Here is a 576716-nt window from a genome sequence, read left to right as displayed (position 1 = left end):
TGTAGTCCACTCCAATCTATTCCATTCTGTTACATTGCATTACAATCCTTTATTTCTAGAGTATCTCACTCTGTCACTCAACCTGGAATTCAGAGGCACAATCTCAACTTGAACTACATTCCATTCCATCCCACTGCACTCCAATCCACTCCACTCCACTCCATTCCACTCCACTCCACTCCACTCCACTCCATTCCATTCCTTTCCATTCCACTTCACTCCACTCCATTCCATTCCTTTCCATTCCACTTCACTCCACTCCATTCCATTCCTCCAGACTGCACTACACTCCTGTCAATTCCATTACATTACAATCCATTCCATTACATTCCTGTCCATTTCTTTCCATTCCACTCCACTCCACTCCTTTCCATTCCACTTCATTCCAATCCATTCCACTCCAGTCCACTCCAATCCTCTCCACTCCACATGACTCTATTCCATTCCATTCCAGTACACTCCATTCCACTCCACTCCATTTCATTCCATTCCATTCCACTCCTTTCCTTGCCACTCCATTCTACTCCATTCCACTACATTTCAGTCCACTCCATTTAACTCCACTCCATTCCAAAATATTCCACTCCACTCCATTCCACTACATTCCATTCCATTCCACTCCACTCCATTCCAATCAACTCCACCACATTCCATTCCATTCCATTCCATTCTACTCCATTCCTCTCCACACCACTCCATTCCACTCCACTCCATTCCTTTCCCTTCCACTCCACTCCAATCCACTCCATTCAACTACACTATACTGCATTCCATTAAAATTCATTCCATTAAAATCAATTCCATTTCACTCCAGTCATTTCCAGTCCACTCCACTAAATTCCACTCCACTCTACTGCATTCCATTCCATTCCATTCCATTCCATTCCATTCCATTCCATTCCATTCCATTAAACTCCATTCCATTCCACTCCACTCCATTCCAGTCCACTCCACTGCATTCCACTCCACTCCAATCAACTTCATTCCATACCATTCCATTCCACTCTACTCCATTCCATTCCACTCTTTTCCTTTCCTTTCCATTCCAGACCAATAAGTTCCAATCCACTCCACTCCATTCCACTCCATTCCATTCCACTCCACTCCATTCCACTCCATTCCATTGCACTCCATTCCACTCCACTCCATTCCATTCTATTCGACTCCACTCCACTCCATTCCATGCCACTCCATTCCACTCCACTGCATTCCCTTCCACTGAGTTCCTTTCCATTCCATTCCACTCCTTTCCTTGCCACTCCATTCCACTCCATTCCACTCCATTTCAGTCCACTCCATTCAACACCACTCCATTCCATTCTATTCCAGTCTACTTCATTCCACTACATTCCTTTCCATTCCACTCCACCCCATTCTATTCCAATCCACTGCATTCCATTCCACCCCATTGCATTCCACTCCATTACTCTCCACTCCACTCCATTCCATTACACTCCACTCCATTCCATTCCATTTCATTCCATTCTACTGCACTCCTTTCCACTCCAATCTACTGCATTGCACTACATTCCATTCCATTAATCTCCATTCCATTTCACTCCAGTCCTGTCCAGTCCACTCCACTAAATTCCACTCCACTGTACTGCATTCCGTTACATTCCATTCCATTAAACTCCATTCCACTCCACTCCACTCCGTTCCAGTCCACTTCATAACATTCCACTCCATTCCCCTCCATTCCACCCTTTTTTATTCCACTCCATTCCACTGCACTCCATTCCATTCCATTACACTACATTCCACTCCACCCCATTCCCTTCCACTCCATTCCACTCTACTCCATTTCATTCCATTGCACTACACTCCACTCCCCTCCACTCCATTCCATTTCACTCTCTTCCATTCTTCTCTGTTCTCTCCACTCCACTCCTTTCCTCTCCCCTCCATTCCATTCCATTCAGTTCCATTCCATTCCTTTCCATTCCATTCCATTCCACTCTACTCCATTGCACTCCACTCCATACCACTACCCTCCCTTTCACTCCACTCCTTTCCTTTCCACTCCATTCAATTACATTCCACTCCTTTCCTCTCCTCTCCACTCGATTCCATTCCATTTCATTCCATTCCATTCCATTCCCTTCCAATCCACTTCATTCCATTCCATTCCATTACTTTTCATTCCATTCCATTCCATTCCATTGAACTCCATTCCAATCCATTCCATTCCATTCCCTTCCAATCCACTCCATTCCGTTCCATTCCATTACTTTTCATTCCATTCCATTCCATTCAATTGAACTCCATTCCATTCCATTCTACTCTACTCCATTCCAATCCATTGCATTTCACTCCATTCCATTCCTCTCCATTCCACTCCATTCCAATCCATTCAACTGCACTCCAGTCCATTCCACTCCATTCCCCTCCATTCCACTCCATTCTGTTCCACTCCATTCCACTCCATTCCGTTCCATTGAATTGTGTCCCTACCACTCCACTCCATTCCATTTCAATACATTCTACCCTACTCCATTCCATTTCACTCCACTCCAGTCCACTCCACTCTATTCCATTACATTACACTCCATTCCATTCTTCTACATTCCACTCCACACTACTGCATTCCACCCCTCTCCACTCCATACCACTGCACTCCACTCCATTCCATTTCATTCCATTCCATTCCCTTCCATTCCATTCCATTCAATTCCACTCAACTCTACTCCGTTCCACTCCTCTCCATTAGAATCCACTCCATTGTTTTCATTCCATTCAACTCCATTCCACTCCATTCAACTCCATTCCACTCCTTCCACTCCATTCCACCCCACTCCAATACTATCCACTCCATTCCATTCCATTCCATTCCATTCCACTCCATTCCACTCCATTAAAGTCCACCCACTCCATTTCACTCCACTCCATTCCACTCCACTCCACACCCCTCAACTCCATTCCATTGCACTTCACTCCATTCCATTCCACTCAACTCCATTCCATCCCATTCCATTTCACTGCACTCCACTCCACTTCACTCCATTCCACTACATTCCTTTCCAATCCAATTGACTCATCTCCATTCCATTCCACTCCAGTCCATTCTATTCAACTCAACTCCATTTTATTGCACTGCACTCCACTCCACACCATTCCAATCCATTCCATTGCACTCCAATCCTATCCAATACATTCCATTCCTTTCCACTCCACTCCGTTACTTTACACTCTACACCATTCCATGCCATTCCATTGCACTTCACTCCATTCCACTCCACTCCATTCTACTCCACTCCATTCCACTCCTGTCCATGCTTTAAAAATCCATTCCATGACACACCACTAAATTCCATTCCACTCCACTCCATTTCATTACACTTCACTTCAATCCACTTTACTACAATCTCTTCCACTCCACTCCATTCCATTCCACTCCATTCCATTCCACTCCAATCCACTCCATTCCAATCCATTCCATGACACTCCAATAAATTAACTCCACTCCACTCCACTCCATTTCACTCCAATTCCCTCCAATCCACTCCACTCCACTACATTCCATTCCACTCCATTCCATTCCACTCCACTCCACTTCATTCTGTTCCCTTCCACTCCATTCCATTCCATTGCACTAAATTCCATTCAATTCCACTCCATTCCAGTGCATTCGACCCCATTCCACTTCCCTCCAGTCCGCTCCATTCGACTCCATTCCATTCCACTCCTTTCCACTCGTCTCCATTCATTCCTTTCCTTTCCACTGCACTCCGTTCCACTCCACTCCATTCCATTCCACTCTACTCCAATCCATTCTACTCCATTGCACTGCACTGCACTCCACTCCATTCCATTCCACTCCTTTCAATTCAACTCCATTCTATCCTACTCCAGTCCATTCTACTCCACCCCATTCCATTCCATTCCATTCAGTTCCATTCCGTTCCAGTCCAGTACACTCCACTCCATTCCATTCCATTGCACTTCACTCCACTCCACTCCATTCTACTCCACTCCATTCCATTGCATTCCATTCCACTCCACTCCATTCCATTCCACTCCACACCATTCTACTCCACTTCATTCCACTACATTCTACTCCACTACACTCCATTCCATCTCGTTAGATTCCATTATTCTCCATTCCTTTCTACTCCACTACACTCCCCTCCACTCCACTCCCTTCCAAGCCATTGCATTCCACTCAACTCCATTCCATTCCATTCCACTGAATTCCATTCCATTCCAATGCACTACTCTCCACTCCACTCTATTCCACTAAATTCCACTCCATTACATTACAATCCACTCCATTTCATTCCATACCACTGCATTCCACTCCTTTTCACTCCACTCCACTCCATTCCTTTCCATTCCATTCCAGTCCTTTCCACTCCAATAAATTCCATTCTACTCCAAACCTCTCCATTCTGTGCCATACCATTTCATTCCATTCCACTACATTCCATTCCATTCCATTCCACTCCATTCCATTCCATTCTACTCCATTCCATTCCACTCCATTCCAGTCTATTCCACTCCATTCCACTGTTCTCTACTCCATTCCACTCCATTCCCCTTCATTCCACTCCATTCCGTTCCACTCCATTCCGTTCCACTCCATTTCACTCCATTCCATTCCATGTCATTACACTGCAAACCACTCCACTCCATTGCATTCCATTCCATTACACTCTTCTCCATTTCATGCCTCACCACTCCACTCCACTCCATTCCATTCCTCTCTATTCCACTCGTCTCCACTGCATTCCACTCCACTCCACTCCTTTCCATTCCGTCTCACACTAATCAAATCCCCTCCACTCCACTACACTCCACTCCATTTCATTCAACTCCCTCTACTGCACTCCATTCCACTCCAACACATTCCACTCCATTCCATTCCATTCCCTTCCACTGCACACCACTGCATTCCAGTCCATTCCACTCCATTCCATTCCACTCCACTCCACTCCATTCCATTCCACTCCACTCCACTCCATTCCATTCCATTTCTCTCCACTCAACTCCTCTCCATTCCATTCGATTCCATTCCACTCTACTCCATTCCATTCCACTCCACTCGACTCCACTCCACACCACTCCTTTCTATTCCACTCCACTCGACTCCACTCCACACTACTCCTTTCCATTCCACTCTATTCCATTCCTCTCTTTTCCCTTCCACTCCATTCCACTCCCCTTCATTCCATGTCATTCCACTCCACACCACTCCAATCCACTCCATTCCATTTATGTCCTTTCAAACCCACTGTACTCCGTTTCACTCCTGTCCACTTCCTTCCATTCCATTTCATTACAGTCTATGCCATTCCACTCAACTCCACTCCATTCCATTCCAACCCATTCCACTCTACTCCATTCCACTCGAATCCATTCTATTACATTCCATGTCATTCCACTCTACTCCGCTGCACTGCACTGCATCACATTCCATTGCTCTCCACTGCACTGAACTGGACTCCATTGTACTCCACTGCATTTCAACCCACTCCAGTCCATCCATTCCTTCCCAGTTCACTGCACTCCATTCCACTCCACACCTCTTCATTCCACTCCACTTCGCTCTATTCCATTTTATTTCATTCCATTTCATTCCACTCCATACCATGCCATCACAGTATACTCCATTCCACTCCTCTCCATTCCAATCCCCTCCATTCCATTTAACTGCTTTACACTCCATTCCACTCCTCTCCATTCCAATCCTCTCCATTCCATTTAACTGCTTTACACTCCATTCCACTCCTCTCCACTCCATTACATTCCACTCCACTCCATTCCATTCCATTCCTTTCCACTCCACTCCACTGTTTTCCACTCCATTCCACTCCACTCCACTCCATTCCACTGCACTCCACTCCACTACTTTCCATTCCATTCCATTCCATTCTATACCACTCCATTCTGTTCCATTCCACTCCATAGCATCCCATTCCACTCCACCCCATTCCATTCCATTCCATTCCATTCCATTAAATTCCATTCCACTACATTCCAGTCCATTCCACTCCATTCTACTGTACTCCAACCCACTCTACTCCATTCCACTCCATTTCACTCCATTCCGTTCCACTCCATTCCACTCCATTCCGTTCCACTCCATTCCACTCCATTCCATTCCATTTCATTCCATTAAACCCCGCAACACTCTACTCCTTTCCATTCTACTCGTTTCCACTCTACTTCATTTCATTCCACTCGATTCCACTCTACTTCATTCCATTCCACTCCCCTCCAGTCCACTCCACACCACTCCAGTTCATTCCACTCCATTCCATTCCTCTCCATTCCAACCCACTACACTCCATTTAACTCCACTCCGTTCCATTCCATTCCATTTCATTCCAGTCTACTCCAATCCACTCAACTCCACCTCGTTTCATTCCAACCCACTCCACCCCACGCCATTCCACTCCAGTACGTTCCACTCCACTCCATTCCATTCCATTATATTCCATTCCACTCCATTCCATTCCATTCCTTTCTACTCTATTTGTCACCACTCCATTCCACTCCACTCCATTCTATTACATTCCACTCCTTTCCAATCCATTTCACTCCATTCAACACCACCACACTTGATTTCATTCCATTCCATTCCCTTCCACTCCATTGCATTCTATTCCACTCAATTCCACTGCATTCCACTCCACTACACTATATTGCATTCCATTATAGTCCACTGCACTTCCCTCCACTCCACTCAACTCCATTTTATTCCACTTCATCCCATTCCTCTCCATTCCACTCCACTCCACTCCTTTTCACTCCACTCCATTCTTTTCCATTAAATTTCATTCCATTCCACTGCACTCCGCTCCACTCCACCATATTCGATTGCTCTCCACTGAAATCCAATCCACTCCATTATACTCCACTGCATTCCAACCCACTTCATTCCATTCCGTTCCATTCCAATCCACTCCACTCCACTCCAATCCATTCCACTCCTCTCAAATTCATTCCAATCTACTCCTACCCATTCAATTTCATTCCATTCCATTCAATTGCACTCCATTCTATTCCATTCCATTCCATTCCATTCTATTCCATTCCACTCCTCTCCATTCCACTCCATTACATTCCATTTCACTACAACCAATTCCATTCCACTCTACACCTTTCCATTCCACTCCACTGCAGTCCACTCAACTCCACTCCCATCCATTCCACTCCATTCCCTTCATTTCCATTCCACCCCACTATACTCTGTTTCACTCCAATCCATTGCATTCCATTCCATTTCATTCCAGTCCATTGCACTCTACTCCAAACCACTCCACTCCATTCCATTCCACCCTACTCCACTCCAATCTATTCCACTCCACTCCATTCAATTCCATTCCATTCCATTCCACTCTATTCCTTTCATCTCCACTCCATTCCACTCCATTCCATTCCATTCCATACTATTCCTTTCATCTCCCCTCCATTCCACTCCATTCCATGCCATTACATTCCACTCCTCTCCATTCCACTCCACTACATTCCACTCCACTCCATTCCATTCCGTTCCATTCTATTCCACTCCATTCCTTTCATCTCCACTCCATTCCATTCCATTCCACACTATTCCTTTCATCTCCATTCCATTCCACTCCATTCCACTCCATTCTATGCCATTACATTCCACTCCTCTCCATTCCACTCCTCTACATTCAACTCCACTCCACTCCATTCCAGTGCATTCCACTCCACTCCACTCCATTCCATTTCATTCTATTTCACTCCACTCCACTCGACTCCATTCCCCTCCATTTCATTCCACTTCATTCCATTACTCTCCATTCCACTCCACTCCACTCCCTTCCACTCCATTCCTTTCCATTTCATTTCACTCCTCTCAAATCCACTGCACTCCACCACAATCCGTTGCTCTCCACTGCACTCCACTCCACTCCCTTCCACTCCATTCCATTCCATTTCATTTCATTCCATTCCTTTCCACTCCTTTGCTTTCCATTCCATTCCATTCCATTCCACTCTATTCCATTCCATTCCCCTATACTCCATTCCACTCCTCTCCATTTCACTCTGCGACATTCCATTTCATTCCATTACACGACATTTCACTCTACTCCACTAGATTCCATTCCACTCCACTTCATTCCATTCCACACCACTGCACTCCACTCCATGCCACTCCACTCCACTCCATGCCACTCCACTCCACTATATTTCACTCTATTCCAGTACACTGCTTTCCATTTCACACCATTGCATTCCATTGCACTGCACTCCACTTCACTCCATTCCTCTCCATTCCACACCACTCCAGTCCACTCCCTTCCACTCCAATCCATTCCTCTCCATCCAACTCTACTCCACTCCATTTGATTCCATTCCATTCCATTTCATTTTTTTCCACTCCACTCTATTCCACTCCACTCCATTCCTTGCAATTCCATTCCATTCCACTCTGTTCCATTCCATTCCACTCCATTTAATTCAATTCCACTCAATTCCAGTTCATTGCACTCCACTTCACTCCATTCCATTCTATCCCATTCCTTTCCATTCCCCTCCATTCTAGTCCATTCTACTCTATTCCTCTCCACTCCACTCCATTCCACTGCATTACCCTCCATTCCACTCCATTCAAGTAAACTCCATTAAATTCCATTCCACTGTAAGCCAATCCACTCCACTCCATTCCACTCCTCTCCTTTCCATCCTATTCCCTTCATCTCCATTGCATTCATTTCCACTCTACTCTATTCCACTCAACTCCACTCTGCTCCATTCCATTCATCTCTCCTCCACTCCGCTGCAATCCATTACACTTCATTCCTCTCCACTCCACTCCGTTCCTCTCCACTTCACTCCATTCCATTACATTCCACTCCATTCCATTCCGTTCCACTATACACCATTCCACTCCACTCCATTCCACTCCAATCCTTTCCATTCCATTCAAATCCATTGCACTCCACTCTACTCTACTCTACTCCACTCCACTCCATTCTATTCCATTCCACTCCACTCCATTCCATTCCACTCCACTCCATTCCAGTCCACTCAACTGCATTCCACTCTACTATCTCCACTTCACTCAAGTCAAATCCATTCCATTCTACTCCATTCCATTCCATTCCACTCCACTCCATTCCATTACACTTCACTCCATTCCATTCCATTCCATTCCACTTCACTAGACTCCACTCCAATCCACTCCACTCGACTCCATTCCACTCCTTTCCTTTCCATTACACTCTATTCCACTCTACTCCTTTCCATGCCAATCCTCTCCACTCCAATCCACTCCATTGCATTCCACTCCATCCCACTCCACTCCATTCTCCTCCATTCCATTCCTCTCCACTCCACTCTACTCCTTTCCATTCCATTCCACTCCGCTCCCATCCACTCCATTGCATTCCACTTCATTCCACTCCACTCCATTCCACTCCATTCCTTTCCACTGCATTCCACTCCACTCCATTGCATTCCATTCCACTCCACTCCAATCCACTCCATTGCATTCCACTCCATTCCACTCCACCCCATTCTATTCCATTCCATACCTTTCCATTCCTTTCCATTGCATTCCATTCCATTAAACTACACCCAACTGCATTCCATTCCACTCCACTCCACTCCGTTCCACTCCACTCCACTCAATTCCACTCTATTCCAGTCCACTCCATTACGCTACACACCATTTCACTCCATTCCACTGCACTCCACTCCACTCCATTCCATTCCAATCTATTCCACTCCACTCCATTCCATTCCACACCACTTCACTCCACTTCACTTCATTCCACTCCACTCCGTTCCATTCCACTCAACTCCATTCCATACCATTCCATTCTGCTCCTCTCCACTCGATTCCAAATCCATTCCAATCCATTCTACTTCACTCCACTACATTCCATTCCAATCCATTCCACTCCAATCCAGTCCACTCCTCTCTGTTCCACTCCTCTCCACTCCATTTCTTGCCATTACATTCCAATCCACTACATTGAATTCCATTTCACTCTATTCCATTGCATTCCACGTCATTCCACTCTACTTCACTCCATTCCATTCCTTTCCACTCCATTCTATTCCACACCATTCCACTCCATTCCACTCCATTCCACATCATTCCACTCCACTCCTCTCCATTCCATGCCACTCCACTCCACTCCATTCCACTCCACTCCACTCCATTCCACTCCACTCTTCTCTATTCCACTCTATTCCAGCCCACTGCATTCCACTCCACACCATTGTATTCCATTGCACTGCACTCCACTCCACTCCATTCCGTTCGAATCCACTCCAATCCACTCTATTCAATTCCACTCCCCTTCACTCCATTCCACTCCATTCCACACCTCTCCAATCCACTCCCTTCCACTCCTTTCCATTCCTCTACATTCCACTCCACTCCGCTCCCTTCTGTTCTATTCCATTCTATTGCATTCCATTCCACTCCTTCCCCTTCACTCTATTAAACTCCATCCCACTCCATTCCTTGCAATTCCATTTCACTCCATTCCATTTCTTTCCACTCCACACCACTAATTTCTATTCAACTCCACTCCACTCCATTCCACTGCACTCCACTCCAATCCACTCCAATCCACTCCACTCCATTCCACTCCTTTCCACTCCATTCTACTCCACTCCAGTCTAATCCACTCCACTCCTCTCCATTCCGTTGCAGTCCACTGCACGCAATTCCACTGCTATCCCCTGCACGCAATGACACTGCACTCTACTCCTTTCCATTAATTTAGATTTCATTATAATCCATTCCATTCCACTCCACTCCGATCCAGTCCACTCCACTCGTTTCCATTCCGTTTGATTCCATTCCACTCCACTCCATTCCATTCCACTCCTCTCCACGCCATTGTACTCCACTCCATTTCAAGCCATTATATTCCACTCCACTCCATTCAATTCCACTCCACTGCATTCCATTCAATAACATTCCATCAACTCCTCTCCACTCAACTCCACTCAATTCCACTCCATTCCATTCCAATACATTCCACTGCAATCCATTCCTTTCCACTCAACTCCACTCCACTCCGTTTCATTCCACTCTACTCCATTCCAATCTATTCCACCCAATTCCACTCCAATCCATTCCTCTGCATTCCACTCCATTGCACTCCACTCCATTCCATTCCACTCCACTCCTTTCCACTCCATCCCTTTCCATTCCATTCCATTCCATTCCACTCCTTTCCACTTCAGTCCACTCCATTCCACTCCAGTACACTCCGTTCCATGCCATTCCTTTCCATTCCATTCCACTCCATTCCATTCCATTGCACTCCGTTCCAGTCAATCCTACTCCAATCCATTCCATTCTATTCCATCCCATTAAATTCCATTTCACTACATTCCAGTCCCTTTCACTTCATTCCACTGTACTCCACTCCATTCTACTCCATTCCACTCCATTTCATTATATTCCATTCCATTACGTTCCACTCCGTTAAATTCCATTCCATTTCGCTCCACAACAATCTACTCCATTCCATTCCACTCCATTCCACCCTATTCCATTCCATTCCACTCCACTCCAGTTGACTCCACTAGACAAATTCCGTTCTACCCCATTCCTTTACTATGCATTCCACCCCACTACACTCCGTTTTGCTCCAATCCATTCCATTCCTTTCCATTTCATTCCAGTCTACTCCAATCCACTCCACCACATTCCATTCTACCGTACTCCACTAAACTCCATTCCACTCCACTCCATTCCACACCACTCCATTCCATTCCATTCCATTCCGTTAGACTCCATTCCTTTTCATTCCACTCTACTCCATTCTTCTCCCCTCAATTCCATTCCACTCTATTCTATTACATTCCAATCCTTTCCACCCCACCCACTACGTACAACTCCACTCCCCTCCATTTCATGCCATTCCATTCCATTTCACTCAATTCCATTTCATTCCACTCCGTTCCAGTGCATTCCACTCCACTCCACTCCATTCCACTGCACTCCACTCCACTCTACTCTTTTCCACTGCATTCCATTCCACTGCATTCCACTCCACTGCATTCCACTCCACTCCACTCCATTCTTTTCCTTTCCACTCTACTCCATTCCATTCCACTCTACACCATTCCATGCCATTCCATTCCACTCTACCCCATTCCACTCCACTCCAATCCAATACACTCCATTCTATTCCAATCCATTCCATGTCACTCCATTAAATTTCCCTCCACTCCACTCCACTCGATATAATTGCACTTCACTCCCATCCACTCCACTCCAATCCTTTGCACTCTACTCCATTCCATTCCACTCCATTCCATTCCATTCCATTCCACTCAATTCCATGCCATTCCATTCCACTCCATTCCATTCCATTCCATTCCACTCAATTCCATGCCATTGCATTCCACTACATTCCATTCCATTCCATTCCACTCAATTCCATTCTATTCCACTCCATTTAGCTCCACTCAGCTCCATTCCACTCCACTACCCTCCATTCCATTCCACTCCATTCCACTCCAATCCATTCCTCTCCATTCCACTCCATTACACTGCACTTCACTCCACTCCACTCCATTCCATTACATTCCACTCCTTTCCACTCCACTACACTCCATTCCACTCCACTCCGTTCCCTTACACTGCATTCCAATCCACTCTATTCCATTCCATTCCATTCCATTCCACTCAACTCTTTTCCATTCCATTTCATTTCACTGCACTCCACTCCACTTCACTCCATTCCACTACATTCCATTCCAATCCAATTGACTCACCTCCATTCCATTCCAATCCACTCCATTCCATTCAAATCAACTCCTTTTTATTGCACTGCACTCCACTCCACACCATTCCAATCCATTCCATTCGACTCCTGTCCTATCCAATACATTCCATTCCATTCCACTTCATTCCATTACTTTACCCTCTACACCATTCCATGTCATTCCATTGCACTCCACTGCATTCCACTCCAGTCCATGCCACTCCTGTCCATTCTATACCAATCCATTCCATAAAAAGCCACTAAATTCCACTCCATTCCACTCCATTTCATTACACTTCACTTCAATCCACTTTACTCCAAACTCTTCCACTCCACTCCATTCCATTCTACTCCTTTCCATTCGACTCCAATCCACTCCATTCCAGTCCATTCCACTGCATTCCACTCCACTCAACTCAATTCCATTCCACTCCATTCCATTCCACTCCATTGCATTCCTTTCTACTCCGCTCCACTCCACTCCATTCCACGCCATTCCTTTCCACTCCATTCTAACCCACTCCATTCCTTTCCTTTCAATTCAATTCCACTGAATTCCAATCCACTCCACTCCACTCCACTCCATTCCACTGCACTCCACAAAATCCACTCCACAGCATTCCACTCCACGCCATTCCTTTCCAATCCATTGCATTTCATTCCATTCTATTCCACTACAATGAATTCCATTGCATTCCATTCCACTCCATTCTACTCCACTCCACTCCAATGTATTGCAGTCAGCTATGCTCCATTCCATTGCACTCCACTCCAATCCACTTCACTCCAATCCATGCCATTGCATTCCACTCCACTCCATTCCATTCCATTGTACTGCATACCATTCCATTCCAATCCACGCCACTCCACTCCACTCCACTCCACTCCACTTAATTACACTCCATTCCTTTCCACTCCACCCCATTCTATTACATTCCACACCATTCCAATCCATTCCACTCCATTGCACTCCATTCCACTGCACTCCACTCAATTCCAGTCCATTTCACTCCATTCCATTCCACTCCACTCCATCCCATGTAATTTCGTTCCATTTCTTTCCATTCCATTCCACTCATTTCCTACACAATCTAATCTATTCCATTCCACTCCACTCCATTCCATGCCATTGTATTCCATCTTTCTCCATTCCATTCCGTTCAACTGCCTTCCGTTCCATTCCATTCCATTCCACGCCACTCTACTCCACTGCACTACACTACACTCAATTCCACTCCATTCCATTATGTTCCAATCCACTCTGCTCCATTCCATTCCTTTCCACTCTGTTCTGCTCCATTCCACTCCATTCCATTCCACCCCAATCCACTCAATTCCAGTCTATTGCATTCCATTCCATTCCACTCCACTCCTTTCCATTCCATTACATTACATTTCACTCCACTCCATTCCAATGCAATTGACTCCACTTCAACCCCTTCAACTCCATTCCATTCCTCTCCACTCCATTCCATTCCAGTCAACTCCATTCCATTCCATTCCATTCCATTCCACAGCACTCCACTCCACTCCATTCCACTCCACTCATTTCCACTCCCCTTCATTCTATTCCAATCCATTCCATGACACTCCACTAAACTAAACTCCACTCCACTCCACTCCATTTTACTCCAATTCCCTCCAATCCAATCCACTCTGCTACATTCCACTCCACTACACTCCATTCCACTCCATTCCATTCCACTGCTCCCCTCTTCATTCTATTCCCTTCCACTCCATTCCACTAAATTCTATTCAATTCCACTGCATTCCAGTCCTTTCCACTCCATTCCACTCCCCTCCTGTCCACTCCATTCCACTCCATTCCATTCCACTGCATTCCTTTCCACTCCATTCCATTCCATCAAACTGCACTCCGCTCCACTCCACTGAATTCCATTCCACTCTACTCCAATCCTTTCCACTCCATGTCAATGCATTGCACGCCACTCCATTCCATTCTGCTCCTTTGCATTCCACTCCATTCTATCCCACTCCAGTCCATTCTAATCCTCTCCATTCCATTCCATTCCATTCCTTTCCATTCCACTCCATTCCATTCCATTCCATTTCAGTTCAGTCCACTCGACTCCTCTCCATTCCATTTCACTCCACTCAACACCACTCCACTCCATTTCATTCCTATCCACACCATTCCACTCCACTTCATTCCACTCCATTCTACTCCTCTACACTCCATTCCATCTCATTACATTCCATTGTTGTCCATTCCACTCAACTCCACTACACCCCCCTTCCACTCCACTCCCTTCCAAGTCATTGCATTCCACTCAACACCATTCCATTCCATTCCACTGAATTCCATTCCATTCCAATCCACTCCTCTCCACTCCACTCTATTCCACTCAATTCCACTCCATTACATTCCACCCACTCCATTTCATTCCATATCACTGCATTCCACTCCTTTCAACTCCACTCCACTCAATTACTTTCCATTCCATTAGAATCCTTTCCACTCCAATAAACTCCATTCTACTCTAAACCTCTCCATTCCGTGCCATTCCATTCCGTGCCATTCCATTCCATTCCATTCCACTCCATTCCATTCCATTCCACTCCATTCCATTCCATTCCACTCCATTCCATTCCATTCCATTCCACTCCATTCCATTCCATTCGATTCCACTCCATTCCAGTCTATTCCACTCCATTCCGCTGTACTCTACTCCATTCCATTCCATTCCATTACACTGCACACCGCTCCACTCCACTCCATTTCAGTCCATTCCATTCCATTCAATTACAATGCACACCTCTCCACTCCATTCCATTACTCTCCATTCCACTCTTCTCCATTTCATGCCTCTCCACTCTACTCCACTCCATTCCATTCAATTCCACTGCATTTCATTCCTCTCTATTCTACTCCACTCCACTGCATTCCACTCCACTCCATTCCATTCCTTTTCAAACTAATCAACTACCCTCCACTCCACTCCACTCCACTCCATTTCAATCCTCCCCCTCCACTGCACTCCATTCCACTACACCACATTCCACTCCATTCCATTCTATTTCATTCCATTCCACTCCACACCACTCCATTCCTGTCCATTCCACTCCATTCCATTCCACTCCACTCTACTCCATTACGTTCTATTTCTCTAAACTCAACTCCTCTCCATTCCATTCCAATCCATTCCACTCTACTCCATTCCATTCCAGTCCACTCGACTCCAATCCACACCACTCCATTCCATTCCACTCTATTCCATTCCTCTGCTTTCCACTCCACTCCATTCCACTCCAATTCATTCCATTTCATTCCATTTCACTCCACTCCACTCCTCTCCAATCCACTCCATTCCAATCCATTCAACTCTACTCCATTCCTCTCCACTCCATTCCAGTCCATTCCATTCCATTCCATTCCTTTCAACTCCATTCCACTCCACTCCACTCCATTAAATTCCACTCCACTCCATTCCATTACATAGCATTCCACTCCACTCCATTCCACTCCATTCCACTACACTCCACTCTATTAAAAAACATTCCATTCCATTATGCTCCTTTTTCTTCCATTCCACTAAATTCCATTAAAATACATTCCATTCCTCTCTACTGCACTCCATCCATTCTACACTACTCCATTTCATTCCACTCTACTCCTTTCCACTCCATTGCATCCCAGTGCTCTTCACTCTTCTCTACTCCACTTCACACCGTTCCACTCCGTTCTGTTGCACTCCATTCAACTTCACTCCATTCCATTCCATTCCAATCCCCTCCAATTCACTCCATTCCATTGCACTCCATTCAAGTCCACTCCATTCCATTCCACACCATGCCTTTCCATTCCATTCCACTCCATTCCAATCTCTTCTACTCAACTCCACTATATTCCTTTCCACTCCACTCCACTTTATCCCACTCATCTGCACTCCACTCCACTGCAATCCACTACATTCCATTCCACTCTACTCCATTCCATTCCATTCCAATCCATTCCACTCCATTCCAATCCATAGCACTATACTCCATTCCATTCCGTTTCATTCCACTCCATTCCACTTCACTCCACTCCACTCTATTACACTCCATTCCAGTCCATTCCAGTACATTGCAATAAGTCCCACTCAAATTTCTTCTAATCTATTGCAATCCACTCCTTTTCATTCTAATCCATTCCATTCCATTCCATTCCATTCCACTCCACTCCACTCCATTTAATACCACTTCATTCCATTCCACTCCATTCCACTCCATTAAACTCCATTCCAGTACACTCCATTTCATTCCATTCCCCTCCACTCCTCTCCATTTCACTTCAGTCCATTCCACTCCTCTCCATTCCATTCAAATCTTTTCCACCGCACTCCATTCCATTTCATTCCGTTCCACTCCATTCCATTCCACTCCCTTTCACTCCACTCCGCTCCATTACATTACATTAAAATCCACTCAATTCCGTTACACTCCACTCCACTCCATTTCAATAAACTCCACTCTTCTACACTACACTCCATTCCATTCCACTCCACTCCATTCCATTCGACTACTCTCCTTTCCACTCCATTCCATTCCACTGCACTCCACTCCACTCCACTCCACACCATTACACTCCATTCCATTCTACTCCATTCCACTCCACTCCATTCCGTACCATTCCACTCCACGCCACTCCAGTCCATTCCATTGCATTCCATTCCAATACACTCCATTGCATTCCACTCCAATTCTTTCCATTCCATTCCATTCTTTTCCATTCCATTCCACTCCATTCCATTCCATCCCACTCCACGCCACTCCACTCCATTCCACTCCACTCCAATACATTCCACTCCTCTCCAATCCACTCCATTTCACTCCATTCCATTCCACTCCTTTCCATTTATCTCCATCCCACTCCTTTACATTCCATTCCAATTCATTCCATTCCACGACACTTCACCCCATTCCAATCCAGTCCATTCCACTGCACTCTACTACATTCCATTCCAGTCGATTTCACTTCACTCCATTCCCTTCAACTACACTCCACCCCACTCCAGTCCATTCGATTTCATTCCACTCATTTCCATTCCACCCCATTCAACTCCACTAAACTCCATTCAACTCCACTCCATTCCATTCCGTTCCACTCCACATCACTCCACTTCCCTCCACTCCATTCCGTTCCTTTCCATTCCACTCCACTGCTCTCCACTGCAGTCCACTCCATTCCATTCCTCTCCATTAAATTCCTCCAGATTCCACTCCACTGCACTCCATTCCATTCTACTGCATTCCATGCCATTGAACTCTACTGAATTCCAATCCACTCCATTACACTATACTCCATTCCATTCCATTCCATTCAATTCTATTCCACACAATTCCACTCCACTCCACTCCACTCCGTTTCTTTCCATTCCATTTCACTCTACTCCATTCCACTTCACTCCACTCCATACAATTCCACTCCACTCCATTCCACTCCTCTCCACTCTATTCAATTCCACTCCATTCCACTCATTTCTTTCAACTCCACTCCATTTAAGACCAGTCCAACTGACTGCAATGTGCTCCACTCCATTCCACTGTACTACAACCCACTACTCTCCATTCCATTTGATTCGACTCCACTCCACTCCGTTCCACTCCACTAAACTCAATTCCTTTCCATTACACTCCAGTTGACTCCATTCCACTCCATCCTATTCCATTCTATTCCATTTCAATCCATTTCACTCTAATGCAGTGCATTTCATTACTTTCAACTCGCCTGCACTCGAGTCCACTCCATTCCACTCCACTCCATTGCACTTCTTTCCATTAATTTCCATTCCACTTTCCATTCCATTCCATTTGACATTCCATTCCAATCAATTCCAATCAATCAATTCCACATTTCATTCCACATTCCATTACACATTCCCTTCCACATTCCATTCCATTCCATTCCACATTCTATTCCACAATCCATTTCACATTCCATTCCATTCCATTCCACATTCCAATCCACATTCCATTCCATTTCTTTTCACATTCCATTCAATTCCTTTCCACATTCCATTGCACATTCCATTCCATTCCATTCCACATTCCATTCCATTTAATTCCACATTCCATTCCATTCCATTTAATTCCACATTCCATTCCATTCCATTCCACATTCCATTTCATTCCATTCCACTTTCCAATAAATTCAATTCGGCATTCCATTCCATTTCATTCCACATTCCATTCCATTCCGTTCCATTCCATTTCAAATTCCATTCCATTCCATTCCTTTCCACATTCCATTCCATTCCACATTCCATTCCACTCCATTCCATTCCACTTTGCATTCCATTCCACATTCCATTCCATTCCATATTCCATTCCATTCCATTCCGTATTTCATTCCACTCCACATTTCTTTACAATTCATTCTACTCGATTCCACATTCCATTCCACTTTCCATTCCATTCCATTCCACTTTCCATTCCATTCAATTCCATATTGCAGTCAATTTCATTCCAATCCATTCCACATACCATTCCACATTCCATTCAATTCCATTCCACATTCCATTCCATTCCATTCCACATTAAATTCCATTCCATTCCACATTCCATTCCATTCTTTTCCACATTCCATTCCATTCCATTCCATATTCCCTTCTATTCCGTTCCATTCCACATTGCCTTCCATTCCATTCCATATTCCATTCCATTCCACATTTCATTGCATTCCATTCCAATTTCCATTGCATTCCATTCCACGTTCCATTGCAATCCATACAACGTTCCATTCTACGTTCCGTTCCACATTCCATTCCATTCCACATTCCATTCCATTCCATTCCATTCCACATTCCATTCCATTGCATTGCACATTCCTTCCATTCCATTGCATTCCAAATTGCATTCCATTCCATTCCAAATTCCATTCCATTCCATTGCACTCGAAATTCCATTCCCTTCCACTCCACCTTCCTTTCAATTCCATTCCACATTCTATTCCACATTCCATTCCACATTCCATTCCATTCCATTCCACATTCCAATTCATTCCATTCCACATTCCATTCCATTCCATTCGGCATTCCAATCCATTTCATTCCACATTCCATTCCATCCCATTCCATTTCAAATTCCATTCCATTCTGTTCATTTCCGCATTCCATTCCATTCCACATTCCATTCCACTGCATTCCATTCCACTTTCCATTCCATTCCACTTTCCATTCCATTCCACATTCCATTCCATTCCATTCCATATTTCATTCCACTCCACATTTCATTACACTCCATTCTATTCCATTCCACATTCCATTCCGCTTTCCATTAGATTCCATTCCACATTCCATTCCATTCAATTCCATATTGCAGTCAATTTCATTCCAATCCATTCCACATACATTTCCACATTACATTCAATTCCATATTGCAGTCAATTTCATTCCAATGCATTCCACATACCATTCCACATTCCATTCAATTCCATTCCACATTCCTTTCCATTCTATTCCACATTAAATTCCATTCCATTCCACATTCCATTCCATTCTTTTCCACATTCCATTCCATTCCATTCCATTCCATATTCCCTTCTATTCCGTTCCATTCCACATTCCCTTCCATTCCATTCCATATTCCATTCCATTCCACATTCCATTTCATTCCATTCCACATTCCATTGCATTCCATTCCACGTTCCATTGCAATCCATTCAACGTTCCATTGCACGTTCTGTTCCACATTCCATTCCATTCCACATTCCATTCTATTCCATTCCACATTCCATTCCATTCCATTCCACATTCCATTCCATTGCATTCCACATTCGATTCCTCATCCCATTCCATTCCAGTTAACTTTCCATTCCGCATTCCAATTCATTGCATTCCACATTCCATTCCACATTCTATTCCATTCCACTCCACATTCCATTGCATTCCATTCCAAATTCCATTCCATTCCATTAACCATTCCATTCCATTCCTTTCCACATTCCATTCCATTAAAACCCTCATTCCATTCCATTCCACACTCAATTCCATTCCATTCCATTGCACATTCCATTCCATTCCTTTCCATTCCACATTCCATTCCACTCCATTCCACATACCACTTCACTTTCCATTCCATTCAAATCCATTCAACATTCCATTCCACTCTATTCCACATGCCTTTGCACATTCTTTCCCTTCCATTCCATTCCACATTCCATTCCACTCCATTCCACATGCCTTTGCACATTCCTTTCCCTTCCATTCCATTCCACATTCCATTCCACACTCCATTCCATTTCTTTTCACATTCCATTCCATTCCATTCCATTCCATTCCATTCCACATTCCATCCCACATTCCATTCCATTCCATTCCACATTCCATTCCATTCCATTCCACATTCAATTCCATTCCATTCCAAATTCCATTCCATTCCATTGCACTCGACGTTCCATTCCATTCCACTCCACCTTCCTTTCCATCCCATTCCACATACTATTCCACTTTCCATTCCGCATTCCATTCCATTCCATTCCACATTCCATTCCATTCCATTCGGCATTCCATTCCATTTCATTCCACATTCCATTCCATTCCGTTACATTCCATTTCAAATTCCATTCCATTCCATTCCTTTCCACATTGCATTCCATTCCACATTCCATTCCACTCCTTTCCTTTCCTCTTTCCATTCCATTCCACATTCCAATCCAATCCACATTCCATTCCATTCCATTCCATTCCATATTTCATTCCACTCCACATTTCATTGCACTCCATTCTACTCCATTCCACATTCCATTCCACTTTCCATTCCATTCCATTCCACATTCCCTTCAATTCAATTCCACGTTACAGTCAATTTCATTCCCATCCATTCCACATATCATTCCACATTCCATACAATTCCATTCCTCATTCCATTCCATACCATTCCACATTAAATTCCTTTCCATTCCACATTCCATTCCATTCTTTTCCACATTCCATTACATTCCATTCCATTCCATATTCCCTTCTATTCCATTCCATTCAACATTGCCTTCCATTCCATTCCATATTCCATTCCATTCCACATTCTATTCCAGTTTCCATTGCATTCCATTCCACGTTCCATTGCAATCCATTCAATGTTCCATTCCACGTTCCGTTCCACATTCCATTCCATTCCACATTCCATTCTATTTCATTCCACATTCCATTCCATTCCATTCCACATTCCATTCCATTGCATTCCACATTCCATTCCTCCTTCCGTTCCATTCCAATTAACTTTCCCTTCCGCATTCCATTTCATTCCATTCCACATTCCATTCCACATTCTATTCCATTCCATTCCACATTCCATTGCATTCCATTCCACATTCCATTCCATTCCATTACACATTCCATTCGATTCCTTTCCACATTCCATTCCATTAAAACCCACATTCCATTGCATTCCACACTCCATTCCATTGCAAATTCCATTCCATTCCTTTCCATTCCACATTCCATTCCACTCCATTCCACATACCACTGCAATTTCCATTGCATTCAAATCCATTCAACATTCCATTCCACTCCATTCCACATTCCTTTGCACATTCCATTCCCTCCATTACATTCCACATTCCATTCGATATCACTCCACATTCGACTCCATTCCATTACACGTTCCACTCCATTGCATTCCATGTTGAATTCCACTTTCCCTTCCACATTCCATTCCATTCTATCCATTCCACATTTCATTCAATTCCATTCCACATTCCATTCCATTACACTTTCCATTCCATAACAATCCTCATTCCATTCCATTCCTCACTCCTTTCCATTCCACTCCATTTCACATTCCATTAAATATTTCATTCCATTCTATTCCATGTTGTATTCCGTTCCATTCTATTCCAATTTCCGTTCAGTTCCTTTACACATTACACTCCACATTCCATTCCATTACAGTCGACATTCCAATCCACAATTGAATCCAGTCCATTTCAGTTTCCATTTCACATTACATTCTATTTCATTCCACATTCCATTCCATTCCATTCCACATTGCATTCCATTCCATTCCACATTCCATTCCACTTTCCATTCCATTCCATTCCATTCCACATTATTTCCATTCCATTCAACATTCCATTCCATTCCACGTTCCATTCCATTCCATTCCGTTCCATTCCTCTTTCCTTATCATTCCATTACACGTTCCATTCCATTCCAATCCATTCCATTACTGTCCTCCTTCCATTCCACATTCCATTCGAATCCATTCCACATTACATTCCACATTCCATTCCACATTCTATTCCATTCCATTCCACATTACATTCCACATTCCATTCCACATTCCAGACCATTCCATTCCATTCCACATTCCATTATATTCCATTCCACATTCCATTCCGTTCCATGCCATTCCATATTTTCTACACTTCCATTCCACATTCCCTTCCTTTCCATTCAACAGTCCATTCCATTCCATGCCAAGTTCCATTCCACGTTCCACTCAACTGTCCATTCCACATCCCGTTTCCCATTCCATTCCATTCCGTTCCACATTCCATTCTACATTCCATTCCACATTCAATAGCACATTGCATTCCATATTCCATTCCAATTCCCATTCTATTCAATTCTATATTCCATTCCATTCCATTCCGCATTGCATTCCATTCCATTCCACATTCCATTCCATTCCACATTCCAATCAATTCGATTCCATTGAATTCCACGTTCCATTTGATTCCACATTCCATTCCACATTCCATAGCATTACATTCCACACTCCATTCCACATTCCATTCCATTCCATTCCATTGTATTCCACATTCCCTTCCTTTCCATTCCATTCAATTACACTCCACAATACATTGCATTGAATTCCACATTCCAATCAACGTTCCATTCAATGTTCCATGTCACGTTCCATTCCACATTCCATTCCTTTCCATTCCAATGCATTCCAGATTTCATTGCACACTCCATTCCACTCTTTTCCAATTTCCATTCAAAATTCCATTCCACGTTCCATTTCACAGTACATTCCATTGAACATTCCTTTCCATTATGTTCCAATTTCCATTCCATTCCAATTAAAACTCCATTGCATTCCACTCCACATTCCATTCAATTCCATTCCATTCCACATTCCATTCCATTCTATTACACCATCCGTTCCACATTCAAATGAAATGGTATTGAATGGAATGTGGAATGGAATGGAATGCAATGTGGAATGGAATGGAATGATATGTTGAATGGAATGGAATGGAATGTGCAATGGAATGGATTGGAATGTGGAATGGAACGGGAAATGGAATGGAGTGGAATGTGAAATGGAATTGAATGGTATGTGGAATGGAATGGAATGGAATGTGGAATAGAATGGAATGGAATGGAATGGAATGTGGAATAGAATGGAATGGAATGGAATTTAATGTGGAATGCAATGTGGAGTTGAATGGAATGTGGAATGGAATGTTTAATGCAATGGAATGTGGAATGTAATGGAATGGAATGTGGAATGGAATGTAATGTAATGTGGCATGGAATGGAATATGAAATGGAATGGAATGGAACAGAATGTGGAATGGAATTGAATGGAATGGAATGGAATGCAATGGAATGGAATGGAATGGATTGGAATGGAATATGGAATGCTTTGGAATATTATGCGGAATGGAATGGAATGGAATGGAAAGTGGAAGGGAATGGAGTGGAATGGAATGTGGAATGGAAAGTGGAATGGAATGGAATATGGAATGGAATGTGAAATGGAATGGAAAGTGGAGTGGAATGGAAATGAATGGAATGTGGAAAGGAATGGAAAGTGGAATGCAATTTGGAATGTAATGTGCAATACAAAGTGGAATGTAATGGAAAGGAATGTGGAAAGAAACGTGGAATGTAAAGTTTAATGGAACGTGGAATGTAATGTGCAATGTAATGGAATTGAATGTGCAATGGAATGGAATGCAATGTGGAATGTAATGTGCAATTGAATGTGGAAGGGAACATGGAATGGAACGGAATGGAATGTGGAAAGGAAGGGAATGGAAAGAGGAAAGCAATGTGTAATGGAATGAAATGGAATGTGCAATTGATTGTAACATTAAGTAGAATGGAATGGAATGGAATATGGAATGTTGAATTGATTGTAATGGTAATTGGAATGGAATGGAGTGGAATATGGAATGGAAAGGAATGGAATGAAATGTTGTGGAATGGATTGTGTAATAGAAAGTGGAATGGAATGGAATGGAAGGTGGAATGGAACGTGGAATGGATTGTGGAAAGGAAAGTGGAAAGGAATGTGCAATGGAATGTGGAATGGAGTGTGAAATACAATGCAAAGGACAGTGGAATGGAATGGAATGGAACGTGGAATGGAATGTGGAATAGAACGGAAAATGGAACGTGGAATGGAATGGAATCGAATGTGGAACGGAATGCGGAATGGAATGTGGAATTCATTGGAATGGAATGTGGAATGGAATGTGTAATCGAGTGGAATCGAATGTGAAATAGTGTGTGGAATTGAATGTGCAATGGAACGTGGAATGGAGAGTGCAAAGGAATGAAACGGAATCTGGAATGTAATGTGGAATTGTATGTAATGGAATGTGGAATGGAATCTGGAAAGGAATGAGGAATGGAAAGGAACATGTAATGGAAAGTGGAATGGAAAGTGAAATTGAATGGAATAGAATATGGAATGGAAAGCAATGGAATGTGGAACGGAATGTTGAATGGAATGGAATGGAATCCAAAGTGGAATGGAAGGGAATGGAATGTGGAATGGAATGTGGAATGGAATGTGGAATGGAATGGAATGTGGAATGGAAGGGAATGGAATGTGGAATGGAATGTGGAAAAGAACGTGGAATGGAATGTGTAGTGGAATGTGGAATGTAATGGAATGTGGAATGGAAAGAAAAGGAAAGTCGAATGGAATGCAATTGTACGGAAGTTGGAATGGAATGGAAAGGAATGCACTGTGGAGTGGAATGTGGAATGGAATGTGGAATGGAAAGTGGAATGGAATGGAATGTGGCAAGGAATGTGGAATAGAATGTGAAATGGAATGTGGAATGTAATGGAATGGAATGGAATGTGGAACGGAATGAGGAATGGAACCGCATGGAAAGAGGAAAGGAATGTGGAATGAAATGTGGAATGGAATTTGGAATTGAGTGTTATGGAATGGAAAGTGGAGTGGAATGTGGAATGGAATCAGGAATGGATGTCGAATGAAATCTGGAGTGGAAAGTTGAATGCAGTGGAATGGAATGGAATGTGCAATGGAATGGGGAATGCAAAGTGGAATTTAAGGGAATGGAAGGTGGAATGCAGTGTTGAATTGAATGTGGAATGCAATGAAATGGAATGGAATGTTATGTGGAATGGAATGGAATGTTATGTGGAATGGAAAGTAATGGAATGGGGAAAGGAATGTGAAAGAGAAAGGAATGGAATGTGGAATGGAATGTGGAATAGAATGTGGATTGAAATGTGGAATGGAATGGAATGGAATGCGGAATGGAATGTAAAATGGAATGGATTGGAATGAGGAATGGAAATTGGAATGGAATGTGGAATGGAAAGAGAAATGGAATGTGGAATGGAAAGGAATGGAATGTGGAATGCATTGTGGAATGGAAAGTGGAAAGGAATGGAATGGAATGTGGAATGGAACGTGGAACAGAATGGAATGAGAAGTGGAATGGAAAGTGGAACGTAATGCAATGGAAACTTAAATGGAATGCGGAGTGGAATGTGGAATGGAACATGGAAAGGAACGTGGAATTTAATGGAATGGAATGTGGAAGGGAATTGAATGGAATGTGGAAAGGAATTTGTAATGGAATGGAATGCAATGTGGAATGGAAAGTGGAATGGAGTGGAATGGAATGTGGAATCAAATCTGAAATGGAATGAGGAATGTAACATGGAATGCCATGGAATGGAACGTGGAATGGAATGTGGAATGCCACGGAATGCATTGCGGAAGGGAATGTGGAATGGAAAGTGTGATGGAATACAATGGAACGTGGAATGGAATGGAATGGAATGTGGAATGGAATGTGGATTGGAATGGAATGCAATGTGGAATGGAATGTTAAATGGAATGTTATGGAATGTGGAATGAAATGTGGAATGGAACGTATTGGAATGCGGAATGGACTGTGGAATGGAATGTGGAATGGAAAGTGGAATGGAATGTAATGGAATGTGGAATGGAATGTGGAATGCAACGTGGAATGGAATGGAATGCAATGTGGAATGGAATGGAATGGAATGTGGAATGGAATGGAATGGAATGTGGAATGGAATGTAGAATGGAATGGAATGGAATGTGGATGGGAATGGAATGGAAAGTGGAATGGAATGTGGAATAGAATGTGGATTGGAAAGTGGAATGGAAAGGAATGCAATGGATTATGTAACGGAATCTGGAATGGAATGGAACAGAATGAGGAATGCAATGTGGAATGAAGTATGGAATGGAATGTGGAATGGAGTGGAATGCAATGGAATATGGAATGGAAAGTGGAATGGAATGAGGATTGGAATGTGGAATGGAATATGGAATTGAATGTGGAATGGAATACGGAATGGAATGTGGAATAGAATGAGGAAAGCAATGTGTTATGGAACGTGGAAATTAATTTAATGGAATGTGCAATGGAACGTGGAATTGAAAAGAATGGAAAGTGGAATGGAACTTGGAATGGAATGGGGAATGGAATGAGGAATGGAACGGGCAATGCAATGGGGAATGTAATGTGGAATGGAAGGGGCAATGGAATGTGGAATGGAACGTGGAATGCAATCGAATGGAAAGTGGAATGGAACGAGGAATGGAAGGTGGAATGGAACGTGGAATGGAATGGAATGGAACATGGAATGGAAGGTGGAATGGAGTGTGGAATGGAAAATGGAATGGAAAGTGGAAAGGAATGGAATGGAACTTGGAATGGAACGTGAAATGGAATGTGGAACAAAATGTGTAATGGAAAGGAATGTAAAGTGGAATGGAATGGAAAGGAATGTTGAGTGAAATTGAATGTGGAATGGAATGGAATGGAATGTGGAATGGAATGGAATGGGATGTGGAATGAAAGGTGGAATGGAATGTGTATTGCCATGGAAGGGAATGTGGAAAGGAAGGGAAGGGAATGTGGAATGGGATTTCGAACGGAATGGGAGGGAATGTGGAAAAGAATCTGGAATAGAATGGAATGGAATGTGGAATGGAATGTGGAAAGGAATGTAATGGAATGTAGAATGGAATGTGGAATGGAATGTGGAATGGAACGCAATGGAATGTGCAATGGAATGTAGAATGGAATATGGAATGGAAAGCAATGGAAAGTGTAATGCAATGTGGAATGGAATGTGGAATGCAAAGTGGAATGGAAAGTGAAATGGAATGTGGAAAGAATGGAATGGAATGTGGAATAGAATGTGGAATGGACTTTAATGGAATGTGGAATGGAATGGAATGTAGAGTGAAATTTGGAATAGACTGTGGAATGGAAAGTGGAATGGAATGGAGTGGAATGTGGAATGGAACGTGAAATGGAATGGAATGGAACATGGAATGTAACGTGGAATGAAATGTGGAATGTAAAGTTGAATGGAAAGTGAAATGGAATGTGGAAAGAATGGAATAGAATGTAGAATAGAATGTTTAATGGACTTTAATGGAATGTGGAATGGAATGTTGAGTGAAAGTTGGAATGGTTTGTGGAATGGAAAGTGGAATTGAATGGAGTGGAATGTGGAATGGAACGTGAAATGGAATGGAATAGAACATGGAATGTAACGTGGAATGCAACGTGGAATGAAATGTGGAATTGAACGTGGCATGTAATGTGGAATAGAATGTGGAATGGAACGGAATGGAATGTGGAAGTGAACGTGGAATTGAGTGTGGAATGGAACATGGAATGGAATGGAAGGCAATGTGGAATGAAACGTGGAATAGAATAGAATGGAATGGAATGGAATGTGGAAAGGAATGGAATGGAATGTGGAATGGAATGTTGAATGGCATGGAATGGAATGTGGAAGGGATTGTGGAATGGAATGTGGAATGTAATGTGTAATGGAATGGAATGAAATGTGAAATGAACTCTGGATTGGAATGGAATGGAATGTGGAATGGAGTGGACTGGAATGTGGAATGGAATGTGCAATAGAATGCAATGGAATGGAGGGTGGAAAGGAATGTGGAATGTAATGTGGAATTGAATGGAATGGAATGTGGAATGTAATGGAATGGAATGTGGAATAGAAAGGAAGGTTGGATGGAATGGAATGGAATGTGGAATGAAATGGAATGGAATGTGGATTGGAATGCAATGGAATGGTATGGAATGTGGAAAGGATTGGACTGGAATACGTAATGGCATGTGGAATGGAACATAGAGTGGAACGTGTAACGGAATGTGAATCTGAAGGGAAAGAGATGTAGAATGGAATGTGGAATGCAATGGAATGAAATGTGGAACAGAAAGTAATGGAATGTCGAAAGGAAAGGAATTCTATGGAATGTGGAATGGAACGAAATGGAATGTGGAATGAAAGGTAATGGAATTTTGAATGGAACGGAATGGAATTTGGAATGGAATGAAATTCAAGAAAGAATAGAATGGAATGGAATGGAATGTGAAATGAAATGGAATGGAATGGACTGGAATGATGAAGGGAATGAAATGAAATGAGAAATGAAATAGAATGGAAGTGAACGTCATATGGAATGGAATGGAATGTGGAATACAATGGAATGGAATGTGGATTGGAAAGTGGAATGCAATGGAATGGAATGTGCAATGGAATGTGTAATGGAATGCGGAATGGAATGGAATGGAATGTGGAATGGAATGTGGAATGCAATGTGGAGTGGAACATGATGTACTGTGGAATGAAATGTGGAATGGAAAGTGGAAAGGAACGTGGAACGGAAAGGAATGGAATGGAATGGAATATACAATGGAAGGGAATGGAATATGAAATGGAATGTGGAATGGAATGGAATGCAATGGAATGTGGAATGGAATGGAATGGAATTTGGAATGGAAAGAATGGAATGCAGAATGGAATGGAATGGTATGTAATGTGGAATGGAATGGAATGGAATGGAATGGAATGGAATGGAATGGAATGTGGAATGGAATGGAATGGAATGGAATGTTGAATGTAATGGAATGGAAAGGATCATGAAATGTAAGGTGGAATGGAAAGTGGAATGGAATGGAATTAAATGCGGAATTCAAGGGAATAGAATGTGGAATGGAATGTGGAATGGGATGGAATGGAATGGAATGGAATGTGGAATGGAATGGAATGGAATGGAATGTGGAAAGGAAGGGAATAGAATGTGGTATGGAATATGGCATGGAATGGGAAGGAATGGAATGGAATATGCAATGGAATGGAATGGAACGTGGAATGGAAAGGAATGCAATGTGGAATAGAATGGAACAGAATGTGGAATGGAAAGAAATGGAATGGAATGTGGAATGAAAAGGAGTGGAATGAAATGGAATGTGGAATGGAAATGAATTGAATGTAGAATGGAATGGAAAGGAATGTGGAATGGAATGGAATGGAAAGGAATGCAGAATGGTATGGAAAGGAATTTGGAACGGAATGTCATGGAATGGAATGGAATGTAGAATTGAGTGGAATGGGAAGCGGAATGCAAGGGCATAGAATGTGGAATTAAAGGGAATAGAACGCGGAAAGTAACGTGAAATGGAATATGGAATGGAACTTGGAATGGAATAAAATGGAACATGGAATGGAAAGGAATGGAAAGTGGAATGGAATGGAATGGAACGTGGAAAGGTATGTGCAATGAAAAGTGGAAGGGAAGGTGGAATGGAATGGAATGGAACGTGGAGTGGAACGTGCAATGCAAAGTGGAAGGCAAGGTGGAATGGAATGGAATGGAATGTACAAAGGAGTGGAATGGAATGTGGAATGGAATAGAATGGAGTGTGGAATGGAATGGAATGGAACATGGAATGCAACTTGCAATGGAATGGAATGGAACGTGGAATGGAACGTGGAATGGAATGACTAAAGGAACGTGGAATGGAACGTGGAAAGGAATGGAATGGAAAGTAGAATGGAATGTGGAATGGACTGTGGAATGTAATGGAATGGAATGTGGAATCAAATGGAATGGTATGTCATATTGAATGTAGATTAGAATGTGGAATGGAATGGAATGGCGTGTGCAAAGGATTGAGGAATAGAATGGAATGAAAAGTTAAATGGAATGTGTAGTGGAATGTGGAATGGAATGGAATGGAATGTGGAATGGAATGTGGAATGGAATGTGGAATGGATTGGAATGGAATGTGGAATGGAATGGAAAGGAATGGAATGTGGAATGGAATGGAATGGAATGTGGAATAGAATTGTATGGAAAGAAATGGAATGGAAAGTGGAATGGACTGGAATGTGGAATCGAATATGGAATGGAATGGAATGCAGAATGGAAAGGAATAGCATGGAATGTGGTATGGAATGGATAGGAATGGAACGGAATGTGGAATGGAAGAGAATTGAAAGTGGAGTGGAATGTGAAATGGAATGGAATGGAATGGAATGTTGAATGGAATGGAATGGCATCTGGAATGGAATGGAATGGAATGGAATGTGGAATGGAATGGAATATGGAGTGGAATGTGAAATGGAATGTGGAATGCAACGTGGAATGGAATGCAATGGAACGTGGAAAAGAATGGAATGGAACCTGAAATGGAATGGAAAGGAACGTGGAATTTAACGTGTAATGCAAAGTGGAAGCGAACGTGGAATGGAATGTAATCGAACGTGGAAAGGAATGGAATGGAATGTGGAATGGAATGGAATGGATCATGGAATGCAACGTGAAATGGAATGGAATGGGAAGTGGAATGGAACGTGGAATGGAACATCCAATGGAAGGTGGAATGGAACGTGGAAAGGAATGGAATGGAAAGTGGAATGGAATATGGAATGTAATGGAATGGATAGTGGAATTGAATGGAAAGTAATGTGGTACGGAATATGGAATGGAATGTGGAACAGAATGGAATCGAATGGAATGTGGTATGTAACGGACTGGAATAGAATGGAATGTGGAATGGAAGGGAATGGAATGTGGAATGGAATGTACAATTGAATGGAATGTAAAGTGGAATGGAATGTGCAACTGAATGGAATGGAATGGAATGGAATGTGGAATGGAATGGAATGGAATGTGAAATGGAATGGAGTATGGAGTGGAATGGAATGGAATGAGGAATGAAATGGACTATGTAATAGAATGGAAAGAAATGTGGAATGTAATGGTTTGTGAAATGGAATATGGAATGGAATGGAATGGAATGTTGAATGGAATGGAATGACATGTGGAATGGAATGGAATGTAATTTGGAATGGAATGGAATATGGAGTGGAATGTGAAATGGAATGTGGAATGCAACGTGGAATGGAATGCAATCGAACGTGGAAAGGAATGGAATGGAACCTGGAATGGAATGGAAAGGAACGTGGAATGGAACGTGTAATGCAAAGTGGAAGCGAACGTGGAATGGAATGTAATGGAATGTGGAATGGAATTGAATGGAACATGGAATGAAACGTGGAATGGAATGGAATGGAAAGTGGAATGGAACGTGGAACGGAACGTCCAATGGAAGGTTGAATGGAACGTGGAATGGAATGGAATAGAAAGTGGAAAGGAATGTGGAATGGAATGGAATGGATAGTGGAAATGAATGGAATGGAATGTGGTACGGAATATGGAATGGAATGTGGAATGGAATGGAATTGAACGGAATGTGGTATATAATGGACTGGAATAGAATGGAATGCTGAATGGAAGGGAATGGAATGTGGAATGGAATGTACAATTGAATGGAAGGTAAAGTGGATTGGAATGTGCAACTGAATGGAATGGAATGGAATGTGGAATGGAATGGAATAAAATGTGAAATGGAATGGAATATGGAGTGGAATGGAATGGAATGTGGAATGGAATGGAATATGGAATAGAATGGAATGGAATGTGGAATGGAATGGTATGTGAAATGGAATACGGAATGGAATGGAATGGAATGTGGAATGGATTGGATAGTGCACTGTAATGTGGAATGGAAAGGACTGGAATGTGGAATGGATTGGAATGTGGAATGGAATGTAGAACGGAACGAAATGGAATATGGAATGGAATGAGGAATGGAAAGATGAATGGAATGAGGAATGGAAAGATGAATGGAACGTGGAATGGAAAGTGGAATGGAATGTGGAATGGAACGTGAAATACAATGGAATGGACTGTGGAATGGAACGTGGAATTGAATGCAATGGAACATGGAATGGAACGTGGAATGGAACGTGAAATGTGGAACGGAATGTAATGGAATGAAGAATGGAATGGAAGGGAAAGTGGAATGGAATATGGAATGGAATGGAATGGAATGTGGAATGGAATGGGAAGGAATATGGAGTAGAATGGATTGAAATACGGAATGGAACGTGGAATGGAGTGGAATGGAATGTGGAAAGGAAAGCAATGAATCATGGAGTGGAACTTGGAAAGGAATGTGGAATGGAATGCGGAATGCAATGCAATGGAATGCGTAATGGATTGGAATGGAATGTGGAATCGAATGCAGTGGAATGGAAATAGGAATAGAATGGAATGGAACGGAAGGTGGAATGGAATGTGGAATGGAACGTTTTGGAAGGTGGATCGGAATGGAATGTGTAATGGAATGGAATGGAATGTGGAATGGAATGTGGAATGGAACGTGAAATGGAACGGAATGCAAATTCTGGTGCAACGTGGAATGGAACGGAAAGGAATGTGGAATGGAATGTGGAATGGAATGTGGAACGGAACGTGGAATGAAATGGAAAGGAATGTGGAATGGAACATGGAAAGGAATGTGCAATGGAACGTGGAATGGAGTGGAATGGAATGTGGAATGCAATGTGGAATGGAATGTGGAATGGAATGGAATGGAATGGAATGTGGAATGGAATGTGGAAAGGAATGTGGAATGGAATGTGGAATAGATCGGAATGGAATATTTAATGGAATGTGGAATGGAGTGTGAAATGGAATGTGGAATGTCATGTGGAATGGAACGTAATGGAATGTGGAATGGAATGTGGTATGGAATGTGGAATGGAAAGTGTAATGGAATGGAATGGAAAGTGGAACAGATCGTGGAATGGAATGGAATGGAACGTGGAATGGAACTTGGAATGAAACATGGAATGGAAAGTGGAATGGAATGTGAAATGGAACGTGGAAAGGAATGTGGAATGGAATGTGGAATGGAACGTGGAACGGAATGGAATGGTTCGTGGATTGGAACGTGCAATGGAATGGAATAGATGGCGGAATGGAATGTGGAATGGATCGTTGAATGGAAATTGGAATGGAATGGAATGGAACGTGGATTTCAATGTGGAAAGAAATGTGGAGTAGAAACTGGAAACGAATGTAGAATGAAATGCTCAATGGAAAGGAATTGAATGCGTAAAGGAATGGAATGGAATGTGCAATGGAATGGAATGTCGACTAGAAAGGTATGGAAAGGAACAGAATGTGGAATGGAATTTGGAATGGAAAGTGGAATGGAATGGAATGGAACGTTCAATAGAAAGTGGAATGGAACGTGGAATGGAATGGATTGGAATGTGAAAAGCAATGGAATGGAATGAGGAATGGAATAGAAGGCAATGTGGAAGGGATTGTGGAATGGAATGTGGAGTGGAATGGAATGGAATGTGGAATGCAATGCAGAATGGAATGGAATGGAATGCGGAATGCAATGTGAAATAGAATGTGGAACGGAATGTGGAATGGAATGTGGATTGGAATGTGGAATGCAATGGAATGGAATGTGGAATATCATGTGGATTGAAATGCAATTGAAGGAGGAATAGAATGTGGAATGCAATGGAATGGAATGTGGAATTTCATGTGGATTGAAATGCAATGGAATGTGGAATGGAATGAGGAACTGAATGGAATGGAATGTGGAATGGAATGGAATGGAATATGGAATGGAATGGAATGGAATGTGGAATGAAATGTGGAATGGAATGGAAAGGAATGAGGACTAGAATGTGGAATGCAATTGAATAGAATGCAGAATGGACAGGAATTGAATGGAATGTGGAAAGGAATGGAATGGAATTTGGAATAGAATGTGGAGTGGAATGGAATGGAATCTGTAATAGAATGCGGAAAGCAATGGAATGGAAGGCAGAATGGAATGGTATAGAAAGTGGAAAGGAATGGAAAGAAAATTGGAATGGAATAGAATAGAAAATGGAATGGAACGTGGAATGGAATGTGGAATGTGGAATTTAACGTGGAATGAACAGGAATGAAATGGAATGGAATGTGGAATGGAATGTAGAATGGAATGGAATGGAAAGGATTGGGAAGAGGAATGTAATAGAATGTAATATGGAATGGAATGGAATGCAATGGAATGGAATCTGGAAGGTAATGGAATTGAATGTGGAACAGAATGGAATGAAATGCAAAGTGCATTGTAACGGAATGCAATGTGGATTAAATGAAATGGAATGTGGAATGTAATGGAATGGAATGCAATGGGCAATGGACCCGAATTGAATGTGGAATGGAATGGAATGGAATGTGGAATGGAATGGAATGGAATGTGTAATGGAATTTGGATTTGAATGGAAAGGAATGGAAGGGAATGTGGAATAGAATGGAATGTGGAATGGAATGGAATGGAATGTGGAATTGAATGGAATGGAATGTGGAATGGAATTGAATGGAATGTGGAATAGAATGGAATGGAATGTGGAATGCAATGTGGATTGGAATGGAATGGAAAGTGGAATAGAACACTATGGAATGGTATGTAGTGTGGAAAGGAATGGAATGGAATAAGTAATGGAATGTGGAATGGAACGTGCAAACGAACGTGGAAAGGAATGGAAAGGGATGTGGAATGGAATGTGGAATGCAAAGGAATGGAATGCGGAATGGAATTGGATGGAATGCAGAACGGAAAGTAATGGAATGTGGAATGGAATGCAATGCTACGAATGTGGAAAGGAATGTAACTGAATGGAATGGAATGAGCAAATGAAGGGAAACGGATGTGGAATGGAATGTGGAGTGGAATGGAATGCAATTGAATGTGGAATGGAGTGGAATGGAATGGAATGGAATGTGGAATTCGTAAAAGGCAATGCGAAATGCAATTGAATGGTATGGAATGTGGAATGGAATGGAAAGGTATGGAATGTGGAATGGGATGGAATGGAATGGAAGGGAATGTGGAAGGGAATGGAATGGAATATGGAATGGAATCGAATGGAATGTGGAATGGAATGGAATGGAATGTGGATTGGAATGGAATTGAATGTGGAATGGAAAGGAATGGAATGGAATGAAACGAAATGTGCAATGTAATGTGGAATGCAATGTGAAATGGAATGTAGAATGGAATGTGAAACGGAATGGAATGGAATATGGAATTGAAAGGAATGGAAGAAGGAATGCAATGGAATGGAAAATGGAATGGAACGTGGAACGGAACTTGGAATGGAAAGTGGAATGTAATGTTGAAGGAATGAGGAATGGAATGGAATGGAATGTGGAATGGAATGTGGAATAGTATGGAATGGACTGTGAAATGGAATGAGGAATGGAATGGAATGGAACGTGGAATGGAAAAAAATGGAACTTGCAATGGAATGGAATGGAATGTGGAATGGAATGAAAGGAAAAGAAATGTGGAATGGAATGGAATAGAATGGAATGTGGAATGGAATGGAATGGAATGGAATGCAGAATGGATTGGAATGAAATGTGGAATGCAATGGAATGGAATGCAACGTGGAATGGAATGGAATAGAATGTGGAATAGAATGGAATTGAATGTGGAATGGAATGTGTAATGGAATGGAATGGGATTTGGAATGGAAAGTGGAATGGAACGGGGAATGGAATGGAATGGAAAGTGGAATGGAACGTGGAATGGAATGGAGTGGAACGTGAAATGGAATGTGGAGTGGATTGTGGAATGGAACGTGTAATGGAATGTGGAATGGAATGGATTGTAATGAGGAATTGTGTCTGGATTGGAATGGAATGGAATCTGGAATGGAATGTGAAATGGAATGGAATGTGGAATGGATTGTGAAATGGAACGTGGAATGGAATGCGAAATGGAACGTGGAATGCAATGGAATGGAATGGAATGGAACTTGGAATGGAGCATGGAACGAAAGGTGGAATGGAACATGGAATGGAATGTGGAATGGAATGTGGAAAGAAATGTGGAATGCAATCTGGAAAGCAATGGAAAGGAGTATGAAATGGAATGTGGAATGGAATGGAATGGAATGACATCTAAAATGGAATATGGAACGGAATGGAATGGAATGTGCAATGGAATGGTACAGAAAGTGAAATGGAATGGAATCGAATGGAACGTGGAATGGAAAGTGGAATGCAATGTGGAATGGAATGTGGAATGGAATGCAATGCAATGAGGAATGGAATGTAACAGAATGTGGAATAAATTGGAATGGAATGGAATGTGGAATAGAATGTGGAATGGAATGCGGAATGGAATGGAATGGAATGTGGAACGGAATGGAATGTAATGGGAATGAAATGTGGAATGGAATGGAATAGAATGTGGAATGGAATGTGGAATGGAATGTCGAATGGAATGACAAATGGAATGAGAAATGGAATGGAATGGAATGTGGAATGGAATCTTGAATGGAATGTGGAATGGAATGCGGAATGGAATGGAATTGATTGTGGAACGGAATGTGGAATGGAATGTAGAATGGAGCGTGGAATGGAATTTGGAAGAGATCGCGAAATGGAATGGAATGCAAAGTGCAATGGAATGTGGAATGCATCCTCGAATGGAACGTGTAATGGTATGTGGAATGGAATCTGGAATGTAGTATGGAATGGATCGTGAATTGAATGGTGCGCGCAAAAAATATGGAATGGAATGTGGAATAGAATGGAATGGAATGTGGTTTGGACTGAAAAGGTATGTGGAATGGAATTGAAAGGAATTGAATGCAATGGGAATGGAATGGAATGGTATGTGGAATTCAAGGGAATGGAAAGAAATGAGGAATTGAATGGAAAGGAATGTGGAATGGAATGGAATGGAACGTACAAAGGAATGTCGAATGGAGTGGAATAGAACAGGGAATGAAATGGAATGGAAAGTGTAAAAGAATGTGGAATGGAATGTGGTATGGAATGTGGAATGGAATGGAATGGAATGTGGAATGGAATGTAATGGAAAGTGGAATGGAATGGAATGGAATGGAATGGAATGCCGAATAGAATGGAGTGGAATGTGGAATGCAGTGCAATGGAATGAAATGTGGAATTGAGTGGAATGGAATGTGGAATGGAATGGAATGCAATGTGGAATGGAATGGAATGGAACGTGCAATGGAATGTGGAATGGAATGTGGAAAGGAATGTGGAATGGAATGTGGAATGGAACGGAATGGAATGTGGAATGGAATGGACAAGTATGTGGAATGGAATGTGGGAAGGAATGGAATGTGGAATGCAATGTGGAATGGAATGAGGAACGGAATGGAAAGGAAGGTGGACTAGAATGGAATGGAATGTGGAATGCAATGTGGAATGGAATGAGGAACGGAATGGAAAGGAAGGTGGACTAGAATGGAATGGAATGTGGATTGGAATGGAATGGAATGTGGAATGGAATGGAAAGCAAACTGGAATGAGGACTGGAATGTGATATGGAATGTGGAATTGAATGTGGACTATAATGTGGAATGTAGTGAAATGAAACGGGGAAATGAATGGAATGGAACCTGTAAAGGAGTAGAATGGAAAGTGGAATGGAACGTGGAATAGAACGTGGAATGGAATGTGGAATGGAATATGGAATTGAATGGGATGGAATATGGAATGGAATGTGGAATGGAATGGAATGTGGAATGGAATGAGGAATGGAAAGGCATGTAATGTGGAATTGAATGTGGAATGGAACGTGGAATGGAACGTGAAATTGAATGTGAAATGGAATGCAAAATGGAACATGGAATGGAACGTGGAAATTAATGTGGAGTGGAATGGAATGGAATGTGGAGTGGAATCTGCAATGGAATTTGTTATTGAATGGAATGGAATATGGAATGGAATGTGGAGTAGGATGGAATGGAATAAGGACTCGAATGCAATGTAATGTGGAACAGAATGTGGCCTGGAATGAGGAATGTAATGTGGAATGGAAAGGAAAGTAATGTGGAATGGAAAGAGGAATGGAAAGTTCAATGGAAAGTGGAATGGAATGGGAAGGAATGTGGAATGGAATGAAATGGAACGTGGAATGGATCATGGTATGTAACGTTTAATGGAAAGTGGAATGGAATGTGGAATGGAATGGAATGGAATGTGGAATGGAATGGAATGTGGAATGGAATGGAATGGAATGTGGAAAGGACAGTGAAATCGAATGTGGAATGGAATGGGGAATGGAATGGAATGGAATGTGGAATGGAATGTGGAATGGAATGTGGAATGGAATTTGGAAGAGAACCTTGAATGGAATGGAATGTGGAATGGAAGGGAACGGATAGTGGAAAGGAATGTGCAATGGAATGCAATTGAATGTGGAATGGAACGGAATGGAATGTGGAATGGAATGTGGAATGGAATGGAATGGAATGGTATGGAAAGTGGAAAGGAATGGTATGGAATGTGGAATGGAAGGTAATGGAATGTGGAATAGAACATGGAATGGACGTGGAATGCCACGTGGAAGGGAATGGAATGGAATGTGGAATGGAATGTGGGATGGAAAGGAATGCAAAGCGGAATGGAATGTGAAATGGAAGCTGCAAAATAATGGAATGGAATGTGGAATGGAATGTGGAAAGAAATGTGGAATGCAATGTGGAAAACAATGGACTGGATTGTGAAATGGAATGTGGAATGGAATGGAATGGAATGACATCTAAAATGGAATATGGAACGGAGTGGAATTGAATGTGCAATGGAATGATACGGAAAGTGAAATGGAATGGAATCAAACGGAACGTGGAATGGAATGTGGAATGCAATGTGGAATGGAATGTGGAATGGAATGCAATGCAATGAGGAATGGAATGTAACGGAATGTGGAATAGATTGGAATGGAATGGAATGTGGAATAGAATGTGGAATGGAATGCGGAATGGAATCGAATGTAATGTGGAACGGAATGGAATGTAATGGGAATGAAATGTGGAATGGAATGGAATAGAATGTGGAATGGAATCTGGAATGGAATGTCGAATGGAATGTCAAATGGAATGAGAAATGGAATGGAATGGAATGTGTAATGGAATCTTCAATGGAATGTGGAATGGAATGGAATTGAATGTGGAACGGATTGTCGAAGCGAAGGTGGAATCGAGTGTGGAATGGAATGTGGAAGAGATCGTGAAATGGAATGGAATGCAACGTGCAATGGAATGTGGAATGGATCCTCCAATGGAACGTCTAATGATATGTGGAATGGAATCTGGAATGTAGTATGGAGTGGATCGTGAATTGAATGGAGCGTGCAAAAGAATATGGAATGGAATGTGGAATGGAATGGAATGGAATGTGGAATGGAATGGAATGGAATGTGGAATGGAATGAAATGGAACGTGGAATGGAATGGAAAGTAATTGAATGGAATGGGAATGGAATGGAATGATATGAGGAATGCAATGGAATGGAAAGAAATGAGGAATTGAATGAAAAGGAATGTGGAATGGAATGGAATGGAACGTACAATGGAATGTCGAATGGAGTGGAATACAACGAGGAATGAAATGGAATGGAAAGTGTAACAGAATGTGTAATGGAATGTGGTATGGAATGTGGAATGGAATGGAATGGAATGTGGAATGGAATGTAATGGAAAGTGGAAAAGAATGCAACGGAATGGAATGGAATTCTGAATGGAATGGAGTGGAATGTGGAATGCAGTGCAATGGAATGAAATGTGGAATTGAGTGGAATGGAATGTGGAATGGAATGGAATACAATGTGGAATGGAATGGAATGGAATGGAATGTGCAATGGAATGTGGAATGGAATGTGGAAAGGAATGTGGAATGTAATGTGGAATGGAATGGAAAGGAATGTGGAATGGAATGGAAAAGAATGTGGAATTGAATGTGGAAAGGAATGGAACGTGGAATGCAATGTGGAATGGAATGAGGAATGGAATGTAACGGAAGGTGGACTCGAAAGGAATGGAATGTGGATAGGAATGGAATGGAATGCGGAATGGAATGGAAAGCAAAGTGGAATGTGTACTGCAATGTGATATGGAATGTGGAATGGAATGGAATGGAATGTAGAATACAATGTGGAATGGAATGGGAATGGAATGGAATGTGGAACAGAAGGAGAAACAGAGTGGAAAGGAATCAGAAATGGAATGGAATGGAATGATATGGAATTTGGAATGAAATGGAATGCAAAGTGGAATGGAATGAGGAATGGAAGGGAATGGAATTTGGAATGGAAGGGAATGGAATGTGGAATGGAATGAGGAATGAAAACTGGAAAGGAATGGAATGCTATGGAATGTGGAATGGAATGGAATGGAATGGAAAGTGGAATGGAATGGAATGGAATGGAATGGAATGGAATGAGGAATTTAATGGAATGGGAATTGGAATTGAATGGAATGGAATGAGGATTGGAAAGGCATGGAATAGAATGGAAGGTGGAATGGAAGGCGAAATGGAATGTGGAATGGAAGGTGGAATGGAATGAAATGGAACATGGAATGGAATGGAATGGAAGGTGGAATGGAAAGTGAAATGGAATGTTGAATGGAACGTGGAATGGAATGAAATGGAAAGAAGAATGGAATGGAATGGAACGTGGAAAGGAATAGATTGGAAAGTGGAATGGAACGTGGAATGGTACATGAAATGGACTGGAATCAATGTGGAATGGAATGGAATGGAACGTGGAATGGAATGGAAAGGAATTTGGAATTTAATGGAATGGGAAGTAGAGATGAATGGAATGGAATGTGGAATAGAAAGGAATGGAATGAAATGGAACATAGAATGGAACGTGGAATGGGACGTGGAATGGAATGGAATGAATCGTCTAATGGAATGGAATGGAACGTGGAATGGAATGGAATGCAATTTGGAATGGAATGTGGAATGGAATGGAATGGAATGGAACGTGGAATGGAAAGTCTAATAGAACGTCCAATGCTAAGAGGAATTGAACGTGGAATGGAATGGAATGGAACGTAGAGTGGAATGTGGAATGCAATGTGGAATGGAATGGAATGGAATGTGTCATGGAATCTAAAGGAATGTGTTATGGAATGTGGAATGGAATGTGGAATGGAATGTGGAATGGAATGGAATGGAATGTGGAATGGAATGTGGAATGGAATAGAAGGGAAAGTGGAATGGGACGTGGTATTGAATGTGTAATGGAAGGTGGAATGGAATGTGGAAAGAAATGTGGAAAGGAAACGAATGGAATCTGTAATGGAATGGAATGGAATGTGGAATGGAATGTGGAATGAAATGTGGAATTGAACTGAATGGAATGTGGGAGGGATTGTGGAATGCAATGCGGAATGGAATGTGGAATGGAATGGAATGGAATGTGGAATGGATAGTGGAATGGAATGTGGAATGGAATGGAAAGGAATGGAATGGAATGTGGAATGGAACATGGAATGGAACATCAAATTGAATGGAATGGAACGTGTAATGAAATGTGGAATGCAATGGAATGGAATGTGGAATGAAACGTGGAATGGAAAGGAATGTGGACAGAAATGGATTGGAAGGTGGAATAGAATGCAATGGAATTGAATGGAATTTGAATGGAATGGAATGGAATGTGGAATGCAATGGAATGGAAACAAATGAGGAATTGAATGGATAGGAATATGGAATGGAATTAAATGGAACGTGCAAAAGAATATGGAATGGAATATGGAATTGAAAGTGGAATCGAATGGAATGGAATGTGGAATGGAATGAAATGGAATGTGGAATGGAATGGAAAGGAACTGAATGGAATGGGAATGGAATGGAATGGTATGTGGAATGCAATGGAATGAAAAGAAATGTGGAATTGAATGGAAAGGAATGTGGAATGCAATGGAATGCAACGTACAATGGAATGTCGACTGGAATTAAATGCAACATGGAATGTAATGTAATGGAATGGGTAATAGAATGTGGAATGGAATGTGGTATGGAATGTGGAATGGAATGGAATGGAATGTGGAATGGAATGTAATGGAAAGTGGAATAAAATGGAATGGAATGGAATGCAATGCCAAATGGAATGGAGTGGAATGTGGAATGCAGTGTAATGGAATGAAATGTGGAATTGAGAGGAATGGAATGTGGAAAGGAATGGAATGGGATGTGGAATAGAATGGAATGGAACGCGCAATGGAATGTGGAATGGAATGTGGAAAGGAATGTGGAATGGAACGTGGAATGGAATTGAATATAATGTGGAATGGAATGGAGTAGAATGTGGAATAGAATGGAATGGAATGGAATGTGGAATGGAATGTGGAAAGGAATGGAATGTGGAATGCAATGTGGAATGGAATGAGGAATGGAATGGAAAGGAAGATGGATTAGAATGGAATGGAATGTGGATTGGAATGGAATGGAATGTGGAATGGAATGGAAAGTGAAGTGGAATGTGGACTGGAATGTGATATGGAATGTGGAATGGGAAGGGGTCCTGTAATGTGGAATGTAGTGAAATGAAACGGCGAAATGAATGGAATGGAAAGTCGAATGGAATAGAAGAGAAAGTGGAATGGAATGTGGAATAGAATGTGGAATAGAATATGGAATGGAATTTGGAATTGAATTGGATGGAATATGGAATGGAATGTGGAATGGGATGTGGAATGGAATGGAATGGAATGTGGAATGGAATGTGGAATGGAAAGGAAAGTAATGTGGAATTGAAAGTGGAATTGAATGTGGAATGGAACGTGGAATGGAACGTGGAATTCGATGTGAAATGGAATGCGGAATGGAACGTGAAATGGAACATGGAAATGAATGTGGAATTGAATGGAAAGGAATGTGGAATGGAATCTCCATTGGAATTTCATATTGAATGGAATGGAATATTGAACAGAATGTGGAGTAGAATGGAATGGAAAGGAATGTGGAATGGAACGTGGAATGGAATGAAATGGAACGTGGAATGGAACATGGTATGTAACATTTAATGGAAAGTGCAACGGAATGTGGAATGTAATAGAATGGAAAGTGGAATGGAATGGAATGGAATGTGGAAAGGAATGAGAAATGGAATTTGGAATGGAATGTGGAAAGGAAAGGAATTTGAAAGGAATGTGAAATGGAATGTGGAATGGAATGGAATGTGGAATGGAATGTGGAATGGAATTTGGAAGGGAACCTGGAATGGAATGAAATGTGGAACGGAAGGGAATGGAAAGTGGAAAGGAATGTGCAATGGAATGCAATTGAATGTGGAATGGAAGAGAATGGAATGTGGAACGGAATGTGGAATGGAATGTGCATTAGAATGGAATGGATTGTGGAATGGAATGGAATGGAATGGTATGGAATGTGGAATGGAATGTGATGGAATCTGGAATGGAACGTGGAATGGAACGTGGAATGGAACGTGGAATGGAACGTGGAATGCCACAGGAAACGGAATGGAATGGAATGTGGAATGTAATGTGGGAGGGAAAGGAATGAAAAGAGGAATGGAATGTGGAATGGAATGTGCAATATAATGGAATGGAATGTGGAATGCAATGTGAAATGGAATGGAATAGAATGTGAAATGGAATGTGGAATGGAAAGTGGAATGGATCGTAGAATGGAACGTGGAATGGAATGGAATGTAACTTGCAATGGAAGGCGGAATTGAATGGAATGGAATGTGGAAAGGAATATGGAATGGAAAGTGAAAAGGAATGAAATTACTTGTGCAATATAATGTGGAATGGAATGGAATGGAATGGAAAGGAATGTGTTATGGAATGTTGAATGGAACGTGGAATGAAATGTGGAATGGAATGGCATGGAATGTGGAATGGAATGTGAAATGGAAACTGGAATAGAACGGAATATAATGTGGACTGGAATGTGGAATGGAATGTGGAAAGGAAAGTGGAATGGAATGGAATGCAGTGAGGAATAGAAAGTGGAATAGAATGTTGAGTGAAATGTGGAATGGAATGGAATGGAATGTGGAATGCAATGTGGAATAGAATGTGGAGTGGAATGTGGAATTGAATGGAACGGAATGTGGAATGGAATGTGGAAAGCAATGTCAAATGGAATGCAATGGAATGTGGAATCGAACGGAATGGAATGTGGAATTGAATGTGGAATGGAACGGAATGGTATGAGGAATGGAAAGTGGAATGGAATGTGGAATGGAATGGAATGGATTGTGGATTGGAATGGAATGGAACGTGGAATGGGACGTGAAACTGAAAGTGGAATTGAACGTGGAATGCAACGCAGAATGGAATGAATTGGAATGTCTAATGGAATGTGGGAAGGAAAGGAATGGAATATGGAATGGAATGTGGAATGGAAACGAATCAAACATGGCATGCAATGTGGAACGGAAAGTGGAAGGAATTGGATTGGATTGTGTAATGGAATGTGAAGTGGAATGCAGCGGAATGTGAAATGGAACTTGGAATGGAATGTGGAATGGAATAGAATGTGGAACAGAATGGAATGGAATGGAATGTGGAATGGAATGCTGAATGGAATGTGGAATGGAATGAAATGGAATGCGGAATATAAAGGAATGGAATGTGGAATGGAATGAAATGAAATGTAGAATGGAATGTGGAATGGAATGGAATGGAATGTGAAATAGAAGGTGAAACAGAGTGGAAATGAATCAGGAATGGAATGGAATGGTATGGTATGGAATTTGGAATGGAATGCAATGGAACGTGGAATGGAATGTCAAATGGAAGGGAATGGAATGGAATTGAATGTTATGGAATTTGGAGGGGAATGGAATGGAATGTGGAAAGGAAAGGAAGGTGCAGTGGAAGGTGGAATGAAATGTGGAATGGAATGGAATAGAAGGTGGAATGGACTGTGGAATGGAATGTGGAATGGAATTGAATCGAATGTGGACAGGAATGTAATCGAAAGTGGAATGGAATGTGCAATGGAATGGATTGGTAAGTGGAATGGCATGTAGAATGGAATAGAATGGAATGGATAGGAATGTGGAATGGAATGTGGAATAGAATGGAATGGAATGCGGAAGGGATTGTGGAATGGAATGTGGAATGCAATGTGGAATGGAATGGAATGGAATGTGGAATGGAATGTGGATTAGAATGGAATGCAAAGTGGAATTCATTGGAATGTGGAATGGAATGAAATGGATTATGGAATGGAATGAGGAATGGAATGATGAATGGAACGTGGAAGGGAATGTGGAATGGAATGTGGATTGGAACGTGAAAGGGAATGGAATGGATTGTGGAATGGAACGTGGAATTGAATGGAATGGAACTTGGAATGGAATGTGGAATGGAAAGTGCAATGTGCAACGGAATGGAATGGAAAGACGAATGGAATGGGAGGGAAAGTGGAATGGAATATGGAATGGAATGGAATGGAATGGAATGGAATGTGGAATGTAATGTGGAATGGAATGGGGTGTGGAAGGGTATGTGGAATGGAATGGAAACGAATGTCGAAATGAAAGGAATGGAATATGGAATGCAACGTGGAATGGAATGTAATGTAATGTGGAATGGAAAGCGATGGATCGTGGAGTGGAATGTGGAATGGAATGTGGAGTGGAGTACGGAATGGCATAGAAAGGAATGCGTAATGGACTGGAATGGAATGTGGAGTAGAATGGAAAGGAATGGAATGTGGAATAGAATGGAATGGAAAGGAAGGTGGAATGGAATGTGGAATGGAATGTTTTGTAATGTGGAATGGAATGGAATGTGGAATGGAATGTGGAATGGAACGTGGAATGGATAGTGGAATGTAATGGAATGCAAATGGGGTGGAACGTGGAATGGAAAGGAAAGAAATGTGGAATGGAATGTGGAATGGAATGTGGGATGGAACGTGCAATGGAATGGAAAGGAACGTGGAATGCAACGTGGAATGGAATGTGGAATGGAACGTAGAATGGAATGCAATGGAATGTGGAATGGAAAGTAATGGAATAGAATGTGGAATGGAATGTGGAAAGGAATGTGTAAAGGAATGTGGAATAGAAATGAAAGGAATGTGGAATGGAAGGTGGAATAGAATGTGAAATCGAATGTGGAATTTAATGTTGAATGGAACATAATGGAAAGTGGAATGGAATGTGGTATGGAATGTGGAATGGAAAGTGTAATGGAATGCAATGGAACGTGGAATGAATGTTGGAATGGAACGTGGAATGAATGTTGGAATGGAACGTGGAATGGAAGGCAATGGAACCTCGAATGGAAAGTGGAATGAACCTGGAATGGAAGGTGGAATAAAACGTGGAATGGAATGGAATAGAAGGTGGAATGTAATGTGGAATGGAATGTGGAATGGAATGGAATGGAATGTGGAAATGAATGTAATCGAATGTGGAATGGAATGTGGAAAGGAATGTGGAAAGGAATTGAATGGAATGTGGAAGGGAAAGTGTAGTGGAATGTGGAATCAAATGCGGAATGGAATGGAATGGAATGTGGAATGGAATTTGGAATAGAATGGAACGGAATGTGGAAGCGAATGTTGAATGCAATGTGCAATGGAATAGAATGGACAGTGGAATGGAATGTGGAATGAAATTGGGAATGGAATGGAAAGGAATGTGGAATGCAATGTGAATTCGAATGCCATGGAATGTCGAATGGAATATGAAATGGAATGGAATGGAATGTGAAATGCAATGGAATGGAATGTGGAATGGAATGGAAAGGATTCTGGAATGGAATGTGAAATAGAATGTGGAATGGAATGGAAAGGAATGTGGAATGGAAAGTGGAATGGAGTGGAATGGAATGTGGAAGGGAAAGTGGAATGGAATGTGGAATGGAATGTGGAATGGAGTGGAATGGAATGTGGAAGAGAATGTGGAATGGAATGGAATGGAATGTGGGAAGGAATCTGGAATGGATTGGAATGGAATGTGGAATGGAATGTGGCAAAGAATGAGGAATGGAATGGAATGGAATGTGGAATGGAATGCAATGGAATGTGGACAGGGATGTGGAAGAGAATGTGGAATGGAATGTGGAATGCAATGTGGAGTAGCATGTGGAAATCAAAGGAATAGATCGTGGAATGCGATGTGGAATGGTATATGGAATGGAAAGTGTTATGGAACGGAATGGAATGTAGAATGGAACGTGGAATGGAATGTGGAATGGAATTGAATGGAATGGAATGTGGAATATAACGTGGAATGGAAAGTGTAATGAAACGTGGAATGGAATGGAATGGAATGTGGAATGGAATGTGGAATGAAATGCAATGGAATGGAATGTGCAATGGAATGTAGAAAGGAATGTGTTATGGATTGTGGAATAGAACAGAATGGAATGTGGAATGGAATGAGAAATGGAATGGAATGGATTGGAATGGAATGCGTAATGGAATTTGGAATGGAATGTGGAGTGGAATGTTGAATGGTATGTGGAATGAAATCTGGAAAGGAATGGAATGGAATGTGGAATGGAAATGAATAGAATGTTCAATGGAATGGAATGGAATATGGAATGGAATGGAATGGAATCTGGAATTGAATGTGGAATCGAATGGAATGAATAATAGAATGTGGAATGCAACGGAAGGGAATGTGGAATGGAAAGGAATGGAATGGAATGCGGAAAGGAATGGAATGGAATTTGGAATTGAATGCGGTGTGGAATGGAATGGAATCTGGATTTGAATGCGGAATGGAATGGAACGGAATGCGGAAAGGAATGGTACGGAAGGTGGAAAGGAATGCAATGTAATCTGGAATGGAAAGAAGTGGAACATGGAATGGAATATGGATGGAATGTGGAATGTGGAATTTAATGTGGAATGGACAGGAATGGAACAGAATGGAATGTGGAATGGAATGTGGAATGGAATGGAATGTGGAATGCAATGGAATTTTGTATGGAATGTGGAATGGAATGGAATGGAAAGGGATTAAATGACGAATGCAGTGTGGAATAGAATGTAGAACGGAATATGGAATGGAATGTGGAATGAAGTTTGGCATGGAATGGAATGGAATGTGGAATGGAAGTTGGAATGGAACATGGAATGGAATGGAATGGAACATCGAATGGGAAGTGGAAAGGAACGTGAAATGGAAGTTGGAATGAAACGTGGAAAGGGATGGAATAGAAGATGGAATGGAATGTGGAAAGGAATGTGGAATGCAATGGAATTGAATGTGGAAAGGAAAGTAATCGAATACGGAATGGAATTTGGAGTGGAATGGAATGGAAAGTGAAATGGAATGTGGAATGGAATGGAACGGAATTTGGAAGGAAATGTGGAATGGAATGTGGAATGGAAAGGAATGTGGAATGTAATGTGGATTGGAATGCAACGGAACATCGAATGGAATGTGGAATGGAATAGAATGGAATGTGGAATACAATGGAATGGAATGTGGAATGGAATGGAAGAGAATGTGGAATGGAATGTGGAATAGAATGTGGAATGGAATGGAATGGAGTGTGGAATGGAAAGTGGAATGTAATGGAATGGAACGCGGAAGGGAATGTGTAATGGAATGAAGAATGAAATGTGCAATGGAATGTGGAATGGAATGTGCAGTGGAATGGAATGGAATGTGGAATGGAAAGGAATGGAATGTGGAATGACGTGTGGAATGGAATGGAATGGAAGGTGGAATGTAATGGAATTGAATATTTAATGGCATGGAACTGAATGTGGAAGAGAATGGAAGTGAATGCAATGTGGAATGTAAAGGAATGCAATGTGGAATAAATAGATTGGAATTTGGAATGGAATGGAGTTGAATGAAATGTGGAATGGAATGGAATGGAATGTGCAATGGAATGGAATGGAATTTGGAATGGAAGTGGGATTTGAATGGAAAGGAATGGAATTGCATGCGGAATGGAATTTAATGTGCAATGGAATGCAGTGGAATGTGGAATGTAAAGGAAAGGAATGTGGAATGGTATGTGGAATGGAATGGAATGGAATTTGGAATGGAATGCAATGGAATGTTAAAAGGAATGAAATGGAATACAATGTGGAATTGAATGGAATTGAATGTGGAATGGAATATGGAGTGGAATGGAATATGGAATGGAATGGAATGCAATGTGGAATGGAATGTGGAAAGGAATGGAATGGAATGTTACGGAATATGGAATGCAATGGAATGGAATAAGGAATGGAATGGAATGGAAAGGAATGTGGAATGGAATGGAATTTAATACGGAATGGAATGGAATGGAATATGGAAATGAATGGAGTGGAATGCAATGTGGAATGGAATGGAATGCAGTGTGAAATTGAATGGAATGGAATGTGGAAAGGAACGGAATGGTATCAAGTGTGGAATGGAATGGAATGGAATGAAGTGTGGAACGGAATGAAATAGAATTTAATGTCGAATGGAGTGGAATGGAATGTGGAATGGAATGGAATGGAATGTGGAATGGAATGGAATGTGGAATGGAATGGAATGGAATGATATATGGAAGCAAACGTGAAATGGAATGTGCAATGGAATGGAATGGATCATAAAATGGAATGTGGAATGGAATTTAATGCAATGTGGAATGGAATCTGGAATGGAATGGAATGAAATGTGGAATGGAATGCAATGTGGAATGGAATTTGGAATGGAATGGAATAGAATGTGGAAACGAATGGAATGTGGAATGGAATTTGGAAGGGAATGTGGAATGGAGTGGAATGGAATGTGGAATGGAATGTGGAATGGAACGTTTAATGGAACGTGGAATGGAATGGAATGAAATCTGGAATGGAAGGTGGAATGGGATTTGGAATTTAATGTGGTATGGAAAGTAATCGAATGTGTAATGGAATAGAGTGGAATGTGGAATTTAATGGAATGGAAGGTGGAATGGATTGTGGAATAGAAAGGAATGGAATGTGGAAAAGAATTTGGAATGGAAAGGAATGGAATGTGGAAGAGAATTTGGAATGGAAAGGAATGGAATCCGGAATGGAATGGATTGGAATGGAATGGAACAAGAAAAGGAACGTGGATTGGAACGTGGAAGGGAATGTGCAATGGAATGGAAAAGAATGTGGAATGGAAGGTAAAGGAATGTGGAATGGAATGTGGAATGGAATGAAACGGAATTGAATGGAATGGAATGTGGAAGTTTATGGAAAGGAACGTGGAATGCAACGTTGAATGGAATGGAATGGAAAGGAATGGAAGGTGGAATGGAACGTGGAAGGGAACGCGGAATGGAACGTGAAATGGAATGGAGTGGATCGTAGTGTGGAACGTAGATTGTAATGTAGTATGGAATGTTTAATGGAAAGTTGAATGTTATGTGGAATAGAAAGGAATGGAATGTGGAATGGAATGGAATGGAATGTGGAATGGAATGGAATGGAATGTGGAATGGAAAGGAATGGAATGCGAATATAATGTGGAATGGAATGGAAAGGAATCCAGAATGGAATTCAATGGAATGGAATGGAATGGAACTTGTAACGGAACATTGAATGGAACATGGAATAGAATGTGGAAAGGAATGGAATGGAATGAGGAATGGAAGGCTATGGAATGTGGAATGAAATGGAATGGAATGTGGAATGGAATGCAGAATAGAAAGTGGAATGGAATGGAATGGAATCTGGAATGAAACGGAACCAAATTTGGAATGGATTGGAATGCAATGGAATGAAGAATGGTATGCAATGGAATGTGGAATGGAATGGAATGGAATGGAATGGAATGGAATGGAATGCAGAATTTAATGGAAAGGAAAGCGGAATGGATCGAAATGGAATGTCCAATGGAATGGAATGGAGTGGAAAGTGGAATGGAATGTGAAATTGAATCTGGAATGGAACGTGCAATGCAATGAAGTGGAACGTGAAAAGGAATGGAATGCAACGTGCAATGGAAAGGAATGGAACGTGGAATGGAACGTGGAATGGAATGGAATGGAATGTTGAATGTAAAGGAATGGAATGTGGAAGGGAATGAAATGGAATATGGAAACTAACGTTTAATGGAATGGACTGGAACGTGGAATGGAACGCGGAAAGGAACCTCTAATGGAATGCAGAATGGAACGTGAAATGGAATGTAATGGAACATCTAACGGAAAGTAGAATGGAAAGTAGAATGGAAAAAGGAATGGAATGGAATAGAATGTGAAATGCAATGTGGAATGGAATGTGGAATGGAATGGAATGAAGCGTGGAATAGAATGGACTGGAATACGTTATGGAATGTTGAATAGAATGGAATGGAATGTGGAATGAAATGTGGTATGGGATGTCGAATGGAATGTGAAAGGGAATACGGAATGCAATGTGGAATGGAATGTGGATTGGAATGTGGAATGAAATGGAATGGAATGTGGAATGTATTGGAAAGGAATGTGGAATGCAATGTGGAATTGAATGAAACGGAATGTGGAACGATATCTGGAATGGAATGGAATGGAATGTGGAATGCTATGTGGAATGAAATGGAATGGAATTTGGAATGGAATGGAATGGAATCTGGAACGGAATGTGGAATGGGATGGAATGGAATGCAATGTGGAATGGAATGTGGAATGGGATGTGGAATGGAACGTGGAATTTAAAGGAATGGAACACGGAATGGAATTTGGAATGTTACGTGGAACGCAATGGTCAATGGAATGTAGAATGGATCGCGGAAAGGAATGTGGGATGGAAAGTTGAATGGAACGTGGAATGGAATGGAATAGAACGTGGAATGGAACTTGAATGGAAAGGAAGGTGGAATGGAACGTGGAATTGAATGTGGAATGGAACGTGGAATGAAACGTGGAGAGGAACTTGGAATGGAATGTACAATGGAATGTGGAATGGAACATGGAATGGAATGGAATGGAAAGTAGAATGGAACGTGGAATGCATTGGAATGCAACGTGGAATGGAATGTGGAATGGAATGTGGAATGGAATGTGGAATGCAATGGAATGCAATCTGGAATGGAATGTGAAATGTAATGGAACGGAATGGAATGGAAGGTGGAATGGAATGTGGAATTAAATGTGGAATGATATGGAATAGAGTGTGGAATGGAATGTGGAATGCATGGAATGGAGTGTGGAATGGAATGTGAAATGGAATGTTGAATGGAATGTTGAATGGAATGGAAGGTGGAATGGAATGTGGAATGGAATGGAAAGGAATGTTTAAATGGAATGGAATGGAATGTGGAATGTAATGTGGGCTGCAATTGAATGCAATGCAGAATGTAATGTAATGGAATGTGGAATGGAATGTAATGGAATGTAGAATGGATTGTTTAAAGGAATGTGGAAAGAAATGTGGACTGGAACGTGGAATGGATCGTGAAATGGAATGGAAAAGATCGTGGAATGGAACGTGGAATGGAACGTGGAATGGGAGGTGGAATGTAGCGTGGAATGTAACAGAATGGAATGTGGAATAGAATGTGGAATGGAATTGAATGGAATGTGGAATGTAATGTGGAAAGGAATTGAAAGGAATGTGGAATGGAATGTGGAACGGAATGAAACGGAATGTGGAATGGAATGGAATGGAATGTGGAATGGAATGGAATGGAATGTGGAATGGAATCTGGAATGGTATGTGCAATGGAATGTGGAATGGAATGTGGAATGGAATGGAATGGAAAGTGGAATTGAAAGTGGAATGGAATGGAAAGGAACGTGGAATAGAATGTGGAATGGAATGTGGAATGTAATGTGGAATGGATGGAACGGAATGTGGTAAGGAAAATGGAATGGAATTTGGAATGGAATGGAATGGAATGAAATGGAATGTGGAATGGAATGTGGAATGGAATGCAATGGATTCTGTAATGGAATGTGTAACAGAATGGAAAGGAATGAGGAATGGAATGAGGAATGGAATGCACTTGAATGTGGAATGGACTGGAATGTAATGTGGAATAAAATGGGGAATGGAATGTGGAGTGACAAGTAGTATGGAACGGAGTGAAATGTGGAATGGAACGTGGAAAGGAATGTGAAATGGAACGTGGAATAAAATGCAATGTGGAATTGAAAGTGGATTGCAATGGAATGGAACGCGGAATGCAACGTGGAATGGAATGTGGAATGGAAATCAGAATGGAATGGGGTGAAATGTGGAATGGATCGTGGAATGGAATGAAATGGAACGTGGAATGGAATGTGAAATGGAACGTGGAATGTAATGTGGAATGGAACGTGGAATGGATTGTGGAATGGAATGTACAATGGAAAGTGGAATGGAATGGAATGGAATGTGGAATGGAATGTGGAATGGAAGGTGCAATGGAATGTGTAATGCAATGGAATGGAATGGAATGAAATGTGGAATGGAATGTGGAAAGGAATGTGGAATGGAAAGTGGAATGGAATGGAGTGGACTGCGGAATGGAAAGAGGAATGGAATGTGTAGTGGAATCTGGAATGGAATGGAATGGAATGGAATGGAATGTGGAATGGCATGTGAATTGGAAAGCAATGGATTGTGGAATGCAATCTGTAACGAAATGCAATGCAATGTGGGATGAAATTCAATGGAGTGCGAATGGATCATGGAATGGAATGTGGAATGGAAAGTGGAATGGACTGCGGAATGGGCTGCGGAGTGGAATGTGGAACGGAATGTGGAATGGAATGGAATTGAATGGAATGCGGAATGGAATATGTATTGGAATGCAATCGAATGTGGAATGGAATGTGGAATGAAATGCAATGGAATGAGAATGCAATGTTGAATGGAATGTGGAATGCAATGTGGAATGGAATGGAATGCCATGTGGAAAGGAATGTCGAATGGAATGTGGAATGGAATGGAATAGGATGTGGAATTAAAGGTGGAATGGAATGTGTAATGGTATGGAATGGAATGTGGAAAGGAATGGAATGGAATGTGGAATGGGATGTGGACTGGAATGGAATGCAATGTGGAATGGAATGTGGAATGCAATGGGTTGGAAAGTGGAATGGAATGTGGATTGGAATGGAATGCACAGTGGAATGGATTGTTAAATGAAATGCAATGGAATGTAGAAAGGAATGTTAAACGGACTGTGGAATGAAACGCAATGGAATGTGGAATGGAATGTGGAATGGAATATGGAATGGAAAGGAATGGAAAGTGTAATGGATTTTGGAAAGGATTGTCGAATGGAACGGAATGGAATGAGGAATGGAAAGTGGAATGGATCGTCGAATGTAATGCAATGGAATGGAACGGAATGTTTAATGGAATGTGGAATGGAACGTGCAAAGGAAAGTGGAATGGAATGCAATGGAATGTGTAATGGAATGGAAAGGAATGTGTAATGGAGTGTGGAATGGAATGTTTAATGGAATGGAATGGATTGGAATGGAATGTGGAATGGATTGGAATAGAAAGGAATGGAATCTGGAATGGAATGGAGTGCAATGTGGAATGGAATTGAATGTAAAGTGGAATGTAATGTGGAATGGAATGGAATGGAATGTGGAATACAATGTGTAATTTAATGGAATGCAATCCAAAATGTAATGGAACGTTAAGGAATGCAATGAGAAATGGAACATGGAATGGAACGTGGAATGCAACATGGAATAGAACTTGGAATGGGATGTGGAATGGAATGGAAAAGAATGAGAAAGGAATGGATTGGAATGTGGAATAGAATGTCGTAGGGAATGGAAAGGAAATTGGAATGCAATAGAATGGAATGGTATGTAATATGGAATGGAATGGAATGGAATGTGAAATGAAACGTGGAATGGAATGGAATGGAACGTGGAAAGGAAAGTGGAATGGAATGTGGAATGGAACGTGGAATGGAACATGGAATGGAATAGAATGGAATGTTGAATGGAATGGAATGGAATGTGGAAGGGAATGGAATGGAAAATCGAACGTAATGTGGAATGGAACAGAATGGAAGGTGGAATGGAATGGAATGTGGAATGGAGTGTGGAATCGAACTTGGAATGGAATGCAGTGGAATGTGGAATGATACGTGGAATGGAATGGAATGGAACGTGGAATGGAATGTGGAAAGGAACGTGGAATGGAATGGAATGAAATGTGGAATGGAAAGTGGATTGGAATTTGGAATGAAACGTGAAATGGAATGGAATGGAACGTGAAATGGAATGGAATGGAACGTGGAATGGAACATGGAATGGAATGGAATGGAATGTGGAATGGAATGGAATGTGGAATGGACCGTGAAATGCAGTGCAATTGAAAGTGGAATGTAACGTGGATTGGAAGGTGGAATGGAATGTGCAATTGAACGTGGGATAGAATGTGGAATGAAATGTGGAATGGAAAGGAATGGAGTGTGGAATGGAATCTGGAACTGAGACTGGAATGGAACGTGGAATGGAATGGAGTGGAACGTGGAATGCAACGTGGAATGAATGGAATGGAATGAATTGAAATGTGGAATGGAATGGAATGGAATGTGGAAAGGAATGTGGAATGGAATGTAAAACGGAATGCAAAGAGACGTGGAAAGAAATGTGGATTGGAATGCAATGGAATGTGGCATGGAATAGAATGGAATGTGGAATGGAATTTAATGGAAATTGGAATGGAACATGCAATTGAATGGAATGGAATGGAAAGGAATATGGAAAAGAATGTGGAATGGAATGTGGAATGGAAAGTAAAATGGAATGGAATGGAATGGAATGGAATGTGGAATGGAACGTGGAATTGAATGGAAAGGAAAGGAATGGAATGTGGAATGGAAAGTGCAATGGAATGGAATGAAATGTGGAATGAAACGTGGATTGCAATGGAATGGAAAGTGGAATGGAATGGAATGGACTGCGGAATGGAATGAGGAATGGAATGTGTAGTGGAATGTGGAATGGAATGGAATGGAATGGAATGTGGAATGGCATGAGAACTGGAATGCAATGGATTGTGGAATGCAATTTGGAACGAAATGCAATGCAATGTGGGACGAAATTCAATGGAATGCGAATGCAAAGTGGAATGGAATGTGGAATGGAAAGTGGAACGGACTGCGGAATGGACTGCAGACTGGAATGTTAAAAGGAATGTGGAATGGAATGGAATGGAATGGAATGGAATGGAATGCGGAATGGAATGTGTATTGGAATGCAATGGAATGTGGAATGGAATGTGGAAAGAAATGCAATGGAATGAGAATGCAATGTTGAATGGAATGTGGAATGCAATGTGGAAAGGAATGGAATGCAATGTGGAATGTAATATTGAATGGAATGTGTAATGGAATGGAATGGGATGTGGAATGAAAGGTGGAATGGAATGTGTAATTGAATGGAATGGAATGTGGAAAGGAATGCAATGGAATGTGGAATGGGATGTGGACTGGAAAGGAAAGTAATGTGGAATGGAGTGTGGAATGGAATGGGATGGAAAGTGGCACAGAATGTGGATTGTAATGGAATGGATTGTGGAATGGAATGTGGAATGAAATGTAATGGGATGTAGAATGGAATGTTAAATGGAATGTGGAATGGAACGCAATGGAATGTGGAATGGAATGTGGAATGGAATATGGAATGGAAAGGAACGGAAAGTGTAATGGAATGCGGAATGGATTGTCGAATGGATCATGGAATATAATGGAAAGGAACGTGGAATGGTACGTGGAATGGAATGGAATGGAATGTGGAATGAAATGGAATGGAATGTGGAATGCAATGTGGAATAGAAAGTTGAATGGAATGTGGAATTGAATTGAATGAAATATGGAATGGAATTGAATGGAATGTGGAAAGGTATGTGGAATGAGATGCAATGGAATGTGGAAAGGAAAGGAATGGAATTTGGAATGGAATGTGGAATGTAATGTGGAATGGAACGGAATGGTATTTGGAATGGAATGTTGAATGGAAAGTGGAATGCAATGCGGTATTGGATGGAATGGAATGTGGAATGGAATGTGGAATGGACTTTAATGGAATGTGGAATGGAAAGTGGAATGGATTGTGGAATGGATTGTGGAATGAAACGTGGAATGGATCGTGGAATTGAATGGAAAGGAACTTTCAATAGAATGCGGAATGGAATGGAAGGGAAAGTGGAATGGAAAGTGGAGTGGAATGGAATGGAATGTGGAGTGGAATGTAATGGAATGTGTAATGGAATTGAATAGAATGTCGAATGGAGTATGGAATGGAACGGAATGTAATGTGGAATGTAATGTGAAATGGAATGTGGAATAGATACTGGAATGGAATGGAATGGAATGTGGAATGGAATGTGGAATAGAATGGAATGGACTTCGGAATGGAATGTGGAATGGAAAGTTGAATGGAACGTGGAATGTATTGTGGAATGGAATGTGGAATGTTACGGAATGGAATGTGGAATGGAATGTGGGATTGATTGTGGAATTGAAGTTGGAAAGGAATGCAGTGGAAAGTGGAATGCAACGTGGAATGGCGTCGAATGGGACGTGGAATGTGACGTGGAATGGAAAGGAGTGGAAAGTGGAATGGAATATGGAATGGAATTGAATGGAATGTGGAATGGAACGTGAAATGGAATGGAAAGGAACATGGAATGTAACTTGGAATGGAACGTGGAAGGGAATGTGGAATTGAACGTGGCATGGAATGTGGAATGGAACGGAATGGAATGTGGAAAGGAATGTGAAATTGAGTCTGGAATGGATTGTGGAATGGAATGGAATGGAATGTGGAATGGAACGTGGAATGGAATGGAATGAAAAGGAATGGAAAGTGGAATGGAATGGAATGGAAAGTGGAATGGAATGTGGAATGGCATGGAATGGAATGTGGAATGGAATGTGGAAAGGAATGGAATGAAATGAGGATTGGAAAGAAATGGAATGTGGAATGGAATGGAATGGAATGTGGAAAGGAATGAGCAATAGAATTTAATGGAAAGTGGAATGGAAGGTGGAATGGAATGGAAGGTGCAATGGAATGGAATGGAATGGAATGTGGAATGGAATGGAATGGGGAATGGAATGGAATGGAATGGGGAATGGAATGTGGAATGGGAAGTGGAATGGAATGGAAGGAAATGTGGAATGGAATGTAGATTGGAATGGAATGGAATGTGGAATGGAATAGAATGGACTTCGGAATGGAATGTGGAATGGAATGTTTAATGGAAAGTGGAATATAATGGAATGGAACTTGGAATAGTATGTTGAATGGCATGTGATTTGGAATGCAATGGAATGTGGATTGGAATGTGGAATAAAATGCAATGGAATGAGAATGGAAAGTGGAATGGAATGTGGAATGGAATTTTGAATGGACTGTGGAATGGAATGTGGAATTTAAAGGTGGCATGGAATGTGGAATTGAATTTGTAATGGAATGTTGAATGGAACGTAATGGAATGCGGAATGGAATGTGGATTGGAATGTGGAATGGAAAGTGTAATGGAATGGAAAAGAATGTGGAATGGAACGTGGAATGGAATGGAATGGGATGTGGAATGGAACTTGTAATGAAACGTGGAATGGAAGGTGGAATGAAAAGTAGAATGCAACGTAGAATGGAATGTGGAATGGAATGTGTAATGGAACGTGGAAAGGAATGGAATGGAACATGGAATGGAAAGTGTAATTTAATGGAATGGAACGTGGAGTGGAATGTGGAATGGATCGTGGAATTGGAAGTGGAATGGACAGTGGAATGGAATTGAAAGTGGAATGTAATGTGCAATGGAATAGAACGTGGTTTGGAATGTGGAACGAAATGTGAAATAGAAAGTTGAAACGAACGTGGAATGGAATGTGTAATGGAAAGGAATGGAGTGTGGAATTGAATGGAATCGTACGTGGAATGGAATGGAATGTGGAAAGGAATGAAATTAAACGTGGAATGGAATGGAATGGAATCTGGCATGGAATGTGGAATGGAATGGAGTGGAATGTGGAGAAGAATGTGGAGTGGAATGTGGAGTACAATGTGGAATGGAAAGGAATGGAATGCGGAATGGAATGGAATGCAATGGTAAGGAATATGGAAAAGAAAGGAATGGAATGTGGAATGGAACGTGGAATGGAAGGTTTAACTGAATGGAATGGAACGCGGAATGGAAAGTGGAATGGAATGTGGAATGGAAATGAATGGAAGGTTCAATGGAATGTAATGTTCAATGGAATGGAATGGAATGTGGAATTGAATGTGAAATGGAATGGAATGGAATGAAGAATAGAATGAGGAATGCAATGGAATGGAATGTGGAATGGAATGGAATGTGGAATGGAATTTAACGGAATGTGGATTGGAATGGAATGGAATGGGGAATTCAATGTGGAATGGAATGGAATGGAATCTGGAATAGAATATGGAATGCAATGGAATGCGGAATGGAATGGAATGGAATGGTAAGGAATGTGGAATGGAATGGAATGCAATGCGGAATGGTATGGAATGTGGAATGGAATGGAATGCAATATGGGATGGAATGGAATGGAACATGGAATGGAACTTGGAATGGAATTTGGAAAGGAAAGGAATGGAATGAGGAATGGAAAGGAATGGCATGTGGAATGGAATGCGGAACTGACAGAATGAAATGGAATGGAATGTAGAATGGAATTGAATGGAATGTGGAATTGAATGTGGAATGCAATGGATTGGAATCTGGAATACAGTATAGTATGGAATGGAATGAAATGTGGAATGGAATGGAATAGAATGTGGAATGAGTTGCGGAATGGAATGTGGAATGAAATGTGGAAAGTAATGGAATGGAATGTGCAATGGAATGTGGAATTCAATGGATGGAATGTAGCATGCACTGTAGAATGGAATGTGAAATGGAATGCAATGGAAAGGAATGGAAGGCGGAATGGAATGTGGAATGGAATGGAATGTGGAATGCAACGTGCAATTTATCGTGGAATTGACAGTGGAATTGATCATGGAATGGAAGGTGAAAGGGATTGTGGAATGGAATGTGGAATGGAATATGTAACAGAACGTGGAATTGAATGGAATGGAAAGTTGAATGGAACGTGGAATGGAATGTAATGAGGAATGGAATGTGGAATGAAATGTGGAATGTAATGGAAAGGAATGTGGAAAGGAATCTGGAAAGGAAAGTGGAATGGAATGGAATGGAATGTGGAATGGAAAGTGGAATGGAATGGAATGGAACGTGTTATGGAATGTGGAATTGAAAAGGGAATGGAACGAGGAATGTAACGTGGAATGGAATGGGCAATGGAATGTGGAATTGAACGTGGAATGGAATGGAACGGAAAGTGGAATGGAACTTCGAAAGTATGGAATGGAACAAGGATTGGAATGTAGATTGGAATGTGGAATGGAACTTTAAAGTATGGAATGGAAAAAGGATTGGAATGAGGAATGGAATGTGGAATGGAACGTGGAATGGAGCGTGGAATGGAATGGAATGGAATGTGGAAAGCAATGGAATAGAACTTTGAATGCAATGTAGAGTGGAATGTGGAATGGAATGTGGAATTGAACGTGGAATGAAATGGAATGAAATGTGGAATGGAATGGAATGGAATCTGGAATGGAAATTAATGAAACGTGGAATGGGACGTGGAATGGAATATGGAATTAACCGTGGAATGGATCGTGGAACGGAAAGTGGAATGCAAAGGAATGGAATGTGGAATGGAATGGAAAGGAAGGCAATGTGGATTGGAACGTGGAATGGAACGTGGATTGGAACGGAAGGGAAGGAGGAATGGAAAGTGGAATGGAATGGAATGGAACTTGGAATGCAACGTGGAATGGAATGTGGAATGAAACGTGGAATTGAATGTTAAATGGAATGGAACGGAACCTTGAATGTAATGGAATGGAACGTGGAATGGAATGTGGAAAGGAATGGAATGGAATTTGGAATGGAAAGGAATGGAATGAGGAATGGAAAGGAATGGAACGTGGAATGGGACATGGAAGGAAACATCGAATGCGACGTGGAAAGGAAAGTGGAATGGAATGTGGAATTGAATGGAATGGAAAGGAATGGATTGCAGAATGGAATGGAATGAAATGTGGAATGCAATGAAAAGGACTGGAATGTGGAATGGAATGGAATGTGGAATGGAATGGAAGGCAATGGAATGAAATGTGGATTTGAATGTAATGGAATGTGGAATGGAATGGATTGGAATGTTGAAAGCAACGGAATGGAACGTGGAATGGAATGTGGAATGGAATGTGGAATGGTTTGTTTAATGGAATGGAGTGGAAAGTGGAATGGAATGGAATGGAATGTGGAAAGCAATGGAATGGACTGGAATGTGGAATGGAATGGAATGGAATGGAAGGGAATGCAGAATGCAATGGAATGGGATATGGAATGGAATCGAATGGAATGGAATGTGGAATGGAATGGAATGCAGTGGAGTGGAATGAGGATTTGAATGGAATGGAATGTGGAATAGAATGGATTGGAATGTGGAATGCAACAGAATGGAACGTGGAATGGAATGTGGAATGGAATGTGGAATGGATTGTTTAATGGAATGGAATGGAATGTGGAATAGAATGGAATGTAAGGGAATGTGGAATGGAATGTGGAAAGCAATGTGGAATGAAACGGAATGGAATGTGGAATGGAAAGTAATGGATGGAAAGGAAATTCAAAAACAATCTGGAATGGACAATGAAATGGAATGTGGAATGGTATGTGGAACAGAATGAAATGGAACGTGGAATAGAATGGAATGGAACGTGGAGTGGAATGGAATGGAACGTGGAATTTAACGCGGAAAGAAACATGGAATGGAATGTGGAATGGATTGTGGAATGCAATGGAAAGGAAAGTGGTATGAAATGTGAAATGGAATGGAATGGAATGCGGAATGGAATGGGGAATGTAATGCAATGGAATGAGAATGTAATATGGAATGGAATGAAATGGAATGTGGAATGGAACGTGGAATGGAATGGATTGGAATGTGGAATGGAATGTGGAATGGAATGCGGAATGGAACGGAATGGAATGTGGAATGGAATGAGGAATGGAATGTGGAATGAAACGTGGAAAGGAACGAGGAATGTAATGGAATGGAACTTGTAATACAATGTGGAAGGGAATGGAAGGCAATCTGGAATGAAATGTGGAGTGTAATGGAATGGAATGTGGAAGGGAATGGAATGGAATGTGGATTGGTATGTAGAATGGAACCGAATGTAATGTGGAATGGACTTTAATGGAATGTGGAATGGAAAGTGGAATGGAATGTGCAATGGATTGTGGAATGGAATGTGGAATGGAACGGAATGGAAGGTGGAATGGAATGTTGAATTCAGTGTGGAATGGAACTTCGAATGGAATGCAATGGAATGTGAAATGGAACGTGGAATGGAATGGAATGGAACGTGGAATGGAATTGAATGGAACGTGTAATGGAACGTGGAATGGAACGTGGAATGTAATGGAATGGAATGTGGAAAGGAAAGTGGATTGGAATGTGGAATGAAACTTGAAGTGGAATGGAATGAAACATGAAATGGAATTTAAAGAAACGTGGAATGGAACATGGAAAGGAATGAGGAATTGAACATGGCACGGAATGTGGAATGGAATGTGCAATGGAACGGAATGGAATTTGGAATGGAATGTGGAATTGAGTGTGGAATGGAACGTGGAAAGGAATGGAATGGATTGCGGAATGGAACATGCAATGGAACGTGGAATGGATTGGAATGGAATGTGGAATGGAATGGAATGGAATCTAATGGAATGTGGAATGGAATGTGGACTGGAATGTGGAATGGAATGGAATGAATTGTGGAATGAAATGTGGATTGGAATGGAATGGAATGTGCAATGGAATGGAATGGAATGTGGAATAGAATTTACTGGGAAGTGGAATGGAACATCGAATGGAATGGAATGGAATGGAATACAATGGAATGTGGAATGGAAAGGAATGGAATGTGGAATTGAAAGTGGAATGGAATGTGGAATGCAATGGAATGAAATTTGAAATGGAATGTTGATTGGAATGGAATGGAATGTGCAACGGAATGGAATGAACTGCGGAATGCAATGTGGAATGGAATGTGGAATGGAATGTGGAATGGAATGGAAAGGAATGGTATGAAATGTGGAATGCCATGTGAATTGGAATTCAGTGGAATGTGGAATGGAAAAGGGAAAGAAATGCAATGGTATGAAAATGGAATGTGGAAAGGAATGTGGAATGGAATTTGGAATGGACTGTGGAATGGAATGTGGAACGGAAAGTGGAATGGAATGGAATGGAATGCAATGTGGAATGGATTGTGAAAAGGACTGCAAAGGAACGTGGAATGAAATGTGGAATGAAATGCAATGGAATGAGAATGGAATGTGGAATGGAATGTGGAATGGAATGTCGAACGGAATGTGGAATGGAAAGTGGAATGGAATGGAATGGAATGCGGAAAGGAACATCGAATGAAATCGAATGGAACGTGGAAAGGAAAGAGGAATGGAATGCAGAATGTAATGTGGAATGGAGTGGAAGGGAATCTGGAAAAGAATGGAATGGAATGTGGAATGGGATGCGGAATGGAATGGGATGGAATGTGGAATGGAATGGGATGGAATGTGGAATGGAATATGGAATGGAAAGCAATGTGGAATGGAATGTGGAATTCAATGTGGAATGGGAAGTGGAAAGGAAAGTGGAATGGAATGTGGAATTCAATGTGGAATGCAATGGAATGAAATGTGGAATGAAACGTGGATTGGAATGGAATGGAATGCGAAATGGAATAGATTGGAATGTGGAATGGAATTTAGTGGAAGTTGGAATGGAATGTGCATTTGAGTGGAATGGAATGGAATGGAAGGTGGAAAGGAATGGAATGGAATGTGGAATGGAATGTGGAATGGAATATGGAATGGAATGTGGAATGAAATGTGGAATAGAATGTGGAAAGGAATGTGGAATGTAATGGAATGAAATGTGGAATAAAACGTGGATTGCAACGGAATGGAAAGTGGAATGGAATGGAATGGACCGTGGAACGGAATGTGGAATAGAATGTGTAATGGAATGTGGAATGGAATGGAATGGTATGGAATGGAATGTGTAATGGCATGTGAATTGCAATGCAACGGATTGTGGAAAGTAATGTGGAACGAAATGCAATGGAATGTGGAAAGAAATTCAATGGAATGAGAACGGATCGTGGAATGGAAAGTGAAATGGAATGTGGAATGGACTATGGAATGGACTGCGGAATGGAATGTGGAATGGAATGGAAAGGATTGGAATGTGGAATGGAATGTGGAATGGAATGGAATGGAATGTGGAATGGAATGTGAATTTGAATGCAAAGGAATGTGGAATGAAATTCAGTGGAATGAGAATGGAATGTTGAATGGAGTGTGGAAAGCAATGTGGAAAGGAATGGAATGGAATGTGGAATGAAATCTGGAATGCAATGGAATGGAATGTGGAATGGAATGTGGAATGCAATGGAATGTGGAATGGAAAGTGGAAAGGAAAGTGGAATGGAATGTGGAAATCAATGTGGAATGCAATGGAATGAAATGTGGAATGAAACGTGGATTGGAATGGAATGGAATGTGAAATGGAATAGAATGGAATGTGGAATGGAATTTAGTGGAAGTTGGAATGGAATGTGCATTTGAGTGGAACGGAATGGAATGGAAGGTGGAAAGGAATGGAATGGAATGTGGAACGGAATATGGAATGGAATGTGGAATTAAATGTGGAATAGAATGTGGAAAGGAATGTGGAATGTAATGGAATGAAATGTGGAATAAAACGTGGATTGCAACGGAATGGAAAGTGGAATGGAATGGAATGGACTGTGGAACGGAATGTGGAATAGGATGTGTAATGGAATGTGGAATGGAATGGAATGGTATGGAATGGAATGTGTAGTGGCATGTGAATTGCAATGCAACGGACTGTGGAAAGTAATGTGGAACGAAATGCAATGGAATGTGGAAAGAAATTAAATGGAATGAGAACGGATCGTGGAATGGAAAGTGGAATGGAATGTGGAATGGACTATGGAATGGACTGCGGAATGGAATGTGGAATGGAATGGAAAGGATTGGAGTGTGGAATGGAATGTGGAATGGAATGGAATGGAATGTGGAATGGAATGTGAATTTGAATGCAAAGGAATGTGGAATGAAATTCAATGGAATGAGAATGGAATGTTGAATGGAGTGTGGAATGCAATGTGGAAAGGAATGGAATGGAATGTGGAATGAAATCTAGAATGCAATGGAATGGAATGTGGAATGGAATATGGAATGCAATGGAATGTGGAATGGAAAGTGGAATGGAATGTGGAATGGAATGGAATGGGATGTGGAATGAAATGTGGAATGGAATGTGTAATGGAATGGAAGGGAATGTGAAAAGGAATGGAATGGAATGTGGAATGGGATGTGGAATGGAATGGGATGGAATGTGGAATGGAATGTGAAATGAAATGTGGAAATGAATGGAATGGAATGTGGAATGGAAGGAGGAATGGAGAGTGGAATGGAATGGTATGGAATATGGAATGGAATGTGGAATGGACTTCAATGGAATGTGGAATGGAATGTTGAGTGGAATGTGGAATGGATTGTGGAATGGAACGTAGAATGGAATGGAATGGAATGTGGAATGGAACATCTAATGGAATGGAATGGAACATGGAACGTAACTTGGAATGCAGCGAGGAATGGAATGTGGAATTGAACATAGCATGGAATGTGGAATAGAATGTGGAATGGAACGGAATGGAATGCGGAATTGAATGTGTAATTGAGTGTGGAATGGAAGGTGGAATCTAATGCAATGCAATGTGGAATGGAACATGGAATGGAATAGAATGGAATGGAACGTGGAATGGAATAGAATTGAATGGAATGGAATGTGGAAAAGAATGGAATAGAATGTGGAATGGAAAGTGGAATGACATGGAATGGAATGTGGAAGGGATTGTGGAATGGAATTTGGACTGTAATGTGGAATGGAATGGAATGAAATGTGAAATGAAATGTGGATTGGAATGGAAAGGAATGTGGAATGTAGTGGACTGGATTGTGGAATGGAATGCGGAATACAATTTAATGGATAGTGGAATGGAATGTGGAATGGAATGGAATGGAAAGTGGATGGGAATAGAATGGAATGTGGAATGGAATGGAAGGGTACGTGAAATTGAGTGTGAAACGGAACGTGGAATGCAATCTGGAATGGACTCGAAAGGAATGTGAAATGGAATGGAATGTGGAAGAGAATGCAATGGAATGGAATGCAGAATGGAATGTGGAATGGAATGTGGAATTGAATGGAATGGAATGTGCAAACTAATTAAATGGAATGTGGAAAGGAATGGAATGGAATGTGAAATGGAATGGAAGGTTGGATGGAATGGAATGGAATGTGGATTTGAATGCAATGGAATGTGGAATGGAATGTGGAATGGAATGGAATGCAATTTGGAATGGAATGCAATGCAATGGTTTGGAATGTGGAAAGGAATGGAATGGAATGCGTAATGGCATGTGGTATGGAATGGATTGTAATGAAATGGAATGTGGAATGGAAGGGAATGGAAGATGGAATGGAATGTGCAATTGAATGGAATGAAATGTGGATTGGAATGTGGAACTGAATGGAATGAAACGGAATGGAATGTGGAATGGAATGGAATGGAATGTGAAACTGAATGGAAAAGGATGTGGAATGGAATATGGAATGCAAAGGAATTTAAAGTGGAACAGAAAGTAACGGAATGTGGCAAGGAATGGAATGCTATTGAATGTGGAATGCAATGGAATGGAATGAAATGGAATGTGGAATGAAATGGAATGGAATTTGGAATGGAACGAAAGGAATGTGGAATGGAATGAAATTCAGTATGGAATAGAATGGAAAGGAATGGAATGTAGACTGAAATGGAATGGAATGGTCTGGAATGCCGAATGGAATGGAAAGAAATGTGATATGCAATGGAAAGGAATGGAACGTGGAGTGGAATGGAATGGAATGTGGAATAGAATGGAATGGAATGAGGATTGGAATGTGGAATGCAATGGAATGGAAAATGGAATGGAATGTGTAACGGAATGTGGAATGCAATGGAATGGAATGAGGAATGGAATGTGGAATGCAACGAGGAATGGAACGGAATGTACTGTGGAATGGAATGTGGAATGGAAAGTGGAACGGAAAGTGGAACAGAGAGGAATGGAATGGAATGGAATGTACAATGGAAGGGAATGGAATGTGGAATGGAATGTGGAATGGAATGGAATGCAATGGAATGTGGAATGGAATGGAAAGGAACGTGGAATGTAGTGTGGAATGGAATGTGGAATGGAATCTGGAATTGACTCAAAAGGAATGTGAAATGGAATGGAATGTGGAATAGAATGCAATGGAATGGAATGCGGAATGGAATGTGGAAGGTAATGTGGAATTGAAAGGAATGGAATGTGGAATCTAACGAAATGGAATGTGGAATGGAATGGAATGGAATGTGGAATGAAATGCAAGGTTGGATGGAATGCAATGGAATGTGGATTTGAATACCATGGAATGTGAAATGGAATGCGGAATGTAACGGAATGGAATGTGGAATGGAATGCAATGGAATGGTATGGAATGTGGAAAGGAATGGAATGGAATACTTAATGGCATGTGGTATGGAATGGATTGGAATGGAATGGAATGTGGATTGGAAGGGAATGGAATGTGGAATGGAATGTGCAATTGAATGGAGTGTAATGTGGATTGGAATGTGGAACTGAATGGAATGGAATGGAACGGAATGGAATGTGGAATGGAATGAAATTCAATATGGAATAGAATGGAATGGAATGGAATGTGGAAAGAAATGGAATGGAATGGACTGGAATGCGGAATGGAATGGAAAGAAATATGAAATGCAATAGAATGGAATGGAATGTGGAATGGAATGGAATAGAATGTGGAATAGAAAGAAATGGAATGTGGATTGGAATGTGGAATGCAATGGAATTTAAAGTGGAATGGAATGTGTAAAGGAATGTGGAATGGAATGGAATTGAACGTGGAATGGAATGTGGAAAGCAACGTGGAATGGAATGGATTGGAATGAGGGATGGAATGTGGAATGCAACGTGGAATGTAACGGAATGTACTGTGGAATGGAATGTGGAATGAAAGTGGAACGGAAAATGGAACGGAAAAGAATGGAATGGAATGGAAATTACAATGGAAGGGAATTGAATGTGGAATGGAATGTGGAATGGAATATGGAATGGAATGGAATGCAATGGAATGTGGATTGGAATGGAATGGAATGTGGAAAGGAAAGAATGGAATGCGGAATGGAATGGAATGTTATGGAATGTGGAATGAAATGGAATGGAATGCAATGGAATGTGGAATGGAATGGAATGGAATGGAATGTGAAATGGAATGTGGAATGGAATGTGAAACGCAATGTGGAATGGAATGTGAAACGGAATGAAAAGGAACACGGAATGGAATGGAATGGAACATGGACTGCAATGAAATGGAACGTAGAATGGAACCTGTAATGGAACTTGGAATGGAATTTGGAATGAAACGTGGACTGGAACTTGGACTGGAATTGAATTGAACGTGGAATGGAATGTGGAATGGAAGGGAATGGACTGTGGAATGGAATTTTTAATGGAAAGTGGAATGGAATGTAGTGGAATGTGGAATGGAAGGTGAAGTGGAATGGAATGGAATGTGGAATGGGATGAATTGGAATGAGGAATGGAATGTGGAATGGAATGGAATGGAATGTGCAATGGAATGTTGAATGGAATTTGGAATGGAATGTGAAATGGAACGTGGAATGGAATGTGGAATGGAATGGAATGGAATGTGGAGTGGAATGGAATGGAATGGAGTGGAAAGTGAAATGGAATGTGGAATGGAACGTGGAATGGAATGGAATGGAACGTGTAATGGAATGGAACGGAAGGTGGAATGGAATGTGAAATGGAATGTGGAATGGAATGAGGAATGGAATGAAATGGAAAGTGGAATGGAATGGAATGGAAAGTGGAAAGGATAGGAATGGAAAGAAGAAGGGAACGTGGAATGGAACGTGGAATGGAATGGAATGGAACGTTGAATGAAATGGAATGGAACGTGGAATGGAATGGAATGGAACGTTGAATGAAATGGAATGGAACGTGGAATGGAATGGAATGCAATGGAATGAGGAATTGATTGGAATGGGAAGAGGAATTGAATGGAATGGAAAATGGAATGGAAAGGAATGGAATGGAAAGGAAGTTGGAATGGAATGTGAAATGGAATGTGGAATGGAACGTCAAACGGAATGAAACGGAACGTGAAATGGAACATGGAGTGGAACATAGAATGGAACGTGGAATGGAGTGGAATGAATCGTACAATGGAATGGAATGAAAAGGATTGTGAAATGGAAGGTGGAATGGAAAGTGGAATGGAATGTGGAATGGAATAGAATGGAATGTGGAATTCAAGGGAATAGAATGTGGAATGGAATGTGGAATGCGATGGAATGGAATGGAATGGGATGTGGGATGGAATGAAATTGAATGGAATGTGGAATGGAATGTAATAGAATGTGGAATGGAAGGGAATAGAATGTGGTGTGCAATATGGAATGGAATGGAAAGAAATGGAATGGAATGTGAAATGGAATGGAATGGAATGTGGAATGGAAAGGAATGCAATGTGGAATGGAAAGGAATGGTATGGAATGCGGAATGAAAAGGAATGGAATGGAATGGAATGGAATGTCGAGTGGAATAGAATGGAAAGTGGAATGGAATGCAATGGAATGTGGAATGGAATGGAATGGAATGCGGAATCGTATGGAATGGAATTTGGAATGGAATGTCATGCAATGGAATGGAAGGTGGGATTGAATAGAATGGGAAGCGGAATGCAATGGCATGGAATGTGGAATGGAATGGAATGGAACGCGGAATGGAATCTGAAATGAAATGTGGAATGGAACTTGGAATAGAATGAAATGGAACGTGGAATGGAATGGAATGGAAAGTGGAATGGAATGCAAAGGAACATGCAATGGAACGTGCAATGCAAAGTGGAAGGGAAGGTGAAATGGAATGGAATGGAATGTGGAAAGTAGTGGAATGCAATGTGGAATGGAATGGAATGGAATGCAATGCGACATGGAATGCAACGTGGAATGGAATGGAATGGAACGAGGAATGGATCGTGGAATGGAATGACCAAAGGAAAGTGGAATGGAACGTGGAATGGAATAGAATGGAAAGTGGAATAGAGTGAGGAATGGACTGTGGAATATAATGGAATGGAATGTTTAATCGAATGGAATGGAATGTGGTATGGAATGTGGATTGGAATGTGGAATGGAATGGAATGGAATGTGCAAAGGATTTTGCAATAGAATGGAAAGGAAAGTGGAATGGAATGTGTAGTGGAATGGGGAATGTAATGGAATGGATTGTGAAATGGAATGTGGAATGGAATGGAATGGAATGTGGAATGTAATGGAAAGGAATGGAATGAGGAATGGAATGAAAGGGAATGGAATGTGGAATGGAATGGTATGGAAAGAAATGGAATGGAAAGTGGAACGGAATGGAAAGTTTTGTGGAATGGAATGGAATATGAAATCGAATATGGAATGGAATGGAATGTAGAATAGAATGGAATAGAATGCAGTGTGGTATGGAATGGATAGGAATGGAATGGAATGTGGAATGGAAGGGAATTGAAAGTGGAATGGAATGTGCAATGGAATGGAATAGAATGTGGATTGGATTGTGCAACTGAATGGCATGGAATGGAATGGAATGTGGAATGGAATGGAATGGCATATGGAATGGAGTGGAATGGAATGTGGAATGGAATGGAATGGAATGTGGAATGGAATGGAATTGCATATGGAGTGAAATGTGAAATGGAATGTGGAATGGAAAGTGAAATGGAATGTGGAATGGAACGTGAAATGGAATGAAATGGAAAGTGAAATGGAATGGAATGGAACATGGAATGGAATGGAATGGAACACGGAATGGAATGTGTAATGCAAAGTGGAGGGGAACGTGGAATGGAATGTAATGGAAAGTGGAAAGGAATGGAATGGAATGTGGAATGGAATGGAATGGAACGTGGAATGGAATGGAATGGATCATGGAATGCAACGTGGAATGGAATGGAATGAAACGTGGAATGGAACGTCCAATGGAAAGTGGATTGGAACGTGGAATGGAATAGAACAGAAAGTGGAATGGAATGTGGAATGTAATGTAACGGCAAGTGGAACTGAATGGAATCGAATGTGGTACGGAATGTGGAATGGAATGTGGAATGGAACGGAATCAAATGGAAAGTGGTATGGAATGGATTGTAATGGAATGGAATGTGGAATGGAAGGGAATGGAATGTGGAATGGAATGAGCAATTGAATGGAATGTTATGTGGATTGGAATGTGCAGCTGAATGGAATGGAAGGGAACGGAATGTGGAATGAAAGTGAATGGAATGTGTAATGGAATGGAATAGGGAATAGAATGGTATGGAATGTGAAATGGAATGGCATATGAAATGGAATATGGAATGGAATGAAAGGGAATGTGGAATGGAAATGAATGGAATGTTGAAACGAATGAAATGGAATGTTGAATGGAATGGAATGGAATGAGGAATAGAATGTGGAATGCAATGGAATAGAAACGCAATGGAATGGAATGGAATGGAATGCAGGATGGAATGGAATGGAATGTGGAATTGAATGTGGAGAGGAATGGAATGGAATTTGGCATAGAATGTGGAATGGAATGGAATGGAATGTGGAATGGCATGGAATGCAATGTGGAATGGAATGGAATGGGAAATGGAATGGAACGTGGAATGGAATGTGGAATGTGGAATTTAATGTGTAATGGACATGAATGGAATGGAATGAAATGTGAAATGGCATGTGGAATGGAAAGGAATGTGGAATGGAATGTTCAATGGAATGGAAAGGAATGGAATGCGGAATTGAATGTGGAATGGAATGAATGGAATGTGGAATGGAATGTGGAATGGAATGTGGAATGGAATAGAAAGCAATGTGGAATGGAATGCGGAATGGAATGTGGAGTGGAATGTGGAGTGGAATGTGGAATGGAATGTGGAGTGAAATGTGGAAAGGAATGGAATTGAATGTGGAATGGAATGTGGAATGGAAATGAATGGAATGGTCTATTGAATGGAATGGAATGTGGAAGGGAATGGAATGGAATGTAGAATTGAATGTGGTAGGGAATGGAATGGAATGTGGAATTGAATGTGGAATGGAATGGAATGCAATGTGGAATGGCATGGAATGGAATGGTATGGAATGTGGAATGGAATGGAATGCAATGTGGAACGGAATGGAATGGGAAACGGAATGGAACGTGGAATGGAATGTGGAATGTGGAATTTAATGTGGAATGGACAGGAATGGAATGGAATGAAATGTGAAATGGCATGTGGAATGGAATGGAATGCAATGTGGAATGGAATGGAATGGAGTGGAATGTGGAATGGAAGGTGGAATGGAATGGAATGGAAAGTGGAATGGAATGTTGAATTGAATGCAGTGGAACGTGGAATCGAAGGTGGAATGGATTGGAATGGGATGTGGAATGGAATGGAATGAAACGTGGAATGGTACATGAAATGGAACGAGGAACGGAACACGGAATGGAAAGTGGAATGGAACGTTTAATGGAAGGTGGAATGGAATGGAATGGAACGTGGAATGGAACTTGGAATTAAAGGAGAAATTGAAAGTGGAATGGAACTTTGAATGGGATGTGGAATAGAATGGAATGGAATACGGAATGGAATGGAATGGAACATGGAACAGAAAGGAATGAAATTTGTAATGGAAAGGAAACGAGTGTTTAATGCAATAGAATAGTATAGAATATGGAATGGAAAGGAATGTAATGGAATGGAATGCAATGGAATGTGAAATGGAATTGAATGGAATGTGGAATGGAAGAGAATGGAATGTAGAATGGAAGGAAATGGAATGTGGAATGGAATGGAATGGAATGTGGAATGGAATGGAGTGGAATAGAATGGAATACACTGGAATTTGGAATGCTAAGTGGATTTGAATACAATGGAACCTGGAATGAAACTTGGAATTGAAAGTGGAATGGAACGTGGTATTGAATGTGGAATGGAATGTGGAATTGAATGTGAAATGGAATGTAGAATCAACCTGGAATGGGAGGTGGAATGGAATGTGGAATGGAATATGGAATGGAATGTGGATTGGAACGTGAAATGGAATGGAATGGAATGTGGAATGGAATGTGGAGTGGAATGGAATGTGGAATGGAGTGGAATGGAATGTGGAGTGGAATGTGTAATAGAAAGGGCAATAGAATGGAATGGAATGTGGAATGGAATGTGGATTGGAATGTAATGGAATGTTGAATGGAATGCAAAGGAATATGGAAAGGAACACAGAGTGGAATTCAATGGGATGTGGACTGGAATGTGGACAGAAATGGAATGGAAGGTGGAATGGAATGATATGGAATGTGGAAAGGAATTTAATGGAATGGAATGTAATGTAGAATGGAATGGAATGGAATGTGGAATAGAATGGCATGGAACATAGAATGGAATGTGAAATGGAATTAGAAATGGAATGTGGAATGGAATGTGGAACGGAATGTTGAATGGAAATTTATGGGATGTGGAATGGAATGGAATGGAATGTGGAATAGAAGGGAATGGAATGTGGAATGGAATGCAACGGAATGTGGAATGGAATGTGGAATGGAATGGAATGGAACTTGGAATAGAATGGAACTTAGTGGTATGGAAAGAGGAATGGAATGGAATGGAATGGAATGGAATGCAGAATGGAATGGAATGAAATGTGGAATGCAATGGAATAGAATGGAACAAGGAACGGAATGGAATGGAATGTGGAATAGAATGAAATTGAATGTGAAATGGAATGTGGAATGCAATGGAATGGAATTTGGAATGGAAAGTGGAATGCAATGGAATGGCATGTGGAATGGAATATGGAATGGAATGTGGAAAGGAATGGAATGGAATGTGGAATGCAATATGGAATGCAAAGTGGAAAGCAAAGGAATGGAATGTGGAATGGAATGTGGAATAGAATGGAATGGAATGTGGAATGGTGTGTGGAATGGAATGTGGAATGTAAGAGAATGCAAGTTGGAACGAACTGTGGAAGGGAATGTGAAATGAAATGGAATGGAATGTGGAGTGGAATGTAGAAGGGAATGTGGAATGGAATGGGATGGTATTGAAGGTGGAATGGTATGGAATGTAACTTGGAATGGAAAGGAAAGGAATTTGGAATGGAATGGAATGGCGTGGAATGTGGAATGGAATGTGCAAAGGAATATAACGGTATGGGAAATGGAATTTGGAATGGAATGTGAAATGGAATGTGGAAAGAAATGTCGAAAGGAATGGAATGGAACACGGAATATAATGGAATGCAAAGTGGAATGGAACGTGGAATGGAATGTGGAAAGGAACGTGGAATGCAGTGGAATGGAAAGTGAAATGGAATGGAATGGAATGTGGAAAGGAATGTGGAATGGAATGTGAAATTGAATGTGGAATGGAACGTGGAATGGAATGAGAAATGGAATATGGAATAGAATAGAATGCAATGTGGAATGGAATGTGGAATGGAATGGAATGGAAGGTGGAATGAAATGGAGTGAAATGAGGAATGGAATGTGAAATGAAATATGATATGGAATGTGGAATGGAATGTGGAATGCAATGTGGAATTAAATGGAATGGAATGGAATGTGGAATAGAATGTGTAATGGAATGTGGAAAAGAATGGAATGGAAAGCGGAATGTAAAGTGGAATGGAATGTGGAATGGAAAATGGAATGGAATGGAGTGGAATGTGGAATAGAAAGTGGAGTGGAACGTGGATTGGAAAATGGAATGTACTGGAATGGAACATGGAATGGATTGTGGAATGGAATGTGGAATGGAACGTGCAATGGAATGTGAAATGGAATGCAATGGAATGTGTAATGGAATGTGGAATGGAATGGAATGGACCATGGAAAGGAAAGTGGAATGGAAAACAATGGAAGGCGGAATGGAAGGAAATGAGACGTGGAATGGAATGTGGAATGGAACGTGGAGTGCAACGTCGAAAGGAATGTGGAATGGAAAGATATGGAATGTGGAATGGAATGTGGAATGGAACGTGGAATGGAACGTGCAATGGAACGCGAAAAGGAATGTGGAATGGAATGTGGTATGGAATGGAATGGAATGTGGAAGGGAATGTGGAATGGAATCGAATGGAATGTGAAATGGAATGGAATGGAATGTGGATTGGAAAGGAATGGAATTTGGAATGGAATGGAATAGTGTTGAATGTGGAATGGAATCGAATGGAATGTGGAATGGAATGTGGAATGGAATGGAATGCAATGGGGAATGGAATGGAAAGTAAGCTGGAATGGAATGTGGAATAGAGTGCAATGTGGATGGGAATGGAAAGGAATGTGGAATAGAATGGAATGGAATGTGGAATGGAATGGAATGGAATGTGGAGTGGATTGGAATGCAACGTGGAAAGGAATTTCGAATGGATTGCAATGGAATGGAATGCAACGTGGAATGGAGTGGAATGGATTGTGGAATGGAATGGAATGGAATAGGGAATGTAATGGAAAGGAAGCTAGAATGGAATGTGGAATGGAGTGCAATGTGGATGGGAATGGAATGGAATGTGGAATAGAATGGAATGGAATGTGGAATGGAATACGATGGAATGTGGAGTGGAATGGATTGGAATGTGCAATGGAATTTGGAATGGATTAGTATGGAATGGAATAGAATATGGAATGGAATGGAACGTGGAATGGAATGGAATGGATTTTGGAATGGATTGTGGAATGGAATGTCAAATGCAATGGAATGGAATGTGGAATGGAATGTGGAATGGAATGGAATGGAGGTTGGAATGGAATGGATTGGAATGGAATGTCGAATGGAATGGAATGGAACGTGGAATGGAACAGAATGGAACGTGGAATGGAATGCAATGGAACGTGGAATGGAATGGAATGGAACATGGAGTGGAATGGAATGGAATGGAATGGAAAGTGGAATGGAACGTGGAATGGAACGTGGAAAGGAATGGAATGGAAATTAATGGAATGTGGAATGGAATGTGGAGTGGAATGGAGTGGAATGGAATGGAATGTGGAAAGGAATGGAATGTACTATGGAATGGAATGGAATGCAATGCAATGGAAAGTGGAATGGAAAGGAATTGAATATGAAATAGAATGGAATGGAATGCAATGTGGAACGTAATGGAATGCAATGTGGAATAAATGAAATGGAATGTGAAATGTGATGGAATGGAATGGAATGTGGAATGGAATACAATGGAATGTGGAACGGAATGCAATGGAATGTGGAATGGAATGGAAAGAATGTGGAATTGAATGGAATGAAATGTGGAATGGAACGGAATGGAACGTGTAATTCAATGGAATGGAATGTGGAATGGAATGTGGATTGGAATGGAATGGAAAGTGGAATAGTATACAATGGACTGGTATGTAATGTGGAAAGGAATGCAATGGAATATGCAACGGAATGTGGAATGGAACGTAGAATGGAACGTGAAATGGAATGTGCAATGGAACGGGGAATGGAATGTGGAATGGAATGTAAATGGATGTGGAAAGGAATGAGGAATGCAACGGAATGGAATGCAGAATATATTGGATTATAATGCAGAACGGAAAGTAATGGAATGTGGAATGGAATGCAATCCTATGGAATGTGGAAAGAAATGGAATGGAATGGAATGGAATGTGGAATGGAATGGAAAGGAACATGGAGTGGAATGGAATGCAATATGGAATGGAATGAAATGGAATGTGGAATGGTTGGAATGGAATGTGGAATGGAATGGAATGGAATGTGGAATAGAATGGAATGGAATGTGGAATGGAATGTGGAATGGAATATGGAATGGAATGTGGAATGGAAAGGAATGAATTGTTTAAATGGAATGGAAAGGAATGTGGAAGGGAATGTGGAATGGAAAGGAATGTGGAAGGGAATGTGGACTGGAATGGAATCAATGTGGAATGGAATGTGGAAGGGAATGGAATGGAATGTGGAATGGAATGGAATGGAATGTGGAACATAATCGAATGGAATGTTGAATTGAGTGGAATGGAATGAAATGTGCAATGTAATGTAATTGAATGCAATGTGGACTGGAATGGAATGGAATGAAATGGAATGTGGAACAGAATGAAATGGAATGTGGAGTGAAATTCGGAATGGAATGAAATGGAATATGTAACGGAATTGGTCAGAATGTGGAATAGAATGTAATATTATGTGGAATGGAACGTGGAAAGGAATGTGGAATGGAATGTGGAATGGAATGGAATGGAATTTGGAAAGGAATATGGAATGAATGGCATGGAAAGTCGAATGGAATGGAATGGAATGTGGAATGGAATGAAATGGAACGCGGAATGGAAAGTGGAATGAAACGTGGAATGCAATGTGGAAAGGAATGTGGAATGGAATGGAATGGAATGTGGAAAGTAATGGAATGGAATGGAAAGGAATGTGGAATGGAATGTGGAATGGAATGCCGAAAGGAATGAGAAATGCAAAGGAATGGAATGTGGAAAGGAATGTGGAAAGGAGTGGGGAATAGAATGTGGAATGGAACAGAATGAAATGTGTAATTGAATGTGGAATGGAATGAGGAATGGAGTTTCGAACGCAATGTGGAATGCAACGGATTGGAGTGTGGGATGGAATGTGTCATGGACCGGAATGGAATGTGGAATTGAATGTAGAATGGAAAGTGAAATGAAATGGAAATGAATGTGGAATTGAACGTGGAATGGAAAGTAATGGGACGTGGAATGGAATGTTTAATAGAACGTGGAATGTGATGAAATAGAAAGTGAAATGGAATGTGGAATGAAATGTGGAAAGGAATGGAATGGAATGTGGAATGGAATTGAATGGAATGGGGAATGGAATGGAACGGAATATGAAATATAATGTGGAATGGAGTGTGAAATAGAATGTGGAATACAACGTGGAATGAAATGAGCAATGGAATGTGGAATGGAACGGAATGGATTGTGGAATGGAATGTGGAATGAAGTGTGGAATGAAATGTGGAATGTAACGGAATGGAATGTGGAATGGAATGTGGAATGGAATGTGGAATGGAATGGAATGTAAAGTGGAGTGGAATGGAATGGAATGTGCAATGGAATGGAATGGAATGGAGTGGAAGGTGGAAAGGAAAGTGGAATGGAACTTTTAACGCAACGTGGAAAGGAACGTGCAGTGGAACGTGGAATGGAACGTGAAATTGAATGGAATGGAATGTGGAATGCAATGTTGTGGAATGTGGAAAGTAAAGGAATGGAATGTGGAATGGAATGGAATGGAATGTGGTATAGAATGTGGAATGGAATGTAATAGAATGGAATGTGGTATGCGGAATGGAATGGAATGGAATCGATTGGAACGTGGAATGGAATATGCAGTGGAACGTGGAATCGGACATGGAAAGGAATGTGGAAGGGAATGGGGAATAGAATGTGGTAAAGAATGGAATGGAATGGAATGTGGAATGGAATGGAATGGAATCTGGAATGGAATGGAATGGGATGTGGAATGCAATGGAATGTGGAATGAAATACAACATTGAATGGAGTGCAATGGAATATGGATTGGAACGGAAAGGAATGTGGAATGTAATGGAAAGGAATGAAATGCGAAATGGAATGTGGCATGGAAAGTGAAATGGAATGTAGTATGGAATGTGGAATGGAATGAAATGGAATGTGGAATGGAATAGAATGGAATGGAATGTGGAATGGAATGGAATGGAATATGGAATGAACTGGAACGGAACGTAGAATGGAATGTGGAATGGAATTCGGAATGGAATGGAATGGAAAGGAATGTGGAATTTAACAGAATGGAATGTGTAAATGAATGGAATGTTATGTGGAATGGAATAGAATGGATCATAGAATGGAATGAGGAATGGATTGTGGAAAGGAATGTGGAATGGAAAGGAATGGAATTTGGAATGGAATTGAATGGAATGTGGAATGGAATGTAACGTGTAATGGAAAGCAATGGAATGTGGATTGGAATGTAAATGAATGTGGAATGTAATGCAATGAAATGGAATGGAATGTGTAAGGGAATGTGAAATGGAATTTGGAATGGAATGTGAAACTGAATGTGGAATGCAACGTGGAATGTAAAGAAATGCAAAGTGGAATGGAATGTGTAAGGGAATGTGAAATGGAATTTGGAATGGAATGTGAAACTGAATGTGGAATGCAACGTGGAATGTAAAGAAATGCAAAGTGGAATGGAATTTAATGGAACGAGGAGTGGAATGGAATGCAACGTGTAATGGAACATAGAATGGAACGTGGAATGGAATGTGGAATGGAAAGTGGAATGGAACTTGGAATGGAATGTGGAATGGAATGGAATGGAATCGAATGTGAAATGGAGTGAGGAAAGGAAAATGAAATAGAAAGTGGAATGGAATGTTGAATGGAATGTGTAATGGAATGGAATGGGATGTGAAATGGAATGTGAAAGGATTGTGAAATTTAATGTGGAATGGAAAGTGGAATGGAATCGAATGGAATGCTGAATGGAATGTGGAAAGGAATGGAATGGAATGTGGAATTGAATGTGGAATGGAATGGAACGGAATGAGGAATGGAATAAAAGGGAATGTGAAATGGAATGTGGAATAGAATGTGGTGTGGAATGTGTAATGGAATGGAAAGGAATGTGGAATTGATCATGGAATGGAACGTGGAATGGAAAGCGGAATGGAAAGTGGAATGGAATTTGGAATGGAACGTGGAATGGAATGGAATGGAATGTGGAATGGAATGGAATGCAAAGGAATGGAATGCGGAATGCAATGGGATGGAATGAGGAATTGAATGGAATAGAATGGAATGTGGAATTGAATGGAATGGAACGTGGAATGCAATGTGAAAATGAATGTGGAATGGTAGCTGTAATAGAATGGAATGGAAAGTGGAATGGAATGGAATGGAATGTGGTATAGAATGCAATGGAATGGAATGTGGAATGGAATGGAATGGAATGTGGAATGGAACGGAATGGTACGCGGAATGGAATGGAATGGAATGTGGAATGGAATAGATCGTGGAATGGAATGGAATGAAATGTGGATTGGAATTGAATGCAATGTGGAATATAATGGAATGGAATGGAATGTGAAAATGAATGCGTAATGGAATGTGTAAACGAATGTGGAATGGAATGAATTGTAACGTTGAACGGAGTGCAGTGGAACGTGGAATGGAATGTAATGGAACGTGGATTGGAACGTGGAATGTAATGTGGAATGGAATGTGGAATGGAATGGAATGTAGTGTGAAATGGAATGTGGAGTGGAATGGAATGGAATGTCGAGTGTAACGTAGAATGGAATGGAACGGAATGTGGAAAGGAATGTGGAATGGAATGGAATAGAACATGGAATGGAACGTGGAATGGAATGTGGAATGGAATGCAATGGAAGGTGGAATGGAATTGAACGGAATGTGAAATGGAATGTGGAATAGAAAGTGGAATGGAATGGAATGGAATGCGGAATGGAATGTATAATAGAAAGGAATGGAATGTATAATAGAAAGGAATGGAACCTGGAATGGAATGGAATGTGGAATGAAATGTATAATGGAAAGGAATGGAATGTGTAATGGAATCGAATGGAATGTGAAAAGGAATGTGGAAAGGAAGGTGGAATGGAACGTGGAATGTAATGGAATGAAACGTGGAATGGACTATGAAATGCAATTTTATGAAACGTGGAAGGGAATGGAATGGAATGTGGAATTGAACGTGGAAGGAACGTGGAATGGAACGTGGAATGGAACATGGAATGGAATGTGGAATGGAACGTGGAATGGAATGGAATGGAATGGAATGCGGAATGTAATGGAATGGAATGAGAAATGGAATGGAATGGAAATGAAAGTGGAATTGAATGGAATGGAATGTAGAATGGAATGGAATGGAACGTGGAATGGTATGTGAAATGGAATGTGGAATGGAATGTGGAATAGAATGGAATACAAAGTGAAATGGAATGGAATGGAAGGTGGAATAGAATGGAATGGAATGGAATGTGGAATGGAATGTGGAATGGAATGGAATGGAATGTGGAATGGAACAGAATGGAATGTGGAATGGAATGGAACATGGATAGGAATGGAATGGAATTTGGATTTTGAATGAATGCAATGTGGAATAGAATGGAGTGTAATGGAATGTGTAATTGAATGTGAAAACGAATGTGCAATAGAATAAACTGGAAAGTGGAATGGAGTGCAGTGGAACATGGAATGGAATTTAAAGGAAAGTGGATTGGAACGTGGAATGGAATGTGGAATGGAAGGTGGAATGGAATGGAATGGAATGGAATGTGAAATAGAGTGTGGAGTGGAATGGAATGGAATGTCGAATGGAATGTGTAATGGAAGGGAATGGAAAGTGGAATCAAAAGTGGAATGGAATGGAATAGAACATGGAATGGAACGTGGTATGGAATGGAATGGAACGTGGAATGGAATAGAATGAAACTTGGAATGGAATGTGTAATGGAACGTGGAGTGCAATGTGGAAGGCAATGTGGTATGGAATGGAGTTGAATGTGGAATGCAAAGCGGAATGGAATGGAAAGAAATGTGGAATGGAATGGAATGGAATGGAATTTGGAATGGAATGGAATGGAATGTGGAATGTAATGCAATGGAATGTGGAATGGAATTGAATGTTATTTGGAATGGAATGTGGAATGGAATTGAATGGAATGTGCAATAAAATAGAATAGAATGAAATGGCATGCAAAATGAAATGTGTAATGGAATATGTAATGGAATGTGAATTGGAATGTGGCATGGAATGAAGTGGAACTTGGAATGGTATGGAAAGGAACGTGAAATTGAATGGAATGGATTGTGGAATGGAACATGGAATGGAATGTGGAATGGAAAGTGGAACGGAATGCAATGGAATGTGGAATGGAAAGTGGAATAAAATGGAATGGAATGTGGAAAGGAATGAAACGGAATGTGGAATGCAATGTGGGACGGAATAGAATGGAATGTGTAATGGAAAGTGGAATGCAATGTAGAATGGAATGGATTGCAATGTGGAATGGAATGTGGAATGGAATGTATGGAATGTGGAATTGAATGGAATTCGATTGTATGGAATGTGGAATGGAATGGAATGGAAAGTGAAATGGAACGTGGAATGGATAGTGGAATGGAAGGTGGAATGAAAGGTGGAATGGAATGTGGAATGTAATGGAAGGGAGTGTGGATTGGAATGCAATAGAATGTGGAACGGAATGGAATTGAATGGAATGTGTAATGGAATGTGGAATGGAATGTGAAATGCAATGTAGAATGGAATGTTGAATTGAATGACACGGAATGTAGAATGGAATGGAATGGAATGTGGAATGGAAAGAAATGGGATGTGGAATGGAATGAAATGAGACATGGAATGGAATTTGGAATGGAACGTGGAATGGAATGTGCAAAGGAATGCGGAATGGAACATCAAATGGAATGGAATAGAACGTGGAAGGGATCGTGGAATGGAATGGAAAGGAAAGTGTAATGGAATGCGGAATTGGTAGTGGAATGGAAAGTGAAATTGAATGGAATGGAATGTGGAATTGAATGTGGAAAGGAATGGAATGGAATGTGGAATTGAATGCGAAATGGAATGGAATGGAATGTGGAATAGAATGAGCAATGGAATCGAATGGAATGTGGATTGCAATGGAGGGGATTGTGGAATGGAATGGAATGCAAAGAGGAAAGGAATGTGGACAGGAATGCAATGGAATTTGGAATGGAATGTGGAATGGAAAGCAATGTGGAGTGGAATGTGGAATTGTGAGTGGAATGGAATAGAATGGAACATGGAATTTAATGTGGAATGGAGCGGAATGTTATGTGGAAATTGGAATGGAATGGAATGGAATGTGGAATGGAAAGGAATGTGGAATGGAATATTGAATGGAATGGCATGGAATGTGGAATGGTATGTGGAATAGACTGTGGAATGGAATGTGGAATGAAATGGAATGGAATGTGAAATGGAATGTGGAATGGAACGTGGAAAAGAACGTAGAATGGAATGTGGAATGGAACGTGGAATGGAATACGGAATGGAATCTGGAATGGAAAGTAATGGAATGGAAGATGGAATGGAACGTGGAATGGAATGGAATGGAAGGTGGAATGCAAACTGGAATTCAATGCGGAATGGAACATTGAGTGGAACATGGAATGGAAAGGAATGGAACGTGGAATGGAAAGTGGAATGGAATTTGGAATGGAACGATAAGTGGAATGTGGAATGGAATGGAATGTGGAATAGAATGGAATGGAAAGGAATTTGGAATGGAATGGAATGGAATGTTATGGAATGTGGAATGGAATGGAATACAACGCGGAATGGAATACAACGCGGAATGGAACGTGGAATGGAAAGTGCAATGGAATGTGGAAAGGAAAGTGGAATGGAATGTGCAGTGGATTTGAAAGGTATGTGGAATGGAACGGAATGAAATTGAATGGATTGTGGAATGGAATGGTATGGAATGTTTAATGGAATGGAATGGACTGTGGAATGGAATTGAAAGGAATGGAATTTAGAATGGAATGGAATGGATTGAAATGGAATGTGGAATGGAATGGAATGCAATGTGTAATGGAATGGAATGGAATGTGGAATGGAATGGAATAGAATGGAATTGAATGGAATTTGGAATGGAATGGAATGGAATGGAATGGAATGGAATGGAATGGAATGGAATGCAATGCGGAATGAAGTGGAATGGATTGTGGAATGGAATAGAATGGAATTGAAAGGAATGGAATTTGGAATTGAATTCACTGGAATGTTAAATGGACTGCACTGGAAAGTGAAATGAAATGGAACGGAACGTGGAATGGAATCTAGAATGGAATTCGGGTTGGAATGGAATGGAATGGAAAGTGGAATTGAATAGATTAGGATGTGGAATGGAATGGAGCGGAATGTGGAATGGCATAGAATAGAACGTGGAATGGAATGTGGAAAGGAATGTGGAATGTAATGCAATGGAATGTAGAATGAAATGGAATGGAATGTGAAATGGAATGTAACGTGGAATGGAAAGGAATGGAAAGTGCACTGGAATGTAAAGGAATGTGGATTGTAATGGAATATAATGTAATGGAATGTGAAATGGAATGTGAAATGGAATTTGGAATGGAATGTGAAACGTGATGTGGAATGCAATATGGAATGGAATGAAATGCAACGTGGAATGGAAAGGAATGGAACGTGGAATGGAATGGAGTACAACGGGTAATGGAACATAGAAGGGAACGTGGAATGGAATGTGGAATGAAATGGAAAGGAATGTCTTCTGGAATGTGGAATGGAATGGAATGGAAAGTGGAATGGAATGTGGAATGGAAATGAATGGAATCAAATGTGAACTGGAAGGTGGAAAGGAATGTGAAATGTAATGTGGAATGGAATGTGTAAAGGAATGGAATGGAATGTGAAATGGAATGTGGAATAGAATGTGAAATGGAATGAAATGGAAAGTGCAATGGAATGGAACAGAATGGAATTTAACGTGGAATGGAATGTGGAATGGAATGCTGAATGGAATTTAATGGAATGTGCAATGGAATGTGGAATAGAATGGAATGGAATGTTGAATGTAATGTGGAATGGAATGTGGAATGGAATGTGGAATGGAATGGAATGGAATGTGTAGTGGAGTGGAATGGAATGTGAAATGGAATGTGGAATGGAAGGTGGAATGGAATGTGGAATTTAATGGAATGGAACAAGGAATGGAATATGGAATGGAATGAAATGGAAAGTGAAAAGGAATGTATAATGGAAAGGAATGGAAAGTGGAATGAAATTGAATGGAATGTGAAATGGAATGTGGAAAGGAAGGTGGAATGGATCGTGGAATGGAATGGAATGGAACGTGGAATGGACTATGGAATGCAATGGTATGTAATGTGGAATGGAATGGAATGGAATGTGGAATCGAAAGTGAAATGGAACTTGGAATGCAACTTGGAATGTAATGTGGAAAGGAATGTGGAATGGAACGTGGAATGGAATGGAATGCAATGCAATGGAATGGAATGCGGAATGGAATGGAATGAGGAATGGAATGGAATGGAAAAAAATGCAGAATTGAATGGAATGCAAAGTAGAATGGAAAGGAATGGAACGTGGAATGGAATATGAAATGGAATATGGAATGGATTGTGGAATAGAATGGAATGGAAAGTGAAATGGAATGGAACGGAATGTGGAAAACAACGGAATGGAATGGAATGTGGATTGGAATGCGGAATGGAATGTGGAATGGAACAGAATGTAATGTGGAATATAACGGAATAGAATATGGAATGGAATGTGGAATGGAATGGAACGTGGAATGGAATCGAACGGAATGTGGATTGGAAATGAATGCAATGTGGATTAGAATGGAATGGAATGTGAAATGGAATGTGTAATGGAATGTGGAAACGAATGTGCAATGGAAAGAACTGGAACATGGAATGGAGGGTAGTGGAACGTGGAAAGGAATGCAATGGAACGTGGATGGGAACGTGGAATGGAATGTGGAATGGAATGTGGAATGGAATGGAATGGAATGTGAAATGGAATGTGGAGTGGAATGGAAAGGAATGTTGAATGGAATGTTGAATGGAATGAATAGAATGTGGAATCGAATGTGGAATGGAATGGAATAGAACATGGAATGGAACATGGAATGTAATGGAATGGACCGTGGAATGGAATGGAATGCAACGTGGAATTTAATGTGGAATGGAACATGGAGTGCAATGTGGAATGGAATGTGGTATCAAATGGAATTGAATGTGGAATGGAAAGTGGAATGGAATGGAGTGGAAAGTGGAACGGAAAGGAATGGAATGTGGAAGAGAATGGAAAGAAATGGAATGTGGAATGGAATGGAATGGAATTTGGAATGGAATGGAATGAAATGTGGAATGAAATGTGGAATGTAATTGAATGGTATGTGGAATGGAATGCGCAATGAAATTGAATGGAATGTGCAATGGAATAGAATGGAATGAAATGGCATGAGAAATGGAATGTGTAATGGAATGTGAAATGTAATGTGGATTGGAATGTGGAATGGAATGAAGTGGAACGTGGAATGATATTGAATGGAATGTGGAATTGAATGGAATGGAATGTGGAATGAGCGGTAGAATGGAACGTGGAATGGAACGTAGAATGGAACGGTGAAAGGTATAGAATGGATTGTGGAACGGATTGGAATGGAATGTGAAATGGAAAGTGGAATGGAATGCAATGAACTGTGGAATGGAAAGCGGAATGGAATGGAAAGGAATGTGGAAAGAAATGGAATGGAATGTGGAATGCAATGTGGGAGGAATGGAATGGAATATGGAATGGAAATTTGAATGCAATGGGATGTGGAATGTAAAGACAAATGCAATGTGGAATGGAAAGGATTGGAATGTGGAATGGAATGTGAACTGGAATGTAATGGAATGGGGAATGGAATGGAATTGGTTTGTATGGAAGGTGGAATGGAATTTGACTGAATGTGGAATGGAATGTGGAATGGAATGGAATGGAAAGTGAAATGGAATGTGGAATGGAAAGTGGCATGGAACGTGGAATGTAACGTGGAATGGAATGTGGAATGTAATGGAAGGGAAAGTCGAATGAAATGGAATGGAATGTGTAATGGAATGGAATGGAATGGAATGTAAGGTGAAATGGAATGTGGAATGGAATGTGAAATGGAATTTGGAAGGGAATGTGGAATTGAAATAAATGGAACGTGAATGGAATGGAATGGAACGTGGAATGAAATGAAATGGGACGTGGAATGGAAGGTGGAATGGATGGTGGAATGGAATGTGCAACGGAATGCGCAATGGAACGTGGAATGGAATGGAAAGGAACGTGGAATTGATCGTGGAATAGAATGGAAAGGAACGTGTAATGGAATGTGGAATTGGTCGTGGAATGGAATGCGGAATGCAATGGAATGGAATGTGTTATGAAACGTGGAATGGAACGGAATGGAATGTGGAATGGAATGAGCAATGCAATTGAATGGAATGAGGAAAGGAATGTGGATTGGAATGGAGGGGAATGTGGAATGGAATGGAATGGAAAGCGGAATGGAATGTGGACAGGAATGCCTTGGGATTTGGAATGGAATGTGGAATGTAAAGGAATGTGGAATGGAATGTGGAATCAAAAGTGAAATGGAATGGAATGGAACGCGAAATGTAACGTGGAATGGAAAGGAATGGTATGTGGAATGGAATGTGGAATGGAATGTGGAATGGAAAGTGGAATGGAAATTGGAGTGGAATGGAACGGAATGGAATGTGGAGTGCAATGTGGAATGGAATGTGGAATAGAATGGAATGGAATGTGGAATGTAGTCTGGAATGGAATGTAGAATGGAACGTGGAATGGAATCTGCAAAGCAAAGTGGAACGGAATGTGGAAACTAATGGAATGGAACTAGGAATGGAATGTGGAAACAAATGCAATAGACCGTAGAATGGAATGTGTAATGGAGTGGAATGGAATGTGCAATGGAATGTGGAATGGAATGGAAAGTGGAATGGAATGGAATTGAATGTGGAATGGAATGAGGAATCGAATGGAATAGAATGTAGAATGGATTGAAATGGAATGGAATGTCGAATGGAATGTGGAATGGAATTTGGAATGGAATGGAATGGAATGTGTAGTGGAATGCAATGGAATGTAAAGTGGAATGCAATATAATGGAATGTGGAATGGAAGGGAATGTTTTGGAATGTGGAATGGAATGCAATGGAATGTGGAATGGAAGGGAAAGAATGGAATGGAATGTGGAATGGAAGGAAATGGATTCTGGAATTGAATGGAATGGAATGAGGAGTGAAATGAAATGGAATGGAATGGAATGTGGAATAGAATTGAATGGAATTTAATGTGGAATGTCATGGAATGGAATGTGGAATGGAATGGAATGGAACGGAATATGTAACGGAATGTGGAATGGAATGGAACGGAATGTTGAATGGAATGGAATGGATTGTGGAATGGAATGTGCAATGGAGTGGAATGCAATGTGTATTGGAATGTGGAATGGAATGGATTGGAATGTGGAATGGACATGGAATGGAATGTGGACAATAACGTGGAATGGAATGTGGAAAGGAATGCGGAATGGAAAGTGGAATGGAATGGAATGTAAAGTGGAATGGAATCGAAAGGATTGTGAAATGGAATGGAATGGAATGAGGAATGCAAGGTGGAATGGGTTGGAATTTGGAAAGGAATGGAACAGAATGGAATGTGGAGTGGAATGGAATTGAATGTGGAATGTAGTGGTAACGAATGTTGAGTGGAATGGAATGGAATACGGAATGGAATGGAATGGAATGTCGAATGCAATGGAATGCAATGGAATGGAATGGAATGTGGAATGGAATGGAAAAGGGAAAGGAATGGAATGGTATGGAGTGGAATGCAATGTGGAATGGAATGGAAAAGGGAAAGGAATGGAATGGTATGGAGTGGAATGCAATGTGGAATGGATTGGAATGGAATGTGGAGTGGAATGGAATGGAATGGAATTCAAAGGAAAGTGGAATGGAATGGAATATGAAATGGAATGGAAAGGAATGACGAATGGAATGTAACGTAGTGTGGAATGAAATGGAATGGAATGTGGAAGGAAATGGAATGGAATTGAAGTAAATGGAACCTGGAGTGGAACGGAATGTGAAATGGAATGTAATGGAAATAGGAAAGGAATGTAATGGAATGTGGAACCGAATGTGGAATAGAAGGGAAAGGAATACGGAATGGAATGGAATTTAAGGTGGAATTTAATGTGAAATGGAATGGAAGGGAACGTGGAAAGGAAAGTAATGGAATGTGGAGTGGAATGGAATGGAATGTGGAAAGGATCGTGTAAGGTAATGGAATGGAATGTGGAATGGAATGGTATGGAATGTTACATGGAATGTTGAATGGAATGTGCCATGGAAAGTAACGGAAAGAGGAATTCAATGTTGAATGGAATGGAAAGGAAAGGAATGGAATGTGGCATGGAAAGTAATCGAATGTGAAATGGAATGTGGAATGGAACGGAATGGAAACTAGAAAGGAATGGAAACGAATGTGGAATGCAATGTGGATGGAATGGATTGGAAAGTGGAATGGAAAGTTTAATGCAATGGAATGTGGAATGGAAGGTGGAATGCAATGTGAAATGGAATGGAAAATGGAATGTGGAATGGAATGTGTAATAGAATGTAATGGAATGTGGAATAGAATGGAATTGTTACGTCTGCAATGTGGAATGGAACGGAATTCAATGTGGAATGGAATGTGGATTGGAATGGAATGGAACGTGAAATGGAACGTGGAATGGAACATGGAAAGAAACGTGGAATGGAATGTGGAATGTAATGGAAGGGAATGTGTATTGGAAAGGAATGGAATGCCGAATTTAATCTGTAACGGAATGGAATGGAAATTAATGGAATGTGGAATGGAATGGAATGGAATGTGGAATGGAAAGAAATGGAATGTGGAATGGAATGGTATGGAATTTGGAATGGAATGGAATTGAAAGGAATGCTGAATGGAATGGAGTGGAATGTGGAATGGAATGGAATGGAATGTGGAATGGAATATGGAATGGAATGGAAAGGATTTTGAAATGAAATGGAATGCAATGTGGAATGGAGTCTGGAATGGAATGTGGAATGGACTGTGGAATGGAATCTGAATTGGAAAGTGGAAGGGAAAGTAATGGAATGGAATGTGTAATGGAATGGAATATAATTTGGAAAGGAATGGAAGGGAATGGAGTGGAATTAAATGGAACTTGGAACGGAATGGAATGAGAAATGGAATGGAATGGAATGAGGAATGCAAAGTAATGGAATGTGGAAAGAAATGGGATGGAATGTGGAATGGAATGTGGAATGAAATGGAATGGAATGTGGAATGGAATGTGTAATAGAATGGAATTGAATGTTGTATGGAATGGAAAGTAATTTGGAATGTAATGTGGAATGGAAAGTGGAACGGAATTTACTGGAAAGTGGAATGGAATTGAATGGAATATGGAATGGAATGTGGAATGGAATTTCATGGAGGGTGGAACGGATCGTTGAAAGGAAAGTGGACTAGAACGTGTAATGGAATGTGAAAGGGAATGGAATGGAATGTTTGGGAAAGTGGAATGGAAAGCGGAATGGAATGGTGTCGAATGAGAAATGAAATGTTGAATGGAATGAAAAGAGGAATGGAATGGAAATGAGTGGAATGTGGAATGGAATGGAATGGATCGTGGAATGGAACGTGAAATGGAATGGAATGAAATGTGGAATGGAATGTCGAATGAAATTCAATGGAATGTGTTATGGAAAGAGAAATTGAATGGAATGGAATGTGGAAGGGAATGTGGAATTCAATGAATTGGAAAGTGCAATGGATTGTGGAATGGAATGGAACGGAATGGAATGTGGAATGGAATGGAATGGAATGTGGAATGGAATGGAATGTGGAATTCAATGTAACTGAATGGAATGTGGAAAGGAATGGAATGGAATAGAATGTGGAATGGAATGGAAAGGATTATGGAATGGAATGTGGAATGGAATGGGATGCATTGTGGAATGGACACTTGAATGGAATGTAATGGAATGTGGAATGGAATGGAATATGGAATGGAATGTAGAATGGAATGGAATGGAATGTGGAATGGAATGCGGAATGGAATGAAATGGGAAGCGGAATGGAATGTGGAATGGATTGGAATGGAATCTTTATTGGAATGCCATGGAATGTGGAATGGAATTAAATGGAATGTGTAATGGAATGGAGTGGAATATGCAATGGAATGCAATGGAATGGAAAGGAACATTGAATGGAATGTGGAATGGAAAGTGGAATGCAATGGAATGGAATGTGGAATGGAATGGAATGGAAGGTGAAATGGAACGGAATGGATAGGAATGTAATATGGAATGGAATGGAATGGAATGTGGAATGGAATGGAATGGAATGTGGAATGGAATGGAATGGAAGGTGAAATGGAACGGAATGGATAGGAATGTAATATGGAATGGAATGGAATGGAATGTGGAATGGAATGGAATGGAATGTGAAGTGGACTGGAAATTAACGTGGAATGGAACGGAATGCAATGTTGAATGGAATATGGATTGAAAGGGGATGGAATGTGGAATAGAATGTGGAATGGAATAAAATGGAATGGAATGTGGAATGGAATGGAATATGAAATATGGAACCGAATGGAATTGAACATGGAGTGGAATGGAAAGGAATGTGGAATGGAATGTAGAAGGTAATGGAATAGAATGTGCAACAGAATGTGGAATGGAATGGAATGGAATGAGGAATGGAAAAGAATGGAATGTGGAATGGAATGGAATGGAATGTGGAATGGAATGGAATGGAATGTGGAAAGGAATGGAATGGAATGTGGAATGGAATGGAATGGAATGTGGAAGGGAATTGAATGGAGGGTGGAATGAAATAGAAAGGAATGTGGAATGATATTGAATGGAATGGTATGGAATGTGGAATGGAATGTGGAATGGAATGTAATGGAACGTGCAGTGGATTGTGGAATGGAATGGAATGGAATGGGACATGCAATACGGAATGGAAAGGAATGTAATGTGGAATGGAATGTGGAATGTAATGTGGAATGGAATGGAATGGATTGAAGAATGGAATATGCAATGGAATGGAATGCACTGTGGAATGGAATGAGGAATTGAATGTGGAACGGAATGTGGAATGCAAAGGAATGGAATGTGGAATGGAACGTGTAATGGTATTGAGTGGAACGTAGAATTGAACATGGAATGTAATGGAATGGAACTTTGAGTGCAGTGTGGAATGGAATGCGGAATGGAATGTGGAAAGGAATGTGGAATGGAATGGAACAGAATGTACAATGGAATGGGGTGGAACGTAGAATGGAACAAGGAATGGAATGGAACGGAATGTAGAATGAAATGTGGAATGCAATTGAATGGAATGGAAAGCAATGTGTAATGGAATTGAATGGAATGTGGAATGGAACGTGGAATGGAATGTGGAAAAGAATTTAATGGAATGTGTAATGGATTGTTGAATTCAGTGGAAAGGAATTTGGATTGGAGTGTTCAGTGGAACGGAATGGAATGTGGAATGCAATGGTGTTGAATGGAATGTGGAACGGAATGGAAAGGATTGTCGAATGGAGAATGAAATGGAATGGGATGCAATGTGGAATGGAATGTGGAATGGAATGGAATGTGGAATGGAATGTGGAAAAGAATGAGAAACAGAATTGAATGGAATCTGGAATGGAATGTGGAATGACATGGATTGGAATGTGGAATGAAATGTGGAATGGAATGGAAAGAAATTGACTGGAATGTGGAATGCAATGTGGAATGGAATGGAATGGAATGGAATGTGGAATGGAATGAAATGGAATGGAATGTGGAATGGAATGGAATGGAATGTGGAATGGAATGGAATGAAATGGAATCTGCAATGGAGTGGAAAGGATTGTAGAAAGGAATATGGAATGGAATGGGATACAATGTGGAATGGAATCTGCAAGGAAATGGAATGGAATTTGGAATGGAATGTGGAATGGAATGGAATGGAATGGAAAGCGGAATAGAATGGAATGGAATGGAATGTGGAAAGGAATGGCATGGAATGGAATGTGGAGTGGAATGCAATGGATTGGAATGTGGAATTTGATGGAATGGAATGGAATGTGGAATGGAATGGAATGGAATGGAATGTGCAATGGAATGGAAAGAATTGCAGAATGGGACATGGAATGGAATCACATGCCATGTGGAATGGAATGTGGAATGAAATGGAATGGAATGTGGAAAGGAATGTGGAATGGAATGGAATGGAATGTGGAATGCAATGGAATGGAATGTGGAATGCAATGGATTGGAATGTGGAATTCGATGGAATGGAATGGAATGTGCAATGGAATGGAAAGGATTGCAGAATGGGAAATGGAATGGAATGGCATGCCATGTGGAATGGAATGTGGAATGAAATGGAATGGAATGTGGAATGGAATGTGGAATGTAATGGAATGGAATGTGGAATGGATTGGAATGGAATGGAATTTGGAATGGAATGCAACGGAAAAGAATCTGGAATGGAATGGAATGGGAAATAATGTGGAATGGAATGTAATGGAATCTAATGGAATGTGAAATGGAATGCAACGGAATGTAGAATGGAATGTGGAATGGAATGGGATGGAATGTGGAATGGAATGTGGCTGTAATGGAATGGAAAGGAATGTGGAATTGAATGTGCAATGGAATGTGGAACGGAATAGAATGGAATGTGGAAAATAATGGAATTGAATGTGGAAAGGAATGGATTGGAATGTGGAATGGAAACGAATGGAACATGGAATGGCATGGAATGGAATGTGGAATGCAATTGAATATAATGGAATCGAATGTGGAATGTAATTGAATGGAACATGGAATGGAATGTGCAAAGGAAAGTGGAATGGAATGGAATGGAATGTGGAATGGAAAGTGGAAACGAATGGAATGGAATGTTGAATGGATTGTTGGATATAATGGAACGGAATGTGGAATTGAATGTGGAGTGGAATTGAATGGAATGTGAAATGCAATGGAATGGACGGACAAATGACATGGAATGGAAAGGAATTTAATGTGGAATGGAATGTGGAATTGAATGGAATGGAATGTGGAATGGAATGTGGAATGGAATGGAAACGAATGTAGAATGGAATGGAATGGTATATGGAATGGAATGTAGAATGGAAAGGAATGGAATGTGGAATGGAATGCGGAATGGAATGGAATGGAATGCGGAATTTAATGTGGAATGGATTGGAATGGAATGTTTGACGGAATGCCATGGAATGTGGAAAGGAATTGAATGGAATGTGTAATGGAATGGGGCGGAATGTGGAATGGAATTCAATGGAATGGAATGGAATGTGGAATGGAAAGTGGAATGGAATGGAATGGAATTTCGAATGGAAAGAAATGGAATGTGAAATGGAATGGAATGGAATTTAATGTGGAATGGAATGGAATAGAATGTGGAATGAAACCGAATGGAATATGGAATGGAATTGAATAGAATGGAATGTGGAATAGAATGGAATTCAATTGAATGGAATGGAATGTGGAAAGGAATGGAAATAAATGTTGCATGAAATGGAATGGAATTTGGAATGTAATGCGATGGAATGTGGATTGGAATGTGGAATGGAATCGAATGGAATGGAATGTGGAATAGAATGGATTATAATGGAATATGGAACCGAATGAAATTGAATGTGGAACGGAAAGGAATGGAATGAAAATGGATTGTAGAAAGTAGCAGAATGGAATATGGAATGGAATGTGGAATGGAATGGAATGGAATGTGGAATGGAATTGAATGTAATGTGGCATGGAATGTGGAATGGAATGGAATGGTATGTGGAATGGAATGGAATGGAATATGGAAAGGAATGGAATGGAATATGGAATGGAACGGAATGGAATGTGGAATGGAATTGAATGGAATGTGGTAAGAAATGGAAAGGAATGTGTAAAGAAATTGAATGGAATGGAATGGAATGTGGAATGGAATGTGCAATGGAATGGAATGTGGAATGGATAGTGTAATGGAATGGAATGGAATGTGGCATGGAATGTGGAATAGTAAGGAATGGAATGTGGAATGGAAAGTGGAATGGAATGGAATGGAATCTAGAATGGATTATGCAAAGGAATGGAATGGAATGTGAAATGGAATGTGGAATTTAATGTGGAATGGAATGTGGAATGCAAACGAATGGAATGTGGAATGGAATGTGGAATGGAATGCAGTGGAAAGTTTAATGGAACGCCGAATGGAAAGGAATGGAAGTTTGAGTGCAATGTGGAATGGAATGTGGAATGAAACGCGGAAAGGAACGTGGAATGAAATTTGGAATGGAATGTGGAATGCAATGTGGAAAGAATGTGGAATGGAATGGAATGGAATCTAGAATGGATTATGCAATGGAATGGAATGGAATGTGAAATGGAATGTGGAATTTAATGTGTAATGGAATGTGGAATGCAAACGAATGGAATGTGGAATGGAATGTGGAATGGAATGCAGTGGAAAGTTTAATGGAACGCCGAATGGAAAGGAATGGAAATTTGAGTGCAATGTGGAATGGAATGTGGAATGAAACGCGGAAAGGAACATGGAATAGATTGGAATGGAACATGGAATGAAATTTGGAATGGAATGTGGAATGCAATGTGTAAAGAATGTGGAATGGAATGGTATGGAATGTGGAATGCATTCGAATTGAACGTGGAATGGAACGTGAAATGGAACGTGGAATGGAATGGAACGTAATCTAGAAAATAATGTGGAAGGCAATTGAATGGAATGGAATGGAATGTGGAATGGAACTAAATGGAATGTTGAATGGAATGTGGAATGGAAACTGGAATGTAATGGAATGGAATGTGGAATGGAATGTGGACAGGAATGGAATGGAATGTTGAATTGATTGTTGAATGTAATGGAAGGGAATGTGTAATGATATGTGGAGTGGAATGGAATGGAATGTGGAATGGAATGGAATGGACTGAGGAATGGATAGGAAGGGAATGGCATTTAATGTGGAATGCAATGTGGAATGGAATGGAATGGAATGTTGAATGGAATGCAATGGAATGTGGAATGAAATGGAATGGAATATAGAATGGAATGGAATGGTATATGGAATGGAATATAGAATGGAATGGACAGGAATGTGGAATGGAATGCGGAATGAAATGGAATGCGGAATGGAATATGGAATGGATTGGAATGGAATATTTAATGGAATGCCATGGAATGAGGTAAGGAATTGAATGGAATGTGTAATGAAATGGAGTGGAATGTGCAATGGACTGCAATGGAATGGAATGGAATGTGGAATGGAAAGTGTAATGGAAAGTAGAATGGAATGGAATGCAATGTGGAATGGAATGGAATGTGAAACGGAATGGAATGAAATGGAAAGTGGAAGGACATGGAATGGAATGTGGCATGGAATGGAATGGAATATGGAATGGAATGGAATGGAATGGAATGAGGAATAGAATGGAATGGAATGGAATGGAATGTGGAATAGAAAGGAATGTGGAATGAAATGGAAATAAATGTGGAATGAAACGGATTGGAATGTTGAATGGAATTTGGAATGGAATGAGATGGAATGTGGAATGGAATGTGGAGTGGAATGGAATAAAATGGATTATGAAACCGAATGCAACTGAATGTTGAACGGAATGGATTGGAATGCGAATGGAATGTAGATCCTAATAGAATGGAATGTGGAATGGAATGTGGAATGGAATGGAATGGAATTTGGAATGGAATTGAATGGATTGTGGAATGTAATATAATGGAATGTGGCATTGAATGTGGAATGGAATGTGGCATGGAATGGAACGGAATGTTGAAAGAATGGAATGGAATGTGGAGTGGAATGGAATGGAATGTGGAATAGAATGGAATGGAATTTGGAATGGAATTGAATGGAATATGGAATGAAATGGGAAGGAATGTGGAATTAAATTGAATGGAATGTAATGGAGTGCAGAATGGAAAGTGGAATGGAATGGAATGGAACGTGGAATGGATTGTGGAATGGAATGGAATGGAAAGTTTAATGGAATTTGGAATTGAATGTGGAATGTAACGTGGAATGCAAAGGAACTGAATGTGGAATGGAACATGGAATGGAATGGAGAGGAACGTGGAATAGACCAGGAATGGGATGGAATGGAACTCTGAGTGCAATGTGGAGTGGAATGTGGAATGGATCGTGGAATGCAACGTGGAAAGGATTGGAATGGAACGTGGAATGAAATGTGGAATGGAACGTGGAATTAAATGTGGAATGGAATGTGGAATGGAATGTGGAATGAAACAGAATGGAATGTGGAAAGGAAAGTGGAATGTAATGGAATGGAATGTGGAAAGGAATGGAAAGGAATGTGGAATGGATTGTTGAATGGAATGGAAAGGAATGTGGAATGGAATGGAATGTGGAATGGAATGGAAAGGACTGAGGAATGGAATAGAATGGAATGGAATTTATTGTGGAACGCAATGTGGAATGGAATGGAAAGGAATGTGGAATAGAAAGGAATGGAATGCAATGGACTGGAATGGAATGTGGAATTAAATGGAAAGGAATGTAGAATGGAATGGAACAGAATGTAGAATGGTATGGAATATGGAATGGAATGTTGAATGGAAAGGAATGGAATGTGGAAGGGAATGTGGAATGGAATGGAATGGAAAACAAAATTGAAAGTGAAATGGATTGGAATGGAATGTTTAATGGAAAGCCATGGAATGTGGAAAGGAATTGAATGGAATGTGTAATGGAATGGAGTAGAATGTGGAATGGAGTGCAATGGAATGGAAGGAAATGCGGAATGGAATGTGGAATGGAATGGAACCGAATGTGCAATGGAATGGAATGGAATGGATTGGAATGTGGAATGGAATGGAATGGAATGTGGAATGAAATGGATTGGAATATGGAATGGAATCGAATAAAATGGAATGTGGAATAGAATGGAATGGAATGGAATGAAATGAAATGTGGAACAGAATGGAATGGAATGGAATGGAATGTGGAATGAAATGGAGTGGAATAATGAATGGAATCGAATGGAATGCAATGTGAAATAGAATGGAATGGAAAGGAATGGAATGGAATGAAATGTGGAATGGAATGGAAATTAATGTGGAATGTAATGGATAGTAAAGTTGCATGGAATTTGGAATGCAATGAGATTGAATGTCAAATGCAATCTGGAATGGAATCGAATGGAATGGAATTTGGAATGGAATTGAATATAATGGAATATGGAACCGAATGGAATTGAATGTGGAACGGAATGGAATCGAAAGTGAAATGGAACGCAGAAAGGAATGGAATGGAAAGTGGAATGTAATGTGGAAAGGAATAGAATGGAGTGCGGAATGGAACGTGGAAAGGAAAGCGAAATGGAATGTGCAATAGAATGGAAAGGAATATGGAACCGAATGTAGAATGGAATGGAATGGAATGTGGAATGAAATGAAATGGAATGTGTAATGGAATGGAAAGGAATGTGGAAAGGAATGTGGAATGGAATGGAATGGAGGGAGGAATGCAATGTGGAATGGAATGTGGAATAGAATGGAATGGAATGTGGAATGGAACGTGGAATGGAACTTGGAAATGAATGTGGAATGGAATGTGGCATGGAACGTGGAATGGAATGTGCAATGGAATGTGGAATGGAACGTGAAATGGAATGGAATGGATTCCGGAATGGATTGGGGAGTGGATTGTGGAATGTAATGGAATGGAATGGAATGGGGAATGGAATGTGTAATGGAATGAGGAATTGAGTGCGGAATTGAATGGAATGGAACGTGGAATTGATTGTGGAAAGCAATGTGGAATGGAACGGAATGGAATGTTGAATGCAACGTGTAATGGAATGCAATGGAATGTGGAATGGAACGTCGAATGGAAAGAAATGGAATTCAACGGAATTTGGAATGGAATGTGGAATATAATCTGGATTGGAATGTGGAAAGAAATGGAATGGAATGTTGAATGGATTGTGGAATGGAATGGCATGAAGTGGAATGGAATGCGGAATGGAAGGTAGAATGGAACGTCGAATGGAACGTGGAATGGAACGTGGAATGGAATGGATTTGAATGTGGAATGGAATGTGGAATGGAATGTGGAATGGAGTGTGAAATGGAATGGAATTTGGAATGCAATGTGGAAAGGAAAGGAATGGTATGTTTAAATGGAAAGCTATGTGTAATGGAATATGGACTGGAATGGAATGCAATGTGGAAGGAAATGTGGAATGGAATGGAATGGAACTTGGAATGGAACGTGGAATGGAACGTGGAATGGAATGTGGAATGGAATGGAATGGAATCTGTAATGTAAGGGAATGGAATGCGGAATTGAATGTAGAATGGAATGGAATGGAAAGGAATGGAAAGTGGAATGCAATGGAATGGAAAGTGGAGGGGAATGGAATAGAACGTGGAATGCAATGTGGAATGGAACGTGGAAAGGAAGGTGGAATGGAATGGAATGGAATGTGGAATGGAAGAGAATGGAAATTGGAATGGAACGTGGAATGGAACGTGGAATGCCACGTGGAGTGGAACGTGGAGTAGAATGTGGAATTGAATGGAATGGACTGTGGAATGGAGTGGAATGGAATGTGGAATGGAATGGAATTTAGAATGTAATGGAATGTAGTGTAATGTGGAAAGGAATGGAATGGAATGCAGAATATAATGGAATGGAATGCGGAATGGAATGGAATGGAATGTGGAAGAGAACGGAATGGAATGGAATGTGGTATGGAATGGAATGGAATGGAATGTGGAATATAATGGAATGGTATGTGGAATGGAATACGGAATGGAATGTGGAATTGAATGTAAGGGAATGTGGAATGGAATGGAATGGAATAAGGAATGGAATGGAATGGAATGCAATGGAAGGTGAAACGTAATGTGGAATGGAATGTGAAAAGGAATGTGGAATGGAATGTGGAACGGGATGAAATCGAACGTGGAATGCAATGGAATGGAACGTAGAATGGAATGGAATAGAACGTGGAATGGAATGTGGAATGGAAGATAGAATGGAACGTGGAATGGAATGTGGAATGAAAGTGGAATGGAATGCAATTGAATGTGGAATGGAATGGAATGTGGAATGGAATGTGGAATAGAATGTGGAATGGAACGGATTGGAATGTGGAAGGGAATGTGGAATGGAATGGAATGGAATGCAATGGAATGTGAAATGGAATGCGAAATAGAATGTGGAATGGAAGGTGGAATGGAAAGTGGAATAGAATGAAATGGAACGTGGAATGGAATGGAATGGAAAGTGGAACGGTATGGAATGGCATGTGGAATGGAAGGTGGAATAGAACGTGGACAGGAATGTGGAATGAAAAAGGGAATGGAATTCAATGGAATGTGGAATAGAATGTGGAATGGAATGGAATGGAATGTGGAATGGAATGGAATGGAATGTGTAATGGAATGTGGAATGGAATGTGGAGTGGAATGGAATGGAATGTGGAATGGATTGTGGAATGGATTGGAATGGAATGGAATTGAATGTGGAATGGGACGGAATTGAACTTGGAATTGAATGGTATGGAATGCGTTGTGGAATGAAATGGAACGTGGAATGGATTGGAATGGAATGTGGAATGGAATGGAATGCAATGGAATGGAATGCGAAATGGAAAGAAATGATATGTGGAATGCAATTGAATGGAATGGAACGTGGAATGGAATGGAATGGAATGCGGAATAAAATGGAATGGAATGTGGAATGGAATGGGGAATCCAATGGAATGGAATGTGGAATGGAAAGTGGAATGTAATGGAATGCAATGTGGAATGGAATATGGAATGGAATGTGGAATGGAATGGAATGGAATGTGGAATGCAATGTGGAATGGAACAGAGTGTAATGCGGAATGGAATGTGGAATGGAAAGTGTAATCGAATGGAATGGAATGGAATGTGGAATGGAATGTGGAATGGAATGGAATGGAACATGGAATGGAACGTGGAATGGAATCAAATGGAATGGAATAGAATGTGGAATGGAAGGGAAAGGAATGTGGAATAGAATGTGGAATGCAATGGATTGCAATGGAATGTGTAATGGAATGGAATGTGGAATTGAAAAAATGGAATGTGGAATGGAATGGAATCGTATGGAATGTAGAATCGAATGGAAAGTTATGGAATGTAGAATGGAATGGAATGGCATGGAATGGAATGTGTATGGGAATGGAATGGAATGTATAATGGAATGGAATGGAATGTGGAATGGAATGGAATGGAATGAGGAATGGAACGGAATGTGGATTGGAATGGAATAGAATGTGGAATGGATGGAGTGGAATGGAATGGAATGTGCAATTGAATGTGGAATGGAAATTGAAATGGAATGTGGAATGGAATGAGAAAAGGAATGAATGGAACATGGAATGGAATGGAATGGAACATGGAATGCAATGGAGTGGAAAGTGGAATGGAATGTGGAATGAAACTTGGAATGGAACTTGGAATGTAATTTGGAAGGAATGGGGAATGGAATGGAATGGAAAGTGGAGTGTAATGGAATGTAATATGGAAAGGAATATGGAAGGGAATGCAATGGAAAGTGGAATATTATGTGGAATTGAATGGAATGGAATGCAATGCCATGTGGATTGGAATGGAATGGAATGTGCAATGGAATGGAATGGAATGTGCAATGGAATGGAATGGAACGTGGAATGGAATGGAATGGAATGGAAATTGGAAAGGAATTGATGGGTATGTGAAATGGAATGGAATGGAATGGAATGGAATGTGGAAAGGAATTGAAGGGTATGTGAAATGGAATGGAATGGAATGTGGAATGGAATGTGGAAATGAATGGAATGGAATGTGTAAAGTAATGTGGAATGGAATGGAATGGAATGTGGAATGGAATAGAATGGAATGTGAATTGGAATATGGAATGGAAGGTGGAAGGGAATGTGGAATGTAATGGAATGGAACGAAGAATGGAATATGGAATAGAATGGAATGGAATGTGGAATGCAATTGAATGGAATATGAAATAGAATGTGGAATGGAAGGTGAAATGGAAAGTTGAATGGAATGCAATGGAACATGGAATGGAATATGAAATATAACTGTACGGAATGTGGAATGGAATGGAATGGAATGTACAATGGAACGTGCAATGGAACGTGCAATTTAACGTGTAATGGAAAGTGTAATGGAACGTGGAATGGAATGGAATGGAATGCGGAATAGAAGGGAATGTGATGTGTAATGGAATGTGGAATGGAATGGAACCGAAAGTTTAATGGAATGCAATGCAATGTGGAATGGAATGGATTTGAATGTGGAATAGAATGAAATGCAATACAATATGGAATGGAATTGTATGGAAAGGAAAGGAATGTGGAATTGAATAGAATGGATTATGGAATGGATTGGAATTGGACATGGAATGGGACGTGGAATGGAACATGGAATGGAAAGTGAAATGGATTGGGCAATGGAAAGTGGAATGAAACGTGGAATGGAAAGTGGAATGGAACGTGGAATGCAATGTTGAATGGTATGGTATGGGAAGTGGAAAGGCACGTGGAATGGAAAGCGAAATGGAACGTGGAATCGAACGTGCAATGGAACATGGAATGGAACGTGGAATTGAATCTAGATTGGAATGGAATGGAATGTGGAATGGAAATTGAAATGGAACATGGAATGGAAAGTGGAATGGAAAGTCGAATGGAACGTGGAATGGAACGTGGAATGGATCGTGGAATGGAATGGAATGAAAAGTTTAATGGAATGAAATTGAATGGAATATGCAATGAAATGTGGAACGGAGCAAATCGTGTAGATGACTGGAATGGAATTTGGAATGGAATAGAATGGAATGTGGAATGGAACGGAATGGAATGTGGAATGAAAAGTGGAATGGAATGGAGTGTAATGAGGAATGAAATGGAATGGAATATGGAATGGAATGGAAAGGAATGTGGAACGAAATGGAAATGAATGTGGAATGGAATGGAATGGAATGTGGAATTCAATGTAAAGGATCATGGAATGGAACATGGAATGGAACGTGGAATGGAATGGAAAGGGAAGTGGAATGGAAGATGGAATGGAACGCGGAATGAAATGAAAAGTGGAATTGAATGGAATGGAATGTGGAATTGAATACAAGGGAATGTGGAATGGAATCGAATGGAATGTGGAATGGAATGGAATGGAACGTGGAACAGAATGTAGAATGAAATGTGGAAAGAAATGTGGAAAGTAAAGGAACGCAATGTGGAATGGAAAGAAATGGAATGTGGAATGGAATGTAACGTGGAATGGAAAGGAATGGAATGTGGATTGGAATGGAATGGAATATGGATTGTAATGGAATGGAATGGAATGGAATATGAAATGGAATGTGACATGGAATTTGGATTGGAATGTGAAACGGAATGTGGAGTGCAATGTAGAATGGAATGAAATGCAACGTGGAATGGAATGGAATGGAACGTGGAATGGAATGGAAGGCAACGTGCAATGGAACGTAGAATGGAACGTGGAATGGTATGTGGATTGCAATGCGCAACGGAACGTGGAATGGAATGGAAAGTGGTGGGGAATATGGAATGGAATGGAATGGAAAGTGGAATGGAATGTGGAATGGAATGGAATGTAATCGAATGTCAAATGGAATGTGGAAAGGAATGTGAAATGGATGTGGAATGGAATGTGGAATAGAATGTGAAATGGAATGTGGAAAGGAACTTGGAATGTAATGAAATGGAACGTCAAATGGTATGGAATGGAATGTGGTATGTAATGTGGAATGGAATGGAATGGAATGTGGAATGGAATGTGGTATGGGATGTGGAATTGAATGGAAGGGAATGTGGAATGGAATAGATTGGAATGTGGAATGGAATGGAATGGAATGTGAAAGGGAATGTGGAATGCAATGAGGAATGAAATGTGGAATGGAATGTGGAATGAAATGGAAAGGAATGTGGAATGGAATGTGGAATGGGACGTGGAATGGAACAGAATGGAACATGGAATGGTACGTGGAATGAAACATGTAAGGGAATGTGGAATGGACTGTGGAATGGAATGTGCAATGGAATGTGGAATGGAACGTGGAATGGAATGCAATGGAAAGTGGAATGGAACTTGGAATGGAATGCAATGGAAAGTGGAATGGAACATGGAATGGAATGTGGAATGGATCGTGGAATGGAACGTTTAATGGAATGGAATGGAATGCAGAAGGGAATGTGGAATTGAATGTGGAATGGAATGTGGAATGCAATGGAATGGTATGTGGAATTGAATGTTGAATTGAATGGAATGGATTGGAATGTGGAATAGAATGTGGAATTCAAGGTTGAATGGAAAGTGGAATGGAACGTGCAATGCAATGTAAAGGAATGTGGAATGGAATGTCGAATGTTGTGGAATAGAGTTTGGAATGGAATGTTCAATGGAATGTGGAATAGAATGGAATGAGGAATGGGAGGTGGAATGGCATGGAATGGAAGGTGTAAATGTAATGGAATGTAATGTGTAATGGAATGTGGACTGCAATGGAATGCAAAGTGGAATGGAAGGTAAGGGAATGTGGAATTGAATGTTTAATGGAATGTGGAATGAAATGCAGAGTGAAATATTTAATGGAACGTTGAATGGAATGGAATGGATCATGGAATGGAACGTGGAATGGAACGTGGAATGGAAGTTGGAATGGAGAGAGGAATGGAATTGAATGGAACATGGAATGGAATGTGGAATAGAATGGAATGGCATATGGAATGGAATGTGGAATGGAATGGAAGGTGGAATGGTATGTGGAAAGGAATATTTAAATGGAATGGAATTGAAAGTGTAATGGAATGAGGACAGCAAAGGAATGCAATGTGGAATGGAATGGAATGGAATGTGGAATGGAATGTTTAATGGAATGTGGAATTAAATTTGGAGTGGAACGTGGAATGGAACGTGGAATGGAATGGAATGGATAGTGGAATGGAACGTGGAATGGAACGAGCAATGGTAGGTGGAATGGAGCTTGGAATGGAATGGAATGGAATGTGGTATGGATTGTGGAATGGAATGGCCTGGAATGTGGAATGGAAGGTGGACAAGAATGGAATGGAATGTGGAAGGGAATGTGGAATGGAATGTGGAAGGGAATGTGGAAAGGAATGTGGAATGGAATTGAATGGAATGTTTAATGGAAGTTGGAATGGAAAGTGGAATGAAACGTGGAATGGAATGGAATGGAATGCAATGTGGAATGGGATGATCAATGGAATGTGGAATGGAATGGAATGGAAAGTGCAATGGCAAATGGAATGTAAAGGAATGGAATGGAATGTTAAATGGAATATAAAGGACTGTGGAATGGAATGGAATGTGAAATGGAATGGAATGTGGATTGGAATGTGGAATGGAATGTTTAATGCAATGAAATGGAATTGAATGGAATGTTGAATGGAATGGAATTGAATGTGGAATGCAATGGAATGGAATGGAATGTGAAATTGAAAGGAATGGAAGGTGGAATGGAATGGAATGGAATGTGGAAAGGAATGGAATGCAATGTGGAATGCAATGTGGAAGGGAATGGAAAGGAACGTGGAATGGAAGGTGGAATGGAATGGAATGGAATGTGGAATGGAGTGGAATGGAATGTGGAATACAATGTGGAATGGAATGTGGAATGCAATGTGGAATGGAATGGAATAGAAAGTGGAACGGTATGGAATGGGATTTGGAATGGAATGGAATGTGGAAGAAAGGGAAAGGAAAGTGGAATTGAATGCAATGAAACGTGCAATTGAATGGAATGGAATAGAATGTGGAAAGGAAAAGAATGGAATGGAGCGGAATGTGGAATGGAATGGGTTATGGAATGGAATATAAGGTGAAATGGAATGTAATGGAATGTGGAATGGAATTGAAGGTGGAATGGAATGGAATGGAAAATGGAATGGAATGGAATGGAACGTGGAATGGAATGGGACGTGGAATGGAGTGGAATAGACCGTGGAATGTATTGTGGAATGCAATAGTATGGAAAGCGGAATGGAATGCAAAGGAATGTGCAATGAAATGTCGAATGGAATGGAATGGAATGTGGAATGTAATGTGGAATGGAATGAAATGGAATGGGGAATGCAGTGGAATGGAATGAAATGTAGAACAAAATGGAATGGAATGGAAATGAATATGGAATGGAATGGAATGGAATGGAATTGAATATGGAATGTGGAACAGAATGTAATGGAATGTGGAATTCAATGGAATGGAATGTGGAACTCAATGTGGAATGGAATGGAACGGAATATGGATTGGAATGTGGAATGGAACTTAAAGGAACGTGGAATGGTATGGAAGGGAATGTAATAGAATGAGGAATGCAACGGAATGGAACGGAATGGAATGTGTAGTGGAATTGAATGTGGAATGTAATTGCATGGAATGGAACGGAATGTGGAATTGAATGGAATGGAATGGAATTTGAAATGGAAATAGAATGGAATGGAATGTGGAAAGGAGTGGAATGGAATGTGGAATAGAATGTGGAATGGAATGGAATGGAATGTGGAATGGAATGGAATGGAATGTGGAATGGGATGTGGAATGCAATGTGGAATGAATGTGGAATGGAACGGAATGAAATGTGAAACGGAATGTTTAATGGAACAGAATTTAATGAGGAATGGAATGTGGAATGGAATGTGGAAAGGAATGTGGAATGGAACAGAACTGAATGTGAAATGGAATGGAATGGGATGTGGATAGGAATGTGGAATGGAATGGAATGGAATGTGAAATGGAATGTGGAAAGAAATGTGGAATGGAATGTGGAATGGAATGTGGAATGGAATGTGGAAAGGAACGTGGAAAGGAATGTGGAAAGCAATGTGGAATGGAATGTGGAATGGAATGTGGAACCTAGGGTGGAATGAAATGTGGAATGGAAAGGAATGGAATGTGGAATGGAATGGGGAATGGATTATGGAACGGAGTGTGGAATGGAATATGTAATGGAAAGGGATGCAATGTGAAATGGAATGGAAAGCAATGTGCAGTGGAATGTCAAATGTAATGCAACGGAACGTGGATTTGTACGTGGAACGGAATGGAAAGGAATGTGTAATGGAATGTAAGATGGAATGTGGAGTGGATTGTGGAATGGAATGTGGAATGGATTGTGGAATGGAATGGAGTGGAATGTGGTATGGAATGTAATTGAATGTGAAATGGCATGGAACGCAATGGAATGGAAAGTGAAATGGAACGGAATGGAATGTTGAATGGAGTTGAATGGAATATGGAATGCAATGGAATGGAATGAAATTTGGAATGGAATGGAATGTGGAATTGAATGGAAAGGAAATGTGGTATAGAATGGAATGGAATATGGAATGCAATGGGGTGGAATGAGGAATGGAATTTGGAATGGAAGGGAATTGTATGGAATGTGGAATGGAATGGAATGGAGTGAAATATAGAACGAAATGGAATTGAATGTGGAACGGATTGCAAAGTAATGTGGAATTAAATGTAGAAGGTAATGGAATGAAATGTGGAATGCAATGTGGAATGGAAAGCAATGGAATGTAGAATGGAATGGAATGGAATGTGGAATGGAATGTGGAATGGAATGGAACGGAACGTGGAATGGAATGGAAAGGAATGTGTAATGGATTGAAATGGAATTTGGAATGGAATGGAATGGAATGTGGAATGGAATGTGGAATGGAATGGAACGGAACGTGGAATGGAATGGAATGGAATGGAACGGGACGTAGAATGGAATGGAATGGAATGGAACGGGACGTGGAATGGAATGTGGAATGGAATGTAATGGTATGTGGAATGGAATATAATGGAATGTAGAATGGAATGGAAAGGAATGTTAAATGTAATTGAATGGAATATGGAATGGAAGGGAATGAAATGGAATGTGGACTGGAATAGACTGGAGTTGAATGGAATAGAATGTGGAATGGATTAGAATGGAAGGTGGAATGGAAAGGAATAGAATGCCATGTGAAACGGAATGGAAGGGAAGGTGGAATGGGAGGGAGCGGAATGTGGAATGGAATGGAATATGTAATGGAATGGAATGGAATGTGGAATGGAATGGAATATGTAATGGAATGGGATGGAATAAGAAATGCAATGTGTAATGCAATGGGATGGAATGTGGACTGGAATGGAATGGAATGTGGAATGGAATGAAACGGAATATGGAATGGAATTGGATGGAATGTTGAATGGAGTGTGGAATGGAATGGAATGCAATGTGGAATGGAATGTGGAATGGTATGTAACGGAATTTGGAATGGAACGTAGAATGGAATGGAATGTGCAATGTTAGGGAATGGAATGTGGAATGGAATGTGGATTGGAATGTGGTATTTAATGTGTAATACAATGTGGAATGGAAAGGTATGGAATGTGTAATGGATTGGAAAGGAATGGAATGTAATGTGGAATGGAATGGAATGGAATGTGGAATGGAATGGAATGGAACCTGGAATGGAACGTGGCATGGAATGTGGAATGGAACGTGTATGGAACGTGCAATTGAACGTGGAATAGAAAGTGGAATTGAAAGAGGAATGGAATGGAATATAATGTGGAATGGAGAGGACTGGAATGTGGAATGGAATGTGGAATGGAATGGAAAGGAATGTAGAATGTAATGGAATGGAACTTGGAATGGATTGGAAAGGCAGGTGCAATGGAATGGAATAGACTTTAATGTGGAATAGAATATAATGCAATGAGGAATGGAAGAGAATGGAATGTGGAATGGAATGCGTAATGGAATGGAATGGAAAGGAATGGAATGTTCCATTTTACGTTCCATTCCACAATACTTTCCATTTTACGTTCCATTCCACAATACTTTCCACTTTCCATTGCACTTTCCATTCCGTTCCTTTCCACAAGCCATTCCACATTTTACTCCACATTGCCTTCCACATTCCATTCCGTTAAACTCCAAGTTTCATTGCACATTCCATTCCACATTTCATTCCATTCCATTTCACATTCCATTAAGTTACATTCCACATTCCTTTCCTCATTCCATTCCACATTCCTTTCCATATTTCATTCCACATTCCATTCCATTCCATTCCATATTCCATTCTATTCAACATTAGATTCCATTCTTTCCACATTCGATTCCATTCCATTCCACATTCCATTCCACATTTCATTCCATTCCATTTCACATTCCATTCCATTACATTCCACATTCCTTTCCATATTCCATTCCACATTCCATTCCTCATTCCGTTCCATATTCCATTCCACATTCCCTTCCATTCCATTCCATATTCCGTTCCATTCTATTCCATTGCATTCCGCATTCCTTTCCATTTAACAATGAATTCCATTCCACTCCACATTCCATTCAACTCCATTCCGCATTCCATTCCATTGCATTCCACATTCCATCCATTCCACATTCCATTCCATTCCATTGAATTACACATTCAATTTCACGTTCCAATCCAGATTCCATTCCATTCCACATTCCATTCCATTGCGTTCCACATTCAGTTCCATTCCACATTCCATTACATTCCGTTCCACATTCAATTCCATTCGGTTCCATATTCCATTATAACCCATTCCATTCCACATTCCATACTATTCGTTTCCATTCCACATTCCATTCCAAATTCCATCACTTTCCATTCCAAATTTCATCAACATTCCATTCCATTCCATTCCACATTAATTTCCATTCCATTCCCCATTCCAGTCCATTCCATAACATTCCATTTTATTCCACATTCCATTCCTTTTCATTCCATTCCATATTGCATTCCATTCCATTCCACATTCCATCCCACTCCATTCCACATTTCATTCCCTTCAATTCCATTCCATTTCACATTCCATTCCATTCCATTCCACATTCCACTCCATTGTTTACCACATTCCATTCCACATTGCATTCAATATTGTTCCACTTTCCATTCCACATTCCATTCCACATTCCATTCAATTCCATTCCTCTTTCCATTTCAACTCATTCAATTGCATTCCACATTGCATTCCATTCCATTCCATATTCCATTCCTCACCATTCCACATTCCATTCCATTCCATTCCACATTCCATTATGTTACATTCCGCATTCCATTCCTTTCCATATTCCATTCCACATTCCATTCCATTCCAAATTCCATTCCATTCCGATCCAAATTCAATTCCATTCCATTCCATTCCACATTCCATTCCATTCCATTACATTCAGATTCCATTCCACTTTCCATCCCATTCCATTACACGTTCCATTCTACATCCCATTCCATTCCACATTCCATTCTAAATTCCATTCCATTCCATTCCACATTCCATTCTATTCCATTTCCTTCCATTGCACATTCCATTCCATTCCATTCCACTCCATTCCATTCCACATTCCATTGCATTCCATTCCATTACACGTTCCATTCAATTCCATTCCACATTCCATTCCAAATTCCATTCCATTCCATTCCACATTCCATTCCACATTGCATACGATTCTATTCCGCATTCCATTCCACGTTCCTCTGCAGGTTCCATTCCACGTTCTTTTCCACTACATTGCATTCCATTCCTTTAAATTCCGTTCTGAATTCCTTTCCATTCCATTCCAAATTATACTCCACATTCCGTTCCATTCAATTCCACATTCCATTCCATTCCATTCCACTTTCCATTCCATATTCCATTCAATTCCATTCCATTCCACATTCCATTCCACATTCCATCCCATTTCATTCCACATTCCATATTCCATTCCATTCCGCTTTCTATTCCATATTCCATTCCACATTCCATTCCCTTCCATTACATTACATTCCACATTCCACTCCATTCCATTACACATTTCATTCACTTCCATACCACATTCCATTCCACGCCATTAAATATTCCATTCCATTCCATTCCACATTCCATTCTGCATTCCATTCCATTCCACTGCACATTCCATTGCACATTCCATTCCATTCCATTATACATTCCGTTCCATTTTCCATTCCATTCCTTTCTACATTCCATTACATTCAATGCCAAATTCCATTCCATTCCATTCCTTTCCGTTCCACTTTACATTCCATTCCATTCCGCATTCCATTCCATTCCATTCCATATTGCATTTCACATTCCATTCAATTCCATTGCAGTCCATTCCACTTTCCATACCATTCCATTCCACATTCCATTCCATTCCATTCTACAATCCATTCCCCATTACATTACCTTACATTCGACATTCTTTTCCACATTGCATTCCATTCCATTCAACATTCCATTCCACTTTTCATCCTAATCCATTCCATATTCCATTCCACATTCCCTTCCATTCCATTCCACATTCCATTCCATTCGATTCCATTCAAAATTCCTTTCGATTCCATTCCGTTCCATTCAAGATTCCATTCCTATCCATTGCACATTCCATACCATTCCACTTTGCATTCCATTACACATTCCGTTCCACGTTCCGTTCCACTATCCATTTCACGTTCCATTCCATTCTATTTCACAGTCCGTTCCACATTCCAATCCATTCCATTCCACATAACATTGCATTCGATTCCACGTTGTATTCCATTGCATTCCCTTACACGTTCCGTTCCACGTTCCATTCCACAATCCATTTCACGTTACATTCCTTTCCATTCCACTCCCCTTTCCACATTCCAATCCATTCCATTCCACATTATATAGCATTCCACATTCCATTCAATTCCATCGCATTCCACATTCCATTCTACATTCCATCCCATTCCATTTCACATTCCATTCAACATTCCATTCCATACCAATCCACATTCCATAGCAGATTCCATTCCATTCCACATTCCATTTAATTCCGTTCCACATTCCATTCCATTCCGTTCAACTTTCCATTCCACTCCATTCCTTTCCATTCCATATTCCATTACATTCCATTACATTCCAGATTCCATTCCACATTCCATCCCATTCCATTCCACTTTCCATTCCACATTCCATTCCACTTTCCTTTCCAATCAATTAAACATTCCATTCCATTCCATTACGTTCCATTCCACATTCCTTTTCATTTCGTTCCTTCCATTCCACATTCCATTCCATTCCATTCCATTCCACATTCCATTTCACATTCCAATCCATTCCTTTCCACGTTACATTGCATTCCATTCCACTTTCCCTTCCATTCAATTCCATTCCTTTCCATTCCACATTCCATTCCATTCCATTCCATTCCATATTCATTTCATTCCACATTCTATTCCACAGTCCATTCCAAATTTCATGCCACATTCCATTGCATTCCATTCCACCATCCATTCAACATTCCATTCCATTTCATTCTACATTGGATTACACATTCCATTCCATTGCATTCCACTTTCTAATAACCATTCCATTCCACGTTCCATTCCACTTTCCATTCCATACCATTCCACGTTCCATTCCACATTCCATTCCATACCATTCCAAGTTCCATTCCACATTCATTCCACGTTCCATTCCATTCCATTCCATGTTATATTCCACATTGCATTCCATTCCATTCTACGTTCAATTCCACGTTCCTTTCCATTCTATTCCACGTTCCATTCCATTCCATTCCACGTTAAATTTCATGCCATTCCACGTTCCATTCCACATTTCAATTCGCATTCCATTCCATTCCATTCCATTCCACACTCCTTTCCGTTCCATTCCACATTCCATTCCATTCTATTCCACACTCCTTTCCATTCCATTCTATTCCCCATTCCATTCAATTCCATTCCGCATTGCATTCCATTCCATTCCGCATTACATTTCATTCCATTCCTTTTCCATTCCAACTTCTGTTCCACAATCCATTCTATTCCTTTCAACATTCCATTCCACACTCCATTCCACATTCCATTCCACACTCCATTCCACATTCCATTCCACATTCCGTTGCGTTCCATTTCACATTCCTTTCCATATTCCATTCCACATACCATTCCACATTCCATTCCATTCCCTTTCACATTCCGTTCCATTCCATTCCTCAATCCCTTCCACATTCCATTCCACATTCCGTTCCATTCCATTCCACATTCCCTTCCACATTCCATTCCACATTCCATTTCATTCCATTCCCCATTCCATTCAACATTATATTCCATTCCATTCCACATTCCGTTCCATTCCATTCCACATTCCATTCCATATACCTTTCCACATACCATTCCATTCCATTCCACTTTCCCTGCCATTCCATTCCACTTTCTGTTCCACATTCCATTCGTATTCCATTCCATTCCATTCCACATATTATTCCACATTGTATTCTGCTAGATTCCACATTCCTTTTCATTCCATTCCATATTCCATTCCACTTTGCTGTCCATGTTCCATTCCACGTTCCACTGCACGTTCCATTCCATTACATTCCACGTTCCAATCCATTCCATTCCACATTCAATTCCATGTTCCCTTTCACATTCCATTCCACATTCCATTTCACTTTCTTTTCCATTCCATTGCCCATTACATTCCACATTCCATTCCAGATTCCATTCCATTCCTTTCAACATTCCATTCCGTATTCCGTTTCACTTTCCATTCTGTTCCATTCCACGTTCCATTCCACTTTCCATTCCACGTCCCATTACATTCCACGGCAGGATCAATTCTACATTCAATTCCAATCCATTTCACGTTGCATTCTACATTCCATTCCAAATTCCATTCCATTCCATTCCAGATTCCATCCCAATCTCCATTCCGTTCCATTCCACATTCGATTCCATGCATCATTGAACATTCCGTTCCACATTCTATTCCACATTCAATTACACAGTCCATGCCATTCCATTACACTTTCGATTCCACAATCCATTCCACATTCCATACCACATTCCATTCCGTTCCATTCCACATTACTTTCCACAATTCATTCCACGTTCCATTGCTCGTTCCGTTCCACCTTCCATTCCATTCCATTCCACGTGCCATTCCATTCCATTCAACTTTCCATTACATGCCGTTCCATGTTGCATTCCACATTTCATTTCACATTCCATTCCAGTTTCCATTCCATTCCATTCCATTCGACTCCACATTCCATTCCCTTCCAATCCACATTCTATTCCTTTCCATTAGATGTTCCATTCCATTCCACATTCGATTCCTTTTCATTCCACATTCCATTCGATTCCACATTCCATGACAATCCATTCCACATTCCATTCCATTGCATTCCACTTTCCATTCCCTTCCATTCCACATTCCATTCCACATTCCATTCCATTCCGTTCTATTCCACATTCTATTCCATTCCATTCGACATTCCATTCCACATTCCTTTCCATTCCGTTCTATTCCACATTCTATTCCATTCCATTCCACATTCCATTTCACATTCCATTCCAATTCATTCTATTTCACATTCCATTCCACTCCATTCCACATTCCATTCCATGCCATTCCACATTCCATTCCACATTCCATTCCACATTCCATTCCAAGTTCCATTCCACGTTCCACTCCATTCCATTACACATTCCATTACAGAACATTCCACATTTCATTCCACATTCCTTTCCTCATTCCATTCCATTCTATTCTATTCCACATTCCATTCCACTTTCCATTCCATTCCATTCAAAATCCCATTCCACGTTCCATGCCATTCCATTCCACTTTTCATTCCTCTTTCCATTCCACATTCCATTCCATTCCATTACACAGTGCATTCCACATCCCAATCCACATTCAATTCCATTCCATTCCACATTCCATCCCATTGCATTTCACATTCCATTCCATTCCAGTCCACATTCAATTCCATTCCATTAAACATTCCATTCTATTTCCACTTCACATTCCATTCCATTCCATTCCTTTCTGCATTCCATTCCATTCTATTCCACATTGCTTCCCACATTCCATTCCATTGCTTTCCATATCCCATTCCATTCCATTCCACATTCCATTTCATTGAATTCCACATTCCATTCCATTCCATTCCATTACACATTCTGTTCCTTTCCATTCCATTCAATTCCACATTCCATTCCATTCCATTCCACATTCCATTCCATTCCATTCCACATTCCATTCCATTCCATTCCACATTCCATTCCATTCCATTGCATTCCAGATTCCCTTCCATTCCCTTCCACATTCCAGTCCACATTCCATTCCATTCCATTCCATATTGCATTGCACTTTCCATTCCATTCCATTCCACATCCCATTCCAGATTCCATTCCATTCCATTCCACATTCCATTCCAAATTCCATTCCATTCCATTCCACATTCCCTTCCATATTCCGTTCAATTCCATTGCACGTTCCATTCCTTTCCACTCCACTTTCAATTCCATTTCATTCCACGTTGCATTGCATTCCCTTCCAAGTTCCGTTTCACTTTCCAATCCACGTTCCATTCCACGTTCCATTCCATGATCCATTACATTCCATTTCATATTCCGTTCCACATTCCATTCGTTTCCATTCCACATTCCATTCCATTCCACTCCAATCCATTCTACATTCCATTCTATTCCATTTGAAATTCCATTCAATTCCATTCCATTCCACATTCCATTCCGCATTCCATTCCATTCAATTCCATTCCATTCCACATTCCATTCCACATACCATTCCATTCCATTCCACATTCCATTGCATGTTCCATTTCACGTTCCATTGCACGTTCCATTACACGTTCCAATCTACGTTCTATTCCGTTCCATTCCAATTTTCATTCCATTCCATTCAACACTCTATTCCAAATACCATTCTCTTCCATTCCACATACCATTCCATAACATTCCGCATTCCATTCCAGATTCCATTCCCTTCCATTCCACATTCCATTCCGTTCTACGTTTAATTCCATTCCATTCCACATTCCATTCGGCATTCCATTCCATTCCATTAAACATTCCATGCCATTCCATTCCACATTCCATGGCATTCCATTCCATTCTACATTCCATTACATTGCATTCCAGTTTCAATTCCCTTACTTTCCACATTCCATTCCATTCCAATCCGTGTTCTGTTCCTTTCCATTGCAAGTTCCATTCCATTCCATTTGACGTTCCATTCCATTCCATTCTACGTTTCATTCCATTCCATTCCACGTTAGATTTCACCTTCCATTCCATTCCATTCCTCGTTCCATTACATTCAATTCCATTCCATTTGCCATTACATTCCATTCTATTCCACAATCCATTAGTTTTCATTCCATTCCTCATTCCATTCCATTCCATTCCACGTTGCATTCCATTCCATTCCACTTTGCATTCCATTTCACATTCCATTCAATTTCACATTCCATTCCATTCCATTTCACATTCCATTCCATTCCATTCCTCATTCCACTCCATTGCATTCCATTCTACATTCCGTTCCATTCCATTGGCTTCCATTCCATATTCCATTCCATTCCATTGCATTCCATATTCCATCCCCTTCCCTTACACATTCTATTCCACATTCCATTCCATTCCTTTCCATAATGCATTGCACATTCCATGCCATTCCATTCAACATTCCATTCCGCATTCTGTGCTATTACATTCCATTCCACATTCCATTCCATTGAATTTCAGAGCCAGTCCCATTCCATTCCGCATTCCATTCCATTCCATTCCACATTCCTTTCCAATCCATTCCACTTTCCATTCCAATCCATTCCAAGTTCCATTCCATTCCATTTCGCGTTCCATTACATTCCATTCCACGTTCCATTTCACATTCCATTCCATTCCATTCCACAGTCCTTTCCATTCCATTCCGCGTTCCATTATACATTCCATTACATTTCATAACACATTGAATTCCATTCCATTCCATACCGTATTCCATTCCATTCCATTCCAATCTATTATATCTTCCATTCCATTGCATTGCATTCCACATTCCATTCCACTACATTCCATTCCACGTTCCATTCCACATTCCACTCCACATTCCCTTCCATTCCACAATCCATTCCACATTCCATTCCATTCGATTCCACGTTTCATTACATTACATTCCACATTCCATTGCATTCCACATTCCATTCGGTTCCATTCCATTGCATTCCGCATTCCGTTCCATTCCTTTGAATTCCGCATTCCATTCCATTCGATTCCATTCCATTCCATCCCATTCCACATTCCATTCCATTCTTTTCCACATTCCAATCCATGTTCCATTCCATTTCATTAAACATTTCATTCTATTTCCATTTCACATTCCATTGCATTCCATTGCATTCCACATTCCACTCCATTCCGTTCCATTCTTTTCTGCATTCCATCCCACTTTCCGTTCTATTCCATTTCACATTCTATTCCATTACATGACACATTCCATTATATATTCCATTACAATCCATTCCAAATTCCCTTCAATTCCATTCCGCAATCCATTCCACATTCCATTCCACATTCCTTTCCATTCCACATTCCATTCCATTTCATTCCACATTCCATTCCATTCCATTAAACATTCCATTCAATTTCCATTTCGTATTCCATTCCATTCCACTCCTTTCCACATTTCATTCCATTCCATTCCATTCCATTCCACATTGCATTCCATTCCACATTCCGATCCACATTCCTTTCCATTCCATTCCACATTGCGTTCCACATTCCAATATATTGGTTTCCACATTCCATTCCCTTCCATTCCACATTCCATTCCATTCCACATTCCATTCTATTCCACAATCCATTCCATTGCACTCCACATTCTCTTCCATTCCATTTCACATTCCATTTCACATTCTATTCTATTCCAATCCACTTTCCATTTAACATTCCATTGCACATTCCATTCAATTCCATTCCACAGTTCTTTCCATGTTCCACTCCTCATTCCACTGCACTTTCCATTCCACGTGCCATTCCACTTTCCATTCCACGTTGTATCCCTTTCCATTCCACATTTCATTCCAAACGATTCCACATTCCTTTCCTTTCCTTTCCACATTGCATTCCATTTCATTCCACTTTCAATTCCACATTCCATTCCATTCCATTACACATTCTGGTCCACATTCCATTCCACATTCCATTCCATTCCAGACACATTCGCCATTCCATTCCAAGTTCCATTCCATATTCCGTTCCATTCCATTCCACGTTCTATTCCACCTTCCATTCTTTGCGATTCCACATTTCATTCCATTTCATTCCGCTTTCCATTCCACATTCCTTTCCACAAGCCATGCAATTCCACTCCACATTCCATTCCATCTCATTCCACATTCCATTCCACATTCATTCTATTCCATTACACTTTCCATTACACATTCCATTCCACGTTCCATTCCATTCCATTAAACATTCCATTCCACGTGCCACTCCACGTTCCATTCCACTTTCCATTCCACGTTGTATTCCATAATTTATTCCATTCCATTTCACATACCTTTCCACATTCCATTCCGTTCCATTCCGCTTTCAATACCAGGTTCCTTTCCATTCCATTCCACATTCCATTCCATTCCATTCCATTCCATTCCATTCCTCGTTCCTTTCCATATCATTCCATTCCACATTCCATTCCATGCCATTCCATTGCTTTCCACGTGCCGTTCCACGTTCCTTTCCAGGTTCCATTCCACCCCATTCCACATAGCATTGCACATTCCATTCCATTCCTTTTCACATTCCACTGCACATTCCATTCCATTCCATTCCTCAATCCATTGCATATCATTCCACATTCCATTCCACATTCCATTCCATTCCATTCCACATTCCATTCCACATTCCTTTCCACATTCCATTCCAAGTTCCATCCAACGTTTCATTCCACCATCCATTCCACATTCCATTCCACGTTCCATTCTACATTCCGTTCCAGGTTCCATTACACGTTCCATTCCATGTTGCATTCCACATTCCATTCCACATTCCATTCCATTCCAGGTTCCATTCCACGTTCCATTTAACGTTCCATTTCACATTCCATTCCATTACATTAAACATTCCTTTCCCCGTTCATTACAGGTTACATTCCACGTTCCTTTCCACATTCCACTCCATTCCATTACACATTCCATTCCACGTTCCACTACATTGCATTCCACATTGCATTCCATATTCCATTCCATTCCATTCCAAATTCCATTTCATTCCACATTCCATTCCATTCCATTTGATATACCATTCCACATTCCACTCCATTCCATTCCACATTCCATTCCACATTCCATTGATTCCATTCCACATTCCATTCCATTCGATTTCAAATTCTATTCGATTCCATTCCATTCCTTTCCACATTCCACTCCTTTCCATTCCACATTCAAATCCACATTCCATTCCATTTCATTCCATTCCACGTTTCATTCCACATTCCATTCCATTCCATTCCAGAGTGCATTCCACATTCCTTTCCATTCCATTAAGCATTCCTTTGCTTTTCATTCCACATTCCATTCCATTACATTCCACATTCCATTCCAAATTCTTTCCATTCCATTCCACACTCCATTCCATTCCATTCTATTCCACATTCCATTCCACTTTCCATTCCATTCCATTCCATTCCACATTCCATTGCACATTCCATTCCATTCCATTCCACTTACCATTCCACATTCTATTCCATTCCATTCCACATACCATTCCACATTCCATTCCATTGCATTCCATTCATCTTTCCATTCCACATTCCATTCCATTCCATTCCAATCCACATTCCATTGCATTCCATTCCACTTACCATCCCACATTCCAAACCATTCCACATTCCATTCCACATTCAATTCCAATCAGTTCCGCGGACCACTCCATTCCTATCCACATTCAATTCAACGTTGCATTCCATTCCATTCCACATTCCATTCAATTCCATTCCACGTTCCATTCAATTCCATTCCACATTCCATTAAACATTCCATTCCATTCCATTCCACATTCCATTCCACGTGCCACTCCACATTCCATTCTACTTTCCATTCCACGTTCCATTCCACCTTCTATTCAACATTTTATTCTATTCCATTTCATAAACCATTCTGCGTTCCATTCCATTCTATTCCATATTCAATCCCAGGTTCCTTTCCATTCCATTCCACATTCCATTCCATTCCATTCCATTCCATGTTCCATTCCATTCGATTCCATTACCCATTCCATTCCATTCCATTCCATTCCATTCCACATTCCATTCCACATTCCTTTCCACATTCCATTCCACGTTCCTTCCCACATTCCATTCCACCATCCATTCCACATTGCATTCCACATTCGATTCCATTCCTTTCCACACTCCATTCCACGTTCCATTCCATTCAATTAAACATTCCATTCTATTTCCATTTCAAAGTCCATTACATTCCATTGCATTCCACATTCCACTCCATTCCGTTCTGCATTCCATACCACTTTCCATTCCACTCCATTTCATATTCTATTCCATTACATAACACATTCCATTCCACATTCCATTACAATCCATTCCAAATTCAATTCCATTCCATTCCACAATCCATTCCACATTCCATTCCATTCCATTCCACATTCCATTCCATTCCATTCCACATTCCATTCCACATTCCATTCCATTCCATTCCACCTTCCTTTCCAGAGATTCCATTCCATTGCATTCCACATTCCGTTCCACATTCCATTCACTTCCTTTCCTTTCCATTCCACGTTCAATTCCACATTCCATTCCATTCGAATCCATATTCCATTCCATTTAATTCCGCTTTCCATTCCACATTCCTTTCCATTCCATTCCATTCCACAAGCCATTCAATTCCACTCCAGATTCCACTCCATTCCATTCCACTTTCCATTCCACATTCCTTTCTATTCCATTCCACTTTCCATTACACATTGCATTCCACTTTACATTCCTTTCCTTTCCACATTCCATTACATTCCATTCTATTCCATTCTACATTGTATTCCATTCCATTACATTTCACATTCAATTCCATTCCATTTCACATTCCATTCCATTCAATTCCATTCCTCATTCCATTCCATTCCACATTGCATTCCATACCATTCCACATTTAATACCCTTCCATTCCAAATTCCATTCCATTCCTTTCCATTCCACATTCCATTACATTACATTCCACGTTCCATTCCATTCTATTCCACGTTCCATTCCTCATTTCATTACACATTCTGTTCCATTTCATTCCACGTGTCTTTCCATTCCATTCCACGTTCCATTCCAAATACCATTCCATTCATTTCCACATTCCATTCCATATTCCATTCCGTTCCTTTCCACATATCATTCCATTCCATTCTCTTCCATTCCACATTCAATTTACTTCCATTTCACATTCCATTCAAATCCATTCCCTTCCATTCCACCTTCCACTCCATTCTATTCCACTTTCGATTCCATTCAATTCCATTCCGTGTTCCATTCCATTCCATTCTACGTTCCATTCCATTCCATTCCACATTCAATTCCATTCCTTTCCATATTCCATTCCATTCGATTCCACACTGCATTCCATTCCATTCCATTCCACATTCCATTCCATTCCATATTCCAAGACACATTCCATTCCATTCCTTTCCACATTCTATTCAGCATTCCATTCCACATTCCATTCCACATTCCATTCCATTCCATTCCACATTTCATTCCACATTTCATTCAACATTCCATTCCACATTTTATTCCATTGCATTCCACATCGCATTTCACATTATATTCCATTCCACAGTCCATTCCTTTCCATTCCACATTGCGTTCCATTCCACTCCATTCCATTCCACGTTCCATTCCACATTTGATTCCATTCCATTCCACTTCATTCCATTCTACGTTCCATTCCACATTTGCTTCCATTCCATTCCACTGCATTCCATTCCACATTCCATTCCATTCCACTCCATTCCATTCCATATTCCATTCCACATTCCATTCCATTGTATTTGAGATTCCATTCCACACTATATTCCATTCCATTCCACATTCTATTCCACATTCCATTCCATTCCATTCCACATTCCATTCCAAGCTTTACACGTTCCATTCCATATTCCATTCCTTTCCTTTCCACATTCCATTACACATTCCATTCCATTCCATTCCTCATTCCATTTCATTGCATTCCACATTCCATTCCACATTCTTTCCATTGCATCAACATTCCATTACTTTTCATTCCACATTCCATTCCGCATTCCAAAACATTCCAATCCACGTTCCATTCAATTCCATTCATTTCCATTCCACGTTCCATTCCAGTACACGTTCCATTCCACCTTCCATTCTATACCATTACACATTCCATTCCATTCCATTCCACATTCCATTCCTTTGCATTTCACATTCCATTCCACATACCATTCAACATACCATTCTATTCCATAACACATTCCATTCCACATTCCATTCCATTCAATTCCACATTCCATTTTGCATTCCATTCCATTCCATTCCACATTCAATTACACATTCCATTCCATCCCGTTCCATATTCCATTACACTTTCCATTACTTTGCATTCCACATTCCATTCTAATTCCATTCGATTCCATTCCACTTTAAATTCCAAGCATTCCACTTTCCATTCTACATGCCATTGCATTCCGTTCCACATTCCATAACACATTTCACTCCATCTCATTCCGCATTCCATTTCATTGCATTCCACATTCCATTCCACATACTATTCCTTTCCATTCCACATTCAATTCCACATTCCATTCTTTTCCGTTCCAAGTTCCATTCCACATTCCATTCGATTTCATTCCACATTCCATTCCACATTCCATTCCATTCCATTCCAGATTCCTTTCCATTCCATTCCACATTCCATTCAATTCCATTCCACATTCCATTCCACGTTCCATTCCATTCCATTTCTCAATCCTTTAAATTCCATTCCACATTCCATTCTACATTGCATTCGATTCCTTTCGACATTTCATTCCATTGCAGTTCACATTCCATTCCATTCTATTCCACATTTCATTCCACATTCCATTGCCTTCCATTCCACATTCAATTCCATTGCGTATTCCATTCCATTCCTTTCCATTCCACATTCCATTCCTTTCCACTTTCCATCCCATATTACATTCTATTCCATTCCACATTCCTTACCATTCCATTCCACATTCCATTCCATTGCATTTAACTTTCCATTCGATTCCATTTCAAATCCCATTCCATTCCACATTCCACTCCACATACCATTCCATTCCTTTCCACATTCCATTCCACATTCCATTTCATTGCATTCCACATTCCATTCCTTTCCATTCCACATTCAATTCCACATTCAATTCCTTTCCATTCCAAATTCCATTCCACATTCCCTTCCATTCCACTCCACATTCCTTTCCTTTCCATTCCACGTTCCATTCCATTCCATTCCACATTGCATTCCACATTCCAATCCATTTTATTACACATTTCATTCCAGATTCCATTCCATTCCATTCCACTTTCCATTGCACATTCCATTTCACTTTCCATTCCACGTTAAATTCCACATTCCATTTCACGTTCCGTTCCATTCCATTCAACATTCCATTCCATTCCATTCCACATTCGATTCCATTCCAATAAACTTTCCATTCCAAATTCCAATCTAATCCATTCTACATTCCATTGCATTCCATTCCTCTTTCCATTCCACATTCCATTCCATTCTATTCCACATTTGATTTCACAATCCTTTCCATTCCATTCCACATTCCATTCCATTCCATTCCGCATTGCATGCCAATCCATTGCACATTCCATTACAGATTCCATGCCATTCCATTCCATTCCACATTCCATTCCCTTGCATTCCTCTTTCAATTCCATCACATTCCACATTCCGTTCCCTTCCATTCCATTCCACGTTCCATTCTATTCCATTCCATTCCATGTTCCATTGTATTCCATTCCAATTTCCATTCCATTCACTTTCACGTTCCATTCCATTCCATTCCAAGTTCCATTCCATTCCATTCCATTCCACAATCCATTCCATTCTATTACACATTCCATTCCATTCTATTCCAAATTCCATTCCATTCCATTCCACATTCAATTCTATGCCATTCCTTTCACTTTCCATTTTATTCCATTCCACATTCTATTCCATACCATTCCATTGCATTCCACATTCCATTCCACATGCCATTCCACATTCCTTTACATTCCATTCAACATTCCACCCTACATTCCTATCCATTCCATTCCACATTCCATTTCATTCATTTGCATTCCATTCCACTTTCCATTCCATTCCATTGCACCTTTCATTACATTCCCTTCCACGTTCCATTTCACATTCCATTCCATGTTCCATCCCACTTTCCATTCCACTTTCCATTCAATTTTCCATTCCCCATTCCATTCCACGTTCCATCACTCGTCCCATTCCAAGTTCAATTCCAGTCCATTCCACATTCCATTCCATTCCATTCTATATTCCATTCCACTCCATTCCACATTGCATTGCATTGCCTTCCACATTCCATTCCATTCCATTCCATTCCACATTCCATTCCACATTTCATTCCATTCCTTTCCACATTCCATTCCAAATTCCATTCCATTCCATTCCACATTCCATTCAACATTCCATTCCAAATTCCATTCCACATTCCATTTCAGAATACATTCATTCCATTACATTTCATATTCCATTCCACATTCCATTATATTCCATTCCACTTTCCATTCCACATTCCATTGCATTCCTTTCCACGTTCTATTCTACTCCATTTCAAATTCCGTTCCATTTCATTCCATTCCATATTCCATTCCGTTTCACTTTCCCTTCCATTCCACATTCCATTCCATTCCATTCCACATTCCACTCCTTTCTATTCCACATTCCGTTTCATTCCATTTCTTTACATTCCACACTCCGTTCCACATTCCATTCCTTTCCATTTAACTTTCCTTTCCATTCCATTCCATTCCATTCCAGAATCCATTCCATTCTATTCCATATTCCATTCCATTCCATTCCGAATTCAATTCGGTTGCATTCCAGATTCTATTCCATTCCATTACTTTACACATTCCATTTCATTCCATTACACATTCCGTTCCATACCACTCCATTCAATTCCACTTTCCAATCCACATTGTATTCCACATTCCATTCCATTCCATTACACATTCCACCCTATAATCCAATGCATTCCATTCCACATTCCATTCCATTCATTTACATTACATTCCACATTCCATTCCATTCCAGTCCTCCTTCCATTCCATCCCCTTCGATGTTCCATTCCATGTTCCATTCCACGTTCCATCCCACTTTCCATTCCACGTTCCATTCCGTTTTCCATTCCACATTCCTGTCCACGTTACATCCCACGTTCCATTCCAATTTCAATTCCAGTCCATTCCACATTCCACTCCATTCCACCCCATATCCCTTTCCATTCCATTCCGCATTGCATTGCATTGCTTTCCACATTCCATTACATTCCATTCCCCTTTCCATTCCACATTCCTTTCCATTCCATTGCAGATTACATTCCAAATTCCATTCCATTCCATTCCACATTCCATTACAAATTCCATTCCACATTCCATTCTAATTTCCTTTCCACATTCCATTCTACATTCCATTCCATTCCATTCCTCATTCAATGCCATTCCATTCCATTCCACATTTCATTACTCATTCCATTATACATTCCATTCTATTGCATTCCACATTCCATTCTATTACATTCCACATTCCATTACAATTTCCATTACATTCCGTTTCACTTTCGATTCCACATTCCATTCTTAATTCCATTACATTCCATTCCACATTCCATTCGGCATTCCTTTCCACATTCCTTTGCATTCCATTCCACATTCCATTGCATTCCATTCCACATTCCATTGCATTCCACATTACATTCCATACTTTTCAACATTCCATTCCTTTCCATTCCAGATTCCATTCCATTCCATTCCAAGTTGCATTCCACATCCCTTTCCATTCAATTTCACATTCTGTTCCAAATTCCTTTCCATTCCATTTCACATTCCATTCCATTTCATTCCACAATCCATTCCATTTCTTTCCACATTCCATTCTATTCCATTCCTTTGCACATTCCGTTACTTTCCATTCCACTATCCATTGCGGACCATTCCATTCCATGAAACATTCCTTTCCACATTGCATTCCACTTTCCATTCGATTGCATTTCACAATCCACTCTACATTCTAATCCGTTACATTCCACATTATATTGCATTCCTTTCCATTCCTTTCCACATTCCATACAATTTCTTTCCACCTTCCGTTTCATTCTCTTGCACGTTCCATTCCACGTTCCATTCCAAGTTCCATGCAACTTTCCATTACACTTTCTATTCCATTTTCCATTCCTCGTTGCATTCCACATTCCCTCCCACGTTCCAATCCATTTTCAATTCCGGTCCATTCCACATTCCATTAAATTCCATTTCATATTCCATTCCATTCCATTCCACATTGCATTGCATTGCTTTGCACTTTCCATTCCATTCCATTGCACATTCCATTCCACATTCCATTCCATTCCTTTCCACATTCCATTCCAAATTCCATTCCATTCCATTCCCCTTTCCATTCGACATTCCGTTCCAAATTCCATTCAAGATTCCATTAAAGATTCCATTCCACTTCCCATTCCACATTCCATTCCATTCCATTCCACATCCCATTCCACATTCCATTCCACATTCCATTCCATTCCATTTCACAATGCATTCCATTCCATTCCTCAATCCATTCAACATTCCATTCCATTCCATTCCACATTCCATTCCACATTCCATTCCACATTCCATTCCTTTCCACTTTCCAGTTCATTCCATTCCATATTCCATTCCACATTTCATTCCATTCCACATTCCATTCCACATTCCGTTCCATTCCATTCCACATTCCATTCCATTCCATTCCTCATTCCATTCCATTCCTTTCATATTCTACTTAATTCCTTTCCACATTGCATTGCATTGCATTCCACATTCCATTCCGCATTCCATTCTATTCCATTGAACATTCCATTCCATACCGTTCTACTTTCCATTTCATTCCATTCCACATTCCATTCCATTCCACATTCCATTCCATACCATTCTACTTTCCATTTCATTCCATTCCACATTCCATTCCATTCCACATTCCGTTCCACATTCCATTCCATTCCACATTACTTTCCATACCATTCTACTTTCCATTTCATTCCATTCCACATTCCATTCCATTCCATTCCATTCCACATTCCATTCCACATTCCATTCCATTCCATTCCATTCTACATTCCTTTCCAAATTCCATTCTATTCCACTTCACATTCCATTCCATTCCATTCCAATCCATTCAGCATTCCATTCCATTCCATTCAACATTCCATTCCGTTCCATTCCTTTCCACATTCCTTTTCTTTTCATTCCACATTCCATTGCAGACCATTCCATTCTATTCCACGTTCCATTCCACATTCCATTCCATTCCATTCCACATTCCACTCTACATTGCAATCCATTCCATTCCACATTCCATTCCATTCCACATTCCATTCCATTCCACATTCCATTCCATTCCTTTCCCTTCCATTCCAAACTCCATTCCATTCCATTCCACCCTCCATTCCATTCTCTTCCACGTTCCATTCCATGTTCCGATCCACGTTCCTTTCCACATTCACTCCCACGTTCCACTTCATGTTCAATTCCAGTCCATTCCACATTCCATTCCTCTCCATTCCATATTCCATTCGATTCCATTCCACATTGCATTGCATTGCTTTCCACTTTGCATTCCATTCCAAACCACATTCCGTTCCACATTCCCCTTCATTCCATTCCACATTCCATTCCAAATGCCATTCCTTTCCATTCCACATTCCATTCCATTCCATTCCCCCTTCCATTCCATTCCCTTCAATGTTCCAATCCAGCTTCCATCCCACGTTCCATTTCACTTTCCATTGCACTTTCCATTCCAAGTCCCATTCCACGTTCCACCCCACGTTCCATTCCATGTTCAATTCCAGTCCATTCCACATTCCATTCTGCATTTCATTCCACATTCTAAACCATTCCATTCAATTCGATTCCACAATCCATTCCTTTCCGTTGCATATTCCATTCCATTCCATACCACATGCCATATCACATTCAATTGCATTCCATTCTGCATTCCATTCTAGATTCCATTCCATTCCATTGCACATTCCTTTCCATTCGACTTTCCAATCCACATTCCATTTCATTCCATTCCACAATCCATTCCATTCCATTCCACATTCCATTCCATTCCGTTTAACAATCCATTCCATTCCACATTCCATTCCACATTTCATTTCATTCCATTCCACAATCCATTCCATTCTATTACACGTCCCACTGCATTCCATTCCATTCCATTCCATTTCATTTCACATTCCTTTCCATTCAATTCCACATTCCATTCCATATTCCTTTTCATTCCATTCCAAATACCATTTCGCTCCATTCCATATTCCATTCCTTTCCATTCCATTTCTTTCCATTCCGTTCCATTCCATTCCATACCATTTCATATTCCCTTCCATTCCATTCCATGGCATTCCATTACACATTTCTTTCCATTCCATTACATTCCACTCCAATCCATTCCATTCCACATTCCGTTCCACATTCCATTCCATTCCATTTCACGTTCCATTCCATTCCATTCTATTCCACATTCTATTCCATTCCATTCCATTCTGTTCCACATTCCGTTCAATTGCATTCCACATTCCATTCCACATTCCATTCCATTCCATTCCATTCCATTCCACATTCCATTCCATTTGACTGCACATTCTTTTCCAAATTCCATTCCATACCATTCAACATTCCATTCCACATCGCATTCCATTCAATTGCTCATTCAATTCTAAATTCCATTCCATTCAATTCCACATTGCATTCGATATTCCATTTTACATTCCATTCCACATTCCATTCCATTCCATTCCATTCATTTCCACATAACATTCTATTCCATTCCACATTCCGTTCTACCCCATTCAACATTCTATTCCCTTACATTCCATTCCACATTCTTTCCATTCCATTCCACATTCTTTCCATTCCATTCCACATTCCATTCCACATTGCATTCCATTCCACATTCCATTCCACATTGCATTCCATTCCATTGCGTATTTCATTCCATTTCATTCCACATTCCATACCATTCAATTCCACATTCCATTCCATTCCATTCCACATTCCATTCCATTCCATTCCACGTTACATTCCACATTCCTTTCCATTCCATTCCACATTCCATTCTATTCCATTTTATTCCATCCCCACAATCCATTCCATTCCATTAAAGATTGCATTCCATTCCACTCCATTCCACATTCCATTCCACATTCCATTCCATACCACGTTCCATTCCGCGTTCCATTCCACATTCCGTTCCACTTTCCATTCCACATTCCATTACATTCCGTTACAATTTCCATTCCACATTCCATTCCACGTTCCATTCCACATTCCTTTCCATTCTGTTACACTTTCCTTTTCACATTCCATTCAACTCCATTCCACATTCCATTCCATTCCATTCCACATTCCATACCACATTCCTTTCCATTCCATTCCACATTCCATTCCACATTCCATTCCATACCACGTTCCTTTCCTCATTTCTTTCCATTCCATTCCACATTCCATTCCATGTTCCATTACATTCCATTCCACATTCTATTCCATTCCTTTCCATTCCATATTTTATTCCATTCCATTCCACATTCCATTCGATTCCATTCCATTCCATTCCATTCCACATTACAGTCCAAAATTCTATTCCATTCCATTCCACTTTCCATTCCACATTCCATTCCAATTCATTCCACATACCAGTCCACATTCCATTCAATTCCATTCCACATTACATTCCACATTCCATTCCATATCACGTTCCATTCCAAATTCCATTCCACATTCCAATCCAACTTCTTTTCCATATTCCATTCCATTCCATGCCACATTCGATTCCACATTCCATACAATTCCATTCCACATTCCATTCCATTCCATTCCACATTGAAATCCGTCTCAATCCAAATTCCATTCCATTCGATTGCACTTTCCATTACATTCAACATTACATACCGTTCCATTCCACATTCCATTCCATTCAATTCTACATTCCATTCCCTTCAATTCCATTCCTTTCCACATTCCATTCCACATTCCATTGCTTTGCAGAATCCATTTCACTTTACATTCCTCATTCCATTCCAATCCATTCCACTTTCCATTCCATTCCATTCCACATTCCGTTCCATTCCATTCCACATTCCCTTCCATTCCTTTAAACATTCCATTCTATTTCCGTTTCACATTCCATTCCATTCCATTCTATTCCACATTCTGTTCCATTCAATTCCACATTCAATTCCATTCCACATTCCCTTCCATTCCATTCCACATTGCGTTCCACTTTCCAATCCAATGCTTTCCACATTCCTTTCCATTCAATTCCACTTTCAATTCCTTTCCATTCCATTCCGCATTCCATTTCATTCCATTCCGTTCCACATGCTGTTACATTCCATTCCATTGCATTCCACATTCCATTCCATTCCATTGCATTCCACATTCCATTATATTCCCTTCCACATTCTGTTCCACATTCCATTCCATTCCTTTCTACTTTGCATTGCACATTCCATTCCCTTCCATTCGACTTTCCATTCCACACCATTCCACATTGTATTCCATATTCCTTTCCGTTCCATTCCACATTCTTTTCCATTCCATTTCACACTCCATTCAATTCTATTGTTTTCCACATTCCATTCCATTCCATTCCACATTCCATTCAATTCCATTGCATTCCATTCCACATTCCATTCCACATTCCATTCTACATTCCATTCCTCTTTCCATTCCATTCCACTCCACATTCCATTCCATTCCACATTCCATTCCAAATTCCGTTCCATTCCATTCCACATTGCATTCCACATTCCATTCCTTTCCATTCCACATTCTATTCCATTCCAGATTCCATTCCATTCCACATTCCATTCCATTCCAATCCATTACACTCCACGTTCCATTCCTAGATTCCCTTCCAATTCATTCGACGTTGCATTCCATTCCATTCCACTTTCCATTCCATTCCATTCCACATTCCATTCCATTCCATTCCACGTTCCATTCCACTTTCCATGCCAATACATTCGACATTCCATTCCACATTCCTTTCCATTCCATTCCACATTCCATTACACTTTCCACTGCATTCCATTCCACATTCCATTCCACATTGCATTCCCTTTCATTCAACATTCCATTCCCCTTTCCTTTCCTTTCCATTCTAAATTCCATTCCACATTCCTTTCCACTCCATTTCCGTCCACACACCATTCCATTCCATTCCATTCCACATTTCCTTCAAATCAATTTCATTACACGTACTATTCAATTCCATTACACATTCCATTCCATTCCAAATTCCATTCCATTCCATTCCACATTGCATTCCATTCCGTTCCACATTCCATTCCACATTCCATTTCACTTTCCATTCCACTTTCCATAACACGTTCAATTCCACGTGCCATTCCATGTTCTATTACACATTCCATTACATTCCATTCCATTCCATTCCAGATTCCATTCCATTCCAATCAAATTTCCTTTCCAAATTCCAATACATTCCATTCCACCTTCCATTCCATTCCATTCCATTCCACATTGCATTCCATTTCATTCTATTCCATTCCATTCCAGATTCCTTTATTCCAATCCATTCCACATTCCATTCCACATTTCACTCCATTCCATTATAACTTTCGTTCAATCCCATTCCATTCCACCTTTCATTCCATTCCATTCCACATTCCATTCCATTCCAACTTTCTTTCCATCCCATTCCATTCCAACTTTCTTTCCATCCCATTCCATTCCACCTTTCATTCCATTCCATTCCACATTCCATTCCAATCCATTCCACATTCCTTTCCACTGCATTCCACATTCCGTTCCATTCCATTCCCCATTCCATTCCATTCCACTCCATTCACATTCCATTCCATTCCATTCCATTCCATTCCTTTCCACATTCTTGTCTACATTCCATTTTATTCCATTCGTCATTCCATTCCACATTTGATTCAATTCCATTGCAAAATCCATTGAATTCCATTGCACAATCCATTCACTTCCATTCCATTTCCACTTCATTCCACTCCACATTACATTGCAATCCATTCCACATTCCATTCCACTTTCCATTCCACATTACTTTCCATTGCATTACATAATCCTTTCGATGTTACATTCCACTCCTTTCCACATTCTATTCCACACTCCTTTCCTTTCATCCCACATTCCATTCCATTCCATTCCACATTCCATTCCTCATTCCATTCCACATGATATTCCATTTCACATTCCTTTCCAATCCTTTGCACATTGCTTTCCACATTCCATTCCACATTCCATTCCATGCTATTTCACATTTCATTCCACATTCTATTCCATTCCAATCCACATTCCATTCCATTCCATTCCATTCCATTCCATTCCATTCCACATTACACTCCATTCCATTTCACTTTCCATTCCATTCCTTTCCACGTTCCATTCCATTCTCTTCCACTTTACCTTGCATTCCCTTCCACGTGCCAATCCACGTTGCATGCCACGTTCCATTCCATGTTCCATTCCATTCCATTCCACGTACCATTCCATTCCATTGCACCATCCATTCCATTCCATTCCACTTTCCATTCCATTCTTTTCCACGTTCCATTCCATTTCATTCCACATTCCATTACCCTTTCCTCTCCATTCCATTCTAAATTCCAATCCACATTCCATTCCATTCAATTCCTGTCCACACACCATTCCATTCTGTTCCATTCCACATTTTCTTGCATTCCATTTCATTACACATACAATTCCATTCCATTACCCGTTTCTTTCCATTCCAAATTCCATTCCTTTCCATTCCACATTCCATTCCATTCCATTCCACATTACATTACATTCCACTCCACATTCCACTCCATTCCATTCCACTTTCCATTCCTTTCCATTCCACATTCCATTGCATTCCTGTCCAAATACCATTCCATTACATTCCACTTTCCATTCCTTTCCATTCCACATTCCATTCCATTATATTCCTCCTTCCATTCCATTCCATTCCATTTCACATTACATTCCTTTCCATTCCACATTCCATTCCACATTCCATTGCATTCCATTCCACATTCCATTCCATTACATTCCAAGTTCCATTTCATTCCATTCTGCTTTCCATTCCATTATATTCCATGTTCCATTCCATTCCATCCCGTTTCACATTCCATTCCATTCCATTCCACATTCCATTAGGTTCCATTCCATTCCACCTTCCATTCCCACATTCCCTTCCGATTCATTCCACATTCCTTTGCATTTCATTCCACATTCCATTCCACTCCATTCCATATTCCATTCCATGCCTTTCCACATTTCATTCCACATTCAATTCCATTCCATTCCACTTTCCATTCCATTCCATTCCTTTCCAGTTCACATTAATTTCCATTCCATTCCATTCCAAGTTCCATTCCATTCCATTTTACATTCCATTCCATTCCATTCAATATTCCATTCCATTCCATTCCATGTTCCATTCCTTTCCAATCCATTCCGTTCCACGTTCCATTCCACGTTCCATTCCACGGTCCATTCCATTGCATTACACATTCCAATCTACATTCCAATGCATTCCACATTTTATTCCATGAATATCCACTTGCATGTTTTTCAAATAGAATGATTCACAACTTCCCTATGAAAAGGTATATTCAAATCTATGAGTTGGATGCACACATCACAAAGTAGATTCTGGGAATGCTACTGTCTAGTTTTTAGTGGAAGGTATTCCCGTTTCCAACAAAGGCTTCAAAGTGCTCCAATTATCCACTTGCAGATGCTAAAAAAAGAGTGTTTCAAATCTGCTCTATCAAAAGGAAGATTTAACTCTGTGAGTGGAATGCACACATCACAAAGAAGTTTCTGAGAATGTTTCTGTCTTGTTTTTATGTGAAGGTATTTCCTTTTTTGCCAAAGGCCTCAAAGTGCTCCAAATGTCCACTTGCAGATTCTACAAAAGAGTGTTTCAGTACTGCTCTACCAAAAGGAAGTTTCATCTCTGTGAGTTGAATCCACTCATCACAAAGAAGTTTCTGAGAATGCTTCTGTCTAGTTTTTATGGGAAGATTTTCCTGTTTCCAATGAGGGCCTCAATACGGTCAAAATATCCCCTTTCAGATAGTGCAAATAGAGATTTTCAAATCTCCTCTATAAAAAGTTATGTTCAACTTTGTGAGTTGAATACACACATCACAAAGTTGTTTCTGAGAATGCTTCTGTCAGTTTTTATTTGAAGATATCCCCATTTCCAATGAAGTCTTCAAAGCACTCCAAATATACACTTGCAGATACTACAGAATGAGTGTTTCAAACCTGCTCCATCAAAAGAAAGTTTAAACTCTGTGAGTTGAATACACACATCACAAAGAAGTTTCAGATAATGCTTCTCTCTAGTTTTTATTTGAAGATATTTACTTTTCCACCGTAGCTCTCAAAGCGTTACGAATCTCTATATGCAGATTCTACAAAAACAGTGTTTCAAAACTTACCTGTCAAAAGAAATATTCAACACTGTGAGCTGAATGCACACAACACAAAACAGTTTCTGAGAATGCTTCTGTCGAGTTTTTATTTGAAGAAATTCCCGTTTGCAACGAAGGCTTCAAAGCGCTCAAAATAGCCATTTGCAGATTGTACAAAAAGAGTGTTTCAAAACTGCTCTACCAAAAGGAAGGTTCAACTCTGTGAGTTGAAGGCACACATCACAAAGAAGTTTCTGAGAATGCTTCTGAGTAGTTTTTATGTGAAGAGATTTCCCTTACCACCGAGGGCCTCAAAGCACTCCAATTGTCCACTGGCACATTCTAAAAAAAAAGTGTTTTAAAACTGCTCTATCAAGAGGAAGGTTCAACTCTGTGAGTTGAATGTACACATAACAAAGAAGTTTCTGAGAATGCTTCTATCTACTTTTTATGTGAAGATGTTTCCTTTTCCACCAATGGTCACAAAGCACTCCAAATGTCCAATTGCAGATTCTGCAAAAAAAGTGTTTCAAACGTGCTGTATCAAAACAAATGTTCAACTCTATAAGTTGAAGGCAGACATCACAAAAATGTTTCTGAGACTGCTTCTGTCTAGTTTGTATGTGAAGGTATTCCCTTTTCTACCATAGGCCTCAAAGCAGTCCAAATATCCATTTGCAGATTCTACAAAAAGAGTTTTCAAAACTGCTCTATCAAAAGAAAGGCTCAACTGCATGAATTGAATGCGTACATCTCAAAGTAGTTTTGGAGAATGCTTCTGTCTAGTTTTTATTTGAAGATATTCCCGTTTCCAATGAAGGATTCAAAGTGCTCCAAATATCCACTTGGAGATTCTACAATGAGAGTCTTTCAAAGCTGCTCTATCAAAAGGAAGGCTCATCACTGTGAGTTTGAATGCACACATCACAAAAAAGTTTCTGACAATGCTTCTGTCTAGTATTTATGTGAAGATATTTCCTTTTGTACCAAAGGTCTCAAAGGGCTCGAAATGTCCTCTTGCAGATTCTACCAAAAATGTGTTACAAAATTGCTCTATCAAAACAAAGGTTCAACTCTGTCAGTTGAATACACACATCACAAAGATGTTTCTAAGAATGCTTCTCTCTAGTTTTTATGTGAAGGTATTCCCGTTTAAATCGAAAGCCTCAAAACGGTCAAAATATCCCCTTGCAGATTTGACAAAAAGAGTGTTTCAAAACTGCTCTATCAAAAGGAAGCTTCAACTCTGTGAGTTGAATGCACACATCACAAAGAAGTTTCTGAGAATGCTTCTGTCAAGTTTTTATCTGCAGATATTCCCTTTTCCAACGAAGACCTCAAAGTCTTCTAAATATCCACTTGCAGATTCTACAAAAAGAGTGTATCAAAACTGCTCTATGAAAAGTTATGTACAACAATGTGAATTGAATTCACACATCACAAAGAAGTTTCTGAGAATGGTTCTGTCTAGTTTTTATGTGAAGACATTCCCATTTCCAATGAAGGCCTCAAATCCGTCCTAATATCCACTTGCAGGTCCTTCAAAAAGAGTGTTTCACAACTGCTCTATGAAAAGGTGTGTTCAACTCTGTGAGTTGAATGTGCACTTAACAAAGAAGATTCTGAGAATACTTCTGTGTAGTTTTTATTTGAAGATATTTCCTTTTCCACCACAGCTCTCAAAGCTCTACAAGCAACCATTTGAAGATGCTGCAAAAAGAGTGTTTCAAAACTGATCTATCAAAAGAAAGGTTCAACTCTGTGAGTTGAATGTACACATCACAAAACAGTTTCTAGGAATGCTTCTGTCTCTTCTTTATTTGAAGAAATTCCCGTTTCCAACGAAGGCTTCAAATCTCTCCAAATAGCCAATTGCAGATTCTACAAAAAGTGTGTTTCAAAACTGCTCTATAAAAAGGAAGGTTCAACCCTGTGAGTTGAATGCACACATCTCAAAGAAGTTCCTGAGAATGCATCTCTCTAGATTTTATGTGAAGATATTTCCTTTTCTAATGTAGGCCTCAAAGCACTCCAAATATCCACTGGCAGATTCTACAAAAAGTGAGATTCAAAACTGCTCTATCAAAAGAAATGCTCAATTTCGTGAGTTGAAAGCACACATTACAAGGTAGTTTCTGAGAATTCTTCTGTCTAGTTTTTATTTGAAGATATTACCGTTTCCAACGAAGGCTTCAAACCACTCCAAATAACCACTTGCAGATTCTACAAAAAGAGTGTTTCAAAACTGCTCTATAAAAAGGAAGGTTATACCATGTCAGTTGAATGCACACATCACAAAGAAGTTTCTGAGAAAGCTTCTGTGTAGTTTTTATATGAAGATGTTTCCTTTTCTACCTTAGGCCTCAAAGCACTCTAAATATCCACTTGCAAATTCTACAAAAAGAGAGTTTCAAAACTGCTATATGAAAGCGAATGTTCAATCCCATGAGTTGAATGCACGCATCATAAATAAATTTCTGAGAATGCTACTCTGTAGTTTTTATGTAAAAATATTTCCTTTTCCACCTAAGGTGTCAATGCACTCAAAATGTCCACTTGAAGATTCTACAAAAAGAGTGATTCAAAACTGCTCTATGAAACGTTAAGTTCAACTCAATGAGTTTAATGCACATATCACAAAGAAGTTTCTGAGAATGCTTCTGTCTAGTTTTTATGTGAGGATATTTCCTTTTCTATCATAGGACTCAAAGTGCTCTAAGAATCCACTTGCAGATTCTACCAAAAGTGTGTTTCGATACTGCTCTATCAAAAGTAAGATTCAACTCGTGAGTTGAATGCACACATCAGAAAGAAGTTTCTGAGAACCCTTCTGTCCAGTTTTTATGTGAAGATATTTCTTTTTTCAGGAAAGGCCTCAAAGCCTGCCAAATATCCAGTTGCAGATTTTAAAAAAACAGTGTTTCAAAACTACCCTATCTAAAGGAAAGTTCAACTCTGTAAGTTGAATGCACACATCACAAATAAGTTTCTGAGAACACTTCTGTCTAGTTTTTATGTGAAGATATTTCCTTTTCTAGCATAGGCCACAAAGCTCTCCAAATATCCACTTTCAGATTCTACAAAAAGAGTGTTTCAAAACTGTTCTATCAAAAGGAAGGTTCAACTCTGTGAGTTGAATGCACACATCACAAAGCAGTTTCTGAGAATGCTTCTGTCTAGTTTTTATGTGAGGATATTTCCTTTTCCAGCATAGGACTCAAAGCCCTCCAAATATCCACTTGCAGATTCTACAATAACAGTGTTTCAAAACAGCTCTATCTAAAGGAAGGTTCAACTCTGTCAGTTGAATGCCCACAACACAAAGAAGTTTCTGTGACTTCTTCAGTCTAGTTTTTATGTGAAGATATTTCCTTTTCCACTGAAGGCCTCAAAGTGATCAAATGTACACTTGCAGATCTACAAAAAATGATTTCAAAGCTGCTCTATGAAAAGTTATGTTCAACTCTTTGAGCTGAATGCACATATCACAAAGAAGTTTCTGAGAATATTTCTGTTTAATTTTCTTTGAAGATATTTCATTTTCCACCATTGCCCACGAAGCGCTACAAATGTCCATTTGCAGATTTGACAAAAAGAGTGTATCAAAACTGATCTATGAAAGGTAATGTTCAGCTATGTAAGTTGAATGAACACATCAAAAAGCAGTTTTTGAGAATGGTTCTGTCTTGATTTAGTGGAAGATATTCCCGTTTCCAATGAAGGTTTCAAAGTGCTGCAAATGTCCAATTGCAGATTCTACAAAAAGAAAGTTTCAAAGCTGCTCTATCAAAAGGAAGATTCAACTCTGTGAGTTCAATGCACACATCACAAAGAAGTTTCTGAGAATGCTATTGTGTAGTTTTTATGTGGAGATATTTCCTTTTCCACCGAATGTCTCTAAGCGCTGCAAACATCCACTAGCAGATTCTACACAAAAAGTGTTTCAAAACCGCTCTATGAAAAGGAAGATTCAACTCGGTGAGTTGAATGCTCACATAACAAAATAGTTTCTGAGAATGCTTCTGTGTACTTTTAGGTGAAGATATTCCTGTTTCTGATGAAGGCTTCAAAACGGTCCAAATATCCCATTGCAGATTATAGGAAAAGAGTGTTTCAAAAGTGTTCTATCAAGAGGAAGGTTCAACTCCGTGGGTTAAAAGCACACATCACAAAGAAATCTCTGAGAATGCTTCTGTCTAATTTTTAGGTGAAGATATTCCCGTTTCCAACAAAGGCCTCAAAACGGAACAAATTTCCACTTGCAGATTCTACAAAAAGAGTGTTTCAAAACTGCTCTATGAAAAGGAAGGTTCACCTCTGTGAGTTGAATGCACACATCACAAAGCAGTTTCTGAGAATGCTTCTGTCTAGTTTTTATGTGAGGATATTTCCTTTTCCAGCATAGGACTCAAAGCCCTCCGAATATCCACTTGCAGATTCTACAATAACAGTGTTTCAAAACAGCTCTATCTAAAGGAAGGTTCAACTCTGTCAGTTGAATGCCCACAACACAAAGAAGTTTCTGTGACTTCTTCAGTCTAGTTTTTATGTGAAGATATTTCCTTTTCCACTGAAGGCCTCAAAGTGATCAAATGTACACTTGCAGATCTACAAAAAATGATTTCAAAGCTGCTCTATGAAAAGTTATGTTCAACTCTTTGAGCTGAATGCACATATCACAAAGAAGTTTCTGAGAATATTTCTGTTTAATTTTCTTTGAAGATATTTCATTTTCCACCATTGCCCACGAAGCGCTACAAATGTCCATTTGCAGATTTGACAAAAAGAGTGTATCAAAACTGATCTATGAAAGGTAATGTTCAGCTATGTAAGTTGAATGAACACATCAAAAAGCAGTTTTTGAGAATGGTTCTGTCTTGATTTAGTGGAAGATATTCCCGTTTCCAATGAAGGTTTCAAAGTGCTGCAAATGTCCAATTGCAGATTCTACAAAAAGAAAGTTTCAAAGCTGCTCTATCAAAAGGAAGATTCAACTCTGTGAGTTCAATGCACACATCACAAAGAAGTTTCTGAGAATGCTATTGTGTAGTTTTTATGTGGAGATATTTCCTTTTCCACCGAATGTCTCTAAGCGCTGCAAACATCCACTAGCAGATTCTACACAAAAAGTGTTTCAAAACCGCTCTATGAAAAGGAAGATTCAACTCGGTGAGTTGAATGCTCACATAACAAAATAGTTTCTGAGAATGCTTCTGTGTACTTTTAGGTGAAGATATTCCTGTTTCTGATGAAGGCTTCAAAACGGTCCAAATATCCCATTGCAGATTATAGGAAAAGAGTGTTTCAAAAGTGTTCTATCAAGAGGAAGGTTCAACTCCGTGGGTTAAAAGCACACATCACAAAGAAATCTCTGAGAATGCTTCTGTCTAATTTTTAGGTGAAGATATTCCCGTTTCCAACAAAGGCCTCAAAACGGAACAAATTTCCACTTGCAGATTCTACAAAAAGAGTGTTTCAAAACTGCTCTATGAAAAGGAAGGTTCACCTCTGTGAGTTGAATGCACACATCACAAAATCGTTTCTCAGAATCCTTCTGTCTAGTTTTTATGTGAAGCTATTCCGGATTCCAATGAAGGCCTCAAATCGGTCTATCCCCTTGCAGAATCTACAAAAACAGTGTCTCAAAACTCCTCTATCAAAAGGAAGGATCAACCCTGTCAGTTGAATGCACACATCACAAAAAAATTCTGAGAATTCTTCTTTCTTGTTTTTATGTGCAGGTACTCCCGTTGCCAAAGAAGGCCACAAAGCATTCCAAGTATTCACTTGCAGATTCCACAAAAAGACAGTTTCAAAACTGCTCTATGAAAAGATATATACAATTCTAAGAGTTGAATGCACACATCACAAAGAAGTTTCTGAGTATGCTTCTGTGTAGTTTTTATTTTATGATATTTCCTTTTCCACCATAGCCCAAAATCACAAAAAGTGTCCATTTGCAGATTCTAAAAAAGAGTGTTTCAAAAATGCTCTTTAAAAAGATAGTTCAACTCCTTGAGCTGAATGCACACATCACAAAGAAGTTTCTGTGAATGCTTCTGTCTACTTTTTATGTGAAGAAATTCCCGTTTCAAATGAAGGCCTCAAATCGTTCCAAAATTCCACTTGCAGAAGATAGAAAAAGAGTGTTTCAAAACAGCTCTATGAAAAGTTATGTTCAACTCTTTGAGTTGAATTCAAACATCACAAAGAAGTTTAGGAGAAATGCATCTGTCTAGTTACTATGTGAAGACATTTCCTTTTGTACCATAGGCCACAATGTGCTCCAAATATCCACCAGTAGATACTTCAAAAAAAGTGTTTCAAAACTATTCTATCAAAAGGAAGGCTCAATTCTGTGAGTTGAATGCACACATCACAAAGTAGTTTCTGAGAATGCTTCTGTCTAGTTTTCATTTGAAGATATTCCCGTTCCCAATGAAGTCTTCAAAGCGCTCCAAATATCCACTTGCAGATTCTACAAAAAGAGTATTTCAAAACTGCTGTATCAAAAGGAAATTTCAACACTGTTAGTTGAATGCACACATCTCAAAGGAGTTTCTGAGATTGTTTCTGTCTAGTTTTTAAGCGAAGATATTTCCTTTTCTACCATAGGCCTCCAAGTGCTCCAAATATCCAATTTCAGATAATACAAAAAGAGTGATTCAAAACTGGTCTATCAAAACAAAGTTTCAACTCTGTGATTTGAATGCACACATCACAAAGATGTTTCTGAGAATGTCTTTGTCTAGTTTTTCAGTGAAGACAGTTCCTTTTCTACCATAGGCCTCAAAACGGTCCAAATGTCCCCTTACAGATTCTAGAAAAAGAGTGCTTCAAAACTGCTCTATAAAAGGGAAGGTTTAACTCTGTGAGTTGAATGCACACATCTTCAAGAATTTTCTGAAAATGCTTCTGTCTAGTTTTTATGTGAAGAAATTCCTGTTTCAAACGAAAGCCTCAAATCGGTGAAATATACCCTTGCAGATTCTACAACAAGAGTGTTTCAAAACTGCTCCATCAAAAGGAATGTTGAACTCTGTGAGATGAATGCATAGATCACAAAGTAATTTCTGAGAATGCTTATGTCTATATCTGCACATAAAAAATGTGCAGATATTCCTGTTTCCAATGAAGGCCTAAAAACGTTCCAATTATCCACTTGCAGATTCTAAAAAAAGAGGGTTTCAAAACTGTTCTATGAAAAGTTATGTTCAACTCTGTGAGTTGAATGCACACGTCACAAAGAAGTTTCTGAGAATGCTTCTCTCTAGTTTTTATGTGAAGCTATTTCCTTTTCCACCGAAGGCCTGAAATCACTCCAAATGTCCACTTGCACGTTCCAAAAAAAAAAAAAAAAAGGTTTCAAAGCTACTCTAGCAAAAGGAAGGTTCAACTGTTTAAGTTGAATGCACACATCAAAAAGTAGTTGCTGACAATGCTTCTGTCTAGTTTTTATGTGGAGATATTCCTGTTTCCAAAGAAGGCCTCAAATTGGTCCAAATATCCCCTTGCAGATTCTACAAAAAGAGTGTTTCAAAACTGCTCTATGAAAAGGTATGTTCAATTCTGTGAGTTGAATGCACACATCACAAAGAAGTTTCTGGGAATGCTTCAGTCTAATTTTTATGGGAAGATATTCCCGTTTCCAATGAATGAATCAAACCGTCCAAATATCCACTTGCAGATTCTACAGAAAGAGTGTTTCAAAACTGTCCTATGAAAACTTATGTTCTACTCTGTGAGTTGAATGCACACATCACAAAGAAGTTTCTGAGAATGTTTCTGTCTAGTTTTTATGTGAAGATTGTCCCGATTAAAACGAAGGCCTCAAATTGGTAAAATTATCCACTTGCAGGATTTCAAAAAGACCGTTTCACAACTGCTCTATGAAAAGGCATGTTCAACTCTGTGAGGTGAATGCAAATATCACAAAGAAGTTTCTGTGAATGCTTCCGTCTAGTTTTTATTTGAAGATATTTCAATTTCCACCATAGCCCTCAAAGCGATACAAATGTCCATTTGCAGATTCTACAAAAAGAGTGTTTCAAAGCTGCTCTATCAAGGGAAATGTTCATCTCTGTGAGTTGAATGCACACATCACAAAGTAGTTTCTGAGAATGCTTCTGATTTTATTTGAACACATTCCCGTTTCCAATGAAGGCTTCAAAGCTCTCCAAGTATCCAATTGCAGATACTACAAAAAGAGTGTTTCAAAACTGCTCTATCAAAAGGAAGATTCAACTCTGGGAGTTGACTGCACACAATACAAAGAAGTTTCTCATAATGCTTCTGTCTAGTTTTTATGTGAAGAGATTTCCTTTTCCAATGAATTCCTCTAAGCACTCCAATTGTCTACTTCCAGATTCTACAAAAAAATGTGTTTCAAAACTGCTCTACGAAAAGGATGGTTTAACTCTGTGAGTTGAATGCACAGATCACAGAGAAGTTTCTGAGATTGCTTCTGTCTAGTTTTATGTGAAGTTGTTGCCTTTTCCACCAAAGACTTCAAAGCACTCCAAATGTCCACTTGCAAATTCCATAAAAAAAGGTTTCAAACTGCTCTATCAAAAGGAAGTTTCAGCTCTGTGAGCTGAATGCACACATCACAAAGAAGTTTCTGACAGTGCTCAGATCTTGTTTTTATCTGAAGATATTCCCGTTTGCATCGAAATCCTCAAATTGGTCCAAATATCCCCTTTCAGATTCTACAAAAAGAGTGTTTCAAAACTGCTCTATGAAAAGATATGTTCAACTCTGTGAGTCTAATGCACACATCACAAATTAGTTTCTGAGAATGCTTCTGTCTAGATTTTATGTGAAGATATTCCCGTTTCCAATGAAGGCTTCACACTGTCCAAATATGCTCTCGCAGATTCTACCGAAAGAGTGTTTCAAAACTGCTCTATGAAGAGTTATGTTCAACTCCATGAGTTGAATGCACACATCACAAAGTAGTTTCTGAGAATCCTTCTGTCTAGTTTATATGTGAAGATGTTCCCTTTTTCAATGAAGGCCTCAAATCATTCCAAATATACACTTGCAGGTCCTTCAAAAAGAGTGTTCAACAACTGCACTAAGAAACTGTATGTTCAACTCCGTGAGTTGAATGCAAACATTCCAAATTTGTTTCTGAGAATTTTTCTGTGTAGTTTTTGGGTGAAGATATTTCCTTTTCCACCCTAGCCCTCAAGGTGCTACAAATGCCCTCCTTCAGATTCTACAAAAAAGAGAGTTTCTAAACTGCTCTATCAAAAGAAAGGTTCAACTCTGTGAGTTGAATGGCCATATCACAAAGTTGTTTCTGAGAGTGCTTCAGTCTAGTTTTCATGTGAAGATATTTCCTTTTCCACTGGGGAACTCAAAGTGCTCCAAATGTCCACTTTCAGATACCTCAAAAAAACTGTACCTAAATGGCTCTATCAAAAGGAAGGTTCAACTCTGTAAGTTGAATGCACACAAAAGAAAGAACTTTCTGAGAATGCTCAGTCTAGTTTTTATGTGAAGATATTTCCTTTTCCACTGAAGGCCTCAAAGCGCTCGAATTGTCCACACTCACATTCCACAAAAAAAGGTTTCAAAACTGCTCTATCAAAATGAAGGTTTAACTCTTTGAGTTGAATGCACACATCACAAAGAAGTTTCTGACAATGCTTTTGTCTAGTTTTTATGTGACGATATTCAAGTTCCAACAAAGGCCTCAAATCGGTCCAAATATCCCCTTACAGATTCTACAAAAAGACTGTTTCAAAACTGCTCTATGAAAAGTTATGTTCAAATCTGTGAGTTAAAAGCACCCATCACAAAGAAGTTTCTGAGAATGCTTCTGTATAGTTTTTATGGGAAGATAATTCCGTTTCTAATGAAGCCCTGAAACGGTCCAAATATCCACTTGTGGATTACACAAAAAGAATGTTTCAAAACTGCTCCATGAAAACTTATGTTCTGCTCCGTGAATTGAAAGCATACATCACAAAGAAATTACTGATAACGCTTCTGTCCAGTTTTTATGTGAAGATATTCCTGTTTTTAATGAAGGTCCCAAATCTGTCCAAATATCCACTTGCAGGTTCTTCAAAAAGAGTGTTTCACTACTGCTCTATCAAAAGGAATGTTCAACTCTGTGAGTTGAATGCACAGATCACACAGAAGTTTCTGAGATTGCTTCTGTCTAGTTTTATGTGAAGATATTTCCCTTTCCCCCGAAGGCCTCAAAACTCTCAAACTGTCCAATTGCAGATTCTACACAAAATGTTTCAAAACTGCTCTATCAAAAGGAAGTTTCAAATCTGTCAGGTGAAGTCACACATGAAAAAGAAGTTTCTGAGAATGCTTCTGTCTAGTTTTTATGTGAAGATATTCTCGTTTCCAACGAAGGTGTCAAAGAGGTCTAAATATCCACTTGCAGATTCCACAGAAAGAGTGTTTCAAAACTGCTCTATGAAAAGTTACGTTGACCTCTGTGAGGGGAATGCACACATCTGAAAGAAGTTTTTGAGAATGCTTCTGTCAAGTTTTTCTGTGAAGATATTCCTGTTTCCAATGAAGGCCTCAAATCTGTCCAAATAACAACTTGCAGGTCCTTAAAAAAGAGTGTTTCACTACTGCTCTATGAAAAGATATGTTCAACTCTGTGCGTTGCATGAAAACATCACAAAGAAGTTTCTGAGAATGATTCTGTCTAGTTTTTATGTGAAGATAATTCTTTTTACACCACAGCCCTCAAAGAGCTGTAAATGTCCACTTGCAGATTCTACAAAAAGAGCGTTTCAAAACTACTCTATCATAAGAAGGGTTCAACTCTGTGAGTTGAATATACATATCACAAAGTAGTTTCTGAGAATTCTTCTGTCTTGTTTTTATTTGAAGATATTCCCGTTTCCAAAGAAGGACTCAAAGAGCTCCAAATATCCACTTGCAGATTCTGCAAAAAGAATGTTTCAAAACTGTTCTATCAAAAGGAAGACTCAAATCATTGAGTTGAATGCACACATCACAGAGATGTTTCTGATAATGTTTCTATCTAGTTTGTACGTGAAGATATTTCCTTTTCCACCAAAGGCCTTAAAGTGCTCCAAATGTCCTCTTGCAGAATCTACAGAAAGTGGGTTTCAAAACTGATATAGCAAAAGGAAGGTTCATCTCTGTGAGTTGAGTGCACATATCACAAAGAAATTTCTAAGAATGCTTCTGTCCAGCTTTTATGTGAAGATATTCCAGTTTCCAAAGAAGGCCTCAAATATGTCCAAATATCCCATTGCAGATCCTACAAAAACATTGATTCAAAACTGCTCTATCAAAAGAAAAGTTCAACTCTGTGAATTGAATGAACACATCACAAAGACGTTTATGAGAATGCTTCTGTCTAGTTTTTATGTGAAGATATTCCGTTTCCAACAAAGGCCTGAAATCATTTCAAATTTCCACTTGCAGGTTTCTCAAAAAGAGTGTTTCACAACTCCTCTATTATAAGGTATGTTCAACTCTGTCAGTTGAATGCAAACATCACAAGGATATTTCTGAGAATGCTTCTGTCTAGTTTTTATTTGAAGATATTTCATTTTCCAACATTGTCCTCAAAGTACTAAAAATGTCCATTGCAGATCCTAGAAAAACAGTGTTTTATACCTGCTCTATCAAAAGGAAGGTTCAACTCTGTGAGGTGAATGTGCACATCACAAAGAAGTTTCTGAGAATGCTTCAGTCTTGTTTTTATTTTAAGATATTCTCTTTTCCAATGAAGGATTCAAAGCACTCCAAATATCCACTTGCAGATTTTACAAAAATAGTGTTTCAAAACAGCTGATCAACAGGAAAGTTCAACTCAGTGAATTGAATGCACACATCACAAACCAGTTTCTGAAAACGTTTCTGTCTAATTTTTATGTGAAGACATTTCCTTTTCCTCAGAAGGCCTCAAAGTGCTCCCAATGTCCACTTGCATATTCTACAAAAAGAGTATTTCAAAACTGCTCTATCAAAAAAGGAAGGTTCAACACTGTCAGTTGAATGCATACATCACAAAGAAGTTTCTGAGAAGGCTTCTGTCTAGTTTTAAGTGAAGATATTCCCGTTTCCAACGAATGCCTCAAATCAGTCCAAATATCCCCTTGCAGATTCTACAAAAAGAGTGTTTCAAAACTAATCTATCAAAAAGGAGCTTCAACTCTGTGAGTTGAATGCACACATCATAAAGATGTTTCTGACAATGCTTCTGTCTAGTTTTTATTTGATGATATTTACTTTTGGAGCACTGGCCTCAAAGTACTCCAAACATTCACCTGCAGATTCTATTAAAAGAGTGTTTCAAAACTGCTCTATCAAAAAAAGTTCAAATTTGTTAGTTGAATGCACTCATCAAAAAGAAGTTTCTTAGAATGCGTCTGTCTAGTTTTTAGGTGAAGATATTTACTTTTAGAGCATTGGCCTCAAAGCGCTCCAAATATTCACTTGCAGATTATACAAAAATACTGTTTCAAAACTGCTCTATGTAAAGGAAGGTTCAACTTTGTGAATTCAATGCAGACATCACAAAGAAGTTTCTGAGAATGCTTCTGTCTAGTTTTTAAGTGAAGATATTTCCTTTTCCAGCATAGGCCTCAAAGTGCTCCAAATATCCACTTGCAGATTCTAGAAAAAGAGAGTTTCACAACTTCTCTAGCAAAAGGAATGTTCAGCACTGTGAATTGAATGCACTCATCAAAAAGAAGTTTCTGAGAATGCTTCTCTATTGTTTTTATGTGAGCATATTCCCTTTTCCAGCTTAGGCCTCAAAGTGCTCTAAGTATTCACATGCAAATACTACAAAAAGAGTGTTTCAAAGCTGCTGTACAAAAGGACGATTTAACTCTACATGTTGAATGCACACGTCGCAAATAAATTTTTGAGAATGTTTCTATCTTGTTTTTATGTGAAGATATTTCCTTTTCCAGCATAGTCTTCAAAGCACTCCATATATACACGTGCAGATCCTCTAAAAACAGTGTTTCAAAACTGCTCTATCAAAAGAAAAGTTCAGCTCTGGGAGTTGAATGCACTCATCACAAAGAAGTTTGAGAAAACACTTCTCTCTAGTTTTTAAGTGAAGATATTTCCTATTCCAGCATAGGCCTCAAAGCGCTGCAAATAACCAATTGAAAATTCTACCAAAAAGGTGTTTCAAAACTGCTCTATAAAACAGAAGGTACAAGTCTGTGAGTTGAAAACACACACCAAAAATTAGTTTCTGAGAAGGCTTCCGTCTAGTTTCTATATGAAAATATTTCCTTTTCCACCAGAGGCACAATCGCTCCAAATATCCACTTGCAGATTCTACAAAAAGAGTGTTTCAAAACTGCTCTATCAAAAGGAAGGTTCAACTCTATGACTTGAATGTAGATATCACAAAGAAGTTTCTGAGAATGCTTCTGTCCAGTTTTTATATGAAGATGTTTCCTTTTCCAGCATGGGCCTCCAAGCGCTCCCAATATTGACTTGGAGATTCTGCAAAAAGATTGTTTCAAAACTGCTCTATCAAAAGGAAGATTCAACTCTGCATGTTGAATGCACACAGAACAAAGAAGTTTGTGAGAATGCTGCTGTCTAGTTTTTATGTTAATATAATTCCTTTTCCAGCATTGGCCTCGAAACACTCCAAATATCCACTTGCAGATTCCACAAAAAGAGTGTTTCAAAACTGCTCTATAAAAACAAAGTTTTAACTTTGTTAGTTGAATGCACACATCAAAAAGAATTTCTTAGAATGCTTCAGTCTAGTTTTAAGGTGAAGATATTCCTTTTTCCAGCATAGGCCTCAAAGCGCTCCAAATATTCACTTGCAGATTCTACAAAAATAGTGATTCTAAATTGCTCTATCAAAAGGAAGATTCAACTCTGTGAATTGAATGAAGTCATCACAAAGCAATTTCTCAGAATGCTTCTGTATAGTTTTTAAGTAAAGATATTTCCTTTTCCAGCATAGTCCTCGAAGTGCTCCAAATATCCACCTGCAGATTCTAGAAAAAGAGTGTTTCAAAACTGCTCTATCAAAAGGAATGTTCAGCACTGTGAATTGAATGCACACATCACAAAGAAGTTTCTGAGAATGCTTCTCTCTTGTTTGTATGTGAGAATATTCCCTTTTCCAGCTTAGGCCTCAAAGCGCTCCAAATATCCACTTGCAGATTCGGCAAAAAGAGTGTTTCAAAACTGCTGTATGAATAGGGTGGTTCAACTCTGTGAGTTGAACGAGTACGTCACAAAGAAGTTTCTGAAAATGCAGCTCTCTAGTTTTTATGTGAAGATATTTCCTTTTCCAGCTTAGGCATCAAAGTGCTCTAAGTATTCACATGCAACTTCTTCAAAAAGAGTCTTTCAAAGCTACTGTATCAAAAGGACGGTTTAACTCTATAAGTTGAATGCACATGTCACAAAGAAATTTTTGAGAATGCTTCTGTCTTGTTTTTCTGTGAAGATATTTCCTTTTCCAGCATAGTCCTCAAAGCGCTCCATGTGTACACTTGCAGATCCTCTAAAATCAGTGTTTCAAAACTGCTCTATGAAAAGAAAAGTTCAACTCTGGGAGCTGAATGCACACAACACAAAGAAGTTTGTGAAAACATTTCTCTCTTGTTTTTATGTGAAGATATTTCCTTTTCCAGCTTAGGCCTCAAAGCGCTGTAAATAACCAATTAAAAATTCTACAAAAAAGGTGTTTCAAAACTGCTCTACAAAACAGAAGGTACAAGTCTGTGAGTTGAAAGCACACACCACAAATTAGTTTCTGAGATGGCTTCCGTCTAGTTTCTATATGAAGATATTTCCTTTTCCACCAGAGGCCGCAGTCGCTCCAAATATCCACTTGCAGATTCTACAAAAAGAGTGTTTGAAAACTGCTCTATCAAAAGAAAGGTTCAACTCTATGAATTGACTGCACATATCACAAAGAAGTTTCTGAGAATGCTTCTGTCTAGTTTTTTATGTGAAGATGTTTCCTTTACAGCATAGGCCTTAAAGGGCTTCAAATATTCATTTGCCGATTCTACAAAAAGAGTGTTTCAAAACTGCCCTATCAAAAGGAAGGTTCAACTCTGTGAGTTGAATGCACACATCATAAAGAAGTTATTGACAATGCTTCTCTCTACTTTTTATGGGAAGTTATTTCCTTTTCCAGCATAGGCCTCAAAGCGCTCCACATATATACTTGCAAATGCTGCAAAAAGAGTGTTTCAAAACTGCTCTATCAAAAGGAAGGTTCAACTCTGTGAGTTGAATGCATGCATCACAAAGAAGTTTCTGAGAATGCTTCTGTCTAGTTTTTAGGTGAAAATATTTCCTTTTCCACATTTGGCCTCAAATTGCTCCAAATATCCACTTGCAGATTATAAAAAAAGTGTGTTTCAAAACTGCTCTATCAAATGAAGTTTCAACTCTATAACTTGAATGTAGACATCACAAAGAAGTTTCTGAGAATTCTTCTTTCTAGTTTTTAAGTGAAGCTGTTCCCTTTTCCAGAATAGACCTCTAAGTGCTCAAAATATTGACTTGGAGATTCTGAAAAAAGATTGTTTCAAAACTGCTGATCAAAAAGAAGGTTCAACTCTGTGTGTTGAATGCGCACAGAACAAAGAAGTTTGTGAGAATGCTGCTGTCTAGTTTTTATGTGAATATAATTCCTTTTCCAGCATTGGCCACAAAGCGATCCAAATATCCACTTACAGATTCTACAAAAAGAGTGTTTCAAAACTATTCTATCAAAAGGAAGGTTCAACTCTGTGAATTGAATGCGCGCATCTCATGGATGTTTCTGATAATGCTTCTGTCTAGTTTTTAGTTGAAGATATTTCCTTTTACAGCATTGGCCTCAAAGCGCTCAAAATAACCACTTGCAGATTCTGCAAAAAGAGTGCTTCAAACCTGCTCTATCAAAAGGATGTTTCAGCTCAGTGAATTGAATGCACACATCACAAAGATGTTTATGAGAATGCTTCTATCTAGTTTCTATGTGAAGATATTTCCATTTCCAGCATAGACCTTAAAGGGATTCAAATATACACTTGCAGATACTACAAAAAGAGCTTTTCAAAGCTGCTCTATCAAAAGGAAGGTTCAACTCTGTGAGTTGAATGTAAACGTCACAAAGAAGTTTCTGAGAATGTTTCTCTCTACTTTTTATAGGAAATAATTATTTTTCCAGCATAGGCCTCAAAGCGCTCCAGATATCCACTTGCAGATTTTACAAAAAGACTGTTTCAAAACTGCTCTATCAAAAAGAATGTTCAACTCTGTGAATTGAATGCACACATCAAAAAGAAGTTTCTGCGAATGCTTCTGTCTAGTTTTCATGTGAAGATATTCCCTTTTCCAGCTTAGAACTCAAAGCGCTCCAAATATCCCCTTGCAGATTCCACAAAATGAGTGTTTCAAAACTGCTCTATCAATAAAAGGGTTCAACTCCTTGAGTTGAATGCATATATCACAAAGAAGTTTCTGAGAATGCTACTATCTACTTTTTATGTGAAGATATTTCCTTTTCCAGCTTAGATCTTAATCTGCTTGCAATATTCACATGGAGATTCTACAAAAAGAGTGTTTCAAACTGCTCTATCAAAAGGAACGTTCAACTCAGTGTGTTGAAAGCACACATAACAAAGAAGTTCGTGAGAATGCTTCTGTCTAGTTTTTGTGAAGATATTTCCTTTTTCAGCATTGACCTCAAAGCGTTCCGTATATGCACTTGCAGATTCTCCAAAAATAGTGTTCCAAAACTGCTCTATCAAAAGGAAAGTTCAATTCTGTGAGTTGAATGAACACATCTCAAGGATGTTTCTGAAAACGCTTCTCTCTAATTTTTATGTGAAGATATTTCCTTTTCCATCATTGGCATCTAAGGGATCAAAGTATCCACTTGGATAATCTACAAAAAGAGTGTTCCAAAACTGCTCTATCAAAAGGAAGGTTGAACTCTGTGAGTTGAATTCAGACATCACAAAGAAGTTTCTGAGAATGCTTCTGTCTAGTTTTTATGTGAAGATATTTCCTTTTCCAGCACAGGCCTCAAGGCGTTGAAAATATCCTCTTGCAGATTCTACAAAAAGAGTGTTTCAAAACTGCTCTATCAAAAGGAAGGTTCAACTCTGTGTGTTGAAAGCACACACACATCACAAATAAGTTTCTGAGAATGCCTCTTTCTAGTTTCTACGTGAAGATATTTCCTTTTCCAAGCACAGGCCTCATAGCCTTCCAAATATCCACTTGCAGATTCTTCAAAAATAGTATTTCAAAACTGGTCTATCAAAAGGAAATTTCATCTCTGTGATTTGAATGCACACACCACAAAGAAGTTTCTGAGTACACTTCTGTCTAGTTCTTATGGAAAAATATTCCCTTTTACAGCATAGGCCTCAAGATGCCCCTAGTATCCAGTAGCAGATTCCACAAAAAGAGTGCTTCCAAACTGCACTATCAAAAGGAAGGTTGAACTCTGTGAGTTGAATGCACACATCACAAAGAAGTTTCTGAGAATGCTTCTCTCTTGTTTTTACGTGAAGATATTGCCTTTTCCAGCTTAGGATTCAAAGCACTCCAACTATCCACTTGCAGATAATACAAAAAGAGTGTTTCAAAACTTCACTATACAAAGGATGATTCAACTTTGAGAGTTGAATGCATACATCACAAAGAAGATTCTGAAACCACTTCTCTTTAGTTTTTATGTGAAGATATTTCCTTTTCCAGCATAGGCATCAAAGTGATCCAAATATCCAATTGCAGAATCTAAAAAAGAGTGTCTCAAAACTGCTCTATCAAAAGGAATGTTCAACTCTGTGAGCTGAAGGCACACATCACAAAGAAGTTTCTGAAAACGCTTCTGTCTAGTTTTTATGTGAAGATATTTCTTTTTCCTGCATAGGCCTCAAAGTGCTGCAAATAACCAACTGCAAATTCTACAAAAAGAGTCTTTCAAAACAGCTCTATCAAAAGGAAGGTACAAGTCTGTGATTTGAAAGCACATATCACTAATTAGTTTCTGAGAACGCTTCTGTCTAGTTTTTATATGAAGATATTTCTTTTTCCCCCAGAGGCCACAGTCGCTCAAAATATCCACTTGTAGATTCTACAAAAAGAGTATTTCAAAACTGCTCTATCAGAAAGAAGGTTCAACTCTGTGAATTTAATGCACACATCACAAAGAAGTTTCTGATAATATTTCTATATAGTTTTTATGTGAAGATATATCCTTTTCCAGCATAGGCCTTCAAGGGCTTCAAATATCCAGTTGCAGATTACGCAAAAAGAGTGTTTCAAAACTGTTCTATCAAAAGGAAGGTACAACTCTGTGAGTTGAATGCACACAGCAAAATGAAGTTTCTGAGAATACATCTCTCTACTTTTTATGGGAAGATATATCCTTTTCCAGCATAGGCCTCAAACTGCTCCAAATATCCTCTTGCAGATTCTGCAAAAACAGTGTTTCAAAACTGCTCTATCAAAAAGAGTTTTCAAAAGTGAAAGTTGATTGCACATATCACAAAGAATTTTCTGAGAATGCTTCTCTCTACTTTTTATAGGCAGATATTTCCTTTTCCAGCATAGGCCTATTCACTCCAAATATGCACTTGCAGATTCTATAAAAAGAGGGTTTCAAAACTGCTCTATCAAAAGGAAGGTTCAACTCCGTGAGTTGAATGCACACATCACAAAGTAATTTCTGAGAATGCTACTGTGTAGTTTTTATGTGAAGATATTCCAGTTTCCAGAGATGGTGTCAACATCACAAAGAAGTTTCTGAGAATGCTTCTGTCTAGATTTATTTTGAAGATATTTCCTTTCCACCATAGCCCTCAAACACTACAAATGTCCAATTGCAGATTCCACAAAAAGAGTGTTCCAAAACTACTCTCTCAAAAGAAAGGTTCATCTCTGTGAGTTCAATACACACATCACACAGTAGTTTCTGAGAATTGTTCTGTCTAGCTTTTATTTGAAGATATTCCCTTCTCCAACTAAAGCTTCGAAGTGCTTCAAATATCCAATTGCAGATTTCACAAAAAGAGTGTTCCAAAACTGCTATATCAAGAGGAAAGTTGAACTCTGTGAGTTGAATGCACACATCACAAAGAAGTTTCTGTCTAGCTTTTATGTGAAGATATTTCCTTTTCCAGTGTAGGCCTGAAAGCACTCCAAATGTACTCTTGTAGATTCTACAAAAAAGGTGTTTCAAAACTGGTCTATCAAAAGGAAGGTTCAAATCTGTGAGATCAATTCACACATCACAAAGAATTTTCTGAGAATGCTTCTGTCCAATTTTTATGTGAAGATATTCCCATTTCCAATGAAGGCCTCAAAACGCTCCAAATATCCCCTTGCAGGTTCTACAAAAAGAGTGTTCAAAACTACTCTATTGAAAGGAAGGTTCAATTATGCAAGTAGAATGCACACATCACAAATTAGTTTCTGAGAATACTTCCGTCTAGTTTTTATTCGAAATTATTCTCATTACTAATGAAGGCCTCAAAGCAGTCCATATATCCAGTTGCAGATTCTACAAAAAGAGTGTTTCAAAACTCTTCAATCAGAAGAAAGGTTCAACACTGTGAGTTAAATGCCCACATCACAATGAAGTTTCTGAGAATGCTTCTGTCTAGTTTTTATGTGAAGACATTCCCGTTTACAATGAAGGCCTCAAATAGGTCAAATATCCAATTGCAGATTGTACAAAAAGAGTGTTTCAATACTGCTTTACCAAAAGGATGGTTCAACTCTTTGAGCTAAATGCACACATCAAAAAAGAAGTTTCTGAGAATGCTTCTGTCAAGTTTTTATGTGAAGATATTCCCTTTTTCAAGGAAAGCCTCAAATTGGTCCACTTCTCGCCTTGCAGATTCTACAAAAAGAGTGTTTCTAAACTGCTGTATGAAAAGTTATGTTCAATTATGTGAGTTGAATGAACACATCACAAAGATGTTTCTGAGAATTCTTCTGTCTAGTTTTTGTATGAAGATATTCCCTTTTCCAGCATAGGCCTCAAATCGCTCCAAATATCCAATTGCAGTTTGTACAGAAAGGGTGTTTCAAAACAGCTCTATCGAAAGGAAGGTTCAAATCCGTGAGTTGAATGCATTCATCACAAAGAAGTTTCCGAGAATGCTTCTGTCCAGTTTTTATGTGAAGATATTTCCTTTTTCAGCAAAGGCCTCAAAGTGCTCCAAATATCTACCTGCAGATTCTACAAAAAGAGTGTTTCAAAACTGCTCTATCAAAAATAAAGTTCAACTCTGTGAGCTGAATGCACTCATCACAAAGAAGTTTCTGAGAATGCTTCTGTCTACTTTTAATGTGAAGGTATTGCCTTTTTCACCATTGACCTCAATGCGCTCCTAACATCCACTTGCAGACTCTACAAAAAGAGTGTTTCAAATCTGTCCTATCAAAAGGAAGGTTCAACACTGTGAGCTGAATGCACCCATCACAAAGTAGTTTCTGATAATGCTTCTGTCTAGTTTTTATGTGATGAGTTTCCTTTTCCAGCTTAGGTCTGAAAGCGCTACAAATATCCACTTGTAGATTCTCCAAAAGGGTTTTTTTAAAACTGTTCGATAAAAAGGGAAAGTTCAAATCTGTGAGTTGAATGCACTCTTCACAAAAAGTTTCTGAGAATGCTTCTGTCTAGTTTTTTTGTGAAGATATTTCCTATTCCAGCATAGGCCTCAAAACGCTCCAAATATCCACTTGCAGATTCTACTAAGAGAGTGTTTCAAATCTGTTCTACCAAAAGGAAGGTTCAACACTGTGAGTTGAATGCACTCATCACAAAGAAGTTTCTGAGAACGTTTCTGTCTTGTTTGTATGTGAAGATATTTCTATTTCCATCATAGGCCTCAAATCGCTCCAAATATCCAGTTGCAGATTGTACAGAAAGGATGTTTCAAAACAGCTCTATAAAAAGGAATGTCCAACTCTGTAAGTTGAATGCATACATCACAAAGTACTTTCTGAGAATGCTTCTGTCTGCTTATCATGTGAAGATATTTCGTTTTCAAGCATAGGCCTCAAATCGCTCTAAATATCCACTTGCAGATTCTACAAAAAGAGTGTTTCAAAACTATTCTATCAAAAGGAAGTTTCAATCCTGTGAGTTGAATTTATGAGGCAAAGAGAAGTTTCTGAGAATGCTTCTGTCTAGTTTTTATGTGAAGATATTCCCTTTTCCAGCATTGGCCTCACATCGCTCCAAATATCAACTTGCAGATTCTACAAAAAGCGCGTTTCAAAACTGCTCTAACAAAAGGAAGGTTCAACACTGTGAGTTGAATGCACACATCACAAACAAGTTTCTGAGAAGGCTTCTGTCTTGTTTTTATGTGAAGATATTTCATTTTCCTGCATAGGCCTCAAAGCGCTCCACATATACCCTTGCAAATATTACAAAAAGAGTGTTCCAAAACTGCTCTATGAAAAGGAAGGTTCACGTCTGTGAGTTGAATGCACACATAAGAAAGACGTTTCTGAGAATGCTTCAATCTAGTTTTTATGTGAATTTATTTCCTTTTCCAGCATAGGCCTCAAAGCACTCCAAACATCCACTTGCAGATTCAACACAAAGAGTGTTTCAAAACTCTTCTATCAAAAAGAAGGTTCAACTTTGTGAGTTGAATGCACTCATCAAAAAGAAGTTTCTGAGAATGCTTCAGTCTTGTTTGTATGTGAAGATATTTCTATTTCCATCGTAAGCCTCAAATCGCTCCAAATATCCAATTGTAGATTGTACAGAAAGGGTGTTTCAAAACAGCTCTATCAAAAGGAATGTTCAACTCTGTAAGTTGAATGCACACATCACAAAGAACTTTCTGAGAATGCTTCTGTCTACTTATCACTTGAAGATATTTCATTTTCAAGCATAGGCCTCAAATCACTCTAAATATCCACTTGCAGATACTACAAAAAGAGTGTTTCAAAACTATTCTATCAAAAGGAAGTTTCAGGTCTGTGAGTTGAATTTATGAGGCACAGAGAAGTTTCTGAGAATGCTTCTGTCTAGTTCTTATGTGAAGGTATTCCCTTTTCCAGCATTGGTGTCACATCACTCCAAATATGCACTTGCAGATTCTACAAAAAGGGTGTTTCAAAAGTGCTCTATCAAAAGGAAGGTTAAACACTGTGATTTGAATGCGCACATCACAAACAAGTTTCTGAGAATGCTTTTGTCTTGTTTTAATGTGAAGATATTTCGTTTACCTGCATAGGTCTCAAAGCGCTCCACATATACCCTTGCAAATTCTACAAAAAGAGTGTTTCAAAACTGCTCTATCAAAAGGAAGGTTCACGTCTGTGAGCTGAATGCACACATGAGAAAGACGTTTCTGAGAATGCTTCAATCTAGTTTTTATGTGAATTTATTTCCTTTTCCAGTATAGGTCTCAAAGGGCTCCAAATATCCACTTGCAGATTCCACAAAAAGAGTGCTTCAAAACTCTTCTGTCAAAAGGAAGGTTCAACTTTGTGAGTTGAATGCACTCATCAAAAAGAAGTTTCTGAGAATGCTTCTGTCTGGTTTTTATGTGAAGATATTTCCTTTTCCGGCATAGGCTTTAAAGCACTCCAAATATCCACTTGCAGATTCTACAAAAAGAATGCTTCAAAACTCTTCTATCAAAAGGAAGGTTCAACTTTGTGAGTTGAATGCTCTCATCACAAAGAAGTTTCTGAGAATGCTTCTATTTTTTATGTGAAGATATTTCCTTTTCCAGCATAAGCATCAAAGCGCTCCAAGTATACACTTCCACAATCTACAAAGAGAGAGTTTCAAAACTGTTCTATCAAAAGGAAAGTTCAACACTATCAGTTGAATGCACTCATCACAGAGAAGTTGTGGAGAATGCTTTTGTCTAATTTATAAGTGAAGATATTTCCTTTTCCATCATAGGCCTGAAATCGCTCCAAATATCCACTTGCAGATTCTACAAAAACAGTGTTTCAAAACTGTTCTATCAACAGGAAGGTTCAACTGTGTGAGATGAATGCACTCACCACTAAGAAGTCTCTGAGAATTCTTCTGTCTAGTTTTTATGTGAAGATATTTCCTTTTCCAGCACAGCGCTCAAACGCCCCAAATATCAAATTGCAGATACTACAAAAAGAGTGTTTCAAACCTGAACTATCAAAAGGAATGTTCAAGACTGTGAGTTGAATTCATAAGGCACAGGGAAGTTTCTGACAATGCTTCTGTATAATTATTATGGGAAAATATCTCCTTTTCCAGCATAGTCCTCAAGCGCTCCAAATATCCACTTGCCGATACTACAGAATGGGTGTTTCAAAACTGCTGTATCAAAAGGAAGGTTCCACATGGTGAGTTGAATGCATACATCACAAAGAAGTTTCTGAGAATGCTTCTGTCTACTTTTTATGTGAAGATATTTCCTTTTCCAGCATATGCCTCAAATTGTTCCAAACATCCACTTGCAGATTCTACAAAAAAAGTGTTCCAAAATTGCTCAATCAAAAGATGGTTCAAGTCTTTGAGTTGAATGAACTCATCACAAAGAAGTTTCTGAAATTGCTTCTGTCTAGTTTTTCTGTGCAGATACTTCCTTTTCCAGCATAGCGCTCAAGGCGCCCCAAATATCAACTGGCAGACCCTACAAAAAGAGTGTTTCAAACCTGAGCTATCAAAAGGAATGTTCAAGTCTGTGAGATGAATTCATAAAGCACAGGGAAGTTTCTGATAATGCTTCAGTCTAATTTTTATGTGAAGATATTTCCTTTTCCAGCATAGGCCTCAAGCGCTCCAAATATCCACTTGCAGATTCTACAGAAAGGGTGTTTCAAAACTTCTCTATCAAAAGTAAGGTTCAACTCTGATAGTTGAATGCATACATCACAACGAAGTGTCTGAGAATGCTTCTGTCTACTTTTTATGTGGATATATTTCCTTTTCCAGCATAGGCCTCAAATTGCTCCAAACGGCCACTTGCAGATTCCACAAAAAAGTGTTTCAAAATTGCTCTATCAAAAGAAGGTTCAAGTCTTTGAGTTGAATGCACTCATCACAAAGAATTTTCTGAGATTGTTTCTGTCTATTTTTTATGTGAAGATATTTCCTTTTCCAGCATAGGCCTCAAAGCCCTCAAAACATCCACTTGCAGATTCTATAAAAACAATGTTTCAGAACTGTTCTATCAAAAGGAAGGTTCAATTCTGTGAGTTGAATGCATTCATCACAAAGAAGTTTCTGAGAGTACTTCTGTCTAGTTTTTATATGAAGATATTCCCTTTTCCAGTATAGGCCTCATAGCGCTCCAAATATCCACTTGCAGATTCTACAAAAGGAGTGTTCCAAAACTGCTCTGTCAAAAGGAAGGTTCAAGTCTGTGAGTTGAAGGCACTCATCACGGATATTCCCTTTTCCATCGTAGGCCTCAAAGCGCTCCAAATATCCACTTGCAAATGCCATAAAAAGTGTGTTTCAAAATTGTTCTGTCAAATGGAAGTTTCAACTCTGTGATTTGAATGCACTCATCACCAAGAAGTTTCTGAGAATGCTTCTGTCTAGTTTCTACGTGATGATATTTCCTTTTTCAGCATAGAACACAAAGCATTCCAAATATCCACTTGCTGATTCTACAATAACAGTATTTCAAAACTGCTCTATCAAAAGAAAGGTTTAAGTCTGTGAGTTGAATGCATAAATCACAGGGAAGTTTCTGTGAATGCTTCTTTAATATTTTTATGTGAAGGTTTTCCCTTTTCCAGCATAGTCCTCAAATATCTCCAAATATCCACTGGCAGATTCTACAAAAAGTGTGTTTCAAAACTGCTCGATCAAAACGAAAGTTCAACTCTGTGAGTTGAATGCACACATTACAAAGAAGTTTCTGAGAATGCTTCTGTCTAGTTTTTATGTGAGGATATTTCCTTTTACAGCATGGGTCTCAAAGGACTCCAAATATACCCTTGAAGATTCTACAAAGAGAATTTTTCAAAACTGTTCTATCAAAAGGAAGGTTCATCTCTGTGAGTTCAATGCACTCATCACAGAGAAGTTTCTGAGAATACTTCTGTCTAGTTTTTATTTGAAGATATTTCCCTTTCCAGCAGAGGCCTGAAAGCACTCCAAATATCCACTTGCAGATTCTACAAAAAGTGTCTTACAAAACAGCTCTATGAAAAGGAAGGTTCAAGTCTGTGAGTTGAACGCACTCATAACAAAGAAGTTTCTGAGAATGCTTCTGTCTAGATTTTATATGAAGATGTTTCCTCTTCCATCATAGGCCTAAATGCGCCAAAATATCCACTTGCAGATTCTACAAAGGGAGTGTTTCAAAACTGTTCTATGAAAAGAAAGGTTCAACTCTGCGAGTTCAATGCACTCATCACAAAGTACTGTCTGAGAATGCTTTTGTCTATTTTTTATGTGAAGATATTTCCCTTTCCAACATAGGCCTCAAAGTGCTCCAAATATCCAATTGCAGATTCCACAAAAGGAGTGTTTCAAAACAGCTCTATCAAAAGGAAAGTTCAAGTCTCTCAGTTGAATGCCCTCATCATGAAGAAGTTTCTGAGAATGCTTCAGCTTAATTTTTAAGTGAAGATATTACCTTTTCCAGCATAGGCCTCAAAGCGCTCCAAATATCCACTTGCAGATACAACAAAACGAGTGTTTCAAAACTGCTCTATCAAAAGGAAGGTTCAAGTCCGTGAGTTGAATGCACTCATCTCAAAGAACTTTCTGAGAATGCTTCTGCTTAGCTGTTATGTGAAGATGTTTCCTTTCCTGCATAGGCCTCTAAGCGCTCCAAATATCCACTTGCAGATTGTACAAAAAGAGTGTTTCAAAACTGTTCTATAAAAGGGAAAGTTCAACTCTGTGAGTTCAATGCTCTCATCACAGAGAAATTTCTGAGAATGCTTCTGTCTAGTTTTTATATGAAGATATTTCCTTTTCCATCATAGGCCTCAAAACGCTCCAAATATCCACTTGCAGATTCTACAAAAAGAGTGTTTCAAAACTGTTCTATCAAAAGTAATGTTCAATTCTGTGAGATGAATGCACTCATCATAAAGAAGTTTCTGACAATGTTTCTGTCTAGTTTTTATGTGAAGATATTTCCTTTTCCAGCATAGGCCTCAAATCGCTCCAAATATCCACATGCAGATTCTACAATAAGAGTTTTTCGAAACTGCTCTATCAAAAGGAAGGTTCAAGTCTGTGAGTTAAATGCCTAAAGCAAAGTGAAATTTTTGAGAATGCTTCTGTCTACATTTTCTGTGAAGATATTCCCTTTTCCAGCATAGGTCAGAAAGCCCTCCAAATATCCACTTGCAGATTCTCCAAAATGTGTGTTTCAAAACTGCTCTATCAAAGGAAACTTCAAGTCTGTGAGTTGAATTCATAAAGCACAGGGAAGTTTCTTAGAATGCTTCTGTCTAGTTTTTATGTGAAGATATTCCCTTTTCCAGCATAGGCCAGAAAATGCTCCAAACATCCACTTGCAGATTCTATAAAAAGTGTGTTTCAAAACTACTCAATCAAAAGGAAAGTTCAAGTCTGTGAGTTGAATTCATAAAGCACAGGGAAATTTCTTAGAATGCTTTTGTCAAGTTTTTATGTGAAGATATTTCCTTTTCCATCATAGGCCTCAAAGCGATCCAAATATCCACTTTCAGATTCTACAAAAAGGGTGTTTCAAAACTTCTCTACCTAAAGGAAGGTTCAACTCTGTGAGTTGAGTGCACACATCATAAAGAAGTTTCTGAGAATGCTTCTGTCTAGTTTTTATGTGAAGACACTTCCTTTACCTGCATAGGCCTCAAAGCGCTCCAAATATCCAATTGCAGATTCCACAAAAGGAGTGTTTCAAAACGACTCCATCAAAAGGAAAGTTCAAGTCTGTCAGTTGAATGCACTCATCATGAAGAAGTTTCTGAGAATGCTTCAGCTTAATTTTTATGTGAAGATATTACCTTTTCCAGCATAGACCTCAAAGCTGTCCAAATATCCACTTGCAGTTTCTTCAGTAAGAGTGTTTCAAAACTGTTCTATCAAAGGGAAAGTTCAAGTCTGTGAGATAAATGCATAACACACAGGAAGTTTCTGATAATGCTTCTGTCTTGATTTTATGTGAAGATATTCCCTTTTACAGCATAGGCCTCAAAGCGCTCCAAATATCCACTTGCAGATTCTACAAAAAGAGTGTTTCAAAACTGCTCTATCAAAAGGAAGGTTCAAGTCTGTGGGTTGAATTCATAAAGCACAGGGTAGTTTCTGAGAATGTTTCTGTCTAGTTCTTATGTGAAGATATTTCCTTTTCCAACATAGGCCTCGAAGCTCTCCAAATATACGCTTGCAGATCCCATAAAAAGGGTGTTTCAAAACTGCTCTATCAAAAGGAAGGTTCAACACTGTTAGTTGAATGAACACATCACAAAGAAGTTTCTGAGAATGCTTCTGTCTTGTTTTTATGTGAAGATATTTCCTTTTCCAGCATAGTCCCCAAAGCTCCCCAAATATACACTTGCAGATTCTACAAGGAGAATGTTTCAAAACTGTTCTCTCAAAAGGAAGGTTCAACTCTGTGAGTTGAATGCACTCATTGCAGAAAATTTTCTGAGAATGTTTCTGTGTTGTTTTTATGTGATAATATTTCCTTTTCCAACATCGGCCTCTAAGTGCTCCACATATCCAATTGCAGATTCTACAAAAAGAGTATTTCAAAACTGCTCTATGGAAAGGAAAGTCCAAGTCTGTGAGTTTAATGCACTCATCAAAAGATGTTTCTGAGAATGCTTCTGTCTAGTTTTTATGTGAAGATATTTCCTTTTCCAGCATCGGCCTCAAAGCGCTCCAAATATGCACTTGCAGATTCTACAAAGACAGTTTTCCAAAACTGTTCTACCAAAACGAAAGTTCAACCCTGTGAGTTGAATGCACACATCACAAAGAAGTTTTGGAGAAAGCTTCTACTTAATTTTTGTAAGAAGATGTTTCCTTTTCCAGCATAGGCCTCAAAGCACTCCAAACATGCACTTGCAGATTCTACAAAAGGATTGTTTAAAACTGTTCTATGAAAAGTTAGGTTTAAGTCTGTGAGTTGAATGGACACATCACAGATACTTCCTTTTCCATCATAGACATCAAAGCACTCTATATATCCACCTGCAGATTCTTTAAAAAGAGGGTTTCAAAACTGTTCTATTAAAAAGAGGGTTCAACTCTGTGAGTTGAAAGCACTCATAGCAAAGAATTTGATGAGAATACTTCTGTCTAGTTTTTATGTGAAAATATTTAATTTTCCAGCATAGGCCTCAAAGCGCTCCAAATGTCCACTTGCAGACTCTACAAAAAGAGTGTTTCAAAACTGCTCTAACAAAAGGAAGTTTCAAGTCTGGGAGTTGAATGCACTCATCACAAAGAAGTTTCTGAGAATGCTTCTGCTTATTTTTCATGTGAAGATATTACCATTTCCAGCATAGGCCTCAGAGTGCTCCAAATATCCACTTGCAGATTGTACGAAAACAGTGTTTCAAAACTGTTCTTTCAAAAGGAAGGTCAGCTCTGTGAGTTGAATGCACTTATCACAGAGAAGTTTCTGAGAATGCTTCTGTCTAGTTTTTATGTGAAGATATTTCCTTTTCCATCGTAGGCCCCAAAGTGCTCCAAATATCCACTTCCAGATTCTACAAAAAGAGTGTTTCAAAACTTTTCTATCAAAAAGAAGTTTCAACTCTGTGAGTTGAATGCACTCATCACAAAGAATTTTGTGAGAATGCTTCAGACTAGTCTTTATGTGAAGATATTTCCTTTTCCAGCATAGGCCTCAAAGTGCTCAAAATATCCACTTGGAGATTCTAGAAAAAGAGTGTTTCAGAACTGTTCTATCAAAAGGAAGGTTCAAATTTGTGAGTGAAATGCACTCATCACAAGGTAGTTTCTGAGAATTCTTCTGACTATTTTTAATGTGAAGATGTTTCCATTTCCAGCATAGGCCTCAAAGCGCTCCAAATATCCACTTGCAGATTCTACAAAAAGAGTGTTTCAAAACTGCTCTATCAAAAGGAAGGTTCAAGTCTGTGATTTGAATGCACTCATCACAAAGGAGTTTTGGAGAATGCTTCTGTCTATTGTTTATGTGAAGATATATCCTTTTAATGTGTACACCTGAAAGTGCTCCAAATATCCACTTGCAGATTCTACAAAGAGAGTGTTTCAAAGCTGTTACATCAAAAGGAAGGCTCAACTCTGTGAGTTGAATGCACTCATCACAGAGAAGTTTCTGAGACTGCTTCTGTCTGGTTTTTATGTGAAGATATTACCATTTCCATCATAGGTCTCAATACACTCCAAATATTCATTTGCAGATTCTGCAAAAATAGTGTTTCAAAACTGTTCTATCAAAGGGAAGGTTCAACTCCTTGAGTTGAATGCATGCATCACAAAGAAGTTTCTGAGAATACTTCTGTCTAGTTTTTATGTGAAGATACTTACTTTTCCAGCCTAGACCTCAAATCCCTCCAAATATTCACTTGTAGATGCTACAAAAAGAGTGTTTCAAAACTGCTCTATGAAAAGGAATGTTCAAATCTGTTAGCTGAATGCACTCATCATAAAGAAGTTTCTGAGAATGCTTCTGCTTAGTTTTTATGTGAAGATATTTCCCTTTACAGCATAGGCCTCAAAGCACTCCAAATATTCACTTGCAGATTGTTCAAAAGAGTGTTTCAAAACCGTTCTGTCAAAAGGAAGGTTCAACCCTATGAGTTGAATGCAGTCATCACATAGAAGTTTCTGAGAATTCTTCTCTCTAGTTTTTATGAGAAGGTATTTCCTTTTCCATCATAAGCCCCAAAGTTTTCCAAATATCCACTTGCAGATTCTATAAAAAGAGTGTTTCAAAACTCCTCTAACAAAAGAAAGGTTCAAGCCTGTGAGTTGAATGAACACATCCCAAAGTAGTTTCTGAGAATTCTTCCATCTAGTTTTTATGTGAAGTTATTTCCTTTTCCAGCACAGGCCTCAAAGCGCTCCAATATCAACTTGCAGATTGTACAAAAAGAGTGTTTCAAAACTGTTCTATCAAAGGAAGGTTGAATTCTGTGAGTTGAAGGCGCACATCACAAAAGGTTTCTGAGAATGCTTCTGTCTAGTGTTTATGTGAAGATATTTCCTTTTGCAGGATAGGCCTCACAGCGCTGCAAATATTTACTTACAGATTCTACAAAAAGAGGGTTTCAAAACTGTTCTATCCAAAGGAAGGTGCAACTCTTTGAGTTGAATGCACTCATCACAAAGAAGTTTCTGAAAATCCTTTTGTCTATTTTTTATGTGAAGATATATCCTTTTCCAGCATAGGCCTCAAAGCCCTCCAAATATCCACTTGCACATTCTACAAAAAGAGTGTTTTAAAACTGCTCTATCAAAAGAATGGTTTAAGCCTGTGATTTGAATTCACTCATCACAAAGAAGTTTCTTAGAATGCTTCCGTCAATTTTTTGTGTGAAGATATTTCCGTTTCCAGAATAGGCCTCAAAGTGCTCCAAATATCCACTTGCAGATCCTACAAAAAGAGTGTTTCAAAACTGCTCTATTAAAAGGAAAGTTCAAGTCTGTAAGTTGAATGCGTAAAGCACAGTGAAGTTTCTGAGAATGATTCTCTGTAGTTTTTATGTGAAGATATTTCCTTTTCCAGCATAGGCCTCAAAGTGCTCCAAATATTCAGTTGCAGATTCCACAAAAACGGTGTTTCAATACTGCTATATCAAATGGAAGGTTCAACTACGTCAGTTGAATGCACTCATCACAAAGATGTTTCTGAGAATGCTTCTATCTAGTTTTTATGTGGAGATGTTTCCTTTTCCAGCATAGGCCCGAAAGCGCTCCAAATATCCACTTGCAGATTTTAAAAAGGGTTGTTTGAAAACTGCTCTATCAAAAGGAAGTTTAAACTCTGTGAGTTGAATGCACTCATCTCAAAGAAGTTTCTGAAAATACTTCTGTCTAGTTTTTATGTGAAGATATTTACTTTTCCAGTATAGGCCTCAAAGCGCTCCAAATATCCACTTGCAGATTCTACAAAAGGGTGTTTCCAAACTCCACTATCAAAAGTATGGTTTAACTCTGTGAGTTGAATGCACACATCACAAAGAAGTTTCTGATAATGCTTCTGTTTAGTTTTTATGTGAATATATTTCCTTTTCCAGCACAGGCCTCAAATTGCTCCAAATATCCACTTGCAGATTCTACAAAAATGGTGTTCCAAAGCTGCTCAATCAAAAGGAAGGTTCAATCTGTGAGTTGAATACAATCATTACAGAGAAGTTCCTTGGAAAGCTTCTTTCTAGTTTTTATGTGAAGATATTTCCTTTTCCATCATAGGCTTTAAAGCGCTCCGAATATCCACATGCAGATTCTACAAAAAGAGTGTTTCAAAACACTTCTATGAAAACGAAGGTTCAACTGTGTGAGTTGAATGCACTCATCACAAAGAAGTCTCTGAGAATGCTTCTGTCTAGTTTTTGTGTGAAGATATTTTCTTTTCTAGCATAGGCCACAAAGCCCTCCAATTATAAATTGCTGATCCTACAAAAAGTGTGTTTCAAATCTCTTCTATCAATAGGAAAGTTCAACTCTGTGAGTTGAATGCACTCATCACAGAGAACTTTCTGAGAATGCATCTGTCTAGTTTTTATGGACAATATTTCTTTTTCCGTCATAGGTCTCAAAGCGTTCCAAATATAAACTTACAGATTGAACAAAAAGACTGTTTCAAAACTGTCCTATCAAAAAGAAGATTCAACTCTGCGAGTTGAATGCACTCATCACAAAGCAGTTTCTGAGAATGTTTCTTTCTAGTTTTTGTGGGAAGATATTTCCTTTTCCAGCATAGGCCCCAAAGCACTCCAAGTATCCACTTCCAGATTCTACAAAGAGAGTGTTTCCAAAGTATTCTATCAAAAGGAAGGTTCAACTCTGTCAGTTTAATGCACTCTTTCTAAGAATACTTCTGTCTAGTTTTTATGTGAAGATATTTCCTTTTCCCGCATAGACCTCAAAGCGCTCCAAATATCCACTTGCAGATTGTACTTAAAGGGTGTTTCAAAACTGCTATCAAAAGGAAGGTTCAATTCTGTGAGTTGAATGCACACATCACAAAAAAGTTTCTGAGAATGCTTCTGTCTAGTTTTTATGTGAAGATATTTCCTTTTCCAGCATTGGCTTCAAAGCACTCCAAATATCCACTTGCAGATTCTACAAAAAGGGTGGTTCAAATCTGCTCTATCAAAAGTAAGCTTCAACTCTGTAAATTGAATGCACACATCTCAATGAAGTTTCTGAGAATGCTTCTGTTTCGTTTTTATGTGAAGATATTTCCTTTTCCAGCTTAGGCCTCAGAGCATTCAATCTATCCACTTGCAGAATCAACTAAAAGTGTGTTTCAAAACTGCTGATTCAAATGCGCACATCACAAAGAAGTTTCTGAAAATGCTTCTGTCTAGTTTTTATGTGAAGATATTTTCTTTTATAGCATAGGCCTCATAGCGCTCCAAATGTCCACCTTCAGATTCTACCAAAAGAGTTTTTCAAAACTGCTCTATCAAAAGGAAAGTTCAACTCTGTGACTTGAATGCAATCATCACAAAGATGTTTCTGAGAATTCTTCTGTATAACTTTTATGTGAAGACATTTCGTTTTCCAGCATAGGCCTCATAGCGCTCCAAATATCCACTTGCAGATTCTACAAAAAGAGTGTTTCAAAGCTTTTCTATCAAAAGAAAATTTCAACTGAGGGAGTTCAATGCACTCATCACAGAGAAGTTTATGAGAATGCTTCTGTCTAGTTTTTATGTGAAGATATTTCCTTTTCCATTATAGGCCTCAAAGCACTCCAAATATCCACTTGCTGATTCTACAAAAAGAGTGGTTCAAAACCGTTCTATCAAAAGAAAGGCTCAACTCTGTGAGTTGAATGCACTCATCAAAAAGAAGTTTCCGATAGAACTTCTGTCTTGTTTTTATGTGAAGATATTTCCTATTCCAGCATAGGCTTGAAAGTGCTCCAAATATCGACTTGCAGATTCTACAAAAATAGTGTTTCAAATCTGCTCGATCAAAAGGCAGGTTCAAGGCTGTAAGTTGAATGCACACATCTCAAAGGAGTGTCTGAGAATGCTTCAATCTAGTTTTTATGTGAAGTTGTTTCCTTTTCCAGCAAAGGCCTCAAAGCGCTCCAAATAATAACTTGGAGATTCTACAAAAAGAATGTTTCAAAAGTGTTCTACCAAAAGGAAGGTTCACCTCTGTGAGATGAATGTGCACATCACAAAGAAGTTTCTCAGAATGCTTCTTTCTAGTCTTTATGTGAAAATATTTCCTTTTGCAGCATAGGCCTCAAAAAGCTGCAAATATCCACGTGCATATTCTATATAAAAAGAGTGTTTCAAAATTGTTGCATGAAAAGAAAAGTACAACTCTGTAAGGTGAATGCACTCATCACAGAGAAGATTCTGAAAATGCTTCTGTCTAGTTTTTATGTGAAGATATTTCCTTTTGAATCATAAGCCTCAAAGTGCTCCAAGTATCCACTTGAAGATTCTAAAAAAAGAGTGTTTCAAATTTCCTCTATCAAAAGGATGGTTCAACTCTGTCAATTGAATTCAGTCATCACAAAGAAGTTTCTTAAAATGCATCCATCGAGTTTTTATGTGAAGATATTTTCCTTTCTAACATAGGCCTTGAAGCGCCCCAAATATCCACGTGTAGATTCTACAAACAGAGTGTTTTAAAACTGCTGCATCAAAAGGAAAGTTCAAGTCTGTGAGTTGAATGCATAAAGCAGAGGGAAGTTTCTGAGAATGCTTCTCTCTAGTTTTTATGTGAAGATATTTCCTTTTCCAGCATAGGTCTCAAAGCACTCCAAATATCCACTTGCAGATTCTACAAAAAGAGTGTTTCAAAACTGCTCTTTCAAAAGGAATGCTCACCTCTGTGAATTGAATGTGCTCATCACAAAGAAGTTTCTGAGGATTCTTCTGTCTAGTTTTTATGTGAAGATATTTCCGTTTCCAGCATAGGCCTCAAAGTGCTCCAAATATCCACTTGCAGATTCTACAAAAACAGGGTTTCAAAACTGCTCTATCAAAAGGAAGGCTCAAATTGGTGAGTTGAATGCACTCATCACAAAGAAGTTTCTGAGAATGCTACTGTCTAGTTTTAATGTGAAGATATTTCCTTTTCCAGCATAGACCTCAAAATGCTCCAAATAGCCACTTGCAGATTATTGAAACAGAGTGTTTCAACACTGTCCTATCAAAAGGAGGGTTCAACTCTGAGAGTTGAATGGACTCATCACATAAAAGTTTCCCAGAATCCTTCTGTTTAGTTTTTATGTGAAGATGTTTCCATTTCCAGCATAGGCCTCAAAGAGCTCCAAATATCCACTTGCAGATTTTACAGAAAGGGTGTTTTAAAGCTGCTCTACGAAAAGGAATTTTAAACTCTGTGAGTTGAATGCACTCATAACAAAGAAGTTACTCATAATGCTTCTGTCTAGTTTTTATTTGAAGATATTTAATTTTCCAGTATAGGCCTCCAAGCGCTCCAAATATCCACTAGCAGATACTACAAAAAGGGTTTTTCAAAACTGCTCTATCAAAAGTATGGTTCACCTCTGTGAGTTGAATGCACATATAACAAAGAAGTTTCTGAAATGCTTCTGTTTTGTTTTCATGAGAAAATATTTCCTTTTCCATCATAGGCCTCAAACTGCTCCAAATATCCACCTGCAGATTCTACAAAAAGTGTGTTTGAAAACTATTCTATCAAAAGGAAAGCTCAACTCTGTGGGTTGAAAGCACTCATCACAGAGAACTTTCTGAGAATGCATCTGTCTATTTTTTATGAGAAGATATTTACTTTTCGAGCATAGGCCTCAAAGCATTCCAAACATCCTTGCAGATTCTACTAAAACTGTGTTTCAAAACTGCTGTTTCAAAAGCAAGGTTCAACTTTGTGAGTTGAATGCACACATCCAAAAGAAGTTTCTGAGAATGCTTCTGTCTAGTTTTTATGTGAAGATATTCAATTTTCTGGTATAAGCCTCATAGCACTCCAAATATCCACTTTGAGATTCTACCAATATGATTTTTCAAAACTGCTCTATCAAAAGGAAAGTTCAAGTCTGTGAGTTGAATGCACTCAACACAAAAATATTTCTGAGAATTCTTCTGTCCAATTTTTATGTGAAGATATTTCCTTTGCCAGCATAGGCCTCAAAGGGCTCTAAATATCCACTTGTAGATTCTACAAATGAATGTTTCAAACCTGTTCTATAAAAAGAAAGTTTCTTCTCAGGGTGTTCAGTGCACTCATCACAGAGAAGTTTCTGAGAATACTTCTGTCTAGTTATTATGTGAAGATATTTCCTTTTCCATCATAGGCGTCAAAACGCTCCTAATATCCATTTGCAGATTCTACAAAAAGAGTGTTTCAAAACTGTTCTATGAAAAGGAAGGTTCAACTCTGTGAGTTGAATGCACTCATAAAAAAGAAATTTTCGTGAATGCTTCTGTCTTGTTTCTATGTGAAGATATTTCCTTTTCCAGCGTAGGCCTCATAGTGCCCCAAATATCCACTTGCAGATCCGACAAGAAGAGTGTTTCAAAATTTCTCTATCAAAAGGAAGGCTTAACTCTGTGAGGTGAATGCACTCATCACAGAGAAGTTTCTGAGAATGATTCTGTCTAATTTTTGTGTGAAGATATTTCCTTAACCAGCATAGGCCTCAAAGCACTCCAAATATACACTTGTAGATTCTACAAAAAGAGTGTTTCACAGCTGCTCTATTTAAAGGAAGTCTCACCTCTGTGAGATGAATGTGCTCATCACAAAGAAGTTTCTGAGCATGCCACTGTCTAGTTTTTTTATAAAGATATATCCCTTTCCAGGATAGGCCACATATTGCTCCAAATATCCAACTGCAGATTCTACAAAAAGAGTGTTTCAAAACTATTCTTTCAAAAGGAAGGTTCAACTCTGAGATTTGAATGCACTCATCACATAGAAGTTTATCAGAATGCTTCTGTCTAATTTTTATGTGAAGATATTTCCTTTTCCATCATTGGCATCAAAGCACTCCAAATATCCACTTGCAGATTTTATAAAAGGGGTGTTTCAAAACTGCTCTTAAAAAGCAAAGTTAAACTCTGTGAGTTCAACTCACTCATCACAAAGAAGTTTCTGAGAATGCTTCCATCTAGTTTTTATGTGAAGATATTTACTTTTCCAGTATAGGCCTCAAAGCACTGAAAATATCGACTTGCAGAGCCTACCAAAAGGGTGTTTCAAAACTGCTCTATCAAAAGTATGGTTCAACTCTGTGAGTAGAATGCACACATCACAAAGAAGTTGGTGAGGATGCTTCTGTTTCATTTTTATGTGAAGTTATTTCCTTTTACCACATAAGCCTCAAAGCGCTCCAAATATACACTTGCAGATTCTGTAAAAACAGTGATGTAAAACTGTTCTATCAATAGGAAGGTCCAAATCTGAGAATTTAATGCCCACATCATAAAGAAGTTTCTGAGAATGCTTTTGTTTAGTTTTTCTGTGAAGACATTTCCTTTTCCAGCATAGACCTCAAAGCATTCCAAATATCCACTTGCAGATTTTACTAAAAGTGTGTTTCAAAACTGCTGTTTCAAAAGGAGGTTTCAACTCTGTGAGTTGAATGCGCCCATCATAAGCAACTTTCTGAGAAAGCTTCTGTCTAGTTTTTATGTGAAGATATTTCCTTTTCCAGCAAATGCCTCATAGCACTCCAAATATCCACTTTCAGATTCCACTAAAAGAGTATTTCAAACTGCTCTATCAAAAGGAAAGTTCAATTCCGTGAATTGAATGCACTCATCATAAAGATGTTTTTGAGAATTCTTCTGTCTAGTTTTTATGTGAAGATATTTCCTTTTCCAGGGTAGGCCTCAAAGTGCTCCAAAAATCCACTTGCAGATTCTACAAAAAAGAGTGTTTCAAAACTGTCCTATCAAAAGAAAGTTTCAATTCAGTGAGTTCAATGCAATCATCACAAAGAAGGTTGTGAGAATGCTTCTGTCTAGTTTTTATGTGAAGATATTTCCTTTTCCAGCATAGGCCTCAAAGGGCTACAAATATCCACTTGCAGTTTCTACAAAAAAGGGTGTTTCAAAACTGCTCTGTCAAAAGGAATGGTCGATTCTATGAGTTGAATGCTCACATTACAAAGAAGTTTCTGAGAATGCATCAGTCTAGTTTTTATGTGAAGTTATTTCCTTTTCCAGGATAGACCTCAAAGTGCTCAAAATATCCAGCTGTAGATTCTACAAAAAGAGTGTTTCAAACCTGCGCTGTCAAAGGTAAGGTTCAACTCTTTGATTTGAATGCATAAAGCATGGGGAAGTTTCTCAGAATGCTTCTGTCAATTTCTTATGTGAAGATATTCCTTTTTCCAGTGTAGGCCTCAAAGCACTCCAAATATCCACCTGCAGATTTTACAAAAAGTGTGCTTCAAAACCGCTTTATCAAAACAAAGGTTCAAATCCATGAGTTGAATGCACTCATCACTAAGAAGTTTCTGAGAATGCTTCAGTCTAGTTTTTATGAGAAGATATTTTCTTTTCCAGCATAGGCCTCAAAGCGCTCAAAATATCCACTTGCTGATTCTGAAAAAAGGGTGTTTCAAAACTGCTCCATCAAAAATACTGTTCAACTCTGTGAATTGAATGCACACATCACAAAGAATTTTCTGAGAATCCTTTTGTTTAGTTTTTATGTGAAGGTATTTCCTTTTCCAGCATAGGCCTCAATGAGCTCCAAATATTCACTTGCAGATTCTACAAAAAGGGTGTTTCAAAACTGCTCTATCAAAAGGAAGGTTCAACTCTTTGACTTCAATGCACTCATCACAGAGAAGTTTCTGAGCATGATTCTGTATAGTTTTTATGTAAAGATATTTTCTTTCCATCATAGGCCTCAAAGCTCTCCAAATATCCACTTGCAGATTCTACAAAAAGAGTGTTTCAAAACTGCTCTTTCAAAAGGAAGGTTGAAGTCCGTGAGATGAATCCACTCATCACAAAATGTTTCTGAGAATGGTTCTGCTTAGTTTTTATGGGAAGATATTTCCTTTTCCAGCACAGGCCTCAAAGCACTCCAAATAATCTCTTGTAGACACTACAGGGAGAGTGCTTCAAAACTGTTCTATTAAAAAGTATGTTGTTCCCTGTGAGTTGAATGCAATCATCAAAGAGAAGTGTCTGAGAATGCTTCCGTCTAGTTTTTATGTGAAGATATTTCCTTTTCCAGCATAGGCCTCAATGTGCTCAAATATCCACTTGCAGATTCTACGAAAAGAGTGTTTCAAAACTGTTCTATCAAAAGGAAAGTTCATCTCTGTGAGTTGAATGCACTCATCACAAAGAAGTTTCTGAGAATGCTTTTGTCTAGTTTTTACGTGAGGATATTTCCTTTTCCAGCATAGGCTTCAAAGCCCTCCAAATATCTACTTGCAGATACTGCAAAAAGAGTGTTTCTAATCTGCTCTTTCAAAAGGAAGGTTCAAGCCTGTGAGTTGAATGCATAAAGTGCAGGGAAGTTTCTCAGAATGCTTCTGCCTAGTTTTTATGTGAAGACATTCCTTTTTCCAGCATAGGCCTCAAATCTCTCCAAATGTCCACTTGCGGATTCTATAACAAGGGTGTTTCAAAACTGGTCTATCAAAAGGAAGGTTCTACTCTGTTAGTTTAATGTAGTCATCACAAAGAAGTCGCTGAGGATGCTTCAGTCTAGTTTTTATATGAAGATATTTCCTTTTCGAGCATAGGCCTCAAAGCCTTCCAGATATCCACTTGCAGATTCTACAAAAATAGTGTTTCAAAACTGTTCAATCAAAAGGATGTTTCAGCTCTGTGAATTGAATGCACTTATCACAAAGAAGTTTCTGAGAACACTTCCATTTAGATTTTATGTGTAGATATTTCCTTTTCCATCGTAAGCCTCAAAGAGCTCCAAATATCAACTTTCAGATTCTACAAAAATAGTGTTTCACAACTGTTCTATCAAAAGGAAGGTTCAACACTGTGAGCTGAATGCATTCATCACAAAGAAGTTTCTGAGAAGGCCTCTGTCCAGTTTTTCAAAGCACTCCAAATATCCACTTGCAGTTTCTACAAAAAGAGTGTTTTAAATCTGCTCTTTCAAAAGGAAGGTTCAAGTCTGTGGGTTGAATGCATAAAGCACAGGGAAGTTTCTGAGAAGGCTTCCATCTAGTTTTTATGTGAAGATATTCCCTTTTAAAGCATAGGCCTCAAATCGCTCCAAATATCCACTTGAAGATTCTACAAAAAGGGTGTTTCAAAACTGTGCTATCAAAAGGAAAGTTCTGCTCTGTTAGATGAATGGACGCATCACAAAGAAGTTTCAGAGAATGCTTCTGTCTAGTTTTTATCTGAAGATATTTCCTTTTCCAACTTAGGCCTCAAAGCACACCAAATATCCACTTACGGATCTACAAAAAGTGTTTTTCAAAACTTCTCTGTCAAAAGGAAGGTTCAAGTCTGTGAGTACAATGCACTCATCATAGAGATGTTTCAGAGAATGCTTCTGTATAGTTTTTAGGCGAAAATATTTCCTTTTCCAGTGTAGGCCGCATAGCGCTCCAAATATCCACTTGCAGATTCTACAAAAAGAGTGTGTCAAAACTGCTCTATCAAAAGGAAGGTTTAAGTTTGTGAGTTGAATTCACTCATCAATAAGAACTTTGTGAGAATGCTTCTGCTAAGTTTTTATGAGAACATATTTCCATTTCCAGCATAGGCCTCAAAGCGCTCCAAGTATCCACTTTCAGATCCTATAAAGAGAGCTTTTCAAAACCGGTCTATCAAAAGGAAGGTTCACCTCTGTGAATTGAATGCACTCATCACAGAGTAGTTTCTGAGAATGCTTCTGTCTAGTTTTTATGTGAAGATATTTCCTTTTCCAGCATTGGCATCAAAACACTCCAAATATCCACTTGCAGATTCTACAAAGAGAGTGTTACAAAACTGTTCTATCAAAAGGAAGTTTCACCTCTGTGAGTTCAATGCACTCATCTCAAAGAAGTTTCTGAGAATGTTTCTGTCTAGTTTTTAGGTGAAGATATTTCCTTTTTCATCATAGGCCTCAAATCTCATCAAATATCCACTTGCAGATACTACAAAAAGAGTGTTTCAAAACTGCTCAATCAAAAGGAGGTTTCAAGTCTGTGAGTTGAATGCATAAAGCATGGGGAAGTTTCTGAGAATTCTTCTTTCTAGTTTTTATGTGAAGATATTCCCTTTTTGCAGCATAGGCCTCAAATCGCTCCAAATGTGCACTTGCAGATACTACAAAAAGAGTGTTTCAAAACTCTTCTATCAAAAGGAAAGTTCAACCCTGTGAGTTGAATGCACTCATCACAAAGAAATTTCTGAGAATGCTTCTGTCTAGTTTTTATGTGAAGATATTTCCTTTTCGAGCATAGACCTCAGAAGGCTCCAAATATCCACTTGCAGATTCTACAAAAAGACGTTTCAAAACTGTTCTATCAAAAGGAAAGTTCAACTCGGTGAGTTAAATGCACTCATTACAAAGAAATTTCTGAGAATGCTTTTGTCTAATATTTCTGTGAGGATATTTCCTTTTCCATCATAGGCCTCAAAGCGCTCCAAATATGCACTTGCAGTTTCTACAAAAAGAGTGTTTCAAATCTGATCTTTCAAAAAGAAGGTTCAAGAGTGTGAGTTGAATGCACAAAGTGCAGGGAAGTTTCTCAGAATGCTTCTGTCTGGTTTTTATATGAAGATATTCTTTTTTCCAGCGTAGGCCTCAAATCGCTCCAAATGTCCACATGCAGATTCTATAAAAAGTGTGTTTCAAAACTGCTCTATCAAAAGGAAGGTTCTACTCTATGAGTTGAAATCATAAAACGCAGAGAAGTTTCTGAGAATTCTTCTGTCTAGTTTTTATGTGTAGAGATTCTCTTTCCAGCACTGGCCTCAAATATTCAAAAATATCCACTTGCAGATTCTAAAAAAAGGGTGTTTCATAACTGCTCTTTCAAAAGGACGGTTCAACTCTGTGAGTTGAATACACACATCACAAAGAAGTTTCTGAGAATGCTTCTGTCTTGTTTTTATATGATGGTATTTCCTTTTCCAGGATAGGCCTCAAAGCGCTCCAAATATCCAATTGCAGGTACTACAAAAACAGTGTTTCAAAACTGCTCAATCATAAGGAAGGTTCAAGTCTGTGTGTTGAATTCCTAAAGCACATGGAAGTTTCTGAGGATGCTTCTGTCCAGTTTTTATGTGAAGATATTCCGTTTTCCAGCCTAGGCCTCAAAGTGCTAAAATTATCCACCTGCAGATTCTACAAAATGGTGTTTCAAAACTGCTTTATCAAAAGGAAGTTTAAAGTCTGTGAGTTGAAGGCACACATCACAAAGATGTTTTTCAGAATGCTTCAATATAGTTTTTATGTGAAGTTATTTCTTAATGCAGCATAGGCCTCAAGCACTCCAAATATCCACTTGCAGATTCCACAAAAAGATTGTTTCCAAACTGTTCTATCAAAAGGAAGTTTCATCCCTGTGAGTTGGATGCACTCATCACAAAGTAGTTTCTGAGAATGCTTCTGTCTAGTTTTCAGGTGAAGATATTTCCTTTTCCAGGATAGGCCACAAAGCCCTCCAAACATCCACTTCCAGATTTTACAAAAAGTGTGTTTCTAAACTAGTCTATCAAAATGAAGGATCAACTCTGTTGGTTGAATGCACTCATCCCACAGAAGTTTCTGAGAATGTTTCTGTCTAGTTTTAAGGTGAAGCTATTTCGTTTTTCATCATAGGCCTCAAATCGCTCCAAATATCCAATCGCAGATTCTACGAAAAGAGTGTTTCCAAACTGTTCAATCAAAAGGAAGGTTCAAGGGTGTGAGTTGAATGCATAAAGCACAGGGAAGTCTCTGAGAATGCTTCTGTCTAGTTCTTATGTGAAGATATTCCCTTTTTGCAGCATAGGCCTCAAATCCCTCCAAATATACACTTGCAAATTCTACAAACAGAGTGTTTCAAAACTGTTCTATCAAAAGGAAAGTTCAACTCTGTGAATTGAATGCACTCATCACAAAGAAGTTTCTGAGAATGCTTCTGTCTAGCTTTTATGTGAAGATATTTCCTTTTACAGCATAGACCTCAAAATGCTCCAAATATCCACTTGCAGATTCTACAAAAAGTCTGTTTCAAAACTGTTCTATCAAAAGGAAAGTTCAACTCAGTGAGTTAAATGCACACATCACAAAGAAATTTCTGAGAATGCTTTTGTCTAATTTTTCTGTGAGGATATTTCCTTTTCCATCATAGGCCTCAAAGCGCTCCAAATATGCACCTGCAGTTTCTACAAAAAGAGTGTTTCAAATCTGCTCTTTCAAAAAGAAGGTTCAAGAGTGTGAGTTGAATGCACAAAGTGCAGGGAAGTTTCTCAGAATGCTTCTGTCTACTTTTTATATGAAGATATTCCTTTTTCCAGCATAGGCCTCAATGAGCTCCAAATAATCTCTTGTAGATTCTTCAAAGAGTGTGTTTCATAACTGACTCATCACAGAGAAGTTTCTGAGAATGCTTCCATCTAGATATTATGTGAAGATATTTCCTTTTCCAGCATAGGACCCAAAGCGCTCCAAATATCCACTTACAGATTCTAAAAAAAGAGTGTTTCAAAACTGTTCCATCAAAGGAAAGGTTCAACTCTGTGAGCTGAATGTATTCATCCCAAAGAAGTTTCCGAGAATGCTTTTGTCTCGTTTTTATATGAGGATATTTCCTTTTCCAGCATAGGCCTCAAAGCACTCCAAATATCCACTTGCAGATTCTACAAAAAGAGTCTTTAAAATCTGCTCTTTCAAAAGGAAGTTTCGAGTCTGTGAGTTGACTGCATAAAGCACAGGGACGTTTCTGAGAATGCTTCTATCTAGTTTTTATATGAAGATATCCCCTTTTTCACCATAGGCCTCAAATCGCTCTAAATATCCACTTGCAGAGTCTACAAAAAGGGTGTTTCAAAACTGCCCTATCAAAAGGAAGGTTCAAGCCTGTGAGTTGAATGCATAAGGCACAAGGAAGTCTCTGAGAATGCTTCTGTCTAGTTTTTATGTTCAGATATTCCCTTTTTGCAGCATAGGCCTCAAATTGCTCCAAATATCCACTTGCAAATTTTACAAACAGAGTGTTTCAAAATTGTTCTATCAAAAGGAAAGTTCAACCCTGTGAGTTGAATGCACTCGTCACAAAGAAATTTCTGGGAATGCTTCTGTCTAGTTTTTATGTGAAGATATTCCCTTTTCCAGCATAGGCCTCAAATTGCTCCAGATATCCACTTGTAGATTCTATAAAAAGAGTGTTTCAAAACTGCTCTATCAAAAGGAATATTCAAGTCTCTGAGTTGAATGCACTCATCACAAAAATGTTACTGAGAATGATTCTGCTTAGTTTGTATGGGAAGATATTCCCTTTTCCATCATAGGCCTTAATGCGCTCCAAATAATCTATTGTAGATTCTACAAAGAGAGTGATTCAAAACTCTTCTACCAAAAGGAAGGTTGAACTCTGTGAGTTGAATGCACTCATCACAGAGAATTGTCTGAGAATGCTTCTGTCTAATTTTTATGTGAAGATATTTCCTTTTCCAGCATAGGTCTCAAAGCACTCCAAATATCCACTTGCAGATTCTACAAAAAGAGTGTTTTGAAACTTCTCTATCAATTGGTAGGTTCAAGTCTGTGAGTTGAATGCACTCATCACATATAAGTTTCTGAGAATGCTTCTGTCTAGTTTTTATGTGAAGATATTTCCTTTTCCAACATAGGCCTCAAAGCGCTCCGAATAAACATTTGCAGATTGTACAAAAGGAGTGTTTCAATACTGTTCTATCAAAAGGAATGTTCAAGTCTTCGAGTTGAATGCACTGATCAATTCGCTCCAAACATCCACTAGCAAATACTACAAAAAGAGTGTTTCAAACTGTGCTTTCAAAATTAAGGTTCCTCTTTGTGACTTGAATGCATAAAGCACAGGGAAGTTTCTGAGTATGCTTCTATCTAGTTTTTATGTGAAGATATTTCCTTTTCCAGCATAGGCCTCAAAGTGTTCCAAATGTCGACTTGCAGATCCTACGAAAAGAGATTTTCAAAACTTTTCTATCAAAAGGAAGGTTCAACTATGTGGATTGAATGCAGAAAGCACAGGGATGTTTCTGAGAATGCCTCTGTCTAGTTTTTATGTGAAGATATTTCCTTTTCCAGTGTTGGCCTCTTTGCACTCCAAATATCCACTTGCAGATTCTACTGAAAGAGTGTTTCAAAACTGCTCTATGAAAAGGAATGTTCAACTCTGTGAGCTGAAACACTCCTCACGAAGAAGTTTCTGAGAATGCTTCTGCCTAGTTTTCATGTGATGATATTTCCTTTTCCAGCATTGCCATAAAAACCCTTCAAATATCCACTTACAGATGCTATTAAAAGAGTGTTTCAAAACTTCTCTATCAAAAGGAAAGTCCAAGTGTGTGAGTTGAATGCACTCATCATGCAGAAGTTTCTGAGAATGCTTCTGTCTCGTTTTTATGTGAAGATATTTCGTTTTCCATCACAGGCTTCAAAGCGCTCCAAATAAACACCTGCAGATTCTACAAAAGGAGTGTTTCAAAACTGTTCTATCAAAAGGGAGGTTCAAGTGCGTGAGTTGAATGCACTCATCACACACAAGTTACTGTGAATGCTTCTGTCTAGGGTTTCTGTGAAGATATTTCCTTTTGCAGTGTAGGCCTCAAATTGCTCCAAATATCCACTTGCAGATTTTACAAAAAGGATGTTTCCAAACTGCTCTATCAAAAAGCAGGTTCAACTCTGTGTGTTGAATGCACACATCACAAAGTAGTTTCTGAGAATGCTTTTGTGTAGTTTGCAGGTGAAGATATTTCATTTCCCAGCAAAGGCCTCAAAACGCTCCAAATATCCACTTGCAGATTCTACAAAAAGAGTGTTTCAAAACTGTTCTTTCAAAATGAAGTTTCAAGTCTGTGAGTTGAATGCACTCATCACAAAGAAGTTTCTGAGAATGCTTCTGTCTAGTTTTTATGGGAAGATATTTCGTTTTCCAGCATAGGCCTCAAATCGCTCCAAACATCCACTAGCAAATTCTACAAAAAGAGTGTTTCAAAACTGCACTTTCAAAAGGAAGGTTCCTCTCTGTGACTTGAATGCATAAAGCACAGGGACGTTTCTCAGAATGCTTCCGTGTAGTTTTTATGTGATATTTTCTTTTCCAGTATTGACCTCTTAACACTGCAAATATCCACTTGAAGATTCTACTAAAAGAGTGTTTCAAAAAAGCTAAATAAAAAGGAAGCTTAAACTCTGTGAGTTGAATGTGCACATCACAAGCAAGTTTCTGAGAATGCTTCTATCCAGTTTTAATGTGAAGATATTTCCTTTTCCAGCATAGGCCTCAAAACGTTCCAAATGTCGACGTGCAGATTTTATGAAAAGAGTTTTTCAAAACTGTTCTATCAAAAGGAAGGTTCAACTATGTGAGTTGAATGCAGAAAGCACGGGGAAGTCTCTGAGAATGCTTCTGTCTAGTTTTTATGTGAAGATATTTCCTTTTCCAACATAGGCCTCAAAGCCCTCCAAATAAACAGTTGCAGATCCTACAAAAGGAGTGTTTCAAAACTGTTCTATCAAAAGGAACGTTCAACTCTATGAGTTGAATGCACTCATCATGAAGTCGTTTCTGAGAATTCTTCTGCCTAGTTTTTATGTGATGACATTTCGTTTTCCAGCATTGGCATAAGTCCCCTCCAAATATCGACTTACAGATGCTACTAAAAGACTGTTTCAAAACTGCTGTATCAAAAGGAAAGTTCAAGTGTGTGAGTTGAATGCACTCATCACACAGAAGGTTCTGAGAATGCTTCTATCTCTTTTTTATGTGAAGATATTTCCTTTTCCAGTGTTGGCCTCTTAGCACTCCAAATATCCACTTGCAGCTTCTTCTGAAAGAGTGTTTCAAAACAGCTATATCAAAAGGAAGCTTCAAATCTGTGAGTTGAATGCAAACATCACAAAGAAGTTTCTGAGAATGCTTCTATCTACTTTTTATGTGAAGATGTTTCCTTTTCCAGCATAGGCTACAAAGCGCTCCAAATATCCACTTGCAGACTCCACAAAAAGAGTGTTTCAAAAGTGTTCTATCAAAAGAAATGTTCAACTCTGTGAGTAGAATGCACACATCATAAAGGAGTTTCTGAGAACGGTTTTATCTAGTTTTCATCTGAATGTATTTCCCTTTCCACTAGATGCCGCAGCGCACCAAATATCCACTTGCAGTTTCCACAACAAGAACGTTGCGGAACTGCTCTATGAAAAGGAAGGTTCAACTCTGTGAGTTCAATCCCCAAATGACAAAGAAGTTTCTGAGAATGCTTCTGTCTAGGGTTTATGTGGAGATATTTCTTTTTGCAGCATAGGTCTCAAATCACTCCAAATATCCACTTGCAGATTTTACAAAAAGGCTGTTTCCAAACTACCCTATCAAAAGGCATTTTCAACTCTGTGAGTTGAATGCACACAACACAAAGAAGTTTCTGAGAATGCTTCTATCTAGTTTTTATGGGAAGATATTTCGTTTTCCAGCATAGGCCTCAAACCGCTCCAAACATCCACTAGCAAATTCTACAAAAAGAGTGTTCCAAAACTGCGCTTTCAAAAGGAAGGTTCCTCTCCGTGACTTGAATGCATAAAGCACAGGGAAGTTTCTGAGAATGCTTCCGTCTAGTTTTTATGTGAAGATATTTCCTTTTCCAGTGTTGGCCTCTTAGCCCTCCAAATATCCACTTGCATATTCTACTGAAAGAGTGTTTCAAAACAGCTATATCAAAAGAAGCTTCAACTCTGTGAGTTGAATGCCACCTCACAAAGAAGTTTCTGAGAATGCTTCTGTCTACTTTTCAGGTGATGATATTTCATTTCCCAGCAAAGGCCTCAAAACGCTCAAAATATCCACTTGCAGATTCTACAAAAAGAGTGTTTTCAAAACTGCTCTTTCAAAAGGAAATTTAAAGTCTGTGAGTTGGATGTACACAGCACAAAGAAGTTTCTGAGAATGCTTCTGTCTAGTTTTTATGGGAATATATTTCGTTTTCCAGCATAGGCTTCAAATCGCTCCAAACATCCACTAGCAAAATCTACAAAAAAGTATTTCAAAACTGTGCTTTCAAAAGGAAGGTTTCTCTCTGTTACTTGAATGCATAAAGCACAGGGAAGTTTCTGAGAATGCTTCCGTCTAGTTTTTATGTGAAGATATTTCCTTTTCCAGTGTTGGCCTCTTAGCACTCCAAATATCCACTTGCAGATTCTACTGAAACAGTGTTTCAAAACTGTTCTATCAAAAGGAACGTTCAACTCTGTGAGTTGAATGCACTCATCATGAAGACGTTTCTGAGAATGCTTCTGCCTAGTTTTTATGTGATGATAATTCCTTTTCCTGCATTGCCATAAAAACCCTTCAAATATCCACTTACAGATGCTACTAAAAGGGTGTTTCAAAACTGCTCTATCAAAAGGAAAGTTCAAGTGTGTGAGTTGAATGCACTCATCACACAGAAGGTTCTGAGAATGCTTCTGTCTCGTTTTTATGTGAAGATATTTCATTTTCCATCATAGGCATCAAAACGCTCCAAATAAACACCTGCAGATTCTACAAAAGGAGGGTTTCAAAACTGTTCTATCAAAAGCAAGGTTCAAGTCCGTGAGTTGAATGCACTCATCACACAGAAATTCCTGAGAACGCTTCTGTCTAGGGTTTCTGTGAAGATATTTCCTTTTTCAGCTTAGGCCTCAAATCGCTCCAAATATCCACTTGCAGATTTTACAAAAAGGATGTTTCCAAACTGCTCTATCAAAAAGCAGGTTCAACTCTGTGAGTTGAATGCACACATTGCAAAGTAGTTTCTGAGAATGCTTCTGTGTAATTCGTAGGTGAAGATATTTCATTTCCCAGCAAAGGCCTCAAAACGCTCCAAATATCCACTTGCGGATTCTACAAAAAGAGTGTTTCAAAACTGCTCTTTCAAAATGAAGGTTCAAGTCTGTGAGTTGAATGCACTCATCACAAAGTAGTTTCTGAGAATGCTTCTGTCTAGTTTTTATGGGAAGATATTTCGTTTTCCAGCATAGGCCTCAAATCGCTCCAAACATCCACTAGCAAATTCTACAAAAAGAGTGTTTCAAAACTGCACTTTCAAAAGGAAGGCTCCTCTCTGTGACTTGAATGCATAAAGCACAGGGACGTTTCTCAGAATGCTTCCGTGTAGTTTTTATATGAAGTTATTTTCTTTTCCAGTGTTGACCTCTTAACACTCCAAATATCCACTTGAAGATTCTACTAAAAGAGTGTTTCAAAACAGCTATATCAAAAGGAATCTTCAACTCTGTGAGTTGAATGCGCAAATCACAAGCAAGTTTGTAGGAATGCTTCTATCTAGTTTTTATGTGAAGATATTTCCTTTTCCAGCATAGGGCTCAAAGCGTTCCAAATGTCGACTTGCAGATTCTACGAATCCTCATACTATTCCACATTCCATTCCACATTCCATTCCTTTCTTTTCCACATTCCATTCCATTCCATTCCATTCCACATTCCACTCCATTCTTTTCCACATTTCATTGCATTCCATTCCATTGCATTCCACATACCATTTCATATTCCATTGCATTCCATTCCACACTGCATTCCACATTCCATTCCATTCCACATTATATTCCAATCCATTATATATACCATTCCATTCGACTTCATTCCACATTCCATTCCATTCCATTCAGTTATACATTACATTCCATTTCACATACCATTTCACATTCCATTACCCTTTCCAATCCACGTTCCATTCCATTGCATTCCACATTCCATTTCATTCCATTACAGATTCCATTACATTGTATTCCACATTCCATTCCATTCCTTTCCAAATTCCAGTTTACATTCCATTCCATTACATTCCACATTACATTCCACTTTCCATTCCATTCCATTCCCCATTCCATTCGGCAATTCATTCCATTCCACATGCCATTCTGCATTCCAATCAATTCCATTCCATTCAACATTCCATTCCACATTCCATTACATTCCATTCCACATTCCATTCCATTGCATTCCACATTACTTTCTATTCCATTCCACGTTCCATTCCACATTCCATTCCACTTTCCATTTCACATGCCATTCCATTCCGTTTCATGATTCATTCCTCATTCCACTCCATTCCATTCCACATTTCATTCCATTCCATTCCACATTGCAGTCCATATTCCATTCCATTCCATTCCATTCCACATTCCATTCCACATTCCATTCCATTCCACATTCCATTCCATTCCATACTATTCAACATTCCATTCCATTCCATTCCATTCCACATTCCATTCCCATCCATTCCACATTCCGTTCCATTCCACTTCACGTTCCATTCCATTTCATTCCATTCCACCTTCCATTCCATTCCATCCCACATTCCATTCCATTCCATTCCACATTCCATTCCATTCCATTCCATTCCATTCCGCATTACATTCCATTCCACATTCCATTCCATTCCATTCTACATTCCATTCTATTTCATTCCATTCCACATTCTATTCCATTCCACATTCCATTCCGTTTCCCTCCACATTCCATTCCATTCCATTCCACATTCTATTCCATTCCACATTCCATTCCGTTTCCCTCCACATTCCATTCCATTCCATTCCACATTCCATTGCATTCCATTCAATTCCACATTCCATTCCAACCTATTCCATATTCCACTCCATTTCATTCCACATTCCATTCCATTCATTTCCACATTTCATTGCATTCCATTCCATTCCATTAAACATTACATTTCATATTCCATTGCATTCCATTCCACATTGCATTCCACATTCCATTCCATTCCATTCCATTCCACATTCCATTCCATTCCATTCCACATTCCATTCCATTACATTCCATTCCGTTCCATACCATTCCATTCCATTCCATTCCATTCCACATTCCATTCCATTCCATTCCACACTCAATACCATTCCACGTTCCATTCCACATTCCATTCCATATTCCCTTTCATGTTCCATAACACGATCCATTCCACATTCCTTTAAACGTTACATTTCACGTCCAATTACGTTCAATTCCTCTTTCCATTCCATTCCATTCCACATTGTATTCTACATTCTATTCCACATTCCATTCCATTACATTCTATTCCACATTCTATTACATTTCATTCCACATTGCATTACATTCCATTCCACATTCCATTCCACATTCCATTCCACATTCCTTTCCACATTCCATTCCACGTTCCATTCCATTCCACATTCCATTCCATTTTATTACACATTCCATTGTACATTCCATTCCATTCCATTCCATTCCACATTCCATTCCACATTCCATTCCACATTCCATTCTACCTTCCTTTACACATTCCATTCAGCATTCCTTTCCACATTCCATTCCTCATTCAATTCTACTTTCCATTCCACGTTCCTGTCCACGTTCGATTCCATTCAATTCTACGTTCCATTCCACTTCCCATTCCATTACATTCCACTTTCCTTTCCACATTCCATTCCACATTTCATTCCACATGACATCCTATTGCAATTCCACATTCCATTCCTAATTCCATAGCACATTCGATTCCATTCCATTCCATATTCCATTCAACATTCCACTCATTCCATTCCATTTCATTCCGCATTGCATTCAACTTTCTGTTCCATTCCATTCCACATTACATTCTACATACCATTCCATTCCATTCTGCAGTCCATTTCACATTGAATTAAATTCCATTCCACGTTCTATTCCATGTTCCATTCCACATTCCATTCCAAATTCCATTCCACGTTCCATTCCATTCCATTCCACGTTCCATTCAACATTCCATTCCATTCAATATCACGTTCCTTTCCATATTCCATTCCACATTCTATTCCTCATATCTTTCCACATTCTATTCCACGATACAAACCACGTTCCATTCCACGTGGTATTCCATTCCATTTCGGGTTCCATTCCAAATTCCATTCCACTTTCCATTCCATTCCATTCCACATTCCATTCCACTTTCCATTCCATTCCATTCCACATTCCATTTCACATTCCTTTCCATTCCATTCCACATTCTATTCCACAATCCATTCCACATTCCATATTCCAGTCCCCATTCCACATTCCATTACATATTCCATTCCTCGTTCCATTCTATGTTCCCCTTCACGCTCCATTCCACATTCCATTCCATTGCATTACACGTTCCATTTCATTCCGTTCCACATTCCATTCCGCATTCTTTTTAACATTCCATTCCACATTACATTTCACCTTCCATTCCATTCCATTTCACATTCCATTGCATTCCATTCCACATTCTTTTCCATTCCATTCCACATTCCCCTCCATTCCATTCTATTCCACATTCCATTCCATTTCATTCCATTCCACATTCCATTCCATTATATTCCGCATTCCATTCCATACCATTCCATTCCATTCCACATTCGATTCCATTCCACATTCCATTCCATTATATTCCGCATTCCATTCCATTCGATTCCATTCCATTCCAAATTCCACTACATTCCATTCCATTCCACATTCCATTCCATTCTGTTCGACATTCCATTCCATTCCATACAACATTGCATTCCACGTTCCATTCCACATTCCATTCCGCTTTCCATTCCACATTTCATTCCATTCCATTCCACATTCCATTCAACATTCCATTCGATTGCATTCCACATTCCATTCCACATTCCATTCCACATTCCATTCCTTTCCATTCCACGTTCCATTCCACGTTGCATTCCACAATCAATTCCACGTTCCAATCCACATTCCATTACATTCCACTCCACGTTCCATTCCACTTTCCATTGCCTTTCATTCAACATTCCATTCCACATTCTATCGCACATTCAATTCCACGTTCCACTCCACGTTCCCTTCCACGTTCCATTCCATTCCATTCCACGTTCCATTCCACAATCCATTCCATTCAATTCCACATTCCATTCCTCGTTGAATTTCACATTCCATTCCATGTTCCATTCCACGTTGCATTCCCTTCCATTCCACATTCCATTCCATTCCATTCCACTTTCCATTGCACGTTGCATTCCAAGTTTCATTCAGCGTTCCATTCCACGTTCCATTCCTTTCCACTCCTCATTCCATTCCATTGCATTCCACGTTTCATTGCGTTAAATTCCACATTACAGTCCACATTCCATTCCATTCTGCATTCCATTCCACATTCCATTCCATTCCATTCCACATTCCATTCCATTTCATTTTATTCAACATTCCATTCCATTCCATTCCACATTCAGTTCCATTCCATTTCAGATTCCATTCCATTTGATTCCATTCCACAATCGATTCCATTCAACATTCCATTCCATTCCACATTCCATTGCATTCCATTCCATTCCATTCAATTCCATTCCACATTCCATTCCGTTCCATTCTATATTCCATTGTATTTCAGTCCATTCCTCATTCTCTTCCATTCCACATTCCATTCCATTTCATTCCACGTTACATTCCATTCGATTCCACATTCCATTGCTTTCCATTCCATTCCACATTCCATTCTGTTCATTTCCACATTTCATTGCATTACATTCCATTCAATTAAACATTCCATTTCATGTTCCATTGCATTCCATTCCACATTGCATTCCACATTCTATTCCATTCGATTCCATTCGATTATTCCATTCGATTATTCCATTCCAATCCACTATCCATTACATACCATTCCACGTTCCATTCCACTTTCCATTGCCTTCCATTCCACTTTGCAATCATCATTCCATCGCACATTCCATTCCACGTTCTTTTCCACGTTCCATTCCATGTTCCATTCCATTCCATTTCACGTTCCATTCCACATTACATTGCATTCCATTCCACATTCCATTCTACGTTCCATTCCACGTTGCATTCCACGTTCCATTCCACGTGCCATTCCACGTTGCATTCCCTTATATTCCACATTTCATTCCATTCCTTTACACTTTCCATTCCACGAAGCATTCAACGTTGCATTCCATGTTTCATTCAGCGTTCCATTCCACATTCCATTCCTTTCGGCTCCACACTCCATTTCATTGCATTCCACATTTCATTCCATTCCATTCCACATTACAGTCCACATTCCATTCCATTCCATTCCACATTCCATTCCATATTCCATTCTATTCCATTCTACTCAATTCCACATTGCATTCCATTTCATTTTATTCCACATCCATTCCATTCCATTCCACATTCTGTTCCATTCCATTTAACATTCCATTCCATTTCATTGCATTCCACATTCGATTCCATTTCACATTCCATTCCATTCCATTCCACATTAAATTCCATTCCATTCCATTTCATTCCATTCCATTACACATTCCATTCCATTCCATTCCATTACACATTCCATTCCATTCCATTCCATTCCACATTCCGTTCCATTCTACATTCCATTCTATTTCATTCCATTCCACATTCTATTCCATTCCACATTCCATTCCGTTTCATTCCACATTCCATTCCATTCCAATCCACATTCCATTGCATTCCATTCCATTCCATATTCAATTCCTTTCAGTTCCACATTCCATTCCATTACATTCCACATTCCATTCCATTCATTTCCAAATTTCATTGTATTACATTCCATTCCATCAAACATTCCGTTTCATGTACCATTGCATTCCATTCCACATTGCATTCCACTTTCCATTCCATTCTGTTCCATTCCATTCCACATTCCATTCCATTCCACATTCCAATCCATTCCATTCCATACCATTCCATTCCATTCCACATTACATTCCATTTCATTCCATTCCCCATTCCGTTCCATTCCACTTTCCATTCCACATTCCATTCCACATTCCATTACACGTTCCATTCCACGTTCCATTCCACAATCCATTCCACATTCCATTACATGTTCCATTCCCTGTTCTATTCCACAATCCTTTGAACGTTCCATTCCACGTTCAATTCCTTTCCATTCCACATTCTATTCCAAATCTCTTCCACATTCAATTCCATTCAATTTTATTCCACATTCCATTACCTTCCATTCCACATTGCATTTCATTTCATTCCACATTCCATTCCACATTCCATTCCACATTCCGTTCCATGTTCCATTCCATTCCATTCCATTCCACATTCCATAATATTCCATTACACATTCCTTTCCATTCCATTCCACGTTCCATTCCATTCCATTCCACATTCCATTGTATATTCCATTCCATTCCATTCCATTCCACATTCCAGTCCACATTCAATTCCATTGCATTCGACATTACATTCCACATTCCACTCCACATTCCATTCCACTTTCCATTCCACATTCCATTCCTCGTTCCATTCCACGTTCAATTCCACGTTCCTGACCATGTTCCATTCTAATAAATTCCACATTCCTTTCCACATTCCATTCCATTAAATTCCACTTTCTTTCCACATTCCATTCTACATTTCATTCCACATTAAATTCTGTTGCATTCCACATTCTATTCCACATTCCATTCCACATTCCATTCCATTCCATTCCACATTCCATTGTATATTCCATTCCATTCCATTCCATTCCACATTCCAGTCCACATTCAATTCCATTGCATTCGACATTACATTCCACATTCCACTCCACATTCCATTCCACTTTCCATTCCACATTCCATTCCTCGTTCCATTCCACGTTCAATTCCACGTTCCTGACCACGTTCCATTCCAATAAATTCCACGTTCCTTTCCACATTCCATTCCATTAAATTCCACTTTCTTTCCACATTCCATTCTACGTTTCATTCCACATTAAATTCTGTTGCATTCCACATTCTATTCCACATTCCATTCCACATTCCATTCCATTCCATTCCACATTCCATTCCACATTCCATTTCACATTCCATTCCATTCCATTCCACATTCCATTCCACATTCCATTCCATTCCGTTGCACATTGCATTCCACTTTCTATTCCATTCCATTCCATATTGCATTCTACATTCCATTCTGTTACATTCCACACGCCATTCCAAATAAGATTCCATTCCATTCCACATTGCATTCTAGATTCCATTCTGGTACATTCCACACGCCATTCCAAATATGATTCCATTCCATTCAACGTTCCATTCCACTTTCCATTCCACTTTGCGTTCCACATTCCATTGCACTTTCCATTCCATTCCATTCCACGTTCCATTTAACATTCCATTCCATTCAATATCACGTTCCATCACATATTCCATTCCACATTCCATTCCTCATAGCATTCCACGTTCCATTCCACGATCCAAACCACGTTCCATTCCTTTTTGCATTCCATTCCATTTCGCGTTCCATTCCCCATTCCATTCCACATTCCATTCCACTTCCCATTCCATTCCATTCCACCATCGATTCCACATTCCATTCCTTTCCATTCCACATTTTATTCCATTTTCCATTCCACATTCCATTCCATTCCATTCCACATTCCACTGCATTCCCTTCCACATTTCATTCCACGTTCCAATCTATGTTCCATTCCATGTTCCATTCCATGACATTCCCCGTTCCATTCCATTGCATTCCACGTTCCATTTCATTCCGTTCCACATTCCATTCCACGTTCGTTTCCACATTCCATTCCACATTACAATTCACATTCCATTTCATTGCATTCCATTCGATTCCACATTCCATTTCATTCCATTCCACATTCCTTTCCATTCAATTCCACATTCCATTCCACATTCCAGTCCGCATTGCATTCCACATTCCATTACATTCCTTTCTATTCCACATTCCACACCATTTCATTCCACATTCCATTCCATTATATTCCACATCAATTCCATTCCATTCCATTCCATTCCACATTACCCTACATTCATATCCATTCCACATTCCATTCCATTCCATTCCACATTCCATTCCAATACAATCCACTTTCCACTCCACGTTCCACTCCATGTTGCATTCCACGTTCCATTCCACGTTCTATTCCAAGTTCCATTCCCTTCCTTCCCACATTCGATTCCGTTCCATTCCACTTTCCATTCCACGTTCCATTCTGCATTCGATTCCATTCCATTCCACTTGCCATTCCATGTTGCATTCCACGTTGCATTCCACGTTTCATTCCTGGTTCCATTCCACATTCCATTCCTTTCCACCCCACTTTCCATTCCATTACCTTCCACATTCCAGTCCTTTCCATTCCATTGTATTCCACATTCCATTCCATATTCCACTTCCTTCCATTACAGATTCCATACCATTCCATTCCACATTCCATTGCGCGTTGCTTTCTATATTCCATTCCATGTTCCATTCCATTCCATTCCACATTCGGTTCCACATTGCATTCCATTCCAGTCCATATTCCTTTCCACATTCCATAACTTTCCATTTAAACATTCCATTCCATTCCTTTCCACTTAGCTTTCCGCATTCCATTTCATTTCACTCTCCATTCCACATTCCATTCCACATTCCATTCAATTGCAGTCCACATTCCATTCCACATTCCAATACATTCCATTCCACGTTCCATTCTACGTTCCATTCCACAGTCCCTTCCGCATTCCATTCCACATTTCATTCCATTCCACATTTCATTCCATTCCATTCCACAATCCATTCAACATTGCTTTCCACTGCATTCCACATTCCATTCAAGATTCTATACCATATTCCATTCCACATTCCATTCCATTCCATTCCACGTTCCATTACACTCCCCATTCCACAATCAATTCCACATTCCATTCCACTTTCCATTCCATTACATCCCACCTTCCATTCCACTTTCCATTCCATTCCATTCCACGTTCCATTCCACTTTCCATCGTACATTCCATTCCACGTTCCATTCCACATTCCATTCAGCGTTCATTTCCACCTTCCATTCCTCGTTCCATTCCATTGCATTCCACTTTCCATTCCACATTTCATTACATTTCTTTCCACATTCCATTCCACGTTTCGTTCCACACTCCATTACATTACATTCCACATTGCATTCCATTGAACAATCCATTCCACATTCCCTTCCATTCCGTTCCACTTTCCATTCCACATTGCATTCCATTCCATTCCACATTCCATTCCACATTCCTTTCCATTCCATTGCACATTTCATCACCCTTTCCATTCCACGTTCCCTTCCATTCCTTTGCACATTCCATTCCACATTCCATTCCATTCCCTTCCATTCCACTCCACGTTCCATTCCACATTCCATTCCATTCCATTCCATTGCACGTTCCATTCCACATTCCATTCCATTCCATTCCACATTACATTCCACATTCCATTGCAAGTTGCATTCCACATTCCATTCCATTCCACATTCCATACCGCATTCCATTTTATGTTCCGTTCCACATTCCATTCTACGTTCCGTTCCGTTACATTCCAAGATCCCTTCAACATGCCATTACACATTCCATTCCACATTCCATTCCATTCTATTCGACACTCCATTCCACATTCCATTACATTCTTCATTCCATTCCAGTTTCCATTCCACATTCCATTCCACATTCCTTTTCACATTCCTTTCCATTGCATTCCAAATTTCTTTCCATTCCTTTCCACATTCCATTCCATATACCATTCCATTACTTTCCACATTCCATTCCACATTCCATTCCAATTTCCATTTCATTCCAATCCACGTTCCATTCCACCATCCCTTCCATATTCCATCACACTTCATTCCAGAAGCCATTCTACATTCCATTGTATTCCATTTCACTTTGCATTCAACATTCCATTCCACATTCCATTCTGCTCCATTCCACATTCCATTCCACACTCCATTCCACATTCCATTCCACACTCCCTTCCACATTCCATTCCACATTCCATTCCACATTCCATTCCATTCCATTCGACAATCCATTCCACATTCCATTACTTTCTACTTTCCATTTCACATTCCATTCCACATTCCATTCCACATTCCTTTTCACATTCCATTACATTGCATTACACATTCCATTCCATTCCATTCCACATTACATTCCGTATTCCATTCCATTCCTTTCCCCATTGCTTTCCACATTCCATTCCACTTTCCATTCCATTCTAATCCATGATCCATTCCACGTTACCTTTCATGTTCCATCACAATTCATTCCACGTTCCGTTCCACATTCCATTCCATTCCTTCACTTTGCATTCAACATTCCGTTCCACATTCCATTCCGTTCCATTACACATTCCATACCACACTCCATTCCACATTACATTCCACATTCCATTCCATTGCATTACACTTTCCATTCCACATTCCATTCCACATTCCATTCCATTTCATTCTACATTGCATTCCACACTCCATTACGCATTCCATTCCACATTCCATTCCCTTCCATTCCACATTCTATTCCACTTTCCATTCCACAATGCATTCCACATTCCATTCCATTCCTTTCCACATTCCATACCACATTCCATTCTATTCCATTCCACATTCCATTCCATTCCATTCCACATTCCATTCCTCATTTCATTTAACATTCCATTCCACATTTCATTTCACATTCCATTCCATTGTATTCCGCATTCCAATCCATTCCATTCCACCTTCCGTTCCACCTTCCATTCAATTGCTTTCCACTTTCCATTCCACGTTCCATTCCACATACCATTGTGTTCCATTCCACATTCCATTGTACATTACATTACATTCCAATCCACGTTCCATTCCACATTCCATTCCATTTCACCTTCCATTCCACATTCCATTCCACATTCCATTCCATCACATTCCACATTCAATTCCAAATGCCATTCCATTCCATTTCACCTTCCATTCCACATTCCATTCCATCACATTCCACATTCAATTCCAAATGCCATTCCATTCCTCTTTCCTTTCCACAATCAATTAAATGTTCCATTCCACGTTCCATTCCATTCCATACCACATTCCATTCCACGTTCCATTCCATTCCATTCTACATTCCATTCCATGTTCCATTCCACATTACTTTCCACCTTCATTTCCTCGTTCCATTCCACGTTCCAATCCATTTCATTCCACATTCCATTCCACGTACTTTTCCTCGTTCCATTCGATGTTCCATTCCATTCCATTCCACGTTCCATTCCACTTTCCATTTCATTCCATTCCACATTCCTTTCCATATTGCATTCCACACTCCATTCCAATCAATTCCACATTTCTTTCCACATTCCATTCCATTCCTTTACACATTCCATTCCACTTTCCATTCCATTCCATTCCACATTCCATTCCATTCCATTCCACATTCTGTTCCACATTCCATTCCATTGCTTTCGACATTCCAATCCAGCTTCCATTCCACTTTCCATTCCACGTTCTATTCCATGTTCCATTCCAAGTTCCATTGCATTCCATTGCACATTCCATTCCACATTTCATCCCATTGCAGGCCACAATCCGTTCCACATTCCATTCCGTTCCATTTAGACATTCCATTCCTTTCCATTCCACATTCCTTTCCACAATCCATTCCATTTCACACTCCATTCCACATTCCACTCCACTCCACATTACATTCCACATTCCATTCCACATTCCATTCAATTACATTCCACATTATATTCCACATTCCATTCCATTCCATTACACGTTCCATTCGACGTTCCATTCCACATTCCATTCCACCTTCCATTCCGCATTCCATTCCATTCCACATTCCATTTCACATTCTATACCATTTCATTCCATTCCATTGCGGATTCCATTCTCTTCCACTCCACATTCTATTACATATTAATTTACATTTCATTCCACATTCCATTCCATTCCATTCCACATTCCATTCCCTTCCACTCCACATTAGATTGCTGTACATTCCACATTCCATTTGACATTCCATTCCAGTTTCCTTTCCACATTCCATTACACATTCCTTTCCTCGTTCCACTCCGTTCCATTCCACATTTCATTCCATGATCCATTCCATTCAATTCCACTTTCCATTCCAAATTCCATTCCACTCCATTCCACGTTCCATTCCACATCCCATTCCACATTCCATTCCACATTCCATACCATTCCATTCCATATTCCACTGCATTGCTTTCCACATTCCAATCCTCATTCCATTCCATTCCATTCCACATTTCATTAAACATTCCATTCCATTCCACATTCCATTCCACATTCCATTCCATTCCATTTCACATTCCTTTCCAAATTCTATTCCACAGTCCATTCCATTCCATTCCACGTTCCATTCCAAATTCCATTCCACCATCTATTCCACATTCCATTCCATTCTATTCCTTTGCATATCACTACACATTCCATTCCACGTTCCATTCCACGTTCCATTCCACATTTAATTCCACGATCCATTCCACAATCCATTACACATTGCTTTCAATGTAACATTCCACATTCCATTCCACGTACCATTCCACATTCCATTCCATGTTCCATTCCGTTCAATTACACGTTCCATTCCACATTCCATTCTACTCCATTCCACGTTCCATTCCACATCCCATTCCACATTCCATTCCACATTCCATTCCATTCCACATTCCGTTCCACATTCCATTCCATTCCATTGCACATTCCTTTCCACATTCCATTCCTTTTCATTCCACATAACATTCCACATTCCATTCCATTCCATTCCAGATATCATTCCACATTCCATTTCATTCCATTCCACATTCAATTCCACATTCCTTTCCAGTCCATTCCACCTTCCACTCCACATTCCATTCCATTTCATGTCACATTCCAATCCACATTCCATTCCACGTTGCATTCCACATTCCCTTTCACTTTCCATTCGACGTCCCATACCACATTCCATTCCACATTCAATTCCATTCTATTCCATATTCCATAATACATTCCATTCCATTCCATTCCACGCTACATTGCATTCCGTTCCGCATTCCATTCCACATTGCATTCCACGTTCCACTCCATTCCATTAAAACGTTCCATTCTACTTTCCATTAGACGTTCCCTTCCATTCCGTTTCAATTTCCATTCTACGTTCCATTAGAGGTTCCTTTCGGCATTCCATTCCACGTTCCATTCCATTCCATTCCACATTAGATTCCATATTCCATTCCATTTCATTCCACGTTCCATTCCACGTTCCATTCCACGTTCCATTCCATTCCTTTGCACGTGCCATTCCATTCCTTTTCACGTTCCATTTCCATCCATTTCACGTTCCATTCCAGATTCAATTTCACATTCCTTTCCACCTTCCATTCCATTTCATTCCATTTCACATTCCATTTCAACACATTCCGCTTTCCATTCCATTCAATTTCACATTCCATTTCATTCCATTCCACATTCCATTGCATACCATTCTGCATTCCATTGCATTCCAGTCCATTCCATATTCGAATCCATTCCATTCCAGATTCCGTTCCCTTCCATTCCACATTCTTTTCCACATTCCGTTCCACATTCCTTTGCATTCCATTCCACATTCCATTCCACATTCCATTGACTTCCATTCCTCATTCCATTGTATTCCTTTCCACATTCTATTCCACGTTCCATTCAACGTTCCATTCCACGTTCCATTCCATTCGTTCCATTCAATTCCATTCTGGATTCCTTTCCATTCCCTTCCACTTTATATTCACGTTTCATTCCATTCCATTCCACATTCCATTTCAATCAATTCCACTTTGCATTCCATTCAATTCCACATTCTATTCCATTCCATTCCATTCCATTCCACCTTCCATTGAATACCATTCTGCGTTCCATTGCATTCCACTACATTCCATATTCGATTCCATGCCATTCCAGATTCCATTCCATTCCATTCCACATTCTTTTCCACATTTCGTTCCACATTCCTTTGCCTTCCATTCCACATTCCATTGCCTTCCATTCCTCATTCCATTCCATTCCTTTCCACCTTCTATTCCACGTTCCATTCAACGTTCCATTCCACGTTCCATTCCATTCATTCCATTCAATTCCATTCTGGATTCCTTTCCATTCCATTCCACTTTATATTCACATTTCATTCCATTCCATACCACATTCCATTTCAATCCATTCCACTTTGCATTCCATTCAATTCCACATTCCATTCCATTCCATTCCATTCCACATTCCATTGCATACCATTCTGCATTCCATTGCAGTCCACTCCATTCCACATTCGATTCCATGCCATTCCAGATTCCATTCCATTCCATTCTGCATTCTATTCCACATTGCATTCCACATTCCATTCCATTCCATTCCACATTCCATTGTCTTCCATTCTTCATTCCATTCCATTCCTTTCCACTTTCTATTCCACGTTGCATTCAACGTACCATTGCATTTCATTCCATTCAATTCCATTCAGGATTCCTTTCCATTCCATTAAACATTATTCGCATTCAATTCCATTCCATTCCATTCCACATTCCATTCCATTCCATTCCACACTGCATTCCATTCCACTCCACATTCCATGTCTTTCCATTCCACAAAACATTCCACTTTCCATTACACATTCCATACAACATTACAATCTGCGTTCCATACTACGTTCCACTCCATTACATTCCACGTTCCATTCTGCATTCCATTACACGTTCCATTCCAATTTCCATTCCGTTCCATTCCATTCCATTCAAAGTTGCATTCCACGTTCCAATCCATAACCTTCAACATTCCATTCTAAAATCTTCCACATTCCATTCCAATCAATTCTGTTAATTTCCATTCCACATTCCATTCCACATCCCATTACCTTATATTCCACATTCTTTCCATTCCATTACACATTCCATTCCACGTTCCAATCCTCATTCCATTTCGTGTTCCATTCCATTCCATTCCATTTCATTCCAGATTCCATTCCATTCCATTCCAAATTATATTCCACATTCCATCCCTTTGCATTCCACATTCTATTCCACATTCCATTCCATTAAATTCCACATTCCACTCTATTCCGTTACACATTCCATTACTTTACATTCCAGATTCCATTCCATATCCCATTCCACCTTCCATTCCAGATTCCATTCCATTCCATTCCACGTTCCATTACACGTTCCATTCCACGTTCCATTCCACCTTCCTTTCCATTACATTCCACGTTCCATTCCAAATTCCATTCCACATTCCATTCCATTCCATTCCACATTCCATTCCACATTCCATTAAATTCCGTCTCACATTCCATTCCACGATCCATTCCATTCCATTACACATTCCATTTCACATTCCATTCCACATATCGTTCCATTCCATTCCATTCCACATTCCATTCCATTCCATTCCACATTCCATTCCATTCCATTCCACATTCCATTCCACATTCCATTCCACTTTCCATTCTGCATTCCATTCCACATTCCGTTCCATTCCATTCCATTCCATTTCACATTCCATTCCACTCCACGTTCAGTTCCATTGCACATTCCATTCCATTCAACTTTCCATTCCATTCCATTGCAATTTTCCATTTGTTTCCATTTTATTGCATTCCACATTGCATTCCATTCCATTCCCATACCATTCACTTAAATTCCATTCTATTCCACATTCCATTCCATTCCATTCCGCATTCCATTCCATTCCATTCCATTCCACATTCCATTCCAAATTCCATTCATCTTTCCATTCCCTATTCCATTCCACATTCCTTTCCATTCCATTCTGTTCCATTCCATGCCACATTCCATTTCTATTCCATTTCATTCCATTCCACATTCCATTCCATTCCGTACCACCGTCCTTTCCACATTCCTTTCCATTCCATTCCACGGTCCATTCCACATTCCATTCCACAATCCATTCCAATTCCATTCTACTCCATTCCACCTTCCATTCCACATTCCATTACATTCCAATCCACATTCCGTTCCTCAGTCCATACAAATTCCATTACATTCTATTCCACATTCCACTCCACATTCCATTCCTTTCTATTCCACATTCCATTCCACATTGCATTTCATTCCATTCCACATTGCATTCCACATACCATTTTTTCCATTCCACATTTCGTTAAACATTCCTTTCCATTCAATTTCACTTTGCTTTCCATCCATTCGAAATTACATTCCATTCAATTCCATTCCACATTCCATTCAATTCCATTCCACTTTCCATTCCATTCCTTTCCAAATTCCATTCCATTCCATTCCATTCCACATTCCATTCCATTCCACTTTCCATTCCATTCCATTCCATTCTGTTTTAATTACATTGCATTCCACTACATTCCACATTCCTTTCCATTCCTCATTCCAATCCATTCCATTCCATTCCCTTTCCATTCCATTCCCTTCCACAATCCTTTCCATTCCACATTCCATGCCATTCAATTCCACATTCCATTCAATTCCATTACATTCCTCTTTTCATTCCATTCCACATTTCTTTCCATTCCACATTTTATTCCACATTCCATTCCACTCCACGTTCAGTCCCATTGCACATTCCATTCCATTCAACTTTCCATTCCATTCCATTGCAATTTTCCATTTGTTTCCATTTTATTGCATTCCACATTGCATTCCATTCCATTCCCATACCATTCACTTAAATTCCATTCTATTCCACATTCCATTCCATTCCATTCCGCATTCCATTCCATTCCATTCCATTCCACATTCCATTCCAAATTCCATTCATCTTTCCATTCCCTATTCCATTCCACATTCCTTTCCATTCCATTCTATTCCATTCCATGCCACATTCCATTCCTATTCCATTTCATTCCATTCCATTCCATTCTATTCCACATTCCTTTCCATTACGTTGCATTCCCCTTTCCAATACATTCCATTCCATTCCACTTTCCATTCCACGTTCCATTCCATGTTCCAATCGACATTCCACTCCACCTTCCAATCCACTACTTTCCAGGATCAATTCCGCATTCCATTGAACATTCCATTCTATTACTTTCCACATTTCTTTCCACATTCCATTCCAATCCATTCCACTTTCCATTCCATTCCTTTCCACATTCCATTACAAATTCCTTTCCATTCCATTCCACATTGCATTTCACGTTCTATTCCATTTCATACCATTCCACTTTCCATTCCATTACATTTCACATTCCATTCCACACTCTATTCCGCATTCCATTCCATTCCATTCCACTTTCCTTTCCATTCCATTCCACATTCATTTCCACATTACATGGCACTTTCTATTACTTTCCATTCCATTCGAAATTCCATTTCATTCCATTCCACATTCCATTCCATTTCACATTCCATTCTACATTGCATTCCATTCCATTCCACATTCCATTCCACATTCCATTCCATTACATTCCACAGTCCATTTCACATTCCATTGCATTCCATTCCACCTTCCATTCCACTTTCCATTCCATTGCATTTCACATTCCATTCCACATTCCAATCCATTTCATTCCACATTCCATTCTTTTCCATTGCATATCATTCCCTTCCATTCAGTTCCACCTTCCATTCCATTCCTTTTCCATTCCATTCCATATAGTATCCCATTTCATATTGATTTCCATTCCTTTCCATTCCACATTGCATTCCATTCCATTCCATATCCCATTGCACACTCCATTCCACATTCCATTCCACAATCCCTTCCGTTCCATTAAACATTCCATTACATTCCATTATACTTTCCATTCCATTCCACTTTCCATTCCATTCCACCCCACATTCCATTCCACATTCCATTGCATAGCATTCAACATTTCATTCCACTTTCCATTGCAATAAATTCCAGATTGCATTCCATTCCATTGCACATTCCATTCCACATTCCATTCCATTGCATTCCATTCCATATTCCATTCCACAGTCCATTCCATTTCATTCCACATTCCATTCCTTTGCATTCAATTCCACATTCCATTCCTTTCCATTCCACATTCCATTCCATAATCCATTCCACATTCCATTCCATTCCATTCAATTCCACATTCCATTCCATTCCATTCCACATTGCATTCCACATTCCATTCCACATTCCATTCTATTCCATTCCACATTCCATTCCACATTCCATTTCACCTTCTATTAAATTTCATTCCACATTCCATTCCACGTTCCATTCCATTACATTCCGCATTCTGTTGCATTCCATTCCACATCCCTTTCCACATTCTGTTCCACATTCCATTCCACATTCTATTCCACATTCCATTCCAAGTACCATTCCATTAAATTCTGCATCCCTTTGCATTCCATTCCGGTCAATTCCGCATTACATTCATTTCCATTACATGCCTCTTACCATTCCATTCCACATTCCTTTCCATTGCACATTACATTCCATATTACATTCTACCTTCCATTCCACGTCCCATTCCATTTTCCATTCCTTTTCATCCCACATTCCATTCCATTCTATTCCACATTCCTTTCCATTCCAGTGCATTCCACTTTCAATTACATTCCATTACCTTCCACTTTTCATTCCGTGTTCCATTCCTTGTTCCAATCGACATTCCAACACACCTTCCAATCCATTCCATTCCAGGTTGAATTGCGCATTCCATTCCATTCCAATCCACGTTCCATTCCAATCCATTCCACATTCCATTCCACATTCCTTTCCATTACATTCCACATTCCATTCCACATTCCATTCCATTCCGTTCCACATTCTATTCTGTTCCTTTCCATTCCACACTCCATTCCATTCCATTTCACATTCCGTTCCACATTCCATTCCACATTCCATTCCATTCCGTTCCACATTCCATTCCATTCCATTCCACATTCGATTCCACATTACATTCCACGTTCTATTACTTTCCATTCCATTCCAAATTCCATTCCTAATTCCATTCCATTCCATTCCACTTTCCATTCCACATTCCATTGCATTTCACATTGCATTCCACATTCCATTCCATTCCATTCCTCATTCCATTCCAAATTCCATTCCATTTCATTCCACATTCCATTTCAAATTCCAATTCATTCCATTCCACATTCAATTCCATTCCATTCCACATTCCATTCCATATTCCATTCCATTTCATTACACATTCCATTCTATTCCATTGCATATCATTCCATTCCATTACATTCCACATAGAATTCCATTCCATTCCATTCCACATTCCATTACACATTGGATTTTGTTCCATCCCAGATTCCGTTGTACATTGCATTCCACATTCCATTCCACAGTCCCTTCTGTTGCATTACACATTCCTTTCCATTCCATTCCACTTTCCATTCCACATTCCTTTCCATACCTCCTTCTACTCCATTCCAGTCCACATTCTATTCCACATTCCATTCCATACCATTGCACATTCCATTCCACTTTCGATTACATTCCTTTCCAGACTGCATTCCATTCCATTTCACATTCCATTCCACATTCCATTCCATTGCATTCCATTCCACATTACAGTCCACATTACATTCCATTCCATTCCACTCCACTTTCCATTACATTCCATTCCACATTCCATTCCACATTCCATTCCCCCTTCTATTCCGTTCCATTCCACATTCCATTCCAAGTTCCATTCCATTCCATTCCACATTCTGTTGCATTCCATTCCACATTCCATTCCACTCAATTCCACATTCCATTCCATTCCATTCCATTCCATTTCATTCCACATTCTATTTCATTCCAATCCACATTCAATTCCATTCCATTCCACATTTCATTCAATTCCATTTCACATTCCCTTCCATTCTATTCCACATTCCAGTACATTCCATTTCACATTCCATTCCATTCGATTCCATTATAGTTTGCATACCTTTCCATTCCATTCCATATTCCATACATTCCATTACACATTCCATTACATTCCTTCCACATTCCATTCCATAGCATTCCACATATCATTCCATCTTCCATTCTTCATTCCATTCCATGTTCCATTCCACGTTCAATTCTACGTTCCATTTCACGTTCTATTGCATTCCATTCCAAATTCCATTCCACATTCCATTCCATTCCATTGCAAATTCCATACCAGTAAATTCCTTTGCATTCCATATTCCATTCCATTCCATTAAACAATCCATTCCACATTCCGTTGCATTCCATTCCACATTCCACTCTGCATTCCATTCAATTCTATTCCACATTTAATTACATTCCATTCCACATGCCATAACCTTCCATTCTACATTCCATTCCACATTATATTCCACGTTCCATTCCACATTCCATATCACATTCCATTCCACATTCCATTCCATATCTTTCAGTTCCATTCCACATCTTTCAGTTCCATTCCACATTCCATAGCATTCCATTCCAATTTCCATTCCATTCCAGTCCACATTCCATTCCACATCCCATTGAATTCCAGACTACATTCCATTCCAGCTTCCGTTCCATTCCATTCCACATTCCATTACATTCCAACCCACATTCCATTCCACATTCCATTCCATTCTATTGTCCATTCTATTACACGTTCCATTCTACATTCCTATCCATTGCATTGCACATTCCATTCGACATTCCATTCCATTCCATTACACGTTCCATTCCATGTTCCATTCTACCTTGCATTCCACATTCCATTCCACGTTCCATTCCACGTTCCATTTAACATTCCATTCCATATTCCTTTCCACAATCCAATCCATCCCTTTTCACATTACATTACATTCCATTCCACATTCCATTCCACATTCCATTCCATTCCATACCAAATTAAATTCCACATTCCATTCCATTCCATTCCACATTCCATTTCACATTGTATTCCCCATTCCATTCCACCTTCCGTTCCATTCCATTCCATGTTCCATTCCACCTTCTGTTCCATTCCATTCCATGTTCCCTTTCACATTCCATTCCACATTCCATTCTACAGTCCTTTCCATTCGATTCAACATTTCATTCCACATTCCATTTCATATTCCATTCCAAATTCCCATGCATTCCATTCCTCTTTTCATTTCATTCCACGTTCCCTTCCACTTTCTATTCCACGTTCCACTCCACTTTCCTTTCCATTCCATTCCACGTTCAATTCCACATTCCACTCCATTCCATTACACTTTCCATTCCACATTCCATTCCACGTTCCATTCCACATTCCTATGCATTCCATTCCACATTCCATTTCATTCCACTCCACATTCCATTCCACGTTCCATTCCATTTCTATCCACATTCCATTCCACATTTCAATCAACATTCCATTCCACATTCCATTCCATTACATCCCACATTCCATTACATTCTTCATTCCATTCCACATTCCATTGCATTCCATTCCACATTCCATTCCATTCCACTCCACATTACATTCCACATTCCATTCCATTCCACTCCACATTCCATTGCACATTCCATTCCGCATTCCATTCCATTCCATTCCACGTTCCATTCCATGGCACATTCCATTCTACGTTCCCTTCCTTTCCATTCCATTTTCCCTTCCACTTTCCGCTCCACATTCCATTCCACATTCCTGTCCACATTTCATTACGTTCCCTTACACATTCCATTCCTCCTTTCATTTCACTATCCATTCCACTTTCCATTCCACATTCCAACGATATTCCATTCCATTCCATTCCTCATTCTGTTCCGTTCAATTCCACATTCCATTCCACATACGTTTCCACATTCCATTCCATTCCATTCCATTTCATTTCACTATCCATTCCACATTCCATTCCACATTCCAACGATATTCCATTCCATTCCATTCCTCATTGCAGTCCACATTCCATTCAATTCCATTCCATATTTCATTTCATTCCAATCCACTTTCAATTTCACATTCCATTCCACAATCCATTTCACATTCAATTCCACATTCCGTTTCACTTTCCATTCCATTCCATTCCATTCCATTACACATTCCATTCCATGGCTATCAACATTCCATTCCATTTCTAGTTCCATTCCGTTTCACATACCATTCCATTCCATTCCATTCCAAGTTTCATTCCATTCCATTCCATATTCCATTCTGGTCAATTTCACTTTACATTCCTTTCAATTTCACATTCCATTCCATTACATTGCATTCCACACTCCATTCCATTAGATGCCACATTCCATTCTATTCCATTCCATTCTATTCCACATTCCTTTCCATTTCATTTTATTCCACATTCAATTCCATTCCATTACACATTCCATTCAATTACTTTCCACATTGCTTTTCACATTCTCTTCCACGTTTAATTCCTTTCCATTGCATATTCTATTCCATTACATAAAACAATATATTCCATTCCATTCCACATTCGTTTCCACATTCCTTTCCACATTCTATTCCATTCCATTTCACATTCCATTGTACATTCCATTCCATTCCATTTCACATTCCATTCCGTTCCATTCCACATTCCTTTCACATTCCTTTCCACATTCCATACCACATTCTGTTCCACATTCCATTCCACAATCCATTCCACATTCCATTCCACATTCCATTCCACATTCCTTTCCGTTCCATTACACATTCCTTTCCACATTCAATTCCACATTCCATTCCATTCCATTGCACATATCATTCCACATTGCATTCCATTCCATTTCACATTCCATTCCATCCCATATTTTTTCCACTTTCCATTCCACATTCCATTCCACATTATATTCCATAATCCATGGCATTCCGTTCACGATTCCATTCCTCATTCCATTTCATTCCATTCCACATTCCATTCCAGTCCTCTTCCCATTCCACACCACATTCCTTTCCATTCCATTCCACATTCCATTCCATTACATTTCGCCTTCTCTTCAATGTTCCATTCCTTTCCACTTCACGTTCCCTTCCATATTCCATTTCGTTCTATTCCACATTCCATTCCACCTTCCCTTCCACATTCCATTCCACATGGCATTCCACATTCCTTTCCGTTCCATTCCTCAATCCATTCCACTGTCCTTTCCATTCCATTCCACATTACATTCCACATTCCATTGCATTCCATTCCATATTCCCTCCACATTCCATTCCACGGTCCATTACATGATCCATTCCACGTTCCAATCCACTTTCCATTCTATTGCATTCCATGTTCCATTCCATTCCAGTCCACGTTCCTTTTTATTCTGTTTCACATTCCATTCCACATTTCATTTCTCATTCCATTCCACATTCCATTTTACTTTCTCTTCCATTCCATTCCATTCCATTCCACATTCCATTCCATTACATTCCTTTCCATATTCCATTCCACATTCCATTCCTTCCCACTCCACATTCCATTACATTCCATTCGACGTTCCATTCCTCATTCCATTCCACTTTCCATTCCACGTTTCAATCCAGTTCCATTCTATTCCATTCCACATTCCTTTCCACATTCCATTCCACATTCCATTCAACATTCCATTTCACATTCCATTCCATTCAACATTCCATTCCTTTCCATTCCACATTCCATTGCACATTCCTTTCTACAGTCTTTTGCACGTTCTATTGCATTTCTTCCTGCATTCCATTGCATTCCATTCCACATTCCATTCCACATTTCATTCCACATTCCATTCCATTCCATTCCACATTCCATTGCACATTCCATTCCACGTTCCATTCCACGTTCCATTGCATTCCACTCTACATTCGATTGCATTCAATTCCACTTTCCATTTCAATCCATTCACTTTTCCATTCCACATTCCATTTCACATTCCATTCCACATTCCATTTCACAATCCTTTCCATTCCATTCCATTCCACTCCACATTCCATTCCATTCCAATCCACATTACTTTCAATTACATTCCACGTTCCATTCCATTTCATATTCCATTCCATTCATTTCCAGATTCCATTTTATTACATTTCACATTCCATTCGATTACATTCCAAATTCCATTCCGTATTATATTCCATTCCATTCTATTCCACTTTCCATTCCATTCCTTTCCACATTCTATTCCATTCCATTCCACATTTCATTCGGCGTTCCTTTCCATCCCATTTCACATTCCTTTCCAAACTCCATTCCACATTCCATTCCACAATCCATTCCGTTCCATTCCACATTAATTTCCACATTGTGTTCCACATTCCATTCCATTCGATTCCGCATTCCATTCAACATTCCACTCCATTCCATTTCACATTCCATTCCACAGTCCATTCCATTCCATTGCGCATTCCATTCCACATTCCATTCCATTCCCTTCCACTTTCCATTCCATTCCATTCCACAATCCATTGCACATTTCATTCCACATTACTTTACACATTCCATTCCACATTAAATTCCACATTCCATTTCACATTCCATTCTACATTCCATTACGCATTCCATTCCGCTTTCCATTCCGATCCATTCCACAATCCATTCCACATTCCATTCAATTCCACTCCATATTCCATTCCTTTCCATTCCACGTTCCATTCCATTCCATTCCACATTCCACTCCGTTCCATTCCACATGGCATTCCATTCCATTCCAGATTCAATTCCACATTCCATTCCATTCCATTCGATTCCAAATCCAATTCCACATTGCATTTCACTGCTTTCCACATTCCATTCCACATTCAATTCCATTTCATACCACATTCCATTCCACATTCCCTTCCACGTTCCATTGCACGTTCCATTACACGTTCCATTCCACATTAAATTCTACATTCCATTCCATTCCATTTCACATTCCTTTCCTTTCCATTACACATTCCATTCCACATTCTACTCCACTTTTCATTCCCTTCCATTCTGCCTTCCATTGCATTCCATTCCACGTTCCATTGTATGTTCCAAACCATACCATTCCACAATCCATTCCACAGTACATTCCATTATATTCCACATTACATTCCACGTTCCATTCCACATTCCATTCCACGTTACATTCCACTTTCCATTCCGTTCAATTCCACAATCCACTCCATTACATTCCAGTTTACATTCCACAATACATTCCAGCTTACATTCCACATTCCATTCCATTCCTTTCCACAATCCATTCCACATTCCATTCCACATTCCATTCCAATCCATTCCATTCCATTCTACATTGCATTCCACATTCCATTACACATTTCATTCCATTCCATTCCACATTCCATATCTTATTGCATTTCACATTCCATTCCTCATTCCATTCCATTTCATTCCACTTTCCATTCCATTCCATTCCACATTCCAGTCCACACTGCATTCCATTCCATTCCATATTCCATTTCCCATTCCATTCCACGTTTCTTTCCACATTGGATTTCACATTCCATTCCACATTCCATTCCATTCCATTCCACATTCCATTCCATTCCATTCCATTCCATTCCACATTCCATTCCATACTATTCCACATTCCATTCCACTCTATTCCACATTCCATTCCACTCTATTTCACGTTCATTTCCAAGTTCCATTCCACGTTCCATTCCACGTTCCATTCCATTACATTCCATGTTCCGTTCGACATTCCATTCCACATTCCATTCCATTCCATTCCACATTCCATTCCATATTCCATACCATTCTATTCCACATTCCATTCCACGTTACATTCAGCTTTCCATTTCATTCCATTCCACATTTCATTCCACATTCCATTTCAAATTCCCTGCCACATTCCATTTCAGATTCCATTCCATTCCTTTCCATTCCACATTGCATTCCACATTCCATTCCATATTACTCTCCATTCCATTCCACATTACTTTCCATTCCATTCCATTCCATTTCACTTACCCTTCCACATTCCATTCCATTCCATACAACATTCCATTCCACATTCCATTCCATTCCATTCGAAATTCCATTCCACATTCCATTCCACGTTCCATTCCACGTTTCATTCCACGATCCATTGCATTCCATTCCACGTTCCATTCCATTGCATTCCAGTTTACATTTCATGCCCTTCCACTTTCCATTCCATATTCCATTTCTCATTCCAGTCCAATCCACATTCCATTACATTCCAATCCACATTCCATTCCATTCCATTCCACTTTCCATTGCATTCCACATTCCATTCCATTTCATTCTATTCCACTTTCCACTGTATTCCATTCCACATTCCATTCCATTCAATTCCACTTTCCATTCCATTCCATTCCACATTTCATTCCACATTCCATTTCATTCCACATTCATTTCCTTCCATTCCACATTCCACTCCACATTCCGTTCCACATTCCATTCCATTGCATTCCACATTCCGTTCCAAATTCCATTCCACAAGGCATTCCATTCTGTTCCACATTCCACTCCATTCCATTCCACTTTTCTTTCCATTCCTATCCACATTCCATTCTACGTTCCATTCCATTCCATACCACATTCCATTCCACTTTCCATTCCACGTTCCATTGCACGTTCCATTCCACGTTCCATTCCACATTCCATCCTACATTCCATTCCATTCCATTCCACATTCAATTCCTTTCCATTCCACATTCCATTCCTCTTTGAAATCCATGTTCCATTCCACATTCCATTCCACGTTTCATTCCATTCCATGCCGCCTTCCATTGCATTCCATTCCACATTCCATTCCATATTCCATTCTATTCCATTACACATTCCATTCCACATTCCATTCCATTCCATTCCACCTTCTATTCCACGTTCCATTCCACATTCCATTCCACGTTCCGTTCTACGTTCCATTCCATTCCATTCCACTTTCAACTCCGCGTTCCATTCCACGTTCCATTCCACATTACACTCCACTCCATTCCACGTTCCATTCCACATTCCATTCCACCTTACATTCCACAATCCATTCCATTACTTTCCACATTCCATTACACATTCCATTCCACATTCCATTTCATTCCATTTGATTCCGCATTCCATTCCACATTCCATTCCACATTCCATTCATATTCCATTCCATTCCATTTCTCATTCCATTCATATTCCATTCCATTCCATTCCACATTCCATATCATATTCCATTTGACATTCCATTCCTTATTCCATTCCATTTCATTCCACCTTCCTTTCCATTCCATTCCACATTACATTCCACATTGCATTCCACATTGCCTTCGGTTCCATTCCATATTCCATTTACCATTCCATTCCAGGTTCCATTCCACATTCCATTCCTTATTCCATTCCATTTCATTCCACCTTCCTTTCCATTCCATTCCACATTACATTCCACATTCCATTCCATATTGCCTTAGGTTCCATTCCATATCCCATTTACCATTCCATTCCACGTTCCATTCCACATTCCATTTCACATTCCATTCCACATTCCATTCCAGTCCATTCCACATTCCATTCTACATTCCATTTAATTCCATTCCACATTCCATTTCACATTCCATTCCGTTCCTTTCCACATTCCATTCCACCTTCCATTTCACTTTCCATTTCATCACATTCCACGTTCCATTCCACTTTCCATTCCACGTCCCATTACTTTCCATTCCACGTTCAATTACACATTCAATTCCATTTCATTTCACTTTCCATTCTACCTTCCATTCCACATTCCATTCCGTTCCATTCCACTTTCGATCCCGCACTCCATTCCGATCCATTCCACATTCCATTCCAAACTCCATTCCACTTTCCACTCCACATTCAATTACACATTCCATTCCGTTCCATTCCACATTCCATTCCACACTCCATTCCACATTCCATTCCACATTCAATTGTGTTGTATTCCACATTTCTTTCCACAATCCATTCCACTTTCCATACCACATTCCTTTCCTTTCCATTCCATTCCTTTCCACATTCCTTTATATTCCATTCCACATTTCATTGCACATTCTATTACATTACATTCCACATTACATTCCACATTCCATTCCACGTTCCATTTTACATACCATTACATTCCATTCCACATTCCATTCCATTCCATTCCATATTCCATTTCATTCCATTCCGCATTCCACTCCACGTTCCATTCCATGGCATTCCACATTCCATTCCATTCCATTCCATTCCATTCCACATGCCATTGAATTCCGTTACATTGCTCATTCCATTTCATTCCAATCCATTCCACATTCCATTCCATTCCATTCTACATTCCATTCCATTGCATTCCATTCCACATTCCATTCCATTCCATTCCACATTCCATACCATTCCATTTCACATTCCATTCCATTCCATTCCATTCCACATTCCATTCCATTCCATTCCAGTCGATTCCACGTTCCATTCCACGTTCCACTCCACGTTACATTCCATTTTCCATTACACGTTCTATTCCACTTTCCTTTCCATCTTCCATTCCATTCCATTAAATTACACATTCCATTCCATTCCACTTTCCTTTCCATCTTCCATTCCATTCCATTAAATTACACATTGCATTACATTCCATTCCACCTTCTATTCCATTCCAGATTCCATTCCACATCCATTCCACATTCCATTCCATTCCATTCTATTCCATTCCATTCCATTCCACATTGCATTCCATTCCATTCCACCTTCACTTCCATTCCATTGCATTCCATTCCACATTCCTTTTCGCATTCCATTCAACGTTCCCTTCAATATTCCATTCCATGTTGCATTCCATTCCATTCCATTCCATTTCATTCCATTCCACATTGCATTCCACATTCCATTGCACATTCCATTCCATTTTCCATTTAACATTTCATTCCACATTCCTTTCCATACCTTTGCATTCCATTCCATTCCATTCCACATTCCATTCCACATTCCAATCCATTTTTCATTCCACATTCCATTCCAATCCATTCCAAATTCCATTCCATTCCAATCCATTCCACATTCCATTCAACACTGCATTACATTCAGTTTCACATTCCATTCCATTCAATTCCATTCCATTCTACATTCCATTCCATTCCTTTCCATTCCACATTCCATTCCACTTTCCATTCCACATTCCAACCCATTGCATTCCACATTCCATTCCATTCCATTCCACATTCAATTCCATTCCATTCGTTTACACATTTCTGTCCATTCCCTTCCATTCCATTCCAAATTGCATTCCATTCCATTCCTCAACCGATTCCACATTCCATTCCACATTCCATTCCATTCCTTTTCACATTCCGTTCGGCATTCCATTCAATTCCACATTCCACTCCGAATTCCACACCATTCAACATTCAATTCCATATTCCATTCCACTCCATTCCACATTCCATTCCATAGCATTCCACGTTCCATTCTAATCCATTCCAGGTTCCATTCCTCGTTCCATTCCAGGTTCTATTTCCCATGCTATTCCATTCCATTCCACGTTCCATTATACATTCACTTCCAATCCATTCCACATTGCTGTCCACAATCCATTCCACATTCCTGTCCACCTTCCATTCCATTCCACATGCCATTCCATTCCATTCAACATTCCATTCCATTCCATTTCACATTCCATTGCATTTGATTACATTGCACATTCTATTCCATTCCACATTCCATTCCTTTCTATTCCACATTCCATTCCATTCCATTCCAATCCATTTCATTCCACATTCCGTTCCATTCCATTTCCTTCCAATTTCTTTTCCATTTCACATTCCGCTCAATTCCATTCCACATTCTGTTCCATTCAATTCCATTCCATTACTCATTCCCACCCATTCCATTATATATTCCATTCCATTTCACACCATTCCACATTCTATTCCATTCCAGAACCCATTCCATTCCACATTTCATTCCACATTCCATTACATTCCATTGCACATTCCATTCCATTCCATTCCACATTCCATGTCATTCCATTAAACATTCCACTCCACATTCCATTCCATTCCATTCCACATTACTTTCCACGATCCAATCCACATTCCATTGCACATTCCATTCCACGTTCCATTCCACTTTCTATTCCATGACCCATTCAACGTTGTATTTCATGTTCCATTCCATTCCGTTCACCTTCCATTCCTCAATCCATTCCACATTCCTTTCCATTCCATTCCACACTCCATTCCACGTTCCATTAATAGTTCCATTCCAATTTCATTTCCACATTCCATTCCTTTCCATTCCACGTTCCATTCCACATTCCATTCCATTCCATTACACTTTCCATTCCACATTCCCTTCCACATTCCATTCCACATTCCAAGGCGTTGCATTCCACATTCCATTTCTCATTCCAGTCCACATTCCATTCCGTTCCATTCCACAATCCATTCCAGTCCACATTCCATTCCACATTCCTTTCCGTTCCATTTAAACACTCCATTCAATTCCATTTAAAATTCCATTCCACATTCCATTCCATTCCATTCCATATTCCATTCCCTTCCATTCAATTCCACATTCCATTCCAGATTCTATTCCACATTTCATTCCATTCCATTCTATTCCACGTTCCATTCCATTCCATTCCATTTTCCATTCCACAATCCACTCCATGTTCCATTCCATTCCATTCCACGTTTCATTTCACATTCCATTCCATTCCACATTACGTAAACTTGCATTCCATTCCATTCCACAATCCATTCCATTCCATTCCACATTCTATTATACATTAAATTCCATTCCATTCCACATTCCATTCCACATTCCATTGCACATTCCATTCCATTCCAATCCACAATCCATTCCATTCCAATCCACAATCCATTCCATTCCATTCCACCTTCCATTCCACTTTCTATTCCACGCTGCATTCCACCTTGCATTCCACGTTCCATTGCACGTACCATTCCAAGTTCCATTCCGTGTTCCATTCCATTCCATTGCACATTCCATTCCACATTCCATTTCTTTCCATATTCCATACAATTCCTTTCCATTCCACATTTCATTGCATTCCATTCTACATTCCATTCTATTCCATACCACATTCAATTTCACCTTTCATTCCATTCCCTTCCATTCAATTCCATCCAATTTCTATTTCATATTCGAATCGCTTCCATTCCACATTCCATTCCATTCCATTCTACATTTCATTCAACGTTCCATTCCATGTTCCATTCCACGTTCCATTCCACTTTCTATTCCATTCCATTCCACACTCTATTCCACATTCCAATCCATGCGATTCCACATTCCATACCATTCCATCCCATTCCATTCCATTCCACAATCCATTGCATTCCACTCCACATTCAATTCCATGTTCCATTAAATTGCATTCCACATTCCATTCCATTCCACATTCCATTCCATTGCATTCCACATTCCATTCCACATCTCATTCCATTCCATTCCACATTGCATTCAATATTTCATTCCATTCCATTTCAAATTCCATTCCACATTGGATTCCGTTCCATTCAGCATTCCTTTCCACGTTCCATTTCACATTCCCTTCCACATTCCATTCCACTTTCCATTCCATTAAATTCCATTCCACTTTCCATTTTGTTCCGTTCCACCTTCCATTCCACATTCCTTTTCACATTCCAATCCACATTCCAATTCACATTCCATATCATTCCATTCCACTGCATTCCACATTCCATTCCACATTCCACTCCATTTTTCATTCCACATTCTATTCCTCATTCCATTCCATTCCATTCCACATTCCATTCCATTCCATTCCATTCCATTCCATTCCATTCCACATTCCATTCCATTCCATTCCATTCCTTTCCATTCCACTTTCCATTCAACATTGCATTCCATTCAATTTCACATTCCATTCCATTCTTTCCATTCCATTCCACATTCCATGCCACGTTCCATTCCACATTCCATTTCACATTCCATTCCATTCCTTTCCCATTTTCCATTCCAATTTCATTCCATTCCATTCCATTCCACATTCCATTCCATTACTTTCCACATTCCATTCCACATTCCAACCCATTCCATTCCACATTCCATTCCATTCCATTCCACATTCCACTCCATTTCATTCGTTTTCACGTTCCATTCCATTCCATTCCATTCCACATAGCTTTCCATTTCATTCCTCTACCGAATCCACATTCCACTCCACATTCAATTCCATTCCTTTTCACATTCCATTCGGCACTCCATTCAATTCCACATTCCACTCCGCATTCCATACCATTCCACATTCCATTTCGTATTCCATTCCACATCATTCAACATTCCATTCCGTTGCTTTCCACGTTCCATTCTAATCCATTCCACGTTGCATTCCACGTTCCATTCCTCGTTCCATTCCAGTTTCTGTTTCACATGTCATTCTGTTCCGTTCCATGTTCCATTACACATTCAAGTCCAATCCACTCCACATTGCTGTCCACATTCCATTCCACGTTGCAGTCCACCTTCCATTCCATTCCACATGCCATTCCGTTACATTCCACATTCCATTCCATTCCATTTCACGTTTCATTGCATTTGATTACATTCGACTTTCTATTCCATTCCATATTCTATTCCTTTCCATTCCACATTCCATTCCATTCCATTCCAATCCATTTCTTTCCACATTCGGTTCCATTCAATTTCTTTCCAATTTCTACTCCATTCCACATTCCGTTCCATTCCATTCCATATTCCGTTCCATTCCATTCCACATTCCGTTCCATTCCATTACTCATTCCATTCCATTCCATTATAAATTCCAATCCATTTTACTCCATTCCACATTCTATTCAATTCCACAACACATTCCATTCCACATTCCATTCCACATTCCAGTACATGCCATTGCACATTCCATTCCATTCCATTCCACATTCCATTTCATTCCGTTAAACATTCCACTGCACATTCCATTCCATTCCATTCCACATTTCATTCCATTCCATTCCACAGTCCATTACAGTTTGCATTCCATTCCATTCCACTTTCCATTCCATGATCCAATCCACATTCCATTGCACATTCCATTCCACGTTCCATTCCTCAAACTATTCCACATTCCTTTCCATTCAATTCCACATTAGATTCCACATTACATTCCACGTTCCATTCCAAGTTCATTTCCACGTTCCAATCCTTTCCATTCCAAGTTCTTTTCTACGTTCCATTCCTTTCCATTCCGCGTTCCATTCCACATTCCATTCCATTACATTACACTTTCAATTCCACATTCCATTCCACCTTCCAAGGCGATCCATTCCACATTCCATTTCTCATTACATTCCACATTCCATTCCATTCCATTCCACATTCCATTCATTCCACATTCCATTCCAGTCCACATTGCATTCCGCATTCCTTTGCATTCCATTTAAACAATCCATTCCATTCCATTTAACATTCCATTCCACATTCCTTTCCATTCCATTCCATATTCCGTTCCATTCCATTCCAGATTCTATTCCACATTACATTCCATTTCCTTCTATTCCACGTTCCATTCCATTCCATTCCATATTCCATTCCACAATCCACTCCACATTCCATTCCATTCCATTCCACGTTCCATTTCACATTCCATTCCATTCCATTCCACATTACGTAAATTTGCACTCCATTCCATTCCACATTCCATTCCATTCCATTCCACATTCTATTATACATTAAATTCCATTCCATTCCACATTCCTTTCCACATTCTGTTCCATTCCAAGCCACATTCCATTCCATTCCATTCCACTTTCCATTCCATATTCCATTTCATGATGCATTCCACACTGCATTCCACGTTCCATTGCACGTGCCATTCCAAGTTCCATTCCACGTTCCATTCCATTCCATTCTACGTTCCATTCCACATTCCATTCCATTCCATTCCACATTCCATTCCAATCCCTTCCATTCCATTCCATTCCACATTCCATTCCATATTCGAATCCCTTCCATTCCATATTTCTTTCCTTTCCGTTCTACATTCCATTCAACATTCCATTCCACGTTCCATTCCACTTTCAATTCCATTCCATTCCACACTCTATTCCACATTCCAATCCATCCGATTCCACATTCCATACCATTCCATCCCATTCCATTCCATTCCACAATCCACTCCATTCCATTCCACATTCCATTCCACATTGCATTAAATTGCATTCCACATTCCATTCCATTCCATTCCGCATTCCATTCCATTCCATTCCACATTGCATTCCACATCCCTTTCCATTCCATTCCACATTGCATTTTTAATTCCATTCCATTTCAAAATCCATTCCACATTGTATTCCATTCCATTGCGCCTTCCTTTCCACGTTCCATTTCACGTTTCATTCCACATTCCATTCCAGTTTCAATTCCATTAATTTCCATTCCTCTTTCCATTTCATTCCGTTCCACATTCCATTCCACATTCTATTTCACATTCCAATCCATATTCCACTTCACATTCCATTCCATTCCATTCCATTCCATACCACATTCCATTCCATTCCACATTCTATTCCACATTCCATTCCATTCCATACTATTCTACATTCCACTCCATTCCATTCCACATTGCATTACATTCCATTCCACATTCCGTTGTACATTCCATTCCACTTTCTATTAAACATTCCATTCCACATTCCATACCATTCCATTACCAATTCCATTCCATTCCATTCCACATTCCATTGTACATTTCTTTCCACTCCTTTCCATTCCACATTCCATTCCACATTCCATTCCATTGCATTCCACATTCCATTCCACATTCCATTCCATTTCATTCCACATTGCATTCCACATCCCTTTCCATTCCATTCCACATAGCATTCCATATTTCATTCCATTCCATTTCAAATTCCATTCCACATTGGATTCCATTCCATTCCGCGTTCCTTTCCACGTTCCATTTCCCATTCCATTCCACATTCCATTCCACTTTCCATTCCATTAAATTCCATTCCACTTTCCATTTCATTCCATTCCACATTCCATTCCACATTCCATTTCACAATCCAATCCACATTCCTTTTCACATTCCATTCCATTCCATTCCATTCCGCATTCCATTCCATTCCATTCCGCATTCCATTCCATTCCATTCCTCATTCCATTCCATTCCATTCCATATTCTATTCCACATTCCATTCAATTCCTTTCTATTCTACATTCCACTCCATTCCATTCCAATTTGCATTACATTGCATTCCACATTCCGTTGGATCTTCCATTCCACATTCCATTAAGCGTTCCATTCCTCATTCCATTCCACATTCCATACCATTCCGTTACTAATTCCATTCCATTTCATTCCACATTCCATTGTACATTTCATTCCACTCCATTCCATTCCACATTCCATTCCACATTCCATTCCATTGCAGTCCACATTCCATTCTATATTAAATTCCACATTCCATTGTATGATCCATTCCACATGTCATTCCACATTCCATTCCAAGTTCCATTCCACGTTCCATTCCCTTGCATTGCACGTTCCATTCTACGTTCAATACCACTCCATTCCACTTTATATTCCATTGAATTCCAAGTTCCATTTTATTTCATTCCAAGTTCCATTCTAGATTCCATTTCACATTCCATTCCAATTTCCATTCCAGATTCCATTTCACATTCCATTTCACCTTCCATTCCTTTCCATTCCCCATTCTATTCCCCATTCCATTTCATTCCTTTCCACTTACCACTCCATTCAATTCCACATTCTTTGCATTCCATTCTATTCCATTCCATTCCATTCCGCATTCCATTCCATTCCACTTTCCATTAAGTTCCATTCCACATTCCATTCCATTCCATTACACATTCCATTAGATTCCATTTCATAGCATATTCCATACAATTCCATTCAATTCCACATTCTATTCCATTCCATTCCACATTCCATTCCATTTCAATCCATTCCATTCCATTCGACATTCCATTCCAGAATCCATTCCCTTCCATTACATATTCCATTTCATTCTATTCCATATTCTATTCCACGTTCCATTCCATTCCATTCCACATTCCTTACCATTCAATTCCATTTCATTCCGGATTCCATTCCATTCCATTCCACATTCCATTGCACACACCATTCCATTCCACTCCCCATTCCATTCCATTCATTTCCACATTCCATTACTTTCCAATTCTCATTATATTCCACATAACATTCCGTGTTCCATTCCATTCCATTCCACGTTCCATTCCATTGCATTCCACGTTCCATTTCACATTCCATTCAATTCCATTCCACATTACATAACCTTCCATTCCATTCCACATTCCATTCCATTCCATTCCACGTTTTATTTTACATTAAATTCCATTCCATTCCACATTCTATTCCACATTACATTGCATTCCAATCCACATTCCATTCCATTCCACATTCTATTTCATGCTGCATTCCACATTGCTTTCCACATTCCATTGCACGTACCATTCCAAGTTCCATTCCATGTTCCATTCCATTCCATTCCACGTTGCATTCCACATTCCATTCCATTCCGTATTCCATTGAATTGCATTCCATTCCACATTCCATCACATTCCATTCCGCATTCCATTCCATTCCATTCCACATTCAATTCCATTCCCTTCCATTCCTTTCCATTCCACATTCCATTCCATATTCGAATCCCCTCAATTCCACCTTCCATTCCATTCCATTCTACATTCCATTCAACTTTCCATTCCACGTTCAATTCCATTCCATTCCACACTCTATTCCACATGCCATTCCCTCCTATCCACATTCCATATCATTCCATTCCATTCCATTCCACATTCCCTTCCATTCCATTCCACATTCCATTCCATTTCATTCCATATTCCATTCCATTCCATTGCACCCTCCATTCCATATTCCATTCCATTCCATTCCACATTGCATTTCACATCCCATTCCATTCCGTTCCACATTGCATTCCACATTTCATTCCATTCCATTTCACATTCCATTCCACATTGGATTCCATTCCAATCCGCGTTCCATTCCAGATTCCATTCCACATTCCATTCCACTTGACATTCCATTCCATTGCATTCAACGTTCCATTTCATTCCGTTTCACATTTCGTTCCACATTCCATTTCACATTCCATTCCACATTCCATTCCATTCCATTCCACATTTCGTTCCGTTCCATTCCACGTGCCATTCCACATTCTATTCCACATTCCATTCCATTCCCTTCTATTCTACATTCCATTCCATTACATTCCACATTGCATTGCATTCAATTCCACATTCCGTTGGACATTCCATTCCACGTTCTTTTCCACATTCAATTCCACATTCCATTCCACATTCCATACGATGGCATTACAAATTCCATTCCATTCCATTCCACATTCCATTGTACATTCCATTCCACTGCATTCCATTCCACATTCAATTCCACCTTCCATTCCTTTGCATTCCACATTCCATTACAAATTCCACTCCATATTCAATTCTACATTCCATTTTGCGATCCATTCCACATGCCATTCCACATTCCATTCCAAATTCCATTCCACATTCCATTCCATTCCATTCCACGTTCCTTTCTACGCACCATACCATTCAATTCCATTTTCCATTCCAGTGCATTCCACTTTCCATTTCATTAAATTCCATGTTCCATTCCAGATTCCACTTGACATTCCATTCCACTTTCCATTGTTTTCCATTCCCCATTCTATTCCCCATTCCATTCCATTCCTTTCCACTTCCAATTCCTTTCAATTCCACATTCTTTCCATGCGATTACATTCCATTCCAGATTCCTTTCCATTCCATTCCGCATTCCATTCCATTCCACTTTCCATTAATTTCCATTCCACATTCCATTCCATTCCATTAGACATTCCATTACATTCCATTCCATTGCACATTCCATGCCTTTCCATTCACTTCCACATTCTTGCCATTCCAATCCACATTCCATTGTATTCCACATTCCAATCAATTCCATTCCATTCCATTCCACATTCCATTCCATTCCAATCCATTCCATTCCATTCGACGTTCCATTCCACATTCCATTCCCTTCCATTATACGTTCAATTTCATTCCATTCCACATTCCATTCCACGTTCCATTCCACATTCCATTCCAAGTAGCATTCCATTCCATTCCACATTCCATACCATTCCATTCTATTTCATTCCAGATTCCATTCCATTCCATTCCACGTTCTATTCCACACACCATTCCATTCCACTCCACATTCCATTCCATTCATTTGCACATACCATTCCTTTCCAATCCACATTATATTCCACATAACATTCCGTGTTCCATTGCACATTCCATTCCACGTTCCATTCCCTCCCATTCCTCGTTCCATTCCACGTTCAATTCCACTTTCCATTCCACATTCCATTACACTTTCCATTCCATTCCATTCCAAGATCCATTCCTCTTTCCATTCCATTCCATGCCACGTTCCATTCCACATTGCATTCCACATTCAGTTCTATTCCATTCCACTTTCCATTCCACATTGCATTCCACATTCCATTTCATATTCAATTTCATTCCATTCCACTTTCCATTCCACATTGCATTCCATTCCAGACCACATTCCATTCCACATTCCATTCCATTCATTTCCACATTCCATTCCACATTCCAATCCATTCCATTCCACGTTCCATTCCGTGTTCCATTCCACAATCCATTCCAGATTCCATTCCACGTTGCATTCCATTCCATTCCACGTTCCATTCCACTTTCCATTCCATTCCATTCCACGTTCCATTCCATTCCATTCCACGTTCCATTCCACGTTCCATTGCCCATTCCATTCCACGTTTCATTGTACATTCCATTCCACGTTCCATTCCACGTTCCATTGCTCATTCCATTCCACGTTCTATTCCACTTTATATTGCATTCCATTCCACGTTCCATTCCACATTCCATTGCCCATTCCATTCCACGTTCCGTTCCACATTCCATTCCACTTTCCATTGCATTACATTCCCCATTCGATTCCACATTATATTCCAATTCATTCCAATTTCCATTCCGCATTCTATTCCACATTCCTTTCCATTCTATTGCCCATTCCATACCATTCCATTCCATTCCATTCCACAATCCATTCCATTCCTTTCCACGTTCCATTCAACATTTCATTGCATTCCACAGCACATTCCATTCCACATTCCATTCCATTCCATTCCACATTCCATTCCACACTCCAATCCATACCATTCCACATTCCATTCCACTTTCCATTCCACACTCCATTACAGATTCTATTCCACGTTCCATTCCATTCCATTCCACGTTCCATTCCACGTTCGATTGCACTTTACATTCCACTCCATTCCACGTTCCATTCCACATTCCATAGCCCATTCCATTCCACGTTCCATTCCACATTCCATTCCACTTTCCATTCCATTCCATTCCTCATTCCATTCCACATTATATTCCAATTCATTCCACTTTCTATTCCACATTCCATGCCACATTCCATTCCATTCCATTGCACATTCCATACCATTCCATTCCATTCCACAATCCATTCCATTACTTTCCACATTCCATTCTGCATTGTTTGCTATTCCTTTCCAAGTTCCATTCCTTTCAATGCCACATTCCATTCCATTCCATGCCACATTCCATTCCATTCCATGCCACATTCCATTCCATTCTATTCCACATTCCATTCCACTTTCCATTCCACGATACATTCCACATTCCATTCCTCGTTCCATTCCACATTCCATTCCACTATCCGTTCCACGTTCCATTCCATTGAATTCCAATTTCCATTCAACTTGCTATTCCATTCCATTCCACTTTCCTTTCCACATTCCATTCCTCATTCCATTCCACCTTACATTCTGTTCCACTCCACATTCCATTCCACATTTCATTCCATCACATTTCACTTTCCATTACACATTCCATTCAAGATTCCATTCCACATTCCATTCCATTCCATTCCACATTCCATTCCACATTCCATTCCATTCCATTCAACGTTGCATTCCACATTCCTTTCCATTCCATTCGAAATTGCATTGCACTTTCCTTTCCATTCCATTGCACACTCCATTCCACAATCGATTCCATTCCATTCCACGTTCCATTCCCCTTTCCATTCCACATTCCTTTCCAAATTCCATTCCACGTTCCAATCCATTCCATTCCACGTTCCATTCAACATTCCATTCCATTCTATTTCACGTTCCATGCCATACTACATTCCACATTTCATTCCACATGCCATTCCTCGTTCCATTCCACGATCCATTCCACGTTCCACTCCACGTTGCATTCTGTTCCATGTCACGTTCCATTCCACATTCCATTCTACGTTCCATTTCACAATCCATTCTACCTTCCATTCCTTTCCACGTTCCGTTCCACATTACATTCCACATTCCATTCCACATTTTATTCCACATTTCATTTCGCATTCCATTCCACATTCCATTCCATTCCATTCCACATTCCATACCAAATTCTATTCTATTGCATTCTATTCCATTCCATTCCACATTCCACTCCATTCCGTTCTTTTCCACATTCCATTCCATTCCATTCCATTCCGTATTCCATTACATTCATTTCCACATTTCATTGCATTCCATTCCATTCCATTACGCATACCATTACATTCCCCATGCCTTTCCACGTTCAATTCCACCTTCCATTCCAGTCCATGCCACATTCCATTCCACTCCATTACACTTTGTATTCCATTCTATTCCACATTCCATTCCATTCCATTCCACATTACATTTCACATTTGATTCCATTCCATTCCAAATTCTATTCCCCATTCCATTCCGTTCCATTCCATTCCACGTACCATTCCACATTTCTTTCCACATTCCACTCCACGTTCATTTCCATTCTATTCCAAATTACATTCCACATTCCGTTCCATTGCATTTCAGATTGCGTTCCACATTCCATTCCATTCCATTCCATTCCACTTTCCATTCCACATTCCATTTCACATTCCATTCCACTTTCCGTTCCATTCCATTCCACATTCCGTTCCATTCCACATTCCATTCCACATGATATTCCATTCTATTCCATTCCACATTCCATTCCATATCCCATTCAATTCCAGTTAAATTTCCATTCCATTAATTCCACATTCCATTCCATTCAACATTGAATTCCACCTTCCATTCCACTCCATTCCATTCCATATTCCACTCCATTCCATTCCATATTCCATTCCATTCCATTCCACTTTCCAATCCATTCCATTCCACATTCCATTCCACGTAGCATTCCATTCCATTCCACATTCCATACCATTCCATTCTATTTCATTCTAGATTACATTCCATTTCATTCCACGTTCTATTCCACACACCATTCCATTCCACTCCACATTCCATTCCATTCATTTCCACATACCATTCCTTTCCAATCCACATTATATTCCACATAACATTCCGTGTTCCATTGCACATTCCATTCCACGTTCCATTCCCTCCCATTTCACGTTCCATTCCACGTTCGATTCCACTTTCCATTCCACATTCCATTACACTTTCCATTCCATTCCATTCCAAGATCCATTCCTCTTTCCATTCCATTCCATGCCACGTTCCATTCCACATTGCATTCCACATTCAGTTCTATTCCGTTTCACTTTCCATTCCACATTGCATTCCACATTCCATTCCATATTCAATTCCATTCCATTCCACTTTCCATTCCACATTGCATTCCATTCCAGACCACATTCCACTCCACATTCCATTCCATTCATTTCCACATTCCATTCCACATTCCAATCCATTCCATTCCACGTTCCATTCCACGTTCCATTCCACAATCCATTCCAGATTCCATTCCACGTTGCATTCCATTCCATTCCACGTTCCATTACACTTTCCATTCCATTCCATTCCACGTTCCATTCCACATTCCATTGCCCATTCCATTCCACGTTTCATTTCACATTCCATTCCACGTTCCATTCCACGTTCCATTCCTCATTCCATTCCACGTTCTATTCCACTTTACATCGCATTCCATTCCACGTTCCATTCCACATTCCATTGTCCATTCCATTCCACATTCCGTTCCTCATTCCATTCCACTTTCCATTGCATTACATTTCCCTTTCGATTCCACATTATATTCCAATTCATTCCAATTTCCATTCCGCATTCTATTCCACATTCCTTTCCATTCCATTGCCCATTCCATACCATTCCATTCCATTCCATTCCACAATCCATTCCATTACTTTCCACGTTCCATTCAACATTTCATTGCATTCCAGATCACATTCCATTCCATTCCATTCCACATTCCATTCCACACTCCAATCCATTCCATTCCACGTTCCATTCCACTTTCCATTCCACACTCCATTACAAATTCCATTCCACTTTCCATTCCATTCCATTCCACGTTCCATTCCACATTCCATTTCCCATTCCATTCTACTTTCCATTGCACAGTCCATTCCATGTTCCATTTCACGTTCCATTGCACTTTACATTCCATTCCATTCCACGTTCCATTCCACATTCCATTGCCCATTCCATTCCACGTTCCATTCCACATTCCATTCCACTTTCCATTCCATTCCATTCCTCATTCCATTCCACATTATATTCCAATTCATTCCACTTTCTATTCCACATTCCATGCCACATTCCATTCCATTCCATTGCACATTCCATACCATTCCATTCCATTCCACAATCCATTCCATTACTTTCCACATTCCATTCTGCATTGTTTGCCATTCCTTTCCAAGTTCCATTCCTTTCAATGCCACATTCCATTCCATTCCATGCCACATTCCATTCCATTCTATTCCACATTCCATTCCACTTTCCATTCCATGATACATTCCACATTCCATTCCTCGTTCCATTCCACATTCCATTCCGCTATCCGTTCCACGTTCCATTCCATTCAATTCCAATTTCCATTCAACTTGCTAATCCATTCCATTCCACTTTCCTTTCCACATTCCATTCCTCATTCCATTCCACCTTACATTCTGTTCCACTCCACATTCCATTCCACATTCCATTCCATCACATTTCACTTTCCATTCCACATTCCATTCAAGATTCCATTCCTCATTCCATTACATTCCATTCCACATTCCATTCCACATTCTATTCCATTCCATTCAACGTTGCATTCCACATTCCTTTCCATTCCATTCGAAATTGCATTGCACTTTCCTTTCCATTCCATTCGACACTCCATTCCACAATCGATTCCATTCCATTCCACGTTCCATTCCACTTTCCATTCCACATTCCATTCCACATTCCATTCCACGTTCCACTCCATTCCATTCCACGTTCCATTCAACATTCCATTCCATTCAATTTCACGTTCCATGCCATACTACATTCCACATTCCATTCCACTTGCCATTCCACGTTACATTCCACGATCTATTCCACGTTCCATTCCACGTTGCATTCTGTTCCATGTCACGTTCCATTCCACATTCCATTCTACGTTCCATTTCACAATCCATTCTACCTTCCACTCCTTTCCACGTTCCGTTCCACATTACATTCCACATTTCATTCCATTCCATTTCTCATTCCATTACTCATTCCATTCCACATTCCATTCCACATTTTATTCCACATTTCATTTCGCATTCCATTCCACATTCCATTCCATTCCATTCCACATTCCATACCAAATTCTATTCTATTGCATTCTATTCCATTCCATTCCACATTCCACTCCATTCCGTTCCTTTCCACATTCCATTCCTTTCCATTCCGCATTCCATTCCATTCATTTCCACATTTCATTGCATTGCATTCCATTCCATTATGCATACCATTACATTCCCCATGCCTTTCCACGTTCCATTCCACCTTCCATTCCAATCCATGCCACATTCCATTTCATTCCATTTCACTTTGTATTCCATTCTATTCCATATCCCATTCCATTCTATTCCACATTACATTCCACATTTGATTACATTCCATTCCAAATTCTATTCCACATTCCATTCCATTCCATTCCATTCCACGTACCATTCCACATTTCTTTCCACATTCCACTCCAAGTTCATTTCCATTCTATTCCAAATTACATTCCACATTCCGTTCCATTGCCTTTCAGATTGCGTTCCACATTCCATTCCATTCCATTCCATTCCATATTCCATTCCACATTCCATTTCACATTCCATTCCACTTTCCGTTCCATTCCATTCCACATTCCATTCCATTCCACATGATATTCCATTCTATTCCATTCCATATTCCATTCCATTCCAGTTAAATTTCCATTCCATTAATTCCACATTCCATTCCACATTCGATTCAACATTCCATTCCATTCCACATTGAATTCCACCTTCCCTTCCACTCCATTCCATTCCATATTCCATTCCATTCCTTTCCAATTTCCAATCCATTCCATTCCACATTCCATTCCATGGCCTTCCACATTCCTTTCCATTCCATTCCACATTCCATTCCATTCCATTCCTCATTCAATTCGACATTCCATTCCACATTCCGTTGCATTCCATGGCACATTGCATTCTATTCAATTCCATTCAAGATTCTATTCCATTCCATTCCTTTCCATATTCCATTGCATTCAATTCCACTTTGCATTCCATTTTATTCCATTCAACATTGCATTCCATTACACATTCCATTCCATTCCATTCCATTCCTTTGCACATTCCCTTCCACATTCCATTACATTGAATTCCACATTCCATTCCAATCCATTCCACATTCCATTCCATTCCACATTAAATTCCACTCCACATTCCATTCCATTCCAAATTACATTCCATTCCTTTCCATTCAAATCCAGATTCCATTCCACATTCCATTCCATTTCATTCCACATTCAATTCCATTCCATTACGCATTCCACTCCTTTCCATTGCTTTCCATATTCCACTCCATTTCATTCCACATTCTATTCCATTCCATTCCATTCCACATTCCATTCGAAATTCCGTTCCATTACACATTCCATTCCATTCCATTCCACATTCACTTCCATTCCGTTCCACATTCCAATAAAATCCATTCCATTCCATATTACATTCCCTTCCATTCCACATTCCATTACATTGTGTTTTATTCTGTTCCAGATTCCATTCCACTTTCCATTCCACTTTCTATTCCATTCCGTTCAACATTGCATTTCATTCCAGTCCATTACACATTCCATTCCATTCCATTCCTTTCCATATTCCGTTGCATTCCAATGCCCATTGCATTCAATTCCATTCCATTTCACGTTCGATTCCATTCGATTCCATTCCATTCCGTTGAAAATTCCATTCCGTTGAACATTCCATTCCACATTCCATTACATTCAATTCGACATTCCGTTCCATTCCATTCCACATTCCACTCCTTTCCATTATTCGTTCCATCCATTCCACATTCCATTTCATTCCTTTAGATTCAAATTCAAATTCCATTACCCATTCCCTTCAATTCCATTCCACATTCCATTCAATTCCATTGCAAATTTCATTCCATTCCTTTCCATTCTATTCTAAATTCCATTCCACATTCATTTCCATTCCATTCCACATACCATTCCATTCCATTAAACATTCAATTCCATTCCAGTCCTCATTCCATTCCATTATATATTCCATTCCATTCCATTCCACATTCCATTACATTCCATCCCATTCCATTCCACATGACATTCCATTCCTTTGCTCTTTCCATTTCATTCAGTTCCAGATTCCATTACACTCCATTCCACATTACTTTCTATTCAATTCCATTCCACACTTCATTTCATTCCATTTCATTCCACATTTCATTCCATTCAATTCCACATTGCATTCCATTCCATTCCACATTTCATTCCATTCCATTCCATTCCACCTTCCATTCCATTCCATTCCACATTCCATTCCACATTCCATTCCACCTTCCTTTCCATTCCATTCCACATTCCATTCCGCATTCCATTCAATTCCATTCCACATTCCATTCCATTCCATTCCACCTTCCATTGCACATTCCAATCCATTCCTTGCCAAATTCCATTCCAAATTCCATCCCATTCCATTCCACATTCCATTCCATGATCCATTCCATTCCACATTCCATTCCACATACCATTTCATTCCATTCCACAATCCATTCCACATTCCATTCCATTCCATTTCCCTTTTCATTCCATTGCATTCCATTCCACATTCCATTCCATCTGATTCCACATTCCCCACCTTTCCTTTCCATATTCCATTCCATTCCATTGCACATTCCATTCCCTTCCATTCCACATTCCATTCCATTCCATTCCATTCCACATTGCATTCCATTCCATCTACATTCCACTACATTCCTTCCAAATTACATTCCATTCCATTCCATTCCATTCTACATTGCATTCCATTCCATCAACCTTCCATTGCCTTCCATTCCACATTAAATTCGATTGCATTCCACATTCCATTCCATTCCACATTCGATTCCATTCCATTCGACATTGCATTCCATTCCATACCGCATTGCATTTCATTCCATTTCATTCCACATTGAATTCCATTCCTTTCTATTCAAATTCCATTCCATTCCATTCCACATTCGATTGCATTCCATTCCACATTGCATTCAATTCAATTCCATACCTCATTTCATTCCATCCAATTCCATTCAAATGCACATTCCTTTGCACATTCCATTACATTCCATTCTACATTCCATTCCACGTTCCATTCCATTCCACATTCCATTTCATTCCTTTCCATTGAATTCCAAATTCCATTCCACATTCCATTCTACATTCCATTCCATTCCATTCCACATTCCATTCCATTCCCTTCTAAATTCCATTCCCGATTCCATTTCATTGCATTCCACATTCCACTCCACAATCCATTCCACATTCCATTCCATTCAATTCCACTTTCCACTCCCCTTCCCATTCCACTTTCAATTCCAAACTCCTTTCCATTCCATTCCACTTTCCACTCCACAATCCATTCCATTCCATTCTATTCCACACCCCATTCCATTCCATTCCACATTCCTTTCCACTTTCCATTCCATTCCATTCCACATTCCATTCCATTCCATTCCACATTCCATTCCACATTCCATTTCATTCCTTTCCATTGAATTCCATATTCTATTCCACATTCCATTCTACATTCCACTCCATTCCATTCCACATTACATTACATTTACTTCCAAATTCCATTCCTCCATCCATTTCATTGCATTCCACATTCCACTCCACAATCCATTCCACATTCCATTCCATTAAATTCCACGTTCCACTCCCCATCCCATTCCACTTTCCATTCCACATTCCTTTCCATTCCTTTCCACTTTCCACTCCACAATCCATTCCACATTCCATTCCATTCTATTCCACACTCCATTCCATTCGTTCAACATTCCTTTGCACGTTCCATTCCATTCCATTCCACTTTCCATTCAACATTCCTTTCGACCTTCCATTCCTTACCATTACACATTGCATTCCACATTAAACTTCATTCCGTTCCACATTCCATTCCTTATTCCATTTCATTCCATACCACATTCCATTCCATTCCACTCCACATTCGAGTCCACATTCCGTTCCATTCCATTCCACATTCCATTCCATTCCATTCCACATTCCATTCCACGATCCATTCCATTCCTTTCCACGTTCCATTCCATTTTTCATTCCACTATCCATTCCATATTCCATTCCGTTCTATTCCACCTTCCATTCCACAGTCCATTCCACATTCCATTCCACTTTTCATTCCATTCCTTTCCTCTTTCCATTCCACAGTCCATTACATTTCATTCCACATTCCATTCCACATTCCATTCCATTTAATTCCGCAGTCCTTCCACATTACATTCCACATTCCATTCCAAGTTCCGTTCCACGTTCCATTCCGTGTTCCATTGCATTGCATTCCATGATGCATTAAATTAAATTCCATATTCCATTGCATTCCATTTCACATTCCATTCCACTTTCCATTTCACATTCCATTCCACATTTCTTTGCACTTTCCACTCCATTCCATTCCAATCCACATTCCATTCCAATCCATTCCACATCCCATTCCAATCCATTCCACATTCCATTCCATTCCATTCCACATTCCATTACATTCCCTTCCACATTCCATCCCATTCCATTCCGCTCCATTCCATTCCACATTCCATACTTTTCCATTCCATTCCACATTCCATACCATTCCACTCCATTGCAGATTCCATTTTTTCAATTCAACATTCCATTCCATTCCATTCCACATTCCATTGCATTCCATTCCATTCCACGTTTCATTCCACATTCCTTTCCCTTCTATTCCACATTCCATTCCATTCCTTTCCATTCCTTTACACATTCCATAGCATTGTATTCCATTCCAGATTCCATTACCTTCCGTTCTGCATTCCATTCCATTCCATTCCGCATTCCATTCCATTGCATTTCACATTCCATTCCACGTCCCTTTCGATTTCATTCCACATTCCATTCCGCGTTCAACTCCACGTTCCATTCCATGTTCCGTTTTAGGTTCCAGTCCACATTCCATTATATATACCATTCCATTCCTTTCCACACTCCATACCATTTCAGTGCGTTCTGTTCCACTTTCCATTCCATTTCAATCCACATTCCATTCCATATTCCATTCCATTCTATTCCACATTCCATTACATTCCATTCCACATTCCATTCCATTCAATTCCACATTCCATTCCATTCTATTCCATTCCATTCCACATTCCAGTCTATTCCACCTTCCCTTCCATTGCTTTCCATTCAAATCCAATTTCCATTCCACATTCCGCTCCATTCCATTCCACATTCTATTCCATTCCATTCCACATTCAATTCTGTTCCATTTCCCATTCCATTCCATTCCATTCCATTCCACATTCCATTTCATTTAATCCACAGTGCATTCCATTACATTCCACATTGAATTCCATTCAATTCTATTCCACATTCAATTCCATTGCATTACACATTCCATTCCATTGCATGCCATTCCAGTCCATATTACATTCCATTCCATTCCACATTCCATTCCATTTCATTCCATTCCATTCCACATTCCGTTCCATTCTATTCCATTTTCCATTCCATTCCATACTTTGTTCCATTCCATTCCATTCCATTCCACGTTCCATTCCATTTGATGTTCCTTTCCAACCCATTCCATTGCATGTTCCATTCCATTCCATTCCATTCCATTCCATTCCATTCCATTCAATTCCATTCCATGTTCCATTCCATTTCACTTTCCATTCCTCATTCCATTCCATTGCCCATTCCCTTCCTCATTCCATTCCATTCCATTCAACATTCCATTCCATTCCACATTCCATTCCACATTCCATTCCATTTCATTCCACATTGCATTCAACATTCGTTTCCCCATTCCATTCCTTTCAACTGCACATTTCATTCTCCATTCCATTCCATTGAATTCCACATTCCATTCCCCATTGCATTCCACATTCCATTCCCCATTCCATTCCATTCCATTCCACATTTCATTCTACAATCCATTCCAATTTCCATTCCATTCCATTCCTCGTTCCATTCTATTTCATTCCACCTTGCATTCCACTTTCCTTTCCATATTCTATACCACATTCCATTCCACGTTCCATTCCATTCCATTCCACGTTTCTTTCCATGTTCTGTTCCATTGTATTCTACATTCCATTCCACTTTCCTTTCTTCATTCCATTTCACGTTCCATTCCACGTTCCATTCCATTCAATTCCACGTTCCATTCAACAGTCCACTACATTCTATTCTACGTTCCACTCAACATTCCATTGCGAATTCCATTCCGTGTTCCATTGCACATTCCATTCCACATTCTATTCCACGTTCCATTCCACTTTCCATTTCATTCCATGCCATTCCGTGTTCCATTCCGCATTCCATTCCACGTTCCATTCCACATTCGATTGCACAATCCATTCCAAGTTCCATTCCATTTTCCATTAAACGTTCCGTTCCACGATCCATTGCATTCTCTTCCGCGTTCCATTCGACATTCCACCGCATTCCATTCCACATTCCACTCAACATTCGAATCCACATTCCCTTAAATTCCATTTCACATTCCATTCCACATTCCATTCCATTTCATTATACATAAATTTCCACATTCTATTCCATTCCATATCACATTCCATTCCACTTTGCATTCCATTCCATACCACATTCCATTCCATTCCATTCCACATTCCATTCCACATTTCATTCCACATTCCATTCCATTCCATTCCACATTACATTCCACATTCCATTCCACATTTCATTTCATTCCATTCCACATTCAATTGCAAACTCCATTCCACATTCCATTCCATTCCATTCCACATTCTGTTCCACATTCCATTCCACATTCCTTTCCAGATTCCATTCCACATTTCATTCCGCATTCCTTTGCACATTCCGTTCCATTCCGTTCCACGTTCCATTCCACTTTCCATTACATTCAATATTACATACCATTCCATTCCATTCCACATTCCATTCCATTCCATTCCACATTCCATTCCACGTTCATTTCCACTTTCCATTATTCCTTTGCATTACATTCCACTTTCCATTATATTCCATTCCACTTTCCTTTCCACGTTCCGTTTCACATTCGATTGCACATTATATTTCACGTTCTACTCCATTGCATTCCACAATCCATAACACATTCCTTTCCACATTCCTTTCCACTTTCCATTTCACGTTCCATTCCATGGCATTCCACGTTCCATTCCTTTCACTTCCACGTTCCATTTCATTCTCTTCAACATTCCATTCCACATTCCATTCCACATTCAATTCCATTCAATTCCACATTCCATTCCTCATTCCATTCCATTCCACATTCTATTCCACATTCCATTGCCTTCCATTCCACATTACCTTCCACATTCCATTCCTGTTTCCAATCCATAACATTGCACGTTCCATTCCATTCACTTCCACGTTCCATTTCATTCTTTTCCACTTTCCATTCCACATTCCATTGCACAGTCCATTCCACATTTCTTTCCACATTTCATTCCACATTTTGTTCCACGTTCCATTCCATTCCATTCCACATTCCATTACACAGTCTTCCATTCCATTCTATTCCACATTGCATTCCATTCCATTCCAAAATCCATCCCACATTCCAGTCCATTATATTCCAATTTCCATTATATTCCATTCCAACTTCAATTCCACTTTCCACTACATTACATTACATTTCACATTCCATACCACTTTCCATTCCATTCCATTACACATACCATTCAATTCCATTCCACATTACATTGATTTCCCTTCCATTCCATTCCAACTTCAATTCCACATTCCATTCTCTTCCATTCCATTCCACATTCCATTCCACATTCCATTCCACAATCCATTCCATTCCATTCCATTCCACATTCCATTCCAATCCATTCGGCATTCAATTCCATTCCATTCCACATTCCATTCCATTCCATTCCACATTCCATTGTATTCCATTCCACATTCCTTTCCACGTTCCATTCCACGATCCATTCCACTTTCCATTCCATGTTCCATTCCAAATTCCATTCCACATTCCATTCAACATTCCATTCCAGATTCCATTCAATTCCGTTCCCCATTCCATTGCACATTCCGTTTCATTCCATTCCATCCCACTCCACATTCCATTCCACATTCCATTCCTTTCCATTCCACAATCCATTGCACGTTCCATTCCCTTTCTATTTACGCTCCATTCCACGTTCCATTCCACATTCCATTCCACTTTCCATTCCATTACATTGCACATTCCATGCCACATTCTAATCCATTCCATTCCACATTCCATTCCAAAATCCATTCCTCATTCCAGTCCATTTCATTTCACATTCCATTCAACATTCCATTCCACTCGATTCCACATTCCATTCCATTCCATTCCACATTCCATTCCATTCCATTCCACATTCCATTGCTATTTCCATTCCACATTTCTTTCCCCATTTCATTCCATCCCAGTCAACATTCCATTCCACATTCCATTCCATTCCACATTCCAGTCCACATTACAGTACATTCCTTTCCACATTCTAAACAACTTTCCATTGCACATTCCATTCCTCTTTCCATTCCATATTCCATTCCACATTCCATTTTACGTTCCATTCCATTCCATTCCACTTTCCATTCCACATTCCATTCCATTCCACATTCCATACCATTCCATTTCATTCCACTCCGCATTCCATTCCATTCCATTCCACATTCTATTCCACATTCCATTCCATTCCATTCCACATTAAGTTCCATATTCCATTCCTTTCCATTCCATTCCATTTCACGTTCCATTCCATTCCATTCCACATTCCATTCCACTCCGCATTCCACATTCCATTCCACTTTCCATTCCACATTCCATTCCAAGTTCTATTCCACATTCCATTCCATTCCATTCCAAGTTCCATTGCACAATGCATTCCTTTCTGTTCCCCATTGCACATTCTATTCCACATTCCATTTCCGTTTCCATTCCAACACATTTCACGTTCCATTTCTCGTTCCATTCCACAGTCCATTCTGCATTCCATTCCACGTTCCATTCCATTCGGTTCCACATTCCACTCCACTTTCCATTCCTTTCCATTGCACATTCCATTCCGCATTCCATTCCACGTTCCATTCCATTCCGTTCCACATTCCACTCCACTTTCCATTCCTTTCCATTGCACATTCCATTCCGCATTCTATTTCACATTCCATTCCACGTTCCATTCCATATTCCTTTCATGTTGCATTCCACTTTCAATTCCATCCCATTCCACATTCCATTCCATCCCATTCCACCTTCCTTTCCATTCAATTTCATTCCATTCCATATTCCATTCCATTCCATTCGACATTCTATTCCACTTTCCATTCCATTCCTTTGCAAATTCCATTCCACTTCCCTTTCCATTCCATTCCAGATTCCATTCCATTCCATTCCACATTCCATTGCACATTCCATTCCACGCTGCATTCCACTTTCCATTCCACGTTCCATTGTACGTTCTATTGCAAGTTCCATTCCATGTTACATTCCATGCCATTCCACGTTACATTGCACATTTCTTTCCATACCATTCCACTTTCTATTCCACGTTCCATTCCACGTTCCATTCCACATTCCAATACGTTCGATCCACATTCCAATACGTTCCATTCCACATTCCATTCCACATTGATTTGCATTGCATTCCATATTCCATTCCACATTCCATTCCACATTACGTTACAGTACTTTCCAATTTCCATGTCACGTTCCTTTCACAGTCCATTCCACATTCCATTCCGCTTTCCATTCCATTCCATTCCACATTCAATCCACTTTCCATTCCTTTCCATTCCACGTTCCATTACACATTCCATTCCACGTTCCATTCCATGATCTATTCCACGTTCCATTCCATTCCATTCCACCTTCCAATCAACATTGCATTCCATCCCATTCAACGTTCCAATCCATTCCATTTCGCTTTCCATTCCACGTTCCATTCCACATTCCAACCCACAATCCTTTCCTTTCCGCCCCATTCCATTCCACTTTCCATTCCACTTTGCATTCCACATTAATTTCCACATTCCATTCCATTGCATTCCACTGTCCATTCCACATTCCTTTCCACATTCCATTCCACATTCAATTCCATTACTTTCCACATTCCATTCCACATACCATTCCACATTTCATTCCATTCCATTCCACGTTCCATTCCACTTTCCATTCGATTACATTTATCTTTACATTCCACATTCCATTGCACATTCCATCATACGCTCCATTCCACAATAAATTCCACGTTCCATTCCACATTCCATTGCATTCCATTCCACTTTGCTTTCCATTCCGAGGTCAATTCCACATTCTATTCCACATTCCATTCCACATTTCACTCCGTTCCATTCCACGTGCCACTCCACATTCCATTCCACATTCCATTCCATATTCCATTCCATTCAATTCCACATTACATTCTATTCCATTCCATTAGATTCGACATTCCATTCCACATTACATTCTATTGCATTCCACATTCCACTCTTTCCATTCCACATATCTATCCTTTCCATTCCTCGTTACATTCCACATTCCATTCCACCTTCCATTCAACATTCGATTCGACTCCGTTCCAAATTCCATTCCATTCCTTTCCACTTTCCATTCCACACTCCATTCCACATTCCATTCCATTCCATTCGATTACACATTCCATTCCACATCCCATACCACATTCCATTCCCCATTTCATTCCACATTCCATTCCACGTTCCATTCCTTTCCGTTCCACGTTCCATTCTACATTCCATTAGACGTTTCATTCCATTCCATTCCACTTTCCTTTCAACGTTCACTTAGAGGTTCCATTCCGCATTCCATTCCATGTTCCATTCCATTAAATTCCACGTTACATTCCATATTCTATTCCATTCCTTTCCACATTCCAATCGACTCCATTCAACATTCCACTCCATTGCGTTCCACGTTCCATTCCACTTTCCAATCCACGTTCCCTTCCAGGTTCCATTCCGTTCCATTCCACGTTCCGTTCCTTTCCTTTTCACGTTCAATTTCATTGCATTCCAGGTTCCATTGCACATTATATTTCACATTCCATTCCACCTTAAATTCCATTCCATTCCGTTCCACATTCTATTCCACTCCATTCCACATTCCATTCCAATCCATTCCATTCCATTACATATTCCATTCCATATTCCATTCCCTTCCATTCCATATTCCATTCCATTCCATTACACATTCCATTCCACGTTCCATTCCACATTCCATTCCACTTTCCATTCCATTCCAATCCTTTCTATTCCATTCTGGATTCCTTTCCATTCCATTCCAAATTATATTCAACATTCCATTCCATTCCATTCCACATTCCATTCCATTCCATTCCACATTCCATTCCTATCCATTCCACATTCCATTCCACTTTCCATTCAATGCTCCATTACACATTCCAATCCACGTTCCATTCAATGTTCCATTCCATTCCATTCCTCGTTCCGTTACCTTCCATTGCATTTCCATTACCTTCCATTCCACATTTTTTCCATTCCATTTCACAATCCATTCCACATTCCCTGAACTTCCATTCCGCATTCTTTTCCATTCCATTACACATTGCATTCTATTCCATTCCACTTTCCATTCCACATTCCATTAACTTCCCTTCTCATTCTTTTCCATTCCATTTTACATTCCATTCCACGATCCATTGAACGTTCCGTTTCGCATTGCATTCCATTCCATTCCATTCCGGATTCCATTCCATTCCATTCCACATTCTATTCCACATTCCATTCCATTCCGTTGCACATTCCTTTCCACATTCCATTCCATTCCATTCCACATTCCACTGCATTCCATTCCACATTCCTTTCCATTCCATTCCACATTCCTTTCCACAATCCATTCCATTCCTTTCCACATTGCATTTCACATCCCATTCCATTCCATTCCACATTGCATTCCACATTTCATTCCATTCCATTTCACATTCCATTCCACATAGGATTCCACTCCATTCCACATTCCATTCCACGTTCCATTCCACATTCCATTCCACAATCCGTTCCACTTTCCATTCCATTCCATTCCATTCCACGTTACATTTCTTTCCGTTTGTCATTCGATTCCACATTCCATTTCACATTCCAATCCACATTCCATTTCACATTCCATTACAAATTCCATTCCATTCCATTCCACATTCCATTGTACAATCCATTCCACTCCATTCCATTCCGCATTCCATTTCACATTCCATTTCTTTCCATTCCAAATTCCATTCCGCATTCCATTCCACATTCCATTCCTTTCCATTCCATATACAATTCCACATTCCCTTGTAAGATCCACTCCATATGCCACTCCACATTCCCTTGTAAGATCCATTCCATATGCCATTCCACATTCCATTCCAAGTTCCATTTCACGTTCCATTTCCTTCCATTACATCTTCCATTACAGATTCCATTTCATATTCCATTCCACCTTCCATATGGTGGAATGGAATATTTCTTTCCATTTCCCATTCTATTCCCCATTCCATTCCATTCCATTCCATTCCATTCCACTTCCCATTCCATTCAATTCCACATTCTTTCCATTCGATTCCACTCCATTCCACATTCCATTCCATTCCATTCCGCATACCATTCTATTCCACTTTCAATTAAGTTCCATTCCTCATTCCATTCTATTCCATTACACATTCCATTCCATTCCATTCCATTCCGTTGCACATTCCATTCCCTTCCATTATACATTCACATTCATGTCATTCCACATTCCATTCCATGTTCCATTCCACGTTCCATTCCACGTTCTGTTCCATTCCATTCCATATTCCATTCCATTTCATTCCACATTCCATTCCACATTCCAATCCATTCCATTCCACGTTCCATTCCACGTTCCATTCCACAATCCATTCCAGATTCCATTCCACGTTCAATTCCATTCCATTCCACGTTCCATTCCACTTTGCATTCCTTTCCATTGCCCATTCCATTCCACATTATAATCCAATTCATTCCACTTTCCATTCCACATTCCATACCACATTCCTTTCCATTCCATTGCACATTCCATAGCATTGCATTCCTTTCCACTCCACAATCCATTCCATTCCTTTCCACATACCATTCCAGAATGCATTCCATTGCATTACACATTCCGTTCCATTCCATGCCACATTCCATTCCATTCTATTCCACGTTCCATTCCACATTGCATTCCACATTCCTTTCCACATTCTTTCCCCTTTACATTCCACGTTCCATTCCACTTTCCATTCCACGTTCAATTCCATTCAATTCCAACTTCCATACCAAGTGCTTTTCCATTCCATTCCACTTTCCTTTCCACATTCCATTCCACGTTACTTTCTGGTCCGCTCCACATTCCATTCCACATTTCGTTTCATTCCATTCCGCGTTCCATTCCAAATTCCATTGAAATTTCCATTGCACATTCCATTCCATTCCATTCCACATTCCTTTCCACATTCCATTCCATATTCCATTACATTCCATTCCACGATCCATTCCACTTTCCATTCCATTCTATTCCCCATTCCATTCCACATTATATTCCAATTCATTCCACTTTCCATTCCACATTCCATTCCGCATTCCATTCCATTCCATTGTACATTCCATCGCATTCCATTCCATTCCATTCCAGTATCCATTCCACTCCTTTCCACATTCCATTGCATTCTATTCCACATTCCATTCCACATTGCATTCCACGTTCCTTCCCACATTCCTTTCCTCTTTACATTCCACGTTCCATTCCAATTTCCATTCCACGTTCAATTCCATTCAATTCCAAGATCCATTCCATATGCTATTCCATTCCATTCCACTTTGCTTTCCACATTCCTTTCCACATTCTGTTCCACGTTACATTCTGTCCCACTCCACATTCCATTCCACATTCCTTTCCACATTCCGTTCCATTCCATTCCACGTTCCATTCCACTTTCCATTGAACTTTCCGTTGCACATTCCATTCCATTCCATTCCACTTTCCATTCCACTTTCCTTTCCACGTTCCATTCCGTTCCATTCCGCGTTGTATTCCACATTCCATTGCATTCCTTTCCAAATTGCTTTGCACATTCCATTCCATTCCATTCTACACTCCATTCCACATTCGATACCATTACACTCCTCCTTCCATTCCACTTTCCATTCCACATTCCATTCCATATTCCATTCCAAGTTCCACTGCACTACATTCCACGTTGCATTCAACATTCCATTCCATTCAATTTCACGATCCATTCCATACTACGTTCCACATTCCATTCCACATACCATTCCACGTTCCATTCGAGGATCCATTCCACGTTCCATTCCACGTTTCATTCCATTGCATTTCGCCATCCATTCCACATTCCATTCCACATTCTATACCATTCCATTCCACATTTCATTCAACATTCCATTCCATTCCATTCTACATTCCATTCCTTTCCATTCCACATTCCATTCGACTTTCTAATCCACATTCCATTCCATTCCATTCTATTACACATTCAATTACATTACATTCCACATTGCATTACATTGCATTCCACATTCCATTCCACTTTCCATTCCACGTTCCATTCGATTCCATTCCATTCCACCTTCCGTACCATTCCATTCCACTTTCCATTACATTCCGTTCCATATTCCATTGTACATTCCATTCCATTCCATTCAATTCCATTCCACTCCATTCCATTCCATTCCACATTCCATTTCACAATCCTTTCCATTGCATTCCACATTCCTTTCCACATTCCATTCCACATTCCATTCCACGTTCCATTCCAACTTCCATTCCATTCCATTCCATTGCATTCCACGATCCATTTCATTCCATTCCACGTTCCATTGCACCTTCCATTTCACATCCCATTCCACCTTCCATTCCTTTCCAGTCTCCATTCTAGTCACCATTCCATTCCATTCGTTTCCACTTCCCATTCCATTCAATTCCACCTTCCTTTCCATTCCATTATATTCCATACCACATTCCATTCCATTCCATTCCGCATTCCATTCAATTCCAGTCCACATTCCATTATGTTCAATTCCACTTTCCATTCCATTCAGTTACACATTCCATTCCATTCCATTCCATTCCACATTCCATACCATTCCATTCAATTCCACATTCTATTCCATTCCATTCCAAATTTCATTCCATTCCAATCCTTTCCATTCCATTACACATTCCATTCCACATTCCATTCCCTTCCACTACACTTTCCGTTCCATTCCATTCCACGTTCCATACCACGTTCCATTTCAAGTTCCATTTCACGTTCCATTCCATTCCATTCCACGTTCCATTCCACGTTCCATTCCATTCCATTCCGTTTTCCATACCATTCCTTTCCATTTCATTCCGTATTCCATTCCATTGCATTGCACATTCTATTCCACCTACCATTCCATTCCACAATCCATTCCATTCAATTCCCCATTCCGTTCCTTTCCAATCCACATTACATTCCACATATCATTCCGTGATAATTTCCACATTCCATTACATGTTCCATTCCAATTTCCATTCAATTCTATTCCACGTTCCATTCTATGTTCCATTCAATTCCATTACACATTCCAATTCATTCCATTTCACATTCCATCCCATATTCCATTAAACATTATATTCCTTCCATTCCATGTTCCATTCCATATTACAATCCATTTCATTACACGTTCCATTACACGTTACATTCCACAATCCATTCCACATTCCACGCCATGTTTCATTCCATTCCATTCAACGTTCCATTCCATTTTCCATTCCATTCCATTCCCCATTGCATTCCACGTTCTATTCTACATTCCATTCCACTTTCCATTCCGTTCTACTCCCCGTTCCATTCCACATTCTAATCCACTTCGTTCCACTTTCCATTCCACAGTCCATTCCACATACCATTCAATTCCATTCCACATTAAATACCATTCCATTCCATTCCATTCTACTATCCATTCCATTCCTTTCCAGATTCCATTCCACATTGCATTCCATTACATTCCACATTCCATACCATTCCATGCCATTCCATTCCAGAATCCATTCCATTCCATTCCAAATTCCATTCCACGATACATTCCACATTCCATTCCTCGTTCCATTTCATTCAATTCCATGTTCCATTCCGCATGCCATTCCATTCCAGTTTCCTTTCCACATTCCATTCCACATGCCATTCCATTCCACTTTCCTTTCCACATTCCATTCCACATTACATTCCACGGTACATTCTTTTACACTCCACAATCCATTCCAAATTCCATTCCACCTTCCATTCCATTCAATTTCTCTTTCCATTCCACGTTCCATTCAACATTCCATTCCACATTCCATTCCATTCCGTTCCACGTTGCATTCCACATTCCATTCCATTCCATTCCAAATTGCATTGCACGATCCTTTCTATTCCATTCCACGCTCTTTTTCATATGTGATTCCATTCCTTTCCACGTTCCATTCCACTTTCCATTCCACAGTGCATTCTATATACGATTCCTCTTTCCACTCCATTCCCTTCCAGGATCCGTTCAACTTTCCATTCCATTCAATCTCACATTACATTCCATAATACATTCCACATTCCATTCCACATGCGATTCCACATTACATTCCACGATCCGTTCCGCGTTCCATTCCAAGTTGAACTAAATTCCATTTCCCGTTCCATTCCACATTCCATTCAACGTTCCATTTCACAATCCATTCCACATTCAATTTCATTGCACATTCCGTTCCACATTACATTCCACATCCCATTCCATTCAATTTCTCATTTCATTCCACATTCCATTTGACATTCCATTCCACATTTTATTCCACATTTTATTCCACATTTCATTCCGCATTCCATTCCACATTGCATTACATTTCATTCCACATTGCTTTACATTCCATTCCACATTCCATACCACATTACATTCCATTGCATTCTATTCCATTCCATTCCACATTCCACTCCATTCCATTCCATTCCACATTCCATTCCGTTGCATTCCGCATTCCATTCCATTTATTTCCACATTTCATTGCATTGCATTCCATTCCATTCCGCATACTGTTCCATTCCAGATTCCATTCCAAGTTCCATTCCACATTCCATTCCATTCCAGGCCACATTCCATTCCAATCCATTTCACATTGCCTTCCGTTCTTTTCCACATTGCATTCCATTACATTCCACATTTCATTCCAAATTTGATTCAATTCCATTCCACATTCCATTCCGTTGCATTCCGCATTCCATTCCATTTATTTCCACATTTCATTGCATTGCATTCCATTCCATTCCGCATACTGTTCCCTTCCAGATTCCATTCCAAGTTCCATTCTACATTCCATTCCATTCCAGGCCACATTCCATTCCATTCCATTTCACATTGCATTCCGTTCTATTCCACATTGCATTCCATTACATTCCACATTTCATTCCAAATTTGGTTCAATTCCATTCCACATTCCATTCCACTTTCCATTACGTTTCATTCCATTCCACATTCCATTCCACATTCCATATTCCATTGCACATTCCATTCAACATTCCACTCCATTCCATTTCACATTCCATTCCACATTCCATTCCATTCCATTCCAGAGTGCATTCCACATTCCATTCCATTGCACTCCATTCCACATTCCATTCCACATTTTATTCCATTATATTCCATTCCGCATTCCATTCCACATTCCATTCCATATTCCATTCCATTCCATTTCACTTTCCATTCCATTAATTCCACATTCCATTCCACGTTCCATTCCACATTCCATTCCAGACCATTCCACATTGCATTCCATATTTCATTCCCCTTCTTTCCATTCCACATTCCATTCCATTCCATTCTACATTGCAATCCATTCCATTCCACATTCCATTCAATTGCATTCCACATTCCTTTCCATTCCATTCCACATTCCATTCCATTCCTTTCCTCATTCCATTCGACATTCCATTGCACATTCCATTGCATTCCATTCCACATTCCATTCCATTCCATTCCATTCCACATTCCCTTCCATTCCATTCCATTCCATACCATTCCATTCCTTTGCACATTCCATTCCACATTCCATTACCTTCAATTCCACATTCCATTCCATTCCATTCCACTTTGTTTTCAATTCCACATTACATTCCATTCCTTTGCATTGAAATCCAGATTCCATTCCACATTCCTTTGCATTCCATTCCACATTCAATTCCATTCCATTACACATTCCACTACATTCCATTCATTTCCATATTCCTTTCCATTGCATTCCACATTCAATTCCATTCCAATGCATTCCATTCCACATTCCATTACAAATTCCATTCCATTACACATTCCTTCCCATTCCACTCCACATTCAATTTCATTCCATTAAACATTCCATTAAATTCCTTTCCATTACATATTCCATTCCATTCCCTTCCATATTCCATTCCATTCCATTCCATTCTATTCCAGATTCCATTCCACTTTCCATTCCATTCCATTCCATTTTGGCTAAGTTCTAGTGTAGTATCTGTTCTTATCAGTTAAATATCTGGTACGTCCTCTATCTATTCCATATTCTATTCCATTCCATTCCACATTCCATTTCAATCCATTCCATTGCACATTATATTCAATTCCATTCCTTTCAATATTCCATTGCATTCCATTCCACTTTGCATTCCATTCCCTTCCATTCCACGTTCCATTCCATTCCATTCCATACCATATAACATTCCATTCCACATTCCTTTATATTCAATTCCACATTCCTTTCCATTGCATTCCACATTCCATTCCATTCCATTCCAAATTCCATTCCTTTCCATTCTACATTTCATTTTATTCCACGTTCCATTCTATTTCTTTCCATTTAAATCCAAATTCCATTCAAAATTCCATTCCATTCCATTCCATTCCAAATTCCTTTCAATTCCATTCCACATTTCATTCCATTGATTTCCATTCTATTCTGAATTCCATTCCATATTCAATTTCATTCCATTCCACATTTCATTGCATTCCATTAAATATTCAATCCCATTCCAGTCCACATTCCATTCCATGAAATATTTCATTGCATTCCATTCCACATTCCATTCCATTCCATTCCATTCCTCATTCCATTCAATTCCAATCCACATTCCATTCCATTTAGTTTCATATTTCATTGCATTCAATTCCACATTCCATTCCAGTCCATTCCACTTTGCATTCCATTCAATTCCATTCCACATTACATTCCATTCCATTCCACATTCTATTCCATTCCATTCCACATTCCATTCCATTCCATTCCGCATTCCATTCCATTCCATTCCATTCCATATTCCATTCAATTGCATTCCACATTCCATTCCATTCCATTCCACATTCCATTTTCCAATCCATTCCATTCCACATTCCATTCCATTCCATTCCACATTCATTTCCATTCAGTTCCAAACTGCATTCCATTTATTTCCTTTAAACTTTCCATTCCATTCCATTCCAAATAACATTCCATTCCATTCCACATTACATTCCACATTCTATTCCATTCCATTGTACATTCCATTCCACGATCCATTCCATTTCACATTCCATTCAACATTCCATTCCTTTGCATTTCACATTCCATTCCACATTCCATTCCTTTCCATTCCTTTCCATTCCAAATTCCATTCCTCTTTCCTTTCCATTCCATTCCACATTCCTTTCCTATCCATTCCACATACCATTCCTTTCCATTTCACTTTCCATTCCATTCCACATTCCATTCCATTCCTTTCCATTCAAATTCAAATTCCATTCCAAATTCCATTACATTCCATTGAACATTCCATTCCATATTCAATTCCATTCCATTCCACATTCCATTCCACTTTCAATTCCTTTCCATTCCACGTTCCATTCCATTCCATTCCTCATTCCATTCCACGTTCCACTCCGCGTTCCTTTCGACTTTCGATTGCACTTTTCATTCCATTCCATTCCACTTTCTATTTCACATTCCATTCCATTCAACTCCAATTTCCATTTAACTTTCCATTTCACCTTCCATTCCATTCCATTCCACATTCCATTCCTCAATCCATTTCATTCCATTCCACATTCCTTTCCATTTCACTGCACATTCCATTCCACATTCCATTCCATTCCATTCCAGTCCACATTCCATTCTAAAATCCATTTCAAATTCCATTCGATTCCATTCCACATTCCATTCCACTTTCCATTCCATTTCTTTCCACGTTCCATTTCATGTTCCATTCCACATTCAATTCCTTTCTATTCCACCTACCATTCCACATTCCATTCCACATTCCTTTCCTTTCCTCATTCCATTCCACAGTCCATTACATTCATTTCCACTTTCCATTCCTCATTCCATTCCATTCCTTTCCACAATCCTTCCACATTATATTCCACGTTCCATTCCAAGTTCCATTCCACTTTCCATTATATGTTCTATTCCATTGCATTCCGTGTTCCATTCCTTTCCATTCCACGTTCCATTCCATCCCATTCCACGTTCCTTTTCATTCCGATTCACATTGTATTCCACATTGCATTTCACATTCAAATCCACATCCCATTTAACCTTTCATTTCATTGTATTCCATTCCATTCCACATTCCATTGCATTCCAATCCACATTCCATTCCATTCCTTTCCACATTCCATTGCATTACATTCCACATTCCATTCCACATTACATTTCGTTGCTTTCCACTTTCAATTCCATATTCCATTCCACATTCCATTCCATTCCTTTCCACATTCCATTGCATTATCCATTCCCCATTCCATTCCATTGCATTCCACATTCCATTCCACATTCCATTCTATTCCACGTTCCATTCCATTCCATTGCATTCCACATTTCATTCAATTCCATTTCTCATTTCATTTGATTCCATTCCATTCCATTCCACATTCCATTCCATTCCATTCCATTCCACATTTCATTTCGTTTCATTCCATTCCACCTTACATTCCATTCCATTCCAAGTTCCATTCCATTCCACCTTACATTCCATTCCATTCCAAGTTCCATTCCATTCCATTCCACATTCCATTCCATTCCATTCCATTCCTTTCCACATTCCAAAACATTCCATTCCATTCCACATTTCATTACTTTCCGTTCCACATTCCACTCCATTCCATTCTCCATTCCATTCCACTGCTTTCCACATTCCATTCCACATCCCTTTCCATTCCATTTCACATTGCATTCCACGTTCCATTCTACGTTCCATTCCACATTCCATTTCATATTCCATTCCATTTCTTTGCACATTCCATACCATTCCATCACATTCTATTCCACATTCCATTAAATTCCATTCCACATTCCATTCCAAATTCCATTCCATTCTATTTCACATTCCACTCCATTCCATTCCACATTCATTCCATTCTATTCCACATTCCATTCCTTTCCATTCCACATTTGATTCCGCATTCCATTAAACGTTCCATTCCACATTCCATTCCACATTCCATTCCAAGTTCCATTCCATTCCACTCCTCATCCCATTCCATTCCATTCCATGATGCATTCCCCTTTCCATTCAACATTCCATTGCACCTTCCATTCTATTCCACATTTCATTCCATGTTCCATTTCATTGTATTCCACATTACATTCCACATTCCATTCTACATTCCATTTCACGTTCCATTCCAAGTTCCATTCCATTCAATTACACATTCCATTCAATATTCCATTACATTCCATTCTACGTTCCACTCCACATTCATTTGCAGATTCCATTCCGTGTTCCATTCCACATTCTATTAAAAATTTTATTCCACGTTCCATTCAACATTCCATTCCTTTCAATTCCATTCCACATTCCATTCCACATTCCATTGCACTTTGCATTCCACGTTCCATTCCACTTTCCATTACACGTTCCATTCCATGTTCCACTTTATTCTATTCCGTGTTCCATTCCGCATTCCACTGCATTCGATTCTACATTCCATTCAACATTCCATTCCACATTCCATTCCGCATTCCATTCCATTCCATTCCACATTCCATTCCATTCCATTCCATTCCTTTCCACATTCCAAAACATTCCATTACATTCCACATTCCATTCCTCATTCCATTCGATTCTTTTCAACATTGCACTGCATTCCATTTCACTCCACATTCCATTGCACATTCCATTCCACAGTCCAATGCACATTCCATTCCATTTCATTCCACATTCAACTCCATGTCTCTCCATTCAATATTCCATTCCATTCCATTCAACATTCCATTCCATTCCATTTCAAATTCCATTCCATTCAATTCCATTCCATTCTATTAAATTCCATTCCACATTCCAAAGCATTCCACATTCCATTCCTCATTCCTTTCCATTCCGTTCAACATTCGTCTGCATTCCATTCCATTCCACATTCCATTGCACATTCCATTCCAATGTTCAATGCACATTCCATTTCATTTCATTCCACATTCCACTCCATGTCTTTCCATTCAACATTCCATTCCATTTCATTCAACATTCCATTTCATTCCATTACTAATTCCGTTCCATTCCATTCCATGCCATTACACATTCCTTTCCGTTCCATTCCTCATTCGTATCCATTCAATTCCATTCCACTTTCCATTCCACGATCCATTCCACATTCCATTCCATTGCATTCCACATTCCATACCACATTTTATTTCACATTCCTTTCCACATTCCATTACATGTACCATTCTATTCCATTCCAAGTTCCATTCCACGTTCAATTCCATTCCATTCCACTTTCCATTCCACATTCTAGTCCATTCCACTCTACTCCATTCCAATTTCCATTCCACGTTCAATTCCACGTTCCATTCCACATTCCATTCCATTCCATTTCATACTCCATTCCACATTCCATTCCATTTCACATTCCATTACATTCCATTATACATAAAATTCCACATTCTGTTCCATTCCATACCACATTCCATTCCACATTCCATTCCATTCATACCACATTCCACTCCATTCCATTCCACATTCCATTACACATTCCATTCCATTCCATTCCACATTCCATTCTAAATTGCATTCTACCTTCCATTCCACAGTCCATTCCGTTCCATTCCACATTCCGTTCCACATTCCATTCCACATTCCATTCCTCATTCCATTCCACATTCCATTCCATTCCATTCCACATCCCATTCCACTTTCCATTCCACATGCCTTTGCACATTCCATTCCATTCCACGTTCCATTCCACATTCCATTCCATTCCATTTTACACAACATTGCATTCCATTCCACATTCCATTCTATATTCCATTCCATTCCATTCCACATTCCATTCCACTTTACTTTCCACTTTCCATTGAATTCCATTGCATTACATGACACTTACCATTTTATTCCGTTCCACATTCATTTCCAGGTTCCATTTCACATTCCATTGCACATAACATTTCACGTTCCATTCCATTCCATTCCACATTCCATTGTTCATTCCATTCCACATTCCGTTCCACATTGCATTCCATTCAATTCCACATTCCATTCTACATTCCATTCCATTCCATTCCACATTCTATTCCACATTCCATTGCCTTCCATTCGACATTACCTTCCACAATACATTCCACGTTCCATTGCACATTCCAATCCACGTTCCATTCCATAACATTCCACATTCCATTCTTTTCACTTCCAGGTTCAATTTCATTGTATTCCACGTTCCATTCCACATTCCATTCCGCATTCCAATTCGCATTCCATTTCGCATTCCATTGCATTCCATTCTGGTCCGTTTAACATTCCTTTCCACATTCCAATCCGCATTCCATTCCATTCCATTCCACTTTCCACTCCATTGCACATTCTATTCCATTCTATTCTGCATTCAGTTCCACATTCCCTTCCTTACCATTCCACATTCCATTCTATTCCATTCCATTACATACAATTCCACATTGCATTCCACGTTCCACTGCATTCCATTCTACATTCCATTCCACGTTCCATTCCACATTCCATTCCACGTTCCATTCCAGTTTCCATTTGACTTTCCACTCCTTTCCATTCCACGTCCCACTCCTTTACATTCCGCGTTCAATTTCATTCCACTAAACATTCCATTCCTCATTCCGTTTCACATTCCATTCCACATTCCATTTCACATTCCATTCCATTTCATTCCATTCCACATTTTATTCTATTCCAATCCATATTCCATTCCATTCCATTCCACGTTGTATTCTATTCCACATTCCATTGCATTCCACATCCCATTCCATTCCATTCCACATTCCATTCCATTCCATTTCACATTAAATTCCACATTCCAATCTACATTCCATTCCATTCAATTATATTCCAAATTCTATTCCACATTCCATTTCGCTTTCCAATCCATATTCCATTGCTCGTTCCATTCCATATTCCATTCCACGCTCCATTCCATTCCATTCCATTCCAAATTCCATTCCATTCCATTCTGCATTCCACATTCCATTACATTCCATTCCATTCCATTCCACATTCCATTGCATTCCATTGCACATTGCATTCCATTCCATTCCAAATTCCATACCATTCGATTCCATTCAACATTCCATTCCATTCCATTCCACATTCCATTCCATTCCATTCCACATTCCATTCCATTCCATTCCACATTCCATTCCTTTCCATTCCACATTCCAGTCCACATTGCACTCCACGTGTCATTCCCTTCCATTCCACCTTCAACTCCATTCCATTCCATGTTCCATTCCATGTCCCATTACATTCAATTCCAAATTCCGGTACAGATTCCATTCCATTTCATTCCACATTCAATTCCACGTTCCATTCCACAATCCATTCCACGTTTGATTCCACGTTCGATTCCATTCCATTCCACGTTCCATTCCATGTTCTCTATAACTTTCCTTTCCACGATCCACTCCACGTTCCATTTCTTTCCGTTCCATGTTCCATTGCATTCCACTCCACGTTCCATTTCATGTTAGATTCCACATTTCATTTCACATTCCATTCCATTCCATTCCACATTTCATTACACTCCATTCCACATCCCATTCTACATTCCAATCCATTCCATTCCTCGTTCCATTCCACATTCCATTACACATTCCAATCCATTCCATTTCCCATTCTATTCCACAATCCATTCCATTCCATTCCACATTCCATTCCATTCCACTTTCCATTCCATTCCATTATATTCCACATTTGATTTCGTTTATTCCACATTGCATTCCATTACTTTCCACGTTGCATTCCATTCCATTCTTTTCCACATTCAATTCCATTCCATTCCACATTCAATTCCACTCCATTCCACTTTCCATTTCATTGCATTCCATTCCTTTCCATATTACATTCCATTCCATTCCACATGAAATTCCGTTACATTCCATTCCATTCCGTGTTCAATTCCAATTTCCATTCGTTTCCATTCCATTCCTTTCCACATTCCATTCCATTCCATTCCATTCCATTACACGTTCCCTTCCATTACATTCACTGTTCCATTCCATTCCATTCCAAGTTCCATTCCATTCCCTTCAACGTTCCATTCCATTCGACATCCCATTCCAACCCATTACATTCAACTTTCCATTCCATTCCTTTCCATTTTCCATTCCATTCCATTCCTCATTCCATTCAATTCCATTCCATTCCATTCCATTCCATATTATATTCCATTCCACTTTCCATTCCATTCAACGTTCCATTCCATTCCAGGTTCCTCTCCATTGCAAGTTCCATTCCATTAAATTCCACATTCCATTCCACATTCCATTTCATTCCACATTATATTCCATTCCACATTCCTTTGCATTCCATTCCATTCCACATTCCATTCCATTGCACATTCCCTTCCTCATTCCATTCCATTCCTTCCCACATTCCATTCCATTCCATTCCACGTTCACTTCCATTCCATTCCACTTTCCATTTCACATTCCCTTCAATATTCCATTCCACATTCTAGTCCACGTTACATTCCACATTCCATTACACATTCCATTACATTACATTTCACATTCCATTACACATTCCACTGCATTCAATCCCACATTCCATTCCACATTCCACTCCATTGCATTCCACACTCCATTCCACATTCCATTCCATTCCACATTCCATTCCATTCCTTCCCACATTCCATTCCATTCCATTCCACGTTCACTTCCATTCCATTCCACTTTCCATTTCACATTCCCTTCAATATTCCATTCCACATTCTAGTCCACGTTACATTCCACATTCCATTACACATTCCATTACATTACATTTCACATTCCATTACATTACATTTCACATTCCATTACACATTCCACTGCATTCAATCCCACATTCCATTCCACATTCCACTCCATTCCATTCCACACTCCATTCCACATTCCATTCCATTCCACATTCCATTCCACATTCCAGTCCATTCCATTACGTTTGGTTCCATTCTATTAAATTCCATTCCACATTCCATTCCTCATTCCAATCCATTCTATTCCACATTCCATTCAATTCCGTTCCACATTGCATTCCATTACACATTCCCTTCCTCATTCCATTCCATTCCACATTCCTTTCCATTGCACATTCCATTCCATTCCATTCCATTCCACTTTCCTTTCCATTCTGCATTCCTTTCCTCATTCCATTCCATTCCTTTCCACATTCCATTTTATGCCATTCCACGTTCCATCACATTCCATTTATCCTTCCATTACACCTTCCATTCCATATTCAATTAAACGTTCTAGTCCATGTTCCTTTCCACTTTCCATTACACATTCCATTCCGTTCCATTTTGCAATCCATTACACATTCCACTCCATTCCATTCCGCATTCCATTCCACATTCCATTCCATTCTATTCCACATTCTATTCCACATTCCATTCGAATGCATGGCACATTCCATCCCACATTCCTTCCCATTCCATCCCAATCCATTCCACTATATTCCATTCCATATTCCATTCCGTTCCACATTCCATTCCTGACTCCATTCCATTCCATTCCACTTTATATTCCATTCCATTTCACCTTCCATTACAAATTTTATTCCATTCCATTCCACATTGCTTTCAACAATCCTTTCCACATTCCATTCCATTCTATTCCACATTTCATTCCACATTCCATTCCGCATTCCATTCCGCATGCCATTCCATTCCACATTCCATTCCACATTCCATTCCACATTCCATTCCACATTCCATTCCATTCCATTCCACTATCTAATCCACATTCCATTACACATTCCCTTCCACATACCATTCCTCATTCCATTGCAATCCACATTCTATTCCTCATTCCATTTCATTCCATTCCACATTCAATTCCACTTTCCATTCCATTTCATTCCACATTCCGTTCCTATCAATTCCACATTACATTCCACATTACATTCCACATTCCATTGCATTCCAATCCACTTTACATTCCACATTCCTTTCCATTCCATTCCACATTCCATTCCACAATACATTCCACATTCCATTCCACATTCCAGTCCATTCCGTTCCACTTCCCATTCCACATTCCATTCCACATTACATTTCACATTCCATTCCACAATCCCTTCCACATTCCATTCAATTGCATTCCAAATTCCATTCCACATTCCAATCCTTTCCATTCTATTCCATTCCACATTCAATACCACATTCAAAGGCATTCCATTCCACATACCATCCCACATTCGATTACATTACCTTGCACATACAATTCCATTCCATTCCACATTCCATTCCACTGTCTATTCCTTCCCTTCCACGTTTCATTCCACCTTCCATTCCACGTTCCTTTCAACCTTCCATTCGACGTACCATTCCATTCCATTCCACGTTCCATTCCAACTTCCATTCCTTATTCCGATCCTTTCCATACAATTCCAGTCCACATTCCAGTCCATTCCATTCCATATTCCATTCCATTCGATTCCACATTCCCTTCCATTCCGTTACACATTCCTGTCCATTTCATTCCACATTCCATTGCATTCCATTCCACATTCCATTCAACATTCTCTTCCATTCCATTCCATTCCATTCCACATTCCAGTACACTTTCCATTACTCATTCCATTCCATTCGATTCCAAATTCCTTTCCATTTGATTCCACATTCCATTACATTCCATTCCTCATTCCATTGCATTCCATTTCATATTCCATTCCATTCCACGTTCCATATAATTCCATTCCATTCCCTTCAATTCCTTTCAACATTCCATTCCTATCCATTCCACGTTCCAATCCATTGCATTCCTTTCCAAACTGTTCCACATTCCATTCCATTCCACATTCTATTCCATACCATTCCACATTCCATTCCATTTCATTCCAATCTGCATTCCATTTCACATTCCATTCCAGTGTATTTCACACTGCATTCCATTCCATTCCACATTCCATTCCGCATCCCATTCCGTTCCGTTCCACATTCCTTTCCACATTACATTCCACTTTCCGTTGCATTCCATTCCACCTTGCATTCCACATTCCTTTCCACATACCCTTCCATTCCATTCTACGTTCCATTCCATATTCCATTCCACATTCCATTGCATTCCACTTTCCATTCCACATTCCATTCCACATTCCATTCCACATACCATTCCATTCCACATTCCATTCCATATTCCATTCCACATTCCATTGCATTCCACTTTCCATTCCACATTCCATTTCATTCTATTCCATATTCCATTCCATTCCATTCCACATTTCATTCCATTCGATTCCACATTCCATTCCACATTGAATTCCATTCCATACCACATTCCATTCCACACTCCATTGCATATTCCATTGCACGTTCCATTCCACGTTCCATCCATCTTTCCATTCCACATTCCATTCCATTGCATTTCTCAATCTATTCGTCATTCCATTTAACATTCCATTCCACATTCCAATCCAAATTCTTTTCCATTCCATTCCACATTTCATTCCACATTCCATTTCATTCCGTTCCACATTCCATTCCTTTCCATTCCACACTGCACTGCACGTTCCATTCCTTATTGTACTCCATGTTTCATTCCGTTCCATTCCGCCTTACATTGCATTCCATTGCAAGTTCCATTCGATGTTCCCATCCATTCCATACCACATTACATTCCACATTCCATTCCATTCCATTCCACATTACATTCCACGTTCCATTCCATTCCATTCCACATTCCATTCCACGTTCCATTCCACATTCCATTCCACGTTCCATTCCACATTCCACTCCATTCCATTCCACGTTCCATATCACATTTCATTCCACCATGCATTCCACATTACATTCCATTCCATTCCTTTCCACATTCCATTCCACATTCCATTCCACATTCCATTCCATTTCATTCTATTCCATTATACATTTCATTCCACTTTCCATTCCAGTTTCCATTCCATTCCATTCCGCATTCCATATCATAGTCCGTTTCACATCCCATTCATCACCCCATTCCATTTCATTCCACCTTCCATTCCATTCCATTCCACATTCCATTCCGCATTGCATTCCATTCAATTCCATATTCCATTTCCCATTCCATTCCACGTTCCATTTCACATTCCATTCTGCATTCCATTCCATTCCATTCCACATTGCATTCCATATTCCATTCCATTCCATTCCACTTTCCATTCCACATTCCGTTCCATTACATTCCATGTTAAATTCCATTCCTTTCGACATTTCTTCCCACATTGCACTACACATTCCATTCCAAATTACATTTCACTTACCGTTATATTCCCTTCCACATTCCAATCGACTTTCCAATCCATTCCATTCCACATTTCATTCCACATTCCATTCCATTAAATTCCACATTCCATTCCAAATTTCACACCATTCCTTTCCACGTTCCTTTCTACGTTCCATTCCACTTTCCATTTCATTCCATTCCACATTACATTCCACGTTTCATTTCACATTCCATTACACATTCCATTTCACATTCCATTCCATTACATTCCATTCCACATTCCATTCCACATTCCATTCCATTCCACATTACTTTCCAGTCCATTCCGTTCCATTCCACATTCCATTCCAGATTGCATTCCGTTCCATTCCATATTTCATTTACCATTCCATTCCACGTTCCATTTCACATTCCATTCCACATTCCATTCCATTCCATTCCTCATTGCATTCTACATTCCATTCCATTCCATTCCACGTTCCATTCCACGTTCCATTCCATTACATTCCGTGTTAAATTCCATTACTTTCTACATTTCTTCGCACATTGCACGTCACATTCCTTTCCAAATTACATTTCACATACCGTTTTATTCCATTCCACATTCCATTCCACTTTCCAATGCATTCCATTCCACATTCCATTCACACACTCCATTTCACATTCCATTCCATTAAATTCCATTCCACATTCCATTCCACATTCCATTCCACATTCCATTCCATTCCACATTACTTTCCATTCCTTTCCATTCCATTCCAAATTCCATTCCACATTCCATGACATTCCATTCCACATTACATTCCACTTTCCATTTCACATTCTATTCCACATTCCATTCCCATCTATTCCACGTTCCACTCCACATTCCTTTCCACATTCCATTACACCATCCATTCCACTCCATTCAATTCCACATTCCATTCCACATTGCATTCCACACTCCATTCAATTCCATTCCACGTTCCATTCCAAATTCCATTCCACGTTCCGTTCCACGTCCCTTTCCTTTCCATTCCACGTTCCCTTCCACATTCCATTCCAGATTACATTCCACGTTCCTTTCCGTTCCATTCCACGTTCCACCCCAATTTGCATTCCATTCCAATCCACGTTCCATTCCACATTTCACTCCACATTCCATTTCAATCCATTACACATTCCATTCCATTCCACATTCCAAAACTTCCCATTCCGCATTCCATTCCACGTTCCATTCCACTCCATTGTATTCCACATTCCATTCCATTCCATTGTATTCCACATTCCATTCCAATCCATTACGCATTCCATTACATTCCATTCCATATTCCATTACACATTCCATTCGACGTTGCTGTCCACGATCCATTGCTTTCCATTCCACATTCCATTCCATCCCATTCTACGTTCCATTCCATATTCCATTCCATTACATTGGACATTCTTTTCCATTCCATTTCACATTCCATTCCACATTCCACTCCACATTTTATTTCATTCCACATTCCATTCCACATTCCATTCCTTTCCATTCCATATTCCATTGCATTTTCCCTTCCATTCCATTCTTCTTTCCATTACATTCCGTTCCACTTTCCACATTCCATTCCACGTTCCATTCCACGTTCCATTCCATTCAATTCCACGTTCCATTCCACAATCTATTCCATTCTACTTCACGTTCCATTCCACATTCCATTACACATTCCATTCCACGTTCCATTCATCATTCCATTCCTCATTCCATTCCATATTCCATTTTGTTCCAATCTACATTCCATTCCACATTCCCATCCATTGCACATTGCATTGCCTTCCAATCCACATTCCATTGCACATTACATTCCGTTCCACATTCCATTCCTTTCCATTCCATATTACATTTCAGATGCCATTCCATTCCACATTCCATTCCTTTCCATTCCACATTCCATTCCATTCCACTCCATATTCCATTCCATTACACATTCTATTCCATTCCATTTTATGCAGTTGCACATTCCATTCCACATTACATTCCATTCAATTGCACATTCCATTTCACATTCCATTCCCTTCCATTCCAAATTCCAATCCATTCCAATCCATTCCATAGAACATTCCATTCCATTCCATTCAATTAAACATTCCATTCCACATTCTGTGCCACATTCCATTCCATTCCATTCCACTTTCCATTCCATTAGATTCCACATTCCATTCCACTTTCCATTCCATTCCATTGGACGTTCCATTCCACGTTCCATTCCACGTTCCATTGCATGTTCCATTCCACGTTCCATTCCATTCCATTCCAGGTTGTATTCCATGTTACCTTCCATTCCATTCCACATTCCTTTCCATTCCTTTCCAAGTTTAATTATATTCCATTCCACGTTCCCTTCCACTTTACATTGCACGTTCCAATCCACGTTCCATTCCATTCCATTCCACGTTCCATTCCATTCCATTCCACGTTCCATTTCATTCCATTTCACTTTCCATTCCACATTCCATTTCACATTCCACTCCATATTCCATTCCATTCCATTTTCCATTCCATTCCATTCCAAATTACATTACATTCCACTCCATATTCCATTCCATTCCACATTCCATTCAATTCCATTCCATTCAGTTGCACATTCCAGTCCACATTCCATTCCATTCAATTGCACATTCCATTCCACTTTCCATTCCCTTCCATTCCGCATTCCATTCCATTCCAATCGATTCCATACCACATTCCATTCTATTCCATTCCATTCCACATTGCATTCCATTCCATATTCGTTTCCACATTCCATTCCATTCAAATTCCATTCCATTCCAAGTTCCATTCCGTTCCACTCCACTTTCCATTCCATTTCATTCCATACCGTTCCTTTCCGCATTCCATTCCATTCCATTCCATTCCACATTCCATTCTTTTCCATTACATTTTGCATTCCATTCCATTCAATTCCACTTTCCATTCCGTTCCATTCCACATTCCATTAAACATTCCATTCCACTTTCCATTCCATTCTTTTCCACATTCCTTTGCACATTCCTTTCCATCCCATTCCACATTCCAGTCCACATTCCGTACCACATTCCATTCCATTCCATTCCACATTCCATTCCATTCCATTCCACCTTCCATTCCACATTCCATTGGACTTTCCATTCCACATTCCATTTCACGTTCCATTCTATTCCATTCCACGTGGCATTACAAGATCCATTGCATCCCATTCCATACTACATTCCACTTCATTCCACATTACTCTCCCTTCCTTTCCGCATTCCATTCCATTCCACGTTCCCTTCCACTTTGCATTCCATGTTACATTCCACGTTCCATTCCATTGCATTCCTCGTTCCATTTCATGCCATTCCACCTTCCTTTCCACATTCCATTTCGCATTCTATTCCAATCCACATTCCATTCCATTCCAAACCAAATTCCATTCCATTCCAAACCAAATTCCATTCCATTCCATTCCACATTTCATACCACATTCAATTCCACATTCGTTTACACCTTCCATTCCGTTACACTCCACATTCCATTCCACACTGCATTCCACACTCCATTCCACATTCCATTCCACATCCCATTCCATATTCCATACCATTCCATTTCACATTCCATTCCGTTCCATTTCACATTCCTTTCTACATTCCATTCCACATTCCTTTCTACATTCCATTCCACATTCCATTCCATTCCATTCCACATTCCATTCCACATTCCATTCCACATACGATTCAATTCCATTCCACATTCCATTCCATATTACGTTCAACATTCCATTCCATTGCATTTGACATTCCCTTCCATATTCCATTCCACATTCCATTCCATTCTATTCCACATTCCGTACCTTTCCATTCCACATTCCATTCAACATTCCAATACATTCCATTCCACATTCCATTGCACATTCCCTTCCATATTACATACCATTCCATTCAACTTTCCATTCAACGTTCCATTCCACTTTCCATTTCATTCCTTTCCACATTCCATTCCACATTCCTTTTCACATTCCATTCCATTACATTCCTCTCCCCATTCCATTACACATTCCATTCCATATTACTTTCCATTCCATTCCACATTACTTTTCATTCCATTCCATTACATTCCACATTCCCTTCCACATTCCACTCCACATTCCATTCCATTCCATTTCACATTCCCTTCCACATTCCGTTCCACATTCCATTCCGTTATATTGCATGTTCCATTCCACACGCCATTGCACATTCCATTCCATTCCATTTCACATTCCATTCCACATTCCATTCCACGTGCCATTCCACGTTCCATTTCACGTTATGTTCCATTCCATTCCACGTTCCATTCCATTGCATTCGACGTTCCATTTCATGCCGTTCCACGTTCCTTTCCACATTCCATTTCACATTATATTCCAATCCACATTCCATTCCATTCCAATCCAAATTCCATTCCATTCCATTCCACATTCCATTCAACATTCCTTTCCACATTCCATTCCGTTACCCTCCACATTCCATTCCACACTCCATTACACATTCCGTTCCACATTACATAACATATTCCATTCCATTCCATTTCACATTCCTTTCCATTCCATTTCACATTCCTTTCTACATTCCATTCCACATTTCATTCCATTCCATTCCAAATTCCATTCCACATTCCATTCCACATACGATTCAATTCCATTCCACATTCCATTCCATATTACATTCCACATTCCATTCTATTGTATTTCACAATACGTGTGACATTCCATTCCACATTCCATTCCATTCTATTCCACATTCCATTCCATTCCATTCCACATTTCATTCCACATTCCATTCCTCTTTCCATTTCACATTCCATTCCTCATTACATTTCACATTCCATTCCATACCGCTCCCCATTCCATTCCTTTCCATTCCACATTCCATACCATTCCATTCCATTTCATTCCGGATTCCATTCCACTACATTCCACTTTCTAATCCAAACACCATTTCATTCCACTCCACTTTCCTTTCCATTCATTTCCACATTCCATTCCTTTCCAATCCACACTATATTCCACATAACATTACGTGTTCCTTTCCACATTCCATTCCATGTTCCACTCCATTCCATTCCGCGTTCCATTCCACGTTCGATTCCACTTTCCATTCAACATTCCATTACACGATTCATTTCATTCCATTCCAAGTTCCATTCCACTTTCCATTCCATTCCATCATACATTCCATTCCACATTGCATTCCATTCCATTCCACATTCCATTCCACATTCCTTTCCGTTCCATTTCACATGCCATTCCACATTCCATTCCATAATCCATTCCATTCCATTCCCCATTGCATTCCACATTCCATTCCACATGCAATTCCATTCCATTCCGCTTTCCATTCCACATTGCATTCCATTCCACACCACATTGCCTTCCACATTCCATTCCATTCCATTCCTCATTCCATTCCAAATTCCAATCCATTCCATTCAACTTTCCATTCCACGTTCCATTCCACAATCCATTACAGATTCCATTCCACGTTCCATTCCATTACATTCTATGTTCCATTCCACTTTCCATTACATTCCATTCCACGTTCCATTCCACATTCCATTGCCCATTCCATTCCACGTTCCATAGTACTTTCCATTCCACATTCCATTCCACTTTACTTTCCACGTTCCATTCCAAGTTCCATTCCACTTTAGATTCTAATCCATTCCACGTTCCATTCCACTTTCCATTGCCCACTCCATTTCACGTTCCATTCCCATTCCATTCCACTTTCCATTCCATTCCCTTCCCCATTCCATTCCACATTATATTCCAATTCATTCCACTTTCCATTCCACATTCCATTCCATTCCATTGCACATTCCGTACCATTCCTTTCCATTCCATTCCACAATCCATTCCATTCCTTTCCACATTCCATTCCACACTGCATTCCATTCCATTCCACATTCCGTTCCATTCCATGAAACATTCCATTCCATTCTATTCCACATTCCATTGCACATTGCATTCCACGTTCCTTTCCACATTCCTTTCCTCTTTACGTTCCACGTTGCATTCCACTTTCCATTCCACTTTCAATTCCATTCAATTCCAAGTTCCATTCCACATGCTATTCCACTCCATTCCAATTTCCTTTCCACATTCCGTTCCACGTTCCATTCCATGTTACATTCTCTTCCACTCCACATTCCATTCCACATTGCATTCCACATTCCATTCCATTCCTTTCCACATTCCATTCCACATTCCATTCAACTTTTCATTGCACATTCCATTCCATTCCATTCCACTTTCCGTTTCACATTCCATTCCATTCCATTCCACGTTGCATTCCACATTCCATTGCATTCCTTTCCGAATTGCTTTGCACATTCCTTTCCATTCCATTCTACACTCCATTCCACATTTGATTGCATTACATACCTCGTTCCATTCCCCATTCCATTCCACATTCCATTCCACATTCAATTCCACGTTCCACTCCATTCCATTCCTCGTTGAATTCAATATTAAATTTCATTCAATTTCACGATCCATTCCGTACTACATTCTTGATTCCATTCCACATACCATTCCACGTTCCATTCGAGGACCCATTCCCCATTCCATTCCACTTTGCATTCCATTCCATTTCGCGATCCATTCCACATTCCATTTCACATTCCATTCCACAGTCCATTCCATTCAATTACACATTTAATTCCACATTCCATTCCATTCCATTCCACCTTCCATTCCATTCCATTCCACATTCCATTCGACATTCTTTTCCACATTCCATTCCATTCCATTCTATTCCACATTCCATTACATTCCATTCCTCATTGCATTACATTCCATTCCACCTTCCATTCCACATTCCAATCCACATTCCATTCCACGTTCCATTCGATTTCATTCCATTCCTCTTTTTGTAACATTCCAGTCCACATTGCATTCCATTCCATTCCATATTCCATTGTAGATGACATTGAATTCCATTCCATTGCACATTCTATTTCACAATCCATTCCATTGCATTCCACATTGCATTCCACATTCCATTCCACTTTCCATTCCACATTCCATTCCAAGTTCCATTCCATTCCATTCCAATGCATTCCACGTTCCATTTCATTCCATTCCATGTTCCATTCCACCTTCCATTTCACATTCCATTCCACCTTCCATTCCTTTCCAGTCCCCATTCTATTCCCCATACCATTCCATTCCTTTCCACTTCCCATTCCATTCAATTCCACAATACTTTCCATTCCATTACATTCCATACCACATTCCATTCCATTCCATTCCACATTCCATTCCTTTCCATTCCTTTCCATTCCACATTTCATTAATTTGATTCCACATTCCATTCCATTCCATCACACATTCCATTACATTCCATTCAATTCCACATTCTATTCTATTCCATTCCACTTTCCATTCCCTCCCCATCTATTCCATTCAATTCCACATTCCATTCCACATTCCATTCTTTTCCGTTTCACATTCCATTCAATTCCATTCCACATTCCATTCCACGTTCCATTCCACGTTCCATTCCACGTTCCATTCCATTCCATTCCACATTCCATACCACCGCGTTCCATTTCATTCCGTATTCCATTCCATTCCATTCCATATTCTATTCCACATACCATTCCATTCCATTCCACATTCCTTTCCATTCACCTCCACGTTCCGTTCCTTTCCAATCTTCTTTACATTCCACTTATCATCAAATGTTAAATTCCACATTCCATTAAACGTTCCATTCCACATTCCATTTCATTCCATTCCATGTTCCATTCCACGTTCCATTCCACTTTCCATTCCACATTCCTTTCAATTCCTTTCCACATTCCAATCCATTCGATTTCACATTCCATTTTGCATTCCATTCCACATTCCATTCCATTCCTTTCCAGATTCCATTCTACTTTACAATCCATTGCATTTCACGTTCCATTACACGTTCCATTCCACAATCCATTCCACATCCCATTCCACGTTCCATTCCATTCCATTCCACTTTCCATTCCATTACATTCCCCGTTCCATTCCATGTTCCACTCCACTTTCCATTCTACGTTCCATTCCATTCTACTCCCCTTTCCATTCCACATTCTATTCTATTTCATTCTACTTTCCATTCCACATTCCATTCCACATTCCATTCAATTCCATTCCACATTCCATACCATTCCTTTCCATTCCATTCCACAATCCATTCCATTCCTTTCCAGATTCCTTTCCACACTGCATTCCAATCCTTTCCACATTGCATATCATTCCATTCCAGAATCCATTCCATTCCATTCCACATTCCATTCCACGATACTTGCCGCATTCCATTCCTCATTCCATTCCACGTTCTATTCCCCGATACATTCCGCGTTCCATTCCATTCAATTCCATGTTCCATTCCACATGCCATTCCACATTCCATTCAATTCCATTCCACATTCCATACCATTCCTTTCCATTCCATTCCACAATCCATTCAATTCCTTTCCAGATTCCTTTCCACACTGCATTCCAATCCTTTCCACATTGCATATCATTCCATTCCAGAATCCATTCCATTCCATTCCACATTCCATTCCACGATACTTGCCGCATTCCATTCCTCGTTCCATTCCACGTAGTATTCCCCGATACATTCCACGTTCCATTCCATTCCATTCCAAGTTCCATTCCACATGCCATTCCATTCCACTTTCCTTTCCACATTCCATTCCACCTTCAATTCCACGTTACATTCTGTTCCACTCCACATTCCATTCGACATTCTGTACCACATTCCATTCCATTCCATTCCACATTACATTCCACGTTCCATTCTATTACATTCCATGTCGCATTCCACATCCCATTCCATTCCATTCCAAATTGCATTGCACGTTCCTTTCTATTCCATTCAACACTCCATTCCACCATCGATTCCATTACATTCCACGTTCCATTCCACTTTCTCTTCCAGATTCCATTCCACATTCCATTCCACATTCCACTCCATTCCAGGTTCCATTCAATATTCCATTCCATTCAATTTCACCTTCCATTCCATACTACATTCCACATTCCATTCCACATACCATTCCACGTTCCATTCCACGATCCATTCCACATTCCATTCCACTTTGAATTCCATTCCATTTCGCGTTCCATTCCACATTCCATTCCATGTTCCATTTCACAATCCATTCCACATTCCATTCCATTCCACATTCCATTCTTTCCATTCCAGATTCCATTCCTCATTCCATTCCATTCCACGTTCCATTACACGTTCCATTCCACAATCCACTCCACATTCCATTCCATGTTCCATTCCATTCCATTGCACGTTCCATTCCACTTTCCATTCCGTTCCATTCCCCGATCCATTCCACGTTCCATTCCACTTTCCATTCCATGTTCCATTCCATTTCACTCCCCGTTCCATTCCACATTATATTCCATTTCATTCCACTTTCCATTCCACATTCCATTTCATTCCGTTCCACATTCCATTCCTTTCCATTCCACACTGCACTGCACGTTCCATTCCTTATTGTACTCCATGTTTCATTCCGTTCCATTCCGCCTTACATTGCATTCCATTGCAAGTTCCATTCGATGTTCCCATCCATTCCATACCACATTACATTCCACATTCCATTCCATTCCATTCCACATTACATTCCACGTTCCATTCCATTCCATTCCACATTCCATTCCACGTTCCATTCCACATTCCATTCCACGTTCCATTCCACATTCCACTCCATTCCATTCCACGTTCCATATCACATTTCATTCCACCATGCATTCCACATTACATTCCATTCCATTCCTTTCCACATTCCATTCCACATTCCATTCCACATTCCATTCCATTTCATTCTATTCCATTATACATTTCATTCCACTTTCCATTCCAGTTTCCATTCCATTCCATTCCGCATTCCATATCATAGTCCGTTTCACATCCCATTCATCACCCCATTCCATTTCATTCCACCTTCCATTCCATTCCATTCCACATTCCATTCCGCATTGCATTCCATTCAATTCCATATTCCATTTCCCATTCCATTCCACGTTCCATTTCACATTCCATTCTGCATTCCATTCCATTCCATTCCACATTGCATTCTATATTCCATTCCATTCCATTCCACTTTCCATTCCACATTCCGTTCCATTACATTCCATGTTAAATTCCATTCCTTTCGACATTTCTTCCCACATTGCACTACACATTCCATTCCAAATTACATTTCACTTACCGTTATATTCCCTTCCACATTCCAATCGACTTTCCAATCCATTCCATTCCACATTTCATTCCACATTCCATTCCATTAAATTCCACATTCCATTCCATATTTCACACCATTCCTTTCCACGTTCCTTTCTACGTTCCATTCCACTTTCCATTTCATTCCATTCCACATTACATTCCACGTTTCATTTCACATTCCATTACACATTCCATTTCACATTCCATTCCATTACATTCCATTCCACATTCCATTCCACATTCCATTCCATTCCACATTACTTTCCAGTCCATTCCGTTCCATTCCACATTCCATTCCAGATTGCATTCCGTTCCATTCCATATTTCATTTACCATTCCATTCCACGTTCCATTTCACATTCCATTCCACATTCCATTCCATTCCATTCCTCATTGCATTCTACATTCCATTCCATTCCATTCCACGTTCCATTCCACGTTCCATTCCATTACATTCCGTGTTAAATTCCATTACTTTCTACATTTCTTCGCACATTGCACGTCACATTCCTTTCCAAATTACATTTCACATACCGTTTTATTCCATTCCACATTCCATTCCACTTTCCAATGCATTCCATTCCACATTCCATTCACACACTCCATTTCACATTCCATTCCATTAAATTCCATTCCACATTCCATTCCACATTCCATTCCACATTCCATTCCATTCCACATTACTTTCCATTCCTTTCCATTCCATTCCAAATTCCATTCCACATTCCATGACATTCCATTCCACATTACATTCCACTTTCCATTTCACATTCTATTCCACATTCCATTCCCATCTATTCCACGTTCCACTCCACATTCCTTTCCACATTCCATTACACCATCCATTCCACTCCATTCAATTCCACATTCCATTCCACATTGCATTCCACACTCCATTCAATTCCATTCCACGTTCCATTCCAAATTCCATTCCACGTTCCGTTCCACGTCCCTTTCCTTTCCATTCCACGTTCCCTTCCACATTCCATTCCAGATTACATTCCACGTTCCTTTCCGTTCCATTCCACGTTCCACCCCAATTTGCATTCCATTCCAATCCACGTTCCATTCCACATTTCACTCCACATTCCATTTCAATCCATTACACATTCCATTCCATTCCACATTCCAAAACTTCCCATTCCGCATTCCATTCCACGTTCCATTCCACTCCATTGTATTCCACATTCCATTCCATTCCATTGTATTCCACATTCCATTCCAATCCATTACGCATTCCATTACATTCCATTCCATATTCCATTACACATTCCATTCGACGTTGCTGTCCACGATCCATTGCTTTCCATTCCACATTCCATTCCATCCCATTCTACGTTCCATTCCATATTCCATTCCATTACATTGGACATTCTTTTCCATTCCATTTCACATTCCATTCCACATTCCACTCCACATTTTATTTCATTCCACATTCCATTCCACATTCCATTCCTTTCCATTCCATATTCCATTGCATTTTCCCTTCCATTCCATTCTTCTTTCCATTACATTCCGTTCCACTTTCCACATTCCATTCCACGTTCCATTCCACGTTCCATTCCATTCAATTCCACGTTCCATTCCACAATCTATTCCATTCTACTTCACGTTCCATTCCACATTCCATTACACATTCCATTCCACGTTCCATTCATCATTCCATTCCTCATTCCATTCCATATTCCATTTTGTTCCAATCTACATTCCATTCCACATTCCCATCCATTGCACATTGCATTGCCTTCCAATCCACATTCCATTGCACATTACATTCCGTTCCACATTCCATTCCTTTCCATTCCATATTACATTTCAGATGCCATTCCATTCCACATTCCATTCCTTTCCATTCCACATTCCATTCCATTCCACTCCATATTCCATTCCATTACACATTCTATTCCATTCCATTTTATGCAGTTGCACATTCCATTCCACATTACATTCCATTCAATTGCACATTCCATTTCACATTCCATTCCCTTCCATTCCAAATTCCAATCCATTCCAATCCATTCCATAGAACATTCCATTCCATTCCATTCAATTAAACATTCCATTCCACATTCTGTGCCACATTCCATTCCATTCCATTCCACTTTCCATTCCATTAGATTCCACATTCCATTCCACTTTCCATTCCATTCCATTGGACGTTCCATTCCACGTTCCATTCCACGTTCCATTGCATGTTCCATTCCACGTTCCATTCCATTCCATTCCAGGTAGTATTCCATGTTACCTTCCATTCCATTCCACATTCCTTTCCATTCCTTTCCAAGTTTAATTATATTCCATTCCACGTTCCCTTCCACTTTACATTGCACGTTCCAATCCACGTTCCATTCCATTCCATTCCACGTTCCATTTCATTCCATTTCACTTTCCATTCCACATTCCATTTCACATTCCACTCCATATTCCATTCCATTCCATTTTCCATTCCATTCCATTCCAAATTACATTACATTCCACTCCATATTCCATTCCATTCCACATTCCATTCAATTCCATTCCATTCAGTTGCACATTCCAGTCCACATTCCATTCCATTCAATTGCACATTCCATTCCACTTTCCATTCCCTTCCATTCCGCATTCCATTCCATTCCAATCGATTCCATACCACATTCCATTCTATTCCATTCCATTCCACATTGCATTCCATTCCATATTCGTTTCCACATTCCATTCCATTCAAATTCCATTCCATTCCAAGTTCCATTCCGTTCCACTCCACTTTCCATTCCATTTCATTCCATACCGTTCCTTTCCGCATTCCATTCCATTCCATTCCATTCCACATTCCATTCTTTTCCATTACATTTTGCATTCCATTCCATTCAATTCCACTTTCCATTCCGTTCCATTCCACATTCCATTAAACATTCCATTCCACTTTCCATTCCATTCTTTTCCACATTCCTTTGCACATTCCTTTCCATCCCATTCCACATTCCAGTCCACATTCCGTACCACATTCCATTCCATTCCATTCCACATTCCATTCCATTCCATTCCACCTTCCATTCCACATTCCATTGGACTTTCCATTCCACATTCCATTTCACGTTCCATTCTATTCCATTCCACGTGGCATTACATGATCCATTGCATCCCATTCCATACTACATTCCACTTCATTCCACATTACTCTCCCTTCCTTTCCGCATTCCATTCCATTCCACGTTCCCTTCCACTTTGCATTCCATGTTACATTCCACGTTCCATTCCATTGCATTCCTCGTTCCATTTCATGCCATTCCACCTTCCTTTCCACATTCCATTTCGCATTCTATTCCAATCCACATTCCATTCCATTCCAAACCAAATTCCATTCCATTCCAAACCAAATTCCATTCCATTCCATTCCACATTTCATACCACATTCAATTCCACATTCGTTTACACCTTCCATTCCGTTACACTCCACATTCCATTCCACACTGCATTCCACACTCCATTCCACATTCCATTCCACATCCCATTCCATATTCCATACCATTCCATTTCACATTCCATTCCGTTCCATTTCACATTCCTTTCTACATTCCATTCCACATTCCTTTCTACATTCCATTCCACATTCCATTCCATTCCATTCCACATTCCATTCCACATTCCATTCCACATACGATTCAATTCCATTCCACATTCCATTCCATATTACGTTCAACATTCCATTCCATTGCATTTGACATTCCCTTCCATATTCCATTCCACATTCCATTCCATTCTATTCCACATTCCGTACCTTTCCATTCCACATTCCATTCAACATTCCAATACATTCCATTCCACATTCCATTGCACATTCCCTTCCATATTACATACCATTCCATTCAACTTTCCATTCAACGTTCCATTCCACTTTCCATTTCATTCCTTTCCACATTCCATTCCACATTCCTTTTCACATTCCATTCCATTACATTCCTCTCCCCATTCCATTACACATTCCATTCCATATTACTTTCCATTCCATTCCACATTACTTTTCATTCCATTCCATTACATTCCACATTCCCTTCCACATTCCACTCCACATTCCATTCCATTCCATTTCACATTCCCTTCCACATTCCGTTCCACATTCCATTCCGTTATATTGCATGTTCCATTCCACACGCCATTGCACATTCCATTCCATTCCATTTCACATTCCATTCCACATTCCATTCCACGTGCCATTCCACGTTCCATTTCACGTTATGTTCCATTCCATTCCACGTTCCATTCCATTGCATTCGACGTTCCATTTCATGCCGTTCCACGTTCCTTTCCACATTCCATTTCACATTATATTCCAATCCACATTCCATTCCATTCCAATCCAAATTCCATTCCATTCCATTCCACATTCCATTCAACATTCCTTTCCACATTCCATTCCGTTACCCTCCACATTCCATTCCACACTCCATTACACATTCCGTTCCACATTACATAACATATTCCATTCCATTCCATTTCACATTCCTTTCCATTCCATTTCACATTCCTTTCTACATTCCATTCCACATTTCATTCCATTCCATTCCAAATTCCATTCCACATTCCATTCCACATACGATTCAATTCCATTCCACATTCCATTCCATATTACATTCCACATTCCATTCTATTGTATTTCACAATACGTGTGACATTCCATTCCACATTCCATTCCATTCTATTCCACATTCCATTCCATTCCATTCCACATTTCATTCCACATTCCATTCCTCTTTCCATTTCACATTCCATTCCTCATTACATTTCACATTCCATTCCATACCGCTCCCCATTCCATTCCTTTCCATTCCACATTCCATACCATTCCATTCCATTTCATTCCGGATTCCATTCCACTACATTCCACTTTCTAATCCAAACACCATTTCATTCCACTCCACTTTCCTTTCCATTCATTTCCACATTCCATTCCTTTCCAATCCACACTATATTCCACATAACATTACGTGTTCCTTTCCACATTCCATTCCATGTTCCACTCCATTCCATTCCGCGTTCCATTCCACGTTCGATTCCACTTTCCATTCAACATTCCATTACACGATTCATTTCATTCCATTCCAAGTTCCATTCCACTTTCCATTCCATTCCATCATACATTCCATTCCACATTGCATTCCATTCCATTCCACATTCCATTCCACATTCCTTTCCGTTCCATTTCACATGCCATTCCACATTCCATTCCATAATCCATTCCATTCCATTCCCCATTGCATTCCACATTCCATTCCACATGCAATTCCATTCCATTCCGCTTTCCATTCCACATTGCATTCCATTCCACACCACATTGCCTTCCACATTCCATTCCATTCCATTCCTCATTCCATTCCAAATTCCAATCCATTCCATTCAACTTTCCATTCCACGTTCCATTCCACAATCCATTACAGATTCCATTCCACGTTCCATTCCATTACATTCTATGTTCCATTCCACTTTCCATTACATTCCATTCCACGTTCCATTCCACATTCCATTGCCCATTCCATTCCACGTTCCATAGTACTTTCCATTCCACATTCCATTCCACTTTACTTTCCACGTTCCATTCCAAGTTCCATTCCACTTTAGATTCTAATCCATTCCACGTTCCATTCCACTTTCCATTGCCCACTCCATTTCACGTTCCATTCCCATTCCATTCCACTTTCCATTCCATTCCCTTCCCCATTCCATTCCACATTATATTCCAATTCATTCCACTTTCCATTCCACATTCCATTCCATTCCATTGCACATTCCGTACCATTCCTTTCCATTCCATTCCACAATCCATTCCATTCCTTTCCACATTCCATTCCACACTGCATTCCATTCCATTCCACATTCCGTTCCATTCCATGAAACATTCCATTCCATTCTATTCCACATTCCATTGCACATTGCATTCCACGTTCCTTTCCACATTCCTTTCCTCTTTACGTTCCACGTTGCATTCCACTTTCCATTCCACTTTCAATTCCATTCAATTCCAAGTTCCATTCCACATGCTATTCCACTCCATTCCAATTTCCTTTCCACATTCCGTTCCACGTTCCATTCCATGTTACATTCTCTTCCACTCCACATTCCATTCCACATTGCATTCCACATTCCATTCCATTCCTTTCCACATTCCATTCCACATTCCATTCAACTTTTCATTGCACATTCCATTCCATTCCATTCCACTTTCCGTTTCACATTCCATTCCATTCCATTCCACGTTGCATTCCACATTCCATTGCATTCCTTTCCGAATTGCTTTGCACATTCCTTTCCATTCCATTCTACACTCCATTCCACATTTGATTGCATTACATACCTCGTTCCATTCCCCATTCCATTCCACATTCCATTCCACATTCAATTCCACGTTCCACTCCATTCCATTCCTCGTTGAATTCAATATTAAATTTCATTCAATTTCACGATCCATTCCGTACTACATTCTTGATTCCATTCCACATACCATTCCACGTTCCATTCGAGGACCCATTCCCCATTCCATTCCACTTTGCATTCCATTCCATTTCGCGATCCATTCCACATTCCATTTCACATTCCATTCCACAGTCCATTCCATTCAATTACACATTTAATTCCACATTCCATTCCATTCCATTCCACCTTCCATTCCATTCCATTCCACATTCCATTCGACATTCTTTTCCACATTCCATTCCATTCCATTCTATTCCACATTCCATTACATTCCATTCCTCATTGCATTACATTCCATTCCACCTTCCATTCCACATTCCAATCCACATTCCATTCCACGTTCCATTCGATTTCATTCCATTCCTCTTTTTGTAACATTCCAGTCCACATTGCATTCCATTCCATTCCATATTCCATTGTAGATGACATTGAATTCCATTCCATTGCACATTCTATTTCACAATCCATTCCATTGCATTCCACATTGCATTCCACATTCCATTCCACTTTCCATTCCACATTCCATTCCAAGTTCCATTCCATTCCATTCCAATGCATTCCACGTTCCATTTCATTCCATTCCATGTTCCATTCCACCTTCCATTTCACATTCCATTCCACCTTCCATTCCTTTCCAGTCCCCATTCTATTCCCCATACCATTCCATTCCTTTCCACTTCCCATTCCATTCAATTCCACAATACTTTCCATTCCATTACATTCCATACCACATTCCATTCCATTCCATTCCACATTCCATTCCTTTCCATTCCTTTCCATTCCACATTTCATTAATTTGATTCCACATTCCATTCCATTCCATCACACATTCCATTACATTCCATTCAATTCCACATTCTATTCTATTCCATTCCACTTTCCATTCCCTCCCCATCTATTCCATTCAATTCCACATTCCATTCCACATTCCATTCTTTTCCGTTTCACATTCCATTCAATTCCATTCCACATTCCATTCCACGTTCCATTCCACGTTCCATTCCACGTTCCATTCCATTCCATTCCACATTCCATACCACCGCGTTCCATTTCATTCCGTATTCCATTCCATTCCATTCCATATTCTATTCCACATACCATTCCATTCCATTCCACATTCCTTTCCATTCACCTCCACGTTCCGTTCCTTTCCAATCTTCTTTACATTCCACTTATCATCAAATGTTAAATTCCACATTCCATTAAACGTTCCATTCCACATTCCATTTCATTCCATTCCATGTTCCATTCCACGTTCCATTCCACTTTCCATTCCACATTCCTTTCAATTCCTTTCCACATTCCAATCCATTCGATTTCACATTCCATTTTGCATTCCATTCCACATTCCATTCCATTCCTTTCCAGATTCCATTCTACTTTACAATCCATTGCATTTCACGTTCCATTACACGTTCCATTCCACAATCCATTCCACATCCCATTCCACGTTCCATTCCATTCCATTCCACTTTCCATTCCATTACATTCCCCGTTCCATTCCATGTTCCACTCCACTTTCCATTCTACGTTCCATTCCATTCTACTCCCCTTTCCATTCCACATTCTATTCTATTTCATTCTACTTTCCATTCCACATTCCATTCCACATTCCATTCAATTCCATTCCACATTCCATACCATTCCTTTCCATTCCATTCCACAATCCATTCCATTCCTTTCCAGATTCCTTTCCACACTGCATTCCAATCCTTTCCACATTGCATATCATTCCATTCCAGAATCCATTCCATTCCATTCCACATTCCATTCCACGATACTTGCCGCATTCCATTCCTCGTTCCATTCCACGTTCTATTCCCCGATACATTCCGCGTTCCATTCCATTCAATTCCATGTTCCATTCCACATGCCATTCCACATTCCATTCAATTCCATTCCACATTCCATACCATTCCTTTCCATTCCATTCCACAATCCATTCAATTCCTTTCCAGATTCCTTTCCACACTGCATTCCAATCCTTTCCACATTGCATATCATTCCATTCCAGAATCCATTCCATTCCATTCCACATTCCATTCCACGATACTTGCCGCATTCCATTCCTCGTTCCATTCCACGTAGTATTCCCCGATACATTCCACGTTCCATTCCATTCCATTCCAAGTTCCATTCCACATGCCATTCCATTCCACTTTCCTTTCCACATTCCATTCCACCTTCAATTCCACGTTACATTCTGTTCCACTCCACATTCCATTCGACATTCTGTACCACATTCCATTCCATTCCATTCCACATTACATTCCACGTTCCATTCTATTACATTCCATGTCGCATTCCACATCCCATTCCATTCCATTCCAAATTGCATTGCACGTTCCTTTCTATTCCATTCAACACTCCATTCCACCATCGATTCCATTACATTCCACGTTCCATTCCACTTTCTCTTCCAGATTCCATTCCACATTCCATTCCACATTCCACTCCATTCCAGGTTCCATTCAATATTCCATTCCATTCAATTTCACCTTCCATTCCATACTACATTCCACATTCCATTCCACATACCATTCCACGTTCCATTCCACGATCCATTCCACATTCCATTCCACTTTGAATTCCATTCCATTTCGCGTTCCATTCCACATTCCATTCCATGTTCCATTTCACAATCCATTCCACATTCCATTCCATTCCACATTCCATTCTTTCCATTCCAGATTCCATTCCTCATTCCATTCCATTCCACGTTCCATTACACGTTCCATTCCACAATCCACTCCACATTCCATTCCATGTTCCATTCCATTCCATTGCACGTTCCATTCCACTTTCCATTCCGTTCCATTCCCCGATCCATTCCACGTTCCATTCCACTTTCCATTCCATGTTCCATTCCATTTCACTCCCCGTTCCATTCCACATTATATTCCATTTCATTCCACTTTCCATTCCACATTCCATTCCAAATTCCATTCAATTCCATTCCACATTCCATACCATTCCATTCCATTCCAATCCACAATCCATTCCATTCCTTTCCAGATTCCATTCCACACTGCATTCCATTGCATTCCACATTCCATATCATTCCATTCCATTACATTACAGAATCCATTCCATTCCATTCCTCATTCCTTTGCACGATAAATTCCACATTCCATTCCTCCTTCCATTCCATGTTCTATTCCACGATACATTCCACGTTCCGTTCCATTCAATTCCAAGTTCCATTCCACATGCCATTCCATTCCACTTTCCTTTACACATTCCTGTCCACATTTCATTCCACGTTAAATATTATCCACTCCACATTCCATTCCACATTCCATTCTATTCCATTTCACTTTCCATTCCACGTTTCATTCCATTCCATTACACATTCCATTCCAAATTCCATTCCATTACTTATTCCTTTCCATTCCATTCCACATTCAATTCCATTCTATTCCACATTTTATTAAATTCCGTTGCATTCATTGTTACATTCCATTTCCAAATTCCATTCCACACTGCATTCCATTCCATTCCACATTCCATATCATTCCATTCCATTCCATTACAGAATCCATTCCATTCCATTCCACATTCCTTTGCACGATAAATTCCACATTCCATTCCTCGTTCCATTCCATGTTCTATTCCACGATACATTCCACGTTCCGTTCCATTCAATTCCAAGTTCCATTCCACATGCCATTCCATTCCACTTTCCTTTCCACATTCCATTGCACATTCCATTCCAAGTTAAATATTATCCACTCCACATTCCATTCCACATTCCATTCTATTCCATTTCACTTTCCATTCCACGTTTCATTCCTTTCCATTCCACATTCCATTCCATTACATATTCCTTTCCATTCCATTCCACATTCAATTCCATTCTATTCCACATTTTTTTAAATTCCATTGCATTCATTATTACATTCCATTTCATTCCACATTCCATTCCATGCCATTCCATTCTATTCTAGATTCCATTCCACATTACATTCCATAACATTCCATTCCACATTCTATTCCATTCCATTCCACATTGCATTTCATTGCATTCCATTACATATTCCATTCCATTGCACATTCCATTCCATTGCATTCCTTTCCACATTCCATTCCACATTCCTTTCCACATTCCATTCCACATTCCTTTCCCCATTCCATTCCACATTCCATTCCATTGAACTTTCCATTCCACATTCCATTACATTCAATTCCATATTCCATTCCTATGCATTCCACATTCCTTTCCATTGCATTACACATTCCGTTCCTTTCCATTATACATTCCATTCCATTCCTCATTCCATTCAATTCCTTTCCATTCAAGTCCAAATTCCATTCCAAATTCCCTTCCATTCCATTCCACATTTCATTCCACTCCTTTCGATTCTATTCTAAATTCCATTCCACATTCCATTCCAGTCCACATTCCTTTCCTTTAAATATTCCATTCCATTCCATTCCATTCTACCTTCTATTTCATTCCTTTGCACATTCCTTTACATTCAATTCCACATTCCATTCCACTCCATTCCACATTGCATTCCTTACCATTCCATTCCACACTTAATTACATTCCATTCCATTCCACATTCCATTCCATTCCATTGCCCATTGAATTCCATTCCATTCCATTCCACATTCCATTCCATTCCATTCCATTCCACATTACATTCCATTCCATTCCACATTCAATTCCATTCCATTCCACATACCATTCCATTCCATTCCACATTCTATTCCATTCCATTCCATTCCATTCCATTCCATTCCATTCCATATTCCATTCCATTGCATTCCACATTCCATTTAATTCCATTCCATTCCATTCCACATTCCATTCCACATTCCATTCCATTCCTTTCCACATTCCATTCCATTCCATTCCACATTCATTTCCATTCAATTCCACATTGCATTCCATTCCATCCCTTTAAACATTCCATTCCATTCCATTCCAAATTACATTCTATTCCATTCCACATTCGATTCCATATTCTATTCCATTCAATTGTACATTGCATTCCACGATCCATTCTATTTCACATTCCATTCAACATTCCATTCCATTCCTTTCCACATTCCATTTCATATTCCATTCCATTCCTTTCCAGTTTCCATACCATTCCATTAAATTCTATTCCACATTCCGTTAATTCCGTTCCACATTCCATTCCAAATTACTTTCCATTCTATTCCACATTCCATTCCATTCCATTCCACGTTCATTCCATTCTATTCCACTTTAAATTCCTTTCCATTCCACATTTGATTCCACATTCTATAACGTTCCATTCCACATACCATTCCAAGTTCCAATCCTTTCCATTCCTCGTTCCATTCTATTCCATTCCACGTTGCATTCCACTTTACATTTCACATTCCATTCCACATTCCATACCACGTTCCGTTCCATTCCATTCAACGTTTCTTTCCATCTTCCGTTCCATTGTACTCCACGTTCCATTCCACATTACATTCGACATTCCATTTCGTGTTCCATTTCACGTTCCATTCCATTCAACGCCACGTTCCATTCAACATTCCATTACATTCCATTCTACGTTCCACTCCACATTCCATTGCCCATTCCATTCCGTGTTCCATTCCACATTCCATTCCACATTCTATTCCACGTTCAATTCCACGTTCCATTCCATTCCATTTCATTCTACATTCCATTCCACATTCCATTGCACATTCCATTCCATGTTCCATATCACATTCCATTCACGTTCCATTCCGCATTCCATTCCTCATTCCATTGCACATTCAATTCCATGTTCCATTCCACTTTCCATTACACGTTCCATTCCACATTCCATTCCATTCTATTCCGCGTTCCATTCCACATTCCACTGAATGCCATTCTGCATTCCGTTCAAAATTCCTTTCCTCATTCCATTCCACATTCCATTTTATTCCATTCCACATTTCATTCCACATTCCATTGCCTTTCATTCCACATTACCTTCCACCTTCCATTCCACGTTGCATTCCTCGTTCCATTCCATGTTCCATTCCATAACATTCCACGTTCCATTCCATTCACTTCCATGTTCCATTTCATTCTATTCCACGTTCCATTCCACAGTCCATTCCACATTCCAATTCGCAATCCGTTTCCCATTCCATTGCATTCCATTCCATTCCATTCCACATTCCATTCCACATTCCATTCCGCATTCCACTTCGCATTCTATTTCGGATTCCATTGCATTCCATTCCATTCCATTCCATTCCATTCCACATTGCATTCCACATTCCATTCCAGATCCATTCCACATTCCATTCCATTCCATTCCACATTCCATTGCACTTTCCATTCCACATTCCATAGCACGATCCGTTCTGTTGAATTCCACATGCCACTCCACATTGCATTCCACATTCCATTCCACATTCTATTCCACATTCCATTCCACATTCCATTGCATTCAATTTCACTTTCCATTCCACATTTCATTCCATTCCATTCCACTTTCCATTCCACATTCCTATCCTTTATATTCCATTCCACATTCCGTTCCGCATTCCATTCCGCAGTGCATTCCACATTCCATTCCACTTTCCATTCCACGTTCCATTCTCATTCCATATAATTTCATTCCACATTCTATTGCATTTCGATCCAAATTCCATTCCACAATCCATTGCATTCCAATTCCCATGTCATTCCACATTCCATTCCATACCGTTCCATTCCATTACACATTCCATCACACACTCCATTCCACATTCAATTCCGCAGGCCATTCCATTCCATTCCACTTTCCATTCCATTGCAATCCACGTTTTATTCCACTTTTCATTCCATTACATTCCACATTCCATTCCACATTCTATTCCACATTCCATTCCACATTCCATTCCATTCGATTACAAATTCCATTCCACATTCCATTCCATTCCACATTCCATTCCATTCCTTTCCACATTCCATTCCACATTCTATTAAATTCCATTCCACATTCCATTCCATGATCCATTCCATTACATTACACATTCCTTTTCACATCTCATCCCTCATATCTTTCCACTCCACATACCATTCCATTCCATTCCATTCCACATTACATTCCATTGCATTCCACATTACATTCCATTCCGTTGCCTTTCACGTTCCATTCCACATTCCATTCCACTTTCCATTCGGCATTCCTTTCCTGATTCCATTCCATTACGTTCCAATCGACATTCCACTCCAACTTCCAATCCATTACTTTCCAGGTTCAATTCCGCTTTCCATTCCATTTCATTCCACGTTCCATTCCTATACATTCCACATTCCATTCCACATTCCGTTACATTACATTCCACATCCCTTTTCACATTCCATTCGAATCCATTCCACTTTACATTCCATTCCATTCCACATTCCATTCCAAATTCCTTTCCATTCCATTCCACATTCCATTCCACGTTCTATTGCATTCCATTCAATTCCACATCCCATTCCATTCCATCTCACACTCCATTCCATATTCCTTTCCACATTCCATTCCATTCCATTCCACATTTCATTCCATTCCATTCCACATTCGATTCCACAGTCCATTCCACGTTCTATTACTTTCCATTACATTCCAAATTTCATTCCATTCGATTTCACATTCCATTCCATTTAACATTCCATTCTACGTTCCATACCATTCCATTCCACTTTCTATTCCTCTTTCCATTACACTTCATTCCACAGTCCATTTCAAATTCCATTGCATTCCATTCCACATTCCATTTCATTGCATTCCACATTCCATTCCATATTCCATTCCATTCCATTCCACATTGCATTGCACAATCCTGTCCGTTCCATTACACCTTCCTTTCCATTCCATTCCACTTTCCATTCCACATTCCATTCCATTCCACCTTCCATTCCATTCCAGTCCACATTCCATTCCACATTCCATTCCATACCATTCCACATTCCATTCCACATTCAATTATATTTCATTCCAGATTGCATTCCAGTCCATTCCACATTCCATTCCACATTCCATTCCATTGCATTCCATTCCACATTCCATTCCACATTCCATTCCATTCCATTCCACATGGCAATCCATTCCATTCCCTTCCACTTTCCATTCCACTTTCCATTCCATTCCATTCCACATTCCATCCACATTACATTCCACATTGCATTCCGCATTTCATTCCATTCCATTCCACATTCCATTCCATATTCCATTCCACCTTCTATTCCATTCCATTCAACATTCTATTCCACGTTCCATTACATTCCATTGCACATTTTGTTGCATTTCATTTCACATTCCATTACATTCAATTCCACTTTCCATTCCATTCCATTTCCTTCCACATTCTATTCCATTTGAATCCACATTCCATTACATTCAATTCCACTTTCCATTCCATTCCATTTCCTTCCACATTCTATTCCATTTGAATCCATTCTACATTCCATTACATTTCATTACACGTTCCATTCCACGTTCCATTCTACATTCCATTCCAGTTTCCATTCCACATTGCATTTCACATTCCATTCCACGTTTCTTTCCGCAATCCAATCCATCCCATTCCACATTCCTTTCCATTACATACCACATTCCATTCCACATTCTTTTCCACATTCCTTTCCACATTCCTTTCCATTCCATTCCATTCCACATTAAATTCCACATTCCATTCCATTCCATTCCACATTCCATTCCACTTTCTTGTCCCCATTCCCTTCCACCTTCCTTTCCACTCCATTCCATGTTCCATTCCACATTCCATTCCACATTCCATTCCACAATCCATTCCACATTCCATTCCACATTGCTTTCAAGTACATTCAACATTCCATTCCACATTCCATTTCACATTCCATTCCAAATTCCCATACATTCCATTCAACTTTTCATTTCATTCCACGTTCCCTTCCTTATTCCATTCCACGATCCACTCCATGTTCCATTCCATTCCATTCCACTTTCCTTTCCACATTCCATTCCATTCGATTACAATTTCCATTCCATATTCCATTGCACATTACATTCCACATTACATTCCTTTCCATTCCACATACCATTGCTTTCCATTCCACATTCCATTCCGCATTCCAATGCAATCCATTCCACATTCTATTCCATTCCACTCCACATTCCATTCCACATTCCATTTCATTTCTATCCACATTCCATTCCACATTCCACTCAACATTCTATTCCACAATCCATTCCATTGCATTCCACATTCGATTCCACATTTCATTGCATTCCATTCCACATTCCACTCCATTCCACTCCATATTCCATTCAACATTCCGTTCCATTCCATTCTACATTCCATTAAACATTCCGCTCAACGTTCCACTCAACATTGCATTCCACATTCCATTCCATTCCTTATTCCATTCCACGTTCTGTTGCATTCCATTCCATTCCACTCCACATTCCATTCCACATTACATTCCACTCCACTCAACATTCCATTACACATTGCATTCCACATTGCCTATCATTCCATTCCACATTCCATTCCACGTTCCATTGCATTCCACATTCCATTCCACGTTCCATTCCATTCCATTCCACATTCCTTTCCACATTCCATTCTACATTCCACTACGTTCCATTACACATTTCATTCCTCATTTCATTACACTATCCATTCCACATTCCATTCCTCATTCCAACGATATTCCATTCCATTCCATTCCTCATTCGATTCCACATTCCATTCCATTCCATTCCACGTTCTATTTCATTCCATTCCACTTTCAATTTCACATTCCATTCCATATTCCATTTCACATTCCATTCCTCATTCCGTTTCACTTTCCATTCCATTCCATTCCTTTCCATTACACATTCCATTCCATTGCAATCAACATTCCATTCCATTCCACGTTCGATTCAGTTTCACATTCCATTCAATTCCATTCCATTCCACTCCACATTCCATTCCTTTCCATTCCATATTCCATTCCATTCCATTCCACATTACATTCCATTCAATTTCACATTCCATTCCATTACATTGCATTCCACATTCCATTCCTTTGGATTCCACTTTCCATTCAATTTCTTTGCATTCTATTCCGCATTCCATTCCATTTCATTTTTTTCCACATTCCATTCCATTCCATTCCACATTCCATTCAATTACTTTCCACATTCCATTTCACATTCCCTTCCACGTTCGATTCCATTCCACATTCCATTCAATTACTTTCCACATTCCATTTCACATTCCCTTCCACGTTTGATTCCATTCCACTTTCCATTCAATTACTTTCCACATTCCATTTCACATTCTCTTCCATGTTCGATTCCATTCCATTCCATATACTATTCCATTACAAACCACACTATATTCTGTTCGATTCCACATTCCTTTCCACATTCCATACCACATTCCATTCTATTCCATTCCACATTCCATTGCATTCCATTCCACGTTCTATTCACTTCCACATTCCATTCCATTCCGTTCCTCATTCTACATTCCTGTCCACGTTCCATTCCACGTTCCATTCCACATTCCGTTCCATTCCATTCCATTCCATGATCCCTTCTTTTCCGTATCGCATTTCATTCCACATTCCATTCCACATTCCATTCCACATTCCATTATATTCCATTCCACGTTCCATTCCACATTTCATTCCATTCCATTCCACATTCCATTCTATTCAATTTCGCATTCCGTTACCTTACATTGCATTCCACATGCCGTTACATTCCATTTCTCATTCCATTCCATTCCATCCCATGTAATTTCACATTCGATTCCATTCCATTCTATTTGACATTCCATTCCAAATTCCATTCTACATTCCATTCCACATTCCATTCCACATTAAATTCCATTCCAATTCATTATATTCCACATTCCATTCCATTCCATTCCATTCCACATTCCATTCCAAATTGCATTCCATTCCATTTCTCATTCCATTTCACATTCCATTCCACATTACATTCCAAATTGCATTTCACATTCCGTTGCACATTGCATTCCATTCCCTTCCACATTCCATTCCACTTTCCATTCCATTCCATTCCACTTTGCATTCCACAATCCGTTCCACATTCTATTCCACTTCCCATTCCTTTCCATTCCACATTCCATTCCACACTCCTCTCCTCATTTCATTCCACATTCCATACTTTTCCACTGCAGATTCCATTCCACATTCCATTGCATATTCCATGCCATTGCATTCCACTTTCCATTCCACGTTCCGTTCTACGTTCGATTCCAAGTTCTTTCAATACCATTCCAGGTTTCATTCCACATTCCATTCCATGCCATTCTACTTTCCATTCCTTATTCCATTCCATTCCTTTCAATATTCCATTCCTTTCCATTCCACTTTCCATTCCATTCCATTCTACATACAATTCCATTACTTCCCACATTCCACTCCATGGCATTCCACATTGCATTGCACATTCTATTCCACATTCGCTTCCATTCCATTCCACATTCCATTCCATTACACATACCATTCCATTCCGTTCCACATTCCATTCCATTCCGACCCGCATTCAATTCCATTCCATTCCATTCCATTTCACATTCGATTCCATTCCATTACATCCACATTCCATTTCACATTCCATCCCATTCCATTCAATATTCCATTCTATATTCCATTCCATTCCATTCAACATTCCATTCCATTCCATTACATTGCATTCCATATTCCGTTCCATTCCATTCCATTCCACATTCCATTCCACCCCAATACACTCCATATTCCATTCCATTCCATTCCTTTCCACTTTTCATTCTATCCCATTCCACATTCCATTCCACATTCCATTACATTCCATACCATTCCTTTCCACATTTCATTCCACATTGCATCCCATTCCTTTCCATATTTCATTATCTAATCCTTTCCATTAGTTTGTACATTCCATTCCATTTCATTCCATTCCACATTCCATTCCATTCCATTGAATTCCACATTCCATTCCATTTCATTCCACATTCCATTCCATTCCATTCCATATTCCATTCCATTCCATTCCACTTTCCATTCCACATTCCAGTCCATTCCATTCCACATTCCATTCCACATTCCATTGCATTCAATTTCTCATTCTATTCCACATTCCATTCCACATTCCATTCTATTCCATTCCACATTCCATTCCACATTGCCTCCCATTCCATTCCATATTCCATTCAAAAGTCCTTTCCACTCAATTCCACTTTCCATTGCACTCCATTACTTTCCAGATTCCATTCCATTCCACTGCACATTCCATTCCACATTCCGTTCCATTCCATTCAAAAACCCATTCCACATTTCATTCCATTCCTTTCCACAATCCATTCCGCATTCCATTCCATTCCATTCCATTCCACATTCCATTCCATTCCATTCCACTTTCCATTCCATTCCATTCCATACCGCATTCCGTTCCGTTCCATTCTATACCACTTTCCATTCCATTCCATTCCACTTTCCATTTCACATTCCATTCCATTCCATTCATCATTCCTTTCCACACTGCATCCCATTCCATTAAATATTCCATTCCGCAATCATTTCCACTCCATTGCAGATTCCATTCCATTCAATTCCATTCCACATTCCAATCCATTGCATTGAATTCCACATTCCATTCCATTCCATTCCACATTCCATTCCATTCCATTCCATTCCTCTTTCTCTTCCACATTCCAATCCATTCCATTCCACATTCCATTCCGCATTCCATTCCATTCATTTTCTGTTTCTATTACACTTTACATTCCAGTTTCCATTCCATTCCATTTCACATTCCATTCCATTCCATTCCACATTCTATTCAAGATTGCATTCCATCGCATTCCATATTTCATTAGACAATCCTTTCTATTCCATTCTACATTCCATTCCACTCCATTCCATTCCAATGCACATTCCATTCCACTGCACATTCCATTCCACATTCCGTTCCATTTAATTCAACAATCCATTCCACATTCCATTCCATTCCATTCCACATTCCATTCCACATTCCATTCAATTCCATTCGACATTTCATTCCATTCCATTCAGTTGCAATCCACATTAAATTCTACATTGCGATCCATTCAATTCCACATTCCATTCCCCATTCCATTCCATTCCGTTTCACATTCCATTCCATTCCATTCCACATTCCTTCCCACATTCCATTACATATTCCATTCCACTTTCCATTCCACGTTGCATTCAAAGTTCCTTTCCTTTCCATTCCGCGTTCCATTCCACGTTCTACTCAATTCCATTCTACGTTCCATTCCACATTCCATTCCTCTGTACTCCATATTCTATTTCACGTGCAGTTCCAGATTTCATTTCACATTCCATTCCATTCCATTGCACATTACTTTCTCCATTCCATTCCATTCCATTCCACATTCCATTCCTTTCCATTCCACATTCCATGTCACATTCCATTTCATTCCATTCTACAATCCATTCCACATTACATTCCACTTCATTCCACATTCCATTCCACATTCCATACCTTTCCATTCAATATCATTCCACATTCCTTTCCATTTCACTCCAAACTCCATTCTATTACATTCCACATTCCATTCCATTCCATTCCACATTCCATTCCATTCCTTTCCACATTCCATTCCATTCCATTCCACATTCCGTTATATTCCATTCCACATTCCATTCCCTTCCATTCCACATTGCATTCCACATTCCATTCCATTACCTTCTACTTTCCATTCCACATTCCATTCCACTGCGTTCCATGTTCACTTCCATTTGGTTTCATATTCCATTATATTCCATTCCATTCCACATTCCATTCCATTCGACTCCATTCAAAATTCCTTTCCGCATTCCATTCCATTCCACTCCACATTCCATTACTTACCATACCGTGTTCCCTTCCATTCCATTTCACATTAAATTCCACATTCCATTCCATTCCATATTCCATTCCCCTGTATTACACATTCCGTTCCTCATTCCATTGCCTTCTGTTCATATTTCCATTTTGTTCCATTTCACATTCCATTCAACTCCACTTTCCATTTACTTCCATTTCATTCCATTCAATTCCACATTCCATTCCATTTCATTCCACACTCCGTTACATTCCATTCGTCATTCAATTCAATTCCATTTCATTATCCATTCCATTCCACGTTCCATTGAATTCCATTCCATTCCATTCCATTCTACTTTCCATTCCAATCTATTCCACATTCCATTCCGCTCCATACTATTCCATTCCATTCCAGTTTCCATTCCATTCCACATTCCATTCCATTCCATTTCATTGCAGTGCATTCGACACTCCATACCATTCCATTCCACATTCCATTCCTTTCCACTCAGCATTCCTTTCCACTACATTCCATATTCGATTCCATTCCACTCCACATTCCTTTCCACTACATTCCACATTCCATTCCATTCGACTCCACATTCCATTCCACTCCATTCCATTCCATTCCACATTCCATTCCATTCCATTCCTTTCCACAATCCAACCCATTCCACATTCCATTCCCCATTCCATTCCATACCATTCCACATTCCTTTCAATTCCATTCCACGTTCCACTCCATTCTATTCCACGTTGCATTCCCCATTCCATTCCACATTCCATTCCGCGATCTTTTCCGCATTCCATTCCACGTTCCATTCCACATTCCAACGCATTCCATTCCACATTCCAATCCACATTGCATTCCATTCCATTGCACATTCCATTCCACAATCAATTACATTCCATTCGACGTTCCATTCCATTCAATTTCACATTGCATTACATTTTCCATTTCATTCCATTCCATTCCGCGTTCCATTCTATTACGTATCATTTCATTCCACATTCCATTCCATTCCATTCCACATTCAATTCCATTCCTTTCCCTTTCATTCCACATTCCATTGCATTACATTTGACATTCCATTACACATTCCATTCCACACTCCATTTCACATTCCATTCCGTTCCGTTACACATTCCATTCCACACTCCATTCCACATTGCATTCCACATTACATTTCACATTCCATTCCATTCCACATTCCATACCACATTCCATTCCACATTCCGTTCCATTCCACTCCACATTCCATTTAACATTCCATTCTATTCCACTCCACATTCCATTTCACATTCTAGTCCATTCCATTCCACATTGCATTTCACAATCCATTTAACATTGCATTCCATTCCACTCCACATTCCATTTCACAATCCGGTCCATTCCATTCCGCGTTCCATTCCACGTTCCATTCCATTCCATTCGACTATCCATTCCATGTTCCATTTCATTCCATTCCACATTCCATTGCACATTCCATTCCTTTGCATTCCATTCCGTATTCCATTACATTCCAATCCACATCGATTCCATTCCATTCCACGTTCCATTCCATTCCACATTCCATTCTATTGCATTCCACATTCCATTCCATTCCATTACACATTCCATTCCATTCCATTCCACATTCCATTCCACATTCCATTCCACATTGCTTTCCATTCCATTCTATTCCACATTCCATTCCATTCCATTCCACATTCCATTCCATTCCATTTCACATTCCATTCCATTCAATTCCACATTCCATTCCATTCCGTTCCATTCCTCATTCCATTCTATTCCATTCTACATTCAATTACATTGCATTCCATTCTAATCCACATTGTTTTCCATTCCATTCGAGATTCCAGTCCACATTCCATTCTACGTTCCATTTGACGTTCCATTCCACGTTCTATTCCAAGTTCCAATCCACATTCCATTTCATTCCATTCCACATTCCATTCCACGTTCCATTCCAGGTTTCGTTGCACGCTTGATTCACCTTCCATTTCACTTCCCTTTCCATGTCCCATTCCACGTCCCTTACCATTCCATTCCACATTCCATTCCACCTTCCATTCCGCGTCCCATTTCACGTCCAATTCCAATCCATTCCATATTCCATTCCATTCAATTCCACATTCCTTTCCATTTCTTTCCATTCCTTTCCACATTGTATTGCATTCCATTCCATTCCACATTCCATTGCATTCCATTAAAAATTCCATTCCTTTCAATTCCACATTCCATTCCACATAACATTCCCTTCTATTCCACATTCCATTCCATTCCATTCCAAGGTTCTATTTCCCGTTCAACTCCACGTTCAATTGCACGTTCCATTGCACGTTCCATTCCATTCCATTCCACTTTCTATTGCATTCCATTCCATCTTCCGTGCCATTCCGTTTGACGTTCCATTCCACGTTCCATTCCACATTCCATTCCACATTCAATTCCTTTCCGTTCCACATTCCATACCATTCCATTCCATATTCCATTCCACGTTCCTTTCCATTCCATTCCACATTCCATTCCATGTTCCATTCCACATTCCATTTCACATTCCATTCAAATCCATTCCATATTCCATTCCTTTCCATTATTCATTCCATTCCACATTCCATTAAATTCCATTACATATTCCATTCCTCTTTCCATTCCATTCCATTCCATTCCACGTTCCATTCCACTTTCCATTCCACATTGTTTTACACATTCCATTCCATTCCATTCCACATTCCTTTCCACATTCCATTCCATTACATTACACATTCCATTCCACATTCCTTTCGATTGCATTCCACATTCCATTCCATGTTCCATTCCACGTTAAATTCTATTCCATTATATTCCATTCCACTTTCCAATTCATTCCATTCCACATTCCATTCCACATTGCATTTCACATTCGTTTCCAGATTCCATTTCACATTCTATTCCATTTCACTCCACATTCCATTCCACGTTCCGTTACACGTTAAATTCCATTCCATTCCATACCTTTCCACTTTCCATTTCATTCCATTCCGCCTTCCATTCAACATTCCATTTCACATTCCTTTCCACATTCCATTTCACGTTCCATTCCACATTCCATTCAACATTCCATTTCACATTCCTTTCCACGTTCCATACGACATTCGATTCCATTGCTTTCCAATCCACATTGCATTTCATTCCATTCTACATTGCATTTCACTTTCCGTTTCACATTCCTTTCCAAAGTCCATGTCACCTGCCATTTCATATTCCATTCCTTTGCATTCCATTACTTTCCACATACCATTCCATTCCAATCCACATTCCGTTCCTTTCCATTCCACGTTACATTCCATTCCACATTCCATTCCTTTCCATTCCACATTCCGTTCCACTACATTCCACATTCCATTCCACGTTCCATTCCATTCCATTCCACATTCCATTGCATTCCACTCCACATTCCACTCTATTCAATTCCACATTCCATTATAATCCATTCCACCTTCCATTCCATTCCATTCCATTCCATTCTATTCAGTGTTCCTATCCATGTTCCATTCCATTCTATTCCGCGTTCCAATACATGTTCCATTCCTCTTTCCTTTCCATTCCATTCCATGTTCCATTGCATGTTCCATTCCCCAATCCTCTCCATTGAATTCCACATTCCATTCCATTCCATTCCACATTCAATTCCATTTCGTTCCACTTTCCTTTCCATTCCATTCCATTCCATATTCCTTTCTATTCCATTCCACTTTACACTCCATTACGTTCCACTTTCCATTCCACATTCCATTCCATTCCATTCCACGTTCCATTCCACATTCCATTCTATTCCTTTCCACATTCCATTCCATTCCTTTACACGATCCATTCCATTCCACATTTCATTCCACATTCCATTCCATTCCATTCCACATTCCATTCCACATTTCATTCTATTCCAGTCAGCATTCAATTCCACATTCCATTCCATTTCATTCCACTAAACTTTTCATTCAATTCCATTCCACATTCCATTCCACGTTCCATTGCACGTTCCATTCCAATTTCCATTCCACATTCCATTCCATTCCTTTCCACCTTCAATTCCACTTTAAATTCCACATTCCATTCCATTCCATTCCAACTTCCATTCCAATTTCCATTCAAGGTTCCATTGCACGTTTGATTCCACGTTTCATTTCACATTCTATTCCTCGTCCCATTCCATTTCCCGTACCATTCCATTGCATTCCACATTCCATTCCACGTTCCATTCCACTTTCCATTGCCCGTTCCATAGCACTTTCCATTCCACTTTCCATTGCCCGTTCCATTCCAATTTCCATTGCCCATTCCATTCCACTTTCCATTCCATGTTCCATTCCACGTCCCATTGCCTGTCCAATTCCAATCTTTTCCATATTCCATTAAATTGAATTCCACATTCCTTTCCATTCCTTTCCATTTCATTCCACATTTTATTGCATTCCATTCCATTCCACATTCCATTGTATTCCATTAAACATTCCAGTCCATTCCATTCCACATTCCATTCCACATCACATTCCCTTCTATTCCGCAGTCCATTCCATTCCATTCCACTTTCTATTCCACGTTCCATTCCACGTTCAATTGCACGTTCCATTTCACGTTCCATTCCATTCCATTCCACGTTCCATTGCATTTCATTCCATCTTCCATTCAATTCCATTCGACATTCCATTCCACGTTTCATTCCACATTCCATTCCACATTGCTTTCCATTCCATTCCACGTTCCATACCATTCCATTCCATATTCCATTTCACGTTACATTCCATTCCATTTTCCATTCCAACTTCCATTCCACATTCCACTACACATTCCATGCAATTCCATTCCACATTCCATTCCTTTCCATTATTCTTTCCATTCCACATTCCATTCCATTCCATTCCATATTCCTTTCCTCATTCCATTCCATTCCACATTCCATTGTATGTTCCATTCCACATTCCAATTCACATTCCATTCAATTCCATTCCTCATTCCATTCCATTCAATTTCACATTCCTTTCCAAATTCCATTCCATTCCATTCCTTTCCACATTCCATTCCACATTCCATTCCATTCCATTCCACATTCCATTTCATTTCACATACCCAACAATTCCATTCCACAATACATTCCATTCCATTCCACATTCCATTCCATTCCATTCCAGATTCCATTCCATTCCATTCCACATTCCATTCCATTCCATTCCACATTGCATTGCATTCCATTCCACATTCCATTCCATTCCATATTCCTTTCCATTCCATTCCATTCCATTCTATTCTAATTTCCATTCCATTCCATTCCATTCCATTCCACATTCCATTCCACTTTCCATTCCATTCCATTCCACATTTCATTCCACATTCCATTCCATTCCATTCCACGATACATTCCATTTAATTCCATTCCATTTCACGTTTCATTTCATTCCATTCCACATTCCATTCTTTACCATTCCGCATTCCATTACATTATATTCCGTTCCAATCCATTCCAGATTGCATTACATTACATTCCATTCCACATTGCATTCCTTTCCATTCCATTCCAATTTCAATTCCATTCCATTCCATTCCATTCTATTCCGTTTCACATTTCATTCCACATTCCATTCCAATCCATTACACAATCTATTCCACATTACTCTCCATTCCATTCCAATCCATTTCACATCCATTCCACATTCCATTCGATTCCATTCCATATTCCATTCCAGATTCCATTCCAATCCATTCTACATTCTATTCCAGGTTCCATCCCATTCCATTCCACATTCCATTCCATTCCATTCCGAATTCTATTCCATTCCATTCCAAATTCCATTCAATTCCAATCCACATTCCATTCCATTCCACCTTCCATTTCTTTCCATTCCATATTCCATTCCATTCCATTCCACATTCCATTCCAGTCTATTCCACATTGCATTCCATTCCATTCTACATTCCATTCGATTCCAAATTCCATTCCATTCCTTTCCATTAAATGTTAAATTCCAGTTAACTTTCCATTCCATTCCACTCCACGTTCCATTCCATCGCATTCCACATTCCATTTCATTCCATTCCGTTCAATTCCATTCCATTCCATTCTTTGTTCAAGTCCAAGTTCCATTCCATTCCATTCCACTTTCCATTCCATTCCATTCCATTCCAATCCATTTCATTCCATTCCACGTTGCATTCCATGATCCATTCCAAGTTCATTTCCTTTCCATTCCACATTCCATTGAACGTTCCAATCCACGATCATTTCTAGTGAATTTCACATTCCATGTCATTCCATTCCCGGTTCAATTCTATTCAGTTCCACATTCCATTGCATTCCATTCCATATTCCATTACATTCCATTGAACATTCCATTCCATTCCATTCCACTTTCCATTCTATTCCATTCCATATTCCATTCCATTCCTTTCCACATTAAATTCCATTGCATTCCATTCCATTCCGCGTTGCTTTCCACATTCCATTCATTCCATTCCACATTCCATTCCATTCCCTTCCACATTTCATTCCATTGGATTCCACATTGCCTTCCATTACATTCTATTCCACATTCCATTCCATTCCATTCCACATTCCATTCCACATTCCAATCCATTCCATTCCACATTCCATTCGATTCCATTCCACATTCCATTCCACATTACATTCTACTTTCCAATACTTTCCATCCCACGTTCTATTCCACATTCTATAACATTCCATTCCACATTCCATTCCATTCCAATCCATATTCCAAACCATTCCATTCCATTCCACTGTGCATTCCATTTCATTCCATACCACATTCTATTCCACATTTCATTCCATTCCATTCCACATTCCATTGCACATTCCTTTCCATTCCTTTCCACATTCCATTCCATTCCATTCCCCATTCCATTTCGTATTCCATTCCACACTGCATTCCACATTCCATTCCATGTTCCATTCCACGTTGCATTCCAATATCCATTCTACGTTACTTTCCATTCCATTCCACGTTCCATTGCACAATCCATTCCATTCCATTCCACTTTCTATTCCACATTCCATTCCGCATTCCATTCCACATTACATTCCTTTCCAGTCCACATTCCATTCCATTCCAGATTTCATTCCATATTCCATTATATTCCATTCCACATTCCATTCCACTTTCCATTCCACTCCATTCCACATTCCATTACACATTCCCTGGCATTACATTCCACATTCCATTCCACATTCCATTCCTCATTCTATTCCAATACATTCCACTTTCCATTTCACTTTCCATTCCACAGTCCATTTCACTTTCCATTCCACGATACTTTCCCTTTCATTCCTTTCCATTCCACGTTCCATTCCACATTCCATTTCACATTCCATTTTACGTTCCATTCCATCTTCCATTCCACGTTCCATTACATCCCATTGCACGTTCCATTCCATTCCATTCCAAGTTCCGTTCCACATTCCATTCCACAATCCATTCCTTTCCATTCCATTCCATTCCACATTCCATTCCACATTGCATTCCACATTCGATTCCACAGTCTATTCCTTTCCATTCCACATTCCATTCTATTCTATTCCCTTCCATTCCACATTCCATTACATTCCATACTGCATTCAATTCCATTCCATTCCTTTCCAAATTCCATTCCATTGGTTAAATTCCACATTCCATCAATTCCATTCCACATTCCATTGCATACCATTTCACATTCCATTCCATTCCATTCCGTTCCATTCCACATTCCATACCATTTCATTCTATTCCACATTCCATTCCTTTCCATTCCACATTCCATACCATTCCATTCCATTCCACTTTGCATTCCTTTCCATTATATATTCTATTCCATTCCATTCCATATTGCATTCCATTCCACCTTCCATTCCATTCCATTCCATATTTCATTCCATTCCATTCCACATTCCATTCCATTCCACATTCCATTCCACTTTCTATTCCTCGTTCTATTCCACATTCCATTCCACATTTGATTGCAATCCATAGCATGTTCCATTGCACGTTCCAATCCACGTTCCTTTCCATTTCATTCTACTTTCCATTCCACTGTACATTCCATTCCATTCCATTCCATTGTACAATCCATTCCATTCCACTTTCCATTACATATTCCTTTCCATTCCATTCGACGTTCCTATCCACATTCAATTCCATATTTCATTCCAGAATGCATTCTATTTCATTCAACGTTCCATTACACATTCCATTCCACATTCCGCTCCATTCCACTCCATTACATTCCACTTTCCGTTCCACATTACAAAGTACGTCCCATTCCACGTTCTATTCCATGTTCGATTCCATGTTCCATTCCACGATCCATTCCACTTTCCATTCCACGTTCCATTCCATTCCATTCCACATTCCATTCTCATTCCATTGCATTCTATTCCACATTTCATCCCACATTCCGTTCCATTCCATTCCTCATTCAATTCCTCTTTAAATTCCACGTTCCTTTCCATGTTCCATTCCATTCCATTCCACATTCCATTCCTTTCCAGTCCACGTTACATTTCATGCCGTTCCACATTCCATTCCACATTCTATTTCAGTTTCCATTCCACATTCTATTTCACATTCCATTCCACATTCCATTCCATTCCATTCCACATTCCATTCCATTCCATTCCCTTCCATTCCACATTCCATTCAATTCCTGTCCGCATTCCATTCCATTCCATTCCTTTCCACATTCTATTGCTTTCCATTCCGTTCCACCTTCCATTCCATTCCGTTAAATTCCACATTCCTTTCCATTCCATTCCACATTCCATTCCACATTCCATTCCATTCCATTTCACATTCCTTTCCACATTCCATTCCATTCCATTCCCTTCCACATTCCATAAAATTCCTTTCTATTCCACATTCCATCTCTTTCCATTAAACATTCCATTCCATTGCATTCCATTCCATTACCTTCCACATTCCATAAAATTTCTTTCTATTCCTCATTCCATTTCTTTCCATTAAACATTCCATTCCATTGCATTCCATTCCACATTCCATTCCCTGCCATTCCACTTTCCTTTCCATTACATTTCACATTCCATTCCGCATTCCATTCCATTCCACATTCCATTCCATTCCATTAAAATTCACATTCGATTCCATTCCATTCCACATTCCATGCCAGTCCATTCCACATTCCATTCCATTCCTCTCCATTCCTTTCTACGTTCCACACCTTTCCACCTATTCCACATTCCACTGCTTTCCATTCCACATTCCAATCCATTCCATTCCATTCCTCATTGCATTCCTTTCCATTCTACATTCTATTCCATTCCATCCCAAATTCCAATCCATTCCGTTCCACATTCCATTCCCTTCCATTCCACATTCCTTTCCATTCCATTCTACATTCCATTAAACGTTCCATTCTATGTTATTCCATTGCATTCCACGTTGCATTCCACTCCGTTCCACATTCCTTACCTTTCAATTCCGCATTCCGTTACATTCCATTCAGCATTCTGTTGTCATTACATTTCATTCCATTCCACATTCAATTCTACATTCCATTCCATTCCATTCCACATTACATTCCTTTCCATTCCACATTGCCTTACACAATCCATTCCAGTTTACATTAGAGGTTTCAGTCCTAGATCCATTCCATGTTCCATTATATTCCATTCAACATTCCATTCCGCATAACATTACATTGCATTATACTTTCCATTACACAATCCATTCCGCAATCCATTACACATTCCATTGCATTTCATTCCACATTCCTTTCCACATTTCTTTGCATTACATTGCACATTCCATTCCACATTCCATTTCACATTCCATTCCACGTTCCATTCCATTCCATTTCACGTTCCTTTCCAATTTCCATTAAACATTCCTTTTCACATTCCATTCCATTCCGTTCCACATTCCATTCCACATTGCATTGCATTCCAGTCCACATTCCATTCCACATTCCATTCCATTCCATTTAAACATTCCAATTCATTCCTTTCCACATTCCATTACACATTCCATTCGATTCTATTCCATTCCACATTGTATTCCACATTCCATTCCACATTCCATTCCACATTCCATTCCATTCCATTACACGTTCTATTCCACGTTCCATTCCATATTCAATTCCACATTCCATTCCACGTTCCATTCCATTCCATTCCACGTTCCATTCTACATTCCATTCCGTTCCATTCCACATTCCATAACATTCCATTTCATTCCACTCCGCATTCCATTCTGTTCCATTCCACTTTCTGTTCCACATTCCATTTCATTCCATTCCACATCCCATTCCACATTCCATTCCATTCCATTCCAAATTCTACTCCATTCCATTCCACATTCCATTCCATGTTCCATTGAACGTTGCATTTCACATTCCATTCCACTTTCCATTCCAAGTTCCATTCCACGTTCCATTCCACTCCATTCCACGTTCCATTGCACATTCTTTTCCATTCCATTCCCCTTTCTATTGCACATTCCATTCCACAGTCCATTCCACATTCCATTCCAATACATTCTACGTTCCATTTCACGTTCTATACCACAGTCCATTCCACATTCCATTCCACGTTCCATTCCATTCCATTCCATTCCATTTTCCACTTTCCATTCCTTTCCATTCCTCATCCCATTGCACGTTCCATTCCATTGCATTCCACGTCCCATTCCATATTCCATTCCACATTCCATTCCATGTTCCATTCAACATTCCATAACATTCCATTCCTCTTTCCAGTCCATTCCGTTCCACATTCCATACCATTCCATTCCATTCCATTTCGCATTCCATTCCTTTCCAACCCACATTCTATTCCACATTTCTTTCCATTCCATTCCACATTCCATTCCATTCCTTTCCACATTTCATTGCATTCCATTCCCCATTCCATTTAGTATTCCATTCCACACTGCATTCCACATTCCATTCCACTTTCCATTCCACGTTGCATTCCAAGTTCCATTCTACGTTACTTTCCATTCCATTCCATGTTCCATTGCACAATCCATTCCATTCCATTCCACTTTCTATTCCACATTCCATTCCACATTACATTCCTTTCCAATCCACATTCCATTCCATTGCAGATTTCATAACATATTCCATTATATTCCATTCCACATTCCATTCCATTCCATTCCACATTCCCTTCCACATTCCCTGGCATTACATTCCACATTCCATTCCACATTCCATTCCAATACCTTCCACTTTCCATTTCATTTTCTATTCCACAGTCCATTTAACTTTCCATTCCACAGTCCTTTTCACTTTCCATTCCACGATACTTTCCCTTCCATTACTTTCCATTCCACATTCCATTCCACATTCCGTTGCACATTCCATTGCATGGTCCATTCCATGTTTCATTCCTCCTTCCATTACATCCCATTCCACGTTCCATTCCATTCCATTCCCCGTTCCATTCCACATTCCATTCCACATTCCATTCCACAATCGATTCCGTTCCATTCCATTCCATTCCACAGTCCATTCCACATTGCATTCCGCATTCGATTCCACAGTCTATTCCATTCCATTCCACATTACATTCTATTCTATTCCCTTACATTCCACATTTCATTACATTCCATTCCGTCTTCAATTTCATTCCATTCCATTCCACATTCCATTCCATTCGGTTAAATTCCACATTCCATGAATTCCATTCCACATTACATTCCATACCATTCCACATTCTATTCCATTCCATTCCGTTCTATTCCACATTCCATATCATTTCATTCTATTCCACATTCCATTCCTTTGCATTCCACATTCCATACCATTCCATTGCATTCCACATTGCATTCCTTTCCATTATATATTCTATTCCATTCCATTCCACATTCCATTCCATTCCATTCGACTTTCCATTCCATTCCATTCCACATTCCATTTCACATACCATTCCACATTGCATTCCATTCCATTCCACATTCCTTTCCACATTCCATTCCAACTTCCATTCCATTCCATTCCACATTTCATTCCATTCCATTCCACATTCCATTCTGTTCCACATTCCATTCCACTTTCTATTCCTCGTTCTATTCCACATTCCATTCCACGTTTGATTGCAATCCATACCATGTTCCATTCCACTTTCCAATCCACGTTCCTTTCCATTTCATTCCACTTTCCATTCCACTGTACATTCCATTCCATTCGACTATCCATTCCATTTTCCTTTCCATTGCATTCGACTTTCCTCTCCTCATTCTATTCCATATTCCATTCCACATTGCATTCCATTTCATTCAACATTCCATTACACATTCCATTCCAAATTCCGTTCCATTCTACTCCATTCCATTCCACTTTCCATTCCACAAACCATTACTCGTCCCATTCCATGTTCCATTCCATGTTCGATTCCAGGTTCCATTCCACGTTCCATTCCACATTCCATTCCATTCCACATTCCATTCCGTTCCACATTCCATTCCACTTTCAGATTCCATTCCACATTCCATTCCACGTTCCATTCCGCAGTTCATACCATTCCATTCCACATTCCATTCCATTCTTTTCCACATTCCATTCCAAATTCCATTCCACATTCCATTCTCTTCTATACCACATTCCATTCTTTCCATTCCATTACATTCCATTCCATGCTACATTCCACTTTCCATTAAATTCTATTCCACATTGCATTCCTTTCCCTTCCACATTCCATTCCATCCTATACCACATTCCCTTCCATTCAATTCCATTCGACGTTCCATTCCACTTTCCATAAAATTCTAATCCACATTCCATTCCATTCCATTCCACATTTCATTCCATTCCAATCCACATTTCATTCCACATTTCATTTCATTCCTTTCCACATTCCATTCCACTTTCCATGCCTTTCAATTCCACATTCCATTCCATTTCTTTACATTCCATTCCACATTTCATTCCATTCCATCCCATTTCATTCCATTCCAAGTTCCATTCCAAATTCCATTCCATTCAATTCCATGTTCCATTCCACACTCAATTCCACATTCCATTTTATATTACATTCCGTTCCATTCTGCATTCCATTCCAGATTCCACCCCACGTTCAATTCCACAATCCATTCCACGTTCCTTTCCCAGTTATTTCCATTTTCCTTTCCATTCCATTTCAAGTTCCATTCCACATTCCATTGCATTCCATTCCATTCCAAGTTTCATTCCATATTCCCTTCCAGTTTCCATTCCATTGAATTCCACTTTCCATTCCATATCGCATTCCACGTTCCATTTAATTCAATTCCACGTTCCATTCCACATTCGATTGCATTGCATTCCAAGTTCCATACCACAGTCCATTTCACATTCAATTCCACATTCCATTCCGTTCCATTCCACATTCCATTCCACAATCCATTCCACATTCCATTCCACTATCCATTCCTCATTCCATTAAATTCCACTCCACATTCCATTTCACATTGCATTCCACATTCCATTCCATTCCTTTCCACATTCCATTCCACATTCCATACCCCATTTCATTCCACTTTCCACTCCACGTTCCAGTAGATTTAATGCCATGTTCCATTCCACATTCCATTCCATTCCATTCCACATTCCATTCCATATTCCATTCCACATTCCATTCCACAATCCTTTCAGTTCCATTCCACATTCCATTCCACATTCCGATCCATTCCATTCCACATACATTCCGCATTCCATTCCTTTCCATTCCACATTCCATTCTCATTCCATTGCATTCTATTCCACATTTCATCCCACATTCCATTCCATTCCATTCCTCATTCAATTCCACTTTAAATTCCACTTTCCATTCCACGTTCCATTCCATTCCATTCCATGTTCCATTCCTTTCCAGTCCACCTTCCATTTCATTCCGTTCCACATTTCATTCCACATTCAATTTTACTTTCCATTCCACATTCTATTTGACATTCCATTCCATTCCATTCCATTCCATTCCACATTCTATTCCATTCCATTCCATTCCATTCAAAATTCCATTCAATTCCTGTCCGCATTCAATTCCATTCCATTCCTTTCCACATTCTATTCCATTCCATTCCATTCCACCTTCCATTCCATTCCATTAAATTCCACATTCCTTTCCATTCCATTCCACATTCCATTCCATTCCACTTCACATTCCTTTTCACGTTTCATTCCATTCAATTCCCTTCCACATTCCATACAATTCCTTTCTATTCCACATTCCATTTCTTTCCAGTAAACATTCCATTCCATTGCATTCCATTCCACATTCCATTCCCTTCCATTCTACATTCCTTTCCATTCCATTCCACATTACATTCCACATTCCATTCCATTCCATTCCATTAAATTTCGCATTCGGTTCCATTCCTTTCAACATTCCATGGCAATCCATTCCACATCCCATTCCATTCCACTCCATTCCATTCTACGTTCCACACATTTCCACTCTATTCCACATTCCATTGCTTTCCATTCCACATTCCAAACCATTCCATTCCAATCCTCATTGCATTCCTTTCCATTCTACATTCTATTCCATTCCATCCCACATTCCAATCCATTCAATTCCATTCCATTCCACATTCCATTCAATTCCATTCCACATTCCTTTCCATTCCATTCTACATTCCATTAAACGTTCCATTCCACGTTCCATTCAATTCCATTCCACGTTGCATTCCACTCCGTTCCACATTCCTTACCTTTCCATTCCTTTCCATTCCGCATTCCGTTACATTCTATTCAGCATTCTGTTGTCATTACCTTTCATTCCATTCCACATTCAATTCCACATGCCATTCCACACCATTCCACATTCCATTCCACACCATTCCACCTTCCATTCCCTTCCATTCTATTCCATTCCACATTCCATTCCTTTCCATTCCACATTACCTTACACAATCCATTCCAGTTTATATTAGAGGTTTCAGTCCAAGTTCCATTCCACGTTCCATTCCATTCCATTCATTGTTCCATTCCGCATAACATTACATTGCATTATACTTTCCATTACACATTCCATTCCACAATACATTCCACATTCCATTGCGTTTCATTCCACATTCCATTCCACATTCCTTTCCACATTTCATTGCGTTACATTGCACATTCCATTCCACATTCCATTTCACATTCCATTCCAAGTTCCAGTACATTCCATTACACATTCCTTTCCACTTTCCATTAAACATTCCTTTTCACATTCCATTCCATTCCGTTCCTCATTCCATTCCACATTGCATTCCATTCCAGTCCACATTCCATTCCATTCCATTTAAACATTCCAATCCATACCTTTCCACGTTTCATTCCACATCCCATTCCAATCTATAACATTCCACATTCTATTCCACATTCCATTCCACATTCCATTCCACTTTCCTTTCCATTCCATTCCACTTCCCATTCCACATTCAATTGCACATTCAATTCCACGTTTCATTGCACAATCCATTCCACATTCCATTCCAGGTTCCATTCCATGTTCCATTCCACATTCCATTCAATTACATTCCACTTTCCATTCCACGTTCTATTGCAGTATATATTCCACATTCCATTCCACATTCCATACCCCATTGCATTCCATTCCATTCCACATTCAATTGCACATTCCCTTCCACATTCCATTCCATTCCATTCCACATTCCATTCCATTCCATTCCATTCCACATTATATTCCATTTCATTGCACATTCCATTGCTCATTCAATTCCTCGTTCTCTTCCACATTCCGTTCCATTCCATTCCACCTTTCATTCCATTCCATTCAACGTTTCATTTCATTCCGTTACACATTCCATTCGACATTCCATTTCACATTCCATTCCACATTCCGTTTCACCTTCCATTCCATTCCATTCCACTCCATTCCATTCCATTCCACATTCCATTCTATTCTATTCCACATTCCATTACTTTCCATTTCACATTCCATTACATTCCATTCCACATTCCATTCCACATTCCATTCCACGTTCCATTCTATTCCATTCCACATTCCATACCATTCCATTCCACATTCCAATCCTTTCCATTGCACATTCCATTGCATATTCTGTTCCATTCCATTCCATTCCACCTTCCATTCCACATTCCTTTCCATTGCATTCCACATTCCATTCCATACTCCATTGCACATTCCATTCCACATTCCATTCCACGTTATATTCCACATTCCATTCCACATTCCATTCCGCGTTGCATTCCACGTTCCATACCATTCCATTCCACGTTCCATTCTCTTCCATTCCACTTTCCACTTCATTCTATTCCATTTCCATTCCACGTTCCATTACACATTCCATTCCACCTTCCATTCCTTTCCAATCCGCATTCTTTTCCCCATTCCATTCCACCTTCCATTCCTTTCCAATCCGCATTCTTTTCCCCATTCCATTCCATTCCATTCCACTTCCAATCCCATTCAATTCCACATTCCTTTCCATTCCATCACATTCCATTCCACATTCCATTACATTCCATTCCATATTCCATTCTATTCCATTCCATTCCGCATTCCATTTATTTCCATTCCAGATTACAATCCACTGTATTACGCATTCCATTCCATTCCATTCCATTCCAAATTCCATACCATTCCATTCTATTCCATTCCACATTGCATTCCATTCCATACCACATTCTATTCCATATTCCAATCCATTCCATTCTCATTCTTTTCCATTCCATTCCACTTTCCATTCCATGTTCCATTACACGTTCCATTCCACGTTCCATTCCACATTCCATTTTGCATTGCACTCCATTACATTCCATTCCATTCCATTCGTGATTCCATTCCAGTCTATTACACATTCTATTCCATATTCCATTCCATTCCATTCCACATTCCATTCCACATTACATTCTATTCCATTTCACATTCCACTCCATTCCATTCCACATTCCATTCTTTTCTATTCCACGTTACATTGCACATTCCATTCCCCCTTCCATTCAAAATTCCATTCCACTCCATTCCACATTCCATTCCATTCCTTTCCACGTTCCATTACACACTCCATTCCACATTCCATTCCATTCCATTACACATTCCATTCCATTCCATTCCACTTTCCATTGCACGTTCCATTCCACATTCCATTCCACTTTCCATTCCACGTTTCATTCCACTATCCAATCCATCCCATTACACGTACAATTCCATTGCATTCCACTTTCCATTCCACATTCCATTCCACATTACGTTCCACTATCTATTCAGTTCCATTCCATTTCATTCCACGTTAGATTCCACATTACATTCCACATTTCATTCCCTTCCATTCCACATTCCATTCCACATTCCTTTCCATATTCTATTACACTTTCCATTCCATTCCATTCCGTTCCATTCCACATTCCATTCTACATTCCATTTCACATTCCATTGCATTCCACGCTCCTGTCCCCAATCCATTCCACATTCCATTCCACGTTCCTTTCCATTCCATTCCGCGTACCATTCCTCTTTCCATTACATTCCTTTCCACGTTCCATTCCACATTCCTTTGCCCATTCCATTCCACTTTCCATTCCACATTCCACTCCATTCCATTCCGCTTTCCAATCCACATTCGATTCCACGTTCCATTCCATTGCAATCAATGTTCCATTCTACATTGAATTCCATTCCACGTTCCATTTTACATTCCATTCCATGTTCCATTCCACATTGCACTCCGTTCCATTCTACGTGACACTTCACATTCCATTCCACATTCCATTCCACATTCTATTCTGGTCCCTTCCACATTCCATTTCACTCCATTCCAAATTCCAGTGCACTCCATTCCACATTCCTTTCCACCTTCCATTCCAGTCCATTCCACATTCCATTGCATTCCATTCCACATTTCATTGGACTCCATTCCAGATTCCATTCCACATTCCATTGCACTCCATTCAACATTCCATTCCACATTCCATTCCATTCCATTCCACGTTCCATTCCACATTCCATTCCATTCCATTCCACAATCCATTCCACGTTCCACTCCATTCCATTCCGCTTTCCATTCCACATTCCACTCCACGTTCCATTCCATTGCAATCCACGTTCCATTTCACATTGCATTCCATTCCACGTTCTATTTCACATTCCATTCCACTTTCCATTCCACAATGAACTCCGTTCCATTCCACGTGCCACTCCACATTCCATTCCACATTCCTTTCCACATTCCATTGCAGACAATTCCAATTTCCATTCCATTCCATTGCACATTCCATTGCACTCCATTCCACATTCCATTCCACATTCCATTTCAATCTACATTCCATTCCACATTCCACTCTATTCCATTCCACATTCCATTCCACATTCCATTCCGTTGCATCCCATTCCATTCCACTTTGCATTCCACTTTTCTTAAAACCTTCCTTTCCATTCCATTCCACATTCCATTCTACGTTCCTTTCCATTCCATTCCACTTTCAATACCACTTTCCATTCCAATCCATTCACCTTTGCATTCCACATTCCATTGCACACACCATTCCACTTTCCATTCCACATTCCATTCCATTCCATTCCACATTCAATTCCATTCCATTCCAATTTCCTTTGCATTCCACTCCATATTCCATTGCATTCCATTCGACATTCCATTCCATTGCATTCCACATTCCATTCCACATTGCATTCCATTCCATTCCATTCCTTTCCACATTCCATTCCACGTTCCATTCCATGCCATTACACGTTCCATTCCACGTTGTAGTCCACGATCCTTTCCATTCCATTCCACGAGCCATTCCACGTTCCAGTCCACATTTCATTCCACATTCCATTAAGCATTCCATTCCACTTTCCATTACATTCCATTTCACATTCCATTCCACTCCATTCCACATTGCATTCCATTGCAGCCCACATTCCATTCCACATTCCTTTCCATTCCACTTGGAGTTTCCATTCCATTCCATTTCACATTCTATTCCACCTTCCATTCCATTCAACATTCCATTCCACATTCAATTACACCCTCCATTCCATGCATTCCACATTGCATTCCACAATCCATTCTATATGATTCCACATTCAATTCCACATTGCATTACATATTCAATTCCATTACTTTCCTTTCCATTCCACTTTCCATTCCAGATTCCATTCTATTGCATTCCACATTCCATTCCACATTCCATTCCACATTCCACTCCATTCCATTCCACGTTCCATTCCACTTTCCATTGCACATTCCATTCCATGTTCCATTCTACGTTCCATTCCAATCCATTCCAAGTTCCATTCCACTTTCCATTGCATTCCACTCCACGTTCCATTCCAACTTCCGTTGTACATTCCTTTCCAAGTTCCACTCCACATTCCATTCCACGTTCCATTCCACGTTAAATTCCACATTCCATTCCACGTGCCATTCCATTGAAGTTCCATTTCACATTCTATTCCATTTGATTGCATGTTCCATTCAACATTCTATTCCACATTCCATTCCACTTTCCATTCCACGTTCCATTGCACATTCCATTCCAGGTAACATTCCACAATCCATTCCACCTTCCATTCCACATTCCATTCCATGTTCCCTTCCATTCAATTCCACATTCCATTCCACATCCCATTCCACTCCATTCCACGTTCCATTCCACTTCCCATTCCACATTCCATTCCACATTCCACTCCACATTCCATTCCATTTCACATTCCTTTCCACATTCCATTCCAGTCCATTCCAGATATCATTCAACATTCAATTTCATTCCATTCCACATTCCATTCCACATTCCTTTCCAATCCATTCCACCTTCCATTCCACATTCCATTCCATTTCATTACACATACCAATCCACATTCCATTCCACATTGCATTCCACATTCCCTTTCACATTCCATTCGACTTCGCATAACACATTCCATTTCACTTTCCATTCCATTTTTTTCCACATTCCATAACACATTCCATTCCGCGCTACATTCCATTACATTCCACATTCCACTCCACATTGCATTCCACGTTCCATTGCATTCCATTCCACGTTCCATTCTACTTTCCATTAGACGTTCCATTCCTTTCCATTCCACGTTCCATTCTACGTTCCATTAGATGTTCCATTCCGCATTCCATTCCACATTCCGTTCCATTCCATTCCACGTTACATTCCATATTTCATTCTATTCCATGCCACATTCCATTCCTTTCCATTCTACATTCCATTCCATTCCATTCCACGTTCCATTCCACATTCCATTCCACGTTCCATTCCATTCCAATGCACGTTCCTTTCCATTACTTTTCACGTTCCATTTCATTCCATTTCACGTTCCATTCCACATTCCATTCCACGTTCCATTCCATTCCATTGCACATTCCTTTCCATTCCTTTTCACATTCCATTCCATTCCATTCCACGTTACATTCCGTATTTCATTCCATTCCATTCCACATTCCATTCCTTTCCATTCAACATTCCTTTCCATTGCATTTCATTCCACGTTCCATTCCACATTCCATTCCATGTTCCATTCCATTCCATTGCACGTTCCTTTCCATTCCTTTTCGCGTTCCTTTTCATTCCATTTCACATTCCATTCCACATTCAATTTCACATTCCATTCCTCCTTCCATTCCATTCTATTCCATTCCACATTCCATTTCATTCAATACCACATTCCATTCCATTCCATTTCATTCCACATTCCATGGCATACCATTCTGTATTCCATTTCATTCCATTCCATTCCGCATTCGATGCTATTCCATTCCAGATTCCATTCCATTCCATTCCACATCCCATTCCACATTCCATTCCATTCCATTCCACATTCCATTCCACACTCCATTCCACATTCCATTGCCTTCCATTCCTCATTCCACATTCCATTCCATTCCGTTCCACATTCCATTCCACATTCCATTCCACATTCCATTCCACGTTCCATTGCCTTTCATTCCTCATTCCATTCCATTCCTTTCCACATTCTATTCCACTTTCCATTCATAATTCCATTCCCCATTCCTTTCAACGTTCCAATCCACGTTCCATTGCATTCCATTCCATTCAATTCCATTCTGGATTCCTTTGCATTCCATTCCACATTATATTCACATTCCACTGCATTCCATTCCACATTCCATTCCATTCCATTCCACATTCCATTCCATTCTGTTCCACATTCCATTCCTTTCCACTCCACATAACATTCCACTTTCCATTCCACGTTTCATTCTATGTTCCAATCCATTCCATTCCACGTTCCATTCGGCATTCCATTCCATGATCCATTCCACGTTCCATTCCGTTCCATTACATTCCATTCAACGTTCCATTCCACGTTCCATTCCATAACCTTCCACATTGCATTCCATTCAATTCCGTTCCATTCCTTACCACATTCTGTTCCAAATCACATTACCTTCCATTCGACATTCTTTTCAATTCCATTCCACATTCCATTCCACATTCCATTACCTTCCATTCCACTTTCTTTTCCATTCCACAGCACATTCCATTCCACTTTCCAATCCACGTTCTTTTTCGTGTTCCATTCCTTTCCATTCCAATCCATTCTGGATTCCATTCCATTCCATTCCACATTCTATTCCACATTCCATTCCTTTCCATTCCACATCCCATTTCACTTTCCATTCCATTATATTTCACATTCCACACTATTCCCTTCGACATTACATTACCTTCCATTCCACATTATATTCCAAATCCCATTCCACATTCCATTCCACATTCCATTCCGTTCCTTTCCACGTTCCATTACACGTTCCATTCCACATCCCATTCCACATTCTATTCCATTCCATTCCACATTCCGTTCCACATTCCATTCCACATTCCATTCCATTCCACATTCCATTCCATTCCATTCCACATTCCATTAAATTCCATTAAACATTCCATTCCACAATCCATTCCATTCCATTAAACTTTCCATTCCTCATTCCATTCCAGCTGTCATTCCATTCCATTCCATTCAATTCCACATTCCATTCCATTCCATTCCTCATTCCCTTCCTATTCCTTTCCATTCCATTCCACATTCCATTCCATTCCATTCCATTCCATATTCCATTCCACTTTCAATTCCGCATGAAATTCCACATACCTTTCAATTCCATTCCATTCCTTTCCACATTCCATTCCATTCCGTTCCACCTTCCTTTCCACATTCTATTCCATTCCATTCCAAATTGCATTCCACAGTCCATTCCAATTCCATTCTATTCCATTCCACCTTCCATTCCACATTCCATACCATTCCCATGCACATGGCATTTCGCAGTCCATACCAATACCATTCCATTCTTTTCCACATTCCATTCTACATTCCATTTCACATTCCATTCCATTCTATTCCATATTCCGCTCCACATTCCATTCTATTCCATTCCGCATTGCATTCCACATACCTTTCCATTCCATTCGACATTCCATTCCAAATTCCTTTCCATTCAATTTCACTTGGCTTTCCATCCATTCGAAATTGTATTCCATTCAATTCCATTCCACATTCCATTCCATTCCATTCCATTCCAGTTTCAATTCCATTCCATTCCACCTTCCCTTCAATTCCTTTCCACTTTACATTCCATTCCATTCCATTCCATTCCACATTCCATTCCTATTCCTTTCCATTCCATTTAACTTTCTATTGCACATTCCATTCCACTTTCCTTTCCACAGTCCAATCCACATTCCATTCCATTCCATTTCACTTTGCATTCCATTTCATTCCATTCCACATTCTATTCCATTCCACATGCCATTCCATTGCATTCCATGATCCATTCCACATTCCATTCCACATTAGATTCTCTTACATTGCGCATTCCATTCCACATTCCATTCCACATTCCATTCCACATTCCATACCATTCCCTTCCACATTCCATTCCACATTCCATTAATTTCCATTACAAATTCCATTTCACTTTCCATTCCACATTACTTTCCACTGTCCATTGCACATTCCATTCCACATTCCATTCCGTTCCATTCTACATTCCATTCCACATTCCCTTCCACATTCCATTCCATTCCAATCCACATTCCATTCCATTCCATATTCCATTCTAAATTCCATTTTATTTCATTCCACATTCCATTGCTCACTCCTTTCCACGTAACATTCCATTGCATTCCACGTTGCATTCCATTCCATTCCACATTATATTCCATTTCATTCCACTTTCCATTCCTCATTCAATTGCACATTCCCTTCCACATTCCTTTACATTACGTTCCACTTTCCATTCCACATTCCATTCCACATTGCATTCCACGTTCCATACCATTCCATTCCTAGTTCCATTCCACCTTCCATCAGACGTTCCATTCCGTGTTCCATTCCACTTTCCATTCCATTCCATTCCAATTTCCATTACACATTCCATTCCATTAATTATTCCATTCCATTCCATTCCTTTCCAGATTTCATTCCATTCCATTCCACATTCCATTCCATTCCATTCCACATTGCATTCCATTCTATTCTGATTTACATTCGATTGCATTCTATTCAATTGCATATTCCATTCCATAGTCCATTCCCTTCCATTGAGCATCCTATTCCATTCCATTCCATTCACTTCCACATTCCATTAAATTCCATTCTGTTCCACATTCCATTCCCTTCTATTACACATTCCATTCCATTCCATTTCACATTCTATTAAATGCCATTCCACATTCCATTTCACAATCCATTGCATTCCATTCCACATTATATTCCATTCCATTCCACATTTCATTCCACTTTCCATTCCATTCCATTCCACATTTCATTCCAGGTTCCATTCAATTCCATTCCGCATTCCTTTCCACATTCCATTCCACATTCCATTCCATGTTCCATTCCAGGTTCCATTCCACTTTCCATTCCATTCCATTTCACCTTTCACTCCATTCCATTCCACGTTACATTTCATTCCATTCCACATTGCATTCCGCATTCCGTTTCACTTTCCATTCCATTCCATTCAATTCCATTCCACATTCCATTCCATTCTATACCGCATTCCATTATATTCCATTCTATGTTCCATTACATTCCTTTCCACATTCCATTCCATATACCATTCCACATTCCATTCAATATTCCATTACCCTTTCCATTCCATTCAGTTCCACATTCCATTCCATTGCATTCCATTCCATTCCACATTCCATTGCATTCCATTCCACATTCCGTTCTATTCCATTCCTCATTCCATTCCATTTCATCCCACATTTCCTCACACGTTCCATCCCATTCCATTCCACATTCCATTCCACGTTACATTCCACTCCATGCCACTTTCCATTCCATGATCCATTGCGAGTTCCAAGCCATGTTCCTTTCCACGTTCGATTCCACATTCCATTACATTCCATCCTATATTCCATACCATTACATTCGATTCCATTCCACAATACATTCCATTCCATTTGACATTCCATTCACATTCAATTCCACATTCCATTTCGTTCCATTCCACATTCCATTCCACATTCCATTCCACATTCCGTTCGATGTTCCATTCCTTTCCATTCCATTTCACATTCCATACCATTCCATTCCACATTCCATTCCATTCCAATCCACATTCCATTGCAGATTCCATTCCATTCCATTCCATTCCACCTTTCATTCCACATTCCTTTCCATTGCATTCCACATTCCATTCCTTTTTCCATTCCACATTGCATTTCACATTTCATTCCCTGTAATATTCCACATTACATTCCACATTGCATTCCACGTTCCATTCCAAGTTCCATGCCATTCCTTTCCACGTTTCATTCCATTCCATTCCACGTTGCATTTCATTCTATTCCAGGTTCCATTCCACATTTCATTTCCCCATTCTAATCCCCTTTCCATTCCGTTCCATTCCACTTCCAATTCCATTTACTTCAGCATTACTTTCCATTCCATTACATTCCATTCTGCATTCCATTACATTCCACTCAACATTCAATTCTATTCCATTCCATTCCACATTCCATTAAATTCCATACCACATTACTCTCCATAGCATAACACATTCCATTCCATTCCATTCCATTCCATTCAAGTCCACATTTGATAACATTGTATTCAATTCCACATTCTATTCCATTCCATTCCACATTCCATTCCATTCCAATTCATTCCATTCCATACCACATTCCATTACATTTCAATATCCGTTCCATTCCATTCCATTCCATTCCATATTCCATTCCATTCCATTCTACAATCCATTCCTCATTCCATTGAGTTCCATTCCACATTTCATTCCACATATTTTTCCACATTTACTTGCGTTACATTGCCCATTCTGTTCCACATTCCATTTCACATTCCATTCCACCTTCCATTCCATTCCATTCCACATTCCTTTCCCCTTTCCATTAAACTTTCCTTTTCACATTCCATTCCATTCCATTCCACATTCCATTTCACATTGCTTTCCATTCCGGTCCACATTCCATTCCACATTCCATTCCATTCCATTTCATTCCACATTCCATTCTACCTTCCATTCCATTCCATTCCACGTTCCATTCCACATTCCTTTCCATTCCATTCCACATTCCATACCATTCCATTTCATTCCACTCCACATTGCATTCTATTCCATTCCACATTCTATTCCACGTTACATTCCATTCCATTCCACATTCCGTTCCACATTCCATTTCATTCCATTCCATTCCATTCCACATTCTATCCCATTCCATTCCACATTCCATTCCACGTTCTATTCCACTCCGCATTCCACATTCCATTCCACTTTCCATTCCACGTTCCATTCCAAGTTCTATTCCACGTTTCATTCCATTCCATTCCAAGTTCCATTGCACATTGCATTCCTTTCTATTCCCCTTTCTATTTCACATTCTTTTCCACGTTCCGTTCCACATTCCATTCCAACACATTCCACGTTCCATTTCACGTTCCATTCCACCGTTATTTCCACATTCCATTCCAAGTTCCATTCCATTCCATTCCACATTCCACTCCACTTTCCATTCCTTTCCATTGCACGTTGCATTCCTCATTCCATTGCACATTCCATTCCACGTTCCATTCCATAATCCATTCCATATTCCATTCCACTTTCCATTCCATCCCATTCCACGTTCCATTCCACATTCCATTCCATTCCAGTCCACCTTCCCTTCCATTCAATTTCATTCCATTCCGTATTCCATTCCATTCCATTTGACATTCTATTCCACATTCCATTCCATTCCATTCCAGATTCCATTTCATTCAATTCCACATTCCATTCCACATTCCATTGCAAATTCCATAACACGCTGCATTCCACATTCCATTCCATGTTCTGTTACAAATTCCATTCCATGTTACTTTCCATTCCATTCCAGATTACATCACGCATTTCATTCCATAGCATTCCACTTTCTATTCCACATTCCATTCCACATCCCATTACGTTCCATTCCACATTCCATTCCACTTTGATTTGCATTGCTTTCCACATTCCATTCCATATTCCATTCCACATTACATTACAATACATTCCACATTCCATGTCCCGTTCCTTTCACAGTCCATTCCACATTCCATTCCACTTTCCATTCCATTCCATTCCACATTCCATCCACTTTCCATTCCTTTCCATTCCACTTTCAATTCCACATTCCATTTCATGTTCCATTCCACGTTCCATTACACACTCCATTCCACGTTCCATTCCATGTTCTCTTCCACGTTCCATTAAATTCCATTCCACCTTCCATTCCACATTGTATTCCCTCCCATTCCACATTCCAATCCATTCCATTTCACTTTGCATTCCACATTCCATTCCACATTCTATTCCACAATCCATTCCTTTCCAATCCATTACATTCCACTTTCCATTCCACATTCCATTCCACATTAATTTCCACATTCCATTCCGTTCCATTCCACAATCCATTCCACATTCCTTTCCACATTCCATTCCACATTCCATTCCATTCCATTCTACATTCCATTCCACATTCCAATCCATTACTTTCCACATTCCATTCCAAATACCATTCCACATTCCATTCCATTCCATTCCACGTTCCATTCCACTTTCCATTCCATTCCATCCCCCGTTCCATTCCACATTCCATTGCACATTCCATCCGAAGTTCCAATCCACGTTCCATTCCACATTCCATTCCATTCCATTCCATTCCATTCCACTTTGCTTTCCATTCCACGTTCAATTCCACATTCTATTCCACATTCTATTCCACATTGCACTCCATTCCTTTCCACATGCCACTCCACATTCCATTCCACATACCATTCCGTATTCCATTCCATTTAATTCCACATTACATTCCATGCCATTCCACATTCCATTCCGCATTCAATTCCTTTCCATTCCACATTCCATTCCACATTCCATTTCATTCCATTCCATATTCCATCCAACATTACAATCCATTCCATTTTACAGTCCATTCCATTCCTTTCATATTCCATTCCACATTCCATTCCACGTTCCTTTCCATTCCTTTCAACGCTCCATTCGACCTTCCATTCCACGTTCAATTACACGTTCAATTCCACTCCATTCCACCTTGCATCCACATTCCATTCCACATTCCATACCATTCCATTCTATTCCATACCACCTTCCATGCCATTGCATACCACATTCTATTCCGCAATCCAATCCATTGCATTCTCATTCTTTCCCCTTCCATTACACATTACATTCCACGTTCCATTCCACTTTCCATGCCACGTTCCATTCCACATTCCATTTCACATTGCATTCCATTCCATTCCGTTCCATACCGGATTCCATTCCATTCCGTTACACATTCTGTTCCACATTCCATTCCATTCCTTTCGACATTCCATTCCACATTACTTTCTATTCCATTCCATTCGATTTGACATTCCATTCAACATTACATTCTATTCCATTCCACATTCCACTCTTTTCATACCACATTCCTATCCTCTTCATTCCTCGTTACATTCCACTTTCCATTCCACCTTCCATTCAACATTCGATTCCACTCCGTTTCAAATTCCATTCCATTCCATTCCACGTTCCATTCCACACTCCATTACACATTCCATTCCATTCCATTCGATTACACATTCCATTCCATTCGACTTTCCATTCCACATTCCTTTCCACTATCCATTCCACTTTCCATTCCACGTTCCAGTCCATCCCGTTCCACGTTCCATTCCATTGCATTCCACTTTCTATTCCACTTTTCATTCCACATTACATTCCACAATCCATTCCATTCCATTCCATTCAATTCCAAGTGACATTACACATTCCATTCCACATTTCATTCTGTTCCATTCCACATGCCATTCCACATTCCTTTCCACATTCCATTCCACATTCCATTCCATTCCATTCCATTCCACATTACATTCCGCATTCCATTACACATTACATTCCACATTCCATTCCACATTGCATTCCATTCCATTGCACTTTCCATTCCATTTCATTCCACGTTCGATTCCACGTTCCATTCCTCATTCTATTCCACATTACATTCCACTTTTCATTCCATTCCATTCTACATTCCATTCCTTTTTCCATTCCATTACATTCCACGTTCCATTCCAAATTCCATTGTCCATGCCATTCGAAGTTCCATGCAACATGACATTTCACTTTCCATTCCATGTTACTTCCAAGTTCCATTCCATTCCATTCCACTTTCCATTCTACTTTCCATTCCACATTATATTCCACGTTCCGTTCCACGCTCCATTCCACATTCCATTCCATGTTCCATTCCACGTTCCCGTCCACATTCCATTGTACATTCCATTCCAATTTCCATTCTGCATTCCATTCCACTTTCCATTCCAGGTTCCTTTCCACGTTCCATTCCGTTCAATTACATTCCCATTTCCATTCCATTCCATTCCAAGTTCCATCCCACATTCCTTTCCACATTTCATTCCACGTTCCCTTCCACATTCCATTGCACATTCCATTCCACATTCCCTTCCACATTCCATTTCACATGCCATTCCATTCCATTCTATTCCATTCCACATTCCATTCAATTCCATTCTAAATTCCATTCCATTCCTTTCCACATAACATTCCATTCAATTCCACATTTCATTCCACATTCCATTCCACATTCCATTCCATTCCATTCCACATTCCATTTCACATACCATTCCACATTGCATTCCCTTCCATTCCACATTCCTCTCCACCTTCCATTCCACATTTCATTCCATTCCATTGCACATTCTATTCCATTCCATTCCACATTCCATTCCACATTCCATTACATTCCACATTCCATTCCGCTTTCTAATTCTAGTTCCATTCCTCATTCCATTCCACGTTCCATTCCAATCAATTCAATGTTCCATTCCACATTCCAATCCACGTTCCATTCCATTTCATTCCACTTTCTGTTCCACTGTCCATTCCATTCCATTCCACTTTCCATTCCACATTCCTTTCCATTCCCTTCGATGTTCCACTCCACATTCAATTGCATTTTCCATTCCACATCTATTCCATTGCATTCAACATTCCATTCCACATGCCATTCCCCATTCCATTCCATTCCACTCCAATGCATTCCACTTTCCTTTCCACATTCCATTGCACATCCCATTCCACGTTCCATTCCATGTTTGATTCCACGTTCCATTCTACATTTTATTCCGCATTCCATTCCACATTCCATTCAATTCAATTCCACATTCCATTCCACATTCCATTTCATTGCATTCTACATTCTATTCCACATTCCATTCCACATTCTATTCCACTTTTCTTTCCATTCAATTCCACGTACCATTCCACTTTGCATTCCAATCCTTTCCACTTTCCATTGCACATTCCATGCCACGTTACATTACACATTCCATTCCACCTTCCATTTCACATTCCATTCCACGTTCCATTCCATTCCTTTCCACGATGCATTCCATATTCCATTCCATTCCATTCCGCTTTCAATTCCATATTCCATTGCACGTTCCATTCCGCTTTCCATTCCATTCAAATCCACTTTCCATTCCACATTGCATTCCATTCCACGTTCCATTCCACATTCCATTCCACATTCCATTCCACATTGCACTTTGTTCCATTCCACGTGCCAGTCCACATTCCATTCCACATTCCATTCCACATTCCTTTGTATTCCATTCCACATTCTATTGCATTCCATTCCACATTCCATTTCACATTCCATTCCATTGCGTTCCACATTCCATTCCACATTCCATTCCATTCCATTCCACATTCTAATCCATTCCATTCCACTTTCCATTCAATTCCATTCCACATTCTAGTCCACATTCCATTCCACGTTCCATTCCATTCCATTCCACCATCCATTCCATTCCATTCCATGTTCTATTCCACGTTCCACTCCAGATTTCGTGCCACATTCCATTAAACATTCCATTCCACATTCCATTCCATTCCATTCCACATTGCATTCCACTGCAGTCCACATTCCATTCCACATTCCGTTGCATTTCATTCAAACATTCCAATCTATTCCATTCCAAATTCCATTCCAACTTCTGTTCCATTCCACTTTCCATTCCACATTCCATTCCACACTCCATTCCACACTCCATTCCATATTCCATTCCACATTCCGTTCCATTCCATTCCACGTTCCATTCCGCATTCAATTCCACATTCCATTCCACATTCCATTCAGTTCCACATTCTGTTCCACATTGGATTCCATTGAATTACACATTCCATTCCACATGCAAATCCACATTCCATTGCACATTCCATTCAATTCCGTTCCACGTGCAATACCATTCCATTCCATTCCACGTGGCATTCTACATTCCATTCCCCATTCTATTCCACTTTGCATTCAGCATCGCATTCCATTCCATTCCACTTTCCATTCCACATTCCATTTTACATTCCATTCCAAGATCCATTCAACATTCCATTCCACGTTCCATTCCACTTTCCATTACATTCAAGTTCCATTTAACTTTGCATTTTATTCCATTCCATTCCACATTGCATTCCAAATTCCGTTCCACATTCCATTCCACGTTCCATTCCACATTCCATGGCCCATTCCATTACACGTTCCATTTCACATTCCATTCCATGTTCCATTCCACGTGGCATTCCATGTTCCATTCCAATCCATTCCACCTTCCATTCCATTCCATTCCAATTTCCATTCCACATTCCATTAGACAATCCTTTCCATTGCATTCCACATTCCATTCAACATTCAATTCCATTCCATTCCACATTCATTTCCATTCCATTCCACATTACTTTCCACATTCCGTTCCATTCCATTCCACATTCCTATCCACATTCCATTCCATTTTATTCTACTTTCCATTCCACGTTCCATTCCACATTCCATTCCACATTGCATTCCACATTCCCTTTCACATTCCATTCCACATTGCATTCCACATTCCCTTTCACATTCCATTCCGTTTCATTCCACATTCCTTTCCAAATTCCATCGCATTCCATTCCACTTCTCATACCACATTCCATTGCACATTGCTTTCCATTCCATTCCACATTCCATACCACATTCCATTCCATTCCATTCTACGTTCCATTCCATTACATTCCACATTCTATTCCACACTCCATTCCGCGTTCCATTCCATTCCATTCCACGTTCCATTCCATTCCATTCCACGTTCCATTCTACTTTGCATTAGAAGTTGCATTCCATTCCATTCCACGTTCCATTCTACATTCCATTAGAAGTTCCGTTCCACGTCCCATTCCACGTTCCATTCCTTTCCATTCCACATTACATTTCCCATTCCATTCCAGTCCATTCCACATTCCATTCCATTCCATTCAACATTCCATTTCATTCCATTCCACGTTCCATTCCACGTTCCATTCTGCATTCCATTCCACGTTCCATTCCACGTTCCATTCAATTCCGTTCCACGTTCCATTCCACGTTCCGTTCCATTCCATTCCACATTCCATTCCATTCCATTGCACATTCAAATTCATTCCATTCCACTATTCATTCCACATTCCATTTCACATTCCATTCCATTTCATTTCAGTTTCCATTCCATTCAACTCCACATTCCATTCCATTCCACATTCCTTTCCATTGCATTCCATTTCACATTTGATTCCATTCCATTCCTCATTCCATTCCATTTCATTCCACATTCCATTGCATTCCATTCCATTCCATATTCCATACCATTCCGTTCCAATCCTCTTTCCATTCAACGTTCCATTCCACATTCCATTCCATTTCATTTCACTTTCCATTCTATTCAATTCCATTCCATTCCTCATTCCATTCCATTCCATTCCACATTCCATTCCATGTTCCTTTGCAAGTTCCATTCCATGTTACTTCCCAGTACATTCCATTCCATTCCATTCTTAATTCCTTTCCATTCCATTCCAAATTATATTTGACATTCCATTCATTGCATTCCACCTTCCATTCCATTCCATTCCACATTCCATTACTTTCCATTCCACATTGCATTCCACGTTCCATTCCACATTCCTTTCCACGTTCCAGTCTGCGTTCCACTTCATGTTCCATTCTACATTCCTTTCCATTCCATTCCACGTTCCATTCCATTCCATTCCACGTTCCATTCTACTTTCCATTGGACTTTATATTCCATTCCATTCCAAGTTACTTTCTACTTTGCATTAGTGCTTCCATTCCACGTTCTATTCCACATTCCGTTCCATTCCATTCCACGTTCCATTCCATTCCATTCCAAGTTCCATTTCATTCAATTCCACTTTCCATTCCACATTCCATTTCACATTCCATTCCACCTTCCATTACATTACATTCCGTTCCACATTCCATTCCATTCCTTTCCACTTTCCTTTCCTTTCATTTCCAAATTCCATTCCATTCCATTACATTGCATTCCACTTTCCGTTCCATACCATTCCACATTCCATTTCATTCCATTCCACTCCACACTCGAATGCATTCCATGTTCCATTCCACGTTCCACTCCAATTTCCATTATATTCCCTTCCATTCCATTCTGGATTCCTTTCCATTCCATTCCAAATTATATTCAACATTCCGTTCCATTCCATTCCACATTCCATTCCATTCCATTCCAAGTCCCATTCCACGTTCCATTGCACATTCCATTCCACGTTCCATTCCACATTCCATTCCATTCTATTCCACAGCCCATTCCACTTTCCATTCCATCTTCCATTCCACGTTCCATTCCATAACATTCCACATTCCATTCCATTCTATTCCATTCCACATTCCATTCCACATACCATTATCTTCCTTTCCACATATTTTTCCATTCAATTCCACATTCCATTCCATTCCATTCCAAATTCCATTCCACATTTCATTATCGTCCTTCCCACATTCTTTTCCATTGCATTCTACATTCCTTTCCATGTTCCATTCCACGTTCCATTTTGCGTTCCATTCCATTCCATTGCATTCCATTCCGAATTCTGTTCCATTCCATTCCAGATTCTATTCCACTTTCCATTCCATTCGATTCCACATTCCATTCCACATTCCTTTCCATTCCATTCCATATTCCACTCCGTTACATTCCACATTGCATTCCTTTCCATTCCACATTACATTCCACATTCCATTCCACCTTCCATTAAACATTCCATTCCATTGCATTACAAATTCCATTCCTTTCCATTCCACATTCCATTCAAATTTCCATTCCATTAAATTCCACTTTCCATTCCACATTTCATTGCCCAAGCCATTTCACGTTCCATGCCACATTCCATTTCATGTTCCATTCCACGTTCCATTAAGAGTTCCAATCCATTCCATTCCACGTTCCATTCCACATTGCATTCCATTCCATTCCACATTCCATTTCACTTTCCATCCCGCATTCCATTCCATTCTATTCCGCATTCTATTCCACATTCTATTCCATTCCATTCCACATTCCATTCCACATTCCATTCCTTTCCATTCCACATTCCAGTTCCTTCCATTTCACATTCCATTCTACATTCCATTCCACTCTGCAGTCCCCATTCCATTCCACTTTCAATTCCATGTTCCATTCCAAGTTCCATTCCACGTTCCATTCAATTCCATACGACGTTCCATTGCACATTCCTTTCCATTCCACTCCAATTTCTATTCCACATTCCATTCCGTTACATTCCAATTCCATTACATTCAATTCCGCATTCCATTCCACATTCCATTCCACTCCAATGCATATTCCATTCCACATTGCCTTGCATTCCATTCCACATTCCATTCCACATTCCGTTCCACTTTCCATTCCAATACTTTCCCCGTTTCATTTCACGTTCCATTCCACAGTCCATTCCACATTACTTTCAACGTTCCTTTCCATTCCATTCCACGTTCCACTCCAGTTTCGATTCCTTTCCATTCCACGTTCCATTCCACATTGCATTGCACGTTCCATTCCACGTTCCATTCCGTGTACCATTCCCCGTTCCATTCCATGTTCCATTCCACGTTCCATTCCCTTCCATTCCACGATCCATTCCACTTTCCATTCCATTCCTTTCCACGTTCCATTCCACATTGTATTCCATCCCATTCCTCGTTCCATTCCATTCCATTACACGTTCCATTCCTCATACCATTCCACATTTGATTATACATTCCATTCCATTCCATTCCATTCCATTCCACGTTCCGTTCAGCATTCCATTTCACTTTCTATTCCTCATTCTATTCCGTTCCTTTCCACATTCAATTCCACATTCCTTTCCTCATTCCATTCCACATTCCATTCAATTCCATTCCATTCCATTCAATTCCATTCCATTCCATTCAATTCCATTCCATTCCATTCCACATTCCATGCTACATTCCATTCAACATTCCACTTCACAGTCCTTTCCACATTCCTATCCATTCCATTGCACGTTCCATTCCACATTCCATTCCACTTTACATTCCAATATCCTTTCCATTCCATTCCACTTTTCATTCCACTTTCCATTCCATTCCTTTCCACGTTCCATTCCACATTCCATTGCACATTGCATTCCACGTTCCATTCCACATTCTATTACATGTTCCATTCCACGTTGCATTCCATTCTATTTCACAATCCATTACACAGTCCCTTCCATTCCATTTCACTTTCCATTCCACATTCCACTCCACGTTCCATTCCACGTTCCATTGAAAGTTCCATTCCATTCCATTCTGCGTTCCATTCCACATTGCATTCCATTCCACATTGCATTCCATTACATTCCACATCCCTTTCCACATTCCATTCCATTTCTTTCCACATTCACTTCCATTCCATTACACATTCCATTCCACATTTAATTACACATCTCATTCCACATTTCATTCCACATCCCATGCCATTCCATTCAAGATTCCATTCAACATTCCATTCCACATTCCATTCCACATTCCATCCCACATTCCATTCCATTACATTCCACATTCCTTTTCACATTCCATTCCTCATTCCATTCCATTCCATTCCACTTTCCATTCCACATTCCATTTCATTCCTTTCCACATTGCATTCCACATTCCATTCAACATTCCATTCTCATCCATTGCGTTTCATTCCACATTACATTCCACATTCCATTGCATTCCAATACACATTCCATTCCACATTCCATTACATTCCATTCCATTCCACATTCCATTTAATTCCATTCCATTCCGTTCCATTCCATTCCATTCCACTTTCCGTTCCACATTCCATTCTGCAGTCCATTCCGCAGTCCGTTCCACATTCCATTCCACATTCTATTCCACGATCCATTCGCTTTACATTGAATTTCATTCCACATTCCATTGCATTGCGTTCCAAATTCCATTCCACAATCAATTTCACTCCAATTCACTTGCCATTCCACATTCCATTCCATTCCATTCCATTCCACATTCCATTCCACATTCCATTTCACATTCCATTCCGCAGTCCATTCCATGCCATTCCACTTTTCATTCCATTGCAATCCACGTTTCATTCCACATTTCATTCAATTCCATTCCACTTTAAATTCCACATTCCATTCCACATTCCATTACATACAATTCCTTTCCATTGCACATCCCATTACATTCCATTCCACTGCATATTGCATTCCATTCCATTCCACTTCCAATTCCTTTCAATTCCACATTCCATTCCATTTCATTACTTTGCATTCCACATTCCACTCTATACCATTCCGGATTAAATTCCATTCCTTTCAATTCCATATTCCATAACGTTCCATTCCACATTCCATTCCATTCCTTTCCTTTCCACATTCCATTCCTTTCCACTCAATTCCATTCCACTTTCCACATCATTCTATTCCATTCCACATTCCATTAGTTTCCATTCCACATTCCATTCCTTTCCATTCCACATTTCATTGCATTCCATTCCATATTCCATTCCACATTCAATTCCCTTCCATTCCACTTTCCATTCGATTCCATTCAGCATTCCTTTCCACCTTGCATTCCTTGTTCCATTTCATGTTCCATTCCATTCCATTCAACATTCCAGAACACAACGATCCTTTCCATTCCGGAATCCATTCCATTGCATTCCACATTCTATTCCACATTCCATACCATTCCATTCCATATTCCATTCCACATTCTATTCCATTCCATTCCATTCAACTTTCCATTCCATTCCATTCCACATTCCATTACTTTCCTTTCCACATTTCATTCCACATTCCATTCCACGTTCTATTCCTTTCCATTACACATTCCATTCCCCTATCCATTCCATCTCATTCCACTTTCCATTCCACATTCCATTGCCCATGCCATTCCCCTTTCCATTCCACATTCCATTGCACATTCCATTCCAGGTTACATTCCAAGTTCCATTCCTTTCCAATCCCGATTCCATTCCACATTCCATTCTATTCCACGTTGCATTCCATTCCACTCCATTCCATTCCACTGCACATTCCATTCCACATTCTATTCCACATTCCATTGCATTCCATTCCACATTCCATTCCACTTTCCATTCCTTCCTTCCACATTCCATTCCACATTCCATTCCATTCCCTTCCATTCCACTATCCTTTCAATTCCATTCCACGGTACACTCCCTGTTCCATTCCACGTACCATTCCATTCAATTCCACATTCCATTCCGTTACATTCCACATTCCATTTCACATTCCACTGCACATTCCATTCACTTTCCTTTGCATTCCATTCCACATTCCATTCCATTCCATTCCACATTCCATTCCATCCCAGATTGCGTTCCATTCCATCCGCATTCCATTCCTTTGCATTCGACTTTCCATTCCATTCCACAATCCATTCCACATTCTATTACACATTCCATTCCATTCCATTCCATTCCATTCCATTCCATTCCACATTCCATTCCATTCCATTCCACATTCCACTCCATTCCATTCCACATTCCATTCCATTCCATTCCACGTTCCATTCCACGTTCCATTCCATGTTCCATTCCACGTTTCCTTCCATTCAATTCCATGTTCCATTCCATTCCATTCCATTACACATTCCATTCCACTTTCCTTTTCAATCCTTTCCACATTCCATACCATTAAATTCCATTGCACTCCGCATTCCATTAAATTCCATTCCACATTCCATTCCATATTCCATTCCATTCCATTCCATTCCACATTCCATTGCATTCCATTCAACATTCCATTCCATTCCACTCCACATTACTTTCCACGTTACATTCCACTTTCCATTCCACGTGCCATTCCTTTCAATTCCACTTTCCATTCCATTCCAGTCCACGTTCCATTTCATTCATTACCACATTCCATTCCACATTCCATTTCACATTCCTTTCCACATTCCATTTCACATTACATTCCACATTTCATTTCACATTCCACATTCTATTCCATTCCATTTCACGGTCCATTCCATTCCACATTCCATTGCATTCCCTTCCGCATTCCATTTCAATCCATTTAACATTGCATTTCACATTCCATTCCACATTCCATTTCACATTCCAGATTTCATTCCATTCTTTTTCACATTCCATTCCATTCCAAATTCCATTCCATTCCATTCCGCATTTCAAAAAATTCCAGTCCATATTCCATTCCATTCCATTCCATTCCAAATTCCATTCAATGCCTTTTGTCATTCCACTCCATTCCATTTCATATTCCATTCCTTTCCATGTTCCAATGAATTCAATTCCGTTCCATTCCATTCCATCTTCCATTCCAATAATTTCCACATTCCATTCCACTCCATACAGTTCCATTCCATTCCACTTTCCATTCCATTCCATATTCCATTCCATTCAGTTTCATTCCATTGCATTCGACCTTCCATTCCATTCCATTCCACTTTCCATTCCTTTCCACTCAACATTCGTTACCACTACATTCCACATTCCATTCCATTCCACTCCAAATTTCATTCCACTCCATGCCATTCCATTTCATTCCACATTTCATTCCGCTCCATTCCATTCCATTCCACATTCCATTTCACATTCCATTCCACATTTCATTTCACGTTCCACATTCTATTCCATTCCATTTCACGGTCCATTCCTTTCCATATTCCATTGCATTCCATTCCACATTCCATTCCAATCCATTCCACATTGCATTTCACATTCCAATCCACATTCCATTTCACATTCCAGATTTCATTCGTTTCCATTTCACATTCCATTCCATTCCAACTTCCATTCCATTCTATTCCACATTTCAAAACATTCCATTCCACATTCCATTCCATTCCATTTCATTCCATTGCATTCGACATTCCATTCCATTCCATTCAAAATTCCATTCCATTCCACTCAACATTCGTTACAACTACATTCCAAATTCCATTCCATTACACTCCATATTTCATTCCACTCCATTCCATTTCATTCAACATTCCATTCCGTTGCATTCCTTTCAACATTCCATCCCATTAGACATTCCATTCCCCATTCCATTCCATTCCATTCCATTCCATTCCACATTCCTTTCTATTCCATTCCACGTTCCATTCCATTCCATTCCACGTTCCATTCCACATTGCATTCCACATTCCAATCCACTTTGCACTCCATTCCATTGCACATTCCATTCCACAATCCATTCCATTCCATTCGACATTCCATTCCATTCCATTCCACATTCCATTTCATATTCCACTCCATTCTACCTGCCATTCCACATTCCATTCCATTCCACATTCCATTCCATTCCATTCCATTCCACTTTCCATTCCATTCCATTCCACATTCCCTTCCATTCGTTTCCAGATTCCAATCCACATTACTTTCCACATCCCTTTACATTCCATTCCACATCCCATTCCTTTCCATTCCACATTCCATTCCATTCCATTCCACATTCCATTCCATTCCATTCCACATGCCATTCCATTCTATTCCATTCCACATTCCAATACACATACCAGTACTCATTCCTATGCATTAGATTCCCCATTCCATTCCATTGCATTCCACATTCCATTACATTCCATTCCTTATTCCATTGCATTCCATTTCACGTTCCATTCCATTCCAAGTTCTATATAATTCCATTCCATTCCCTTCAATTCCTTTCAACATTCCGTTCCTTTCCATTCCACATTCCAATCCATTGCGTTCCATTCCAATACATTCCACATTCCATTCCATTCCACATTCCATTCCATTGCATTCCACTTTCCATTCCAATCCATTCCACATTGCATTTCACATTGCATTCAACATTCCATTTCACATTCCATATTCCATTGCATTCCATTTCATATTCCATTCCACATTCCATTCCACATTTCTATCCATTCCATACCACATTCCATTCCATTCCATTCCACATTCCATTCCATTCCATTCCACATTCCTTTCCATTCTAATTCATTCCACATTCCATTACACATGCCAATACTCATTCCAATCCATTCGATTCCACATTCCATTCCTTTTCATTCCACATTCCCTTACATTCCATTCCTTATTCCATTGCATTCCATTTCACATTCCATTCCATTCCACTTTCCATATAATTCCATTCCATTCCCTTCAATTCGTTTCAACATTCCTTTCCTTTCCATTCCACATTCCAATCCATTGCATTCCATTCCAATCCATTCCACATTCCATTCCATTCCACTCCACATTACTTTCCACGTTACATTCCACTTTCCATTCCACGTGGCATTCCTTTCAATTCCACTTTCCATTCCATTCCAGTCCACGTTCCATTTCATTCATTACCACATTCCATTCCACATTGCATTTCACATTCCTTTCCACATTCTATTTCACATTCCATTCCACATTTCATTTCACATTCCACATTCTATTCCATTCCATTTCACGGTCCATTCCATTCCACATTCCATTGCATTCCATTCCGCATTCCATTTCAATCCATTCCACATTGCATTTCACATTCCATTCCACATTCCATTTCATATTCCAGATTTCATTCCATTCTATTTCACATTCCATTCCATTCCAAATTCCATTCCATTCCATTCCGCATTTCAATATATTCCAGTCCATATTCCATTCCATTCCATTCCATTGCAAATTCCATTCAATGCCTTTTGTCATTCCACTCCATTCCATTTCATATTCCATTCCATTCCATGTTCCAATGAATTCAATTCCGTTCCATTCCATTCCATCTTCCATTCCAACAGTTTCCACATTCCATTCCACTCCATACAGTTCCATTCCATTCCACTTTCCATTCCATTCCATATTCCATTCCATTTAGTTTCATTCCATTGCATTCGACATTCCATTCCATTCCATTCCATTTTCCATTACTTTCCACTCAACATTCTTTACCACTACATTCCACATTCCATTCCATTCCACTCCAAATTTCATTCCACTCCATGCCATTCCATTTCATTCCACATTTCATTCCACTCCATTCCATTCCATTCCACATTCCATTTCACATTCCATTCCACATTTCATTTCACATTCCACATTCTATTTCATTCCATTTCACGGTCCATTCCTTTCCATATTCCATTGCATTCCATTCCACATTCCATTCCAATCCATTCCACATTGCATTTCACATTCCAATCCACATTCCATTTCACATTCCAGATTTCATTCGTTTCCATTTCACATTCCATTCCATTCCAACTTCCATTCCATTCTATTCCACATTTCAAAACATTCCATTCCACATTCCATTCCATTCCATTTCATTCCATTGCATTCGACATTCCATTCCATTCCATTCAAAATTCCATTCCATTCCACTCAACATTCGTTACAACTACATTCCAAATTCCATTCCATTACACTCCATATTTCATTCCACTCCATTCCATTTCATTCAACATTCCATTCCGTTGCATTCCTTTCAACATTCCATCCCATTAGACATTCCATTCCCCATTCCATTCCATTCCATTCCACATTCCTTTCGATTCCATTCCACGTTCCATTCCATTCCATTCCACGTTCCATTCCACATTGCATTCCACATTCCAATCCACTTTGCACTCCATTCCATTGCACATTCCATTCCACAATCCATTCCATTCCATTCGACATTCCATTCCAATCCATTCCACATTCCATTTCATATTCCACTCCATTCCACCTGCCATTCCACATTCCATTCCATTCCACATTCCATTCCTTTCCATTCCATTCCACTTTCCATTCCATTCCATTTCATTTCATTCCACATCCCATTCCACTCAATTTCACATTCCATTCCATTCAATTTCACTCCACATTCCATTCCATTCAATTCCACATTACATTCCATTCCATTGCACATTTCATTCCATTTCTTTCCCTTCCATTACACATTCCACTGCATTCCATTCCACATTCCATTCCAATCCATTCCACATTGCATTTCACATTCCAATACACATTCCATTTCACATTTCAGATTTCATTCGTTTTCATTTCAAATTCCATTCCATTCCAACTTCCATTCCATTCTATTCCACATTTCATTACATTCCACTCCACATTCCATTCCATTCCATTTCATTCCATTGCATTCGACATTCCATTCCATTGCATTCCAAATTCCATTCCATTACACTCCATATTTCATTCCACTCCATTCCATTTCATTCAACATTCCATTTCGTTGCTTCCTTTCAACATTCCATCCCATTAAACATTCCATTCCCCATTCCATTCCATTCCATTCCACATTCCTTTCGATTCCATTCCACATTCCATTCCATTTCATTCCATGTTCCATTGCACATTGCATTCCACATTCCAATCCACTTTGCACTCCATTCCATTGCACATTCCATTCCACAATCCATTCCATTCCATTCGACATTCCATTCCATTCCATTCCACATTCCATTTCATGTTTCATTCCATTCCACCTGCCATTCCACATTCCATTCCATTCCACATTCCATTCCATTCCATTCAATTCCACTTTCCATTCCATTCCATTTCATTTCACTCCACATTCCATTCCACTCAATTTCACATTCCATTCCATTCAATTTCACTCCAAATTCCATTCCATTCAATTCCACATTACATTCCATTCCATTCCACATTTCGTTCCATTACCTTCCCTTCCATTACACATTCCATTGCATTCCATTCCATGTTCCATTCCATTCCATTTCATTCCACATTCCCTTCCAGTCCACATTCCATTACTTTCCATTTCACTTTCCATTCCATTCCATTCCATTCCACATTCCATTCCATTCCATTCCATTCCACATTCCATTCCACATCCCTTTACATTCCGTTCCATATCCCATTCCATTCCATTCCACATTCCATTCCATTCCGTTGCACATTCCCTTCCATTCGTTTCCAGATTCCAATCCACATTACTTTCCACATCCCTTTACATTCCATTCTACATCCCATTCCATTCCATTCCACATTCCATTCCATTCCATTCCACATTCCATTCCATTCCATTCCACATGCCATTCCATTCTATTCCATTCCACATTCCAATACACATACCAGTACTCATTCCTATGCATTAGATTCCCCATTCCATTCCATTGCATTCCACATTCCATTCCACATTCCATTCCATTTCATTCCACATTCCATTACATTCCATTCCTTATTCCATTGCATTCCATTTCACATTCCATTCCATTCCACGTTCCATATAATTCCATTCCATTCCCTTCAATTCCTTTCAACATTCCGTTCCTTTCCATTCCACTTTCCAATCCATTGCATTCCATTCCATCCAACATTCCAGACTATTCCATTCCACATTCCATTACATTCCATTCCATTCCGCTCCACATTCTATTCCATTCCATTCCATTCCACATTCGATTCGATTCCATTCCACATTCCATTTCATTCCATTACATGCCATTCCATTTTGCATTCCATTCCATTCCACATTTCATTCCACATTCCTTTCCATTCCATTCCATATTCCACTCCCTTCCATTCCACATAACATACCATTCCATTCCTTTCCATTTCTCTTGCCATTCCATTCCATTCCTATCCACATTCCAATCTATTCCATTCCATTCCACATTCCATTCCATTCTATTCCACATTCCATTCCACATATCATTCCACTTTCCATTCCATTCCATTCCACTTTCCACTCCATTCGTTTCCATTCCACATTCCATTCCATTGCATTCCGCATTCCATTCCATTCCATTCCACATTCCATTCCATTGCATTCCACATTCCTTTCCATTAAATTCCACATCCCATTCAATTCCATTCCACTTTCCATTCCACTCCATTCCACTTTCCATTCCACGTTCCATTCCATTCCATTCTACAGTACATTCCACATCCCATTCCACGTTCCATTCCATATTCAATTCCATTCCATTCCAAACTCCATTCAATTCCATTCCACATTACATTCCACATTCCATTCCATTCCGTTAAACCTTCCATTCCATGTTCCATTCCACGTTCCATTCCATTCCCTTCCACATTCCATTCCATTCCATTCTACAATCCAATCCACCTTCCATTACACATTCCATTAAATATTCCATTCCCGGTTCCATTCCAATACATTCCACGTTCCATTCCACGTTTCATTCCACATTCCATTCTACATTCCATTCAACGTTCCATTCCATTCCATTCCACTTTCCATTCCACCTTCCATTCAATTCTTTTCCACGTTCCATTCCAGATTCCATTCCTTTGAATTCCACGTTCCATTCCACATTCTTTTCCACATTCCCTTCCACATTCCATTCCTTTCCTTTCCACATCCCATTCCACAATCCATTCCACTTTCCATTCCACAATCCATTCCATTCCATTCCACATTGCATTCCACATTGCATTCCTTTCCATTCCACATTGCATTCCACATTGCGTTCAACATTCCATTCCACTACAGTCCGTATTCCACTCTACAATCCGTTCCATTTAATTCCCCATTCCATTCCACATTCCATTCCAGATTGTATTCCATTCCATACTTTTCCATTCCAAATTTCATTCCATTCCATTCCATATTCCATTCAAGTGCATTCCACATTCCACTCCACATTCCATTACACATTTCATTCATTCCATTCCATTCCATTCCATTCCATTCCATTCCATTACACAGTCCATTCATTCCATTCCACTCAATTCCATTCCATTCCATTCCACATTCTATTTCATACCATTCCACATTCCATTCTATTTCATTCCACATTCCATTCCATTCCTCGTCCTATTTAATTCCATTCCATTCCATTCCATTCCATTCCATTCCACATTCCGTTCTATTCCACATTCCATTCCATACCATTCCACGTTCCATTCCTCATTCCATTCCACTTTCTATTCCACGTTGCATTCCAAATTCTATTGCACATTCACATTCCATTCCACATTCCATTCCATTCCACATTCCGTTCCATTCCATTGCATTCCACATTCCATTCCATTCTATTCCGTTGCATTCCACATTCCATTCCATTCCATTCCATTGCATTCCACATTCCATTCCATTCCATTCCACATTCCATTCCACATTCTATTCCACATTCCATTAAAAATTCCATTCCATTCTATTCCATTCCATTCCACTTTCCATTTCACTTTCCATTCAATTCCATTCCATATTGCATTCCACATTCCTTTCCACATTCCATTTCTTTCCATTCCATATTCCATTCTCGTTTCCATTCCATTCCATTCCACATTCCATTCCATTCCTTTCCACATTCCATGTCACATTCCATTCCAAATTCCATTTCACATTCCATTCTATTCCATTCCACATTCCATTCCGTATTCCATTCAATTCCATTTCCCACTCCATTCCAGATTCCATTACATTGCATTCCACGTTCCATTCCATGTTCCATTCAACATTCCATTCAACATTCCATTCCACGTTCCATTCCATTCCATTCCACATTACATTCCACATTTCATTCCAATACCATTCCACATTACATCCGCGTTCCATGCTAAAACATTCCCCGTTCCATTCCAGGTTCCATTCCACATTCTATTCCACATTGCACTCAATCTTCCATTCCATTACATTCCGCGTTCCATTCCACGTTCCAGTCGATTCCATTCCAAGTTCCATTCCAGATTCCATTTCTTTGCACTCCACATTCCATTCCACATTCAATTCCACATTCCGTTCCACATTCCATTCCATTCCATTGCATATTCCACTCTACATTCCATTCCATTCCATTCCACATTCCTTTCCATTCCATTCCACTTTCCATTCCTGTTTCCATTCCATTCCATTACACATTCCATTCCACATTCCTTTCCATTTCATTCCACATTCCATTCAGTTCCTTTCCACATTCCATTCCGTTCCATTTCATGTTAAATTCCACTCCTTTCCACATTCCATTCCATTCCATTCCACATTCCATTCCATTCCTTTCCTCATTCCATTCCATTCAATTCCACATTCCATTCCATTCCTTTCCACATTCAATTCCGCATTCCATTCTATTCCTTTCCACACTCCATTCCACATTCCATTTCACATTCCATTCCATTTCCTTCTACATTCCATTTCTCATTCCATTCCATTCCGTTCCACATTCAATTCCATTCGCTTCCATATTCCATTATATTCCATTCCATTCCGCATTCAATTCCATTTGATTCCATTCCACATTCCATTCGACATTCCATCCCATTCCCTTCCAAATTCCATTCAACATTACATTCCATTACATTCTACATTAATTTCCATTCCATTCCACATTTCCTTCCATTCCATTCCATTCCATTCTATTCCACATTCCATTCCATTCGATTCCATTCCATATTCCACTCCATTTCATTCCACATTCCATTCCATTCCATTCCACATTCCAATCCATTCCATTCCTTTCCATTGCACACTCGGTTTCATTCCATTCCACATTCCATTCCATTCCATTCCACTTTCCATTCCAGATTCCATTCTGCATTCCATTCCATTCCATTACACATTCCATTCAATTCCTTTCCACATTCCATGGCATTCCATTAAACATTCCATTCCAATCCATTCCTCTTTCCATTCTTCTTTTCATTCCATTCTATTCCGTATTCCCTTCCACTTTCCATTCCATTCCATTCCATTCAACATTCCATTCCATATTCCATTCCATTCCATTCTACATTCCTTTCCATTCCATTCCAGTCCACTGCATTCCATCCCATTCCATTCCACATTCCATTCCTTTCCATACCTTTCCACATTGCATTGTACAATAAATTCCATTCCATTCCATTCCATTCCATTCCTCTGTCCATTCCATTCCATTCTACATTCCTTTCCATTCCATTCCACATTGCATTACATTCCACATTCCGTTCCATTGCTTTCCACAATCCATGTCACATTCCATTCCAAATTCCATTCCACATTCCATTCTATTCCATTCCACATTCCATTCCATTCCATTCTCTTTCATTCCGTATTTCATTCAATTCCATTTTCCATTCCATTCCACATTACATTCCATTCAATTCCACGTTCCGTTCCACGTTCCATTCAACATTCCATTCCACATTCCTTTCCACATTCCGTTCCACATTCCATTCCACATTTCATTCTGCGTTCCATTCCAAAACATTCCCCGTTCCACTCCAGGTTCCATTCCACATTCTACTCCACATTGCACTCAAACTTCCCTTCCATTAAATTCTGCGCATTCCACGTTCCCCTCCATTCCATTCCACGTTCCATTCCAGATTCCATTCCTTTGCATTCCACATTCAATTCCACATTCAATTCGGCATTCCGTTCCACATTCCATTCCATTCCATTCCACATTACATTCTCATTCCATTCCATATTCCATTCCTTTCCATTCCACATTCCATGCCGCATTCCATTCCATTCCATTCCACAATCCATTCCGCATTCCGTTCCATTCCATTCCACATTACATTCTTCATCCCATTCCATTGCATTCCACATAGCTTTCCACATTCCTTTAAATTTCATTCCACAATATATTCCATTATTTTCCCCATTTCATTCCATTCCATTCCGAATTCCATTCCATTCCTTTCCACATTCGGTTACATTCCATTCCACATTCCATTCCATTCCTTTCCACATTACATTCCGCATTCCATTTTATTCCTTTCCACATTCCATTCCACATTCCATTTCATTACCTTCTACATTCCATTTCACATTCCATTCCATTCCGTTCCACATTCAATTCCATTCGGTTCCATATTCCATATATATTCCATTCCATTCCACATTCAAATCCACTCGATTCCATTCCACATTCCACTCGACATTCTTCCCATTCCATTCCAAATTACATTCAACATTACATTCCATTACATTCCACTATAATTTCCATTTCATTCCACATTTCATTCCCTTCTATTCCATTCCATTCTGTTCCACATTACATTCCGTTAGATTCCATTCCATTTCATTCCACATTCCGTTCCATTCCGTTCCACCTTCCAATCCATTCCATTCCATTGCATTGCATATGCGGTTGCATTCCATTCCACATTCCATTCCTTTCCATTCCACTTTCCATTCCACATTCCATTCCGCATTCCATTCCATTCCATTGCATTCCATTCCACATTCCACTCCGTTCCATTACACATTCCATTCAATTCCTTTCCACATTCCATGGCATTCCATTAAACATTCCATTCCACATTCCCTTCCATGCATACCACATTCCATTCCATTCCATTCCGCATTCCCTTCCACATTCCATTCCATTCCATTCAACATTCCGTATTCCATTCCATTCCATTCTACATTCCTTTCCATTCCATTCCACATTCCATTCCAGTCCATTGCATTCCCTTCCATTCCATTCCACATTCCATTCCTTTCCATTACACATTGCATTCCACAATAAATTCCATTCCATTCCATTCCATTCCTCTGTCCATTCCATTCGATTCCACATTCCAATCCATTCCACATTCCGTTCCATTCCATTCAACAATCCATTCCCCATTCCATTCCATTCCTTTCCCCATTCCATTCCATTACATTCCACTTTCCATTCCACGTTACATTCTGTTTCATTCCACTTTCCATTCCACATTCCATTCCACTTTTCATTCCACTTTCCATTCCAATCCATTCCATGTTCCATTCCACATTCCTTTCCACATTCCATTCCACATTGCACTCAAAGTTCCATTCCATTCCATTCTGCGATCCATTCCACGTTCCACTCCTTTGCATTCCATGTTCCATTCCACATTCCATTCCTTTGCATTCCACATTCCATTCCACATTCACTTCCAAATTCCATTCCCCTTTCCATTCCATTCCATTCCACAATCCATTCCACATTCCATTCCATTCCATTCCAAATTCCATTCCGCTTTCCATTAAATTCCATTCAATTTCATTCCACATTTCCATTTCATTCCATATTCCATTAACTTCCATTCCATATTCTATTCCATTCCATTCCACATTTAATTCCATTCTTTACACATTCCATTCCATTCCATGCCACATTCCATTCCACATTCAATGCCACATTCCATTCTATTAATTTCCACATTCCATTCTAATTAATTCCACATTCCATTCCATTCCGTTCCACATTCCGTTTCATTCGATTAAATTCAGCATTCCATTCCACGTTCCATCTCATTCCATTCCAAATTCCATTCAACATTCCAATCCATTTCATTCAACATCAATTTCCATTCCATTCCACATTCCATTGCATTCTATTCCATTCGGTTCCATTCCATGTTCCATTCCATTCCATGCCACATTCCATTCCATTTCTTTCCACTGTCCATATCATTCCATTCTATTTCACATTCCATTTCTTTCCATTCCACTTTCCATTCCATTCCATTCCACTTTCCAGTCCACTTTCCATTCCACATTCCATTCCACTCCATTAAATTCCATTACACTCCGTTACATTCCATTACACTCCATTACATTCCATTCCCCATTCCACTCCATTCCATTACACATTCCATTCAATTCCTCACCACATTCCATGGCATTCCATTAAATAATCCATTCCAATCCATTTCATATTCCATTCCACATTCCATTCCATTTCATTCCGCATTCCATTCCAAATTCCTTTCCATTCCATTCTACATTCCATTCCATATTCCTTTCCATTCCATTCTACTTTCCATTCAATTTCATTCCACATTCCATTCCATTTCATTCCACATTCCATTGCATTCCTTTGAACATTCCATTCCATTCCTTTCCACAATGCATTCCACATTAAACGCCATTCGATTCTTTTCCATTACTCACTCCAATCCATTCCATTCAACATTCCATTCCATTCCACTCCACATGCCATTCCACATTCCGTTCCATTCCATTCAACAATCCATTCAACATTCCATTCCATTCCTGTCCACATTCCATTCCACATTCCATTACTTTACATTAAAGTTTCATTCCACATTCCATTCCACTTTACATTCATTTCCTTTCCTCATTCCATTCCATTCCATTCTATTGCCTTCCACATTATTTTCTAAACTCCGTTCCATTCCATTCCTCATTCCATTTCACGTTCCATTCCACGTTCTGTTCCATTCCATTCCACATTCCATACCATTCCATTCCACATTCTTTCCACATTCAATTCCACATTCCATTCCTTTCCATTCCGCATTCCATTTCACATTCCACTCCTTTCAATTCCACAATCCATTCAACATTCCATTCCATTCCATTCCACATTCCATTCCTCATTCCATTCCATTCCTTTCCACATTCAATTAAACATTCCTTTCCATTTCATTCCACATTCCATTCAATTCCATTCCAAATTCCATTCCGTTCCATTCCACAAAAAATTCCATTCCTTTCCACATTCCATTCCATTCCATTCCACATTCCATTCCATTCATTTCCACATTCTGTTACATTCCATTCCACATTCCATTCCATTCCTTTCCACATTCCATTCCGCATGCCATTCTATTCCTTTCCACATTCCATTCCACATTCCATTCTATTCCATTACTTTCTACATTCCACTTCAAATTCCATTCCATTCCGTTGCACATTCCATTCCATTTGGTTCCATATTCCATTATATTCCATTCCATTCCACATTCAATTCCATTCGATTCCATTCCACTTTCCACTCGGCATTCCATCCCATTCTATTCCAAATTCCATTCAACATTACATTCCAATACATTCCACATTAATTTCCATTCCATTCCACATTTCATTCCATTCCATTCCGTTCCATTCATTTCCACATTTCATTCTATTCGATTCCATTCCATATTCCACTCCATTTCATTCCAGATTCCATTCCATTCCATTCAACATTCCAATCCATTCCATTCCACATTCCAATCCATTCCATCGCATTCCTCTGCACATTCCATACCATTCCATTCCACATTCTTTCCACATTCAATTCCACATTCCATTCCTTTCCATTCCGCATTCCATGTCACATTCCATTCCTTTCAATTCCACAATCCATTCAACATTCCATTCCATTCCATTCCACATTCCATTCCTCATTCCATTCAACATTCCATTCCATATTACATTCCATTCCATTACACATTTCTTTCCATTACATTTGACTTTCCATTCCAGTCCATTGCTGTCCATTCCTTTCCATTCCACATTCCATTCCATTCCTTTCTGCATTGCATTCCAAAATAAATTCCATTACATTCCATTCCATTCCTCAGTCCATTCCATTCCATTCCACATTCCATTCCATTTCACATTACGTTCCATTCCATTCAACATTCCATTCCACATTCCATTCCATTCCTTTCCACATTCCATTCCATTGCATTCCACTTTCCATTCCACATTACATTCTGTTTCATTCCACATTCCATTCCACATTTCATTCCACGTTCCATTCCAATCCATTCCACATTCCATTCCACGTTCCATTCCACATTCCATTCCACATTCCATTCCACATTGCACTCAAAGTTCCATTCCATTCCATTGCGTGATCCATTCCACGTTCCACTCCATTGCATTCCATGTTCCATTCCACATTCCTTTCCTTTGCATTCCACATTCCATACCACGTTCACTTCCATATTCCATTCCCCTTTCCATTCCATTCCATTCCACAATCCATTCCACATTCCTTTCCATTCCATTCCACATTCCATTACGCATTCCATTACATTCCATTCAATTTCATTCCACATTTCATTTCACATATGCATTTCATTCCATATTCCATTCAATTCCATTCCACGTTCCATTCCATTCCATTCCATTCCACATTCCATTCCATTCTTTCCACATTCCATTCCATTCCATGCCACATTCCATTCCACATTCAATGCCACATTCCATTCTATTACTTTCCACATTCCATTCTATTCCATTCCACATTGCCTTCCATTCCATGAAACATTCCATTGCATTTCATTAAATTCCACAGTCCATTCCAAATTCCATCTCATTCCATTCCAAATTCCTTTCAACATTGCAATCCATTTCATTCCACATTAATTTCCATTAAACTCCACATTCCATTCCATTCCATTCCATTCTATTCCACATTACATTCCATTCCGTTCCATTCCATATTCCATTCCATTCCATTCCACATTCCATTCCGTTTCATTCCCCTTTCCATTTCATTGCATTCCATTTCACATTCCATTCCATCCCATTCCACTTTCCATTCCATTTCATTCCACTTTCCAATCCACTTTCCATTCCACACTCCATTCCATTCCGTTACATTCCATTCTACGTTCCCCTTCATTCCATTACACATTCCATTCAATTCCTTACCACATTCCATGGCATTCCATTAAATATTCCATTCCAATCCATTCCATATTCCATTCAGCATTCCATTCCATTTCATTCCGCATTCCATTCCAAATTCCTTTCCATTCCTTTCTACATTCCATTCCATATTCCATTCCACTCCATTCTACTTTCCATTCCATTTCATTCCACATTCCATTGCATTCCAGTCAACATTCCATTCCATTCCATTGCACATTGCTTTCCACAATAAATACCATGCCATTCCTTTCCATTCCTCAGTCCATTCCATTCCATTCCACATTTCATTCCATTCCTCTCCACATGCCCTTCGACTTTCCGTTCCATTCCATTCAAGAATCCATTCCATTCTGTATTCCATTCCCTTGTATTCCACATTCCGTTCCACATTACATTCCATTCCATTCCTATTTCCATTACGTTCCATTTCACATTCCATACCACTCCACGTTCCATTTACTTCCATTCCATTCCATTCCATTCTACATTCCATTTCATTTCATTCCACACTCCTTTACATTCCATTCGTCATTCCATTCCACATTCCATTCCAATCCATTCCACATTGCATTTCACATTCCATTTCACATTCCAGATTTCATTCCTTTCCATTTCACATTCCATTCCATTCCACATTCCATTCCATTACATTCCACATTTCAATACATTCCATTCCACTTTCCATTCCATTCCATTTCATTCCATTGAATTCGACATTCCATTCCATTCCATTCCACATTCCATTCCATTCCACTCAACATTCGTTACCACTACATTCCACATTCCATTCCATTCCACTCCACTTTCCATTCCACTCCATTCCATTCCATTCCACATTCCATTCCGTTCCATTCCTGTCCACATTCCACCTCATTCCACATTCCACTCCTCATTCCATTCCATTCCATTTCACATTACTTTCAATTCCATTCCACCTTCCATTCCATTCCATTCTACGTTCCATTCCACTTTGCATTCCACATTCAATTCCACGTTATTGTCCACATGCCATTCCACATTCCATTCCCCATTCCAATCCACATTGCATACCATTCCATTGCACATTCAATTTCACAATCCATTCAATTCCATTCGCCATTCCATTCCATTCCATTCCACATTCCATTAGATATTCCATTCCATTCCATTCCATTCCACCTTCCATTCCTAATTCCATTCCATTCCATTCCACATTAAATTAAATTCCATTCCATTCCATTCCACTCCATTCCACATTCCAGTCCATTCCATTCCATTTCGTTCCATTCCATTCCATTCCACAGTCCATTCCATTCCATTTCATTTCACTCCACATTCCATTCCATTCAATTCCAGATTCCATTCCATTCCATTCCACATTCCATTTTATACCTTTCCCTTCCATTCCACATTCCATTACATTCCATTCCACTTTCCATTCCATTCCATACCGTTCCACATTCCATTCCATTTCATTCCACATTCCATTCCACATTCCATTCGAAATTCCTTTCCATTTCATTCCATTCTACATTCCATTCCATTCCATTCCACATTCCATTCCATATTCCTTTCTATTCCATTCCTCTTGCCATTCCATTCCACATTCCATTGCTCTTTCCATTCCATTCCATTACGCTTTCCATTCTACGGTCTATTGCATTCCTTCCCACATTCCATTCCTAGTTCCATCCCATTCCTTTCCACTTTCCATTCCAGATTCCATTCTACATTCCATTCCACATTTCATTTCATACTCCATTGCACATTCCATTCCATTTCATTTCACAATCCATTCCATTCCATTCCGTATTCCTCTCCACATTCCATTCCGTTCCATTCAACATTCCACTACTTTCCTTTCCACATTCCACTCCTTTCCCTTCAACATTTCTTTCAATTCCATTCCCTTCCAAATTCCATACCTTTCCATTCCACATTCCATTCCTTTCCATTCCACATTCCATTCCATTCCAATCCACATTCCATTACTTTCCGTTCCATTCCATTACAGATTCCATTCAGCTTTCCATTCCTTTCAAATACACCTTCCCTTCCATTACATCCCACATTCCATTCCACGTTCCTTATCACATTCCATTCCACGTTGCATTCCACGTTCCATTTCACGTTCCTTTCCATTCCGTTCCACATTCCATTCCACATTGAATTCCGTTCCATTCCACACTCCATACAAAACAATTCCAATCCATTCCACATTCCATTACATTCTATTCCACATTCCATTCCACATTACATTGCATTCCTGTTTCCATTCCATATTCCATTCCATTCCATCCCAGATTGCATTCCACTTTCCATTCCATTCCTTTCCACTATCCATTCCATTCCATTCCACTTTCCATTGCATATTCCATTGTATTCCATTCCACATTCCATTCCACCTTCCTTTCCAAATTCCATTTCGTATTCCGTTCAAGTCCATTCCACATTCCATTCCTTTCCATTATACATTCCATTTAACATTCCATTCCATTCAATTCCATGCCATATTCCATTCCTCGTTCCATTCCATTCCATTCCACATTCCTTTCCAAATTCCATTCGACACTCCATTTCACATTCCATTCAATTCCATTCCGCATACCATTCCATTCCCTTCCACATTCCATTCCATTTCCATTCCACATTCCATTCCACATTCCATTCCATTCCATTCCACATTCCATTCCACATTCCATTCCATTCCATTCCACATTCCATTCCACATTCCATTTCACATTCCTTTCCACATTCCATTTCACATTCCATTCCATTCCATTACACATTCCATTCAACATTCCATATCACATTAAATTTCACATAACTTTCCACATTCCATTCCACTTTCCATTCCATTTCATTCCACTTTCTACACCACGTTCCATTCCATTCCATTCCACATTCCATTCCATGTTCCATTCCAGATTCCTTTCCACATTCCATTCCACGTTCCATTCTATGTTCCATTACACTTTGCATTCCATTCCATTCCACGTTCCATTGCATTCCTTTCCACGTTGCCTTTCAATCCATTCCACATTGCACTCCACATTCCCATTCACATTCCATACCAAATTCCATTTCACATTCCATTTCACATTCTATTCCATTACATTCCATTAAAATCCACATTGCATTACACTCCAATGCGCATTCCATTCCTTTCCATTCCACATTACATTCCATTCCACCTTCCATTAAATTCCATTCCACATTCCATTCCATTACTTTCCACATTACTTTCCACATTCCATTCCACATTCCATTCCACTTTCCATTCTATTCCATTGCACGTCTCACTCCATTCCATTCCACATTCCATTCTATTCAATTCCACATTCCATTCCACTCCATTCCATTCCAAATTCCATTCCAGATTCCATTCCGCCTTCGATTCCATTTCATTCCACATTCCATGACATTCCATTCTACATTCCATTACATTGCATTCCACATTCCATTCCATTCAATTCCACATTCCATTCTATTCCATTCCATTCCATTCCGCATTCCTTTCCATTCCATTCCATTCCATTCCATTACAAATTCTATTCCATTCCGTTCCATTCCATTTCATTCAATTCCACCTTCCATTCCATTCAATTCCACATTGCATTCCCTTCCACTCCATTCCATTCCGCACTCCATTCTATTCCATTCTGCATTCCATTCCTTTCCATTCCATTCCATTCCAAATTCCATTCCATTCCATTCGAATCCACAGTCTATTCCATCCCTTTCCACATTCCATTCCATTCCATTCCATAATCCATTCCATTTCACTCCACATTCCCTTCCATTCCATTTAATTCAATTCTTCGTTCCACACCATTCCATTCCATTCCACATTCAATTCCATTCCATTCCACATTCCATTCCAATCCACTCCACTTTCCATTCTACGTTCGTTTCCACATTGCATTGCAATTTCCAAGTTCCATTCCACGTTCTATTAAATTCCGTTCCATATTCCATATCATTACATTCCCTTCCATTCCACATTGCATTCCATTCCAAATTCCGTTTCATTCAATTCCATTACATTCCACATACCATTCCTTTCCATTCCACATTCCATTCCACATTCCATTTAATGTTCTATTCCAAATCCCATTCCACATTGCATTCCAATTTCCATTCCATTCCATTCCACGTTCCATTCCATTCCATTCCATGTTCCATTCCATGTTCCATTCCGCATCGAATTCCAGTTTCCATTCCACGTTGCATTCCATTCCATTTCACGTTCCATTCCATCTTCCATTCCATTCCATTCCATTCCAGATTCCATTCCGCATTCCATTCCACGTTCCATTCCACATTCCATTCCACAATTCCATTCCACGTTCCATTCCACGATTCATTCCACATTCCATTCCATTCCACATTCCTTTCCACATTCTATTACACATTTCATTCCACATTCCATTCCATTCCATTCAACATTGCATTCCACATTCTATTCTACATTCCATTCTATTCCACATTCCATTCCACATTCCAATTCATTCCATTCCACATTGCACTCCACATTCCATTCCATTCCATTCCATTCCAAATTCCATTCCACTTTCCATTCCACATTCCAATTCATTCCATTCCACAATCCATTCCACATTGCGCTCCACATTCCATTCCATTCCATTCCAATTTCCATTCCACTTTCCATTCCACATTCCATTTCATTCCGTTCCAAAATCCATTCCACATTGCACTCCACATTCCATTCCATTCCATTCCATTCCAATTTCCATTCCACTTTCCATTCCACATTCCATTCCAGATACCATTCCATTCCATTCCACCTTCCATTCCTCGTTCCATTCCATTCCATTCCACTTTCGACTCCACATTCCCTTCCACATTCCATTCCAGATAGCATTCCGTTCCAATCCACGTTCCATTCCTCATTCCATTCCATTCCATTCCACTTTCAATTCCACATTCCATTCCACATTCCTTTCCATTCCACATTCCATTCCAAATTCCGTTACATTCCTGTCCTCTTTTCATTCCCCTTGCCATTCCATTCCTTTCCACATTCCCCTCCATTCCAATCCACATTCCTTTCCACATTCCATTCAATTACTTTGCTCATTCCTTTCCACATTCCATTCCATTGCATTCCACCTTTCATTCCACATTCCATTCCATTGCATTCCACATTCCATTCCACGACAATTTCCGCATTCCATTACACGTTGTTTTCCATTCTATTGCACGATCAGTTCCATGTTCCTTTCCATTCCACTCCACATTCCATTGCACAATGCATTGCACATTCCATTCCACATTCCATTCCACCTTCCATTCCACGTCCCATTTCATTTCATTCCACGTTCCATTCCGTTCCATTCATATTCCATTTCATTCAATTCCACATTCCATTCTGCATTCCATTTCACATTCCATTCCACATTCCATTTCACATTCCATTCCATTCCATTCCATTCCATTCCCCATTCCATTCCATTCCAATTCACTTTCCCTTCCATGTCATTCCACATTCCATTCCACGTTCCATTCCATGTTCCATTCCACTTTCCATTTCACGTTCCATTTCACTTTCTGTTCCATTCCATTCCACATTCCATTGCATTCCATTCCACTTTCCATTCCACATTCCATTCCATTCCCTTCCACAATCCATTTCATTCCTTTCCATGTTCCATTCTACGTTCCATTCCACGTTCCATTCTACCTTCCATTCCACATTCCATTCCATTCAATTGCACGTTACGTTCAATACCATTCCATGATACATTTCATTACATTCCACATTCCAATCCACATTCCATTTAACATTCCATTACACATTCCATATCACATGCCATTTCATTCCATTCTATTGCATTGCACTTTCCATTCAATTCCATTCCACATTCGATTCCACATACCATTCAATTCCATTCCACATTCCATTTCATTTCCTTCCACATTTCTTTCCATTCCATTCCATATTCCATTTCATTCCATTCCACATTCCGTTCCATTCCATTCTATTCCACATTCCATTCCATTCCATTCCACATTCCATTCCATTCCATTTCACTTTCCATTCCACATTCCTTTCCATAATATACCACAATCCATTCCACATTGCACTCCACGTTCCATTCCACATTCCATTCCACGTTGGATTCCATTCCATTCCACGTTCCATTCCATTCCATTATACGTTCCATTCCATGTTCTATTCCATTCCTTTCCACATTAGATTCCCCATTCAATTTCCTTCCATTCAACATTCCATTCGACATTCCATTCCATTCCACTCCACATTCCATTTCACATTCCATTCCATTCCATTCCATTCCAGTTTCCATTCCACATTCCTTTCCATGTTCCAATCCACATTCCATTGCATTCCTCTCCACGTTCCACTACCCTCCATTCCATGTTCCAATTCATTCCATTGCACATTCGTTTCCACATTCCATTCCACATTCCTTTTCACATTCCATTCCATTCCATTCTAATCCACATCGCATTGAATTCCAATACACATTCCATTCGATTCCATTCCACGTTCCGTTTCAATCCACATTCCATTCCATTGCATTCCATATTCCATTCCATTACATTCCACATTCCATTCTATTCCATTCCACATTCCATTGCACATTCCATTCCACATTCCATTCCATTCCATTGTATTCCACATTCCATTCCATTCCATTTCACTTTCCATTCCATTCTATTCCACATTCCATTCTATATTCCATTTCAGATTCCATTCCACTTTCCATTCCTTTCCATTCTACATTCCATTCCATTCCATTCCACATTCCATTCCATTCCATTCCACCTTGCATTCCACATTCCTTTCCACGTTCCATTCCACGTTCTATTTCACATTCCATTCCACATTCCATTCCATTCCATTCCACATTACCTACCATTCCATTCCATAGTCCTTTCAACGTTCCATTCAATTCCATTCCACGATCCATTTCACCTTCCTTTCCACATTCCATTTCACATTCCAGTCAATCCCATTCCACTTTCCATTCCTTTCCATTTTACATTCCATTTCACTTTCCATTCCATTCCATTCCATATTCCATTCCTCTTTGCATTCCATAAAATTCCACATCCCATTCCACCTTCCATTCCACATTCCATTCCACATTCCATTCCATTCCAATCCACCTTGCATTCCATTCCATTTCCCATTCCATTCCACATTCCATTAAATTCCTTTCCACATTCAATTCAACATTCCATTCCATTCCATTCCACATTCCATTTCACATTCCATTCCATTCCATTCCACGTTCCATTCCACATTCCAATCCAAGTTAAATTCCATTCCGTTCCATTCCATTCGACTTTCCATTTCATTCCAATCCACATTCCATACCACATTCCATTTCACATTCAATTACACATTCCATTCCACATTCCATTTCACATTCCTTTCCACCTTCCATTTCACATTCGATACCATTCCATTCCATTCCAAATTCCATTCGTCTTTACATTCCATTAAATTCCACATTCCAGAGGACATTCCATTCCATTTCATTCCACATTCCATTCCACGTTCCCATCTGTGTTCCATTACATGTTGTACTCCATTCCATTCCACATTCCCTTCCATTCCATTCCACGTTGCATTTCATTCCATTCCACATTGCATTCCACATTACGTTTCACATTCCTTTCCATATTGCATTTCACATTCCATTTCAAATTCCATTCCATTATATTCCACTACAATCCACATTCCATTACATTCCAATACACATTCCATTCCTTTCCGTTCCATGTTACATTCCATTCCACATTCCATTCCATTTCATTCCACATTCCATTCCATTACATTCCACATTCCTTTCTGCATTCCATTCCGCGTTCCTTTCTATTCCATTCCACATTCCACTCCATTCCATTCCACATCCCATTCTATTCAATTCCCCATTCCGTTCCATTCCATTCCAATCCGAATTCCATTCCAGATTCCATTCCACGTTCCATTCCATTTCATTCCACATTCCAATGCAGTCAATTCCACATTCCATTCCATTCTATTCCATTCCAGTCCAAATTCCATTCCATTCGATTCCACTCCATTCCATTCCATTCCATTCCACATTCCATTGCATTCCTTTCCACTTTGCATTCCCTTTCTTACCATTCCATTCTGTTCCATTCCACACTCCGTTTCATTCCATTCCATTCCATTCTAAATTCCATTCCATTCCATTCCATTCCACGGTCCATTCCATTCCATTCCAATTAAATTCCATTCCATTCCACAATCCATTCCATTTCATTCCAAATTCCATTCGACATTCCATTCCATTTCATTTAATTCTATTCTACATTCCATATCATTCCATTCCATTGCATATTCCATTCCTTTCCATTCCACGTTCCATTCCTTTCCATTCCACATACCTTTCAAATCCACTGCCCAATACCTTCCACTTTCCTTTCCACATTCCATTGCACTTTCCATTCCACGTTCCATTCCACGTTGTATTCCATTCCATTCCACATTCCATACCATTCAATTCTATTCCATTCCACGTTCCATTCCATTCCATTCCACTCCAAAATCCATTCCATTCCACTCCACATTCCATTCCTTATCATTCCACATTCCATTCCACATTCCATTTAATGTTCCATTCCAAATTCCGTTCCACATTCCATTCCACGTTCCATTCCATTCCATTCCACGTTCAATTCCATTCCATTCCATGTTCCCTTCAACGTTCCATTCCGCATTAAATTCCAGTTTGCCTTCCACGTTCCATTTCATTCCATTCCACGTTCCATTCCATCTTGAATTCCATTTTATTCTATTTCAGATTCCATTCCATATTCCATTCCATGTTCCATTCCACATTCCTTTCCACGTCCTTTTCCGCGTTCCATTCCACGTTCCATTCCACATTCCAGTTCACATTCCATTCCATTCCATGCCACATACCATTCCACATTCCATTACTTTCCATTCAATATTCCATTCCACATTCCATTCCCCATTCCATTCCATTCCACATTCCATTCCATTCCATTCCACATTCCATTCCACATTGCACTCCACATTCCATTCCTTTCCATTCCATTCCATTCCACTTTCCATTGCACATTCCCTTCCACATAACATTCAGTTCCATTACACATTACATTCCATGTTCCATTCTATTCCATTCCAATTTCGATTCCACATTCCACTAAACATTGCTTTCCATTCCACATTCCATTCCAAATTCCATTGCATTCCTGTCCACATTCCATTGCACTTTCCATTCCATTCCATTCCACATTCCCCTCCATTCCAATCCACATTCCATTTCCCATTCCATTCGATTCCATTACTCAGTCTATTCCACATTCCATTCCATTCCATTACACATTCAATTCCACATTCCACTCCATTCCTTTCAACATTAAATTCCACATTCCATTCCATTCAATTTCACTTTCCATTCCACAACCAATTCCACATTCCATTACACTTTCCTTTCCATTCCATTCCACGATACATTCCATGTTCCATTCCATTCCGTGTTCCATTCTGCATTCCATTGCACATTGCATTCCATGTTCCATTCCACCTTCTATTCCAGGTCTCATTTCGTTCCATTCCACATCTCATTTCATTCCATTCCACTTTCCATTCCTTTCCATTCTACGTTTGGTTTCATTCAATTTCACATTCCATTCTACATTCCATTTCACATTCCATTCCACATTCCATTTCACATTCCATTCAATTCCTTTCCATTCCATTCCACATTCCATTGCATTCCAATCCACACTCCCTTCCATTACATTCCACATTCCATACCACAGTCCATTCCACTTTCCATCCCAGTTTCCATTCCACGTTCCATTTCACTTTCCTTTCCATTCCATTCCACATTCCTTCCCTCATTCAAATCCATTCCATTCCTCCTTACAATTGATTCCATTCCACATTCGTTTCCACATTCCATTACGCATTCCATTTCACACTCCCTTCCATTCCAGTTCATTCTATTACACATTGCCTTCAATTCCAATCCACATTCCATTCCATTCCATTCAACGTTCCATTCCATTCCACATTCCATTACATTCCATTCCACATTCCAATCCATTCCATTCCACTTTCCATTCCACATTCCATTCCACATTCCATTCCACATTACATTCCGTTTCAGTCTGTACCACTTTCCATTCCTTTCCAGTCCAATTTCCATTCCATTCTATTCCAAATTCCATTCCACATTCCTTTTCACTTTGCATTCCACGTTGCATTCCATTCATTTCTACATCCATTCCATTCAATTCCACATTCCATTCCATTCCATTCAATTCCACATTCCATTCCATTGCATTCTGCATTCCATTCCATTGCATTTGATTCCATTCCACATTCCACTCCATTCCATTCCACGTTCCGTTCCACATTCCATTCCACTTTCCATTCCGCTTTACATTCCACGTTCCATTCCCTGTTCCATTCCACATTCCATTCCATTCCATTCCACATTCCATACCACCTTCTATTCTACATTCCATTTCACATTCCATTCAATTCCATTTCACATTCCGTTCCATTCCATTCCACATTACATTCCACATTCGAATCCATTCCATTCCACATTCCATACAAACAAATTCCATTCAATTCCACATTTCATTACATTCCATTCCACATTCCATTCCACATTCCAATCCATTCCATTCCACATTGCATTCCACTTTGCATTACACATTCCTTTGCATTCCAAATTCCTTTCCCCATTCCATTCCATTCCGTCCCACATTGCATTCCACATTCCTTTCCATTCCTTTCCACATTCTGTTCCATTCTATTCCACTTTCCTTTCCACATTCCATTGCATTCCATTCCACTTTCTATTCCACATTCCATTTCATTCCAATCCACATTCCATTCCATTCCTTTACACGTTCCATTCTGCGTTCTATTCCATGTTCCACTCCACAATCCATTCCATCCAGTTTCACGTTTGTTTCCATACCATTCCACGTTCCACTTCATTCCATTGAACATTCCAATCCACATTCCATTACACATTCCATTCCACATTCCATTCCACATTTCATTTCGCATGCCATTTAATTCCATTTTATTTCATTGCACATTTCATTCAATTCCATTCCACATTCCATTCCAAATACCATTCAATTCCATTCCACATTCCATTGCATTACATTCCACATTCCTTTCCATTCCAATCCAAATTCCATTCCATTCCATTCCGTTCAACATTACTTTACATTCCATTCCACTTTCCATTCCACATTCAATTCCATTCCATACCACATTCCCTTCCACATTGCACTCCACATTCCATTCCACATTCCATTCCACGTTTCATTCCATTCCATTCCATGTTCCATTCCATTCCATACCACGTTCCATTCCGTGTTCTATTCCATTCCATTCCACATTCGATTCCACATTCCATTCCCTTCGATTCAACGTTCCATTCGACACTCCATTTCATTCCACTCCACATTCCATTTCACATTCCATTCTATTCCTTTCCATTCCACATTCCATTCCACATTCCATTCCACGTTCCAATCCACGTTGCCTTGCATTCCTTTCCACGTTCCACTACATTCCATTCCACGTTCCAATTCATTCCATTGCACATTCGTTTTCACATTCAATTACACATTCCATTTCACATTCCATTCCATTCCATTCTATTCCACATTACATTCAATTCCAATCCACATTCCATTCCATTCCTTTCCACATTCCATTCCATTCCACATTCCATTTCACATTCCATTCCTTTCCATTCCACGTTCCATTCCACATTCCATTCCACGATCCATTCCACATTCCATTATATGTTCCATTCCACGTTCCATTCCACATTCCATTCCATTCCCTTCCACATTTCATACTATTCCATTCCATAGTCTATACCACGTTCCATTCCATTCCATTCCACATTCAATTCCACCTTCCTTTCCACATTCCATTTCACATTCCATTCAATTCCATTCCACATTCCATTCCTTTCCATTATACATTCCATATTCCATTCTTCCTTCCATTCCATTCCGTTCCACATTACATTCCACCTTCTATTCTGCAATCCATTTCACATTCCATTCAATTAAATTCCACATTCCATTCCATTCCATTCCACATTCCTTTCCACATTCCGTTCCATATTCTATTCCATTCCATTCCACATTCCATTCCACATTCCATTCTACATTCCATTCCACATTCCATTCCATTCCACTCCCCATTCCATTTCACACTACTTTCCATTCTATTCCACATTCCATTCCACATTCCATTCCATGTTCCAATCCACGTTCCATTGCATTCCATTCCACATTCCACTACACTCCATTCCACGTTACAATTTATTCCATTCCACATTCGTTTCCACATTCCATTACACATTCCATTTCACACTCCATTCCATTCCATTCCATTCTATTCCACGTTGCATTCAATTCCCATCCACATTCCATTCCATTCCATTCCACGTTCTATTACATTCCACATTCCATTACATTTCATTCCACATTCCAATCCATTCCATTCCACTTTCCATTCCACATTCCATTCCACATTCAATTCCACATTCCATTCCATTTCATTCTGTACCACTTTCCATTCCATTCCATTCTATTCCAAATTCCATTCCACATTCCTTTTCACTTTGCATTCCACGTTCCATTCCATTGAATTCTACATTACATTCCACTCAATTCCACATTCCATTCCATTCCATTCAATTCCTCATTCCATTCCATTGCATTCTGCGTTCCATTCCATTGCATTTGATTCCATTCCACATTCCATTCCATTCCATTCCACTTTCCATTCCGCTTTCCATTCCATGTTCCACTCCACGTTCCATTCCACATTCCATTCGTTTCCATTGCACATTCCATACCACCTTCTATTCTACATTCCATTTCACATTCCATTCAATTCCTTTTCACATTCCGTTCCATTCCATTCCACATTCCATTCCACATTCAATTCCCTTCCATTCCACATTCCATTCCACATTCCATTACATTCCATTCCAAATTAAATTTCACATTACTTTCCACGTTACATTCCATTCCATTCCACATTTCATTCCACGTTAATTTTCAAATTCCTTTCCACATTCCATTTGACATTCGAATCCATTCCATTCCTTTCCACATTCCATTAAACATTCCATTCCACCTTCCCTTCCACATTAAATTCCACGTTCTATTCTATGTTAAATTACACTTTGTATTCCATTCCATTCCACGTTCCATTAAATTCCATTCCACGTTGCACTTCTTTCCATTCCACATTGCATTGCACATTCCATTTCACATTCCATTCCAAATTACATTTCACATTCCCTTACACATTCCATTCCATTCCATTGCATTACAATACACATTCCTTACATTCCAATCCACATTCCATTCATTTCCATTACACGTTACATTCCATTCCACATTCCATTCCATTCCATTCCACGTTCCATTCCATTCCATTCCACATTCCATTCCACATTCCAATCCATTCCATTCCACATTCCATTCGATTCCATTCCACATTCCATTCCACATTACATTCGACTTTCCAATACTTTCCATTCCACGTTCCATTCCACATTCCATAACATTCCATTCCACATTCCTTTCCATTCCAGTGCATATTCGAAACCATTCCATTCCATTCCATTCCACATTCCATTCCATTCCAATGCATATTCCAAACCATTCCATTCCATTCCGTTCTGCATTCCATTCCATTCCATACCACATTCTATTCCACATTCCTTTCCATTCCATTCCACATCCCATTGCACGTTCCTTTCCATTCAATTCCACGTTCCATTCCATATTCCATTCCACTTTCTATTCCACGTTCCATTCTACATTCCATAACATTCCATTCAACATCCCATTCCATTCCATTCAACATTCCTTACCATACCATTCCATTCCATTCTGCATTCCAATACATTCCATCCCACCTTTTATTCCAGATTTCATTCCATTCCATTCCACATTCCATTCGACACTTCATTCCATTCCTTTCCACATTCCATTCCATTCCATTCCACATTCCATTCCACGCTGCATTCCACATTCCATTCCTCGTTCCATTCCATGTTGCATTCCAAGTTCCATTCTACGTTACTGTCCATTCCATTCCACGTTCCATTGCATAATCCATTCCATTCCTTTCCACTTTCTATTCCACATTCCATTCCACTTTCCATTCCACATTGCATTCCTTTCCAATCCACATTCCATTCCATTCCAGATTTCATTCCACATTCCATTATATTCCATTCCACATTCCATTCCACTTTCCATTCCATTCCATTCCACATTGCATTCCACATTTCCTGGCATTACATTCCACATTCCATTCCACATTCCTTTCCAATACATTCCTCTTTCCATTTGACGTTCTATTCCACAGTCCATTTCACTTTCCATTCCACGATCCTTTCCCTTCCATTTCTTTCCATTCCACGTTCCATTCCACGTTCCATTGCTCATTCCATTGCACGTTCCATTCCATATTCCATTCCACTTTCCATTCCATCCCATTCAACATTCCATTCCATTCCATTCTACGTTCCATTCCACATTCCATTCCACAATCCATTCCATTCCATTCCGTTCCATTCCACATTAAATTCCACATTACTTTCCACATTCGATTCCACAGTCCATTCCGTTCCATTACACATTCCATTCTATTCCATTCCCTTCAGTTCCACATTCCATTACATTCCATTCCGCATTCAATTCCATTCCATTCCATTCTACATTCCATTCCATTCCGTTAAATTCCACATTCCATCAATTCCATTCCACTTTCCATTCCATTCCATTCCATATTCCATTCCATTCCTTTCCATTACATTCCATTCCACATTCCATACCATTTCATTCTATTGTGCATTCCATTCCTTTCCATTCCACATTCCATACCACGTTACATTCCATATTCCTTTCCATTCCAATTGACGTACCTCTCCACATTCAATTCCATATTCCATTCCACATTGTATTCCATTCCATTCAACATTCCATTACACATTCCACTCCACATTCTGTTCCATTCCATTCCATTCCTTTCCACTTTCCATTCCACATTCCATTGCACATCCCATTCTACGTTCCATTCCATATTTGATTTCACGTTCCATTCCACGTTCCACTCCACATTCCTCTCCTTTCCATTCCACATTTCATTCCATTCAATTCCACTTTCTATTCCACTTTTCAGTGCATTATTTTCCACATTCCATTCCACATTCCATTCCACATTCCATACTCATTTCATTGCATTTCATTTTACATTCCATTGCACATTCCATTGCATTCCAATTCACATTCCATTCCACATTCCATTCCATTCCATTTCATTCCACATTCCATTCCACATTCTATTCCACAGTCCATTCCACATTCCATTCCGCATTCCATTCCACATTCCATTCTCATTCCATTGCATTTAATTCCACATTCCATTCCACGTTCCATTGCATTCCAATTCACATGCCAATATACTTTCCATTCCATTCCATTCCAGATTCCATTCCACATTCCATTCCATATTCCATTCCGCAGTCCATACCAATCCATTCCACATTCCATTCCATTCCAAACCACATTCCATTCCATATTTCATTTCATTCTTTTCCACATTCCATTCCAAATTCCATTCCACATTCTATTTCATTCCATACCACATTCCATTCTTTCCATTCCATTACATTCCATTCCACGCTCCATTCCACTTTCCATTAAATTCTATTCCATATTGCATTCCTTTCCATTCCACATTCCATTCCATGTTATACCACATTCCATTCCATTCAATTCCATTCCACTTTCCATTCCACTTTCCATTAAATTCTAATCCACATTCCATTCCATTCCATTCCACATTCCATTCCATTCAAATCCACGTTTCATTCCACATTTCATTTCATTCCATTCCACATTCCATTCCACTTTCTATTCCTTTCAATTCCACATTCCATTCCATTTGTTTCCATTCCATTCCACATTTCATTTCATTCCATTCCATTTCATTCCTTTCCACGTTCCATTCCAACTCCCATTCCATTCAATTCCATGTTCCATTGCACACTCAATTCCACATTCCATTCCACATTCCATTCCGTTAAATTCCACATTCCATTCCACATTCCATTCCACATTCCATCCCACATTCCATTCCACGTTCCTGTCCACGTTACATTCCATGTTCCTTTCCATTCCATTTCATGTTCCATTCCACATTCCATTGCATTCCCTTCCATTCCAAGTTCCATTCCTCATTCCATTCCACATTCCATTCCATTGAATTCCACTTTCAATTCCACATCGCATTCCACGTTCCATTCCATTCCATTCCACTTTCCATTCCACATTCCATTTCACATTCCATTCCACATTCCATTTCGCATTCCATTCCATTCCATTCCACATTCCATTCCATTCCTGTCCGTATTCCATTCCATTGAATGTTGCTTTCCATTCCACATTTCATCGCATTCCACATACTGTTCCATTCCATTCCACATTCCATTCCAAGTTCCATTGCATTCCATTCCTTGTTCCATTCTATTCCATTCCAAGTTGCATTCCCCTTTCCATTCCACATTCCATTCCACATTCCATTCCATTCCGTTCCATCTGCCGTTCCACATTCCATTCCACATTCCATTCCAATTCATTCTACATTCCATTCCTCATTCCTTTCCATTGCATTATACATAGAATTCCACATTCCATTCCATTCCATGCCACATTCCATTCCACATTCCTTTCCATTCCATACCTCATTCCAATTCCAAACCATTCCACATTCAATTCCACATTCCATTCCACATTCCATTCCACATTCCATTCCAAATTCCATTCCCCATTCCATTCCACATTCCATTATGTTCTATTCCAACTTCCGTTCCACATTCCATTCCACATTCTATTCCATTCCATTCCACTTTCAATTCCACATTTTATTCCACATCCCTATGCACATTTCATTCCATTCCATTCCATATTCCATCCCAAATTCCATTCCATTCCATTTTACATACTATTCCTTTCCGTTCCATATTGCATTCCATATTTCATTCCTTTCCATTCCACATTCCATTCTACGTTCCTTTCCACTTTCCATTAAATTCCATTGCATTACATTCCACCTTCCATTTTATTCCATTCCACATTCCTTTCCAAGTTCGATTTCACATTCCATTGCATATTACATTTCACGTTCCATTCCATTCCATTTTACGTTCTGTTCCACACTCCATTCCACATTCATTTCCACGTTCCATTCCACTTTACATTCCACTTTACATTCCACGTTCCATTCCACTTTCCTTTCCATTCTTTTCCACGTTGCATTCCACATTCCACTGCATTTGATTCTACATTCCATTCAACATTCCATTCCACATTCCATTCCACTTTCCATTCCATTCCATTACATCTTCCATTCCACATTCCTTTCGAATCCATTCCACATTCCATTCCAGATTCCATTCCATTCCATTATACATACAATTCCACCTTCCATTCCATTCCATATCACATTCAATTCCACATTGCATTCCATTCCATACCACATCCCAATTCCATTCCATTCCACGTTCAATTCCACTTTCCATTCCACATTCCATTCAATTAAATTCCACATTCCATTCTAAATTCCATTCCACATTCCATTCCACAATCCATTCCGTTCTATTCCACATTCCATTCCACATTCCATTCCACATTCCATTCCATTCTATTCCAGTTTCCATTTCACATTTCATTTCACATCCCTTTGCACATTCCATTCCATTCCATTCCACATTCCATTCCACAATCCGTTCCATTCCATATTACATACCATTCCTTTCCATTCCACTTTCCATTCCATATTTCATTCCGTTCCATTCCGCATGCCATTCCACGTTCCATTCCACTTTCCATTAAAATCCATTGAATTACATTCCACTTTCCATTTTATTCCATTCTACATTCCTTTCCACGTTCGATTTCACATTCCATTGCACAGTACATTTCACGTTCCATTCCATTCCATTCCACATTCCATTCTTTATTCCATTCCACATTCCGTTTCATTCCATTCCACATTCCACTCCACGTTCCATTCTGTTCCATTCCACTTTCCATTCCATGTTCCATTCCACATTCCATTCCACATTCCATTCCACATTCCACTCCATTGATTTCCACATTCCATTCCACATTCCCTTGCATTCCATTCCACATTACCTTCCACATTGCATTCCACGTTCCATTCCACGTTCCATTGCATAACATTCCACTTTGCATTCCATTCAATTCCACGTTCCATTTCATTGTAGTCAGCGTTCCATTCCACAGTCCATTCAACATTCCACTTCGCATTTCATTTCACAATCCATTGCTTTCCATTCCATTCCATTCCACATTCCATTCCATTCCATTCAACTTTCCACACCATTCCACACTCCATTCCATTCCATTCCACATTCCCTTCCTTACCATTCCACATTCCATTCTATTCCATTCCATTCCGTACCATTCCACATTCCATTCCACTTTCTTTTCCATTCTATTCCACATTGCATTCCACGTTCCATTTCACATTCCATTCCACGTTCCATTCCACTTTCCAATTGACTTTCCATTTCTTTCCTTTCCACCTTCCTCTCCTTTGCATTCCACGTTCCTTTTCATTCCATTCCACTTTCCATTCCTCATTCCATTTCACATTCCATTCCACATTCCATTTCACATTCCATTCCATTCCATTCCATTCCATTCCATTCCATTGCATTCCATTCCATTCCACATTCCATTCCATTCCAATCCATATTCCATTCCATTCCATTCCATGTTGCATTCCATTCCACATTTCATCGCATTCCACATACTGTTCCATTCCATTCCACATTCCATTCCATTCGATTTCACATTCCATTCCACATTCCATTCCACATTCCATTCCATATTCCATTCCATATTCCATTCCACGTTCCATTCCGTATTCCATTCCACGTTCCATTCCATTCCATTCCTTTCCAAATTCCATTTCATTCCTTTCCGCATTCCACATTCTATTCCATTCCATTGAATTACACAATCCATTGCATTCCCTTCCATATTCCGTTCCATTCCATTATGCATTCCATTCCATTGCATTCCAAATTCCATAAGCTTGGTTTGCATTCCACATTCCATTCCTTTCCATTCCACGTTCAATTCCACATTCCACTCCACGTTCCATTCCACATTCCATTCCACGTTTGATTCCCTTCCATTCAATCTTCCATTTAATCCCATTCCACGTTCCATTCCATGTTCGATTCCATTTCATTCCAAATTCCATTCCACATTTCATTCCATTGCATTCCACATTCAATTCCAAGTTCCATTCCATGATCCATTCCACGTTCAATTCCATTCCATTCCACGTTCCATTTCATGTTCGATTCCACGTTCCATTCCACGATCCACTTCCCGTTCCACTCCATTCCATTCCGTGTTCCGTTCCATTCCATCCCACATTCCATTTCACATTCCATTTCACATCCCATTCCACATTTCATTTCACATTCCATTCCATTCCATTCCACATTTCATTACAATCCATTGCACATTCCATTCTACATTCCACTGAATTCCTTTCCTCGTTCCATTCCACATTCCATTCCATATTCCATTCCATTCCACTCCACATTCCATTCCATTCCACATTCCAATCCATTCCACATTCTATTCCATTCCATTACATTAAACATTCCATTTCATTTATACCACAATGCATTCCATTACCTTCCACATTGCATTCCATTCAATTCTATTCCACATTCAATTCCATTCAATTCCACATTCAATTCCATTCCATTCCACATTCCATTACAATGCATTCCATTCCATTCCATATTACATTCCATTCCATTCCACATTCCATTGCATTCCATTCCACGTTCCATTCCACATTCCATTCCTTTCCATTCCATTCCTTTCCACGTTCCCTGCTACTTTCCATTCCACATTTCATTCCATTCCACGTTCCATTCCATTCCATTCCCTGTTCCTTTCCAATCCATTCCACGTTCCATTCCATTCCATTCGAAGTTCCATACCTTTCGACATTCCATTCCAAATCATTCCGTTCCACATTCCATTCCATTCCATTACACGTTGCATTCCATTCCATTCCAAGTTCCACTAAATTCCATTCCAATCCATTCCACATTCCATTCCATTCCATTTCATTCCACTGTCCATTCCTGTCCATTCCATTCCAGATTCCATTCCATTCTGCAACCCATTCCGTTCCACATTCCTTTCCATTCCACCTTCCATTCAGTTCCATGTTCCATTCCATTCAATTCCACATTACATTCCACATTCGATTCCATCCCACGTTCTATTCCATTCCACATTCCTTTCCATTCCATTCCATTTAACCTTCCATTCCATTCCACATTCCCTTCCTCATTCCATTCTATTCCTTACCACATTCCATTTCATTCCATTCTACGTTCCAAACCATTCCATTCCACATTCCATTCCACATTCCATTCCATATTGCATTAAACGTTCTAGTCCACGTTCCATTCCAGTTTCCATTACGCATTCCATTCCATTCCATTTCACATTCCTTTACACATTCCACTCCATTCAATTCCACATACCATTCCACATTCCACTCAATTCTATTCCACACACCATTTCACATTCCATTCCATTCCAGTCCACATTCCATTCCATTCCATTCCATTGGATTCCATTCCACATTCCATTCCATTTCACATTCCATTCCATTCCATTCCTCATTCCATTCCTCATTCCATTCCATTCCTATCCACATTGCATTCCATTCTACATTCCCTTCCTCATTCCATTCCATTCCATTCAACATTCCATTCCATTCCACATTCCATTCCATTCCTGTCCAGACTGCATTCCATTCTACATTCCCTTCCTCATTCCATTCCATTCCATTCCACATTCCATTCCATTCCGCATTCCATTCATTCGATTCCATTCCACATTCCATTCCATTCAGCCTTCCGTCCCTCATTCCTTTCCATTTCTTTCCACATTCCAGTCCAAATTCCATTCCATATTGCATTCCACGGTCTAGTCCACGATCCATTCTACTTTCTATTACACATTCCATTCCATTTCATTTCACATTTCATTGCACATTCCACTCCATTCAATTCCACATTCCATTCCACATTCCATTCCATTCCATTCCACATTCCATTCCATTCCATTCTATTCCACATTGTATTCCACATTCCATTCCACGTTCCGTTCCCTTCCATTCCATTTCACATTCCATTCCATTCCATTCCACATTCCACATTCCATTCCATTCCACTTTCCATTCCATTACATTACACATTACATTCCATTCCATTCCACATTCCATTCCACTTTACATTCCACATTCCATTCCATTCCATTCCAAATTCCATACTATTCCATTCCGTTAAGCATTCCATTGCTTTCCATTCCACACTCCATTCCATTCCATTCCACATTCCATTCCACATTGAATTGCATACCACATGACATTCCATTCCACATTCCATTCCACGTTCCATTGCACGTTCCATTCGACGTTACATTCCAATTTCCATTCCACATTCCTTTCCACATTACATTACACATTCCATTGCATTCTATTCCACATTCCATTCCTTTCCATTCCACATTCTATTCCACATTGCACTCCACATTCCATTTTACATTCCATTCTACCTTTCATTCCCTTCCATCCCACCTTCCCTTCCATTCCATTCCACGTTCAATTCCATATTCCATTCCATTCCATTCCAAGTTCCATTCCACACTCTATTTCATTCCATTCCACATTCAATTCCACCTTCCATTCCACGTTGCATTCCAAGTTCCATTCCATCTTCCATTCCATTCCATTCCACGTCACATTCCATGTTCCCTTCAACGTTCAATTAGACGATCCACTCCGCGTTCCATTCCTTTCCATTCCACATTCCATTAAACGTTCCATTTGCCATTGCATTCCACTTTCCATTTCACATTCCATTCCATTCCATTCCACTTTCCTTTCCATTCCATTCCACCTTCCATTCTACATTACACTACATACGTTTCCTCGTTCCAGTCCACATTCCATTCCACATAACCTTCCATTCCATTCCACATTCCATTTCACAATCCATTCCATTCCATTCCACATTCCATACTATGCCTTTTCATTCCATTCCGTCTTCCTTTCTTTTCCATTCCAGATTGTATTCCACATTCCATTCCATTGGATTCCACATTCCATTCCATTCCACATTCCATTCCATTCCATTCCACTTTCCATTACTTTCAATTCCACATTACATTCTACATTCCATTAAACTTTCCTTTCCACATTCCATTCCACTTTCCACTCCAAGTTTCTTTCCATTGCATTCGACGTTCCATTCCACATTCCTATCCACATTCCTTTCCACAGTCCATTCAATTGTATTCCATTTTCCATTCCAGATTCCTGTCCACATTCCATTCCATTACATTCCACAATCCATGGAACATTTCATTCCATTCCATTCCACATTCAATTTCATTCCATTCCACTTTCCATTCTATTCCTTTCCACATTCCATTCCACTCCATTCCACATTCCACTCCTTTCCATTACACATTCCATTCCACATTCCATTCCACTTTCTATACCACATTCCCTTCCACATTACAAACCATGTTCCATTGAATTCCATTCCACTTTCCATTCCACGATCCATTCCGTGTTCCTCTCCACGTTCCATTCCATTCCATTCCATGTTCCATTCCACGTTACATTCCATTCCATTCCACGTTAAATTCCACATTCCATTCCACAATCCATTCCAGGTTCCATTCCACATTCCATTCCAGGTTCCATTACAGGTTCCATTCCATTCCATTCCACGTTCCATTCCAGGTTCCATTACACGTACCATTCCACATTCCATTTCTCATTCTGTTCCACCCTCCTTTCCATTATATTCCCTTCCATTCCAAATTCCATTGAATTCCGTTCCACTTTCCATTCCATTCAATTCCACTTTCCATTTGAGATTCCATTGCATTCAATTCCACATTCCATTCCATTCCATTGCATTGCATTCCATTACACATTCCACTCCATATTCCTTTCCCTTCCATTCCACATTCCATTCCATTCCATTCCACATTCCATTCCACGTTCCATTCCACGTTCCATTCCACGTTGCATTTCACGTTCCATTGCACATTCCATTCCACGTTAAATTCCACATTCGATTCCACGTTCCATTGCAGATTCCCTTCCACTTTCCATTGCATTCCATTCCATTCCATTCCACATTCCTTTCCAAATTCCATTCCCTTCAATTCCACATTCCATTGCATTCCATTCCACATTCCATTCCATGTTCCATTCCATGTTCCATTCCTCGTTCCATTCCATTCCATTCCATTCCATTCCATTCGATTCTGAATTCCTTTCCATTCCATTCCAAATTTTATTTGACATTCCATTCCATTCCATTCAACTTTCCATTCCGTTCCAATCCACGTTCCTTTCTACCTTCCATTCTGCGTTCAAATCCACGTTCCATTCCATGTTCCATGCATTGCATTCCACGTTCCATTTTATTCCTTTACATTCCACTTTCCATTCCAGATTCCATCTCACATTCCATTCCAATTCCATTCCATTCCATTCCATGCCATTCCTCATTCCATTCCATTCCATTCCGCTTTGCATTCCATTCCATTCAATTCAACATTCCATTCCATTCCATTCCATTGCTTTCCACTTTCCATTCGATACAATTCCAATTTCCTTTCCATTTCATTCCATTCCACTTTCGTTTCCATTCCCTTGAGCATTCCTTTGCATTCCATTCCACATTCCATTCCACATTCCATACCATTCCATTCCATTCCACACTCCATTACACATTCCATTACATATTCCATTCCATTCCATTCCACATTCCATTCCATTACACTCCATTCCATTCCACATTCCATTCCCTTCCATTCCACATTCCATTCCCTTCCATTCCATGTTCCATTCCACGTTCCATTCCTCGCTCCATTCCACGCTCCATTCCATTCCATTCCATTCCATTCCATTCCATTCCATTGCATTCTGGCTTCCTTTGCATTCCATTCCAAATTATCTTCGACATTCCTTTCCATTCCATTCCACATTCCATTCCATTCCATTCCTTTCCACTTTCCATTCCAGATTCAACTTGATTGCCTTCCACATTCCATTCCACATTCAATTTCACATTGAATTCCTTTCCATTCCACATTTTTCCACGTTCTTTTCCGCATTGCATTCCACGTTCCATTCCACGTTCCTTTCCACATTCCATTCCACGTTACATTCCAAGTTAAATTCCACATTGCATTCCAATCAAGTTCCATTCCACATTCCATGCCATTCCATTCCACGTTCCATGGCACATTTCACTCCACGTTCCATTACACAATCGATTCCACTTTCCATTGCACATTCCATTCCACTATCCATTACACATTCCGTTCCACGTAGCATTCCACTTTCCATTCCACGTTCCATTCCACGTTCCATTCCACATTCCATTCGACATTCCATTTCACGTTCCATTGCACATTCCATTCCACGTTGCATTTCACATTCCATTCCACGTTCCATTCCATGTTGCATTCCACATTCCATTGCACATTCCATTCCATGTTCCATTCCACATTCGATTCCACGTTCCATTGCACATTCCATTCCACTTTCCATTACACATTCCATTCCAAGTAGCATTCCACGTTCCATTCCACGTTCCATTCCACTTTCCATTCCACGTTCCATTCCACATTACGTTCCAAATTCCATTCCCCATTACATTGCATTCCATTCCATATTCCATTCCATTTCATTCTACATTCCATTCCGCATTGCATTCCTCATTGCATTCCCCATTCCCTTTCTCACTCCATTCCATTCCATTCCACATCCCATTCCACATTCCATTCCATTCCATTACACATCCCATACCACATTCCCTTCCACATTCCATACCACATTCCATTCCTTTGCATTCCACTTTCCATTCCATTACATTACACATTCCATTCCACCTTCCATTCCACGTACCATTCCATTCCATTCCACGTTCCATTCTACTTTCCATTTCACATTCCTTTACATTCCATTCCACTTTCCATTCTGCATTCCATTAGAGGTTCCATTCTGCATTCCAATCCACGTTACATTCCATTCCATTCCATTCAACTTTCCTTTCCATTCCATTCCACATTCCATTCCACGTTCCATTCTGTGTTCCAATCCTCGTTCCATTCCACGATCCATTCCATCCCATTCCACGTACCATGCCATTCCATTCCACGTTCCATTTCATTCCATTCCACTTTCATTTCGACATTCCATTTCACATTGCTTTCCAAGTCCATTCCATTCCGTTCCATTTCGCTTTCCATTTCACTCAATTCCACGTTCCACTCTATTCCATTCCATTCCATTCTATTCCATTCCATTCCACTTTCCACTCGATACCACTCCGCATTTCATTCTATTCCATTCCATTCCACTTTCCATTCGATACCACTCCGCATTTCTTTCTATTCCATTCCATTCCGTTCCACTTTCGTTTCCATTCCCTTGCGCATTCCATTCGATTCAATTCCACATTCCTTTCCACATTCCATTCCCTTCCATTCCAAATTCAATTGCATTCCATTCCACATTCCATTCCACGTTCCATTCCATGTTCCATTCCCCTTTCCATTCCATTTCATTCCACGTTCCATTCCATTTCATTTCTTTCCATTCCATTCCATTCCATTCGATTTGATTCTGAATTCCTTTCCATTCCATTCCAAATTATATTCGATATTCCATTCCATTCCATTCTACATTCCATTCCACATTCCATTCCATTCCATTCCACGTTCCTTTCTACGTTCCATTCTGCGTTCATTTCCACGTTCCATTTCACGTTCCATTTCTTTCCATTCCATTCCAGTTTCCATTCCACGTTCCATTTCACATTCCATTCCAATTCCATTCCATTCCATTCCAAACCATTCCACATTCCATTCCATTCCATTCTGCTTTGCATTCCATTCCATTCAATTCCACATTCCATTCCATTCCATGCCATTCCATTCCACTTTCCATTCGATACCCTTCCACATTCCATTCCATTCCATTCCATTCCACTTTCATTTCCTTTCCCTTGCACATTCCATTGCATTCCATTCCAAATTCCATTCAACATTCCACATTCCACAACATTCCATTCCATTTCACATTCCTTTCCAAGTTCCATTCCACATTCCATTCCACGTTCCATTCCACATTCCTTTCCACGTTCCATTTCACATTCCATTCCACTCCATTGCACTTTCCATTCCACGTTCCATTCCATAACGTTCCACATTCAATTCCATTCCATTCCGTTCCATTCCATTCCAAATTCCATTCCACATTCCATTCCACATTCCATTCTACTTTCCACTCCATTCCATTCCACGTTCCATTCCACGTTCCGTTCCACATTCCATTCCACATTACCTTCCATTCCACATTATTTTCCATTACATTCCACATTCCATTCCATTCCATTCCACATTCCATTCCAGATTCCATTACCTTCCATTCCACATTCTTTCCCATTCCATTCCACATTCCATTCCGTGTTCCATTCCACGTTAAATTTCGCGTTGCATTCCATTCCATTCCATTCCGTTCCATTCCGGATTCCATTCCAGTCCATTCCAAATTCTATTCCACGTTCCATTCTATTCCATTCCACATTCCTTTCCATATTCCATTCCATTAAATTCCACATTCCAGTCCATTCCATTCCACATTCCATTCCTTTCCATTCCACATTCCATTCCAAATCCCATTCCGTCTTCCATTCCACATTCCATTGCGTTCCATTCCAAGTTCCATTCCATCCCTTTCCACATTCCATTCCACAATCCATTCCATTCCATTCCACATTCCATTCCATTCCATTCCACGTTCCATTCCATGTTCAATTCCCAATTCCATTCCACATTCCATTCACGTTCCATTCCATTCCATTCCACATTCCATTCCACTTGGTATTCCTTTCCATTCCACTTTCCATTCCTCATTCCTTTGCCCATGTCCTTCCATGTTCCATGCCAGATTGCATTTCGCATTCCATTCCACGTTCCATTACAAGTTCCATTCCATTCCATTCCATGTTCCATTCCACATTCCATTCCATTCAATTCCACGTTCCATTCCACATTTCTTTCCGTTCCATTCCACATTCGATTCCATTGCATTCCATTCCATTCCACATGCCACTGCACATACCATTCCATTCCATTCCACATTCCATTAGATTTGATTCCACATTCCATTACACATTCCGTTCCATTCCTTTCCACTTTCCATTTCACGTTCCATTTTATAACATTCCACTTTCCTTTAAACATTCCATTCCACATTCCATTCCATTCCATTCCACATGCCATTCCCATTTCCATTCCACATTCCCTTCCACTTTCCATTCCATTGCATTCCACGTTCCATTCCACATTCCATTCCATTCCACATTCCATTCCATTCCACGTTCCTTTCCACTTTCCATTCCACATTCCATTAGATTTGATTCAACATTCCATTCCACATTCCATTCCATTCCATGCCACTTTCTATTCCACTTTCCATTCCATTCCACCTTCCTTTAAACATTCCATTCCACATTCCATTCCGTTGCATTCCACATGGCATTCCAATTTCCATTCCACATTCCATTCCACATTCCATTCCATTCCATTCCACATTTCTTTCCACATTCTATTCCAAATTCCATTCCACTTTCAAATCCATTCCATTACACATTCCATTCCCCATTCCGTTGCATTCCATTCCAGATTCCATTCCACCCCTTTCCACATTCTATTCTATTCCATTCCACATTCCAGTCCAAATACCAATATTCCATTTCACATTGCATTCCACATTCCATTCCATTCCATTTCACATTCCATTCCGCATTCCAGTCAAAGTTCCATTCCATTCCATTCTACGTTCCATTCCACATTCCATTCCACGTTGTATTCCACTTTCCATTCCACGATCCATTCCATTCCATTCCACTTTCCATTCCATTCCATTCCACGTTGCATTCCACTCCATTCCATGCTCCATTCCACCTATAATTCCACGTTCCATTCCATGATCCATTCCATAACTTTCCACGTTCAATTCCACATTCCACTACATATTTCATTCCATTTTCCATTAACTTTCCATTCCACATTCCATTGTATTCCATTCCACATTGCATTACACGTTGCATTCCATTTCACTGCATATTCTATTACGCATTCCATTGTATTACCTTTAAAAATTACATTCCATTCCATTCCACATTCCATTCTACTTTCCATTCCTTTCTACATTCCATTCCACATTCCACTCCATTTCATTCCACATTCCAATAAACATTCCTTTCCTTTCCATTCCACATTCCATTCCACTTTCCATTCCACAATCAATTCCACCTTCCAATTTACATTTCATTCCATTCCTCATTCCATTCCATATTCCTTTCCATGGCATTCCACATTCCATTCCACTTTCCATTCCACTTTCCTTTCCACATTCCATAGCATTCCACTCCATTCCATTCCGTGTTCCATTCCATTCCTTTCCACATTCTACTCCACAATCTATTCCATTACATTCCACATTCCATTCCTTTCCATTCCACATTACATTCCACTTTCCAATCTACTTACCATTCCACATTCCATTCGATGTTCCATTCCACGTTCCATTCCACATTCTATTCTGGAACGTTCCATTCCAATTTCCATTCTATTCAATTCCACGTTCCATTCCGCATTCCATTGTACATTCAATTCCATGCTCAATTCCACCTCCCATTCCAGGTTTCATTCCACATTCCATTTCACATTCCATTCCTTTTCATTCCACATTCCATTCCATTCCATTGCATTCCATTCCATTCCATTCCACATTGCATTCCACATTCCATTCCATTCCACTTTCCATTCCATTCCATTCCACGTTCGATTCCACATTCCATTCCACGTTCTATTACTTTCCATTCCATTCCAAATTACATTCCATTCCATTCCACATTCCAATCCACATTCCATTCCATTCCACATTCCAGTCTATATTCCATTCCATTCCATTACACATTCCATTCCTCATTCCATTCCATTTCATTCCACAGTCCATTTCAAATTCCATTGCATTTCATTCTACATTTCATTCCACATTCCTTTCCATTGCATTCCGCATTCTGTTCCACATTCCATTCCATTTCATTCCACATTGCTTTCCACTCCATTTCATTCCATTGCATTCCATTCCATTCCACATTAGATTCCATTCCATTCCATTTCACTTTCCATTCCATTGCATATGGAATTCCAGTCCATTCCATTCCACATTCCATTCTACATTGCATTCCGTTCCATTCCAGATTCCGTTGCACATTCCATTCCACATTCCATTCGACAATCCCTTCCATTCCATTCCACATTCCTTTCCATTCCATTCCACTTTCCATTCCACATTCCATTCCATTCCATTCCACATTATATTCCATTCCATTCCACATTCCATTCCATTCCACTTTCCTTTCCACATTCCATTGCATTCCATAGCACGTTCCATTCTAAATTACATTCCATGCTGCATTTCGCATTCAATTCTACGTTCCATTCCACTTTCCATTACAAGTTCCATTCCACGTTCCTTTACATTCCATTCCCCTTTCATTGCACATTCCATTCAATTTCTTTCCACTATCTATTCCACATTCCTTTCCACATTCTATACCATAATCCAGTCCGTTCAATTCCACCATCCATTCCACATTTCATACCACAATCCATTCCACGTTCCATTCTAGATTGCATTCCTTTCGATTCCACGTTCCACTCCACTTTCAATTCCTTTCCATTTCACTTTGCATTCCACATTCCATTGCACATTTCATTTCATGTTCCTTTCCATTCCATTGCACATTCCATTCCATATTCCATTCCACATTCCATTCCACGTTCCATTCCGTTCCATTCTATTCCATTGCACTTTCCTTTCCAGATTCCATTCCACATTCCATCCCACTTTCCATTCCATTCCGTTCCACATTCCATTCCACATTGCCTGGAATTACATTCCACATTCCATTCCACATTCCATTCCACATTCCCTTCCAATACGTTCCACTTTCCATTTCACGTTCCATTCTACAGTCCATTTCACTTTCCATTCCACGATCCTTTCCCTTCCATTCTTTCCATTCCATGTTCCATTCCTTGTTCCATTGCACATTCCATTGCAGGTTCCATTCAATGTTCCGTTCCACGTTGCTTTCCATGTTCTATTCCTCGTTCCATTTCATCCCATTCCACGTTCCATTCCATTCCATTAAACTTTCCATTCCATTCCTTTCCACATTCCATTCTCTTCCATTCCCTTCCATTCCACATTCCATTCTCTTCCATTCCCTTCCATTCCACATTCCATTACATTCCATTCCGCATTCAATTCCATTCCATTTCATTCCACATTTCATTCCATTCCGTTAAATTCCACATTCCATCAACTCCAGTACACATTCCATTCCATTCCACTCCACATTCCATTCCATTCCATTCCACATTCCATACCATTTCATTCTATTCCACATTCCATTCCTTTCCATTCCTCATTCCATACCATTCCATTCCATTCCTCATTCCATTCCTTTCCATTATACATTCTATTCCATTCCATTCCACATTCCATTCCATTCCATTCGACTTTGCATTCCATTTCATTCCACATTCCATTTCACATACCTCTCCACATTGCACTCCACTCCATTCCACATTCCTTTCCACATTCCATTCCACCTTCCATTCCATTCCATTACACATTCCATTCCATACCACATTCCATTCCATTCCATTCAACATTCCATTCCATTCCAATTTCTATTCCACTTTCTATTAATTGTTCTATTCCACATTCCATTCCACGTTTGATTCCAATCCATTCCATGTTCCATTCCACGTTCCAAACCACGTTCCTTTCCATTTCATTCCACTTTCCGTTTGACTGTCCATTTGATTCCATTCGACTTTCCATTCCATATTCCTTTCCATTCCATTCAACGTTCCTCTCCACATTCAATTCCATATTCCATTTCACATTGCATTCCATTTCATTCAACATTCCATTACACATTACATTCCACATTCCGTTCCATTCCACTCCCTTCCATTCCACTTTCCATTCCACATTCCATTGCACGTCCCATTCCACGTTCCATTCCATGTTCGATTCCACGTTCCATTCCACGTTCCATTCCACATTGCATTCCATTCAATTCCACATTCCATTCCATTCCATTCCACATTATATTCCACATTCCATTTTATTCCATTCACCATTCCATTCCATTCCATTCCATATTCAATTGTACATTCGATTCCGCAGTCCATTCCGCATTCCATTCCACATTCCATTCCACGTTCCATTCTCATTCCATTGCATTTCATTTCACATTCCATTCCACGTTCCATTGCATTCCATTTCACATGCCAATACACTTTCCATTCCATTCCATTCCAGATTCCATTACACATTCCATTCCACATTCCATTCCACATTCCATTCCGCAGTCCATACAATTACATTCCACATTCTATTCCATTCCAATCCACATTCCTTTCCATATTTCATTCCATTCTTTTCCACATTCCATTCCACATTCCATTCCATTCTATACCACATTCCATTCTTTCCATTTCATTACGTTCCATTCCACGCTCCATTCCTCTTTCCATTAAATTGTATTCCACATTGCATTCCTTTCCATTTCACATTCCATTCCATTCAATACCACAATCCATTGCATTCAATTTCATTCCACGTTCCGTTCCACTTTCCATTAAATTCTAATCCACATTCCATTCCATTCCATTCCACATTCCATTCCATTCGAATCCACATTTCATTCCACATTTCATTTCATACCATTCCACATTGCATTCCACTTTCCATTCCTTTCAGTTCCACATTCCATTCCATTTCTTTCCATTTCATTCCACATTTCATTCCATTCCATTCCATTTCATTCCATTCCACGTTCCGTTCCAAATTCCATTCCATTCAATTCCATGTTCCTTTCCACACTCAATTCCACATTCCATTCCACAATCAATTCCGTTCCATTCAACATTCCATTCCACTTTCCATCCCACATTCAATTCCACATACCATTCCACGTTCCTTTACACGTTACATTCCATGATCTTTTCCATTCCATTTTAAGTTCCATTCCACATTCCAATGCATTCCATTCGATTCCAAGTTCCATTCCACATTCCATTCTTTGTCCATTCCATTGAATTCCACTTTCCATTCCACAACGCATTCCAAGTTCCATTCCATTACATTCCACGTTCCATTCCACATTCCATCGCATTGCATTCCAAGTTCCATGCCACTGTCCATTCCACATTCCATTCCGCTCCATTCCACATTCCATTACACAATCCATTCCACATTCCATTCCACTATCCCTTCCACATTCCATTAATTTCAATTCCACATTCCATTTCACATTGCATTCCACATTCCATTCCATTCCTTTCCACATTCCATTCCACATTCCATTGCATTCCTTTCCACATTGCATTCCATTCCTTTCCACATTCCATTCCACATTCCATTCCACTTTCCATTCCACGTTTCCGTCGATTTAATACCATGTTCCATTCCAGATTCCTTTCCATTCCATTCCACATTCCATTCCACATTCTAATCCACATTCGAGTCCGCAATCCATTCAATTCCATTCCACATTTCATTCCACATTCCATTCCACATTCCGATCCATTCCATTCCACATACATTCCATATTCCATTCCATTCCATTCCACATTCCATTATCATTCAATTGCATTCTATTCCACATTTCATCCCACATTCCATTCCATTCCATTCCTCATTCAATTCCACTTTACATTCCATGTTCCATTCCTTGTTCCATTCCACATTCCATTCCACGTTCCATTCCATTCCATTCCACGTTCCATTCCATTCAAGTCCACGTTCCATTTCATTCCATTCCACATTCCATTCCACATTCGATTTCACATTACATTCCATATTCTGTTCCACATTCCATTCCATTCCATTCCACATTCCATTCCATTCCATTCCCTTCCATTCCACATTCCATTCAATTCCAGTCCGCATTCCATTCCATTCCATTCACGTCCACATTCTTTTCCATTCCATTCCATTCCACCTTCCATTCCATTCCATTAAATTCCACATTCCTTTCCATTCCATTCCACATTACATTCCACATTCCATTCCATTCCATTTCACATTCCTTTCCACATTCCATTCCATTAAATTCCCTTCCACATTCCAAACAATTCCTTTCTAAACCACATTCCATTTCTTTCCATTAAACATTCCATTCCATTGCATTCCATTCCACATTACATTCCCTTCCATTCTACATTCCTCTACATTATATTCCACATTCCATTCCACATTCCATTCCATTCCACATTCCATTGCATTCCATTAAATTACACATTCGATTCCATTCCATTCCACATTCCATGCCAAACTCTTCCACATTCTTTTCCATTTCACTCCATTCCATTCTACGTTCCACACCTTTCCATTCTATTCCACCTTCAATTGCTTTCCATTCTACATTCCAAACCATTCCATTCCATTCCTCATTGCATTCCTTTCCATTCTACATTCTATTCCATTCAATCCTACATTCAAATCCATTCCATTCCATTCCATTCCACATTCCATTCCCTTCCATTCCACATTCCTTTCCATTCCATTCTACATTCCATTAAACTTTATATTCCACGTTCCATTCCATTCCATTCCACACGCATTCCACTCCATTCCACATTCCATACCGTTCCATTCCTTTCCATTCCGCATTCCGTTTCATTCCATTCAGCATTCTACTGTCATTCCATTTCATTCCATTCCACATTCAGTTAAAAATTCCATTCCATACCATTCCAGTTTCCATTCCATTACATTCCATTCCATTCCATTCCACATTGCATTCCTTTCCATTCCACATTACAATTCACAATCCATTCCAGGTTCCATTAGAGGTTTCTTTCCAAGTTTGATTCCACGTTCCATTCCATTCCATTCTACGTTCCATTCCGCATAACATTACATTGTATTATACTTTCCATTACACATTCCATTCCATAATCCATTCCACATTCCATTGTGTTTCATTCCACATTCCATTCCACTTTCCTTTCCACATTTCATTGCGTTACATTGCACATTCCATTCCACATTCCATTTCACATTCCATTCCACATCCCATTACATTCCATTCCACATTCCTTTCAGCATTCCATTAAACATTCCTTTTCACATTCCATTCCATTCCATTCCACATTCCATTCCACTTTGCATTCCATTCCATTCCACATTCCATTCCACATTCCATTCCATTCCATTTAAACAATCCATTGCATTCCTTTCCACATTCCATTTCACATTCCTTTCCATTCTATTCCATTCCACATTCCATTCCACATTCCATTCCATTCCATTCAACATTCCATTCCAGATTACATTCCTCATTCCATTCCACATTCCATTCCATTCCATTACACGTTCTATTCCACGTTCCATTCCATATTCCATTCCACCTTCCATTCCATTACATTCCACGTTCCATTCCACATTACATTCCATTCCATTCCACATTCCATACCTTTCCATTTCATTCCACTCCGCATTCCATTGTATTCCATTCCACATTCCGTTCCTCTTTCCATTCCTTTCCACATTCCATTCCACATTCAATTCCATTCCATTCCACATTCTATTCCATTCCATTCCACATTCCATTCCACATTTTATTCTATGATGCATTTCACATTCCATTCCACTTTCCATTCCACGTTCCATTCCAAGTTCCATTCCATGTATCATTCCATTCCATTCCAGGTTCCATTGCACATTCCATTCCATTCCATTCCCCTTTCTATTGCACATTCCATTCCACATTCCATTCCACTTTCCATTCCAATACATTCCACGTTCCATTTCACTTTCTATTCCAAAGTCCATTCAACATTCCATTCCACGTTCCATTCCATTACATTCCACATTCCACTCCACTTTCCATTCCTTTGCATTCCACGTTCCATTTCGCATTCCATTGCACATTCCATTCCACAATCCATTCCATATACCATTCCAAGTTCCATTCCACGTTTTATTCCAATCCATTTCGTTCCTATCCATATTGCATTCCATTACATTCCACATTCTATTCCACATTCCATTCCACATTCCATTCCATGCTGCATTCCATATTCCATTCCACGTTCCATTCCACTCTCCCTTCCAAGTTCCTTTCCGTGTTCCGTTCCATTCCATTCCACGTTCCATTGCACATTTCATTCAATAACATTCTACTTTCTATTCAACTTTCCTTTCCACGTTCCTTTGAACATTCCTTTCCGTTCCATTCCACATTCCAATACACATTGCCTTGCATTCCATTCCACATTTAATTCCACATTCCATTCCACATTCCATTACAATACATTCGACGTACCATGTCAAGTTCCTTTCACAGTCCATTCCACATTCCATTCCACTTTCCATTCAATTCCATTCCGCATTCCATCCACTTTCCATTCCTTACCATTCCACTTTCCATTCCACATTCCATTGTACGTTCCATTCCACTTTCCATTCCACTTTCCATTGCACGTTCCTTTCCATGTTCTATTCCACGTTCCAATCCATCCCATTCCACGTTCCATTCAACATTCCATTCCACATTCCATTCCACATTCCATTCCGTTCCACTCCATTCCATTCCACTTTCCTTTCCACTTTCCATTCCACTTTAAATTCCAAATTCCTTTGCATTCCATTCCACAATGCATTCCAAATTCCTTTCCACATTCCATTCCGCATTCCATTCCTTTCCATTCCATTCCACATTCCTTTCCACATTCCATTCCATTACTTTCCACATTCAATTCCACATAACTTTCCACATTCCATTCCATTCCATTCCACGTTCCCTTCCACATTCCATTCCATTCCATTCCACGTTCCATTCCACATTCCATTCCACATTCCATTCCACGTTCCATTCCACGTTCCATTCCACCTTACATTCCACGTTCCGTTTCGCATTGCATTCCATTCCATTCCGGATTCCATTCCATTCTATTTCACATTCTATTCCACATTCCATTCCATTCCATTGCACATTCCATTCCACATTACTTTCTATTCCATTCCACATTCCATTCATTTCCATTCCATATTCCATTCCTTTCCATTCCACATTCCATTCCTTTCCATTCCATGTTACATTACACATTTCATTCCATCTTTCATTCAGCAATCGATTCCACTCCGTTCCAAATTCCATTCCATTCCATTCCAGATTTCATTCCACAGTCCATTCCACATTCCATTCCATTGCATTGCACATTCCATTCCATTCCACTTTCCATTCAACGTTCCATTCCACGTTCCATTCCACTTTCCTTTCCACTTTCCATTCCACGTTCCAGTACATACCTTTCCACGTTCCGTACCATTGCATTCCACTTTCTTTCCACATTCCATTCCACGTTACATTCCACAATCCATTCCATTCCATTCCGTTCCATTCCATTCCATTCCACGTTCCCTTCCACATTTCATTCCACATTTCATTCCTTTCCATTCCACATTCCTTTCCATATTCCTTTCCACATTCCATTCCACATTCCATTACACAATCCATTCCTCATTCCATTCCACATTGCTTTCCATTCCATTCTGTGTTCCATTCCACATAGCATTCCATATTGTATTCCACTTTCCTTTCCATTCCTTTCCACGTACTGTTCCACTTTGCATTCCATTCCTTTGCACGTTCCATTGCACATTCCATTCCATTTTCCATTCCACATTCCATTCGGCGTGCCATTCCACATTCCATTCCACGTTCCATTCCATTCCTTTCCACAGTCCTTTACACATTCCTTTCCATTCCGCTTTCCATTCCACATTCAATTCCAGCTTCCATTCCACGTTCCAGTCCATTACAATCCACGTTCCATTCCACATTGCATTCCATTCCACGTTCCATTTCACATTCCATTTCACATTCCATTCCATATTGCACTCCGTTCCATTCCACTTGCCACTCCACATTCCATTCCACATTCCATTCCACGATCCATTGCGTTCCGTTCCACATTGCATTCCATTCCATTCCACATTCCATTGCATCCCATTCCACATTCCATCCCATTCCATTCCACATTCCATTCCACATTCCATTCCGTTCCATTTCACATTCCATTCCACATTCCAATCCCTTCCATTTCACGTTCCATTCCATTCCATACCACATTCTATTCCACATTCCATTCCACGTTCCATTGCATTCCATTCCATGCTCCATTCCCCCTTCTATTCCATGTTCCATTCCACGTACCATTTAACGATGTATTCCATTTCATTCCACGTTGCATTCCACGTTCCACTCCAGATTTCATGCTACATTACTTTAAACATTTCATTCCACATTCCATTCCATTCCATTCCACATTGCATTCCGTTGTAGTCCACATTCCTTTCCACATTCCATTCCATTTCATTTAAACATTCCAATCTATTCCATTCCACATTCCATTCCACTTTCCATTCCATTCAACATTCCATTCGACACTCCATTCCTCACTCCAATGCTTACTATTCCATAATCCATTCCACATTCCATTCCATTCCATTCCATGTTGCATTCCACGATCCATTCCACATTCAATTCCACAATCCATTCCACATTCCATTCCATTCCACTTTACATTCCATTGCATCACTCATTCTATTCCACCTTCAAATCCACATTCCTTTGCACAACCCATTCCATTCCATTCCACGTTCCATTCCACGTTTCATTTCATATTCCATTCCACTTCCCATTCGAAGTTCCATTCCATTCCATTCCACATTCCATTCCACTCCACTTTCCATTCCACATTCCATTATACATTCCACTCCAAGTTCCATTCAACATTCCCTTCCAATTTTGATTCCATTCAAGTTCCATTTCACATTCCTTTCCATTCCATTCCAAATTCCATTCCAAATTCCATTCCACATTTCATTCCATGTTCCACTCCACATTCCATTGCACATTCTGTTATACGTACCATTTCACATTCCATTTCACATCCATTCCACGTTCCATTCCATGTTGCATTCCATTACTTTCCACGTTCCATTCCACCTTCCATTCCATTCTTTTCCAAGTTCCATTCCACATTTCTTCCCACATTCCATTCCGCATTGCATTCCTTTGCATTCCACATTCCATTCCACATTCCATTGCATTCCATTCCGCATTCTTTTCCACATTGCATTCCACATTCCTATCCACATTCCATTCCATTTTAGTCCACATTCCATTCCACATTCCATTCCACATTTCATTCCACATTCCATTCCACCTTCCATTTCAAATTCCATTCCACATTCCATTTCACATCCCATTTCACATTCCATTCCATTCCATTCCATTCCATATACTTTTCCTTTCCATTCCTCATTCCATTCTATTCCATTACACGTTCCTTTCCATTACATATTCCATTCCATTCCACTCCATTCCATTTCACTTTCCATTCCATTACATATTCCATTCCATTCCATATTCCATTCCATTCCATTCCATATTCCATTCCATTCCATTCAACATTCCATTACATATTCCATTTCATTCCTTTAGACATCCCAATCCATTACACTTTCCATTCCATTCCACATTCCATTCCATTCCATTCCATTCCACATTCCATTCCATTCTTCGTTCCATTCCATTCCATTCGATTCCACATTCCATTCCATTCCACATCCCATTCCATTGCATTCCTTTGCTTATTCTTTTCCACTTTCCAATCTACGTTCCATTCGATATTCTATTCCATTCCATTCCACATTCCATTCCATTGAATTCCTCCTTCCTTTCCATTCCATTCCACATTCCATTCCATTCCATTCCACATTCCAATCTATTGCATTCCACATTCCATTCTATTCCATTCCATTCCACGTTCCTTTCCATATTCCATTACACCTTCCATTCTACGTTCCATTCCACGTTCCATTCCACTTTCAATTCCATTCCATTCCACACTCTATTACACATTTAATTCCATTCCCTAGCACATTCCATAACATTGCATTCCATTCCATTCCACAATCCATTCCACTCCTTCCCACATTCCATTCCACATTCCATTCCGTTCCATTCCACGTTCCTTTCCATTCCGTTCCATATTGCGTAATACATTTCATTCCATTCCATTTAACATTCCATTCCACATTCGATTCCACTCCATTCCACGTTCCATTCCACATTCCATTCCACGTTACATTCCGTTCCATTCCTCGTTCCATTCCACGATCCGTTAGATGTTCCTTCCACGGTCCATTCCATTACATTCTACGTTCCATGCCATATTGCATTCCATTCCATTGCACATTCCATTCCATTCCACATTCCATTCCACAAACCATTGCATTCCATTCCACATTCCATTCCATTCTGCTCCACATTTCATTCCACATTCCATTCCATTCCTTTCCACATTCCTTTCCACTTTCCATTCCACCTTCCTTTACATGTTCCATTCCAGGTTCCATTAAACGTTTCATTCCATTCCACTCCAACTTCCATTCCATTCCATTCCTCGTTCCATTTCATTCTATTCCACATTCCATTCCACATTCCATTTCAACTTCCATTCTATTCAATTCCACATTCCATTCCATTACATTCCACATTGCATTGCATTCCATTCCACATTCCATTCAGCATTCTATTACACATTCCATTCAATTCCATTTCATTCCACATTCCATCACAGTCCATTTCACATTCCATTTCATTCCATTCCATTTTCCATTCCACATTCCATTCCACATTCCATTCGATTCCATTCCATTCCCCATTCCATACCATTCCATTCCACATTCCATTCCATTCCATTCCACATTCTATTGCACATTCCATTACATTCTATTCCATTCCACATTGCATTCCATATTCCATTCCATTGCATTCCACATTCCATTCCACATTCGATTCCACCTTCCATTCCACATTCCATTCTATGTTCTATTCCACATTCCATTCCACATTCCTTTCCACCTTCCATTCAATTCCATTCCACGTTCCATTCCACGTTCCATACCATTCCTTTTCACGTTAAATTCCATTCCATTCCACATCCCATTTCATTCCATTCCATGTTCCATTCCACAATCCATTTCACTTTCCATTGCACCTTCCGTTTCTTTCCATTCCCAATTCTATTCCCCATTCCGTTCCCTTCCATTCAACTTCCCATTCCATTCAATTCCACATACATTTCCATTCCATTATATTCCATTCCAGATTCCATTCCATTCCGCATTACATTCCATTCCATTCCATTTCACATTCCAATAATTTCGATTCCACATTCCATTCCATTACACATTTCATTCCATTCCATTCCATTCCACATTCCATATCATTCCATTCCATTCCACATTATATTCCATTTCATTCCACATTACATTCCACATTCTATTCCATTTCTTTACATTCCACATTCCATTCCACATTCCATACCGTTCCATTCCAATTTCCTATCCATTCCATTCCACATTCCATTCCATTCCATATTCCGTTAGACATTCCATTCTATTCCAATCCACATTCCATTCCACTCTATTCCACATTCCATTCCATTCCATTCCATTCAATTCCATTCCATTCCATTCCATTCCATTCCATTCCATTCCATTCCTCATAACATTGCATACTATTCCACAATCCTTTCCAAACCACTCCATTTCACATTCTGTTGCATTCCGCATTCCATTCCATTCCAATCCACATTCCATTCCATTCCGTTTCATTCCATTCCTCATCATAATCCATTCCATTCCACATTCGATTCCATTTCATTCCATTCCACATTCAGTTCCATTACACATTCCATTCCATTCAATTCCACATTCCATTCCAGATACCTTTCAATTCCACTCTATTCGATATTCTATTCCATTCCACACTCCATTCCTTTCTATTCCAAATTCCATTCCATTCCATTTTGCAAATTTCATTACATTCCATTCCCAATTAAATTCCATTCCACAATCGATTCCATTCCACATTCCATTCCCATTCCATTCCACATTCCATTAGACTTTCCATTCCATGTACCATTCCACGTTCCTTTCCACGTTGCAATCCACGTCCCATTACACATTACATTCCACGTTCCATTTTAGTTTCCATTGCACTTTCCATTCCATTCCATTCCACATTCCATTCCATTAAATTACACATTCCATTCCACTTTCCATTCCATTCCATTCCACATTCCATTCCACATTCCATTCCACATTCCATTCCATATTCCATTCCATTCTATTCCACATTGCATTCCACGTTACATTCCACATTACATTCCACATTCCATTCCACATACCATTCTACATTCCATTCGATTCCATTCCATTCCACTTTCCAGTCAGCATTCCATTCCATTAAACATTCCATTGCGCATTCCGTGCCATTCCACATTCCATACACATTTCCATTACATTCCTTTCCACTTTCCATTCCATTGCATTCCACTTTCCTTTCTAATCCATTCCACGTTCCATTCCACTTTCCATTCCACGTTCGATTCCACGTTCTATTACACATGCCATGCCATTCCATTCCACGTTCCATTACACAATCCATTCCAATACATTCCACAGTGCAGTCCACCTTCCATTCCACATTCCAGTCCACATTCCATTCCATTCCTTTCCATTTCACATGCCATTCCATTCCATTCCACTTTCCATTACATTCCATTTCACATTCCATTCCACTTCATTCCATTCCACATTCTATAACATTCCACATTCCATTCCATTCCATTACACATTCTATTCCAATTCATTCTGTTCCATTCCATTCTACATTCCATTCCATTCCATTTCATTCCACTATCTATTCCATTCCATATTCCGTTACTTTCCAGTGCACATTCCATTCCTTTCCATTGCACATTTCCTTCCATTCCATTCTACATTCCATTCCATTTCACTCCATTCCGCATTCTATTCCATTCCACAATCCATTCCATTCCACCTTCCATTCCACATTCCATTTCACATTCCAGTCCATTCCATTCCACATACCATTCCATTCCATTCCATTTCATTCCACTTTCTATTCCATTCCATATTCCGTTACTTTCCAGTGCACATTCCATTCCATTCCATTGCACATTTCCTTCCATTCCATTCTACATTCCATTCCATTTCACTCCATTCCACATTCTATTCCATTCCACAATCCCTTCCATTCCACCTTCCATTCCACATTCCTTTTCACTTTCCAGTCCATTCCATTCCACATTCCATTCCATTCCATTCCATTCCATTCTATTCCACATTCCAAACCTTTCCATTCCATTCCATTCCACATTGCTTACCGTTCCGTTCCATTCCGCATATCATTCATTTCCATTCCAAATACCATTCCATTCCATTCCTCATTCCATTCCGTTCCATTCCATTCCATTCCTCATTCCATTACCTTCCATTTTTTTTCCATTCCACATTTTTTCCATTCCATTCCAAATTCCATTCCACTTTCTGTTACCTTCCATTCCACATTATTTTCCATTGCATTCCACATTCCATTCCATTCCATTCACATTCCATTCCACATTCTGTTACCTTCCAATCTCATTCTTTTCTGTTCCATTCCACATTCCATTCCACGTTGCATTCCATGTTCCATTTCGCATTTCATTCCATTAAATTCCATTCCATTCCTTATTCCATTTTATACCATTCCACATTCTGTTCCACATTCCATTCCATTCCATTCCACATTCCACTCCCTTCCATTCCACATTACATTGTTTTCCATTCCACGTCACATTCCACATTCCATTCCACTTTCCATTCCACAATCCATTCCATTCCATTCCAAATTCCATTCCATTACAATCCACTTTCCATTCCACATTCCATTCCACATTCCATTCCACATTCGTCTGCATTCTGCTACACATTTCATTCCATTCTATTCCACGTTCTATTCCACTTTCCCTTCCACATTCCATTTCACATTCCATTCTACGTTCCATTCCATACTATAACAAATTCCATTCCACTTTCCATGAGACATTCCATACCACTTTCCATTCCATTACATTCCACTTTCTATTCCACCTTCCATTGCCAATGCCATTCCAAGTTCCATTCCACATTCCATTTCACGTTCCATTCTACGTTCGTTTCCAGGTTCCATTCCATTCTATTGCAATTCCCATTCCACAATCCATTCCATTCCACGTTCCATTCCACATTCCAATCCACATTACATTCCATTCCATTCCACATTCTATTCCACATTCCATTCCATTCCATTCCACATTCAGTTCCACATTACATTACATTTCATTCCACTCCACATTCCATTCCATTCCATTCTACTTTACATTGCACATTACATTCCACGCGGCATTCCACATTCTGTTCCTTGTTCCATTCCAAGTTCCATTTCATGTTCCATTCTATTCCATTCCACGTTCCATCGCACATTCCATTACATTCCACCTTCTATTGCAGATTCCATTCCATTCTGCATTCAATTCCACGTTCCATTACACCTTATATTCCATTCCATTCCACTTTCAATTTCACATTCCTTTGCCCATTCCATTCCACGTCCCATTCCACGTTGCATTCCACATTCCATTCCATTCCATTCCTCAACCCGTTCCACAGCCCATTCCATTCCATTCCACATTCCATTCCACTTTCCATTAAATTCCATTCCACATTCCCTCCACATTCCATTCCACGTTCCATTCCAAGTTCCTTTCCACGTTCCATTCCACATTCTATTCCATTGCATTCCATGTTCCATTCCTTTCCATTCCACGTTCCTTTTCATTACGTTTCACATTTCATTCCACATTCCATTTCACAATGCATTCCACATTCCATTTCACTTTCCATTCCTTTCCATTCCATTCCATTCCACATTCCATTCATTCCACTCCACATTACATTCCACGTTCCATTCCGCGTTCCATTCCACTTTTCAATGCACGTTCCGTTCCATTACATTCCACTTTCCATTCCACATTGCATTTCACATTCCATTACACATTTCATTTCACATTCAATTCCATTCCATTCCACATTCCATTCCATTCCATTCCACATTCCATTCCATTCCATTCCATTGCACATTCCATACCATTCCGTTCCATTCCGCATTCCATACCCTTCCACTTCATTCTGCATTCCATTATTTCCATTCCACATTCCATTCCATTCCATTCCACATTCCACTGCATTCCATTCCACTTTCCATTCCCTTCCATTGTTTATTCCATTCCATTCCATTCCTTTCCATTCCACGTTCTGTTCCACTTTCCATTCCATGTTCCATTCCACGTTCCATTCCGTTTCATTACACATTCCATTCCACGTTCCATTCCATTCCATTACACTTTCCATTCCACATTCCATTCCATTCCATTACACTTTCCATTCCACATTCCGTTCCACATTACATTCCGTTCCATTCCACATTGCGTTCCACGTTCCATTCAACATTCCATTCCATACTTCATTCCATTACATATTCCATTCCACAATCCATTCCGTTGCATTCCACATTCCATTCCACATTCCATTCCATTGCATTCCACGTTCCAATCCACATTCCGTTCCATTCTATTGCACATTACATTCCATTCTACTCCACATTCCCTTCCATTCCATTCCACGTTCCATTTCATTCCATTGCATTCCACATTTCATTCCATTCAATTCCACATTCCATTCCATTCCATTCCATTCCATTCTATTCCAAATTGAATTTCATTACATTCCACATTCCATTCTGTTCCATTCAAAATTCCATTGCATTCCATTCCACATTCCATTTCATTCTATTGCATTCCATTCCTCATTCCATATCATTCCATTCCTTTTCACATTCCATTACTTTCCGTTCCGCATTCCATTCCACATCTCATTCCATTCCTTTCCACATTCCATTCTATGTTCCATTCCACATTCCATTCTACGTTCTATTCCATATTCCATTACATCTCCAATTCCATTATTTTCCACATTCCATACAATTCCATTGCATTCCATTCCACATTCCATTCCATTCCATTCCACATTCCTTTCCATATTCCATTCCATTCCATTCCACTTTCCATTCCAAATGCCATTCCATTCCATTCCACATTCCATTCCACATTCAACACCATTCCAATCCACATTCCATTCCATTCCATCCAACCTTCCATTCCATTCCACATTACTTTCCATTCCATTCCACGTTACATTCCACATTCCATTCCACATTCCTTTCCACTGCATTCTTACACATTGCAATCCTTTCCATTCCACATTCCATTCCATTCCATTCCAGATTCCATTCCACATTCATTTCCACATTCGATTCTACGTTCCATTCCATTCCATTCCACATTCCATTCCATTGCATTCCACATTGCATTCCATCGAATTCCGCATATCATTCAATTCCATTGCTTTCCACATTCCATTCCATACCATTTCGCCTTAAATTGCACTCCTTTCGAGTCTATTCCACCTTCCAAAACATTCCATTCCACATTCCATTCCACATTATATTCCGCTTTCCATTCCATTACGTTCCACTTTCCATTCCATTCCTTTCCACTTTCCATTCCACATTCTATTCCGCTTTCTATTCCATTTCGTTCCACACTACACTCCATTCCATTCCACATTCCATTCGAAGTTCTATTCCATTCCATTTCACATTCCATTCCTTTCCACTCCACATTCCATTCTATTCAATTGCTTATTTCTTTCCATCACATAGCATACCACTTTGCATTCCATTCCATTCCACCTTTCATTCCACCTTTCATTCCACATTCCATTTCACATTCCATTCCATTCCATTCCGCATTCCATTCCACATTCCATTCCACGTTCCATTCCATTCCATTCCATATTCCATTCCATTCCTTTCCATTCTACATTGTATTCCACTCAATTCTACATTTCTTTCAATTGCATTGCATTCCACATTCCACTCCATTCCATTCCGAATTCCATGCCATTCCATTTCACACCATTCCACATTCCTTTACATTCCATTCCACATTCCAATCCATTCCATTCCATATTCCATTCCATATTCCATTCCACATTCTATTCCACATTCCATTCCATTTCATTCCAAGTGGTATTCCTTTCCATTCGATATTCCATTCTACATTCCATTCCGTTACATTCCACATTCCTTTCCATTCATTTCCTAATTTCTTTCCATTGCATTGCATTCCACATTCCATTCCATTCCCATTCCATTCAATTCCATTACATTCTATTCCACATCCCATTCCATTCCATTCCTCCTTCCATTCCAATCCATTGCACTATCCATTCCACATTCCATTCCATATTCCTTTCTGCGATCCATTCCATTTCACTCCAGATTTCATTCCATTCCTTTCCACATGTCATTCCATTCTATTCTATCTCCCATTACACACTCCAATTCATTCCATTCCACATTACATTCCACTTTCCATTTCATTCCATTGCACGTTACATTCCACATTCCATTCCATTCCATTCCACGTTCCATTCCACATTCCATTCCATTCCTTTAAACATTGCCTTCCACATTACATTACATTCCATTCCACATTCCTTTCCACATTCCATTCTGCATTCCATTCAACATATCATTCCATTCTATTCCACATTCCATTCCATTCCACATTCCATTCCACATTCCATTGCATTCCTGTCCACAATCCATTACACATTCCTTTTCACATTCCATTCCACATTCGATTCCATTCCATTCCACATTCCATTCCACATTCCTTTGCATTCCAGTCCACATTCCATTCCAAGTTCCATTCCATTCCATTCCACATTCCATTAAATTCTAAACCACATTCCCTTCCACATTCCATTCCACGTTCCAATCCACATTCCATTCCACATTCCATTACATTACATTCCATACTCCATTCCACATTCCATTCCAAGTTGCATTCCATTCCATTCCATGTCCCATTCCACATTCAATTCCTCATTGCATTCCACTTAGCATTCCATTCTATTCCACGATGCTTTCCATTCCATTCTACGTTCCATTCCACTTTCCATTCCACATTCCATTCCACGTTTCACTCCACATTGCATTCCATTCCATTTCACATTCCATTTCACCTGCCATTCCATTCCATTCCACATTCCATTCCATTCCATTCCACATTCCTTTCCACTCAATTCCGCATCTCATTCCATTGCATTGCAGTCCACATTCTCCTCCATTCCATTCCGCATTCCATGCCATTCCATTCCATTCTATTTCACTTTTCACTACATTCCATTCCACATTCCAATCCATTCCATTCCACTTTAAATTCCACATTCCATTCCACATTCTATTCCACGTTCCATTCCATTTCATTCCATTTTCTATTCCTTTCCAATCGACATTCCATTACACGTTCCGTTCCACGTTCTATTCCATTCCATTCCACCTTCCATTCCACATTCCACTCCACGTTCTATTCCACTTTCCATTCCAATCAGTTCGACCTTTCATTCCACCTTCCATTCCATATCATTCCGTGTTCCGTTCCACATGCCACTGCACATTTCATTCCACGTTCCATTCCACATTCCATTCAACGTTCCATTCCACGTTCCATTCCACGTTCCATTCCACTTTCCATTCCATTCCATTCCACGTTCCATTCTAGATTAAATTCCATTCCATTCCACATAATATTCAACATTCCATTCCATTCCACGTTCCATTCCATATTAAATTCCATTCCATGCCACATACTATTCAACATTCCATTCCACATGCCATTCCATTGTACTCCACATTCCACTCCACATTGCATTCCATTCCATTCCACATTCCATTCCAAATTCCATTACATTAAATTCCACATTGCGTTCCACATTCCATTGCGCTTTCCATTCCACATTTCATTCCACATTGCATTACACGTTCCATTCCAAGTTCCATTACATTCCGTTCCATTCCACATTCCATTCCACTTTCTATTCAACATTCCATTCCACATTCCATTCCTTTCTTTCCTACCTTCCATTCCATTCAACATTCCATTCCACATTCCATTCCACATTCCATTCCACATTCCATTCCATTCTACATCCAATTCCCTCTGTTCCACATTGCATTCGACATTCCATTCCATTCCATTCCATATTCCATTCCATTACATTCAAAATACCATTCCATTGCATTCCACATTCCATTCCAGATACCATTCCACATTCCATTCCACATTCCATTCCATGTTCCACTCCAATCCATTCCACATTCCATTCCATTCCGTTCCATATTCCATTCCATTTAATTCCATATTTCATTCCATTCCATTGCATTCCACATTCTATTCCATTCCATTCCTTTCCATTCCTTTCTATTCCACCTTGCATTGCATTCCATTCCTAATTCCATTCCATTCCATTGCACTTTCCATTCAACATTCCGTTCCACATTCTATTCCACTTTCCATTCCATTTCTTTCCACATTCCTTTGCATTCCATTCGACATTCCATTCCACGTTCTATTGCATTCCATCCAACATTCCATTCTACTCCATTCCACATTCATTCCTTTCAATTCCTTATTTTATTCCATGGCATTGCATTCCATATTCCATTCCATTCCTTTCGTCATATCCTTCCTTTCCATTGCATTCCACATTCCATTCCCATTCCATTGCAGTCCATTCTGTTCTATTGTACATTCCATTCCATTCCATTACACATTCCATTCCATTACATTCCGCATTCCATTCCATATTCCATTCCCCGTTCGTTTCCCTTCAACTCCACGTTCCATTCCATTCCATTCTATTCCAGTCCGCATTCCATTCCATTCCATTCTATTCAATACCTCATTCCATTCCATTCCGTTCCACATTCCATTCCACTTTCAATTCTACATTCTATTCCACGTTCCATTCCATTCCATTCCACATTGCATTCCATTCCATTCCACATTCCATTCCATTTCATTCCATTCCAAATTCCATTTGATTCCATTACATTCCATTCCACATTCCATTCCATTTCATTCCATTCCAAATTCCATTTGATTCCATTCCATTCCATTCCACATTCCATACCATTCCATTCCAATCCACATTCCATTCCTTTCCGTTCTACATTCGATTCCATTCCATTCCACATTCCTTTCCATTCAATTCCACATTTCATTCCACTCCATTCCACATTCCATTCCATTCCATTCCATTCTATTCCGCATTCCATTACATTCCATTCCATCTTCCATTCCACATTACATTCCACATCCTATTCCACGTTCCATTCCATTCCATTCCACATTCCATTCCATTCCATTATATATTCCATTCCATTCCATTCCACATTCCAATCCATTCTATTCCACATTGAATTCCAATCCATTCCATTCCATATTGAATTCACTTTCCATTCCATTCCATTCCACATTCCGTTTCATTCCATTAAACACCATTCCAAATTCCATTTCAATTTCCATTCCATTCCGTTGCATTCCACATTCCATTTCATTCCAATCCACATTCCATTCCATTCCAACTTAAATTCTATTCCATTCGATTACACATTCCACTCCACATTCCATTGTACATTCCATTCTATTCCTTTTTATTAGACATTCCATTCCATTCCACTCCACATTCCATTCCATTCCACATTCCATTCCATATTCCATTCCATATTCCATTCCATATTCCATTCCCTGTTCCATTCCCTTCAATTACACATTCCATTCCATTCAATTTCATTCCGCATTCCATTCCATTCCATTCTATTCCATTCCATTCCATTCCATTCCATTCCATTCCACATTCCATTCCATTCTATTCCACGTTGCATTCCACTTTCCATTCCACATTCTATTCCACGTTCCATTCCGTTCTATTCCACATTGCATTCCATTCCATTCCACATTCCATTCCATTCCATTCCTTTCCACATTCCACTCTATTCCATTCCATTCCATTTCACGTTCCATACCATTCCATTCCAATCGACATTCCATTCTTTTCTGTTCTACATTTGATCTCATTCCATTCCACATTCCACTCGATTCCATTCCATTCCATTTCACGTTCCATACAATTCCATTCCAATCCACATTCCATTCCTTTCCGTTCTACATTTGATTCCATTCCATTCCACTTTCCATTCCATTCAATTTCACTTTCCATTCCATTCCATTGCATTCCACATTCTATTCCATTCCATTCCTTTCCATTCCTTTCTATTCCACCTTGCATTGCATTCCATTCCTAATTCCATTCCATTCCATTGCACTTTCCATTCAACATTCCGTTCCACATTCTATTCCACTTTCCATTCCATTTCTTTCCACATTCCTTTGCATTCCATTCGACATTCCATTCCACGTTCTATTACATTCCATCCAACATTCCATTCTACTCCATTCCACATTCATTCCTTTCAATTCCTTATTTTATTCCATGGCATTGCATTCCATATTCCATTCCATTCCTTTCGTCATATCCTTCCTTTCCATTGCATTGCACATTCCATTCCCATTCCATTGCAGTCCATTCTGTTCTATTGTACATTCCATTCCATTCCATTACACATTCCATTCCATTACATTCCGCATTCCATTCCATATTCCATTCCCCGTTCGTTTCCCTTCAACTCCACGTTCCATTCCATTCCATTCTATTCCAGTCCGCATTCCATTCCATTCCGTTCTATTCAATACCTCATTCCATTCCATTCCGTTCCACATTCCATTCCACTTTCAATTCTACATTCTATTCCACGTTCCATTCCATTCCATTCCACATTGCATTCCATTCCATTCCACATTCCATTCCATTTCATTCCATTCCAAATTCCATTTGATTCCATTACATTCCATTCCACATTCCATTCCATTTCATTCCATTCCAAATTCCATTTGATTCCATTCCATTCCATTCCACATTCCATACCATTCCATTCCAATCCACATTCCATTCCTTTCCGTTCTACATTCGATTCCATTCCATTCCACATTCCTTTCCATTCAATTCCACATTTCATTCCACTCCATTCCACATTCCATTCCATTCCATTCCATTCTATTCCGCATTCCATTACATTCCATTCCACCTTCCATTCCACATTACATTCCACATCCTATTCCACGTTCCATTCCATTCCATTCCACATTCCATTCCATTCCATTATATATTCCATTCCATTCCATTCCACATTCCAATCCATTCTATTCCACATTGAATTCCAATCCATTCCATTCCATATTGAATTCACTTTCCATTCCATTCCATTCCACATTCCGTTTCATTCCATTAAACACCATTCCAAATTCCATTTCAATTTCCATTCCATTCCGTTGCATTCCACATTCCATTTCATTCCAATCCACATTCCATTCCATTCCAACTTAAATTCTATTCCATTCGATTACACATTCCACTCCACATTCCATTGTACATTCCATTCTATTCCTTTTTATTAGACATTCCATTCCATTCCACTCCACATTCCATTCCATTCCACATTCCATTCCATATTCCATTCCATATTCCATTCCATATTCCATTCCCTGTTCCATTCCCTTCAATTACACATTCCATTCCATTCAATTTCATTCCGCATTCCATTCTATTCCATTCCATTCCATTCCATTCCATTCCATTCCACATTCCATTCCATTCTATTCCACGTTGCATTCCACTTTCCATTCCACATTCTATTCCACGTTCCATTCCGTTCTATTCCACATTGCATTCCATTCCATTCCACATTCCATTCCATTCCATTCCTTTCCACATTCCACTCTATTCCATTCCATTCCATTTCACGTTCCATACCATTCCATTCCAATCCACATTCCATTCTTTTCTGTTCTACATTTGATCTCATTCCATTCCACATTCCACTCGATTCCATTCCATTCCATTCCACGTTCCATACAATTCCATTCCAATCCACATTCCATTCCTTTCCGTTCTACATTTGATTCCATTCCATTCCACTTTCCATTCCATTCAATTTCACTTTCCATTCCATTCCATTGCATTCCACATTTCATTCCACTCCATTCCGCTTTCCATTCCATTCCATTCCACATTCCTCTCCATTCCATTACACATTCCTCTCCATTCCATTACACATTTCATTTCATTCCATTACACATTTCATTCCATTCCATTCCACATTCCAATCGATTCCAATCCAGGTTGCATTCCATTCCATTCCACATCGCATTTCATGTTCCATTCCATTCCATTCCACATTCCATTCCATTGCATTCCACATTCCATTCCACATTGCTTTCTCTTCCATTCCACCTTCCATTCCAAATTCCATTCCACATTCCATTCCACATTCCATTCCACGTTCCATTCAACAATCCATAACACATTCCAATCCATTGCATTCCACATTCAATTCCACATACCATTTCATTCCATTCCACATTGCATTCAACATTCCATTAAACATACCATTCCTTTCCGTTGCCCATTCCATTCCACATTCCATTCCATTCATTTCTACGTTCCATTCCACGTTCCATTCCACTTTCGATTCCACTTTCCATTCCACGTTCCATTCCATTCCATTCCAATTTCCATTCAACGTTCCATTCAATTCCAATTCACGTTCCATTGCATATTCCATTCCACATTCCTTTCCACATAACATTCCACTTTTCATTCCACTTTCCATTCCACGATTCATTGCACGTTCCTTTCCACGTTCCATTCCGTTCCATGCTACATTCCATTCTGCATTCCATTCCAATACATTCCACGTTACATTCCATTCCTTTCCATTACACGTTCCATTCCACATTGCATTGCGAATTCCATTACATTACATTCCATTCCACATTCCCTTAAACGTTCCCTTCCGTATGCATTCCATTCCATTCCACATTCTAATCCATTCCATTCCACATTCCATTCCACAATCCATTCCATTCCATTCCACATTCCATTCAATTCGATTCCTCGTTACATTTCGCGTTCCATTCCACATTCCATTCCATTCCAATCCATGTTCCATTCCATTCCACTTTCCATTCCATTCCATTCCACATTCCATTTTATTAAATTTCACATTCCATTCCACATTCAATTTCACATACCATTCGATTATATTTCATTGCATTTCACATTCCATTCCATTGCAATCCACATGCCATTCCTTTCCATTCCACGGTCCATTCCATTGCACATTCCATTCCTTTCCATTCCACATTGCATTCCACTTTCCATTCCACCTTCCATTCCATTCCATTCTATTCCATATTCCATTCCATTCCATTTCACATTCCATTCCATTAAATACCACATTCCATTCCACATTCCATCCCACGTTCTATTGCATTCCATTCCACATTGCATTCCACTTTCGTTTCGGCTTTCCATTCCACGTTCCATTCCATTCCATTCCAAGTTCCATTCCATATTACATTCCATTCCTTTCCACATTCTATTCCATTCCATTCCACATTGCATTCCATTCCATTATACGTGCCATTCCACATTCCATTCCGCGTTCAATTCCACTCCATTCCACTTTCCATTTCATTCCATTGCATGTTACATTCCACATTCCATTCCATTCCATTCCACTTACCATTCCACATTCCATTGCATTCCATTCTACATTCCATTCCATTCCTTAAACATTGCCTTCCACATTACATTCCATTCCATTCCACATTCCTTTCCACATTCCATTCTCCATTCCATTCAACATATCATTCCATTCCATTCCACATTCCATTCCATTCCACATTCTATTCCACATTCCATTGCATTCCTGTCCACAATACATTACACATTCCATTTCACATTCCATTCCACATTCGATTCCATTCCATTCCACATTCCATTCCACATTCCTTTGCATTCCAGTCCACATTCCATTCCACATTCCTTTGCATTCCATTCCACATTCTGTTAAATTCTAAACCACATTCCCTTCCATGTTCCATTCCATGTACCATTCCACATTCCATTCCACATTCCATTGCATTACATTCCATATTCCATCCCACATTCCATTCCAAGTTCCATTCCATTCCATTCCACGTTCCATTCCACTCCATTCCATGATCCATTTCTTTCCATTCCAAGTTACATTCCACATTCCATTTCACTTTTCATTCCACCTTCCTTTCCATTCCGTTCCATTCCATTCCACATTCCATTCCATTCCACTCCACTTCCCATTCCATTCAATTAAACATTCCATTCCATTCGATTCCATATCATTCCACATTCCATTCGAAATTCCATTCCCTTCCATTCTACATTCCATTCCCTTCCATTCTACATTCCACACCATCCCATTCCACTTTCCATTCCATATTCCATTCCCTTCCATTCTACATTCCATTCCCTTCCATTCTACATTCCACACCATCCCATTCCACTTTCCATTCCACATTCCATTCCAAGTCCCATTCAACATTCCATTCCTTTGCATTCCACATTGCATACAATTCCATTCCAATCCATTCTGGATTCCATTCCATGCTAATCCACATTCTATTCCACGTTCCATTCCTTTCCATTCCACATTACATTCCACATTTTATTCCACTTTCCATTCCAAATTCCTTTCCGTTCCATTCCACGTTCCATTCCTCATTCCATTCCACATTCCATTCCACGTTCCATTCCATTCCATTCCACCTTCCATTCCATTCCATTGCCCGTTCCATTCAACATTCCATTCCACATTCCATTCCATGTTCCTTTCCACGTTCCATTCCATGTTCCATTCCACGTACCATAACAAGTTCCTTTCCACGTTCCATTGCATTTCATTCAACGTTCCATTCGACATTCCTTTCCAATCCATTCCACTTTCCATTCCACATTCCATTCTACATTCCATTCCACATTCCATTCTGTTCCTTTCCACCTTCCATTTGACATTCCATTCCACAATGCATTCCATTACTTTCCACATCCCATTCCACATTCCATTCAATTCCTTTCCACATTCCATTCCACATTCCATTCCATTCCATTCCACGTTCCATTCCAGGTTCCATTCAACATTCCATTCCAGATTCCATTCCACGTACCATTCCATTACTTTCCACTGTTCCATTCCATTACATTCCATGCTACTTTCCACATTCCATTCCACTTTCTCTTCCACATTCCTATCCGTTCCATTCCGTGTTCCATTCGACATTCCATTCCACGTTCCATTTTATGTTCCATTCCACTTTCCATTCCATACCAATCCACATTCCATTCCATTTCATTTCACGATCCATTCCATTGCACGTTCCATTCCATTCCATTCCACATTGCATTCCACTTTCCAATCCACCTTCCATTCCATTCCATCCTATTCCATATTCCATTGCATTCCATTACACATTCAATTCCATTACATTCCACATTCCATTACACTTTCCATTCCTCATTCCATTCCACATTCCATTCCACATTGCATTCCGTTCCAATCTATTCCATTCCATATTCCGTTACACATTCCATTCAATTTTCCACTCCACATTCCATTCCATTCCACAATCCATTCCACATTGCATTCCTTTCCTGTCCACATCCCATTCCTCATTCCATTCCATTCCTTTCCACATTCCATTCCATTCCATTACACATTCTATTCAACATTTCATTCCACATCCCATTCCATTCCCTTCCGCATTCCGTTCCACATTTCATTGCGTTCCATTCCACGTTCCATTCCAGGTTGCATTCCACATTCCATTCCGGATTCCATTCTGCTATCCATTCCATTCCATTCCAGTTTCCATTCCACTTTCCATTCCATTACATTGCACGTTACTTTCAACATTCCATTGCCCATTTCATTATACATTCCATTCCACGTTCCATTCCAGCTTCCTTTGACGGTCCATAGCATTCCATTCACGTTCCATTCCACGTTCCATTCCATTACATTAAATGTTCCATTACACATTCCATTCCACATTCCATTCTGTTCCTTCCCACATTCCATTCCACATTCCTTTCCACATTCCATTTCTTGTTCCATTCCACATTCCATTACACGATCCATTCCACTTTCCATTCCACTTAATTCCACGCTCCATTCTACAATCCATTCCATTTGTTTCCACTTTCCATTGCACATTCCATTCCACATTACATTTCACATTGCATTCTGTTCCATTTTACATTCCATTCCAATTCCCTTTCCACATTCCATTTCATTCCATTCCACATTCCATTTCATTCCATTCCAGATTGCTTTCCACATTCCATTCCACTTTCCATTCTATTCCATTCCAATACATTCCACATTCCATTCCACATGCCATTCCGTTCTATTTTATGTTCCATTCCACGTTCAATTCCACATTCCATTCCAGATTCCATTACACTTTCCATTACATTACTTTCCACGTCCCATTCCACTTTTCATTCCATTCCTTTCCTCTTAACATTACACATTCCATTCCACATTCCATTCCATTCCATTCCAGCTACCATTCCATTCCACAATTCCATTCCACATTCCAATCCATTCCATTCGACATTCCATTTCATTCCATTCCACATTCCATTCCACATTCCCTTCTACGTTCCATTCCATTCCATTCCACGCTCCATGACACCTTCCATTCCATTCGATTCCACGTTCCATTCCACGTTCCACTCCACATTTCATTCCTCTTTCCATTAAGCATTCCATTCCACATTCCAATCCATTCCATTACACAGTGCATTCAATTACAGTCCACATTCCATTCCACATTCCATTCCATTCCATTTAAACATTCCATTCCATTCCATTCCACATTCCATTCAACCTTCCATTCCATTCCAGATTCCATTCCACATTCCATTCCACACTTCATTCCATACTACTGTACATTCAATTCCAGATTCCGTGCCATTCCATTCCACGTTCCCTTCCACGTTTCATTCAACATTCAATTCCTTATTCCATTGCATATTCCATTCTACTGCATTCCACATTCCATTCCACTTTCCATTCCATCGCATTCCACATTCTTTCCACATTCCATTCCATTCCATTCCACGTTCCAATCTACGTTCCAGTCCATTCTGTGCCACGTTCCATTACACTTTGCATTCCATTCCATTCCACATTCCATTGTACATTCCATTCCAAGATCTATTCCACATTCCATTCCATGTTCCCTTCTACGTTCCATTCCATTCCATTCCAGACTCCATTCCGCATTCCGTTCCATTCCATTCCACATTCCATTATGCATTCCATTCCAGATTCAATTCCGCGTTCCATTCCACATTCCATTACACATTCCATTCCACGTTCCATTCCACTTACCATTCCACGTTACATTCCACGTTCAATAACATGTTCCATTCCATCCCATTCCACGTTCCATTGCACATTCAATTCCATTCCATTCCACGTTCCATTCCACATTCCATTCCTCATTCCATTGCACATTCCATTCCACTTTCCATTCCATCGCTTTCCACATTCCATACCACGTTCCTTTCCATTCCATTAAACGTTCCAATGCATTCCATTCCACACTCCATTCCACATTCCCTTTCTTTCCATCCCACTTTCCATTCCATTCCATTCCACATTCTGCTCCATATTCCATTCCTTTCCATTCCACATTCCCTTCCTTTCCATTCCACATTCGATTCCATTCCATTCCACATTCCATTCCACATTTCCCTCCTTTCCATTCCACATTCCATTGCATTCCATTCCACATTCCTTTCCACGTTCCATTCCACATTCCATTCCACTTTCCATTTGACGTTCCATTCCATTACATTCCACGTTCCACTCCTTTGCTTTCCACACTCCATTTCATTCCATTCCACATTACATTCAACATTCCATTTAACATTCCATTTCGCATTCCATTCCAATCCATTCCACATTCCATTCCATTCCAATCCATATTCCATTCCATTCCATTCCACGTTGCATTCCATTCCACATTCCATTGAATTCCATGCCACACTTCATTCCACATTCCATTCAACATTCCATTGCACATTCCATTCCACCTTCCATTCCACATTCCATTCCATTCCAATACATTCCACATTGCATTCATTTCCACATTCCATTTCACATTCCATTCCCTTCCATTCCTTTTCGTTCCACATTAAATTCCACATTCCAATTTCCATTCCACGTTCCATTCCATATTCCATTCTATTCTATTCCACATTGCATTCCATTCCTTCCATTGCATTCCGCATTCCATTCCATTGCATTCCCCATTCTATTCCAGATTCCATTCCATTCCACTGCACATTCAATTCCAAATTCCATTCCATTAGTTTCCATTCTCCATTCCATTCAATTGCATTCCACATTCTATTCCTCATTCCATTCCAATCCATTCCACATTCCATTCCATTGCATTCCACATTCTATTCCTCATTGCATTCCATTCCATTCCTCATTCAATTGCACATTCCATTCCATTCCATTTCACATTCCATTCCATTTCACTCCACATTCCATTCCATTCAAATCCACATTCCATTCCACATTCCGTTGCATTCCCATCCATATGATATTCCACATTCCCTTCCATTTCAATCCTGATTTCATTGCACATTCTATTTCACATTCCATTCCACATTCCATTCCACATTACATTCCGCATTCCATTCCACATTCCATTTCATTCCATTCCCCATCCCTTTCCACATTCCATTCCATTCCATTCCATTCCACATTACATTTCACTTTCCATTCCACAATCCCTTCCATATTACATTCCATTCCATTCCACATTCCAATCCATTCCATTCTATTCCATTCCATGTTCCATACGACATTCCAATCCATTCCATTCCACATTCCATTACACATTCGATTACATTCCTTTCCACATTGTATTCAATTCCATTTCACATTATATTGCAACTTCTATTCCATTCAATTCCTCGTTTCATTCCACCATCCATTCCACCTTCCATTCCATTTCCATTCCACTTTCCATTCGACGTTCCATTCAATTCCATTCCACTTTCCATTCCAATTTCCATTCCACATTCCATTCATTTACATACCATTCCAGTCCACATTACATCCCATTCCACATTCCATTCCATTCCTTTCCACATTCAATTCCTTTCCATTGAACATTCCATTCCACATTCGATTCCACTTTCTATTCCACATTCCATTCCACATTCAAATCCACGTTCCATTCCAGTCCATTCCATGTTCCATTCCATGATCCATTCCATTCCTTTCCACGTTGCATTCTACATTCCATTCCACATTCCATTCCACGTTCCATTCCACATTCCATTCCACTTTCCATTCCATGTTTCATTCCAATTTCTGTACCACGTTCCTTTCCATTCTATTCCACCATCCATTCCACATTCCATTCCGTTCCATTACACTTTCCATTCCACATTCCATACCACATTCCATTCCACATTCCATTACGTTCCATTCCACATTACATTCCACATTACATTTCACATTCTATTCCACATTCCATTAAACATTATATTCCGATCTGTTCCGCATTCCATTCCACATTCCTTTCCACATTCCATTCCATTCCATTCCACATTCCATTCCACATTGCATTCCACATTCCATTCCATTCCATTCCACGTTCCATTCCACATTCCATTTCAAGTTCCATTACACGTTCCTTTCCATTTCATTCCACGTTCCGTTCCACATTTCATTCCACATTCCTTTCCACGTTCCTCTCCGTTCCATTCCACGTTCCACCACAAATTGCATTCCATTCCATTCTTCGTTCCATTCCACATTCCATTCCACATTCCATTCCATTCCATTCCACATTCCATTCCGTTCCACATTACAAAACCTTCCATTCCACATTCCATTAAACCTTCCATTCCATTTCACTCTACTCCAAATTCCATTCCACTCCATTCTATTCCACATTCCATTCCAATCCGTTACGCATTCCATTCCATTACATTCCATTACATTACATTCCATGTACATTCCATGTACATTACATTCCAATGTACATTACATGTACATTCCATTACATTCCATATTCCATTCCACGTTCCACTCCACGATCCATTGCTTTCCATTCCACATTCCACATTCTGGTCCATTCCATTCAACTTTCCATTCCATATTCCATTCCATTCCATTCGACATTCCTTTCCATTCCAATTCACATTCCATTCTATTCCATTCCATATTCCATTCCACTTTACCTTCCATTCAATTCTTCATTCCATTACATTCCGTTCCACATTCCACGTTCCATTCCACGTTCCATTCCATTCAATTCCACGTTCTATTCCACAATCCATTCCTTTCTATTTCACGTTCCATTCCACATTCCATTTCACATTCCATTCCTCATTCCATTCAATGTTGCATTTCCTTCCTTTCTAAATTCCATTCTGCATTCCAATCCATTCCACGTTCCATTCCATTCCATTCCACATTACATTGCACATTCTATTCCATTTCACAGTCCATTCCATTCCATTCCATCTTTCATTTCACATACCATTCCATTCCACTTTCCATTCCTTTCTATTCCACATTCCTTTCCACTTTCCATTCCCTTCCATTCCACATTCCATTCCATTCCAGGTTCCCTTCCAAATTCCATTCCACATTCCATTTCGCAATCCATTCCATTCCATTCCACATTCCATTCCACATTCCATTTCACATTCCATTCCACATTCCATTCCATTCCATTCAACATTCAATTCAACATTCCATTCCATTCCATTCCACATTCCATTCCACATTCCATTTCACATTCCATTCCACATTCCGTTCCATTCCATTTCACATTCCATTCCATTCCATTCCATTCCACATTCCATTCCACGTTCCATTAAACTATACATACCACGTTCCATTGCACGTTCCATTCCATTTCATTCCACGTTACATTCCACATTGCTTTCCATTCCATTCCACTTTCCACTGCAATTTCCATTCCACATTCCATTCCACATAACATTCCTTTCCATTCCGCATTCCATTCCGCATTCCATTCCACAATCCATTCCACATTCCATTGCATTCCACTCCTTTCACCATTCCATTCTACTCCACATTCTATTCTATATTCCATTCCATTCCATAATAAATTCCATTGTACATTCCATTCCACATTCAATTCCATTCCACATTAATATCCACGTTACATTCCACGTTCCAGTCCGCATTCCATTACACATTCCTTTCCATTCCATTCAACATTCCATTCCATATTCTATCCCATTGAATTCCAAATTCCATTCCACTTTGCATTCCACGTTCTATTCCACCTTCCATTCCATTCCTTTCCACATTACATTTCACTCCATTTCACATTCCAGTCCAGATTTCATTCCACATTCCATTTCACATTCCAGTCCACATTCCGCTTCACTTTCCATTCCATTCCACATTCCATTCCATTCCATTTCACATTCCTTTCCATTCCATTCCTCATTCCATTCCACATTGCATTCCAAATTCCGTTCCTTTCCACATTCCATTCCATTCCTTTCTATTCCACATTCTATTCCATTCCTTTCCACATTCCATTCCATTGTATTCCAGATTCCATTACACAATCCATTCCACATTCCATTGCATTCCTTTCCACATTCCATTCCACTCCATTCCACATTTCAATCCATTGCACTGCATTCCACATTCCACTCTGTTCCATTCGGCATTCCATTCCATTCCATTTTATTCCACATTTGATTATATTCCATTCCACATTCCATTCCACATTCTATTCCACATTCCACTCCGTTTCATTCCACGTTCTATTCCATTCCATTTAACATTCCATTGTACGTTCCATTCCATTACATTCCACATTCCTTTCCATTCAATTCCTCATTTCTTTGCATTCCATTGCATTCCACATACCATTCCATTCCATTCCCATTCCATTCTGTTATATTCCATTCTATTCCACATTACATTCCATTCCATTCCACATTCCATTCCATTCCATTCCACTTTCCATTCCATATTCCATTTCATATTCTTTTCGACGTTCCATTCAATTCCATTCCATATTCCTTTCATTCAATTCCTCATTTGTTTCCATTCCGTTGCATTCCACATTCCATTCCATTCCATTCCTATTCCATTCAATTGCATTCCATTCTATTCCACATTCCCTTCCATTCCCGTCTGCATTCCATTCCTTTCCTTTCCATTCCATTCCACATTTCACTCCGCATTCCATTCCAGATTCCATTCAATTCCATTCCACATTCTTTCCCACATTCCATTCCATTAAATTCCACATTTCATTTCACATTGCATTCCATTATATTCTACATTACATTCCACATTCCATTCCACATTCCCTTCCACATTCCATTCCATTCCATTCCACATTCCATTCCACATTACAATCCATCCCTTTCCACATTCCATTCAACATTCGATTACATTCCATTCCACTTTCCATTCCACTTTCCATTCCTCATTACATTCCGATACATTCCACATTGCATTCCACAATCCATTCCACATTCCATTCCATTCCTTTCCACATTCCATTACAGATTCCATTCCACATTCCATTCTGTTGCATTCCACTTTCCATTCCACATTCCATTCCATTGCTTTCCACATTCCAATCCACATTCCATTCCATTCTATTCCACATTCCATTCCATTCCACGTTCCATTGGATTCCATTGCATTCCACATTTCATTAAATTCAATTCCTCATTCCATTCCATTCCATTCCATTCCATTCCATTCCACATTCCATTCCTCTCCATTCTATTCCACATTGAATTTCATTCCATTCCACATTCCATTTCGATCCATTCCATACTTCATTCCAATCCATTCCACATTCCATTTCATTCCATTCCATTCCATTCACATTCCAAGCATTCCATTCATTTCCCCATTCTATTAATTTCCGTTCCGCATTACATTCCATTGAATTCCACATTATACTGCACACCCCTTTCCATTTCTTTCCACATTCCATTCCACGTTCCATTCCAGGTTCCTTTCCACGTTCCATCCTACGTTCCATTCCACATTCCATTACATATTACATTTCATTCCTTTCCACATTCCATATCATTCCATTGCATTCCATTCCACATTCCATTCCATTCCATTCCACATTCCATTCCATATTCCATTTCATTCCATTCCACATTCCATTCCAAATTCCATTCCATTCCATTCCACATTCCATTCCATTATATTCCGCATTCCACTCCACATTCCGTTCCAATCCAATTCACATTCCATTCCATTCCATCCAACCTCCCGTTCCATTCCACCTTCCATTCCATTGCATTCCACATTACATTCCACATTCCATTCCACATACCATTCCATTGCATTCTATTCCTCATTCTATTCCATTCCATTCGAGATTCCATTCCACATTCCATTCCACATTCCTTTCCACGTTCCATTCCTTTCCATTCTACATTCCATTGCATTCCATTCCACATTCCATTCCATTGAATTCCACATTTCATTCAATTCCTTTGCATTCCACATTCCATTTCTTACCATACCGCATTCAATTGTGTTCCCTTCCATTGTATTTCACATTCCATTCCATTCCATTCCACATTCCACTAAACATTCCATTCCACATTCTATTCTGCTTTCCATTCCAATTCATTCAACATTTGATTCCGTTCCATTCCGCATTCCATTCCCCGTTCTATTCCAATCCATTCCACATTCTATTCCATTATCTTCCACATTCCATTCTTTTCAATTGCTTTTTTCTTTCCATTCCATTGCTTTCCACATTCCATTCCACGTTCCGTGCCATTCCATTCTACATTCTGTTGCATTCCATTCCAAATTCCATTCCATTCAATTCCCCATTCCATTCCATTCCAAATTCGATACTATTCTATTACATTAAGCGTTCCATTCCTTTACATTCCACACTCCATTCTATTCCATTCCACATTCCATTCCATTCCATTCCACATTCCATTCCACATTCAATTGCATTCCATACCACATTTCATTGCACATTCCATTCCACGTTCCATTGCACGTTCCATTCCATGTTCCATTCCACTTGCCATTCCACGTTCCGTTCCACATTTTATTCCAAATTCCATTCCATTCCATTCAACATTCCATTCCTTTCCCTTCCACATTCCATTCCACATTGCACTCCTTGTTCCATTCCACATTCCGTTTTACGTTTCATTCCTTTCCATTCCAACTTCCATTCCATTCCATTCTACGTTCAATTCAATGTTCCATTCCATTCCATTCCTCATTGCATTCCACATTCCATTACATTCCATTACACATTACATTCCACGTTCTATTCCACATAGCATTCCAACTTACATTCCACCTTCCATTCCATTCCTTTTCTCGTTCCATTTCGCATTCCATTTTGCATTCCTTTTCACATTCCATTCCATTCCATTCCACATTTGATTCCACATTCCATTTCACATTCCATTCCATTCCATTCCACTTTCCATTCCATTTCATTCCACATTCCATTCTACATTCCACTCCAATCCTTTACTCGTTCCTTTCCACATTCAATTCCACATAGCATTCCATGCCATTCCACATTCCATTCCACAATCCATTCCATTCCATTCCACATTCCATTCCATTCCGCATTCCATTCCATTACATTCCACATTCCATTGCATTAAATTGCATTCCATTCCACATTCCATACCAATCCCTTCCAATCCAGATTCCATTCCTTTCCATTCCATAGTCTATTGAATTTCATTCTGTATTCCAATCCATTCTATTTCACATTCCATTCCACATCCATTCCCTTCTATTACAAATTCCATTCCATTCCCTTTCACATTCCATTCCATTCCATTCCACATTCCATACCATTCCATTCCATTACATTACATGTTCTATCACATTCCACTCCACATTCCATTCCAGATTCCTTTCTATTCCATTCCACATTATATACCATTCCATTCCATTCCGTGTTCCATTCCATTCCATTCCAGATTGTATTCCTTATTCCGTTCCATTCCATTCCACATTCCATTCCATTCCATTCCACATTCCCTTTCATTCCCTTCCACATTCCATTCCTTTCCATTGCACACTACATTCCACATTCCATTAAACGTTCCATTCCGCATTCCATTGCACTTTCCAATCCACATTACTTTTCATTCCATTTCAAGTTGCATTCCACCTTCCATTCCACATTCATTTGCACAGTCCATTCCACTTTCCATTCCATTCAATTCCACATTCCATTCCACATTCCATTCCGCATTCCAATCCATTCCATTCCACATTCCACTCCACATTCCATTCCACTCCTTTCCACATTCCATTCCACATTCCAATCCATTCCATTCCACTTTCCATTCCAAACCATTCCACATTCCATTCCATTCCATTCCACTTTCCATTCCAAACCATTCCACATTCCATTCCATTCCATATTCCATTGCATTCCACATTATATTCCATTCCATTCCACATTCCTTTCCATTCTATTTAACTCCATTCCACATTCCATACCATTCCCTTCCATTCCAAACACCATTACTTTGCATTATACGTTCCATTGAATTTCATGCCATATTCAATTACATTCCATTCCACATTCCATTCCGCATCCATTCCCTTCCATTCCATATTCCTTTCCATTCCCGTCCACATTCCATTCTACATTCAATTCCACGCTCGATTCCACGTTCCAATCTATTGAATTCCACATTCCATGCCTTATTCCATTGCATTCCATTCCTCACTCCATACATACCATTCCATTCCATTCCGTATTTCATTCCATTCCATACCAGATTCTATTCCAGATTCCATTCCATTCTATTCCACTTTCCTTTCCACATTCCATTCCATTCCATTCCATATTCCATTCCATTCCTTCCACATTCCATTCTTTTACATGCCAAATTATTTTCCACATTCCATTCCACGTTCCATTCCACATTCCATTCCACTTTCCATTCCACGTTCCATTCCATTCCATTACACAATCCACTCCACAATTGCTTTCCACATTACAATCCATTATATTCCACATACAATTTCACGTTCCATTCCACATTCCATTTCAAGTTCCATTCCATATTCCATTCCTTTCCATTCCATATTCCATTCCACATTCCATTCCACATTCTATTCCATTCCATTCCACATTCCATTCCACTTTCCGTTTCATTCCACATTCTGTGGCATTCCATTTCACATTCCACTCCATTCCATTCCATTCCATTCCACATTCCATTCCATTCCATTCCACAATACATTCCTTTCCATTCCACATTCCATCTCATTCCATTCCACATTACAATCCATTCCGTTCCACATTTCATACCATTCCATTCCATTCCACAATCCATTGCATTTCATTCCACGTTCCATTTCTCATTCAATTCCACATTCCATTTCACGTTCCATTCCATTCCATTCCGCATTCCTTTCCATTCCATTCCATTCTGTATTCCATTCCATTTCATTACACATTCTATTCCTCTTTCCATTCCATTCCATTCCACATTCAATTACACATTCCATTGCATTCCTTTCAACATTCCATTCCATTCCATTCAACATTCCATTCATTTCCCTACCACATTCCATTCCACATTACATTCCACATTCCATTCCAGTTTCCATTACACTTTCCATTCCATTCCATTCCAACTTAAATTCCATGTTCTATTCCACATTCCATTCCACATTCCATTTCATGTACCATTCCATTTCATTCCATATTCCTTACCATTGCATTCTTTCCATTCCGCAATCCATTCCATTCCATTCCACATTCTACTCCACATTCCATTCCATTCCATTCAAAATTCCATGCCACATTCCATTCCTTTCCATTCCACATTCCATTTCACATTCCATTTCACATTCCATTACATTACATTCCACATTCCATTTCACATTCCATTCCACTTTCCATTCCGTTCCATTCCACAATCCATAACATGTTCCTTTCCGTATTCCATTCCACATTCCATTCCATTCCATTCCACGTTTCATTCCACTTTCCACTCCACGTTCCATTCCACATTCAATTTCTTTCCATTCCACATTCCATTCCACGTTCCATTCCACATTTCTTTCCGTTATATAACACGTTTCATTCCATATTCCATTCCACATTCCATTCCATGATCCATTCCTTTGAATTCCACATGCCCCTCCACATTGCATTCCACATTCCATTCCATATTCTATTCCACATTGCAGGCCACATTCCATTCCATTCCATTCCATTCCACATTCCATTCCACATTCCATTCCATTACATTCCACATTCCATTCCACATTCATTTCCACATTCCCTTCCACATTCTATTCCATTCCATTCCACTTTCCATTCCACATTCCATTCCATTCCATTCCACATTCCATTCCACATTGCATTACACATTCCATTTCACATTCCATTCCACTCCATTCCACATTCCATTCCAAAGTCCATTACAATCCAAATTCCATTCAAGATTCCATTGCATTCCATTCCACATTGCATTCCATTGCATTCCACATTCCATTCCATTCCATTCCATTCCACATTCCATTCCACAATTCATTCAACATTCGATTACCATGCTTTGCACATTCCATCCCATTCCATTCCACATTCCATTCCACATTCCTTTCCAACTTCTATTCCATTCCATTCCACGTTTCATTCCACCTTTCATTCCACTTTCCATTCCACATTCCATTCGACGTGTCAGTCCATTCCATTCCACAATCCTTTCCATCTTCCATTCCACATTCCATTCCATTCCATGCCACACTTCATTCCACATTTCTTTCCACATTCCATTGCACTTTCCTTTCCACGTTCCATTCCGCATTCCATTCCATTCCATTCCATTGCATTCCACATTCCATTCCATTCCAACACGTTCCACATTCCATTCCATTCCATTCCATTCCACATTCGATTCCACATTCCATTCCTGTCCAGTCCACATTAAATTCCACATTCCACATTCCATTCCACCTTCCAATCCATGTTCCATTCCACTCCATTCCACATTGAATTCTATTCCTTTCCACATTCCATACCATTGCATTCCGCATTCCATTCCATTGCATTCCGCATTCTATTCCAGATTCCATTCCATTCCACTCCACATTCAATTCCAAATTACATTCCATTCCTATCCACATTCCATTCCATTCCCTTCCATTCTGCTTTCCATTCCATTTCATTCCACATTCTATTCCTCATTCCTTTCCATTCCATTCCACATTCAATTCCACATTCCATTCCACATTCAATTCCACATTCCATTCCACATTCAATTCCACATTCCATTCCTTACATTCCACATTCCATTCCTTTCCATTCCACATTCCATTCCATTCAATTCCACAGTACATTCCACATTCCATTGTATTCCATTCCACAAACCATTCCATTCCATTCCACATTCAATTCCACATTTCATTCCACATTCCATTTCACATTCTATATCACTCAATTCTATTCCATTACACAATCCATTCCATTCCTTTCCATATTCCATTCCACATTCCATTCCACATTCCATTCCGTTCCATTCCACATTCCATTGCATTCCATTCCAAATTCCTTTCCACTTTCCTTTCCCTTCCATTCCACATTCCATTCCATTCCATCTTCCCTTCCAAATTCCATTCCACATTCCAATCCACCTTCCATTCCACATTCCATTCCACTTTTAATTTCATATTCTATTCCACATTCCATTCCATTCCATTCCACATTCCATTCCACTTTCCTTTCCATTCCAATCTACATTCCATTCCACATTCCATTCCGTTACATTAAACTTTCCATTCCACGTTCCATTAAATGTTACATACCACGTTCTATTCCAAGTTCCATTCCATTCCATTTCACGTTCCATTCCACACTCCTTTCCATTCCATGCCACTTTCCACTGCACTTTTCATTCCACTTTCCATTCCACATTACATTCCTTTCCATTCCAAATTCCATTCCACATTAAATTCCTCATTCCATTCCACATACCATTCCACATTCCATTGCATTCCATTCATTATTCCATTCCATTCTACTCCACATTCCCTTCCATATTCCATTCCATTCCATGACAAATTCCATTACCCATTCCATTCCACATTCCTTTCCTTTCCATTCCACATTCATTTCCACGTTCCATTCGACGTTCTATTCCGCCTTCCGCTCCTCACTCCATTCCATTCCATTTCGCATTCTATTCCACATTCCATTACACGTTCCCTTCCACATTAAATTCCACATTACATTCCGTTCCATTCCACATTCCATTACACATTCCTTTCCATTGCATTCAACATTCCATTCCATATTCTATCCCATTGAATTCCAAATTATATTCCACTTTCCATTCCACGTTCTATTCCACGTTCCATTCCACTTTCCATTCTATTCTATTCCACATTCCATTCCATTCCTTTCCACGTTTCATTTCACTCTATTCCACTTTCCCATCCACATTCCATTCCAAATTCCATTTCACATTCCAGTCCACATTCCACTTCACTTTCCATTCCATTCCACATTCCATTCCATTCTATTCCTCATTCCATTCCACATTCCATTCCTTTCCACATTCCATTCCAAATTCCATTCCATTCCATTCTATTCCACATTCTATTCCATTCTATTCTACATTCCATTCCACATTCCAGTCCACATTCCATTCCATTCCATTCCACATTCCATTCCACATTGCATTCTATTCCAGTCCACATTCCATTCCACATTCCATTCTATTACATTCCACATTCCATTCCATTCCATTCCACATTCCATTCCATTCCATTCCACATTCCATTCCATTTTCCATTATGCGTTCCATTCTGTGTTCCATTCCACTATTCATTGCACGTTCCATTCCATTCCATTGCACTTTCCATTCAACATTCCATTTCACATTCCATTCCGTTACATTTGACATTCCATTCCGCATTCCATTCGACATTCCATTCCACTTTCCATTCCATTCATTTCCACATTCCATTCCTCATTCCATTTCAATCCATTCCACAATCCATTCCATTCCACTCCACATTGCATTCCACATTCCATTCCATTCCATTCAACTTTCCATTCCAAATTCCATTCCACATTCCATTCCATTGCATTCCCTATTCCCTTCCACTTTCCATTCCATTACTCTACACATTCCATTCCACATTCCATTCGGTTCTGTTCCACATTCCATTCCACTTTAAATTCCAAATGCCTGTCCACATTCCATTAAATTCCATTCCTCATTCCATTCTACAGTCCATTACATTCCATTCCACATTCTGTTCCACATTCCATTCCATTCCATTCCACATTCCCTCCATATTCCATTCCACGTTCAATTGTATGTTGAATAACGTGTTCCACTCCACATTGCATTAAACATCCCATTCCATTGCATTCCGTGTTCCATTCCATTCCATTCCATGTTCCTTTTCATTCCGATTCGCTTTCCATTCCACATTCCCTTTCACATTCCATTCGTCATTCCATTTCATTTTGCATTCCATTCCATTGCATTCCATTCAACATTCCATGCCTTTCCATTCCACATTCCATTCCACATTCCATTTCACATTCCAGTCCACATTCCATTCCACATTCCTTTCTACTTTCCATTGCACATTCTATTCCATTCTGTTCCACTTTCCATTCCTCATTCCATTTCATTCCATTCCAAATTCCATTCCATTCCATTCCACATTCATTTCTATTTCATTCCACATTCCATTCCAAATTCCATTCCACAATCCTCTCCATTCCATTCCATATTCCATTCCACTTTCAATTCTATTCCAGTACACGTTCCATTCCACTTTCCACTCCACATTCCATTTCAAGATCTACTCAAAGTTCCTTTCCATGTTCTAATCCATTGCATTCCTTGTTCCATTCCATTCCATTCCATGTTCCTTTTCATTCCGTTTCACATTCCATTCCTCATTGCATTCCACATTCCATTCCATTCCATTCCACATTCCATTCCACATTCCATTCCATTCCACATTTCAATCAACATTCCATTCCATTCTCTTCCACATTCCATTCCATTCCATTCCACTTTCCATTCCATTGCATTTCACATTTCTTTGCATTCCATTCCACATTCCAGTCCAGTCCATTACAGATTCCATTCCTCATTCCATTCCACACTCCATTCCACGTTCCGTTCCTTTCCGTTCCACATTCCATTCCATTCCATTCCACATTCCATTCTATTACATTTCATTCCATACCACGTTCCATTCCACTATCCATTAAGTTCTATTCCACATTCCATTCCAGATTCCAGTCCATTTCATTCCACATTCCATTCCATCCCAATCTACGTTTCATTTCATATTTCATTCCATTCCATTCAACATTACATTCCACATTCCATTACACATTCCCTTCCACATTCCATTCCATGCCATTACACATTCCATTCCACATTCCATTCCATTCCATTCCGCATTTCAATCAACATTCCATTCCATTCTCTTCCACATTCCATTGCATTCCATTCCACTTTCCATTCCATTCCATTGCATTTCACATTTCTTTGCATTCCATTCCACATTCCAGTCCATTCCATTACATTTCATTCCACATTCCCTTCCATTCCCTTCTATTCCACATTCCATTTCATTCCATTCCAAATTCCATTCCGTTCCATTCCAAATTCCATTCCATTTCATTCCACATTCTATTTCATTAAATTCCATTCCATACCACATTCCATAGGATTGCATTCCTTGCCACATTCCATTTCTATCCATTCCACATTCCATCCAATTGAGTTCCACACTCCATTCCACATCGCTTTCCATTGTATTTCACATTCCATTGCACATTCCATTCTACTTTCCATTCCACATGGCATTACGTAAGACATTCCATTCCTTTCCACATTCCATACCATTCCATTGCATTCCAGTCCACATTCGATTCCATAACATTCCACATTCCATTCCACATTCCATTGCATTCAAATCCACATTCCATTCCATTCCATCCAACCTTCCATTCCATTCCACATTCCATTCCATTCCATTCCACATACCATTTCATTAGATTCCTCATTGCATTCCATTCAATTCGATATTACTTTCCACATTCCATTCCACTTTCCATTCCATTGTATTCTATTCCACATTCCATTCCATTCCACATTCCATTCCAGTCCATTACAGATTCCATTCCTCATTCCATTCCACACTCCATTCCACGTTCCGTTCTTTCCGTTCCACATTCCATTCCATTCCATTCCACATTCCATTCTATTACATTTCATTCCATACCACGTTCCTTTCCACTATCCATTAAGTTCTATTCCGCATTCCATTCCACATTCCAGTCCATTCCATTCCGCATTCCATTCCATCCCAATTCACCTTTCATTTCATATTTCTTTCCATTCCATTCCACATTACATTCCACATTCCATTACACAATCCCTTCCACATTCCATTCCATGCCATTACACATTCCATTCCGCATTCCATTAAATTCCTTTCCACATTCCATTCCATTCCATTCTATTCCATTTCACGTTCCATTCCACATAGCACTCCATTCCTTTCGACGTTCCATTCTACACTCAATTTCACATTCAATTCCACATTCCATTCCGTTCCATTCCACATTCTATTCCACATTCCATGCCACATTCAATTCCACAATCCATTCCACGTTGTATTCCACGTTACATTCCATGTTCCATTCCATTCCATTTCACGTTCCATTCCACATTCCATTCCATTCAATTCCACGATGCATTAAACAATCCAATCCACATTCCACTCAACTTTCCATTCCACAATCCATTAAAGTCCATTCCACATTCCATTCAGCATTCCATTCCATTCCATACCACACTCCATTCCACTTTCCATTCCACACTCCATTCCATTCCTTTCCACATTCCATTTCACATTCCATTCCACTTTCCATTTCACATTCCATTCCACATTCCATTCCATTCCATTCCACATTCCAGTCCAATCCATTCCATTCCATTCCACTTTCCATTCCACATTCCATTGCATTCCATTCCATCTTCCATTCCACGTTCCATTACACATTCCATTCCATTCCATTCCACGTTCCATTCCACACTCAATTCCACATTGCATTCCACATTCCATTCTGTTCCAATCCACATTCCATTCCACATTCCATTCCATTCCATTCCACTATCTATTCCACATTCCATTCCACATTCCAATCCACATTAAATTCCTTTCCATTCTATATTCCATTCCACATTGCATTCCATTCCGTTCCACATCCCATTCCTTTCCACTCCACTTTCCATTCCACATTCGCTTATATTCCATTCCACATTCTATTGCCAGTTCTATTCCATTCAATCCCACGATGCATTCCACCTTTCATTCTACAATCCATTCCACAATCCATTCCACTTTCCATTCCACATTTCATTGAAGTCCATTCCACATTCCATTAAATTCCATTCCACTTTCCATTACGAATTCCACTACTTTCCATTCCACACTCCATTCCACATTCCATACCACATTTCATTCCATTCCTTTCGACATTCCTTTTCACTTTCCATTCCTCTTTGCAGTCTACATTCCATTCCACATTACATTACATTCCGTTGCATTCCACATTGCATTCCACACTCCATTGCATTACATTCCACATTCCATTACACAATACATTCCTTTCTATTCCACATTCCATTCCATGATTCTTTCCACAATCCATTCCACATTCCATTCCACATTCCATTTCACGTTCCATTCCACATTACATTTGACATTCCATTCCACATTCCATTCCATTATATTCGACATTCCATTTCACATTGCATGCCACATTCCATTCCATTCCATTCACTTTCCATTCCACATTCCATTCCACCGTCCATTCCATTCAATCACACATTCCATTCCACAATCCATTCCATTCCACTCCACTTTCGAATGAACATTCCATTCCACATTCCATTCTGTTCCATTCCACTTTCCATTCTGCACTCCATTCCACATTCCATTGCACATACCATTGCGTTCCATTCCACATTCCATTCCTTTCCATTCCACATTCCATTGCATTTCATTCCACATTCCTTTCCACTTTCCATTCCGTACCATTCCACATTCCATTCCATTAAATTCCGCTTTCCATTCAACATTCTATTCCACATCCCATTCCACATTCCTTTCCATTCCATTCCACATTGCATTCCATTCCATTCCACGTTCCATTCCATTCTTTTCCACGTTCCATTCCACGTCTCTTTCCATTACAATCCACGTTACATTCCACATTCCATCTCACATTCCTTTACACTTTCCATTGCTTTCCATTCCATATTCCATTCCACATTCCATTCCACATTCCATTGTGTTCCATTCCACATTTCATTCCACATTCCATTCTACATTCCATTACATACCATTCTGCATTCCATTCCAGTTTCCATTCCATTCTATTCCGCATTCCATTCCACATTCCATTCCATTGCATTCCAGATTTCATTCCACAATCCATTCTATTCCTTTCCATATTGCATTCCACATTGCATTCAACAATCCTTTCTCATTCCATTGAATTTCATTACACATTCCATTCCACATTCCATTACATTCCAATTCAAATTCCATTCCACATTCCATTCCATTCCATTCCACATTCGATTCCACATTCCAATCCTTTCCATTCCATTCCACATTGCATTCTGCAGTCCATTGGGCAGTCCATTCCACATTCCATTCCACTTTCCCCTGCATGTTCCATTCTCATTCCATTGAATTTCGTTCCACATTCCGTTGCATTTCGTTCCGCATTCCAACTCACATGCCATTCCACGTTCCATTCCAATCCATTCCATTCCATTCCACATTCTATTACTCATTGCATTCCACTTTCCATTCCGCAGTCCATTTCATTCCATTCCACTTTCCATTCCACTGCCATCCATGTTTCATTCCACATTTCATTGCATTCCATTCCACATTCCATTCCACATTCTATTAAACATTCCATTCCACATTCCATTCCATTCCATTCCATATTCCATTCCACATTCTTTTCCATTACATTCCACATTCCATTCCATTCCATTCCATGTCATTCAAATACACGTTCCATACAAATTTCCATTAAATTCCATTCCACATTCCATTCTATTCCATTCCACATTCCTTTCCATTCCAATCCACTTTTCATTCCAGATTTCATTCCATTCCATTCCACATTGCATTCCACATTCCATTCCACTTTCCTTTCCGCGTTCCAGTCCACATTGAATTCCACATTCCTTTCCACATTCCATTCCATTCCACATTCCATTCCACATTCCATCCTATTCCATTCCACATCTCTTTCCACATTCCATTCCATTCCATTCCACATTCCCTTCCATTCCATTCCACATTCCATTCCACTTTCCTATCCACGGTCCATTAGATTTCATTCCATGTTCGATTCCACATTCCATTCCATTCCATTCCACTTTCCATTCCACATTTCGTTCGACATTCCATTCCACGTTACATTCCACATTCCATTCTCATTCCACTGCATTTCATTCCACATTAAATTCCACATTGCATTGCATTCCAATTCACAATCCATTCCACATTCCATTCCATTCCATTCCGTAACACATTCCATTCCACATTCCATTCCACAGTCCATTACAAATTCCATTCCACATTCCATTCCACATTCCATTTTCATATCATTGCATTTCTTTCCACTTTCCATTCCTCATTCCACTGCATTCCAATTCACATGGTATTCCACGTTTCAATCCAGTCCATTCCATTCCATTCCACATTCCTTTCCACATTCCAGTCCATTCCATTGCACATTCCTTTCCATTCCCATCCACATTTCTTTGCACAATTTGTTCCATTCCATTCCACATTCCCTTCCACATTGCATTCCACATTCCGTTCCATTCCATTCTATTCCACATTCCATTCCATTCCATTAAACAATCCATTCCACATTCCATTTGACATTCCATTCCACGTTCCATTCCTTTGCATTCCACATTCCAATCCATTCCATTCCATGTTCCATTCCTTTACATTCCAAATTCCAATCCATTCCATTCCACATTCCTTTCCATTCAAACCCACATTCCATTCCATTGCATTCCATTTTATTCCGCATTCCATACCATTCGATTCCATTCCATTCCATTCCATTCCATTGCATTCCACATTCCATTCCATTGCATTCTGCACTGCATTCCATTTGATTCCATTCAATTGCACATTCCAGTCCATCCCTTTGCATTCCACATTCCATTCCATTTCATTCCACATTCCATTCCATTCCATTAAATAATCCATTCCACATTCCATTCCACATTCCATTCCACGTTGCTTTCCGTTGCATTCCACATTCCAATCCATTCCATTCCGCATTCTATTCCATTCAAATCCACATTCTATTCCATTGCATTCCATTCCATTCCACATTCCATTCCATTCCACATTCCATTCCATTGCATTCCGCATTCCATTCCGTTCCATTCCATTCAATTCCAAATTCCAGTCCATTCCATTGCATTCCAAATTCCATTCCATTCCATTCCACAATCCATTGCATTCCATTCCATTCCATTCCGTTCCACATTCCATTCCATTTCCCATTACACGTCACATTCGATATTTCATTCCACGTCCCATTCCATGTTCCCTTGTTTTCTATTCCACTTTGCATTCCATTCCATTCCAAATTCCATTCCATTCCATTCCACATTCCATTCCACGTTCCATTCCATTCCATTCAACGTTCCATTCCATTCCATTCAACGTTCCATTCCACTTTCCATTCCACTTTCCATTCTATGTTGCATTCGATGTTCCATTCCATTCCATTCCACTTTCCATTCCACGTTGCATTCCATTGCATTCCACGTTCCATTCCACGTTCCATTCCACATTGCATTCCTTTCCATTCCACATTCCATTCCATTCCATTCCACATTCCATTCCATTCCATTCCACATTCCATTCCATTGCATTCCAGATTACATTCCATGATCCATTCCACATTCCATTCCATTCCATTCCACATTCCATTCCATTGCATTCCACATTCCATTCCTTCATCCATTCCACGTTGAATTCCATGTTCCATTCCACGTCCCATTCCACGTTCAATTAATTTCCATTCCAGATTCCATTCCATTCCATTCCATTCCATTCCATTCCATATTCCTTTCCATTTCATTCCACGTTCAATTCTACCTACCATTCCACCTTTCATTCTACATTGCATTCCAAGTTCTATTCCGTTCCTTTCCACATTCCATTCCAGTCCATTCCACGTTCCATTCCACTTTCCATTCCACATTTCATTCCACATTCCAATCCTTGTTCCATTCCATACTTTCCAAGTTCCATTCCACTTTCCATTCCGTTCCATTCCACGTTCAATTCCACATTCCATTGCCCATTCCATTCCACGTTACATTCCTTGTTCCATTCCATTTTCAATTCCACATTCCATTCCACATTCCATTCCACGTTCCATTCCACAATCCATTACATTCCATTCCACTTTCCTTTCCAGATGCCTTTCCACATTGCGTTCCATTACATTCCACATTCCATTTCACATTCCATTCCTCATTCCATTCCTCATTCCATTCCATTCCACATTCCATTCAACATTCCATTCCATTAAATTTCACGTTCCATTCCATATTTCATTCCACATTCCATTTCACCTTCCATTCCACGATCAATTCCACATTCAATTCCACGATACATTGCACGTTGCATTCCACATTCCTTTCCATTCCATTCTATTCCATTCCACATTCCCTTCCAGATTCCATTCCACATTCCATTCTATGTCCCTTTCCACGTTCCATTCTATGTCCCTTTCCACGTTCCATTCCACGTTCCATTCAATTCCATTCCACCTTCAATTCCCCATTCCTTTCCATTCCGTTCAACTTTTCATTCCAGATTGCATTTCACATCCCATTCCACGTTCAATCCCATGTTCCATTCCACGTTCCCTTCAACGTTCCATTCCACGTTCCATTCCACATTCCATTCCATTCCATTCCACTTTCCATTCTACATTCCATTCCACATTCCATTCAATTCCATTCCACATTGCATTCCGCATTCCATTCCACATTCCATTCCATTCCATTCCACATTCCATGCCACTTTCCATTCCACACTCCATTCCACATTACATTACACGTTCCATTCCACATTCCTTTCCACATTCCATTCCAAAGTCCATTCCGTTTTATTCAACATTCCATTCTATTCCATTCCCTTCCATTCCACTTTCCATTCTGCATTCCATTCCACTCCATTCCTTTCCACATTCCATTCCATTCCGTTAAATTCCACATTTATCCATTCCATTCCACATTCCATTCGATTTCATTCTATATTCCATTCCATTGCATTCCATTCCATTCCACATTCCATTCCTTTCCATTCTACATTCCATTCCATTCCACTACACATTCCATTTCATTCCATTCGACTTTCCATTCCATTCCATTACAGATTCCGTTTCACATACCATTCCACATTGCATTCCATTACATTAAACATTCGTTTCCACATTCCATTCCCCTTCCATTTCATTCCATTCCACTTTCCTTTCCATTCCATTCCACATTCCATTCTATTCCACATTCCTTTCCACATTCCATTCCTTTCCACATTCCATTCCACTTTCTATTCCTCGTTCTATTCCTCATTCCATTCCACGTTTGATTCCAATCCACTCCATGTTCCATTCCACATTCCCATCCACGTTCCTCTGCATTTCTTTCCACTTTCCATTCCACTGTCCACTCTATTCCGTTCCACTTTCCATTCCATGTTCCTATCCATTCCATTCGACGTCCCTCTCCACATTCAATTCCATATTCCATTCCACAATTCATTCCACTTCATTCAACATTCCGTTACACTTTCCATTCAACATTCCGTTGCATTCCACTCCATTCCATTCCACTCTCCATTTCACATTCCATTGCACATCCCATTCCACGTTCCATTCCATGTCTAATTCGACGTTCCTTTCCACGTTCCATTCCACGTTGCATTCCACATTCCATTCCATTCCGTTCCACATTCCATTCCATTCCATTCCACATTCTATTCCACATCCTATTCCATCCCATTCCACATTCCATTCCACATTCCATTCCACATTCCACTCTCATTTCGTTGTATTTCCTTCCACATTCCATTCCACATTCCATTGCATTCCAATTCACATTCCATTCCAGAATCCATTCCATTCCATTCCATTCCATTCCATATTCCATTCCACATTCCATTCCACATTCCATTCCGCAGTCCATTCCAAATTCCATTCCGCATTCCATTCCACATTCCATTTTCATTCCACTGCATTTCATTCCACATTCCCTTCCACGTTCCATTGCATTCCTTTTCACATGCCAATACACTTTCCATTCCATTCCGTTCCACATTCCATTCCACTTTCCACTCCGCAGACCATACCATTCCATTCCACATTCCATTCCATTCCAATCCACATTCCATTCCATATTTCATTCTATTCTTTTCCACATTCCATTCCAAATTGCATTCCACATTCCATTCCATTCCATACCACATTGCATTCTTTCCATTCCATTCCACGTTCCATTCCACTTTCCATTAAATTCTATTCCACATTGCATTCCTTTCCATTCCACAATCCATTCCATTCCATTCCACGTTTCATTCCATTCCAATCCACATTTCATTCCAAATTTCATTTCATTCCATTCCACATTCCATTCCTTTCAATTCCACATTCCATTCCATTCCTTTCCATTCCATTCCACTTTTCATTCCATTCCATTCCATTCCATTTCATTTCATTCCATTCCACGTTCCATTCCACATTCCATTCCATTCAATTCCACATTCCGTTCCACACTCGATTCCACATTCCATTCAATATTCCATTCCGTTCCATTCCATATTCCATTCCACAATCCATCCCACGTTCAATTCCTCATTTCATTCCACGTTCCATTCCAATTTCCATTAAATTCTAATCCATATTCCATTCCATTGCATTCCACATTTCATTCCATTCCAATCCACATTTCATTCCACATTTCATTTCATTCCATTCCACATTCCATTCCTTTCAGTTGCACATTCCATTCCATTCCTTTCCATTCCACTCCACGTTTCATTCCATTCCATTTCATTCCATTCCACGTTCCATTCCACATTCCATTCCATTCAATTCCACGTTCCATTCCACACTCGTTTCCACATTCCATTCCACATTCTATTCCGTTCCATTCCATACTCCATTCGACAATCCATCCCACGTTCAATTCCACTTTCCATTCCACGTTCCTTTCCATGTTACATTCCATTTTCCTTTCCATTACATTTCAAGTTTCATTCCACATTCCATTTTATTCCATTCCATTCCAAGTTCCATTCCGCATTCCATTCCACATTCCATTCCACTATCCATTCCACTTTCCATTAAATTCCATTCCACATTCCATTTCACATTGCATTCCACATTCTGTTCCATTCCTTTCAACATTCCATTCCACATTGCATTCCACATTCCATTCCACTGTCCATTCCACATTCCAGTCGATTTAATTCCATGTTCCATTCCACATTCCATTCCATTCCTTTCCACATTCCATTCCACAATCCATTCAGTTCCATTCCACATTCCATTCCACATTCCATGCCACATTCTGATCCATTCCATGCCACATACATTCCACTTTCTGTTCCATGTCATTCCACATTCCGTTCTCATTCCATTGCATTCTATTCCACATTTCCTCCCACATTCCATTCCATTCCATTCCTCATTCAATTCCAGTATACATTCCACGTTCCATTCCAGGTTCCATTCCACGTTCCATTCCATTCCATTCCACGTTCCATTCCACATTCCATGCCATTCCATTCCACATTCCATTCCACATTCCATTCCACAATCCGTTCAGTTCCATTCCACATTCCATTCCACATTCCATGCCACATTCTGATCCATTCCATTCCACATACATTCCACTTTCTGTTCCATGTCATTCCACATTCCATTCTCATTCCATTGCATTCTATTCCACATTTCCTCCCACATTCCATTCCATTCCATTCCTCATTCAATTCCAGTATACATTCCACGTTCCATTCCAGGTTCCATTCCACGTTCCATTCCATTCCATTCCACGTTCCATTCCGCATTCCATTCCATTCCATTCCACATTCCATACCATTCCATTTCATTCCACTCCGCATTCCATTCAATTCCAGTCCACATTCTCTTCCACATTCCATTCCATTCCATTCCACATTCCGTTCCACATTCTATTCCATTACATTCCACATTCTATTCCTTTCCTTTCCACATTCCTTTCCACATTCTATTCCATGCTGCATTTCATATTCCATTCCACTTTCTATTCTGCGTTTCATTCCAAGTTCCTTTCCACTTTCCATTCCATTACATTCCATGTTCCATTGCACATTCCATTCCATTACATTCCCCTTTCTTTTGCACATTCCTTTCCACATTCCATTCCAATACTTTCCACGTTCCATTTCACGTTCTATTCCACAGTCCATTCCACATTGCATTCCACTTTCCACTCCATTACATTCCATGTTCCACTCCACTTTCCATTCCTTTCCATTCCACTTTACATTTCGCATTCCATTACACATTCCATTCCACGTTCCATTCCATGTTCCCTTCCAGGTTCCATTCCACATTCCATTAAATTCCATTCCACGTTCCATTCCACACTAAATTCCATTCCATTCCACCTTCCCTTCCATTCAATTTTATGCCAATCCGTATACCATTCCATTCCATTCCACATTCTATTCCACATTCCATTCCATTGCTTTCCAAATTCCATTGCACATTCCATTCCAATCCATTCAACATTCCATCCACTTTCCATTCCTTTCCATTCCACTTTCCATTCCACATTCCATTGCTCGTTCCATTCCACGTTCCATTCCACTTTCCATTCCACATTCCATTCCATGATCTATTCCACGTTCCATTCCATTCCATTCCACCTTGCATTCCACATTGCATTCCATCCCATTCCACGTTCCAAACCATTCCATTCCTCCTTCCATTGCACATTCAATTCCACTTTCCATTCTGCAATCCATTCCTTTCCACTCCATTCCATTCCACTTTCCATGCCCTTTCCATTACACATTACATTCCGTTCCATTCCACATTGCATTCCATTCCAGATTTCATCCCACATTCCATTATATTCCATTCCACATTCCATTTCACATTCCATTCCATTCCATTCCACATTCCATTCCACATTGCCTGGCATTCCATTCAACATTCCATTCCACATTCCACTCCCCTTTCCATTCCTTTCCATTCCACGTTCCATTCCACATTCCATTGCACATTCCATTCCACATTCCATTCCATTCCATTTGACTTTCCATTCCATTCCATTACAGATTGCATTTCAAATACAATTCCACATTGCATTCCATTCCATTACACATTCGTTTCCACATTCCATTTCACCTTCCATTTCATTCCATTCCACATGCCTTTCCATTCCATTCCACATTCCATTCTATTCCACATTCCTTTCCACATTCCATTACTTTCCACATTCAATTCCACTTTCTATTCCTCGTTCTATTCCTCATTCCATTCCACGTTTGATTCCAATCCATTCCATCTTCCATTCAACGTTCCAATCCACGTTCCTCTGCATTTCTTTCCTCTTTCCATTCCACTGTCCACTGTATTCCATTCCACTTTCCATTCCATATTCCTATCCATTCCATTCGATGTCCCTCTCCACATTCAATTCCATATTCCATTCCACAATTCATTCCACTTCATTCAACGTTCCGTTACACTTTCCATTCAACATTCTGTTGCATTCCACTCCATTGCATTCCACTTCCCATTTCACATTCCATTGCACATCCCATTTCACGTTCCATTCCATGTTTGATTCGACGTTCCATTCCTAGTTCCATTCCATGTTGCATTCCACATTCCATTCGATTCCATTCCACATTCTATTCCACATTCTATTCCATTCCATTCCACATTCCCTTCCACATTCCATTCTGATTTCGTTGCATTTCCTTCCATATTCCATTCCACATTCAATTGCATTCCATTTCACATTCCATTCCAGAATCCATTCCATTCCATTCCATTCCATTCCATTCCATATTCCATTCCACATTCCATTCCACATTCCATTCCGCAGTCCATTCCAAAGCCCATTCCGCATTCCATTCCACCTTCCATTCTCATTCCACTGCATTTCATTCCACATTCCCTTCCACGTTCCATTGCATTCCTTTTCACATGTCAATACACTTTCCATTCCATTCCATTCCAGATTCCATTCCACATTCCATTCCGCAGACCATAACATTCCATTCCACATTCCATTCCATTATACTCCACATTCCATTCCATATTTTATTCCATTCTTTTCCACATTCCATTCCAAATTGCATTTCACCTTCCATTCCATTCCATACCACATTCCATTCTTTCCATTCCATTCCATTCCATTCTACATTCCATTCTACCTTCCATTAAATTCTATTAAACATTGCATTCCTTTCCATTCCACAATCCATTCCATTCCTTTCCACATTTCATTCCATTCTAATCCACATTTCATTCCACATTCCATTCCATTATCCATTCCACATTCCATTAAATTCCATTCCACATTTCGTTTCAAATTGCATTCCACATTCCGTTCCATTCCTTTCCACATTCCCTTCTACATTCCATTCCACATTCCATTCCACATTCCATTGCACTTTCTATTCCACATTCCAGTCGATTTAATTCCATGTTCCATTCCACATTCCATTCCATTCCTTTCCACGTTACATTCCACTTTCCATTCCACAATCCATTCATTTCCATTCCACTTTCCATTCCACATTCCTTGCCACATTCTGATCCATTCCATTCCACATACATTCCACATTCCGTTCCATTTCATTCCACATTCCATTCTCATTCCATTGCATTCTATTCCACATTTCCTCCCACATTCCATTCCATTCCATTCCTCATTCAATTCCAGTATAGATTCCACATTCCATTCCAGGTTCCATTCCACGTTCCATTGCATTCCATTCCATGTTCCATTCCACATTCCATTCCTTTCTATTCCACATTCCATACCATTCCATTTCATTCCACTCCGCATTCCATTCTATTCCATTCCACATTCTTTTCCACGTTCCATTCCATTCCATTCCACATTCCGTTCCACATTCTATTCCTTTACATTCCACATTTTTTCCATTCCTTTCCACATTCCTTTCCACGTTCTATTCCATGCTGCATTTCATATTCCATTCCACTTTCCATTCCGTGTTTCATTCCAAGTTCCTTTCCACTTTCCATTCCTTTCCATTCCACGTTCCATTGCACGTTCAATTCCATTACATTCCCCTTTTTTTGCACATTCCATTCCACATTCCATTCCGCATTCCATTCCAATACATTCCACGTTCCATTTCACGTTCTATTCCACAGTCCATTCCACATTCCATTCCACGTTCCATTCCATTCCATTCCATATTCCACTCCACTTTCCATTCCTTTCCATTCCACTTTACATTCCACATTCCATTACACATTCCATTCCACGTTCCATTCCATGTTCCCTTCCACGGTCCATTCCACTTTCCATTCCACATTCCAATCCATTCCTTTCCAAATTCCATTGCACATTCCATTCCAATCCATTCAACATTCCATCCACTTTCCATTCCTTTCCATTCCACTTTCCATTCCACATTCCATTGCATGTTCCATTCCACGTTCCATTCCACTTTCCTCTCCACAATCCATTCCATGATCTATTCCACATTCCATTCCATTTCATTCCACCTTCCATTCCACATTGCATTCCATCCCATTCCACGTTCCAAACCATTCCATTCCTCCTTCCATTCCACATTCAATTCCACATTCCATTCCACAATCCATTCCTTTCCACTCCATTCCATTCCACTTTCTTTCCACTCTCCATTCCACATTAAATTCCACATTCCTTTCCGTTACATTTGCACAATCCATTACACATTCCTTTCCCCATTTCATTCCACATTCCATTCCATTCCAAATTCCATTCCGTTCCACATTCCATTCCATTCTACATTCCATTCCACATTCCATTCCATTGCATTCCATATTCCTTTCCACATTCCATTCCGTTCCATTCCATGTTCCATTACACATTCCAATCCATTCCACTCCACATTACATTCCGTTCCACTCCACCTGCCATTCCATATTATATTCCACGTTCTTTTTCACGTTCCATTCCATTCCATTCCACGTTCCATTCCACGTTGCACTGCAGAATTCATGCCACATTCCATTAAACATTACATTCCACATTCCATTTCATTCCATTCAACCTTGCATTCCACTGCAATCCACATTCCATTCCACATTCCACTCCATTTCATTTAAACATTCCAATCTATTCCATTCCAGATTCCATTCTACCTTCCATTCCGTCCCACTTTCCATTCCACACTCCGTTCCTCACTCCATTCCCTATTATTCCATATTCCATTCCTCATTCCATTCCATTCCATTCCCCGTTCCATTCCACTTTCCGTTCCACATTCAATTCCACATCCCATTCCACACTCCATTCTATTCCACATTCCATTCCACATTCCATTCCATTGCATTCCTCAATCCATTCCACAATCAAATCCACATTCCATTGCACATTCCATTCCATTACATTCCATTCTGCATTCCATTCAATTCCATTCCTCATTTCATTGCGTACTATTCCACAATCCTTTCCAATCCATTCCATTTCACATTCTTTTCCATTCCACATTCCATTCCATTCCAATCCACATTCCATTCCATTCCGTTTCATTCCATTCCTCATCATATTCCATTCCATTCCACATTCGATTCCATTTCATTCCATTCCATATTCTGTTCCATTACACATTCCATTCCATTCAATTCCACACTCCATTCCTTTCCATTCCAAATTCCATTCCATTCCATTGCAAACTTCATTACATTCCATTCCAAATTAAATTCCATTCCTCAATCGATTACATTCCACATTCCATTCCCATTCCATTCCACATTCCATTAGACTTTCCATTCCATGTTCCATTCCACGTTCCTTTCCACGTTGCAATCCACGTTCCATTACACATTACATTCCATGTTCCATTTCAGTTTCCATTGCACGTTCCATTCCATTCCATTCCACATTCCATTCCATTCCATTACACTTTCCATTCCATTCCATTCCACATTCCATTCCACATTCCATTCCACATTCCATTCCATTCCATTCCACATACCTTTCCATTCCATTCCATTCCACTTTCCATTCCATATTCCATTCCATTCCATTCCAAATTGCATTCAACATTACATTCCACATTACATTCCACATACCATTCTACATTCCATTCGATTCCATTCCATTCCACTTTGCATTCAGCATTCCATTCCTTTAAACATTCCATTGCACATTCCGTTCCATTCCACATTCCATACACATTTCCATTACATTCCTTTCCACTTTCCATTCCATTGCATTCCACTTTCCTTTCTAATCCATTCCACGTTCCATTCCACGTTCGATTCCACGTTCTATTACACATGCCATGCCATTCCATTCCACGTTCCATTACACAATCCATTCCAATATATTCCGCAGTGCAGTCCACCTTCCATTCCACATTCCAGTCCACATTGCATTCCATTCCTTTCCATTTCACATGCCATTCCATTCCATTCCACATTCCACTACATTCCATTTCACATTCCATTCCACTTCATTCCATTCCACATTCTATAACATTCCACATTCCATTCCATTCCATTCCACATTCTATTCCAATTCATTCTGTTCCATTCCATTCTACATTCCATTCCATTCCATTTCATTCCACTTTCTATTCCATTCCATATTCCGTTACATTCCAGTCCACATTGCATTCCATTCCATTGCACATTTCATTCCATTCCATTCTACATTCCATTCCATTTCACTCCATTCCACATTCTATTCCATTCCACAATCCCTTCCATTCCACCTTCCATTCCATATTCCATTTCACATTCCAGTCCATTCCATTCCACATTCCATTCCATTCCACTTTCCCTTCTACATTCCATTCAGTTCCATTCCATTCCACATTCCATTCCACGTTCCATTCCATTGCATTCCTCGCTCCATTCCAACTTCCAATCCAGGTTCCATTCCACGTTCCATTCCTCGATCCATTCCTTTCCATTCCACGTTCCATTACACGTTCCACTCCTCATTTCATTCCACATTTCATTAAATATTCAATTCCACATTCCATTCCATTCCATTCCACATTGCATTCCATTGCTGTCCACATTGCATTCCACATTCCATTCCATTCCATTTAAACATTCCATACCATGTCATTCCACATTCCATTCCACATTCCATTCCACTCCACATTCCATTCCACATTCCATTCCAAACTCGATTCCATACTATTCCACATTCCATTCCACATTCCATTCCAAAGTTGATTCCATACCTTTCCACATTCCATTCCACATTCCGTTACATTACCTTGCATGTTCCATTCCACTTTCCATTCCACGTTCAATTCCACATTCTATTCCACATTCCATTCCACTTTCCATTCCACATACCATTCCATTGCATTCCACATTCCATTCCACATTCAATTCCACATTCCATTCCACATTCCATTCCATTCCATTCAACCTAAAATTGCGCGTTCCATTCCACATTCCATTCCACGTTCCATAACATTCCATTCCACTTCCATTCCACATTCGATTCCATTCCATTCCACATTCAATTCCATTCCATTCCATTCCATTCCATTCCACATTCCAAACCTTTCCATTGCATTCCATTCCACATTCCTTGCCGTTCCGTTCCACTCCACATATCATTCCTTTCCATTCCCCATACCATTCCATTCCATTCCTCATTCCATTACCTTCCATTTTTTTTCCATTCCACATTTTTTCCATTCCATTCCAAATTCCATTCCGCATTCTGTTACCTTCCATTTCACATTATTTTCCATTGCATTCCACATTCCATTCCATTCCATTCCACATTCCATTCCACATTCTGTTACCTTCGATTCTCATTCTTTTCTGTTCCATTCCACTTTCCATTCCACGTTCCATTCTATGTTCCATTTTGCATTGCATTCCATTAAATTCCATTCCATTCCGGATTCCATTTTATACCAATCCAGATACTGTTCCACATTCCATTCCATTCCATTCCACATTCCATTACACATTCCATTCCATTCCATTCCACATTCCACTCCCTTCCATTCCACATTACATTCCTTTCCATTCCACGTCACATTCCACATTCCATTCCACCTTCCATTCCACAATCCATTCCATTCCATTCCAAATTCCATTCCATTACAATCCACTTTCCTTTCCGCATTCCATTCCACATTCCATTCCACATTCCTCTGCATTCCGTTACACATTTCATTCCATTCTATTCCACGTTCTATTCCGCTTTCCCTTCCACATTCCATTCCACATTCCATTCCACGTTCCTTTCCATACCATTCCAAATTCCATTCCACTTTCCATGAGACATTCCATACCACTTTCCATTCCATTCCATTCCACATTCCATTCCACCTTCCATTGCCCATGCCATTCCAAGTTCCATCCCACATTCCATTTCACGTTCCATTCTACATTCCATTCCAAGTTCCATTCCATTCTATTCCAATACCCATTCCACATTCCATTCCATTCCACGTTCCATTCCACATTCCAATCCGCGTTACATTCCATTCCATTCCACATTCTATTCCACATTCCATTCCATTCCACATTCCTTTCCACGTTACATTACATTTCATTCCACTCCATATTCCATTCCATTCCATTCCATTCTACTTTACATTGCACATTACATTCCACGCGACATTCCACATTCTTTTCCTTGTTCCATTCCATGTTCCATTCCAAGTTCCAATCCACATTCCATTAGATTCCATTCCACGTTCCATTCCATTCCACATTCCATTCCATTGCATTCCATATTCTATTCCGTTATATTCCACATTACATTCTGTTCCATTCCACATTCCATTCCACATTCCAATCCACATTCCATTCCATTCCGTTGTTTTCCACATTCCGTTCCATTCCATTCCACGTTCCATTCCAAGTTGCATTCCACGTTCCATTCTATTCCATTCCACGTTCCATTGCACATTCCATTCCACGTTCCATTGCACATTCCATTCCATTCCACCTTCTATTGCAGATTCCATTCCATTCTGCATTCAATTCCAAATTCCATTCCACCGTATATTCCATTCCATTCCACGTTCCATTTCACATTCCTTCGCCCATTCCATTCCACGTCCCATTCCACGTTGCATTCCACATTCCATTGCATTCCATTCCTCAACCCGTTCCACAGTCCATTCCATTCCATTCCACATTCCATTCCACTTTCCATTAAATTCCATTCCACATTCCCTCCACATTCCATTCCACGTTCCATTCCAAGTTCCTTTCCATGTTCCATTCCACATTCTATTCCGTTGCATTCCATGTTCCATTCCTTTCCATTCCACGTTCCTTTTCATTACGTTTCACATTTCATTCCACATTCCATTTCACAATGCATTCCACATTCCATTTCACTTTCTATTCCTCTCCATTCGATTCCATTCCACATTGCATTCATTCCACTCCACATTATATTCCACAATCCATTCCGCATTCCTTTCCACTTTTCAATGCACGTTCCGTTCCATTCCATTCCACTTTGCATTCCACATTGCATTTCACATTCCATTACACATTTCATTTCATATTCCATTCCATTCCATTGCACATTCCATTCCATTCCATTCCACATTCCATTCAATTCCATTCCATTCCATTCCATTCCATTGCACATTCCATACCATTCCATTCCATTCCACATTCCATACCATTCCACTCCATTCTGCATTCCATTATTTCCATTCCACATTCCATTCCATTCCTTTCAACATTCCATTGCATTCCTTTCCATTACAAATTCCATTCCACTTTCCATTCCCGTCCATTGTTTATTCCATTCCATTCCATTCCTTTCCATTCCAAGTTCTGTTCCACTTTCCATTCCATGTTCCATTCCACGTTCCATTTGATTTCATTACACATTCCATTCCACATTCCATTCCATTCCATTAGACTTTCCATTCCACATTCCATTCCATTCCATTCCACTTTCCATTCCACATTCCGTTCCACATTACATTCCCTTCCATTCCCAATTCCATTCCACGTTCCATTCCACATTCCATTGCATTCTGCATTCCATTACACATTCCATTCCACAATCCATTCCGTTGCATTCCACATTCCATTCCACATTCCATTCCATTGCATTCCACATTCCAATCCACATTCCATTCCTTTCGATTGCACATTACTTTCCTTTCTACTCCACATTCTCTTCCATTCCATTCCATGTTCCATTCCATTCCATTGCATTCCACCTTTCATTCCATTCAATTCCACATTCCATTCCATTCCATTCCATTCCATTCTATTCCAAATTGAATTTCATTACATTCCACATTTCATTCTGTTCCATTCCAATTTCCATTGCATTCCATTCCACATTCCATTTCATTCTATTGCATTCCATTCCACATTCCATAGCATTCCATTCCTGTTCACATTCCATTACTTTCTGTTCCGCATTGCATTCCACATCCCATTCCATTCCTTTCCACATTCCATTCTATGTTCCATTCCACATTCCATTATACGTTCCATTCCACATTCCATTACATATTCAATTCCATTCCTTTCCACATTCCATACAGATACATTGCATTCCATTCCACATTCCATTCCATTCCATTCCACATTCCATTCCATATTCCATTCCATTCCATTCCACTTTCCATTCCAAATGCCATTCCATTCCATTCCACCTTCCATTCCACATTCAACACCTTTCCAATCCACATTCCATTCCTTTCCACCCAACCTTCCATTCCATTCCACATTCCATTCCATTCCATTCCAAATTCCATTCAATTCCATTCCACGTTACATTCCACATTCCATTCCACATTCCTTTCCACTGCATTCTATTACACTTTCCATTCCTTTCCATTCCACATTCCATTCCATTCCATTCCAGATTCCATTCCACATTCATTTCCACATTCGATTCTACGTTCCATTCCATTCCATTCCACATTCCATTCCATTGCATTCCACATTCCATTCCATCGAATTCCACATATCATTCATTTCCATTGCATTCCACATTCTATTCCATACCATTCCACCTTAAATTGCGCTCCATTCCATTCTATTCCACATTCCAAAACACTCCATTCCTCATTCCATTCCACATTACATTCCGCTATCCATTCCATTTCGTTCCACTTTCCATTCCATTCCATTCCAAATTCCATTCCACATTCTATTCTGCTTTGTATTCCATTTCGTTCCACACTACACTCCATTCCATTCCACATTCCATTCTACGTTATATTCCATTCCATTCCATTTCACATTCCTTTGCTTTCCACTCCACATTCCATTCTATTCAATTGCTTATTTCTTTCCATCCCATAGCATACCACTTTGCATTCCATTCCATTCCAATTCCATTCCATTCCATTCCATTCCATTCTACATTCCTTTCCATTCCATTCCACTTTCCATTCCACATTCCATTCCACATTCTATTCCAAGTTCCATTCCATTTCATTCCACATTCCATTCCATTCCATTCCACATGCCTTTCCATTCAATTCCACATTCCTTTCCACATTCTATTCCAGATTCCATTCCACATTCCATTCCACATTCCATTTCACATTCCATTAAATTCCATTCCACTTTCCTTTCAACATACCATTCCACATCCCATTCCTTTCCATTCCTCACTCCATTCCACATTCCATTCCGTTCCATTCCACGTTCCATTCAACATTCCTTTCTACATTCCATTCCACATTCCTTTCCACATTCTCCTCCATTCCATTCCACGTTCCTTTCGATTCCATTCCACATTACATTAAACATTCTATACAGCATTCCATTTGATCTTCCATTCCATTCCATTCCAGTTTCCTTTCCACGTTCCATTTGATCCATTCCACCTTCCATTCCATTTCGTTCCTCATTCCGTTCCACATTCCTTTTCATTCCATTCCACATTCCATTCCATTGAATTCCACATTCCTTTCCAAGTTCCATTCCATTCCATTCCACTTACCTTTCCACATTCCATTCCACATTCCATTCCACATTATATTCTCTTCCATTCCACATTCCATTCCACATTCCATTCCACATTCCCTTCCATTCCATTCCACTTTCCATTCCATTCCGTTCCACATTCCATTCCACTTTCTATTTCACATACTATTCCATTCCATTCCTCATTCCATTGCATTCCATTCCACATTCCATTCCATTCCTTTCCACGTTCCATTCCTTACCACATTCCATTGCTGATTACATTCCATGTCCCATTCCATTCCACGTTCCATTCCATGTTCCATTCCATCATCCACTCCATTCCATTCCACGTATCATTCCAAAGTATATTCCATTGCATTTCAAGTTCCCGCCCACATTCCATTCCACATTCCATTCGACTATCCATTGTGTTCCATTCCACATTCCATTCCACACTCCACTCGACATTCCATTCCACATTCCTTTCGACTTTCCATTGCATTCCATTCCGCATTCCATTCCACACTCCAGTCGGCATTCCATTCCACAATGCATTCCACATTGCATTCCACATTCCAGTCCAGATTCCATTCCATCCCATTCAACATTCAATTCCACTTTCCATTCCACGTTCCATTCCACATTCCATTCCACATTCCATTCCACCCTCCATTCCATTCCATTCCTCGTTTCATTCCACATTCCATTCCATTACATTCTACTTTCTTTTCCACAATCCATTTCGCATTCGATTCCACATTACATTCCGTTCCATTCCACATTCCATTTCACAATCCATTCCACTTTCTGATCCATTCCATTCCACATTTCGTTGCACGTTAAATTCAACATACCATTCCACACTCCATTCCTTTCGATTCCACATTACATTACAAATTCCTCTCCATTCCTTTCCACATTCCATTAAATATTCCATTCCAGATTCTATTCCATTCCTTTGCCCATTCCATTACGCTTTCCATTCCTTTCTATTCCTCGTTCCATGCCACGATACATTCCACTTTCCATTCCACATTCCATTCCACATTCCATTCCACATTCCATTTCACATTCCATTCCAAATTCCATTTGACATTATATTCCACATTCCATTTGACATTCCATTCGATTCCATTTCACAATCCATTCCACATTCCATTCCATTCCATTCTGCGTTCCATTCCACATTCCATTCCACATTCTTTTCCATGTTCCATTCCATTTCATTCCACATTCCATTCCTTTCCATTCCACAAGCCATTCCATTCGATTCCGCAATCCTTTCCACATTCCATTCCACATTCCATTCCACATTCTATTTGATTCCATTCCACATTTCATTCCACATTTCATTCCATTCCATTCCACTTTCTTTTCAACATTCCTTTCCACATTCCATTCCATTCCATTCTACATTCCTATCCATTCCTTTCCACACACATTTCCACATTCCATTCCGTTCCATTCCACATCCCATTCCACATCCCATTCTACATTCCATTCCGTTGCATTGCTCATTCCATTGCATTCCATTCCACATTCCTTTCCACATTCTACCCCATTCCATTCCACGTTCCTTTCCATTCCATTCCACATTATATTCCACATTCTGTTGCACATTCCATTTCACCTTTCATTCCATTCCATTCCAGGTTACTTTGCACGTTCCATTCCACAATCCATTCCATTCCATTCCACATTCCATTCCACATTCCATTCCATACCATTCCACATTCCATTCCACATTCCCTTCCTTTCTATTCCACATTCCATTCCATTGAATTCCAAGTTCCATTCCTCGTTACATTCCATTCCATTCCAGTTATTTTCAACATTCCATTCCACATTACATTCCGTTCCATTCCACATTACATTCCACATTCCATTCCATTCCGTTCTACATTCTTTTCCACATTCCATTCCCTTCCATTCCACATTCCATTCCACGTTCCATTCCATTCCATTCCACATTCCATTCCACGTTCCATTCCATTCCATTCCACATTCCATTCAACGTTCCATTCCATTCTGTTCCACTTTGCTTTCCATTCGATTCCACATTCCATTCCACATTCCATTTAACATACCATTCCATTCCATTCCACATTACATTGCATTCCATTCCACATTCCATTGCATTCCATTCCACATTCCTTTCCATTCCTTTCCACGTTCCATTCCTTTCCACATTCCACTACACATTACATTTGATGTTCCATTCCATTCCATTCCACGTTCCATTCCATGTTCCATTCCATGCTCCACTGCATTCCATTTCACGTTGCATTTCACATTCCATTCCATTCCATTCTATTGCATTCCACGTTCCATTCCACAATTCATTCCATTCCTTTCCACGTTCAATTCCACATTCCTTTCCAGGTTCCATTCCACATTCAATTCCAAGTTTCATTCCATTCCATTTCATGTTCCACTCCACATTCCTTTCCACAATCCATTCCATTTTATTCCATTCCACATTCCATTACTCTTTCCATTGCATTCCATTGCACTTTCCTTTCCATTCCATTTCATTACACATTAAATTTCATTCCATTCCACATTCCATTCCACGTTTCATTTCACATTCCGTTCAACATTCTATTTCACTTTCCATTACTTCCCATTTCACATTCCATTCCATTCCATTCCATATTCCATTACATTCTATTCCACATTCCTTTCCACATTCCATTCCACTTTCCATTCCATTCCATTCTATTCCACATTCCATTCCGTTCCATTGCACAATACACTCTACATTCCATTCCACATTCCATTCCACGGTCCCTTCTGTTTCATTCCACATTCCAATCGATTCCTTTCCTCATTCCATTCCATCCAATTCCACATTCCATTCCATTCCAATCCACATTCCATTCCATTCAATTCCCTTCCATTCCACCTTCCATTCCATTGCATTCCTCATTCCATTCAATTCCATTCCATTCCACATTCCACTCCATTCAATTCCATTCAACATCCCATTCCATTTCACTCCACATTCCATTCCATTGCATTCCACATTCCATTCCACATTCCATTCCACGTTGCATTCCATGATCCATTCCATGTACCATTTCAAGTTTCATTCCTTTCCATTCCACATTGCATTCCATTCCATTCCACATTCCATTCTATTATATTCCACATTCCATTCCACGTTCCATTAAAAGGGACTTTCCACGTTCCCTTCCATTTTGCATTGCATTCCATTACACATTCCTTTTCACATTCCCTTCCATTCCATTCCACTTTCCATTGCACTTTCCATTCCACATTCCATTCCACATAACATTCCTTTCCATTCCATATTCCATTCAACATTCCATTAATCTTTCCATTCCACATTCCATTCTATTCCATTCCACATTCCATTCCACATTCCATTCCACATTCAATTCCATTCCATTCCGCATTCCATTCCACATTCCTTTGCCTTCCATTCCTTATACCATTCCATTCCACTCCACATTCCATTCTACATTACATTCTATTCCACAACAAATTCGATTGCACGTTCCATTCCACATTCTATTCCATTCCTTTCCGCATTCATTTCACGTTCCTTTCCACGTTCCATTCCACATTCCATTCCACAGTCGAAACCATTCCATTCCACATTCAATTCCATGTTCCGTTACAGATTCCATTCCACATTAATTTCCACATTCAATTCCAAATTACATTCCGTTCCATTCCACATTCCATTGCACATTCCTTTCCATTGCATTCCACATTCCATTCCATATTCCATCCCATTCAATTCTACATTCCATTCCCCATTCCATTCCACGTTCTATTCCACGTTCCATTCCACGTTCCATTCTATTCCAATCCACGTTACATTCCATTCCTTTCCACGTTTCATTTCACTTCATCCCACATTCCACTTCTCTTTCCATTCCATTCCACATTCCATTTCATTCCAATCCACATTGCATTCCATTCCATTCCACCTTCCATTCCATTCCATTCCGCATTTCATTCCACATTGCATTCCACTTTCCACTCTTTCCACATTCCATTCCACATTCCATTCCATTCCATTCCACATTCCATTCCATTCCATTCCACATTCCATTCCACATTCCATTCCACGTTCCATTCCATTCCATTCCATATTCCATTCCATTCCATTCCATTCCATTCTACATTCTATTCCACTCAATTCTACATTTCTTTCCATTGCATTGCATTTCACATTCCACTCCATTCCATTCCGAATTCCATGCCATTCCTTTCCATTCTATTCCACATTCCATTCCATTCCATTCCACATTCCAATCCATTCCATTCCGTATTCCATTGCATATTCCATTCCACATTCTATTCCACATTCCATTCCATTTCATTTAACGTGGTATTCCTTTCCATTCGATATTCCATTCTACTTTCCATTCCATTCCATTCCACATTCCTTTCCATTCAATTCCTAATTTCTTTCCGTTGCATTGCATTCCACATTCCATTCTATTCCCATTCCATTCAATTCCATTACATTCTATTCCACATCCCATTCCATTCCATTCCTCGTTCCATTCCAATCCATTGCACTATCCATTCCACTTTCTATTCCATATTCCTTTCTACGATCCTTTCCATTTCGCTCCAGATTTTATTCCATCCCTTTCCACATGTCATTCCATTCTATTCTACCTCTTTTTACACACTCCATTTCATTCCATTCCACATTACATTCCACATTCCATTTAATTCCATTGCACGTTCCATTCCACTTTCCATTCCACATTCCATTCCACATTCTATTCCACGTTCCCTTCCATTTCATTCCATTTTCTATTGCTTTCCAATCGACATTCCATTCCACGTTCCGTTCCACGTTCTATTCCATTCCATTCCACCTTCCTATCCACACTCCACTCCACGTTCTATTCCACTTTCCATTCCAATCAATTCGACGTTCCATTCCACCTTCCATTGCATTCCATTCCATGTTCCATTCCACATACCACTGCACATTTCATTCCACCTTCCATTCCACATTCCATTCAATGTTCCATTATGCGTTCCATTCCACTTTCCGTTCCATTCCATTCCACGTACCATTCTACATTAAATTCCATTCCATTCAACATAATATTCAACATTCCATTCCATTCCACGTTCCATTCCACATTAAATTCCATTCCATTCCACATACTATTCTACATTCCATTCCACATTCTATTCCACATGCCATTCCATTGCACTCCACATTCCATTCCACATTGCATTCCATTGCATTCCACATTCCATTCCACATTCCATTACATTAAATTCCACATTGCATTACACATTCCATTGCCCTTTCCATTCCACATTCCATTCCACATTGCATTACACTTTCCATTCCAAGTTCCATTACATCCCTTTCCATTCCACGTTCCATTCCACTTTCTATTCAACATTCCATTCCACATTCCGTTCCATTCTACATCCAATTCCATTCCGTTCCACATTGCATTCGACATTCCATTCCATTCCATTCCATATTCCATTCCATTACATTCAAAATTCCATTCCATTGCATTCCACATTCCATTCCAGATACCATTCCACATTCCATTCCATGTTCCATTCCATTCCATTCCACATTCCATTCCATTCCGTTCCATATTCCATTCCATTCAATTCCATATTTCATTCCATTCCATTGCATTCCACCTTCTATTCCATTCCATTCCTTTCCATTCCTTTCTATTCCACCTTGCATTGCATTCCATTCTTAATTCCATTCCATTCCATTGCACTTTCCATTCCACATTCCGTTCCACATTCCATTCCAATTTCCATTCCATTTTTTTCCACATTCCGTTGCATTCCATTCGACATTCCATTCCACGTTCTATTCCATTCCATCCAACATTCCATTCCACTACATTCCACATTCATTCCTTTCAATTCCTCATTTCATTTCATGGCATTGCATTCCATATTCCATTCCATTCCATTCGTCATATCCTTCCATTCCATTGCGTTCCGCATTCCATTCCCATTCCATTGCATTCCATTCTGTTCTATTGTATATTCCATTCCATTCCATTACACATTCCATTCCACATTCCATTGTACATTATATTCCATTCCATTTGGTTACACATTCCATTACATTCCAGTCCATATTCCATTCCATTACATTCCACATTCCATTCCATATTCCATTCCCCGTTCCTTTCCCTTCAACTCAACGTTCCATTCCATTCCATAACATTCCATTCCGCATTCCATTCCATTCCATTCCATTCAATACCACATTACATTCCATTCCATTCCACATTCCATTCCACTTTCCATTCCACATTCTATTCCGCGTTCCATTCCATTCCATTCCACATTCCATTCCATTCCATTCCATTCCATTCCACATTCCTTACCATTCCATTCCAATCCACATTCCATTCCTTTGCGTTCTACATTTGATTCCATTCCATTCCACATTCCATTACATTCAATTCCACATTTCATTCCACTCCATTCCGCATTCCATTTCATTCCATTCTATTCCGCATTCCATTCCATTCCATTCCACCTTCCATTCCACATTACATTCCACATTCTATTCCACGTTCCATTCCATTACATTCCACATTCCATTCCATTCCATTAAATATTCCATTCCATTTCACTTTCCGATCCATTCCATTCCACTTTGAATTCCAATCCATTCCATTCCACATTGCATTCCACGTTCCATTCCATTCCATTCCACATTCCATTTCATTCCACATTCCATTTCATTCCATTAAACACCATTCCAAATTCCATTTCAATTTCCATTCCATTCCGTTGCATTCCACATTCCCTTTCGTTCCAATCCACATTCCATTCCATTCCATTCCAACTTAAATTCTATTCCATTCCATTACACATTCCATTCCACATTCCATTGTACTTTCCATTCTATTCCATTTTATTACACATTCCATTCCATTCCATTCCACATTCCATTCCACATTCCATTCCATATTCCATTCCCTGTTCCATTCCCTTCAATTACACGTTCCATTCCATTTCATTTCATTCCGCATTCCATTCCATTCCATTCCATTCAATTCCACATTCCATTCCATTCTATTCCACATTCCATTCCACTTTCCATTCCACATTCTATTCCACGTTCCATTCCATTCTATTCCACATTGCATTCCATTCCATTCCACATTCCATTCTATTCCATTCCATTCCACATTCCACTCGATTCCATTCCATTCCATTTCACTTTGCTTACCATTACGTTCCAATCCACATTCCATTCCTTTCCGTTCTACATTCGATTCCATTCCATTCCACATTCCACTCGATTCCATTCCATTCCATTTCACGTTCCAGACCATTCCATTCCAATCCACATTCCATTCCTTTCCGTTCTACATTTGATTCCATTCCATTCCCCTTTGCATTCCTTTCAATTCCACTTTCCATTCCATTCCATTGCATTCTACATTTCATTCCACTCCATTCCGCTTTCCATTCCATTCCATTCCACATTCCATTCCATTCCTTTCAACATTTCATTCCATTCCATTCCACATTTCATTCCATTCCATTCCACATTCCAATCGATTCCAATCCACGTTGCATTCCATTCCATTCCACATCGCATTTCATGTTCCATTCCATTCCATTCCACATTCCATTCCATTGCATTCCACTTTCCATTCCACATTGCTTTCTCTTCCATTCCACCTTCCATTCCAAATTCCATTCCACATTCCATTCCGCATTCCATTCAACAATCCATAAGACATTCCATTCCATTCCATTCCACATTCCATTCCACATACCATTTGATTCCATTCCACATTGCATTCAACATTCCATTAAACATACCATTCCTTTCCATTGCAGATTCCATTCCACATTCCATTCCATTCACTTCTACGTTCCATTCCACGTTCCATTCCACTTTCCATTCCACTTTCCATTCCACGTTCCATTCCATTCCATTCCAATTTCCATTCAACGTTCCATTCAAATTCAATTCACGTTCCATTCCATATTCCATTCCACATTCCTTTCCACATAACATTCTACGTTTCATTCCACGTTCCATTCCACGATGCATTCCACATTCCTTTCCACGTTCCATTCTGTTCCATGCTACATTCCATTCTGCATTCCATTCCAATCCATTCCACATTCCATTCCATTCCATTCCATTGCACATTCCATTCCACATTGCATTGCGAATTCCATTACATTACATTCCACAGTCCCTTAAACGTTCCCTTTCATTTTCATTCCATTCCATTCCACATTCTAATCCATTCCATTCCACATTTCATTCCACAATCCATTCCATTCCACTCCACATTCCATTCAATTCGATTCCTCATTACATTTCACGTTCCATTCCACATTCCATTCCATTCCAATCCGTGTTCCATTCCATTCCACTTTCCATTCAATTCCATACCACATTCCATTTTATTCCATTTCACATTCCATTCCACATTCCATTTCACATAACTTTCGATTACATTTCATTGGATTTCACATTCCATTCCATTGCAATCCACATGCCATTCCTTTCCATTCCACGGTCCATTCAATTGCACATTCCATTCCATTCCATTCCACATTCCATTCCACTTTCCATTCCACCTTCCATTCCATTCCATTCTATTCCATATTGCATTCCATTCCATTTCACTTTCCATTCCATTACATACCACATTTCATTCCGCATTCCATCCCACGTTGTATTCCATTCCATTCCACATTGCATTCCACTTTCCTTTCGGCTTTCCATTCCACGTTCCATTCCATTCCATTCCAAGTTCCATTCCATATTACATTCCATTCCTTTCTACATTCTATTCCATTCCATTCCTCATTGCATTCCATTCCATTATACTTGCCATTCCACGTTCCATTCCATGTTCCTTCCCACGTTCAATTCAAAGTTCCATTCCATTCCATTCCACGTTCCATTCCACTCCATTCCATGATCCATTTCATTCCATTCCACGTTACATTCCACATTCCATTCCACGTTTCATTCGACCTTCCTTTCCATTCCATTCCATTCCATTCCACATTCCATTCCATTCCACTCCACTTTCCATTCCATTCAATTCCACATTGCATTCCATTCGATTCCATATCATTCCACATTCCATTCGAAATTCCATTCCCTTCCATTCTACATTCCATTCCCTTCCATTCTACATTCCACTCCATCCCATTCCACATTCCATTCCACATTCCATTGAACGTCCCATTCAACATTCCATTCCATTGCATTCCACATTGCATACAATTCCTTTCCAATCCATTCTGGTTTCCATTCCATTCCAATCCACATTCTATTCCACGTTCCATTCCTTTCCATTCCACATTACATTCCACATTAAATTCCATGTTCCATTCCACATTCCATTCCACTTTCCATTCCAAGTTCCTTTCCTTTCCATTCCACGTTCCATTCCTCATTCCATTCCACATTCCGTTCCACGTTCCATTCCATTCCATTCCACGTTTCATTCCACCTTCCATTCCATTCCATTGCCCGTTCCATTCAACATTCCATTCCACGCTCCATTCCACGTTCCATTCCATGTTCCATTCCACTTTCCATGACAAGTTCCTTTCCACGTTCCATTGCATTTCATTAAACGTTCCATGCGACATTCCTTTCCAATCCATTCCACTTTCCATTCCATATTCCATTCCACATTCCATTCCACATTCCATTCTGTTCCTTTCCACCTTCCACTCGACATTCCATTCCACAATGCATTCCATTACATTCCACATCCCATTGCACATTCCATTCAATTCCTTTTCACATTCCATTCCACATTCCCTTCCATTCCATTCCACATTCCATTCCAGGTTCCATTCAACATTCCATTCGAGATTCCATTCCACGTCCCATTCCATTACATTCCACTGTTCCATTCCATTACATTCCATGCTACTTTCCACGTTCCATTCCACTTTCTCTTCCACTTTCCAAACCGTTCCATTCCGTGTTCCATTCGACATTCCATTCCACGTTCCATTCCATGTTCCATTCCACATTTCATTCCATACCAATCCACATTCCATTCCATTTCATTTCACGATCCATTCCATTGCACGTTCCATTCCATTCCATTCCACATTGCATTCCACTTTCCAATCCACCTTTCATTCCATTCCATCCTATTCCATATTCCATTGCATTCCATTACACGTTCAATTCCATTACATTCCATATTCCATTACACTTTCCATTCCTGATTCCATTCCACATTCCATTCCACATTGCATTCCGTTCCAATCTATTCCATTCCATATTCCATTACAGATTCCATTCAATATTCCATTCCACATTCCATTCCATTCTACAATCCGTTCCACATTGCATTCCTTTCCTGTCCACATCCAATTCCTCATACCATTCCATTCCTTTCCACATTCCATTCCATTCCATTACACATTCTATTCAACATTTCATTCCACATCCCATTCCATTCCCTTCCGCATTCCATTCCACATTTCATTCCGTTCCATTCAACGTTGCATTCCAGGTTGCATTCCACATTCCATTCCGGATTCCATTCCGCTATCCTTTCCATTCCATTCCAGTTTCCATTCCACTTTCCATTCCATTCCATTCCACATTCCATTCCATTCCATTCCATTCCACATTCCCTTCCATTCCAATCCATATTCCATTCCATTCCATTCCACGTTGCATTCTATTCCACATTCCATTGAATTCTACATGAGATTGCATTCCACATACCATTCTTTTCCATTCCACATTCCATTGGATTCCATTCCACTTTCCATTCCACATTCCATTCCATTCCATTCTATTCCACATTCCATTCCACATTCCATTCCACCTTCTATTCCATTCCATTCCACGTTTCATTCCACCTTCCTTTCCACGTTCCATTCCACATTCCATTCGACCTTGCATTCCATTCCATTGCAAGTTCCATTCCAACTTCCATTCCACATTCCATTCCATTCCATGCCACACTTGAATCCACATTCCATTCAACATTCCATTGCACATTCCATTCCACGTTCCATTCCACATTCCATTCCATTCCAATACATTCCACATTGCATTCAATTCCACATTCCATTTCACATTCCATTCCCTTCTATTCCTGTTCGTTCCACGTTAAATTCCACATTCCAATTTCCATTCCACCTTCCATTCCATATTCCATTCTATTCTATTCCACATTGCATTCCATTCCTTCCATTGCATTCTGCATTCCATTCCATTGCATTCCGCATTCTATTTCAGATTCCATTACATTCCACTCCACATTCAATTCCAAATTCCATTCCATTACTTTCCATTCTCCATTCCATTCCATTGCATTCCACATTCTATTCCGCATTCCATTCCAATCTATTCCACATTCCATTTCATTGCATTGCACATTCTATTCCTCATTCCATTCCATTCCATTCGACATACAATTGCACATTCCATTCCATTCCATTCCACATTCCATTCCATTTCATTCCACATTCCATTCCATTTCATTCCACATTCCATTCCATTCAATTCCACATTCCATTCCACATTCCGTTGCATTCCCATCCATATGACGTTCCACATTCCCTTCCATTTCATTCCAGATTTCATTCCACATTCCATTTCACATTCCATTCCACATTCCATTCCACATTCCATTCAACATTCCATTCCACATTCCATTCCACATTCCATTTCATTCCATTCCCCATCCCTTTCCACTTTCCATTCCATTCCATTCCACATTACATTCCACATTCCATTCCACAATCCCTTCCACATTCCATTCCATTCCATTCCACGTTCCAATCCATTCCATTCTATTCCATTCCACATTCCATTTGACATTCCATTCCATTCCATTCCACATTCCATTACACATTCGATTACATTCCTTTCCACATTCTGTTCAATTCCATTTCACATTCCATTGCACCTTCTATTCCATTCCATTCCACGTTCCATTCCACCATCCATTCCACCTGCCATTCCACGTTCCATTCCAATTTCCATTCGACGTTCCATTCCATTCCACTTTCCCTTCCAAATTCCATTCCACATTCCATTCCTACCCATACCATTCCAGTCCACATTACATCCCATTCCACATTCCATTCCATTCCTTTCCACATTCCATTCCTTTCCATTGAACATTCCATTCCACTTTCGATTCCACTTTCTATTCCACATTCCATTCCACATTCAAATCCACGTTCCATTCCAGTCCATTCTATGTTCCAATCCACGATCAATTCCATTCCTTTCCACGTTGCATTGTACATTCCATTCCACATTCCATTCCACGTTCTATTCCTCATTCCTTTCCACTTTCCATTCCATGTTTCATTCCAAGTTCCATACCACGTTCCTTTCCATTCCATTCCACAATCCATTCCACATTCCATTCCATTCCATTACACTTTCCATACCACATTGCATTCCACATTCCATTCCATTCTATTCCACGTTCCATTCCACGTTCCATTCCACATTCCATTTCAAGTTCCATTACACGTTCCTTTCCATTTCATTCCACGTTCCGTTCCACATTTCATTCCACATTCCTTTCCACGTTCCTCTCCTTTCCATTCCAAGTTCCACCACAATTTGCATTAAATTCCATTCCTCATTTCATTCCACATTCCATTCCACATTCCATTCCATTCCATTCCACATTCCATTCCGTTCCACATTCCAAAACCTTCCATTCCACATTCCATTCCAACTTTCGTTCCATTCCATTCCATTGCAAATTCCATTCCACTCCATTCTATTCCACATTCCATTCCAATCCGTTACGCGTTCCATTCCATTCCATTCCATATTCCAGTCCACATTCCATTCCACGTTCCACTCCACGATCCATTGCTTTCCATTCCACATTCCATTCCATTCCATTCCACATTCCAGTCCATTACATTCAACTTTCCATTCCATATTCCATTCCATTCCATTCGACATTCCTTTCCATTCCAATCCACATTCCATTCTATTCCATTCCATATTCCATTCCACTTTACCTTCCATTCAATTTCTTTCCATTACGTTCCGCTCCACATTCCACGTTCCATTCCACGTTCCATTCCACGTTCCTTTCCATTCAATTCCACGTTCCATTCCACAATCCATTCCTTTCTATTTCACGTTCCATTCCACATTCCATTTCACATTCCATTCCTCATTCCATTCAATGTTGCACTTCCTTCCTTTCTAAATTCCATTCCGCATTCCAATCCATTCCACGTTCCATTCCGTTCCATTCCACATTACATTGCACATTCTATTCCATTCCACAGTCCATTCCATTCCATTCCATCTTTCATTTCACATACCATTCCATTAAACATTCCATTCCTTTCTATTCCATATTCCATTCCATTCAACATTCCATTCCATTTCATTCCAATCCATATTCCATTCCTTTCCACCTTCCATTCCATTCCATTCCACATTCCATTCCATTCCATTCCATTCCATTCAGTTGCACATTGCAATCCACATTACATTGCATTCAATTGCACATTCCATTCCACATTGCATTCCCTTCCATTCCACATTCCATTCCATTCCAATCCCTTCCATACCACTTTAAATTCGATTTCATTCCGTTTCACATTCCGTTCCACATTCCATTCCACATTCCATCCATTCCATTCCACATTCCATTGCATGTTCCATTCCATTCCATTCAACTTTCCATTCCACGATAAATTCCACATTCAATTCCACATGCCATTCCACATTCCATTGCCTGTTCCATTCCATTCCATGATCCATTCCAGATTCCATTCCACATTCCATTACTCATTCCGTTTCACATTCCATTACATTTCACGTTGCATTCCACATTCCATACCATTACATTCCACATTCCTTTCCAATTTGCATTCCTTTCCATCCCACATTCTATACCACATTCCATTCTATTCCCTTCCACCTTGTATTCCGAGTTCCATTCCACGTTCCATTCCACGTTCCATTCCACATTCCATTCCATTCCATTCCACATTCCATACCATTCCATTGCATTCCATTCCACAATCCATTCCATTCCATTGCACATTCAATTCCACATTCAATTCCACATTCCATTCCACATTCTGTATCATTCCATTCCATTTCATTCCACAGTCCATTCCATTCCATTCCACCGTCCATTCCACTTTGCACTCCACATTCCATTCCATTACTTTCCACATTCCATTTCATTCGATTCCACATTCCTTTCCACTTTAAATTCCCTTCCATTCCGCATTACATTCCATTCCAGGTGCCCTCCCAAATTCCATTCCACATTCCATTCCGCAATCCATTCCATTCCATTCCACATTCCATTCCAAATTCCATTTCACATTCCACTCCACATTCCATTCCATTCCATTCAACATTCAATTCCACATTCCATTCCATTGCATTCCGCATTCCATTCCACATTCCATTTCACATTCCATTCCACATTCCGTTCCATTCCATTTCACATTCCATTCCATTCCATTCCACATTCCATTCCACGTTCCATTAAACTATACATACCACGTTCCATTGTACGTTCCATTCCATTTCATTCCACGTTACATTCCACATTCCTTTCCATTCCATTCCACTTTCCAGTGCAATTTCCATTCCACATTCCATTCCACATAACATTCCACATTCCATTGCATTCCATTCCTTACACCATTCCATTCTACTCCACATTCTATTCCATATTCCATTCCATTCCATAATAAATTCCATTGCACATTCCATTCCACATTCCATTCCATTCTCTTCCACATTAATGTCCACGTTCCATTCCACGTTCCATTCCGCATTCCATTACACATTCCTTTCCATTCCATTCAATATTCCTTTCCATACTCTATCCCATTGAATTCCAAATTCCATTCCACTTTCCATTTCACGTTCTATTGCTCGTTCCATTCCACTCCTTTTCACATTACATTTCACTCGATTTCACATTCCAGTGCACATTCCATTCCACATCACATTTCACATTCCAGTCCACAGTCCACTTCACTTTCCATTCCATTCCACATTCCATTCCATTCCATTTCTCATTCCTTTCCATTCCATTCCTCATTCCATTCCACATTGCATTCCACCTTCCATTCCTTTCCACATTCCATTCCACCTTCCATTCCATTCCATTCTATTTCACATTCTCTTCCATTCCATTCTACATTCCATTCCATTCTATTCCAGATTTCATTCCACAATCCATTCCACATTCCATTGCATTCCATTCCACATTCCATTCCACTCCATTCCACATTTCATTCCATTGCACTGCATTCCTCATTCCACTCTGTTCCATTCGGCATTCCATTCCATTCCATTCCATTCTATTTTATTCCACATTCGATTATATTCCATTGCACATTCCATTCCATTACATTCCACATCCAATTCCACATTCCATTCCACATTCTATTCCACATTCCATTCCGTTTCATTCCGCATTCTATTCCATTCCATTTGACATTCCATTATACGTTTCATTCCATTCCATTCCACATTCCTTTCCATTCAATTCCTCATTTCTTTGCATTCCATTGCATTCCACATACCATTCCATTCCATTCCCATTCCATTCTGTTATATTCCCTTCTATTCCACATTCGATTCCATTCCATTACACATTCCATTCCATTCCACTTTCCATTCCACATTCCATTCCATATTCTTTTCCACCTTCCATTCAATTCCATTCCATATTCCTTTCATTCAGTTCCTCATTTGTTTCCATTCCGTTGCATTCCACATTCCATTCTATTCCATTCCCATTCCATTCCATTCCATTCCCATTCCATTCAATTGCATTCCATTCTATTCCACATTCCATTCCACATTGCATTCCATTCCGTTCCATATTCCGTTGCACGTTCCATTCCATTCCTTTCTACGTTCCATTCCACGTTCCATTCCAAATTCCATTCCTTTCCTTTCCATTCCATTCCACATTTCACTCCGCATTCCATTCCTGATTCCATTCCATTCCATTCCACATTCTCTCCCACATTCCGTTCCATTAAATTCCACATTTCATTTCTCATTCCATTCCTTTATATTCTACATTACATTTCACATTCCATTCCACATTCCCTTCCACATTCCATTCCATTCCATTCCTCATTCCATTCCACATTACAATCCATCCCTTTCCACATTCCATTCCACATTCGATTACATTTTTTCCACATTGCATTCCATTCAATTCCACATTCCATTCCACGATCTATTTCATTCCATTCCACGTTTCATTTCACCTTCCACTCCACGTTCCATTCCACATTCCATTCAATTCCATTCCACATTCCATTCCACTGCACTTTCCATTCCACATTCCAATCCAATCCACCTTCCATTTCATTGTATTCCAAATTGCGTTGCACCTTCCATTCCATTCCATTCCACATTCCATAGCATTCCATTCCAAATTGCATTACAAATTCAATTCCACCTTCCATTCCACGTTTCATTCCACATTCCATTTCACATTCCATTCCACATTCCATTCCATCCCATTCCGCATTCCATTCCACATTCCATTCCACTTTCCAATCCATTCCATTCCACATTCCATTCCATAATCCATTTCATTCCATTCCATATTCCATTCTCATTCTATTGCATTACATTCCACTTTCCATTCCACATGCCATTGCATTCCATTTCACATTTCATACCACATTCCATTCCATTGCATTTCACATTCCATTCCACATTCCATTCCATGTTCCATTCCGCGTTAAATTCCACTTTCCTTTCCATTCAATTCTACGTTCCATTCCATTCCATTCCACGTTCCATTTCATTCTATTCCACATTCCATTCCACATTCCGTTCCACATTCTTTTTCAATTTCCTTTCCATTCCATTCCTTTCCACTACACATTCAATTCCATTACATTCCACATTCCTTTCCACATTCCATTCCACATTTCATTCCATTCCATTCTATTCCACATTTCATTCCATTCCATTAAAGAATCCATTCCACATCCCATTCCTCATTCCATTTCATTAAAGAATCCATTCCACATTCCATTCCACATTCCATTCCACGTTCCATTCCATTACATTCCACATTCCAATTCATTCCATTCCACATTTCTTTCCTTTCAAATCCACATTCCATTCCATTGCATTCCATTCCATTCCTCATTCAATTCCATTCCATTCCATTCCATTCCACATTCCATTCCATTCCATTTTATTCCATTTTGCGTTCCATTCCACATAGCACTCCATTCCATTTGACGTTCCATTCCACACTCAATTCCACATTCAATTCCACATTCCATTCCGTTCCATTCCACATTCTATTCCACATTCCATGCCACATTCAATTCCACATTCCAGTCCATTCCATTCCGCATTCCATTCCATTCCAATCCACTTTTCATTTCATATTTCATTCCATTCCATTCCACATTACATTCCACATTCCATTATAAAATCCCTTCCACATTCCATTCCATGCCATTACACATTCCATTCCACATTCCATTCCATTCCATTCCACATTCCATTCCATTCCATTTTATTCCATTTTGCGTTCCATTCCACATAGCACTCCATTCAATTTGACGTTCCATTCCACAATCAATTCCACATTCAATTCCACATTCCATTCCATTCCATTCCACATTCTATTCCACATTCCATGCCACATTCAATTCCACATGCCATTCCACGTTGTATTCCATGTTACATTCCATATTCCATTCCATTCCATTTCACGTTCCATTCCACATTCCATTCCATTCAATTCCACGATGCATTCCACAATCCATTCCACATTACACTCAACTTTCCATTCCACAATCCATTAAATTCCATTCCACATTCCATTCAGCATTCCATTCCATTCCATCCCACACTCCATTCCACATTCCATTACACACTCCATTCCATTCCTTTCCACATTCCATTTCACTTTCCATTCCACATTCCATTTCACATTCCATTCCACATTCCATTCCATTCCATTCCACATTCCAATCCTTTCCATTCCATTGCATTCCATTCCATTCCACTTTCCATTCCACATTCCATTGCATTCCATTCCACGTTCAATTACACATTTCATTCGATTCCATTCCACGTTCCATTCCGCCCTCAATTCCACATTCCATTCCACATTCCATTCTGTTCCAATCCACATTCCATTCCCTTCCATTCCACTATCTATTCCACATTCCATTCCGCATTCCATTCCACATTACATTCCTTTCCATTCTATATTCCATTCCACATTGCATTCCATTCCGTTCCACATCCCATTCCATTCCACTCCACTTTCCATTCCACATTCCCTTCCATTCCATTCCACACTCTATTGCCAGTTCTATTCCATTCAATCCTACGATGCATTCCACCTTTCATTCTACAATCCATTCCACAATCCATTCCACTTTCCATTCCACATTCCATTAAAGTCTATTCCACATTCCATTAAAGTCCATTCCACATTCCATTACGAATTCCACTACTTTCCATTCCACACTCCATTCCACATTCCATACCACATTTCATTCCATTCCTTTCGACATTCATTTTCACTTTCCATTCCTCTTTGCATTCTACATTCCATTCCACACTACGTTCCGTTCCATTACACATTGCATTCCCCACTCCATTGCATTCCACTCCACATTCCATTCCATTCTATTCCTCGTTCAATTCCACGATTCTTTCCACAATCAATTCCACATTCCATTCCACATTCCATTTCACGTTCCATTCCACATTACATTTGAAATTCCATTCCACATTCCATTCCATTCTATTCGACATTCCATTTCACATTGCATGCCACATTCCATTCCATTCCATTCACATTCCATTCCACATTCCATTCCACCGTCCATTCCATTCAATCACGTTCCATTCCACAATCCATTCCATTCCATTCCACTTTCGATTGAACATTCCATTCCACATTTCATTCTGTTCCATTCCACTTTCCATTCTGCACTCCATTCCACATTCCATTCCACATACCATTGCTTTCCATTCCACATTCCATTCCTTTCCATTCCACATTCCATTGCATTTCATTCCACATTCCTTTCCACATTCCATTCCATACCATTCCACATTCCATTCCATTAAATTCCGCTTTCCATTCAACATTCTATTCCACATTCCATTCCACATTCCTTTGCATTCCATTCCACATTGCATTCCATTCCATTCCACGTTCCATTCCATTCTTTTCCACGTTCCATTCCATGTTCCATTCCACGTTCCATTCCACATTCCATTTCACCTTCCTTTACACTTTCCATTGCTTTCCATTCCATATTCCATTCCACATTCCATTCCACATTCCATTGTGTTCCATTCCACATTTCATTCCACATTCCATTCTACATTCCATTACATACCATTCCACATTCCATTCCATTTTCCATTCCATTCCATTCCACATTCCATTCCATTGTATTCCAGATTTCATTCCACAATCCATTGTATTCCTTTCCATATTGCATTCCACATTCCATTCAACAATCCTTTCTCATTCCATTGAATTTCATTACACATTCCATTCCACATTCCATTGCATTGCAATTCACATTCCATTCCACATTCCATTCCATTCCATTCCACATTCCATTCCACATTCCAATCCTTTCCATTGCATTCCACATTGCATTCTGCAGTCCATTTGGCAGTCCATTCCACATTCCTTTCCACTTTCCATTGCATGTTCCATTCTCATTCCATTGAATTTCGTTCCACATTCCATTGCATTTCGTTCCGCATTCCAACTCACATGCCATTCCGCATTCCTTTCCAATCCATTCCATTCCATTCCACATTCCATTACTCATTCCATTCCACGTTCCATTCCGCAGTCCCTTCCATTCCATTCCACTTTCCATTCCATTGCCATCCATCTTTCATTCCACATTTCATTGCATTCCATTCCACATTCCATTCCACATTCTATTAAACATTCCATTCCACATTCCATTCCATTCCATATTCCATTCCACATTCTTTTCCATTACATTCCACATTCCATTCCGTTCCATTCCATTCCATTCAAATACACGTCCCATACAAATTTCCATTAAATTCCATTCCACATTCCATTCTATTCCGTTCCACATTGCTTTCCATTCCAATCCACGTTTCATTCCACTTTTCATTCCATTCCATTCCACATTGCATTCCACATTCCATTCCACTTTCCTTTCCACGTTCCATTCCACTTTGAATTCCACATTCCATTCCACATTCCATTCCATTCTACATTCCACTCCACATTCCGTCCTATTCCATTCCACATCCCATTCCACATTCCATTCCATTCCTTTCCACATTCCCTTCCATTCCATTCCACATTCCATTCCACTTTCCTTTCCACGTTCCATTAGATTTCATTCCATGTTCGATTCCACATTCCATTCCATTCCATTCCGCTTTCCATTACACATTCCGCTCGACATTCCGTTCCACATTAGATTCCAGATTCCATTCTCATTCCACTGCATTTCATTCCACATTAAATTCCACATTCCATTGCATTCCATTTCACAATCCATTCCACATTCCATTTCATTCCATTCCATAACACATTCCATTCCACATTCCATTCCACAGTCCATTAAAAATTCCATTCCACATTCCATTCCACATTCCATTTTCATATCATTGCATTTCTTTCCACTTTCCATTCCACATTCTACTGCATTCCAATTCACATGCCATTCCACGTTTCAATCCAGTCCATTCCATTCCATTCCACATTCCATTCCACATTCCAGTCCATTCCATTGCACATTCCATTCCATTCCCATCCACATTTCATTGCACAATTTTTTCCATTCCATTCCACTTTCCCTTCCAGATTCCATTCCACCTTTCATTCCATTCCATTCCACCTTCAATTTCACATTCCATTCCATTCCATTCCACTTTCCATTGCACGTTCCATTCCACAATCCATTCCATTAGTTTCCACGTTCCAGTCCACTCTCAATTTCACATTACATTCTTCATTCCATTGCGTTCCATTGCACATTCCATTCCACATTCCATGCCACGTTCAATTCCTCATTCCTTTCCAGGTTCCATTCCACTTTCCTTTCCATTCCATTTCACCTTCCTTTCCATTCCATTTCACCTTCCATTCCATTGCATTTCAAGTTTCATTCCACATTCCAGTCCACTTTCCTTTCCACATTCCATTCCATTGCATTCCACGTTCCATTCCACTTTCCATTCCATTCCATTCCACTTTCCATTCGACATTGCTTTGCATTCCATTTCAAGTTCCATTCCACACTCCATTCCACATTTTATTCCACCTTCCATTCCTTTCCATTCCACATGCCATTCCACAATCCATTGCATATTCCATTCCACTTTCCATTCCACATATCATTAAAGTCCATTCCACATTACATTCGGTTTCGTTCTACATTCCATTCCACATTCCATTCTATTCCGTTCCACATTCCATTCCATTACACTACACAATTCATTCAACATTCCCTTCCATTCCGTTCCACATTCTATTCCAAGTTCCATTCCTTTCCATTCCACGTTCCATTCCATGTTTCATTCCACATTCCTTTCCACATTCCATTCCACATTCAATTGTGTTCCATTCCGCATTACATTCCACATTCCATTCCACATTCGAATTCATTCCGTTCCACATTCCATTCCACATTCCATTTCATTCCATTCCATATTCCATTTTCTTTCCATTGCATTTCATTCCACATTCCAATCCACATTGCATTCCATTCCATTTCACATTTCATACAACATTCCATTGCATTGTATTCCACATTCCATTCCACATTCCATTCCATTCCATTCTATTCCACATTCCATTCCATTCCATTAAACAATCCATTCCACATTCTGTTCGACATTCCATTCCACTTTCCATTCCTTTGCATTCCACATTCCAATCCATTCCATTCCACATTCCTTTCCATTCAAACCCACATTCCAATCCATTGCATCCAATTTTATTCCACATTCCATTCCATTCCATTCCATTCCATTGCATTCCACATTCCATTCCATTGCATTCTGCACTGCATTCCATTCGATTCCATTCAATTGCACATTCCAGTCCATCCCTTTGCATTCCACATTCCATTCCATTTCATTCTACATTCCATTTCATTCCATTAAATAATCCATTCCACATTCCATTCCACATTCCATTCCACGTTCCATTCCGTTGCACTCCACATTCCAATCCATTCCATTCCGCATTCTATTCCATTCAAATCCACATTCCATTCCATTCCATTCCATTCCATTCCATTCCACATTCCATTCGATTCCATTCCATTTCACTTTCCATTCCATTGCATTCCGCATTCCATTCCATTCCATTCCATTCAATTCCAAATTCCACTCTATTCCATTGCATTCCAATTTCCATTCCATTCCATTCCAGAGTCCATTCCGTTCCATTCCATTCCACATTGCATTCCACTTTCCATTACACGTCACATTCGATGTTTCATTCCACATCCCATTCCACGTTCCATTGTTTTCTATTCCACTTTGCATTCCATTCCATTCCAAATTCCATTCCATTCCATTCCACATTCCATTCCACGTTCCATTCCATTCCATTCAACGTTCCATTCCATTCCATTCAACGTTCCATTCCACTTTCCATTCCACGTTCCATTCCATTCCATTCAACGTTCCATTCCATTCCATTCAACGTTCCATTCCACTTTCCATTCCACATTCCATTCTACGTTGCATTCGATGTTCCATTCCATTCCATTCCACTTTCCATTCCTTTCCATTCCACTTTCCATTCCATGTTGCCTTCCATTGCATTCCACGTTCCATTCCACGTTCCATTCCACATTGCATTCCTTTCCTTTCCACATTCCATTCCATTCCATTCGGCATTCCATTCCATTGCATTCCACATTCCATTCCATGATGCATTTCACATTCTATTCCATTCCATTCCACATTCCATTGCATTGCATTCCACATTCCATTCCTTCATCCATTCCACGTTGAATTCCATGTTCCATTCCACGTCCCATTCCACATTCAATTAATTTCCATTCCAGATTCCATTCCATTCCATTCCACATTCCTTTCCATTTCATTCCACGTTCAATTCTACCTACCATTCCACCTTTCATTCTACATTGCATTCCAAGTTCTATTCCATTCCTTTCCACATTCCATTCCGGTCCATTCCACGTTGCATTCCACTTTCCATTCCACATTCCATTCCACATTCCAATCCTTGTTCCATTCCATACCTTCCAAGATCCATTCCACTTTTCATTCCGTTCCATTCCACCTTCCATTCCACATTCCATTGCCCATTCCATTTCACGTTACATTTCTCGTTCCATTCCATTTTCAATTCCACATTCCATTCCACATTCCATTCCACGTTCCATTCCACAATCCATTACACTCCATTCCAATTTCCTTTCCAGATGCCTTTCCACATTGCGTTACAATACATTCCACATTCCATTTCACATTCCATTCCTCATTCCATTCCTCATTCCATTGCATTCCACGTTCCATTCAACATTCCATTCCATTAAATTTCACGTTCCATTCCATATTTCATTCCACATTCCATTTCACCTTCCATTCCACGATCAATTCCACATTCAATTCCACGATACATTGCATGTTGCATTAAACATTCCATTCCATTCCACATGCCCTTCCAGATTCCATTCCACATTCCATTCTACGTTCCATTTCACATTCCTTTCTACGTTCCATTCCTCGTTCCATTCAATTCCATTCCACGTTCAATTCCCCATTCCTTTCCATTCCATTCAACTTTTCGTTCCAGATTGCATTTCACATCCCATTCCACGTTCTATCCCATGTTCCATTCCACGTTCCATTCAACGTTCCATTCCACGTTCCATTCCACATTCTATTCCATTCCATTCCGCTTTCCATTCCACATTCCACTCCGTTCCATTCCACATTGCATTCCGCATTCCATTCCACATTCCATGCCACTTTCCATTCCACACTCCATTCCACAATCCATTCCACTTTCCATTCTCATTCCATTGCTTTTCATTCCAAATTCCATTCCACATTCCATTGCATTCCAATTCTCATGCTATTCCACATTCTATTAAGATTTCCCTTCCATTATATTCAACATTCCATTCCATATTCCATTCCACATTCCATTCCACATTCCATTCCGCAGTCCATTCCATTCCATTCCATATTCCATTCCATTCCAATCAACATTCGTTTCCACATTTCATTCCATTCAATTCTACATTCCATTCCACATTCCATTCCACATTCCATTCCATTCCATTCCACATTCCTTTCCATTCCATTACATTCCACGTTCCATTCCACTTTCCATAAAATTCTATTAGACATTCCATTCCACATCCAGTGCGTTCAATTCCACATTCCATTCCATTCAATTCCAAATTTCATTCCACTTTTCTTTCCATTACATTCCACATTACATTCCACATTCCATTCCACATTCCCTTCCAGATTCCCTTCCATTCCATTCCACATTCCATTCCACATTCCATTCCATTGCCTTCCACATTCCATTCCATTCCACGTTCCATTCCACATTCCATTCTATTCCATTCCACGTTCCATTCCATTTTCCATTCCACTTTCCATTCCATTTCATTTCACGTTCCATTCCACACTCAATTCCTCATTCCACTCCACTTTCCATTCTGTTCCTTTCCACATTCCATTCCACATTCCATGCAGCGTTCTCTTCCACATTCCATTCCAAGTTCCCTTCTACGTTCCATTTCACGTTCCATTCCATGCCATTCCAAGTTGCATTCCACATTCCAATGCATTCCATTCCAAGTTCAATTCCACACTCCATTCCACATTCTTTCCACATTCCATTCCGTAACATTCCGCATTCCATTACACATTCCATTGCACATTCCATTCCGTTCCATTCCACATTCCATTCCACATTCCATTCCACGTTCCAGTCCACATTGCCTTATTGTCCTTTCCACATTCCATTCCATTCCATTCCACTTTCCATTCCACATTCCATTCCACATTCCATTCCGTTCCATTCCACATTGCATTCCGCATTCCATTCCACATTCCATGCCACTTTCCATTCCACACTGCATTCCACAATCCATTCCACTTTCCATTCCACAATCCATTCTCATTCCATTGCATTTCATTCCAAATTCCATTCCACATTCCATAGCATTCCAATTCTCATGCTATTCCACATTCTATTAAGATTTCCCTTCCATTATATTCAACATTCCATTCCATATTCCATTCCACATTCCATTCCGCAGTCCATTGCATTCCATTCCATATTCCATTCCATTCCAGTCAACATTTGTTTACACATTTCATTCCATTCAATTCTACATTCCATTCCACATTCCATTCCACATTCCATTCCATTCCATTCCACATTCCTGTCCATTCCATTACATTCCACGTTCCATTCCACTTTCCTTAAAATTCTATTAGACATTCCATTCCACATCCAGTGCGTTCAATTCCACATTCCATTCCATTCCATTCCAAATTTCATTCCACTTTTCTTTCCATTACATTCCACAGTGCATTCCACATTCCATTCCACATTCCCTTCCAGATTCCATTCCATTCCATTCCACATTCCATTCCACATTCCATTCCATTGCCTTCCACATTCCATTCCATTCCACGTTCCATTCCACATTCCATTCTATTCCATTCCACGTTCCATTCCATTTTCCATTCCACTTTCCATTCCATTTCATTTCACGTTCCATTCCACACTCAATTCCTCATTCCATTCCACTTTCCATTCTGTTCCTTTCCACATTCCATTCCACATTCCATGCAGCGTTCACTTCCACATTCCATTCCAAGTTCCCTTCTACGTTCCATTTCACGTTCCATTCCATGCCAATCCACGTTGCATTCCACATTCCAATGCATTTCATTCCAAGTTCAATTCCACACTCCATTCCACATTCCATTCCACATTCAATTCCGCAACATTCCGCATTCCATTACACATTCCATTGCGCATTCCATTCCGTTCCATTCCACATTCCATTCCACATTCCATTCCACGTTCCAGTCCACATTGCCTTATTGTCCTTTCCACATTCCATTCCATCCCATTCCACACTCCATTCCACCTTCCATTCCATTCCTTTTCACATTCCATTTCACTATCCATTCCACTTTCCATTCAACATTCCATTTTACATTCCATTCCATTCCATTCCACATCCATTCCATTCCATCCCACTTTCCATTCCACATTCTATTCCACTCCATTCCACTTTCCATTCCACGTTCCATTCCACATTCCATTCCATTCCATTCCGCGTTCCATTCCAAACAGATTTCCACATTCCATTCCACATTCCATTCTGTTCCAGTCCACATTCCATTCCACCTTCCATTCCATTCCATTCCACTATCCTTTCCACATTCCGTTCCACATCCCATTCCACATTACATTCCGTTACATTCCACATTCAATTCCACATTCCATTTCTTTCCATTCCACATTCCATTCCATTCCACTCCCCATTTCATTCCACTTTCTCTTCCATTGCATTCCACACTCTATTGCAAGTTCCATTCCATTCAATTCAACGATCCATTCCACGTTTCATTCCACATTCCATTCCACATTCCATTCCACATTCCATTCCACATTCCATTCCTTATTCCAATCCTTACATTCTACATACCTTTCCACATTCCATTCCATTCCATTCCACATTCCATTCCGCATTCCATTCCCTTCCATTCCCTTCCATTCCATTTCACCTTCCATTAAACAGTGCATTCCACATTCCAATCCATTGAATTCAACGTTCCATTTCACTTTTCATTAAATGCCATTCCACATTTCATTCCACATTCCATTCCGCATTTCATTCCACATTCCATTGTATTCCATTCCATATTCCATTCAATTCCATTCTATATTGTATTCCCGATTCCATTCCATTCCATTCCACATTCAATTCCACATTTCATTCAATTCCATTCACCATTCCATTCCATTCCATTCCATTCTTGTCAATTCCGCATTCCATTCCACATTCCATTCCTTTCCATTCCACCTTACATTCCACGTTCCATTCCACATTGCATTCCATTCCATTCCACATTGCATTCCATTCCATTCCACATTCCATACCATTCCTTTCCATTCCATTCCACATTCCATTCCATTCCATTCCATATTCTTTTCCAGATTCCATTCCATTCCATTCCACCTTCAATTCCACATTCCATTGTATTCCATTCCATTCCATGTTTCATTCCATTCCATTCCACATTCCATTCCATTCCAATCCATTCCACATCCCATTCCATTGCGTTCCTCATTCTATTCCTCATTCCATTCCATTCCATTCCACATTCAATTCCACATTCCGTTCCATTCCATTCCACATTCCATTCCATTCCTTTGCACATTATATTCATTTCCATTCCACTTTCCATTCCACATTCTATTCCACGTTCCATTCTACGTTACATTTCACATTCCTTTCTACGTTCCATTCCACGTTCCATTCAATTCCATTCCACTTTCAATTCCCCAGTCCTTTTCTTTCCATTCAACCTTTCGTTCCAGGTTGCATTTCACATCCCATTCCACGTGCTATCCCACGTTCCATTCCACGTTCCTTTCAACGTTCCATTCCATGTTCCATTCCACATTCCATTCCATTCCATTCCACTTTCCATTCCACATTCCATTCCACATTCCATTCCGTTCCATTCCACATTGCATTCCGCATTCCATTCCACATTCCGTGCCACTTTCCATTCCACACTCCATTCCACAATCCATTCCACTTTCCATTCCACAATCCATTCTCATTCCATTGCATTTCATTCCAAATTCCATTCCACATTCCATTGCATTCCAATTCTCATGCTATTCCACATTCTATTAAGATTTCCCTTCCATTATATTCAACATTCCATTCCATATTCCATTCCACATTCCATTCCGCAGTCCATTCCATTCCATTCCATATTCCATTCCATTCCAATCAACATTCGTTCCCACATTTCATTCCATTCAATTCTACATTCCATTCCACATTCCATTAAACACTCCATTCCATTCCATTCCACATTCCTTTCCATTCCATTACATTCCACTTTCCATTCCACTTTCCATAAAATTCTATTAGACATTCCATTCCACATCCAGTGCGTTCAATTCCACATTCCATTCCATTCCATTCCAAATTTCATTCCACATTTCTTTCCATTCCAGTCCACATTGCATTCCACATTCCCTTCCAAATTCCATTCCATTCCATTCCACATTCCATTCCACATTCCATTCCATTGCCTTCCACATTCCATTCCATTGCACGTTCCATTCCACATTCCATTCTTTTCCATTCCACGTTCCATTCCATTTTCCATTCCACTTTCCATTCCATTTCATTTCACGTTCCATTCCACACTGAATTCCTCATTCCACTCCACTTTCCATTCTGTTCCTTTCCACATTCCATTCCACATTCCATGCAACGTTCACTTCCACATTCCATTCCAAGTTCGCTTCTACGTTCCATTGCACGTTCCATTCCATGCCATTCCACGTTGAATTCCACATTCCAATGCATTCCATTCCAAGTTCAATTCCACACTCCATTCCACATTCCATTCCACATTCCCTTCCGTAACATTCCGCATTCCATTACACATTCCTTTGCACATTGCATTCCGTTCCTTTCCACATTCCATTCCAAATTCCATTCCACGTTCCAGTCCACATTGCCTTATTGTCCTTTCCACATTCCATTCCATCCCATTCCACACTCCATTCCACCTTCCATTTCATTGCTTTTCACATTCCATTTCACTATCCATTCCACTTTCCCTTCCACATTCCATTTTACATTCCATTCCATTCCATTCCTCATCCATTCCATTCCATCCCACTTTCCATTCCACATTCTGTTCCACTCCATTCCACTTTCCATTCCACGTTCCATTCCGTTCCATTCCAAACACATTTCCACATTCCATTCCACATTCCATTCTGTTCCAGTCCACATTCCATTCCACCTTCCATTCCATTCCATTCCACTATCCATTCCACATTCCGTTCCACATCGCATTCCACATTACATTCCGTTCCATTCCACATTCCATTCCACATTCAATTCCACATTCCGTTCCATTGCATTCCACATTCCATTCCATTCCTTTTCACATTATATTCATTTCCATTCCACATTCCATTCCACATTCTATTCCACGTTCCATTCCACATTCCATTCCACGTTCCATTCCACATTCCATTTCATGTTCCATTCCACTTTCCATTCCATTCCATTCCACATTCCATTCAATTTCATTCCACATTGCATTCCATTCCATTCCACATTCCATTCCATTCCACATTCCATGCCATTCCATTCCATTTCCTTCCACACTTCATTCCACATTCCATTCCATTCCATTCCACATTCCATTCCATTCCATTCCACATACCATTCCATTCGATTCCATTCCATTCCACATTCCGTTCCATTCCATTCCACATTCCGTTCCTTTCCATTCCGCATTCCAATCCATTCTCTTCCACATTCCATTACATTGAATTCCGCTTTCCATTCCATTCCATTCCATTCCCTTTCACATTGCATTCAATTGCATTCCATTCCATTCCGCTTTCCATTCCGTTCCATTCCATTCCCTTTCACATTGCATTCCATTCCATTCCATTCCACATTCCATTCCATTCCACATATAATTCCATTCCACATTCAATTCCATTCCATTCCACATTCCATTCCATTCCACATATAATTCCATTCCACATTCAATTCCATTCCATTCCATTCCAAATTCCATTGTACATTCGGTTACATTCAAATCCACATTCCATTCCATTCCACATTCCATTCCATTCCACATTCAATTCATTCCATTCCATTCCAAATTCCATTGTACATTCCATTACATTCCAATCCACATCCAATTCCATTCCATTCCACACTCCACTCAATTCCATTCCATTCCATATTCCATTCCTTTCCACTCCACATTCCATTCCATTCCACTCCGCATTCCATTCCATTCCAATCCACATTCCATTCCATTCCATTCAATTCCATTCCTTTCCACTCCATTCCATTCCATTGCATTTCACAATCACTTTCATTCCATTCCTCACTCCATTCCACATTCTATTCACTCTGCATTCAATATTACATTCCACTCTTCTCAACGTTGCATTACATCACATTCCAGTTCATATTCCACATTCCATTTCACGTTTCATTCCATTCCGTTCCACATTCCATTCGCTTCCATTCCACATTCCATTCCATTCCATTTCACTCCAAATTCCATTCCATTCCATTCCGCATTCCGTTCCATTCTATTCCACATTCCATTCCATTCCTTTCCACATTCCATTACATTCGATACCACTTTCCATTCCACATTCCATTAAACGTTCCTTTCCACATTCTATTCCATTACATTCCACATTCCATTCCATTCCACATTCCATTCCATTCCAGTCCAAGTTCCTTTCTAATGCATTGCATTCCACATTACATTCCATTTCATTCCGCATTCCATTCGAATCCATTCCATTCCACATTCCATTCCATTCCACATTCTATTCCACATTCCATTCCATTCCACATTCCATTCCACATTGAATTCCACGTTCCAATCCATGTTCCATTCCACTTTCCATTCCATTCCATTCCATGATCTATTCCATTCCATTCCACGTTCTATTTCTTTCCGTTCCACTTTCCATTCCACTTTACATTCCACATTCCATTTCAAATTCCGTACCACCTATAATTTCACTTTCTATTCCATTCCATTGCATTCCATTACACATTCCATTCCATTCCAATCAACATGCCATTCCATTCCATTCCACGTTCTTTTTCATTCCACATTCCATTCCATTCCATTCCACGTTCCATTCCATACCCTTCCACATTCCATTTCATTCCACTTTGCATTCCATTCCATTCAATTCCACATTCCATTCCACATTCCATTCCATTCCACATTGCATTCCATTCTATTCCATTCCACATTCCATTCCACATTCCATTCCATTCCACATTAGATTACACATTCCATTGCTTTCCATTCCATTTCACATTCCACTTTCCATTCCATTCCTTTCCATTCCACATTTCATTGCATTCCATTCCAAATTCCATTCCACATTGCATTCCAATCCAGTCTAACTTCCATTCCACGTTCCATTCGATTCCATTTCACATTCCATTCCATTCCATTCCACATTGCATTCCATTCCATTCCAGATTGCATTCCATTCCATTATACATTCCATTCCATTCCACATTCCATTCCATTCCAATCCACATTCCACTCCACTCCACATTCCATTCCACCATCCATTCCATTCCATTGCATAATCCGGTCCATTCCTTTCCATTCCACCTTCCATTCCATTCCATTCCACATTGAATTCCATTCCATTCCTCATTCCATTCCATTCATTTACTTTCAATTCCAAATTCCATTGCACATTCCATTCCATTCCATTCCTCATTCCATTCCATTCCACTACACATTCACTTCCATTCCACTCCACCATCCATTGCGTTTCATTCCATTCCGCATTCTATTCCATTCCACTCAACCTTCAATTCCATTCCATTCCATTACATTCCATTCCACATTCCATTCCATTCCATTGCACATTGCATTCCATTCTATTCCCATCCCTTCCATTCCACATTGCATTCCATTCCATTCCATGTTCCTTTCGATATTCATATCCTATCCATTCCACATTCTATTCCAGATTCCATTCCACATTCCATTCCATTCCTGTCCACATTCCATTCCACATTCCATCCATTCCATTCCACAATCCATTCCACATTGCATTCCATTCCGTTCCAGGATCAATTCCATTCCACATTCCACTCCACAATACATTCCATTCCCTTCAACATTCCATTCCTCATTCCATTCCATTGCATTCCATATTCCATTCCATTCCATTCCACATTCCAGGCCATTCCATTCCATTTTCCATTCCATTCCATTCCACTTTCCATTCCATTCCATTCCATTCCACATTCCAGTCCACATTCCAGTCCACGATCCATTGCATTCCACATTGGATTCCACATTCCATTCCATTCCATTACACATTCCATTAAACATTCCATTCAATTCCATTCCGCACTCCATTCCATTCCATTCCACATTGCATTCCAATCCATTCCACATTCCATTGCATTCCATTCTACATTCCATTCCACGTTCCACTCCATTCTATTCCACATTCCATTCATCTCCATTCTACATTCCATTCCATTCCATTCCACATTCCATTCCATTCCATTCCATTCCATATTCCATTCCATTCCATTCCACATTCAATTACACATTCCATTCCACTGCATTCCGCATTCTATTCCATTCCTTTCAACATTGCATTCCATTCCATTCCACTTTCCATTACATTCTATTCCATTCTATTCCACATTGCTTTCCATTGCATTCCTTTCCACCTTCCAAGCATTCCATTCCACACTCCATTCCTTTCCATTCCACATTCCATTCCACATTCCATTCCATTCCATTCCACGTTTTATTCCATTCCATTGAATTGCACATTCCATTCCATTCCATTCCATATAGAATTATACTCCATTCCACATTCCATTCCATTAAATTCCACATTCCATTCCATTCCATTCCCTTCCATTCTAGATTCCATTCCATTTTCCATTCCTTTCCATTCCACATTTCATTCCACATTTCGTTTCATTGCATTTCACATTGCATTCCATTCCATTCCATTCCATTCCGCTTTCCAATCCATTTCATTCCGCATTCCATTGCATTCCAATCCCCAGTGCATTATATTCCATTCCGCATTCCATTCCATTCCATTCCGTTCCAATCCATTCCACATTGCATTGCATTGCATTCCACATTCCATTCCATTCCACTTTCCACTCCATTCTGTTCCATTCCATTTCAAACTCCATTCAAATTTTCATTCCAATCTATTCCACAATCCATTCCACCTTTCATTCCATTCCATTCGAATCAGTTCCGCAATCCTTTCCACATTCCGTTGCATTCCATTACAAGTTCTATTCCATTCCATTCCATTCCATTCTACATTCCATTCCACATTCCATTACAATCAGTTCCACATTAAATTCCACGTTGCATTCCATTCAATTCCACATTCCATTCCACTTCATTCCACATTTCATTCCATTCCAATCCACATTCTAATCCATTCCTTTCCACGTTCCATTCCATTCCAATCCACATTCCTTTCCATTCCACATTCCACTCCACCTTCCTTTCCATTCCATTCCACATTCCATTCCGTTCCATTCCACATTCCTTTACATTTCATTCCACAATTCATTCCACCACATTGCACATTCCATTCCATTCCATATTCCATTCCATTCCATTCCATTCCATTCCAAATTCCATTCAACATTACATTACATTCCACCCTACATTCCATTCCACTCCATTCCATTCCACTCTGAATTCCACGTTCCATTCCATGATCCTTTCCAACATCCTTTCCGTTGAATTCCACATTCCATTCCATTCCTTTCCACATTCAATTCCATTCCATTCCACATTCCATTCCATTCCATTACATATTCCATTCCATTCCATTCCACATTCAATTCCATTTCATTCCACATTCCGTTCCATTACATTCCAACTTCCAATCCAATACATTCCATTCTATTCCATATTCCATTTCTTATTCCATTCCATTCCGTTCCACACTCCATTCAATTCCACATTCCATTTTAGATTCCATTCCATTCCATTCCTCTTTCATTCCATTCCATTCCATATTCCATTCCATTCGATTCCACATTGCATTCCATTCCTTTCCACATTGCATTCCATTCCATATTCGTTTCCATTCCATTCCATTCCATTCCAAATTCCATTCCATTCCATTGCATTCCATTCCACATTGGTTTTCACTTTCCTTTGCATTTCATTCCACACTTCATTCCACATTCGATTCTATTTCATTCCATTCCATCCTACGTTCTATTCCACGTCCCTTTCCAACTTCCATTCCATTCAATTCCACGTTCCTTTCCACGTTCCATTCCATGTTCCATTCCACGATCCAGTCCATTGAATTCCACAATATATTCCTGTCTGTTCCCCATTCCATTCCATTCCACTCCACATTCCATTCCATTCAATTCCATATTGCATTCCATTGCATTACACATTCCATTCCACTTCACATTCCTTTCCATTCCATTCCATTCCATTCCAAATTCCATTCAGTTCCATTCCATTGCATTTCACTTTCCATTCCATATTCCATTCCATACAATTCCATGTTCCATTCCACTTTCCATTCCATTTCATTCCACACATAATTCAACATTCCATTCCATTCCATTCCACACACCATTCCTTTCCATTCCATTCCATTCCATTCCATTCCATTCCATTCCATTCCATTCCGCATTCCATTCCATTCTACTCTGCATTCCATTACGTTCCATTCCGCTTTCCATTCCATTCCATTCCATTCCATTCCATTCCATTCCACATTTCATTCCATTCCATTCCATTCTGCTTTCGATTCCATTCCATTCCAGATTCCATTCCTTTCCATTCCATTACTTTTCACATTCCATTCCAAATTCCATTCCCATCCATTCCACAATCCATTCCACATTTCTTTGAATTACATTTCACATTCGTTTCCATTCCATTCCACATTCCATTCCACATTGCATTCCAATCTATTCCACCTTCCATTCCACATTCAATGCTATTCCATTCCATTTCTCATTCCATTCCATTCCATTCCACATTCCAATCCTTTCCACATTCCAATTCATTCCATTCCACATTGCATCCGATTCCATTCCACATTCCATTCCATTCCATTCCACATTCCATTCCATTCCATTCCATTCTAAATTCCATTCTACATTCCATTTCATTCCAATCCACATTTCTTTCCATTTCATTCCACATTCCATTCCATTCCATTCCATTCCATTCCATTCCTATCATTTCTATTCAATTCAACGTTCCACTCCACGTTACATTCCATGATCCATTCCATTCCATTCCACGTTCCATTGCACATTCCATTCCACGTCCCTTTCCATTGAATTCCACATTCCATTCCTTTCCTGTCCACTTTCCTTTCCATTCCTTTCCACGTTCATTTCCATTCCGTTCCATTTCGCATTCCATTCCATTCCATTCCATTTAACGTTCCGTTCCATTCCATTCCTCACTTGCTTCCACATTCCATTCACTCTGCATTGCATAATACATTCCACTCCTTTCCAGAATCTATTATATTTCAGTCCACATCCCATTCCACATTCCATTCCAAGTTTCAATCCATTCCATTCCATATTCCATTCCTTTCCATTCCACATTCCATTCCATTCAATTACACATTAAATTCCATTCCATTGCATTCAACATTCCATTCCATTCCATTCCGTATTCCATTCCATTCCATTCCATTCTATTCCACATTCCATTCCATTGCTTTCCACTTTCCATTCCAATCCACATTCCATTCCATTCCATTCCACGTTCCATTCCTTTCCACATTCCATTCCATTCCGTACCACATTCCATTCCATACCATTCCACATTCCATTCCCTTACATTCCACATTCCATTCCACATTCCATTCCATTCCATTCCACATTCCATTCCATTGCATTGCACATTCCATTCCACATTGCATTCCAATCCAGTCTGCCTTCCATTCCACGTTCCATTCCATTCCATCCCACATTGCATTCCGTTCAATTCCACATTCCATTCCATTCCATTCCACAATCCATTCCATTCCGTTCCACATTCCATTCCATTCCATTCCACATTCCATTCCATTCCAATCCACATGCCACTCCATTCCACATTCCATTGAACCTTCCATTCCATTCCGTTCCACGTTCCATTCCATTGCATTCTGTTTCAAATTCAATTCCACATTCCATTTCAATCTATTCCACAATCCATTCCACATTACATTGCATTCCATTTGAATCCATTCCACAATCCATTCCACATTTGGTTCCATTCCATTCCACATTCCATTCCATTCCATTCCATTCCAAATGCCACTCCACATCCCATTCCATTACATTCCACATCCTATTTCATTCCATTCCATTCCATTCTAGGTTCCATTCCCAGTTCATTTCCACGTTCCATTCCAACTTCCATTACACTTTCCATTCTATTCCATTCCATGTTACATTCAACGTTCCATTCCACAATCCTTTCCGCGATCCTTTCCATTGAATTCCACATTCCATTCCATTCCTTTCCACATTCTTTCCCATTCCATTACAGATTCCATTCCATTCCATTCCTTTCCATTCCATATTCCATTCCATTCCATTCCAATCCATTCCACATTCCATATTCCATTCCACTCCATTCCAATCCATTCCACATTCCATTCCATTCCAACTTCCATTCCAATCCATTCCATTCCATTCCATATTCCATTCCACATTTCATTCCATACCACTCCACATTCCATTCCATTCCACATTCAATTTCATATTCCATTACATTCCATTCCACTTTCAGTTCCATTCCATTGCATATTCCATTCCATTCCACATTGCATTCCATTGCATTGCACATTCCATTCCATTTCACATTCTTTTTCTTTCCATTCCATTGCATTCCAAATTCCATTCCATTCCATTGCATTCCATTCCACATTCCATTCCACATTCCATTCCATATTCCATTACATTCCATTTAACATTCCTTTACACTTTCCATTCCATTTCATTCCACACTTCATTCCACATTCCATTCTATTCCATTCCATTCCATTCTACATTTCACTCCACGTTCCATTTCACGTTCCATACCATTCAATTCCATGTTCCATTTCACGTTCCATTCCATGATCCTGTCCATTGAATTCCACATTCCATTCCATTCCATTCCGTATATCATTCAATTCCATTCCACATTCCATTCCATTCAATTCCAGATTGCATTTCATTCCATTACACATTGCATTCCACTTCACATTCCTTTCCATTTCATTGCATTCCCTTGCAAATTCCATTCCATTCCATTCCACTCCACATTCCGTTCCACTTTCCATTCCGTTTCATTCCACACTTCATTCAACATTCCATTCCATTCCTTTCCACGTACCATTCCCTTCCATTCCATTCCGTTTCTTTCCATTAAATTCCATTCCATTTCAGTCCACTTTCCATTCCTTTCCATTCCACATTCCATTCCATTCCACATTCCATTCCATTGCATTCCACATTCCATTCCATTGCATATTGAATTTCACTCCATTCCATTCAACATTCCATTCCACATTGCATTCCTTTCCATTCCAGATTCCGTTGCACATTCCATTCCACATTCCATTCCACAGTCACTTCCGTCCCATTCCACATTCCTGTATATTCCATTCCACTTACCATTCCAAATTCCATTCCATTCCATTCCACCTTATATTCCATTCCATTCCACGTTCCATTCCATTCCACTTTCCTTTCCACATTCCATTTCATTCCATTCCACGTTCCATTCCACATTCCATTCCATTCAATTCCACGTTCCATTCCACAGTCGTTTCCACATTCCATTCCACATTCCATTCCGTTCCATTCCATACTCCATTCGACAATCCATCCCACGTTCAATTCCACGTTCTATTCCACGTTCCTTTCCATGTTACATTCCATGTTCCGTTCCATTACATTTCTAGTTTCATTCCACATTCCATTGCATTCCAATCCATTCCAAGTTCCATTCCGCATTCAATTCCACATTCCATTCCACTATCCATTCCACATTCCATTAAATTCCATTCCACATTCCATTTCACATTGCATTCCACATTCCGTTCCATTCCTTTCCGCATTTCATTCCAGATTTCATTCCACCTTCCATTCCACATTGCATTCGATCCCATTCCACATTCCAAACCATTCCATTCCTCCTTCCATTCCACATTCAATTCCACATTCCATTCCACAATCCATTCCTTTCCACTCCATTCCATTCCACTTTCCATTCCACATTACATTCCGTTCCATTCCACATTCCATTCAATTCCACCTTTCATCCCACATTCCATTATATTCCATTCCACATTCCATTTCACATTCCATTCCACATTGCCTGGCATTCCATTCAACATTCCATTCCACATTCCATTTCTCATTCCTTTCTCATTTCGTTGCATTTCCTTCCACATTCCATTCCACATTCCATTGCATTCCAATTCACATTCCATTCCAGAATCCATTCCATTCCATTCCATTCCATTCCATATTCCTTTCCACATTCCATTCCACATTCCATTCCCCAGTCTATTCCAAATTCCATTCCGCATTCCATTCCACGTTCCATTCTCATTCCACTGCATTTCATTCCACAATCCCTTCCACGTTCCATTGCATTCCTTTTCACATGCCAATACACTTTCCATTCCATTCCATTCCAGATTCCATTCCACATTCCTTTCCATTCCAGATTCCATTCCACATTCCATTCCATATTCCACTCCGCAAACCATACCATTCCATTCCACATTCCATTCCATTCCAATCCACATTCCATTCCATATTTCATTCCATTCTTTTCCACATTCCATTCCAAATTGCATTCCACATTCCATTCCATTCCATACCACATTGCATTCTTTCCATTCCATTCCACGTTCCATTCCACTTTCCATTAAATTCTATTCCACATTGCATTCCTTTCCATTCCACAATCCATTCCATTCCATTCCACATTTCACTCCATTCAAATCCACATTTCATTCCACATTTCATTTCATTCCATTCCACATTCCATTCCTTTCAATTCCACATTCCATTCCATTCCTTTCCATTCCATTCCACTTTTCATTCCTTTCCATTCCTTTTCATTCCATTCCACGTTCCATTCCACATTCCATTCCATTCAATTCCACGTTCCGTTCCACACTCGATTCCACATTCCATTCCATATTCCATTCCGTTCCATTCCATATTCCATTCCACAATCCATCCCACGTTCAATTCCTCATTCCATTCCACGTTCCATTCCAATTTCCATTAAATTCTAATCCACATTCCATTCCATTGCATTCCACATTTCATTCCATTCCAATCCACATTTCATTCCAGATTTCATTTCATTCCATTCCACATTCCACTCCACATACCATTCCTTTCAGTTGCACATTCCATTCCATTCCTTTCCATTCCACTTCACATTTCATTCCATTCCGTTCCATTCCATTTCATTCAATTTCACGTTCCATTCCACATTCCATTCCATTCAATTCCAAGTTCCATTCCACACTCGTTTCCACATTCCATTCCGTTCCATTCCATACTCCATTCGACAATCCCTCCCACGTTCAATTCCATGTTCCATTCCACGTTCCTTTCCATGTTACATTCCATGTTCCTTTCCATTACATTTCAAGTTTCATTCCACATTCCATTGCATTCCATTCCATTCCAAGTTCCATTCCACATTCCATTCCACATTCCAATCCACTATCCATTCCACATGCCATTAAATTCCATTCCACATTCCATTTCACATTGCATTCCACATTCCGTTTCATTCCTTTCCACATTCCATTCCACATTCCATTCCACTTTCCATTCCACATTCCAGTCGATTTAATTCCATGTTCCATTCCACATTCCATTCCATTCCATTCCACTTTCCATTCCACATTCCATTCCACAATCTATTCAGTTCCATTCCACATTCCATTCCACATTCCATGCCACATTCTGATCCATTCCATTCCACATACATTCCACATTCCTTTCCATTTCATTCCACATTCCATTCTCATTCCATTGCATTCTATTCCACATTTCCTCCCACATTCCATTCCATTCCATTCCTCATTCAATTCCAGTATACATTCCACGTTCCATTCCAGGTTCCATTCCACGTTCCATTCCATTCCATTCCACGTTCCATTCCACATTCCATTCCATTCCATTCCACATTCCCTACCATTCCATTTCATTCCACTCCGCATTCCATTCTATTCCATTCCACAGTCTCTTCCACATTCCATTCCATTCCATTCCATTCCACATTCCGTACCACATTCTATTCCGTTACATTCCACATTCTATTCCATTCCTTTCCACATTCCTTTCCACATTCTATTCCATGCTGCGTTTCATATTCCATTCCACTTTCCATTCCGCATTTCATTTCAAGATCCTTTCCACTTTCAATTCAATTCCATTCCACTTTCCATTGCACATTCCATTCCATTACATTCTCCTTTCTTTTGCACATTCCATTCTACATTCCATTCCAATACATTCCACGTTCCATTTCACGTTCTATTCCACAGTCCATTCCACATTCCATTCCACGTTCCATTCCATTACATTCCATATTCCACTCCACTTTCCATTCCTTTCCTTTCCACTTTCCATTCCACATTCCATTTCACATTCTATTCCACGTTCCATTCCTTGTTCCCTTCCACGTTCCATTCCACGTTCCATGAAAATCCATTCCACGTTCCATTCCACACTAAATTCCATTCCATTCCACCTTTCCTTCCATTCAATTTTATGCCAATCCGTATACCATCCATTCCATTCCACATTCTATTCCACATTCCACTCCATTCCTTTCCAAATTCCATTGCACATTCCATTCCGATCCATTCAACATTCCATCCACTTTCCATTACTTTCCATTCCACTTTCCATTCCACATTCCATTGCACGTTCCATTCCACGTTCCATTCCACTTTCCATTCCACATTCCGTTCCATGATCTTTCCACGTTCCATTCCATTCCATTCCACCTTCCATTCCACATTGCATTCCATCCCATTCCACGTTCCAAACCATTCCATTCCTCCTTCCATTCCACATTCAATTCCACATTCCACTCCACAATCCATTCCTTTCCACTCCATTCCATTCCGCTTTCCATTCCACTTTCCATTCCACATTACATTCCATTCCATTCCACATTGCATTCCATTCCAGCTTTCATCCCACATTCCATTATATTCCATTCCACATTCCATTTCTCTTTCCATTCCATTCCATTCTACATTCCATTCCACATTGCCTGGCATTCCATTCAACATTCCATTCCACATTCCACTCCCCTTTCCATTCCTTTCCATTCCACGTTCCATTCCACATTCCATTGCACATTCCATTGCACGTTCCATTCCATGTTCCATTCCACGTTCCATTCCATTCCATTCCACGTTCCATTCCACTTTCCATTCCACGTTCCATTCTACAATCCATTTCATTCCATTCCATTCCATTCCTCATTCCATTCCACATTCCATTCCACATTCCATTCCAAAGTCCATTCCGTTTTATTCCACATTCCATTCTGTTCCATTCGCTTGCATTCCACATTCCATTATGCATTCCATTCCACTCCATTCCGTTCCAAAGTCCATCACATTCCATTAAATTCCACATTCCATCCATTCCATTCCACATTCCATTGCATTTTATTCCATATTCCATTCTATTCCATTCCACATTCCATACCTTTCCATTCTATTCCACATTCCATTCCTTTCCATTCCTCATTCCATATCATTCCATTCCATTCCACATTCCATTCCTTTCCATTCTACATTCCATTCCATTCCATTCCACATTCCATTCCATTGCATTCCACATTCCATTCCATTCCATTCGACTTTCCATTCCATTCCATTACAGATTCCGTTTCATATACCATTCCACATTGCATTCCATTCCATTAAACATTCTTTTCCACATTCCATTTCACCTTCCATTTCATTCCATTCCACATTCCTTTCCATTCCATTCCACATTCCATTCTATTCCACATTCTTTTCCACATTCCATTCCTTTGCACATTCCATTCCACTTTCTATTCCTCGTTCTATTCCTCATTCGATTCCACGTTTGATTCCAATCCATTCCATTTTCCATTCCACGTTCCAATCCACGTTCCTCTGCATTTCTTTCCTCTTTCCATTCCACTGTCCACTCTATTCCATTCCACTTTCCATTCCATATTCCTATCCATTCCATTCGACGTCCCTCTCCACATTCAATTCCATATTCCATTCCACAATTCATTCCACTTCATTCAACATTCCGTTACACTTTCCATTCAACATTCCGTTGCATTCCACTCCATTGCATTCCACTTTCCATTTCACATTCCATTGCACATCCCATTCCAATTTCCATTCCATGTTTGATTCGACGTTCCATTCCACATTCCATTCCATTCCATTCCACATTTCATTCCACATTCCATTCCGCAGTCCATTCCAAATTCCATTCCGCATTCCATTCCACCTATCATTCTCATTCCACTGCATTTCGTTCCACATTCCCTTCCATGTTCCATTGCATTCCTTTTCACATGGCAATTCACTTTTCATTCCATTCCATTCCAGATTCCATTTCGCATTCCATTCCACATTCCATTCCGCAGACCATACCATTCCATTCCACATTCCATTCCATTATAATCCACATTCCATTCCATATTTCATTCCATTCTTTTCCACATTCCATTCCAAATTGTATTCCATACCATTCCATACCACATTCCATTCTTTCCAATCCATTCCATTCCATTCTACGTTCCATTCTACTTTCCATTAAATTCTACTCCACATTGCATTCCTTTCCATTCCACAATCCATTCCATTCCATTCCACATTTCATTCCATTCCAATCCACATTTCATTACACATTTCATTTCATTCCATTCCACTTTCCATTCCACATTCCATTCCTTTCAATTCCACATTCCATTCCATTACTTTCCATTCCATTCCACATTTCATTCCATTCCATTCCATTCCATTCCTTTTCATTCCATTCCACGTTCCATTCCACTTTCAATTCCATTCAATTCCACGTTCCGTTCCATACTCGAGTCCACATTCCATTCCACATTCCATTCCGTTCCATTCCATATTCTGTTCCACAATCTATCCCACGTTCAATTCCTCATTCCATTCCACATTCCATTCCAATTTCCATTAAATTCTAATCCACATTCCATTGCGTTCCATTCCACATTTCATTCCATTCCCATCCACATTTCATTCCACATTTCATTTCATTCCATTCCACATTCCATTCCACATTCCATTCCTTTCAGTTGCACATTCCATTCCGTTCCTTTCCATTCCACTCCACATTTCATTCCATTCCATTCCATTCCATTTCATTCCTTTCAACGTTCCATTCAACATTCCATTCCATTCCTTTCCACGTTCCATTCCACATTCCATTCCATTCAATTCCACGTTCCATTCCACAGTCGTTTCCACATTCCATTCCACATTCCATTCCGTTCCATTCCATATTCCATTCGACAATCCATCCCACGTTCAATTCAACGTTCTATTCCACGTTCCTTTCCATGTTACATTCCATGTTCCTTTCCATTACATTTCAAGTTTCATTCCACATTCCATTGCATTCCAATCCATTCCAAGTTCCATTCTGCATTCCATTCCACATTCCATTCCACTATCCATTCCACATTCCATTAAATTCCATTCCACATTCCATTTCACATTGCATTCCACATTCCGTTCCATTCCTTTCCACATTTCATTCCAGATTCCATTCCACTTTCCATTCCACATTCCAGTCGATTTAATTCCATGTTCCATTCCACATTCCATGTTCCATCCCACATTCCATTCCATTCCATTCCACATTCCATTCCATTCCATTCCACATTCCATTCCACATTCCATTCCACAATCCATTCAGTTCCATTCCACATTCCATTCCACATTCCATGCCACATTCTGATCCATTCCATTCCACATACATTCCACATTCCGTTCCATTTCATTCCACATTGCATTCTCATTCCATTGCATTCTATTCCACATTTCCTCCCACATTCCATTCCATTCCATTCCTCATTCAATTCCAGTATACATTCCACGTTCCATTCCAGGTTCCATTCTACGTTCCATTCCATTCCATTCCACATTCCATTCCACATTCCATTCCATTCCATTCCACATTCCATACCATTTCATTTCATTTCATTCCACTCCGCATTCCATTCTATTCCATTCCGCAGTCTCTTCCACATTCCATTCCATTCCATTCCATTCCAGATTCCGTTCCACATTCTATTCCATTACATTCCACATTCTATTCCATTCCTTTCTACATTCCTTTCCACATTCTATTCCATGCTGCATTTCATATTCCATTCCACTTTCCATTCCACGTTTCATTCCAAGTTCCTTTCCACTTTCCATTCCATTCCATTCCACGTTCCATTGCACGTTCCATTCCATTACATTCCCTTTTATTTTGCACATTCCATTCCACATTCCATTCCGCATTCCATTCCAATACATTCTACGTTCCATTTCACGTTCTATTCCACAGTCCATTCCACATTCCATTCCACGTTCCATTCCATTACATTCCATATTCCACTCCAGTTTCCATTCCTTTCCATTCTACTTTACATTCCACATTCCATTTCACATTCCTTTCCACGTTCCATTCCATGTTCCCTTCCACGTTCCATTCCACGTTCCATTGAAATCCATTCCACGTTCCATTCTACACTAAATTAAATTCCATTCCACCTTCCCTTCCATTCAATTTTATTCCCATCTGTATACCATTCCATTCCATTCCACATTCTACTCCACATTCCATTCCATTCCTTTCCAAATTCCATTGCACATTCCATTCCAATCCATTCAACTTTCCATCCACTTTCCATTCCTTTCCATTCCACTTTCCATTTCACATTCCATTGCATGTTCCATTCCATGTTCCATTCCACTTTCCATTCCACATTCCATTCCGTGATTTATTCCACGTTCCATTCCATTCCATTCCACCTTCCATTCCACTTTGCATTCCATCCCATTCCACGTTCCAAACCATTCCATTTCTCCTTCCATTCCACACTCAATTCCACATTCCATTCCACAATCCATTCCTTTCCATTCCATTCCATTCCACTTTCCTTTCCACTTTCTATTCCACATTAAATTCCACATTCCTTTCCGTTCCATTCCACAATCCATTACACATTCCTTTCCACATTTCATTCCACTTTCCATTCCATTCCAAATTCCATTCCGTTCCACATTCCATTCCATTCCACATTCCATTCCACATTCCATTCCATTGCATTCCATGTTCCATTCCACATTCCATTCTGTTCCATTCCACATTCCATTACACATTCCAATCCATTCCATTCCACATTCCATTCCGTTCCATTCCACCTGCCATTCCATATTCCATTCCACGTTCCGTTTCACGTTCCATTCCGTTCCATTCCATGTTCCATTCCACGTTCCACTGCAGATTTCATGCCACATTCCATTAAACATTACATTCCACATTCCATTTCGTTCCATTCAACATTGCATTCCACTGCAATCCACATTCCATTTCACATTCCACTCGATTTCATTTAAACATTCCAATCTATTCTATTCCACATTCCATTCTACCTTCCGTTCCGTTCCACATTCCATTCCACGCTCCGTTCCTCACTCCATTCCATATTCCATTCCTCATTCCATTCCATTCCATTCCCCGTTCCATTCCACTTTCCGTTCCACATTCAATTCCACATTCCATTCCACACTCCATTCTATTCCACATTCCATTCCGTTGCATTCCTCAATCCATTCCACATTCAAATCCACATTCCATTGCACATTCCATTCCATTACATTCCATGTTCCATTCCACGTTCCATTCCACATTCCATTCCAGCTTCCATTCGAAGTTTCATTCCATTCCATTCCACATTCCATTCAACTTTCCATTCCTTTCCGTTCCACTTTCCATTCCACATTCCATTATACATTCCACGCCAAGTTCCATTCAACATTCCATTCCACGTTCCATTCCACTTTCCATTCCATTCAAGTTCCATTTCACATTCCATTCCATTCCATTCCACGTTCCATTCCAAATTCCTTTCCAAATTTCATTCCACGTTCCATTCCACATTACATTCTATTCCATTCCATTCCATACCATTCCACATTCCATTCCACGTTCTTTTCCATTCTATTCCACATTGCATTCCACGTTCCATTTCACATTCCATTCCACTTTCCATTCCACGTTCCATTCCATGTTCCATTCCATTCCATTCCACGTTCCTTTCCACCTTCCATTCCATTCCATTCCAAGTTCCATTCCACATTCCATTCCACATTGCATTCCATTCAATTCCGCATTCCATTCTGCATTCCTTTCCTCATTCCATTCCATTCCATTCCACATTCCTATCCACATTCCATTCCACTGTATTTCACATTCCATTCCACATTCCATTCCACATTCCATTTCAAATTCCATTCCACTTTCCATTTGAAATTCCATTATTTTTCATTCCATTCCATTCCCTTCCATTCCACATTCTTTTCCTTTCCATTCCACATTCCATTCCATTCAATCCATTCCTTTACATATTCCATTCCATTCCACTCCATTCCATTTCACATTGCATTCCATTACACATTCCTTTCCATTCCATTCCTTTCCACATTCCATTCCATTCCACCTTCCATTCCATTCCATTCAAAATTCCATTACACATTCCATTCCTTTCCTTTCCACATTCCAACCCCTTACACTTTGCATTCCATTCCACATTCAATTCCACTCCTTTCCATTCCACATTCCATTGCTTTCTACGTTGCATTCGATTCCATTTGATTCCACATTCCATTCCATTCTTCATACCATTCCATTCCATTCCATTGCTCATTCTTTTCCACTTTCCAATCTAAGTTCCATTCCACATTACATTTCATTCAATTCCACCTTCCTATCCATTCCATTCCACATTGCATTCCATTCCATTCCACATTTCATTCCATTGCATTCCACATTCCATTCTATTCCATTCCATTCAACATTGCTTTCCATATTCCATTCCACGTTCCATTCCACGTTCCATTCCACTTTCAATTCCATTCCACGTTCCATTCCACGTTCCATTCCACTTTCAATTCCATTCCATTCCACACTCAATTCCACATTCCATTCCATTCCATACCACTTTCCATACCATTGCAATCCATTCCATTCCACAATCCATTCCAATCCTTTCCACCTTCCTTTCCACATTCCATTCCATTCCATTCAACATTCCATTCCATTACGTTCCACATTCCATTCCACATTCCATTCCGTTCCATTCCACGTTCATTTCCATTCCATTCCACGTTCCTTTCCATTCCATTCCACGTTGCGTTCCACTTCTGTTACCATTCCATTTCACATTCCATTCCACATTCGATTCCACTCCATTCCACAATCCATTCCACATTCCATTCCACATTCCTTTCCACGTTTCATTCCATTCCATTCCACCTTCCCCTCCGCGATCCATTAGACGTTCCATTCCACGTTCCATTCCATTACATTCTACGTTCCATTCCATATTGCATTCCATAACATTGCACATTCCGTTCCATTCCACATTCCATTCCACAGTCCATTGCATTCCATACCACATTCCATTCCTTTCCATTCAATAGTTCATTCCAAGTTCCATTCCATTCCTTTCCACATTCATTTCCACATTCCATTCCTCGTTCCTTTATATGTTCCATTCCAGGTTCCATTCCACGTTCCATTCCATTCCACTCCACCTTCCAATCCATTCCATTCCACCTTCCATTTAATTGCATTCCGCATGCCATTCCACATTCCATTTCACATTCCATTCCACATTTCATTTCACTTTCCATTCCATTCCATTCCACATTCCATAGCATTCCATTCAATTCCAAATCGTATCCATTCTATTACACATTCCATTCCACCTTCCATTCCATTTATTTACATTTCACATTCCATTCCACATTCCATTTCTTTCCATTCCAATTTCCTATCCATTCCATTCCACATTCCATTCCATTCGTTTCCATATTCCATTAGAAATTCCATTCAATTCCATTCCACATTCCTTTCCACTCCGTTGCACATTTCATTCCATTCCATCCCATTCTGCTTTCCATTCCATTACATTCCTCCTTATATTGCATACCATTCCACAATCGATTCCATTGCCTTCTATTTCACATTCTGTTCTATTCCATATTCCACTCCATTCCTTTCCATTCCATTCCACATTCCATTCCGCATTCTATTCCACATTCTATTCGATTCCATTCCATTCCGCATTCCATTCCATTCCTTTCCACATTCGATTCCATTTCATTGCATTCCACATTCTGTTCCATTCCACATTCCATTCCATTCCATTACACATTCCATTCCATTCCATTACAGATACCTTTCCATTCCATTCTATTCGATATACTATTCCATTCCGCACTCCATTCCATTCCGTTCCAAATTCCTGTCCATTCCATTCCACACTCCATTCCACCTGCCATTACATTCTGTTTCACATTCCATTCCATCCCACAATCTATTCCATTCCACATTCCATTCCACATTTCATTCCACATTCCTTTATACTTTCCATTCCATGTTCCATCTCACATTTCTTTCCACGTTGCATTCCACGTTCCATTACACATTACATTCCACGTTCCATTCCACTTTTCATTCCACAATCCATTCCACTCCATTCCACCTTCCATTCCATTCCAGTCCACATTCCATTCCACATTCCATTCCATTCCATTACACATTCCGTTCCACTTTCCATTCCATTCCATTCCACGTTCCATTTCACATTACATTGCATTCCTTTCCACATTCCACTCCATTCCATTCCACCTTTCATTCCACATTCTTTTCCATTCCATTACGTTACATTACATTGCACATTGCATTCCACATTCCATTCCATTACATTGCACCCTCCTTTCTATTCCATTACCCATTCCATTCCATTAAATTCTATTCCTTTCCACATGCCATTCCGCATTCCATTCTACATTCCATTCCATTTTCCATACCACATTCCATTCCACATTCCGTTCCATTCCATTGCAGTCCATTCCATTCCATTCCACATTCCATTCCACATTCCATTCAAATTTTCATTCCACATACCATTCCACATTCCATTCCATTCCACATTCCATTCCATTAAATATCACTTTCCACTCCATTCCATTCTACATTAAATTCCATTCCATTCCATGTCACATTCCATTCCACAGTCCATTCCACATTCCATTCCACATTCCATTTCACATTCCATTCCATTCCATTACACATTCCTTTCCATTCCATTCCACAATCCATTCCTCATTCCATTTTACATTCCATTCCATTCCATTCCATTCCATTCCACATCCTATTCCATTCCGTTCCATTACACATTCCATTCCAATATTCCATTCAACTTTCCATTCCATTCCACATTAAGTTCCATTCAAATCCACATTCCATTCCACATTCCAACCCATTCCATTCCACATTCCATTCCATTCCATTACACAATCCATTCCATTCCATTCCATTCATTTCCGCATTCCATTCCATTCCATTCTATTCCACATTACATTCTATTCCATTCCTCCACCCATTCCACATTCCATTCCACATTCCATTCCATTCCATTCCACATTCCATTCGGCATTCCATTCCATTCCACCTTCCATTCCTCATTCCATTCCATTCCACATTCCATTCCACATTCGATTACATTGCATTTCGTGTTCCATTCGATTGCATTCCACGTTTCTTTCTTATACATTCCACGTTTCATTCCACGTTCTATTTCACATGCCATTCCATTCCGTTCCATTCCTCTTTCAATTCCATTCCATTCTACATTCCATTCCATTTCACTCCGTTCCACATTCTGTTCCATTCCACAACCCATTTCAATCCACATTCCCTTTCACAATCCATTACATTCCATTTCAGATTCCATTCCATTCCACATTCCATTTCATTCCATTAAACATTCCACTCCACATTCCATTCCATTCAATTCCATTCCATTCCACATTCCATTGGAAATTCCCTTAAATTTACTTCCACATTCCATTCCACGACCCATTCCACATTCCATTGCACATTCTATTCTGTATTCCATTCCACGTTTCATTCCATGCCATTCCATTGTCCATTCCTTCTTCCATTCCATGCCATTCCATGTTCCATTCCACATTCCCTTCCACACTCCATTCCACGTTAAATTCCACATTCCAGTCCACCTTCCATTCCACTTTCCATTCCAAGTTCCTTTCCACGTTCCATTCTTTACATTCCAAGTTCCATTCTTTCCATTCCACGTTCCATTCCACTTTCCATTCCATTCCATTACACTTTCAATTCCACATTCCATTCCCCATTCCATTCCCCATTACAAGGCTTTCCATTCCACATTCTCTTTCTCAGTCCATTCTACAGTCCATTCCATTCCATTCCACATTCCATTCCAGATGGTATTAATTTCCAGTCCACATTCCATTCCACATTCCTTTCCCTTCCATTTAAACAATCCGTTCCATTCCATTCCATTCCTTTCCATATTCCATTCCTTTCCATTCCACATTCCTTTCCACATTATATTCCACATTTCATTCCATTCCATTCTATTCCACATTCCATTCCATTCCATTCTATATACAATTTCACAATCCATTCCACAATCCATTCCATTCCATTGCACATTCCGTACCACATTCCATTCCATCCCTTTACACATTACATAACATTCCATTCCATTCCATGACACATTCCATTCCATTCAATTCCACATTCTATTAAATATTAAATTCCATTCCATTTCACATACCATTCTATTCCATTCCACATTCCATTACATTCCATTCTAAATTCCATTCCATTCCACATTCCAATAAGTTCCATTCCAGATTCCATTCCATTCCATTATACATTCCATTCCATTCCATTCCATTCCACATTCAATACCATTCCATTCAACTCCACATTCTATTGCATTCCATTCCACATTTCATTCCATTCTAATCCATTCCAGTCCATTCCACATTCCATTTTACTTTCCATTCCCTTCCATTACATATTCCATAACATTCCATTCCACATTCCATTCTATATTCGATTTCACATTCCATTCCTCGTTTCATTTCACATTCCATTTCACATTCCTTCCATTCCATTCCGCATTCCATTCCACATTGCATGCCACATTCCATTCCATTCCATTACACATTCCACTCTACTTTCCATTCCACATTCCATTCCGTTTCATCCCACATTCCATTCCACATTACATTCCATTCCATTCCGCATTGCATTCCACGTTCCATACCACATCCCTTTCCACTTTCCATTCCACAATCCATTGCATTCCATTCCATATTCCATACCATTCCTTTCCATTTCATTTCACAATCCATTCCATTCCATTCCGCATTCCATTCCATTCCATTCCACATTCCATTCCTTTCCATTCCACGTTGCATTGCACATTCCACTCCATTCCATTCCACATTCATTCCACTTTCCATTCCATTCCATTCCACATTCCATTCCACATTACAGTTCTTTAGATTTCACATTCCATTCCACTTTCCATTCCATTCCATTCCACATTCCATTCCACGTTTCATTCCATTCCATTCCCCTTTCCATTCCAAATTCCAATCCACATTCCATTCCATTCCATTGCACATTCCATTCCACATTCCATTCCATTCCATTCAACATTCTATTCCACATTCTATTCCATTCCATTCCATTGCATTGCACATTCCATTCCATTCCATTCGACGTTCCCTTCGACTTTCCATTCCACGTTCCATTCCACTTTCCATTCCACTTTCCATTTCATTCCATTCCATGTTCCATTTCATATTCCACTCCACATTCCCTTTAACGTTCCATTACACATTGTATTCCAAGTTCCATTGCACGTTCCATTCCAAGTTCCATTTCTCGTTCCTTTCCATTACATTCTATTCAATTCCATTCCATTCCTTTCCATTCCACGTTCCATTCCACATTCCATTCCATTGCATTTCACGTTCCATTGCACGTTTCATTCAACAATCCATTACATTCCTTTCCACGTTCCATTCCACACTCAATTCCACATTCCATTCCACATTCCATTCCGTTCCATTGCACATTCCATTCCACATTCCATGCCACGTTCAATTCCTCATTCCGTTCAAGTTTCCATTCCACGTTCCTTTCCATTCCATTTCACGTTCCATTCCATTCCATTTCAAGTTTCTTTCCACTTTCCAATCCACTGTCCATTCCACATTCCATTCCATTCCATTCCATATTCCGTTCCACGTTCCATTCCACGTTCCCATCCATTCCATTCCACGTTCCATTCGACATTATATTGCATTCCATTCCAAGTTCCATTCCTTTCCATTCCACATTCCATTCCACAATCCATTGCACAATCCATTCCACTTTCCATTACACATTCCATTAAATTCCGTTCCACATTCCATTCGGTCCCATTCTGCGTTCCATTCTACATTCCATTCCATTCTGCTACACTTTCCACCCCATTACACTCCACATTTCATTGCACATTCCCTTCCATTCCATTCCACATTCTATTCAAAGTTCCATTCCATTCCATTCCACTTTCCATAACACGTTTCATTCCACATTTAATTCCACATTCCATTCCATATTCCATTCCGTTCCATTCCGCATTCCCTTCCACATTCTGTTCCACATTCCATTCCATTCCATTCCACTTTGCATTCCACATTCCCTTTCATTCCATTCCATATTCCATTCTCATTCCATTCCATTGCATTCCACATTCCATTTCACATTCCATTCCATTCAATTTCACATTTCATACCACATTCCATTCCATTGCATTCCACCTTCCATTCCACATTCCATTCCATTCAATTTCACATTTCATACCACATTCCATTCCATTGCATTCCACCTTCCATTCCACATTCCATTCCGTGTTCCATTCCACGTTAAATTCCACGTTCCATTCCATTCAATTGTATGTTCCATTCCATTCCATTCCACTTTCCATTTCATTCTGTTCCACATTCCATTCCACATTCCATTTCTCATTCCGTTCCACATTCTCTTTCAATTTCCTTTCCTTTCATTCCTTTCCATTCCACATTCCATTCCTTTTCATTCCACATTCCTTTCCAAATTCCATTCCACATTTCATTCCATTCCAATCTATTCCACATTCCATTCCATTCCATTAAACTATCCCTTCCACATTCCATTCCGCATTCCATTCCACGTTCCATTCCGTTGCATTCCAATTTCCAATCCATTCCGTTCCACATTCCATTCCATTCAAATCCACATTCCATTCCATTGCATTCCATTGCATTCCACATTTCTTTCCAATCCATTTCAATCCATTCCATTCCATTCCATTCCATATTCCATTCCATTGCATTCTGCTTTCCATTCCATTCCATTCCATTCAATTCCACTTTTCTGTCCATTCCCTTGCATTCCACATTCCATTACATTTCATTCTAGATTCCATTCCACTCCATTAAACAATTCATTCCACATTCCATTCCACATTCCATTCCACGTTGCATTCCGTTGCATTCCACATTCCAATCCATTCCATTCCACATTCCATTCCATTCAAATCCACATTCCATTCCATTGAATTCCTTTCCATTCAACATTCCATTCCTTTCCATTCTATTCCATTCCATTAAATTCCATTCCACATTTCTTTCCATTGCATTCCGCATTCCATTCCATTCCATTCCATTCAATTTCACATTCCAGTGCATTCCATTGCTTTCCACATTCCATTCCATTCCATTCCGAAATCCATTCCATTCCATTCCATTCCATTCCACGTTCGATTCCACTTTCCATTCCACGTCGTATTCGATGTTTAATTCCACGTCCCATTCCACGTTCCATTCCTTTCCATTCCACATTCCATTCCATTCCATTCCAAATTCCATTCCATTCCATTCCACATTCCATTCCACGTTCCGTTCCATTCCATTCAACTTTCCATTCCACTTTCCATTCAACATTCCATTCCACATTGCATTCAAACTTCCATTCCATTCCATTCCACGTTCCATTCCACTTTCCATTAAATTCTGTTAGACATTCCATTCCACATCCAGTGCGTTCAATTTCACTTTCCATTCCATTCGTTTCCACATTCCATTTCATTCCACGCTCCATTGCACATTCCATTCCATTCCATTCCACGTTCCATTCCATTTCATTCCACGTTCCATTCCACACTCAATTCCTCATTCCATTCCACAATCCATTCCGTTTCATTCCGCATTCCATTCCACATACCATGTCACGTTCAATTCCACATTCCATTACACTTTCCATTCTACGTTCTTTTGCACGTTCCATTCCATGCCATTCCACGTTGCATTCCACATTCCATTGCATTCCACTCCAAATTCCATTCCACATTCCATTCCACATTCCATTCCGTTCCGTTACACTTTGCATTCCACAATCCATTCCACATTCCATTCCACTTTCCATTTCACATTCCATTAAAATCCATTTCACATTTCATTCCACATTCCATTCCGTTCCATTACACACTCCATTCCACATTCCATTGCATTCCTTTTCACATTCCATTTCACTTTCCTTTCCACTTTCCATTCCACATTCTGTTCCATTCCATTCCACATTGCATTCCATTCCATCCCACTTTCCATTACACATTCCATTACATTACATTTCACATTGCATTCCACATTCCATTCCACGTTTCATTCCATTAGATTCCATGGTCCATTCCACCACCCATTCCTCGTTCCATTCCACGTTCCATTCCACGATCCATTCCATTCCATTCCCAGATCCATTCCACGTTCCAGTCCACATTTCATTCTGCATTCCATTAAACATTCCATTCCACATTCCATGACATTCCTTTCCACATTCCATTCCATGATCCATTCCATTCCATTACATATTCCATGTTCTGTTCCACTTTCCATTCCACTTTCCATTCCCCATTCCATTCCATTCCATTACGCATTTCATTCCACTTTCCATTCCATTCCATTGCACTTTCCATTCAACTTTCCATTCCACATTATATTCCGTGATATTCCACATTTCATTCCACAATCCATTCCACTTTCCATTCAATTCCATTCCACATTCCATTACAGATTCCATTCCACATTCCATTCTGTTGCATTCCACTTTCCATTCCACATTTCATTCCATTGCATTCCACATTCCAATCCACATTCCATTCCATTCTCTTCCACATTCCATTCATTCCATTTCACGTTCCGTTGCATTCCATTGCATTCCACATTTCATTCCATTCAATTCTGCATTCCTTTCTATTCCATTCCATTTCATTCCCCATTCCAATACATTTCATTCTATTTCACGTTGAATTTCATTCCATTCCACATTCCATTTCGTTCCATTCCATATTTCATTCCATTCCATTCCACATTCCACTTCCTTCCATTCCATTCCATTCCAAATTCCATAGCATTCCATTCATTTCCACATTCTATTAATTTCCGTTCCGCATTTCATTCCGTTGCATTCCACATTATATTGCACGTCCCTTTCCATTTCTTTCCATATTCCATTCCATGTTCCATTCCACGTTCCTTTCCACTTTCCATTGTACATTCCATTCCACATTCCATTACACATTACTTTTCATTCCTTTCCACATTCCATACCATTCCATTACATTCCATTCCACATTCTATTCAATTACATTCCACATTCCATTCCATATTCCGTTCCATTACATTACACATTCCATTCCAAATTCCATTCCATCTCATTCCACATTGCATTGCACATTCCATTCCATTATATTCCGCATTCCATTCCACATTCCATCCCAATCCAATACACATTCCATTCCATTCCATCCAAACGTCCGTTCCGTTCCACATTCCATTCCATTATATTCCACATTCCATTCCATTGCATTCCACAATCCATTCCACATTCCATTCCACATTCCATTCCACTGCATTCTATTCCACATTCCATTCCATTCCAGATTCCATTCCACATCCAATCCACATTCCTTTCCTCGTTCCATTCCATTCCATTCCACATTCTATTCCATTCCATTCCACATTCCATTCCATTGAATTAAACATTTCATTCAATTCCACTGCATGCCACATTCCATTCCATACCATTCCGCATTAAATTGAGTTCCATTCCATTCTATTTCACATTCCATTCCATTCCATTCCACATACCATTAAGCATTCCATTCCACATTCTATTCCGCTTTCCATTCCACATTCCATTCCACGTTCTGTCCATTCCATTCCACATTGCATTCCATTACATTCCACATACCATTCTTTTAGATTGCTTTTTCCTTTCCATCCCATTGCATTCCACTTTCTATTACTTTCCATTCCAACTCCATTCCATTCCATTCCATTCCATTCCATTCCACATTGCATTCCCTTCCATTCCACGTTCCATTCCACATTCAATTCCACATTCTATTCCACGTTTCATTCCATTTCATTCCACATTCCATTCCATTCATTTCCACATACCATTCCATTCGATTCCACATTGCTTTCCACATTCCATTCCACATTCCATTCCATTCTATTCCACGTTCCATTCCACAATCCATTCCATTACATTGCATTCCACATTCCATTCCACATTCCATTCCATTCCATTCCTCATTCCATTGCATAGCATTCCACATTATTTTCCACATTCTACTCCATTCCATTCTACATTCCATTCCACATTCCATTCCATTCCATTCCACATTCCATTCCATTGAATTCCACGTTCCTTTCCACTTTCCATTCCATTCCATTCCACTATTTTTCCTCATTCCATTCCACATTCCATTCCACATTCCATTCCGTGTTCCATTCCACATTCTATTCCATTCCATTCCACATTCCATTGCATTCCTGTCCACATTCCATTGCAGATTCATTTCCATATTTCATTCCTTTCCATTCCAAATTCCATTCCACATTTCTTTGCATTCCTGTCCACATTCCATTCCAAGTCCCATTCCATTCCATTTGACGTTCCACTCTATTCTAAACCATATTCCATTCCACATTCCATTCCACATTCCATTCCATTGCATTCCATATTCCATTCCACATTACTTTCCAAGTTGCATTCCATTCCATTCCACGTCACGTTCCACCTTCCATTCCACATTGCATTCCATTTTCCATTCCATTCTATTCCACGTTGCTTTCCATTCCTTTCTGTGTACCATTGCATTCTTCTCCACATTCCATTCCACATTCCATTCCATTCCATTCCGCATTCCATTCCACTTTCAATTCCACATTCCATTCCACGTTCCATTCCACGTTCCATTCCATTCACTTCGACGTTCCATTCCACCTTCCATTGAATTCCATTCCACTTTCCATTCCACATACCACTGCACGTTTCATTCCACGTTGCATTCCACATTCCATTCCACTTTACATTACACGTTCCATTCCATGTTCCATTCCACTCTCCATTCCATTCCATTCCATTCCATTGCACATACAATTCAACATTCCATTCCACATTCCATTCCGCATGCCATACCATTGCATTCCACATTCAATTCCAATTTGCATTCCAGTCCATTCCACATTCCATTCCACATTCCATTACATTAATTTCCACATTCCATTCCGCATTCCATTACATTAATTTCCACATTTCATTCCACATTCCATTGTGCTTTCCATTCCACGTTCCATTACTCGTTGCATTAAACGTTCCATTGCACGTTCCTTTCCAAAATCCATTACACGTTCCATTCCACGTTCCATTCCACGTTCCATTCCAAGATCAGTTATATTCAGTTGCACTTTCCATTCCACATTCTATTCAACTTCCCATTCCACATTCCAATTCTTTCCTTCCTACCTTCCAATCCATTCCGCATTCCATTCCACATTCCATTCCACATTCCATTCCATTCTACATTCAATTCCATTCCATTCTGCAACATTGCATTCCACATTCCATTCCATTGCATTGCACATTCCATTTCACATTGCATTCCATTCCATTCTATTCCATGTTCCATTCCATTACGTTTAAAATTCCATTCCATTTCATTCCATATTCCATTCCACATACCCTTCCACATCCCATTCCACATTCCATTCCTCATTCCATTCAATTCCATTCCACATTCCATTCCACGTTACATTCCATTCAATTCCACATTTCACTCTATTCATTTGCATTGCACATTCTATTCCATTCCAATCCACATTCCATTCAATTCCATTCCATTTCATTCCACATTCCACTCCATTCCATTCCACATTCCATTCCATTCCATTCCATGTTCCATTCCACATTCCATTACATGTTCAATTCCATTCCATTCCATGTTCCATTCCACATTCCATTACATGTTCAATTCCATTCCATTACATATTCCATAACATTCCATTGCATTCCATTCCGGATTCCATTCCATTCCAATCCACTTTTGATTTCACATTCTTTCTTTTCCATTCCACATTACATTCCACATTCCATTCCATGTTCCATTCCACATTCCATTCCACGTTACATTCCTAGTTCCATTCCATTCCATTCCACGTTCCATTCCACGTTCCGCTCCACATTCCATTCGATGCTCCATTCCACCTTCCATTCTGTGTTCCATTCCATGTTCCATATCAAGTTCCATTCCACGTTCCATGCTATCTCATTCCACATTCCATTCGACATTCCTTTACAATCCATTCCAATTTCCATTCCACATTCCATTCCATATTCCATTTCACATTCCATTCCGTTCCATTCCACGTTGCATTCGACATTCCATTCCACATTGCAGTCCATTCCATCCCACATCCCATTCCACAATCCATTCCATTACTTTCCACATTCCATTCCATTCCATTCCACGTTCCATTCCACATTCAATTCCGCATTCCATTCCACGCTCCATTCCACGTTCCATTCCACCTTCCATTCCACTGTTCATTTCCTTTGATTCCACCTTCCATTGCATGTTCCAATCCACATTTCATTCCACTTTCCATTACACATTCCATTCCACATTCCATTCCATTCCATTCCACATTCCATTCCATTCCCTTCCACATTCCATTCCATTCCATTCCAAATTTCATTCAATTACTTTCCCCATTCCTGTCCATTTCATTCCACATTCAATTCCATTCCATTCCACCTTCCATTCCACATTCCATTCTATTCCATTCCACATTCCGTTCCACATTCCATTCCATTATCTTCTACATTCCATTCCACATTCCATTCCATTACCTTCTACATTTCATTCCACATTCCATTCCATTCCCTTCCACATTCAATCCCATTCTGTTTCATATTCCAGTATATTCCATTCCATTCCACATTCCATTCCATTTGATTCCATTCCACATTACATTCAACATTCCATCCCATTCCATTCCAAATTCCATTCAACATTACATTCCATTATATTCCAAATTAATTTCCATTCCATTCCACTTTCAATTCCATTCCATTCCATTCCATTCTATGCCACATTCTATTAAATTTGATTCCTTTCGATATTCCTGTCCATTCCATTCCAAATTCCATTGCATTTAATTCCACATTCCAGTCCATTCCATTCCATTCCATTTCACATTCCATTCCATTCCATTCCACATTCCATTCCATTCCATTCCACTTTCCTTTCCACATTCCATTCCACATTCTATTCCATTCCATTGCATTGTATTCCATTCCACATTGCATTCCATTCCACAATGCTCTCCATTCCATTACACATTCCATTCAATTCCTTTCCACATTCCGTGCCATTCCATTAAACATTCCATTTCAAATCATTCACTTTCCATTCTGCATTCCATTCCATTCCCTTCCCCATTCCCTTCCAAATTCCATTCCATTCCATTCTACTTTCCATTTCACATTCCATTCCTTTCCATTCTACATTCCTTCCCATTCCATTCCACATTCCATTCCATTCCATTGCATTCCATTCCATTCCATTCCACTTTCCATTCCATTCCATTCCACATTGCATTCCACATTAAATTGCATTCCATTCCATTAGATTCCTCAGTCCTTTCCATTCCATTCCACATTCCATTCCATTGCACTCCACATTCTATTGCACATTCCGTTCCATTTCATTCAAAGTCCATTGCTAATTCCATTCCATTCCTTTCCACATTGCATTCCACATTCCATTCCATTGCATTCCACATTCTATTCCACATTCCATTCCACATTCCAGTCTGTTCCATTCCACATTCCATTCCACTCCATTCAATTGCATTCCACTTTGCATTCTACATTCCGTTCCATTCCATTCCACATTCCATTCCACGTTCCATTCCACGTTCCATTCCATTGTGTTCCACATTTCATACTATTTCACTCCACATTCTTTCCAGATTCCATTCCACATTCCATTCCACATTTCATTTCACGTTCCATTCCAATCCATTCCACGTTCCATTCCACATTCCATTCCACATTGCACTCAAAGTTCAATTCCATTCCATTTCGCGATACATTCCACATTCCAATCCATTCCATTCCACGTTCCATTCCACATTCCATGCATTTGCATTCCACGTTCAATTCCATGTTCAATTCCACATTCCATTCCACTTTCCATTTTATTCCATTGCGTAATCCATTCTACATCCCATTCCATTCAATTCCACATTCCATTCCACATTCCATTCCACATTCCATTCCATTTCATTCCACAATCCTTTCCACGTTCCATTCCATTCCATTCCACATTCCATTCTGCATTCCATTCTGCATTCCATTCCATTACATTCAATTTCATTCCACATTACATTCCATTTCATTCCACATTCCATTCAATTCCATTCCACATTCCATTGCATTCCATTCCACATTCCTTTCCATCCCTTTCCACATTCCATTCCATTTCATGCCACATTCCATTCCACATTCCATGACACATTTCATTATATTCCATTCCACATTTCATTCTATTCCATTCCACATTAGATTCCTTTCCATTCCACATTACATTTCACATTCCATTCCATTATCTTCTACAATCCATTCGCATTCCATTGCATTCCGTTCCACATTCTATTGCATTCAGTTCCATATTCCATTCCATTCCATTCCATTCCAGATTACATTCCTTTCGATTCCATTCCACATTCCATTCTACTTTCATTTCATTCCATTCCAAATTCCATTCAACATTCCATTCCATTTCATTCCACATTAATTTCCATTCCATTCAACATTCCATTCAATTCCATTTCATTCCATTCTATTCCACAATCCATTCCATTCCATTCCATTCAATATTCCATTCCATTCCATTTCACATTCCATTCCATTTCATTCGGTTCCATATTCCATTCCATTCCATTCCATTCCAGATTCCATTCCATTGGATTCCATTCCACATTCCATTCCATATTCCATCTCATTCCATTCCAAATTCCATTCAACATTCCATTCCATTTCATTCCACATTAATTTCCATTCCATTCCACCTTCCATTCCATTCCATTCCATTCCATTCTATTCCACATTCCTTTCCATTCGATTCCATTCAATATTCCATTCCATTCCATTTCACATTCCATTCCATTTCATTCCTCTTTACATTTCTTTCCATTCCATTTCACATTCCATTCCTTTTCGTTCCACCTTCCATTCCATTCCATTCCACTTTCCATTCCAGATTGCATTCCATTCCATTGCATTACATTCCACATTCCACTCCGTTCCATTACGCATTCTGTTCAATTCCTTACCACATTCTATGGCATTGCATTATGCATTCCATTCCAATCCGTTCCACATTCCATTCCACTCCGTTCTGCATTCCATTCCACATTCCATTCCATTCGATTCTACATTCCATTCCATATTCCATTCAATTCCATTCCACATTCCATTCCATTCCATTCCACATTCCTTTCCATTCCATTCCACATTCCATTCCTTTCTATTCCACATTGCATACCACATTAAATTCCATTCCATTCCATTCCATTCCTCAGTCCATTCCATTCCATTCCACATTCCTTTCCATTCCATTCCACATTCCATTCCTTTCTATTCCACATTGCATTCCACATTAAATTCCGTTCCATTCCATTCCATTCCTCAGTCCATTCCATTCCATTCCACATTCCATTCCATTCCACTCCACATTCCATTGCACATTCTGTTCCATTCCATTCAACAATCCATTCCACTTTCCATTCCATTCCTTTCCACATTCCATTCCACACTCCATTACATTACATTCCACTTTCCATTCCATATTCCATTCCACATTCCATTCAGTTCCATTCTACATTCCATTCCGATCCGTTCAATTGCATTCCACATTACATTCTACAATCCGTTCCATTCCATTCCATGTTCCATTTCACGTTCCATTCCACGCTCTTTTCCATTCCTTTCCACTTTCCATACCATTCCATTCCACAGTCTTTCCACAGTCCATTGCACCTTCCATTCCACATTCCATTGCACAATTCATTCCACGTTCCTTCCCAATGCATTCCACTTTCCAATCCATGATTCATTCCACGTTCCATTCCACATTTCTCTCATGGTTTCATTCCATTCCATTCCACGTTCCATTAAACATTCCATTCCATTCCATTCCACATTCAATTCCACATTCCATTGCTTTGCATTCCACGTTCCATTACACATTCGATTCCATTCCATTCCACTTTCCATTGCATTCCATTAAACATTCCATTCAACGTTCCATTCCACGTTCAATTCCACGTTCCATTCCACTTTCCATTACATTCCATTCCACTTTCCATTCCACATTCCGTTGTCCATTCCATTCCACGATCTATTCCACATTCCATTCCACTTCCTATTCCAATCTATCCCCCATTCAATTCCACGTTTTATTGCATTTCATTCCATTTCCCATTCCACATTCCTTTCCACGTTCCATTTCACGTTCCATTCCACTTTCAATTCCATTCCATTTCACTTTCCAAACCATTCCATTCCACATTCTTTCTACAGTCCATTACACATTCCATTCCACATTCCATTCCACATTTCATTCCACGTTCCATCCCAATCCATTCCACGTTCCAATCCATGTTCCATTCCACGTTCCATTCCATATTGCACTCAAAGTTTCATTCAATTCCATTCCACGTTTCATTAAACGTTCCACTCCTTTCCATTCCACGTTCAATTCCACATTCCATTACTTTGCAATCTAAGTTCCATTCCACATTTGATTCCATTCCATTCCACTTTCCATTGCATTCCATTAAACATTCCATTCAACGTTCCATTCCACGTTCAATTCCACGTTCCATTCCACTTTCCATTCCATTCCATTCCACTTTCCATTCCACATTCCGTTGTCAATTCCATTCCATGATCTATTCCACATTCCATTCCACTTCCTATTCCAATCTATTCCCCATTCAATTCCACGTTTTATTCCATTTCATTCCAGTTCCCATTCCACATTCCATTCCACGTTCCATTTCACGTTCCATTCCACATTCAATTCCATTCCATTTCACTATCCATACCATTCCATTCCACATTCTTTCCACAGTCCATTACACATTCCATTCCACATTCCATTCCACATTTCATTCCATGTTCCATCCCAATCCATTCCACTTTCCAATCCATGTTCCATTCCACATTCCATTCCACATTGCACTCAAAGCTTCATTCAATTCCATTCCACGTTTCATTAAACGTTCCACTCCTTTCCATTCCACGTTCAATTCCACATTCCATTACTTTGCATTCTAAGTTCCATTCCACATTTGATTCCATTCCATTCCACTTTCCATTGCATTCCATTAAACATTCCATTCAACGTTCCATTCCACGTTCCATTCCACGTTCCATTCCACGTTCCATTCCAGATTCCGTTGCCCATTCCATTCCACGATCCATTCGACATTCCCTTCCACTTCCAATTCCATTCCATTCCACGATTTTTTCCAATTCATTCCAGTTTCCATTCCACATTCCATTCCACATTCCATTCCATTGCACATTCCATGCCATTCCATTCCATTCCATTCCACAATACATTCCATACATTTCCACATTCCATTCCAGATTGCGTTCCATTCCATTTCACATTCCGTTCCATTCCATTCCACATTCCATTCCATTATATTCCACATTCCATTCCACATCCCTTTCCACATTCCTTTCCTCGTTACATTCCTCTTTCCATTCCACTTTCCATTCCACATTCAATTCCATTCAATTCCTAGTTCCATTCCCCTTGCTATTCCATTCCATTCCACTTTCCTTTCCACATTCCATTCCACATTCCATTCCACGTTACATACTGTTCCACTCCACATTCCATTCCACATTCCATTCCATTCCATTCCACTTTCCATTACACATTCCATTCAACTTTCCATTCCACATTCCATTCCACGTTACATACTGTTCCACTCCACATTCCATTCCACATTCCATTCCATTCCATTACACATTCCACTCCACGTTCCGTTCCGTTCCGTTCCATTCCACTTTCCATACCACGTTCCTTTCCACATTCCATTCCGAATTCCATTCCGTTCCATTCCACATTCCATTCCATTGAATTCCACATTGCATTCCACGTTCCATTGCATTCCATTCCACATTACCTTACACATTGCATTCCACATTCCATTCCACGTGCCATTCCATTCAATTCCACGTTCCATTTCATTGTATTCAACGTTCCCTTCCACATTCCATTCCACATTCCACTTCGCATTTCATTTCGCAATCCTTTGCTTTCCATTCCATTCCATTCCACATTCCATTCCATTCCACTCCAGTTTCCACACCATTCCACATTCCATTACATTCCATTCCACATTCAATTCCACATTCCCTTCCTTACCATTCCACATTCCATTCTATTCCATTGCATTCCATAGCATTCCACACTCCATTCCACGTTCATTTACATTCTATTCCAAATTGCGTTTCACGTTCCATTCCACATTCCATTCCATGTTCCATTCCGCTTTCCATTTGAATTTCCATTCCTTTCCTTTCCACCTTCCACTCCTTTGCATTCCACGGTCCATTTCATTCCATTCCACATTCCACTCCTCATTCCATTTCACATTCCATTCCACATTCCATTTCGCTTTGCATTCCACTCCACATTCCATTCCGTTCCAATCCATGTTCCAATCCATTCCATTCCATGTTTTATTCCATTTCACACTTCATTGCATTCCACATCCCATTCCATTCCATTCCACATTCCATTCCATTCCATTTCTCATTCCATTCCATTCCATTTCTCATTCCATTCCACATTCCATTCCACTTTCCATTCCACAATCCATTCCATTCAATTCTTTCTACATTCTATTCCACATCCCATTTCATATTCCTTTCCATGTTGCGTTCCACATTCCATTCCACGTTGCATTCCATTCACTTCCTTTCCGTTTTCCATTCCATTCCATTCTGCATTCCACATTCCATTCCATTCCATTGTTCATTCCATTCCATTCCATTCCAAATTCCATACCATTCGATTCCATTCCACATTCCATTCCTTTCCATTGCAATTTTCATTCCATTCCATTCGACATTCCATTCCTTTCCATTCCACATTCAATTCCACAATCAACCCCACGTTCCATTCCACATTCCATTCCACCTTTCATTCCCTTCCATTCCACCTTCCATTCAATTCCATTCCACGTTCCATTCCATGTTCGAGTCCATTTCATTCCAAATTCCATTCCACATTCCATTCCATTGCATTACACATTCAATTCCACGTTCCATACCACAATCCATTCCACGTTCCATTCCACGTTCAATTCCATTCTGTTCCACCTTCCATTTCATGTTCAATTCCACGTTCCATTCCACGATTCACTTCAGTTTCCATTTCATTCCATTCCACGTTCCGTTCCATTAAATTCCACATTCCATTCCACATTCCATTTCACATTCCATTCCACATTTCATTTCACATTCCATTCCATTCCATTCCACATTTCATTCCATTCCATTCCACATTCCATTCTACATTCCACTGCATTCCTTTCCTCGTTCCATTCCACATTCCACTCCACATTCCATTCCATTACATTCCACATTCCATTCCACAATCCATCCCATTCCATTCCACATTCCATTCCATTCCACATTCCATTCCATTCCACATTCCATTCCATTCCATTCCATTCCACATTCCATTCCATTCCATTGCATTCCATTCCAAATTCCATACCAATCCCTTCCAATCCACATCCCATTCCTTTCCATTACACATTGAATTGAATTTCATTCCACATTCCATTCCATTGTATTACACAATCTATTCCACATCCATTCCCTTCCATTCTATATTCCATTCCTTTCCCTTCCACATTCCATTCCACGTTCCACTCCACTTTCCATTCTACCTTCCATTCCATTCCATTCCACTTTCCATTCCAGTTTGCATTCCATTCCATTCCAAATTCCGTACCATTCCATTCCATTCCATTCCGTATTCCTTTCCATTTGATTCCACATTGTATTCCACATTCCATTCCATTCCATTCCATATTCCATTCCATTCCATTCCACATTCCATTCCATTCCATTCCACATTCCATTCCATTCCATTCCACTTTCCTTTCCATTCCATTCCAACTTCCATTCCAATCCATTCCATTCCACTCCGTATACCATTCCACATTCTATTCCATTCCACTCCACATTCCATTCAATTCCACATTCCGTTTTATATTCCTTTGCATTCCATTCCAATTTCCGCTCCATTTCATTAAATGTTCCATTCCATTCCATTCCACATTGCATTCCATTCCAGTCCACATTCCATTCCACATTCCATTCCACCTTCCATTCCATTCCATTCCACATTCCATTCCATTCCATTCCATTCCCCATTCCATTCCACGTTCCATTCCATTCCACATTTCATTCCAATTTCTATTCCTCGTTCTATTCTGCATTCCATTCCACGTTTGATTCCCATCCATTCCATGTACAATTCCACGTTCCTATCCACGTTCCTTTCCATTTGATTCCACTTTCCGTTCCACTGTCCATTCCATTAAATTCCACTTTCCATTCCATATTCCTTTCCATTCCATTTGACGTTCCTCTCCACATTCAATTCCATATTCCATTCCACATTGCAATCCACTTCATTCAACATTTGATTACACATTCCAATCCACATTCCGTTCCATTCCACTCCATTCCATTCCACTTGCAATTCCACATTCCATTGCACATCCCATTCCATGTTCCATTCCATGTTCGATTCCACGTTCCATTCCACTTTCCATTCCATGTTCCATTCCACATTCCATTCCATTCCATTCCACATTCCATTCGATTCCATTCCACATTCTATTCCACATTCCATTCCATTCCATTCCACATTCCATTCTACTTCATTCCACGTTCCATTGCATATTCCATTCCACTCCATTTCACGTTGCATTCCACATTCCATTCCATTCCATTCCAAATTGCTTTGCACACTCCATTCCATTCCATTCTACATTCCTTTCCACATTCAATTCCATTCCATTCCTCGTTCCATTCCACATTCCATTTAATTCCAACCCATTCCATTCTACGTTCCATTCCATTCCATTCCAATTTCCATTCCATTCCATTGCACATTCCATTGCATTCCATTCCAAGTTCCGTTCCATTCCATTCCATTCCACGTTCCATTCTATTTCATTCCAATCTATTCCACATTCCATTCCATTCCACATTCAGTTCCTTTCCTTTTGATTCAACGTTCCATTCCATTCCATTAAATTCCAGATTCCATTCCATTCCACATTCCATTCCATTCCACTCCTTTCCACATTCTATATCATTCCAAATTCTCTTCCACTTTCCATTCCATTCCATCCCACATTCCATTGCATTCCATTCCACATTTCATTACATTCCATTCCACGTTCTATTCCACATTCCATTCCATATTCCATTCCACGAAGTAGTCCAAGTTCCATTCCATATTCCATTCCACGAAGTAGTCCAAGTTCCATTCCACTTTCCATTACAAATCTCCTTCCATTCCATTTCAGATTCCATTCCACATTCCACTCCATTCCATTCACATTGCATTCCACATTCCATTCCATTCTATTCCACACTAAATTTCACATTCCTTTCCATTCCATTCCACATTCCATTCTACGTTCCATTGGATTAAATTCCATTCAATTCCATTCCATTAAATTCCATTCCACATTATATTCTGTTCCACAATCCACTTCTCATTCCATTCCATTCTACATTCTTTTCCATTCCATTCCACATTCCATTGCATTCCACATTCCTTTCCTCATTCCATTGCATTCCATTCAACATTCCATTCCATTCCATATTCCTTTCCACAATCCATTCCATTCCATTCCACATTGCATTCAACATTCCATTCCACATTCCATTCCATTCAATTCCACATTCCATTCCACATTCCATTCCATTCAATTCAACTTTCCATTCCCCATTCCATTCCACATTCCATTCCCCATTCCATTCCTTTCCATTTTACATTCCATTCCACAATCCATCCCACATTCCATTCCATTCAATTCCACATTACATTCCCCATTCCATTCCACATTCCTTTCCCCATTCTATTCCATTACTTTCCACATTCCATTCCACAATCCATTCCACAATCCATTCCATTCTACTCCATGTTCCATTCCACATTGCATTCCACATTCCATTCCTATCTATTCCGCATTCCATTCCACATTCCACTCCACTTTCCATTCCTTTGCATTCCACATTCCTTTCCATTCCATTCCACATTCGATTCCACTTTCCATTCCATTACATTCCATTCCACATTCCATTCCATTCCATTCCTTTCCACATTCCATTCCGTTGCATTCCACATTCCATTCCACGTTCCATTCCGCCTTCCATTCGACTTTCCCTTGCAAGATTCATTCCATTCCCTTCCACTTTGCATTCCACATTTCATTATACTACTCTCACTTTCAATTTAACATTACATTCCACTTTCCATTCCATTCCATTACACATTGCATTCCACATTCCATTCAACATTCCATTCCACATTGCATTCCATTCCGTTCCACATTACATTCCTCATTCCATTTCATTCCATTCCACATTCCATTCCATTTCTCTCCACATTCCATTCCACATTCTTTTCCATTCCATTCCACATTCCATTCCAAAATCCATTCCAAATTCCATTCCATTCCATTCCACATTGCATTCCACGTTCCATTCCATTCTTTCCACGTTCCATTTCACGTTCCATTCCACATTCCATTCCACATTCCATTCCGTTCTATTCTACATTCCATTCCACATTCCATTCCACATTCCATTCCGTTCAATTCCTCATTCCATTCAAAAGTCCCTTCCATTCCTTTCCACATTCAATTCCACATTCCATTTCATTTATTTCCACATTCTTTCCACATTACATTCCACGTTCCATTCGAAGTTCCATTCCACGTTCCATTCTATGTTTTATTCCATTGCAATCCATGTTCCATTCCATTCCATTCCACGTTCCTTTTCATTCCGTTTCACATTCCATTCCACATTCCATTTCTGATTCCTTTCCACCTCCCATTTCACATTCCATAACACATTCCATTTCAGATTCCTTTCCACATCCTATTTCACGTTCCATTGCATTCCATTCCATTCCATTCCACATTCCATTGCATTCCAATCCACATTCCGTTCCATTCCTTTCCACATTACATTATATTCCATTCCACATTCCATTCCATTCCATTCCACATTCCATTACATTCCAATCCATTACATTCAACATTCCATACCATTCCATTCCACATTCGATTGCATTACATTCCATTCCACATTCCATTAAACATTCCTTTCCCTTCAATTCCAGATTCCATTCCAGATTCCATTCCATTGCATTAGATTCCATTTTGCGTTCCATTCCACATTGCATTCCACTTTGTATTCCGCGTCCCATTCCCTTCTATTACAAATTCCATTCCACATTCCATTCCACATTACATTATGTTCCATTCCACTTTGTTTTCCATATTCCATTCCACATTCCATTCCATTCCATTCCACATTACATTCCATATTCCAATCCACATTCCATTCCATTGCATTCCACATTCCATTCCAAATTCCATTCCGCATTCCATTCCAAATTCCATTCCAATCCATTCCACATCCATTCTACATTCCACACCATTTCATTATACATACAAGTCCCCATTTCTTTCCATTCCTTACCACGTTGCATTCCACATTCCATTCGATACCACATCCCAATTCCATTCCATTCCACATTCCATTCAATTCCATTCCACATTAAATTCCAATTTCCATTCCACATTCCATTCCACATTCCATTCCGTTCCATTCCACTTTCCGTTCCACATTCCATTCCACATTCCATTCAATTCCATTCCACATTAAATTCCAATTTCCATTCCACATTCCATTCCACATTCCATTCCGTTCCATTCCACTTTCCGTTCCACATTCCATTCCACATTCCATTCCATTCCATTCCACTTTCCATTCCACCTTTCATTTCACATCCCATTGCAGAATCCATTCCATTCCATTCCACATCCCATTCCACATTCCATTCCATTCCATTTTACATACCATTCCTTTCCATTCCATATTCCATTCCATATTTCATTCCATTCCATTCCACTTTCCATTCCACGTTCCATTCCACATTCCATTAAATTCCATTGCATTACATTCCACTTTCCATTTTATTCCATTCTACATTACTTTGCACTTTCGATTTCACATTACATTGCACATTACATTTCACGTTCCATTCCATTCAATTCCATATTCCATTCTTCATTCCATTCCACATTCCATTCCATTCAATTACACGTTCTACTCCACACTCCATTCCGTTCCTTTCCACTTTCCATACCACGTTCCATTCCACATTCCATTCCAAATTCCATTCCGTTCCATTCCACATTCTATTCCACTTTCCATTCCATTGAATTCCACATTGCATTCCACATTCCATTGCATTCCATTCCACATTACCTTACACATTCCATTCCACATTCCATTCCACGTTCCATTCCATAACATTCCACGTTCCATTCCTTTCAATTCCACGTTCCATTCCATTGTATTCAACGTTCCATTCCACATTCCATTCCACATTCCACTTCGCATTTCATTTCGCAATCCTTTGCATTCCATTCCATTCCATTCCATTCCACATTCCATTCCATTCCATTCCACTTTCCACACCATTCCACATTCCATTCCATTCCATTCCACATTCAATTCCACATTCCCTTCCTTACCATTCCACATTCCATTCTATTCCATTCCATTCCATAGCATTCCACATTCCATTCCACGTTCATTTACCTTCTATTCCAAATTGCATTTCACGTTCCATTCCACATTCCATTCCATGTTCCATTCCACTTTCCATTTGAATTTCCATTCCTTTCCTTTCCACCTTCCACTCCTTTGCATTCCACGGTCCATTTCATTCCATTCCACATTCCACTCCTCATTCCATTTCACATTCCATTCCACATTCCATTTCACTTTCCATTCCACTCCATATTCCATTCCGTTCCAATCCATGTTCCAATCCATTCCATTCCATGTTTCATTCCATTTCACATTTCATTGCATTCCACATCCCATTCCATTCCATTCCATTCCATTTCTCATTCCATTCCCAGTTCCATTCCACTTTCCATTCCACATTCCATTCCATTCAATACTATTCTACATTCTATTCCACATCCCATTTCATATTCCTTTCCGTATTCCATTCCACATTCCATTCCATATTCCATTCCACATTGCATTCCATTCCCTTCCTTTCCATATTCCATTCCATTCCATTCCGCATTCCACATTCTATTCCATTCCATTCCCATCCACATTCCATTCCATTCCATTGTACATTCCATTCCAAATTCCATACCATTCCATTCCATTCCACATTCCATTCCTTTCCATTGCACTTTCCATTCCATTCCATTCCACATTCCATTCCTTTCCATTGCAGATTGAATTCCACAATCCACTCCACGTTCCATTCCACATTCCATTCCACGTTTCATTCCCTTTCATTCCACCTTCCATTCAATTCCATTCCACGTTCCATTCCATGTTCGAGTCCATTTCATTCCAAATTCTATTCCACATTCCATTCCATTGCATTACACATTCAATTCCACGTTCCATACCACAATCCATTACACGTTCCATTCCACGTTCAATTCCATTCCATTCCACCTTCCATTTCATGTTCAATTCCACGTTCCATTCCACGATCCACTTCAGTTTCCATTTCATTCCATTCCACGTTCCGTTCCATTAAATTCCACATTCCATTCCACATTCCATTTCACATTCCATTCCACATTTCATTTCATATTCCATTCCATTCCACATTTCATTACATTCCATTCCACATTCCATTCTACATTCCACTGCATTCCTTTCCTCGTTCCATTCCACATTCCATTCCACATTCCATTCCATTACTTTAGACATTCGATTCCACAATCCATTCAATTCCATTCCACATTCCATTCCATTCCATTCCACATTCCATTCCATTCCATTGCATTCCATTCCACATTCCATACCAATCCCTTCCAATCCACATCCCATTCCTTTCCATTACACATTGCATTGAATTTCATTCCACATTCCATTCCATTCTATTACACAATCTATTTCACATCCATTCCCTTCCATTCTAGTTTCCATTCCATTCCCTTCCACATTCCATTCCACATTCCACTCCACTTTCCATTCCACGTTCCATTCCATTCCATTCCACTTTCCATTCCAGATTGCATTCCATTCCATTCCACATTCCTTACCCTTCCAGTCCATTACACATTCTATTCCACATTCCATTCCATTCCATTCCACATTCCTTTCCACGTTACATTTTATTCCATTCCACATTCCACTCCTTTCCATTCCACATTCCCTTCCTTTCCATTCCGCATGAGATTGCACATTCCATTCCATCTTTCATTCAACATTCGGTTCCTCTCCGTTCCATATTCCATTCCATTCCATTCCACACTCCATTCCACATTCCATTCCATTCCATTTCACGTTCCATTCCATTCCATTCCACTTTCCTTTCGACGTTCCATTACTCATTCCATTTCACTTTCCATTCCACGTTACAGTACATCCCATTCCACGTTCCATTCCATTCTATTCCACTTTCCATTGCAAATTCCATTCCACATTTCCTTCTGTTGCATTCCACATACCATTCCACATAACTTTCCACATTCCATTCCACATTCCATTACATTCCATTCCATTACATTCCACATTCCATTCCACATTCCACTACACATTCCATTCCTCAATCCATTCCACATTGTTTTCCATTCCATTCTGGGTTCCATTCCACATTCCATTCCACATTGTATTTCACGTTCCTTTCCATTCCATTCCACGTACCATTCCACTTTGCATTCCATTCCTTTCCACGTTGCATTTCACATTCCATTCCACGTTCCATTCCACATTCCATTCCACGTTCCATTCCACATTCCATTCCACGTTCCATTCCATTCCATTCCACATTCCGTTCCATTCCATTCCATTCAATTCCACATTCCATTACACATTCCTTTTCAATCCATCCCTCATTCCATTCCACATTCCTTTCCATTCCATTCCACATTATATTCCACATTCCATTCCTTTCCATTCCATGTTGCATTCCACATTCCATTCCACATTCCATTCCTGTCCATTCCACATTCCATTTCACGTTCCATTCCATTCCATTCCATTCCATGTTCTCTTCCACATTCCATTCAAAATTCCTTTCCACATTCCCTTTCACATTCCATTCCACATTTCATTCCATTCCACATTCCCTTATATGTTCCATTCCACGTTCAACTCAATGTTCCATTCCATTCCATTCCACGTTCCATTCCACATTCCATTCCATTCCACTTTCCATTCCACATTACATTCCACATTTCATTCCTTTCCATTCCACATTCTTTTCCACAATCCATTCCACATTCCATTCCGTTCAACTTCACATTACATTCCGTTAAATTGCATTCCACATTCCATTCCAGTAGATTTTGGATTCCATTACACTCCTTTCCATCCTATTCCACATTCCATTACATTCCATTTTATTCCACATTCCATTCCATTCCATTCCACTTTCCTTTCAATTACATTCCACATTCCATTCAATTACCATCCACATTCCATTAAACATTCTATTCCACGTTCCATTCCATTCCAATCCATGGAATTCAATTCCATACGACATTCCATTCCTTTCAATTCCACCTTCCATTCTATTCCATTGCATTCCACATTCCATTCTTTTCTATTCCACATTCCATTCCATTCTATTCCACCTTCCATTCCATTCCATTCCACATTCCATTAAACATTCAATTCCACATCTTTTTTCCATGTTCCATTCCTTTCCGTTCCACATTCCATTCCATTCCATTCCACATTCCATTCCATTTCATTCCATATTCCATCCCATTCCATTCCACATTCCGTTCCACATTCCATTCCACGTTGTGTTCCATTCTGTTCCACATTGCATTCCACGTTCCATTCCATTCCATTCCACATTCAATTTCACATTCCTTTCCATGTTCCATTCCGCATTCCATTCCATGTTCCATTCCACTTTCCATTCAAAGTTCCATTATGTGTTCTATTGCATAACATTCCAAGTTCCATTCCACATTCCATTCCGTTCCATTCCAATTCCATTCCACGTTCCGTTCCAGATTTCATTCCACATTAAATTCCATTCTATTAAATTGAGTTCCACATACCATTCCACATTCCATTCCACATTCCATTCCATTCTATTCCACATTCCATTCTGCCTTCCATTCCATTCCTTTCCACATTCCATTCCACATTCCATTTCACATTACATTCCACGTTACATTCCAGATTGCATTTCGCTTTCCATTCCATTCCATTCCACATTCCATTCCATTCCATTTCACATTCCGTTCCATTCCATTCCACGTTCCAATCCACTTTCAGTTCCATTCCATTCCACGTTCCATTACACATTCCCTTCAACTTTCCACTTCACAATCCATTCCATTCTACATTCCATTCCATTCCACATTTCATTCCTCATTCCATTCCATTCCATTGCACATTCCATTCGAAATTCCATTCCACATTGCATTTCACTTTCCATTCTCCATTTCTCTCCATTCCACATTCCAGTCCATTCCATTCCACATTTCATTCCATTCCATTAAACATTCCATTCCACTTTGCATTCCACCTTCCATTGCACGTTCCATTCCATGTTCCATTGCATTCCATTCCACTTTCCTTTCTACATTCCACTCCACATTCCATTGCACAATACTTCCGTTTCATTCCACATTCCATTCCACATTCCATTCCATTCCATTAAGCATTCCATTCCATATTTGATTCCGCATTCCATTCCACATTCCATTCCATTCCATTCCACATTGCATTCCATTCCATTCCACATTCCATTCAATTGAATTCCACATTTCATTCCATTCCATTTCATTCCGCATACCTTTTCATACCATTGCGCATTAAATTCCATTCCATTCCTTTCTATTCCACATTCCTTTCCATTCCATTCCGCATTCTATTCCATTCAATTCCACATTCCATTCCACATTGTATTCCACTTTCCATTCCATTACTTTCCACATTCCTTTCCATTCTGTGTTCTATTCCATTCCATTCCACATTCAACCATTCCATTCCACATTCTATTCCATTCAATTCCTCATTTCATTCCATTCCATTGCATTCCGCATTCAATTTCACATTCCATTCCATTCCACTTTCCATTCCATTCAATTCCTCATTTTATTCCATTCCATTGTATTCCGCATTCCATTTCATATTCCATTCTTCATTCCTTTCCGTAGCAGTCCAAATACCATTCCATTCCTCTCCACATTCCATTCCACATTCCAGCACTTTCAATTCCACTTTCCACTCCACATTCCATTCCACAGTCCATTCCATTCCATTCCACTTTGCAATCCAACTTCCGTACCACTCCATTCCAATTTTCATTCCCTTTCCCTCCATTCCAAATTCCATTCCATTCCATTCCAGATTAAATTCCTTTCCATTCCACATTCCATTCCATTCAATTCCACATTCCGTTCTATTTCATGTCATTCCATATTCTATTCCAGATTCCATTCTGTTCCACTCCATCCTCCATTCCATTCAGTTCCACTTTATATTCCATTCCATTCCACATTGCGTTCCATTCTATTCCACATTGAATTCCAGTCCATTCCACATTGCATTCCATTGCATTCCTTTCCACATTCCATTCCATTCCATTCCACATTCAATTCCATTCCATTCCACATTCAATTGCATTCAGTTCCATATTTCATTCCATTCCACATTCCATTCCATTCCCTTCCACATTCCATTCCATTCCATTCCACATTCAATTGCACATTCCATTCCATTCCATTCCACATTACATTCCGTTGCATTCCACATTTCATTTAATTCCATTCCACATTCCATTCCATTCCATTCCACAGTGCAGTCCGTTCCATTCCATTCTGCTTTCCATTCCACATTCATTTCCATTCCATTCCAAATTCCATTCCACATTCCATTCCATTCCATTCCAAATTCCATTCCACACTCCATTCCATTCCATTCCACATTCTATTCCGTTGCATTCCACATTTCATTCCACATTCCATTCGACGATCCATTGCATTCCACATTCCGTTCCACATTGATTTCCATTCCATTGCATATTACATTCCATGCCATTCCATGTTCCATTCCATTCCTTCCAACAATGCATTCCGTTCCATTCCATTCTACATTCCTTTCCATGTTCATTTCCATTCCATTCCACATTCCATTCCACATTTCTTTCCACTCCATTCCACATCCCATTCCACATTACATTCCATTGCATTCCACCTTCCATTCCTTTCCATTCCACATTACATTGCATTCCATTCCACATTCTACTCCATTTCATCCCGAATTATATTTCATTCCATTCTTCATTGCATTCCATTCCATTCCACATTGCATTCCATTCAATCCATTCCACATTCCATTCCATTCCATTCCACATTCCATTTCACATTCCATTCCACATTCATTTCTACATTCCTTTCCAATCCATCCCACATTCCATTCCACATTCCTTTCCATTTCATTCCACATTCCATTCCACATTCCATTCCTTTTGATTCAGGTTCCATTACACATTCCATTCCACATTCCTTTCCAATCCATTCCACAATGCATTCTACATTCCATTCCATTCCATTCCATGTTCTCTTCCACTTTCCATTCAACATTCCAATCCACATTGCATTTCACATTCCTTTCCACATTCCATTCCTCCTTATATTCCTTTCCATTCTACATTCCTTTCCTCATTCCATTCCACATTCCATTCCATTCAGTTTCACATTCCATTCCATTATATTCACTCCACATTCCACTCCATTTGATTCCAGATTCCATTCCATTCCTTTCCATTCTATTCCACATTCCATTCCATTGCATTTTATTCCACATTCCACTCCATTCCATTCCACATTCCATTCATTTACATTCCACATTCCATTCCATATTCCATTACAGATTCTATTGCACATTCCGTTCCATTTCATTCCACCTTCTATTCCATTCCATACCACACTCCATTCCGTTCATTTCCACATTCCATTCCATTCCATTGCCTTCCACATTCCATTCCGCAATCCATTCCATTCCATTCCATTCTATTCCACATTCCATTCCATTCTATTCCACTTTCCATTCCATTCCATTACACATTGCATTCCATTCCATACTGCATTCCATTCCATTCTATTACACATTCCATCCCATTCCATTCCATGTTCCATTCCATTCTATTCCATTTCACATTCCATTCCATTCCATTCCACATTCCATTCGATTCCCCATTAAATTCCATGCCTTTCCACGTTCCATTCAATTTCTTTCCACAATGCATTCCGTTCCATTCCATTCCACTTTCCATTCCACATTCATTTCCATTCCATTAGGCATTCCATTCCACATTCCTTTCCATTCCGTTCCACATTCCATTCCATTGCATTCCACCTTCCTTTCCATTCCATTCCACATTCCATTCCATTAAATTCCACATTCCACTCCATTCCATTCCGAATTATATTTCACACCGTTCTTCATTGCATTGCATTCCACTCCACATTGAATTGCATTCCATTCCATTCCACATTCCATTCCATTCAGTTCTTCATTTCATTCCACTCCATTGCATTCCGCATTCAATTTCATAATGTATTCCATTCCACATTCCATTCCATTTAGTTCCTCATTTTGTTCCATTCCATTGTATTCTGCATTCCATTTCATATTCCATTTCTCATTCCTTTCCATTACGTTCCACATGCCATTCCATTCCTCTCCACATTCCATTCCACATTCCAGTCCATTCAGTTCCACATTCCACTCCACATTCCATTCCACAATCCATTCCATTCCGTTCCACATTTCATTCCGCCTTCCGTGCCATTCGATTCCAATTTTCATTCCATTCCCTTCTGTTCCAAATTCCATTCCATTCCATTCCAGATTAAATTCCTTTCCATTCCACATTCCATTCCTTTCCATTCCACATTCCATTCTATTCCATGTCATTCCACATTCTATTCCATATTCCATTCCTTTCCACTCCATCCTGCATTCCATTCAATTCCACTTTGTATTCCATTCCATTCCACATTGAGTTCCATTCTATTCCAGATTGAATTCCATTCCATTCCACATTGCATTCCATTGCATTCCATTCCACATTCCATTCCATTCCATTCCACATTCAATTCCGTTCAATTCCACGTTTCATTGAATTCCACATTCCATTCCTTTCCATTCCATTCCATTCCACGTAGAATTGCACATTCCATTCCATGCCTCATTCCATTCCATTCCATTCCACATTCCACTTTATTCCATTCCACATTCCTTTCCATTCCATTCCACAATGAAGCCCTTTCCATTCTATTCCACTTTCCATTCCACATTCATTTCCATTCCATTCCAAATTCCATTTCACATTCCATTCCATTCCATTCCAAATTCCATTCCACATTCCATTCCATTCCGATCCACATTCTATTCCATTGCATTCCACATTCCATTCCGCATTCCATTCCACATTCCATTCCACGATCCATTGCAGTCCACATTCCATTCCACATTCCATTCCATTCCAATTAACTTTCCATTTCACATTCCATTCCATTCCATTCCACATTACATTCCATGCCATTCCACGTTCCATTCCATCCCTTTCCACAATGCATTCCTTTCCATTCCATTCCACATTCCATTCCACATTCCTTTCCATTCCATTCCACATTCCATTCCATTGCATTCCAACTTCAATTACTTTCCATTCCACATTCCATTCCATTCCATTCCACATTCCAGTCCATTCCATTCCGAATTATATTTCATTCCGTTCTTCATTGCATTCCATTCCATTCCACATTGCATTCCATTCCAATCCATTCCACATTCCATTCCATTCCATTCCACATTCCATTCTACATTCCATTCCACATTCCATTCCACATTCCTTTCCAGTCTATCCCACATTCCATTCCACATTCCTTTCCATTCCTTTCTACATTCCATTCCACATTCCATTCCTTTCCATTCATGTTCCATTCCACATTCCATTCCACATTCCTTTCCAATCCATTCCACATTCCATTCTACATTCCATTCCATTCCTTTCCGTGGTCTCTTCCACGTTCCATTCAACATTCCATTCCAGATTCCATTCCACATTCCTTTCCAATCCATCCCACATTCCATTCCTCATTCCTTTCCATTCCATTCCACATTCCTTTCCTTTACATTCATGTTCCATTCCACATTCCATTCCACGTTCCTTTCCAATCCATTCCACATTCCATTCTACATTATATTCCACAGTCCATTCCTTGTTCTCTTCCACATTCTATTCAACATTCCATTCCACATACCATTGCACATTCCATTCCACATTGCAGTACATTCGTTTCCACATTTCATTAGATTCCACTTTCTCCTACATGTTCCATTCCATGTTGCACTCCACATTCCATTCCATTCCATGCCACTTTCCATTCCACATTACATTCCGCCTTATATTCCTTTCCATTCCACATTCCTTTCCACTTTCCTTTCCACATTCCATTCCATTCAGTTTCAAGTTCCATTCCATTACATTGCATTCCACATTCCATTCCATTTGATTCCAGATTCCATTCCTTTCCTTTCCATTCTATTCCACATTCCATTCCATTCCATTTTATTCCACATTCCACTCCATTCCATTCCACATTCCATTCATCTACATTCCACATTCCATTCCACATTCCATTCCACATTCTATTGCAAGTTCCATTCCATTTCATTCCACCTTCTATTCCATTACATACCACACTCCATTCCATTCATTTCCACATTCCATTCCATCCCATTGCATTCCACATTCCATTCCATTCCATTCCTCATTCCATTCCATTCCATTCAATTCTATTCCACATTCCATTCCATTCTATTCCAATTTCCATTCCTTTGCACTCGACATTCCATTCCATTTCATTCCCAATTCCATTCTATTCCATTCCACATGCCATCCCATTCCATTCCATATTCCATTCCTTTCCAATCCACGTTCCATTCAACATTCCATACCACATTCCATTCCACGTTTCATTCCATTCTGTTCCACGTTCCATTCCACGTTCCATTCCACATTCCATTCCACATTCCATTCCACATTTAATTCCATTCAATTACATTTGTTTCCACATACAATTCCACATTCCATTCCACATTCCATTCCACATTTAATTCCATTCAATTACATTTGTTTCCACATACCATTCCACATTCCATTCCACATTAAATTTAATTCGTTCTGCATTCCATTCTACCTTCCATTCCACTCCATTCCACATTCCATTCCACATTCCATATCACATTACATTCCACATTACATTCCACATTGCATTTCGCTTTCCTTTCCATTCCATTCCACATTCCATTCCACATTGCATTCCTTTCCATTCTACATTCCATTCCATTCCTTTCAACATTCCATTCCACATTCCATTCCACGTTCCAATCCACTTTCAGTTCCATTCCATTCCACATTTCATTTCAGTTTCCATTCAACATTCCATTTCAGAATCCATTCCATTCCACAGTCCTTTCCATTCCTTTCCACATTCCATTCCACGTTTCATTCCTCATTCCTTTCCTTTCCATTCCACATTCCATTCCAAATTCCATTCCACATTGCATTCCACTTTCTAATCTACATTCCATTTCATTCCACATTCCAGTCCATTCCATTCCACATTCCATTCCATTCAATTAAACATTCCATTCCACGTTGCATTCCACATTCTATTGCACGTTCCCTTCCACGTTCCGTTCCATTCCATTCCACATTCCATTCCACATTCCATTCTTTCTTCCATTCCACGTTCCATTCAACATTCCATTCCATATTCCATTCCGCCTTTCATTTTACATTCCATTCCACAATCCATTTCACATTCCATTCCATTCCATTCCACATTCCATTACACGTTCCATTCCATTAAATTCCACATTCCATTCCATAAAATTCCACATTGCATTCCATATTACATTCCATTCCATTTCACTATCCTTTCCATTCCATTCCACATTCCATTCCACATTCTATTCCACGTCCCATTCCATTCCATTCCACGTTTCTTTCCACGTTCCTTTCCACATTCCGTTCCACATTCCATTCCTCGTTCATTTCCTTTCTATTCCACTTTTCATTTCATATTCCATTACATTCCATTCCACGTTCCATTCCACATTCAATTCAACATTCCATTCCACGTTCCATTTCACGTTCTATTCAGCGTTAAATTCCATTCCATTCCACTTTCCATTCCATGTTCCATTCCATTCAATTCGGCATTCCATTTCACATTGCATTGCACTTTCCATTCCACAATCCATTCCACATTGCATTACACATTCCATTCCACGTTCCATTGCGAATTGCATTCCACGTTTCATTCCACCTTCCATTCCACGTTCCATTCCATGTTCCATTCCACGTTCCATTCCACGTTCCATTCCACCTTCTATTCCATTCCATTCCACTTTCCATTCCACATTCCATTCCACATTCCACTCCACATTACATTATGTTCCATTCCGCATTCCATTCCACATTCCATTCCATATTCCATTCCACTCGACATACCATTCCACATTCCTTTCCACATTCCATTTCACATTGCATTCCACTCCACTCCACATTCCATTCGAGATCCCATTGCATTCCAGTGCACATTCCATTCCACTTTACATTCCATTCCATTCAACATTCCATTCCATTCCAATCCACCTTTCATTCCACTTTCCATTCCATTCAGTTCCACATTCTGTTCCTCACTCCATTCCACATTCCATTCCACGACACAGTCCATTCCACGTTCCATTCCATTCCATTCCATGTTGCACTCCATATTCCATTCTATTTCACTCCATATTCCATTCCTCATTCAATTCCATTCCATTCTGCTTTCAATTCCATGTTCCATTCCACATTCCATTCCTCTTTCCTTTCTATTCCATTAAACATTTGTTTCCTTTCCATTCCATTCCATTCCACATTCCATTCCGTTCTATTCCACATTCCATTCCATTCCTTTCCACATTCAATTCCTTTCCATTCCACATTGCATTCCTTTCCATTCCATTCCAGATTCCATTCCTTTCCATTCCACATTGCATTCCATTCCATTCCATATTTAATTGCATTACAATCCAAAATTCCATTCTATTCCATTCCATTCTGTATTCAATTCCTTTACATTCCACAATCCTTTCCATTCCATTCCGCATTCCATTCCACATTACATTCCATTCCTTTCCACATTACATTCCATTCCATTCCACATTGCTTTCCATTCCATTCCATTCCACATTCCATTCCTTTCCATTCCATTCCACATTCTATTTTATTCCTTTCCATTCAACATTCCATTCCCATCCATTCCATTTCTTATCACATTTCATTCCATTCCACATTCTATTCCATTCCACTTTCTGTTCCGTTTCTTTCTATTCAATTCCAAATTCCATTCCGCATTACATTCAATTCCATTCCACATTCCTTTCCACATTCCATTCCACATTCCATTTCATAATCCATTCCACATTCGATTTCACATTTCATTCCATTTCATTCCATTCCACATTTCATTCCACTTTCTATTCCACATTACTTTTCATTGCATTCCATTCCATTCCACATTCCCTTCCACATGCCATTCCATTCTGTTCCAAATTCCATTCCACATTCCATTCCTTTCCATTCCACATTCCATTCCATTCCATTCCACATTGCACTCCATTCCATTCCAGATTGCATTCCATTCCACATTCCTTTCCATTCCATTCCATTCCATTCAAAATTCCATTCCATTCCATTCCATTCCATTCTATTCCTCATTCCATTCCGTTGCATTCCGCATTCCATTCATTTGTATTCCATTCCATACCACATTCCTTTATATTCCATTCAATTCCATTCAGATTCTTTTCCACATTCCATTACACTTTCCATTCCACATTCCTATCCACATTCCATTCCACATTCCATTCCACGTTCCATTCCAAATTCCATTCCACTTTCCTTTCCAAGTTCCATTCAACGTTCCATTCCACGTTCCATTGCACATTCAATTCCATTCCATTCCATTCCATATTTCTTACCATTTCTTCCCATTTCATTCCGCTTTCCATTACATTCCATTCCACGTTCCATTCCATATTCCATTCCATTCCATACAGCATTCCTTTATATTCCATTCAATTCCATTTATATTCTTTTCCACTTTCCATTCCACGTTCCATTCCACATTCCAATCCACATTCCATTCCACATTCCATTTCACGTTCCCTTCCAAATTCCATTCCACTTTCTGTTCCAAGTTGCATTCAACGTTCCATTGCACGTTCCATTGCACATTCAATTACATTCCATTAAATTCCACATTTCATACCATTTCTTCCCATTTCGTTCCACTTTCTATTACATTCCATTCCACATTCCATTCCATATTCCATTCCATTCCATTCCACATTCCATTCCACATTCCACTCTCCATTCCATTCCACATTCCGTTCCATTCCAATATACTTTCCATTCCATTCCATTACACATTCCATTCCACGTTCCATTTCACGTTCCATTCCACGTTCCATTCCATTCCTTTCCACGTTCCATTCCACATTCCATCCCATGTTCCATTCAACATTCCATTCCACATTCCATTCCATTCCATTCCATATTCCGTTCCATTCCACTTAATTCTATTTTCCATTTCATTCCACATTCTATTCTATTCCATTCCACATTCCATTCCATTGCATTCCTCATTCCAATCCATTCCATTCCATATTCCATTCCACATTCCATTCCATTCCCTTCTGTTCCACATTCTATTCCACTCCATTTCACATTCCATTCCATTCCATTCCACATTGCATAGCACATTCCATTCCACATTCCTTTCCACATTCCATTCCTTTCCATTCCACATTCCATTGCACAATCCATATCGCATTCCATTCCACCTTCCATTCCGTTGCATTCCACATTCCTTTGCACTCTGCATTCCACATTCCAGTCCATTACACTCCAACTTCCATTCCACATTCCATTCCATTCCTTTTCACATTCCATTCTGTTGAATTCTACATTCCTTTCCACATTCCATTCCACATTTCTTTCCATTCAATTCCACATTCCTTTCCGCATTCCATTCCACAATCCATTCCACTCCATTCCACATTCCATTACACATTCCACTCCGTTCCATTCCATTCTATTCCACACTCCATTCCGCCTTCCATTCCACATTCCATTCCGTTCCATTCCACATTCCTTTCCACACTCCGTTCCACTTTCCATTCCACAATGCATTCCTTTCATTCCACATTCCTTTCAACATTCCATTCCACATTACATTAAATTCCACATTGCATTCCATATTGCATTCCATTCAATTTCACATTCCATTCTGTACCATTCCACATCACTTTCCACATTCCATTCCACCTTTCATTCCATTCCATTCCACATTCCGTTCCACAGTCCATTCCACACCATTCCATGTTCCATTCCATACCACTCCATGTTCCATTTCATTCTATTCCACTTTCTATTCCACATTATATTTTGCATTGCTTTGCATTCCATTCCATTAAATACCACTTTCCATCCATCCATTGCATTCCACATTGCATTCCATTCCATTTCATTTTCCATTCAATTCCACATTCCATTCCAGTCCATTCCTTTCCACATACCATTACACATTCCATTCCATTCCATTCCACATTAAATTCCATTCCTTTCCACGATCCGTTTCATTCCACTTTCCTTTCCTAATTCCATTCAATTCCATTCCACATTCCATTCCACCTTCCATTCCATTACATTCCACATTCCATTCCATTCCATTCCATTGCACGTTCCACTCCAAATTCCATTCCATTCCATTCCATTCCACATTGCATTCCATTCAATTCCATTTCATACGACAATCCATTCCACATTCCATTGCAATGCATTCCACATTCCATTCCATTGCATTCCACATTGCATTCCTTATTCCATTCCATTCCACACCACATTTCTTTCATTTCCATTCCACATTCCGTTCCATTCCATTCCACATTTCATTCTTTCTATTTCACTTTCCATTCCACATTCCTTTCCATTCCATTCCACATTCCATTCCACATCCCATTCCATTCTATTTCACATTCCATTACGTTGCATTCCATTCCTTTTCACATTCCATTCCATTCCATTCCACGTTCCAAGGCTTTCCATTTCACATTCCATACCACTTTCCATTCCATTGCATTGCACTTTCCATTCCACGATCCATTCCGTTCCGTTCCACATTCCATTCCATTCCATTACACATTCGATTCCATTACATTTCACATTCCATTCCATGTCCCATTCCATTCCATTCCTTGTTCCATTCCATTCCATTAAACTTTCCATTCCATTACATTCCATTCGATTCCATATTCCAGTCCATTCCATTTCACATTCAATTCCATTTTCCATTCCTCTGCATTCCACATTCCATTCCATTCTATTCCACTTTCCATTCCACATTCCATTGAATTCCATTCCACATTCCATTCCATTCCATTCCATACCATTCCACATTCCATTCCATGTTCCATTCCATTCCATTCCACGTTCCATTCCACGTTCCATTCCACATTCCATTCCACGTTCCCTTCCACTTTCCATTTGATGTTCCATTCCATTCCATTCCACTTTCCACTCCTTTGCATTCTACTTTCCATTTCTTTCCAGTCCACATTCCATACCGCTTTCCATTTCACATTGAATTCCACATTCCATTCCACATTCCTTTGCACATTCCATTGCATTCCATTCCACATTCCTTTTCACATTCCATTCCATTCCATTCCACATAGCATTCCATTCCATTCCACATTCCAATCCATATTCCATTCCATTCCATTCCACATTCCATTCCACGTTCCATTCCACTTTGCATTAAATTCCATTGCATTACTTCCCACGTTCCATTTCATTCGTTCCACAATCCTGTCAAAGTTGTGTTTCACATTCCATTGCACATTCCATTTCGCATTCCATTCCATTACTTTCCACATTCCATTCTTCATTCCATTCCACATACCTTTCCATTTCATTCCACATTGCAATCCACATTCCATTCCATTCCTTTCCACATTCCCTTCCATTCCACATTCCATTCCATTCCATTCCACTTTCCATTTCACATTCCCTTGCTTTCCATTCCAAATTCCATTCCATTCCATTCCATTCCATTCCACATTCCATTCCACGTTCCACTCCACTTTCCATTTGACATTCCATTCCATTCCACTCCATGTTCCACTTCTTTGCATTCCACGTTCCATTTCATTCCATTCTACATTCCAATCCAATTTCCATTTCAATACCATTCCACGTTCAATTCCACATTCCATTTCATACCATTCCTCGTTACATTCCATTCCATTCCAGGTTCCATTTCATTCTCTTCCACGTTCCATTCCGCATTCCATTCCAACTTCCATTTTGCTTTCTATTTCACATTCCATTGCATTCCATTCCTTTCCATTCCACATTCCAATCCATTCCAATCCACATTCAATTCCATTCCATTCCATTCCACGTTCCCTTCTATTCCACATTTCATTCCATTCCATTCCACATTCCATTCCACATTCCCTTCCTTTCCTTTCCTTTCCATTCCATTCCATTCCATACCATTCCACATTCCATTCCACGTTCCATTCCATTCCATTCCACATTCCATTCCACGTTCCATTCCACATTCCATTCCACGTTCCATTCCACTTTCCATTTGACGTTCCATTCCATTCCATTCCACTTTCCACTCCTTTGCATTCCACTTTCCATTTCTTTCCATTCCACATTCCATACCGCTTTCCATTTTACATTGAATTCCACATTCCATTCCACATTCCTTTACACATTCCATTGCATGACATTCCACATTCCATTCCACATTTAATTCCATTCCATTCCACGTAGCATTCCATTCCATTCCACATTCCATTCCACGTTCCATTCCACTTTGCATTAAATTCCATTGCATTATTTCCCACGTTCCATTTCATTCCGTTCCACAGTCCTGTCAAGGTTGTGTTTCAGATTCCATTGCACTTTCCATTTCGCATTCCATTCCGTTACATTCCACATTCCATTCTTCATTCCATTCCACATACATTTCCATTTCATTCCACATTCCAATCCACATTCCATTCCATTCCTTTCCACATTCCCTTCCATTCCACATTCCATTCCATTCCATTCCACTTTCCATTTCACTTTCCATTGCTTTCCATTCCAAATTCCCTTCCATTCCATTCCATTTCATTCCACATTCCATTCCATGTTCCGTTCCATTACATTCCACATTCTGTTCCACGTTCCATTCCACATTCCATTCCACGTTCCACTCCACTTTCCATTTGACATTCCATTCAATTCCACTCCATGTTCCACTCCTTTGCATTCCACGTTCCATTTCATTCCATTCTACATTCCAATCCGCTTTCCTTTTCAAATACCATTCCACATTCCATTTCAAATTCCATTCCATTCCATTACATTTCACATTCCTTTCCATTCCAATCCATATTCCGTTGCATTCCATTCCAAGTTGCATTTCATTCCACATTCAATTGCATTCCACATCCCATTCCATTCCATTCCACATGCCACTCCATTCCATTCCACATTGCATTCCGTTCCATTGTATTCCACATTCTATTCCACATTCCATTCCACGTTAAATTACATATTCGATTCCACTTTCCACTTCGTATTCCATTTCACGTTCCATTCCATTCCATTCCATTCCACGTTCCACTCCATTTCATTCCGCATTCCACATTCCATTCCATTCCTTTCCATTCCACATTCCATTGCAGTCCATTCCGCATTCCATTCCACATTCCATTCCATTCCACTGCACATTCCATATGATTCCATTCCATTCCACATTCCATTCCATTCCATTCCACATTCCATTGCATTCCTTTCAACGTTCCATTCCATTCCATTCCACTTTCCATTCCGCATTCATTTCCATTCCATACTGCTTTCCTTTCCACATTCCATTCCACGGTACATTGCACTTTCAATTTCGCGTTCCATTACACATTCCATTCCACATTCCATTGCTTTCCATTCCACATTCCATTCCTCTCCATTCCACATTGCATTCCACGTTCCATTCCATATTCCTTTCCACGTTTTATTCCCTTCCATTGCGTTGCATTCTACGTTCCATTCTATGTTCCATTACATTGCATTCTACATTCCATTCCATATTACATTCCATTCCATTCCACATTGCTTTCAACGTTCCATTCCACATTCCATTCCACGTTCCATTCCATGTTCCATTCCACTTTCCATTCCACGTTCCATTCGATTGCATTCCAAGTTCCATTCCATTTCATTCCACCTTCCATTCCACATAAAACTCCATTGCATTCCGAATTGCTTTCCTTCCATTCCATTCCTCATTCCTTTTTACGTTCCATTCCATTCCATTCCACATTCCATTTCATTCCATTCCACATGGCATTCCATTCCATTACACATTCCGTTCCATTGCATTCCACATTCCATTCCACATTGCATTCAATCCATTTCACATTCCTTTCCATTGCATTCCATATTCCATTCCGCATTCCATACCATTCCATTCCACATTCCATTCATTTCCATTCCATATTCCATTCCATTCCAATCTACATTCTCTTCTTTTCCATTTCACATTCCATTCCACATTCCATTCCATTGCATTCCACATTCTATTCCACATCCCATTCCATTCTATTTCACATTCCATTCCATTGCATTCTATTCCATTCCACATTCCATTCCATTCCATTACACTTTCCACTGCATTCCATTTCATATTCCTTTCCAATTTCATTCTATTGCATTGCACATTCCATTCCACGTTCCATTCAATTCCATTCAACATTCCATTCTATTCTATTACATTACACATTGCACTGCGTTCCATTTCACATTCAATTGCATGTCCCATTCCATTCCAATCCATGTTCCATTGCATTCTATTCCACATTCCATTTGATTCCATTCCATTTCATTCCACATTCCTTTCCATTCCATTTCACATTCCATTCCATCTTCCATTCCATTCCATTTCACATTCCATTCCATCTTCCATTCAATTCCATTCCATGTTCCATTCTATTTCTTTCCAGGTTCCATTCCATTCCATTCCTCCTTGCATTCCACGTTCCATTGCATTCCACTTCAGATTCCATTTGACGTTTCATTGCATTCCATTGCACTTTCCATTCCACATTCCAATGCATTCCATTCCACTTTCCATTCCACATTCCATTGCATTCCATTCCATTCCACATTGCATTCCATTCCATTACACATTCCATTCCAGTAGATTGCACATTCCATTCCATTACACATTCCATTCCATTCCATTTAACTTTCCGTTCCATGTTCCCTCGCATTGCATTCCACGTTGCATTCCATTCCACTCCACATTGAATTCCATTCCATTCCATTCCATTCCATTCTGTTCCTTTCCATTCCATTCTATTCCATTCCATTCCATTCTATTCCATTCCATTCCATAGCACATTCCATTCCATTCCGTTTCTCATTCCACTCCACGTTCCATTCCATTCCTTTCCACGTTCCCCTCTATTCCATTCCACGTTCCATTCCTTTCAATCACATGTTCCATACCATATTCCACTGAATTCCATTGAACATTTCATTGCATTCCTTTGCATTCCACATTCCATTCCATTCCATTCCACATTCTATTCCAGTAGATTGCACATTAAATTCAATTACACTTTCAATTCCATTCCATTTTACATTCCGTTTCATGTTCCATTTCATTCAATTCCACGTTCCATTCCATTCCACTTTCCATTTCATTCCACGTTCCATTCCATTCCATTCCATTCCACATTCCATTCCATCGCATTCCACATTCGATTCCATTTCATACCACATTCCATTCCATTCCACATTCCATTCCATTCCATTCCACATTCCATTCCACATTCCATTCCATGTTCCATTTCCCGTTCCATTAAACTTTCCATTCCATGTTCCATTCCATTCCATTTCACGTTGCATTTCACATTCCATTCCATTGCATTCTACATTCCTTTCCACGTTACTTTCCATTACTTAACATTCCACATTCCATTGCATTGCATTCCATTCCATTCCATTACACATTCCATTCCATTCCATTCCATAACAAATTCCATTCCCTGCTCCATTCCATTCCATTCCACTTTCCATTCAATTCCATAGCACATTCCATTCCATTCCATTCCACGTTCCGTTCCATTCCATTTCACATTCCATTCCATGTTCCATTCCATTCCATTCCACTTTCCATTGCATTCAATTGAATTCCACATTCCATTAGACATTCCATTCCATTTCATTCCACATTCCATTCCATTCCATTCCATTCCGCATTACATTCTATTCCATTCCACGTTCCATTCCATTCCATTCCACATTCCATTCCATTCTATTCCACTTTCCATTCCATTGCAATTCCCATTCCATTCCACGTTCCTTTCCATTCCATTCCATGTTGCTTCCATTCCATTCCACGTTCCATTCAATTCCATTCCACTTTCCATTCCACATTCCTTTCCACATTCCATTCCACTTTCCAGTGAACATTCCAGGGTATATTCCATTCCATTCCATTCCACATTCCATTCCATATTTCATTCCATTCCATTTCATCCCTCGTTGGATTCCATTCCATTCCATATTCAATTCCATTCCATTCAACATTCCATTACACTTTCCATTGCATTCCATTCCACATTCCATTACACATACCTTTCCACATCCCATTGCATTGCATTCCACATTCCATTACACATTCCATTGAATTCCATTCCACATTCCTTTCCACTTTCCGTTCTCTTCCATTTCATTCCATTCCATTCCATTCCATTCCAAGTGCCGTTTCATTGCAATTCGCATTCCATTCCATTCCAAATTCCTTTCCATTCCATTCCACATTCCATTCCACAATCCATTCCATTCCATTCCATTCGAATTTCCATTCCATTCCATTCCAGATTCTATTCTACATTCCATCAAATTACATTTGACATTATATTCCCTCCCATTCAACATTCTATTCCACTTTGCATTCCAAACCATTCCACATACCATTCCACGCTCCCTTGCATTTCATTCCACATTACATTCCACATTCCATTCCATTCCATTTCACATTCCATTCCAGCTTCTATTCCATTTCATTTCACATTTCATTCCATTCCATTCCACATTCCTTTCCATTCCATTCCACATTCCATTCCATTCCATTCCATTCAACATTCCATTCCACATTCCATTCTACATTACTTTCCATTCCATTCCACATACCATTCCTTTCCACATTCCATTCCATTTCATTCCACATTCCATTCAACATTAAATTCCACATTCCATTCCATTCCATTCCATTCCACTTTCCATTCCATTCCATTGAGCGTTCTATTTCATTATATTCCACATTCCATTCCACATTGCATTCCATTCCATTCCACATTCCATTCCATTCTACACCATTCCGCATTCCATTCCATTCCATTCCATTCCACACTCCACTCCAATCCATTCCCATCCGCATTCCATTCCATTCAATTCCACATTGTATTCCACTCCATTCCATTCTACTCCACATTCCATTACATTCCATTCCACTTTTCATTCAATTCCATTTCATTCCATTACACATTCCAATCCTCTCCATTCCATTGCATTTCGCATTCCATTCCATTGCATTCCACATTCTGTCGCATTCCACTTTCCATTGCATTTCATTCCACATTCTATTCCACTCCATTCCATTACACATTCCCATCCTCTCCATTCCATTGCATTTCGCATTCCATTCCATTGCATTCCACATTCCGTCGCATTCCACTTTCCATTGCATTTCATTCCACATTCTATTCCACTCCATTCCATTTCACATTCCATTCTATTCCATTCCACATTCCATTCCATATCATTCCACCTTCCATTCCATTCCATTCCACATTCCATTCCATTCCATTGCACATTCCATTCCACATTCAGTTCCATTCCATTTCCCATTCCATTCCATTCAAAATTCTATTCCATTCCACATTCTATTCCATTCCATTCCGAATTCCTTTGCACATTCCATTAGACATCCCACTCCACGTTCCGTTCCACGTTCCATTCCACTTTCCATTCCATTCTATTGTGTGTTTCATTCTACCTTCCATTCCACAATCCATTCCGTGCCTATCCATTCCATTTTCCATTCCTCCATCCATTCCATTCCATTCCATTCCACATTCCATTCCATTCCATTCCACATTCCATTCCACTCCATTGCACATTCCATAACATTCCATTCCACATTCCTTTCTACATTCAATTGCACTTTGCATTCCACATTCTGTTACATTCCATTCAGCATTCCATTCCACATTCTATTCCATTACATTCAACATTCCATTCCATATTCCTTTCCATTCCATTCCACATTCCATTCCACTTTCCAAACCAAATTCCATTCCACAATCCATTCCAGATTCCATTCCGCATTCTATTCCACATTCCATTCCACATTCCATTCCACATTAAATTCCGTTCCACATTCCATTCCAATCCTCATTCCATTCAACATGCCTTTCCACTTTCCATTCCATTCCACGTTCCATTCCATATTCCTTTCCATTGCATTCCACATTCCTCTCCACATTCTATTCCATTCCATTCCTCATTATATTCCATTCCATTGTACATTCCATTCCATTCCATTCCACATTACATTCCATTCCATGCCTCGTTGCATTCAATTCCATTCCACATTCTGTTCCATTCCATTCTATTCCACGTTCCATTCCATTCCATTCCACTTTCCATTCTATAGCAAATTCCATTCCACTCCATTCCATTCCACGTTCCATTGCACGTTCTATTTCACATTTCATTCCATTCCATTCCACATTCCATTCAATTCCACCTTCCATTCTATTCCATTCCACCTTCCATTGCATTCCATTCCACTTTCCTTTCCATTCCATTCCACATTACATTCCATTTCACATTATATTCCAGTCTACATTCCATTCTCTTCGATTCCACATTACATTCTATTACATTACACATTCCATTCCATTCCAATCCACATTCCATTCTATTCCATTCCAGATTACATTCCATTGCATTCCACATTCCATAACATTCCATTCCACATTCCATTCCATTCCATTCCACTTTTCTTTCCATTGCATTCTACATTCAATTCCAATCCTTTCCAGATTCCATTCAATTCCACTCCTCTTTGCATTCCATTCCACTCCATTCCACTTCACATTCCACTCCATTCCATTCCACATTCCATTCCATTTCATTCCACGTTCCATTCCATTCCATTCCACATTCCATTCTATAGCAAATTCCATTCCTTTCCATTCCATTCCAAATTCAATTCCAAATTCCATTCCATTCTGTTCCACATTCCATTCCATTCCCTTCCACGTTCTATTCTATTTCATTCCACAATCCAATCGATTCCATTCCACATTCCATATCACATTCAATTGCATTCCATTCCACATTCCATTCCACATACCAGTGCATCCCATTCCAATTTCCATTCCACATTCCATTCCATTCCACATTCCATTGCACATTCCATTCCATTCCATTCCATTGTATTCCACGTTCCATTTCGTATTTCATTCCACATTCCATTGCACATTCCATTCCATGCCGTTCCATTCCATTCCATATTATATTCCATTGCATTCCACATTCCATTCCATTCCACTTCACTTTACATTCCATTCCATTCCACATTCCATTCCATTCCACATTTCATTCCACATTCCATTCCACGTTCCATTCCACGTTCCATTCCACATTCCTTTCCACATTCCATTCCACTTTCCAGTGCACATTCCAGTGCACATTCCACTCCATTCCATTCCACATTCCATTCCACACTTCATTCCATTCCATTCCATTCCATGTTCGATTCCATTCCATTCCATATTCCATTCCATTCCATTCAACATTCCATTACGCATTCCTTTGCATTCCATTCCACATTCCACTATACATACCTTTCCACATCCCATTGCATTCCATTCCACATTCCATTCCACATTCCTTTGCATTCCATTCCACTTTCCATTCCACTTTCCTTTCCCTTCCATTTCATTCCATTCCATTCCATTCCATTCCAAGTGCCATTCCATTTCATTTCACTTTCCTTTCCTTTCCATTCCACATTCCATTCCACGTTCCATTCCATTCCATTCCATTCGAAATTCCATTAGATTCCATTCCACATTCCATTCTTCATTCCATTCCATTCCATTACACATTATATTCCCTTCCATTCTACATTCCATTACTCTTTGCATTCCAATCCATTCAACATACCATTACACTTTCCGTTCCATTTCATTCCACATTCCATTCCACTTTCCGTTCCATTCCATTATACATTCCATTCCAGCTTCTATTGCATTTCATTCCACATTTCATTCCATTCCATTCCACATTCCATTGCATTCCATTCCATTCCATTCCACATATCATTCCACATTACTTTCCATTCCATTCCACATTGAATTCCACATTCCATTCCAGATTCGATTCCATTCCATTCCATTCCATTCCATTCCACATTCCATTCCACTCAATTCCACATTCCATTATATTCCATTCCACATTCCTTTGCATTCCATTTCACATTCCATTCCACATTTCATTCCATTCCATTCCACATTCCATTCCACATTCCATTCCATTCCATTTCACATTCCATTCCATTCCGTTTCATATTCCATTCCATTCCCTCCCATTCCACTCCAAATTCCATTCCACATTCCAATGCGATACATTCCACCTTCAATTCCACATTTCCTAATATTCCATTCCACATTCCATTCCACACTCCATTCCATTCAATTTCACATTCCATTCAATTCCACATTTCATTCCACATTCCATTCCATTCCACTCCAAATTCCATTCCATATTCCATTCCACATTCCATTCCATTCCACATTCCATTCCATTCCACTCGACATTCCATTCCATACCATGCCATTCCATTCCACATTCTGTTCCATATTCCATTCCATTCCTTTCCTCAATCCATTCCATTCCATTAAACATTCCATTCCATTTCATTCCACATTACTTTCCACATTTCATTCCAATTTATTCCGCATTCCATTCTACATTCCATTCCATTCCATTCCACATTCCATTCAATTCCATTAACCATTCCATTCAATTCCATTCCATTCCACTCCACATTCCATTCCATTCCATTCCACATTCCATTCCATTGCATTACACTTTCCATTTCATTCCATTCCACATTCCATTTCATTCCATTCCATTCCACATTGCATTCCATTCCATTCCATTCCACATTCCATTCCACATTCCATTCCATTCCACATTGCATTCCATTCCATTCCACATTCCATTCCATTCCACATTTGATTACACATTCCATTGCTTTCCATTTCACATTCTTTTCCAAATTCTGTTCCACATTCCATTCCATTCCATTCCACATTCCATTCCATATTGCATTCCTTTCCATTCCACATTCCATTCTACATTCCATTCCATTCCATTCCACGTTCCTTTTCATTCCATTTCACATTCCACTCCATTCTATTCCACATTGCATTCCACTTTCCGTTCCACGTTCCATTCCACGATCCGTTCCACCTACCATTCCATATTCCATTCCATTCCTTTCCACTTTCCATCCACATTCCATTCAACGTTCCATTCCATTCCATTCCATTCCACATTCCATTCCAAATTATTTTACACGTTCAATTCCACGTTCCATTCCACCTTGCATTCCATTCCATTCCATCTTACATTCCACATTCCATTCCATGATCCATTCCATTCCATTCCACATTGCATTAAACGTTCCATTCCATTGCATTTCACATTCCATTCCATTCCATTCCATGTTCCATTCCACATTCCATTCCAAATTTTATTACACATTCCATTCCATTCCACTCCACAAGCCATTGCACATTCCGTTCCATTCCATTCCACATTCCTTTCCACATTGCATTCCATTCCATTCCACATTCCATTCCATTCCATTCCACATTCCATTTGATTCCATTTCACATTCCATTCCATTCCATTCCACGTTCCATTCCACGTTCCTTTCCACGTTCCATTCAACATTCCATTCCACCTTCCATTCCATTCCATTCCATTCAACATTCCATTCCACATTTCATTCTATACCATTCCATATTCCACTCCATTCCATTCCATTCCACATTCCATTCCATTCCATTCCACCTTCCATTCCACATTCCATTCCATTCCATTCCACATTCCATTCCACATTGCATTCCATTGCTTTATACATCCATTCCATTCCACATTCCATTCCATTTCATGGCACCTTCCATTCCATTCCATTTCGCATCCCATTCCGTTCCACTTCACAATTCATTCCATTCCATTTTACATTCCGTTCCATTCCATTCCACTCCAATTCACGTTTCTTTCCATTCCACATTCCATTCCACATTCCATTCCTTTGCATTCCAATTTCCATTCCATTCCATTCCATTTCTCATTCCAATCTCTTCCATTCCATTTCACATTCCATTCCACATTCCATTCCATTCCATTCTACATTCCATTCCACATTCCATTTCATTCCATTTCACAATCCATTCCATTCCATTCCTCATTCCATTCCATTCCATTCCTCATTCCATTCCATTCCATTCCATTCCTTTACTTTCCTTTCCACTTTCGATTCCATTCCATTCCATTCCTTTCCATTCCATTCCATATTCCATTCAATTCCATTCCACATTCCATTCCATTCCATTCCACATTCCATTCCACATTCCCATACATTCATTTCCACATTCCATTCCTTTCCATTCCATTCCATTGCACATTCCCTTCCATTCAATTCCATTCCACATTCCATTCCATTCCATTCCACATTCCATTCCATGGCATTCCACATTCCATTCCATTCCATTTCACATCCCATTCCATTCCATTTCACAATTCATTCTATTCCATTTCATATTCCGTTCCGTTCCATTCCACTCCAATTCACATTCCATTCCATTCCATTGCACATTGCATTGCCCATTCCATTCCATTGCATTCCAATTTCCATTCCATTCCATTCCATTTCTCATTCCAATCGTTTCCATTCCATTTCACATTCCATTCCACATTCAATTCCATTCCATTCCACATTCCATCCCACATTCCATTTCATTCCATTTCACAATCGATTCCATTCAATTCCACATTCCATTCCATTCCATTCCATTCCTTTACATTCCTTTCCACATTCTATTCCATTCCATACCATACCTTTCCATTCCTTTCCATATTTCATTCTATTCCATTCCACATTCCATTCCTTTCCTTTCCACATTCCATTCCATTCCATTCCACATTCCATTGCTTTCCATTCCACATTCCATTCCATTCCATTCCACATGCCATTCCACATTCCCATACATTCATTTCCACATTCCATTCCTTTCCATTCCATTCCATTGCACATTCCCTTCCATTCCATTCCATTGCACATTCCCTTCCATTCAATTCCATTCAACATTCCATTCCATTCCATTCCACATTCCATTCCGTTGCATTCCACATTCCATTCCATTCCATTTCACATCCCATTCCATTCCATTTCACAATTCATTCTATTCCATTTCATATTCCGTTCCATTCCATTCCACTCCAATTCACATTCCATTCCATTCCTTTCAACATTGCTTTGCCCATTCCATTCCATTGCATTCCAATTTGCATTACAATCCATTCCATTTCTCATTCCAATCGTTTCCATTCTACTTCACATTCCATTCCATTCCACATTCCATTCCACATTTCGTTTCATTCCATTTCACAATCGATTCCATTGAATTCCACATTCCATTCCATTCCATTCCATTCCTTTACATTCCTTTCCACATTCGATTCCATTCCATTCCATACTTTCCATTCCTTTCCGTATTTCATTCAATTCCATTCCACATTCCATTCCTTTCCTTTCCACATTCCATTCCATTTCATTCCACATTCCATTGCTTTCCATTCCACATTCCATTCCATTCCATTCCACATTCCATTCCACATTCCCATACATTCATTTCCACATTCCATTCCTTTCCATTCCATTCCATTCCACATTTCATTCCATTCCATTCCGCATTCCATTCCATTGCATTCCACATTCCATTCCATTCCATTTCACATTCCATTCCATTCCATTTCACAATTCATTCCATTCCATTTCACATTCCATTTCATTCCATTGCGATCCATTTTCCATTCCATTCCATTCCGTTTCTCACTCCAATCCGTTCCATTCCATTTCACATTCCATTCCATTCCATTCCACATTCCATTGCACATTCAATTTGATTCCATTTAACATTCCATTCCGTTCCATTCCACATTCCATTCCATTCCATTTCACATTCCGTTCCAATCCACATTCCATTCCATTCCATTTCACATTCCATTCCATTCCATTCCACATTCCATTCCATTCCATTCCATTCCCTTACATTCCTTTCCACATTCGATTCCATTACATTCCATTCCACTTTCCATTCCTTTCCTTTCCATTCCATATTCCATTCAATTCCATTCCACATTCCATTCTATTCCATTCCACATTCCATTCCATTCCATTCCACATTCCATTCCACATTCCCATACATTCATTTCCACATTCCATTCCTTTCCATTCCATTCCATTCCATTCCACATTCCTTTCCATTCCATTCCATTCCACATTCCATTCCATTCCATCACACTTTACATTACATTGAATTCACATTCCATTCCATTGCATTCCACATTCCATTTCTGTCCTTTCCATTCCATTCCTTTCAACTGTCCATTCCATTCCATTCTTTTCCACAATCCACTTCATTCCTTTCCACATGTCATCCCATTACATTCCACTTTCCATTCCTTTCCGTTCCATTCCACATTCAATTCAATTCCATTCTGTTTCACGCTCCATTCCATTTCATTCCACTCAATTTCCCATTGCATTCCATTCCATTCCACATTCCATTCCACATTGCAATCCATTCCATTCCACATTCCATTCCAGTCCATTCCGTTTCACATTCCTTTCCATTCCATTCCATTTCACATTCAATTCCACATTGCATTCCATTCCATTCCACGTTCCATTAGTTTCCATTCCACGTTCCATTTGATTCCATTTCATATTCTATTCCACTCCATTCCAAGTTCCATTCCACGTTCCTTTCCAAGTTCCATTCCATTCCATTCCACATTCCATTCCATTCCATTGCAACTTCCATTCCACATTCCACTCCATTCCACATTCCATTCCACATTGCTTTCCATTCCTTTAGACATCCATTCCACTGCACGTTCCTTCCACATTCCATTCCATTCCATTCCATTCCATTCCACATTCCATTCCATTCCATTCGACATAAGATTCCACATTCCATTGCCTTGATTCCACTTTCCTTTCCATATTCCATTCCATTCCATTCCACATTCCATTCCACATTCCATTCCATTACAGTCCACATTCCACTCCATTCCACGTTACACTTCATTCCATTCCTCATTCCATTCCACATTCCACTCCACGTTCCCCTTGATTCCATTCCACATTCCATTCCATGCCATTCCATTCCGTTTTCCATTCCACATTCCATTCCATGCCATTCCACATTCCATTCCATTCCATTCCACATTCCATTCAACATTCCATTCCACTCCATTCCAGTCCACAGTCCATTCCACAATCCATTCCGCATTTCATTCCTTTCAATTCCACATTCCATTTTACAATCCAATCCATTCCATTCCACATTTCTTTCCACATCCCATTCCACTACTTTCCACATGCCATTTCAAATTTCATTCCTTTCCATTCAACATTCCATTACATTACGTTACACATTCCATTTCATTCCATACCATTCCATTCCATATTCCTTTACATTCCATTACACCTTCGATTCCATTCTTTTCCACATTGCATTCCATTCCATTCCATTCCGTGTTGCATTCCACGTTCCATTCCACATTCTATTCCATTCCATTCCACATTGCATTCCATTCCATTCCATTTCACATTCCCTTCCATTTCATTTCACATTCCATTCCACATTCCATTCCATTCCACATTCCATCCCATTCCATTCAACATTCCTTTCCATTCCATTCCACTTTCCTTTTCATTCCATTACATTTCATTACTTTCCTTTCCAAATTCCATTCCATTCCATTACTCATTCCATTGTATTTCACTCCACATTCCATTCCTCACTCCATTCCGTTCCATTTCATTCCACATTCTATTCCACATTCCATTCCATTCCTTTCCACATTCCATTCCATTCCATTACACATTCCATTCCACATTCCACTCCACGTTCCATGCGACATTCCACTCCATTTTCCATTCTATGCCATTCCACATTCCAGTCCACATTGGAAACCATTCCATTCCATATTCCATTACATTCCATTTCACCTTTGATTCCATTCCTTTCCACTTTGCATTCGATTCCATTCCCCGTTGCATTCCACGTTCCATTCCACATTCTATTCCATTCCATTCCACATTGCATTCCATTCCATTCCATTTCACATTCCATTCCATTCCATTTCACATTCCATTCCACATTCCATTCCATTCCACATTCCATCCCATTCCATTTAACATTCCATTCCATTCCATTCCACATTCCTTTCCATTCCTTTACATTCCATTACATTCCTTTCCAAATTCCATTCCTTTCCATTCTTCATTCCATTGTATTTCACTCCACATTCCTTTTCACATTCCATTCCATTCCATTTCATTCCAAATTCTATCCCACATTCCATTCCATTCCTTTCCACATTCCATTTCATTCCATTCCACATTCCATTCCATTCCATTACACATTCCATTCCATTCCATTACACATTCCATTCCACATTACACTCCATGTTCCATTCGACTTTCCACTCCACGTTCCATTCCATACCATTCCACATTCCAGTCCACATTCCGTTCCATATAATTCCACATTCCATTTCACATTCCATTCCTTTCCATATTTCATTCCATTCCAATCCACATTCCATTTCATTCCATTCCACATTCAATTGCATTCCATTCCACATTTCATTGCATTCCATTCCACATTCCATTCCATTCGTTTCCATTCCATTCCATTCCACATTCCATTCCATTTCATTCTGCTATCTATTCAATTCTATTCCACATTCCATTCCATTCCTTTACATGAAACTTTCCATTCCACATTACTTTCCATTCCATTCCACATTCCATTCCATTCCTTTACATTAAACTTTCCATTCCACATTACTTTCCATTCCATTCCACATTCCATTCCATTCCTTTACATTAAACTTTCCATTCCACATTACTTTCCATTCCATTCTACATTCCATTCCATTCCATTCCAAATTCCATTGAATTCCATTCCACATTCCATTCCTTTCCTTTTCACGTAACGTCCAATTCCTTTCCATTACAGTCCACATTCTATTCCATTACATTCCACATTCTATTCCACATTCCATTCCACAATCCATTCTCCCTTCCATTCCAAATTTCATTCCTTTTCATTCCACTTTCCACTCCATTCCTTTCCATTCCAGCTGGCTTTCCATTCCAATTAACATGCCATTCAATTTCATTCCACATTACGTTCCATTCCATTCCTTTCCATTTCACATTCCATTCCATTTCATTCCACATTCCATTCCATATTCCATTCCATTCCCTTCGATTTTCCATTTCATTCAATTCCACATTCCATTAGATTCCATTCCATCCATTACAAATTCCATTCCATGGTCCATTCCACGTTCCATTCCACAATCCATTCCACGTTAGATTCCATTCCATTCTACATTCCATTCCACTTTCCATTCCATTCCATTCCACATTCCATTCCATTCCTTTCCGCTTTCCATTTCATTCCTTTTCGCATTTCATTCCATTCCACATTCCATTCCTTTCCATTTCACATTCTATTCCATTCCATTCCACATTTCATCCCATTCCATTCCATATTTCATTACTTTCCATTTCATTCCACATTCCTTTCCAATCCATTCCACATTACCTTCCACATTCCCTTCCACTCTATTCCATTCCATTCCATTCCCATCCAATCCGTTGCATTCCATATTCCACGCCATTCCATTCCACATTCCATTCAATTCCATTCCATATTCTATTCCATTCCATTCCATTCCATTTTCCATTCCATTCCTTTCTTTTCCAGTCCTCATTCCATTCAATTCCATTCCACATTCCATTCCATTCCATTCCACATTCCGTTGCATTCCACATTCCGTTCCATTCCACATTCCATTCCACATTCCATTCCATTCCGTTGCACAATCCCTTACATTCCATTCAACATTGCACTCCATTCCATTGCACATTCCCTTCTACATTCCATTCCATATTGCATTTCATTCCTTTACACATTCGATTCCACATTCCATTCCACAATCCATTCCAAATTACATTCCATTCCATTCTACATTCCATTCCTCATTCCATTCAATTCCTTTTCACTTTCCATATCAAATTCCATTCCGTTCCATTCCACATTAAATTGCATTCCATTCCACATTTTATTCTATTCAATTCCATTCCATTCCACATTTCATTTCATTCCATTCCTTTCCACCTTCCGTTTCATTACATTACACATTCCATTCCTTTCCATTGCAATCCATTCCACATTGCATTCCATTACTTTGCATTCCATATTCCATTCCAATCCATTCCATTACATTCCATATTCCATGGCAATTTACATTCCATTCAATTCCTTTCCATTCCACATTCCATTCCTCATTCAATTCCATTCCACGTTCCCTTCCATTCCATTCCAACTTGCTTTCCATTCCGTTCCACATTCCAACCCGTTCCCTTCTATTCCACATTCCATTCCATTCCACATTCCATTCCATTCCATTCCATTCCATTCCATATTCCATTCCACATTCCATTCCACATTCCATACCACATTCCATTCCACGTTCCATTCCATTCCATTCCACATTCCACTCCATTCCATTCCATTCAACATTCCATTCCATTCCATTCCATTCCACATTCAATTTCACTCTCTTTCACATTCAATTCCGTTCCATTCCATTCTTTTCCGCATTCCATTTCATTCCATTACATATTCCAATCCATTCCATTCTATTCCACCTTCCATTCCACGTTCCGTTCCATTCCATTCCACATTCCACTCCATTCCATTCCATTCAACATTCCATTCCATTCCATTCCACATTCAATTTCATTCTCTTTCACATTCAATTCCGTTCCATTCCATTCTTTTCCGCATTCCATTTCATTCCATTACATATTCCAATCCATTCCATTCTATTCCACCTTCCATTCCATGTTCCATTCCATTCCATTCCACATTCCATTCCATTCCACCTTCCATTCCATTCCATTCCACATTTCATTCCATTCCTTTTCACATTCCAATCCATTCCATTCCACATTCCACTCCATTCATTTTCACATTCCATTCCACTCCATTCCACATTCCATTCCGCATTCCATTCCTTTCCATTCCAAATTCCATTCCACTCCATTCCATTCCACATTCCATTCCGTATTCCCTTCCATTCCATTCCATTCCTTTCCATATTCCATTCTATTTCTTTCCATTCCACAATCCACTCCTCTCCTTTCCATTCCGTAATCCATTCCACTCCTTTCCATATTCCATTCCATGCGACATTCCATTGCATATTCCATTCCATTGCATTCAATATTCCATTTTACATTCCATTCCAATCCATTCCATATTCCATTCCACATTCCATTCCATTCCATTCCTTTCCACTTTCCACTACATTCCATTTCACATTCCCTTCCACATTGCATTCCACGTTCGATTCCTTTCCATTCCACATTGCACTCCTCATTCCATTCCACGTTCCATTATATTTCATTCCACATTCCATTCCACATTCCATTCCACGTTCCATTCCATTCCCTTCCACATTCCATTCCATTCCCTTCCACATTTCATTCCACATTCCATTCCTCTCCATTCCTCATTCTATTCCACATTTGATCCCATTACATTCCACATTCCATTCCATTCTATTCCATTCCGTTACTGATTCCATTTTCCATTCCATTCCATTCCATTCCACATTCCATTCGATTTCATTCCACCTTTCATTCCACATTCCATTCCAATCTCTTCCACATTCCATTCCATTCCACATTCCACTGAATTCCTTTCCACTTTCCATTCAATTCCATTCCACTTTCAATTCCATTCCACATTCCATTCCTCATTCCATTCCACATTCCTTTCCATTCCACATTCCATTCCACTCCATTCCATTCCATTCCACATTCTATTTCATAACATTCCATTCCACAATCCATTCCATTCCATTTCACATTCCATTCCTTTCCGTTCCATTCCACAGTCCATTCCTTTCCATTCCAAATTCCATTCCACATTGCATTCCACGTTCCACTCCATTCCATTCCACATTCCTTTCCATTATGTTCCAAACCATTCCATTACACATTCCATTTCACTCGATTCTACATTTCTTTCCATTCCTTTCTAGAATCTTTTCCATTCCATAACAACTTGTCTTCCATTCCATTCCTCTCCACTTTCCATCCCAGATTTCATACCACGTTCCATTCCACTTTCCATTACACGTTACAATCCACGTTTCATTCCCCGTTCCATTCCATGTTCCATTCCATTCCATTCCATGTTACATTCCTCATTCCATTCCACGTTGCATTCCATTACTTTCTAGATTCCATTGCACATTCTATTCCTCATTCCATTCCATTCCATTTCATGTTCCATTATGCATTCTCTTCCATTACAAACCACATTTCATTCCATTCTATTCCATTCCATTCCTCATTCCATTTCACGTTACATTACTTTCCATTACACTTTACATTCCACTAAATTCCACATGCCATTCCATTCTATTCCATCCCATTCCACATTCCATTTCACATTCCATTCCATTCCATTCCACGTTCCATTCCATTCAATTCCACGTTCAATTCCACATTCCGTTCCATTCCATTCCAGAGTCCATTCCATATTCCATGCCATTCCATTCCACATGCCATTCCATTCCATTGCCTTCCATTCCACATTCCATTCCATTCCATTCCACATTCCAAAATATTCCAATCCTTTGCATTCCATATTCCATTCCATTCCATTCCACGTTCCATTCCATTCCATGCCACATTCCTTTCCATCCCACATTCCATTCAATTCCACATTCAATTCCATTCAATTCCACATTCCATTCCATTCCATTGCATTCCACATTCCATTCCATTCGATTCCATTCCTCGTTCCATGCCATTTTCCATTCCACTCCATTCCTCATTCTATTCAACATTCCATCACATTACATTCCACATTCCATTCCATTCTATTCCATTCCATTACTGATTCCATTTCACAATACATTCCATTCGATTCCATGCTCCATTCCATTTCATTCCTCGTTCCGTTTCACATTCCATTCCATTCCATTCCACATTCCATTCCATTCCACATTCCATTCCATTCCATTCCACACTCCATTCCATTCCGTTCCACATTCCATACCATTCCATTCCCCACTCCATTCCACTTTTCATTCCACATTCCATTCCATTCTGCATTCCATTCCATTCCATTCCGTTCCATTCCACATTCCATTCCATTTTGTTCCACGTTCCAATGCATTTCATTTCATTGCATTACATATTCCATTCCATTCCATTCCACATTCCATTCAAGTCCATTCCATTCCATGTTCTGTTCCATTCCATTCCTCATTCCACTCCATACCATTCCTCATTCCATTCCATTCCAAATTCCATTCCATTCCATTGCATTCCACATTCCATTTCATTCCATTCCATTCCACATTCCTTTTCATTCCACTTTCCATTCCATTCCATTAAACATTCCACTCCATTCCATTCCACATTCCAATCGATTCCATTCCACATTCCATTCCGCATTCCATTCCAATCCATATTCAATACCATTCCGTTCTATATTCCATTCTATTGCATTCCATTCCACATTCCATTCCATTCCACATTCCACTTGATTCCATTCCATTGGAATCCACATTCTGTTCCATTCCACATTCTATTCCATATTACATTCCATTCCATTTCACATTCCATTGCACAGTCCATTCCATTCGATTCCATTCCTCCTTACATTCCATTCTGTTCTATTCCATTCCATTTTCCATTCCATTCCATTCCATTCCATATTCCGTTCCACGTTCCATTCCACATTCCATTCCATTCCATTCCACATTCCATTCCATTCCATTCCACATTCCATTCCACATTCCATTCCATTCCATTCCACATTCCATTCCATTCCATTCCACATTCCATTCCAGGTTGCATTCTACGTTCTATTCCATTCCACATTCCGTTCCATTCCAGCTTCCATTTCCCATTACATACCACATTCCAATCCATTTCATTCCATTCCACAATCCATTACAGAATCCATTCCACATTCCATTCCGCGTTGCATTCCTTTCCTTTCCACATTTCAATCCATTCCATTCCCTTCAATTCCACTTTCCATTACAGATACCATTCGATTGCATTCCATTGCAATTCACATTCCATTGCAATGCAAACCATTCCGCATTCCATTCCATTCCAATCCACATTCCATTCCACATTCCATCACATTCCGTTCTATATTCTCTTCCATTCTATTCCATTCCACATTCCATTCCATTGAGTTCCACTTTCCATTCCACATCCCACTCCATTTCATTTTAAATTCCATTCCATTCCATTCCACCTTCCATTCCATTCCATTTCACCTTCCATTCCATTCCTTTCCATTCCACGTTCCATTCCGCATTCAATTCCTCATTCCATTCTATTCAATTCTATTCCATTCCACATTCCATTCCATTACACATTCCATTCCAGATTCCATAGCATTGCATTCCATTCCATTCCACATTCCATTCCATTCAATTACCCATTCCGTTAAAGATTCCATTCCATTACTTCCACATTCCATTCTATTCCATTCCATTCCACATTCCATTCCATTGCATTCCATATTCCATTCCATTCCATACCACATTCCATTCCATTCCATTCCTCTCCACTTTCAATTCCACATTCCTTACCACGTTACCTTCCACTTTCCATTATACGTTACACTCCAGGGTTCATTCCCCATTCCATTCCATGTTCCATTCCATTCCATTCCGTGTTCCATTTCTCATTCCATTCCACGTTCCATTCCATTCCACTCCACATACCATGGCACATTCTTTTCTTCATTCCATTCCACATTCTATTTCACATTCCATTCCATTGCATTCCACGTTCCATTCCACATTAAATTCCATTCCATTCCACGTTAAGTTCCAAAACTTTCCACATTAAATTCTATTTCCATTTAACTTTCCATTCAATTCCATTCCACTTTCCTTGGCATTCCATTCAACATTCCATTCCATTCCATTCTGCATTGCATTCCATTCCATTCCACATTCCATTCCATTCCATTGCATTGCATTCCATATTCCATTCCATTCGACTCCACATGTCATTCCCACCCATTCCACATTGCATTCCACATTCGATTCCATTCCATTCCACTTTCCATTCCCCATTCCATTGCACATTCTGTTCCAATCCACTTTGCATTCCACATTCCATTCCCCATTCCATTCCATTCCATTCCTTTGAATTTCACATTCGATTCCATACCATTACATTCCGCCTTCCATTCCATTCCATTCCATTCCATTCCACATTCAATTCCACATTCCATTCTATTCCATTCAATTCCATTGCATTCCACATTTGATTCCACTACATTCCTTTCGACATTCCATACCATTCCATTACACTTTCCATTCCATTCCATTCCATATTCCATTCCACGTTCCAATCCATTCCATTCTACGTTGCCTTCCGCATTTCATTTCATTCCATTGCACATTCCATTCCACATTCCTTTCTATTTCCATTTCACTTGCCATTCAATTCAATTCCACATTCCATTCTATTCCATTCCATATTCTATTCCATTCCATTACACATTCAATTCTATTTCGATTTCACATTCCATTGCATTGCCATTTCACATGTCATTCCGTTGCATTCCACATTCCATCCCATTCCATTCCACATTCAATTCCATTCCATTCCATTCCACATTGTATTCCATTCCATTCCTTTCCACATTGCATTCCATTCCATTCCACAATCCATTCCATTGCATTCCATTCCATTCCTCATTCCATGTCATTGCACTTTCCTTTTCATATTCCATTCCATTCAATTTCATTCCTCATTCCATTCTATTCTAAATTCCCTTCCATCCCATTCCATTCCATTCCACATTCCTTTCCATTCTATACCATTCCATTCCATTCCACTTTCCATTCCATTCCGTTCCATTCCCTTCCATTCCATATTCCATTCCATTCCATTCAATTCCATTCCACATTCCATTCCATTCCTTTCCATTCCCTTCCATTACACATTCCATTCCTTTTCATTCCATTCCACATTCCATTCAATACTAAATTCCTTTCCATTCCATTCCGTTCAATTCCATATTCGATTCCATTCCATTTCATTCCATATTTCTTTCCATTCCATTCTATTCCACATTCCATTCCATTCCAAATTGCATTCCATTCCCTTCCATATTCCAGTCCACATTCAATTCCATTCCATTGCACATTCCATTACACGTTCCGTTTCTTTCCATTCCAGGTTCATTTCCTCATTCCATTCCACGTTACACTCCTTTGCATTACACATTCCTTTCCTCATTCCATTCCACGTTCCATTCCATTCCATTCCACGTTCCATTCCAAGTTCCACTCCATGTACCATTCCATTCCATTCCATGTTCCATTCCATTCCATTCCACGTTCCATTCTTCATTCCATGCCACTTTCCACTCCATTCCATTCCACATTCAATAACTCATTCCATTCGACATTCATTTCCATTCCATTCTGCTTTCCATTCCATTTTCCATTCCATGTTCCATTCCACGTTCCATTGCATTCCATTCCTCATTCCATTCCTCGTTGCATTCCATTCCATTCCACATTCCTTTCCACATTCCATTCCGTTCCATTCCTCATTCCATTCTATGCGATTCCACATTCCATTCCGTTCCATTCCTCATTCCATTCTATGCGATTCCACATTCCATTCCACATTCAATTCCATTCAATTACACATTCCATTACACGTTCCATTCCACTCCATACCACGTTCCATTAATTTTTCCATTACACATTCCATTCCATTCCATTCTACATTCCATTCCACATTCAGTTCCAAGTTCCATTCAATTCCATTTCACATTCCATTCCATTCTGTTCCACATTCCTTTCCACTTTGCATTCCAATTCATTCCAGTTCCCATTCCACATTCGACTCCATTACATTCCAAATTCCTTTCCATTCTATTGGATTCCATTCCTCTTTCCATAACACATTACATTCCATTCCTTTCCACGTTCCATTCCATTCCATTCCTCTTTCCATTCCATATCACATTACATTCCATTCCTTTCCACGTTCCATTCCATTCCATTCCTCTTTCCATTCCACATACCATTCCATTCCTTTCCACATTCCATTCCATATTCCACTCCATTCCATTCAACATTCCATTCCATTCCATTCATTTCCATTCCACATTCCATTCCATTCCATTCCACATTCCATTCCATTCCATTCCCCATTCCATTCCATTCCATTCCACATTATATTCCATTCCATTCCCTTCCATTCCACATTCCATTCCATTGCATTTGACTTTCCATTCTATTCCATTCCATTCCACATTGCATTCCGTTCCTTTCGACTTTCCATTCCATTCCATTCCATTCCACATTCCATTCCATTGCATTCCACATTTGATTCCATTCCATTCCATTCCATTCCACATTCCATTGCATTCCATTCCATATTCCATTCCATTTCATTCCACATTCCTTTCCATTGCATTCCACATTCCACTTCATTCCTTTCCATTCCATTCCTTTCAACTGTCCATTCCATTCCATTCTTTTACACAATCCACTTCATTCCATTCCACATTTCATTCCATTACATTCCACTTTCCTTTCCTTTCCATTCCATTCCACATTCAATTCAATTCCATTCCATTTCACGCTCCATTCCATTCCATTCCACTCAATTTCCCATTCCATTCCACTCCATTCCACATTCCTTTCCACATTCCAATCCATTCCATTCCACATTCCATTCCAGTCCATTCCGTTTCACATTCATTTCCATTCCATTCCATTTCACATTCAATTCCACATTGCATTCCATTCCATTCCACATTCCATTTGATTCCATTCCATGTTCCATTCGATTCCATTTCATATTCTATTCCATTCCATTCCACGTTCCATTCCACGTTCCTTTCCAAGTTCCATTCCATTCCATTAAACATTCCATTCCATTCCATTCGACATTCCATTCCATTCCATTGCACCTTCCATTCCACATTCCATTCCATTCCACATTCTATTCCACATTGCATTCCATTCCTTTATACATCCATTCTATTCCATTCCACATTCCATTCCATTCCATTCCATTCCAGATTCCATTCCATTCCATTCCACATTCCATTCCACATTCCATTCTATTCCATTCCGCATTGCATTCCATTCCACATTTCATTCCATTCCACCTTCCATTCCTCATTTCGTTACATGCCATTCCCCATCCGTTCCATTCCAAATTCCATTCCATTCCGTTCCATTCCATTTCACATTGAATTCCATTCCATTCCATTCCACATTCCATTGTATTCCATTCCATTCCATTCCACATTCTATTCCATTCCGTTCTGTTCCATAATTCATTCCACATTCAATTTGTTTCCATTCCATTGCATTCCACATCGCATTCCATTCCATTCCACATTCTACTCCATTCCATTCCACATTCCACTCCATTCCATTCCATTCCAATCCACTTTCCATTCCACGTTCCATCCCACTCCATTTCACTTTCCTTACTATTGAATTCCATGTTCCATTCCATTCCATCCCACGTTCCATTCCAGATACCATTCCATTACTTTCCACATTAGATTCCCTATTTCATTCAATTCCATTCGACATTCCTTTGCATTTCATTCCCTTCCATTCCACATTCCATTCCATTCTATTCCACATTTCAATCCATTACATTCCATTCCATATTCCTTTCCGTTCCCTTTCAGCTTCTATTCCATTCCAATCCATTCTATATTGCATACCACATTCAATTCCATTCCACTCCACATTCCATTCCATTCCATTCCACATTATATTCCATTCCATTCCACATTGCACTCCATTCCATTCCACATTCCACTCCATTCCATTCCACATTCCATTGAATTACATTCCACGATCCATTCCATTCCTTCCCAAATTCCATTCCCTTCCATTCCTCATTCCATTCCATTCTATTCCATTCCATATTCCATTCCATTCCATTCTACATTCCATTCCATATTCCATTCCATTCCATTCCATATTCCATTCCATTCCATTCCACGTTCCATTCCATTCCATTCTACATTCCATTCCATATTCCATTCCATTCCATTCCACGTTCCATTCCATGTTCCATTCCACGTTCCATTCCACGTTCCATTCCATGTTCCATTCCACATCCATTCCACGTTCCCTTCCAATCCTTTCCACGTTCCTATCCTCATTCCTTTCCACGTTCCACTCCATTCCATTCCACATTCCATTCCGCATTCGATTCCACGTTCCATTAGAGGCCATTCCACGTTCCATTCCACGTTCCCTTCCACGTTCCATTCCACGTTCCATTCCATGATCCATTGCATTCCATTCCACGTTCCATTCGTCATTCAATTCCACATTCCATACCATTCCATTACCCACTCCATTCCACATTCCATTCCGCACTCCATTCCAGAATCCACTCCACATTTCATTCCATTCCATTCCATTCCACATTCCATTCCACATTCCATTGCATTCCATTTCACGTTCCATTCCACATTCCATTCCGTTCCATTGTACTTTCCATTCCGCTTTCCATTCCACTCCATTCCACTCCTTTCCATTCCACATTCCATTTCATTCGATTCCACATTCCATTCCTTTCCACATTCCATTCCACTTCATTCCAATCCACATTCCATTCCATTGCATTCAACATTCCATTCCTTTCCATTACACATTCCATTCCACATTCCATTCCATTCCATTCAAAGTTCCATTTCAAATTCCATTCCATTACATTGCACATTCCATTCAACATGCCATTCCTTTCCATTGCACGTTCCATTCCACTTGCCATTCTATTCCATTCCATTCCTTTACATAACACATTCCATTTCATTCATTTCCACATTCCATTCCATTCCATTCCACAATCCATTCCATTTCATTCCACTTTCCAATCCATTCCATTCCATTCCACGTTCCATTCCAAATTCCATTCCACATTCCCTTCCACTCCATTCCATTTCATTCTGCGTTGCATTCCTCATTCCTTTCTATTCCATTCCATTCCATTCCACATTCCATTCCGCGCTCCATTCCACATTCCGTTACACATTCCATTCCATTCCATTCCACATTCCATTCCACATTCTATTCCACATTCCATTCCATTCCATTCCACATCCCATTGCACATTCCATTCCATTCCATTCTACGTTCCATTCCACATTCCATTCCACTTTCCGTTCTATTCCATTATACCTTCCATTCCATTCCGTTCCACGTTCCATTCCGAATAACTTTCCACATTATATTCCATTCCTTTTCTTTCCGCATTCCATTCGATTCCAATTCACATTCCATTCCATTTCACGTTACATTCTACATTCCATTCCACATTCAATTCTTTTCCTTTCGATTCCACTCCACATTCCATTCCACATTCCATTCCACATTCCACTCCATTCCATTCCACATTGCATTCCACATTCCATTCCATTCCGTTCCACATTCCATTCCATTCCATTCCATTGCATTTCACATTCCATTTCACTCCATTCCATTCGACATTCCATTCCATTCCATTCCACATTCCATTCAATTCCATTACACATTCCATTCCACATTCCACTCTATTTCATTCCACGTTCCATTCCACATTCCATTCCATTCCATTCCACATTCCTTTCCACTAGATTCCATATCCCAGTCTATTTGAATTTCACTTTCCATTCTGTTTCCAATTCACATGCCATTCCATTCCATTCCACATTCCATTCCATTCCATTCCACATTCCATTTCATTCCTTTCCTTTCCGCATTCCATTCTTTTCCATTCCACATTCTATTCCACATTACAACCTTTTCCATTCCACATTGCATTCCATTCCATTCCACAGTCCGTTCCATTCCACCTTCCATTCCACATTGCATTCCATTCCATTCTACATTCTATTCCATTCCAAATTCTTTTCCATTCTATTCCATTCCATTCCGCGTTCGATTCCACTCTATTACATTCCATTCCACATTCCATTCCATTCCATTCCATTTCACATTCCATTTCATTCCATTCCACTTTCAATTCCATTTCATTCCATTCCATATTCCATTCCACATACCATTCCATTCCATTCCGTTGCATTCCACATTCCATTCCATTCCATTCCTCAGTCCACTCCGTGCCATTGCACATTCCATTCCATTCTTTTTCCATTCCATTCCATTCCACATTGCATTCAATTCCATTCCACATTCCATTTCATTCCATTCCACATTGCATTCCATTCCATTCCACATTCCATTACATTCCATTCCACATTGCATTCAATTCCATTCCACATTGCATTCCATTACACATTCCTTTCCATATTCCATTTCACTGCATTCCACATTAAATTCCACATTTTGTTCCATTCCATTCCACATGGCATTCCATTTCCTTTCACATTGCATTCCATTCCAAAATGCTTTCCATCCCATTCCATTCCATTCCACATTCCATTCTATTCCATTACATTCAATTCCATTCCACATTACATTACATTCTGTTCCATTCCCTTCCATTCCCTTCCATTCCACATTCCATTCCATTGCATTCCATTCCACATTGCATTCCACATTCCAATCAATTCCATTCTATTCCATTCCGATCTACATTCCATTCCATTCTGTTCCATTCCCTTCCATTCCCTTCCATTCCACCTTCCATTCCATTGCATTCCATTCCACATTCCGTTCCACATTCCAATCAATTCCATTATATTCCATTCCATTCCACGTTCTATTTCTTTGCATTTCAATCCACATTCCATTCCATTCCATACCACATTTCATTATTTTTCATTCCACATTCCATTCCTTTCCATTCCGCATTCCATTCCACATTCCAATCCATTCCATTCCACATTCAATTACACCTTCCATTCCATTGCATACCGCGTTCCTTTCCTCATTCAATTCCACGTTCCACTGCATTGCATTCCACATAGCAATGCTCCTTCCATTCCACGTTCCATTCCATTCCATTCCACCTTCCATTCCACGTTCAATTCCACTTTCCATTCCACGTTCGATTGCATTCCAATCCACTTTCCATTTTTCATTCCATTCCATGTTCCATTCCAGTCCATTCCACATTCCATTCCACATTCCATTCCACATTCCTTTCCATTCCATTCCACATTCCATTACACGTTCCATTCCACTCCATTCAACTTTCCATTCCTTATTCCATTGCAAATTCCATTACATTCCATTACACATTACGTTCCACGTTCCATTCCATTCCATTCAACATTGCATTCCATTCTGTTCCACATTCCTTTCCACATCCCATTCCATTGCATTCCACTTCCCATTCCAAATTCCACTACTTTACATTCCAAATTCCTTTCCATTCTATTCCATTCCATTCCTCATTCCATAACACTTTACATTGCATTCCATTCCAGATTCCATTCCATTTGATACCACATTCTGTTCCAAATTCCATTCCATTCTAATCCACATTCCATTCAAAATTCCATTCCATTAAATTCCACATTCCATTCCATTCCATTCCATTCCACATTGCATTACATTCCATTCCACTCTCCTTTCCTTTCCATTCCATTCCATTCCACCTTCCATTCCATTCCATTCCACCTCCATTCCATTCCAATCCATTACATTCCATTCCCTTCCAATCCACATTCCATTCCATTCCATTCGACTTGTTATTCCATTTCATTGCATTCCACATTCCATTCGACTGCATTACACATTCCATTCCATTCCATCCCACACTCCACGCCATTATATTCCACATTCCATTCCATTCCATTCCATACTCCATTTCGTTACATTCCACATTCCATTCCATTCTATTCCATTGCATTCCACCTTCCATTCCATTCCATTCCAAATCCCATTAAATTCCGTTCCATGTTCCATTAGATTCCATTTCAAATTCCATTCCATTCCATTCCGCATTAAATTCCACATTCCATTCCATTCCTTTCCGCATTCTATTCCTTTCCAATCCACATTGCATTCCATTCAATTACATTCCATTCCACGTTTCATTCCATTCCATTCCATATTCCATTCCACATTCCATTCCATTCTATTCCACATTGCATTCCATTCCGTTCCACATTTCATTCCATTACATTCCACATTCTATTCCACATTCCATTCCATTCCATTCCAAATTCCATTCCATTCTATTCCACATTCCATTCCATTCCATTCCACATTCCATTCCATTCCATTCCACATTCCATTCCATTCGACTCCATTCCATTCCACTTTCCATTCCATTCCATTCCACATTCCGTTCCAATTTCCATTGCACCCTATTCCATATTCCATTTCATTCCATTCCACATTCCATTCCATTCCATTCCACATTCAATTCCATTCCAGTCCATTCCATTCCAAATTTCATTCCATTCCATTCCATTCCAAATTCCACTCCATTCCATTCCACATTCCATTCCATTCCACATTCCATTCCACGTTGCATTCCATTGCATTCCATTCCACATTCCATTACAGATTCCATTCCCCATTCCGTTCCTCTTTCCATTCCATTCCATTCCATTCCATTCAACATTGAATTCCGGATTCAATTCCATTCCATTCCATTCCATTCCACATTCCATTCCATTCCACATTCCATTCCATTCCATTCCATTCCATTCTATTCCACATTCCATTCCACATTCCATTCCATTCCATTCCATTTCACGTTGCATTCCACAATCCAATCCACATTTCAATCCGTTCCATTCCATTTCATTCCACGTTCCATTCCACATTCCAGTCCACATTCCATTCCGTTCCTTTCCACTCCATTACAAGTTCCATTCCACATTCCATTCCAAATTCCATTCCGTTCCTGTCCATTCCATTACACGTTGCATTCCACATTCCATTCCAAATTCCATTTCTTTCCAGTCCATTCCATTCCACATTCCTTTCCACATTCCATTCTACATTCCATTCCGTTCCACTCAACATTCATTTCCACTCAATTCCATTCCATTCCATTGCATTTAACATTCCATTTCATTTTATTCCATTTGACAATCCATTCCATTCCATTCTATTACACATTCCATTCCGTATTCCATTCCATTCCATTACACATTCCATTCCACTTTCCATTGCACCCCATTCTGCTTTCCATACTGTTCCATTCCATGTTGCATTCCATTCCATTCAACTTTCCATTCTATTCCGTTCCATGTTCCATTCCACATTCCATTCTGTTCCATTCCATTCCATTTCACGTTCCATTCCGCATTCCATTCCACTTTCCATTCCATTCCATTCCACATTCCATTGCACGTTTCATTCCATTCCATTGCACATTCCAAATTCCATTCCATGACATTCCACATTCCATTACATTGCACTTTCTATTCCATTTCATTCGTTTCCATTCCTCATTCCATTCCATACAATTCCTTTCCACATTTCATTTCATTCAGTTTCCCATTCCGTTGCTTTCCATTCCATTCCACAGTCAAGTCCATTCCATTCCACATTGCATTCCAATCCATTTCCCATTCCATTACTTTCCGTTCCATTCCTCATTCCATTCCATTGCATTCCTCTTTCCATTCCATTCCACTTTCCATTCCATATCATTCATTTCCATTCCACATTCCATTCCATACCATTCCTTTCCTCATTCCTTTCTATTCCATTCCACATTCCATTCCATTCCATTCCACATTCCATTCCATTCCATTCCACGTTCTATTTCAAATTCCATTCCACATTCCATTCCATTCCATTTAAGTCCACATTCCATTATAATCCATTACACCTTACATTCCATTCCATTCCCCATTGCATTCTGTTCCATTCCACGTTTCCTTTTATGTTCCTTTCCACTTTCCATTCCGCTTTCCATTCCTCTTTCCATTCCACGTTGCATTCGACATTCCATTCCGCGGTCCATTCCACTTTCCATTCCACATTCCATTCCACCTTCCATTCCATGTTCCATTTCACTTTGCATTCCAAACCATTCCATATGCCATTCCACATTCCATTCCATTCCATTCCTCTTTCCATTCCATGTTCCATTCCGTTCCATTCCCCATTCCATTCCACATTCCACTCTATTCCATTCCACATTCCACTCCATTCCGTTCCACATTCCACTCCATTCCGTTCCACATTCCATTCCACAATCCTCTCTGTTCCATTCCACATTGCATTGCAAGTTCCATTGCACATTCCATTCCACATTGCATTTCATTACATTACACTCCATTGCATTCCATTCCACATTCCATTCCATTCCATTCCAAGCTCCACATTTCTTTCCATTCCATTCCACACTCCATTCCATTCCATTTCACATGTCATTCCATTCCATTTCACATTCCATTTTATTACATTCCACTCCATTTCACATTCCATTGCATTCCATTCCACTTTGCATTCCATTCCATCCCACATTCCATTCCAAATTCCATTCCAAACCTTTCCATATTCCATTCCATTCCATTCCACATTCCATTCCACATTCCTTTTCACATTTCATTCCCTTCCATTCCACATTCCATTCCATTCCATTCCACATTCCATTCCATTCCATTCTATTCCATTACCTTCTAATCCACATTCAATTCCATTCCATTCCATTCCATTGCACATACCATTCCACTTTCCATTCCTTTCCATTCCACATTTCATTCCATTATATTCCGCATTCCGTTCCACATTGCATTCCATTCCATTCCTCTCCATTCCATTGCAATCCTTTCCACATTCCATTCCATTGCAGTCCACATTCCATTCCACTCATTTCCATTCCATGTTCCATTCCATTCTGTTCCATTCCATTCAACATGCCAAACCATTCCATTCGACATTCCATTCCACATTCCATTTCAATCAAATCCACGTTCCATTCCATTCCATTCCAGTCCACATTATATTCCATTGCATTCCATTCCAAATTCCATTCCATTCCATTTCACATTCCATTCCATTCCATTCCACTTTCCATTCCATTGCATTCCACGTTCCATTCCTTTCCATTCCACGTTCCATTCCACGTTCCATTCCACTTTCCATTCCATTATATTCTACGTTCCATTCCACGATCCCTTTCACCTTGCATTCCATTCCATTCCACCTTTATTCCTCGTTCCATTCCACTTTCCTTTCCATTCCATTCCATGTTCAATTCCATTCAATTCCATTCTGTATTCCATTCCATTCCATTCCATTGCATTCCACATTGCATTCTAGTCCATTTCATTCGACATTCCATTCCATTCCATTCCACATTCCATTCCATTCCATTACGCATTCCTTTCCATTCCATTACACATTCCATTTCACATTCCATTCCATTCCATTCCATTCCATTCCACATTCCATTCCATTCCATTCTATTCCATTACCTTCTAATCCACATTCAATTCCATTCCATTCCATTCCATTGCACATACCATTCTACTTTCCATTCCTTTCCATTCCACATTTCATTCCATTACATTCCGCATTCCATTCCACATTGGATTCAATTCCATTCCACTCCATTCCATTGCAATCCTTTCCACATTCCACACCATTGCAGTCCACATTCCATTCCACTCATTTCCATTCCATGTTCCATTCCATTCTGTTCCATTCCATTCAACATGCCAAACCATTCCATTTGACATTCCATTCCACGTTCCATTTCAATCAAATCCACATTCCATTCCATTCCATTCCAGTCCACATTATATTCCATTGCATTCCATTCCAAATTCCATTCCATTCCATTTCACATTCCATTCCATTCCATTCCACGTTCCATTCCACGTTCCATTCCACTTTCCATTCCATTATATTCTACGTTCCATTCCACGACCCCTTTCACCTTGCATTCCATTCCATTCCACCTTTATTCCTCATTCCATTCCACTTTCCTTTCCATTCCATTCCACGTTCAATTCCATTCAATTCCATTCTGAATTCCATTCCATTCCATTCCAAATTCCATTCCATTTCATTGCATTCCACATTGCATTCTAGTCCATTTCATTCGACATTCCATTCCATTCCATTCCACATTCCATTCCATTCCATTCTATTCCATTACCTTCTAATCCACATTCAATTCCATTCCATTCCATTCCATTGCACATACCATTCTACTTTCCATTCCTTTCCATTCCACATTTCATTCCATTACATTCCGCATTCCATTCCACATTGGATTCAATTCCATTCCACTCCATTCCATTGCAATCCTTTCCACATTCCACACCATTGCAGTCCACATTCCATTCCACTCATTTCCATTCCATGTTCCATTCCATTCTGTTCCATTCCATTCAACATGCCAAACCATTCCATTTGACATTCCATTCCACGTTCCATTTCAATCAAATCCACATTCCATTCCATTCCATTCCAGTCCACATTATATTCCATTGCATTCCATTCCAAATTCCATTCCATTCCATTTCACATTCCATTCCATTCCATTCCACGTTCCATTCCACGTTCCATTCCACTTTCCATTCCATTATATTCTACGTTCCATTCCACGACCCCTTTCACCTTGCATTCCATTCCATTCCACCTTTATTCCTCATTCCATTCCACTTTCCTTTCCATTCCATTCCACGTTCAATTCCATTCAATTCCATTCTGAATTCCATTCCATTCCATTCCAAATTCCATTCCATTTCATTGCATTCCACATTGCATTCTAGTCCATTTCATTCGACATTCCATTCCATTCCATTCCACATTCCATTGCATTCCCTTACGCATTCCTTTCCATTCCATTACACATTCCATTTCACATTCCATTCCATTCCATTTAAAGTTCCATTTCACATTCCATTCCATTCCATTCTACATTCCTTTCCATTCCATTCCACTTTGCATTCTATTTCCATTTCACATTCCATTCTATTTCCATTTCACATTCCATTCCATTCCACATTCCATTCCATTCCATTCCACGTTCCATTCCACGTTCTATTCCACTTTCGATTCCATTCCATTCCATTCCACGTTCAATTCCACATTCCTTTCCTTTGCATTCCACATTCCATTCCATTGCATTCCACATTCCATTCCACATTCCATTCCATTACAATCCACATTCCATTCCACATTCCATTCCATTCCATTCCATTCCACTTTCCATTCCACTTTCCATTCCACTCCATCCCATGTTCAAATCCATTCCACTCTCCATTCCACTCCTTTCCATGTTCCATACCTTTCCATTCCATGTTCCATTCCATTGCATTCCTCCTTCCATTCCATTCCATGTTCCGTTCCATTCCATTCCTATTTACATTCCATTCCTTTCCATGTTCCGTTCAATTCCATTCAAGTTTCCATTTCATTCCATTCCATTTCACCCTCCATTCCACTCCAATTTCCATTCCATTCCATTCCGCTCTCCATTCCACGTTCCATTCCTCGTTTTAGTCCACTTTCCTTTACATTCCATTGCACGTTCCTTTCTTCATTCCATTCGAAATTCCATTCCATTTTTTCTGCATTCCTCTCCACTTTCCATTCCATGTTCCATTCCATTCCACTTTCCTTTCCATTCCATTCATCGCTCCATACCATTCCATTCCACGTTTCATTCCATTCCATGTTCCATTCCATTCCATTCCACAATCCATTCCACCTTCCTTTACATTTTCCATTCCATTTTCCATTCCACATTCCATTCGATTCCATTCCACGTTCCATTACTTATTCTATTCCACATTCCATTCCATTCCATTCCACTTTACATTCCACATTGCTTTCCACATTTCTTTCCATTCCATTCCACATTCCTTTCCATTGCATTCCACATTCCATTCCACTTTACATTCTAATCCACACTGCATTCCAGATTCCATCCCATTCCATTCTACAATCTATTCCACTCCATTCCATTCCACATTGCATTCCATTCCACATTCCATTCCATTCCATTGAACTTTCCATTAGATTCCATTCCAGTGCAATCTGCATTCCGTTCCATTCCACATTCCATTCCACATTCCATTCCATTTCCTTCCATTCCACTTTCCATTCCACATTTCATTCCATTCCATTCCACATTCCATTCTGTTCCATTCCACTTTCAATACCAATTTCCTTTGCATTCCATTCCAAATTCCATTCCAGTCAATTCCATTCCACTTTCCATTCCACGTTCTGTTCCACTGCATTCCACGTTCCATTTCATTCCACCTTCCACTCGATTCCATTGCACGTTCCATTACATTCCATTTCATGTTCCATTCAATTACATTCCACGATCCATTCCACATTCCATTCCTCCTTCCATTCCATGTTTCATTCCACGTTCCATTGCATTCCATTTCATGTTGCATTACTTATTCCATTCCACATTCCATTTCATTCTACTCTACATTCCATTCCACATTCCATTCCATTCCTAAATCCATTCCATTCCATTCCACATTGCATTCCACATTTCTTTCTATTCCATTCCATTCCATTCTATTCCACATTCCATTCCAGTTTCCAGTCCACATTCCGTTCCACATTTCAATCCATTCCACTTTCCATTCCACATCCATTCCACATTCCATTCCACATTCCATTCCATTCCGTTGTACATTCCATTCCATTCCATTCCACATTACTTTCCACAATCCATTCCATTCCATTAAACATCCATTTCCGTTTCATTCCACATTCCATTCCATTCCATTACCTTATATTCCATATGCCATTCCATTCCATTTTACATTCCATTCCATTCCATTCCATTCCACATTCCTTTCCATTCCACATACCATTCGATTCCTTTACATTTCAATCCACATTCCATTACATTCCAATGCATTCCACATTCCTTTCGATTACATTCCACATTCCATTCCATTGCATTCCAATTTCCATTCCACATTCCTTTCCATTCCATTGCATTCCTTTCCACATTCCATTCCACATTCCATTCCATTACATTCCATTACATTCCATTCAATTCCACATTCCATTCCAATCCATTACACATTCCTTTCCATTCCATTCCACATTCAATTCCATTCCCTTCCATTCCACATTCCCATGCAGATTCCATTCTACATTCCATTCCACATTCCATTCCATTCCATTAAATTCCATTCCATTTCATTCCATTGCATTTTCCATTCCACTATCCTTTCCATTCCATTTTATTCCATTCCATTTCATTCCATTCCATATTCCATTCCACATTCCATTCCACATTCCATTCCATTCCATTCCATTCCATTCCATTCCAAAATCCATTCCATTCCATTCCATTCCACATTCCATTCCATTCCACATTCCATTCCATTCCCTTCCACATTCCATTCCATTCCGTTCCACATTTCATTCCAGTTTCCATTCCACATTCCATTCCATTCCATTCCACATTTCATTCCACTCCACTTCCAATTCCATTCCATTCCACATTCCATTCCACTACATTCCACATTCCATTCCACATTCTACTTCATACCATTTCATTTTCCTTTCCATTCCATTCCACGTTCCATTCCACATTACATTATATTCCACATTCCATTCCACTTTCCATTCCTTTCATATTCCATTCCACATTCCATTCCATTGTATTCCACATTCCATTCCATTCCATTTCTCTTTCCATTACACATTACATTCCACTCCATTACACTTTCCGTTCGATTACTTTCCACGTTCCGTTCCATATTCCATTCCATTCCATTCCGCATTCCATTCCTTATTCTATTCAATTCCATTCCACGTTCCATTCCAAACCATTCCCTTCAATTCCACATTCCATTCCATTCCATTTTACATTCCATTACTTTTTTTGTATTCCACATTCCAATCCATTCCACATTCCATTCGATTCCATTCCACAATCCATTCCACATTCCATTCCATTCCCTTCCACTCCCCATTCCACATTCCATTGCTTTCCATTCCATTCAATTCCACATTCCGTTACATTCCATTCCATTCCAATACATGACGCATTCTATTACACATTCCATTCCATTCCACGTTGCATTCCACATTCTATTCCATTCCATTCCACTCAATTCTACATTCCATTCCATTCAATTCCATTCGATTACACATTCCATTGCTTATTCCATTCCATTCCATTCCATTCCATTCCATTCCATATTGTATTCCATTCCATTCCAGATTAAATTCCATTCCATTCCATATTCCATTCCAATCCATTCCACATTCCATTCCATTCCATTCCTTTACACATTCCATTGCAGATTCCTTTACACATTCTATTCCACATTCTATTCCATTGCAGTCATTTCCATTCCATTCCATTCCATTCCATTGCACTTTCCATTCCACATTCCATTCCATTCCACTCCACATTCCATTCCATTCCATTCCACTTTCCATTCCACGTTCAATTCCTTTCCATTCCACATTCCATTCAACGTTCCTTTCCATTCTATTCCACTATCCAGTCCAATCCACTTTCCATTCCATTCCATTCCACATTCCATTCCATTCTATGCCACAATCCAGTCCAACCCACATTCCATTCCATTCCATTCCATTAAACATTCCATTCCATTCCATTCCACATTCCATTCCATTCCATTGCATTCCATTCCACATTCCATTCCATTCCTTTCCATTCCATTCCATTCCACATTCCATTCCACACTCCATTCCATTCCATTTCACATTCCTTTCCATTCCATTCCTTTCCATTACACATTCCATTCCATTCCATTCCATTGTTTTCCATTCCACATTCCATTCCATTCCTTTCAATTACGCATTCCATTCCAGTCCATTCCATACCATTCCACATTCCTTTTCATTCCATTTCTTTCTACCTTCCATTGCATTCCATTTCACTTTCCTCTCCAGTCCATTCCACTTTGTATTCCACATTCCATTCCATTCCATTTCACATTCCTTTCCAATCCATTCCACATTCCATTCCACGTTCTATTCCATTCCCTTCGACATTCCATTCCAGTCCATTCCACTCCTCTCCACTCCATTCCTTTCCATTACACTGCATTCCACTCCATTCCATTACTATCATTCCACTCCTTTCCATTCCTCTACACTCCCCTGAACTTCAATCCATTCCATTTATTTCCACTCCATTCTATTCTTCTCCATTCCTCTCCAATGCACTCCATTCCACTCCACCACATTGCATTGCAATCCACTGTAGTCCATTCCACAACACTCCACTCCTTTACATTCCATTATATTGCACGCCAATCCATTGCAGTCCACTCCATTTCATTACACTCTTTGCCACTCCTTTCTATTCCATTCCACTCCTCTGCACTTCACTCCACTCAACTCCATTCCCTTCCACTTCACTCAATTCCTTTTCACTCCACTGCTCTCCATTCCATTCCGTTTCACTGCATTCCATTCCACTCCACTCCATTCGAGTCTACTTCACTCCATTGCAGTCCCCTCCACTACCCGCCAATGCACTGCATCCCATTCCATTCCACTCCACTCCATTCCATTCCATTCTCTTCCATTCCACTGCAATACACTCCATCCTGTCCACTCTACTCCACTCAACTCCATTGTATTTCACTCCGCTCCATTCCATTTCACTCCAATCCATTCTATTCCATTCCATTCTACTGCAGTCCACTCCACTCCAGTCCACTCAACTCCATTCCTTTCTACTCCATTCCATTCCATTCCACTCCGGTCTACTCCATTCCAAACCATTGCACTCCATTCCTCTCCACTCCATGCCATTCCATTCCATTTCATTCCACTGCATTCCACTCTACTTCTTTCCATCCCACTCCATTCCAATCCATTCCATTCCACTCCATTCCGTTCCTGTCCACTTCATTCTTCTCCCCTCCATTCCAATCCATTCCACTCCACTCCACTCCACTGCACTCCACGCCACTCCATTCCATTACAATCCAATTCTCTAAACTCCATTCTACGCCTCTCCTATTCATTCCATTCCATTCCATTCCATTCCATTCCATTCCATTCCATTCCATTCTATTCCCTTCCACTAAGCTCCATTCCACTCTATTCCACCCCATACCACTCCATTCCATTCGTCTCCACTCCACTCCATTCCATTCCAATCCATTGCACTCCACTCCATTCCATTCCACTCCACTTCATTCCAACACATTCCTCTCCAATTCACTCCAATCCCCTCCTCTCCATTCCTTTCCACTGTACCCATTTAAATTCCTTTCCATTCCACTCCTTTCCACTTCTCTCCATTCCACTCTTTTCCACGCCATTCCACTGCATTCTAGTACATTCAACTCCGCTCCATTCCATTCCATCCCCCTGCATTCAACTCCATTCCTTTCCTATCCATTGCACTCCATTCCATTCCACTCCACTCCCCTCCACTCCAATCCATTCCATTTAATACCACTCCATTCGATTCTACTCGATTCCACTCCACTCCACTCCGTTCCACTCCACTACATTCCTTTCCATTGCACTGTAGTCCAATCCACTCCACTCCACTCCTTTCCATTCCATTCCACTCCACAGCACTCCACTCCACTCAACTCTGTTCGCTTCCTCTTCACTCCATTCCGTTCCACTCCACTCCTTTCCATTCCATTCCATTCGAGTCCACTCCACTCCACTCCATTCCACTCCACTACACTCCAATACATTCCAGTGTAGTCCAATCCTCTCCACTCCACTGCTTTCCATTCCATTATATTCCACGCCAATCCATTCCACTCCATTCGAATTCATTCCTCTCCATTCCTCCCCATTCCATTCCATTCCATTCCACTCCATTCCATTCCACTCCACTCCATTCGAGTCCACTCCACTCCATTCCAGTCCACTCCACTCCACTCCAATATATTACTTTCACTCCATTCCGTTCCATTCCACTCCACTCCATTCCATTCCATTCCATTCCACTGCAATCCGCTCCATCCTCTCCTCTCCACTCCACTCAACTCAATTGCATTTCAATCCACTCCATTCTATTCCACTCCAATCCATTCCGTTCCATTACATTCCACTGCAGTACACTGCACTCCACTCCACTCCACTCAACTCCATTTCCTTCCACTCAACTCCATTCCATTCCAATCCCGTACACTCCATTACACTCCAATCCATTCCATTCCATTCCACTCCACTCTACTTCTTTCCATTCCACTCCACTCCATTCCTTTCCACTCCACTCCCCTCCACCCCATTCAATTGCATTCGAGTCTACTCCATCTCATTCCATTCCATTCCACTACATTCCATTCCATTCCAGTCTGTTGCATTCCTTCAATGCCACTCCACTCCAATCTATTCGAATCCACTCCTCTCATTTCCACTTCTCTACTTTCCATTCCTCTCCACCATCTCCATTGCTTTCCACTCTACTCTGTTCCATTCCATTCCTTTACACTCCATTCCACTCCACTCCATTCCACTCCATTCCACTGTACTTCTTTCCATTCCTCTCCATTCCAATCCATTCTACTCCACTCCATTACATTCCACTCTACTCCATTCCTTTTAATTCCACGCTATAAAATTCCACTCCATTCCACTCCACTCCGCTTCATTCTTCTCCACTCCATTCTACACTATTCCATTCCACTCCACTCCACTGCACTCCACCCCACTCCATTCAATTCCATTCCAATTCACTCATCTTCATTCCACTCCACTCTAATTCATTCTACTCCATTCCATTCCAAGCCATTACACTAAGTTCCATTCCACTCTCTTCCACCCCATTCCACTCCATTCCAGTCGTCTCCACTCCACTCCATTCCATTCCTATACATTCCTATCCACTCCATTCCACTCCACTTCTTTCCACTACATTACTCTTCACTCCTCTCCACTCCCCTCCTCTCCATTCTTTTAAACTGTACCCAATTCCATTCCATTCCATTCCACTCCATTCCACTTCTCTCTATTCCACTATATTCCACGCCATTCCACTGCATTCCAGTCAATTCCACTCCACTCCACTCCATTCCATTCCATTCCACTGCATTCCACTCCATTTCTTTCCCATCCATTTCAATCCATTCCATTCTCCTCCATTCCCCTGCACTCCACTACATTCCATTTATTACCACTCCATTCCATTCTACTCCATTCCACTCCACTCCACTCCATTCCACTCCACTATATTCCATTCCTTTCCACTGTAGTCCAATCCACTCCACTCCACTCCTTTGCATTCCATTATATTCCATGCCAATCCATTCCAGTCCACTCCAATTCATTCCACTCCACTACACTCCTTTCCATTCCATTCCACTCCACTGCACTCCACTCCACTCATCTCCATTCCCTTCCACTTCACTCCATTCCATTCCACTCCACTCCTCTCCATTCCATTCCATTCCACTCCACTCCATTCGAGTCCACCCCACTCCATTCCAGTCCACTCCACTACACTCCAATATATTACATTCCACTTCATCCGATTCCATTCCACTCCACTACATTTCATTCCATTCCGTTCCATTCCTCTGCAATCGACTCCATCCTCTCCACTCCACTCCACTCAACTCCGTTGCATTTCACTCCACTCCAGTCCATTCCACTCCAATGCATTCCATTACATTCCGTTCTACTGCAGTCCACTCCACTCCAGTCCACTCAACTCCATTCCCTTCTACTCCATTCCTTTCCATTCCACTCCACTCCATTCCATTATTTTCCATTCCATTCCTCTGCAACTTTCCACTCCATTCCTCTCCACTCCACTCAACTCCATTCCATTACGTTTAATTCCACTCCATTCCTTTCCACTCCCTTCCAATCCACTCCATTCCATTGCAGTCCTCTCCACAACTTTCCACTCCCCTCCAATACATTCCAGTCCACTCCACCCCATTCCACTCCACTCCATTCCTTTCCACTCCACTTTAATTCATTCCATTCAGTTACACTGCACTCCACTCCATCCACTCCACTCCACTCCATTCCACTCCATTCCATTGCATTCCATTCCACTCCACTCCATTCCATTCCACCCCATTCCATTCCACTCCATTCCTTTCCATTCTATTCCACTCCATTCCATTCCATTCCACTCCACTCCACTCCTTTCCACTCCACTCCTCTCCACTGCAATCCACCCCACTCCACTCCTCTGCATTCTGCTCCATTCCATTCCTTTTCATTCAATTCCACTCCACTCCTTTCTTTTCCATTCCACTGTACTCCACTACACTCTCCTCTACTCCACTCCATTCCATTCCTTTCCACTGCACTCCACTCCATTTCTTTCCAATCCATTCCACTCCACTCCTTTCCATTCCACACCAGTCACCTCCACGCCATTCCATTTAATTCTTCTCCATTCCATTCTGCTCCATTTCACTCCACTCCACTCCATTGCATTTAATTCGACTCCATTCCATTCTGCTCCACTCCACTCCATTCCATTCCATTTCAATCGATTCCATTCCACTCCACTCCATTCCAGTCCACTCCAGTCCATTCCGCTACACTCCAACACACTCCACTACAATTCATTCCAATCCAATCCACTCCATTTCATCCCTCTCCACTCCATTCCATTCCATTCCATTCCACTGAAATCCACTCCAACCAATCCACTCCACTCCATTTCAATTCATTCTTTTGCACTCCAATTCCCTCCACTCCTTTCCATTTCATTCCATTCCATTCCACTCCACTACACTCTAATCCAGTTCATTCCTCTCCATTCCACTCCATTTCAATTCATTCTTTTGCACTCCAATTCCCTCCACTCGTTTCCATTTCATTCCATTCCATTCCACTCCACTACACTCTAATCCAGTTCATTCCTCTCCATTCCACTCCACTGCACTCCCTTCCATTCCATTCCTTTCCATCCTTTCAACTCCACTCCACTCCGTTCTACTCCAATCCACTCCATTACATTCCATTACTTTCCACTTCTTTTCATTCCACTCCACTCCATTCCGGTCCACTCCACTACATAATACTAAACTCCAATCCACTACATTCCTTTCCACTCTGACCAATTCCATTCCATTCCACTCTACACTATTCCACTCCACTCCATTCCACTACACTACATTCTATTCTTTTCCATTTAACTCCATTCCTTTCCACTCCACTCCATTCTAATCTGCTACACTCCAGTCCACTCAACTCCTTTCCACACCACTCCACTCCATTCCATTCCAATCCACTACATTCCATTCTATTCCTATCCATCACACTCCAATCCACTCCCCTCCCCTCAGTACTTTCCATTCCACTCCATTCCATTTGACTGCATTCCATTCCATTCCATTCCATTTCCATTCCATTCCGCTCAACTCCACTGCATTACATACCACTCCACTCTACTCCTTTCCACTCCACTCCACTCCAATCCACCCCACTCAATTCCGTTTGAGTCTACTCCATCCCTTTCCATTCCATTCCACTACATTCCTTTCCTGTCCGTTGCATTCCTTTTCACACCACTCCACTCAATTCCATTCCAATACGCTCCTCTCATTTCCACTTCCCTCCATTCCATTCCTCACCACCAACTCCATTCCATTTTACTCTATTTCATTACGCTCTATTCCTTTCCACTGCATTCCACACTGGTGCACTGCAGTCTAGTCTAATCCACTCAACTCCACTTCTTTCCATTCCATTTCATTCCTCTGCACTCCAATCCATTCCATGCCAATCCATTCCACTCTACTCCATTCCATTCCACTCTACTCCATTCCGTTACTTTCCATTCCACTCCATTCCACTCCACTCCTTTCCACTCTATTCAACTCCACTCAATTCGACTCCATTCCACTCAATTCCACTGCATTCCAGTCCACTCCAGTCCACTCCATTCCATTCCATTCCACTACACTCCACTCCATTAGATTCCAAAGCATTCCACTCCGCTCCATTCCATTCCACTCCACTCCATTTGATTCAATTCTGTTCCATTCTATCCCAATCCATTCCACTCCACTCCATTCCATTCGATTGAATTCCACTCCATTCCACTCAATTCCTTTCCACTCCACTCCACTCCATTCGACTGAATTCCACTCAATTCCATCCCAATCCGTTTCACTGCACTCCATTCCATTAAATTGAATTCCACTACATTCCATTCCAATCCATTCCATTCCATTCCACTCTACTCCACACCATTCCCATCCACTCCACTTCTTTCCATTCCATTCCTTTCCAATCCATTCCAATCTTTTCCACTACACTCCACTTTTTTCAACTCCACTCGATTCCATTCTATTCCATTCCATTCCATTCAACTCTATTCCATTCCATTCCTTTCCTCTCCACTCCATTGCATTCCATTCCACTCCACTACATTCCTTTCCACTCCATTCCATTTCACTCCATTCCATTCCATTCCTTTCCATTCCACTGCACTGCACTCCATTCACTCCACTCCATTCCTCTCCATTCCATTCCATTCCACTCCACTCCTTTCCATTCCATTCGCCTCCACTCCACTGCATTCCACTCCAGTCAGTTCAACTCCACTCAATTTCATTCCACTCTGCTGCATTGCATTCCATTCCATTCCACTTCACTCCAGTCCACTGCATTCCACTCTATTCGATTCCACTCCACTCCATTCCATTCCAATCCACTCCATTCCACTCCATTCCACTCCAGTCCATTCCATTCCCTTCCCATCCATTCTGTTCCACTGCATTACATTCCATTCTACTCTACTCTGTTCCACTCTACTCCATTCCACTATTCTCCATTCCATTCCATTCCACTCCTTTCCATTCCATTCCACTATACTCCATTCCACTCCACTCCATTCCACTGCACTCCATTGTATTCGTTTCCATTCCATTCCACTCCATTCCACTCCACTCCTTTTCACTCCACTCCACTCTAGTCCATTCCAATGCATTCTACTCCACTCGATTCCATTCAATTCCAATCCACTGCACTCCACTATACTCTTCTACACTCCACTACACTCCATTACATTCAACTCCATTCCACTCCATTCCGTTCCATTCCTTTAGGATCCACTCCTCTCCATTCCATTACTTTAGGCTCCACTTCACTCCATTCCATTGCACTCCATTACAATCCTCTCTATTCAATATCACTATGTTCCATTCCTTTCCATTCCACTCCATTGCATTCAATTCCGCTCCAATCCACTACATTCCATTTCACTCCACTCCACTCCTTTCCACTCCATTCCACTCCACTCCATTCCAACCCAACCCGTTCCATTCCACTCACCTCCTTTCCATTCCCTTCCAGTACGTTTCATTCCACTCCACTCCTTTCCTCTCCATAACTTTCAATTCCTTTCCATTTCATTCCAGTCCACTCTACTCCACCCAACTCCATTCCATTCCAGTCCCCTTCACTCCACTCCTCTCCATTCCACTACACTACATTCCACTCCACTCCATTCAATTCCTTTCCATTAAATTACATTCAACTCCACTACATTCCACTCCACTCCACTCCATTCCACTCCACTCCAATCCATTCCCTTCCATTCCATTCCATTCCATTCCAATCCATTCCATTACACTCCATTCCATTCCTTTCCACTCTACTCCATTCCACTCCATTCCATTTCATTACATTACATTCAACTGTATTCCACTCCACTCCATTCCATTCTATTCCGTTTCAATACACTACATTGTACTCCACTCCACTCCGTTCCACCCCAAGTGGAATCTCATCTCACATTTCTTTTCACCTCCCCATTACATTTCATTCCATCCCATTCCATTTAATACTATTTCACTCCTCTCCACTGCACTCCACTCCATTCCATTCCTCTCTATCCCGTCCATTCGACTCTATTCCCATCCACTTCACTGCATTCCACTCCAATCCATTCCATTCCATTCCATTTTATTTCACTCCATTGCATGCCATTCCTTTCCTTTGACAGGATATCACTGTGTCACTGAGGCTGGAGTGCAGTGGCAAAATCTCAGTTCACATTACATGTCACTTTCCATTGCATTGAATTCAATTCCATTGCATTCCTTTGCATTCCATTCCATTCCATTTCATTCATTTCCATTCAAATGCAGTCCGCTCTTTTACACTCCACTCTACTCCACTACATTCCATTATATCCGATTCCATTCCAGTCCATTACACTCCTCTCCACTCCATTGCACTCCACTCTATTCCACTTCATTGCTTTCCATTCCCCTCCATTCCATTGCAGTTCAATCCACTCCTCTCCACTCCACTTCATTTCATTCCATTCCATCTGATTCCATTCCTCTTCATTCTGCGCCACTCCATTTGACTTCACTCCACTATAGTCCACTCCAATCCATTCCACTCCAATACGTTGTGTTCCATTCCTTTCTTTCGACAGTATCTCACTCTGTCACTCAGACTGGAGCACATTGGCAAAATCTCAGCTTCCACTCCATTCCATTCCAACCCACTGCACTCCACTCCACTCCACAGCACTCCACTCTGCTCCAATCCATTCCAATCCAATTCATTCCACTCCAGTCCACTTCACTCCACTCCATTCCAATCCAATTCATTCCTCGCCATTCCACTTCACTCCACTCCTCTCCACATCACTCCAATAAACTCCATTCTACAACATTGGAATGAAGTGGAGGGGAATAGAATGTAGTGGAATGGATTGGGATGGAGGGTAGTAGAGTGGAATGGAAAGGAATGGAGTGGAATGAAGTGGAATGGCGAGGAATGGAATGGAGTGGAGTGAAGTGGAATGGAATGGAATGCAGTGGTATGGAGTGGAGTGGAGTGGAGTGGGATGGAATGCAGGGGAGTGGAATGGATTCTCATTGAAAGGAGTGGAGTGCTGTGGAATGGAATGGAATGGAGTGCAATGGACTGAAATACAGTGGAATGGACAGGAATGGGGTTGAAGGGAGTGGAGTGGAATGGAGTGGAATGGATTGAATTGGTGTGGAATGAAGTGGAATGGAATGAAATGGAATGGAGCGCAGTGGAATGGAATGAATTAGAGTGGAATGAAATGGAATGGAGTGGAGTGGAATGAAGTGGAGTGAAATGGAGTGGAATGGAGTGTAGTGGAGTGGAATAGAGTGGAGTGGAATGCAGTGCAGTGGGATGTAATCGAATGGAATGGGATGGAGTGGAATGGAATGGAGTGGAGTGGAGTGGAGTGGAATTCAGTGGAGAGGAATGGAATGGAATGAAATGTAGTGGAGTAGAGTGGAGTTGATTGGAGTAGAATGGATTCAAATGAATTCAAATGGAGTGGAATGGAATGGAATGGAGTGGAGTGGAGTGAAATAGTATGGCATGGAAATTGATGGAATGGAATGGAGTGGAGTGGCGTGAAATAGTATGGCATGGAAATTGATGGAATGGAATGGAGTGGAGTGGCGTGAAATAGTATGGCATGGAAATTGATGGAATGGAATGCAATGGAATGGTGAAAAGAAATATAAACTGACATTGTGCCACTGCACTCCAGCCTTTGTGACAGAGTGAGATACTATGGAAAGAAAGGAATTGAATGGAATGGAATAGAGTGGAACGGAATGGAGTGTAGTGGAGTGGATTAGAGTAGACTGGAGTAGAACGGATTGGATTTGAATGTAATGGAATAGAATGGAATTGGGTGGATTGGAGTGGAGTGGAGTGGAATAGAGTGGAATGGAATGGAGTAGAATCCAATGGAATGGAATGGAATGGAATGGAATGGAGTGGAGTGCAGTGGAATGGAGTGGAGTGTAATGGATTGGAGTGGAGTGGAGTTGAATGGAGTGGAGTAGAGGGGAATGTAATGGAATTGAATTGAATGGAGTGGCGTGGAATGGAGTGGAGTAGAGTAGGGTGGAGTGGAGCAGAATGATATGGAATGGAATGGATTGCAGTGGAGTAGAATGGAGTGGAGTGGAGTGTAATGGAGTAGAATGGAAAGGAGTGGAATGGAGAGGAGTGGAGTGGAATTCAGTGGAGTGGAGTGGACAGGAATGGATTGGAATGGAATGAAATGGAGTGGAATGGAATGGAATGGATTGGAGTGGATTGGGGTGGAATGGAGTGGAGTGGAGTGGAATGCTGTGGAGTGGAATGGAATGCAATGGAATGTAATGGAGTGCAGTGGAATGGAGTGGACTGGAATGGAATGGAATGAAATGGAATGGAACGGAATGATATGGATTGGGTTGGAGTGGAGTGGAGTGGAGTGGAATGGAATGGATAGGAATGAGTGGAGAGGAGTGGAGTGGAACGGAACGCAGTGGAGAAGAGTGGAGTGGGGTGGAATGCAATGGAATGGAATGGAATGAAGTGGAATGGAATGGAGTGGAATGGAATGAAATGGTATGGAGAGAAGTGGAGTAGAATGGAGTGCATTGGAGTGGAATGGAATTGAGTGGAACGGAGTGCTAGAGAATGTAGTGGAATTTAATGAAATGCAGTGGAGTGGAATGGAATAGACTGAATTGGATTGGAGGGGTGTTGTGCGGAGAAGAATGGAATGGAATGGAATGGAATGGAATGTAGTGGAGTGGAGTAGAATGGAATGGAGTGGAGTATATTGGAATGGAGTGCAGTGGAGTGGAGTGGAGTGGAGTGGATTGAACTAGAATGGAGTTGAATGGAATGGAATGGGGTGGAATGGATTGGAATGGAGTGGAGTGGAGTGGAATAGAATGTAATGGAATGGAGTCGAGTGGAATAGATTGGGGTGGAGAGGAGTAGACAGTAATGGAGTGTAGTGGATTGGAGTCGATTGAAGGGAAGTGGAATGGAATGGAATGGAATGGAATGGAACGCAATGGATTGTGATGGATTGGAATGGACTGGGATAGAATGGAGTGGAATGGAATAGAGCAGAATGTAATGGAGTGCAGTAGAGTGGAAAAAAGTGGAGTTGAGTGGCATGGCATGGAATTACATGGAACTGCATGGAGTGGAAATAGTGGAGTGGAAGTGGCTGGAGTTTGATGGAGTGTAGAGCAGTGAAATGGAGTTGAGGGGAGTGGAATGGAATGGAATGGAATGGAGTGGAGTGGTATGGGGTGGAGTGGATTGGGGTGGAGTGGCGTGGAATGGAATGGAGTGGAGTGGATTGGAATGGAGTGCAATGGAGTGGAATGGAATGGAGGGGAATGGAATTGAGTGGAATGTATTTTACTGGAGTGGAATGGAGTAGAGTGGAGTGGAATGGAATGGAATTGAATGGAATGGAATGAATTAGAATGTTGAGGAGTGGAGTGGAATGCCGATGACTGGAGAGGAATGGAGTGGAGTGGAGGGGAAAGGAATGCAGTGAAATGTAATGGAAACTTATGGACAGAAGTGGAGTAGATTTCAGTGGAGTGGAGTGGAATGGAGTGTAGTGGAATAGTGTGGCAAAGAATGGAGTGGAATGGATTGGAATGGAGTGGAGTGGAATGGATTGGAGTGGAGTTGAGTGGAATGAAATGAAGTGGAATGGAGTGGAAAGGGGTGGTATGGAATGGAATGGAATGGAGAGGAATGGAATGGAGTGGAATGGTGTGGAATGGAGTGGAGTGGAGTGGAGTAGAATGGAGTGGAAAGGAATGGAGTGTAGTGGGGTGAAATAGAATGGAATGATGGAATGGAGTGGAGTGGAAAGGATTGGAATGGAGTGGAGTGGAAAGGATTGGAATGGAATGGAGTGGAGTGGAGTGGAAAGGATTGGAATGGAGTGGAGTGGAAAGGATTGGAATGGAATGGAGTGGAGTGGAGTGGAATGGAATGTAATGGAGTTGTGTGAAATGTAGTAGAATAGAATGGGATAGAATGGAGTGTAATGGAGTATGGTGGAGTGCAGTGGAGTCGACTGGAGTGGAATTAAACGGAATGGAATGGAACCTAAGATTGTGCCACTGCCCTCCAGGATGAATAAATGAGTGAGATACTGTTGAAAGAAAGGAATGGAATGGAATTCACTGGAATGGAATGGATTGGAGTGGAGTGGACTGCAGTGGAGTGGAGTGAAGTGGAGTGGAGTGGAATGGAGAGGAATGGAAGGGGATGTAATGGAATGGAACGGAATGGAATGGAGTGGAGTGCAGAGAAGTGGAGTGGAATTGACTGGAATGGAGAAGAATGGAATGGAATTGAGTGGAGTGGAATGGAATGGCATGGAATGGAGTGGAGTGGAATGGAATGGAGTGGAGTGGTGTGGAAGGGAGTGGAATGGAATGGAGTGGAGTGGATTGGAGAGGAATGGAGTGGAATGGATTAGAATGGTGTGGAGTGGAGTGGAATGGAATGGAATAGAGTTGAGTGGACTGGAATGGAGTGGAATGGAATGGAATAGAGTTGAGTGGACTGGAATGGAGTGGAGTGGAATGGAGTCAAGTGGAGTGGAATGCAATAGAATGGAGTGGAATGGAATGGAGTGAAGTGTAGTGGAATGGAGTGGAATGGAGTGGAATGGAATGGATGGGAATGGAATGGAGTGGAGAGGAGTGGAGTGGAATGGAATGCAATGTAGTGGAGTGGATTGGAGTGGAGTGGAATAGAATGGAATGGAGTGGAGTGGAATGGATAGGATTTGAATGGAGGGGAATGGAATGGAGTTGACTGGATTTGACTGGAGTGGAGTGGAGTGTAGTGGAATGGAATGGAGTCGACTGGAATGGAATGAAATGGAATGTGTTGGAGTGGAGTGGAGTGGAATAGAATGGAATGTAGTCGAGTGGAATTGAGTAGACAGGAATGGAGTGGAATGGTGTGTCATTGGAAGGAGTGGAATGAACGGAATGGAATGGAGTGTAGGAGAATGGAATGGAGTGGAATGGAATGGAATGGAAGAGAGTGGAATGCAGTGGAATGGAATGAAATGGAAAGGAATGTAGTGGAGTGGATTGTAGTGGAGTGGAGTGGAGTGGAATGGAGTGAAATGGAGTGGAATGGAATGGAGTGGAGTGGAGTGGAATGGAATGGAATGGAGTGGAATGGAGTAGAATGGAATGGAATGGATTGGAATGGAAATCAATGCAGTGGAGTGGATTGGAGGGGAATGGAATGGAATGGAGTGGAGTGGAATGGAGTGGAACGGAATGGAGTGAAATGGAGTTGAATGGAGTGGTGTGAAGTGGAGTGGAGTGGAGTGGAAATGAGTGGAATGGAATGGTGTGGAATGGAGTGGTTTGGAGTGGAGTGGAATGGACTGGAGTGGAATGGACTGGAGTGGATTGGAGTGGACTGCAGTGGAGTGGAATGCAATGGAATGGAATGGAAGCTGAGAATGTGCCACGGGCTTCATTCTGAGTGACAGAGTGAGCTAATGCCGAAAGAGAGGAATGGAATGGAATGCATTGAAATGGAATGGAAAGGAATAGAGTGCAGTGGACTAGAGTGGAGTGGAATGAAGTGGCGTAGAGTGGAATGGAGAGGAATGGAATGGGATGGAATGGAATGGAATGCAGTGGAGTGGGATAGAGTGTAGAGGAGTGTAATGAAGTAGAATTGAATCAGATGTAATAGAACTTGAGTTGAGTGGAGTGGAAAGGAGTGGAATGGAATTGAATGGAATGGAGTGGGATGAAATGGAATGGAATGCAATATAATGTATAGGAATAGAATGCAATGCAATGGAAAGTGACATGTAAAGCATGCGTACAGTCCACTCCATTCCACTGAACTCCACTCAATTATCTTTCACTTCATTCCACTACATTCCATTCCACTCTATTCCACTCAACTCCATTCCATTCCGTTCCAATCCACTCCACTACAATCCATTCCATTTCATTCTGCTCCATTCAGTTCAATGCCATTCCTCTCCATGCCACTACAATCCATTCCACTGCACTCCATTCCCTTTCATTCCATTCCATTACACTCCACTCAGTGTCACTCCACTCCATTCCACTCCATTCCCCTCCACTCTACTCCCTTCCAATCCATTCTATTCCACTCCACTCCATTCCTCTGCATTAGATTCCATTCCACTACATTCCAGTCCACAACACACCTTACCACTCTACTCCACTCCACTCCACTCCATTCCGTGCCATTCCATTCCACTCCACTCCATTCTATTCCATTCCCCTTCATTCCATTCGATTCCATTCCACTTCACTGCACTCAAATCCATTCCATTCCATTCCATTCCTTTCCACTCTACTCCATTCCATTCCAATCCTTTCCACTCCACTCCACTCCATTCCACTGTATTCCATTCCACTCTTCTCCATTCTACTCCAGTCAAATCCATTCCACTACAATCCATTTCTTTCCATTCAAATCCATTCCTATCCAATCCACTCAATTCAACTGCATTCCACTCCATTCCATTTCATTCTATTCTACTCCACTCCATTCTACTCGACTCCACTACATTCAAATCCACTCCATTCCATTATATTCGATTTCATTCCACTCCATGCCATTCCACTCCACTCCATTCCATTCCACTCCACTCCATTTCAGTCCATTCCACTCCACTACTCTCCACTCAACTCCATTCCATTCCATTCCACTCCTCTCCATTCCACTCCAATCTATTCCATTGCACTCCATTCCAGTCCACTCCACTCCACTCCACTGCACTCCACTCCATTCTATTCCTTTCCACTCCACTCCATTCCATTGCATTCTACTCCATTCCATGACATTCCTTTCCAATCCACTCCACTGCATTCCACTCCACTCTATTACACTCAACTCCATTCCATCAAATCAATTCCATGACACCCCAGCAATCTCCACTCCATTCCATTCCAATCCATTTCATTCCATTTCGCTCCAATCCACGGCATTCCACTCGAACCTACTCCACTCCATTCCATTCTACACCATTCTACTCCGTTTCTTTCCACTTTAACCCAATCCACTCCACTCCACTCCATTACACCCCACTCCATTCCATTCCACTCCATTAGATTCCACTCCAGTCCACTCCTTTCCATTCCATTCCATTTCACTTCATTCAATTCCATTCCACACAGTTCCCGTACATTCCACTCCATTAAACTTAACTCCACTCAATTATATTCCACTCCATTCCACTGCATTCCATTCCACTCTATTCCCCTCGACTCCATTCCATTCCGTTCCAATCCACTCCACTCCAATCCATTCCATTTCATTCTGCTCCATTCAGTTCGATGCCATTCCGCTCAATGCCACTCCAATCCATTCCACTGCACTCCATTCCCTTTCATTCCATTCTTTTCCAATCCACTCAGTTTCATTCCACTACACTCCACTCCATTCCACTCCACTCCAGTCCATTCCTTTCCATTGTATTCTATTCCACTCCATTCCTCTGCATTAGATTCCATTCCACTACATTCCAGTCCGCAATACAGCTTTCCAGTCTACTCCACTCCACTCCGCCACACTCCAATCCATTCCATGCCATTCCATTCCACTCCACTCCATTCTATTCCATTCCCCTTCATTCCATTCCGTTCCAATCCACTTCACTCCACTCAAATCCACTCCATTCCATTTCATTCCTTTCCACTCAACTCCATTCCATTCCAATCCTTTCCACTCGAATCCACTCCATTCCACTCCATTCCATTCAATTCCATTCCACACCATTCCATTCCACTCTTCTCCATTCTACTCCAGTCAAATCGATTCCACTACATTCCGTTTCTTTCCATTCAACTCCATTCCTCTCCACTCCACTCAATTCAACTCCAGTCCACTCCATTCCATTCCATTCTATTCCACTCCACTCCACTCAATTAAACCCCAGTCCACTCCATTCCATTCCATTCTATTCCACTCCACTCCATTCTACTCGACTCCACTCCATTCAACTCCAATCCATTCCTTTGCACTCCATTCCAGTCCACTCCACTCCACTACACTCCACTGCACTCCCCTCCATTCTATTCCTTTCCACTCCGCTCCATTCCATTGCATTCTACTCCATTCTATGACATTCCTTTTCACTCCACTCCATTCCACTCCAATCTATTACACTCAACTCCATTCCATCAAATCCATTCCATGACACCCCACCAGTCTTCACTCCACTCCATTCCAATCCATTTCATTCCATTTCGCTCCAATCCACTGCACTCCACTCAAATCGACTCCACTGCATTCCATTCGACTCCATTCTAATCCGTTTGTTTCCACTATACTCCTATCCACTCAACTCCACTCCATTACACCCCACTCCGTTCCATTCCACTCCATTAGATTCCACTCCAGTCCACTGCATTCCATTCCATTCCACTCCATTCCACTCCATTCCATTCCATTCCATTTCACTTCATTCAATTCCATTCCACACCGTTTCCGTACATTCCACTCCATTCCACTTAACTGCACTCAATTTTATTCCACTCCATTCCATTGCATTCCATTCTACTCTATTCCACTCGACTCCATTCCATTCCATTCCAATCCACTCCACTCCAATCCTTTCCATTTCATTCTGCTCCATTCAGTTTGATGCCATTCCTCTCCATGCCACTCCAATCCATTCCACTGCACTCCATTACCTTTCATTCCATTCCATTCCACTCCACTCAGTTTCATTCCACTCCACTCCACTCCATTCCACTCCACTCCAGTCTATTCCATTCCATTCTATTTCATTCCATTCCATTCCTCTGCATTAGATTCCATTCCACTACATTCCAGCCGGCAAGACTACTTTCCACTCTACTCCACTCCACTACACTCCACTCCATTCCATGCCATTCCATTCCACTCCTCTCCATTCTATTCCATTCCCCTTCATTCCATTCCGTTCCATTCCACTTCACTCAACTCAAATCCACTCCATTCCATTCCATTCCTTTCCACTCCACTCCATTCCATTCCAAACCTTTCCACTCCACTCCATTCCATTCCAAACCTTTCCACTCCACTCCACTCCACTCCACTCCATTCCACTCCATTCCTTTCCATTCCATTCCACTCCATTCCATTCCATTCCACTCTTCTCCATTCTACTCCAGTCAAATCCTTTCCACTAAATTCAATTTCTTTCCATTCAAATCCATTCCTCTCCATTTCACTCAATTCAACTCCAGTCCACTCCATTCCATTCCAATCTATTCCAATCCACTCCATTCTACTCGACTCCAAGCCATTCAACTCCACTCCATTCCATTACATTCGATTCCATTCCACTCCATTCCATTCCACTCCACTGCATTTCACTCCATACAATGCCATTCCTCTCCTCTCAACTCCATTCCATTCCATTCCATTCCTTTCCACTCCACTCCATTCCACTCCAATCCATTCCATTGCACTCCATTCCAATCCACTCCACTCCACTCCACTGCTCTCCACTCCATTCCATTCCTTTCCACTCCGCTCCATTACATTGCATTCTACTCCATTCCATGACATTCCTTTCCACTCAACTCCATTCCACTCCACTCCATTCCATTCCACTCTATTGCACTCCACTCCATTCCATCAAATTCATGCCATGGCACCCCACCAATCTCCATTCCTCTCCGTTCCAATCCATTTCATTTCATTTCACTCCAATCTATGGCACTCCACTCAAATCCACTCCACTCCATTCCATTCTACACAATTGTACTCCGTTTTTTCCACTTTACTCCAATCCACTCAGCTCCACTCTATTACACCCGACTCCATTCCATTCCACTCCATTAGATTCCACTCCAGTCCACTCCATTCCATTCTATTCCATTCGATTCTATTCCCTTCCTTTTCACTTCATTCAATTCCATTCCACACCGTTCCCATACATTCCACTCCATTCCACTTACCTCCAGTCAATTATATTCCACTTCATTCTACTGCATTCCATTCCACTCTATTCTACTCGACTCCATTCCATTCCATTCCAATTCACTCCACTCCAATCCATTCCATTTCATTCTGCTCCATTCAGTTCAATGCCATTCCTCTCCACGCCACTCCAATCCATTCCACTGCAATCCATTCCCTTTCACTCCATTCCATTCCACTCCACTCAGTTTCATTCCACTCCACTCCATTCCACTCCAACGCAGTCCATTCCATTCCATCCTATTCCATTCCACTGCACTCCTCTGCATTAGATTCAATTCCACTACATTCCAGTCCACAACACTCGCTTCCACTGATTCCACTCCACTCCCTTCCATGCCATTCCATTCCACTCCACTCCTTTCTATTACATTCCCCTTCATTCCATTCCGTTCCATTCCACTTCACTCCACTCAACTCCACTCCATTCCATTCAATTCCTTTCCACTCAACTCCATTCCATTGCAATCCATTCCACTCTACTCCACTCCATTCCACTCCATTCCATTCCACTCCTTTTCATTCCATTCCACTATTCTCCATTCTACTCCATTCAAATCCATTCCCCTACTTTCCATTTCTTTCCATTCAACTCCATTCCTCTCCACTCCACTCAGTTCAACTCCAGTCCACTCCAATCCTTTCCATTCTATTCCACTGCACTCCTTTCTACTTGACTGCAGTCCATTCAACTCCACTCCATTCCGCTCCACTCATCTCCACTCAACTCCATTCCATTCCATTCCATTCCACTCCACTCAATTCCACTCCAATCCATTCCATTGCACTCCATTCCAGTCCACTCCACTCCACTCCACTGCACTCCACTCCATTCTATTCCTTTCCACTCCTCTCTATTCCATTGCATTCTACTCTATTCCATGATATTCCTTTCCACTCCACTCCATTCCATTGCATTCTACTCTATTCCATGACATTCCTTTCCACTCCACTCCATTCCACTCCACTCGATTACGCTCAACTCCATTCCATCAAATCCATTCCATGACACCCCACCAATCTCCACTCCACTCCATTCCAATCCATTTCATTCCATTTCGCTCCAATCCACTGCACTCCACTCAAATCCACTCCACTCCATTCCATTCTACTCCATTCTACTCCGTTTCTTTCCACTTTACTCCAATGCACTCAACTCCATTCCATTACACCCCACTATATTCCATTCCACTCCATTAGATTCCACTCCAGTACACTCCATTCCATTCCACTCCACTCCACTCCATTCCATTCCATTCCATTTCACTTCATTCAATTCCATTCAACTCTGTTCCCGTACATTCCACTCCATTCCACTTAATTCCACTCAATTATATTCCACTCCATTCCACTGCGTTCCTTTTCAGTCTATTCCAATCGACTCCACTCCATTCCGTTAAAATCCACTCCACTCTGATCCATTCCATTTCGTTCTGCTCCATTCAGTTCGATGCCATTCCTCTCCATGCCACTCCAATCCATTCCACTGCACTCCATTCCCTTTCATTCCATTCCACTCCACTCCACTCCAGTCTATTCCATTCCATTCTATTCCATTCCCCTCCATTCCTCTGCATTAGATTGCATTCCACTACATTCTAGTCCGCAACACTCCTTTCAACTCTACTCCCCTTCACTCCACGACACTCCACTACATTCCATGCCATTCCATTCCACTCCACTCGATTATTTTGCATTCCCCTTCATTCCATTCCCTTCCATTCCACTTCACTCCACTCAAGTCCACTCCATTCCATTCAATTCCTTTCCACTCAACTCCATTCCATTCCAATCCTTTCCACTCCACTCCACTCCATTCCATTCCATTCCATTCCAATCCATTCCACTCCATTCCATATCATTCCACTCTTTTCCATTCTACTCCAGTCAAATCCATTCCACTACTTTCCATTTCTTTCCATTCAACTCCATTCCTCTCCACTCCACTCCATTCAACTCCAGTCCACTCCATTCCATTCTATTCTATTCCACTCCACTCAATTTTACTCGACTCCACTCCATTCAACTCCACTCCATTCCATTACATTCAATTCCATTTCACTCCATTCCATTCCATGCCAATCCATTCCATTCCATACCAATCCATTCCATTCCCCTCCATTCCATTTCTCTCCATTCAACTCCACTCCTCTCCACTCAGCTCCATTCCATTCAATTCCACTCCAATCCATTCCACTGCAATCCATTCCATTGCACTCCATTGCAGTCCACTCCACTCCACTCCACTCCACTGCACTCCACTCCATTCTATTCCTTTCCACTCCACTCCATTCCATTG

The sequence above is a fragment of the Pongo abelii genome, chromosome 9 (assembly GCF_028885655.2).
Source record: "Pongo abelii isolate AG06213 chromosome 9, NHGRI_mPonAbe1-v2.0_pri, whole genome shotgun sequence".
Lineage (NCBI taxonomy): Eukaryota > Metazoa > Chordata > Mammalia > Primates > Hominidae > Pongo > Pongo abelii.
This window is presented reverse-complemented; position numbering follows the sequence as displayed.